This window comes from Prionailurus bengalensis, chromosome A1 (assembly GCF_016509475.1).
Source record: "Prionailurus bengalensis isolate Pbe53 chromosome A1, Fcat_Pben_1.1_paternal_pri, whole genome shotgun sequence".
NCBI lineage: Eukaryota > Metazoa > Chordata > Mammalia > Carnivora > Felidae > Prionailurus > Prionailurus bengalensis.
Genome location: NC_057343.1, coordinates 123,179,585 through 123,677,500, shown reverse-complemented (window position 1 = coordinate 123,677,500; position 497,916 = coordinate 123,179,585). Strand labels below are relative to the sequence as shown.

Here is a 497,916-nt window from a genome sequence, read left to right as displayed (position 1 = left end):
TCTCTTCCTCATGTGCTCCCCTCTCTGTTTCTCAGATGTGCTCTTCTTGGAATGTTCTTTTCTCTTACTTTGAGGAGGCACTCACATATGTGCTGGGTGAACACCCCTACACTAGGGTTTGCAGAAACCTTTCTCCATGTAACTACCTATGTGGTCCGCAAAACTACCTTTAAAACTAACCATTAATTTCATTGATGTACCATTTGTTTCTTGGACATTCAGGTCATTTCCTTTTTTTTTTTTTTTCTTCCTCCTCCCTTGATCTCTTCCCTCTCTCACTTCCTTCTTTCTTTCCTTTTTTTATTCCCTTGTACCTTCCTTCCTTTATTTTCTTTTGTTTTTCATTATTAGATAACATTGATATGAACATTTTATTATTTTATTTTATTTTATTTTATTTTATTTTATTTTATTTTATTTTAAATCCCAGTATAGTTAACATACAGTGTTAGTTTCAGGTGTACCATATATTGATTCATCAGTTTTGTGCATTACTCAGTGCTCATCAAGACAATGCATTCTTTTTTTAAATCTGAGAGAGAGAGAGAGAGTGAGAGAGCACACAAGGGAGGAATAGGGGTAGAGGAAGAGAGAATTGTAAACAGACTCCACGCTCAATGCAGATCCCAATGTGAAGCTCAATCCCACGACTCTGGGATTACGACGTTAGCTAAAATCAAGAGTCAGATGCTCAACCAACTGAGGCATCTAAGTGCCCCAAGACAAGTGCACTCCTTAATCCCCATCTTTTATTTCACCCATCCCCCACCCACCTCCATTCTGGTAGCCATCAGTTTATTCTCAACAGTTGAGAGTCTTTTTTGGTCTCTTTTTTTCTTTGTTCATTTGTTTTGTTTCTTACATTCCACATATAAGTGAAATCATATGGTATTTATCTTTCTTGGACCAACTTATTTCTCTTGCAGTTATACCCCCTGGATCCATCCATGTTGTTGCAAATGGCAAGACTTCATTCATTTTTATTGCTGAGTAATATTCCATTGTGGATAAATACTACATCTTCTTTATCCATTTATCTGTGGGTGGACACTGGGTTGCTTCCATATCTTGGCTATTGCAAATAATGCTGCAGTAAACAGAGGGGGGCATATATCTTTTTGAATTAGTGTTTTTGTATTCTCTGGGTAAATACCCAGTAGTGTAATTACTGGATCATATGGCAATTCTATTTTTAATTTTTTGAGGAACCTCCATACTGTTTTCCACAGTGACTGCACCAGTGTGCATTCCCACCAACAGTGCACAAGGATTCCTTTTTCTCCACATCTTTGTCAACATGTGTTTTGAAAATAATGTGATATGAAATGTGATATGAAAATCTCTAGACATACCCTTTTACTCTTTTTCTTGACTATTTTCTGGGAATAATTTACCTGGTAATGAAAGTGAGGCCAAAGTTGTTGCCTTTCTCTTCATCCCTTGAGTCCTTTATCACCAAAAACGAGAGAAGGCACAATGTATGATTAGATAGGTAGGTTTCCAAGAGTAACAGAGTGGATGATGAACACTTTCCAATAAGTAGCATTAGCCAGAGTGTGGAATATCTTGCTGATGCATCTGGACTACACACAGGCTCACAAATTGCACTCTTAGGGCATTTGGTTTCTTTTTTTGTTTGTTTAGTTTTTGCATGCATATATGGTATCTATCTGTTCTACTGGGATTTCCATTGTATAAAACTCTAAAGCTTTTATGACAGTTTCCATTGTACCTTTTCTTCATGGACTTTTCCTTTGTAATTTACAGTCTATATGTTTTCAAACTTTAGAAAGTGCTTGCACCTTTGAACATCTGATAGTCCATTTTAGCTAGTTTTTCTGTGATTTGAAAGTCCTAGGTAGCTCATTAAACAACCTGATGCTTATTTTGATATATGGTATAAACGATAGGATATCTAAGTTTTTTCAAAATAGTTTTTTTTGCTGTTTCACATTGCATCTTTTTTTCAAAGAAGTTGCTTTTTACCTTTCCTAAAATTAGCTATCATGTGCATTTTAGCAATTACTAACTCTTTCCATTACCAACAGCAATTATTTAAATTATTTAATTGTTACATTGCCATGTGCTTTTCTATAACTGTTTCAATATGGTTGCAGATTTGAGAAATAGTGGGCACTATTTTGATTACCCCAGTACTTCTGTATTCTCATAATTGGTCTAGTAGCATTTTAATTGGAGGAATCAAAGTTTAGGGACTCATATTCTGAATCTTTAATAAACCGTGCATTACTGCATCTATTTTACCTAAAATAAAGTCTATGATGAATAACATTTTACTATATAAATTTGTCCTTAAAAGTTAAGTAACACATAATATAGCTTATGCATGAGTTAAAAAAAATCATGACTTACATTTTGAAATGAAAAAATAAGTTAATCAGTATCAGTATTTGAGAGGCACCTGGGTGACTCAGTTGGTTAAGCGTCGGACTTCAGCTTAAGTCATGATCTCATGGTTCATAGGTTCGAGCCTCGCATTGGGCTCTGTGCGCTGACAGTTCAGAGCCTGAAGCCTGCTTCGGATTCTGTGTCTCCCTCGCTCTCTTCCCCTCCCCCGCTCGTGGTCTGTGTCTCAGAAATAGCTAAACATTAAAAAAATGTTTTTTTAAAAATTGGTATTAGTATTTGATACATTCCAGAAAAGAAAAAGAAGCAGCAGATCCTGTGGATTATGGGTTGATATAAATATATATGTGTTTATATATATATATATATATATATATATATATGCGCGTATATATACACACACACACTTTTATATTGATTGATATAAAAACTAAATATATATATCAAAATCCTATCTATATTAAAAATCATCAGAATGCTATTCAAAATGGTATAGGTGGTAAATTATCACAGTTAATAAATTATCATCCCAGGATTTAAAAAATTGCTACCAGCATAAACTAATATATATTGAATTCTTACCACTTGCCAGATGCTGTGCTGAATGTCCACATGCCTTGTCTCACTTCATTATGATAGTTGTCCTGAGAGGTATATATTATACATATTATTATTATTATTATTAATTATTATTACTCATTTCATAAAAAAGGAAACCTGGGTCTGGAGAGTACTGGATTACAGTCAGAGATTACATACCTAGGTCCAGGTTAAGTGATAAGGGCTGGATTCACACCAAGGCCTGTGTGACAACAGGGCCATTGGGATACTATACCTGACTTGGTTGATTTGAGTAATTCTTCCGTCTTGTGAAAGCTATAATTTTTCAAAGGACTTCTTTAGACTTTTCTAAAGATCTAAGAACAAGTTTAATTTTGTGCGTAGAAAGCATAAGATGTCTCCCTAATGCCACATCACAGTCTCTGCTCTGCTATCAAAATCAGGAATTAGGACAATGACTTCATTTATGAAAAGTTCTTCCTTACCCTCAATAGTCCACTCCACTAAGGAAAAGATTTGTGGATCGTTTTTATTCTTTGTTCCAGTGGCTACTTCTGTGGCCACTTCAGTGGCTACTTCACTTGTCCTTTGGGTTCTTCATTCTTGGTCGTAATATTTTCTGTAAATGGAATGGGTCTTACCTGGGTGTAATCACTATATGCATATGCAGTATGTTAACCGACCTTGACCCAGCACTGTGCCCCCTCTTTCTTTCATGTCTCCAAGTACTGAAATAAATTACTTTCTTTCATGATCAGCAGTTCTAATTCACTTTTTCTCTACAAAACCAGTTTCCTTAATCAAATAGAATAAACTATAGCATTTATGTCAAAGTCTGCCAGTCTCTACCTCATGTTCATTGAACACAGCATAATTTAGGGATGAGAATAAGTATTTACTGAGTGCCTATTATAAATGTGGCAGCATCCAGCACAGTTTGCTGAGCACAGGAAGCACTCTGTATTTGTCCCTTTTTCTTGTCTTCCTTGTTCTGCTCCCCTACCCTCCACACTTTTGGTGTTCTGTTCCCTGTTGCTCACCTGTGTTAACAGATGGCAAAATCTAGAAGTAGCAGCTGTCACATGGGAAGCATCGAGCACTGGTTGTTTATATTGACAAGTCCTATCGGAGGACAAATGTGTGCAGCCCTGTGCTTCTTTGTTGACTTTAGATGACAGTGGGTGTATGTCCACTCTCCTTTTCTCCTCTCAGTCTCTGTTCTCCCTTTACCTGTCCCCAGTCTCCATTCAATGGCGAAGAGTTCCCATGGGCAACTGCCTTACAGAGATTTATTAGGTCTCGTTTGTAAAGCTTTTTCAGTTCCTCAAACAAAAAGAAATATAAATACAACATATCACGCTGGACAGGTTTTTTTGTTTAATGTTTTATAACCATGAGAACTTTTCATGAACAAAGCCATTCTGAATAGCTGAGAAGGTAAAGTATGTAGTAATTCTTAAAGCTAAGTGGTTAGAATGTTCTAATCTCTGCACGTACCAGGGTAAGAGGTGAGGGCAAGAGCCTCCCTGTTGTTTTTTATTGACCTTTACTGACAAATGATTTCTCCTGTAAAGACAACACAAATGCAAATTGTCTTCTATAGAATTCTTCTGTAAGGTGCTTTAAGAAGCAATTCTTTCAAAGCATTGTACTTTCCTTTAATTCACTAAAGTTGGAACATTAGTAGTTACAGTGACCATTCCTTTTTCAAAAAATCATTTAAAGGGCCCTGGGTGGCTCAGTCGGTTGAACATCTGACTCTTGATTTTGGCTCAGGCCGTGATCCTAGGGTCGTGGGATTGAGCCCCATGTTGGGCTCTTCACTGAGTGTGGAGCCTGCTTAAGATGCGTCCTTTCTCTCTCTCTCTCTCACTCTCTGCCCATCTTCTCTCATGCACGCTTTCTGTCTAAAATAATAAAATATAATATTTATAATGGGTCCCTTCTCTTTGCAGTGATATACTCATCTGTTTATGATACTTTCATATGGATGTTTGTAAGTAACCTATGTTTGTTTTTATTAAAGCTGTATACAATATACACAGAGATGTAGATCAATTAAATGATCTCAGTCTGACTGTGGGTCCCCAGTTGGAATATGTTCCGTATACTGATCCTGAGGTATCAGTGATGCTTGGATCCGGCAGCCATTAAATACTTATACATGGACTTGTAAAAAAAAAAAAAAAGTTACTCAGCCTTGGTTAATTTCAGACAATTAGTAAAAACATTACAGAGGCACTGGGAAGAATCATGTTTATTGTCAGGTTAAACCTTACTGTGAACATCCATGTGTGAGTATAACTCTGGTGTTGCTACTGTGCTAGGTCCTCATTTCCTCTCATGGCCACATTCTGCCTGGGTACAGGTGATCTTTCCTTTCTTATGGCTCCTAAAACTATGTTTTTAAGAAAAGTTTTTTTTTAAATGTTTATTTATTTTTGAGAGAGAGAGAGGCAGACCATGAGCAAGGAAGGGGCAGAAAGAGAGGGAGACACAGAATCTGAAGCAGGCTCCAGGCTCTGAGCTGTCAGCACAGAGCTTGACGCGGGGCTCAGACTCATGAACCATGAAATCATGACCTGAGCCGAAGTCGGATGCTTAACTGACGGAGCCACCCAGGCACCCCAGAAAAGTTTTTATATTACCAATTATTTTCTTTGACTTATCAACTTGAACGTCCATGGTCCTTCCCCTTATGTCCCAAACTTCACATCAACACCTACCCACTTATTCAAGCCAGAATTCCTAGTGTCACCCATGATACCTCTCCTTCATCTCTCCAGTCAGTCCGTTGGAAATCATGTTGATTCTCCCTCCACGACAACTTGATGCATCCTTATCTTCTTTGTCCTCACTGCCCACACCTGAGTTTAGACCATCATATTTTGTCTGGACTATTTCAGTAAACTTTTTATAGATTTTCTAGCCTTTGGCTTCTCCAAAGCTGCTTCAGAACTCCTGGATTTATCTAATGAGCTCATTCTTGATCATATTATTTTGATTCTTTCAAGCATCCAGAATCCTTACTTGCCTATGAAGTTCCAACTCTTCAATCTTAAAATCTGGACCCAGTTTATAAGTCTTATATTGAACATTCACAGCAGCTCCTTACCTGTACCTTCTACCCCAACACACATAAATACAAGCTATCTTCTACTTACAATGGACTAATTGCTAATCGTCAAACACTTTTTTTTTTTTTTTTTTGTCTACATGCTGCGTATCCTACCTAGTGATTGAGTATGACATTTAAAATGTCAGGCTTTCGGGGCACCTGGGTGGCTCAGTTGGTTGAGCATCCAACTTCAGCTCAGGTCATGATCCTGCGGTTTGTGGGTTTGAGCCCCACGTTGGGCTCTGTGCTGATAGTTCAGAGCCTGGGGTGTGCTTCAGATTCTGTGTCCCCCCTCTCTCTCTGCCCCTTCCTTGCTCACTCTCTCTCAAAAGTAAATAAACATTAAAATTTTTTTTATTTATTTAAAATTTTTTGTTTTATTTTACATTTGAGAGAGACAGAGAATGAGCAGGGGAGGGGCAGAGAGATGGAGACAGAATGTGAAGTAGGCTCCAAGCTCCCTGCTGTCAGCACAGAGCCTGATGTGGAGCTCAAACTCATGAACTGTGAGATCATGACCCGAGCTGAAGTCAGACGCTTAACCAACTGAGCCACCCAGGTGCCCCTAAAAAATCTAAAGAAACAAAAAACCCAGATTTTCAAGTCATGTGGACATTAAAGAGTACAAGTTTTGTCAATAACTAGCTGTGAGGCCCTGGCTAAACTATTTTACTTTTCTGGGCCTCAGTTTCTTAACCTGAAAAATGGGTATGTAAAACATGTGTAACTTATTGGGTTGTTGTGAAGAATGAAGTGTAAATGCTCAGCACAGTACCTTACTCATGGTAAATCTTTGATAGATATTAGCTTGTATTACCCAGAATGCACCTCCCTGAACTGCCAGCCATCTTTAAGTTAGAGCTAAATTGTAACCTTTCCTATGTAGCTTTCCTTGACCTAGACTTCTCTCAGCTCTGCCCCCATGAAATCATTATTAATCATTCTTTTATTTAAGCTCCCAGAGCATTTGTAATCCTTCTATTATAGCATGTGTTTCAATCTATTATTATTTATGAATCTATTTCCCCCAATGGAACATGAGTGCTCATGGGCAGGGGCAATGGCCTGTTCATTTCGTATCCTGGGACCTAGCACAGATCCTGGCATATAATTGGCATTTAGTAATTGTTCACCAAATTGAATTCGTTAGATATTTTAAACATCTTATATCCCTCCTTGTTACATTCTTTAGAGGTTGTTGTGCTAAAATTGAAATGATAAGCCAGTGATGGCATTTTTTAATCTCCCGCTTGTATGAAATTAACTTAAGTTGGAATCATCAGGACGATACCCAGTCTCCAAAAACCAGACTTAGTAACAAAGAATGAATCTTAACAGAAAGAAAGAAAGAAAGAAAGAAAGAAAGAAAAAGAAAGAAAGAAAGAAAGAGAAAGAAAGAAGCAAAGAAAGAAAGAAAAAGAAAGGAAGCATTCGATATCTTTAGTTCTAAAATTGCAGGGCTTGTTGGCACAGTGAGGTCAGCCTAGTTGCATCATTGCATTAGGAGGACTACATGAATTCATTAGCCACTTACACAAGATGATTTGGGCTTTCACTCTAGTTATCAGGCAGATGTTCAAACACCAGAGAATGGCTACAGTGTTTGAGACACAAAAAGCAAGTGCCTAGTGCAACCCTAAGCTATTATAAGAAACATCTTCAACAAAAAATACATTTGGCTGAGCACACAGGGACAGTGTGTTACACCAGATTCACCAATAATTACTAAGGAGTGGATTAGCTTTTTCTCTCCACTGGAAAGATAGTGAATAAAGGAAACTGCAAGTGGTGCCTGCTAGGTCTAGATTTTTAGTGCTTCCTCTAGGACATTGTCTTTTTTTTTTTTCTTTGAGAGATCTTACATTTATGAAATAAACTTGATTTCCAGCTTCTTCTGGGAACTCAGAGCTGGCAATATTGGGTGGTTGTTTTTTTTTTTTAATTTTTTTTTTTTCAACGTTTATTTATTTTTGGGACAGAGAGAGACAGAGCATGAACGGGGGAGGGGCAGAGAGAGAGGGAGACACAGAATCGGAAACAGGCTCCAGGCTCTGAGCCATCAGCCCAGAGCCCGACGCGGGGCTCGAACTCCCGGACCGCGAGATCGTGACCTGGCTGAAGTCGGACGCTTAACCGACTGCGCCACCCAGGCGCCCCTGGGTGGTTGTTTTTTAAAGAGCAAAGCTTAGTGACAGCTAATAAGCCATTGAATGGGTTGCGTAAGGAAGAACGTCATTGTACTAGTTCTCATCAGTCAGTACATGGTTCCTTTCACGCATTTATATCTCCTAACTCAACGCTGTAGGACAGGCATTTGAGTTTGTGATCCCTTTCTCTAAGTCTCAGTTTCCAAATTTGTAGAATTGGTATATCAGCAACTGGCTTGTGGGATTTTTGTAAAAATTAAATAATGTAATTTTTGTGAAGTACTTCATCAAGTTACTGAGGTTCTAGTAAGTTCTTAGTAGATGGTTGGTGATTATTCAATTCACTTTCAAAACCTGTATTTATTAAGCTCCTACTATGTGGCAGGTACTGGGCTAGGCATGGAGATACAGTGGTGAGCAATACTGGCATGGTCCCTGCCTGCAGAATGTTTATAGTTGATCATCCAAGGAAATGTCCATTATCATTTTCCTGGCCATGTGGCTTTTGTTTGTGTTGTGGAACGAGGAAGGGAAAGTCATTGGTTATTTCGAGAATCACTACACTGGACTGAAAAAACAAAAGTAACGGGCAGACCTTGTAAAAAGGCATTTCAAACTGAACATTCTCCAATAGTTCTTTATTCTCACCTGCCCCGCGAAGTTACTCCCAGTCTAGAACTCCTTAATGTAGCATGACCTTCTTATCCATTCAGTTGCTCATGCCAAAAAGCTAGGAATATTTTGATTTCTGTCTATCCTCTCCCCTATCCCCCACCATGTTTAATTCTTTAATTCTGTCGGGTTTTTTTTTAATAAATGTTGGCCATTTTTTAAAAATTTTTAAACGTTTCATTTATTTTTGAGAGAGAGGGAGACAGAGTGCGAGTGGGAGAAGGGCAGAGGAAGAGGGAGACACAGAATGGGAAGCAGGCTCCAGGCTCTGAGCTGCCAGCACAGAGCCCGACGTGGAGCTCAAACCTGTGAAGTGCAAGATCATGACCTGAGCTGAAGTCGGACACCCAACCGACTGAATCACCCAGGCGCCCCTTCTGTCAGCTCTTGTTGCAAAGCATGCCCTAGATCTATCTACCTCCCCACGTCTGTACCTCTGCCAACCATTCTGGTCCAAGCCATCATCGCCTCTCCAATGGCTCTTGACAACAGACTCTTGACTGCTTTCCCTGCTTCCACTAGATCTAACTTTTCTGTCAAGTGCTAGATAGTAGATTTATTTTAGGTGTTTTGGGCCTTACAGTCTCTGTCGCAACCACTCATTTCTACCCTCGTGGCACAAACACAGCCACAGACAATACTTAAAGCTCTGGGCCTGGCTATGCCCCAAACAAACATTATTTATAAAACCAGGCTGAGAGCTCAGATTTGGCCTGTGGGTCCAATGTCTGTAGTTAGACTTCACTTTGCTTAAACCCCTGCTATGGTTTCTCAAAGTAGTAAGAATACATCCTCAACTCTCCTGATTATGTTCTGCCTGGCCCTCTTGATCTAGTGCCTGTTGTCACTCCAGCCATGCCATCCTTGCCTCTGATTTTCAGACACACCAAGCTGATTCCTAACTTAGAGCCGTGATACCTATTGCCCTGGATTTTCCTCCCCCGTCTTAGTGTGACCACAGTTCCAGACTCACTCCAAGGACAATTTAACGTCATTCATTACTATATTTGATGATCTTTTCAACACTTAACCATCATCAGAAAACACCTTATTTATTAATGTGGTTGATTTCATATGGTTGTCTGTATTTACATACTAGTTGGCGGCAGACTGAGGCTGTATGTTTCCCCAGAACCTTGTCCAGTACCAGACACAGAGGAGGCTTCAAAAAATACTTTTTGGAACAATGAATGAATGAATAAATGAATGCTCTCAATCAGTATAAACCATAACACCCCTTTAAGCCTGTAGTTCCAGAAGGTCAGGAGAGTCTCATCAGTCAGTGCAGGCCCTGGCTTGTTCTGCCCTCCTTGACCAACAATTGCCAGGTGTGGCTAGCCTAAAAAGGTGGAATTGTCATGTAACAAACAGCCTGTATCATTGCTAAGTTTATGTTGATTTCTGCTGTGTGACTGGTCTTTGTCTCACTGTGGCCCTTTGCCCCTGCTTAATGTCTGGAGGGAAGTACGCGGGGAAGTGATTCCTAGTAAAGAGATACTTTATAAAACAAGTGTTATGTGTGGGAGTATTAATTTTTTTTTCCTTTTTTCCTAAGTATGAAAGGTAGAAGATCCAAACTACAGCTCCCAAATGGACTCTTGACTTGAAAGGGACACGAAAGTCCTTTATCTAATAAACCCTTCTGACTCTTCATTGGAAAAATGTAACCATTATTATTATAGGAGGACAGCAAATCATTTAATATAAATATTAGTATGTTAGTCTGCTTAGGCTATCATAATGGAATACTATAGACTGGGAGGCTTAAAGAACAGAAAATTCACTTTCTCATTGTTTTGGAGGTTTGAGATCAAGTTGCCTGCACAGCTGGTCCCTGGTGAGACCTTTCTTCCTGATTTATAAAAGGCTGCCTCTCACTTTGTCTTTCCCCTGTGCACATGGAGTGCCTTCCCCTCCGTGTAAGGACACCAGTCCTATCAGATTAATAGGTCCCATCCTTATGACCTCCTTTAAACTTAATTACCTCTTTTTTTGTTTGTTTTGTTTTAAATGTTTAATTTTGATAGATAGAGGCCAGGAGAGGGGCAGAGAGAAGGGAACAGAGGATCCAAAGTGGGCTCCATGGTAACAGCAGAGAGGCCAATGCAGGAATCAAACTCATGAACTGCGTGGGCTTAAATTCAGGAAGCAAGAGATCATGACCTGAGCCTAAATCGGTCCCTTAACCTACTGAGCCACCCAGGCATCCCACCTTAATTACTTCTTTAAAAACTTTATCTCCAAATATCGTCACATTGGGGGTTAAAACTTTAATATAGGAATTTGGGGGAAACACAATTCAATCCATAATCACAATTCAGTCAGGAATCTTTAAATGCTGCAATTTCATGTAATACCGACTTCTTTGTTGCTTAATGTATGTATATGTATATGCATATATATGTTGCTATGTGTATACACACACACACACACACACAAATATATATATATTTGCTTGCAATATGAGTGGTATCTTCCTTGGGAAACCTGTGCTTACTCTTTTTCTCATTGGTTGTAATACTTTTCACCCAATCTCAGTCTTGCAACTCAGTAAATTGGAGATGGGAGTTTCCAAATGAGTACTACAGTGAAATTCACTCTTTCAGTGTGACCTGAGAACAAAGGGAAACCCTCACTGTGGGGCCTTCCTGGGGCCTTCATGATACATTGTAACGACACAAAGGTACCCTCTGGAGATTGTGTCCCTTGGGTTAAGAATGAAGCTGTTTACCCCAAAATGGCCTGCTTTATTGCCATTTCTCACATGCATGGTCCTTTCAGGGCACCTTTTCCTGGAGAGTTATTTATTTTCTTTTCTTTCACCTTTACTGAAGTTTATTTCATAATATTTGTGATCTTCCTTCAGGAAGATTTTAGATCTCAACAAGAGAAATCACTTGAATGATCAAGGAGCTATTCTTTTAATTATTTGACTTTTAAAAATAGTTTTTAGGAGCATCTGGGTGACTCACTTGGTTCAGTGTCCAACTCTTGATTTTGGCTCAGGTCATGATCTCATGGTTCATGGGATCGAGTCCCACGTGGGGCTCTGCACTAACAGGGCAGAGTCTGCTTGGGATTCTCTCTCCCTCTCTCTATGCCCCTCCCCTGCTTGTGCACTCTCCTGTGTGCATATGTGTTCTCTCTCTTGCTCTCAAAAATAAATTAAAAACTTTAAAAAATTTTATTTATCAAGCAAACTTTGCTGAGTGGTTACCATGTATGAGTCACCATGCTTGTTATGCCCAGAATTCGTGATCCCCAAAGACCACTAGGGAGCCGAGTCCGATGCAAAAGCAAAAGAGCCTTTATTCGAGCTAGCTCAAGCTCAATCCCCTACCTGCACCGACGCAGTGGTGAGATACCAGGGAGAGAGAGTGAGTTTCAAAAGGACAAAGGTTTTATTGGGGCCTAGGGGCAGTTGGTGAGGTAATGGCTATGGCCTCAGCCGATTGGCTGAGGAAGGGTCCGAGTCCTGTTAGTCAGGTGAGGGGGGTGTTACTCAAGGGGAGGTGTGTGGTCAAGGCGAAGGACACAGAACAAGATGGAGTCGGCTGGCGTAGGCCCGCCTTTTCAATGCTAAGTAGCTTTCATGAATGTTTTCACTTAGTCATATCAAAAACCCTAAGAGGGAGGTATTAGTCTTCTGTTCATAGATGAGGAAACTGAGGTTTGGAATGGATAAGTAAAGCAAGCAAAAATGTTAATAAGCTTGGGGCTTGATTCCAGCTCAATCCAGTTTCAAGGCTGAGCCTCTTAACTAATGTGAAAGTTGTTTCTCATTCATTAGTCATTCTTAGAGAACTGGATTCAAGCCCTTTGTTATTATAATTTAATGTGTCAGCATGTATGCAAAATATTTTCTGTGCAACATTTGATTCTCTATGATCCAAGTTTCAACATGAAGTTCAATTCAGTCCAAGATTTCCTTAGGCTTCTACTACTTGGAAGACACTGTTAGGCAGGCAATGTGAATGGGACAGGGTCCAGCTTTTCAGGTGATTGACAGGTTGGCAGTGGCCTCAGACAGAAGCATAAGCAACAAAGTGCCCAGTGACAGAGACACAGTTTCTGCTACGAGAACTGGAAGAACAGAGGAGTAAGGGAATCATTTCAGCTAAAAGCAAGGTGGAGTATTGTTTCGGTAAGAGTCAGACGTGTGAGTCCTAGCTGTGTCACTTATAAGCTGTGTGACTGAACAAGTTTCTCAAAAGCAGTCTCCTCCTCTAAAAAACGAGGACAAAGATGGTCTCCAGCTAAGTCCACTGTGAAAGTTAATGAGGTAATGCGTGAAGTGTTGAGTAGTGTGCCTGATACATACCAAATAGTGAGCATCCAGTCAGTGTCAGCAAACACGGTGTTTGTTGTTGAAATTTCAGTCAGGGGAAGCACTGGATTGCAAACAAACACAGCTAGTCTTCCCGTATTGCAAAACAGAAGATCAAGGTTTAGAGTTGACAGGTTTGTGTGTATGTTCTGAATCTGTCACCTGTTAGCTGTGTAACTTTGGACATGTTTTTCAACATTAGCGAGCCTCAGTTTCTTCGTCTCTTAAATGGGAAGAATGAGAACTTCCACTTTGTAGCATATTGTGAGGCACAATAATGGCAGCCTCAGCTATTTATATTGTAATGACAGTGTGCTGGGAATTGTTCTAAGGGCTTTATGTATATCATTTCACATAATCCCTATAAAAACTTTATTAGGTATTAACTCCGTTATAACTGTCTCCATTTTACACATGTCAACACCATACACATAGAAAGTGCAGGCATTCCTAAGTTCATCGGCAAATAATCTGTAGAACCAAGATTTGAACCCTGGCATTCTGCACTTTCTAACACTAGGCTATACTTTTCTCATTTGTTACTCAAGTCTGTGAAACCTTTAGCAGAGTGCCTAGTGCACTGTAAACATTCAGTAAATGTTTGCAGTTTTTGTTACGGATAATGTACGGGAAAATGGCTCCTCAGAGGAGGTAGCATCTATGAGATGCTCTTTGAAGAATATACATCAGCAAGTGAATAGTGAAGCAAACCCAGGCTCTGAGGGCATTGTTGTGTGTAGACATTCTAGACAGAGTCAACAGCTTATGCAAAAATACAAAGGCAGGAAGACACAGGACCTATTTGGAAAATAGTGAGAGCGCAATTTGGATGGAACAAAGGATGAGGGAAGAGTCTGGGACAATAAGCCTGAAGAAAAGATAGTCTAGGATTGAACTTTGGAGTGGTTTAAATAAAATGAAGAGATCTGATAAGGGGAAGTCACTTACTGATTGTGAGTACAAAGAGACACTGTCAGGCAATAACTTCCATGGCCCTTTGAAGATGGGTTGCAGGAAGCAGAGGCTGGAAAAGAGGAGACAAGGAAAAGCCCACTCAGTTGGTTCACATGACATCTGATAGGGTAGACCAGGTGGCCATGAGACCACATCAGAAGAGGACATCAGCTGTTTGTTTACATCTTTGGTAATGACTAGTTTTTATTGTTAGCATCCTTGTATTTTCAGGCCAGCTGGGTTCATTGTCATAATTTTTGGTTTTCAACTTGTTTACCCTCAGAACAGAACCTTGCAGGATCTAGGTAGAAGTGACGTTTGAAGCACTTTCTCAGACAGTGATGTTTATAGGCATAATGATTTTTGGCCTTTATCCCCAGCAGAGAAATGGGGAGCAGTTCATTTTCCTGTGCTTGATTACACAACCTTTTCTGGTTCTACCATGGCATCACCAAAGTTGATAAGGACTTTGTTTTTCAAAAGAACTCATAGTGACTCTACTGGGTAAAATAATGCCAGCTCTGTGGTATGTGGGCATGTAGGGGGGCATTTGTACTTACATGGAGTCTTTTTCACATCCTTAAAATCCTAGTGCTGCCTCATCATTAATAAGCATTGAACACGTAAGACAGCTTTTTCTGCATGGAGGGTTGGTCCTAGGCTATTAGGAGAAAAATTCAATCTTCTGCCTTAAAGCGCTAACTTATGGGCACTGGCCCATTTGGTGACTTCATTTTTTTTATTAGCAGAGTAATTGGCTTATAAATGTTTAAAGACATAGAAATCATAAAACAAGCTATGCTGAAGCAAACCAATGGACTACTGGGTTACCCATTATAAAGTCAAATATGTGAACAGCAATAATGCCTCCACTGTAAGTAAATGAGAATTTCTGAGTAATAATCATTTTTACAGAAACAAAACGTGTGTATCTTTATGCTACTGAATGAATGAATAAAAATGCATGTATAAAAATGGAAGAAAATACAGAGTAGTATAATTGGCTGATATTTTGGCAGATAATTCTTCACTAATGAGACTAGCTAATTTTTCTTGAATACTTTACATGTTTCATGCTCCATGATCAATGTTTTGCATAAATATATATATTTATAAATTGTATATTTTCATTCATACATTTGTTTCTGTATATTATATTTACATATGTTTATATATAAATAATAGTTTATAAAGCATAAGACCATCTAAAATCTCAGGTGCAAAGTTGACTTCTGTCAGATGAAAGGTCTATCTCTGTGTTTATTCTATTCTTACTTTTTAATCCCTGGATAGAACTCAGGTCATCAGGCTTTTTTCTAGGGAGAATTAGAAAATACCTCTACCAGATTCATCTGAACGAAAGGCCATTAATCAGGACATGAAGTTTGGTGAAGCCTTGTTATGCTAGGATAACTTGTATGCTCCAAGGAATCCTGAGAACGTACACCTATTTCCTCTGGCTGAGTCTGATAAATGAAAGCATCCACCTCTTTCTAACTATATATTTATTGTGGATTTTTTCAACTTGGATTGTATACCCTCAGAATTTCAAAATCCAATATCACCTCCCCAGACTTCAGTTCTCTGGAAATCCCATCTGTCTTTAACACAACAATTAATCACAAACATTAATAACTATAAATGCCTGTCTGTATTAGTATAAGGGCATATCATCTATTTCTATCATACTACGTGACTATATTAATATTTATCAAAATTGTATGCACAGTTTTATGGATGATGAATCTCAGGCTCAGAATGCTACCGAATAGGCAAGAGAACAAAAATAAAATCATAAAAGTTCAGGTATTAAAGTTAATGTCCTGTATTTGGAATTCATAATAACATCACTCCAAGACATGTTTTTGTTTTTGTTTTTAAACACAGCCATCAAAGTTGGTTCTTTAATCTTTAAGTTCTCAGGAAAAAACAAAAGAACAAGCCAGAAGAGAGTCTATTATTTGCAGTTTCAATAGCAGATGTGAGAAATATAACTGTAAAGGGAGGAGTACGAAAGGCCATAAAAATCAAGCCTGACAGCTGAAACTTCCATGTTGGTCTGTAGTCATGAGGGAAGGATGGACATTCTTGTCCTCCTGGGTAGACTGAGGCCACAGCAAAGACAATCGGCCACTGGTCATTATAGAGGTGACACAGAGACCACAAGCCGAGATAGTTACTCTTGGTAATGTCTGTTTAATAAAGCAAAGAGTGGTCAATCAAGCAGAATTGAACAAATGCAAAAGTTTGGGGATCTAAAAGCAGAGTTCTTAAGTGGTCCAAATCATTTCAAGACCATTTTAGTCTTCATTTTCCTGCACTAGCAAACATGTTTGCTAGTGTGCTGTCCTTAGGTCCCTTGTGTTTGTAAGTTTCATCCCCCAAGGTTTGTCTGTGTTTTCCTGTCAGACCTGCTGTTTGGGGAGCACTCAATAGGCTTCTAATAAGGGCTGAGGGCAGACCTCATTTCCAAAGACAGTCTCACATTTAAACTTTGATGCTATGTCCATGTACAGATCTGTGTACAGTCAGATACCTTGACAGGCTGGAAATACGTCCATCATAAAATCCAGAAGTTTTGTCCCATTGCAAGACTTAAGTCTTTAGTGAACTGTGATTACTTTCATAAAATAAATACTGTAATTATTTTTGTAAGCAGCACAGTTATTTTGCTTTGCATCTTTTGCTTTGAAAATCATATTGAGGAGCTAAATAGGTTTAAAATATGTAACAAATTTTACACAATTGTTTTGGACTTTTATTCATTTTTTAATACAGTTGGCCTTTGAGAGTCTTTGGCAGTTTATTTGTAAATATCATCGACTGTTTCTACAATGAATGTTTAAGAATCTGAGCATGTTCTTAATAGTGTCACACAAAGGGCCAAGTTGGAACCTGGTGGCTCCTTATCATGAGCATAGTGTCCACTGTCGTCACAAAATAGGGCATGATAAGCTGGGGAAGGCTTGGTTTGCTTTGCCAAGAGTAGTCTGGGAAAAAATTTCTTTAGCCATCCTAAGTCTTCTCCTTGGTATCTCCAACTACCCTTTGGAGTCAGGCCAATTCTCTGTGGGCTCATTTCTTTGTCTTCTTTCTTTGAAAAACAAACGAGGCAACTTGCTAGAAAGGAAGGGAAGGAAAGAAAGAAGGAAAGAAGGGAGGAAAGAAGGAGGGAAAGAGACAGAGGGAGACCAAGAGAGGGAAATGGTTGGGTGCTTCAGGGGAGGGATATTGAATTCAGGCTTTGATTAACCTTGGAAAAATGCCAGCCTCCTCAGAGGAGCATGCATTTCTGTTCTGTTTTTTGAGGCTGAGCCTTTTGGAAAAGAATATTACTACATGGTTGAGGCTTCAAAGGCCTTCTGGTAGCTCTGGAGAGTTTACAAGGAAACTAGAGCCAATTAGAATGTAATATCCTAGACCAAAAACAAGAGAAGGTAGACAAATCCCCTAGACAGATTCCCTGCATTGATTAGGATATTAGGTGCTATGTGTAATACTCTCAAAAATTGATGTAGCACTGTACTGTTCAATCAAGTAGCTCTTTCATGAATGATTATCTAAGATAATGGAGAGACAGTAAGAATAATCTACTAATCTGGGTTTCTGTCTTGCCCAACCTCAACTTCATCTCATCAATGAACAGAAGAGATTTTTAAAATATCTGGGCTATTAGTTTTCTTTGAGGTCAAGTCTAATGCTTGTGTTTTATTGTGAGGATTACACAGATTCCAACTAGAAGAAAGCATTTCTCCTCCATATACACACCCGCTCAAGTACTATTATTCAAGTACCATGAGCAATTTTTGTTTATTTAACAGGTTAAACAGCCTTCTACATAAAAGCTATTTCAAATTAAATAAATAATATAAAATTTATTTAGACAGTGTATGTGAGAGTGATGAACGCTGGCTCAGCTCAAATCAGATAGCCTTGGCTCTAAACCTTTCATACCTCATATTAGCTGTGTGATGCAGAGTGGGTCACCTAACCTCTCTGAGCGTGTTTCCTTATCCATACACAAAAAGGATCATTGAGTGATTCCCTCATAATGTTGCTATGAGGATTCTCAAGATGATAATCTAAAGACTTAACACAACAATTCATTTATTTATCAGGGTAAGAACTCAATAATGGTTACAATTATTGTCTGAAAGGTTTATCACAGAGATAAACCTGACCTTATCTGGTACGGTCAATAATAGTTACAATTATTATCTGAAAGGTTTTTCACAGAGAAAGCTAAACACGAAGAGTTGGGATAGTGTGTGGGATTTCAGAGGGAGAGTCAAAATTCAGTCCCATTTCAGGTTTTCACTGTTATAAGTCAACCAGCCTTTTAGTATACCTACTATATGCCAAGCATGGTGCTAGACATTTTTCTAAGCCATTAATATTTATATTTCAATAATTAATTTGCTCTTAACATAAAAATAGTGTAAGGGTGATAAACAATTCAAAAAGTTAAGATGAAAACACCTGGGAGAAAGGATAACAGAGCTAAGTTCAGGACATCACTTCTTGAAGGACCAACTAACTGAACAGATACAAGATCGTGTATAGTTGCACTCACTCATGCAACAGGCATTTATTGAGCACCACCAACACACGTTCTTGCCCATGCTGCATAAATAAACCCTCATTTCTCTATCCCTTATCCTGCTTCACTATTTCTACTTAGCACTTATCACCACCTGCCATACTGCATGCTTATTTTTGTTGTGTTATTATGTGTCTGCCCTTTTTTTTTTACAAGACTGTAAATTCCATGGAAGCCATACTTCATTTGTTGTTTCCCTTCCACTGGGCACATAGTAAATATCCAATAAGTATTTCTTTTTTTTTTTTTCTTATTGGAGTATATCTGACACACAATAGTATGTTAGTTTCAGGTGTACAACGTAATGATTGAACATTTATGTACCTTACTTTATGAGTAACATTTATGTACCTTATTTTATGTACCTTACCTTATGAGTGATGACCAGCAGAAGTCTAGCTACCATCTGTCTCCATACACTGTTAGAATATTACTGACAGCAGCATTCCCTATGTTGTACATTATATTTCTATGGTTTACTTATTTTATAACTGGAAGGTTGTACCTTTTAATCCCTTTTACCTATTTCACACATCTACCTACCTCTTTTGCCCCTGTCAACCACCAGATTGTTCTCTGTGTCTATGAGTATGTTTCTGTTTTGTTAAGTTGTTTTGTTTTTCAGATTCCACATATAAGTGAAATCATGGGGTATTTCTGTTTCTCTGTCTGACTTATTTTACTTAGCATAATACCGTGTAGGTCCATCTGTTTGGTTGCAAATGGCAAGATCTCATTCTTTTTTATGAGTAATGCTGAGTAATATGCCATTGTATGTATATACCATGTCTTCTTTATCCATTCATCTGTTGATGGACATTGGGGATGCTTCCATATCTCGGTTGTTGTAAATACAGCTGCCATGAACTTAGAGCTCTATTATATCTTTTGAAATTAGAGTTTTCATTTTCTTTGAATAAATACCCAGAAGTGGAATTGGTGGATTGTATGATTGTTCTATTTTTAATTTTTGAGGAAACTCCATAGTGTTTTCCAGAGTGGTTGTACCAATTTTTATTCCCACCAATAGTACATGAGAGTTCCCATTTCTCTACTTCCTTGCCAACATTTGTTATTTCTTGTCTTTTTGATAGTACCCATTCTGACAGATATGATAGCTCATTGTAGTTTTGATTTGCATTTCCCTGATGATTAGTGTTGGTGAGCATTTTTTTCACGTGTCTTTTGGGCTATCTGTGTATTTTCTTAGGAGAGATGTCTATTCAGGTCCTCTGCCTATTTTTTAATTGAATCAGTTTTTGTTTGTTTGTTTGTTTTTGTATTGAGTTGTGTAAGTTCTTTATGTATTTTGGATATTAACCCCTCACCAGATATATCATTTGCAAATATTATCTCCCATTCAGTCTGTTGCCTTTTCACTTTTTTGATGGTTTCCTTCACTGTGCAAAAACTTCTTAGTAGTTTTAATTCAGTATTTAATTAGTAGTTTTAATTCAGTAGTTTTAATTCAGTAGTTTAATTCCGTACTTATTTACAGTTCACAGTTTAGTAGTTCTAGCTGTTTGTTTTTGCTTTTATTGCCCTTGCCTGAGGAGGCAGATTCAAAATATATATATTTCTGAGACTGACGTCAAAAATCTTACTGCCTGTTTTCTTCTAGGAGGTTAATGGTTTCTGTTCTTGCATTTAAGCCTTTATTCCATTTTTAGTTTATTTTTTTGTGTGGTATAAGATAGTGGTCCAGTTTATTTATTTTTTTATTTATTTTATTTTTTTTCCATGTAGCTGTCCAGTTTCCTGATAGCAGTTGTTGAAGAAACTGTCTTTTCCCCTTTGTATATTCTTGCCTCCTTTGTCATAGATGAATTGACCATAAATGTGATGGGTTTATTTCTGGATTGCATTCTGTTCCACTGATCTATGCTCTTTTTGTTCCAGTACCATACTGTTTCAATTATTATAGCTTTGTGGTGTATTTGAAAACAGAGAGTGTGACACCTCCAGCTTTGTTCTTTTTTCTCAAGATTGCTTTGGCTATTTGGGGTCTTTTATGATTCCATACAAATTTTGGGACTTCAATAAATAGGTGTTGAATAAATAAAGGAATTAATAAATGAAAATAAACTTATTCCTTGCCACAGAAGAGCTCAAGAATGAGTTGACTTAAGAAGAGGGCAGGATCTCAGAGGGCATGATCCTGGGAGGCAGGATTGAGAGGGAGCTGTATCTTAGTTGCATCGAGTAAACAAGCATCAGGGTATAATATGCACATTTGTGCCAATAGGTCAGTATTTGCTAGCCCTGCTTTTGTGACAGCTCAGGGGGCTTTAGTTATCTTAATAAACATGCTGTAATCCCACCAAAGGTTGGCAAAAAAATTACTAACAGTACCATACACTAATGTAAATATATATGGTCCACATGGCTTGTGGGGAACAAAAAGACGAGGTTCCAGATGATCCAATATCAAGGTAACAATATGCCGTTTGGCAGTATGGTTTGATAATGTGGCAAAGCTGTTGTCTTTTAATATTGTGTGCCTGTGTGTGTGTGTGCATGCACATGTGTGTTCAAATGAAATCTTGAGCTGAACCTTTTCTAATCTGGTCAATATTAATACTATTGTCACCTTGATTGTTAAGGTTAGGTGACCTGGAACAGCAAATGGAATTTGTCTTGAATTCTCTTTATTTTCAGCCATTTTGCTGATGCCCATGCTCACATTTCATTCCGGCTCAGATATTGATTGTACTATTAATTCTAAACTAGTAGCGTTAATTCAGTACTTAATTACAGTTCACAAGCTTTCCCTGAAGCTAGAAAGAAAACGCTTTCTTGCGTGTTTCTTGAGTAAAGAAAAATTATTTGCCTTAAAGTTAAAATCTAGACTGAATATTGCCCATCTCTATCAGTTGCCTTTCAAAGTATTTTCTTTCATAAAATAAATATATTACCAACTTTTATGGACAATTACAAAATAAAACAAAGATTTCTTAATTTGCTTGTGAATTGAGCAAAATTCCCTGCTTCTAGGAAGAAAAAATTGTGTATACTTATATTTATAATTTTTACCTTCTTATGTATTAAGTTATATGGGTTCATTTTAGAAAACTTAGAAAATGAAGTAATAAAATTTTAAAGAATAGATACATAATAAATGCCACCTACAATGATATCTCTAAGAGATAACATTTTGACATTCACATTCAATAGCTTGAAAAGGTGTATTTTTTGAAAATTATATGTCTTAAGTTTTTTGCAATGTAGTTCTCATCAGAATTATTTAAAATATACTCTATGCAAATGTTTTTAATTTACATTTGGAGAAAGTACTAAAATTACTTTAGTATTTAGGTAAGGTAAAAAAAAATGTCATGTAGTGATATCCCTATAACTAATTTAGCTTAACATGTTTGTATTTTAGTTAATTTTTTTTTCAGCAAGATGTATCTGGAATGTACTTCCAGGCCTGAATAGACAGGACTCTGTACTGATCAACACCATCTTAAGAAGGTGACCCATGTGAAGAGTCAGTCCGTTGTGTAGGATACCATGAGGAGCTGCAGCAAAGCCCCTCATTGGACCTTCCAATTCTGGTGATTTATGATGATATTACAGTGTTACCCACATAAAAGAAGCCCCACAGCCCATTGTGGAGATAGTGTTCTTCACCAGTCCTGTATGTGAGGTTTGCTCTTCGGGAGGGGGTTGCAGTAATGATAATGACACATTTTTTTTGCCCAGCGTCATTTATCAACCCCATATGTAGCAGCACTCACCGTGCCGAATTCTGATAGTGGGGGGCGGGGGGTGGGGAACCTGATATTGGAGCTTTAGTTTTAGCCTGTTTATTATACCAGGGGTTCCTGGAAGATGAGAGAAGGGCCTGCAAGACAAAGATTTCAGGATTATTGTGACTATCCCATACTACTTCTAAGATGTCCAAATATTTTTGGAAATGCAGGCATGCCGAGCATCAGTGGAGAAAGACTTGGCATTGCAGAGAAGGTTCATTGGGACAACTACCAGGTTCCAGCATGGGAAAAGCTGAAAGTCAACTAGCAGAAAAAAGAGATTTCATGAAGGTGGCTCTGTCCTTAGAAACAAGTCTGTAATGAGACCTGCTTGTTAGAGCTGCCATGGTTGTTAGCTCCCCAAGCCTCTCCCCTTCCCCAGCAATGTTCATTTGGGCTTCACGATGCACTGATAAAAAATATATTTTTTTATGTGTGTAATAGCAATCAGTACTTAAGTTTTCCTTTTACTTTCTTTTTTCAATAATAAACCAGGATTTCTGGGCTGCAGACTTTTTTTTTTTAAGTGTTTATTTAATTTTAAAGAGAGCACACTAGAGGGGAAGGGGCAGAAAGAGAGGGAGAGAGAGAATCCCAAGCAGGCTCTGTGCTGTCAGTGTGGAGCCCGATTTGGGGCTCAATCCCATGACTTTGAGATCATGACCTGAGCTGAAATCAAGAGTCGGTCGTTCAAACCCACTGAGCCACCCAGGTGCCTCCTTAATTTTTTCTTTGTATCTGAGAGGTTAATGTGTTTCTTGCATTCTGAATCTATAATTAGCTAATATATCTTAGTACTACCTACATTTCCACTTTACATATTATTTGCCCTTATATAACATTGTGCTGCACTATGTGTATAAGCACACCTCTTCCATCGTGCCATTATGAGTGTGACTCATGAAAAACCACCATATAATTGTATGGATAAGAGTCTAGTGTGCAGTAAAATGTTTTCCAGTGGATTACAAAAAGAGAGAGAGGTATTTATACCTATAATCAATTATGCTTTGCACAAGTATAGCTCATGGAACATACTCAAAACTTTATTTTTATTTTTTATTCCTTTAAAATTTACCTACTAGACATAGTCTTTCTATGACCCTGGACAGAAAATGGGCAGGGGCTGTGAATTTTCTGGCCAGTTTTAGTAGATAGAAAGTCCTCCAATTTTTTAAAATCACAGATAGTCTCATTTTAGGAATTAGGCTGTCTATTCCCAGAGGATGATCAGGACTCTGAAGTTGATTTAATGTTGGATTTTCTTCCACCCACAGTGAAGTCTAGCCTCTTGCAGAGCGTGTGTGTGTGTGTGTGTGTGTGTGTGTGTGTGTGTGTGTGTAAGGGTGTTCTTTTTCTCACCCACCAGCTCCTCTGTTGTTGAAGTTTCAGAAAATGAAAGGGCAAAGGAGGAGCATATAGAAGTTGATTTTACTTGAACTGATATGGTTTCAAAATGGTTTCATGTTCTCTTCTCTCATGGACATTTTTCTTTTTTTCCACAAGAGAAAAGTGTTCAAAGCTTACTCTTTTGCCTTGTAGACATTTTTTGAGGATTCTTCAGAGGCTCTTCTTTGGGCCTCTGGAGCTGTTACTCTCATGAACCAGGCAGTGTCGCTCCTTTGGTTGGCCACCCCCTCACTCCACTGCTGGTTGTCTGGAACGACCCACATATGGACTCTCACGATTGGAGTTCTGTTGCCCCTTCCAGGTGGTTCTTCTGGGTGTAAGTAAAAACAGCCCTTGGCCAACTTTCCTCTCTTGTGACTTAAACTCGAGTGTAAACTCACATATTCTTTGATCTGCTGTTAGAGAGATTGCTGTTACAGCAGGAACTGTCTCCACTCTTGTAGAAAAGCAGCTCACCAGACTTTTCTTCCCTCCACATTTCCTTGGGGGGAGTCAGACTCAAGTCCATTGCCTCTAAAGTTCTGGAAGACCATATCAAGGTCTCCCAGTGGTCACATTAAATGTCCTCACTAGACTTCGGTGGAGAGGAATGCCCCTCCCTCGCCCCTTCCCTTTTGGGGAGGGTTAGGGAGCAGGTGTGACGTACCATCCTTTGAAGCCTGTTTTCCAAAATCAACTAAACAAAACCCTCCTTATTTCCACCTTCAGACATTTTATATCCTACCCCTTGTTTTAAGATCCTTGGATGAAGACCCAGAGGTCATAAAACTGTTCTCAGGACAGACATGAGCACTTATTTTTTGGTCTGGAATCTCTCTTTGGTTTGTAGCATTTATCCTCTATTTGACCTTAGTTAGAAGATTAGCATTAACACTCTTCTACTTATGATCATCTCATGATCGCATTCAGTCTTAGTAACAGTCATGAAAGGTAGTTGACACTCTTTCTGATGTGAAGATTTAAACTTAGAAAAGTAACTGGCTCAAAGTCACACATGTGGGAAGTGGCAAAGCCAATGTTTGATCCTGATTATTTTTACTCCAGTGCCCAAGTTCTTAATCAACAACTTCATCCAGTAATTTCCTGACCTATAAATTGAATTTCCATACCTTGAATTTTCTTACAAAATGCACAACTTAAATTTCTCTTGTCTTCAAGGCATTGCTGCTTAAACTCATTATGTTTACATTTTGGGAGGAAAAAGCGTATTTATATGTATGTGCTCAATAAGACACTTGTATTAACTGAGACATGTAAGTCACTCACATTAATTAATCAAGAATTCTGGCTCTCTTTAATGAGAATGTTATTTTCCAGTAGAAGAATAAACATGTTTTACAAGCAGAACCTTAAAACCAGTCAGTAGCTATTGAAACCAATTCCTGTATAATATTTTAAATAGCTAAATCTAAGTCTATCACAGCTTAAATGCATTCTTGGTCATAATACACACTTTAAAGATTACAAAAGTAAGAGAATCATGGGAATATCCTGCTCGGTGTAACATTTCCCACCTTTGAGGACTTCAGTTCTAAATTTATATCATTACCATCTCAGTTAAGGGAAATTAAAGTCTCAGTGCGATTTGTTAGTGAGTTCTTTCTTCTTAATTTCTCCCTGTCTCTAGAAAAAAGTACTTGAATGTGTTGGTCTAAAAATGACAAAATAATGGGGCGCCTGGGGACTTAGTTGGGCGTCCAACTTCGCCTCAGGTCATGATCTCACGGTCTGTGAGTTCAAGACATGCATCAGGCTCTGTGCTGACAGCTCAGAGCCTGGATCCTGCTTTGGATTCTGTGTCTCCCACTCTCTCTGCCCCTCCCCCCCCCCCTTTCTCTGTCTCTCTCAAAAATAAATAAACATTAAAAATTTTTAAAAGAATAAAAATGACAAAATAAAAAGTTACATCCTTCTTTATTTATAATCCTTATTTATAGCACCAAAAGAGCAGAGTTACAGCAAGGCTAGGACAGGACACAGAGAAAAACCATAATGATAATCATATGATTCAATTCTAAATTAATTTTATTAAGGAGATATTTTGACACTAAAGTGGGTAGTATCTTCATTCTGAAATATCAGGCAGTACTTAAATATAAGAAATTAAAATTAAATACAGCCTGCAAAATTTCTCTTACAACAAATATTTCTGGAAATATTTTGGCTTTTTTCTCTAAATTTATGTTCTTCAGTGGAGATTACCGGGTCTGACGTCAGATAGACAGTCAGCAAATAACTTACCTATAAGGACAAATGCCCATCTGTACTTCTTCTGTACTACTTCTCTGTAGTAAAAGAGGTATGTGATCACTTAGACAGTCTTACAAATCATTTATCTCATGCAATAATAGTAACTTGGGACACTACAAATCTCTCCCTATCACATGAAGTGTCTCTTCTAGGAAACTCTTTTCCCTTGGGAACTCAGTTTGGAAACAGTAATACTCAGTATGGAGTATGTGTGAAGTATTAACCTTAAATTTCCTAAATTGCTACCAGTTACTTGAGTATTCCCAGTATTTTAACATTGAAACAATATAGGGCTCACACAAAATATGTGTGAAAGATATCTATAAATACTCAACATCAGAAATCTTCAAAATCCAGAGTTTTGATACAATGAACTCTAAAATATTACTTAGTAGCTAATGTTTTATAAAACAAATGGATTAATCTTTCTCAAATGTTCTTGGCAATGATTGAAACAAAAATTCACTTTTAATTATTTAGGAAGTTAAATGAACTAGAAAACCCAATTCTTTTTTTCCCTTAGATTATTTTATTATTTGATTTATTATTATTATTCTTGAATATAGTTGACACCCAGTGTTACATTAATTTCAGATGTACACCTTAGTGATTTGACAGATTTTTACATTATGCTATGTTCACCAAAAGTATACTTACTGTCTGTCCCATTACATCTCTATTATAGTATTACTGACTCTATTCCTTATGTTCTGCTTTTTATTCCCATGACTTACTCATTGCATCATTGGAGGCCTGGATCGCCTCTCCCCTTCTCCCATTTTGCCCAAACTCCACTCCTTCCCTCCCTTCTGGCAACTGTCAATTTGTTTTCTGTATTTATGGTTCTGATTCTGCTTTTTGTTTGTTTGTTCATTTTTTTAGATCCCATTTATGAAGGGAATCATATGGTATCTGTCTTTTTTAGTCTGACTTATTTCACTTAGCATAGTAGCTTCTAGTCCCGTTCATGTTGACTCAAATGGCACGATTTCATCCTTGTTATAGCTATGTAATATTCCATATATATATATATATATATATATATATATATATCCCATTTTCCTTATCCATTCATCTATTGATGGACATTTAGGTTGCTCCCATGTCTTGACTATTGATAACGCTGCAATAAATATGGGGGCACATATATCTTTTTGAATTAATGTTTTCATTTTCCCTGGCTATATACCCAATAGTGGAATTATTGGATCATATAATATTTCTATTTTTAAGTTTTTTTTTTTAATTTTTTTTTTCAACGTTTATTTATTTTGGGGACAGAGAGAGACAGAGCATGAACGGGGGAGGGGCAGAGAGAGAGGGAGACACAGAATCGGAAACAGGCTCCAGGCTCTGAGCCATCAGCCCAGAGCCTGACGCGGGGCTCGAACTCATGGACCGCGAGATTGTGACCTGGCTGAAGTCGGACGCTTAACTGACTGCGCCACCCAGGCGCCCCTATATTTTTAAGTTTTTAAGGAACATCCATACTGTTTTCCAGAGTGGCTGTGCCAATTTACATTCTCATCATTAGTGCACGAGGATTCCTTTTTTCCACATCTTTACCAATATTTGTTGTTTCTTGTCTTCTTGATTTTAGCCAATCTAACAGGTGCGGGGTGATAACTCATTGTGGGTTTGATTCGCATTTTCCTCATAATTAATGATTTTAAGCATCTTTTCATGTGTCTGTTGGCTATCTGTATGTCTTCTCTGGAAAAATGTCTATCCAGGTTCTCTTGTCATTTTTTAATTGGATTGCTTGGGGTTTTGGTGTTGAATTGTGTAAGCTCTTTATATATTTTGGGTATGTCATTTACAAATATCTTTTCCCATTTAGTATATTGTCTTTTGGTTTTCTTCACTGTGCAAAAGCTTTTAATTTTGATGTTGCCCAATAGTTTACTTTTGTTCTTGTTTCCCTTGCCTTAGTAGACATATCTTGAAAAATGTTGGTGTGGTTGATGTCAGAGACATTACTGCCTGTGCTAATAGGATTTTTATGGTTTCAGGTTTCACATTTAGGTCTTTTATCTGTTTTGAGTTTATTTTTGCATATGGTATTAGAAAGTGGTCCATTTTCATCCTTTTACATGTAGCTGACCAGTTTTACATGTAGCTGACCAGCCCTCTTTATTGAATAGATTGTCTTTTCCCCATTGCATATTCTTTCCTCTTTTGTCACAAATCAACTGACAATATAAATGTGGATTTACTTCTGGGGTCTGTATTCTCATCCATTGATCTATGTGTCTTGAGACTTGTAGGTGAGAAACAGTTTACTATATTCCTTTCTTAAGCCAGTTTGTGGAATGAGTGATAGGAAAGAGCATTTATTTATAGTAATTGCCTGATTTAATCTGCCCTAAGGCTCAAGAGGACAATGACTTGCCCAGAGTGGTAGTAAGTTCGACTCCAAACTGAGAGCAGAATTATCAACTCCTGACTTCTAAATCAAAGCTCATTCTAGTCCACTGTGCTGAATTTATTATTTCATAGAAGTGATTAATGAATTACCAATAGCAATATTTGCTAGAAAGTACAACAGCTAAAAACATTTAGTATCATGACTGACTAATAGTTTCAAGATGGCCATTTATTAACTAAGGCTAATCAGGAGCAAACATGAGAATTCAGTTGGTGAAAACATTCGGAAGATGATACCTGTAGTTATAGCAAGCAACATTTGAAGTGGGCTTCATTGCTTGAAAATCACTTTCATACTCTGAAAGTTGATAGGAGTTTTGCATCACCCGCTTTTTTTAGACAAGGGAACTAAGACAGTTATAGTAATTTGGCCAAGGTGAGCAGGAGGGAAACACACTGAAATAGGGACAACTGAATAGCAAGGATCTTTTGGGTACTGACCCGGGCATATAAAGATCCACAAGAATACATTTTCAAGGTATTCCACTCTTACCCTCTGCATGGGACCTTGCAAAACTAGCAGGAGAGAGTTAGCTCTCTTGCTTGTAGCAGAGCATTTCCTCCTCATATGACATGTCTGCAAGAGCCCTCAGTGCCCCCCTTATACCTCCTCCCTTTACACAGAGGATAAATCACACTCTGTTCACACTCATATACAGCAAGCAGTTTATTAGCAGTTTGTTATAATCTGCATGTAGTTTGTAAATCTTGCCCCCAAATCAATTTCTGTTGTTCTTCTTGGAAAGCAATCTGTTTTGTCAATAACCTTACCTACAAAGATGCTGAAACAGCAGTGGCAAATGCAAGGATGGAAAGTTCTATCAAGAATAAGCAGGAAAACAAAGGGCGTAGAGAGCAGGATGGAAAATACCAGTACAAAAGGATAATAATAAGAAAAGGCAAAGATGAGGTAGTGCTGGAACAGCATAACTGTAAAAACACACATTCTTCTTTGTTCCTTGCTCCCTTGTCAAACACAGAGCCCAGCTTGGGTGACGCTGCCCATTTCCGTTCTTGTCTGAACTGCTCTCATAACTAAAGGGAATGATGTTATCATGAATAAGTGTTGTTGGTTTTTTTTCCTTTACATTCGCATGTATTCAAATAAACATTACTTGGTGACAATTACCTGTCAACTTTATGGTCATCAATGAGGATAAAATAATTGATACTGTCTCTCCCCTTAAGAACCTCAAAGTTTCATGAATTAAAAATATTCTCACGCAGACCATGATTTAATTGTGAGTAACAGTTTTGCACAGGTAATCTCTAGCAATTTTAAATTCTGTAAGCATCATAAAGATTTTAATTTTAGATATTTCCTTAAAGGTGTCACAAAGACAAAAAAAATTCTGATATAACACCGTAAGATCATATGGCAGGATGGTGTTAGGCATTCAGAACTTCATACTGTGAAAAAGAAATATCATAGGATGAGATTAAGAGCAGATTCAAAGGTCAGACAGATATGGGCTTAAATCTTGATCTCATGAAAAGGTAGCACTTGTGTGATACCAGGCAAGCTGTTAAACCTCTGTGAGCCTATTGCCTAACTCAAACAATAGAAATGACAGTACTTACTGCATCAGGTTTGTAAGAATTAATGATTTGATGCAGGCAAGTCCTTCAGCACCTAGAAAATGTTCCTTATACATTTGTTACTGTTGTTATTATTATTACAGTAGTAGTAGTATCCCTCATTATAATTATTATCATCTGAACGATCCCAATAAGCCCTGTTTTTTCCACTGTCTGTTTTATCCACTATCAAGGCAGATGGGGAGAAATTGCCATATTTAAATTCTAGCACACTCCACTTCTTACAAGAGATGGAGCCATCTCTTTTTTTCTGTTTTGATAATAGCAGCTGTGACTACAACACTGGAGGCCCCACAAGCACACAGTGAAAGAGAACATTAAGAAATATTCCAGCAAGGCGGGGGAAGGGCCCCCAAACAGCAACAATTCCAAATGAAGCTACTAATCTTTTTTATAGTTATGTGGGGTGTTATGGGAAATACATGGAGTCACATGACCTGCTTTCTTAGATGCCATTTAATCAAAGCTTTATATATAGTCAATTATGGGTTGAGAATAATTCACTAAGCATGGACTGGAAACCTAAGGTGGTAGGGGTTTGGAGATGCAGATCAGGAGTCTATATTAACCATCTTTCTTAGAACAACTACTCAGGGACAGAGGAAGAGATCACCCGTACAGAATATAATTTCACTTGCAAAGCTCGGCAACATTTAGTTTTAAAAGCCCACGTATTACATGTTCCAAGATTCTCTGTGGTGATGCTTTGTATGCACAACACACGGATCCTAATTGAAATGCTGAGTAGTTTGTTTCTCCAAGGTTCAAATTCTTGATACATCTTCTGAATATCAAATACCCAGAACAATGCTGCAATGCTGGCAGATGTGCAAATAAATGTGTTATGTCGGATTTCTGCCATGCTACCAAGAACAGCTAATTTCAGATTCATCCTCAGCCCCAGATGGCTTGAAACAAAATAGTTTTGAAATCTAGGTGACCTATTTTTCAAAATTATTGTTGCGATTATCTTGGAGGAAAATAATCTAGATTAAAAAAAAAGAGGTGAGCATTGCTGTGTTCTCTGGGACTCTAAATATGAGGCTTTTTCTTGGGTAAACATAACCATGAATTTAAGAGACAGTGCAAAACCTCTGAAGCATTCAGCACATTATTTGAGGGTCTGTTGCTCTCACTCCCATGAAAACCTCATCGGAATCCTCCAAGGAGTCCCCCTTTATTGTCAGGTCTCATGAGTAGGGGATTGTGTATAACTGCCTGGACCTGGACCCTTTCAGAGCACCGTGAATAATTACACCAGGAAAGCAGGTTTAAGCAAGTCTGTCCTGAACAAAATGGAGTATTCCCATTCCTTCACTCAGAAGCTTACATAGTCTTACATCCCCAAAAGGGTTTCTTTCATCTTAAGGATTTCTTTTCCTGAAGATTCCAAGCAATGCCTTTTATTGTCACACTAGATCTTCGTTGTCCTCATGACCTCTCTTCCCTAGTCCATTTGAAATGGAACTGAATGATTCTTGTTCCCGAATCACACAGCCTCTGTGCATCTGGCCTGGGACATTCTCCCTCATTCCTTGCTCATTTACTTTGTTCCAGTCTGACAAACTTGCCGCGATTGTTCTACCCCTTCTGTCTGCTTGAGTTCTTGATTCACCTTAAATGGCCTGAAATCACTCAGGTTTGGCCCACAGTGAAAAAACAAACAAACAAACAAACAAACAGTATGACTACTGTGGTAGGAAATCATCCAACGTATTGCATTGCTGAGACCATTTATTGAGCATTTTCTAGGTGCCAGACACAAGTGCCTGACACAAGACCAAGCCCTTGCATACATTATTTGCATTTAGTTTTTGCAACCATATTTTCAGGTAGTTGTTATTCTGTGCAATAGAAAGGATAGTGAGGCTTTGAGAACTTACACAACTTTCCCAGTCCTGTAGATAATGAAATGGCCAATCCCTTTGAAGGGAGGCACAGCTGACATGGAAGTCTGCTTCCCTAACCACCACACTCCATCACTTCGTACAATTTTTTCGTTTCCTCTTTAAAGACAGAATCTTGTGTTTACTCTGCTGAAAGGTTTTCCGGGAATAAATATTTCACAGAACAAAGCTTTTTATTTGACAGCATCTAACCCTGCCTTAGCCTTTTGAAATTATAACACTTCAGAGATATCAGGCTTGACAGTTTTTCTGTCCTTCATTTTCCCCACTCCCCCTCGTTTTTATTGATGATGCTTGAGCGTCTTCTTCCTATGTCCAGAGTGCTGGCTCAAACAGCTTCATTTTATCCTCTTGAAAGTGAGGATGTAAACTAGGCAAGGATGGAATTAAGTCTTTATAGATGGGAAAAACAACATGGAGGGGTTACATACGTTGGACACATCTCTGACTAAAAGTGATGTTGGCCAATTTTTAATTCAGGGACAAGTACATTATCTATCTACCTATCTATCTATCATCTATCATCTAATATCCATCTATCTCATCTACCTCTACCTACTTATTTATCCATCTATCTGTTCATCTGAGCAGTGATTGAAAAGGAAAAAAGAATTACTGATCCAACTCTTTTAAAAATCAGCTCAAACTGCCCCAACTTGGGAAGACTTTGTACAGAAGGTGTGGATATGGGAAGATCTTCCCTTTGTATCACCATCCTATATAACAGACCTGCGTTTGAGTTTGAGCTGAGCCTCTTAATAGCCTGGTTAACCCACGGGATTTAGTAAATCACTCTGAACCTCAATTTCTTCTCATTACATTAAAATGATAATAGTTGTTACCTGATAGAGTTTTTAGATGGATTTAAAGATTCAAACCCTATAAAGCACTTAGCCCAATGTCTGGCACACAATAAGTGCAAAATACATTAGATGTTTTTCTTTTTCTTTCTTTCCTTTTTTTTTTTCTTGTTGAAGAGCAAGAAAGATATAAAAAGATACTGGTGTAGGACACCTTGTCTCATTACATCAAGATGGAGGTGTGATAACGAACGAGAGGAAGATGACAAAAATAATGGTGTTAGAAAATGTATGTTTGGCATGTTTACCTGGGCCTTCATTTATGAGTATGTGCCACATTAGATGGTGAAACAAAACTTCCTTGCGTTGTAAACACTCTAGAATGAAAAACGGAGCTGAGGTCAGGTGTCGTGTATTCTCAGGACATAGCTCAATGATTGGTAATAGTAAGGTTTAAAAAAAAGTGTAGAATTATGAATAAAGGAATAGTTTATTTAATTAACTTCTTATTTGTTCTCGTAACCGCGTTATCTTATAGTGTGCTGCCACAGAATAAGACTTCAATTAAGTATAGGGTGAAGTGAATTGTTCTTCTTTATAACAAATAGCATTTTCTAGATATTGAATTGGGGAGTTGATTAAAACTCCTTTGGAGGGGTGCCTGGGTGGCTCAGTTGGTTAAGTGTCCAACTTCGGCTCAGGTCATGATCTCATGATCCTTGAGTCTAAGCCCTGAATCAGGCTCTATGCTGTCAGTTCAGAGCCCGGAGCTTGCTTTGGATTCTGTGTCTCCCTCTCTCTCTGCCCCTCCCCCACTCACGCTCTGTCTCTATCAGAAAATGAATACACGTTAAAAAAATTTTTTTAATTAAAAAAAAAAAACTGCTTTGGAGATGTAAAAATGCCTTCCTGCAGGTAGTAGGAAATTATAAGATCATTTTATCGGAGTATCTCCCAGATATGTGTTTCTTCTTTTGGGTTTTAGACCATGCATTATATTTTTTAAAGAGTTATGGTGTTTGGGATTATTATCCCCGGGCTACCATGAAGACACAACTGTGTAGTGATCGCTAATAGATCGAGTGAGTACTTTTTAAGCCATGTGCTGCTGTTCTTTCCTGTAATGTGTAATGATGGCTTCTACAGACTGCATAATGAATGAGACACAGGCAGAGCTATAATTACTAAAAATAACTGTCAAAAGGCATAGAAGAGTAAGAGAGAATCATCTTGTGAATATTAAGAAGGAATATTAACTCGTTACTATATTTGAATCAGTGGTTTCCTGTTTTTAAAAATTGTCTATAATCGAACACCCAGCAGTGAGAGAAGAGTTCTTTTTTTGAAAATAGTGGCCAGACTTCATCCCATGGCATTGCCCAAAATTGGTGTTAATAACCCAAATAGGGAATTGGAACAGAATGTACCACCCAGAATGTACAAAGTCATTGTAATTAGACTCTTCCCCTACCCTGTTTGAATAATTTTTTTAATTGCACAAATGTTTCTTATTTTTTTATTCTACATTGTCTCCATATTCTAGTTAACATACGTGGGAGGCTATGAATTTATTCACTTTAATTAATTTTATTTTCTAAAGATGAAATCTTCTCTCACAGTGCAGAAATGTAACTATTTTGTTTTCTAAAGATTTATGTAAGCCAGAAGGTGAGTATTAAAATCATAGTATTTTATGCTACTTTATAAAATGTTTCGCTAGGATACTAAATGCTATGTAAATCAACGTATTTACAACATACACATATGTCTGGCTTTGTGTGTCTGATGATGTATGATATCATCTTGTTGATGTGTGATATTGTTTTCCTCTAAGTCTGATGTTAAATTGAGAGTAACAGGGTATAAAAGCCAAGTAGCTTAGAAAGACCAACCCTATTGAAATGCTCAAGTTATGGATTATATTCTAAAATTCTCACTATTAAAATAAAATGAAATAAAAAAAATAAAATAAAAAAGATTCCCCACTATTTCCTTTATATTCATTACCGTAACAGTAATTTGTGGTTAAATTTTTCGAAATTCAAAATGTAATTGATCGCATACTGTTTTTCCTTTCCCAGAAAGGCTTTGCTCAGGCTGTGTAACTATAAGCATGTAAAAGTAGTGTAATCTCTCCTGAAATACAACATGAAATGGGTTGTGGGGGAAAGAAAGAGGATGGAAATGAAAATGAGATGTAACCATTGGCTACCTTTAGTTTTTTTAAAGCAGACAATTCTTTGAGAAAATTAGTTATTATGGTATCAAGAGAATAGTAAATTACAGCTTTGTGTTATCAGTCAGAACACCAGACTTGACATCTTAACATCAGATGTTAGTTTCTTCATTTGTTGTCAAAACCTGACTTCTGTGCTCTGGATCCTAAATATGCAACCTAAAGACAGAGTTTGGGTATAAAGAGGACAGATAGCTTTGTTGCTTTGCGGGGCAAAGGACGCTGCAGCAGACTCAGGCCTTCAAAAACTGCACGTCTCCCCCCTGGGAAAGGAACTGGGGGGCTTGAGAGGGAAATAGAGGATCTAGCCAGTTCTGACAGGAATTGTGTAGGTGCTGTCAGCCTCAGTGTGGCGCTGGTTCCGAAACAAAAGGCTAATAAGGGAGGAGAGGGGCGCCTGGGTGTCTCAGTTAAGCAGCTGGCTTCATCTCAGGTCATGATCTCGATTCCTGAATTTGAGCGAGTTCGAGCTCTGCTTCGCGAGCTCGGCTTTGCGAATGGGGCTCTCTGTTGTCAGTGGAAAGCCCGCTTTGGATCCTCCGTTCCCATCTTTCTGCCCCTTCCCCGCTTGCGCTCTCTCTATATATCAAAAATAATAAACAAAAAAAAAAAAAAAAGAGAGAGGAGAGGAGGTTTGCAGTAGAAAGGAGAAAGGTTATTTAGTTTAAAATCCAGCTTCACTGGGGGTGCCTGGGTGGCTCAGTCGGTTGAGCATCCGACTTCGGCTCAGGTCATGATCTCGAGGTCTGTGAGTTCGAGCCTCGCGTTGGGCTCTGTGCTGACAGCTCGGACCCTAGAACCTGCCTCGGATTCTGTGTCTCCCTCTGTCTCTGCCCCTCCGGTGCTCTTGCTCTGTCTCTGTCTCTGTCTCTCTCAAAAATAAATAAACGCTAAAAAAAAAATCCAGCTTCACTGAAGCATCGTGCAGGCCTTGTGGATTTTGTTCAACTTTATGCTTTTAAGAAGTTTCAGGGGCACCTGGGTGGCTCATTTGGTTAAGTGACCGACTCTTGGTTTTGGCTCAGGTCATATCTCATGGTTCATGAGTTCCAGCCTTGCACTGGGCTTTGTGCTGACAGTATGGAGCCTGCTTGGGATTCTCTTTCCCTCTTTCGGCCCCTCTCCTGCTCTCTATCTCTCTCTCTTTTTCTAAGTAAATTAATTTAAAAAAGAAGGAGAAGGAGGAGGAGGAGGAAGAGGAGGAGGAGGAGGAGGAGGAGGAGGAGGAGGAGGAGGAGAAGAAGAAGAAGAAGAAGAAGAAGAAGAAGAAGAAGAAGAAGAAGAAGAAGAAGAAGAAGAAGTTGTTTCTATTGCACTTCTGATGTAACCCAAATATTGTCATTGTCCTTCCATGAATAACATTGCTCCATGCTATTCCTTTATTAGCTACCCTCTGCTGGGACTGGTCATGCACTTTAACAGTTTCAGCTCACTCTATAAGAAAAAAAGAAATAAGAAATTTCAGTTTATGATATTCTGGAACCTGCTGGTGCAAATCCTCAAAGATTTAGAAATTTGGGGAAATCATGAAGAGGAATTTTTGGGAAAGAGCCACTCCTTACACAAGGAACCTCCCATGTGTAAACTGCATAATTAAAAGCAAAGGACAAATTAAAGGGGTGGAGGTGGGGGAAAGAAGTGAAAGGAAGAGAAGGGCAGGGAAGAGAAAAGAAGGGGGGAATAACTAAAAAGAGCAAGGAGAGAAACCTGAAATCTGTGAGAGCATGTTATAACAGCATCCTTTAAGAAGTGCACAGGTATTTATAAAACTGCAAGGGTGAGAATTGCAACCAGAAGCAAAATACTAAGATTAGTCATTTGCAGCAAAGTTGGGTACAGAGTGCAAACAGCAATGAGTCAAATTTAGACCTTTTAGAAATCATTCAGTTCACTGGCTTTAAAATGTTGTACTTTCAAATCCTTTTGCAGTGTAAACTATTTATGAATACCCAGGATAACTGGGACTCATACCTGTTGACAGGTAGTATAGTGTTTCATAATTAATCTTAAATACTTATCATTTCTAAGGTGAATCCTTCCTGAGCAGTCCTAGCCCTGGGAGAAAATAAGGTAATTCCCACTTCCTCCTACCCTTGAGTATGAAAGAAATATGATTAAAAATAATAATGTCGGGGCGCCTGGGTGGCGCAGTCGGTTAAGCGTCCGACTTCAGCCAGGTCACGATCTCGCGGCCTGGGAGTTCGAGCCCCGCGTCAGGCTCTGGGCTGATGGCTCAGAGCCTGGAGCCTGTTTCCGATTCTGTGTCTCCCTCTCTCTCTGCCCCTCCCCCTTTCATGCTCTGTCTCTCTCTGTCCCAAAAATAAATAAATGTTGAAAAAAAAAAGAAAAAAAAAATAATAATGTCATTAGATGTCTGGAAGGGGCCGTCATTTTTTTTTTAAGATTTTATTTTTTTAAGTAATGTCTACACCCAACGTGGGGTTTGAATTCATGACCCCAAGATCGAGTGGCTGCTCACATTGAACCAGCCAGGTGCCCCTTGAAAAGGCCATCTTTAACTCAGAGAGGAGTGTTTACAAAACAAAAACAAAAACCTCCCAGTATGTTTATGGATTTTCCCACTTTTGTTTATAGTTTGGCTAATTTTGCTTTATGTTCTTTGAGGCTATGTTAGCAGATACACATAAATTTAAAATTTTTATATCTTTTTGGGGAATTGAATTTTGTCGTTGTGAATTTACTCTATTTTCCTCTAGTGAAATTTGTTTTTTGTTATTAATACAGTCAACACTTCTTTCAGCTTTGTTTTAGATTATATATAACATAAATATCCATTTATATAGTTTTAACTATTTTATATCTTTGCACTACTATAGATATGGCTCTTTAAAAAGCATATAATTTTGGATTTTTTGCTTTTTTTCCCCAGTGTGTCAATTTTATCCCATAACTGATGTATTTAAATTATAAATTTGATGTAATGTAATTACTGATATTTGAATTTATATCTACTACCTCATTATATATTTTCCGTTTGTCGCAAGAGTTCTGTATTAGTTTCATTTTTTTCCCTCTCCTTCCTTAACTTCTTTTGGATTGATAGGATAATTCAGTTTCTTCTCTGATAACTTAGAAGTTACAAACTCTTTATTCTAGTCTTTTAGTACTAACCTAGTAATTACAACATAGTCTTGAGTTATCGAATCCCTCTATCTATTTTCCTCCTAGTCCATATTTACCCCTGTGGAATTCTAGAACTATATGCTGTATTATTTTTGTGAATTATAATTATATATACTATACATATATAACTATATATATCTCCCAAAAAATATTCAAATTTTAGAATACTCTGTGTTCATTTAGATTTGTCCTGATTTTTATCACTTGCCTGTTCCTTATTTTTCCCTGTATCATTTTCTTTCTGCCTGAAGAATACTCTCCACAATTTTCTTTTTCTTTCTTTTTTTTTTTTTTTAATGTTTATTTATTTTTGAGACAGAGAGAGACAGATCATGAGCAGGGAGGGGCACAGAGAGAGGGAGACACAGAATCCGAAGCAGGGTCCAGGCTCTGAGCTGTCAGCACAGATCCTGACATGGGGCCCAAACTCATAGACTGTGAGATCATGACCTGAGCCAAAGTTGGACGCTTACCCTACTGAGCCACCCAGGCGCCCTTCCACAATTTTCTTTAGTAGAAAACGAAAATGTCTTTATTTTACCTTCATTCTTAAAGAATATTTTCAGTAAATACAGGATTCTCATTTGACAGTTACTTTCTTTTAACTTATTGAAAATATCATTCTACTGTCTTCTGCTTCTCATGTTGCTGTTGGGAAGTCAGCTGTTAGTATAAATGCTGTTCTTCTGTAAGCCAGACCTCTATTCTGCTCTGACAGATTTTAAGAGTTTCTCTTTGTCTTTGATTCTTGCTGGTACTTACTGGACTTCTCGAATCTATGGATTGGTATGCTTCACCAATTCTGGAAAAAATTAACCATTATCTCTTCAGACACTGCCTCTGCCCCTGCCCCATTCTGTCTCCCGGATCCTTCTGTGGCTCCACTGAACATATGCCAGACTTTGATGCAGAATCCTCTCTGTCTTCTGCATCTTGCATCCTTTTCCATCTCTTGATGTCTTCGTGGTTTCGACCTGTTGTTTTTTTTTTTTTCATTCACTGATTTTCTCTTCTGTTGCACATAGACTGCCTGTGAGCTCAACTATTGATTTCTTAATTTTGGTTGCTTATTCCTTCTCAGTTCTATAATTTCTATTTTAGAAATTATATTATATTTTACATTTAATTTAAATATAAATATACATTTATATATTTAATTATGTAATTTATATTTTCTATTTATACTATAATTTAGAAATTATATTAGATTTAACATAATAATTAAATTATATTATATTTCTGTTTGCTTTCCCAAATCTCCTATGTTACTTTTTATATTTTAAGGTTGTCTTTCAAAATTTTCAAGCTCGATTTTGTATCTCCTTGAATTAGGTAACAGTATCTGTTTTGTAGGACCTTTCTGATAATAGCAGTACCTGAAGACTTTATGTTTCTATTGTCTCTTGGCTCTGCTGGTTTTTCACAAATGCTGTCTTGTCTGCTCATGTATTTGGTCACCTTTGATTGTGTGCCGAGTGTGGTATTTCAGTAACTGTTACTAGAAATTGTTTGAGCGCACCATGTCAATTTTCTTTTGCATTTGCCAGTCTCCTGTGAGTAATATCAATCTGGGATTACCTTAATCTAAATTTGGAGTTTGAGATTTTCTGGGTCATCTAGATGACTCACAGCCAGTCTGGAGTCTTTATGAATATTTATGTGCTTTTATATCATCTTTTCTTTACCCATATGCAGCACTTTGAGGTCCTAGCCCAAAGCCCTGGCAGTTTATCCGAATTCCAGCGCTTTCCACTCTAGCCTCATTAGTCTATCAAAAACTCATTTCAGCCTCTTGGCCATCTCTCCTGGGTTAGATAATACCATCAGACCAAAAGCCCCTGACTGCTCTGTGTTCTTGGCTCTGGGTTCCTATTTTTCCCCAAATCTCAGTCTAGGAATTCTTTATAAGTCTTGTTTTTTCTTTAAAGCATTTTAAAATTTGGGGTTTCCTCCCACCCCCCCCCCCGCCCCCAGAGTTTTATATTGTCTTTATTGGTTGAGGGTTAGTCAGAATTATCTGATCTGCCATTAATTAACTAGAATCCCCAATGCACTTAAATATTTACCATTTTTCCTACTATTAATTTCTTTATGAGTAAAAAAAAAGGATTACTTGCCTCTTTAGACTGTTCCAAGCAAATTGATGAATACAAAGCCCCCAGGATAGTATCTGGTACTTAGTGAATGTTCAATAAAGTGTAGTTTATATTGCTTTTCCTGGCATTATTGCTGTTTGTTAAAAATATCTCATAAAAATGGAACCTTGATGTTAGTGAAGGTTCACACTTGCAAAAAGGCTTAGTCTGAACTGTCAAAAAAGCTAAACAAATGTTAAACAATTTTGTAATCAAACAGTAAAGATATGCTAATTATACAGTCCTTAAAGTGAAAAAAAATCTGAACAACCTGCATTGTATCATTCCAGGCTAGAAATAGTTTAAATACAAAGTGTCACAAATATATACAAAGTACTATCAATATTCCAGATGATGTGGTTTATTTTTGGAGATTACCAGTTTCGGTATTTCCCTATACTCTCACTTTCCTCCCCTCCTTGTCACATTTCTGAATTGTTAGCTTTATTACTTACAGGAGCCCTGCCTAACTAGAATTATTGGGTTTATGATCTCAGCATAACGAAGAGTATTTATTTCACCATTAGCATTCTCAAAAGGATTACTGCTTAAGCTTTTACTTGAGAAAGAAAATACAAAGTGTCTGTGTTTGAAGCCGAAATGTGTGCCCTTCCATTTTTGCTTTTAAACATTCATAGACATGGCCATTATTTCCATCAGAGTGGGAGGGGTGGGTGCTAGGTGCTGTGTGGTTATGGTGTCGAAATTAAGATGGATGAGGGAGCAACCGAGTGAAACATCCAGTTCCTAGTTTTGAAATGTCTCCTCCCCCCTCCACTAACTGATATTGGCAAAGCAATTTTATGATGTGAGAAAGCCACACAAAGAGATGTGAGCAAAGCCCTGTGTAAGTATTATTAGTGGCAGGACTTTATGAAATGTGTTTCCTATCCTACCCTGCGCATTCCTACTGTTTCAAAAGATTCATATGATTTTACAAGGAACTGTATGCAAAATAGTATCTTATTCATACCAGAATTAAAAACAAAGAGAAACAGGACTTTATAAAAATGATGCATAAAAAGGCACTATCTAATCAAATCTTGTCATTTAACAGATGCAGAAACCGAGACCTAGGGAACATAAATCACTTTATCACAAATAAAATAGACTAAATCCTTTCCCTGGGCTGGGACTAACCCAGTGGGTATCTTGATCCTATGGGTCCTCCAGTTATTTCGTGGAGTAGCTGGAAAGCATGACTTCTGCAGATGAGTGTGGAGTGGAGCCAAGAAGGGCAGCCCAGAACAGGAGGAGAGTTTCAGACACAGGGCTGATCGTAGGTGTGTAGGTGAAGACCTAAGACAAAGACAAAGGCCAGAACAAAGAGGGTTTGAATCAGAAAACAAAGTTCAAAGTGAAACATGGCATACCTTTTTGAAATCTAAATTACAGATAAAGCAAGGCTCCTTGTAGAATGTTCTAAATGGTGTAATGTCTGTGCAACTCATTTAAAGTTGTAGAGCTGGTAAAGACCTCTTTATCAATGCCTTAAAGTCTACCATTTTGTAAGAATTTACTGTGTGTTACACACTATAATTTACATCCACTGTTTCATTTAATTTTCTAAAATACTCACGGGGTCAGTGACAGTACTATTCCACTTTTATCCACGAGGAAACTGAGGTTTAATAAAATTAAGTTGCCCCCAGTTCCCACAAGCATCTGTCTCTAAGCTGTCTGCATTGTCACCAATATGCCAGCCAGCCCATTTCCATGTTATTTAACGTTTGTTTCCCCTGCCTGATTGAACAGCCTGGGAAGGAAAGAAGCCCATCTCTCTTATTCACTACTGAGTCTCCAATTCCAAGCATAGTGCCCAATGCAAAATAAGTATTTGTTGAATAAACTAATAAATGAGTAAACGAGTAGAATAACCTATTTTGTCGTCACTCCTGTGGACCAGAAACCACCTCATTATGACTATAGAAAAATGCATGTTGCCCCTACTATTAGGCACAGGCATCTGTTTCTTGGCAGTCATGGTCCTATTGTCTTTTTCATCAAGATCCTGTTTTCAAAGTCACTATGAAAATAAAAATAAGGACAGTTTTTTTTTTTTTTAAGGTGGAGCCATTCATATCTCTATTGTTGTAAAATGGTGTATTTTAACATGTTATCTTTTGAAAAAAGTGAATAATTTTCAGAAAGATGTAAAAGCCTAAAACTTTGGCTTAAATAAGAAATAGTGTAAATATTTTCATTCCTCTCTGTTCAGAAACAAGCATTTGTTCCCCAGACATTTTACTCCTTGGAATGTGTCCCTATAACTGATTCAGAAATCTACATCCAGATGTAAAATAATAGTAGTACCTTACATTTGCATAATGTAATTAAGTTTTCAGAGCTGTTTCCCATCACATCTATCATTTTATTTTATGCTTCTCTTTATCAGAGCCTTGGTGCATTTTGAATTCATCGTGCCATAATAATATATAGTCGAAAGCCTTAAAACATTGGTATTGGAGGATAGAACTACAACCTTCATTTGTACAGCACTATATAAACTGCTTTCACATATATTATCTTAATGGACCTCACAATAATTCTGAGAAGGAGATAAAGCAGGTATTATAATCTTTATTTTACAGACCAGGAAATGGAGCCTCAAAAGCTATTGACTTGTTTCTGAAGGTCACTGTTAGGGTCAGACGTAAGGCAGGGTAAAGATAGGAGACAGAGGCTAAAAAATTTTAGCAGTCAAAGGCTTTATTTGGGAACTAAGGTCTCGGGCGAGGTTCCGTGACTCAGGGAGAGAGAGAGAGGAGTCAGGGAAGTCACACCCAGGTGTGGTGGGGTGGGATTTTTAAGCTGCAGCGGTTCCGGGTTTAGGTCTGGGTGGGCTTTTTTCCGCATCAGGTCGTGCTGTCGCTCGGTGATTGGTTGACCTCCAATTCGTTCTGGCAACTTTTCCTTGGGTTGCACTGGCAAAATGGCCGTCCCCTCTACTGTGGTTCCAAGGACATCCTAACAGTCACCAAGCTAGTGGCTGGCAAAACTCAGACTAGATTCTAGGATTTCTGACTTTTAAGTGAAATAAGCCTGTTGCAAAAGATCATATGTTGTGTTTCTTCTCTTTGACATTTTGCTGTATATATAATGCATACCTGTTGATTTAACTTTTTTTTTAATGTTTATTTATTTTTGAGAGAGAGAGAGAGAGAGAGAGAGAGAATGTGAGCGGGGGAGGGGCAGAGAGAGAGGGAGACACAGAATCTGAAGCAGGCTCCAGGCTCTGAGCTGTCAGCACAGAGCCTGACGCGGGGCTTGAACTCACGGACTGTGAGATCATGACCTGAGCTGAAGTCGGCCACTCAACCGACTGAGCCACACAGGCAGCGCCCCGAACTTCATTATCTTATACCTGGAAATTTGTCCCTTTTGACCTCCTTCAGCCATTTCTGTCATCCTCCAATCCCTACCTCTGCCAACCACAAATCTGATCTATGTTTCTATGAGTTTGTTTTTTTTTAAGATTCCACATATAAGTGAGATCATACAATATTTGTCTCTCTCTGACTTATTTTTCTTGTGTGTATATCTTCATACCCAAATGCATGCAAATATATACAATAGTTTCGTAATATAGACCCTTAACATTCTAAGCAGATATCTGAGATCTCAATTACCTAGTAATGAAGTTTTCATAACACAGTTGTAAAGTATCATTTAAACAGGACACCTCCACAAATCTAAACTATTTGTATGATTGATTTAATAGATCTTATTTGCTGCCACAGCTCAACTTCTTTAGAGAAGACGATCACTCTTGGGTCTTTCCACACCCATATCAGAGCCAACCATTGGCTTTATTTGGGGAATGATTTTTACCAGGAAACAAAATGTGCTGTTGGTGGTGGTGATGGTTGCTTCATTACTTTAGGAAAGTCACTGCATTTCTAAAGAGTAAGGCTGCTTTTGGATGTTGGCTGGGTGCCTAGGCTCACTCACCAGCAGTAATGTCAGCTACACACTGATTTCAGAGTACCCCCCCCCCCCCGACCCCGTTCAAACCTAGGAATCTACAATATTACAAAGTGTCCTCCTTTCAGGAGAAAAATACATAAATGGTAAGCAGTGTCTCAGTTTCAGGAATATTGAAGTGTGGGGGGGGGGTTGTATTAGAATGGAAGGAACAAGGAATGGAAGTTAAAATTGTGGATGAAAAATAACTAAGTTTAAAGAGCTGTTTGATTACTAAACTAATCATAATTAAAGTGTTGGTAATTGTAATTCCACCTTGTTCCTCCTCCTACCTGACTAGCTGTCAGTTAAATCTTGAAATGTGTTATGCTTCAGAATCACCCGGGAGTAGCGGTGCCTGGGTGGCTCAGTCGATTAAGCGTCCAACTTTGGCTCAGGTCATGATCTCATTAAAAAACATTAACGTTTTTTAACGTTTATTTATTTTTGAGACAGAGAGAGACAGAGCATGAATGGGGGAGGGTCAGAGAGAGAGGAAGACACAGAATCTGAAACAGGCTCCAGGCTCTGAGCTGTCAGCGCAGGGCCCAACGCGGGGCTTGAACTCACGGACCATGAGATCATGACCTGAGCCGAAGTCGGATGCTTAACCTAGTGAGCCACCCAGGCGCCCCTAAAAAAAATTTTTTTTACATCACCTGGGAGCTTGCTAAAAATGGAGATTCTGGGCCCTCCCCTCAGAGCTAATTCAGAATGTGTACAGGTAGAGCTTAACATTTGATTTTTTAAAATTCTGTTTTAGAGAGAGAGAGAGAAAGAGAGAGTGAGGAAGGGGCAGAGAAAGAGAGAGAGAGGAAGAATCTTAAGCAGGCTCCATGTTCAGTGAAGAGCCCAATGCAGGGCTCGATCCCACGAACCTAGGATCATGACATGAACTGAAATCAAGAGTCAGAAGCTCAACCAGCTGAGCCACCCAGGCACCCCAACTTTGACATTTTAACTAACTCTTCAGGTGATACTAAATCTGTTCAAAATTTGAGAATCAGTGTCTGAAACCCAGTGCTGAGGAAATGTGGATCTTTCTTTGATTCATTTTCCTTATTTGAAATTTTACTTTGATTTTTGTGAGGGTTTTTTTGTTTGAAATTGATATTAACCTTCGATTGTCACTTGAACCCTAGTTTGCTGGAATTTCATCATGTATATCTAAATGTGTAAAATATTTTCATGCTCAGTAACACTTCCAAGAATGTCTCCTAAGAAAATCGTTTAGAAACTAACTTAATATTCGTTGATAGTATATAATATAAATTTAAATCTCCCTTCTCTCTGACTTGTACTCTTAGGAGAAATTGCTCAGAAGTCAGCCACAACTAAAGCTTTTTTGTAACTGACTTTCCTCAGACCAGTCAGTGTTTAGCCTACATCAAAACAGCCCAGGTTCTGTCCTCTAGAAACATCAGTTCAGCTCCTTTCCAACTTCTTGTTTCAATTCCTTTTTGCTAGGAAGACTCTTTACTTACTCTTTTGGGCCTGATTTATATATCAAACATTGACTCACTAAATTCAGAATCACAAACCCGTTCTTACATATCGCATCAACAGTCTTGGTCGAACATTTGGAAGGAGAATATGTGATGGAAAATGTGTATGTCTGTCAAATTTGGAATGGGACATGTCACCAGGAAGTATGTACCAGTGCTAGCAAAAACTGGTGGTTATGCATCATATTTCTATGAGCACTAGCATCATAAAAGTTGAATGAGAGAATCTCATGGGTCATCGGAGGGGGCGCTATCACTCTGCCACAATTTGGCAGTAATCCAGTATTTCCTAAAGTGTGATGTTAAGTGGGACATGGATAGATTTCCCCCATAATTATATTTTTATTGTAGCATATACCAGAAAAATATTACTAAGACACCAGAATTTTGGTTTTACAAATATACCTGTTTAGATCAAGGTAAAAATAAAAATAAAAATAAAAAATAAAAAAGTAGACTTTGGGGCGCCTGGGTGGCGCAGTCGGTTAAGCGTCCGACTTCAGCCAGGTCACGATCTCGCAGTCTGCGAGTTCGAGCCCCGCGTCAGGCTCTGGGCTGATGGCTCAGAGCCTGGAGCCTGTTTCCGATTCTGTGTCTCCCTCTCTCTCTGCCCCTCCCCCGTTCATGCTCTGTCTCTCTCTGTCCCAAAAATAAATAAACGTTGAAAAAAAAAATTTAAAAAAAAAAGTAGACTTTAAGGGAAAAATGAGTTGATTTAAAGAAAATTAATTAATATTATAGCTAACATGTAACTATAGTGAAAATTATGAGGGTGGTGTGGAAATGTCTGAAATTTGGGAAATAGTGTATTTATTAATATTGGCTGCACAGACATCATGGGCATCCAGCATCCATGAGAGCTCATGTTCATTTCTGTCCTTTCTGGGACTCTACAGCTCAGCTGTACTTGCCAAGGACTCAGCACAATGCCTGGTATGTATTAATTACTATGTATTAAATCACAATGTCTGTTTAAACTGTTCAACTTTCTGTATAAAAAAACAAACAAAACAAAAACATTCATGGGGCTCCTGGGTGGCTCAGTTGGTTAAGTGTCTAACTTCTGCTCAGGTCATGATCTTGTGGTTGGCTCTGTGTTGGGCTCTGTGCTGACAGCTCAGAGACTGTAGCTTGCTTTGGATTCTGTGTGTCTCCCTCTCTCTCTGCCCCTCGCCTGCTCATGCTGTCTCTCTCTATCTCAAAAATAAATAAACATTAAAAAAAATATTTCACATATCCTCTAAGAAAGCTTTGACAGCAGAAAGAACCCTTTAGTAACTGTCATTCTCTGCATAGATTATTAAACTTCTCAAGAGTCTGTGTTTCCCCATCTGACAAATGGAGGTAATATTTAGGTAAGTCATAGTTATTAAGATAAATGGCAGAATCTACATAAATTTCTGGTCATGCTGCATGGTGTATGGTACTCAACAGTATAATTGTTATTTTTTAAAGAGATGTCCATCATATCAGGTAACCATTCAAAGTGTTAAGAAAAAGAATCGTGAGTATTTATGACAGAAGGTATTAACATGCAGGCGTTATTGGGAAGGGGGAATTGTAGGAAGAGGGACAAGGCAGAGGAAGAGATCATGAATAGAATACCTTAGCCAAGAGTCCCTATGCCCATCCTTGCCAGTGCTGACTGGAAAGAGGTTCTGGTCAATTCTTTGTTAAAATGTGGTTACTGACCTTGCAGCCATTCCTGATTCTTAAGCCTTGGGGAACATGAAAAGAGTCAGCATCCCTTTTAAGCCTTTCTTTAATCAGGTACCTAAAGTGATTTCATTTGTGCAAGACTTTCCTTATTAACACATTTTAAGACTTCTCTATCAGTTCTACTCTTTGTCACAACAGCATGATCCTCCCCTGTAGAACTATTCCATTATAGATACTGATATTTAAATAGTTCTCCAGTCTCTTGCTGCTATGAACAATGCTATACTGACTAGCCTTACACAAAAGTCATTTCACACATGTGCAATTATACCTATAGCACAAATTTCTAGAAGTAGAATGTCTAACTTAAAGGCATGTGCATTTTCAGTTGCTAAATATGTTACCACATTGCTCTGCAGGAAGGTTGTGCTAGTTTCTCCTTGCACTACAGTACAGGAGTGTTTCCCCACATCCATGCCAAAATGGCACATTAAAAAAAATTTTTTTCTGATATATAAAGAACAGAATTACAGCTTTAAATTGCAAGTCCTTAGCTATGTGTAAGATTGAACTGTTCTCTTTCAATGCTTGGTTTAAAATGAATGACCAACCTTCCAGCCACACCCTTTATCCAGAGGATAGATGATCAGAGCATTTCTGCCCTGGAATTGACCTCAGATTTCACTTAGCCCAACTCTCTCAGTTTGCAGGTCTGGAAGTCGAAGCCCAAAGTTGAGAGAGTTTTGCCAAGAGTCACATAGCACCTCAAATATATTCTTTACTTAGTTAAGTAACTATTCACTGTTCCTTAGTTAAGTACTCTTTGAATCCCTTCTGACTCCAATAATCTGCTTAAGGTACAGAAAAGATAAATGACTGTATTAGAACTCTGGGGTTCAAACCCAACTTGAGCAAGACAAGTTTTTCCACATTCACATTTGGGCTTATCTGATTCAAAAGGCATTCTAAGGAACCAAGTAATCAGAGGATAATTATCCTTAAGAGCAAGGAGTATTCTCTCTTGCAGCACCAATGAGCAGATTCTAAAGAGATTTCGCTCATGCACGCTGGCTGTAGCAGATGATGAGATAAAATTATCCCCACTGATTTGCGTGCAGATGTTTGCCTGTACCTTGTTATTCACACTCTGCTATGTTGTGAGGGCTATTCTTTCTGGGTTCATCCAATAAATGCTGCATCCATCAGAAAAATGAACAGACACAGCTCCACTGGGCCTCTGACTACCTTTACCCACAGCCACACTGCAGTGCTTTTTCTGAGGTGCTTCCTAACTCCACCTCAGAGCCTTTTTTCAAAGTCAGAATGATCAGCCTTATCAACTACAAAAAATTACTGACAGCCAAAGATCTGTAAAAGTTAAGGAAGCAAAACCTCTGTCAGACGTCACTGGTAAGTAGTGATTGTACTGAGTGACTATCAAAGAGGATCCATTTGATTCCCATGGAAAAGCTGATTATTAATAGATAATTTAGTCCCACAGGAGTATGCATCCCTCCTTGGTTGTCTTTCCTCTTACCTAGCTCCACCTCTGATGTTGGAGACCTCTCCTATGGTCCTCTTTACCCCTAAAGACCCCACTAAGGGGACACAAGGAGAAAAAGGGAGAGCACAACACCATCTCTTCTTGAAATAAGAAAATATGAGAGATCTGGATTTTTTTTTAAGATTTTAAGTAATCGCTACACCCAACATGGGGCTTAAACTCACAACCCAGAGATCAAGAGTCATGCTCTTCCAACTGAACCAGCCAGGTGCCCGGAGAGATCTGGACTTAATCACTAAATCTACCATTAACAGGCTGTGATACTTGAAGCAAGTCAAAACATACTCTTTATCTCTGAGGTTCCTTACTGCTTTGAAATTGTAAGGTTGGCTTTTTTATGCCTTGTGAAACTCCCATTATATTGCAAACAAATAATATCCATTTCAAATTTTTTCAAGTCTATTCATCAGGAGTTGTTTTGCAAGTGACATCAAACTGATGTAAACAGGAAAGGTAAATTTATGCCATGTAAATGGAACGTCTAGAGATAGAGTGGTACTCAAGCATGTTTGGATCATGAGTGTTCTGTCTTGCTGACTCTCAATCTGTCTTTCTTTTGGGTTCTATTGTCCTCTGTATTAGCTCTTCTCTAATGGAGGGAAAGTAGTCACTACCAGATGTAGACCAACATTCCATCAACTTGAGCAAAATAGTTCTATGAAGTCTTGGAATTGAGTTTCACTAGACAAAATTGTGCCCATCCTAGAACCAGTTGCTAGGCTCCCAGTTTGGGAGCATACCAGCCTTTTGCCAGGCAAGGAGAAGAGATGTACTGGGGGAAGAACTTAGCTCTACTGAAATTATATGGAGTGAGAATGGAGGAGGGATGATTCCCTGAAGGAAGTTCTGCTATCAGAAGAATGTAGAGGTGATGGAAATATAAAATGGGTGGGCAATAGTTTCCAGTATTATTGAAGCCTAACTTTTGCCAACAAGATTCTCTCCCTACTTTTCTCTCTGCTTTTCCTCTTACTTGTACTATCTGTGAGGGTGAGAAGGAAGCCAATTCTCACAAACCAGTTATCTAATGGCATCATGATTCGTTTATTCTACTGTCTTTGGATCCAAGACTCCTTCCTCCATGATACCCACTCCCCTCTACTCAGAATCATATTTTTCTTTATCTTGTGTCTCTTCTTAGAGACTTTTTCATTCATGGCATTGGTTCTTACCAATTTTGATGCTACAATTCTGGGAAAATGAAATCCTTACTATAGCTTACAAGGTTCTACATATTTTCACTCCTAGCTACCACTATTTCCCTCTGTCACTTTCCTCTCTTTATAAATGCTCCAACCAGTTCAATATGCTCAAATATCAAAGAAGCATCCCTAAATTTCTTCCTGCTAGAATTGAGTTGTTCACGACAGGTCCATGTTTCCACTGCAAATAACTAGAAAAGCTGTAATGTGTTACACAGGTTGTATTTTAAAGGCATTTTGGGAGCCACTGAAGCAAAGACCAGAGGGACTAAAATTTCAGAAAGGAGAGAAACTTTGAGAGATGATCTGAAGATCTGCAGTTGCTTTTTTTCCTTGGAGATTTGCTGATTCTTGGCTCTGGCTGCAGGCTGAGAATCTGGGCTTGGTTCTAAAGCAGAGTATTTAGTAGTGACATGGTGAAGGAAATACAAACACTCAGCTGAATTTCCCTCATATGATGCTAAATTCTAAAACTGTCATTATCTATTTGACTATTACTGCCCCCCCAGGTTTGCCTATTTTCTCCTCCTGGAGATACACGAGATATATATCAGACTTTATTACTCTGATTTACATTTGTCTTAACTTCTTACACATTTTCTTCAATCTCTTTTTGTTCATAATATTGAATAATTTCTTTAGCTCTGTCTTCCAGTCTATTAAATGTTTTGTCATCTGTATCTAATTTAATATTCACCATATATTTAATTTTCAATTATAATAATTTTTTCCTTCCTAAACGTCCAATGATTTTTATATTTTTATGAGTTCAATTTTGGTTATCTTATAAATTCTGTTAGTGTGATTATTTCCATCATTTTAATAAAAATTTGTATTTTAAATCAGTGCTTGTATTTAAAATCTCATATTTTAAAATAGTTTTAGCCTCTATAACTTATATTCTATGCCTGATAATTTCAATATTTGAATCTTTGTAAGTCAGATTTTATTGTCTGCTCCTCTCCCAGTAAAATTTTCTACTTTGGAACTTTATCTGGGAGAAGTTTTTGAAGTCTCTTTTAAAGGTATGTTTCTCCAAAGAGGTTTTGAGTCTGCCTCTTTCATTTCACTTAGATCACTGGCTTTCATCCAACATGTGGATATAACATAGGTAGTATACTTTCAGGTCACATACCATCATAAAGGGTGGATGACTGGCAATTTCCCTTGGTATTCTTCTGTAGAGTAGGCTGATATTTAGTTCTCTTCAGGAGCCCAGTTGTTTGCAGGCTCCTTAATAAAATGTCTGAGCATATTCTTGATAGACATTAAGGTTTATTTCCTGTCCCTAGTGCCCAAGAATCATCACCTTTTGGCTGATGCCTCTAGGATTGAATCATCTGTGGTGTTTGTTTATATTTCTGGAATTCTATTTTTGATCCATTATTGGTTGTTGCTATTGTTGATAATCCATAAATTTTAGGTGTTTAAGTGGGCAAAATGTTCAAGAAAACTAGATCAGTGTTATGTCTGGAAAAGAAATTCTCTCTCTCTCTCTCTCTCTCTCTCTCTTTTAAATGTTTATTCATTTTTGTGAGAGAGAGAGCACATGGGTAGGGACAGGGAGAGCGGGAGACAGAGGATATGAAGCAGGCTCTGTGCTGACAGCAGAGAGCCCCATGCAGGGCTTGAACTTAAGAACTGTGAGATCATGACCTGAGCCAGTGTCTAATGCTTAACCAACTGAGCCACCCAGGCACCCCCAAAAGAAATTCTTTTTTTTTTTTTTAATTTTTTTTTCAACGTTTATTTATTTTTGGGACAGAGAGAGACAGAGCATGAATGGGGGAGGGGCAGAGAGAGAGGGAGACACAGAATCGAAAACAGGCTCCAGGCTCTGAGCCATCAGCCCAGAGCCCGACGCGGGGCTCGAACTCACTGACCGCGAGATCGTGACCTGGCTGAAGTCGGACGCTTAACCGACTGCGCCACCCAGGCGCCCCAAGAAATTCTTTCTAATTCAGGTCAGTTCCCTAAGCCACTCAACTCTATCTCCCCCTCACTTGCCTGTCTTCTTACCCCTATTCTTCTTGGTCTTACTCTTATAAAAGACTCCTCTAATTGTTTCCTTACCAATGTAGAGACTTTTCAGAATCTGTGTGTCAATTACCTTCTCTTACCCTGGAAATCTTTCTACATCTGTCTTCTCTATATCCACCCAGGTTAAAGCCTAATTCTATCTTATTTAACGATTGCAGTAATTTTCTTACTATAACTCATTTTGACTTACTAATGCACAACTTTGCTCATCTCACACACCTGTTCACACCATCAGCAATCCATTTGGCCTACTGAATAAGACTTTTGCTGGCCTAAATTACCTTTCCAACTCTGTTGTCTCCATTTCCTTTACCTACAGCACACAGTTGATGTGCCTTAGTGTTTTCTTACCATAGATTGTATGCCATATATATGACAATAGTAATAGTATTAGTATTATATATACTAATATATACTATATACTAATATATTAGTATACTAATATATACTATATATATTATATATACTATTGCCATATATATGGCAATAGTAATAGTATTAGTAATATATATATATATATATATATATATATATATATATACATACTATTGTATTTATTGTATATATAGCATACAATCTGCTATATAGTAGCAGTATACTATACTATATAGTATACTCTCTGCTTTATTAGACTGGGATCACAGCATGAGCACAGGCAAGAAGGGATGAATGTGTATAGACCAATTACAGAAAAAGATGGGTAGCAAAGAGATTCTTTATAGATCATCTTAGACTACATAGATTGTGATAAATAATGTTTGACCCAGATTGTAAAAAGCTCTCCATGCCAGACAGGTTGTTGTCATTCTGTGGGCCAGAGGGCACAGATGAAAGACCATATTGCATTTATTTTTGTATCACCACCTTGCACAATTCTAGGGAGCATACATGAATGACATCTCCCAAAATTGTGCAGTGGGCTAACTTCAGTAGACCTCATAGCATAGAAAACAAAATCTTAAGCATTGCTGGCATTTGGTATCTGCTTACCACGTTTTGTCCAGTCTACACTGGAATATGTCTTAACATTATTTTTGTAGTTACCTAACCTTGTTGGAGTGAGGAAAGTTACGACAGGTAATGATCTGTAATATTGGGAAGATCTCCATAGATTTTTATTTTGTATTTGTCTCTCCTTTAGAATGGAAGCAATATAATATTATATTGATATTTTAGATACTGGATATGCTGTGACTTTAAAATGTATAAAAGAAATATGTATTATTCAGCATCACCTTACTAGAAAAAACTTTTTTGATTTATTTAACTATGTCTAAGTCAAGCAGGTATGCCAAACGTTAGTTCTCAACTCATATAAATCATTATATAACAAATGAGGGAAAAAATCCCAAGCAACCTAGCTCTCTGACACTTCTCTCTCTCTCTCTCTCTCTCTCTCATTGTCAGACACACACACACACACACACACACACACACACACACACACACAGATATACCTTCGCTTCCATAACAATAGAGAAAGAAAAGAGAAAAGCAATCCTTGCTTTGCTGGTCAGAAGCTAAGGAAGAACAGAAATATCTAGGCCGAGGGCACAGGCGAGGCCTGCTTCAGCTGGAGTGCTGCTATCCCTGTTAGATAATGCAGTAAGAAGAAATCCTACTCATCTGGCTCTCCCTAGACAGGAAATACAGGAACTGGGGTAGCCAAGCTCTAGACTAAGAGAAACCATCATAAATTTTACCTATGTTGAGTCTTAAGGAATGAAAGCCTGGATCCTTGAGATCTACCTTTTAAAGTGGTTGTGGAAGGAAACCCGACAATTGGTGCCACTTTTCTTTTCCTTTTTTTTTTTTTTTTTAATGTTTATTTATTTTTGAGAGATGCAGCACAAGCAGGCCAGGGGCATAGAGAGAGGAGACACAGAATCCGAAGCAGGTTCCAGGCTCCGAGTTGTCAGCGTTGAGCCGGACACGGGGCTACGAACCCATAAACTGAAAGATCATGACCTGAGCCGAAGTTGGACGCTTAACCGACTGAGCTACCCAGGCGCCCCTGCTTTTCCTTTTGATCCTGTTAACTAATAAATAGGCATTTCTTTATTTAAGTTTGTGTTAAAGAGCACTTAATTTAGCTAGACTGGTAACTATCTATAAACTGCCAAATTTAGTGCACAAATCACTTCATAAGAGTCCTGAGTGTTAATACTTGTCATGTCTTTAATTTAGTTTGATTTTAACTTGACCATGAATACTCAATCTAGAGTCTGAATTTGAGAATAAGGGGAGAAAATCTTTCTGGTCCTGTGTCCAAAAATGGTCACATACAAAACAAACTGGTTTGCTTGCATGTGTTCTTCTGTTATTCTGCGCCTTCTGGTTACTCAGCCTCCAATTTAGAACTTTAAACACAAAATTTGTCACAATTTTATAAGCTTTGTGCCACATGTACTCATTACTTGGGTCAAAAGGGCAAGAGACATAAAATTTGATTTCTATGGCTTTAAAAACAACTTAGTTTTCTGTTTTATTTTCTTCATTTGACAGTGCATCTTTATTTTTTGCAAACCTGAACTTGGATTCTTCGGCAAAGAGTGAATCTGAACGATACTAAGAGATAAGAAAAGTTTGAAAAATATGCAGTCTCAAAAAGAGAAGTAACACAGAGGCAAAAATTCAAGGAGGCATGAGAGGCCAAATTACACATCAGGCTGTAAAAGCTGCAGATGGAAATTGCCAGCGACAGAGAGGGAGGGAGTTGAGGAGAATGACAAACAGCAGCTTTGACAAGCATAGCCTATCAATTTCACTAGACAATTATAGGACCTGTAGGAATCTTGTTGGGGTGGCTCATTTTCCTTCATGGCCTCTCCATCTATCAGGAAGTTCTGGAATGGGGTAATGACTGCTTGTGGTGTAACAGCCCACTGAGGCGTCCTGTTTCTATTTGTGGTATGATCATGCTCCCCAAATAACCAAAAAGACCAGATAGGAAACACCCAAAAAGGTAACGAGCTGCTAGCATCCCCTCTGGAAGATGAATTTTATCTTCTCTAGCCTAAAATAGAAACTTAGAGGAATTTTTAGACCTCAGTAGTTTTCCAGTGTAGGTTGTAGCACCTGCCAGCTGATGGGTCAACCTTAAATCTGAGATTGAATGAGAGCGATCCTATTTGACGCCCAGAGAAGAGCTAAGTTTAAATACATTAAATAACTGTCCATAAAATTCTTTTACAAACGAGTTATTGAAAATGTCGCTAGAAGAAAATATTTCTTTGAGAAGGAGTAAACACCACCGATGTGCTTAACAGATTTGATTTTATACTGAAATCTTACATGTCTAATCAGAAGTTCAAACTCAAAATTAATTGTAATTCTGAGTCTTTAAACCATGTAAGCCATTAAACCTGAGTGTTTAACAATCCTTTGAAATTCTGACTTGGCAAGACTGAGACTAAAGGGTAAATAATTGCACTTTAAAAATTACTATAAAAATAAGTTAATGCTTCTAATAGAGTGAAAATAAGGTGTTATAATTCCATGTTTGGGGGACATTTTATTTTATGCCCCCTACTCCCTATCCCTCCCCCTCAAAAAAAGATTAATTAAGCCTTCAGCATTTTTTAATACAAAGAAAGGTGTTTGCAGAATCTCTTTGCCATTCCTAACCCCACACATCACTCACCAGTCTATTTTGTCGATGACTTTTTAATTCTGAAAGATGAAAAAAGAAAATGATTTGCAATTTATAGTTATGACATGAATAGATGAGATTATCTCGGTGACTACTCACCACGGTCTCATCAAACGTCAGATGTCTAATAGTAATAATAATGCTAAAAGGTATTGAGTTTTACTGCATGCCAATTATTCTTGTATGTATTTGCATGTATTAGCTTATTTCACCCAAATCACAATCCTATGAGACAGAAATTAAAAGCTGAGCAGAGAGAGGTTATGTGTCCAAGGTCCAGTGTAACCATTGTAGATGGTTAAAGCTGGTCTTTAAGCATGGGGTCTGACTCCAGAGCTATTGACCTCAATCATCATACATCATTTTTCTGTAATTTTTAAGATACATGAGAATGCAGTTATATTTATAAATAGCTAACCTAAAGATAGAAAACAATGTATGATTTTTACTATCTTCGTCAAATAAAAATTGCCTGCCATTTTAGATTATATACAAAGTTGATGTACAAATAATTAAGATTGCGCTGATAAGAGAAAATGACGAAGCATATCCACTTTCTCTAACTTAAAGAAAGAAATCCTTTGTTTTCATTTTTCACAGTTTTCACAGTGTATCATCAGTGTTGGTGTTGACAGTTTTCCCTGATGTTATTAACTGTCTTGTCAATCTTATCATTCCCCACAAATTTTTAAAAAGACAAGTGTTCTGAATCTAACTTGGCAAAAGCAAGAGAGAGGGAGATGGCTATTGAGAGAGAGAAGAGAGGCAGAGTTTTGAGACAGAGAGAGATAGAGAGATCTTTGTTTTGCTCGCTGGAGGACACTTTTCCCACACCCCTGGGCCAAAATTGCAAGTGCTCTGCTGTTCTCTTGCCATTCATCACTCTTTTCATTCATTCACTCTTTCTTTTACTTAAGAAATATTTATTGCAAACTGTACTGTTTTTATGCTAGTCGGTCTAGTGAGCAAAACCCAACATCATCTGTTTTCACAGGGCTTCCATTTCAGTGGGGGGATGAATATTGATTAAAAAATCAAATAAATATATAACCCACATGCTGTGATGCAATGCTCTTTACAAAAAAATAGCTGGTGCTGTGAAAACATACAGTAGAAGAAACTGGCCAGATCTGGAGAAACTGGAAGTCTTCTGTATTAGCTTCCCAGGGCTGCCTTAACAAATTACCACAAAGTGGGTGGCAAAACCAACAGAGATGTATTCTGGCTTTGGGGGCCAGAAATCTGAAACTGAGCTGTCTGCAGACATGGTTTATTCTGGAGGCTCTGAGATCTCCTCTGTGACTTTCTCCAGGCTTCTGCTGGTTGCTGCTAATCCCTGGTGTTCCTTGGTTTGTCGATGTGTGACTCCAATCTTTGCCTCCTTCATCCAGGCATTCTTCGCTGTGAGTGTCTGTGTGCAAATTTTCCTTTTCTTAAAAGCACACTATTCACTGGATTAAGACCCACCCTAATCCAGTAAGACCTGCTCTTAATTGATTACAACTGCAAAAACCCTATCTTCAAATAAGGTCACGTTCAAAGGTACTGGAACCTTGGGCTTGACCATCATTTTTTTTTCTTTTTTTTTTTAATTTTTTTTAATGTTTATTTTATTTTTGAGACGGAGAGAGACAGAGCATGAACAGGGGAGGGTCAGAGAGAGGGAGACACAGAATCTGAAACAGGCTCCAGGCTCTGAGCTGTCAGCACAGAGCCCGACTCGGGGCTCGAACTCACGGACCTCGAGATCATGACCTGAGCCGAAGTCGGCCGCCCAACCGACTGAGCCACCCAGGCGCCCCGACCATCATTTTTTAGGGAACACAACTCAACCTACAACAGTTTCCTTGAGTCAATTACATTTGAACTGAGATCATTAGGATCTAAGGAAGAGAGGACCCTGCAAAGGTAATGGGATGTGTGAAGGCCCTGAGGCAAGAAGGAACATTCTATTAGATGACTTGAAGAGGATCCAGAAACAGACACAGGGAAACACAGGAGGCAAATGACCCAAGTGCGTGCATGCACAGGTGCAGCCCATGGGCTCCCACACAGGCTTCCTCACACAAGGTGTGGACAGTCACAAACCATGTATGCTTAACTCTGGTTCTGAACTCCTCCTTCTGCATCCCCCTAATCAACCAGCACCCTCACATGTTCTTGAGTAGAAAGAGAGAAAACACTCCTATGTTCTGGGCAGGGCTATAGGAGAGAACGTCTATGTGGTAAAATGCCCTTCAGGGCCAGAGCCCGGGTTGTGATATGTGACCATGGCATTTGGAAGAAGACAGCTTAGCTTAAACACCAGCCTTGTAACAATGTGGGTAAGTAATCGCACACTCTGAGCCTCAGTTTTCTCATCTATAACGTGGGGACACTAGAATCCGCCTCAGTCTCATTGTGAATATCGATGAGATAAAGCATGTTCGGACACCTTGTAAACTTATAAATAAGGAGACAGGCTACTAAGCAGCACTAGGAAGAGGGAAGACTGGAATCCTTGGCCTTTCAGCTTCCTGCAGTTTCTGTGAATGCCTTCCCAGCAACAGAAGGAGCAGGGCTGGGGGAGGGAGTTTAGTTATAGCATTTCCTAATGTGTATACCATGGAGGAGGTGAGAAGGGTAATAATAATCGTAACATTTAATCTGTGTGCAGTGGAGAAGATGGGCGAGTTAATAGTCATTTTAATAACTGAATTTATATACAGTGGTTTATGGGTTACAGCTTGTTTCCTCATACACAATCTAATGCAATGCTTGTGTTTCCTAAATCCCTTTTTTTAAAGTTTATTTATTTTGAGAGAGAGAGAGAGAGGGAGGGAGAGTGCAAGTGGGGGAGGGGCAGAGAGAGGGAGAGAGAGAGAATCCCAAGCAGGCTTTACACAGTGCAGGGCTCAAACTCATGAATAGGTAGATCATGACCTGAGCCCAAACCAAGAGTCAGACACTTAGCTGAATGAGCCACCTAGGCGGCCCTCCTAAGTGCCTTTTTAAAATAAAATTCACATATCAGGGGAGATGGGAGAGTTTGTGAACACAAACATTATCTACTGGCACACAGGCAGAAGTGGTTTATCATGGTTACTGATCATGGGGAGACTGAATGGAGCGAGACAGGGCTTGAGAAGATGGTGGCAGAGGAGGAGAAAGGAGGCCAGAAGGGACTCTAGTCACCCCCAAACTCCCAAGAAGGCCTTGAAAGGAGAGAAAGTGAAGAAATCCTGTTCGCACCCAGGACCAACCCTGTCCTCTCTAAGGGTTTCAGCTTTTCCAGGGTAGATCAAAGTCTGTAATTGTCAGAGCTGTCGTCAAAGTGGGGCAGAGGACCACACAGTGTATTGTGCAGTGACCACAAAGCCATGCCGCCGTAGAGGGTTGCCTGGGGACTGACCCATGGTTGAGAAGGAAGGGGTTGGAACTACATTCCTCACATGGGTTGAAGCCAGTGAGGTAAACCATCTAGGAAGCCTTTTTGATTCGTAAATCCATCCTATCATATGTCATTCCAGAGTATATTGTGGCATTATAGATATATATGTGTACATAGAGGTGTGTGTGTGTGTGTGTGTGTGTATAACATTAGGCTTTTTCCTTCACTCGTTATCTTGTTCTTTGTTATATGTCTTGAAGTAAAATTAGTCTCATTGATTCATTAGATCTACTTATATATTTTGAAACTATTGCATACTAATTTGTAGACTGGGACATGCCACTTTATTAAGCCAGTTACCTTTACATGGACATTACATGGTTCCCAATTTTTCACTCTTAAGGGTGTTGTGCAGTATGAACTTGATCTTTTTGAAGTCCCTCATTATTACCTTTTAATATGCTATATAATTTATATATATTTCTTGATGATTTTTTGTCTCTATTAGAATATAAACACGATGAGAGCAGGGATTTTTGTCTCTTCTGCCCATCTATTTCCAGCACTTAAAACTGCACCCAATATATTTATTGGAGGAATGCATATGGCTACATTATACCTCCACATATAGTTAAGGTGTATTGTCCTTTTAGCAGAATTAAGCTTTTAAAGGGACAGGGATAGTCACCATCATCTCTTTAGTCTGCAGTGCCTGGCATAATACCTTTCTTAAACTGGGAGCTTAATACATTTCAGAAGCAAAGAGTATAGAACACTGTTTAAAACTTCAGTGAGGCCTCTGTGTCTTTGCATCTCAGCTCAGCAATTAAGTGGTCGTAATTTTTGGCCAGATATCAATTTAAGAAGGATTAACAGCAGCTTATATCTGATTCCCCTTACTGCCTCCACAGCTCCTACTCCTGCCCAAGCTACCACCATCTCTAAAGTGGATTTTTGCAAGGGCCTCCAAACCTGTCTTGGTACCACCACTCATGCAAATTCTTCCGCTCTTACTACTGCCGTCAGTAAAATGCTAAAACCTGAGTCAGATCAGGGCACCCTTCCATCAAACCCTCCAGTGGGGCCCTCACTCCAAGGAAAAACCCAAGCTGATGTAAAATAGCCTAAAAAGCACAGCATGGTCTGCACACGCTGCCCTCCCATTAATGTCTGCCCTCAACTTGGCTGCTGTCCCAGTTTACTCATTCCTTCCAGCCTCGCTGGCTGCCTGCAGTTCCTGGAACTTGGATGTCTGTGCCCGCTGTGGAGCTCTTGTAATTGCCCCACACTCGCCTGGAATGCTTCCCCTCCCCCACCCCACCCAGGCATCTGCATGGCTCACTCTCTTCCAGACAGCACCTATTTGCTTAGAGTGTTCCTTATCACATGAAACCTTCCACCCCTTTCTCTCACTCTTCTTCTGGAACTCCTATGACATAGATATTGTTTCGTTTCATGGAATCACTTAACTCTCTAATTGTCCCCTCATGATCTAGCAATTTCCTTTCCCTCTTTTTTTCAGCTTCATCATTTTCCATAATTGTATCTTCTATTTCACCTATTCTCTCCTCTGCTTCTTTCATCCTCGCTGTCACTGCATCTAGTTTATTTTCCATTTCACTCATAGCATTTCTTACTTAATTCATCGCAACTAGTTCTTAGGTCTTTGATCTCTGCAACAGATTCTCTTCTGTCTTCTATGCTTTTTCTCAAACCCGGCTATTAGTCTTATGCCTGTTATTCTAAATTCTTGTTCAGGTGTGTTGCTTATGTCTGTTTCAAGCAATTCTCTGGATGTGATTTCCTGAATTTTCTCTTGAGGAGGATTCTTCTCTTTTGTCATTTTGGCTAAGTTTCTGTCTTTTGCGTGTTTTAATAGCTTGTTATGTGTCCTGTACCTGCGAGCACTACTATATTACAAGGGGTCGTACACCATCCAGGGCCTGGCACAGGAAGCATTTCTGATGTATGTTGCATGCATGCCATCATTGCATATTTGGCTGCTCTATCCCACTGGTCAGTCCTCTGGAGAGCTCCTCCTTGCTTGCAGTGGTGGAGTGTTTAAGTCTTCAGCCAGGTGTGCTTTGATTTGTTCACTGAAGTGACCCTCGATCTTGCCAAGCTGCCTCCCTCCACCTGTGCAGATCCTTTTGCCACTCCACAGATTGATTTCCTGGGTGTTCCGAGTGATCTGACCTCAGTACAGCTGTGCTTGAGGGATGAGGAAAATCCCAGTCCCTCTATTTCTCCACCATCCTAACTCCTCCTAGACTTTCCTAATTGAAAATTACAGGCCCACCTGGACACTTCCTATTGCCTCTGTGCTTTATAATTTTTTCCCCATAGCACTTTCTCATAATCGAGCATAGTACTTATTTATTTAGTTATCATGCTTACTGTGTGTCTCTCCCAATTAACACGTTAGCTCCAGGAGCCAGACATGTATGTCTTACGTTTTATTTTATTTATTCAGTGCCAACAACAGTGCTTAGCAAAATTAAGTGTTCATACATATTTGTTGAACCGATTTTAAAGAGAGTGCTTATTTGACACATACTCTGCTAAACTTTTTACCTGCATTATTCCATGTAATTTTCACCTCCTCCCTATGAGGGAGGTGCTATAGTGAAAGAGCAAAGACAATTGCCTGTACAGTCAAACAGCTTGGATTAAAGCCTCACTCGGTAACTTACCAGCTCTGGGCTGAGAGCCAATCGTGTGTCTTCTCTAAGTCTCTGTTACCCCATCTGAATGAATACAAGGAGAATAGTAATGATTACTATTTACCGCTATTGGTTGTATTTTGTCAGTCTCTGTACGAAGCAACCAGGTGAACACTGTACGAAGTTTGTCCACCACAGCCCTAGATTTAGGCTTCAAATCCCATCTTATTTAGTTATCTCTCTCATGTGATCATTTAAGATTTAATAGCTATTTTGTGCGTACTATTGTGCCAGAGTAAAGTACTCCCTTGTCTTACCCTATTTCACACAGGAAAAATGTTAACTGCTAGATTATAAGTGCCCTGAAAAATGGGATTTATCAGTGAAATGCCCTAAGCGATTAACTCAGTCAGCTCTCAGAGCAATGATACACAGCTTTGTAGTAAATCTCTGTAATGCTCTGGACCAGAAATGTGTTTAGTAGCCTCACTCTTTGCTTTCTGTAGAATAGGACTTGTCTTTGAGTCATCTGAGAGTTTTAAAGATAATAATGGATATGAAAAAGAAAAAATAGAGATTCCGTCTTTTATACTAAATGAGAGACAATTACTGTGTAGTGGTTAAAACAAATGTTTTTGAATCAGGCTGACATGATTGTAAATTTTAACAGACACACCACAGGCTCTGAAGGAAAAGTCGAATGAATGAATGGCTTGTAGACATACAAGCTGTGTCATGCTGGGCAAATTTAAAATTTTAATTTCTTCTCTTGTATAACGAGAAAATGTTATCTATCTCATGAATTTGTTTTGAGGAAATAATATATGCGCAATGGTAAGTACTGTGCTTGACATATAGAAAGATTTTAATACAGTTATTAAACAACTTTTCACTGTCCAGTTAAAAATATGGAACCCTTCACCCCAAATTGAAAATTCAGATCAGCTTAGTATTAGATATAAAAATGAGCCCTTTCCAAATTCCTTTCCCTACTCCTCTGTCCTCACAACTCCGGTTCATCAATAGTCTTGGTACATCCGTGATTCTTACCCAATCTTATATTTATTCCATTCTTCCCTATCCTTTCAACCATATGACAAGTACTCTGTCATCCTTCAAGACTCAGCTCAGCTGTGCCTTCTGTTAGGCGCAGCCTGAGTCCTCCCCAGGGAATTGGATCTCCTCTGTGCTCCAGGAGTGTCTGCTTTCCTCCTCTGTTGCAACACTCATCACATCTTCAGGCCTGCGGTTCATTATTTGGATGTTGGTGTCTCCGACTGGGGAGGTGTCGAGAGGATTCATAAATCATGCATTCAGAGCTGGACTAGATGACTTTTAACACCCTTCAGAGCACTGAAAAGATAATGCTTGTAAATAGCTTAGCACTGTGGCCAGCAGGAGTAAATGGCCAATAATAATGATGACGATGATTAGCAGTACCAGTAGCTTTCATCTGTCACAGTATGAGGTGAGTAAGCAGATGAAGTTTAATAATTATCTATACAAATGCTATTGTGATGTAGAATGTTATAGGCCAAGGCCCCAGGGCTTTGGAAATATCAAAGATTGCTTACAATCCAAAGAGGAAGTTTGGCTCTCAGAATCTTCCTGTAGGTTCCATGTGGAGAAAAACTGGTGAGCTTTGAGACTGCTTTTCCTTATAAGACTGTCTATAGAAATAGTTTGAAAGTATTGAGTTTCAAGTGAGAAACTATAATTCCTACTTTCTCTGTCAGGAAGTAATAAGTCAAGGAAAAGTACTGGAGGAAAATGTATTTCTTAGATGTAAATTGCTTACATTTGAAAGTATATTACTTAAATTTCTGAGTACTTAGATATTATTAATATACCCCAGAGTTTAACATAGGGTAAGATAGCAATATGCTTAAGTCAATCTTGAATTACACCTCCTTTGGTAATAGTCCTTCTTTGGGAGAACAACATTAATATTTTGTGGCTTTAAAGGAGTTCTTTATTCTCGCCACTGAAAATTCCATTTTGGGGGTGCCTGGGCGGCTCAATTGGTTAAGCATCTGAGTGCAGCTCAGGTCGCGATCTCACAGTTTGTGAGTTCGAGCCCTGCAACAAGTGAGCTCGAGCCCACATGGGGCTCCACTCTGACTCTCTCCTTCTCCCTCTCCCTATCTGCCCTCACTCATTTGCATCCTCTCTCTCTAAAAAAAAAAAAGGAAAAGAAAGAAAGAAAAGAAAATTGCATTTTGGCTCCATTCCCTTACTTCAACAAACATTTTTATATCTGAGTACCTACCATCAGGCTCTATGCTAAGCACTCTGTATAAAGTGGTGAACAGGCCCAGGAAAATCTCTGCCTCTATGAAGCAAAAAGGGATAGAGATATTGAAGGAAGGAAAATTAATTTCATAGGTAATACAATTTAATTCCCTGAGTGATGTGTACTCTTAAGTCTGTAAGATATACATGGGAGAGGCTGGCAGGCAGTGAAAAAAGAGAAAGGTTTGATAAAAAACAGTGTTCCCTGTGATTTCCAAAAAACGATTTATTCAAGGTCCAATCTAATTGACTGCATAGTCCCTTCCTGAGAAGGGGCCTGGCATCCATTCAGGAGTTTGTTCTTATCTTGTTGATTTCAGCTGTCCGGTTTTACTGAGTGAACAATTGTGCTGTGACTTGCTGTGTCTAATGGCTGGTTCTCTCTTCAGCGGAGAGAAGGGGCATTTTAGAGTCCAAAGCATTTCAGATTCAGGGACAAAATTTCTGTTTGCATTAATTCCAGCTTTTCATAATGTGATATTGAAAGCATGCCTGTGTGTTCCAGGCTCACTCCCAGCTCTAGCTAGTTTTCTACCTTACTTTCTTTCTGTTTGCTCCTCTTTCCTTTCTGAGTTCTTCATTGCCCCCCCCCCAAAACATTATTTCATTCAGATTATAGAAGTTACATAACAATTATTATAGAAATCTGGGGGTGGGGGGTGGGGGGAGAAAAGCCTTAAGAAGTTTAAATTCAGGGGCGCCTGAGTGGCTCAGTCAGTTAAGCGTCTGACTTTGGCTCAGGTCATGATCTGGCGGTTTGTGAGTTCAAGCCCCACGTCGGGCTCTGTGCTGACAACTCAGAGCCCAGAGCCTGCTTCAGATTCTTTGTCTTCCCCTCTCTCTGCCCCTCCTATGCTCATGGTCTGTCTGTTTCTCAATAATAAAATAAATGTTAAAAAATGTAAAAAAAAGAATTTTAAATTAAGATCTCTCAACATCTACCACTCAAAGAAAACTATTACCATTTAAACCCCTATATCTATGTATACACACGTCCTATATACTTCATGTTACATGCCTTTAATCTTAGTATGTTGAAGTGCATTTATTTGATTGAGGGTTTGGACATTGTTTTCGAATAAGTTGTGGAGAAAAATTTTTTAAGTAGGTATATAAATCAACAAATCATTGCGGGTGCTTGACTCGCTCAGTAAAGCACAGGACTCTTGATCTCAGGGTCATGAATTCAAGCACCATGTTGGGTGTAGAGATTACTTAAAAATAAATAAAATCTTCAAAAAATTATAAATTTAATTTTATAATTAAATGATGCTACTGCATGCCCTCAAACGTGATTTCTCTAAAAAAAAAAAAACTAGAGTATTTCTGGTCTAGCATAGCTGTTGGGTAAACAGTCTCTGGCACGAGACTGTCCGTGTTATGTCCTGACTTTGCTGTTTATCACCAATGTAATTTGACACAACCCATATTTATTTGGGGGGCTTTTTCCCCCTTATCTGTAATATTTATAATGTTGTGGATTAAATGAGAAAATGAATACATGTTATTTAGTGTGATGCCTGGCTTATGTTAAACACCCTGAAATATTAGGTCTTGTGATTTCTTTTAATTTTTTTAATGTTTATCTTTGAGAGAGACACACACAGCAAGGGAGGGGTGGGGGGAGAGGGAAACACAGAATCCAAAGCAGACTCCAGGCTCTGAGCTGTCAGCACAGAGCCTGACGTGGGGCTCGAACTCACAAACCGTGAGATCATGACCTGAGTGGAAGTCGAAGGCTTAACCAGCTGAGCCACCCGGGCACCGCAGGTGTTGTTATTTCTAAGCACTTGTATGACTCATCTCACGAGTCTGTGGACAGTACCCACATTCTTCTAATGTCCCATGTGCAAGAGTGGGTTGTCATCTTTGACCTTCCCTTCTTTCTGTCATTACTTCCCCAAGTCAGCACATTATGTGGACTCTTCAAACACCACCCACCAGATGGAGAGAAGCATAATGAATCAAGTCCGTAAGAAGCTTCTGAGTCACACACACCTTGACTGTGCCATTTCCCTAGCTCTGTCTCTGATTAACAGAATGGGTCTCCTGTCAACTCAGTTCTCTCATTGATCAGTGGAGAATAGTAACTGCATGTGTCTCATTGCCTTGTTTTAAGTCTGAAATGGGAGAACGTGCACAAGCACATTTTGTGCAGTGCTTGGCACATATGACGTACTCGATAAAGCAAAAAGGTGTAGAGTGATGATCAAGAGAATGGTGATGGTGAGATGAATACAAGTTCTTTTAGTTTTGGTAAGAAAAAGCTTTTCTACTCTCCATCCTAATACAAACGTCCTCTCTCTCTATTGAACATTGGCCCTAGATTCCTCTGTGGACTTCTAACCTCCATTTCCTTTCTGTTCCATTCCTCTCTGCACACAACTTCAAGATTAATCTTCCTTTAAAAAAATTGGATCATACATCTCCTCTTAAATATGTTTATCAGATTCTCAGTATTTATTATAACAAGATGTAAATTCGGTATCTAGGTCAACTCATGCATAATCTACTTGTGCATAATCTACTCTTTCTTTCTCTACTTGTCCTTTCATTGGTTCCTCACAGTGAACCTTGCACACCAGACATTGTGATCTATAATGTATTCCTCACACTTATCTTCCCCTTGTCCTACCTTCCTGTCTTTCCTTGATTCTTCTTCATCATTCAGGTCCCAACCTTAACCATAAGGACTTCTTTTTTGGTGAAGTCATTCCATTATTCAGAAGTTTTTATTCAGAATCTACTTTGTGCCTGGCACTGTGTTAGGCCCTGAGATTCACAAGGAGTCAGGGATGGAGAGTCCTTGCCTTCATGCTGCTCTTCCTCTTGTTTGTGTGTGTGTGCACACACGTGTGTGTGTACACATGTGTGTGTGTGTTTTCCCCATTCCTTTGACACATGGTATATGCAGCTTTGTTTGGTACATACGTAATACATCAACTTCACTGTAACACAGTACTTTGCAGATAACTGTGGTTCAAGAGAGAATAGTTGATCTGTTTCTTAAAATTATTTTCCTATAGCACATGACTTAACGTTGGGGTTAGGTTGACTACCTTCCATTAGTCCACCTCACAGGCTTGCTTCCGAGATCCCATCAATTGAAAAAAAAAATGTAGTTAAACATTGGCCTCTGGGACAGAACTCAAAACAAAATCCTAAATGTTAAAATGGGAATAATCTATAATGGTCTATAATTTATTATACTACTTTATGCTATATTTTATCATAGGGAAAATGGTGACAGCCAGTTTCTCTTCAGTAGAATATGGAAAATTAACTGCAGTTCTAATAGAACCATATAGTATATGCAGAAGTTTATGTGCTTTTACTTAAGTCATATTAATCAGTGAAAATCTGAATACAGATATTGTTCTGCCATTTTTTTTAAATAACAGGTACATGTTATTCACCTCCTATATATAGAAATTTCTGCTCATGTTTTGACACTTTGCAAAGGTGCGTTTCTATGATAGGTGTTTTTGTTTTTTGTTTTTTGTTTTTTTTAATTCAAGGTCTTTGAAAACAAGGAAACAGCAGAAGAGGTTATACATGTTTTACTTATACCTAAAATAGGAAAGCTTGCTGTCACTTATAAATATACTTATCTGAGGACCACTTCCTTCATTGATTTGGGTATTTTGCTTTAACTTAATATGCCAGTTTGTTTTTAATAAGAGCGTACAGACACCGAATGCCTGCCTGAGGAAGGGGCTCTGAGACATGTTTCTTGCCATCTGACCTTGAACACATAATTGTTTCCTGCTGTGTTTGGGATTTCTCCTCCATATCCAGTGAAGTTGGTACTTTTCATTCTATAACAGCTGCAAAATACTTCGAATACGGAAAGAAAGGACAATGCAAAGAAGTTGATAAAGCACTGAGAGAGTTATTTTGCCACACTAGTCCTTCTGAAAGCCTTCTAAATCCAGACAAAAGATTACGGTGCAAGATGAGTTACTCAGTGCCGAGGAGTGAAATTAAGCTTGGGAGCATGATGGATAGCAGCAAGGACTATGAAATTTCAACACATGGCTTAAATAAAAACTTATTAAGTTTTATTGTTTATTTAATTGTTACACCAAGCTTTAACTTTTGCCTGAAATCAAAACAGTCATTCAAGGGCTCCTGCAAAGTAAAAGAAATTTCCCATCATAAACCTTATTACAAATGATCTTTATAAAAATTGTGAACTATATCCCTCAATCTCAGTTGTTCTCCCTGGGTTTGGATCAATATTAATTCAGTTGCATTTCGTGGTCGTCACTGTGACAGGTACTATGAGTACAAAGATGAATAAAACACAGTTTTGCCCTTAAGTTAAGGGACTCAGTCGCCTAAAAAATAACTACAGTGTAAATGAATTATGGCAACAGTCTCCTAAATTTTCTTTCTGCATCTCTGTTTACCTCTTTAGTCCATTCCAACCTCTGTTGCCAGAGGATTATTACTAAAACCAAAATGTGATTAAGTCCCTCCCCTGTATGAACCCTTTGGTGACTCCACATTGCTATGGGCATGGAGTCCATATCCTCTGGTGTTGCTGAGACTGCCAGCCCCTCTCTGCCTACCTCTGTAAACTCATCTCTTAACCTTTCCTCCTCTGAGCTCCTGCCTATATTTTTTTCCCACAGCATCATTCATATTCTCTTTTACCTGTAGACCTTCATACTCTGTGCTTTGTCCACCTGGAACATTCTTTTTTCCCCCTCAAACCCTTTATGGCCGATTCCTTCTCATCTTACACATCTTTGTTATGTATCACTTTTCCTAAGCCGTCCCTCCTGACCCACCAAGGCTCCTATGATTCCTATCTCCTATCATATGTGCAACTACCACACTGTGCAAAATTGCTGACTCTTCCTCTGGGAAGGACAAGGACCCTGTCTCTCATGTTTAGCACAGACACCTGTCTCCTCAAGGTGCTTCATCAATACATGTGAATTGATGAATAAATAGATTAAGGAATGAGTGATGAATACTGTAATAAGTGTCTTCAAAGTGAAAATGGAAATCCAGATGAGGGAATAACTTATTCTGTCAGGGTGTGGTGAAAACATGCAAAGGAAAGTAATACATGATGACATCAGACCTGGGCCCTAAAAGATGCAAGGGAGATCACCAGGATTTTGAGAAAGGGAAAGGCATGCATGAACAAAGCCAAGGGTTTGCAGAATAGAGCATTTCTGGATGAATCCTACCTGGTTTGGATCCCAAATTTGACATCACTTCTACCAAACCTTCCTGACAAGCCCCCTTAAAGAGGTTAGATATCTCTTATATGTTTGCTAAAATCTCTCTCTTATTCTACATTTTATGAAGTATATTTCTGATGTAAATTTTTGAACCTGAGATCTAAAAAACACATCTTTCAGGACTAATAAGTTTTGGGTTTTATTTAGCATTCATTAATAGGAAAAAAGCATTTCATTAATATGAAAACTTAACACGTTAACTTTAAATACTTTATGATAATAATGATTGCTAATGTTATTAGGTGATAAAGAGGGCATTTCAGTGGAAGACTAGGAGAGAGAGAAAAAACAAACATAAAAAGACATACATGCCCGGTACCCCTACAATCTTGAAGATGCATAATCGCTACTATGCTGAATGTCAGCCTTTCAGATTCATTTTCTTCTAACAGATGTGTAATGCGTAAAAAGTCTTTTGATGCCATGGCCACACCACCACATCCCTTTTATATAGGGAAACTAGGACTCCAGGGTCGGACTGATTTAAACAGCACCCCCTTGTCCTTTATATTAAATCGCTGTGTCAAGTTCATGGATGCACAGTGAGACTTGTTTTCTGCATACAGAAAGGTTTAAGAAGTGCTAATATGTCTCTGCAGATCACCAAGCATCAAGTAAGCAGTTTAATTTGTTCGTTTTAAATACTAATAACATTGGACTCAGAGCATCGTCTTTAGGAAAAAGGTGGGAATGGCTGAAACAAACTACCACGGCTTTGTAGAGTGGACATACTCAAATATTAATCCGAGAGAAGTGTTGGAGCCTTTAGCTTCACATTTAGGAATGTCAGCCCTTTTATATTACAGTTGCTTTGCAAATTATGACTCAGAGGCAACAACCTTATTGGAACCTCCAAGATTAATAATGACTTTATCCAGCCTATAGCTTAGGGCAAAACCAACTGCAAAGCCAAGACTCCTGGGAATACTGATCCTGCCAATGCAGGTCCCATTTCCCCAAAAGCATAAACATGAATTCCATTAGTCTTCCCAGGGATCTCTGTGCTTTTCCTGGCCTGTCTTTTTAACGTAAATAGGTGACAAATATGTTTCTTCTTCTCTTAAAATCTAAACTGGCTTTTAGTGGATAGTTAGCTCCTAGAAAGAGAATAACCATGGTAATGATGGTAATAATAATTTGCCTAATTATTTGACACACTTTAGCTTATTTACTCCTTGCAGGAGCTCAGTGAAGTTGATGTATCCCTTTCCCCATTTTACAGTAAAGAAACAAAAGCTTGGAGAGTTTAAATAGCTTCTCAAGAAGATCCAGCTAGGAAGGTTGATTCAAAGCCACTTTTTCTGATTTCAGATTCTAATCTCTTAACCACTACATCCTACCATTCTTTTTTGTAAGCCGCCAGTTGACAATGGCACACTTCTGCCCACCTCTTTAGCCTATGCACAGTCAGAGCTGAATCCTGCCTGACTTTCAGGACAGTGGTAATGAAAGTCTTTAGAAGCTTTGGAGATGGACAGATGGCATATTTGAGTTGCAGCTCTGCCATTTCTTAGCTGTGTAATTTTTCTCAAGTTAATTAACCTCTCTGATCCTCAGTTCCTGCCTAAGAAATAGTAAGAGTAAGTATCTGAAAGGGTGGATTGGAATAGTTCAGTGAGTTAATGTACCTAATGTTAGTGTACCATAGCACAGTGCCCAGCACAGAGTAAGAACCCAATAAGCTACACGACATCATTTAGACTCAGCTCACATGACACCTTCTCTATCAGTTCTTCATCTTCCTCAGTCCAAACTAAGCTACTCCCACAACATGTACCAACTATAGCATTCACTGCTTTCTAGAATTTGTTTTCTCTTTACAGACGTTTGTCTCCTTTTATAGGTTGGAAGCCATTGGAGGATAGAACTGATGCTTAGATTTTTTAACATCTATGACTAGACAAGAACAGTGCTCCATAAATAGTGGCCACATTTTCTTGACCAAATATGGGGCCATGCTCCTGACAAAGAATCGTGTGGTATCCTAGGATGTGAGAGCAAGTAGACAGTGTAGTTGGACATTAAAATATCAGAATATCGGGGCACCTGGGTGGCTCAGTTGGTTAAGCGTCCGACTTCAGCTCAGGTCACGATCTCGCGGTCTTGAGTTCGAGCCCCGCGTCAGGCTCTGGTCTGATGGCTCAGAGCCTGGAGCCTGCTTCCGATTCTGTGTCTCCCTCTCTCTCTGCCCCTCCCCCGTTCATGCTCTGTCTCTCTCTGCCTCAAAAATAAATAAATGTTAAAAAAAATATATCAGGGGCGCCTGGGTGGCGCAGTCGGTTAAGCGTCCGACTTCAGCCAGGTCATGATCTCGTGGTCCGTGAGTTCGAGCCCCGCGTCGGGCTCTGGGCTGATGGCTCGGAGCCTGGAGCCTGTTTCCGATTCTGTGTCTCCCTCTCTCTCTGCCCCTCCTCCGTTCATGCTCTGTCTCTCTCTGTCCCAAAAATAAAATAAAAAACGTTGAAAAAAATTTTTAAAAATATATATATATCAGAATATCTAGGATATTTTTACTTCCTTGGACAGACTATGCAACCAGAATTATATTCTATGATCAATAGCATAGATTCATCATACTTAAATATTTATAAAAAATTAAAAAACATTTCTAATTTCTTGTTTTTTAAAAACATTCCCATATAGTTGACATACAGTGTTGTATTAGTTTTAGGTGTGTAATGTAGTGACTTCAACCATTCTATATATTACTCAGAGGTCTTCATGATAAGTGTACTCTTTTTTAAATTTCTTTTAATAGTTATTTATTTTTGAGAGAGAGAGAGAGAGAGATAGAGCATAAGCAGGGGAGGGGCAGAGAGAGAGAGAAGGAGATACAGACTCTGAAGCAGGTTCCAGGCTCTGAGCCGTCAGCACAGAGCCTGATACGGGGCTCAAACTCACAGACCATGAGATCATGACCTGAGCTGAAATTGGACGCTTAAGTGAATGAGCCACCCAGGCACCTCTTTCTTTTTTTATTTTTGATAAGTGTATTCCTTTTTTTAATTAAAAACTTTTTAATGTTTATTCATTTTTTGAGAGAGAGAGGGAGAGAGAGAGAGCACGCTAGTGGGGAAGGGTCAGAGAGAGAGAGGGAGACACAGAATCCAGCTGCAGGCTCTGAGCTGTCAGCAGAGTCCAAAGCAGGGCTCAAACTCACGAACAGCGAGATCGTGACATGACCCAAAGTTGGATGCCCAACGGACTAAGCCACCCAGGCGCTCCTTGATAAGTGTATTCTTAATCTGCATCACCGATTTTACCCATTCCCTCACCCATCTCCCCTCTGGTAACCATCAGTTTGTTCTCTATAGTTAAGAGTTGGTTTTTTTTGGTTTGTCTCTGTTTTCTTTCTTAAATTTCACATATGAGTGAAATTTCACATATGAGTGATACCCTTTAGACCATCCATGTTGTCACAAATGACAAGGTTTTATTCTTTTATTCCATTAGATAAATATTCAAGGGATATTTTATTCCAATATCCTTTTATTCCACATCGTCTTTGTCCATTCATCCATTGATGGATACTTGGGCTACTTCCGTAATTTGGCTATTCTAAATAATGCTGCAATAAACATAAGGGTGCATGTATCTTTTCAAATTAGTGTTTTCATATTCTTCGGGTAAATGCCCAGTGGAATTACTGGATCGTAGGGTAATTCTATTTTTAACTTTTTGAGGAACCTCCATACTGTTTTCCACAGTGGCTACACCAGTTTGCATTCTCACAAATAGTGCATGGGGGTTCCTTTTTAAATTTCTTGATTTTTTAAAATCTTAAAGTGTGGATGTCTTTAAAAGAGAATAATGCTGAATGAGAATTTTTAAACCTGGACATTTTGTTCTAAAAATAACTGCTTGATGTTCCTTAAACAGTAAAAGACATAAAAGGGCTACACCTGAAAGTAGATGATCTCAAGATAATTCCAAAAGCAGCATCCTATTTACAGTCTCCAGAAGGGGTGTGCAAGGAGAAACCAGGGTGAGGAAGCAAAAAGGTCTCCTCTGCTCATGTTCATGTCACTCCCCTCTCTCCTTGCTTTCTCTCTCTTGGGTTTTGTGCCAGTGCCTAAATGAGATTGTTTAGAACCAAGAATAAGAACAGCTTTTTTTCGTATTAGAGTCTTTCCGTAAGTGTGACATTTGAATTACTATTTTTTGCACATCTTCCATCATTCTTACTCAATTTAAGCTTCTTGAGGACAGCGCTTAACAAACTATTTTGTTTATACAACCTTAGCCAATAGTAGAAATAGAAAGCACTAAGTGGCAACTCTCATGTGTCATGAACTATGTGAGACTATCACTTACATTTTTCTGTATAATCGTCCAACACTCCAATGCCATAGTACTTTATAGTCCCCTCTCAAACAACGTTTGATTATTCTTAAACAACGGTCCTTGTTTTAAAATACAAGGATTCCTGAGAGGTTATCTCTTAATTATCTGATATCTTTAAGAGGATTGGGGCTTAATTGAATAAGGCTTCCATTCCTCCTCCAGGTCATCTGCTGTGTTGGACATTGTCATTGACAAAGACTCCTAGGGTGGTCCAGAAACATTCCATCTGCTTGCAGTGACACCTTAAAGCATTCCTTTATGCTCTCCAGCACACTCCTTTCAGGGATGGCATCCCTTTACAAGGCTGACAGCTTCTCTGGAGGGCTGTCCTCAGGCCACTTAAGCAAAGGCAGTACGAGTGTCCATCAACTGATGACTGGGTAAATGAAATGCAGTTTTAGCCATACGAGGGAATATTACTCAGCAATGAAAAGAAATGAAATATCTGCACATGTTACAATGTGAGTGAACCTTGAAAATATTATGCTATAGTGGAAGAAGCTAGACACATATATAATTCTATTTAATACACAATGTTCAGGGGCGCCTGGGTGGCGCAGTCAGTTAAGCGTCCGACTTCAGCCAGGTCACGATCTCGCGGTCTGCGAGTTCGAGCCCCGCGTCAGGCTCTGGGCTGATGGCTCAGAGCCTGGAGCCTATTTCCGATTCTGTGTCTCCCTCTCTCTCTGCCCTCCCCCGTTCATGCTCTGTCTCTCTCTGTCCCAAAAATAAATAAACGTTGAAAAAAAATTAAAAAAAAAAATACACAATGTTCAGAATAGGGGCGTCTGGGTGGCTCAGTTGGTTAAGTGTACAACTCTTGATCTCAGCTCAGGTCTTGATCTCAGGGTTTGTGAGTTCACGCCTCACATTGGGTTCTGTGCTGTGTGTGAAGTCTACATAAAAAAGATAAAAGAAATAATTTCCAAAATGTTCAGAATAGGTAAATCCATAAAGAGAAAAAAATAGATTAGTGATCGCCTAGGGCTGGGAGAGTTTGGTGAGGAATAAGCGATGACTGCTTACGGGTATAGGGTTTCTTTTGGGGGTGATAAAAAATTCTGAAATTCATTGCGGTGAAGATTGCACAATATTGCAAATATGCTAAAACCACTGAAGTAATACACTTTAAAAGTGTACATTGTTTATGTGAATTGTATCTCAGTAAAGCTGTCCAAAAGGGGGGAAATGCAGCACAAAGTGACAGAAGCATTGTAGTAAAATTATACTCGAGAATCATGAGATTGCCAGATCCTCGTCACAACTGGAAAAGACTCCAGAAAGTTCCCCTTCACTAGGTGGATGTACGGGACCATCCTTATGAATAAATGCTCACCTTATGGTATCCATAAGTTGATTCTATTGCTAACTTTCTGTGATGCTTTTTTCTGTCCTGAACATGTTTCAAATTTTGTAACCCTTTTCTTTTCCCTAGCCTTTATGGGACTAAACTCAAAATAATTGTCAGACAAAAAAATCATGAAGTCAAGCACATAATATTATATTTGGGGGAAAGGATTATAAATTAAAATGTAAACTGTGACTGTGGCATTGCACATTATTGTTGCGAGCAATACCACAAAGCTGGTACTCGTTATTTACAATGGCAGAGAAGAATGTTCAAACCACTAATAAAGTTTAAAAGCAAGACATGAATCCATCAAAGTCTCCGTGTGTCAGAGTTGCCACATCATTTTTCATCCCCGTGGCCATGGGTAGGTTCAGGGCTGTATTACGTCTGCCCCGACCAGTGAAGCAGTGAAGCAACTTAATTTCCTGCCTCTAGTCTCTCTCTTCCTAGGAACTCACCTTCCCTCACATTGCCCGAGCTACCTCTCTAAAATGCAAAATGAGCTACCTCTCTAAAATGCCTCTAAAATGAGGCAGTGCAGCCCAGGACATCAAAGCCTGGGTCCCAGTCTTGCATGAAGGCCCCATCAGCTATGAACTCAGGCATTTTAGGCAAGTTACTTAATCTTTCTGTGAATCATTTCCCCCTAATTTTAGTGAGGATGAAATGAAAGCAGTATGTTAAGTGCTTATCGAGCTCATAGCAGTCAGTCAGTATAAGCTTTTATTATTACACTTCTATTCAACTGTTTCATTTCTACATAACGAAATCTAATCATTGGCAATGATATCTAACCACTGATCATGCAGGAACCTGTGTGATCTAACCCCCGTTTGTCTTCTCCCAGGTCACAACCTTCTCTAAATACATCTGGCAAATTTGTGACTCCAAGTACTTCTCAAGCTCTTTCTCTGCCATTTCTGTATCTCCGATGTCGGTTAACCATCCAACTTCAGCTCGGGTCATGATCTTGCAGTTTATGAGTTTGAGCGCAGTTTGGGAGTACAGAGCCCGCTTCAGATCCTCTCTCCAACCCCCCGTCCCTCCCCCACTTGTATACATGCACGCTTTCTCTCTCTCTCTCTCTCTCTCTCTCTCTCTCTCTCTCTCTCAAAAATAAATAAATATTAAAAAGAAGAAAAGGAAAGCCTTATTTCATCCAGGAAGACCATGAGGCTATGAAGTGACTATGAAGCTTTCCTCAAATTCCTCCTTTTTTTGTGTTCTGGCAGCACCATAGGGGTTTGAGAGAAGTTGACCAAAGGGAGTCATATTTTATAGGAAACACAAACAGGACCCTCGGTGGACTAGAGAAGAGAAATGATGGATACAAGAAAAAAGGATGGCTTCTAAGCTTAGATCTGAACAACTGGGCCTGTCGTGGTGCATTTATTGATATGGGAAGCCTGGAGGGAATAAGGCTGTGAGGGACTAGTAATAAAGACATCCATGTTTTAGGTTAGGTTTGATAGGCCAGTCAAATATCCCTGTAGAATTGGTAAGTAAGATGTTGAATATGTGATTCAGGATTTGGGGAACGGTCAGGGCTATGGATATAAAATGGGGAGTCATTACTCTATAGGTGGGACCAGAGGAGATAACTTTGGGGAACCCTGGGGACCAGCAATATTTAGAGATCAGCTAGAGGAAGAGAAACCTGTTAACATACATGTGTGAGTTTACTCGCCTAGCACCTTCTTGAAGTTAAATACTGTCTCATTTAGCTTTGTGCCTAGCAGTGTTTGTCATAAAAATCCAATAAAAGCTTGTTAAATTCATTTCAACTCTAAAAGCAAAGAATGGTGGCCTCTTAGACATCTCCCACCTGTACACTTAAATACTTTGGCAACATTTGCAAAATAAGCATGAAGAACGACGCCAGCATCCAGATTAGGGTGGAAAATGGTGGATAGTTCCATGACTTCTGGAGACAGACTGGTCCTCCCTGCCTCCTAACCTCTCCCTAGCCCTTTCCCTAGGGTCACACTCCAAAGGGCAGGGCCCCAGTGCTCACGTAGCAATGGCAGGAAGCCCAGGATCCCAGCATGGTCCTCCAGGCTGTATACCATGGGCCTTGAGAGAGCAGCAGCTGCCAGAACATATGGGTGACCAGTAGGAATTCCCCATAGTTGTGGACTGAAGCACCTCCGTGTACACAATACCCAATTTTCAAAAAGGTTTTGTGACAAACTTTCTCTAGTATCTTGCCATGTTTTTCCCACCGACTTTAACAGTTTCATACCCATATTTTTCTGATCCCGTTCCTGGGAAGCATTTAAGAATTTGTAGATCAAGACACATCCCTCTTTTTCACTCTCTTCTTGCTACTGGTCTGTTTACGACTTCATCATCCTTCACCTTGGAAAGTTTGGTAGCCTTCTATCTAGTCTCCCTACCTGCATTTTCTCCCCACTTTGCCATCAGAATGACTACACCAAAGCATTTCCCTGTTAGGGTATCCACCTGCCACGAACTTCAATGGCTTCCATTGCTTACTAAAAATGTAAGATTCCAAAATTTTAAGGTTGATGTTCCAGATCTCCCACAATCTGTCATTTCCAGGCACCCTGTCCAGTATTAGTGCCCATCAATCATACTCTGCCTAATGGATCAGGCCCCCATTTTTTCCCCACAAAATAGTTACTGTGGTTGTTTGTTTGTTTTTGTTGTATATCAGCACCTGCCATTTCTTTCGCTCAGGATGCTTCACCTGTTTCCAAATCCATTAACATCCTACTCCTCAAATTCCAGGCCAGTGCCACCTTCTTCAAGGAAACTCCTTACTCACCCCACTGGAGGGAGAAGTCCTTGTCTATACTTCTGAAGAACTAGTGCTAATTTATTTTTTTTTAATTTTTTTACATTTTATTTGAGGGAGAGGGAGTGTGTGTGTGGCATGAGTGAGTGCTAGCAGGGTAGAGGCAGAGAGAGAGGGAAAGAGAACCTGAGCTGAAAGACATAAAGAGCACTCCAAGATAGGAAAGATACACTCAAATACTCATAGGTCTTTAGAGGATTTTGAGCAGGGCATCGACATGACCAGACCAGATCTTTGGAAAGATCGCTCTAAATTTATGTTCAAGGTGGATGGGAGGATCTGGGGACAGGATCCCTCAGGAGGAGGCTCCTACATGTTGCTCAGGCTGAGAGACACCGCCTGGCACTTCTCCCAGGTCTCTGCCACAGCAGTAACCGCTGTCTCTGCCTCCAATCAGGGCTTCCAGGGCAGCGGCTGAGGAGACCTTACCAAGGAGCACCACGCAGTAGATGCTGAAACATCGCCCCCAGGAGAAGAAGCAGTAACATGGCAGCACCTGTTTGAAAGGAATTAAAAAGCAGCAGACTCCCTTTAGAAAGGAACAATGTCCAAGAAAGGGCGAAATAAGGGCGAGAAGCCCGAAGCGCTCATCGTCGCCCTTCAAGCTGCCAATGAAGACCTCAGAACCAAGCTCACCGACATCCAGATAGAGCTGCATCAGGAGAAGTCCAAGGTGAGTGAGGCCCCTTGGGGCCACAGCCTGGAGAGCGGCTCTGGCCCAGCTCTGCCTGCTGGCCCACCCCAGTGGCTCCTCTCTGCCATTTTCTGAGAAGAGCAACGACCCCTGTATTTATGGAGATTCTCTTGTGTGTGTGTGTGGCAGGACTCGAGCACAGGATTCACAGAAGGTGAAAATAACATGCTCATGAGACTGATCTCTGCCTCCTCAGGAAGCCTAGTTCAGGAAACCAGGTATAATCATTGAGACGACCTCCACCCCCACGCCCTCCCACCACTTCTTAGTTGTCCTGTCCTGGGCGAGCTCCGCCCTGCCCTCTATGGGTTCTTCCCGGTATGGCACAGGACAGCCTTTCTAAAATAGATCCTTTCAGGTCACTCCTCTTCTCAAACCCTTCAGTGGCTTCTTACCTTTCTCAAAGCCAAAGGGTTTTCCCTACCACTACAGGAAATCTCTTCCACCCCTCGATGAGCAATCTCACAGTACTTTACCCCGGATGACTCTGTTATATCCTCTTTGCTGGATCAAAATATCCACTGATCACATTTAGGGTCTTTGCCCCTTTGCCCCCAGGCAGCTGTGTACCTCTTTCCTATGTCAGCTCTGGTACCTACCATCTGTCGCAGTCTCTAAGATAGTACACTTCTCATGCCCAGTTACTTCCATAGCCTATTTTGATTCATTTAATAGTGATTTCTGTATTTATCTATTTACTTGTTTAGTGCTTATTTCTGCTGTCCAGTGTAATCTCCAAGAAAGCAGAGTCCTACCTGACCTCTATCCCCAGAACCTAAATAAATGTCTAGAACTGAAAAGCTTAGCCTGGGTTTGTCGACTGAGCAGAGGAACGAATGAAGGGTGATTCATTCCTTATATCTTAGCTTCATCAGCAACATCCTACTATCTCAAGAGCTCTGATGAGGTTCCAGTTAGGCAAGTATGTAAAGCAGTTATGATGATTGAATGAGAAAATTCGTATCACACGCTCAGAGAGATGCCAGGCACCTGGTATACTCCTAAAAAATTATTCATAGTAATATTCTTTCTAATACCTCTGTACCTGAGTCAGTTGCTAACTCAATTTAGGAAAGTCTCTTCACTCCTCTGAATCTCATCTCTTAGCTGGATATGCTAACACCTATCTCTCCAGAGTGGTGCAGATATCAAATAGGGTCACAGACAGGAAAGTATTTTCAAATATCCGACATACAGGAGACATTTTGCTCCCTCCAAACCAGGCAACTGCCAGCATAAAGTTGCCCTATGTAGATAACTCTTTCTATTGTAACACAAATAGATGTTCCTGATCTAGCTATAGATCAAAAATCAATATCCTTATTCTTTTTTATCTATATCTTCTTCCTTGACATAACTATTAAATTTTAATTATTGGGGCACCTGGGTGGCTCAGTTGGTTGAGCGCCTACCTTCAGCTCAGGTCATGATCTCACGGTTTGTGAGTTCGAGCCCTGTGGTTGGCTCTGTGTTGACAGCTCGGAGCCTGGAGCCTGCTTCGGATTCTGTGTCTCCCTCTCTCTTGCCCCTCCCCTGCTCACACTCTGTCCCTATCTCAAAAATAATGAATAAACATTAAAAAAATTAATTATTGGGCCACCTGGGTGGCTCAGTCAGTTAAGCATCCAACTCTTGACTTTCACCAGGTCATGGGTTCGAGCCTTACATCGGGCTCTGTGTCCACAGTGTGGAGCCTGCTTGGGATTCTGTCTCCCTCCCTGTCTGCTCCTCTCCTGCTCTTGCTCTCTCTCTCAAAATAAATAAACTTAAACAATTTTTAAAATTATTTATTTTCCCAAATATCTATTCTCCTGGTTTCAGCAATAATAAAGCTTGGATCTGCCAAAGCCCCTTGCCTCCTGTCTCTGCTAAGGCTTAACCTTGGATAACCAGACCCCATTGTAAAATTTGTGAAGGAAGCTTTTTTCCATGAAGCAAAAGGGACGTGATATCATAAAAACAAAGAGAATAAAACAAAACAGAAACATTCATTTGAGAGTCAGTAGACCAGGGCCTTGTGTTTATCTCTCCTCGGGGACAAATTTAAGTGTCTCAATACCTTGACCCGTAATTCAGGTGACTGAATGTGTTTCTGCATATCTTTGTCTCTCAAGCATCACTGTGCATTAGAATAACCTGGGGGAACTCATTAAAAATTGAGATCTCTGGGCCCACAGCGCAAAGATTCTGATAAAGCAGGCGTGGTGAGGGCCAGGACTTGTACCTCTAGCAGACCGTCCAGGCAGTCCCCATGGAGGTGGCTCTCTGCCTTCTTGTTGGCAAACATACCACTCTAAGATTCCTTCCAGGTCTGACAGTCTATGAACATTTCACCAGTTTTAACTTTCCCTGGGGCAGCATAACGTTTCAAGGGAGGCCGACTCCTTTAATTGTAGTAATGACAGGATGACAAACTCCATTCATGGGAGAAGCCTGTCCATCTGGAGACCGGTAGCCATAAACTGATGCTGATTTACGGAGAGCAGACTCCTGAGGTTTCAAAAGGCAGAGGTCCTGCAGACCCTACCACTGCCAATTTTGCACACATTCAAGTCTTTTAAAAGGGGGAAGTCTTGAGCGTGGACAGGGCTACCTGTTTATTCAGGGCCTGGCACTGGTATCTAAGCCAGCAGATCAAATGTAACCTCCCCTTCCTCTGACAAGAGCCTGGAAGTCAGCTCATGTAGAAAAGCACTGCCCTTATCCTTCTCTCTGCTGGCTGCCCCCAGTCTCCCTCTCTGTGGCAGTTAATTACAGTCCCAGCACAGGGACTAAAACAAAGCCCCACCGCCTGTCAGCAGCCTTCCCAAAGAGCAAAGGGAATTTAGAGGGCAAGCAAGTCATAAAGCAGTTTTATTAAAATAAATATGATTGTGTTTCCAAAGGCCCAGGCTTTAAGAGAGAGAATATAGACAATGCCAAGATGGAACTCATCCTCTCAGTTTGGCTCCTAGGCTATCATGATAAAATCACAATTCAGCTACTGAGAAATGGGCAATGTAAAGAGGGGAAACCTTTGGAACGATGGAGCATTACTCATTTTTCCAGTAAGACACATCTTCCCACTGACTTTTACAGAACACACTGCAGACAGAGTCATGAATGTTTTAAACTGATTATATAAATAGCTACACATTATTGAATGTGAACGTGTACTATCTGTCACACACTGTAATAAGCACATTTCATCCTGACATCACTACACCTCTCTCACTTAGCACCTGGGTGACCCTGAGGAGGTTTTTAAATCTGTCTGTTTCCTTTTCCTCCTCTGTCAAATGGGAGAATAGCAGTGTCTACTTCATACGGATGTGTGTGGGTATGTTGGTCTTGAATAGTGAGTTTGTGTCAAGCATGTTCAGTATTATGATTCAAGTGTAGGTGGCCATTGTTGTTATCCCCATATTACAGATGAGGAAACTGAGGCTCAGTGAAGTAACATAATTTACCCGGAGTCACATGTTAGTAGGTGGCAGAACTGGTTCTTCCACTCCCTTTGCATCTCCTCCAAAGTCTATTCTCTTATTTTCTTTTCTGATACATTTTCCCCAGCTTTATTGAGCTATAACTGATATATCACATTGTATTCATTTTAGGTGTACGACATAATGATTTGACATATGTATATATTAAAGAATGATTACAACAAGAAGTTTACTCAACATCCATCACCTCACATAGTTACAAAATATTTTTTCTTGTGATGAGAACTTTTAAGATCTCCTCTCTTCACAACTTTCTTGTTTTTAAATGTTCTATATCTTTTTTAAAAGTTTATTTATTTATTTTGAGAGAGAGAGAGAAAGAGAGTCTGCAGGCACAAAAGAGGAGGGGGGAGAGAGAGAGAATCCCAAGCAGGCTCCACGCTGTCAGCTAAGATCCTGACGTGGGGCTCCATCCCACAAACCGTGAGATCATGACTTAAGCTGAAATCAAGAGTTGGACATTTAACCAACTGAGTCACCCAGGTGCCCTTCTGTCTTCAAAAGTTTCAAATATGCAGTACAGTCTTGTTAATTATACCCACCATGCTGTACGTTATATTCCCAGATCTTATTCATCTTATAATTAGGAGTTTTTCCCTTTTAACCGCCTTTACCCATTTCTCCCACCTGTAACCCCCGGCCGCTGACACCCACCAATCTGTTCTCTGTATCTATGGGTTCAAGGTTTTTAGATTCCTCATCCAAGTGAGATCACATAGTGTTTGTTTTTCTGTCTCTGACTTATTTCACTTAGCATAATACTCTCAGGGTCCAACTGTGTTCTTGCTAATGGCAAGATTGCCTTCTTTTTAGTGGCTTAATGATATTTTATTGTGTATATGTACTTTATATAATGTATATATACACACACTTTCTTTATCCATTCATCCATTGATGGACTTAGGTTATTTCCATGTCTTACAGAACCTATGCTCTTAAAAAATAAGAAGGTAACTTTTTTCTCCCTTCCCCTCCCCCATTGTCTTAAATACTGAGAACAAACTGAAGGGTTGATGGGGGTTGGGGGAGAGGAGAAAGTGGGTGACGGGCAATGAGGAACGCACCTGTTGGGATGAGCACTAGGTGTTGTATGGAAACCCATTTGACAATAAATTATATTTAATATATAAAAAAAGGGAAGATCTGGGGCATCTGGGTGGCTCAGTTGGTTAAGTGTCTGACTCTTGGTTTTTGCTCAAGTCACGATCTCATGGTTCATGATTTCGAGTCCTGCATTGGGCTCTGCGATGACAGTGTGGAGATTCTGTCTGCCCCTCTCTCCAAATAAATAAATAAGCTTAAAAAATTTTAAAGATCCGGAAAAAAATGGAAACCTTCAGCAAAGAAAGAAAGAATGGCAGAAGTTTGTTCTACACTATTATGCAAATTACAAGTGAAGAAACAAAGTGTTGGGGGTGGGAGTAGATGAACCCTTCCCCCATAGATGTCTGCGTTTCCACTGCGGGGGAAATGAAACAAAAATACTAGACACAATCAACATATAGTTAGTAGAAATTTGTCTACAAGAGTTGCCAAGCACTGATAGGAATAGCAGTTCAGGTAAGTCGGTCGTTTTGACTGAACTCCAAGCATAATGACTGAGAAGATGGAACTGGGGAGGCCCCTGTGGTGGGTAGGAGGGAACAGAAAGTGAGGCCTCTGTGCTGTATGTCCTTGTCATTTCTGAGCCTGCACATTCATGTCTATAAAATGAGCGGATTGTGGACAGCATAGGGTCGCTACAGTCCTTCCAGAATGGTAGGGATACGTCAGGGAAGGCAACTGTGTACTCCAGCTCTTCCTGCATGGAGATAGCTCTCAGGATCCTCAGGGGTCAGACGTCCCCTGGCCCCCTGGTCTAGGTGATGCCTCTTCCCCTACATCCATTTACTCTGTCACATCACCCTGCTGTACCTGTGTCATAGAACTCTGTACTGTCTGAAGGTATCATGTTCTGCTTATGTATCGCCTGCTGACTCCCTCACTCTCAGTATAATGTAAGCTTCTCATGGGTAAGAGACCATGTGTGCTTAAGGTCCCCCCCTAGGGAAGATGCCTTCAGTGATTTGAGTACTGCCTGGCATGAAGGAGGTGCTCACTGCTACTTGTTGAGAACATTCTCATGTTGCCTTTTAGAAACTTTCCCAACAACTCCCTGGCATAAATTTATTTATTTAGGTAGAAAGCCCCAGGCTTGAGCAGAGAAAGGATTTCCATCCAGGTCTGTCTCTTTTTTGGACCAGCCCTCTGAGCCATTAGGCTTCGGTGTTTTCCTGTTTGTCTCTCTTGTGGACAGCGTGAGGCCATGATCCACTGCCCAGGGTGTGAGCTCACAGGGGATTGCTGTGAGATGTGAAATCCACTCACCAATTCCCTAGGGCTTCCTACTTTTCCTCAGAGGCAGCCTACAGCTCCAGTGAACCCCGAGGGCACAGTGACAGAGGGCTTGGAGGCCCAGGTAGCAGAGAACAGGGCTCTACACTGGAGGCAGCAAAGCAGCAGGCCTGGGTTGCAGGGTCTGGAGGAGTCAGCTCCAGACAGGAGTTTGCACAACTGGAACAGCCCTCAGACTGCAGAACACTTTCAGACCTCCCAGCGAGCCTGGGAGGAGGGCAAGGTGTAATTACTATTCCAATTTCTCTGAAAAAGAAAATGAGTTCTTAACTCATTTAACTGATGTGCTCCCAATGACACAGCAAGTGGAGGAAGGAGCCAAAATGGGAATTCCCGGATGACCTGGGTAATACTGAATATCTTGTTGCCTCCAGGACTCCCAGAAAATCAGCCAACTCTTGTCCTCAGGTGACTGCTAGGGAGCCTCCACATTCAAGGCCCCAATTTGGGAGGCAGTATTTCTTGCCTTATGCACTTTTTGTTTTGTTTTCAGGAAGTGTTAAATGTCTAAAAGTAAGAAATGCAACAATAGAAGCCTTTGTACCTTCCCAGTCGTAGAAAATTGCCCTTATAAGCAACCTTGTGATAGTGGGAGCTTTTCCCTCCTTCTCATCTCCTGACTGAGTGGTACTTAGTGCCTGGGAGACCCCCTGCCTGCTTACTGTGAGTTTCGATCTCCTGGAACATCCAGGGCAGATAATCCACACCAAAGCTTAACATTAGCTTGTCTTGCCTTGATAACCTCTCAACTTCCTTATCTTGGACAAGGCCATCCAATTTTTAAACCTAGATTTCTAAGGTCACGTCAAAGCTGAAACATCACCATCTTTATCTTGGCAGAATTTACACTGGCATTTTTCAAAGGCCAGACTAGAACGGAAGATACAATGCGAGACCATTGTGGGATAGTCATAAATGTTCTTGCTTCTGTCACAGTGTCAGCTCTTCTCAGTAAGATTACATTTTCCTAGGGATTTGTTCTCTTCCATAAAACCTCTGTATCTTTCAGATACCTGCTCACTGCTCAGCCCCTTGTCCTGTCTCACCCCACCCCCCACTCCTGCACACACATAATCTGAGTTTCTTCCAAGTTAAGAGTAGATGCTGCTAATACTAGGGAACTCAAGACATACCTAGGAGGCCCAGTTTTACCTTTGAACATCTGTATCTGTTAGGAAAATAGTTATTACAGTCTTAATATAATAGTAATGTTAGTCTTAGCCTGATAATATGGGTTTTTATATTTATGTTGTTGGTATTAATATAGCATTGCATGATATTATGGTATTAATATAGCATTGCATGATATAATAGTATTAATATGTACAATATCTGTCAAAATTAACACTGTACTATTTAACTATTGATAATTATTAATCTCCCAGGTGTTCCAGCCTTTGCACAGGACTTTTGAAACATTATCTAAGTCAGCCCTCACAACCATATGAGAATGAGGCCCCCAATCCCAGTTTACTTATGAGAAAACTGAGGCTGGGGTTGGTAAAGAGCTTGCTGGAGGTTTCAAAGTGAGCAGGCAGGTCCAGGACCTGACCCAGACCCGTCTCCTGGCCCACACTGGTCTCTCCACAGTCTTCTTCACACTCTGTTTGTACAGAGACCAGTCCTCACGCTTCTCATCTGACGTTCAGGTGACACAGACGTTACCTACATCACAGAGCTGCTGAGGGTAAACATGGTGGTGTGTGTAAAGCCTTTGGGAAGGTGCCAAACTCACAGTAAACCTCCAATAAATGCTATCATGTGATACAGTGGAAATTTTTGTCTGAAATATTTCCACTTATCAAAATGGATTCTTTCTTCTTCCAAGTATTTTTTTTTTTCTACTTCAAGTATTATCTTTATATTTTTCATTGTTACTCAGGAGTAGTCTTTTCTCTTTTTGGGTACCATTTACATTAAGATGGTAAAGTCCATTTTCTTACCAGTACAATCTGAGCTGCAAATAATTTTCAGAAAATTATTTTACTACAAAAATTTTAATTGGCTTTTTTTTCCCTCCCAAATGTCAATCACATCCTTTGTGTCTCCTTCATAGTCAAACACTTCTCCCAAGCTTAGAAAAACAAGTCATACCTAGAAATTCTGCAAAAATGCCAGTTTCTATGGCAACCAAATAAGCAGACATGAAAAATGTCAAATGTAATCAATCAATGCCTTTGAATTTTCTTTGAGTTCTATGGATTCCTGTAAGTGATGGACAAGAAGGCCAGTGTTTGTATTTGTTTTTTTCTTCAGGTTGGAATATATTTTCTGTATACCTATATTTTCATTTTTTTTTTTATTCATCTCCAATCTACACACAAAGGATCAGTGTTTATAATTTGAGGGAAATGACAGAATCACAATGTGAAATAATCTAAGACCCCTGCAGAGAGTTTGACATAAATAATTTTAGGTCCTGGATATCTCCTCTTATAGTCAGTAATATTACCCTCCTTTTCATAGTACTTTACAGTTCAAGGTACTTTCCCAAGCATTATCTAATTTAACCCACAAAATAATCCTGCTATGGGTAAGTTGTAAGCATAACCAAAGATCCTCAGAGGGATAAAGCAACTTCCTTAGATATAGCAGATTGTTAAATAAAAATGCAAACCCAGAATTACTTATCCTTTGTCCCTTTTTACTAGTTATTTATTGTTCTCAAAAGAACTGCTAAAATTTCCGTTAAGTAAGTTGCTACCTGCCAGCCTTTATAGTCAAGATGTTCCAAAGGCCTAACGTAAGTACAACCTGCTGAAATTGAAGGTAACTAATTTCTTATCACTTGAAGTAAAGTTAACTTCAAGTGCAGGGCAAATTATCAGAGCTTCTAAATCAATGAAAAATAAGCCCTCTTTTTTCACAAAAACTGCATTATTAGAAGAGAAATCAGGAAGCTTTTTCTGTAGAGGGCAAAATAGTACAGATTTTTGGCTTTGCAGACCAATCTCTCTGAGACTGCTGAACTCCATTGTGGCAAGAGCATGACTGTGTTCCAGTAAAACTTTATTCACAAAAATAGAGGCAAGAAATTATTTGTCTCATGGGCTGTGGTTTATCTACCCATAGTCTAGTCACTTGAGTTTATTCTAGAAAAATGGGGAGTAAGGTTTAGGTTGTCCTTATTGAAGCACTGAGAGAATTATCAAGCAGAAGACAGGCATTCTTCTATGTGATGGTCTTTTGTTTATTTGTTTCTTTGATTGTTTTATTCAGGGAAGTGATGGATGAGCGGTTGCTCCAAGAAACCCTACGAGTCTGTGTTCTCTAAACCATATGACAGGATGTATTATTCTTGCCTCTGGTTAGAGGGCTAGCCAGGGAAACATACTGGCATACATTCTTTAATTGCACACACACTCTCAGGCTCTTTATTATGTGTTGTGCTGGCAACCACTGGGTAGACAAAGATGAACAAGGCTTGTTGGCAGCTTTTGAGCAGTTTGCAGTCTGGAGTAGGAGCAGGAGAAGAGGTGGTGAAGACAGATAAGTATGCAAAAAACGATACCCATAGTATAAAGAAAAATGCAGAAAGGAGCAGTAAGGGGGTATTAGCCAAGTGCATTGAAAAGACATTAGCAGGAGAAATGAGGTTTGTCCTGGGCAGTCGGGGTGGTATGACTGGAGAAGGTGACATCTAGCTGGCCACGAGTGATGATAGGATCCCCAAGAGAGCTGAGGGAAGGGCAGGTCAGGAAGAGAAAACCATAGGCACATGGATACAGAGATTCAGGGCATGTGCAGGAAAGAGCATAATCCTCCTTAATCGTGCCTGCAGTATGGGACAGGTGAGGAGAGGTACAGCAGGAGCAGAAATGGGAGCTGGAAGTCCAGCCGAATCTTTTTTTTCACTTTTTTCTAATGTTTATTCATCTTTTGAGAGAGAGAGTTGGAGCGTGAGTGGGGGAGGGGCAGAGAGAGGGAGACAGAATCCGAGCAGGCTCCAGACACTGAGCTGTCAGCAAAAAGCCCAATGTGGGGCTGGAACTCACGAACCATGAGATCATGACCTGAGCAGAAGTCAGCTGCTCAACTGACTGAGCCACCCAGGCACCCCAGCCAAATATTCTGAGAGCCTGAAAGGCAAAGCTGAGGTGTAGGGGTTCCATTCTACAACATAAAGGAGCCCTGGGTGATTTTTGAGCAAGTACATAGATCACGTCAGACTTGGGCTTTACTAAGAGAAGTGTCACCAGCAGCGTGGGGAAAGCCAGGTTCATTCATTCAACACACCAAGAACCCTAGACCAAAGCTGTCCAGGAGAAATATAATGGGATCCACAAATGCAAGTCATGTATATAATTTTTAAATTTCTTGTAACCACAATTATAAAACATAAAAGGAATAATTGTTTTTTTTTTAATATTTATTTTGAGACAGAGACATAGAGCACGCGTGCACACATGCATGGGAGGGGCAGAGAGAGAGGGAGAGAGAATCCCAAGCAGGTTTTGTGCTGCCAGTGCAGAGCCAGACATTGGGCTCCATCTCACGAACCTCGAGATCATGACCTGAGCCAAAATCACAAGTCGGTCACTTAACCGACTGAGCCACCCAGGCGCCCCTCGTTTTAATAAGATACTTTATGTAACCCAATTTATCCAAAATACTATTTCAACATCTAATCTATATAAAAACGATTACTAAGACTTCAACATTCTTTGTCTTACACTAAGACTTCAAAATTTGGTGTGTATTTTCACTTAGAGCAAGTCTCAATTCTGACCTGGGACATTTCAAGCGCTTGGTGTGGCTAGTAGTCCCCAGACTGGATAGCACAGCTCTAGCGCATATTTAATAAAAACGCATCCAGGAAGGGACCTTGGCCTGAGTTGGAAGCAAGATCAAAAGACAGCCATTTAAGGATGCCTGGCTGTTTATTTTGCCAAGTCTCCTTGTGCCCTGAGTTCTTTTAAAATAACCAACGTGGGAATAACTGCTGTGCCTTTAAAATAAAATATTCATAAATTGCCAGGTGGACTTAGAAAATCCTGCTCTAGCCAAAGGTAGGTAAACTGTTAAGGTAAGTAAAATCTCACACGCTTGTATTATAATTACAGTAGTCAGAATGAGGAGTTTGAATCTTAACATTTTTCAGCTGGAGAGACTCTTCACAATTATTTCACGAAAACTTCCAATTTTACAAATGGCAGAGACCCAATTCCACTCAACCAGATATTACTCCAGGGGTTGCCTAATTCTTCCCTTTTTCTAGTTTATTGTGTGTGTGTGTGTGTGTGTGTGTGTGTGTGTGTGTGTGAGAGAGAGAGAGAGAGAGAGAGAGAGAGAGAGAGAGAGAGAGAGAGAGAGGAGAGAGATTCTTTGGGTACACGGCAGAGGCAGAGAGACAAAGATAGGCAGCAGAGATGTGGGGTTCAGGGGGAGGACAAAAATAAGGAACATTTGCTAAGAGGCTTTTTCAAGCTGCAAATGCCAGATCCCCACCCTGATCTACTGAATCAGAGCCAGACTCACACACCAGATTAAGGTAGTGCCATGGCTAATCTACAAGAAGACCTATGTTATCGTTACAAATGTAACAAAACACAGAAGATTTTGTTCAACCAAAGTACCTGAAAGGTCTAAAGGCTGGAAGGAATAGTTATTAAACTGCTTGGCAGGTTGGTTGTTGGGGGAGCAGGAGAGGGAGAAGAGTGGAGGTAGAGAAGGGCACAAAGGGACATCTGTGGACCATGCAGAAAGTTCCAGACACCAGACCCCTTTGGCAGAGACAGCCCAGTGATCTGCACTGTTTTTGGCTGGTGTGTGTGTGTATGTATAATGTCTGGGGGTAAGAACTAAGTTGTCACAGAAGGAAACATGATGTTCAGAATGTATCAACTGTCTTTATTTTTTACCTCCCCCAGTGCCTCAGACAAAAAGGAAGGGGGAAAAGGGGGGAAATGTTTTGTAATATCACTTTGGGCACCATTTTACAAATCTGATCGTAATATTGAACAGTCCTAAGATGCCCACATTTAATCAGCTTGCACCTGGCCGGGAATGTGTAGCCTGAAAAGGTGTGCAGGTGGTCTGTCTTGAACTCCTCCCCACCAAGGTGAAAACCATTATAGCTCCGTGTCCTAATTTTAATGTGCATGCGGTCACCTGGGGACTTGTTAAAATGCACGTCCTGATTAGAGGTCTGGGAAGGAGGAGCCCCAGATCGCGCATCTCTGACAAGCTTCTGGGCGATGCCTGTGCTGGCTGTCTGCAGACCACACATGGGACAGTAAGGCCGAGGAACATCAGATACTGCCGCACAAAGTAATACAGCATCCCCAGGTATTTCCTCCTCAACCTGCGCTGTATTTCCCCCTTTGGGCCCTTCGGTTCCCTTCCCTCAGAGGACACCGCGGCTGGGAGGAAGCGATGAGGGGTTAGGAGCCCAGAGGGCCCGAGCTAGAGATGCTTTCCTTGAAGGCTCCTCCCGTTTCATCCTTTGACCTCTCTGCCTTCAGGTGTCTAAGCTTGAGAGAGAGAAGACTCAAGAAGCAAAGAGGATCCGTGAGCTGGAGCAGCGCAAGCACACGGTCCTGGTGACGGAACTCAAAGCCAAGCTCCACGAGGAGAAGATGAAGGAGCTGCAGGCCGTGCGGGAGAATCTCATCAAGCAGCACGAGCAAGAAATGTCAAGGACAGTGAAGCTGCGGGATGGGGAGATCCAGAGGCTCAAGTCGGCCCTGTGTGCTCTCCGGGACGGCAGCAGCGACAAAGTACGGACAGCGCTCACCATCGAGGCCCGGGAGGAGGCCCGGAAACTGTTTGACGCGGAGCGCCTTAAGCTCCTGCAGGAAATTGCGGACCTGAAAACTGCCAAGAAGCAGGTGGACGAGGCTCTCAGCAATATGATCCAAGCGGATAAAATAAAAGCTGGGGACCTAAGGAGCGAGCATCAGTCCCACCAGGAAGCCATCTCGAAGATCAAGTGGGAGTCAGAGCGAGATATTCGGAGGCTGGTTAGTAACCCAGTGCAGTGCGTCGGGGACACATTGTCTTGGCAGGTGTCAGAGCGCCGCGGGCGCGCTTGTCCAGGTGTCTCTCATGAGTGCCCACCCCTTGTCGAGTGCTCTACCCAAAACACAAGATGGGTCGATAGGTAGGCAGGTAGGTAGATAAACAGATAGGCCCAGGCCAAAATTGGAACTGTAAAATGTAAAAGACACTGGAATCACCTTTCTCCTAAAAACTGGATTCTTCCAGCCACACATGTATGGAGAGTGTCTGTTCAATGATTCCTGTTTTCTCGAATGTCTATAAAAATATTCTAACTTATGAACTCTTCTAAAATCGACATGTTTTGTGGGCGTTCCATTTACAAAATGTTACTGGGTTTTTAAAGGGGTAGGGAAAGTTTCTATGGCTTTTTAAGTTTCTGTGCCATCTGAAAATGGCAGCCACTGAGAGCTTCCTGAATGATTCACCTGTGTTCTTTCCAGGGACTGTGTCTGAAAGCAAGAAATAGAGCTATAAGATCCCTAGTCATTTTTAAAATAGATCTTCTTTCCCAAAATAAATAAGGGGCATTCTAACCAGGAGCCCTTATAATTTTTAAACTGGATGTCATTCCTAAGTAGTTTATTTGCTATTGCCAATTTCTAAGACTTATTTCAAAGCCTACAGAGTTAGATCTTTTTTCTCTTTTTTTAAATGTTTATTTATTTTTGAGAGAGAGAGTGAGCAGGGGAGGGGCAGAGAGAGAGGGACAGAGGATCTGAAGCAGGCTGTGTGCTGACAGCCGAGAGCCCAGTGAGGGGCTCATATCCATGAACCGTGAGATCATGACCTGAGCTGAAGTCAGACACTTAACCAGCTGAGCCCCCCAGGTGCCCCAGATCTTTCTTTTTAATATGTATCACCAAAAGCCACATTGGTCTCTCACTATACATAAAATAACAACAAAGTATTATGTGAAAGCCTAGGTTGACCACATTCAATTGTTTTAGAAGACACATTTACATGCATTTATACTCAGAATGTTTAGCCTTAGTTATATCTTATCAAATTAACCCTCACCTATTAGAATGTACTTGATGCTTCTCTAAAAGTAGTATTTTTTGGGAACCTGGCAGGCTCAGTCGGTAGAGCATGCGACTTTTGATCTCAGTGTTGTGACTTATACCCCATGTTGGGGGTAGAGATTACTCAAAAATAAGATCTTTAAAAATAATAACAATAATATTTTCTTAGGAAATCTACGCTTTCTGTGTCTGCTGGTTCTAAGCAATTATTTTAAGAACCCAATTATATTCCTTGGATTATATCTCTAGGATTTCAATTTTAGGTAAAAGTGGTTATCATAGAACATTTTGAAAAGATAAATGTGTAATTTTCTTTGTACTGCAATACTGTGTGACTGTAAATTGTTGCCTTTTCCACACTTTCCAAATTCTTTATCTGCAATTCATTCTATTGCCCTGGTTGACAATAAAGACCAAACACAGTGCAGAAATATTGGTCTCTGCCCTGCCTTTGGTTTTTGAAATGACAACGGCTGATGAAGAAAGAACCAGCACTGTGAACTCTGGAGTTAGCAGGTGGGTAGATGAAAAGGGTGTTGTACATCAAATATTTGTGTTTGTTGATGGTTTTGGATATAAACTCTCTGAGTATATCCACCTGTTGGTCTGTAGTTTCTTTCTGCGACTTGCTTTTACCAGCATACTACTGAAGTAGACACACAGTCTCTCTTAGTAAGAGTGTAAAATCTAAGCTACCTGAGGAGTGGTTAAAAAACTGGGTGCAAACAGAGAATCATGGGAAACTTTTTCAGTAGCACAGATGCACTTGTCTTCAGTTTTTTCTTTTTCTTGTCTTGTCACTACCCCTACACCCAGCTCCATTTTTGGAACTGGAAAGGAGGGAAATGGGAGCTGTTCTGTTTAGAAAATTTCCCCAGGGAATTCTGGTATGTACCCCTCCCCATCTAAGAACTAGAACTGCGGAAGGATTTTCAGTATTCTGAAACCAAAGCCCATGCTTACAACCACTATGCAGTAGAGACTCATCGGCACTAATTACTGGACATTCTACTTTGAATATCCAGTTACTACTGGAAAACTACTTTGGAAAATGCTGGAAGTATGATGTTGGGGTCAATATTGCATAGTGCCTATTAGAATGGGCTCTGGAGTCAGAAGACTGAATTTAAAATTGGGCTTCACCACTTAGGAGCCATAGGCCTATGGCAAAGTTTTTAACCCTTTGGGTGCTCAGTTGTCATCTGTAAAGTGGTGATAACAGAACTTACATAATAGAATTGTCATAAAAGGTGATAAGGTATATAAAGCTTTGAGTATAGTGCCTTGAATGTAGTAAAAATTAGTAAATTTTAGTTATGATGATGGTGATGATGAAGATGATTATATTGGCAGTAATGGAATAATTTCCAGTACGTTCATTTAGGTAGGGTACACCCGAACCAGCTAGGAGCATGCAGGTGTGGAACTATGGTAAATTGTAAATGACATCATCGATGACAGGTCTAACAAATGAATGTACCATTCAGTTAAGAATACCACAGGATTCAAATTTCTACAAGGAGATAGAAAAATAAAGGCAGTGCTTTCATTCCCAAATTAGCAGGACAGTGTTTGAATACTCACAAAGTTATCAGATGATATCATAGGGCCATGCAGAGTTTAGCCCAGCGTCCTTCCAAAATTGATCTAAAATGTAATCGTGTGACTGGGAGGCAACAGCTCACAGATACTTATATATGGAAAAATGGGACTATTTAACAATTTCTCACAGTAAAGAAAGATTTGTACAAAGTCATCTATTATAAATGAGACAGTATAATACAATTTTATTAAATGTCTCTATCCTATCCCCATTTTGAATATTCTCATGAAATATAATGAAATGAGAAGAAAGGTTTCACCCAATGGCTGTGCTCCCCTCAAAAATTGTTTACAGACATTAACTTCACTAGTCCTCACCAGGAGTGGCAAAAATTTTTCAGTCCAATGAAACTCTGATCAATTGGTATTGAATGTTTATGGCCTTCAGTTGGCACGTAATTCTGAGATCAAGCCCAGGCTTAACAGAAGTGAGTGTTGGGATCAATAATTATATCCCACAGGTGTAGGAGGGGCAACAGTGGCTCATATTACCAGGTGTTTTCCATTCCTGCGGTCCCAACCATGGTTTTGACAGTAATGGTAAAATGCTTGCTAAGAGCTATTTGCTCTGACATGTGGAAAAGAATGGAAAGAGCCACATAACACGAACCATGTTCCATATCCTCTCCTGAATTTGCTGCAAATTCACCACCTGAATGCAAACCTATTGACCTTAGGAAATGACTAGGCTCCTGCAAAAGCTGAAGCTTCTTCAGTAAAAAATGACCAATTCATAGCGGCTGCTGCTGTTTAAGGTGAACTCAAAGGCTATTCCTCTAAACAGGAGGGGATATCAACGATTGTCCTGGGAAATACTGTAGTGGAGTATTGAGTATCTGTATTTAGTAAAACAAATGACTCATTTTAAGGTCAACCTTCCTTTTCTAACTCCAACCAACCTGGACCATTTCAAACAATATATTGAATTAAAGCATCTATACAGGATATACCAGAGAGAAAAGGTTGTTCTCCTTGGCACCTAATTAGCCTAAGAGAGCCTTTCATTGTACGGTACTGCCTTGTCGTATTCATAAATTCAATGTACTTGTCACAGTTGTGATTTTTTTTCCGTATCAATCAGCAGAAAGAAGTTAAACTCATACCATTGTAAAAATGCATTTTTTTTACAGCATTGTTAAATAAAATGTCCTGGGTGTCGTTTAATTCAGATGGATGAGATTAAAGCCAAGGACAGGATCATCTTTTCCCTGGAAAAGGAACTGGAGACCCAAACTGGCTATGTACAGAAACTGCAGCTGCAGAAGGAGGCTTTGGATGAACAGCTCTTTCTGGTCAAGGAGGCCGAGTGCAACATGAACAGTCCGAAACGAGAGATTCCGGGAAGAGCAGGAGACGGCTCTGAGCACTGCGGTAGTCCTGTAAGTCTTTCCGAGCTGAAGTGAAGAACTCAGGAGTCATCTTTTATTTAGCTCCCAAGTTTTACTTTCCACTTAAGCTCTTTTCCTGTTTACTGCAAGGCAATCAATTCTCCCTTCTACTATAAAACCAGCTAGTATCTTGGGAACAGGGTTTTCTAAACTCATAGACAACAAAGTGGTCGGCACCACATTAGCGGATCAGGAGAGAATTACCGGTCTTTTTAAATCTTTCATAGAATTTTTTTAGCCACGGGATACCTGTCCAAACTTCAGCCTATTGTAAGTGCCATAAATTAGATGAAACTACTTTGCCTCTTGCCAAGACTGGTAATTTTCCCTTGTGTGAACCATTGGGTTGGAAATTGGCAAAGATGGTTGTCATCTGCAGGGGTCAAAATGTATAACTGTATAAAAGACTAAACCACTTAAATCATCATCTGAAAGCTTCTATTCTGATTGAACTTGCCGCTTATAACCCTGGATTTTCATCATTTTATATGAGAAATTATTTTCAGAACTGCAGCCATAGAAATCAGCTTGTATATAGTTGACTTTCATAAGTTATACCTTTCAAATTATTTAGCTGCTAAAAAGATGAAAATGGATTATTTAGGGACAGAGAGAGGTTCCAAAGTAGTACTTAGAACCAAGTAATGAATAATTTATGAATTGGTATTCAGGATATATATATCCCAGTAGGTGGCGGAACCAGGATTTAGCAGACGTAAGTTTTAGTTCTATCACTGACATTTACCTGCAGTGCAGCAAAACTGCCCAGAGAATGGGCTCTAGAGTCAGATTCTTTAGTTCAAATTCTGGATCTACCACATACCAGATGACCTTAGGCAAATTATTTTACTGCTCAGAATTTCCTCATCCATAAAAGAGAGGCCATAATGCTACTCCGTAAGGCTGCTCAGAGTCTAGAAGAAATGGTAGGTAAAATGTTGAGCATAGTGTCTGGCTCATAGTCAGCATTTAATGCATATTAATTATGGATTAATAATGGATTAATGGTAGTAGCCACAAATGGATTTAATGCATATTAATTATGGATTAATAATGGATTAATGGTAGTAGCCACAAGCCCTTGGATGAGTATGACCTCTCTGAATCTTCCCTGATCTGCTGAATCCTCTAGGATTCTATGAATCTGGAGATATAATGTGTGGGAAACTGCTTTATCAACAGTACAGCACTCTCAAAATATAAGATGATAATGGAATTGCAAGTCTCTAATGGTGCTGTGGACTCTGGAGCATAGACTTAATCCATGATGCCATGTGTAAAGTGATCCACAGCAATGATGCCAGTGGGGAAGCCAGGTGTTCTGGGCAAAATGTACTAGCAAAGGCTGTCTTATAATCTACTGCCTTTTATATGTGAAGGCAATATACCAGCCTTCTCACACTGGCCTTTTTCACCAGGAATACATAGGAATTTTTAAAGCCCAGCCCTACCTTCTACTCTTTGGCTAAGTGTAATAGGACATCTGTCTTAGCTGTGGGAAGCAATGTGCAGCCATGACTTAAGAGATGCTTCTTGAACCTCATGTAATTATGACATGACCCTGGCCTCATAGCCCACAGATCTGATAAGTTCATCCAACCATCTACTACTCCCCCTGCCAGGAGTCAGAGCTCCAGAGAGTATCTGCCACATGGAATTCACTTGCAATTTCAACCAGTCTTGGTCTTCAGTCCATGCAGTGGATGTTGAGGGTTAGAAGAGGGTAAATATTTACTCTTCTCTGAATAGAGAACATTTTAGTCTCACCTCATAAGCCAGATGAAAGATATCAAGCCTCTTAATTATTTATGAGTGGAACTCCAAAACCTTGTGAAAAGTGTTATTGAAAAAAAAAGGAGAGAAAAGAAAAATGTTACTGAAGAAATGCCCATTTCAATTTTCATGTGTAGGATTTGAGAAGAAATCAAAAGAGAATAGCTGAATTGAATGCCACCATAAGAAAATTAGAAGACAGGAATACCTTGCTTGGAGATGAACGAAATGAACTGGTGAGTTCTGATCAGAATTAGTTAGTTGGTTAATTAGTTAAGCATTTTGTTTAAAAAAGTGTATATGATGTTGTAGAAGTATAACATAATAAAGAAAAATGCACAAATGATAAAGGCACAGCTTAATAAATGCACCCAAAGTGACACACCCATATAACTACCACCCAGATGAGGACATGGATTACCAGCAGCTCAGATCGTCCCTTTCTTGTGACTGCTTCCAGTCACCATCCTTCTAGAGATAATCGATCGCTCTACTGAATTCTATCGCTATAAAGGTCCACCACTGGTTTTAAAATGTTTTATAAATGGCACCATACAATAATTACTCTTCTGTGTCTGGCTTTTCTGCCCAGCATTACATTTGTGAAAGTCATTCATTGCATTGCATGTATAATTCATTCGTTTTCTTATTCTATTTTTCCAATAATACACCACAGTATATTTACTCTTCTATTGTTAATGGACATTTATATCGTTTCTTGACAGTTTTAATGTTAATGGTGCATGTCTTTGGTGAGAAAACATGTTCATTTCTGGTGAGAACTTCCCAAGGAACAGAATTACTGGATCATAGAGTTATGCATGTGGCCAGATTCAGTAGGAATTGCCAGTTTTGCACACATGTTATAGCAATTACATTCCCACCAACGATATATGAGAGTTACGGCTTCTCCACATCTTTTCCAACATGAACTGATAATTGATCATATTAGTCACTTTGGTGAGTGTGAGCGATAATTTGTATTGTAGGATTTTAATTTTTACTTTCCTTAATACTGAGGTTGAATAATTTTTTACATATCTTTTGGCCTTCTGGGTATCCTTGTGCAAGTTGCCCTTTGTCTTTTGTAAAATTTTCTTTTGTAGTGTCTTTATTTTCTTATTAAGAATAGGAATTCTTAAATAATTTTTGGATACTTGTATTTAAAATATCTTGCTCTGTGCCTTACATTTTAGATTCTTGATGGTGGCTCTTGGTACAAAGAAGTTATTTCCAGCCTTTCCTTTTTTTCAAATATATGCATTTTAGGTTATAAATATCTCTAAGCATGACTAGCTTCATCCCATTTGTTTTTTTTTTTTTAATGTCATAATATATTACTATTTAGTTCAAAATCTTTTCTAATGTAGGATTTCTCCTTTGACCCATGGGTTACTTAGCCCTCAAGGCTTAACTTCAAACATCTGGAGATTTTTGAGTTACCTTTGTCTTACTGATTTCTACCTTAAGTCCACTACAATCAGAGAACATACTTTGTATTATTTCTTTTTCTTTTTTAAGTTGAAGTATAGTTGACACACAGTGTTACATTAGTCAGGTATTCTTTGTATCATTTCATTCTTTAAAATTCGTTGAGATTCACTTTATGATGCTAGCCTCTTCTCACCTTTAGAAATATTCCATGTTCCCATGAAAAGAAGGTATACCCTGTGATCATTGCATGAATTTTGAATCAAGTTCATTAATCTCCTATATCTTTACAACGTTTTTGTGTGCTTATTCTCCCAACAGATTTGTCCATTCCTATTCTTAGTTCTGTCGATTCTGCTATATATTTATTTGAAGTCAGGGTACTAGGTATATATAAATTAAGATTTGTTAAATACTTGCATCATGAATTGTTTTTTATCTTCCGTAATACTTCTTAAAGTCTTGATCTGGTGTTAGCTGAACTACATCAGAATTTTTGCTCTTAGTGGTTTCATGAATAACTATATTGACTTTCAAACTTTATAGCATTTAAACTCTATCTCTTTTTTTAATGTTTATTTTTGAGGGAGGGGCAGAGAGAGAGAGAGAGAGAGAGCAGGACAGAGGATCGGAAGCAGGCTCTGAGCTGTCAGCACAGAGCCTAATGCAGGGCTCAAACTCACGAACCGTGAGTTCATGACCTGAACTGAAGTCGGACACTCAACTGACTGAGCCACCCAGGCATCCCTAAGCTACCTCTTTTAAAAGGAACATTTTGGGGGGTACTTTGGATCTATGGTTACTGATGTATGATCTGGTAGAATTACTGATATCTCCTTTTATTTCTGTTTATCTACATCTTCCATAAATAGCATCTACTAAGTAAATTTAACTATTTAAAACCCCGGGGACACCTGGGTGGCTCAGTTGGTTAAGCATCTGACTCTTGATCTCAGCTCAGGTCTTGACCTCAGGGTTGTGAGATAAGGCCCCGAATTGGGCTCCACACCCGGTGTGGAGCCTGCTTAAAAACAACTATTTAAAATCCTTGTCATTGACCTTCGGCAAAGAGACAAAGTTTAAAATAGCAAACCTAGTGGAATAATTTATTTGTCCTTGTATGTGCTCAATATTTAATATGTTTGCTTCAGATACTTGAAGCTCAAAACTCAGGATTAAATGGGGTTATGAAAAATTTTGGCCTTCAATATAAAATGAGTTTTCAAATGACAGTTGGGGAATACTGTTTCAGAATCACACGAGCAGCTTTTTCAAATATTTATAGGTAGCTAAGTCTCCTATCCCAGCACTTCCCAAAACGTTGGAGTCTCAGAAACAGGAGCAGTCTTGTCAGATGGTTCTGACACACCCCACCACTTTTCTTGCTTCAGTACCCCTCCCCCAATACATATCATTCAGAATCATTAGTATAAAGTGAATGAACTAACCATAGGAACTTTAATATGGAAATCCATTAGGTATAGAATGAACATAAAATATGCCATCCAAGTGGGAGAGTTTGGAGAGTAAAAGGGATGGGGACTATTAACAATTACCCCAAGACAGCATCCATAAAGTTAGACCCGTGGTTCTCAGCTCTAGGAAATTTTGTCAGTACCTGGAGACATTTTTGATTGTTACAACTGGGAGGATGTTACTGGAATCTAGTGAGCAGAAGCCAAGGATGCTGGTAAACATGGTACAATGTACAGGACATCTCCTCATGGCAAAACCTATCTAGCCCACAGTGTCTACAGTGCAGAGGTTGAGAAATCCTGCCTTAGACTAACAGGTGAACCAGAATATGGTCACTCTTAATTACTGGGGGGTATGAATACAATCATACTTAGCCTAGGCTTGGTGAGAATTAAATGTTCTTAAACATAAATATCAACAGAACTTTGAGAGTAAGTCCCCCCCCCCCCAGTAACATTTTCTTAAAAATAAGCATCTTTGGGGCACCTGGATCTCGGGGTCATGAGTTCAAGCCCCATGTTGGATGTCGAGATTACAAAAAGATAAATAAACTTTAAACATGTAAATAAAAATAAAGAGCTTCAGCATGGTTCAGGAGTCTTAGCAAGATCTCTCATGGGAAGAACAGACTTTGGCAATAACTAGGCTTGGGTTTGTGTCCCGGTTGTACTACTTAGTGATGTGTGATTCATATGAGCTGCTTTATCTTTCTGAGCCAGTGAGGGGTCATTACAAGCCCAGGGAGAGGTGTGAGCAGCGTGAGATTGGGGCTGAGCACAGCATGGTAACTGGACTACAGGAATCAAGGACGTGCAAGGTATGAAGTTGTTCTTCCTGAGCATTTCCAAAAGCAGAACTTTGGCAGCTTTTAAGGTAACACATTGATACAGAGTTCAGAAGACTATGATGAAAAACCATCAGGAGCACCTGGGTGGCGCAGTCAGTTAAGCGTCCAACTTCAGCTCAGGTCATGATCTCACGGTTCGTGAGTTAGAGCCCTGCTTTGGGCTCTGTGCAGACAGCTCAGAGCCTGGAGCCTGCTTCAGATTCTGTGGCTTTTTCTCTCTCTGCCCCTTCCCTGCTCATGCCCTGTCTCTCTGTCTGTCTGTTTGTCTCTCTCTCTCAAAAAGAAATTACATTAAAAAAAATAGAAAAACCATTAGAGGAAACTGAGAACAAAGCAGTCAGGCTGTTAAATGAATGATGGAAGTGGTCAATCCCAAGATACGTGGTGAAGCAGAGAAAAGGTGGCCCCAGATGGGCTTTGACTCCTTCTGCTCCCAAATCCACTCTTGCACAAGAGACAAATTGTAACTTATGTCTTCCCAGTTAAAACGTGTGCGAGAAACCGAAAAGCAATGTAAACCTCTTCTGGAAAGGAACAAGTGCCTCGCCAAGAGAAACGATGAACTGATGGTGTCTTTGCAGCGCATGGAAGAGAAGCTAAAAGCTGTGACAAAGGAAAATTCAGAAATGGTATGTATCAGAGACTCTGAAAAGCTTCAGCTTCTGTCCTTACGTTACTCCAGCAACCTGTCTTATTTGTTCTTTCTCAGTTTGTTTTTCAAATATGATGCCGGTCATGAAAGTTTGGGTTTTCCCTATGTAAGCAAGGAACCTTTAAGGAAGAAAGCAACGTGGGGCTGAATTTTAAGGGGCTTCTAAGTTTGCAGAATGGTTGGAATCTGCACTTTCCAGAATCTCCCAAATACAGAAGCAAACTTTTAACATAGCCCTCAGCCGCAGAAAGTTGCAAGAATTTCACTAATGTGCTCTTTATAGAACTGTACAATGGGTACCTCTCGTCTTCTAAGACCTTGCGTAATAGTTGAGAAATAGTTGCCATCATTTGTATTATTTTTTTTTAACTTTTTAACGTTTATTTATTATTGAGAGACACAGAGAGACAGACCGTGAGCAGGGGAGGGGCAGAGAGAGAGGGAGGCACAAAATCCAAAGCAGGCTCCAGGCTCTGAGCCGTCAGCACAGAGCCCGACATGGGGCTCAAACTCACGAACCTCTAAGATCATGACCTGAGCCAAAGTCGGATACTTAACCGACTGAGCCACCCAGGTGCTCCACCATTGTTTGTATTCTGTATGGACAGGTGATGAGCACATCCACTCCTTAACAGACTTACAATGTAGCTATAGGGATCTTCAGACATTCCCAGTGATTTTGACTTGTAGCAAATAAAATGTACTTGAGGGTTTTGGTTGGTGTGCAGATGAACCTGAGCAATTTTCACATTTAGCTGGAGCCTCATAAAGTTTCTGCAGATATTTTATGTTAACTACTAAAGTTTGGGTTTTTTTTTTTTTTAATGTCTTTAACCTGTACTTTCTTCTTTTCCACTCCAGAGAGAAAAAATAACATCCCATCCACCCTTGAAGAAATTAAAATCACTGAATGACCTCGATCAAGCTAATGAAGAACAAGAGACAGAGTTTTTAAAACTTCAAGTCATTGAGCAGCAGAACATCATTGATGAGCTCACAAGGGTGGGTCTTGATCAGTCTATAAACTCTAAGTTGTTCCCAAGGACAAGTAGCCAAGAAATCAACATATGCTGGAAGCACTTGATAATTTCTTCAGATTAGCCCCAAAGGCCCAAGTTTATATATTCAATATATAAATAGTTTGAAGAGACTGTATTCCAAAATTACTTTATATTACTAAGCTGTTTTATACATTTTCAATTATAATCCTTAGTTAACTAATTTGACAACATAAATAGTAGCTGCAAAGTACCTTATAAGGACTTTCAAATGCATCCTTATGCAAGTAGAGAGGTAGTGTGGGTATGCCTTCTAATTGCCTTCCTGTATCAAGATTCTGAGGGTAAGAGATGAAATATTTTGCCAACAATAGCAGGACCACATGCCCTTTATTTCCCAACACTTAATTCAGTGTCCAGTACTTATGTGCAGTTTACTAACTATTTGTTGAGAGCTGCCCAGGTGGCTCAGTTGGTTAAGCATCCGACTTCGGCTCGGGTCATGATCTCATAGCTCATGAGTTCAAGTCCCTCACACTGCCAAGCCTGCTTGGGATTCTGTCTGTCTGTCTGTCTGTCTCTCTCTCTCTCTCTCTCTCTCTCCCTCTCCCCCCACTCCCTCTGCCCCTCCCCCACTCAGGTGTGCATGCATGCGCTCTCTCTCTCTCACAAAATGAATTGATAAACTTTAAATAAATAAATATTTGTTGAATGAATAGTGACCTCGTAATTACATGACAGTGGAAGTTTCATTCCCCGTGTTCTGACTGTGAATTTAGTACCTACTGAAGTGTGTAGAACAATTACTATTCCCATTTGCATCCGGTCAAGGCCTGTTTTACCATCAGTAGTGGACTAAGACCTTTAGATGCCTTTGGGTTTCCTCTTTGCCTCTTGGTCTTTATTCTGTGATTGACATCTCTGGTCGCTGTCACTTTAGGACCCAGCTGAGGCCTGGAGAATTGAGGAACCAGCAGTGGGGTGGGGGTGGTTAGGCAGGTGTCTCCAGGGATGGGTGAACAAGATAATTTCCTGCCATTGAAGGAAGAGAAGATTATAACTTCTGTTTGTAACTATTTGTGGTTTACCCTTTGTAAATGGTCTAAGTTCAGTCTATGTTATAAGACATATAGTGTATTAGGAGGATAATCTAAGTGTAAACTTCCCAAGTTTCAGATATGTTGAGGTTGTATGATCAAAATACTTTCACAAGGCAGGAAATCCAAAAAGTTAACATCACTGACTTTAACCAGACTATTTATAAAACATGTGAAGCACTGTGCCTCTTATTTCACATCCATATCCTTAATAACTCTTAAATCGCGGATTCACTCAGCCAAGAATTTGCTCAGCTTTGAGTATCTAAGGTTAAAGCTAAGTTTCTTATAGGATTTTGACATGTGGAGGCATGTCATCCAGACTTTCAGGGAAACTGTCACTTATTTAATCTACCTTTGAATTTGTACAGTAAATACATAGAGTACTTCATAGATGAATGCCCAATTCCCAGGATATCTCCATCCATAACAAGAATGAATCAGGAAATCAATCATTATTTCTAGATATTCTTTGAGTTTCCCAGAACATTCCAACAAGAACCACTGTCCCTTCACACACCAGATGATTCCAATTCAGTAGATACTCCTGTTTCCATCTTCAGAGGCTGCAGGTGAGAACAAGGGTCTAAGAATAGTCAAAGGGCAGTTTTCTGTGCCTTCAACTGATTAAATGCAAAGAATAAAGTTTTTGTACAGTAGTATTTTTTTCAGTACCTAAATATAAAGTAATTTGAAAAATTACTGAAAGAAACTGAAAAATTGTGCTTTGGGAAAATAGGAGTGACTCTTTTCAGAGCTACTTAATCTTTAGGTATAACAAAGGATTCTGATGAAGAAGACTGTGCCCTTCCTGATTGGGAGGCTCTCAGATCCACATAGATGATCAAGAAAAGTTGTAGAGTATTTTTATTATAAAAATATGTAAGTATATATGGGATACCTGGCTGGCTCCACCAGAGGAGCTTGTGACTCTTGAGCTGAGGGTCCTGCGTTTGAGCCCCACCTTGAATGTAGAGATTACTTAAATAAATAAAAACTTTAAAAAAATATATAAGTATCAAACCTAAAAGTTGCCAAAATTACAAAACACAATTTTACTTTAAATAGAAATATGTAATGACTCAGGCAAAAACAAACTCTGTCATTAAAAAAAAAAAAAAAAAAAACAACCTGGGGCACCTGTGTGGCTCAGTCAGTGAAGCATCCAACTTTGGCTCGGCTCATGATCTCGCAGTCTGTGAGTTTGAGCCCCACATCGGGCTCTGTGCTGACAGCTCAGAGCTTGGAGCCTGCTTTGGATTCTGTGTCTCCCTCTCTCTCTGCCCCTCCCCCACTCACACGCTCTGTCTCTCTTTCTAAAATAAATAAACATTAAAAAATTAAAAAAAAAAACACCTATAGGAAAATATGTACCAACTCAACACCTGAAAAGCTTCATCTGTTTTCCAGGACCGAGAAAAGCTCATCCGTAGGAGAAAACATAGAAGAAGTTCCAAGCCAATTAAGGTAATGGGAAAACTAGGTTATCAGGCTTTTGCCACAAACACTGCCAAGGAAGTGAGGCTTGCCAAGGAATCTTCCTGCAAAGATGTGATAAATCAGATGTTCCTATACTGAAGCAAACCATGGGCTTTATTTGCTAGAAGAAAATCTCTTCTCCTGACAGTTCTTAGAAGTCCCCAAATGATTGTGTTATGGATTTTAACCTTTAAAGTTTGCTTTAATATGAGACTATCTGAGTGAAAGAAAGCACTGGGTTTGATGTAGAAAGCAGTATCTGACAAGCTGGAGAGTCAAACTCCAAGAACATGCAAGAGATACATATGATTTAATGCCTCCCAGTGAAAAATATTATTAGTGTCTCATACCCACCCTATAATTGGTTAGTATATTTTTGTTATTCAGTTGGACAATATTACTGATAAGGGTTTGATTTTTATTATTCCATTATTCACTTGGATAATATTATTGATAATGATTATTAATAATGGTACTCTCAGGGGTGCCTGGGTAGCTCATTCGGTTAAGTGTCCAACTCTTGATTTTGGCTCAGATCATGATCTCGTGGTTGTGAGACTGAGCCTCGCATTGGGCTCTGTGCTGAGTGTGGAGCCTGCTTGAGATTCTCTCTCTCACTCTTTCTCTGTGCCCCTCTTCTGCTCATGCTTGCACTCTCTCTCTTCTCTCTCAAATAAACTTAGAAAAATTATCATTAAAAAATAATGGTACTCCCAATCCACCAATATTTATATAGCCTCTTACAATCCACAGAGTTTTTTTATTTAATTTGTCTACTTGATTTTGTGTTTATCAAGTACATCATTTGATTTGGATATGGGATTGGATGATAAGACTTAAGATTTGAGAATCTGACATAGATTTAGGTTTCTATTTAGGTTTCTTGATCATATTTTAAATACTGAAAAGACTATTCAATGAATGGAGCCAAATGTTAATGAATATTCCCCCCAAAACTTCAGAAGTGTGAAATAATGTGGGACAAACTTCTATTGGAATTATAGTGTTCATGCCCAAAGCTTTTCTTTCATCTGAGAAGCACTAAAGGACCCCTGTCTTCTGTGTCCATTTGCACATATGCCAGCCGATGGTGCCTTCATAATATGTTGACTTTCTCCACTTCTAGTCGTGTCAGTAAATATGTACTTTCCCTACCCTAGAGGCCTGTTTTGGACCCATTTATTGGCTACGATGAGGACTCCATGGATTCAGAGACGTCATCTATGGCATCATTTAGAACAGACCGAACACCAGCTACTCCTGATGACGACTTGGATGAAGTAAGCTTTTCCGCTTCTCTAGTCTTTTGTGATATTGTCACCAAATCTTTCCTTTAAGGTGGGAAAGAAGCCTTGCACTTCTAATATCCTGTATGAGCTGCACAACATGATCACATAATAGTGAACCCTTTTGACTTTTTTACCTCTTGGAAAATAGCTTCACCTGTGTCACGTAGCCTTTTTAACAACTTGTGTAAACTTCTGTAACTTGAAGACTTTTTTTTTTTTTTTTTTTTTTTTTTCAAAATAAAAGTCCCTTTTCTGGACTGCCTGGATAGCTCAGTCAGTAGAGCATGCAGCTTTTGATCTCAGGGTCATAAGTTCAAGCCCCTACTTAAAAAAAGAAAGTTTCCAAAATTCTTCATCTAGGGAAGGTGTAAACCAAGAAACAAGCTTAGAAGAACAAGCTTCTCGATACAGTTAAAGACAGGGTTTAGCAGAATGTGCCCTGTAGACTACCTTTATCAAAATCATCTAGGGGGATTTGATCACATTGAAAATTCCTGGATTCTACTGCACAACTCCTGACTTAGGATCCTGTGGGTAGAACCCTCAACTCTGCATTTTTCCCAAAACTCCCTGATGATTGTATTATGTTCTGAAGTTTGAGACGTAAAACTATAAAACTATGTTTTTATAATTTATCTCTGGAAGAAGTTGTTGGATTTGAATGTATTGAAAAGAATTGAGACTAAAACTCTAAGTATTATTGATTCACATTCGTATCCAGACTAGATATAAGTTCTCATTTGGGTCCAAAATTGACTGCAATGCAAGCCCAAATGAGCAATCATCAGAAATGTGTAAATAAACAAATGCCTCTTATTAGCAAATATTGAGTATTTCTGCAATGTCCATCTTGAAAGTACATAATTCATGTCTATGTATGCATTTTAAAATTAAGAATAAAATCACACCAAATCCAGTATCAAACATTTACTTCTCCTTATAAAGTGGGAAAATGTTAATATTTCATATTGAACACAGGACCGGAACATAACATAATTATTTTTTGGCTTTTTTTTTTGTCACCTTAAGAGTTTAGCGGCTGAAGAATCGGAGCTACGCTTTCGACAATTAACAAAAGAATACCAGGCCCTTCAGAGAGCATATGCCCTCCTACAGGAGCAGACTGGAGGCATCATCGATGCTGAAAGAGAAGCCAAGGTCAGTATCCATCCAGGGAGCATGCTCTGAATTGGCTTGCAGAAGTCACAGCATGAAAGTACTATGGACGTAAAAATATCAATAGGATAGCTTTCCCTGGATCCTTCTCTCCACTGTGGCTTTTGAACTGTTTCACCTTTTATGTCAACAAACCTTGGATCTAGAGACATTAGAACCAACTTAGATCGATGCTTTTGTTCCTGTAAAGATAGTAGTTTTTATGCTTGCTATTTGAAAACTTATATTTTCAAAGCTAGACAATATTGAATTTTGATAATCCACTTTATTTAGCTTCTTTCTTGGGAAAAAAAATACTTCAGTGGTTAGTCATTTTCTTTTCTTAGTTAATAAGTGCACAGCATGAAACTGAAAGCTCACAAAGAATTTTCAGTGCCAGTATCTCATTTGATTTTTATAACAGCACCCTAAGGCAGGTATTTTATAAAAGAGGAGTTTAAGGCTCTGAGAGGTTAATTGACCTGCCCAAGATCACACAGCTAATAAATAGAAAACTTGGATTCCAGGTAAAATCTAACTGGGTCACACGTTCTTTTCATTACACTACAACTGCCTCACGGTTTTTTAAAAACCGTTATTTTAAGACACCCACCCCCCCCACACACATACATATATGCATACAGTACTAATGCTTACAATTTATTGAGTGTTTGCTGTGTTCCAGGCATTGTTCTAAGCACTTTATGTACATTATCTCACGTAATCCTAAAACAACCCTATGAGTTATAGGCTATTATTAACTATGTGCTTTTTATAGGAGAGGAGATAATAGCTTAGTAGGAGTTAAATGTAGATTAGCTAGGTTGAAACCAGGATATGTAGCTTAGTTAGATGATAACTAGGATATGAACCTTGTGTTTCTGAGTTCAGTCATAACCACCATGCCATAACTGCCTCATAGATTAATTTACATGGGGCAAGAAGGAATATGACCACCCAGTTATTTTGTCTCACTTTCAATTTAGAGGATCTGTAGTGTGCTGAGGAATGTTGTAAGAACTACTGTTAGTTGTTTAGTGGGACAGGATAGATATTATAATTATGTATTTTTAAGTGGAAATATATGTACATGCACATGTTTATACGTAACTGAATAAATGTTTTAAAAAAGAAACCTGTGATTTGGAATAGACAGGCAGGCAATCATTAGAAAGGGAGGTATGTGTGTTCCTTTGTGTTTATGCTCTACTATCAGTTGTGGTTTTCATTTTCAGTATGTTCTAAGCATTCTCACCAACATAGGATTGGTCATTTAAAATAAGACCATACGTCTTGTTTTTGAAGAGGTAATGATGTAGAAACTTTCTCTCATCTCACCCTCTTCTCCAAATAAAGGTTTAGCATTATCTCTGGCCAAAAACAAAACAACTTAATCATTCTCAGCAAAATAGTGTAAAACAAATCAATGTTAGAAATAAAGCAATAGAGTAAGTTCAAAGTAGAAATGCAAAAATAAAAAATATAGATGAATGAGCATCAGTGAAACAAAAGATGTAATCATTTTGATACACGAAAGAAAATTGATTGTACTCAACACTCATTTGAAGTTAAAATGATTCTTGGCAAAATTAAGCTTAGAATTTTTTTTAACCTGATAAAGGTAAATATAATCTTCATTGTCCAAAGATACATCTTCCTCATCATGAAGAATAAGAAAAGGAGGGATTCCTGACTGGCTCAGTCAATAGGGAATGCAGCTCTTGATCTTAAGGTTGTGAGTTTGGGCCCAATGTTGGGCATAAAGATTACTTTTAAGGAAGGAAGGAGGAAGAATGGAAGAAAGAAAAAAGGAAAGGATACCTGCCATTGCTGACTTTATTCTACATTGTAATAAGGAACCTATCCAGATAAGACAAGATAAAAATATGTGTATGGGCAAAAAGCAAACAAAAAACCCACTAATTTTTCACGGAGAATAAGGTCCTGTGTAGGAAGAATACAAGGGAATCTGAAAACAAATGAAGTCCGATTGCTCCATAGAAGGTCAGTGTCCAGGGGTGCCTGGGTGGCTCAGTCAGTTAAACATCCAACTACAGCTCGGGTCATGATCTTGCCATTCATGGGTTCGAGCCCTGCATCGGGCTCTGTGCTGATCAGTATCCAAAACTGCTGATGCACACACACACACACACACACACACATGCACACACACACACACACACACGCACGCACACGCACACATGCACACACACACACACACACACAATACATACATGCATGCATACATCTGGATTTAGATTTAAAGCACAAAGTTGGTTCTGAAAGAATGGTAAGTTTTGGGAGAGGCAACATGAGAGAAGGCTCCCCAGAAGGGGAATTTGTTCAAATAAACAGAGAAGTGGAGGGTTATAAGGCATATTTAGGATATAAGGAGATCACCAGTAAATCAGGGGTGAACTTTGTTGATGAGTAGGGGGAAAAGACTGCAAATATAATGGGAGTTCTCAAATCTCAGCTAACAAGTTTGAATTTTAACCTGATAATAAAGAGAACATTGAAAGTTTTAAGCAAAAATTTAGACCATAAAAATAGGGTTTTTTAAAGTTCATTTATTTATGTAGAGAGAGAGGGAGAGAAGGTGAGTGGGGGAGTGGCAGAGGGAGATGTAGAGAGAAAGACTCCCAAGCAGGCTCTGCGCTGTCAGCACAGAGCCCCAGGCGATGTTCCCATCTCATGAACTGCGAGATCATGATCTGAGCTGAAATCAAGAGTCAGATGTTTAACCAACTGAGCCGCCCAGGAGCCCCGACCATAAAAATAGTTTTAAAAGGAGGGGCACCTGAGTGGCTCAGTCGGTTAAGTGTCTAACTTCAGCTCAGGTCATGATCTTGCAGTTCGTGGGTTCAAGCCCCTCATCAGGCTCTGTGCTGACAGCTCAGAGCCTGAAGCCTGTCTTCAGATTCTGTGTCTCTGTCCCTCTCGTGCTTTCTCTCTCTCTTTCTCTCTCTCTCTCTCTCTCAAAAAAAAACATAAAAAAATAGTTTTAAAAGGATCTTTGGTCATAGAAAAAAGTTATTTTTCTTTCTTATTGAGTGCTAATCAAGGAACAGGGGAGGAAAAGTACTGAACCATTTTACTTACTGAGTTCTGGAATTTTGATTTCACTAGGCTCAGGAACAGCTTCAAGCAGAGGTGCTAAGGTATAAAGCCAAAATTGAAGATCTGGAAGCGACTCTGGCTCAAAAAGGGCAGGTAGGCATTTGATGGCTAGCACTCCTGCCTGCAGATGCAGACAATCCAATCTGACCTTCCTCTAGACCACCCTTTGCATGGGCTGCACCCAGGACACAGCTTGGCTCTCCACAGTGACCTTTCTCACACTGTGTCAGAATGTTCAGCTCTGTGTTTCTGTCCCTGGTGTTTTTCTGGCCAGAGTGTGAGCCCAGCTACAACAACAAATGAGGCTGGGCAAGAGAGGGAATGCCAGAGGAAGCGGAGCACTGTACAAATAGCCTAGAGTGGTCATAAGCTGCTAAGACAAAGACCCGCCCCTCAAGCTGCATTCTTTGCCTCTCTGCTACATTTATGGTTCTGCATTTTAATGTTTTCCATCCATATGTATCTAGCCTGTGTGCATTCTGACCCTTTTCACTTTTTGCCTATGTGGTCACTTCTGAGTCCCCGGAAGGCTGGTCCTGGATTATTCAGACTGAATAAGTTAGAGATAGTGAGTGACAATGAAGAGGGGGTTCAATTTTCCTGGCAACTTTGGCCCCAATGTTCTTGAATGAGGAGCTGACGGGGGTGGGTGTCATTTACCAGCCATCAGCAGGCCAACAAACTGGGTGAGAGAAGACAGCTCTGGCAAAGTGGTTTGACACAGGCTCTTTCGTGCCACTCTGAAATGCTGACTACACGGTATTCTTTGTCAAACAGGATTCACACTGGGTAGAAGATAAACAACTTTTCATTAAGAGAAACCAGGAGCTTTTAGAAAAGGTATGTTGGGCGCAACACCCTAGTGGGGCAGAGGAGAAAATGATGAGAGATCCAGGAGCAGCAGGGGGTCCTCTCAGGAGTGGCACAGGGGCTCGGGGGAGGGGAGGCTTTCCCAGCGCTGCACTCTCCTCCGCTGCGTGCTCAACTGCATCCCTGTCACCACCATCGCCATCACTTTAGTGGCACGTGTGCATGGCTCTGTGCTGGCGTTGTGCCAACTTGAGAGGATGTGATCCCTGAAGCCTATTGATTTAACTATATGTATATATATATGTGTATATATATATATATATATGTATATATATATATATATACACACACACACACACATACTGTGTAGGTACTGTACATCTATATGTATATATATGCACACACCCACACGTGCACACATCCTATGTGGTTGTCCATCTACAAAAAACACACTGTGATTAGGACCTGTTATTTTGTGCAAGGCAGTGACAGAATATAACTCCAAGAACATGCTGCACCCTAGCATAGACTGTGTTCTCACTCTTAATCATTTTGCTAATCTTGGCTATTTATATACATATATATATGCATATATATGCATATATATATGCATATATATATATATATATATATACTTTTTTTAAATAAAGAACTTTTTAAAAGATGCATCCAAGGTACAAAACAGCATGTCCAGGAAGTTGTTCAACAAATCAAGATGCAAAAGCATGGTTTAGGCCTAGTACATATAATTAATTCGATTATCTGAACACAGGCTTTTGATTGGGGCAGTGAAATACAACAGAGATCATTTTAACTTCAAAGGTGGTTCTTTCCATCAGTATTCACCTTCCATAAATCCAGTGAAAAGATTACAAAGTAACTTTAAATTATTCTTGAAAAAAAAAAAAACCCAGAATTTGAAAGCCCATTTAAATAAGGGAAATAATTCTGTTGGTTCATCCAAAGGTTATGTAGAAATTACTTTAGGATTTTTTCTGCCAATATTCACTAGCCGTGGCAAGTTGAAAATTAACCACAACACTCTTGTAAGCATGCAAAGGGAAGGAAGATGCTTGTCCTCCCTCCCCTCTGATCTAGCAGTCCTTACCCTACCTCACTTTCTGAATGAGGAGAAACAGAGCAGATGGATAGAAGGCGGGTGGGTATTCCAGGATCGAGAACTGGTACTCTCAGAGAGGTGAGGGGTCCCTGTAAAGAAGCTTCATCACACATCGGTCCTGGTCTCTGAATTGCAACCCAAGATCCACTGACCTAATTGCTAGTGCTATCCACCAGAATCAAACATCTCCTCAAATAACCCATCTCTGATCCAAATTCAAGATTCTAGGTAGTAGAATCTCTTTTTGTGATCTAAGTCAACTTCTAGTAGTCTCAGAGATGCCCAGTAGTAAGTGTTATTACACTTCTTTATCACCTAAAAAATAATTCTCATTATGTCTTCTGTCTGATTCCATTCGGTCTTGATTTCTTGGGCTACAAGGAGAATTTGAGGGGCTCAAGCTTCTAAGAGTAAAAGAAAACCAAAAATGATAATAAAGCTAAACATCCTACTTCAAGTGTGTATACTTGGGGAAGTAAGATTCATCCTATGATAAAAAGCACCTGGATTTTTGTTTCTAAGTTCAAGATTTTAAATAGTTACTGTGCCTAAGGGTCCACCCACACAGCTTAAAAATCAAAGGCAGCCCCGAACCTATTACAGATCATGAAAATTTTCTGAGCCCTTGTAGATATGGGCCTTACAGGGTGAGGCGTGTTTTACACAACTAACTTAATTCTATGCTTCATCAGGTTATAGACGTCGTATAGGAAAACAGAGGGAAAAGGTGTAACTTCTAAATGGGTAAACAAAAGAAGCCTCTTCTGGTAGGGGATATTAGAGTTCTGTGTTCAAGGAAGAATAGGATTTCCTCACATAGGAAAGGAAATGGGGGGAGCCTCTTTTAGGCAGAGAGATGAGCAAAGATATAGCTCCTGGCATAATCAGTCCATAAGGTAGATAGGAATTTCTAGATTCTTATGTGTGATCACACGTGAGAGAGAGAGAGAGAGAGAGAGAGAGAGAGAGAGAGAGAGAGAGAGAGTGTGTGTGTGTGTGTGTGTGTGTAGGAATGACAGAATATTTAAGCCTGGAAAGCTAGGTGTTTGTATTCCACATTGATAAGTTTGGCTTTATTTTATGGATAACTGGAACCCCTCAAAGTTTTGTATATGATCAGAGCTATTTAGGTAAAATTTCTCCAACCATTTGTAACTCCAGAAACAAGAGATGTCAGTGTCCATGATTTACCCCATTAAATTTAGTCTCAGGACACTGTCCCTGACCCACAGCAAGAGCCTAATGAGTACTCGCAGATTCACTACTCACAGGGTCCCCAGACGTTGTCGGTGAATGTGTGTCATCTTGTCTCATTTTCCTCCATGACACAAAAAACTCAACCAAAGGATAACTAGGAGGAAAGCCTAAGACTTCTTTTGTTCACATCTCATTGGGATTTTTTTTTTCATGGTCTAGATGATTTATTCACCACATAAACGAGTGCTCTCCATGCTTGCTTTGCTAAGCTGTAGACGGTGTTTGCAATGTTCACCTAACTTGAGGATTTACTTTATTAGATAGAAAAACAGGAGGCAGAAAATCACCGGTTGCAACAAGAACTACAGGATGCCCGAGACCAGAATGAGCTGCTGGAGTTTCGAAACCTAGAGCTAGAAGTAAGGCAATGATGATAATAATGATAATAGAAATACTCATAACAGTTAACATGCACTGAACACATTCTGTGTGGGAGGTGCTGAATTAAGCATTTCTGATGCGTACTCTCCTTGGACCTCAACAACCATAATCAGGATTTTATAGATGAGGCAACCGAGGTTAAACAACTTGCCCAAGACTATAAGTGGTGAAACACTGACGCAAGTCAGAATTGTCTGCTCAGAGACTGTACTTTTCAACACTATTGCCTTTAAGAACAAGACTAATGAATAATTTTTAAATAATTTAAATAATAGATATCAAACTTCATCAATATTTCATTGCTTCTCAATAATCATTTCCATCCTTCATTGAATTCTGACTCATAAAAATGTTACCTCAAGAACAGTATTTCAGACTGGTATATACAAAAATATTTTGTTTTAGACACTTGAATTTGTGAGTAAACTTTTAAATCTATAACGTACTTATGAAAAAGGCCAAAAAGCAAGGTAACTTGTTTAGGGAAATACCTTGGCTAACCTGGCCAAATTTCTGTCTTTTTTATTTTTTTTTAAGTAAAACATATCAATAAAATCAGATTTTTATTTTATCACACAGTATCTGGCCTAGTGGGGTGCCTGTCTGGTTCAGTCAGTAGACCACATGACTCTTGATGTCAGGGCATGAGTTCAAGCCCCATGTTGGGTATAGACATTACTTATAAAAATAATCTGAAACAAACACACACACACACACACACACACACACACACACACACACACAAAACCTGACTTCTTTTGGGTGTCTGGGTGGCTCCATCAGAAGAACGTGTGACTCTTGATCTCAAGGTCATGAGCTCTAGCCCCACACTGGGGATAGAGATTACTTAAATATATATTTTTTTAAAAAAAGAATCTGGCATAAGGTCTGGTTGAATGTATGTTGATATGTAAAAGGTAAGAAATTTCCCATTTGATAGCTCTCTTATTTTGCCAGCAGCTTCTTTTTGAGATTTTTTCAAATTAGATTTGGATAGAGTTAGTGGTTGGTGCTCCTCCGTGAAGAAGTGTTAAGTCATCTTTGGTAGCCCACATATCTTAATCATAAAGCTTGAGTAGATTGAATATGCAAAAGGCTGTTAGCTGCCATAAAACTTCATGGTCAAAAGACCATTCTCTGTGACACCTGAAAGCTCTAAATATTCATGTAGTTTAAATTGGAACTTCACTTCCTACATTTCTCTGATCAAAAAACTTGCAAGACTGAATGACACTATAAATTCTTCTACCATACTTCTTAGTTGATTTATCTCTTCTTTTCCATTAAATTTAAGCATGAACATCTTGAGTTCAATTTTTTTTTTTGCACAATGACATTGATAAACTGAAACAGTATAAAGAGAGAACACAGACAACTGGTTTAGCATTTGATCAGTTGTTGCTTTTTGTTTTTTAATTCCCATATACTTTTCACTGTATTTCAAGGAAAGAGAGAGACGATCCCCTCCATTTAATCTACAAATTCACCCATTCTCAGATGGTGTGAGTGCTCTACAGATCTACTGTATGAAAGAAGGTGTCAAGGTAGGCAGACACTCAATTTTTTATGTTTGTAGAAAGTGGAAAAACTGGGAACTGGAAAAGGGGAGGTTGTTCATGACTTGTTTTTCAGTCACTGGATGTCATTTTGATACAAACTATGTAGATATTGAAAATAGCTCCACCTAGGGGTGCCTGGCTGACTCAGTCAGTAGAGTGTGCTACCCTTGATCTTCGGGGTCATGAGTCTGAGCCCCACATTGCATGTGCAGCTTACTTAAAATAATTTTTTTTATTTATTAAAAAGATGTGTGACAGATGTATGAATGGTTAATAGAGAACACAATAAACCATGATTATTTAGAACACAATAGCATAAGGAATGATGCAAATTCAGATATTAAGATAATTAACCTTCATTATCTAGGGGAGATACTAAATAAATTCCATACTTCAAGAAACACATTTCAAGGATACCAGATAAAAAAGTGTTTGTCGAGTCCCTTTGTTGTGCTGTCCTAAGTGCTGTGGGATTCATAATCTTGGAATTTGGTGCTGGAAGGGACCTTGAAATCATCTGGTCCACCCTCTCTTTTGATATGTTTCATCTAGGGAAGATTTGTCTTTTGGAAGGATTTATGATTTGTAACATTGTTCATTTAGATAAAATGTAATTTTATCTTTAGGGATATCAGAATACATTTTAGACATTCAGGTTGAATGGAGGTGGCTCCATCTCCTGGAAAATATATTATCCCTTCAATGTAATGAAATCACATGGTGAATATCTATCCCAAAGGGAAAGCTGGGATGCCTCCCGCTATTCCTGGTCTCTCCTTGACCTTGTGCATGGCCCTTCCTGCTCCCACCCCAAGCTGCCAGATAATACCTGCTTTCATTGCTTTCTCTCTACCTATGAGATTGAGCTAGACCTCCCCCTTCCTGGTGGAAGGAAAGGATATACCGCTATCTGAATGCGAGTAAGAGGAGAAAGTGGTACTAACACAGTAAAAAGTGGGAGGAAAATTAGGCAGTAAAATTGTGTTTCCTTGTTTTTCATCCTGAACCTCTTTCATGGTGTTTAAATTTCTGGCCTTCCTGGGCTGCACAAAAATTTGTAAACCAGAGCCATGTTTTTGTTTTGTTTTGTTTTGTTTTTTATTCAGCTCTAATTAAATGAAAAGTACTTTACTTTGTCTTTTCCTTAGATGCTTTTTCTTAGATAAATCACAAACAAGCTAATCCAGTGGATGTAATTTATATTCAGGGAAATTTTTTCAAATGGAGTTCAGCTACTTCAAACTGTCTCAAGAAATATAGTCAAAATGAGCTGTTTTTCACAGCATGAAATTAATGCTAAAAGATGGAATGTGCTGTATTTTTTTCTATGTGGCAGTCAAAATCTCAACCAGGTTAGAATTCCATTAATTAAATGAAATTGGTTGATTATATTTATTACCTGTTAGTTTTCTTTATACCTAAAATTTATTGCAATTGAAAAGAAAATGGCAATTATCAGGAAAAAAAATTAATGAAAGAATTCCAAGTCCTTATTATAAACTAGACTCTTTGATATAGAATCTCTTATCCTCAAAATCAGGAGATATTTTGCAGCTGGTGAATTTGAGAATGAGCCATTAAGTAGTTTTCCCAGGTTCACGCAACTTGCAAGAAGCAGAGTGGAAACATAAAGCCACATGTACCTGATTGAAAACAACCCAAGGAAGTACAGGTCTTAAAATGTCTACTCAGACTTAAGGGTCGGGCACTGATAGAATGCTAAACCGCATTTGTGTCTTTAACTTGAATGTATCTCCTTGATATTGCAGGATGTGAACATCCCTGATCTCATAAAGCAGCTTGATATCTTGGGTGATAATGGGGTAAGTAATGAATTGATTAAGGGCAGTAAAGATACGAATTTGCCCAATGAGAAGCAAGAAATATTTGCCAGTCATGTAAAATAATAGCAAGTGAGATACCATGTTCTCTTAAGGATGTGGCTCATGGGAGAGAACCAGTCATGGTTTATCAAATAAGTTAGTTGAGGGGTTCTAAGGATCTCTGGAAGGTAGTGGCAGAAATGGAAACTGGTAAAGTCCTTTTCTTCGAGGGCTGGTTTCAGGTTTGAATGCCAACCACATCTGCAGTGATTAAAGCTAATTACCTTCTCACTGTTGCTTAGAGCCATCCGGCGTGAAATTAATCAGTCATGCAGTTGCAAATGTTGCTAAATACTAGGGTTGGTGGCAGCCCCATAAAAATGGACCAGGAAACTATAATCTCTTTTCTTTTTAAAAAACACCTTCCAGGCAGGGTCAAGGCATATTAATTCAGTGGGAGGACCGTTCATTGAGATACTAGGTGACTGATGCATATGCAGGTTGAAAGAGTCACACCATTTTTTTTTTTTGCCTTGAAAAATTATCAAAGGAGAGAACAGAATCAATTAAATCACATCAAACGACTGTGAAACAAAATCAAGTCCGTTTTAGAGATATAAAAAATCACATTTAATGTACTTTTTACACGTTTTGAATGAACATTTTGTTAAGAATTGTTACCAAGTGAAATAGAACAGTTGTTAACCTTCATGCATGCATAGGCAAGAGTATCTATAACAGGCAGTTAGGCAGTATTTTCTGATAGTGTAAATATTGTGTCTTCAGCTTATTTTCTCTTTTCTCTCTGTCTCTCTCTCTCTTTCTCTTTTTCTTTTTGACAGAACTTAAGAAATGAAGAACAAGTGGCCATAATTCAGGCCAGCACTGTGCTGTCCCTGGCAGAAAAGGTAATACATCATACTAACATTCAGATCATCTCAGTGTCTGGCTTAACCCCTAAAGACTAGGGTAGGGTTGAAGGACATTCTCTTTGCACATGACTTTGTGTTATTGAATACCTAATAAATGTCTTTTTTTCAGGGTGATGCAACCCCAATAGAATGGGAACACACTAAAGAAAAGTGTGATTTGGGGTGGGTGGATAATTCTTGCTTTGTAGTCTCTTAAAAAAATGTATTTCTTACAAAATGGAAAACTTTCTGGATTATATTATCCACACAGTCCCTCCCAAGCTGGGAAACCAATAGAGGTTTTTGTTGAGAGATGGTAAACTAGAGAGCCTGGCTCTTTTTATGGGCTTTTCCCTGGGTGTGCATATAGCAGTTGTTCCCAGATGATTCTGTAACCTGGCGGTGGTTCATGGCTATACAATTCAGAAAGTCCAACCTGGGGACTGTCAGCTGAGCAACACTGAGTGTGTGCTCTGGCCCCCTTGTGTCTTAACCTGGTAAATGGCAGGAAGAGAGGAGGAAAGAGCCAATCGGAGAAGCCTGAGAAGTGGCTGTGTTCAGGGTGCCTTGAGAATCAGCACATACTTGAAGAGGGAAGGGCTGCCATAAAATAAAAGATTACTTAAAAATTATTAAAATAATCCCTTTTTTGGATACTGATTCAGGGAAACCAAGGCGGGGGGGAAACATTTTGCTGACACCTGGGGAGATTTTAGTATGGACCAGCTATCAGATAACAAAAGGAATTATATACATGTGAAATAGTACCTGGTATTTGCTTTTTAAAAAACTTAGTTCCCTTGCAATTTAATTACAGACCCATCACTTTCCCTATCCACAACACATTAATAACCTTGCATTGTCCCAAACATAAGGTCCAGAATCTAGAACTTGCCAAGAGGGTCCCTAGGTCTGGCTCTTGCCTGCTTCTCCAGGATCCCACTTGTTTCTTTGGTCCCTAGCTGAGGGCCAGCCATATACAAATCCTTTTGGTGTCCCAGTCTTCTGTGTCTCTCTTTCTCTCTCTCTTTCTCCATCTCTATCAGTATTTCCATCCCTTGGTCCTTAGGCTGTTCTCTTTGCCTAGAAGTTACTTTCTTCTTCCTTTTCTCCCTTTGTGTGGCTCAATCTTAACCATTAGACATCCCCATACATGGGTACCCTTCTTCTTCGCCCAAGCCCTGTTAGGTATTTTTTTCTCTGTATTTCTACAGTGACCTGTGCATCTGCTACTATGGCTTTTAACAACTGTAATGTGGCTGCTTGTTTTTTGTTGTTGTTATATGCCCCACAACTACCTACCACTAGACGTTAAACTCCATGAGGGCAACTATGGTATCTGTTTATTCCACTTTGTTTCCCTAGTTCTTCACAACAGTCCAGCACATCCAACAGGTGATCAGCAAGTATTTACTGAGGGAGTGAATAAGTGACTTTGTGAATGTCCACAGGACAGTGTTCCAATGCCACGCTGATGAAGAAAATACAGTTTGTACTCCCATATCTGCTACATTTATTTGGCAGCAATAGCCAGTGTCACATTCTATTGGACTCATGAAGGGCTACAATTCTTTATTCAAAGAAAAGTCACCTTAATTTAGGGATATCAAGAAAACTTGGGCCAATTTCTGTAAAAGGCAAGGACTAGGATGTGAAGGAAAGATTAGGGAAATGGAAAAGAAAATACGAATAGGCTGGGGCGCCTGGGTGGCTCAGTTGGTTAAGCATCCAACTTCGGCTCAGGTCAGGATTTCGAGGTCCATAAGTTTGAGCTCCATGTCGGGCTCTGTGCTGACAGCTCAGACCCTGGAGCCTGCTTCGGATTCTGTGTCTCCCTCTCTCTGCCCCTCCCCCACTCATGCGTGCGCGCGCACTCTATCTTTCTCTCTCAAAAATAAATAAACATTAAAAAAAAGAAAGTAGGAATAGGAAAAAGTAAAGGAAAAATGGGTCTATGTGCCTCACATTTACTTAGATTGATGGAAATTTTCTTCCATTCCCTGCCCTGTGTGCATGCGATGCAACTTGAACTTAACCATAATTAACACTTGCATAGTGCTTTGTTTGTACCTGGCACTTCTCTTGATACTGCTGTTATAGTTGAGGAATCTGAAGCACAGAGAAGGCAGGTAACTGCCCTAGTCACACAGCTAGAAAACGATGGGGTCAGGATTCACACTCAAGCAGTCTGTTCCCGGAGTCCATGATCTTCTTCTCCACTGCACCACAATTCCCCTCAAGCATTCTATTGAAAGCAGGAAGCACCCTTTACAGAGCCTGTAGGAGCTGATCTATTAGCCCTTCAGTGAATTAGTTCACGCCTCCACTTACCTCCTTTGCAAGACCGGTATGAGGGGTTCAGTTGAGCATTTAGAGTGATGACAGTGTGCTTAGCACTGAAGGGATAAGTGAAGAACCAAATGCACAAGATGCAAACCTGTCCTTAGAGTGCTCATAGTCTGTGCAGTTCACAAGTTAGTGTTGCCTCCTACCTTTGGGATTTACAGATGAACATGTCTATCTCTAAGTAATTCTAAATGTCAGCCTTGAACTTTTGAATACCACAACCTTGGATAGCATTCTGCTGTCTAGGAGTATAATTGATAACCAGAGATTGAACATAGACAAATTTCCAACAAGGAAATCCTATTGTGACTTTGTGTTAATAAGAGTAAGAGCAGTAATCTTAAGTGAGAACATGTTATGGGCCAGGTACTGCACAAATGTCATTGTTCTCCCAACCATCCTAAATTTATCCACTGTTTTCATTCTACACATGAGGAAACTGAGGTGTGGGCTATTCAGTAACTTGTGTCAAGCTTCACAAGTCAGAAGGGCTACAAGTCAACACACGAGTCTGTATCTGAAGCCCATGACTGAACTGCTTTAATTTACTATACTTAAAAATACAGTTTCTCAATGATAAATGGGCAGTAAGTAAAAGGCAGCATTTTAATAAAGCTTGATGGTCTGCACTTGCAGAGACTACCCATGATTTCGGATGGAAATCTGTTTCAAGGGGAGGCCACGTGTATGTACAAGAACTGAGAGAGTAGGTCCTCAGTCTCCCTGTGCATTTATTCTTTCCCCCCATTTCTTATAGCTAAGAGGCTGTTGGACATGGTATCGCCTTGTGAATGTCAGGCTTTAGTACGTAGAAAAAATGCACGGGGCACCTGGATGGCTCAGTCGGTTAAGCATCTGACTTTGGCTCAGGTCATGATCTCGTGGTTTGTGAGTTCAAGCCATGCATCAGGCTCTTTCCTGGAGCCTGCTTTGGATTCTGTGTCTCCCTCTCTCTCTGTCCCTCCCCTGCTCATGCTGTTTCTCTTTCTCAAAAATAAATATTTAAAAAAAATGCTCAGTGCACCACATAATTTATCACAGATAAACTGAAATGAAATCACTAGTATGGAGGCAAATTCCTAACAGTGTAGATGTATAAAAATAAATGTTGGGGTGCCTGGGTGGCTCAGTCATTTGAGCATATGACTCGATATCAGCTCAGGTCATGATCCCAAGGTGGTGGGATCAAGCCACGAATCGGGCTCTGCACTGAGGGTACAGACTGCTTAAGATTCTCTTTCTCCTTGGGGCATCTGGGTGGCTCAGTCAGTTGAGCATCCGACTTCGGCTCAGGTCACGATCTCACCGTTCACAAGTTCAAGCCCCATGTCAGGCTCTGTGCTGAAAGCTCGGAGCCTGGAGCCTGCTGTGGATTCTGTGTCTCCCTCTCTCTCTCTGCCCATCCCCTGCTCAATGCTCGGTCTCTATCTCTCAAAAATGAATAAATGTTAAAAAAAAATTTATATTAAAAAAAAAGATTCTCTTTCTCCTTCTGCCCTTCTCCCCTGCTCACATGCTTTCATCTCTCTCTCTAAAATGAATGGATGAATGTTAACCAAGAACTAGAATTATTGTGTACCCAGTACATGCAGTACATTGTGCATAGTGTCTTCCATTAATTACATCCTGTAATTCTTCAAATTATTAACCCTATTTCACAGAAAAGAAAGTTAAAGCTTAGAGAAATCAGATAACCTTTCAAGGCCACACAGCCATGAAAATCCTGGATTGGGATTAGACCCAGGGTAGTCTGCCTGTAGATCCCCCACAATTATTACGCCCAGTTGCCTCCCTACAAGATAAGCTGATGTTTAACTTGGGAGAGACATGTTATAATATGTTCTATTAAGCAGTATATGTGGTAAGCTTATTACTCAAAATCTTATTATTCAATCTTATTATTCAAAATCTTATTCAAAATCTGATTTTACTCAGGGTGTTGATCAATGTTAACATCAGTGCCATATAACAGGATGATATATTCTAAGTGTTAGGAAAGGTAAGTTTTTTAATGTGATTTAAAATGCGTCCACTTAACAAAAATAATTCTTCAACACTTAGCTGTAGTCCGTTTCATACACTGAAAAATGGCCATTTCTCCAGTCTCACCTGGCCTTCTTACTTTCATTATGTTTCCCCCAACCACGAAGAATTGGATATCTCTTCTGCTTGGAACTTGCCCGTCATTTTTGCCTAATCATCTTTGACTCAAAATCGTCAGACTCTAGCACAGTTGTCTTTTCCAAGAAAGCCTCCTATGGTGTTTTCTAATGAGCGCAAAAAACATGTTGGTCTTACTCACCATAGAAGCCCTTGTACCTAGTGCAGTGCCTGACACATGGTCGACATCAGTGAATGCGTTTATTGAGTGAGTGAATGAATGAGCGAATGAATGAATAACTCTATTTCCTGAACTAAGAGATAAAACGCACCGAGTTTCCACTTCAGTTCTCTGAGAAAAAAGAGGAAGAGACAAAGCAACTTAGTAGACTGCACCATATACACCATGTCAAGCAGTGATGTCAGACATTTTTGTTTACTCCTTGTTTACTCCTTAGTGGATCCAGCAAATCGAAGGAGCGGAGGCTGCCCTGCACCAGAAAATGATGGAATTGGAAAGTGACATGGTGAGTCCAAAGATGAGGCATCACAAAAATGACAAAAAATAGGGCACCTGGGTGGCTCAGTGCTTAAGCACCGGACTTTAGTTCAGGTCATGATCTCACGCTTTGTAAGTTGGAACCCCGAATCAGGTGAGCACGAGCCCCATTTAGGGTGAGCTCATGTCCTGCTTCACGTGAGCTTGAGCCCCACCTCAGGTGAGCCCCAGTTCTTTCTCTCTCGGCCCCTCATGGGATTCTCTCTCTCTCTGCCCCTAAATCACTTGCACCCTCTCTCTCAAAAAAAAATTTTTTTTTAATGAAGAAAAATAGTCAAGGCAAATGGAAAACAACTGTTTTCTACCAGTTTCATTGGCACCAATGAAAGTTTGCAGCTTCGCATTATTTGGTGTACAGACTGGGGAATGAAATTCCTGAAAGTATCCCACAATTTCAAGTTATATTCTTCAAAGATATGTTGTATTTTTACAATATTTCTAAAACTAATGCTGAATAAAATTCAACTAGGTGATTTCTTTCTTAGGCTAAATAATTTTTCCACCATGTATAGTCAGAGTAAAAATTACAGAAATGATGAGTATAACTATGATTTTAAAAATCTCCAAGCCAGTTTGTGCCCATTAAGATGACCACTATCAAAAACAAAACAAAACAAAACAAAACAGAAAATAACAAGTGTTGGTGGGAACATGGAGAGATTGGAACCTTTGCGTTGTTGTTAGGAACATAAAATGATGTGTAGCTGCTAATGAAAATAGTATGGTGTGGTTGCTCAAAATATTCAAAATAGAATTATCATATAATCCAGCAATACCACTTTTGGGAATATGCCCAAGATAATGGAAGGTAGGTTTTCAAAGAAATGTTTGTACACCCATGCTCACAGCAGCATTATTCACCGTAGCTTAAATGTGGAAGCAACTCAAGAGTCTATCACTGGATGAATGGATAGCAAAATGTGGTCTGTACATACAATGAATATTATTAAAGCTTTAGAAAGGAAGGAAATTTGGGGCGCCTGGGTGGCGCAGTCGATTAAGCGTCCGACTTCAGCCAGGTCACGATCTCGTGGTCCGTGAGTTCGAGCCCCGCGTTGGGCTCTGGGCTGATGGCTCAGAGCCTGGAGCCTGTTTCCGATTCTGTGTCTCCCTCTCTCTCTGCCCCTCCCCCATTCATGCTCTGTCTCTCTCTGTCCCCAAAATAAATAAACGTTGGAAAAAAAAAAAATTTAAAAAAAAAAAAAAAAAAGAAGAAAGGAAGGAAATTTGGGGCGCCTGGGTGGCTCAGTCGGTTGAGCATCCGACTTCGGCTCAGGTCATGATCTCGCGGTCTGAGGGTTTGAGCCCCGCGTCAGAGTCTGTGCTGACAGTTCAGAGCCTGGAGCTGCTTCAGCTTCTGTGTCTCTCTCTCTCTCTGCCCCTCTCCTGCTTGCGCTGTCTCTCACTCACTCACTCACTCTCTCTCCTCTCTCTCTCAAAAATAAACATAAAAAAAAACTTTTAGAAAGGAAGGAAATTCTAATATATGATATAACGTGGATGAACCTTGAGGATATTATGCAAAGTGAAATAAACCAATCGCAAAAAGACAAATAATGTATGATTCCACTTACATAAGTATCTAGAGTAGTCAGACTAATAGAAAGTAGGAACAATGGCCGTTAGGAGTGAAGACGAAGAGAAAATGAGTTGTCATTTAATGGATACGGTTTCAGTTTTGCAAAATGAAAAGCATTCTGGAGATTGGCTGCTTAACTGTGTAAATATACTTAACCCTACTGAATTGTACACTTAAAAATGGTTAAGAGTAATTTTGTGTGTTTTACCGTAATTAAATATTTCTTTAAATCCCTAAGCACAGGAATTGTTCATTATAACTTACAGGAATACATAGGATTTTATAACTGTACTGTCATTATTATTATTACTACTGAAAAACAGGTAGTGATTCCTATCAGGTTAGGGAATCCTATAACAAGAATAACTTGGCAGGGTGCCTGGGTGGCTCGGTTGGTTAAGTGTCTGACTCTTGATTTCGGCTTGGGTCATGATCTCACGATTTTGTGAATTTGAGCCCCGCATTGGGCTCTGTGCTGACCAGACGGTCAGCTGAACCTACTTGGGATTCTCCCCCTTTCTCCGTCCTTCCCCCCACTCATACTGTCTCTGTCTCTCTCAAAATAAATAAACTTAAAAAAAAAAGCCTCACTTGTCACTACTTGTAAAGTGGGGGTAAAATATCAGCCTGGAGTATTGTATGGAGCTGCTATGACATTCAAAGGAGGTAAAAAGTGTGCAGAGCTTTCAGAGTGATGAAGTTTGCTCTGTCAGATGACTTTATGATTTCATTGAAATATGGAGCAAAATGAATTCTGTGACAAAACACCAATATTAAATGTTTTTCTTATTTTTCATTAATATTGTACTACAGTATTGGTAGCCTTGAGAGATATAAAATGGACAGTACAGTTAAAAGTTTTAGCTATGAAACCAACGGAGGAGTCAAATACAGAAAAAATAGAGAGACAGCATCAGTGGGAAGGGAGCAGAGAGAGGAGACAGAGGATCCAAAACGGGCTCCATGCTGACAGGCTGACAGCAGTGAGCCTGATGCGGGGGTCGAACTCACAAACGAGGTCTTGATCTGAGCAGAAGTTGGATGCTCAACCGACTGAGCCACCCAGGTGCCCCATGAGATATATATATACTTTTAATGTTTATTTATTTTTGAGAGAGTATAGAGTGCAGGTAGGGGAGGGCCAGAGAGAGAAAGGGAGACACAGAAGCCAAAACAGGCTCCAGGCTATCAGCACAGAGCCTGACGCAGGGCTTGAGCTCATGAACCTTGATCCCGAAGCTGGACCCTGAACCGACTGAGCCACCCAAGTGCCCCACAAAGTTATATTTTTAAATGCTGTTGGAAAGATGCTTGCGATGTGAGACCAGGCATGCAGACACTGGGGACAAGCAAGGGAACTTCAGATTTCGGTCCCAGCTCGTACTGGTTTTGTGGCAGAAGCAGAAGCCCATTCATGAAGTGACATTGTGGGTGGAATAGCTGCCATCCACCCACATCATTATCCATCTTTGTGTTTGCTAATTGTGCGAGATAATTTTGAATCATTTTTTATTATGCAACTGTGCATATTACATTTCAAAACATTCTTACAAAAATAGACTCTCACAGTATATTTGCACAGATATAGTTATTAGTAACCCTGTCCTTAACCACGCGCTCTTGGACTGGCATAAAAATCCTTGAAAGCATTCCATGTGGTGGATTGTTCATGATATCTTGTATACTTCTTTCCATTGATTTTCACATTCTCTGTGTGAGACTATGAAAGTTGAACTATTTTCCTAACAGAATCTATGACCCTATAAATGCTGGTGACTGGTCTTATGGGGGAGTTAGAGGAAACATTCATCAATACCATTTATATATCGCTTTCTAGTAAACTAAGTTCTTTTCTCTTTATCATTCTCTTCATCTTTTATTATGTAAGCTCATATCGCTTTGTCTTTTCTCTTTATCCTTTTTATAGGAACAATTCTGCAAAATAAAAGGCTATTTGGAGGAAGAACTAGATTACAGAAAACAAGCTCTCGACCAAGCATATATGGTAGGTACAGCAAGCACTCAGGACACCCAGAGTTCACAGTCCTGTGTTGTGGAGTGAAGCATCATGGTTCACTTGTCCCGCCATGTACTTGAATAGACCACAACATGCAAGCTCATTTATTCAGTGGTTTCCAGTTCTGGTTGTAGAATAAATACATCCCTACCTATTTCCCATTAGATTACTCTTATAATATGTAATGCATACTTAATTATGCTTCATATAAAAAAATTAAGTGTCTGTTACAGAATACTTTAATGAGAGACAGGTTGGATGGTACTGTAGATGAAAGAGAAATTTTATTAAATCTAACTGTTTGGGAGCCTCACGTAGTGAGAAAAGAGTAGAGCATTTAATGTCTGCTGTGTATATTTTTCCTTCACATATTTCTCACAACAACCCTCTGGGGTGCAGGTAATATGATCATTCCTGTATTACATATGAGGAAATGAAGGCTTGGAGAGTGAAAGAACTCTGCCCGAGAGAGCAAGCACGTAGTGCTCAGTTCTGACTCCAGACCCTGTGGCCTTCTCTACCGTAATCCAGCCACAGTAAGTGAGGCTATTCGGGAGATGGGTTGTGCCTTTTCTCCCCCACAGAAGGCTGTGTGGACTGAGGACCCCATTTGATTCATTCCCCATGACAGATTCATAACACATAATTCCTAATACGGGACAACAGCTTGCATTTCTTCTCTCCATATACTGCCCCCCCCCCCACCATTAATTCACAGTAATGACTCAAGAGAAAAAGACCAAACTTAAAAGGGGAACATTTCAAGGAGTTGCTGGTAGAGGTTTTTATAATGCTTTCCTGGAAGCAGCCTGAGTCACTTTGGGGATAAGAATGAAGCACTTAGCCCCTGCTTGTAACAGAGATGAATTAGTATTCTTCTCCAAAATGAGTAAGAGATTCTGAGCACTGCTCGATGGGGAAAGGAGAAAAATGAGAGTTGGTCACCAGAGAATAAAGAAGGAAGCACTTTCTCCCCTCCCTTTCTACCCTTTTATCCTTGCCTTCTTTACCTACACATGGTCAGGTTCAGGTGCTTATGTGTCCCATGAGCAAGTACTCATTCAGACACATGTCATGTTAAAAAGATGAGATCTGTTCAGTCGAGTACAAGAGCTAGGAACTTGGAAACAAGAGCTAGGAAAATACTCTGTACCAAGGCATGACCATTCACCTCTGTCAAAGTCACAGGAGGTAAGATTGTAGATTTTGGTGACTATAACTGAAGCATGTTTAAAAAACAAAACAAAACAAAACTGGAATATAAGGATATAAGGATTCTTCATCCAAAACAGAGAAGACTCAAGGAGGCATTTTATAGCTAAAGCAGCTTTAAATGTCAGAATATTAAAAAACAAACCAATTCCAAAGACTCCAGGCCATTTTCAGATCATGTCTCCTAATTTGTATTTTAAGATAGGGAGACTGTAAAGCCATCTTCAAGTTCGTATGTGTGTCATGTGGAAGAGAGGTGGCATTTTGTGTGTGAAATAGATCCCCAACTTAGTATTCCAACTTAGACCACTTTTCAGTGCTTATTTCTAAACGTACAGCCACCATGATAGATGTCTACATATCTGAAGGGCTGTCAGATGGAAGAGAGCACAAATCTGTTCTCAGCTACATTTGAGAATAGAAGAATATACAATTTTTATAACAAAGTAAGGACTTACTAAAAATGAAAGGTGTGTGAAATGGACAGGATCCCAAGAAAAAGAACAGATGCCCCATCATCAGAGAAGTTCAGGTATTGTTAGCTCGATGACTCACGGAGTCTTACAAAGGGGATTATCAAAACGGTAGTGTGGCTGGATAAGCTTTGAGATTGATTTTAGTGCTATGATCCCGTAAGATTCCAGTAATACATAACTCCCCTCTCCCCCACACGCAAGTGTCTCCATTCACATTCCACCAGAAATGCTAAGTTCCAAAGTTAGACTTTTCTAATTCTGTTTGCCAGAGAATCCAGGAACTAGAAGCTACTTTGTACAATGCTCTGCAGCAAGAAACCGTTATCAAGTTTGGTGAATTATTAAGTGAAAAACAGCAAGAAGAGCTGAGAACCGCGGTAGAAAAGTTACGGCGGCAGATGCTGAGGAAGAGCAGAGAGTATGACTGTCAGATTCTTCAGGAGCGAATGGAGCTCTTACAGCAAGCCCATCAGGTGAGGACGGAGCCACTGCATCTCTGTAGGGTTGGTACTAAGCAAATGGGACTTAGTACTAAGTGCGTGGTATGGAGTGTGGGTGAGAGAAGCCCAGGAGCTGTACGCCATCTTCGGAGAGTAAGATGCAGAACTCTTGTTGGCCGCCTAGACTCAGAGACAGGATGACAGTTTGGTAATGATTCAGTCTTGAGAAAATTGGCATTCCAGAAGCATTGCCTACTGCTACTATTCGGGGAGCTGTTTTGTCATGAAATACCCTTTGGGTCTCCTGGAGCCTGATTAGCTCCCTTATGCGGGGAAGCAAGACTCTCCCCAGGACAGAAATACTGCTTCCTCCTGTTACTCATCCCAGTCCATAATCTAGCCTGATCAGATCATCTGAATAGGGTAAAAGAGAACAAGGGCCTTTTTCTTTATTCCCAGAACAAACAGCAACAACAACAAAGCCTGGAAGCTGCCGCTTACTTACTGGCATTTGCTATGTCAGGAACTAAACTAAGGGCTCTGCTTACATCATTGCATTTAATCTTCACAGTAGCCCACTAAGGTAAGTATTCTTATTATCCCATTGAGGAGATAATGATACTGAAGACATGAGTGCTTAAGTCATTTGCCCAAGGTGACACAGATAGCGAGCACCAGAGCCAGTATCTACTCAGGTGTGCATAACTCAAGGCCAGTGCGTATAACCATTGTGCTACCCTCTCCTATGCAACTTGAGTCCTCTCTGATTGATGTGACCCATCTAGACCAGGAAGGCTCTGGAGACACTCAATATTCATTTATAGCCAAAATTCTTAATTCCATCTCTTAGTTCATGTCTTAGCTTGACAGGTGAGGACTAAGGCCCTGGTCAAAAAGCAGATTACAAAAGAATTACAAAGTTGATAGTGCCAGTAGGATTTGGTACTTAGAAGCTGGGATAAGCAACTGATACACAATCCAGATGGACAATACAAGAAGTAAGAGTTGTGTGGTCTTTAGAGATGAAGGTGGGTGGAAAAGGAACAGGTTATTTTATGACACCCATAAGAACGGTTTATGGGGAACATGACACTTAGCACACTTCCTGCGTAGCCAGGACTTGTGTGAATCTTTATAATCGAACAGATTATCTGAGTTAACAGGGAGCTAAGAGCGGTGAAGCCTTTTGTCCCAGAGATGGTGAACACATGCATGTTTGTTTCAGTGCGCTTTCAGATTCCATCATAAAGTTCTGGGTTTTGATCCTGGAATGTTTTTCAGCCCTTTAATGATAGACCCCATGGCCGCATTAGTTGCGGGAATAAAAGTGCCCTCTGCGTAATTTTTTTATATTGCAATGGCATTTAGTTAATTTCAACAAATCAGCAGTTGTGCTATGGAACCACAGAAGTGTTTATTTTTTAAAAAAAAATTTTAATGTTTATTTATTTTTGAGAGAGAGAGAGAGAGAGGCAGAGAGAGAGGGAGACACAGAATCTGAAGCAGTCTCCAGGCTCTGTCTGAGCTGTCAGCACAGAGCCTGATGCGGGGCTCCTACTCGTGAATTGTGAGATCATGCCCTGAGCCAAAGTCGGACGTTTAACTGATTGAGCCACCCAGGTGCCCCAAAAGTATTTTTAAGATGAGCAAGGAGTTATCTAAATTTATTTATGATTAAAACCTTGTCATTTTTTTGAGTCTCTAACCAAGCCAAACCTGAAAGACATGTTTTGTTTGCTTTGTTTTAAGCTATCCAGTGAGAAGTACATTACATTTCTAAGCCTCAGAGATTTCCATTGAAATTTTCTATCTCCCAAACAAATGTTCATTAGAAAATGCCTTTTCTAATTATTTCTTACTCTTTGTCTCCCTTTATAATCAGTAGATTTAAGAGAATTATTCCAGAAGGTATTGGCCAGGTTTTGTCATGTATAAGCTATGTGATCCAGTTAAATCCTAGAGCCTATCAGTAACTATTTATTGGACATTTCTGTTTGAATGTTTCACAGTGAACTCATATGAAACATATCTAAGTGTGCATTTTTATTCTTTCCCCTTCTCTCCCCATCTGCCTGTTTTCGTCAGTAGAATTACCATATCCCAAAGCACTCAGGCTGGAAACCCTGGAGTCTTCTTTGTCCTTTATCTCCAATCGTTAATATAGCACTACATCCAATTAGTATTTCTCCTAAAATGTTTCTGAAGCTGGTCTATTTTGTCCACACTTGTAACTTGAGGCAGAGGCAGGACCTTTCAATCCTGCAACAGCTCCCAGATGCTGCCAGATGTCCTCTGATATAACCTGACTCCGTCATCTAGGCATTTATTCAGTCACATATTTAAATGCATTTCCCAGTCTTTGGATACCATTTCAGACATAGAGAACTCACATGGACTCTGCTTTTACAAAGCATAGGACTTATTGATGGAGACAAAGGAGGTTAACACAAAGAAAAAAAATTACGTTTGGTATCTCTTGACAAGTGGCATAAAAAAGTCATATGCAGGATGCCACGGGGATTGAGTGGTGGAGAGGACTTCCTGCCCTCTCTGTAGTTCATCATGCATATCACTACACATTCTTTCACCTTTCCTCATGGTACATTCTTCCTCAAAGCCTCTATGATCTCAATTTGCAGTTGGGTCTAGGCCTATGCAGCTCTCTCCAGGTCCTTCATTAGCTGGCTACCCCTTCTCTGAAAACCTGATCTGAGACAATCTCCAGAGTATACTGTCCTCTCTACTCATGCAGAACTCTTCCTGGTACCGCTTGGGTCATGACTCCCTCCTCTAAGCCTTTGTAGGCATGACCACTCACCATAAAATGCCCCTCGTGTCTGCTGCATTTATCTAAATGTTCTCATTTTTCCAGTCCCAGCTTAAGATCCACCTCCTTTAGGATGTTCCCCTGATAATAATGGACTACATACTACTGAAAAAAATCTGTACTTTATATCTTGTTACACATTGTTTCAAAACCATATTTGAAAGCCTGCTTGTGCCAGGAATATTATGGTGGACAGAGACATAAAGATCACTGCTCTTGTCTGTCCTACCCATGAAAAGGGTCAAAGCAACAACACAAATTAGCAATGACCAAGGCAATTTCAGAGAGTGTCAATAAATGCTATGAAGAAAAGTATACGATGTGTGTGTGTGTTTGGGAATAGGATTCTCCACTTTAGACTGGCTAGGCAGATCAAGCATCTTTGAAGATGTCTAAAACCCAAGGGACCAGCCACACAAAGATCTTGGCAAAGTGCCCCAGAAGATAGGGACAACAGAGTCTAAGTCTCTATTGTGGGAACATTTGGAATAGTCAAGGAACAGAGAGAAGGCCATAAAAATGGAGCACGTAGAGCCAAGGTGAAGTGGATGTGAAGTGAAGTTGGAGCGGGAAGAAAAGGCTAAATCACACTGGGCCTTGAAGGAGTTTGGGTTCTATTCTGAGTGCAGCCTGGCTGCCTCTCCCTTATTCTTATGCTTGTTCCTCTCCGCCTTAAACTCAGGGCCTGCCCTGATTATTCCACATGTCAGGAGTACACACAGCTGCTGTAGATGGATGTACTAAATTAGAAACAGAACTAGCAGTAAGCTCTCACCCCAGTCCTGATGCGGACAACAGTGACTTGTGTACTGATTAGCAGGACAGGTAAGATAAAAAGGGGTCTCTTTTGGACCTGAGAAGGTTCCCCCTTGGATGGGGTGGCAAGTGAATGGGAAAGGAAAGAAATAGAGCATGCAGCACACGACTGTAGCATAAACTCATGTAATTAACAAGCATAGGCAACTTCCTTGTGCTGAACGCTGTCCTACTTACTAGAGATTGGTGATGAAGTTACAATGGCGTTGCCATCGTTTACCTTTTCTACTTAATTTGTTTCTCCCTGTGTTTTAAACTCCATCTCCCCATCTTATTCCAATGGTTCTTTGGGACCAAAAATGGACTGGTGTCTGTATTCTCCATTATATCCAGCATAGTCCTGACCTTTGTAAGAAGTTGCTCAACAAACATGCACTTGGTGGCCAAGTAGACACTGTAGTAATCTCTAGTAATCCCACATGTCCATAATTGTGTTGAGATAACACTTGCCTCCACATTCAGTAGACATAAAAAGGAATTATGTGTACACTCAAGGTGGAAATGTCTAGCAAATTTATTCTTTTATTGTGTAGCTTTGGCGCCTGAGCAGCACTGTGGAAATATACACAAGCACACACGTCACTCCCGTGTACACACACCATTAGCTTCCAGGCCCGTTCTCTTACCCATCATTCATTGTCCTATATTCATGGTCAGCCTTGATAGTCTCTCTGACCCAAACACCTCATCCTCTCCTACACAAACCTCAGTCCCTTCCCTTTAGAACACATTCCTCAGTCTTCTCGTTCCCTACGTTTGGTCAGATGATTCTTTTTCTGTTTTTTATATATTTTGTTTTTTGTTTATATATTTTGAGAAAGAGAGGGTGAGAGAGAGCATGCACATGTGTGTGTGAGCGGGAGAGGGGCAGAGAGAGAATCCCAAGCAGGCTCCACACTGTCAACATAGAGCCTGATGTGGGGCTCAAATTCCCAAACCATGACATCATGACCTAAGCCGAAATCAAGAGTGGGATGTTCAACCAACTGAACCACACAGGCACCCTGGTCAGATGATTCTCTATGGTAGGGGGCTGTCCTGTGTATCATCCTGGGCTCTGCCTATTAGATGCTAATTACAACCCCCACCCTAGGTGTGATTATTGACCACATGTGATTAAAAAATGTCCAGATAGTCAGATAGTGATGATGGTTGCATAACTTTGTGAATATTCTAAAACCACTGAATTATACACCTCAGATTAAATTAAATAACTTTAAGAGATATCCAGACATTGCCAAAGCTTCCCTGGGGGGCAGAGTCATCCTCTGTTGAGAACCACTGTTTCAGAGTAGGGAGATATGATTTTCAAGTTCAAGTATTTGTTCTAGCTTCCTCTTCTTCACATATTGCATTATAAAAACCTCTTTTTCTATATTATTACCACATTTAGCTTCCACTGTTTTCTTCTCAGACTCCTGTTCTCATTTTCTGATTATTCCCAAGAGAGGCATTAAATAACAAACTTACACTGTATAACCATGTGCCATGAACATAAAAGGCCTTTAGTTGCCTAGAAATTTGAAGATTATTTTTCACTTGCAAATAATTATGTAATGTTGATTTCAAATCTGCACTTTTTAAATGACTGGAATTTTGTTACACAGTTGACAGGTGAGTTCAAAGATAGTTCTGGAATTATTTTGTCCTTAGGATTCCTTATGCTTTTTGCTATGTTTAGTTTTCCCCTAACTTAATCAGTTGTCTCTTTGGAATTTTTGCCCAAGTCTTATCTCTACTTTGTTTTATGAGAATTGGCAAATCCTGTTTTATGAGGAAATTCTACCCTGAAGCAGAGACGAAACATGGTTGGAAAGGAAGGGTAGCAAAAAACAAGGGGACTGTTTGCATTTGTGTATGTATATCACCACTAGCCATTTTTTACAGTGGTAATCAACAACCAAAAATCCCAATCCCAATGGCTCCAACACAGTTTCTTGCTCGCTAATTCCAGGACATAATGCTGTCTTGATGAGCAGGTGGTACTCCTGCGTCTCCTACTCACGTTCCACTGGCCAAATAGGCCTCACAGCCAAGCCCGAGGACGCTGGGGTGAGAACATTACCTCCCTCTCAGAGATAGGTCTGTAGAGACAGGTGCATAGACAGGGGTAGCAAATTTAAAAACACATACATAATCAATGCCATGCTTTTGAATGACAAGTATGGGTAATCCAACCGTCTTCTGGGTGTGGGAAAACGTATGTGATGCTTCCAGCTGTGAGTACTAATGTTAATGTTTTCGTAGCAAGTTTCGTGTTTTGGTTGGCGAACAGTCTTCTTGTTAACACCCACTAACTCTTTCTCTTTTTTCCTTTGTTCAGAGAATTCGTGACTTAGAAGATAAAACAGACATCCAGAAAAGACAGATAAAGGACTTAGAAGAAAAGGTATGTGTTAAATTCAGTGTGAATTTCAGTCTTTAACTTTTAGACCAGAAAATAATAGGAGTTTCATTCACCGCATTGTGTTTCTTCTGTTACTGTGTATCTTGATGAGGCAGGTGTTGTTACAGTCAATATAAACTTCACCTCCAGTCAGTCACCAGCATTCCAGAAAAGGTTCTGTCTTCAGCAACCTAACCTGGACATGTTTGCCTTTTGTGTTGATTCCTATTTTTTGCTATGGGTGTTTTCTTTCCTCACTTCCCCTTTCTTATCTTCATTTCCTTTCCAGAAATTTCTCATGAGTTTTGTGCCTCTACTTTGCTCTTTCTTTTCAAAATATTTTTCGTCCCTTTTTGAAAAAAAAATCATTCCTGTTACTATTGATAAAAACCCCTTTCTTCCTTGTGCTGCAGTGTCCCCTCCACAGTAAGTCCAGAAACTTAGGTTGACACGTGATGATGAAGCCCTCATGTCACTTCCCCCAGTGGCCTGAAAGCCTCCTCAGAGTCAGCCAACACTTTCAGGGGAAAGCATAATAGTCCTGAAAGACTGCATTTGGGAATGTACACGGTGGGGGGACGGGAGAGGGCTCACACAGGAGTGCTGAACAAGCTGCAGTGAGGCCAACAATCTTAACACAACAACAGTGACCCTGCCGTGATGCCCAGGAGCATCGTGCTGAGGAACACAGCAAGGATCGCAAGAGGCTTTGCCTAGAGTTCCAATCTGAATTCCTGTGATGCCAAAGAATATGGCTATTTTGCAGCATCTTCCGTGGGCACCCAAGAAGAAAATAGCAAACCATCTGCTGCTTCTGAGACAACGGTCAGGATTTTCTTCCTCCCAAATTGCTTCTGTAGCTGCCCATACATGGGAGATCAGAGGGAGCTGGTCGGGGCCAGGAGCCAGACCATCAGCAGCCTGGATTCTTACGTCGACTGGGTCTTCACATACTTACTTGACCTTGGGTATGTGACCCAGACTTGTGTCTAAGCCTTATCGATAAAATGGGGATGATAGAGCTTGCCCTCATCTCCTCTCATGGGTTCTGCAAGGAACAAACAGGGCCACTTATGTGAAAATTACGAAACACTGAGAGTGTTCGATTAAAAAGTATAATTTTTAAAATTTCCAGACATAAAGTACACATCCTCTGCAAAATTTTAAATTTGAATGGTCCTCATTTCAGAAGTGTGCTGCCTAGCTCTGTGGGACTGAATGAGGCAAAGGTGAAGTGCAGTAAGCCAAGGACTGAGTCTGAAGAAGACCCACAGAAGGTGGGAACTGTTTCCAGCTTCTCCAGTTGTCAACGCACATGCCTGATGCCTTCCATTTTCCACAGCTTCAAATGGCTAGCTCTTGGTTCTAGTAATTTTCTGTGCAAAGTCTTAACCAGCTCTGTGGCTGACAAAGAGGAAGTCAGAATTAAAACCACAAACTTCAGTTTGATTCCATCCCCATTCATGTAAGGTAAACCAGACTAAAAAGGGTGGGGGGGGAGTGGATTTTTAAAATATCTATTAATGTCACTACCCTAGGCATTTTCTTTTTTAAATGTTTATTTATGTTAGAAAGAAAGAGAGCATGAGCAGGGGAGGGGCAGAGAAAGAGGGAGACACAGAATGCAAAGCAGGCTTCATCGGCTTCATTGACTCTCTTGCAGTTACTCTGTGAGACAGACATAGCGGATCTCACCTTTTTTGCTGGTAATAAAACAACAGTTCAGAGAGATTAAACAACGTTCCCAGGACCATATAACCAGTCCATATCAAGACACCCAGAGGCCAGGGTGTCTGACTCAAGGTGCTACGTTCGGCTCACCCCACTGCCTGGACAAAGAATCTCATTGCCAGTGAGGTGATGGGCCTCTCCTCATGCCCCGAGAGGCGGCGCTGATATCTGACCTCAGAGGAGTAGAGGAAGCCTCCTTTCCCCTCCATCTTCTACGGGCATCATTTTACCACTCTCCATCTTCGAAGAATGGGAAAAAAAAAAAAAAAACAAAAAAAGAAAAAGGACAGAGTTTCTGCTTTCCAGACTCCTAGAACGGTCACCAACACATGGCTCTTAGCACCGTGTTTATAACTTGTCCCTACAAGTTTGCTATGGTGAAGCCAGAGCCCTGTAAACAGTGGCCTTAAAAGACACATGAGGATAACATGCTCAACATTAGAATGCCATACACCACCCTTATTCAAGGAAGTCGTGTCTGACAAAATGGTCCTGAAGTGTGATAACAAGGTCAAAGTCTGACTCTTTAGGAGTACCTCACCAAGGAAATTGGTTTTTGAAAACCACTGATCTGACCTGTGACCTTCTACAATTAGTATGCAGTTGGTTATGCACCACTGCTATGCAAGCATGTCTGTCCACCCAAGTATCTGCTTTTCTGGAGAAAGTTCTAAGCGAAGAGACACAATTCAGACTCCATTTAAGTTCTATGAGTCAAAGAAAGAGAATATCTGCGAAGCATGGAGGTTTGAACAGCAGCATGTATTCATTCATTATCTAAGGCGTCCTCTGATGTACAAGCACCTTTCATACCACACATCCTGGCTCATCCAGGGTAGACCCAGGATACACCTGCTGTCCTGATGTAATTACTGATAGGGTCTGCATTTCTACCTCAGGAGTAGCCCACTGCAGATAATTCATCATAGGTTTACCTTACGTATTAATATTCTCTCTGCTATGCCTTCTTCACATTAACCAAACAATGACAGCATTAAGTGATGAAGTGGATACTCTGATCATATTTTTGTAGTTTTGATTTACCCTGTCACACATTAAAAAGCAGACAATAATATATAATAAAGTAGGATCCAGGAGGTCTAAATTCAAGGCTTTACTATGACATGAAATTACATGCAATTAGACTGTTGATGAACCGTTCAGTGCTTGCTTTTCTCACTTAAAGAATTAGGAGCTTAGATCCATGATCTATTAGACCACCTCAGTTGTAAAATGTATCAGTTGATGTTGGTTGACACCAATTAGTCCTCACATTATTTTGCCAATAGATAAGTAAAACATGTTTTGTTTTGTTTTTTTAAACAAAAGGTCCTTGGTATATATGTGACAAATGGTCAGACTTGAGTAAAGTGGAAAAGCTTGAGGTTTTGTTGACACTACAGAAATTCAGATTTATGTAATCTTCTTCTTTTTCTTCTGCAGTTTCTGTTTCTATTCTTGTTCTTCTCTCTTGCCTTTATTCTATGGCCTTGATGTCAAGGTGCCTCTTCAGGTAAGATTTCATTTAATTCTCAAAATGTGGTTCTAAGAGGTGTTTGATCAGAAGGATGCTGTATACAGTTACTAGTAATGCCCATGTTTGTTTGGTTTAAAAAAAACACACAAATACATTTGGTTTGGTTAGCTTAAATGCCATAAAAGGAGAAACAGATCACCTGGAACTAACGTAACATTGTGTATCAACTGTGCTTCAATTAAAAAAAAAAATTAAAGTAAAAAAAGTGAGAAACAGATCCAGTCCATTTGGGTGATTTTTTAAAAATTTTTTAAATGTTTTTATTTGTTTTTGAGACAGAGAGAGACAGAGCATGAGCAGGGGAGGGGCAGAGAGAGGGGGAGACACAGAATCCGAAGCAGGCTCCAGGCTCTGAGCTGTCAGCACAGAGCCTCACGCGGGGCTCGAACTCACAGACTGTGAGGTTATGACCTGAGCTGAAGTCGGATGCTGAACCGACTGAGCCAACCAGGGGCCCCCCATTTGGGTGATTATTAAAAAAAATAAAGCAACCACCAAATATGGAAATGAAGAATATTGTTCTAGTTAACCGTGTTGCTTTGGGAAGTCATGGTGTTTATGGGGCTTAGTATTCTCATCAGTCTTTTAATATATGGAAGGATTTGCTTCCCTCTCTGCAAAATGAAGAAATATCAGTATATTTTTAGTATCTCATCCAGCTTGAAAATTCTGATTCTGTAAACCTAACAAGCTAAAAATGGCTGGTTATTTTTAACCCCTTCTCCCAGTCTGATTTCATCAGAATTCAGGAAAGCAGGCTATTAAGTGAAATTGGATCTTCTTTTCAAGTAAGCTAACTTTCAGTGCCCGTATAGAAAAATGAGAGTTTTATTACTTCTCAGTGATCAAGTCTGTGTCTCACAAATACATGTATAAATAATCTTAGACTCTGATTCCCAAAGCTATGAAAAATACAGGTTCCAAGTCCTTACCTCCGACTCAGTGGATCAGGTTACTGGAGGTGGAGGTGAGATGGAGGGGTGGGAGAGGTGGAAAGCAAAGACCAGTCTGTGTTTCTAGCAGGCATACCAGCTGAGTCTGATGTCTCCCCAGGTACAGAAACTGCACCTCGTAATAGCATTATTTAAAAATGAGCAAGGGCCAGGTGCTCTTCTAAATCCATACGTCATGGTCTGCGTCCACTTTGATTTTCCTCTTAAGTTCCATTACACAGGGATCTTCCCTGGGCCTCATGTTATTCAACATTTTCTATAGCAAGTTGAAAAATAGAGAAGAGACACTTTCTCTCCATGGGTATCAACCCTGTTACCTATGGAGGTACCGACCATAGGAGGTACCTATGGAGGTACCAGTGAGGAACCGACAAGCAAAAGTACATTAGCATGGCCTGATACAAGGAAGCAGTTAAGCATATATGCCCAGAAAGTTTATGTCCTCATATAACCAACCTTCTGGCTTTATGCTTTCTTCCGAAAGAGTTTCTGTTCAGCCTGCCAGCCGTCCTTTGTCTGCCAAGAAGGATGGTAATCCTGCAGAACATAGGGAAAAGACTGTGTCTCTTAAATTGAATGAAAATGTAAGGTGAAATGGGTGAGATTTTCTAGGAAGTGGTAGGAATGGCCAGAGCATCAGAAAACGAATAGCCCTCCCCCACCAAGAATAATAAAGAAACAGGACACAAGTACTATGTGGTAATTGAGGGGAGAAAAATCAAAACTCATCAATACTAGTCAGAAAATGGGTAGGTTCGAACAGTCACATCATTAATGGCTTACCCTTACACGCCAGGGGCTGTTCTGAGCTATAGATACAGTAATCCTCAAAATGCCCCCTGTAAAGTAAGGGCTGCTTTTATTCCTTTCTTTACAGTTGGAGAAACAGTAGCACGGGAACTTCCAAGGCCATAGAGCTACAATTGGCAGGATCAGTATTTTTACTCAGACCCTCACTCTAAAGGCTTTTAGCCACTTTTAAGCACCATGCTGCCTCCCAAAGGAGAGGGCATTGCTGTCACTTTGTGAGCGCCATTTCTGTTTGTATATATAAGCAGTCAGAGGCGTCTTCTGAAATGTGGGTGGTACTGCTGGGCTAGTGGGTTTTGAAATTACATTGTGCTCATCCCTCTACCTTTTCCCATTTTGTGTGACTCTTTGAGGGTTGTACAAGACTTAATTTGCTTTTCCTCCAGAGTAGCACATAACTGACACTTAGTAATTGTCTGTTGAATGAAAGATCATGATTATAAGTAATAAGGATATAGCAGATCAATGTGACAGGGAATCTGGGGAGTCTAAAATACGTATGGGAAAATGGCTGAGTAGTTTAGAGTTACAACTTTGAAGTTAGATATACTGTTAAGTTTGGATCCTGCCATTTACAAGCTATGGTGTAGTAGCTTTAATCCACCTGAGATTAGGTTTCCTTGTCTGTAAAGTGGTTGTATTACCCACACCATGGTATTATATTGAGAAAACTAAATGAGATTGTGCATATAAAGGACTAATTGCATCACTTGGAACATAGTTCAATCATCAGCAACTCTTAGCTGGTATTATTTTTAAAAGCTGGCTATCACGTTTACTGAATTTGTCAATATATAAGTTTGAAATTATAACCTCTAGCATTATCAAGTAGTTTACCACCTAAACCAGAACAAGTAGTTGCCGTTTCATCTCCTCTTTTCAGGGAGTAATCTAGATTTAAATAAGACATGCCTGGAAATTGATTAATGCCACTTTTATCTCCATAGCAGATGAGCTAGAGATAGGGAAAAAAATCAGGGAGAAAAATGCTTGGCTTGTCTGCAGAGAGTAAAGGCATGCTACACACATAATCATAAAAATATTTTTCCTACTAAATTAAGGGTTTATATTCTGCTCTTAAACCCAAGACTAACTTAAAGTATATTTAAAGATATCCTCCTTAAAGTGAAGCGACTCATGCTTTTTTCCTTTTAGCAATTACAATTACCTAAGTCATTTTTGTCAGTGATGATCTAGAAGCTGCTGAAGGCTCCCAAGAAGGCACCCTTATTTCCTTATTGCTCTCAGTGGCTTCTAAGTAACGCAAGTCCATGGATTATATTGGGACTTTTATCTTAAGGAGGGGAACCCCAGGTAGTTTTAGGAGATATCATCTGTCCATGCATTCTGTATATTTACTCGAAATAAGTAGGGTACCACAAATTCTTTCATATTAGTTATTTCAGGAGACAAAGGAAAGAAGAAAATGAGAGGAGTACAGAAATAGCTATCACTGGGTTGTTATATCCAGGTTACAATAACCCACTGAAAACCCTGTTCTTCTGAAGAGGGACAGTTTAATAAAGAACATAATAGAACCAGCTCTGTTCATTATGAAATTTGGAAGACCAGACAGAAAACAGGTGATCGTGAGTCTTTGTCTACGTACTCTGGTTCCTTTTTTCTCTTTTTAATTTTTTTTAATGTTTATTTATTTTGAGAGAGAGAGAGAGAGAGAGAGAGAGAGAGAGAGAGACAAAGCACAAGCAGGGGAGGGGTGGCAGAGAGAGAGGGAAACACAGAATCTGAAGCAGGTTCCGGGGTCTGAGCTGTCAGCACAGAGCCCAACGCAGGGCTTAAACTCACGAACCACGAGATCATGACCTGAGCCAAAGTCGGAAGAGTAACCGACTGAGCCACCCAGGCACCCGTACCATGGTTCCTTTTTAATGATTCCTGTGTCAGCCACGAACTCTTGAACCTGATAGCTGTGTATTTTCACTTCCTGTCTAGTAACATAAAACATATTAAAAGTCACATAATACTGTATTATTGTTCTGATCCAAAAAAAAAAAAAAACCTTTAAAAATATATACTGCAGTATAAGAACAGCTACAGGTCATTAGTTACAAGTTCTCCATTAAAATATGCAAATGTTCATTTCTTATTTATAATTTTCAGTCTCTCCTCCCACCAAGGCCTGCAGGTGGCCTGTGGAAAACAGATGGCAACAGGAACTCTACTATATTTATTGTTTCAAATAAAGAATTTTGCTCCTTATTCTTTTATATTGGTAGGACAGGTCTGTAAGATGAATCATTGTATGCCAGTTAATCAGTCTTTCTTTATGTAGATGTATCTATTAGCCTTCATCTAGTCATATTAAGAATGTTTCCCTATCTGTCTTACATAGACTATTAAGAAAGCGTAGAGTAGGGCTTATGCTTTATCTTTGTATCTTCAATGTCTACAACAGTGTCTTATACATACTAGGTGCTAGATACATTTTACGTTGACATATGGACAAAAGGGTAGACAGATGAATGAGTAAATAGTTGGGTAAATTGAAAGCAGATTTATGACATGTTAGATTGTAGCCCTTGATAGCATAGTAGTGTAATACAAAGATAAGTGTGTGATTTGTTCTTTATATGTCATTGGAGAATAACCTCAATAATAAGTGAACAAAGGAAAGGATACATGAACAACTTCCTAGTGGGGATACCCTCCTAACTCAGTTCATTGCTTCTCCAGACACTCTTATAACTCACTCTCCACACGGCCACTGAGTCCGTTTTAGGAAACAAATCTAATCATGCCCCATTCCTGGGAAAGTATCATTATTAGGGGGAAATCCCAATCCCTTCATGTGGCCAAGAGAGCCCTGTGTCATCTCACTGCAGATGGTCTCTTTGGGATTTTTCTTGCTCTAGGATCTCCCTTGATGAGTCTTGCTCCCTTCTGCCTACCACAGGGGTTTGCCCACACAGTCTTTGTGTGCATGGTACTTTCAACCCTGCTTTATCTAGTAAACACCTACTCACTCATCCTTCAGAACTCAGCTCACTTGTGATTCCTGCAGGGAAATCTTCCTTGATTTCACTGCCAGCAACATTTCACGTGCATTTGGCTTGTTTTGGTTGTTGTTATTGTTGTTGCTGTTTTTAATTAATAATGCCTCTCTCCCTCATTGTATTTAGGTTCATGAAGGCAGGGACCATACATGTTTTCTTCGTCCTTGTAACCCCAGTACCCAGATAGTGCCTAGCTTATAGTTGGCCATCAATAAATACTTCTTTTTTATTATTTTTATCATTATTTTTATTTGTTTGAGTTTGTATACTTATTTTGAGAGAAAGAAAGAAGGGGTACACAAGCAGGGGAGGGGCAGAGAGACAGAGGGAGTGAGAATCCCGAGCAGGCTCCTCGCCATCAGCACAGAGCCCGATGCAGGGCTTGAACTCACAAACCATGAGGTCATGACCTGAGCCGAGGTCAAAGTTGGATGCTTAACAAACTGTGCTACCAGGTGCCCCAATCAATAAATACTTCTTAATGGTAGTGATGATATTATGGTAAGGAAGAGGAAGAGGTTATCTCTTGTGTGGTTGAAAGAGTACATTTCATATCTATTGTATTTAATAGAGTGATTCTACAAAATAAATACTATTATACTTCTCTAAACATTAATTTCTTAATATAAAAAATTAGCAAGTATTAGCATCTACTATTTTCCTAAGGATTAACTGATGTTATATAAGTAAAGCAACCAATATAGTACCTGGCACATAGAAAGACTCATTAAAAGCCAACTTCCTAGGACATAGCAAGCATTCTGTCCTGGATCATGCATTGTGAGACATACTTGCATCTACTCGGGCCACATGTTTCCCACACCATGGTCAACTATTTAATATCCGTTTGTACTGCCCATCCCAGTCTAAAATCAGGGACTCAGGGAAGCCTCCCCTGATCTTCTGACTTCAGTTACATTTCATTCAATATTTCCTGCCTTTCTCATGGGGCAGTTTCCTCATCTGTAAAATGGAGGCAATAATAAGAGCTATCTTTTATTGAGTATTCTACCATATGATAAACTGTATATGAGGACTGATGGAATGCAAGGTGTCATGAAGGCCCTTAGGGGTCTGGATGGTACAGTTGGTTGGGTCGTGGTGACCTTTGTAGGGACACAGGAAGCAGGAAGAGGGCGTGACTGCTGTCCAGGATTTACAGTTACTTGTGATAACTAGAGATCAGGATGTGGCTACAGTTTGTTAATCAATATGCCTCTAAATATGTGGCCCATAAATTAGGATCTAAACTACCTTCTAGCAGTTAGAAAACCCTCAAGAATGGTGAACATAAGTAGTCTGCCGATTGGACCCGACTAATATTCGCTAAATGTCATCTATGAATCAACTGGCATGGTGGGTACTTGGATACTAGAGTCTCAGGTCAGAAGGGACATCACTGTGCCCATTCACTTAGAGTCTGGTGGCAGGTAGTAAATTCTCAGAAATGATAGCTGCAGTCGCTATTTTACAGAGGAGGAAACTAAAGCTCATTGAAATTAAGGAACCCACTGAAAAGAATCCTTGAGGTTCTGTAATATCAGCTTTCAGAACCAAGATGAATTTATATTCTATACAGTTTGAGTTATAGTGTACTGACCTTTAGCTGACTGAAAATTGGTCATCAATGGCTAGTGCTTCACGTATTCGGAATGCCCGTTTGAATAAATGTGGCTTTGCTCCTAGTTCCTTTACAGATACTCACTGTACAGAAATTTAATATTCTGGGAGACTACAAGCCCCCCCTTTTTTTTTTAAACCAAATGGTTTTATTCAAATGATGGGCTTTACTTCAGTTGTGACAGGCAGAAATGATGCCTGTGTGTTTTGAAACAGAATTTAGGATTTATCTCTGAGAATGTGTAAATTGAAAGTTTGTAAGTAAAAGACTTTCTATGTTTACATATTTATTTTATACACACACATACATATACTATATACGTATAGTATATATATTTGTATACATATAGTATATTTGTACATATATTATATAGAAACAGGCCAGGTTCTTAAATAGTACATGATAGCATGTCCTCTGTGCTGTCTTTGCCTGTTTGGGGGAAGAGGTTATTATGTCCTTAACTTCTAACCAACTAAAAACCCAGACATAGAGACTTAAAGAGGAATAGGGATAGGAATCCTAACTGGCATAGTCCAGGGACGTACCTCTTTCAGGAAGATCACTGGAGCCAATGAAGAAACCCTGTATGGCATAGTTCCCAGGTCAGGACCTTAGGGTGGAGACCATCTGGTACTGGATACAATTGTTGAGGAGGAAGTGTGACATAAAAGTAAGTCATTGAAGGGCATAGACAGACCTGCTTTTTAAAATCTTACATTTATATTTGGGGATATAATTCATTAGAGCTTCTTAAGGTATTGTCTTAGAAGGCCACAAAAGAAAAGGCAACAATCATAATTGCTAATATGTCAGGCCACTTATTATGAAACAAGAACTGTTAATTGCTTTATGTGCATTATGTTGCAATAACCCTTAAAATAGATCTCTCTGTTTTCTCACTTAAAATCAAAGTAATTAAGCTTAGAAACTTCATTGATGTAACTTAAAGAAGATCGTAGAGCTCAAAGAGGTGGTAAAGAATTTTTTTTTCTTTAGAAAAAAAAAGAGCTTTTTTCCAGTTTCAGCCATGGACAGAAATGATGATTAAAGAATTTTCCCTCTGTTTTACAGAGTAACCGAAAACATGGATAAGACCCCAGAAAGGCAAATGCCTCTAAACCTTCAAAGATGGCAGAAATGTTTACAACAGTGAGAGGGAGATCAAATGCTAAGAACTACCCTGTAGCCAGGACTACAACTGTGTATTTTAAAGCCATTATTCAAGGTTTCTTACTTGACAGTTCCTACATGACCCTGTTGAAAATCTACAATATATGCTGCATTTAATGAAACATGTATATGTCAAACCAGAAGAGAAGAAGTATAAACATATATTGTATAAAGAAAAAAAATCAGCAATGGAAACAGTTTCAGCAGATCAAGGAAAGATGTGTCTTGGGCATGGAACCAAAGTTACAAAGAAACATTCTACCCCTGCTGTGCAGGGGGATCATTTTAATGTAACACTACACCCCATGGAAACTCTAGTCCCGAAATAAACATTTTAAAAAATCAAAACAAACAAAAAACAAGGGAGGGTGGGGAATGAAGCACGAGGAATACCTATGAGGAGCTATTTACAATAAAATGTTTCATTTGAAAAGTCTGGTTTCTTACTACAGGGATTTGCTTTTTGTCTTTATTGTTGTTTAAAACTCAGGAACAGAGACATCTACAGTGTGAATGGGAAGAAAAGCAGTCTCCCGTTGGTCTTTCTGCAAAAGGTGAAGCTTGTGGAATGCATTCCACAGATGACAGAGGATCACAGTGAGCCCCAACTAAACTGGCAACGAGGCGAGGCAAAGGACCTCGGCAAATGTAACATAAGAAATAAAAGCAGATTTGATGCTTCCCTGGCCTTCTGTCACATCTGTGTTCCTCCACGAACAGACTGATCTCATTGCTATCGAAAATTAAGAAGACGATGCTCTAAATCACAAGCTCCCTGACGTAGTTCTTTTTCGAATGCCAACGTCTATAGGGAACACGGGCCAGAGAGCATCTTTGAATCCATTTCTAAAATACCGGTTTTCAAATGGCTGCTTAAAATGCCTGCAAATAAATATGTTATACGATTTGAGTAAAAACACACAATAGAGGCGATAAGTAAACTTCTACCAACAGTTGAGTTTGCCACAGAGATGTGAATATTAAATAAAATGATGATTATTTTTTAAAGTATCCTGATATGCCTAGAGCATTCTGACCTCTTGTCATTTAGACTGATAACATTTTTTCCCCTAGAGAGCTGACCACAGCAAGACAGCTCTACTTTTTTTATACAGAAGCAACATATGTTATGATAAGGTCGTTTTCTACCAGAGGCAATTAGAAGACTGGTACTTTTCCTAAGTTATGTAATACTTAGTCTTGGATTCAGCTCTGAGAGCCAATAAATGTTCCTGAAACCTAATTTTACACCTCATTGACTGTAGATAACAAAACAGCCTCAATTTTTCAAATTGTCAAGGTTTTATTTACAGGGCTAGATCTCCCATGCCTAAAGAATGTGTGTAGGGAACCAGAAACTCTTTCTATGAAATGCTACACAAATCCTTCCAGACATGAGTTCAGTATCTTATTCTTTGGTTTTAGCACTGGCATTTTCAAAGCCAGAACAATAACTGAAGAATAGGCAAGAAAGGCTAGAATGCTGGGGTCCCACTTTTTGTCCTTATATTTACTGCTGATCCAGGTATCTTTGGCCCAGTCACTTAACCTCTCTGTGCCTCAGTTTCCTCATCTGCAAAATGAGGTTAAATGCTTTTTCATAAAGTTGTGGTTTTTTTTGCAATTCTCGAACAAGAGGTGCTTAAAGTAGCACAAAGTGCTTTGTAAAATTATGACTGCTGTATTATTTGACTTTCTTATATTGTTGAGAAAGAGTCCCCTGTGTCATAAAATAGTGCTTCCATCTGGTTAAATCTAAGCACTGCAGCACTGAAGCTTTCCCATCAAACTACCTGGGATATTGCTAGCAATAAAGGTTGAGAGATCCAGAGCCAGGATCGCTGATAACCTATAGTAAATAGATCATCTCATGCTTTTGAACAAGATAGAAGAATATCATCTCACTGATAAGCATCTCCTAGCTCTCTCTATTGCATATGCATGCCATGATACCAAACTCCACTTTTATCTTAGGAGAGCCAACTATGAAATTAAGGCTTGGAGTAAACCGATAGTTATCACATAATTAGTCTGATTATCCCTTTAATTTTGGGGAGATGTACAGTAATATATCCTACTGGGAATATACAAAATATCCTTCTGCTGGATTCTGTATTCAACTAGGTAGTTTCTACACTAAATATGAACAGCACATTCATTGTGCAGACAATGTAAAAGAAGGTGCCACTACATCTGTGACCCAGCCCTTTCAAGTCTCAGAATATATGGAGGAGGATAAAGTATTCTTCCCTGTCTTTGACTTCTGTCTTCCGTTGCTCTTTCTTGGTCATTCCAGGGTCCATCTGAGCAAATTCATACTCCATCTGCTATATCATACCTACTTTCCTTCTCTTCATCGTGCTTTTTCCACCAAGAAACTTTATATTAAATTTTATATCTAAACACTGACTTTGGTTTAAATGGTCAGAAACATTTGTAAACTAGTGTGGCTTGATCATGTACCTTATCTGTTATAAATCTGATTGTATCACACACACAGAAAATCATACAAGAACAATACAGGTAGGATGACCATCTAAGCAGCTTTTGATGTTTTTAGGGTGAATGCAAAAGGAGAGATTCTTTGTTTAACATTCAAGAGATGAGCAAAGTTCTCTAGATTTTAGGCTAAATGGTGATATTTTACCAAGTCTTACTTCTGATCCTCATAATTAACATATCTTTGAATGAGGCTGAATATTTCGGTAGGTACATCTCTCTGTTACTCAACAATTACAAAAAATTTAACAAAATTGTAAATGTGTGTTTCACTCATGGATCCACAGAAATGAATTATATTTAAATGAATGCTTCCCTTGCAGATAATGTTTAGCAACAGTAAAGAGTGTCTCATTAGTAATGAAGAGGCTTACTGTGGCTGAACTTCTTACAGAGAGTTCATAATCCCCACTTTGATCTTTAATTTCTGCATCTTGACTATCCTGACACATTTGGCCAACGAGTTAGTAACAGAACAGCGTTCTTCAGGGCTCATTTGCCTAATCTTTCTTAACAAAGTATTCATCTCTTGGAAAATTAAACATAACTTATAATATTAAAAAATAGTTTGCCCTAAAATGAAAGTCCCACTCTGGCACAGTTATTCATGGCAGGAAAATTTTCATGAGGAAGGAAAAACAAAATCAAAAATTATTTGGCTATACTAGCAAGCATCTATTACTAATTTGACTGTCTAACCTTTTTTTTTTGGTCACCCACATTTTATTTTAGGAAACACTAGAATGTGCTGAAAATAAGTATCAGATCCCTTTTAACCTATGTCATATAAATGAAATCATTGCCAATAGGGAGGTTGTAGAGGTGGAAGAATAAATTTTGCTTTGATCTTTCTGCCATTCACAAATAAGCGTTCACATAGGTTGCCTGGTTCTTCAGGAGGATAGAAATGATGTAGAGGGCTCATCAGTCATCGCTGGAGTAGAAAGGGGACATTCATTCTCCGGTAATATAGATGATACAATTTTGCCAAATAATTTTTGCTACAGTATTTTTTGCAACTAATTTTTGTTTAAATCTTTGATAAACTTGTTCCTTTTTGCATATTTATTGTCACCTTTTTCTGTAAACCCACTGTGTGATTCACATGTTCAATGTCTTCAATGTAATTCGAAAGTTCATTGTTTCAAAATGAAGTGTTTTTTAAAAACTGCCTAGGTTTTCATGGGAGCTGTAAAAATAATATTTATAATTTGTGTTGATGTTTAAATAATTGGATCATGTGTGTTATGTTACATCGAAATAGATGGACAGCATAGCCATTTTATTTTCTAAATATTGCATTTTTTTGATCTGTCAAAGAGTGGCACTATATATGTACATATATACACATATATACAGTATACGTATGGTGTATGTATACAACACATTATCTACTATATTGAAAAAGCTCAATATAACATCTGAGAGATCAGTAATCAAAGCAAACCTTAGACGATTATTTATGTCATGAGTTCATGCTTTCAGGATGGGCCCGAGCCTTTCCCTAAGTGGACTTCTCCTTTCTAAAAGGAAAAACAGTAGGCCACAAGGTCTTAAAGGACAAAAGCTTCCATTCTGTTCAACCGCCTTGTCACTTCTATATAATATATTACCTTGAGACTGAATTTCAGGTGTATTGGCAAGAGGATTCAGACATAACAGAAGGGTGGAGTTGATCCTGTGATTTCATTTTAGTACTGGGCCGGGCAGATTCACATTCTTTTGTTGCCTTTAATTTGGTAGTTCAGTTCTTCCTAAAGAAACCTCTTGTTGAAGGTCCAAGTCCAATGTTTAATCAAGTTACTAAAGATCTACTTCAAGGAGCAATGTGACAAAAATAGAAGGATTATAATTTGCTATATTCAACCTAATGTATCATACTCAGAGATGCAGGTGACCGACTCGGTGAAGTTCCCTGATTTTATATTTGTGTTTTTTTCATTGAGATCTTTGCATCCGTGCTTGTATTTCCATCCTTGTTATGTCAAAGTTCTGTAGGATGGAGGTGGTGTAGCTAAAGAAGTTTGTGTCCAACTTTGCCTACAATCAAGATTCTACAAACTTGCTAAAGTGTGGGTGATGCAATTTCCCAAAAGCACATCCTCAGCATCCAGTAGTAACAGCAATCACTTACCTTTGATTGACATCTCACAAAATGTGCCTATTTTCCCCCATTAACTATAGTAACTTCTTACAATGAGACAGATCAAAATCCAAACACTTTTATAAATATGTACATATATGCGCATATATATTCTGTACATAGTATGATGGTGTGAGCACTTACTAGATGTGTACTTCTGTCCTAGGACTGAGGACTTCAGGAAGGGGTTTTTCTGATGCTGCTAGGTAACTCATATTTTGGGTTAGCATCTGGTGTCTGTGCTCTCCTCCTTCCCTGCCTCTTCTCCTTCCTCCCCTACCTTCAGTTCACTACCACGATTCCCTGTTGTTGACTGAGGCAAAGAACTACTGATTGGTTTTCCAATTACTCAGGCCGGGAACCAGCCTTGTAGTGATGCCACTGGTTTTCTAGAAAGAGCAACAGAAAGTCCAGTATGATCTACAGCATTAATATTATCCCACAGTCCCATTATTTTTTCAGCTAAAAATCTCGTTCCAACAAGGGTTTATGCGTGTTTTAACCTTCAAGATACAATTCTTTGGTGACTCAAGTAGAGAGCCAGTGTATTTGAATACATGATTCCCCAGGTGCCTACTGTACTAATGTGGCCAGGGGACCAATTTCTCAGAGCTTTCATCCAATCAACTGCCTCATTTGGGGTTCTTTATCTCCATCTCATTAGCATGACTCCATATATTGGTTCAGTGCTTGTTTATTAATGCGAGAGAAATATAAATTGACTGAGTTTCACCAGGATGATCCCTCTGAAGTACACTGAACATGTACATGTAATGTATGTATTACCGTAGAGATGGGAATCAATTTATTGTATGTAAAGTTTTATGAATGGTTATTTTATAATTTATGTATTTAATATAGGAATCAATGAGCTCTGGTGTTTTAGTTTATATAAAAATAAAATAAGCTGCATTTTTTAAAACTTTATCTTGCATCGTTCATAGGTTTTTGTTTTTGTCTTGTTGTGCTTAACTGTATTTTGAAAAAGAGGTATCGGTATAATGACAGTGATCAAGGATAGGAAACATTTTTCTCCTCATGTGTTCACTCTGAATTTTTATTGCACCTGTCAGGAGCACTGTGGTGAAGAATCGAAGGCAGAATTTACACTTCTGAGGAGGGAACAATGATCATTCAGCATGCCTGCTCTGAGTGTAACTTGGGAGAGAATCTTAACGGGTATTTGCCATCCTTATTCCAGATATTTCTTTCCCTTTATCCGCCGCCTTTGTTCCCTATTGTACAGGGTCACTAAATGTAGCAAGTTAACAAGTATGTATTATGTGAGCATCCTTATGGCCTGGTATGTATGGGTCTACCCTCAAAGAGCTTATAGTTTAATGTGGGAAACAACCCATGTATGCATCAAACAAAGAACCAAGATGGCACAATATGAGGTACAATTTTGTAGGTCATTGTTAAGAACCAGTAAAACTAATAATGGTATTTGGGGGTGGGCTTCAAAAACCCATGCCAAGACAGTTTCTTTTTTCAGTTGTATCCAGTTATTTTTAACTGCAGCAAACTTTAGTTGACTTAAGTGCTTAAGCAAAAAGCATTGCTCATCAGTTCATTACAACCTTCTGTTACTCTTTTCTAGGAACCATCTGTGTGCCGTGTCAAACAATGAAAACAGAGAAAACTAAAACAAAGCCCCAGCCCTCAAGACATCACAATCTGCATTATTTGATGAAGCCTTACAACTGACTGAACCTCTTTGAGAAAGGTACCAAGCATGTCAATATTCTAGGAAATTGGCCGCTATTGTTATGGATTCTAATTTTATAAATGAAAAGCTCTGTTTTGATGAACTTTAATTCTGATACATAACTCAACTATGCCATCATGTCAGCAACTCAACTGACTTCTCCTAGCTCATGAAGAGAGTACCCCACTGTCTCCTGGAGATAGTGCGGGGGATGGGAGACACTTCCTACTACAGTGCCTGGGAGATGAGTGAACATCTACACAGAGGGATCCCTCTGAGGATACAGCGCTGCCTCTTACCTCCAGGTGAGCAAGTACAGTCACACAAGTGCAGATATTTAGACAAATGCTTGCCTACCTCCTGGCTAAAGATCTATGCCAAATGGCTGAGGGAGCATGCTTATTTTATTTAAGGAACTTTGTAGTTACATATGGAATGTGAGGTTGAATTATGAAGGGTTTTTTGCTCACTGAAGATACTTCAAATAAAAATCTGTTTTTGACAAATACATTCTATGTGAATATAGAACCTTTTGATCAAAAGGTTCAGTAACAAATAGTCACTGGTAATCTGTGCCTGTAATTACTGTAAAATTTTGAGAACAAGGGCCACTACATGTATGTTATCCATCTGAAGCTCCATATGACACTTTGTTTTTTTTAGAATTGAGGAGGAGGAGGAAAAACAAAACTAAATAAGAACCACCTCAGGAACAGAATTTTTATTCCTTTATAAAGAGATAATTTACTGTGCAAATTATTTTACCCTACCTAGAAATGCACGAACAAATCTAAAATTTAATTATGGCATCCTATCAATTCTTTCTGGTTTTTTTACTTTATTGATTTTATTGTTTTGCCTTTAATTTAGCCTGTAATTTATACCACCTCAAATCTATTTTTATACAGCACAGGATATAAATTGAAAAATTTTTAAATGCACATTAAATATTCTAAGAGCTACTATAGGAAAGTATGTAGAAAAATATCTTAAATAAGAATAAGACAAAATGATGAGTGTGTATCTTTATAATTTCACCTTGGAGGGGTTTCAAACATGCTAGCTAGAAGGTAATTTGGGGCGCCTGAGTGGCTAGGTCAGTTGTGTGTCTGACTTCAGCTCAAGTCATGATCTCACAGTTTGTGAGTTCGAGAGCCCCGCATTGGGCTTGCGCAGACCCGGATCCTCTGTCCCCCTGGCTCTCTGTCCCTCCCCCACTCACGCTCTCTCTCAAAAATAAATAAACTAGGGGCGCCTGGGTGGCGCAGTCGGTTAAGCGTCCGACTTCAGCCAGGTCACGATCTCGCGGTCCGGGAGTTCGAGCCCCACGTCGGGCTCTGGGCTGATGGCTCAGAGCCTGGAGCCTGTTTCCGATTCTGTGTCTCCCTCTCTCTCTGCCCCTCGCCCGTTCATGCTCTGTCTCTCTCTGTCCCCAAAATAAATAAACGTTGAAAAAAAAATTTAAAAAAAAAAAATAAAAATAAATAAATAAATAAATAAATAAACTAAAAAAAAAAAGAAAGTTATTTGACCTCAGGGAAATGCAACAATTGATGAGAGTACACATGTACAGTCACAGACTTAGAGAAAGTTGATAAGGTGTGACCTATATTTTTTATTTCTGCTTTATAGAAGAAGAAAAACCCAAAAATTAGGTTTTGTCCTGTATACAAATTAACCTGCCTAGTTTCCAACCTACTGTCTTCAATTCAGCCTATCTTTTCCCATTCTTCAAACTTTTCATGAACCAGCTTAGTTGTTCTGCTGGTTCCTTCCTTCCTTCCTTCCTTCCTTCCTTCCTTCCTTCCTTTCCTTCTTTCTTTCTTTCCTCCTATCTTTCTTTTTTTAATTTGCATCCAAGTTAGTTAGCATATAGTACAATAATGATTTCAGGAGCAGAACCCAGTGATTTCTTCATTTATACATAACACCCAGGGCTCATCCCAACAAGTGCCCTCCTTAATGCCCATCAGCCATTTGGCTCATCCCTCACCCACCTCCCCTCCAGCAACCCTGTTTGTTCTATTTAAGGTTCTCTTATGGTTTGCTTCCATCTCTGTGTTTATTTTATATTTACATTCCTCCCCCTATGTTCATCTGTTTTGTTTCTTAAATTGCAAATATGAGTGAAACATATATTTGTCTTTCTCTGTCTTATTTCACTTAGCACCATACACTCTAGTTCTATCTACATTGTTGCAGATGGCAAGATTCCATTCTTTTGGATCGCCAACTAATACTCCATTGTATATATATATATATATATATATATATATATATATATATATGCCACATCTTCTTTATCCATTCATCTGTCAATGGGCATCTGGGGTCTTTCCATACTTTGGCTATTGTCGATAGTGCTGCTATAAACATGGGGGTGCATGTGTCCATTCAAAACAGCACACCTGTATCCCTTGGATAAATGCCTAGTAGTGCAATTGCTGGGTCGTAGGGTAGTTCTATTTTTAGCTTTTTGAGGAACCTCCATACTGTTTCCCAGAGTGGCTGCACCAGTTTTCATTCCCACCAGCAGTGCAAAAGAGATCCTTTTTCTCTGCATCCTCGCCAACATCTGTTGTTGCCTGAATTGTTAATGTTAGCCATTCTCACAGGTGTGAGGTGGTATCTCATTGTGGTTTTGATTTGTATTTGCCTTATGATGAGTGATGTTGATTGGTTTCTTTAATTAATGAAGTACATAACATTTAGACATATGTTCACTTATTTTTATGAGAATAACTTTCTAAAGTTTATTTCTTTTGAGAGAGAGTGTGCATGTATGGGACAGAAAGAGAGGGAGAGAGAGAATCCCAAGCAGGCTCTGCACTGTCTGTTGAAAGCCTGATGTGGGGCTCAAACTCCCAAACCATTGAGATCATGACCTGAACCAAAATCAGAAGTCGGGCACTTAATCAACTGAGCCACCTAGGTGCCCCGAGAATGACATTAAAAAAACTTTTTTTGATGTTTATTTATTCAAAATAATTTTTTAATGTTTATTTTTGAGAGAGAGCGAGAGAGGGACAGAATCAGAAGCAAGCTCCAGGCTCTGAGCTGTCAACACAGAGCCCAACACAGGGCTTGAAGTCATGAACTGCGAGATCACGATCTGAGCTGTAGTCAGACACTTAACCGACTGAGCCACCCAGACACCCCGAGAATGACATTTTTAACAATTTGATAAGAGTGTTTTTTCAAAAGGCATTTTAAGGGATATTGAAACAAGATATGGTCCTTGCTGTCAATGAACTTGTAGGAAAATAAGACAGATCAGGCCGAGAAACAACGAAACAGAAATCAATCCAGGATGATGAAAAGCCATGAGGATAACACAAACCAGTAAGTGTCCTGAGTTAATTTTTCATTCCAGAACTGCTCTTTCTCATGTTCCCCCAACTCAGTGGGAGATTCTAGATGAAATCATGGATCCATGGCCTTAACTCTCTCCTATTTTTCCCTGACCCTCAGCATCGAATCCTTCCCAAGTTTCAGTGAGCTTAGTTCTCCTGTCTTCTGTTCTTCATCATTTCTATTAGGAGTTTCCACCTGAACTCCTGCAGCAGCTTCTTAAATTAACTGTCCAGTTATGCCATCTTTGAATCTACACTACTGGGGCACCTGGTTGGCTCAGTCAGTGCAGCACAAGACTTGTGATCCTGGGGTGGTAAGTTCAAGCCCCACTTTGGGCATAGAGCTAAAACCATCTGATAAAAACACAATGAATATACCTACTTATTTCCAGTTTGATTTAATGTGCAAATCAGACCAGGTTGTTCGCATTAAAATCCTATCTTGGGGGCGCCTGGGTGGCTCAGTCGGTTAAGTGTCTGACTTTGGCTCAGGTCATGATCTCACAGTTTGTGAGTTCAATCCCCACGTCAGGCCCTGTGCTGACAGCTCAGAGCCTGGAGGCTGATTTAGATTCTGTGTCTCCCTCTCTCTCTGCAACACCCCCCCCCCGCCCCGACACTTGCACTCTGTCTCTCAAAAATAAATAAATGTTGGGGCGCCTGGGTGGCGCAGTCGGTTAAGCGTCCGACTTCAGCCAGGTCACGCTCTCGCGGTCCGTGAGTTCGAGCCCCGCGTCGGGCTCTGGGCTGATGGCTCAGAGCCTGGAGCCTGTTTCCGATTCTGTGTCTCCCTCTCTCTCTGCCCCTCCCCCGTTCATGCTCTGTCTCTCTCTGTCCCAAAAATAAATAAACGTTGAAAAAAAAAATTTAAAATAAATAAATGTTAAAAAAATTTAAAAAAAATCCATCTTGGGAGGTGCCTACATGGCTCAGTTGGTAAATATCTGACTCTTGATTTCAGCTCAGGTCATGATCTCATGGTTCATGAGATCAGGCCCCGAATCAGGCTGTGCACTGACAGTGAGGAGCCTGCTTGGGATTCTGCCTCTCCCTCCCTTTCTGACCACTCCCCTGCTCACACGTGCTCAGTCTCTCAAATAAATAAAGAAACTTTGAAAAATAAAATCCTTTCTTGGTTTCCCATGCTTTCCTTGGGTTAACTCTCAAATGCTTATTGAACTAAACACATGACATAAACCTGGGAGTGGGACCTGGGGTAAGACACTGCAGACAGCAGAAGGCTGCTATTTTATCTAACCAAACTCCAGAAAATAAGGCTCACATTCTCTCCTCAGCATGGCCATGTATGCCCTGGATAAATCCTATCCATAAAGACTCTGCTGAGCCATGATCTTCTTCAAGAGAATGAACAAAATAGCCTTTGTTCTCCCGAAGCATTAGTGTTAACCTAGCTTGTCATTTACCATGTATATTACTTGCTCTGTTTGACCCCACCATACCCCCAATTAAATCTGAGTTATCTGAGGGCAGAGAATAAGCCTTTTTCAACTTTCGGTCCTGTGCATGTCACATAATTCCTACTACCTAGTCAAGTCTCACTAAATTATTCTGTTGTTTATGTACGGAACTATGGAGGGAGGAATTGCTTTTTGTTTGGATGATCAAAGTCTCCATGAAGGTGGAAATAGGTAAATTGGGCCATTTTTTGGGAAGTTATTTTGTTGTAGTTTCTGGGTTTTTCTTATTTCCTTTTTTTTTCCATTTTTTTTTCTTTTTCCCTCTTTTCCATTTGCAAGAAGAGTTTTATTCCGTAAAACAAAAGCTCTTCAGGGGTGCCTGGGTGGCTCAGTGGGTTAAGCATCTGACTCTTGGTTTCAGCTCAGGCCATGATCTCACAATTCATGAGTTGAAGCCCCACATCAGGTTCTGTGCTGACAGTGCAAAGCCTGCTTAAGATTCTCTCCCTCCCCCGCCCTGCCCTCCCCCCACCCCATCTCAAAAAAAATAAACATTAAAAAATTTTTTTAAAAAGCTCTTAAAAAAAACTAGACAGAAAGCCACATTTCCCTGCTCGCTTCACCTTAACTCCCCCTGTATTTTACTATCTGACCACAGGAGGGGAGCATTTGTCCGGAAGCCCAGCAAAAAGTGTTAGCTCAAGGAAAATGTGAAACAGATCTTAGGGAGTATTTTGTGTCCCTGGGTTTTGTGTTTCTCTTGCACACATCCATGGGAAAGCAGTAATCTAAATAGAAGCAATGCCTTGTCCACTCTCCTGATAGGGTTTTTCACCATCCTGGTGTTTTAGCCTTCCTTCATTTCAGGGAGCTGAGTTGTCTTCACCCAGGCAGCAAATTCATTTACAAACACAAAGGCTCAGAGAAACTTAGCGACCAATTACACAGTCTCCAAATATTCCAAACTCGCTCAGACGCCAGACAAAAGGGGTCCAGACAGTTCATCAGATTCACTCCCTAATTCTCCACCTCTGAAGCAAGCCCTCCCCAGGGAGCAGACAAGGAAAGGTATGTTATTGTGTCTAGAGTTTCTCTATGTGAATGCACTTGAATTTTTTTAAATAACAGTATTATGTTTTAAATATCTTTGCCAAAACGTATTATGTTTCTTAAAGGAATTTTTGAAGAAAAAATTAGGGATTTGTCCTTAAAAAACATTTACCTCCCAAGAAGCATGAACACACCAATAATTTCTTGTTGTTTGCACAAAACGTTGGCTAAATAAGCTTTTATTCCACTAGTCTGCCCTTCTTAATCATAAACAGCATTTTGTATGTCTCTGTGTAATTGACAAAGGATCCCTGCTTCTTAGTACTGGCGTCCCCCTGCATATATATGGGGCTGCGATGGGAAAGCACAGTTCAAAATGAGCCAGGACCTTCAGTTTTCTTTTCTTTATTTATTTACTTATTTTTATTTTTGAGAGAGAGAGAGAGGAAGAACAAGGACCCAAAGTGGGATCCACACTGATAGGACAGAACCTGACGCGGGCCTCCAACTTACCAACCGTGAGATCATGACCTGAGCCGAGTCAGACACTCAACCGACTGAGCCACCCAGGACCCTACCATTTTCTTTTATTTACTGATGAAATTAGGGGCACCTGGGATGGCTCAGTCGGTTAAGCGACAGACTTCGGCTCAGGTCATGCTCTCACCGGTGGTGAGTTGGAGCCTCACTTCGGCTGTTATCAGCGCTTTGGCTATCAAATACCCACTTTGGATATTCTCTCCCCCTCTCTCTGCCCCTCCCCTCCTCATTCTCTCTCTGTCTCTCTCTCTCTCTCTCTCTCTGTCTCTCTCTCTCTCTCTCTCTCAAAAATAAAATAAAATAAAACATAAAAGTATTTTTAAAAAATAAGAGGAAGAAAGTAAAGCAGAGACCCAATCATGTTTGTCTTTTCTCTTTCTGACTTATCTTTTCCTTCCTGCTATGAGAGGCATTTTATGTATAGAAGACCAACAGACTAGGCCCCAGTCCCACCTCTGCCACTAGGTATGTGTTATTCAGTGAGAGAATCATTCCAAGCCTCCCTTTCCTTTTTTATAAAATGGGATAATGAAATCATTTCCCTTGTTGAGCTGTTGTCAGAATTAAATGAGACATGTAGCAAGATTAGTACAGAAAATTTTAATGTATGACTGCTATATAAGGGCCCAGTCACTGGCAGTCTCCATAAATCAGATTTGTATTATTTGTTATGTTTGAAGTTCATTTGTTAGTGTAAAAGGAAAAAGTACACAGGATGATACGAGAGCACAAAGTATGAAAGAACAGTAGTAAGACATCCCTGCCTTCATGATCCTTCCCTAAATCCTGCCACTCAGGAAAAACACGCAACCAGAATATTGCAGAATAAACAGTGATTTATGCAGAGGAGCAAGCAGAAGACTTCCTGCTTGGGCAGGGGTTGTTAGGCCGTGGAGGGAGAGCAAACAATGGGCTGACAAATCCCTGGCAACGTGTGAAGGACCGGGCGCTGCGGGGAAGCCTGTGCAATGACCTTGCAGTTCCCCCTTAGTACCACAGGGGGGCACTATAAGGACCTTCTGTGATCTTGTGCATCTGGAACTCCGATATCGCTGACAGTTTTTCTTTGTGTACATAAGGACAAGTTGCTTTCTTTCTTTTATTTTTTTTTTAAGTTTATTTATTTGAGAGAGAGAGGACGCAGGAGGGTCAGAGAGAGAGAGAATCCCAAGCAGCCTGTGCACTACCAGCACAGAATCCCATACGGGGCTCAAACCATGAGATCACGCCCTGAGCCAAAACCAAGGTTTTTGGATGCTTACCCGACTGAGCCACCCAGGCGCTCCGAGAACGGTTGTTTTTTATATCTAGAAGAGATCTTAAACATTTATTCATTTGTTTATTCATTCATTTTTTTTATTCCTTCATTTTTCAACATTTATTGAACAGCTACCATGTGGCAAGCATGCCTGTTATAAATGAGAATACTTGTATGACTTGGCTGTTGGCAAAATTAATAAATAGCAGAGCCAAGACATGGCTCAGATAATCTGATTTCAAGTGTAGTGAACTTCCCCTAAAATATATATAATTAATTCATGCAATTAAGGCATCATATAATATATAATCCTATATAATATTAATATAATCATCAATATAACTAATATGTAATTATCTGTATATTAAATGAATAACAACATACAGTGGCTGAGACTCTACCATATGTCAGGAATTTTTATGCATTTTTTTTCATATACTATATGGCCTCTAGACTGGTCTTATGAGTCCCAATTCTGTTCCCCATTAGCTCTGTGACCTTAATTAAGTTAATGAATGTCTCTGAGGCTCAATTTTCTCATTCGTAAAATGGAAATAATACAACTTATTATGATAAGGGTTATGATAAGGATTAAATTAAAATGAAATAAAATAAAACATTAGTAAGCTATGTAAAATGTCCCATACATGGGGTACCTGGCTGGCTCAGTTGGTAGAGCATGTGACTCTTGATCTTGCAATCGTCAGTTCAAGCCCCATGCTGGATGTAGAAATTACCTAAAGAAATAAAATCTTCATTTAAAAAATGCCCCCTAAAGGGTAGGGTTTCAATTATCATCATTCATGCTCTTAACTTTGCATTTACTAATGAAGATACTAACACATAAACTTTTGGTGATTTGCTGGTGTTTATTCAGCTAATAATTGGCTGAGTCAGAATTTGAACTCAGATCTACCTCTGAAGTTTGTGCTCACTGCACCATACTGTGCTGCCAGTGTGCTTTTTGTCTCCAAACAGTGATTAGGTCTTTGAGGTGAGAGAATATTTAATGCGCCCCACAGTGCCTGGCTTAGGCTATACATAAAACATGTTGGGGAGGAAAATTGTTCCTCTATCATCTAAGATTCTTTTGGCTGGTTTAAGAGTTAAATTGATGTGAGACAGATTAATAGGAGAAAATCAAATTTAGTTACTCAAAGGGTCATCACAAGAATATGAGGCCCACATACAACAGGCAACTGAGGCTTATATGCCATTCAGAGGTAAGGAAAAGAGGGTGGAGATCTGAGACTTCAGGGGAAGAAAGACAATTCACAGAAAGATGAAAAAACATAAAGGTTCAGTAAACAAATGTTTGCTTGGCCTTATAGAAACAATTGGACATAGACAGAAATTTTAACATACTTTGCCAAGTTCCAATCTGTCGACCACACCTAGTTCATATTATACTGGGCTTAATCTGTAGTGATAGTTCCCTTTTTGAAACGGGGAACTCTACCTAAACTCTTTTAGGTAGTTAGAGGGAAGGTCAGAGTTTCTTCTTAAATCTTCTGTGTCTTAAAAATAATCAGCCCAGGGGCGCCTGGGTGGCTCAGTCCGTTAAGCGGCCGACTTCGGCTCAGGTCATGATCTCGCGGTCCGTGAGTTCAAGCCCTGCATCAGGCTCTGCGCTGACAGCTCAGAGCCTGGAGCCTGTTTCAGATTCTGTGTCTCCCTCTCTCTCTGACCCTCCCCCATTCATGCTCTGTCTCTCACTGTCTCAAAAATAAATAAAACGTTAAAAAAAAATTAAAAATAATCAGCCCAAAATAATCCACATGTCAAAGAGACACGTTTGAGGTGGCAAATTTTGCTCCCCTCTACCAGTTAGTCTACACATGTCTGTTAAATGAGCAGCATATGTAGACAAGGGGAGAATACAGAATAGGAAAGTTATATTTTTGTTTTTACTCTTTTGTGTGTGTGTATCTATAATTAATGTACTGGTAAAAAGGAAACCACGGACCCAAGATGGAGTCACTTATGCTAGGCCATGTCACCAAACTGAGGCTTAATACCTAACCTAACTACAGTTTCAACCTCCCAGAGAAGTGTAGTCTTAACCCATCAGTCATAAATTTTCTGGTCAGCACCAGTGAGGTAATCTGTCCTGTGGACCCTCTCCATCCCCATCCCAACCCCTCAAAGGGGTTATGCATAAGACCCTCTGCTCTCCCCCTAAGGGAAAGTGACCTTGCCTGCAACAATCCTTTCTTTCCTGTTACTAGTAACTTCATTGCCCCACCCTTTCACCTATAAAAACCTTCCATATCGTACAACTTTTCGAAACTTCCTTCTGCTTGCCAGGTGGGATGGTGCCTGATTCATGAATCTCTTTATAAAGCCAATTAAATCTTCAAATTTACTCAGTTGAATTCTTCTTTAACAATCCTAAGAGTTAAGAAGAAACATAGCTAGCGTGTTAACTAAAGATGGAAGGATATTGTCTCTTCACTATAGAAAAGCTTGTGTATTCACACTGTTCTCTGCAAAGAATCACTTTGGCTTTTGACCTCTTTTGAAGTAGAAAACAAGGTTCTCCCCTCCATTCCCGTCCTCTCCCTTAACCAGGAGGGCCCAGTGACTCCCTGCTGCTCTACAGAGGGAAGGGTGGGACTGGGGGAGTGAAGTCAGGGCTGACCCTGAGTGTGGGTAAACCACGGCTGCCTGCCCCGTTGCTCCTTCTACCCTCCTTACCTTTTCTGCTGCCTATCTCTCACATGCCCTCAAACATTCTCATGGAGTTAAAAACAAATACATATTCGAGAAAGTCTCTGGGCAAAACAGAAGTGAGTTACCCAGAAAGGCGATATACTAAAGTAGAACAGAGAACCTTTTTTACTGGGTTATCTAGCTGTTTTGTTTTACAGCCCTGAGGCCGGGGGGGGGGGGGGGGGGGGGGGGGGGGGGGGGCGAACCCATCAGGCTTTGTCTTACAAGGGAATAAGGTTTTACAGAGAGACCCAGATGAAAGGAGGGATATGGGGAATTAGGATTAGCCAAGACAAACTGTAAATGCCTTGTGATCAATGGTATGCTGGCAAGCAGGAAGAGACAGGAAGCCTTGATTTATACCCTTTGCAGATTTCTCTAAGATAAACATTTCTACCATGGCTGATTTCAAGCCACCAGTGACAAAATTCCAGAATATTTAACAATCGGCCTTCAGGGCTGGTACAAGCCAACTCAAGTACATCATCACCAGTAATTAAAGATAACTTCCTGCCATATGAGTGATAAGTGATATGATTTTTCAAAGTAAGTATGTGTTTATCCCTATGACGTACAATGTGCTCTGTACCCCACCCCACCCATAATAGTAGTACTCACCGAGGAGTAAACAGAGTTAAGATGGACAGTCACCACAAATCAGTACATGTGAAAACTGGTGATATCTGAATCAAGCCTGTAGTTTGTACTATACCAATGGTAATTTCCTGGTTTTGCCATTGCACTATGGTTATGTAAGTAGTTACCATAGGGAGAATCTAGATGGGACTTTGTACCAATTTTCCAACTTCGAGTTTATAATTTTTTTTTTTTTTTTAGGTTGGGGGAAAGACCCTCAAACAACATAGGCAAATAGATGACAGTGAAATTTACCTACAAATTGTATCATTTGATCATCATTATCAATACAGGGATATCATCCTAGACATCTTTCTATGTAACTATACAGGTGGATGGGGAGACTTGGAGCTACTTTAGGGAAATGGAGTTCTAGCATAGATCCTATTTTTAAATATCTGTAAATAATTATACTTGAATTTAACAAAAGAACCTGATGTTAAACAATAAGAATCAGTGTGAACTTGACTTATCATGATGAGCACTGAGTAATGTATGGAATTGTGTATTATACACCTGAAAGTAATAAAACACTGTATATTAATTATACTGAAATTTAAAAACCAAATTAAAAAAAATAGTTTGAAATAAGTTTACTGTTACCACACACACACATACACACACACACACACACACACACAAAATGGTGTATCAAATTTCTTAAATGACCAGAGCCTGTGGGACCATTATTTTGGCCTTAAAATTAAGGCCCCTAAAATTATAACTTGAATTCTTTTTCCGTTTTCAAAGATAATACCACTAAAAAAGGAAGCTTTGAGAGAGCCAGCCCACTAAGCTTTCAGAAAAGAATGCAAAAAACACTAACCCTTCAAAACATCTTAGAATCTTTTTCTTTCATCTTAGAATCTTGACTGACAACTATTTTTTTCTGTATTTGACTCCTCCGTTGGTTTCATAGCTAAAACTTTTAACTGTACTGTCCATTTTATATCTCTCAAGGCTACCAATACTGTAGTACAATATTAATGAAAAATAAGAAAAACATTTAATATTGGTGTTTTGTCACAGAATTCATTTTGCTCCATATTTCAGTGAAATCATAAAATCATCTGACAGAGCAAACTTCATCACTCTGAAAGCTCTGCACACTTTTTACCTCCTTTGAATGTCATAGCAGCTCCATACAATACTCCAGGCTGATATTTTATCCCCACTTTACAAGTAGTGACAGTGAGGCTTTTTTTTTTTAAGTTTATTTATTTATTTTGAGAGAGACAGAGAGAGTATGATTGAGGGGAAGGACAGAGAGAGAGGGAGAATCCCAAGTACGTCCGTGTGGTCAGCGCAGAGCCCAACGCGGGGCTCAAACTCACAAAATCGTGAGATCATGACCTGAACCAAAATCAACAGTCATATCCTTAACCGACTAAGCCACCCAGGTGCCCCAACAAAGTAAACAACTTGCCTATGATCGTAGGAGTAAGTGGAGGGGCCATAGAGTTTTACCGATTTCTGGACTTTTATCTTTTCTATCACATGTTAACAGAGGCTTAGTATGACTTAAAGACCCTTAAAACTCCCAAATCGTAAATATAATACAGCTTTGTAGTATATCAAAAAATTAAAGCATGAAGTGAATTGAATCTTGTCAACTCCCCCCAAAGAAAAATATTTCAAATTTACTAAGAGGTCAGGAGGATTTTTATTTATTTTTATTTTTTATTTATTTATTTTTTTGTCACTATATGAAGTTTATTGTCGAATTGGTTTCCATACAACACCCAGTGCTCATCCCAAAAGGTGCCCTCCTCAATACCCATCACCCACCCTCTCCTCCCTCCCACCCCCCACCCCCCCCACCCCCCATCACCCCCCGTCAACCCTCAGTTTGTTCTCAGTTTTTAGGAGTCTCTTATGCTTTGACCCTCTCCCACTCTAACCTTCTTTTTTTTTTTCCTTCCCCTCCCCCATGGGTTTCTGTTAAGTTTCTCAGGATCCACATAAGAGTGAAAACATATGGTATTTCTCTTTCTCTGTATGGCTTATTTCACTTAGCATCACACTCTTCAGTTCCATCCATGTTGCTACAAAGGGCCATATTTCATTCTTTCTCATTGCCACGTATTAGTCCATTGTGTATATAAACCACAATTTCTTTATCCATTCATCAGTTGATGGACATTTAGGCTCTTTCCATAATTTGGCTATTGTTGAGAGTGCTGCTATAAATATTGGGGTACAGGTGCCCCTATGCATCAGTACTCAGGAGAATTTTTAAAAATCATATTAGTAGGTTATCTTATAGGGCAGGATCCAAGGAAATGGAACAGGGGACAAATAAATTTTATTTTGGATAGAGAAAATAATAATAGGTAATAGTTTAAAGATATCATGGCACTGTGCTATATATACTCACTGATCCTTTGAGGTAGACATAATCACTCTCCCAATTTTCTAATGAAGAAACTGAAGTCAAGGAGATCAAACAAGTAGGAAGTAACAAAGGAAATAGCAAAATAACAAAACATCTGAGATTTGAGCCCACGATTGTCTGACGCAAAATCCTACATTTTTAACCAGAGTGAGGCTATATTATAGTCGGTGGAGAACAGAGGGAGACCAAACAATCAAAACCCAAGACTAATTAAAGTACAACTGAAAAGAAGGAAGGTTGACCTTTGAGATTGTCTTGTATTCTCTGTCTCTTTGTCCTTTTCCCCTTTTCCCCTCCAGTGACCCAAAGCCACTGGACTCTATTTTCTCTCATCCCTATCTGAAGTTGCTCTCTAAAAAGTGTCTGGATCTCATTTAAGATAAAGGATGAGTGACTCTTGACAGCTTTGAAAGTTGTTGCTCCTGGGGCTTTAGATCAGGCATTAGTTCATCCTTTGGAAGCTTAAATTGCTTAGTTCTCAGGAACTGGAGATTGGGGATAGAAAAAAAACAACTCTAAAAAATATAGCATCCAATCAATTCATTTTTGATAAGAGTACCAGAACAATTAAATAGAGGGGAAATAGTCTTTTTAACAGACAGTGCTGGAACAGCTGGATATCTGTATGCAAAAGAATGAATTTGGACCTCACACCCTAAACAAAAACTAATTCAAAATATATCATAGACCTAAATGTCAGAGCTAAAACTGTGAGACTCTTAGAAGGAAGGTGTAAATCTTCATACTCTTGGATTAGGCACCAAAATATGGCACTGATACGGATAAGGCACTGAAAGCATAAGCAAGAACAAAAAATAGTTAAACTGAAGATGATCAAAATTCAAAACTTTTTTGCCTCAAAAGACACTCCCAAGAAAGTGAAGAGACAACCCACAGAATAAGAGAAAATTTGGAAAATCATATATCTGATAAGGGAGATATAAAGAAATCTTTCAACTCAGTAATAAAAAATATTTAGAAAGTGAGCAAAGGATCTAAATAGTTCACTAAAGAAGATACATAAATGGCTAATAAAACACAAAAAGATGCTCACCATCACTAGACATCAGGGAAATGTAAATCACAATGGGTTACTACTTTATACCTGGTAGGATGACTCTAATCAAAGAAGAAGAAGAAGAAGAAGAACAACAACAACAACAACAACAACAACAACAACTGTTGGCAAGAACATGAAGAAAGTGGAACTTTTATACACTACTGGTGGGGGTGTAAATTGGTGCAGCCATTTTGGAAAAGCCTGCAATTCCTCAAATGGTTAAACATATAGTTACCATATAAGCTAATGATTGTATCCCTTGGTGTATACCCAAGAGAATCGGTAACTTGTTCACATAAAAATGTTCATATGAATATTCATAGCAGTATTATAAATAATAGCCAAAAAGTGGATCCACTCAAATATCTAGCAACTGATGAATGGATAAGTAAAAATGTGATGTAACCATACATTGGAGCACGATTTGGCAATAATGAAGCAGTAATATGTGCTACAACATGGATAGACCTTGTAAACATTAAGCTAAGTGAAAGAAGCCCGTCAGAAAGGACCAAAAATTGTATGATTCCATTTATGTAAGAAGTCCAGGGGCACCAGGGTGGCTCAATTGGTTCAGCGTCCGACTTCGGCTCGGGTCAGGATCTCACTGTTCATGAGTTTGAGCCCCCGTCGGTCTCTGTGCTGACAGCTCGGAGCATGGAGCCCGCTTCAGATTCTGTGTCTCCTCTCTCTGTTCCTCCCCTGCTTGCGCTCTCTCTCTCTCTCTCAAAAATAAATAAAGATTTAAAAAAAATTTTTTTTAAAAGTCCAGAATAGGCAAATCTTTAGAGATGATAAATAGATTAGTGGTTACCTGGGGCTGAGGGTGGGATGGAAGTTTGGAGGGTGAATGGTTAAAAAGCAAGGGGTTTCTTTGGGGATAATAAAAATACTCTAAAATTGTTATGGTGAGGGATGCAGTACTCTGTGAATAAACTAGGAGCCATTGAATTATTTTAAAAGTGTGAATTGTATGGTATGTGAATTACAACTCAATAAGGCTATGTAAATGTGGCAATACAGCTGGTGGGAATACAAATTAAGACTATGATAAGATGTCACTCCATACCTATTAGAATGGTTAAAATGAAAAAATAGTGACAATACCAAATACCGTAAACATGTGGAGAAATGGGATCTTTCATCTAATGCTAGTAGGAATATAAAGTGGTATAGCCATTCTGGAAAAGAGTTGGGTGCTTTCTTAAAACTATCCATGCACTTGCCATACAACCCAAAAACCTTGGGCATTTACTCCAGAGAAATGAAAACTTATATCCAAATGAATCCTGTACATTATTGTTCATAGCAGCTTTATTTGCAATTTCCCAATGTGAAAATCCTTTCAAAAGGACAATTTGCTTAAGCAAACTGTAGTACAGCCATATCATAGACAATTACTCAGCCATAAATGCTAGTGAGATACTGATATGGGTGCATGTCAAGGGCCTTGTGCTGAGTGAAAAATGAGTGAAATGAGTGAAAAATGAAAAAAACCTATATGAGTCTAATTATATAACATTCTCAGAACGTCAAAATTGTAGCGATGGGGAACAAGTTAATGGTTGCCAGGGATTAGCGACGGTGGAGGGATAGGGATGAGTGTAAGCCTGAAGGCATAACGTAAGGAAAATCTGTGGTGATGAGATAGTTCTGTATCTTGAGTCAGGACTCCTTGCACCAACCTATACATGTAACAAATTACATGGAACTGTACCTTGTACCAATGCCATTTTTGTGACTTTGATATTGTGCTACAGTTAGACAAGATGTAATCATTGGAAAGAACTAGATGAAGTGTACCCGGGAACCTCTTTGTACTATCTTTACAACTTTCTATGGACTTATAATTATTCCAAAGTAAGAGGTTAAGTATATGCATGCATGTATGTATGCATGTATGTGCGTATATATGGCCATATACATAAATACATTGCCATATATACATGTATTTATATATGACAATGCAGTTGGTAGATACTCAATAACTTATAATTAACCTGTTTATTTAGGGTATATGTATAAATGTACGAGAAATGCAAGAGAATCCATTAAAATTAGGCACATTGCCCCTCAATCCTCTCAGATAACATCACCCAAGATAAGAACCAAGAGAAACGAGTCATCCTCTGAAGCAGTTAGAGGAACTTAGATGCTTTGTCTACACTGAAAATGTGTGCAGGGGCCCCTGGGTGGCTCAGTCGGTTAAGCTTCTGACTCATGGTTTTCAACTCAAGTGATGATCTCATGGTTCATGGGATCAAGCCCTGCATCAGGTTCTGTGCTGCTGGTGTGGAACCTCCTTGGGATTCTGTCTCTCTGCCCCTCCCTCCCTCCCTCTCTCTCTCTCAAAACAAATAAATCAACTTAAAAAAAAAAAAAGAAAGAAAATGTATGCAGATAAATGATAACAAACATGACATGCTTCTTAAATTTTTCCAGCTTCTAAATGCTCATCATAATAGTGGATTTTAGTTTCTAAAGATATCTAAACTGTCGCCCCAGTCCCCTAGTCTGGAGGAAATGCTATGCTGCAGGAGCCATGATCTCATTTCCTTCCATAGCAATTTCCCCCTTTCAGGTTCTTGCCCATGTGAAATCCCCTCCTCATACACCCCATTGGGTAGTTGATTCCCAGTCTTGGAGTAAATTCAAAACTTGTGGTTCGGAACATGCCAGCAGCTGCCAGAAGAGTCCTAATCTTTCCGTTCCTGGACCATTGTGAGAAAGGGTTTGTAGCCAAGGTAATCAGAGACTGACTGAACTTCTCAACACAAACCAGACAGCCAGTGTGGAGGGTTCTCCCTCGGGCCTGGCTCAGCTTTTCATCCCCACAGACTACTTTCACAAGGTCTTAGCTATGTGAACCTCATCCCTCATTGGTCATTTCCCTCCCCTGCAGGAGTGGGGCAAAGCTCAGCAAACATGGCTGACAGAGACAACTAGAACTCTATGTCTAAGGCCCTAGGGCCCACCAGGCCAGCATGGACTCAGTGAGGAAGGCTTCACTCACCATATTGGAACCCACTTAAAATCATCTTTTCACGTCTGATTATAATCCTTCAAGCCTTCCACACAACTTTGAACCCACCACCCAAACTTCCAGCTTTACTTCACATTGTCTATGTATTTTCTCATTTCCCAGAAAGACTCCTACAACACACGGCACTGTCCAATTACTAATGTTAACGTTATTACTGACATCACTTTTTCATAAAACCTTACTACGCTCCGAGAATTTATATACAGCATTTAACTTAATCATGGCAGCAACCTTAAAATTAGGCCCAATTTTTGTCCCTATTTTTGAAACAAACTAAAACCAATGTCAGGTCTGTATGTTTACAAAGTCCTTGCTTTTAATGTTGCCACCATACAGTCTCCCTGCTGTACAGAAGAGCTTATATTTCCATGGTCCATGTTGTGACCATGAGACACCTGGGCTTGAACCCAGCTAAGTGACTCTCTTGCTAAACGGAGCTTGCATGGCACACAGCCATCTGAGTTTCATTTCCTGAGTTGTGAAAATTGAGGATGAAGATAATGCCTGGTTCACTAAACTGTTGTGAGAGTTAAATGAGATAATGAAGCATTTAAAATATGCAGCATGATACCTGATTAACAGAAGACCCCAGTGAATGTCTGTTAAATGAATTAAGGAGTAAGCCTGCAGAAATTAGCATGAATAGAGGACAGAAGAGACACAGAAAATGCCAAACAATGACTAACAGGAGATCAGTAGGTATCGGCTGTGTGATGCAGCCAGAGACATTTGGAAAAGAAAGCCCAATGGCTCTCTTCCAGTTCTGCTGGCTGTTCTGTCTGTAGGAGTTCAGTGCTAATGAGGCCACACCTTGTGAGCAGTTCACTTTATTTGATTCCATAGGCACCAATAACATCTTCAAGGCAGCCACTCAAAACACTGTTTTTGAGAGGGACTAATCCAAAAACATATCTGAAGAGCTCTCTCTTTCTCTCTTCTGCTAGACAGAGGGATAACTTCCCACAGAAAGCAAAAGTCATAGGAGGCACTGACTCATATCTGTGCTGGGCCCAGTGGTTCCATGTCATTACCTTACCAGCTCTGGGACTTAAAGATTTTCCCTCCTAATAAGAGAGGGGAGAAAATAGGGAGAAACCTCCAAAAAGTAGTTTAGAAAGTCAAGTAGATTTTAAGCCAAAGAGTAAAAAGGATATATCTCCATTTTCAAAATTGTGCAAAATTTGATTCACACTCATGACACTGATCTTCTTTCTCTTAGTTTGCTACATACTCATGAAACCTTTGCTATGGCACTAACCTCAGTATATGGACTGGTATTTGGGAATGTATATTATATTATAGTATATTATTTTATTTCATAAAAACCCAGAAACAGTTATTATTGTTAGTTGACAGATGAAGAAACTAAGGAATATAGAAAGAAACTTCCCAAGGCCCAATACATTAGACTGAGTGGGTGGGCTCAGACCCAAGAAGTTCAGAATTAGGAAGTTCTCATGATCTAGTGCCAGTGCCCTAAGAGATGCTAAATAATTCATGAAAACTTTCTCATAGCAAATTTTAATCCACAGTTATATAACTATAAATATGTTTTAAAAATTGAAATTTTCAGCAGCTATCTTTAGAGTTTTGTCACTCCCCCAGACCCCAAATTACATGTTTAGATAAATCTAAAAGTATGGCTACTGATTTGTTATAAGGATGGTATATTTTTTAAATGTTTATTTATTTGAGAGAGAGAGACAGAGACCGCATGCGAGCAGGGAAGGGGCAGGGGCAGAGGGAGACAGAGGATCCGAAGCGGGCTGATTCAGGGCTCAAACTCACCAACCATGAGATCATGACCTTACCTGAAGTCGGACACATAACCAACTTAGCCACATAGACGCCCCATAAGGATAATATTTTAATCATTATATTCTGTGCATGTGTGTGTATGTACTTATATGTATTCTCTCAAACATATATATTTCTAAATATATACTCTGTCAAATATATATATTTATATATATACATTTTTTTATATATATACTTGAGAGACCATAGCTTCACCATTTTCTCTCTCCAGCTTCCTTCCTTGCCCCTTCTTCTTTTCCCGTCTGAAGCATACTCTATAACATTCTCAGTTCTACGTAATGCCCTGAACTTTCATACACTCTGTATACTACAGTAGGAAAGAGTTGGAGTGAGTAAAGTCTTAATATGTTTTTAGAAGCAAGTTGATAATGAAAATATCTTGGAAATGCCACTAATTAAAATCCATACTTTACTGCAAGGTCCCGATATCATGATAAAGTACTTACCCATGCTGGTTCTACCCATTAAGACTTCTTAGCTCCCGAGTCCTCAGAATTACTGTCCTTAATATCCACCACTTTAAAGCAACGCCTGGTGTCATTATATTTGTTGCAAAGGACATTTTTTGATGGACTAGATGCCCTGCATGCAAACACCTGCTCTCATGGCACACCTCTGGGTGAACCAGCTTCCAGCCAACCCCGTTCTTGGGAATAACCAGAGAGCAGAGCAACACAGACCTCTGTTTTTCAGGGTTTCAGTACGTGCACCCTTCTGTTTCCTGACTCCAAACAATCATAGAAACAACAACAGACACTTTATATTCAAATGTATTTGGTTAATGCTGGATTATGTTATTTTTATGCAGGCCTGCTCAGAGCCTCTATGGTACTGTTCATTAGGAATTGCCAAATATGCCGAGTTTTTGAAATACATTAAATGAAAGAGCCAACCCCCCCCCCTTTTCTTTAACAGGGTTCAGAGAGATAATTTTAAAAAATCCTATACTATTATTCTGTGGGAATGTGGCTTTGGAACTTATGCTTGATCATCAGTGTGTAAACCAGTGTCGTTTACCTGACACCTTTCAGATTAGTAAAATCCTTACTAATGTTGCACCTAAAGTAAAAAGATAAATTGCAGATGTCTTTATTCTCCAAAACCAAGTCCAATTCCCAATACTTAGGCTTGAAATATTCTATAATTTTTCCCTTTCCAGGACCCAGGGCCAGTGCCCTCCACATATCTATCTTTAGCTGTAATTATAAAAGTGAGAGTTTAATAAAAGCTCAAAATATGCCAATAAGCAAGCTACATACAATCTTTCATGTAATCCTCTAGTCAATGCAATGAAATTACTATAATTATTGTCCCTATTTATAGACAAAGGATCTAAGTCTTGCTAGGTTGAGGCATTTTTCAAGATCACTTGCATAATTATTGGAACCAAGGCACACCGTTGCAGAGTCAGCGTTCTTCAACACCCACTTCTTCTCTGTTGTGTAAGTCTGAGCACCTACACGGTGTACCTCCTTGATACTTTATCAAGCCTGACCTTATAAAACACCTGCACCTGACTCTTGCCATTTCTGCAGCCCCAGCATCTGAAAAGTGTGTTGGAGGTTTCAACCCCACTTTTTTATTTGAATAGAGACAGAAAATCGTCAAAAGGATCAAGACATCTGCAAAAGGGCAAAGGGGACTGATTGGATGTCCCACCCCAGACAATAGCTGTGTCCATCTCATTCCTTTGTGAACGGCTCCACACTTGAAGGATCCTCAGGGAACACAAAAGACTCATGAAAAGAGAAGAGCAGTCCAGCTGACTGATTAAAAGCCTTCTCTGTGTCCCGTCCCTTGGACTTGGACCCTAGTGAATACCATTTGTTTAAATAATGATCACAACATAATAGATATGATGAGGTTGCCAAGAGCCCGTCCATTCAACTCTGCTTGGCTAAGGGAAAAAAGAAAGAATGAAAAAACCCACCCTGACGTGGCCATGACATGCTTCACTGGGCTCAGATTTCTGCAAACTGAAGTTTAAACTGGAATCCCAAGATCTATCACTTCTGAGGAATAAAGAAGTTGGCAGACAGACAGGACCTCCTCCCCCTCTCCAAACAAAACAAAACAACCCAAGTGGGGTGGAGAGGACTGGTAACTACTTAGGAGCAATTATCAGAGCAGGAGACCTTTGTGACACTCCCTTCCCGTTAGTCCCTGCAGCTGGGAGCAGGGTAGTAATGGCTGATGTATTCTGCACTGGCAGAAGTGTAAAATGGTAAAGAATAGGACCTTTGGTGTCTTTGGACTGAGCTTTAAAGCCTAGCTCTTCTTTGCTCAGATCATGTGCTCTTGATCAAATTAATATTTTTTCTCTGAGACTTGGTTTCCATAGTTGAAAAAGTGGAGAAAATACAACTGCTGAGTTCTATGCAAATTAAATGACTTACTGTATATTATCTAAGGACTGTGGAATGGAAAAATTTTGCTTGTCATAGGAAGCAGAATCACTACCATCAAAACCATGGAGGATGCATGATTTTCTTCCCTTCTCCATTCGAACCCAAGAGCCCTGAACTCTCCTCCTTGTTTTAGCCATAGACCACATACAATTTTTAAAAAGAAGCAGATAGTGCTTAAAAATCCAGTCTAATATATAATAAATAGAGATGCTGGTGGAGGCATTATGTTTTGAGCTATTCGTGAGAATTACAATCATCTCCAGGGAAGAGAAGGGGTGATTGTTGCAACTCTTTGTATACCAAAATTCACAACTATCCCTTGCACCCCCTGAAGACTGAGCTCCTCCTAATTTACAGAAGTATAAACATACTTCTGTGGCCTCCAGCAGAGAGAACTCAGAACTGCACATTAAAAAATGAGCACCAACTATTGTTCCTGCAGGTGGAAAATGTTGAGGTCCAGACTTCTCTGGGCAGGAATGCTGTAGACCAAGTAGGAAAACCTGTGTCTCACAGTGCTTCCACTTGTACCTCCCTTCATCCAATTCTGTGTAACCAAGAGGAGCTACCAGATGGGGATTGTAATGCACTTGCCCTGCACACCTAAGAAACATTACTATCTGCTTAACAAGTACTCCATAAATGGAAACCACTTTACAAATATAAGATGTTACCAGTGGGTGAGATGCTTCTTTCCAAGATGGGAACAACTTAGAACCTGTGTGGATTATCATCAAACTGAGTCCAGGCTATTATCCTCACATGCCCCAAATATCATCCAACCTCCATCATTTTAGCTCAGACTTTCATTTTCTCTAAATTCAATCTTCTTAATCTAGTTCCTAATTATCTTGTTATTCTCCAAAATATATAAAAATATCTTCATGGTCTTCTTCCCTCCATTGCTCCTGCTATAAGGGAGGGGAAATTTTTCCCACCTACCATTCTAGGTTCTCGGCTAAGACCCCACCCTTACCCCTACCCTCCATCATAAAAGATTGACAGGAGAAAAGCAAGCAGTTTAGTTACATGTGTACCTTCTGTATACTTGGGAGATACCCAGTAAAACTGAGTAATGTGCCAGAATTAAATACCTCCAGCTAAAGACAAAAGAAAGATGCTTCACTTTGGAGATAAAGGGTGGGAAGGCTAGTTATGGGAAGTTTTCAAGTAAAGCACAGCAAGCATGGGTGTGGTTATTATGCAGATTTAAAGCCATGCCTTGTCTACTGATGAGAGGTCATAGAGATTTGGTCATTCCCCCCCACCCCCCTTCTTGGCACAGAGAGGGAGACACCCTTACAAATACAGACTTCCCTTATAAATGTAAAAGTGTCTTACAAAAGGGTAACTTCTATGTGGTTTTCACATTCTTCTACGTCTGCAACCTCTCAAAAACAGCTCAATAAAATCAATATGCCAAAGAGGCATATTTGAAGTGGTTTATTTTGCTCCCCTTCATTCTCTTTTCACTCCTGAATTACCTCCCTTCCATAAAAGTAAACTCTATATCAAAATTATATCCCAGGCGCCGAGGTGGCTCAGTCATTTGAGCGTCTGACTTCAGCTCAGGTCTTGATCTCACAGTTCATGAGTTCGAGCTGCCTCACTGCTATCAGCACAGAGCCTGCTTCAGTTCTTCTGTTCCCCTCTTTCTGCCCCTCCCCCACTCATGCTCTCTCAAAGACGAAAAAACATTAAAAATATATATACATATATATTTATATACCCAATATTCTAAAAAGGATTTGAGCAGTCTCATATGTATTTAAATTAACCCTACCCACCCCCACCCCTGCCTCTTCTCCACTGCTCAGATTCTCAGGAATCTGAGAAAAAAATTACCAGGTCACAGCAAAGAAGCCATCCCTCCTCTGCCCCTCCCCCACTACTATGGGTTTGAAGGGAAAGGTTTGCAATGCTCATGCTAAGAAGCCTGAGAGTATGTTAGGCTCCAAGGGAATAAACAAGGAAATTACAACAGAGTAAATTAGATACAGCTACTTAAATTCAACCAAAAGACAGCACTTGCTTATTAAGATCTGGACATGTAAGCCTCAGAAATTTTATCTTGGCCTGATTTGGAGAATTAATAAAACTATTTTAGTTCACCCTTTCTTCATCTAGCTATAACTATCCACAAACTGAGCCCACCCAGGGTGGTATTTCAAGAGGACCTAATCCTCCAATTTTAATCTCAGTAGGAGGCCTTGAGAATTTAATCACAGGAGTCCAGAATCCAACAGCACCTAAGAATTAGCTCTTTGAGTTTTCATAAAAAGAAATTCCTGGGACACAGGCGGAAACCAGACTTACTGAGCCTGGCATCTACTCCTCCTCACAAAGCTAGATGACCTACTGATAACCCTTCTCATAGCTCCCTATACAGGCGGAGCAAGTCCTTTCTCCCAGGACAGACCTGGCTCCCTCTGCTTCTACCTTTATAAGGCAGGCTAGCGTCTGTCCTCATGTTTTAAAAAAATTATCAGGAATCAAAACTGATACAGCTGGAAAATTCCATAGAAGAAAAGACAAAGTCTAATTCTATATTCTTCTATATAGAATCTTTTGAAGATTAAAAAAACATCAAATATAATGATTATGGCAAGAAAAACACAAGGTCCCACTGGACTCCTGGAGAGGTGCCATTTATTGAGCAGAGAAATGCATATAAAGATAAAAAAAACAGGAGAAGCCAAGAACCTCATAAGGAAAGGGATATGGAGGGTCCATAGGGGATGGTCTTGGAGAGAAGGGAAGTTGAAGTCATCAAGATGGGGAGGCCATGGAAGAGGAGATTTGGGGAAGAGGAAGAAAATGCCTGGCACCTAGACAGAAAACATAGAAAAAGAATAAATAGGAAAAGTGGCTTCTATGTAGTTTTGTATATCTATTTGTGATGTTAGTATATTTGTAAGAGAAATGAATGAAACTGCAAGTTGCTGATGGGTGAATAGAGGCTTTGCTGGGGCATCTGGTCACACTGGGTTATAGATCCCTTTTTTACTGAATACTTAAAAAAGTAACAATGGGGGGGCACCTGGGTGGCTCAGTCAGTTGAGAGTTGGACTCTTGATTTCAGCTCAGGTCATGGTCTTGCGGTTTGTGGGTTCGAGCCACACATCTGGCTCTGTAGCTGACAACATGGAACCTGGGATTCCTCTCTCTCCTCCTCTCTGTCTCTGCCCATCCCTGCTCTTGTGCACATGTGCTCTCTCTCAAAATAAATAAATGAAACTTAAAAAAAAAAAAGTCAAAATGGATCAATTTTTCTCTCAAAATTCAGTGTCTTGGACTTCTCTGAGCACAAGAAGCCATTTAATGAACCTTCTTTTCTATTTTGATGGCAGATTTTGTTCTTTTGGTGCAGTGGGAGGTGGGGAATAGGGGATATGAGAAAAGAAAGTTGTGTTTCTCCTTCAACTAGCTTTTCTATGATGATCTGAGTCTGACAATACTTTTTTTTTTTTTAATGTTTATTTTTAAGAGAGACAGACAGAGTGTGAGTGGGGGAGGGGTAGAGAGAGAGGGAGACACAGAATCCCAAGCAGGCTCCAGGCTCTGAGCTGTCAGCACAGAGGCAGACTTGGGGCTTGAATCTATGAACCACGAGATTATGACCTGAGCTGAAGTCAAACGCTTAACTGACTCAGCCACCCAGGCGCCCCTATTAATTTTGAGAGAGAGACAGAGAGAGGGAGAGAGACAGAGTGTGAGTGGGGTGAGGGTAGAGGGAAAAGGAGACAAAGAATCTGAAGAAGGCTCCAGGCCCAAGGCAGGACTCGAACTTACGAACCATGAGATCATGACCTGATCGGAAACAAGAGTCAGACATTTAATTGACTGAGCCACCCAGGTACCCCTCCTTTCATAAAACTATACACACATGTAATTAATCTGTACAACTAAATCCATATTTTCTGCTAAGCATTTTCAGGTTGTTATGAAATGAAAACTTTATACGACCTATAGGGTGCCTGGGTGGCTTAGTTGATTAAGCATTCAAGTATTGATTTTGGCTCAGGTCATGATCTCACAATAGTGAGTTCAAGCCCTGCATTGGGCTTCACGCTGGGTGTGAAGCCTACTTAAAAATAAAAAGAGGAGAGAGTTAACTAAAGTTAAGAGGTTTAGAAACTTATCCAAAATTCATGAGCAAAATTTGGACACAATGTTTTTGACTCCTAGATTGGAATTTTTTCCATCACACCTGTGTGTTCCTCAAAGTGCGGACCACAGACAGCTACATCAGTGTCACCAGGGAGCCTATTAGAAATCTAGAACCTCAAGTCCTATGCCCGACCTCCTGAATCAGAATCTGCATTTTAACAAGATCCCCAGGTGAGTCATATGCCTACTTCAGTTTGGAAAGCTGGCCTTTCCCCATATCACTGACTCTAACTGGGGGCATTCATTTCTAGCTATAGCATTCTGTGGATATAAAATAGCTGAGAAAAGTTCTGTATGAAATTTGAAAAATTTATGTCGTTAAGACACCATATGGGATTAAAAAGTAAGCTACAAAGCAGTGTGTATGGAATAATTCCATTTTAAAAATGAATTTTATATAAATAGGCATGTATATCTATACAGAAAATAAAGACTAGAAGGATTTAGAAGAAAATGTTCTCTCTGGTGATGGGATTATGGACAATTTTATCTGTTACTTTTTGAGTTTTCTTGAGAAAACACCTATTCATTTTTGAAAGTTAGGTTTTCTTGATGATCTTCACTGAATCTGGTCACCCAAGTGGTAAGAAAAGTAATATACAGGAAACCATGAATTGGCATAACAGAGACTGGAATGTCACTGCTGAAATTTTCTGGGGTAGACACCAGGGCTCACACAATCATTCTAGTACATCAGGCGTTCCATTCCCTGCCAAGAAGGGGCTCCTTCTTCCAGCCCCAGGGAGCAGCCCAGTGTGGGTTTATAAGCACCAGCTCTTCTCCCCAACAGCGTGCATAATCAGGCATCTCGTTAGCCATAACTCATCTACACAGAGGGCCTGAAACATTCTGGGCACTTTAACAACAACAACAAATATTATACACAGAGAGAGGTAATATTTTATAAACAGAGACAAAATCCCCCAATAAACAGAAAAGAAACAGAACACAAACCACCCACATTGTTCAGCCATAGCACCGAGGACTCTAGATTGACTGATATCTTGTGTTTGTGGGAAGTGGGGAAGGTAGAAAGCATAAACAACAAAGACACCCGACAAAGTTCAGACCCTTAAGCAAAGATGTAGTTCTGCTTCTGACCAGCTGTTCAAGTTTGGGTGAGTACCTTAACTGCTCTTTTCCTCTATTTCATCCCATTGTCAGCTTCCCAATCCTTGGCTTTGTGAATTTCATGAGTGCTTTAAATGCACTAGTTTCCCCATTGGGCTAGTCTAGGGAAAAACCCGTCTGTGTGTCTTATCTATTCTCAGTTCTCTACTGCAACACTGTCATTTGTGACACCAGATGTGTGAATTTGTCACACATCAAGCAACACTAGCTAGGTGTCTCATGATTCAAGATAGCATCAGATCCCACAGGTTAAGGACCCAATCCAACAAGGAAGCCCTCCCCACCATCAGATGCCATTTGTAAGTCCTAGTTTGTCACTTCTACTCATTTAACTTATTTATTTGGGGGGCAAGGGGTGGGGAAGGACAGAGGAAAAGAGAGAGAGGCTCTGAAGCAGGCTCCTGGCTCACCATGGAGCCCCTCTCGAGGCTTAATCCCATGACCCTAGGATCATGACCTGAGTCGAAATCAAGAGCTTAACCAACCGAGCCACCCAGGAGTCCCTGTCACTTCTACTTCTGATTGACTTGCTATAAGTTGGTGGCTCCTACTATTTCCTCCTCGGGTTCCATTAATTTACTAGAGAGGCTCACAGGACTCAGGAACACATTTACTTACTAGATTACTAGTTTAGTATAAAAGGATGTAACTCAGGAAAATTATTATACAAGTATAATAGAATATAGCTCTATCAGCCAGATGGAAGAGTCCCGTAGGGCCAAGTCTGTGGAAGAGATACAGGGCTTCCACACCCTCTCTGGGCAAAGCCCCTCTTCAAAACCTCCATGTGCTCCTCTACTTGGAAGTACATCAAATCTTGCTGGTGAGGAGTTTTTCTGAAATGTTCATCTCCTTTACTACCCCTCTGATTTACTTGGCCTTTCTGGCCAGCCCATCCTGAGCCTACATGAGGACCTCACCCTAAGTCACTCCATTGGCATAAACTTAGGTGTGATTGAAAGGCCTTGTAACCAATAACGGAAGATTCACTTTGGAAATTACAAGGGTTTAAGGAGCTTTGTGCTAGGAAACCAGGACAAGGACCACAATGAATTTCTTTTTTTCCAACAGCTAGTTACCCAACATTTGACCCCCTAGATCAAATCTAGGTCCTTCTCCGAGCTAGACTGTGCCTTGCGATGCCTATGTCTGTTTCCCTCTCTCTTGCTGTTCTCTTTTGCTGTTCTTTCTATCTTTGGTTGTTCGCAATCTGTTCAGTTGGCCCTCAGTTCTTCTTCAGGAGGAAGTGTTCTATAAATAGGTATAATTTGGTGTGTTCTGTGGAGCAGGTGAGTTCAGGGTCTTCCTATATCACCATCTTGGACAAGAAACCCCAAAATGCTCGTGCCTTTGAAATGTATTGTCCAGACCCCCTTGCCCACTGGATTCTGTTGGGTTCGGCAGGTGGGAAGCAACAAGAAACTAGACAGCAAGAGGAGACACAGGTAGAAGTGAGGGTATTTACTCTCTCACTCGTACTGGCTTCCGAATAGATACCTATGTTACCTCAAATAAACCTCAAAAGTGTACATGATGCCATATTTACTGTGCAATGCCGAAGCCTGGAAAACATTGAGATTTGGGGAGGGTTTTGTGCTAACTATTAAGAATCAGTTTTGCTTATTTACCTTGTTCCCAAACATTGAGCATACAAACCTCAGAATTTTAGGATAGCGAGCAATTTGGGGATATGATTCAGCAGCCTAGTAGCTCCCAGATTGTGGGTGACAAGCCCCTGGTATTCACGGAACTGTGGAAGAAAACACCAAATGTGTGCAGTTGAATGTAGTGTTGTCTGCAGATGGAATGAATCACGTACCGCATACAAAAACTCCGTTATTTTCCAAGTATATGTAGATTGAATCACAACAAAATACAAAACCTTATAAAGGCATGACTGAATACCCAGGGGCTTGTATATCATCACATATTGAAAACTTTCTCAATATAAGTCAAAGTATAGGTGCTTTCATGGAGGACCATTCTTTTAATATCAAAATTCTGGTAAGAACTCATCTTGGTTCATTTTCAATGAATTCTCTCTCTCTCTCCTTTCTTTTTGAAATGCGTGTCAAACTGAGGGTTTTTTCCTCCTGTTTGCTGCCTGAATTCTCTCTTTTTATTGTTTTGGTTTATCATTTTGAGTAAATTTTTTCCTTGGATCCATTCAACAAAATGAATTGAATTCCTCATATATATTCAGCTTTGACATAAACATTTGGATTCCTTCAAAAGGTGATAGGACAAATACCATCTAATGGAACTCTGTTCTAATGAGGAAGGCACTCATTACACGAATTATTACCCATATATGTGTTGAAATTACATTTGTGACAAATGCTATGGCTGAAAGTCATAGGGTCAGAGTGTGGATACATCAAAAGATGTGGTCCAGTCTAAAGTGTTGGGGAAATCCTCCCCAAAGAAAAGGGATTTAGGTTGAGCCTTGTTAATACTCCTGAAGACAACCTTGCTACACCTTGCTCTTGAATAAGTCAGTGAACACCACTCAGGACTTCACCACCAAGTCTACCTTTTATCTGGCATGATGGAAAAATTTCAGACACTCTCCAAGGTCTTACACCTAGGCAGGAAAGAACTATAAAATGAACGCCTTAAAACGATCAGTATATTACTTTGCACTCTTGTTTGCAAATGAGCATTCTACTTCTTGCCATGCATATATTTTTGCAGATGTTCATTTTAAGGCCCCTCATGCTTGATTGTAAGGGAGGACAGCCGAGTAGTTCTTACTATGGTGATTTGTAACGTTCTTCTTTACTATTGGAAGATTAACCGGGAGCACCTGGTATTTGTCCTATCACTTTTTGAAGGAATTTTGGTAAGAACTCATCATGGCTCATTTTCAGTGAATTCACTCTTTTTCTTTAAAAAGAATTTTTTTTAACATTTATTCATTTTTGCGAGACAGAGATAGAGCATGAGTGGGTGAGGGGCAGAGAGAGAGAGGGAGACACAGAATGTGAAACCGGTTCCAGGCTCTGAGGTGTCAGCACAGAGCCTGATGCGGGGCTCAAATCCTCAGACTGCGAGATCATGACCTGAGCTGAAATTGGACGTTAATCAACTAAGCCACCCAGGCATCCCTCTTTTTTTTTTTTTATGTGTGTAAAACTGAGGGTTTTTTCCTCCTTTTTACTGCCTGAATTCATGCTTTTTATTGTTTTGGTTTATCATTTTGAGTCAATTTTTTCTAGCATATGCTATAGATATTGTGATTTTATGAGGTCATCACAGACTAGGAGGAGGGGAGCTCTTATTCTATTAAATACAAATTATCAAGGCTATGAGATTTGAACTTAACTCACTTTGCACCGTACTGGGAACAATTCTTGAAATCCTCTGTTACGGGAAAAGAACACTTTATGGGTATTGAATAAAATAAATCAATATTAGCAAGGACCTTGACAATATCATAATGAACCTGAGAGAATGCAATCACAGAAAGAGTAGGGAATTGATGAGAGAAGACTGAGCTGGGGGGCCAGGGATGGGGCGGAAATCTGGTAATTGTTGAGATAGCATTTTTTAATAAAGCACAGTATGAGAATGGAGTGTTCAGGGTGGAGCACTGAGGGAGACATGTGAAGGGGAGGAAACATTCTTCCTCTACCTTTCAAGGTCTTCCAGATGAATTATGGATTAAATTTACATTAGATACATTAACAGGAGAAAAAAAACAAAGTTTTATTACGTGTCATCAGATGCCCAATAATGGCATGAGAGCCAAAGAAATGATGAGGCAGGCACTTTTTACACTTTTTAGACAAAGAGACAATACATTTGTGAGGAATTAACAAGGCAAAAAAAAAAAAACAAAAAAACCTTAATTTTGGGAGCCTCAGTTAGTAAGGAATTCTAAACAGAAATTGGGCTGGGGTAATAAATTAGTACAAGTAACAAAGGTGGTTTATATAGCCTTCTCTGCTCTAAATTTCCCATTTTGGGGGATAAGATTGCCTCTTTACCTCCTAAGACTGGTTGAGGATGTTTCACATGGGAGATTTGTTTTCTGCTTTCAGCAGGACAGAGGAGGGTCAGAGTGTTTTTCTTGCAGTCTGTCTTGTAAGTAACCTTTATTTAAAATAGTATCCCCCCCCCAAAAATAAGTAAAAATAAAAATAAAATAATATCCCAAAGTGGCCCATCTTGGGCTGGCCTGCCTTTGGCCTTTATACCTGTTTCATTCTCAACCGAAATGGTTCTCAGCTACCTGCCATGCAGGTATAGGGGTTCTGGTACCAATTCCAATATGGGGAGGGGTTTTTTCCCTACACCACCACACAAAGCTCTAGACACAGGCTGGGTATCCTCTGTGGTAGAGGTGGAGCTCCTCCCTAAGGAGTGTGGTGGAGGCCTCCTCAGAACAAAGGAAGGCAACATGGCCCTATTGGTTCCTATACACATATGCACAGTTTTGACCTGACTCTGTAACTTGGACTGTGTCCAATCAGATTATGTGTCACCATATATGGGAGACAAAGAAGTAGAAATTGCCTAAAAGGCTACATCCCGCTACACTCAGGGCTCAGTTTTTTGGGTCGGAACCCACTGAGCCCGCACTGGCACGACAAATAAAGTTGCTTCCTAGACAGAGAAAGCCTCGATGTCCCTTTTCTCTGTGCGAGAATCCTGCTATACTAACAATTCACCTCAATTCTGACACCATCTATCTAGAGATAGCTTCTCATCCTACAGGTGAAGAGCTCAGTCCTACAAAAGCACCCTCACACACATGCTTGAGATGCCAGTTGCAAGCCCCAGGCTGACACCTATGTTTCTGACCGACTGGCTATAGATTCAAGGTCCCACAGCTCTCTTCCTGGGTTTGGTTAATTTGCTATAGCAGCTCACAGAATTCAAAAGTCCCACTTACCCACTAGATCACTGGTTTATTATGAAAGGATATTAACGCAGAAACAGCCAGATGGAAGAGATGTATAGGGGATGGATGGGGAAAGAGCATGGAGCTTCCGTGCTCTCTTGAATGTGGTTTGCTCTGTGTATTTCCACGTGGTCACCAACCCAGAAACTCCACACCCTGTCCTTCTGGGTTTTTATGGAGGCTTCATTACACAGGTATGATTGATTATATCCCTGGCCATTGGCAATTGAGCTCAATCTCCAGATCCTCTCTCATTCCTGGAGGTCAGAGAATAGGACTACAAGTTCCAACCCCAAATCACAAGCGTGGCTCCACCAGCAACCAGCCCCCACCCTTAGGCTCTTTCCAAGAGTTATCTCATTAACATAACAAAAGATGCATTGCTCTCAGCATTTAGGAAATTCCAAGGGTGTGGGGAGCTGTGAGCCAGGAACCGTGGAGGAAGAACAAATGTATATTTTTCTTATAAATCACAACATCCCAGCTGGGAAGTATTTTAGATATTTGGTCGAAGATATTAAGGACTAATAATTTTGATCTCCCCCTTAACTCTAAGGAACACAGTGTCTAGCCTCTGCTCTTTCAGAGTGCCCATGGTCCTTCTTTTAATTCCTCAAATCACACCACACGAAACATGAAAATACTCAGTGCATTTCCATGTCAAACAATGAAGCTCCAGCTTCTTCACTTATGAAATTAGGATAATACTAATACTGACTCTGTACAATTGCTAGGAAGTTTAAGGGAGGCTCTACATGGAACAGACTGAGCACGATGGCATTCACAGGGCAAAGATGAAAAGCTACTGTCATTATCAGCACTGCTATGGTGACACTTAGAAAAAAGGCCATCTTCTCACTATGCTACAGTGTGGGGCATATAAAAGGTGCTCAAAATTTGTGCAATGAATAAAAACATTTTCAAAACTCTAGAATACTCAAGGTTTAAAGTTCAGAATCACGAGGGATCTCCTTTAGGTTTTTGTTTGGCTTGTTGTTTCTTACTGCTCACACCAAAAATCCAGTTCAAGAACATAACTTGACTATGAAACTGAGGAAAAGGGAAAAATTCCTGATTTTATTCTAAACAACAACAGAAAGAATGTGTTTCTACTTAGGGGGAAAAAAATACCTTGACCACCAGCTTCTAAACACTGACTTCCTGAAATAAAGTGGAAAAATCCAAATCTAAATAATAATCTACAGCTTCTCCAAGAACCCGAGCTCAGGTCCATATCAAGGACTCCTCCAGGAGGGAGCAGTTTGCATTCACCAATGAAACTGGCTTCCCTCTGCAAACCCCCTTTTATAGGCAGAATTCTTTTTCCATTTCCTTGGGGTTTTATTTCACTTTGTGGGCTGCTTGCAAATTTCTGGTTTGGGAGAGGAATGGGGAGAGATGGGGCAGAATGCAGGATGGGTTCCTCCAAATGTCAGGCAGAGTAGTGCCAGGACAGCTGGGCCTGAAACCCTGTACCCAAGGAGGGGCACCTCCTGGAAGGAGGTGAGCACAGTTTCATCTGGTTTCTCTTAATGCTCGCAGCAAAGGGCCTGAGTTACTGCATACTTTCTCGATGTCTTACATAAAATCAGATTATTAACTGCAGAGACAGTCCACTGTTCTGTCCTTCTGGCTAGCGTTTTGTGTCACCATAGCAACATCCATAAACAGAAGTAAATTAACCTCTAAAGAAGTCTGCTGACTTTATACTGTCCAAATGGCTCTTATGTTCCCTACTCAAACACACACACAGTTGTTGTTGTGATTGTTGTCATCTCTGTGCACTATTTGACCCAATAACCACAAGGCCTAGGAACACAGCTTGGTTCTTGTCACCCTTTTCTTTAAAAAAAAAACAAAAAACCTTCAGTTACTTCCCATTGCCTACAGAATGATGTCTGATTCTTTTGCCTGGTGTTCAAAGTTCTTGATCTTTTTCAATGCCACATCTCCACCATTATTTATCAACAGGCCCCTTAAGTTGTTCATGGAGTTAGAGGTCCAATTTCTTTATCAGACTTTTTCTTGCCTGACCTTGGTATTTCTTTAAAAAAAAATTTTTTTTAATGTTTTTATTTATTTTTGAGACAGAGAGAGACAGAGCATGATCAGGGGAGGGGCAGAGAGAGAGGGAGACACAGAATCTGAAGCAGGCTCCAGGCTCTGAGCTGTCAGCACAGAACCCAATGCAGGGCTCAAACTCACACCCTGTGAGATCATGACCTGAGCCGAAGTCGGACACTTAACTGACTGAGCCACCCAGGCGCCCCATGACCTTGGTATTTCTGTCCATGTTCCCAGCGATCATCTGAGCACAACCAAGATAGCGTTCAAGTCCACCCCCAAAACTGAATCCCAGACTTTCCCTCCTCTCTGTTTCTACTGCCACCAGCCAGGACTAAGCTATACCCAAGTCCATCCTGGATGTCCCAACAAGAGTCTCTGGACTGGGTGTGGTGCTTCTACTCCTGTCCCACACGCTCTGTTTATGACACGGCAATCAGAATGATCTTTTAAAAATATAAATCACATTAGTTCATTCCCTGGCTTGAAACTCTCCTGTGATTTTTCAAGCATATGGATTTGGTCCAAAGGCTTTGCGCTGCCTGCTGGGTCCTGCGTGACCTGGCCTGTGCTCATCCATCTGACTTCATTTTATACCATTCTAGCCTTGGCCCTTACTCTCCTGAATCCCTGACCTTATTTCCATTCCATAAACATGCTAAACTCTTCCTGCTTCTGGCCTTTGCATTTTCCCTTACCCTGGAAGTTTCCTCTGATTGTTTTGGAGCTGATGCCTTCATCATTTAGGTCTCAGCTTTAATGTTTTCTTCTTAGAGAATTTCTTGACCACCCCTGTCTGCAGTTACCCCATGCTATCTCAGCACCCTATCTCAATTGTCCTGGTTTGTTTTCTTGACTGCATTTAACAGACTCCGATGGTATCTTGCTTATCTAATTGATAACTCACTGTCTGTGTCTCTCCATTAGAGTGTGAGTTGAGGAGGGACTATTTCTGTTTGCTTGCCACAGACTCCCTAGCACCTAGTAAAGTGCCAAATAAAAGCCTGTCAATAAATATATTTTGGGGGATGCCTTGGCGGCTCAGTTGGTTAAACATCCAACTTCAGCTCAAGCTATGACCTCACAGTTCGTAAATTTGAGCCCTACGTCAGGTTCTGCGCTGACAATGCCAAGCCTGCTTAGGATTCTCTCTCTGCCTGTCTTTCTCTCCCTCCCCAACTTGTGCTCTCTTTCAAAATAAATGAATAAACTTAGAAAAGTAAAATAAATTTATTAATACACACACATATAGAATGAATAAACATCATTTTTCAGGAACTGTTCATATGCACCCTTTATTCATGAGGCCTTTATTACCCATTACTAGAAACTTCCTCCCCCTCCCACACATCTCCTACACAGCACTGATCATTTCTTTTCATTTATATGTGTGATTTGCATAGCTGCTATATCTATTAAACTCTAGGTTCTTAAGGATCAGCTGGTTCATTTTCCTAACTTCCCAAACATATCCTTCTATATCAGAGGTGCTTGATGAAAGAATTAAATGTTTTGGTTCCTACGGCTGCAGTGAACCTCAGACATAGGCCTGGACCTACGGCTGGCCCTCTGGTATATGTTGAGGCAGACATTATTTATTTCTTGGTTACTAATTTTAGCAGACACTTTCGGTGGCTTGCATACCATTCTTCGGCCCACATCTGACGTGTGAGCTGTTAAGCACATGAGCATAGGTCTTTGCAAGCTGAAGCATTATAGCCAATGTCTCCTGGTGGGTACCACATGTAAAATTTTCTTCAAAGTCCAGCAGGCAAGCAATGCCACACACACAAGCGCCCTTTGGAGCTGCCAGGGACCCTCTCCCTTCCAGCTAGAGGTAATCCTCAGACAGTAGAGGCAGAAATTAGGAGTAGGTGCCTCATTTTCCTTTTTTTCAGAGGGGTCATTTTGGGAAACATTCCAGAAAGTTCTCAGATGTCCTGACAGAATTGAGCCTCTATCAATAATGGCAGTAGCCTCCATAAGACACGTTTTTACTAGATTTTTATCCTTTTCTATGTCAATTGCCCCTTTTTCCTCACTCCTACTTCCTGAAATCACCTTCTAAAAAACCTTTTTTAACATTTATTTATTTTTGAGAGAGAGAGAAAGAGACAGAGTGACAGCTGAAAGAGACAGAGAGACAGAGAGAGAGACAATAGAATCCAAAGCAGGCTCTGATGCCAGGCTCAAACTCATGGACCATGAGATCATGACCTGAGCCAAAGTCGGCCACTTAACTGACTGAGCCACCCAGGTGCCCCTGAAATCACCTTCTAAATAAGCTGTTGGTGCGTTCTTGTCACAGGCGCTGCTTCAGAGGAACCCAAAATAAAACATTTTCTTTTAAGCACTTAGTTTGCTTTCAACAAATGGTGTCACTAAACCTGGATATCCACATGCAAAAAAATGAAGTTGGATCATTACCTTATACTATATACAAAAATCAATTCAAAATGGATCAAAGACCTAAACATAAGAGCTACAACCATAAAACTCTTAAAACACAGGCAAAACTCTTCATGACATTGTTTCTGGCAATGATTTCTTGGATGTGACACTAAAAGCACAAGCAATGAAAGAAAAAAAATAAATTGGACTATATTAAAATTTAAAACATGGGGCGCCTGGGTGGCACAGTCAGTTAAGCGTCTGACTTCAGCCAGGTCACAATCTTGCAGTCCGTGAGTTCTAGCCCCGCGTCGGGCTCTGGGCTGATGGCTCAGAGCCTGGACTCTGCTTCCGATTCTGTGTCTCCCTCTCTCTCTGCCCCTCCCCCATTCATGCTCTGTCTCTCTCTGTCCCAAAAATAAATAAAAAATGTTGAAAAAAAATTTAAAAAAAAATTAAAACTTACTTTTTTATTGTTTTAATTACAGTATAGTTAACATGCTGTGTTATATTAGTTTCAAGTGTACAATATGGTGATTTGAGAATTCTATACATTACCCAGTGCTCATCATGATCAATATAAGCTTAATCTCCTTCGCTTGTTTTCACCCACCCCCCACCCACCTCCCCTCTGGTAACAGTTTGTTCTCTATAGCTAAGAGTCTATTTTTTTTGTCTCTTTTTATCTTTGTTCATTTGTTTTCTTGAATTCCACACATGAGTGAAATCATATGTTATTTGCCTTTCTCTGACTTATTTTGCTTAGCATTATACTCTCTAGTTCCATCCATGTTTTTGCAAATATCAAGATCCCATTCTTTTTTAAGGCTGAGTAATATTCCATTGAATATATATATACCACATCTTTATCCATTCATCTATTGATGGTCACTGGGTGCTCCCATGACTATTGTAAATAATGCTGCAATAAACACAGGGGTGCATAAGTATTTTTCAGCTAGTGTTTTCATATTCTTTGGATGAATACCAGTAGCAGAATTACTGGATCATATAGCACTTGGCAGGGAGCCCACTGCTGTGCTTGAATGCATGGCCCTGAGATCAAGACCTGAGCTGAGATCAAGACTCGGATGCTTAACTGACTGAGCCACCAGGTGACCCACAACTCTATTTTTAATTTCAAAATTTAAAACTTCTGTGTGTTAAAGGACTCTATCAACAGAGTAAAAAGGCAATCTATGGAATGGGAGAAAATATTTGCAAATCATATGTCAGATAAGGTGTTAATATCCAGAATATAAAGAATTCCTACAACTCAACAACAAAAACCAAACAGCACAATTCAAAATGGGTGAAGAAAAAAACATACAACCAAACAAACAAAAAATGAATATGGGTAAGGGACTTAAATAGACGTTTCTCCAAAGAAGATATAGAGATGACCAAGAAGACCATGAAAACATCATTAATCATTAGGGAAATGCAGATCAAAACCATAAAGCGATATTCTTTCATACCTGTTAGGATGGCTATTATGAAAAAAAAAGTAATAACTCTTAGCAGATATGTAGAGAAATTGGAACCCTTTTGCATTGCTAGTGGGAATGTAAAATGGTACAGCCTCCCTGAAAAACAGTATGGCAGTTCCTCAGAAAACTAAACATAGAATTATCATATACTCCAGCAATTCCATTTCTGGGTATCTACACCAGAGAATTAAAAGCAGGATCTCAAACAGATATTTGAATACCCATATTCATAGCAGCACTATTCACAGTAGCCAAAAGATGGAAGCAACTCAAATATCTCCTGACAGATGAATGGATAAACAAAACGTGGTCTCTACACACAAGGGAATAGTATCCAACCTTAAAAAGGAGAAAAAGTCTGATACATGCCATAACATGAATGAACCTTGAAGACAGCATGCTAAGTGAAATAAGCCAGTCACAAGAGAACAAACATTGTATGATTCCACTTACATCATGTACCTAAAATAGTCAAATTCACAGAGAAATAGTCGGATGGTCGTTGCAGGGATGAGAGGGGGGCAGGGGAATGGGGAACTATTGTTCAATGAGTACAGAGAGTCAGTTTTGGAAGATAAAGAAAGTTCTGAGGATGAATGGTCATGACGGTTGTAAGACCAGATTAGTGAATGTGTTAATGGTACTAAACTCTGCAGTTAAAAATGGTTAAGTGGTAAAAACAAAACAAACCCTCCTTTGCTGCAAATCTATAGTAACAGAGAGTGGGTTAGCAGTTGCCTGAGACTGGAAGGCATTGGGGAAAATGGGGAGTAAATGCTAATGGGTGAAACATGTCTTTCTGGGGTTGATGAAAATGTTCTAACATTTTTTGTGGTGACAGTTGTACTACTCCGAGAAATACTAAAAACCTTAGAAGTGTATACTCTAAATTGGTAGTTTATATGGTATATGAATTATACCTCAGTAGGTGGTTATATTTAAAAAAGAAAAACAAAAGCAAGAAAGAAACTTCCTTTGCCATTTTGACAATCCTTTTACTTAGGCGACTAATCAATAATATTGACTCTGCATGCCATTCCTTCTTGTATCCCAAAATTCAAATTCCTTTCTTCTTCTGCATCAAAATTATCCTCTGCTCCATATTTCTCAACTTTCTATCTAAAAAACCCCCCTAATATGATACATATCTGTTTTTTAAGAAGGTCTAATGAGTACCTATGAATAAATACATTTGATAAACAGCTGCTGATTGAAACGTTCCAAAGATTAAATGAGTGTGGAGAGTCCAGGAAACCCGGCAGACCAAGGCGGATAGATTTAGATAGGTGTCACAGCAAGGCCTGCTCATTTTTAAAAAGCAGGGAGGGGGAGAGCCTGGGTGGGTCAGTCGGTTAAGCATCTGACTTCAGCTCAGGTCATGATCTCACGGTTCATGAGTGTGAGCCCCATATCCGTCTCTGTGCTAACGGTGCAGAGCCAGCTTGGGATTCTCTCTCTTTCTCCCTCTCACTCTACTCCTCTCCCACTCATGCTTTCTCTCTCTCTCAGAATAAAGAAACTAAAAAAAAAAAAAAAAAAGCTGCTCATAATCTCTCATCTTTTTGCTGCCAAAAGGAATAGAAACTATCAGTCACAGAGCTAAACTTTCACTTTCCAGAAAAGAAAAAGAGAAAATGGAGCAGAATTTCCCAGCAAACTGAGCCACTGGACTCAGTATCACAGCAGTGTTTCAGATTGGTTTTGGTACCTCAAAAGAAAAAAATCCAGGGATTCGTTGAAAAGCTCAAGATTAGAAAGGGCAACCTGGGTTCTAGAGGAGCTTTGTTCCATGTCAAAGAGAAACAAAGCTAGACACTGGTGGAAGGGGTGTGGACAGCTTTTAATTATGATAGCCTATTGCAGTAGGAATGTCCAGCATGACCTGAACTCAATTTTGATTTGTACAGGAGTGACTGGGTGTTTTAAAAGGAGAATGAGAGAACAGGGAGGGGTGTGAGCAGTGGCTCAGCAGAGTCAGAGAAGTGAAAAATCACAAAAACAAGGAAGGGAGAGTTGGTCCATGTGAAATCCATCTGCTTTGGTAAACAGCACTTAGGGAAGTTAGGCTCCTCCTCTGCCACAGAGGCTGGGGGACAGGGGTACGGTCTTCAGGTGCTGACTGGAACACATTAAATTCTTTTGTCAACCTTGAGTTTTCTCAGACAGGCACTTTAAGGGGGCTGGGGTCATCCTAGGGATGCAGTCTTGAAGCTGTTGAAACTATGTTAGTGTTTTGTTCAAGTCTTTATAGACTTAGGTTGAGGTCCAGTCCCAATGAAAACTCAGAGGAGTATGACTAGGGTTTAGTGAGGGAGAGGATTATTATCATCTATCACTTACCAGGTGTGAGGTTCTGGGTGATTCACTTAGTATCTCCGACCCCTAGTTTCTAAGATCAAAATCAAATTCTTCCAAGCCCAGTACCTTTACCAATATTCCACCTCTGTCAAAGATACCTATTGTATTGAAAGGCAAGGGACTTGGGTTTGAGTCTCATTTCAGTACTTACTAAGTATGGGACCTTGAACAAGTCAGGTTGTAACAGAGCCTTTTGCAATGACAACACATGATCTTTACAAAGTTTGGAATGTAGAAGTCCTGCCTCATTATATTTCCTTGACTATTTCAAAGGTGGATATAATCCTAAGTGGGACTTTCACTGTTTTGACTGGTAAAATGAAACAAAAAATGTTTAGTGGCATAAGAAAGCAGTCATTTATTTAAGTTTATTCATTTTTTGAGAGACAAGGAGAGAGGATGGGGAAGGGGCAGAGAGACGGGGAGAGAGAGAAAATCCCAAGCAGACTCCACACTGCCAGTGCAGAGCCCAACACAGGGCTTGAACTCAAGAAATACGAGATCATGACCTGAGCCGAAATCAAGAGTCAGACACTTACCTGACTGAGCTACCCAGGCACCCTGGTAAAATGAAAATTTCAAAAGAACCCAAATGTCCTTCAGTAGAAGAATGGTTAAGTAAACATCACATTCATACAATGGAATCCTAAGCCAAAATGTTAAAATAGATCTTTACAATAGAATAAAGACCAAGAATCATGAAGTGGAAAAAATCAAATTATAGAACAGGATTGTTATTAGACCTCATTTTCATTTCTACTAGATAAAGCACACAAATAGGTAGTATATGAACATGAACATGTACATGTTTATAAAAGCTTGGTAGAGTACACACCACACACTAATATTCCTTGACTGTGTTTCTGTTATGTGTGTGCATGTGGGTGTTGGGAGGAAGCGTTCATGTCAACAAGATGATAATCCATTAGCTGAGGATATCACTTTTCCCCTTGTAGAACAGGTAGTTTGTACGAGCCTACTGTGCTAAGCATTTTACATTCAGAAATTAATGTAATCATCCAGATAATCAGAGAGGTCAATGATATTATCATTATCATTATCATTATTATTATTACCATTACTATTATTATTTCTGTTTTACCAATAAAAAAGTAAGACACAGAAATGTTAAGTAACTTGCTCAGCTAATTACTTTTCAAATACAAATGAAAAATACTTACCAGCAGAGTAATCTCTAATTCCAAGATGGTTGTTGTCTCTTCATCACAAAGATACTATGCATAGATTTTCCCATTTTTTATTTAACATGGCAAAATATCTTCCCCTTAGGAGTATATACGATTAAAGAAATATTTGTCTGTGTTATATTGATATCATCAGCAATATTTGTTCTTATCAATATGTAATTAAAAATCTTCAAACTGTCCCTTTGTGGGGTGCTTGGCTGACTCCATTGGTAAAGCATGCAGTTTTTGATCTGGGCGTCATGAGTTTGAGCTCGATGTTGGGCATAGAGTTTATTTAAAAAATAAATCTTCACACTTGCTGGGGTGAGCACTGGGTGTTATACATAGGGGATAAATCACTGGAATCTACTCCTGAAATCATGATTGCACTACATGCTAGCTAACTTGGATGTAAATTAAAAAAAAAATAAAAAAAAAATAAGTCTATCCCTTTATTTTCCCTACCTCTATAAATAGGCCAACTATCAAATGAGGGGCAAAATCATAGTACCCAAAGGTAAAAAACCTGTCACACCCTGTTTGTGTCTACTTACTGACCCTGCCTCTGATAATCTGAGGAAGAGTGAACGTCTGTAGATAAATCCCTGTAGTTAGATCCATAAAGCAGAGAACTCACTGCCTGAGAGTAAACATGGGAATGAAAAAGATGGAAAGGTTTTCAACCAGTTAAAGACAGAAAGAGTAATGTAATTGGAACACAATTTGCTAGTTTTCCAGCATGTTCTAAATAAAAATAGTTTTGGAAGATGATGGGAAAATGTCAATTCTGGACTAGAGCGACCTACTTTCTTGGCAAAGAGCATGGAGGTGGGGTTAAGCAATGGAGAAGAAAGTGGGAGGTGGGGAATCAAGCAAAACACCCCCCCCACCCCCAACACACACACACAGACGCAGTGTTTAGCTATTATATGAAATGAACAAGGAAGTCCACATTCTTGCCCAGAATTGCTTACTGGTGACTGCTGCCTCTTTGAAATTCCCATTTCCCCCATCTGTGAAGTCACATCCTTCCTATTTTATTTCCCACAGGAAACAATTGCCAAGTATGGATTCTTTGTTGAGGCTTTGAACATGAAAGATTTATAAATAAAAGACATGATCAAGGCAAAGAAATACCCTGGGACTGGTAATGCAGGTAAACTATTTCTCTCCCCTCCTTTCCTTTCTCTGATTCATATGAATCTTGGCCTCTTGCTTCTCCTCCTTTCCTGGTCCCATTGCATCTGAAGCCACTCAAAACCCATTTCATAGGCACATTCCCTATTTTGTGTTTAATTGGACATGCCTACAAACATGTCAAAATGACAGAAACTATTTTTGTTAGATTCACTTTGGTGTAGAAAGGGTGGGAGAAGTGGCACAATTCATAACAAGAGAGGACAGAGTTCCACACTTGTCAGGGGCAGAGACTGCTCACCTGTCACCAGACCCATCAACTCTTCCTCCTGGGCTCACAGCCACAATGCATGTCTCAGATTGCCCAGCAGTCAGAGGCAGTTCATACAAATCTCCTGGCTCTTGTCCTCCATATGCGCATTCTTCCCAAGCTGATGTGAAAAAGGACAGAAATCTGAGAAGCTATGTGTTGAAGGAAGCAGAGCCATGGAAAGGAAGGAGTGGAGGCACCTGCATCGCCCTGTGGAGGAGAGACGCTCACCTTTCCAGAACACCTATTATGGGTTTGATGTGGGAAAGAAATAAACTCTTGTAAGTGAGCCATTATGCATTTTGACGTTGGTTTGCTGCAGCAGTATTTTCATCTAACAGATACAAGTTTTCTTTCGCCAGAAGAGAGACTGGAATGAAGAGGCCATGGCTCAGAATTTTATCAGGTTATTAGAAAAGGCTACAGTGCAAACCTCCATGATCATCCATTTTGGTTGAGAAAGAAGTGACTCCAAGATAACGACGGAAGGCCCAAGAAATCAGATCAAAAGAACAAAAGAACTCCAGAGTTCTTTTTGAAAAATGTTTTTAAATGTTTATTTTTGAGAGAGAGAGAAAGACAGACTGTAAGCAGGGGAGGGGCAGGGAGCAAGGGAGACACAGAATCTGAAGCAGGCTCCAGGCTCTGAGCTGTCAGCACAGAGCCCGATGTGGGTCTTGAACTTGTGAACCATAACATCATGACCTGAGCTGAAGTTGGATGCTTAACCAACTGAGCCACCCGGGTGCCCCAAGACCTAAAGAGTTCTGCATAACAGCAAGAAGGTTTTTAAAAGTTTTCTAGGGCAATCCATTAGTGGTCAAGAGGCTCTTAAAATGCACGTTTTGGGGTTGAATTTCTACTTTGGAGAGATGAAAGGAAATATTAAAGAGACAATGAAATGGAAAAACAAAACAGTATCAGTGAGAGGACCCTCTAAGAAACTGGCCAGTGGCAAATTGTTCAGTAGTCTGGCTGGCAGGAGGATTTTAAGAACATGAAAGCCTTACATTAAATTTTATATCATTTGCTTTGTTGTGATGTGACATAACTGTCTTCGACGAATGTCATGCATTTCCTTGTATTGGGATATTTTAAGGAAATCGAGGAAAATATATTGCAGGTCACATCAAGCCTTCCAGAGAATAGGGCAGATAGATAAGAGTGGCAATAATTGCATATCAAAAGTCAGCAGCGTGAGAAAAAAATGAATAGGAGAAAAATGTAAGCCTGCTGGAATTCTTGGGGATAATGGTGGGATGCTGGATTTTCTACTACGTGTGGATACGTAGTGATGTAAACTATTTTTATACACTGGCTCTGAGGTTGGACTGTTTATGAGTTACACCAGTTGTGTGTGACTTTGGACAAGTGAGTGTATTTCTCTGGGCCTCATTTCTGAACCCTGTAAAAAGAGGATAATACCAGAACCTATCTCCTAGTGGTGTTATGAGGGTTAAATTAATTAAATGATGTTAAGATAAATGAATATAGTATCTGGACTGTCATAAACCTTCAACAGATTTTATCTTATGTACTTATCATTATTATGACTATTCCATGTGGAAGATAATGTGCCAAAGTCAGGAACCTGTGAAGACTAAGCTTTTAGAACATGTAGTTTTATGAGATGATTTATGATGAGGTGACACTTATATGCAACAACGATAAGTGAATGTAAAATTAGCTGAGAGGGCAAAAACGTCTGCCTAAAGAAACATTATTAAAATGAGGTTATTTCCTGCCAACATGGCTAAAATTAAAAGGATTAATCATTCTCGAATTGAAACTGGAATTCTTATATACTGCCAGTAGGACCAAAAGTGGGTGCAGCCACTTTGGAAAACTGTTTAGCATTATCCATTAATATTGAACACACGCAAACCTACGGCCCAGCAGTTTCATTCCTAGATGTATGCTCAACAGAAATATAAGTATTGGCTCACAAAAAAGTCTTTAGAAGGATATTTATCCCACCATTATTCTTGATGTCTTCAAACTGGATACAAGTCCAATGTCCACCAACAGAACAGATAAACTCACACCATGGAATACCACACAGCAATAATAATAACAAGTGAAATCGTGCCACATACAAAAATATAAGCAAATCTTACCAAATTCAGGCTGAGGGAAAAAAGCCTGACACAAAGGATTAGATACCACAGGGTGTGTTTATATGCAATGAATTTATAGAATTACAGATATATAATATCTGGTATGCCAGATATTATGTGATATGGTATGATATGGTATAATATGTGGTATACCAGATATATGATATATAATGGTGCTATGTGACAGGGTAGCCAGAATCTTGGAAAGGCAGGAATAGTGATGTTCTAGCTTTTTACCTGGGAAGTGGTCGCACAGGTCTGCTTACTTTGCCATAATTCTGCAAATTGTACACTTAGGATTTGTGCCCTGTTATACTTCAGGAAGAAGTTCTTTTAAAAGAAGACCCTTGATGGTGAAGGTTGGATTCAGTGTTAGTCCTGATTAGATCCAAGATGGTACTTGTCCTCTGTTCCCAGGATCACAAACTTTCAGTCTCCATCATTGTTCAGCGATGAAACTAAAGCTGGAGATGTAAGCCCCAGAATTGCAACATGGGGCTCCCAGCTGCCTCTGACGAGAGTCACGTGATGAGAAACCTGCAAAAATTGTCTCAGGAAATAACGTAAAGTTGCCTCCTAAGAAGTCTATGGGATGCTCTTCTGCTTGAGATAACAAACATAATGTGTTGTTTGCAAGAGACAATAATAATAATTTGCGGCTCGTAGTAGTCACAGGATGTAGAACTTCCTTTGTGTGCTGGACACGACCCTGATAATACAGTCTGCCAGGAATGTTTTACATTCCAGGCTCCTGCAGCAGAATGATCACGTCACTACAATCACTCTGAAACTAGACAGGGAGTTGCCACAAGGGACACGATGATCAAGAAAGGACTTACGGCTGACCTAGTCCCTAATCAACCACTATGATCTAAGACCCCGAGACCTTTACCCTGAGTTTTCACTTTTTAAAAAACCCCTGCTTGTAAGCCCTCAGGGAGTTTGGGATTTTGAACTTTAGCTCCCCTTTCTCCTGGGTGCTGCCACACCAATAAACAGCCTATCTTTCTTCCCTGTAAAAGTTGGATATTAGTTTTTATTGGCTTGCTGCACATTGTGTGGATGAACTCTTGTTTGGTTTGGTTACAAAACCATAGGAAAGACTCGAGACTTACCACGAAGTCACCTAAAACCAAGGAACTAAAAGAACTTAGCAAGCAAACCACATTCTGGTCAGTTACACACAAGTTAATAATTCCGTTCAAAACTGCTTCCAAACTTAGAAAAATGAAGAAAGACCTTCTATTTCCACTAAACTATTTGTCTTAGCATTTCCATTGCTCTGCACAGCAGGAATTTTTTTTCTTTTTAAAAACGAAATTAGCCAATTTATTTATTTATTTATTTATTTTAAATCTCAGCTATTCTTTATTTTTATTATTATTATTATTATTATTATTATTTGAGACAGAGAGCTTAAGTGGAGGAGGGGCAGAGAGAGAGGGAGACAGCAGATCTGAAGCAGGCTCTGCTCTGACAGCAGCAAGCCCGATGCAGGGCTCAAAGTCATGAGCCATGAGATAATGAATGATCTGAGCTGAAGTCGGATGCTCAACTGACTGAGTCACCCAGGTGTCCCCAAAATTAGCTATTTTAGATTCAGTGTTGAAATTCATTTTACTAGGCTTCTTGCAAAAAATATAGTCATCTGTGAGTCTTTCTGTAGAAAAGATTCAAGTTCAGTCACCCAGCCATTTCTACATTTGGTGATGCCCTTTTGCCCCCCAAAATAATTCACCATAAATTTAATAATCAGAATTCTCAGCAATAAAAAACCTTATCTTCATCCCTATTTACACTTGCGGTTCCTTATTTTGTGTTTGTTTCTTTCATTTGTGTCTCACTCTTGACACTATAGGCTTCATATTCCAAGTCAACATGTTGTCAACACTTTTAGGGAAGCTGCAATAAATAAAATCTTATGTGGGTCCTTGATACATCAAGTATATAAAAGCAAAGCTATGGTGCAAGCTTGCCTTCACGTAATCTCTGTATAGTTCTAAGGGTCCTCACAGAAGAATATGAAAAGCGTGTGACCACCTAGATAAGTATTTATGTAACTCTGTGTCCTGGGTAGAACTACTCATATATTCAGCTAGCAGGAAAGTTTCTGGATCCTTTGGCAGACCTGCAAATAAGCAACAGCAAGGAACAGTGGAAGTGGACCACTGTGAAACCACCATCAGCATCCTCAGTAGTTCTTCCAACACTTCTTTTGTGTGGTCTCTCCCTTCACATCCTTCAGCAATTTATTCAAGACTGTGAAGCTGTCAAGTAGAATAGTAGAAATAGATCCTATTTATTGAGCAGTTACTCTGTGCTTGTGCTGTTCTTTTTTTTTTTTTTTTTTTTTTACATTTTATTTATTTTTGAAAGAGAGAGAGAGAGAGAGAGAGAGAGAGAGAGAGAGTACAAGTGGGGGAGAGGCAGAAAGAGAGGGAGACACAGAATCCAAATCAGGCTCCAGGCTCTGAGCTGTCAGCACAGAGCCTGGTGTAAGGCTCGAACTCACAAACTGTGAGATCATGACCTGAGCTAAAGTCGGTTGGTCAACTGACTGAGCCACCCAGGCACCCCCTGTGCTTGTGCTGTTCTAAGGACTTTATGGACATTATTTTATGCAATCCTACTTACTACCATTTTGTAGCTGAAGGAAGTAGAGGAGGGGAGAAGAGATTAAAAACTGGACACACATCAAACATTTGCTAAATTGGGGTTTGAATACAAATCATTGGTTCACTTATTGATTCAACAAATCTGGGTTGTTTTTCTTTTGTTTGTTTTGTCTTGTTTTGTTGTTTTGAGCACATACCTTTTTAGATCTGCCTCCTATTTATACCTAAACAACCTTAATACACCACTGACAAATAAGTGCCTTGTGTCAATCTATCTTGGCAAGATACTTCACTGTACCTCTATATTCATTCATTTTTTTTTTTGCTTATCACTAGGAAGAAGTCTTTTAGCTTACTATCAAAAAATATTACTAATATTTATGAGAGATACACTCAATGTGAGTCATAGAAAGATATGTTTACCTTGTATGCCCTGAATCCTGATTCCATTCTTGAGAAGGTCTATAAAGGAGCTAGTACCATTCTCCCAGGATAGAGCAGAAATGATAATCACCCTGACCCTTGACTATTAAACTTGATGAAGCAGAGACTGGGCACTGGATAGAACATGTAAGAGAAGTTAAACACATTGGACTCCCGGACATCCATCTGTGGTTCACTCTATGGGAGTGAAAGAGTGATTCAGAGAGAAGCAACAAGACTGTTTTCCATCCGTCTTATTATCTACATTCCATGTGTGCTTATCATCAGCTTATTGTCCAGATGTTTCTTTTCTGATCTCAGACTGTACTTACATTCCTGTTCAGGGTGCCCTTTATTCTGAAAGTCTCCAAGGCCTTTTCCCTGGAATCAGGTTTTTTTCAGATGGAAAAAAAGAAAAAAGACAGTATAAAAAGAAGAGGTTCTATCATCCAACTGTGCAAGAAACTATTTAGAACCCTCTTCCAAATGATGGTTTCTTTCTTTGTTGAGTCATATATTAAGTTAATTAAGAGGTATGATGTTTCTGTTATTTTGTTTATTGACTTGGAGAATTCAAAGACATACACAGACTTGACTCAGATTTGAGTTTGGGACATATACTGTATTGCATGGTGAAATTAGCCCAGGAAGGTGTTTCATGGTTACTGAAAACTATGTCAGAATGGAGATGTGGATAGGGAGATTGGCTTCTCCAGGAAATATAGCTCTAGTCTCAAGGGAAATAGGTGACTTCTGAGAGCTGAGAACATGTAAGAGAGTCACATTAGTTCTTAGTAAACTTCTAATTCTACCCAAGGACATCAATGGTTATGTGTGACTCTGTTCCTCCTTGTGATTCATATGAAGTGTGCAGTGTAAAATGCATGCATTTTCTGCTTTTTGGGATGTGAGATTCTATTTGCAAGAAGCTATTCAACAGCTATTCAACATGGTGAGGCATTTACTGAGAATCACTATCAGTGATAATGTACTTTGTAGAACATCACTACAAAAGGCAGACAGAATGACCTCACTGTAAAGGTGGCTATGTCTAGCTATACTCTCCTGTGTAAATTCATTCATTCATCACTTAATAAATGCAACATTTATTGGATCCCTACACATGTGTCTGGCACTTTTTAAGGCACTGGGGCTATAGTAACAAAAAAAAATAGGCAAGATCTGTACGTCCTGAGGGAGATACACATAGAATAAGTAAATACATTAAAATTACATGAGAAAGGCTCTTAGTACTGTGCAGTAAAATAAACACAGGAATAGGGGTAGGGAATGAGTGAAGAGGGAAAGGCATAATTTTAAATGGGAAGGTCAGAGAAGGCCTCCCTAAGGAAGTGATCATATTAGTCAGGGCTTACCAGGGAAACAGAACCGAGAAGAGATAGCTGATATAGATAGATAGATAGATAGATAGGGATTTATTATGAGAGTTTGTTTCACGCCATTCTGGAGGTGAACAAGTCTCACAATCTGCTGCCTGCAAGCTGGAGGTCCAGGAAAGCTGGTGGTATGCTTCTGATCTAAGCTTGAAGGCCTTACAACCGGGGAACTCAGTGGTGTGGCTCCTGATCTGAGTCCAAAGGCCTGAGAGGCATGAGTGTCTATGTCCAAGGGCAAGGAAAGATAGATGTTCCAGGTCAAGCATCAAATTTACTCTTCCTCTACCTTTTATTTTATCCAGACCCTTAATGGATGGATTTGGCTCACTCACATTTATTTGGTCTAGTGATTGAAATCTTGCCTAAAAACAGGCTCACAGACACACCCAGAAATAATGTATTAGCAGCCATCTAGGCATCTCTTAGCCCAGTGAAATGGACCTGGAAAATTAACCATTACAACTATATTTGAAAAGGCTTGAATTCAAATGCAAAGGAGTTGAGGTAGGAAGCCAGGAATACAACTATGAAAAGAATGCTTTACGGTGAATGTCCAGTTCAACTGTCCTGAGATAGCAGAGAGTGCTTGATGCTTTGGAAGAGCAGCAAGGAGGCCAGCTGGGATAGAACAGAGTGAGCGAGTGGGAGAGTTGTAAGAAATAAGGTCAGAAAAGTCATAAGGGGAGAGGGGAAGAAAAGTAATAGGGGCCATACCATTTACTGATACTTGGAGCAGAAATAGATTCAAATAATTAGAACTCAGCAGTGGACTTATCCAAGACTACCATCAGTTAGGAACATAGAAATAGATATTATTTGATGAGTAAGTAGATAGTAAACAGTAAATAAAAACTAGGGACACCTGGGTGGCTCAGTCAGTTAAGTGTCTGACTTTGGCTCAGGTCACGATCTCGCAGTTCATGAGTTTGAGCCCTGTGTCGGGCTCTATGCTGACACCTCAGAGCCTAGAGCCTGCTTTGGATTCTGTCTGCCCTCTCTCTCTGCCCCTCCCCTGCTCACACTCTGTCTCTGTCTCTCTCAAAAATAATTAACATTATAAATAAACAAATAAATAAATTTTAAATAAATTAAAAAAACCTAAAAGATCTAATCTTTTCAAAAACATTCATAATCCAAGAAAACCTGATGGATGGGATATGTTTGAATCAGTTTATGGCAACATAGAACATTATGGAGAACTCAGAAAACAAATGTAAGACTTTTGAAACGATCATCCTAGACAACCCTAGAAGTATCTTGGCACTGTAGAAACAAAATCTTGCTGAAAGGGTGTCTCAGAGAGTATTGTATATTGTAGGCAATCAAAATGCAATTCACATTGACTTCACTAACGAAGGAGATGTATTGCCTGTCATAACTAGAAGATTCAAAGTTAGCAAAGGCTTCAGAATTGATTTCACTCCACAACTCAGCAGTGTCATCAAGGACCCATCTTTCATCGCTCTCCTCTGCCTTACACACTGACACTTTATTCAGAAGAAGGCTTGACTCAGTACAGGATGGCTGCAGCAGCTCCAGATTTCGTATCCTCATGCCATATCATCCAGAGGGTGAGAAAAGATGTTTTTTAGAAGCTCTCTCAGAAGAGTGAGCAACTTCCAAAATTACTCAACAAAGATTTTCTTCTCATTGACCTTAACTGAATCACAAGTACTTTCCCAGTCTAAACTCTCCTCTGGGTGAATTCCATGAACTGATGGCAAAGGACTGGTTTATGATGATTCACTTATTCATTCATTCAATAAATATTTGAGTGCCTATTACATGTCAGGCATTGTTCTAAGCATTTGGAATACAGCAGTAAAGAAAATAAAAATCCATATAATAGTGGGGGAGGGGAGATAGACATTTACACAATAAATAAGTGAATTATATATTAGTTTAAAAGGTGATAAATGCTGTGGAATAAAAAGATAAAGCAGAGGAAAGGGTAATTGGGCTGTTATAAGTTGAAATAGATAGTTTCGATTTTAAACAAGATGGTTAACACAGGACTCATTAAGAAGACAACATTTGAATAAAACCTTCAAGGAAAGGAGAGAGTTATCTATCAGATTATCTTCACAAAAAGCACCCCAAGCAGAGCAAATAGCCAGTGCAATGACTCTAAGGCATGAGCAAGCATAGCACATTCAAAGAATAGCAGTGAAACCAAAGTGTTGCAAAAATGCAACATGAGGTCAGAGACATAATGGAACCAATTATATAAATCTTATGAGCACCTGAAAAGGCTTGATTATTATGTGGAATGAGAGGGGGAGCCACTGTTTTGTTTTGTTTTGTTTTGCTTTTTTTCCCCCTCAGAAATTTCATGATCTGACTTGTTTTTAAAAGGAACCATCCCGCTGATGAGTTGTGAATGGACTATAAGGGGACAAGAGTTGAAATAAAGGGTCCAGTTAGGAGGCTGTTGAAGTAATCCAGGTGAAAGAAGATAGATTCTCAGAATAGGGTGGTAACAAGAGCTGGTGCAAAGTAATCAGATGCAGGAAACATTTTGTTTTGTTTTGTTTTGTTTTGGTTTGGTTTGGTTTTAAGCCAGCTCCTTGTCCAGGGTGGAGCCCAGTGTGGGGACCCCAGATGGAGACCTGAGCTGAGATAAAGAGTCAGATGATTAACGGACTGAACCACTCAAGCACCCCTGGGACATGTTTTGAAAGTTGAACAAACAGTATTTTTTATTGAGTTATATATAAACTATGAAAGAAAGACAAGAGTTGGGGACGATTCTAAGCCTTTTGGTCTCAGTAACTGTAAGAATGGTGTTCACAGTGATGAAAAAGTTTGGGAAGGAGTAGTATTTCAGTGGAAGATCAGAAATTCAGTTTTGACACATCAGTTTGAGATGATGAGACGGCAGTTGGAAATGGGAGTCACAGTTTGCAAGATAGTACTGAGCTAGAATATAAATTGTGAAGCCATCAGTTAATAGATATTATGAGATCATCAAAGAAATGAGAGATACTGAGGAGAGGTCAAGTGAGATTACAACTGAGAATAGATCATGGGATTTACCATATGAAGATCACTGGGGATTAAAACAGGAGCAGTTTATTTTTTATTTTTATTTATTTTTTATTTTTTTAGTGTTTGTTTATTTTTGAGAGAGAACAAGAGCACAGGGGAGGGGCAGAGAGAGAGGGAGACAGAGGACCTGAAGTGGCTCTGCGCTGACAGAAGGGAGCCCAATGTGGGGCTTGAACTCACAAACCGTGAGATCCTGACCCCAACCGAAGTTGGAAGCTTAACTGACTGAGCCACCCAGGCCCCCTATTTTATTATTTTTAATTAATTTTTTGTTTTGAGAGAGAGAAAGTGCACTTGTGCATGTGAACAGGGGAGGGGCAGAGGGAGAGAGAGAGAGAAAGAGAGAGAGAATCCTAAGCAGGTTCCACACCCAGTATGGAGGGCTTGACTTGGGGCTTGACCTCACAACCATGAGATCATGACCATGAGATCATGACCTGAGCCAGAATCAAGAGCTGGACACTTAATTGACTGAGCCACCCAGGCACCCCAAGATGGGAGCAGTTTTAATGGAGTGGTAAAGAAAGGAGAAAATGTGGTAGAAAGCCTCCATTCCTTTCTTTCTTCTTTGTAGGGAAATATTTTCCCTCATATTACGAGGGGTGTCTAACACTCCACTCTCTGCATTTTTGTTGTTTGCTTGACCAAAAAAAGCGACGTTCTGAGAAGTGACAATATGCCCAGGTCTCTTCAACACTTATGTTTGGAATGCTCCCACCTGGAACCCAGCCACTATGCTGAGAGAAACCCAAGCCAGGTGGAGAGACTATGTGTAGACATTCCAACTGATAGTCCTGATTGATAGTGACAACTGTCAGCATTGTGAGTGAGCCATTTAGTGTCCAGCCCAATCAATCCGTTAGATGACTCCAAGCTCAGCCATTGTCTGAGTGCAACCATGTTGTAGGCTGAGTTCCCCAGGAAGCAGATTCTGAGACAGAGGAGGTTCACTAGAGAGTGCTTTGGGTATGCATACCTGTTGAAGGGAAGGGAAGCATAGGAAGCAGGATCAACAAAAGGAGAAATCAAACTTCTAGACAATCTCATCAGAAGTCTGAAGTCAGAAGAACTGACTCCTTTAGGGAGTTCTGAGGCTGGGACAATTCCATATATATCCCAAGTTGGGATGAAAAGTGTTGGCCTTTATATTCACATATTCATCAGATATGGGCTACCTTGGGAAGAGTAAGAGAACTTAGATGAGGTGATGCTCAGAGGCATTCCCTGAATGAGACGAACAGCTGAGGGTTGTCAGCCACGCTCCCAGCAACTGACATAGTATGTCCATCATTTCTAAAATAAGATCTCATTGACATATCGCAATGTTCACCATAAAATTCATCATGGATTCCAAGAGAGAATTGGCCGACTGAGCCCAGTCAGCACACAGAATCGTAAGAGGTGACAATAAATTGTTGTTTTAAACAATTTAGAGCAATTTAGGCTTGAGGAAGTGTGTTAAGCTTCATGGACAACTAGAAGAAAAGTGGAAATAAAGAGTACGCGTCAAAGCAGTTGTATATTAAAAGTACATGGAGAAGAGTAGGCCAGTAGAAAGCCAAGGAAGGAGTGACCGGCAAATAGGGGATATAGCAAGTCTGTTACGCCAGACTTGGCCCTGTAGATTCTCAATCCATCCCTCATTTTTCCTCCACTTGACTCTGTGTGGCAGTGGAATGGACCAGGACAACCTGCTTTTCCAGGATTCTAATGTTGGTTTCTAACTGGGATTAGCTATTGAAGGGCATTGATGGAAAATTGCAGTGAGGGAGAAAAGGAGAAATCAAGGGCTTTCTCTCCTTCTCTGGGGTGGTGTCTCTGGTTGTGGCTGTATCTCTTCCTGGGTTGTGGCTTCTGCTAGACAAGTCCTCCATTAGCCGGAAGCCCATGGGCACCTTCTCTCCTCTTTGTTCCTCCAGCCTAGGTTGGTACTGAATTTCTGCTGTTGCCAATCTCTGGTTTCCTCAGTATCTCCTGTTTGGCTTTTCATGTTTTGTCACCTGTGTCATCAAGGCCCTGAATTAAATTCCCTTTGTTAAAATACTAAGAAGAGTTTTTGTTTTCTTGATTAGATCCTGATTGACTAGGTCCTGGAAGCCAAGTGAGAAAGTGTGCTAACTGCTGCTGAGAGATCAAGAAGGTGAGGGCTAAGAATTGATTAATGGATTTAAACAAAAAGGACATGGGTGACATGGCCAGAGCAATTTCGTTGGAGTGGTGGGCAAATGAAAGGTCAATCACATGAAATCAGAGACCACTGACACAGCTGTGGTAGGGTCAATTTTCCAAAGTATTGACATATGGAACAACTAGACTGGACATGGGGAAATAACCACAGTATCCACTCTCGATTTTTTTTAAGTTTATTTTTAGAGAGAGGAAGAGAGGAGAGAGCAAGCGCGTGTGTGGGAGCAGGTGAGGGGCAGAGAGAGAGGGAGAGAGAGAATCCCAAGCAGGCTCTCTGCTGTCAGCATGAAGCCCCACGTGGGGCTCAATCCCACAATTCATGAGATCACGACCTGAGCCAAAACCAAGAGTCGGACGCTCAAGCAACCGAACCCCCCAGGTGCCTCCACAGTATCCACTCTCGCTGGGAGAGAGGCAGAAGACTGGGGTCACACAAGGGAATTCATCTAGGTGGAAAGAGCCAGTAGTCAAAGGCAGAACCTTCCAGTGAATAAACTCAAGGACTTAGGTTCCTGGCAGAAACATGTGCCATAGCAGAAAGATAAAGTCACATAAGGAAAATACAGAAACTTTGTTTACAGCACTGGAAAAACACAGAATTCCTTTGGGGAACAGTGACTTTCTGCTTTCCAAAGTTCATTTTTGGAATGAGGTAAACCAATTAACAGTGTACCATAGATGAGTTTATTGCAAGAAGTTAGTATAAGCTGATAAAATATGTTTATCTGCCATAAACTTCAGAATACAACATTTTTGAGTAGTGAGTCCACTTGAGGGACTCTAACACAAAGAAATAATCCTAAAAAGGAAAATGTTTAGACATGAAGATGAACACCAAACAATTATTTATTAGAATAGAAAAGTGGGAAACATATTAGTTGTTCAGGCATCTAGAAATATGTAGTTAACTATAGAGCACCCACTCAGAACACTATTATAAAAACCTGTAAAAGCTCTGGTTCCATAAAGAAAAGATACAAAGAAAATACAGACAGTTTTATGTTTGGCTTTCAAAATGAAGGATGCAGCACTTCTATGCATAATTATAACTAAGTAGATGTGTGCCAACATTTAAATAACAGTATAAGGGTGATAATGTAGAGACTCTAGGTAATCTTTCTACTTTTCTATGCTTTATTCATTGATCATGTATATTTTTTAATAGTAGGAAAAGAAAAACCTCCTTAAGAGGACAAACAATTTAGGTGACAGGACACAGATTCCCTACTAGAGAAATTCTATGTTTAGTAGGAGGCACGACTAAGCTGGTTTCTTTTATTATTAGGATAGACAATATCTTAGCTAATCAAAGTCTTAATCTGAGTTCTAACTTGTTTCGTGGCTTGTGATTAGCACAATATTTATACTTGTGTCAAAGCTGCCTCCCTTTCTTATCCCAAGCTTTTAATTCACATGTCATATTGCAATGCTTGAACTCACAAAATTGCATCTATGCAGATGTCACAGCCAACTGCTGCAAGTTTCTGGGATCCTAATTATATAAATGAGAGCTTGTGTTGCATGCAAATGGATTGAAAATCTTCACAGAGAGAGGAATTTAAAAAAAAAATAGGCTGTATTAAAAATATCTTTAACACAATCCTTAAGAGGAAAAAAAAATGGAGGATTGAGTCTGAGATGAAATTATGCTACTCAAATATATTATGAGTTCTCAGTCCCTGATTTGAAAAGATCCATCCACAATCTCCCCATCCAGAACCAACATCGTTTTGAAACCACTCTGTTATTTCAAAACCTAAATGGATAGCATAAATGTTATGCTTTCTTTATATTGTTGGAGAGTATATGCTGACAAAAGATAAGGGAGCTTTCAGACAGTAAGTTAAGCTTAGAAGAATGTCAGCGTCAACCAGTATAGTAATTTTAACAAACCCCAACAACAAAGAAATATTTGAGATTCCATTGTAAATGAGGAGAATTCAATAGTTCTTATTGCTTCTTCCTAAGGTTAACCAAGAAGCCTCAATCAGCATTATCTGCCTGGCTTTGATCATAACAACAAAACATTCCAGATATCTAATGCAGACAAGGAGTAGAGATCTAAATTTCAGTTACTCTTACATTCCTCAAATTATTTTAAGAGATGAATAAGCAGCAGATATGTTGATTTGGTAACCCAAGAGATTTTTAATCAGGTGTGTAAATGTTTTCTCCAAAATTTAGCATTCTTCCTGCCCTTGGATTGGGCTCTGTGTTTTTTTTCCTACTCACAAAAGTTCAAATTCATCTTTACTCATTGACAGATTAGAGAAGAGCCTAATAGATTCAAGTTTTAATAACACCTAAGTCAAAAACAAAGGACTGATTTATACAATTAACATAAACTAATAAGATCATAATTTATATAATTATTATATAAGCAATGAGTATAGCATAATTTTAAAAGTGAAGACCTATGGGTCAGTGTTCCTGGATTCAAATTCTGCCCTTACCACTTAGTCAACAGTGACCACAGGTGAGCCCCTTACTTCTTCGAGACCCATGACGTCATTCATGAAATAAGGATAACAATAGTACCTTCCTCCAAGGAGGAGTGTGTGACCGGATGAATTAATACATGTGAGGCCTTTAGAGGGATGCCTGGTACATTGTGTGTATTTTAAAAGTGTTTGCTGTGATTACAATTGGCAACTTTTGTGTCCGGCTCCAGGAAATTCTTTGGAGATGATTATACCCACCCTCCAAGATAATATGGTAGGACTGATAATTAATCTCTAGTTCATTTAAGTGAACATCTGGTCAAGTTTTCATTCCAAACAATATCAGTCGGAATGACTTAGCCAGACCATGACTAAATAAGGCAAGCATTCTCTAATTCTACTGTACTGCTGACCAAGAATGTTTTTCCCCTCTGCTTAAGGCCAGATACAATGTTAAGGGTGGTAATTCATTTTATTTTACAGACAAGGGAGTGTTTAAGCTAAATACATGGATTCCAACTACAAATATCTGGGTAAAATATTTTTTTTGAAGTAGAAACTTACAACACCATCCATATTTTCCAGGAATTTCTCCACCAAATCTTGATTATTTTGTATGATAATTTCTCTCCCATAGGGAGAAAAGATGGAGCCAACGTAACAGATTTTACAATTGGCAATCTTTACCAAAGTTGCATACTGCTCTGTAAAATGTAACACCTCTTATTCGTAAAACCTTGATGTCCTGGATTCTAAAAATAGCACATACCTCTTGACTCCATAGGAATAAGAGAGAAAAAGAGATCTTTGAGCTTGTCTGTTAGTCAACCACCCCACTTTATTTTTTATTTTTTAAAGTTTATTTATTTATTATTATTTTTTAATACCCGTTATATTTTACCAGAATTTTAAAAAATGTTTATTTATTTTTGAGAGAGTGGGAGGGGCAGAATGAAAGAGAAAGACAAGAGGATACAATGTGGGGCTTAAACCCACAAACTACAAGATCATGACCTGAGCCGAAGTTGGACACCTAACCAACTGAACCACCCATGGGCCCCTAAAGTTTATTTATTTATTTTGAGACAGAGAGAAAACACGTGTGCTCACAAACAGGAGCAGAGAGAGAGGGAGAGAGAGAATTCCAAGCAGGCTCCGTGCTGTCAGCAGTGACCGACCTGGGGCTGGATGCCTGGAACCATGAGATAATGACCTGATCTGAAAGCAAGAGTTGAACCCTTAACCGACTGAGTCACCCAGGTGCCCCTCAACCGCCTCATTTTAGACAGGAGATAATTTAAGAGAGAAGCAGAAAAGTGGCTTATTTAAGGTCACATGGCAAATTTAGGATAAAACTGGGACAAGAGTCGGATCCCCTAATTCCTCAGGCAGTGCTTTCCACTGTTGCCATGAATTCCCAAATGCCACACCTGCAGTGATGGAAAAGCGGGTGTCTGCACGTTAACTTCCAGAGAGATATCAGCATAGATTTCCTTCCTCTACTGTGTTTGCAAACCGAAACCGAATTTCTTTTCCATCGTGACCATCTGGACACCTTATATAGTATATTTGGTCGTTTAAAAAATAAAACAAATTGCAGGTGTCCCCCCAAAATTCCACTTAGTGTTCAACAAAACATTGTACCCGGGATGATCCTGCCTATCTATTATTGAAGACTTGGTGTGTGCCAAGTCCTGGGTTAAATGCTCTATAGGGATAACTTCGTTTACTGCTCACAGAAACCTTATGATGTAGCTAATATTATCACCACTTTTTGACGGTTGAGAAAAATCAAGACTTAGGGAAGCTAAGTCAATTGCCCAAAGTTACACAGGTATGGGGTATTAGAGTCTAGTCATACAGTTTGGTGATCTTACTCCCAAGCCTAGGGGTAAGGCTTTTTCTATGTTGGGGCTATCACTGCCATCCATAGATCCATCACTAATTGTTCTCTTTCTTGCTTTAAAATTCGCAAGAATGTTCTCTAGGTTTGTTGCCCTGATACTGTTTTTTTCCCCCAGTTTTTATTTTATGTATTTAACAAACATACAACAGTTAGGTGCCGGCCATTGTTCTACACAATCTATACATATCACACATGCATTCATTTAATCTTTACCACAACCCAATGAGTTAGGTAAAATGAACATGTTCACTTTTTATTTTGAGTATAGTTGACTCACAGTGTTACATTAGTGTCAGGTGTACAACATAATGATTCAACAAGTGTATAAATTATGCTGTGCTCACAAGTGTAGCTGCCATCTGTCACCATACAATCCTACCGCAATACCATTGACTATATTCCCTATGCTGTGCCTTTCATCCCTGTGACTTATTGATTCCGTAACTGGATATTAACACCCTCGTTTTTAGGTAAGGAAACTCAGGCATCTGTGTAACTTGCCCAAAGTGATACAGCTAGTAAATGACAGACTCTACCACAACGTTCCATGATTTTAGGTTATTTATTTTTTCTTCTTTCTTTCTTTCTTTCTTTCTTTCTTTCTTTCTTTCTTTCTTTCTTTCTTTCTCCTTCCTTCCTTCCTTCCTTCCTTCCTTCCTTCCTTCCTTCTTTCTTTTCTTTTTAAGAGCATACTTTTAAAAGGAACTTAAAGGAGAAGTGTTCTGAGAGAAGGAAGCTTGGTTAGGCCCAGATTCTTCTTCATTTCCATACTATGGTAAGCTTTGGGATATGCTGAGGATCACAATCTGAAAATCACTGCTTTAGAATGTGTTTAAATAATTTTTTCTTCCTCAGTTATTCCATATAATTGTTACCTGTTCTCAAACCAGAGGAACTGTGTAGCCACAAGCAATGACTTGCAGATGATTATGCCACCATTAAAAGGGATAATTATAAGGACTATGTAATAACATGGCCAGGTGGCTATAATGCAATATTGAGTGGAAAAAAAGGAACACAAAAGTGCATCCATTGTCTGATATAGCTACATAAAAATCTATATGCCTATACATCTTTGAATGGCTATGTTAGAGCCATGGAATTATAGGTTATTTTTTAAGTTTCATCTCAAGCTACTCTATCATTTAATTAAAAGCAACACCAACAAAACACCGAAATAAAGAAAGATTCATGAGGAAGGACATATTCTTCACCTGAAGCAAAGACTTAGTTGTAGTGATCTATCAGGATAGTGATTCTTCTTTAGATTATGTTTTTGGAATATCTGTCTTATAATGATCTCCTGGTACTTGGTAGATTATTTTAAGGGCATTACTCTTGAAAGTTAGTCAAGAACCTGATAAAGTGACTTTTGCCCATTCTCTTGAAGCATAAGTTAACCATTAAAAGTACTATTTATGGTGAGCATGTTATGATATAGGAGCAAGCTTATACCACATGGAAAACAATATAATGTTGAAAAGGAAAGCAAAGTGTAATGTTGCACATATATCTTATGATCACAGTTATCTTTATACATATTCGTTATCTATTTTGGAGACAGAGAGAGAAACAGAGCATGAGCAGGGAATGAGCAGAGAGAGAGAAGGAAAGAGAGAGAATCCCAAGGGGCCTGAACTCAGAAACTGTGAGATCATGACCTGAGCCAAAATCAAGAGTCAATAGCCTAATCAACGGAGTCATCTAGGCGCCCCTATTTTGTTTTTAAATACAGTTCAACTTCGAAGGTATTAAAAAATTAGAAAAAGAAAATAGTATGTCAGTTGCATTTTTCATTTGAGACCAATAGAAATGATTCTATTTAAGAATTACCCACACCACATCAGACACTCCCAAACCTGGCTTGTTATCAGAACAACTGGGAAGCTTTTAGAAATAATAGGTGCCAGGAGAAGCAGGGTATTATGCCTCAAGACACAAGTGACGGTGTCTTCTCTGATTTGTGGAAGCAAAGATCTGTAACTAGGCCAACAAATACCATCCTACAGTGACCAGTTGTTCTGATTTTCCCCCTGCCTGTTTGGATTTTAGTATTTAAATGTCCTGCATCTCAGGAAACTCCTCAGTCCTGGCCAAACAGGGATAGTTGGTCATCCTAAATCATCTTTCCAGACACCTAGCCAGAATACACCCGAAACTCTTCTAGTCATGATGCAAACAGAGAGAAATGAGAACCAGAAAGAATGGAGTGAAACCTTTGAAGTGCATAAGTCATTTCTTTGTGGAGCATTGAGACCGTTAAAAGGGTCATATTTGAAAAACGAAAAAACCACTTAGATTTTTCATCTTCTAACTTCCTGAATGTTTCTCTTTCCCAATGAGATTTCATTTAAGAGAACACGATACAGATTCTTAGCTGTTCTGAGTTCTTTCTAAAATGCTTCTTAGGAAAAGGCCCAAAGAACGACAGTTGTATCCAAAATGTAGGTCCAGTCCTCAGCCATCATGAGTAAACACTGCCTTTATTTTGTTTCTTTTTATTCAACTTGCCAATGGTAAGATAATAAACTCACACGTTAACAAGAGGGCTTTCTTTCAAAGTCTGGACTGGAATTAAAGTGTTTGGGTCATTTGTTTTATCTGTTGAAGTTGGAAAGGGGCAGGGTATAATTCTGGCATTATATTCCCTCGGCCGTTTGTTCAGTAACAATGCAGTTAGAGGTACACAGTGGAGGGAGCAATGTTTGTTATTATTTGAGATTTATTCTACTAGGAGGAGTACACACTGAACCTTGAGAAGTTACACAAATTTAAGCAACCCTCTTATAAATGTAGTACAGAGAGACTTTTTGCCCTCTCTGCATCAAATCATAGCGTGTGGGGAAAAAATCGACCAAACAGTTGTTTTTCAATCGTTGTCCCAAATCAAGCTATATTATTTTCCCAGTAAAAATAAAACACTGTTATTTTTACCTTTCTCAACTCTCTGTTAAGGAGAAAGAAATTATATGGAAGTTCTAAAAGATATGATTTCATAACAAGTCCTTTTGACATTTATCCACAGTGCAGAATCTTGGGTAACGTTGGCTTATAAAATTTTAATAGCTTTGGCTCTGCTTTCAAGTGTCTTATTTACTTTAACAACAGGCTTCCTGACCAGCATCACAGAGCAAGTAATCTATTGCTAAATCCGCCTGTCATCCTGGCTGGGGCCAAGGAAAATCAAGGGATGGCAAAGCTTTGGAGAAGTTGAGGTAAGTAGTGTACAGGCAGCAGGCATATCGTGTCGTGGCTCCACACACTGGCTCTGGAGGCAGGCTGGTTGTGTTCAAGTCCGGGCTTTCCCTCTTGCTAGCTCTGCAACCACAGACAAAGCCTCAGTCCTCATCTGTAAAATGGAGTGATAGTACTGACCCTATGGAGCCTTTCTGCGGCTTGAATGAAATAAACAAATCAGCTAGCACAGGGTCAGAAGTGAGGGGTGTGCTAGGTAAGTGTTGGTGGCTAATGTACATTTCTCTTCTTCATTCTCCGTGTTGCAAACACATAGGATACAATAGTTCCTAAAAGAAACTACAGGTTCGATTTTCACCAGAGGCCTTCACAGCGGCTATTTTGCCTGTGGGAAGCTCCCCTCGCCCTTAGCTCACTAATCCTCTGCATCCCACCAGTCCCAATCCTCCAGGGAGGCCCTCCCCAGTCACCTAAGCCATCGGCTCTTGTGCTATAACAAGCACCTAACAAGTGATAATTATACACTAACCTCATTGTCATTTAGAAGCTTAATGCTGTAAATCCAATACATGGGAGAAGATAGCTTTATAAAATAATGATGTTATAGCCAGTGACATTATCGCCAATGTCTTTCCACCTCTTGTTGTAACTAATCAGATTATAGCAGAATGTATCACATAGCGTTGGCTGGGTCTCAATAATTCTTATATTAATATCATGGGTTTTGCCATGTCTGTACAATATCTATATTATTTGCCCAGAATTCTCTTTATATTGTTTAGGTTAATTTGTTTTGAGGAAATAGTAAATATCATAACCATTAATGAGAAACCAGTCTTTGGGAACCACTGATCTACTTCACCTCTATCCTTTTCCACGTTAGGAAACAGGCCTAGAAAAGGGAAGGGACTTATCTACCTTTTTTACCAGGTAAAAACTTACCTACCTACCATTCTTTTACCAGGCATATATACATCAGTGATAGTAATTCAGCTCTCCCACCTAGCCTGCATCCTTTACAGTGTTCCACACCACCTTGAGTAAATTTTATCCCTGACAGGACCTGTTTCAGTTTGGTTGACGCATGTGGAAGGGAATAATAGAATAATTCATACTCGTTTTGAATAACTTATAAAACTAACTTAAGGTTCACACTGGTGGCAGCTGTTTCTAACAGAAAATAGTGCCTTGATCCAAGGGTATGATTTGTGTTTCCGAAACCATGATAGACCAGTGACTTTCTTTCCTGTCTCTTAAGATCCACTCCAGTAACTTCTCCTTAGTTTATCGACAAGTAAAAACAATAAAGTTAATTAGAACAAATTTCATCATTGCAGTAATGGTATTGTAATGGAAAAGCTGCCTCTTCTTTTTAAAAAGCTTTGTTAAGATAAATTTACATGTCCTAAGATTATAGTATGCAATACAATGTTTTTGGTATATTCCCGGGTTGTGCAACCATCACCACAATATGATTTTAAAATATTGTTCCTCCCACCCCCCGCCAAAGAAACCAGTATTCATTACCAGACAATCCCCTTTTCCCTTCTTTCCTACTCAGTAGTGTTCCCTCAGCACTAAGTAATCACTAATCTATTCAACCTACTTTCTGTCTCTATGAAATTGCCTATCCTGGACATTCCATGAAAGTGGAGTCATATGAGATGTGGTCTTTTGTGACTGGCTTCTTTCACTTAGCATCATGTTTTCAAGGTTCATCGTGTTGTAACATGTATCAGTACTTCATTTCTTCTTTAAAAATTTTTTTTTAATGTTTATTTATTTATTTATTTTTTTGAGAGAGAGAGCATGACAGAACACAAATGGGGGGAGAGGCAGAGAGAAAGGAAGACACAGAATCCGAAGCAGGCTCCAGGCTCTGAGCTGTCAGCACAAAGCCCAACATGGGGCTCGAACCCACGAACTGTGAGATCATGACCTGAGCCGAAGTCGGACACTTAACCAACTGAGCTTCCAGGGTGTCCCAGTATTACTCAGCTTTATTTTTTTTTTAATTTTAATTTATATTTTTTAATTTACATCCAAATTAGTTAGCATATAGTGCAACAATGATTTCAGTAGCAGATTCCTTAGTGCCCTTTACCCATTTAGCCCATCCCCCCCTCCCACAACCCCTCCAGTGACCCTCAGTTTGTTCTCCATATTTATGAGTCTCTTCTGTTTTGTCCCCCTCCCTGTTACTCAGCTTTAAAAAGGGATGAAGCACTGGGGCACCTGGGTAGCTCAGTCGCCTGGAGCTTGATTCAGATTCTGTGTCTCCCTCTCTCTCTGCTCTGCGCTCTCCCCCACTCATCCGCTCTCTCTCAAAAATAAATAAACATTAAAAAAATAAAGCTGAGTAACACTGCATTGTATGAATATACATTCATTAGTTGATGGACATTTGGGCTGTTTTCACTTTCTATTATAAAATGATGCCATTACGAATATTCAAGTACAGGTTTTTGTGTGGATGTATGCTTTCATTTATTTTTCCTCTTCTTTCTTTCTTTCTTTCTTTCTTTCTTTCTTTCTTTCTTTCTTTCTTTCTTTCTGAGAGGGAGAGCACGATTGGGGTTGGGGAGAGGCACGGGGAGGGGGGGGTGGGCAGGGGATCTGAAGCAGGCTCTGTGCTGACATCACTGAGCCCAACACAGGGTTCCAACTCACAAACCCTGAGACTGAACTCACGAACCCTGAGATCATGACCTGAGCCAGAGTTAGATGTTCAACCAACATCTGAGCCACCCAGGTACCCCATGTATGCTTTCATTTCTTTGGGGTATATATACCTAGGAGTGGGACAACTGGGTCATATGGTAATTTTATGTAAAACTACTGTTTTTCCTGCCTAAAATCCTTGGCTCCTCCTTCTAATAACAGTTCTTCCTGCCTCCATTCCATTTTGCTGTATAATTTCTTCCATGTTGGCTGCAGTCTTGATGAAACTGTCAATCTCCTAGTCTGGAACTTCCCTGCCAAGGGGTGAGCATGTGACCCAGGTCCTACCAATCAGCTGCCTTTTCCCTGGTATTTGATTCTTTGTTAGAGAGAGAGAGTGAGGCTAAAAGGAACAGGGTCTCATCCATCACTGTCCATTCACTTCCTACCATCTACATCTCAGAGCTGCATGTATACATCAGCTTTTTAAAGTACTGACTTCTACCATATCCTTCCAGTCACTTCTTTGATTTTGTTTTTGCCTTAAGCAGGCCAAAGATAGCTTTGTTGCTTGTTTCCACCTTTAGCTTCAACTGGAATACTTTCTTTGGATCAATAAAAAAGTATGCATATTTATTACCCCAAATGAGTCTTTCTGTTGATGCTATCTATAATTTAATCAACTCAAATCCTCTCCCCATCCCAGTCCATCTTCTAAGAAGGAAAGGAAAACCACCCTCCCTTATATGCCCTGATCCCAAAAGCCCTGAATTCACCCTTTGTCCCAAAGACAAAGATACAGATGCCAGAGCCACAAGAGATGGCTTTTTCCTGGTCAAGCTGTGTTCTGAGGCTTTCACAGAGCATGTCCCTGCTTCATCTATATGAAAAGGGTACAGTTAAAACAAATTAAAGATTTGCATGCCTTCATCCTGCATTAAGCCACAGACCCACAGAAGTGTTCTTCAAACCCAGAGATTAGGTTTTAAACCCTCTTCTTTCCAATGGTGAAACATAAAATGCACAGGACAATTAAAAATATGATTTTATTCAGGTTGTTGCAGTAAGGAAAATGTTCATTAATGAAAAGCATCTCAAAGAAATGCATGAGGACCTGTGGTTTTATAGAGGGAAGTAGACAGGGGAATCATGAGGTAGACAGTGGAGGTGGGTCTTAACTGAGTCATATGGAAAGAGTGGTTCTTTGTGGTTAGCTCTTTCCTGAAACAGTGAAGCTAGGGGAGTTCTTTTTTGGTAGAAGAACTTTTTTGTAGCAGAGTGCCTAGTTAAAGTTCAATGTCTTCCCTCTGTCCCTTCCTCCCTCCCTCCCTTCCTTCCTTCCTTGTTGCCTTCCTTCCTTCCTTCCTTCCTTCCTTCCTTCCTTCCTTCCTTCCTTCCTTCTTTTCTTCCTTCCTCCCTTCCTTCTTCTTTCCATACTTTTGTTCATTCTGGAAATACGTATTACGTATCTATTTTTATGCTGGCACCAGAGCTCTGGCCTTAGGAAGGGAGTCTGATGTCAAGGTCCCTATGGAAGGAAACAGAGCTTAGTAGATGCTGGACCTGCACAGGTTGAGAGAGCACTGAGTTTTGAGCCAGATGCTTAACTTCCTCTTTCCTGTCATTCCCATGTCCATGTCACCTCCCCTCTCTTGGTCTCTGTGCTTTTGATCAAGATGCCCCTCTGTCATGTAAAATGTAGAATAGCACTTCTAAGTTTTCCGACTCCCTCTCAGGTCAATCTTAGTGCTTTTTCCTGCAAGGAACTTTTCTAGATTTCCAAGTGAGTACATGAAATGGCTTTAGGAAGCTTCCATGGTCCCATCTAAGCCCCATGGCATTCTTTAATAGAGATGGTTTACTTTTTCTTGTTTTATGTAAAGTGGTTTCTAAAACCAAGTGCTTTCTTACCAAGAGGTAAGCTTGAGGATAGCCTCCAGTCCTCTCCTCTAACTGGACTGTCTCCCCTAAATGCCTCATATACAAATTCTGTTAGTTTCCTATAGCTGAATGAATCTCTCCTTCTCTTACTTATATTCTTTAATAATCTGCCTTCTTAAAAGTATTTATAAATGTCTGCCCTGGGAGTTTGCAAAACTCTTTTTATTCACATGACTGTCTCCCAAAATGCCTTTTATACCGATCAGGTATAAACCTTTCTGAGTTTGAGGAGCAAGGGTGAATTGTAAGCATTGTTAAAAAAAAAAAAAAAAAAAAAGCTAGTGCTTTAGCAGAAAACTGTGCATTGCCTGTGGCACATCATTCTGGTGTTATCTTACTCTGATTACATGGGAGCTACAATTCTGTACAGTGTAAATAACTGATAACAATGCAAAATAATTCTTGTCTATAGATGTAAAGATTCTTTTTTTTTTTAAAGTTTATTTATTTATTTTGATAGAGAGCATGAGTGAATGGGGGACAGGTGGAGAGAAAGGGAGAGGGAGAGAGAGAGAATCCCAAGCAGGCTCAACACTGTCAATGCAGAGTCAGACGTGGGGCTCAATCCCATGAACTGTGAGCTCATGACCTGAGCCAAAATCAAGAGTCAGACTTTTAACCACTGAGCCAGCCAGGTGCTCCTGTACAAATTCTGTTCAGTGCATTTCTGTCTTCCATTGTGGAGAAGTTCAATTTTGCCTCCATTTAACTTTCACTTCAATATTTCTGACTTATAAATGTGTCTCTTTCGTGTCTATATCATTTTAACACATCTCTAATTTCCTCATTAATGAGTTAATAACTTTGACACATGGTCATATATATATCTACATGAGAATCATCATTTTACCTATTTTTGAAAATTATATTTTAACAAGATTGAATTGCATTAAATCACTCGGATAATCAAGATACTCTGAGGTAATGCCCAATACGCCTGAGCTCGAGGGTAGTAGAGTGTAGTAAAGAGTGTAGGATTTGCAGTTAGACTCCCTGGGTCAAAATCTAAGCTCTGTGTTTTCCCTCACCTCTGTGACCTTGGCCTGTCATACTCTCTGTGCCTCAGGTGGAGATCACACTACTGACTTGATAGGATTGTTGTAAGGATTACATGAGCTCATCAAACAATGTGTGACATATAGTTAAGAGCTCAGTAAATAAATACCAGCTATTAATATTATTATTTAATAAGGAGACATGTATGCAAGTAAATCCTAGCCCCATTACATTTTAGCAGGTTAAAGACAAAAAGCATAATTTTGCCAATCATATGTCCCAAGTATTCACAGCCTCAATTCCATTTACAGGAGGACAAGTTGAAATGAGAGAAAGAGGTAGAATAAATCTCACTGGAGATATTATTCCACAACCTTGTCCCACTTTACAAATAAAGCATTAAAATGTTAGCCCTGGACTTTTCAAACCAAGGCCACTTAATTGACAGACAACAGGCCTTTTCTGATTCTCTCTCACTTTTAGACACAATCTCTCACATCCTCACTCTCCCAGGATTTCTTACAAATCACCCCTCTGACTCAAAATGGAAAATGGGACTGAGGCACAATTATCAGGGTTATATCTGTCTCAAGAGACCCATTTTCAACATGCCCATTTAGAATCCTTTTCCAGTCAATTCCTGTTAAAGTATTTTCTGGGACATTATTAGGTCCTTCATGACCTTACATTTTATCATGTCCCTTTTTGGCCAGATGATATAGCAGACTCCTTCATGGGTATATCTGATTGGGCATCTGGAAGATAAAGATAAAAAAGAGGATGAACAGCACAGAAATGGTAGTGGTAGGGAAAGGCAGTGTCAGACTGACTTGGGAAGCCAGATTGGGAAAAGCAGTCTTATCTGCACACACAGGGCAATTTGTGATCTACTGCTCAGGAGGAAGAAATTAGCTCAGGGAAACAATCGCAGTGCTTGGGGGTTTGTTTTGTTTTTGTTTGTTGTTGTTGTTTTGAGGGAAAGATTTTTTTTTTTTTTAGCCGCTTTTGTTTTCTGTATCAGAACAAATTTTAAAAACATTTTCATGCATAGCTTTGCTTTGCATTGTCTTGTTTTCTACTCTGTGCCTGTTTCCATAGGTACTAGACGAAAGCCATATTTATTTTTTTCCCGTAGTGTCAGGTTTCTTAATTATGCATTTATGGGCCCATCAGAGGTCCAGACAGATAAACATTTTGACGCATATATATCTTAATAAGTCCTTCCAGGGAACTTCTTTTGTTAACTACTTAAAAGGGCTCAGGATTAACCCAAATTTAAGACTCACTGCTTCAGAGGATTTTTAAAAAATGGAATAATTTTATAATTTCTTCTGGTTTGTAGGCAATAGTGACAGGCAAGCAAAGAAGGGATTTTGACTCAGTCTTTGTCCCATCTCTCCTCCAAGGCTAGCACTTGATGTGAGTGTAATTCAGAGAGAGAGAGAGAGAGAGAGAGAGAGAGAGTGATTGCAAGAAGCCAGAGTATGTGATCACTGCCATTTCCAGAATAACAGAGACTACTTTTCAAAATTCTTGTCTATTCAGTGCCATAAAAAAAAAAAAAAAAAAGAAAAAGAAAAAGGAAAAAGAATCATCTTTCTTACAGAGAAGTAAGCCTTCAAGTTCAACTGGTTAAGTGATGTGGACCAAGTTCATTCAAGTGTTAGATAATGTTCTGATTATTTAGAATGTTTGGAGAGATTTGTTCTCTGATGAGGCAGAAAAGGCATCACATTAAGGCTATCAGTGACTCATCAAAAAGGTCAAGGGAGACAAAAACTATTCCCTCCCCTCCCCCAGTACAGAATAAATGGTTGAATTCATTCTCCCAGCTTTGAACCTACTTCTGAAATACTCTGAACTGGACAGCACAGATGGGTATGGGGAGAGGAGGGAGTCCATTTATTGTCCAGGTTGATTCCTCAGTAGTCAGCACAGCCATATTGAAAAAAATTTTTTTAAATCCTGTATTTAGCAAGCCTTAAAAAAGGAGGTTGCTTTTGACCAAGGAATTTTATATTTAAGAATTGTTTACCTTTGAACAACTCAACAGAATCTCCAGGGGTGGGCCCTGGTCATCATTAGTTTTAAAAAGTCCTCCAAATGATTCTAATGTGCATCCAGAACTGTGAATTGTTGGAGTCTAAAAAGTCTCGATTGTAAACCATTTCACTATGAATCACTTGAGACTCAAAGCCTGTTTCCTTATCTGTAAAGTGGAGACATGCAACAAATTTTATACTAGACCTTTAATAAATATGGAAAAAGAAAAAGAGAAGGGCACACCCTCAAAATTACATGTTAATCCTTTTCCATCCTACAATAGACACTCTCCCCCACAAAGAGTTATAAAAGTGACAAATGTCTCATTACCATATTCAAATGTAATGAATCTAAAATCACTGGGCTTTTTGAGATGATTAATTCTGACCAAGCATCTTTTTCTCTTTGCTGAGTGAATAATAATAATTAATTTACAGTAAGCAGGTGATTCACATTCTACTCACACTTAGACATTTCTTGGCTGGAACCAATGGAAAGGATCAAGCCATCTTGGCTGGCTGCCTATTCATCCATGGGATTATTCTTCTTTGCAAACAGACCCAGCCACAGCAAGACGAATTCATGCCCAGCTGAGACAATTGTCCTTATCACCATGCATCTTCTGGGAATGTTCCCCAATCCCTGCCACATGTCCTATGTCTCCTTTTGTAACGAGACAAGCAACCATTTTTGAGTGCTTTCTCTGTGCCAGTCAATTTGTGCTAATTATTTTACATATATTATTGCATTTAACCCTCACAACAGCTTTGTGAATGAAGTACATTATCTCCATTTTACAGATGATGAAATAGGTGTAGAAAGGTTAAAACATTTGCCCATGGGCACAGAGCTAAGATTTAATATATGGATTTGAATTAAAGTCTGACGAGCATTTGTTGAGGGCTTACCAGGCACCAGATCCCTTATATGCCCTCTTCTTTCCTTTGAATCACTTCCTCTAGGGTTTCTACATGTATTTTTATTTTTTAAACTAATGAAATATTTTACATATTCAAAATTATGTGTATGTATTTACATACATATATCAGATCTACCCATTTTATTTCTCATGTTCTTTGCTCCTCCCCCTCTGTTCATAAAAAGCTTTCCAAGAACCAGCCAAGATCTCTCTTGCCTCTGGTCTTTTGCACATACTGTTGACCCTTGAACAACACTGTTTTGAACTGTGCACGTCCAATTACATACTGTTTTTTTTCAATAGATGCAGTACTGTAAATGTATTTTCTCTCTTCCTTATGATTTTCTTAGCATCTTCTTTTCTTTCTCTTACTTAATCATAAAAATGTAGTATATAATACACATAACATACAAAATATGTCTTGACTATTTATGTCACTGGTAAGTCTTCCAGTTAACAGTAAGCTATTAGTAGTTAAGTTTTGAGGAAGTCAAAAGTTATACACAGATTTTTTATGGCATGGTGGTGGGGGGAGGTCAGTGCTTTTAACCCCTGCTTTGTTTAAGGGTCACCTGTGATCTTCTGTAGCATGGTCTTTCAACACCACTCTCCTCCCTACTCATTGTTTAGAACTAACTTGGTTTCTCTTACCTTCCAAAGATGGCTGTATATGTCCCATGACTGAGCTCATCCTTTTGATAACACTTAGGTTATATTTTAATTTGCAATTAATTTGTTTGTTTCCCTCATGATGTTGAGGGAGACAAACAATAATGACTGATGCACCAGCTGTGTAGAACAAAGTGCCCACAAATGATAAACTCAGGAAATTCTTTTAATAAAGGAATTATATCATTCCAATTTTTGTGATCCACATTAAACCACTTAGGCTGCATCTTGTGTCATATTGCAAAGCCCCATATTGCCAGTCTTCTTGAAGTGGAACCAAAAGCTATTTGGTACCAAATAATAGATATGTACAGAACTGTTTTACATGATCAATGACTTTCTCTTTTCTTTTTTAAAAAAAAATTTTTAATGTTTTTATTTATTTTTGAGACAGAGACAGAGCATGAACAGGGAGGAGCAGAGAGGGAGACACAGAATCCAAAGCAGGCTCCAGGCTCCAAGCTGTTAGCACAGAGCCCAACACGGGGCTCAAACTCACAGACTGTGAGATCATGACCTGAGCTTAAGTCAGACGCTTAACCAACTGAGCCACCTAGGTGCCCTGACTTTCTCTTTTCTATTTCAGTTATTAGCTTTTTCTGGGCCATTCTCAAGTCTTACCTTTGTTTTTAAAGTTTATTTATTTATTTTGAGAGAGAGAGAGAGAGCAAGGAGGGGGCAGAGAAAGAGAGGGAGACAGAGAATTCCAAGCAGGCTCACCATTGTCTGCACAGAGCTTGACTCGGGGCTCTGTCTTATGAACAGTGAGATCATGACCTGAGCTGAAATCAAGAGTGGGATGCTTAACTGACTGAGTCACCAAGGTGCCCCTCGTTTTTACCTTTTGGCAGACATGGAAACATTAGCTAAAATATCAGTTTGCTTCAGATGTAAAAACGGCAATAGGGAACAGTTGGATTAATTAAATTGCTAACCTCAGTCCAGATTTCTTCTTAACACCTGGTACACAATTTCAGCTCTTTGAAATTGATGTTAAAATTTAAAACAGACTGTTACGGCTTAAAACACAATCAAGCCCAAACAGGACATTATACCATAGAGATTATGTTCAGGACCTTTTTCCTGACTGTAAAACTGTGAGTGTTTGCCTCCTAAGAGAGAGTCAAGTCACACTCTTCAAGGAAAAAAAAAACCAGTTAAAACATTCTAGTGTATTAGGAAAACCCCCAAATTTTGTGATTTGCAGTCCATATGAGGCTGTTACCATTTAAACTGGAGAATCCCAAGAGTTGGGAGGATTTGCTCTTTGAAGAGGGACCCCTCAGTTCCCCATGGGCACTCAGGTGAGTGAAGGCCCCTTGAAAGAACCTGTGGAGTGTGGTGCTGAAAGAACAGCTCCTACAGAAGTGTTTTCACCTATACCAGCATAGGCAGGGAAGTGAGACCTGGGGACCTTCCCCAAGTTGGAAAGCATCCACACCATGTAACAAAAAAAGAGTTTCAATAGAAGCGTTTCCAGAGACACAAGAGAGTACCATTTTGGATAACGTGCCTTGGCTGAGAACCAACTGCAGCAGAAATACCCAACAGATGCATCTTAACATGCAAATTTCTTAAATATGTTCGGACTCTTAATATCTATTGTCAACTGTCCTTTATAATCACTGCATGTTATAAACACTCCTGGAAGCAATGGGAACCTATTTTGCAACACATTCACCAACCTGAATGTGGTATAGATCAAGAGTTGGCAAACTTTTCTTGTAAAGAGCCAGATAGCAAATATTTTCTTTTTTTCTTTAAATTTTTTTGATGTTTATTATTTTTGAGAGAGACAGAGACAGAGAGAAAGAAGGGGAGGGGCAGAGAGAGAAGGAGACGCAGAATCTGAAGCAGGCTCCAGGCTCTGAGCTGTCAGCACAGAGCCTGACATGGTGCTCGAACTCACAGACAGTAAGATCATGACCTGAGCTGAAGTTGGGCACTTAACCGACTGAGCCACCCAGGTGCCCCAGGAAATATTTTCAGTTTTGTGGATGGTGCAGTCCCTGTTGCAATTATTCATCTCTGTCATTCCAGTGTGAAAGCAGTCATAGGCAATACATAAATAAGTATGACTGTCCTCCTAGAAAACTTTATTTTTATTTTTTTATAAATTTTTTTTCAACGTTTATTTATTTTTGGGACAGAGAGAGACAGAGCATGAACGGGGGAGGGGCAGAGAGAGAGGGAGACACAGAATCTGAAACAGGCTCCAGGCTCTGAGCCATCAGCCCAGAGCCCGACGCGGGGCTCGAACTCACGGACCGCGAGATCGTGACCTGACTGAAGTCGGATGCTTAACCGACTGCGCCACCCAGGCGCCCCTCCTCCTAGAAAACTTTAAACATTGAAAATCAAATCATGTGATTTTCATACATCATGAAATCTTTTGATTTTTTTCCACTATTTAAAAGTGTAAAAAACATTCTTAAGTTGTATGGCACAGGAAAATAGGCACTGGGCTGGATGCGGCTGTAATTGGCTAATCATTAGGATGGATGCTATTAAGTCAGATGTAGTAGGAATCATAGAAATTATTTTTGGACTAGCACTTAACTTTCACAGCATGTATAACAGGTAGAATTTGTTTATCTTCCTCAATGCAACTCCATCATTCCCTTTTAACAAGATACAAGAAAAGAAGAAACTTATATTTCAACTCAATGGAAAATGCCTTGCAAGGGTATCTCCTGGAGAGGAGCCTGGAGACTTAGCCATGTGCACTTGAATTATGTTCTCAAGTCTTCAACTTTAGACCACTTCTGAGCCTTATCATGATAATGTTTGAAGCCCACCTCAAAAGGAAAGGGGCTGCTGAGGCTGCATCTGAAGGTTGCATTGCTGGTAGAATTATTTTATTGTGTTGCAGGAGTCTGTCACTGTTCTGGCTCACAATATTTGACTCCTCTGGCTTAAATATTTGGAGGGCCTTGCCCAGCTAGTAACTCATCAAGATTTTGCCTAGGAGTTTCTCCCTAAGTTTTACATGAATTTCTGTATTATATACATTTCTACAACCATTATCACTTCATCCTAACAGCATTCTTGCTTGATCCTTATAGCAACATTGCAAAATAGGTAAGTCTGTTAGGTTTATTGTTTCGTTGTACAAATTGTAGAGATTCAGAGGATTGGAATGGGCTGCCTGAGAGCACTCTGTTAGTAACTGATGCTGCCTGAGATGAAATCTAGATCCCTTAATGCACTCTCCCACTGTTCCACAGGGCTCTCAAAAACAGACAAAACATTTGATTTAATTTGGTATATACATTATTGTATATTACTAGGCACTATAATATCATTTTGTGCATTTGTGCTGGTACCCTGAATATCACATCGTAAAATTCTTTTATTAAAATATAATTTGGGGGGCACCTGGGTGGCTCAGGAGGATGAGTGTCTGACTCTTGTATTTGACTCAGGTCATAGTCTCAGGGTTGTAGATCCAGCCCCGAGTTGGGTTCTGCGCTGAGCATGGAGCCTGATTAAGATTTGTCTCTCTTGGGGCGCCTGGGTGGCTTGGTCAGTTAAGCGTCCGACTTCGGCTCAGTTCATGATCTCATGGTCCGTGAGTTCAAGCCCCGCGTCGGGCTCTGTGCTGACAGCTCAGAGCCTGGAGCCTGTTTCAGATTCTGTGTCTCCCTCTCTCTCTGCCCCTCCCCTGTTCATGCTCTCTCTGTCTCAAAAATAAATAAACTTTAAAAAAAAAATTAAAAAATAAATAAATAAAAGATTTGTCTCTCTCTCTCTCCCTGTGACTTCTCCACATCTCTCATTCTCTCTCTAAATATATATATATATATATATATATATATATATATATATATATATATAATTTTGAATCAAATGATCATATAGCCATCATCAAATATTACAAATGTAGCTATTTTAACAGATAGTAAAATTTCAAGCACTGTGTGCTAAACTGAGTTGTATAGACATACAAGAAATGGTTGGGCTGGCCCACTTTTCAACAACTTTCCCTATAGAATAAGGGCATCGGTATGGAATTCTCACGTATTAAAGATTCTGGCATGACTCTTTGTGACTAGCAAAATTCTAGTATGGCTCCCAACTGTCCCACTACTCTGGGCCTTGTATGTATGTATACACATTCATACACATTCTCATACACATACACAATGTATACACATTCTCCCAGTTATTCAACAATTAATCTTGGTGCTGCAATGATGTTGCAGATGTAATTAAGGCTCTTAATCAATTGATTTTAAGGTAGGGAGATAATCCTGAGTGGGTCTTACCTAATCAGATGAGACTTGAAAAGAGGTCAGGGACTGAAAATGAGAATGTCCTGCTGAGCTGGAAGAAGCAAACAGCCATGTTGTGAATTGCCTTTGAAGGGGGTCACATGACAAGGACATTAGGGTGGTTTCTAGGAGCTAGGAGTCACCCCAGACTGATAGTCAGCAAGAGAATGTCTGGCAGTCTTGTAACTGCTAAGAACTAAATTCTGTCACCAACCAATGTACTTGGAAAAGGACCGCAAGCCTGAGATGAGATCTCATCCTTGAGACCTGAATGGATGACCCAGTTAATTTGTACCCAAATTCTTGACCCATGGAAACAGTGAGATAACAAATCCGTGTTGTTTTAAACCGCTAAATTTGTGGGGTATCTGGGTGGTTCCGTCAGTTGAGCATCGGACTCTTGGTTTCAGCTCACATCATGATCTCATGGTTTTGTGAGTTCGAGCCCAACTTTAGGCTCCCAAGTGGAGCCTGCTTGGGATTCTGTCTCTCTCTCTGCCCCTCCCCAATCTCACTGTATCTGTCTTTCTCAAATAAATTCTAAAAAATTTAAAAAAAATAAAGCCTTTACAAAATTTTTTTAATGTTTATTCATTTTTGAGAGACAGAGGAAGACAGAGTATGAGCAGGGAAGGGGCAGAGAGAGGGAGACACAGAATCTGAAGCAGGCTCCAGGCTCTGAGCTGTCAGCACAGAGCCCATCACCGGGCTCGAACTCGCAAACCGTGAGATCATGACCTGAGCTGAAGTCAGACACTCAACCAACTGAGCCACCCAGGTGCCCCAAAATAAAGCCCTTTTAAAAAAATAAATAAGCTGCTAAATTTGTTACACAGCAATAGAAAACTAGTACACTCTCATACGGGGACAACGAAAACCTTTCTTTGATGCCTCCGTGTATAATTTAATCTTCCATTTCACACCCCATCCCCAGTAAAGCAGACATCTATCTGCTCATCTCATCAGTCACAGCTCTGAGCTTTCTGCACTGTTGTTGGATCTCTGATTTCGCAACAACTGCTCTCGACCCACAGCCCCAGACAACAAGAGATCACCTCTTATCGTGAACACACTGCCGATTCATTTAGAAACTTGCCGCTTCCATGGTGAAAATTTGCCTCCGAGTTCCAACCCCTTCTCCAAATATTCCTTGCACTACACATTGAGATTTCACACTCCAGCCTTCACTGCACCTCCCAAGCCTGCTCAGCAAGGGACGGGAAATTCAGGGGCTGACGGCGGCAGGAGTGCTCACTGTCAGGAGAATTTGTATCTACAAAAGCTTTGAGGTCTTAAGTAATAGAACAGAGGCCACTGGGCATCAAGCCCAGGGACTTAGGACTGTAGGTAAGGTTAGTATTGCAAAGCAGGTATGAACCAGCGTATAACTACTTTCTTAATCAAAAAGTTTCTCGCTTTCATGCAGGGTGCCCCACATTCAAGCCCTGTTCATTCTTCCTGGCCTCATCCATGACTCCCCTACAAGCATTGTGCTTTCCAGCCAAGCAGGCCTGCTCACTGTTTCCCATTTCTAACTCTGCCAGGAATGACCTCACCCATCTTCCTCTGTCAAAACCCAACTCACCCTTTGTGACTTGTGGTTTGCTTTTCAGAAGGCCTTTCTTGATCTGTAGTTCTCTTTTTCTTCTTGTGACACTTACTACAGTCTGAGTAACATTTGATTTCCCTACTTGTTTTATCTCCTGTATGCTAAGCTCCCTCAACACCTTGAATATTCCTTGGCAAAAAATCAGTACTCACTACATATGTAATGAATTGAATTGATTAAGCAGACTGTTTCCCTTTTGTTACTCCAGCAGAGTTCTGTTCTCCTCTTGGCTAAGGGGGACTGGACTTGGCTCAGATTTTGTCTCTTCTGCATTTGAATTATTTTAGGACAACAAACAGAACTGATCTTTGGATTAAAAAAAAAAGAACAAAAAAAGGCTTTTTCAAAAATTCATAGTTGTTTTTTGTCACAAGGACACATTTCAAAGTGGTTTCTTAGACATTATTCACTGTCTTCAAAGGTAAACAAAACAAAGCAAGCAAACCTGATTTCTGTATCATCAAGTATACTATAATTTTGAGAAGAGTACTTAAAGATCAACAGAAATACTTATGTTTGTAATAAAATTGGATTTGCCTTCCCCATGAGGAATTTTCATTTATGCCTTGTACTCAATTAAAGATTTCTCAGGATCCAGATGTAAAAGATACTGGTAAATGGTGAAATTAATCATCATTATATGATTTAAGATTATATTATTTTAATTACTGATTATTAAATTTTTAAGTAAATAATTATGAATTTGCCAGCCAATGTCAAAAATTATATCCGTTACAATGAATAATCCAGCTAGCTAACAATATTACATCTTTACTGTGTTTTGCTAAAAGGGTAATTCCCAAGTTCTATATCTACCAGACTTACCATAATGTTATGGACGTTTTATGAATCCTATCTGTCTTAAGTCATTCAAATTTTTTAACGCAATTAATTTTTAGCTAAAATTAAGCCATAAGAATAATGATTATATTAAAAATAAAATACTTCATCAGATAATTAATCTACTATAATTTTCACAAAATATTTAATCTCAGATTTTCTTTTGAAAATGCTCCTAACTTATGTATTTGATAAATGTATGGTTTTGAGTTTAGATTAGCCCACCTTGATATACTGTAGTTATTCCCGGAACTGCTCAGTCCATTTTATTGCAGAAGACAGCAATATATATTTTTGAAGGTGTAAATTTTATAGCCAAAAACTCCTTTTTGATACAACTAATGATTTTGTAGTATATTATTTGGATGTATGGTCACACTGAATATTTTTTGGTAAGAAATAAACACTTCAGCAAGTTGAATTGTACTTTAAATGTTATAATTCCTAGTGACCAGCCGATATTAAGAATTATTAACTTGTTGGACATCATATAGTCAAAACTGAGTAAATTTTAATGTGGGCTCTGCTTTAAAACATCAATCTTTAAAAGTGTTTATCCATATCTTATTATTTTTAGTATATTTTTATATAATAATAAGTTTCACGCATACATCTGACTATACCTTTGGTTTAGGATACTTTTAGGGGACAAATGTCTAAAACTTTTAGGATTGGAATAGGAGGTAATCTGACTTGGTTTCCCAAAATAAAATTTTCACTTCGATCACATGTAAGACTGATTAGTGATTGTTAGCTATATACTACATATAGTTCTATCTACCGTTGAAAAACAAAAGTTCCAGATAGCATTAATGCAAGACCTGTTGATTGTTACATACGGAGTCTTAGAAACTGGGGCAAGCACTGAAGAAAATAACAATTACTATTTGTAGAAAGCAGTTATAGGTTAGTATGCAATGATTCACTTTTTTTTTTCTCATACCACAGCTTTTTATCCGCATTTTATTGATGAGGGAACAGAAAGAGAGAATTAATGTAATTCCCCCAAATTCACTCAGCTAGTGATGGACCCATAATTGTAGTCCAGATTTTGTGACTTCAAATACTGTCACTTTCTCAAACTCATCATGTTCCATGTAAATACTGATATTTTGTAGTAAGAAAAGGAAATTAGGGCTATATGCTTAAACTAATTGTCTCCTTATTTTTTCCTTCATGTTTCCAATATAAATCACTATAAAAGCTTGAAACATTGATGGGATACTATTTCCTATCCATTCATCTTAATTATGAGGGATCTGGAGGAATAAGGCGTTCCAAGGAGCTGCCTAGACAAGGAGTTATTTATCAACAGAAAAATGAACTCAGACAAAAGCACTGGGGTAAGAAGGCATTACCAATGCATTTATGTCTTCTGAATTTATACAGAGCTATAACATTCTCAATGAAAGAATTATTCACCATGTTTCCTTTTTTTTTTTCTTCCATATCTCTTAGTATCTGTCATTTATACTCTGGCCTGTTACCCATTTAGTTGGAGCCAGGATGTGGCCTCGTCTTGTGGAGCCAGCAAATTTGTGTCTGGAATGAAAGAAGCTTCTCTTTTCAGATTGTCATTTCATTTGACTACCTTTCTTTGTCCATTATTTATTTAGTTTATGCTCAAGGGGATGCTAAAATGAAAGTTATCTTTTTCAATGTTAAGAGCGAGTTTTATGTCCAGTTTCCTGGAGCCACTCAAATCATGATAATAGCAAAAATATTCCCTTCAAGAGGAAAATGGTTGGTTTTTGAGCTTGCCTCTCACAGAGCTAGTATCTGTTGATCGAGAAACCCAGTGATCTGAAGACACACACCAACTCATATAGCATGAGTGCCCTGGTCCATGAGTTATATGATTACCTTCATCTAGCAGGACAAACTCTATTTCTGCAAGTCTTAGCTTTCTAGGAGTGCGGGGCTTCTGTATATCAACCATGTCATGGTTATTCTTTAAAAGCAAATAATTGGGGCGCCTGGGTGGCTCAGTTGGTTAAGTGTCCCACTTCAGTTCAGGTCATGGTCTCACTGTCAGTGAGTTTGAGTCCCGCATCGGGCTCTGTGCTGACTGCTCAGAGCCTGGAGCCTGCTTTGGATTCTGTGTCTGCCTCTCTCTCTGCTTCTCCCCCACTCATGCTCTGTCTCTCTCTGTTTCTCAAAAATGAATAAGCGTTAAAAAAAATCTTAAAAAAAATAAATAAAAGCAAATAATTAAACAAGGACAGTTTATTTGGCAGGACACAAGTTTTAAAAGTCTGAATCAAAGAGTCAAGTTAGAACAGATAGCAGTCTCTAGAAAAATATGAGAGATTAATGCAGGTCAGTGGTTCTTTTTCAGAGGGAAGAAGAGAGAGAGTAGAATAAGTAGGGGGCACTTGAACTCTGTTATGTGCTGTTTCTTGAAAATACATGAAAAATATGATGAAAAGTTACATTTACAAATTCTAAAAGAGTACATGGGAGTTTGTTATATGACCATCTGCTTTTCTGTAGTTTTGAAATTTTCATTGAAAAGGAAGGAAGGAAGGGAGGGAAAATAGACAAAGGATTCATTACTGTTTTTTTTCCTCTTTAGATGGCAAAAGAGAGAATTATTTTTATTTTCAATAATCAGAATGAGATTGTCATAACAATAATTTAAAACTAATGTGATTCTTTCATCAATGGACAAAAACCAGGAAATGTAGCTGGAAAAGTAACAAAAGGAATACATTTTTTAAAACCTTGGAAATATATTGTGAACTGTGGTAGCTAGTAAAGAGGTTGGACAGATTATTGCTTTTTTTTGTCTTTGTTTTGTTGTTGTTATTCTTCTTCTTCTTATATTGTTCTACCCCGCAATTCATTTATTGTCTGTCCCTTACTTAGAGATTTTTCACTTAGGACAGTCAGTTGTACCTGTGAACCTGCACTGAGGAAACTAGAGCATCAGAGCCTTTGAGGTGAATATCTGTTTTATCATATTGGTCAGCAACTACTTAACATTTGTCTCCTTCCCACATAAGGCAAAAGGAAATCCTGTGATTGGAATTGGCTTTTGAACATTTGAGAATAGAAACATCAAAGAGAGATGCTCAGGGTATAAAAATTGGGAAGGAAACGCCAACAACTCCTCAGTAGGAAGGTGATTATGTCATGTCTTATTAACTAATCCTTTGGTGGAAAGGATTTGCCTCAAGGACATTTATAAATCCTCACTTCATGTCCTCCCTGTAATGATCATTTTCTCATTCACTTGTCCACCTGCTGATTCACTTTGCATGAGGTGACAACTAGATTCTGATGAAGAGTCTATTTGTCTTTTCCTTTGATTTTTCATTTTAGATCATACATCTTCAGAATACAGTAGGGAGCCAACAGCTGGGTTCAATAATTCTCCATCAGCAATTTTCAACATGCTCAATAAATGTGTTTTTATCTAAAATAACATCCTGGACACACATTGCAAAATAGCATTCTTTGTTTATAAAAGTAACTCACACTAAAGATTTTGGAAAATATAGAAATGCATAAAATAAGAAACTAGAACTTACTCATAATCCTACAACTCACCTTTTACGAATATTTTGATATATATTCTTGTTCATTTTTCTCCCTATATACATATATTTATGAGATAAAAGGAGTTTTTTCTGCATGCGCAACTGGGATTATTAAAAATGTTAATGAACTGCTTTTAACACTGTGTATATATTTGAAAAATGACCTGTTTTGGGTTTCTTTTTTTTTTAATATTTATTTAATTTTGAGCGAGAGAGAGAGAGAGAGAGAGAGAGAGAATGGGGGAGGCACAGAGAGAGGAAAACTGAGAATCCCAAGCAGGCTCCATGCTATCAGCACAGAGCCTGATGCAGGGCTCGAACTCAAGAACCAAACCATGAGATCATGACCTGAGATGAAATTGAATCAGATGCTTAACAGAGTGAGTTACCCAATGCCCCCTGTTTTTTGGTTCCTAATGAACACTTTAGTCACCAAATATTGAGCTGACTCTCAATAGTGGTCTGTCAGAATTCTTTAAAAAAAATTTTTTTTAATGTTCTTATTTATTTTTGAGACAGAGAGAGACAGAGCATGAACGGGGGGAGGGGCAGAGAGAAAGAGGGAGACACAGAATCTGAAGCAGGCTCCAGGCTCTGAGCTGTCAGCACAGAGCCTGACGCGGGGCTCGAACTCACAGACTGTGAGATCATGACCTAAGCTGGAGTGGGGCGCTCAACCAACTGAGCCACCCAGGTGCCCCAAGGTTTGTCAGAATTCTTAAGGTGTGATGAAGGTATATTGAAAATAGAAGTCACTTTTTAACATGTATACTAAACATTATCATAATTTCAATTTGTTCCATAAAATCCTCCAAAGCTAAAGTTACAGGAAAAGTTCAAGCTCATTAGGAACTCTGTGATATTAATGACACATCTAAATATACCCTGAAGAAACGGGGGACTAATATTTCCTGAGCATCTATTGTGTGTCAGGCAGAGTGCTGAATATCTTGCAAAGGTTGCCTCATACATATATGTCATCTGAAGGGTGAAAAATGATGTTTCCCATCTCTGTACCCTTAAAATGGGATAGAAATAACTGAGGTTCAAATTCCTGCAATTCAAGGATGGAAAAGATGGGATGGGTTTTGATCAGAAATATTTAAGTTCACTGTTGAGTCAAGGTAAACTGTATAAATCCTCTATTCTCCCCTTATTTTAAGTATGGAGTCACCACCTTAGTATGAATATCGTATCTTCTGTTGGATAGATTTTTGCTTTTAAGAATTCAGCACAATTTATTTTCCATAAAAGACACTCTATGCTGTATCAGGATTACACGTGCACATATTGCTTACTATAGAGGAGTCTCTGCCTTCCACTGATCTATAGGTAATAGAAGATGCCTCCAGAATACATTTCCCTAAAGTTATAATTGGATATGCCATGGGCTCACATAACAAGTCATGTCAATGCAAAGTGGCAAGTCATTTACTGCAGAGTTACAGGAAGTGCAAATTTGATCTGGTGTGTGACAAGTTGAAAGCTCTATTTTGCTGCCCGTGTTATAGAAATAGCTTGCTATTTGTGCATTGTTTTAGATAAACCCTTCGCTGGAAAGAGTGACCTGAGGTGGCCATAGACATATAGCTGACCTTATGTTTGTGACTGTCATAAGTAATGTTTCCTCTACCTTGCTAGAGACAGACATGATAAAATCAGCAGGTGTTCATGCAACTATGATGCCTTTGTTAGGAGGACACTGGCGGGATATTTCTTTATGTGAGTGTTTGTCTTAAAGTTTACCTTTGCCCCAAACAGCTGGGACACTTAGGATTTTTCAATTTGTTAACACCTTACTTCTGGTGTTCCCGTTATTACCTCTCTGAATCCTTAGAACAGAGCTCTGTCGTGGGGTGGTTTTTAGGAGCACAGTCTCTGGACCAGCTATCAGGGAAATGAATTCTAGCTTGACATGCTAGTGTGATACTTTGGGCAAGAAACTTAACTTGTGTAGGCCTCATTTTCTCCCCTGGTAAAATGAGGATAGTAATCACACCACAGTTACAGAGTTGTTGTGAAGGTTAAGGCAATGCAGGTGAAATTCTTAACACAATGGTTTATTCAAGGAATGAAATCCTTACAGTCCCGTTAGGTGGGTGAGGCAAATATGAAGCAGAAAGACATCAAGAAGTTAAGTAAGACACTCGGCCTAAGGCCACATAGTTGCAGAGTTGGATGGAGTCACATCAGCCATTCCCATTTTAGTCTTCTTTTAAAGGCTGCCTTGCTCTCTTAATTAAACACCTATGTGTATACGCAGCTGTTGACTTTCAGATGTGATGTTTTGTCAACAAATGTAATCATGGAGCTTATGCATTGCAACAGACATAGTTGTGAGGCAACGTGGCTGCCGCGATGGGGCTTATCTACGCCCAAGCGCCCACACACCTAAGCACAGACAGGCACGCATCTACATTCAGAATGTTCCCCTCTCAAAGGAAACTTCAGACTCTTTGCGCATATCTTCCTTCTAGTTATGGTTCTGTCACAACCTGGGCACTCAGAGCCTCAGCCTCCTTGCTAGTAAAACAGAAATAATAGTACATGACTTGTAGTATTATTAATTAAGAGATTACTAATCAGAATTTAAGATAGTGTATGGAAAGTCCTTAGCGACTGAGCCTGGCACAGAATAAAGTCCTAATAAATGTTAGCTAATATCTTTATTGTTGCCCTTGCTGATGGGGCACCGTGCTGGTGCCCGTGGTGTTTGTGAGGAGTCAGAGAGGGAAGACTCTCCTGACCAAACAATCTAAAAGTTGGCTATCTTAGGGGCCCCTGGGTGGCTCACTCGGTTAAGTGTCCGACTTCAGCTCAGGTCATGATCTCGTGGTTCGTGGGTTCGAGCCCCGTGTCGGGCTCTGTGCTGACAGCTCAGAGCCTGCATCCTGCTTCGTATTCTGTCTCCCTCTCCCTCTGCCCCTCCCCCACTCATGCTCTGTCTCTCTCAGTCTCTCAAAAATAAATAAACGTTAAAAAAAAATTAAAAGTTGGCTATCTTTTTCTCTATGTTATGTCTCATAACTCTTATGATTGACAATCTGAACTGATCTTTCTTATTTATCATCTCTTTGCCCCTATTAGAATTATGTTCCACAGAGGAGGGAACCCAGGACAATGCTGGACACATAGCAAGTGTCCCCCTAAAAGTCTGTAAATGAGTTAATGAGTAAAGAAGAGTTTGAAAGCAACGGGGAAGAGGAAGGAAGTAACCTGTGTGAGCAAAAAGGGATGGAAGAGCCTGTATTACCAACCTGTCACATGAATTTCTGGGTCTGTCAGCCACCAGCATTTGTTAAGAAGGAGGCAGCTTCCCAGAGGCAGTCTGCTAAAGAAATCAGGAATAATGTGATAGAGCACATGCAGTGAATGAAGCAAGCGTCTTTCTCCTCATGGGGATGGGGGACAAGTAAAACCTGTGTCGACATACTTGTCTGTGATCAGAGTTCAGGTCAACCTCATCCCCCAACTTTTCATGACTGTCACGATCCTGCTATCGAAATCCCGTTTTCCAATATCCTAGTTACTCTCCAAAATTGCGGTTGCAAGTTTCAGTCGACCAAATTGATTGCAGATGCCTTCAAAGATAGTGTCTGTGTGCACAAAGAAGCCTGCCATATGCTGATGAGCTTTAAGTGAGTTACTATATGTGACACAATTACAGTAGTGACTGGCACACAGCAACAGCTCCATAAATGTTCCCTGTTGCTGCACTTGTTATTATTATCATTACCATTTATTCAAAAGGGATTTACGGAGCTCCTATTATGTGCCTGCAGATGTTCTGGACTCAAGATATTTCATAGTAAACTAAACAGACCAGCTCTTGGACTTCATGAAGTCTATGATGTAGTGGCGGGGTTCAGAAAATAAAGTTTAGTATGTCATGCGGAATAGTGATTGATTGTGCTCCCTAGGTGGGTGGTTGGAGACTACACTCTTGGTGAGGACAGGCCCCCATCTGACTTGTTAAACACTGTCCCTTTAGTATCTTGCGAAGAACACAGCAGGCCTTCAGTTCACACTGGATGAATGACTAAAGGAGTGAAATTGTGAAAGGGGGCCTAGTTTAACGTGGGCGCTGCAGATTCTTGATTTAGGCTCTGTGTGCAGATACCATACGAGCTCTGCAGGTTCGAGGACTCTGTGTTTACTGGCAAAGTCTGGGTTAGAGTATATGTGGGTGGACAAGGGGGAAGAGAATGAGGCTGTGAGAGCAGACATATACATAAGCAAAATCTGTGTGGAACTGAGGTAATGCGCAAGGCAAAGTCTTTGGTTGTGTATTTTGAGGTAAATCTTAGCTTATGTGTGAGGCCGCGTGGAGGGTTCTGACTGGCCTAAACCTGAGCTTGAGTCAGCTTGTGGGGTATTAGCGATGGGTTGGTTGTATGAGGACAGGGTATTGGAAGTATTCTGCAACCCAGGGACCTGTGCATGCCTTTGACCTGTAATGTAATTGTCTGGGAGGCAAATTATGGGTGCTTGAAAAGCAAAATCTAGGGTGCTAAATATGAGGTGAGAATGGTTCGAGGGTAGATTTGTCTGTGAGTCAATTACAGGCTTTTGTGATCGTCAGCGAAGAGGGTACCCATTCAGAGGTTCTTTATTTGAGGGTGCAGGTTTGTGAGGCAGATTCTAGAAGCGGGGACAATTGTGAGACAATTCTAAGATGAGGAGGAGACAAATCTGGGATTATGGGTAAGCAAAGTCTAGGATTGTGAGTCTGGTACATCTGTGCGGGTGCGTGTTGTTGTAAATCAGAGCCCGGCTTTGACACGAACACACCTGAGCCCACTAGGTTTGCGTGCACGAGTGGGGCAGAGAGGTTTGTGTTTGAGAGGCACACTCGGAAGTCAGTGTGGGTGAAAGAGGGTTTCTGTGCCTGTGCGAGAGAGGCGAGTTCTTGAGTGTGAATCTGGGGGCCGCTGGGCGAGCGGGAAGCGTGCGTGCGTGTGTGTGCGCGCGCGCCAAGTTGGGATTTCTACTTTCCAAGGGGCCCCCAGGCCGCGCGACCCTGCGAGGCCACGTTAGGGTCGGGTGCGCGCCGAGGGGCGGCGGGCGGGCGACAGGTCCCGAGCCGGAGCGCGCCGCTGCCCCGGCCCCTGCGCCGCGCGCTCGCTGGCTGGCTGGGGACTGGCAGCAACCGGAGCTGCACTGCCGCCTCTGGCGCGAACGCTCAGGCGCCTCCTCCCGCCCCAGTCACTGTGGCTCGGAGCACGCTGCCGGCGGCTGCCCTTTCCGCCTCTGGGGGAGCAAAGCCGCGGGCCCGCCGTGCGCCTGAACCATGGCCTCGGGCCGGAGGGGCTGGGACAGCTCCCACGAGGACGATCTGCCCGTGTACCTGGCCAGGCCGGGCACCACGGACCAGGTCCCGCGGCAGAAGTACGGCGGCATGTTCTGCAACGTGGAGGGCGCCTTCGAGAGCAAGACGCTGGATTTCGATGCCCTGAGCGTGGGGCAGCGGGGCGCGAAGACTCCCCGGAGCAGCCAGGGCAGCGGCCGCGGCTCCGGGAGCCGGCCGGGAGTGGAGGGGGACACCCCGCGCCGGGGCCAAGGCCGGGAGGAGGGCAGGGAGCCCGCGCCCGCGTCGCCCGCGTCGCCCGCGCCCGCCGGGGTGGAGATCCGGAGCGCCACCGGCAAGGAGGTTTTGCAGAACCTCGGCCCCAAGGACAAGGTAAGGGGGCCCGCGGCTCTCCTCCTCCCGCCCTCGCTCCCCTGGCAGCCCGGGGCGACGCGGCCCGGGCACAACTTTCTCCCGCTCACTCAGCTCGGGGGAAGGGGGACAGGGAGGTGAAGGGCATCCTCTGCTGAGCGTAGCGCGACCTCTCAGCCCGGACCGATATTCGCGCGGGTTCCTAACTGCAGCATCTTCGTGGGCGCGGGACCCGGGTGCGCGGGTTTCCCCCGCTTCCCCGCAGCACCCCCGGGCCGGCGGGTCTGGGTGGGTGTGTCAGCCGGGCCAGCCAGGAAGGCTTCGTGATTTCTAGCCCTTCTCTCCGTCTGACTAACCATTGGCACAATTGTCTTGGCCCCACTCTGGCCCTCGATTAAATCTCAACCCGGGTCACCAGGGCAGAGGGCACACTGGCGCTGGGAAGATGGGGGTCATCTCCATAGTCCCCGGATGAACGTACAGGATGGGCGGTCCCCCCTCTCACTCTTGAAACATCAGCTCTGTCCCTGAAACTTTCGGGTGTGGAGCCACTAGACTAAACACCCTCATCTGCGTGCCTCTCTTCTGTCCTAGGTCGACATTTCACATCTGTGTTTGTAAAGTGTACATTTGTGTACAAAGCTTGTTGCAAGACTGGGTACCACAGGGATCCAGCTGTCTCTGGAAGACTATCACTTATTTTTGAAAACAGGCAAGAGTATTAAGGGTGCACTTTAAACTAGCACAAGCTGCAAATTCTCTGCTGCTTTTCCATGTGCCAAAGCCAATTTCTTCTGTATGTGTGTTTTTGAGAAACTCGTGACACCCTGAACTGGCTGAAGGTATGCCACTGAAATCCAGCCTGCTCTCATCTATTTGTTTATTTCATAGAAAATCAGAACTGTAGTTCAGAAAATTCAGGGTCTGGGCAGGGCTGGAGTATTCGAAGTTCAAACTGACGCTTTTGAGTTGGGGAACAATAGTAATCAGATACGTCACTCTTGTGTAGATAATGGCTGCAAAATCCATCCACATATATTATTCTCTGTGAATACTGGTATGAATAATAACCCAAAATGGAAATGTCTGCCCCAGAGCAATTACAGTTAATGCTTACCCAAGTTTTAGATGTTTTTCCATTCAAATGCAGTGAGGCAGTCAAAGGAAGGCATATCTCTGCACTGTTTGATTTTGGGAAGTTTAAAAAAATAAACAAAGCTTTAATTATTGATACCACTAGGGAAAGAAAGCACTGAAGTTAGTATTGTGTAAAGACACCTTTGGGAAACAATGTCCGTGCCCCGTGGAATCACTCGTTTAGTTGGTGATTTTCATATCATCCTTAGAGTATGGGATCCCTGTAGGCCCTGCTCAAATACCCTTTTAGGAAAAACTTCGGATATTTTGGAAAAGCTGTGGCTGATTTCTAAACTTAAGAATGGCGTGCCAGGAAGATTATCGCCTCTCTTCAGGTCTGAGCTGATCCCTATTGAAATGTTCCCTTCCTGACTCTAAGGGGTGGGAAAAGTGATGGAAACGGTCGGTAACAATTGCTGTGAGTCAGTGCTATTCCCTTTGCTGGAACACCCCTGATGTAAGCCAGATAATATGCCTGGTTTGCAAGATTTAAGGATGGTAACTAGAGAAAGGGAAAATGTTCCTCCTTTAAACCCAGACATTCTCTTCGTTTTCTTTCCTTTTGCAAACCCTATACTTTTGGCTCCTAATTGAAAAATAATAATACAACTTAAGCATCAGCAGGATTTCTAGTGCTACATGGTTATTTGTAAGTTCAGGCTTGCTGTCAGCTTCATTCAGGCCCTGTTATTATCTCTAATTTGGTTGAATCACACTGCTACAAGAGTCAGCAGACCTTATCTACTTCTGTTCTTGATGGCTATTTCCTTGAGGGAAGGGATTGTGTGTTTGGATTTATCACTATAGCTGAAATGCCTGGAACACTGGAGGTGTTCCAGAAATGGTTGGTATATTAAACCTCCTTAATGAATCCATATTTTTTGCTACATAGATGCAGAATGATTGTCTGGTCTCTCATTTATTTTTTATATTTTAGTTTTGATGTTTTAGAAGTAAACTCTAGGCCCAATGTGGGGTTTGAATTCACGACCCCAGGGTCAAGAGTCCCATGCTCTACTGACTGAGCCAGCCAGCTGTCCCTTTTGGCCTCTTATTTAAATACCACCATTTTCAGTGAGCCTGTACCTTGTGAAGCAGCTTTCAGAAAACATCACTTTAAAAAAATTAAATTAAACCCAAATCTGCCTACTTGTGGTTTCTATAAACTATTCTCGGTTCTGACCTTTTAAAATATAAGAATAGAGTTTTTTTTTTAAATTTCTGAGGTATTTTAATGACTTGAAGCATGTGGGTTTGTTTATCTGTCAGAAAAGTTGGGTATTGCCACAGTAACAAGCAATCCCCACATCTCAGTGGCTTAACGAAACAGTCACAGTTGATTTCTTGCTCCTGTTACTTGTCCACCATGGGTCACAGGGCAGCTCTGCCCATCATTTCCCCCCCAGGGACCTAGACTGATGGAGGTTTCACCTCTATGCTCTCATGTTAGGAAGAACATGGGCGTGTTGCTCATAGGCTCTGGAACTCCCTTGCTGAGGTTGTGAACATGACTTAGGTTCACATGTCACTGGCCAGAGCAAATCACTAACCTGTGTCCAAAAGAATTGGGAGGGTGTAATCTTACCATGATCCTGTAAGACAGAGATTAGAAATATTTGGAGGGGTTCCTGGCTGGCTCAGTGGGTGGAGCATGTGATGTTTGATCTCAGGGCTATGAGTTCGAGCCTCATTTTGGGCATAGAGCTTACTTAAAAAAATAATAAAAAATGAAAAAAAAAAACCAAAACAAAGTATTTGGAGTATAGCTTTCATACCTCCCCTATACCTGGGGCCAGACTATTGGGATGAGCTCTGGCTCCACCCATCCAAATTATGTGACTGTGAGCGTATAACTCGGCCTCTGGGCCTGTGCTTTCTCACCTGCAGAATGTGAATAACACTGAGTACTTTACACATATTGAGTACTCAGCACATATTAGTTATGATTACTCTTTGAGTTTTCACTGCCCTTTATATGTTTGAGGGCAATTGTATTCTTCCTAAAATTCTCTCTTTTAGCCTTATCATTCCTGCCTTCTTTAGCCCTCTCTTATGTAAGCCTTTCACCCTTCTGATTTACTTTTCAGGTTTGCCTATATTTTATAAATATTCTTTCAAAAAATGCGGTGCACAGAACTGAACACAGTGCTTCAGATGGGATATGGTCGTGGCAAAGTATATTAGGCTAGTTAATTTCCTTGACTTACATGGACATCATATGCTTTTGTAGTAGAAGAGCCAGAATTCAAACAGATTTTTCTGAGTCCAGAGTCCATTTTTCTGAGTTCTGACTCCTTCTTTCCAGACAGGGAGGCTGCTGTTTTATTTTAATTCAGTGAGCCTGACCCTGGTGTCTGCTCCTGATGTGTTACTGTCATGCAGGGCAAGGACAGAACTTTCTGCCACACCTCTAGCACTTTCCTCCATCTTGCTGCCAACCCATTATTCAGAGCAGTTGGAGAACAGTTGCCCAGCCTATGAAAAGAGTTGCTGCAAAATCCTTATTTTTTCAAGTTGAATGCAAAGTTATTAAAAGAGATTAAAAAAAAATGTCTTGATAAACTCACAGTATGCCTTGTCTACAGCATACCTCCTTAGTAACCCCCACCTTAAGTTTAGTTAATAAATGCATAAATTATGAAGAGATTCTACAACAAACTGTGTGGGAGAATAAAAGTAAAAAAAGGTCTCTGAGTTATACTTTGAATGACAAGTGCCATATTTGAGGTATGATTGGGTGTTTATATTGTGGTTCTGGAGCTACCTGTAAACACCTTGTTAAATAATGTACCTAGATTTTTTTCTTCTGATAGGCATTTATACTGCCCAAATCCTCCCTGGTTGGCTCACATAACTTTTCGTTTATAACTTTTGACAGTAAGTGCATAAAAAAGCAGTTGTAAATGAAAAGGAAGTATTTTTCACCATTTCTCAAGATGGTTTCCAGAGTTTTTCTTGCAGCAAAGAAATTACTAAGGGGAGGAGAATGATGATATATGGTCTGCCAAGAGCAAATGATACTGCAAAAACTCTGTCATCCAGTGAAAACAAAGTAATGACATTATGATTACATGGGTCTATTGATAACTCCCAGTCAGGAGCCGTGGGTCATTTCTAGTCCCCTGTTTCCCACATGGGCCACTTTCGTGCAAGTTGTTTCCTTTGTGAAGTCAGTAGGGGTTCTGGGTGTAGGAGGAGAGCATTTGAAACAGGCAAGTTGTGGCTCTTACCTTTTTTTTTTTTTTTTTTAAATCATTCGTCCTGTGCCTTTTTGCTCCTGGGTGGAAAATTTTCAAAACGATCCAGAGAAGCTGAAGTTGTCCTCCTTACCCCATGCAAGGGAAGACAGCTGGAAATAGAATTCTAGGTTTATAAAGTCCTCTCCACATCATCAGAATCCCTGGAGTGTATGAATTTTTCAAAGCTGCTCTGACAAACCAAAGTCCGCACTTAGGCTGGGAGAAAAGGCTCTTGGGTACCTGGCCCCCAGGCCACACTCGAATCAGGAACTATATTAACTTACCCAAACTTGGAAGCGTTCGAAACCTTTCAGAACTTTGGTTTAGTTTGACAGTAGGCATTTGAGGAACATAAAAAAACGTACCTTCCAAGTAATGCTGCGATTGGCAGGGTTCCCTCAAAGTAATGGTCCCTGGAGACAGGGTATTGCTGACGGCTCTTGTAAGTAATGTCTAAGACGGCCAGGGGACTGTCCGTGATGTTTTTCTGTCAGTGATTTCTATAGCTGATTCTCTTTATGATTAATTTCCCCTGGGCGTTATTCCTGCAGATAATGTTCCTGTGAGACAGTGGATAGAGCTTACTAGGAGTAGGGCAGCCTGCCTGAGAATGCAGGCTATGACTGGCAGCTCAGCTCTCCATTTTTGAGAAGAGGCAGAAGTCCATTTATGTGTGTAAGCACTTTTTAAAAGTTAAGCTTATAGGAAGATGGAATGTTAAAGTTTATCTGTACTCTTTTAGAAAAAAATTTTTTTTAATGTTTATTTATTTTCAGGAGAGAGAGAAAGAGAAAGAGTGTGAGCAGGGGAAGGGCAGACAGGGAGGCACAGAAGCCAAACCAGGTTCTGGGCTCTGAGCTGTCCACGCAGAGCCCGACACGGGGCTGGAACCCATGAACCGTGAGATCATGACCTGAGCTGAAGTCAGACGCTTAACTGACTGAGCCACCCAGGCACCCCAAAGTTTATCTGTACTCTTAACCTGGACTTACGTGGCTTTGAAAAACCAGTTCTACTCCATCAAAAACCAATGAGATGAGGCAAACAAACAATAAACAAAGCAACAAACAGAAACTAAACCAAGAGGATAAAGCATTAGCAGTCTCAACTTGGAGACCCAATCTTTAACCAGCTTGGGCAACTCACCTCCCTTCTCTCTGAGACTTAGCTTCCTCCTTTCTAAAATGAAGGGCCTTGGGGCGCCTGGGTGGCTCAGTCGGTTAAGCGTCCGACTTCGGCTCAGGTCACGATCTCGCGGTCTGTGAGTTCGAGCCCCGCGTCGGGCTCTGGGCTGATGGCTCGGAGCCTGGAGCCTGCTTCCGATTCTGTGTCTCCCTCTCTCTCTGCCCCTCCCCCGTTCATGCTCTGTCTCTCTCTGTCCCAAAAATAAATAAATGTTAAAAAAAAAAGTAAAAAAAAAGTAAAAAAAATAAAATGAAGGGCCTGGACCAGGTCTATAAGCTTCTTTTATTGTACACCTCTATGCAAAAATTTTTTGAGCATGGTCTCTCTCTCTCTATGTATAGGTACACACGTGCATATGTATAAATTACATGCACAACATACATACAATTGACCCTTGAGAAACACAGGGGTTAGGGTGCTAACCCCCATGCAGTCAAAAATCCATGTGTACCCATGGACTCCCCTGAACCTTAACCATTAATAGCTTGCTGTTGACCAGAAGCCTTACTGATAACATAAACAGTCAATTAATACAGTTTATATACAGTTTGTATATAAAATACAAACATTTTGTATGTTATACGTATTGCATGCTGTATTCTTATGAGAAAGTAAGCTAGAGAAAAGAAAATGTTATTAAGAGAATTGTAAGGAAGAGAAAATATATGTACAGTACTGTATGGTATTTATAAAAATAAATCCACATGTAAATGGACCAGTGCAGTTCAAACCTGTGTTGTTCACTGGTCAACTGTATTAATATCTTATGACTGTTATACAATACAAAACAAGTACAAAGTAAAATATTGTATATACAAATATAGATCCTGATATTTTTCGCTTGTGCCCTAGTGGCTTGTCTTGCCCACACAATTGGGTAAGTGCTCGTGAGTCCTTAATCTTCAGATCAAAGCCATAACAGTCAGTGGTTCTAATATTATGGTCATTAATGAATTCATTGTCAATTTGAGTTCTTCAGTGATATATGCTCTTTTATTGACCAGTTTCTAAGAGAAATAAACTGTGGAAGCCTTGCAGTGAGGCTACAGACTGAGTGTTGGTAGTGTTCAGTATACTCTCTTTCTGTATGTGGGGTTGGGCCAGTGGGGTGTGGACAACAAGGTCACCATAAATAGGGTGAGGAGTCCCCAGACCTCCCTTCAGCGTCTAATTTTTTCTGTACTCCTTTATTCTAAAAACACTTACTAAGCACCGGCTATGTAGGTGCACAATCAAAACCTAAGACAAACCAAAGAGATAAACAATAGGAAAGCATTAACTGCATTTCCTTGTAGTCTCCCATTGAAAATTGCTGTTACTACAATGGTGTATTTTCTTTACATCTGTGTGTGTGTGACACATATGTTTTTCATTCCAAAATAAAAGTGGGAATATACATTATTATATATTTTTAAACTATTTTTGACCACTTTAATGCATTTTAATAAACTTTATTTCTGAGAACAGTTTTAGGTTCACAGCAAAAATGAGTGGAAAGTACAGAGATTTCCCTTGTTTCTCCTGCCCCGACACTTTCATGGCTCCCTCCGTTATCCACATCTCCCACCAGAGCAGTACATTTCTTACACTTGAAGAACGCTCACTGACACATCTTTATCACCCACAGGCCATAGTTTACATTAGGGTTCACTCTTGGTGTTGTACAGTCTGTGGATTTTGACAAATGCATAATGATATATATCCATCATTATAGTAGGAAACACAGTATTTTCATTGCCCTGGAAGTCCATTGAGCTCACCTATTTATCCCTCCCTTTCTTCTAAACGCTGGCAACTACAATCTTTCTATTGTCTCCATAGCTTTGCCTTTGTTAGAATATCATATTTTGGGAATCATACAGTCTGTAGCTTTTTCAGATTGCCTTTTTTCACTTAGCAATATGTATTTAACAATCCTCCAAATCTTTTCATGGCTGGAAAGCTCATATCTTTTTAGCATGGAATAATATTCCATTTTCTGGATGTACAGTTTATCCATTCACCTACTGGAGGACATTTTGGTTGCTTCTCAGTTTTGGCAATTATGACTCAAGCTTCTATAAACATTTGTATGTAGCTTTTTACGTGGACATTTCATTTGAGTAAATACCAAGGAGTGCAGTTGTTGAATGGTGTTGGATGAGTACTTTTAATTTTGTAAGAAATCTCTAAACTGTCTTCCAAAGTGGTTGTACCATTTTTTGTATTCCTACCAGCAATTAATGAGAGTTTCTGTTGCTCCACATCCTTGTCAGCATTTGGTGTTGTTACTGTTTTGGATTACGGCCTACAATAGTAGTAGATGTGTAGAGATTTCTCATTGTTGCTTCAATTTACAATTATCTGATGACATAATGTTGAACATCTTTTCATATGCTTATTGTCATCTGGGTATCTTTTTGGTGAGGTGTCTGTTCAGGTCTTTGGCCCATTTTCTAACTGGATTATTCATTTTCCTATTGCTGAGTTTTAAGAGTTCTTTGTATATTTTAGATAATAATCCTTTGTCAGGTGTGTCTTGCAAATATTTTTCTCCCAGTCTATGGCTTGACATTGTTTTTTTGTAGAAAAGAAGTTTTTAATTTTACTGAAGTCCAGCTTATCAATTTTTTCTTTCATCAGTTATGCCTTTGGTGTTGTATCTAAAAAGTCATTGCCATACCCAAGGTCCTCTGGGGTTTTTTCTATCTTATTTTCTAGGAGTTTTATAGTTTTCATTTTACATTTAGGTCTATGATCCATTTTGAGTTAATTTTTGTGAAGGGTTTAAAGTCTCTGTCTACATTCATTTTATTGCGTGTGGATGTTCAATTGCTCCAGCACCATTTGTTGAAAAAGACTATCTTTTCCCGTTCTATTGCTTTTGCTTCTTTGTCAAAGATCAGTTGACTCTATTTATATGGACCTATTTCTAGGTTCTCTGTTTTGATCTATTAATCTGCTTGTGTATTCTTTTGCCAATACCACATTGTCTTATTTTTTATTTATTCACTTTGAACGTTATTATTATTATTTTTTAAGCAGACTCCACACCCACTGTGGGGCATGAACTCATGACGGCAAGATCAAGAGTTGCATGCTCTTCCAACTGAGCCAGACAGGCACCTCTAATACCATATTGTCCTGATTAGTGTAGCTTCGTTGTAAGTCTTGAAGTTGAGTGGTGTCAGTTCTCATCATTAAGTATGAGGTTAGCTGTAGGTTTTGAATTGATGTTCTTTATCAAGTCGAGGGCATTCTCATCTATACCTAGTTGGCTGAGAACTTTTATCATGTGTGGGTGCCAGATTTTGTCAAGTGGTTTTCCTGCATCTGTTGATTTTGTTCACTGTTCTTTTTTAGCCTCTTGATGTGGTAGATTACATTAATTTTCCAGTGTTGAACCAGCCTTCCATTCCTTGGATAAAATCCTCTTGGTCATGGTATGTAATTCTTTGTATACATTGTTGAATTTGATTTGCTAATATTTTGTCAACAGAATTTACATCTGTGCCTAAGAGAGGTATTGGTGTCTCCTTTTCTTTTTTGTAAGGTCTATCTGGTTTTGGATTCGAGTAATGGTGTTCTCCTAGAATGAGCTAAGAAGTATTCCCTTTGCTTCTGTCTCTGGAGGAGCTTGTAGAGAATTGGCTTAATTTCTTCTTTAAATGTTTGCTAGAGTTCACGAGTGAACCCACCTGGGCCCAGTGCTGTTTAGGAATTAATTATTGATTAAATTTCTTTAATAGATATAGACCTATTCAGATTGTCTATTTCTTCTTGTGTGAGTTTACTAGATTGTGTCTGTCAAGGAAATTATCTATTTTATCTAGATTATCAAATTTGTGGGCATAGAGTTTTTCATAATATTCTTTCTTATCTTTTTAATGTTGATGGAATCTGTAGTGATGTCCCCTCTTTCATTTCTGATAAAAGTAGTTTGGGTCTTCTCTTGTTTTTCTTAGTTATCCTAGCTAGATGCTTATCAATTTTATTGGTCAAAGAATGGGCTTTTGGCTTAGTTAATTTTCTTTATTGATTTCTTATTTTCAATTTCATTGATTTATGTTCTAATTTTTATTCTTTTCTTCTGCTTACTTTGGATCTAATTTGTCTTCTTTTTCTAGTTGTAAGATGGGCGCTTAGATTATTGATTTTCGGTCTTTTTTTTCCTTTTTAATATGTTCATTCAATGTTATAAATTTCCTTCTAAGCAATGTTTTAATTGCATCCCACAAATTTGGTTATACTATATTTTCACTTTAATTTAGGTCAAAATATTTATAAATTTCTTTTGAAAATTCTTCAGTGACCCATGTGTTATTTGAAAGGTATTTAATCAATTATTTTGGGGTTTTCCTGCTATCTTTTTGATACTCATTTATGTTTTAATTGTGTAAGAGCAGACATTATATGATTTATATTATTTTAAATTTAAGATGTGTTTTATAGGTCAGAATGGGGTCTATCTTGGTGAATGTTCTATGTGAGCTTGAGAAGAATGTACATTCTTCTTTTGTTAGATAAAGTAGTCTGTGGTATCAGTAATATCTAGCTCATTGATAGTTCTATTGAATTCAACTATGTCCTTACTGATTTTCTGTCTGCTGGATCTGTCCATTTCCTACAGAGGGGTGTTTAGAGTCTCCAAATATAATAGTGGATTCATCTGTTTCTCCTTGCAATTCTACTGTTTTTTCCTTACATACTTTGATGCTTTTTTTGTAGACACATATATGTTAAGAATTATTATGTATTCTTGGAGAATTGACCCTTTTATAATTATACCTGATGAATAACTTTCCTACTTTGAAGTCTGCTTTGTCTGAAATTAACGTAGCTATTCCTGCTTTCTGTTGATTAGTGTTAGCAGAGTGTGTTTTTTCTCTACCCATTTACTTTTGGTTCATTTGTGTCCTTACATTTAAAGTTGGTTTCTTGTAGACAATGTATAGTGGGGTTGTGTTTTTGATCCACTCTGACAATTTCTGTCTTCTCATTCGTGCATTTAAACCATTGACATTCAAGGTGATTATTGATATAGCTAGACTCATATTTACTATATTTGCTGGTGTTTTCTGCTTCTTTTCCTTTTCCTTGTTCTTATTTTGTCTTCCATTCTTTTTCTTCCCTTTGTAAAGATTTTAATTGAGCATTTTATGTGATTCCATTTTCTTTCCTATCTTAGCATGTCAGTTACATTTAAAAAAAATGATTATTTATTTATTTTGAGAAAGCGAGTGAGTGGAGGAGGAGCAGACAGAGAGAAAAAGAGGGAGAGAGAGAATTCCAAGCAGGCCCCGCACTGTCAGCACAGAGCCCTACGTGGGGCTCGAACTCAGGAACCATGAGATCATGACCTGAGCTGAAAACAAGAGTCCAAGCTTAACTGACTGAAGCACCCAGGTGCCCCTCACACTTCTTTTTTACTTTTTCTAGTGGTTGCCCTAGAGTTCGTAGTATGCATTTACGACTCACCCAGGTATACCGCCAAATAACACTGTACCACTTCATGGGTAGTGCAAGTACCATAAAATAACAAAATATTTGTAATTCTTCCCGCTCTGTCCCTTGTATTATTAGTTATTCACTTCACTTATACAGAAGCATATATAGACATATCTAATTGAATGCATTGTTGCTATTATTATTTTGAACAAACCATTACATGTTAGATCAATTAAGGATGAGAAAAATTACATTTTTATATTAGCGTCACTTATTCCTCCTGTAGTGCTCTTTCTTTTTTTCATGGACATTCACATTGCAGACCCCTATCATTTCTTGTTTGTGAAGAATTTCTTTTAACATTTCTTGCAAGGCAGATGTACTGCCAACACATTCCCTCAGTTTTTATTTGTCTGAGAAAGTCTGTATTTCTCCTTCCATTTTTTAAAATGATAGTGGACACATGTCATTAGTTTCTGGTATACAACAAAGTGATTCCACAAGACTACATGATATGCTACGCTCGCCACCCGTGTAGCTACCTTCTGTCACTATACAGCCCTATTACAGTACCACTCACTATATTCCCTGTGCTGTTCCTTTTATCCCAGTGACTTACTCATTTCATAACTGAAAGCCTTTATCTTCTGCTCCCCTTCACCCATTTTGCCCCTCTTTGACCCTCTTGGCCTCTGGCAACCATCAGTTTTTTTCTCTGTATTTATGGGTCTGTTTCTGCTTTTTGTTTGTTTGTTCATTTGTTATGTTTTCTAGATTCCACACATAAGTAAAATCATATAGTACTTGTCTTTCTCTGACATTTCATTTAGCATTATACCCTCTAGGTCTGTCCATGTTGATGCAAATGGCAAGATCTCATTTTTTTTTATGGCTGAATAATATTCCATTATATGTGTGTGTATACATATATATGTGTGTGTATACATGTATACATATATATGTGTATACATATATATGTGTGTGTATACATATATATATATATGTATATATATATCACATCTTCCTTATCCATTCGTCTGTGGATGGACACTTGGGTTGCTTCCATATCTTAGCTGTTGTATATAATACTGCAGAAAACATAGGGGTGTATGTATCTTTTCAAATTAGTGTTTTTGCTTTCTTTGCGTAAATACCCAGTAGTGGGATTACTGGATCATCTGGTATTTCTATTTTTAATTTTTTAAGGAACTTCCATGCTGTCTTCCCGTATGTTTTCCAGCCACTGTTGGTGGCTCCACCAATTTACATTCCCACCAACAGTGCATGAAGGTTCCTTTTTCTCTGCATCCTTACCAGTGCTTGTTGTTTCTTGTCTTTCTGATTCTAACCATTCTGACAAGTGTGAAGTGATATCTTAACTGTGTTTTGATTTGCATTTCCCTGAGATGAGTGATGTTGGGCATCTTTTCATGTGTTCTTTTTCACTTTGGAAGGATATTTTGCAAGGTCAGAATTGTAGGATGGTGGGTTTTTTCTCTCAACACTTTATTTTTTGAATTTCTTTAAAAAATTTTTTAATGGTTAGTTTTGAGAGAGAGAGAGAGAGAGCACGCGCGCTAGAGCAAGCACTGGTGGGGGAGGGGCAGAGAGAGAGGGAAACACAGAAGCTGAAGCAGGCTCCAATACAGAGCTGTCAGTACAGAACCTAACATGGGGCTCAAACTCACAAACTGTGAGATCATGACCTGAGCCGAAGTCAGACACTTAATGGACTGAGCCACCCAGGCACCCTTCTCTCAACACTTTAAATATGTCAATCTATTCTCTTTTGTTTGTATCGTTTCTGAGAAGAAATCCGATGTAACTTTTATCTTTGCCTCTGTTGTGATGTATTACATATTTAGCTACTGGTTTCTTAAAAAAATTTTATTTAAAAAAAATTTTTAAAGTAACTTATACACCCAGTATGGGGCTTGAACCCACAACCCTAAGATCAAGAGTCGTATGTTCTGCTGACTGAGCCAGGCTTGCTGAGTTACTCATTTCTTTTAGTTGGGCATTTATATTTTTGCTTTCAGTTTCAATTTCACTTTTACTTCTCTTCTTTTGTCATTGTAAATAAGGAGGTGAGAGATGTTCTTCTAGCCAAATCTTTGTGTGTATTCATTTCTTTATCATTCGTGAATGGAAACTTCCTGGAAACGGTTGCATGTGGAGTGGTTGTTTTCATGCTACCGGAAGAGTGAGCATGGGATGCTTGCTTGCCATGTGGGACTGCAAGGGCAGGACTCTGGGTAAATCAGGGAAGAAGAAGGAGGAGTGCAGGCTGGGCCACAATGCTCAACAGCAGAGATGAAGGGGCCACAGGAGCCAGGCAAGGGGGGGGGGGGTGTAGAGTAAAAGACGTTGGAAGAAGATTTTAGATCTTAGCTGGAGATAAAATGTAGAAAGAAAAAACAAAGCGTCTGTTCTCTCTCTACTAAAGTAGTTGTCAGCATAATCTCTTGGAATTCTACCTTTCCTTGGCTTTAGGGCACAGAGACGAGGTTCACGGTGTGTTCTAATGAAAGGCTCCATTTATGGAGTACTTGCTCATGCAAGGAACCGCTGCTACTGGCAATCCTTACACTAACCCTACGGAATAGGTATTAATATCTACATTGACTGGAAGAGAAACCGAATCTTGGAGAGGTGCCTTGACTTCCTTTAATTATACAACTAGAAAGGGATAAAGTCCAGATTTTGGCCTAAGGACTGTCTGATGGATTTTTGCATACTATTTTGCTGTTCTTTTATGTGGTGGCAGCTAAACATTGGTACTGAGTGGGGTCCAGCACTAGAACTGGCTTGGTTAAGAGGATCATCCCAATAAAATTTCTACCAGGGGGACTTTCTGGAGAGTGAGTGGACGGGGCTCATAGAATCAAAATAGGGAAGCTGAATTTGATCAAGTCCAAAAGGTGAACACAGTTACTGAACCGGAAGACATTAGAAGCTCTGAATCCCGGGGGCACCTGGGTGGCTCAGTCAGTTAAGGGTCCTACTTCTGCTCAGGTCATAGTCTCATGGTGTATAAGTTCGAGCCCCGTGTCAGGCTATGCACTGATGGCTCAGAGCCTGGAACCTGATTTGGATTCTGTGTTTACCCCCCTCTCTCTGTCCCTCCCCGGCTTGTGCTCTCTCTCTCTCTCTCAAGAGTAAGTAAATAAACATTAAAAAAGAAGAAGAAGAAGAAGAAGAAGAAGAAGCAGCTGTGAATCCCTAGAAAGAGGCCAAGAGGCGGAGCAAGGGAACAAGTGGAGAGGCTCAGAGAGTTTTCATGGTATTCCCCAAGTGCTGATGATAATTTTTCTTGGATGCTGTGACTTGTTGGTAGGTTCGCCTCATTTAAAGCACTTTTACTATCTGCTAAGGGCAGATCCTATTCAAAGGATGGTGCCAGAGATAGGGCTCAAATTGAGATCTACAGGAGGCCTGGGGATCGCTCACACACCACTTTTCTAGACAATCCGTACCAAGGACAGAACGATTTGGCTTATTTCCAAGAAGCTAGCTTGTGTCCGAAGAGAAAAGATTCAGTGCTTATGTTGAGTTGAAAGTGGGCTAGGGAGGGACTGTTTTCCTCTTACTAATATCCTCACATTCTCTCACTTGGATAGAAAGAAAGAAACCCACTGAAATGGGAAGTTGAAGTTGTGGGATAAATGGATCCTAAGCGAGAAGTAAAAAAAACAAAAAACAAAAAACAAAAACCATTGATGAATAATAATATCTCACACAATTGGTAGGGAGACAAAACCTTTCCAGAGATACAGTTTTCTTCTACTTACCAAGCAAGAGTGAGGAAGCCAGCCAGATCTTTCAGTGAGATTGTAGAGTGGAGTATAGGGAGTTTCTCCTGGGTGTTGGGGAGTTGAAATGAAGGCAGTATCTGGCAATGCATGCCGTCAACTAAGAGTTTGTAAATAAAGGATGAGATATCCCTCGCGTGCCTACAACAAGAGTCTATAAAGGCTTAGATAATAAATATTTTAGGCTTTGTGGGCTATCAGGTGTCCACCCCAACTTCCAGAGTCTGTATAACAAAGTTATCCATAGACAATATGTGTGTGAATGAATGAGTGTGGCTGTGTGCCACTAAAACTTTACAGAAATCAGGCAGTGGGCTGGATTTGACCCAAGGGCATTTGTTTGTCAGCTCTTGGTCTTGAATATAAGAGGGGCATAAGGGTGTATGGGATTGTGTGTTTGCATGAGCATTGGAGTAGCAGAGGGGACCTTAGCAGCTTTTCAATATGAAAAGATTTAGAAATTTGAGGTAACTAGGCAAAACCATTTGAAAGGCTCAGAAACACTTGCGCTCCTTTCAGGATGTCTGGAGTTTGGAGGAGGAAATTAAAAATAAACACATACCTGGCAATGAAGAGGAGAACACTGCAAGATTTTTTAGAGATGGCAAATTTACGAAGCGGAGACAAGGTTTTGTAAAGAACAAAGACGGGGAAAGGTGGGGGGGGGGGCGGTCGAATAGGATAACCTGGAAATGACAGTGAGAAAGAAACAAATACAGGAAGTCCGAGTGATTAGGAAGAAGGAGGTCAGGCTGAAAATTAAGCTTTCCTGCCGCGCTAGAAAAAGCAGAGGTGTGAAGGCAGCCAACATCTTGGAGCTGCAAAGAGGAGAGCAAACGGTGGAAAATAGGTTCTCTTGGAGTCCTTAACAGAACGTGACATTGTTAAGTGAATGGGGAGAATGCTTACTCACACGGAGAACATGCAAACAGATTTAAAAATGGGAAGTTTGGGGAGCTGAAATAATGCCTTTATAAATATGTGCTTAAGAGTGTTCAGAGAAAGGGTGTACTCGGGAGGGTGTGTACTGCCTTTTGGAACATGTATGCTCACCATTCAGGAAACCTGACTTGAGGTCAGGAATTCAGCTGGGGCTAGCTCCCCTCGGGGCATGCAGTGAGAGTCAGTGGCTGTCCCTCTGAGCTTTCATTCATTTATTTATTCTTTCATCCATTCATGAGTCCAACAGATACTTACTAAGACTCCATCCTTAGCCTTTTCAGGGTCACTAGCAATCAGAGATCTGTCAGGTACTCGAAGGGATTTGCGAAAGAGGTGATGGCAGCTTTAAAGTGAGTGCTCAGAGGAAGGGCACGGGTTCCCCTTCCACCAAAGGAGGGAGAAGGAAGGAAATAGATATTCACAAAAAAGATTTCTCTGTCACATGGCAGATTCATCCGATTAGACTGTAGAATCTCAGAGCAAGGAGCAATTTCAAAGATTATTTTTCCTTTTCACTTTATGAATAGGAAAACTGAGACCCCAAGATGGGAATAAGGGTGAAAAATAAAAATTTTTGAGTGCTTATTATATACCAGGCACTCTTTTTTTTTAACCTTGGTAAAATATGCATAACATAAAAGTTTTCCATTTTAACTTTTTAAATTTTATTTTCTTTTTTTTTAATTGAAGTATAGTTGACTTTTTTTTATTGGAGTATAGTTGACATTAACAATTTTTTTGACATTAACGACTTTAAAGTACAGTTTCCATTTACAGCATTGTGCAATCATTACCACTATCTTGTTCCAGAACTTTTCCATGATCTCAAATGGAAACTCTGTACCCGTTAGCAGTCCCTCCCCATTTGCCCCTCCCTCCAGCCCCTGGCAACAACAAATCTACTTTCTGTCTCTATAGATTTCGCTATTCTGGACATTCCATAAAAATGGAGTCATACAATATGTGGTCTCTTTTGGTTTGGCTTCTTTCATTGAGTGTAATGTTTTAAAGGTTCATCTTGTAGCATGTGTTGGTATTTTATTATTTGTTATGGCTGAATAATATTCCATTGTATGGCTATACCACTTTTTTTTCACGTCCTTTCTGAATAGATTTTTTTTTACTTAATAGACTTTATTTTCTTGTGCAGTTTTTAGAAAAACAGTGCATTTTTTTACAGAAAAAAATGAACAGAAAGCACAGAACCCCAACATACCCCCTTACCCTCACCCATCATTGATTTCCTCTATTATTAACATTTTGCGTTAGTATGGTATTTTGTTACAATTGATGGGCCAGTGTTGATACTTTGTTATTAAGCCCACAGTTTACATTAGGATTCAGTCTTGGTTTTGTATATTCTATGGGTGTTGACAAAAAGTATAATGACCTGTATCCTATAGGATAGTTTCATTGCCATAAGTGAGTGTCCTATAGAATGTTGTGCTATAGAATAGTTTCCTATAGAAACTATGTCTCCTATAGAATAGTTTCATCGCCATAAGTGAGTAGGATTTAAAATTTTATTATTGAAGTGTAGCTGACATTCAGTGTTGTATTCCTTTGAGGTACAGGATATGCCACATTTTGTTTTCCCGTTCATCAGCTGATGGACATTTTGGTTGTTTCTACTTTTTGGCCGTTGTGAATAGCGCTGTGCCAGGCATTTTTTTTTTTTTTTTAAGGACTTAACATTTATTAATTTAGTCTGTTCACAGAAACCCTTGGAGGGAGGCTTTATAATTACACTCATTTAATAGATAAGAAATGAGAGATCAGATCATTTGCCAAGTTACACAGTTCATAGAAGGGGGCTGAGGGGAAGCTAAGACCCAAATGTCCTGTTTCCCAGCCTCCTGCCCCTTCCGCTCTCCCCACTAGCTCAGCTCTAAGGGCAGGACGCTCCACTGTCCCTGTTCTTCCTCAGTGTTCACAGTCCCATGTGCTTAGTGTATATGCTGTAAATTAGGTGACTCAAGCCCCTCTGCTGAATAATACATAGGAAACAAGAGGAAAACCGGAGATTATTTATCAGAAGTCACTCTCTTGTAATGGTGAATATATAAAACAACTGACTCACTCAGTAACAGGATATTGTAAATAATTTATGGCATAGTCACACGACAGAATACCCTAGAGCCATTAAAAATGATGCTGTACAAGAATAATGGTGTGAGAACGTGTTCCTGGCTTATTTGGTCCTTCATCATTATCAAGTCCCTGGGCAGGAACACAGAGGTTTAGAGAGGTTAACTGATCTCTGCAAGTTCAGACAGTTTGCAGAGCCAGAATTCTGTCTGAATCTCCAAACCATAAAAATTACACGGAAGTTGAACAGAATCTTAGCAGTGGCATATTTCTGTGCAGGACAATAATACCTTGTGTTTTCTTCTATTTCTTCAGCAACATTTTCCACATTTTCCACAATGACCTAGCCTTGCTTTGGAAATTGAGTAAAACCATTACATTTTCTCTTACAAAGAAGAGAGGCCTGTTCACATTAACCTCAAAACATGGTTGACAAAAAAAGGAAAAAAAAAATTTAAACCTGTCACGGAAGAAAATACGGGCCACAGCAAAAGTAAGGAGGGGTGCTGGCGACAGAGATCCTACGGGGAGGTAGAGTTCTGTGCCTACTTTCTTCTTTACCGGCTCAACATTTGGGAACTATTAATGGCTGCTGACCCCTCCTTTTCCCTTCATAAGCATTTCTGTTTCCCAATTCTGTACAAAGTTCTCGGGATGACTTGGGAGAGTGGTTAAGGAGCCACACCGAATGCTCGGTGGTCGCAATGTGGTCTCGTGGGACACGGCAGAGGTTTGCAGTGTGGTTATTCAAGTGACACCCCTGCCTGAAGTTTTCCCTTGCTGGCACTGCTGAGTGTGGCCGGGGAGCCCTTGCTTGGGGCCTGACTTTTGTCTTCTGGGTACTCTCCAGGAGGGATTTGAGAAACAAGCCTTCCGCAGATTGTTCATACAGGAACAATATTCGCGTGTTAGTGTTTGTTACCGTTGATAGGAACGACGTTCCAAAAACCAGTCATTGTCTCCGAGGCCTTAGGTTGTTGATGTTCAATTCCAAATTTCCCCTTTTCAAGTCCTGACCCCTCATTCAGTCAGCCCTGATGCAGCTTCACAATAGCTGTAATATTGTCATAATATCCATAGAAACCGTCAGCAAAGCTGCAAACACAGGATTACACCCTCCCTGCCGGCTGAGGCAGGAAGGCCAGATGGGCTTTGAAGGGGAAAAGGCCCTCAGTGAGACATCAATCACTTGGTAGCGGGGGAGGGGAACTCGATGGAGGAGGGGTGGGGAGGAAACCACTTTAGGAGGAAAATTGCGTTTGGTACAGTGTTTGCCACAGGGTGAATTTCCCAAATGAAGTGGCCAGCAGTGCAGGCTCCTTTCCAGGGCCCGTGTCTGGGCCTGGTTACTTGCTTGGACTCTGATGCTAATGAGGCGGGAGACAAAGATTTCTTCCTATATGTGTTCTCGACTTCATTGATTATTAACCGCAGACAGACATAAGGTCCTGGTCAGCACTCGTGCATGTGAACATGGAGACGGTAACGTGTAACGCCATGCCATTGCGATGGGCCAGGCCAGCCCCTTCATGTGAATGTTTCTTTTACATTCACAGCATCCCAAAGGGGAGGATATTATTATTCCCAGTTTACAGAGGAGGCAACTGGGCCTACTCTTACTTGCTTTCCTTCCTACCTCAGCTTCATCTTGAGTGTTTTCAGGGATTTTCCCTGAGCCCTCAAGGTCAGGTAAGGTTCTCTTGTGTGCTTTCTGAGATGCTTGTAGCTGTTACTTATTCTGTATTAGAAATTCTTGTTTGTCTCTTTCCTACTAGCCTGGGAACTTTTTTTTTTCCCCCAATTTCAAATGTTTATTTATTTTGAGAGAGATAACGAGCCAGGAATGGGAAGAGAGAGGGAGAGAATCCCAAGCAGGCTCCACGCTAACAGTGCAGAGCCGGACGTGGGGCTCGATCCCACGAACTGCAAGATCATGACCTGAGCCGAAATCAAGAGTCTGACGCTTATCCGACTGAGCCACTCAGGTGCCCCTAGCCTGGGAGCTTTTTGAGTCAATGCCCTTCATTTCTAACACAGGGTTTGACTCATACATAGTAGGTGGTCAGTACATACTTTTGAATGAATAAATGGATGAGTAGGAAAGTTTCAGTAACTTACTTAAAATCTGTGTTCTGTACAATTCTGTCCTGGCAGTTAGCACAGTCCCTGGCATGTAATGGACCCTCAATAATATTTGAATGAAATAGTGAATGAAGGAACATCAATTAGCTCATCACTCAGTGCGTCAGGGAGTCATGCCAAGCTTTTCTGACTTCCGACACTGTTTTGAATTAGCTGGTAGGAGCGATCATTCTCGTGTCTGGCCAGACAATTTAAAGTGCATGGCTTCCTGATAGTGGCTTGGTCCTGTCTACTTTCAGAATCACATCTCATTATATAACAGCTCTTACACTTATCTGAGGCCACCTCCACCCTGGTGGAAAGAACATTTGTCTGAAAGCCATGAAAGCAAGGGAGAGACATGGTTCTGTTAGTCACTATGTAAATTTGGCCAAGTCCCTTCACCTTCTGGGCCTTCATGTCTCTATTTTTAAAACAGAATTTTATAATTGTTGATGTTTTCTCATTAACACGTGGGGTTTGTTATACTTTCCTCTCCATGTCGGTGTATGTTTGAAATTCTTAAGAAATAATGGTCTTAAAATACTGAATTCTAAAAAACAAACAAAAAAACACTCCCCAACCCCTCAAATTTTAGTTGAGTGAAATTTGAGATTTTCCTGGAACGTGTAGGTTGGCACGGTGTTTTAGAAGTCCAGTGCACTATCCATTGTGCCACGGAGCCACCTGGCACAGTGTTTTAAATGGAAGTATAGGTTGACACAGTGTTACATTAGTTTCAGGTGTACAACTAGTGATTCAGCAAGTCTACATCATGCTATGCTGTGTTAGGCATATGTGTTATGTTCTTGCTACAAGTGTAGCTACCATCTGTTACCCTATAAAACTGTTACAATATCATTGACTATATTCTCCATATTGTGCCTTTATCCCTGTGACTTACTCTTTCCATACCTGGAGGCCTGTGTCTCCCACTTCCTTTCACCCATTTTGCCCCTCTCCCCTACTCTCCTCCCCTCTGGCAAACCCCAGTTCTGTGGTATACCGTCCCTTAAAAAAATAAAAACATAATCTTATGCAGAGTCCCAAAAAAACAAACTTTATGCCTAGAGGTCTTTCCCAATCTTCCCTTCCTGTCCTCACGCACACTTTTTTTTTTTAATTTTATTTTTTATTTTTTAAAATTTACATCCAAATTAGTTAGCATATAGTGCAACAACGATTTCAGGAGTAGATTCCTTAGTGCCCCTGACCCATTTAGCCCATCCCCCCTCCCGCAACCCCTCTGGTAACCCTCAGTTTGTTCTCCATATTTATGAGTCTCTTCTGTTTTGTCCCCCTCCCTGTTTTTATATTATTTTTGTTTCCCTTCCCTTCCCTTCATCTGTTTTGTCTCTTAAAGTCCTCATATGAGTGAAGTGATTTGATTTTTGTCTTTCTCTGACTGACTAATTTCACTTAGCATAATACCCTCCAGTTCCATCCACGTAGTTGCAAATGGCAAGATTTCATTCTTTTTGATTGCCGAGTAATACTCCATTGTATATGTGTACACCACATCTTCTTTATCTATTCATCCATCGATGGACATGTGGGCTCTTTGCATACTTTGCCTATTGTTGATAATGCTGCCATAAACGTTGGGGTGCATGTGTACCTTCGAAACAACACATCTGTATCCCGTGGATAAATGCCTAGTAGTGCAATTGCTGAGTTGTAGGGTAGTTCTATTTTTAGTTTTTTGAGGATCACTCCCACTCTTGATAGCCTCTGAGAAAGCTCAGGGGACAACTAGCTCCCTGGTAAATACAGTTCAGAACCTACTAGAATAGACTAGATTCTAAAGCTTAGGAATTTTAGAAATATGGGCCCTAAGCCCTGCAAACTATGTAGCCAGTTCTGAGCTAAAGGTAAGCATGACCTATCTTTACAAATAGGTGTCTTGATGGAGATGACTGGGCATGGGATTTGGGGTCATGGTTTCTGATTTTTGGACCCAGAACCACAACTTCCCCAAAGGTTATTACCATGGAGCAAGTCCTTTCACTTCTCTGAGCCAGTTTCCTCGTCTATAAATTGAGGAAAGTATTCTTTCACGATTGGGTTTTATGAGACTCAGTGAGAACTACCACTTACTGTATAATTACTGGGTATTTAGTGAATTTTGTGGAAGAGGCAATCCAACAGGGGCTTTGAGTCTCCCTGCATATTTCTGTGGTTATCCCCAAAATTCCAGGCCCTGACTACTCTTTACCTGGATCATTGCTCATGGTTATGTTTTCACTGAGCAAGCTTGAGAAATGAGGTAATGTTTCTCTCAAAGACTAGTCTTACTTCAACTTACTATATAAAAGTAGTGAATTCCCCAAGCACAGTGTTCTCTTATAACACAATGCACTGTATGTGCAGGCAGCCATGACAGGCCCTTTGTGTCATCCTGTGAGACTTGAGGGGCATGAACAACCAAAGAAAACCAACGTGCAACTGTGGCTAGTGCTTTTGTCATGAGTAATGAAGTTGTTGGTCTCTGACCCAGGAGTGTCCTGTCTTCTGACACCAGCCATGACATAGTAATAAGCTCACGTGTCAGGTTGTAAGTGTGATAAAATCTCAGGCACTGCACAGTTCTCGACATGTTATATATATTATATTACATGAGTTAAATGATTACAGCAGCCATATGATGTAGGTAGTTCTAGTAACCAGATTTCATAGAAAACAAAAGTAAGTTTGAACGAGGTTCGGTAACTTGCCAAAGGTCACACAGCTGTTATGCAGTCATTCTTTAACTGAGATTAAACGAATGTCTGTCTTATTCTAAAGGTTAAATCCTTAACTATAATATATTTATTTTCTGAGTCATACGAAGTAATGGCTATGAAATCCCTTCCAAACCTAATGCATTATACACACAAATTATTATTAATAAAACTATAATTATCATGTGAGCACTAAGAACTTGGTTTATTTCAGTGTATCTGTATTGATTGTCTGTGGTGATCCTGGCCTCCCCACGACAGATAAGCTGCCTATTCCAGCTTCTGTGGAAAACCTGAGTTTAGTAATGGCCATGCTGCTCGCTGGCTGTGTGACATTGGACGAGATATGTAACTGCTCTGTATCGGTCCATGTGGAGTCGTAAAAACAGACACAGTACTAAGTACATCAGATAGAGGGGATTTAACAGAGAGAATGGAGTATATACATGTTAGAAGCTGAAAGAACCCAAAGGAACATGCATGTAAATCCAGAGAGAGGGGCAAGAAGCAGCAGCCACCCAAGGCTGAGTGAACAAAGAGATAAGGCTTCCAGAATGGAGGCGTGTAGAGGGGCTGACCCACAGGGGTGGCGCTCGGATTTCTGAGAGACTCCAGCTGGCCGCTCTTGGTGCTATTGAGCGAGTGTGCAAAACTAGAGGTAGCAGTGCCCGAAGAAGCTGAAGCCTGGAGACAGCTGCTCTCCAGGAGTGATGTTGCAGGAACAGAGAAGCAGGAAGGAAGTTCCCTTTCCCTTTCTTTAGCTTTCTCTTCTCCATGTGCTGCCTTTTATTTACAGAATTTAATAGGACACTAGCTGATGGAGGGTCCTGGGTCATGTGGTGTGCAGAGTCCCAGCCAAGTCGAGATCAGAGAGGAGGGACCGTGGAAGGATGGATTTGGGGCTGAGAAACAGTAGGCAAGTATCAGGCACGATTGCCGTCTCTTGGTCCCACGTCTGTAAAATGGGGATAATGTTGATCTCATTATATCCTTTTGGAGGATTAAATGAAATAACCACTCACTTGCTTGAAAGTGATTGCAAGTGCCCAGTAAACGTAAGCTTTTATCATTCTTATTATGCTAAGCTTGCTTTCTGTATAATCTGCCTTTGCCTGTTTTCCAGTGGGACTGGGGTGTTACGCTGGCTTCAGGGATTATCAGGCCAGCTGGAAAGCTGGCTTTGCTGAGCCCCATGTGGAGAACAGGCTTCAGAACTCAGCACTTGCCCTTGTGAGTCAAGACGGGAACCCTCTCCCCAGGGATATTTAATTAGCTGCTTGTCAGAATGGTGTTGATGAAATGCTTGTCTCAGATGGGCTCTGGGGCTGCTCTGATGTGGGATTCTCAGTTTACTTCCTTTGTCATCCTGCTTCCTCTCTTTCCCCAAATAAAGCCCGCCGTGGTCCTTTCCCTTCTCTCTCTTCATTCTTCAGACAAGATAAAATGGCCTTTAGTGAGTCAGCAAGGATGGCACTACCAACCAGCTGTTTGCTCTTCTGGAGTTTCAGGCTGTGGCACCTTCTCAGAGTATACGGCCCCCTTGAGTTTCCACGCTGTAGCCTGGTAGGTAATTCAGGATTTAGACTGTGGAGTGGAAACAACCAGGTTCAAATCCTGGCTCAGCATTTTATTAGCTGTGTGACCTTAGGCAAATAACCTCCCTAAGCCTCAGTTTAGTCATCTGTAAAATGAGCATGGCTGTTACATGTGTATCATGGGGTTGTTGGGAAAATGAAAGAAGATAATTCCTGTAAAGCCCTAAATCCAGCATGCCTCAGATTTCATAAACCCTCAGTACGTGATACCTTTTATTACTGCCTGTCACCATTATTTTTTTTATGAACCCCTGAAGCAGGTTGAACTTAGGAATTTATTCCACAAATGTTTATTGGTCACCTGTTAGGTGTCAGATGCCGTGGAAATAATTGGTGAACCCAAAAGGAGCAAAATGCAAACCTGACCTGTGCAATTAGAAGAGAGTTCTTGCCTTTAAGGTGCTAACAGTTTGGGAAACGTGGGGTGGGGTGCAGGAAGGTTGGCCGTGTTTGAAACCACACTTACAGTACAGTGTGATGGGTATTACAATAGGGGTGTGCACAAAGGGCCAGAGGAGTCAAGAGACAGATGGGGGACAGAACCAAGACTTGGGGGACAGGGAAAGCTTCCCGTGGCCTCAGTGCACATTTGAGTTAGCTTCTAACATGTGGTATTAGAAATGTATGCTTGTGTGTGTGGGCAGGGGAAGAGGGACTGTGGCGTGGGAGGTGGGGGTTCCAAGCAGAGGATCTGTAAAGGAGAAAGCATGGCAAGCTTAAGTACCTGAGGTTCTATAGATAGGGCGTAAGTTGGGTAAAAGTCAAAGGCAGAGAGGTCAGCCAGGGCCAAATTATGCAGAGTCTTACAGAGCATGTGCAGGGCCACACATCCCCGGAGCCACCGTGGACTCTCTTGGCTGCCTCCGTCTTCGCAGAGATGCCTTCTGCATCTCGGAACATAAATCCTATATATTATGGCATTTGTCTAACCAGTAATCGATTGTCTCCTTTCTTACTAAGACAGCCCTAATTTTGTTGAGGGAGCCAGTGTACCCTGCTTGAAAAACTCCCATTTTCCAGCTTCCCTTACAGAGTTCTGCATAGCTGAATGCCAGTCCTAACTGACAATGATGTGTTCAGCCTGGAGATACAATGAAAATCATGAAGTCAGAATGGATATTAAAAAGATCTGTAAACCTCCACTAACAGACCAATAAACACAAAGGGAATGTTTGAAGCTTTGACAAATGTGTCATCTTCTACAGTGCATAACCCAGGATAAATCCTTTATTAAAGAACATTTTTATAAAAGCAGTAATTAAAGAGAGAGCTCAAAATGTTAGGACACAGGAGATATGAATTCTGGTCCTAGTTCTAAACAGTCTAATTGTGATCCAAAATGAGCCATTAACTATCAAATAATATAATTCCCTGGGAAAATGGAAACAAATAAAGTCTCTACTACAGTGCTGTTGTGAAATCAAATGAAATATGGTAATGACAGTAACACTAGCTAACGTTCATCGTTTCCTATATCGCAGGCACTGTTTTAAGCCTTTTACATGTATCATTTCACTTAAAGCACAAAACATTCTGATCATCTACGAGTGCTACCATTTTATAAATACATGAAGTGAGGCAGTATAAATAACTTGCCCAGGGTCAGAAAGCTTCTAGTGGGAAGAGTCAGGGTTAGAATCACTGTGGTGTGACTCCAGAGCCAGAGATCACATTCTTACAACCAAACTCATCAGGTAGTAGAGATATTGAAAAACTATATTGCACACAAAGGGAAGATTATTATCATGTCCACCTGTGACTTGATGGATTACTGAGAATTAAAATAAGTAAAATATGGTAAATACGAACGTTTATTTGGTGTTTGAGGATTCTTTTTTTTTTTTTTTTAATTTTTTTTGTGTTTTTTTTTTTTTTTTACTTTTGAGAGGTGGGGGGCAGAGAAAGAGGAGACACAGAATCCAAAGCAGGCTCCAGGCTCCGTGCTGTCAGTACAGAGCCACACACAGGGCTCGAATCCATGAACTGTGAGATCATGACCTGAACCAAAGTTGGACGCTTAACTGACTGAGCCAACACGGTGCCCCTGGTGTTTAAGAATTCTTTAAAAATGCCAGGGGTGTCTCAAAATCTGATATAGTTTCAGAATCAAAATTCCTTTCTCTCTAACTACCTTTGACATCTTTTCTTGGTTTTCGAGTTGTATAATTTTAGTAAAGGCTTAGGTGTTTTTCTTTTTCCTTTTCTGAATTTAACATAGTTTCTGAATCTGAAGATTCATGTCTTTTTACAGTTCTGGAGCTAAACGTAGGGTGAAACAACCTCATTGATATCCAGGGCTCTCAGCCTCTTTATCCTATTTTTCCATTTCTTTTCATTCTTTGCCACAATTAAAGTTATTTCATCATATTTACATTCCAGTTCACAAATTCTGTTTTCAGTTGTACTTAATCTGCTGTGTAACTGTCCATTAAGGGTTTGCTTTCATTGGCTATTTTTTTTTCATTGCTAAAAGATCATTTCTAGAAGATTTTGATCATATCTTATTCTGTCCTTGAACTTAAGTTTTATTTGTATTTGGAATTTTATCAGTTTAAACATTCTGATTTTATTTAATCTATCTGACTGTTTTATTGTATGGAGTTTTGAGAAGTCTTAGTATATTATATTAACTAAATCTTGTTCACAGTAGATTATTTTATGTGTTTCATCATTTATAATTTTGAATTGATGTTAGGTAGTGCTTTTTTAAAATGAATCTAATAAACCCAGGTCCAAGGTGTCTCTTTTGAGTAGTTTTGCTTTTGCCAGATGCCCCAGTGGTATGTTTGCCATGACCATTTTTATTTTTTTAGTTTTATTATCATTATTTTTTAAAGATATAATTTATTGTTAAGTTGGCTAACATACAGTGTATACAGTGTGCTCTTGGTTTTGGAGGTAGATTTCCATGACCATTTTTAGTATTAATATTTCACTTTAGGAATTCCTAGTCTGTGAGAATGGAATCTAGGGGCACCTGGGTGGCTCAGTCAGTTAAGCATCTGACTCTTGATTTTGGCTCAGGTTATGATCCTGATGGTTAGTGAGTTGGATTCCTGTATCAGGCTCTGTGCTGACAGTGTGGAGCCTGCTTGGGATTCTCTCTCTCACTCTCTCAGCCCCTCCCCACTCTCACTCTCACACACTCTCTCAAAATAAATAAACAAACTTAAAAAAAAAAAATAAAATGAGATCCAAACCTGGGTGAGGGCCCACCCGTAATTACAAATTCTGAGGAGACTCACCCTAGAGTTCAGAACACCCAATACCTAGAATACCCAATCAAGAGCATGGACCCTCTTCTATTAATAAAACAATGTGATGCATATCCCCCTCTTGTATTAATAAAAATATTTTCTTAGTTTATTTTTTTCACAGAAGGAACAAGATTTACATGGGAATCTCTGCCTAATCCCTCTTGTTTTAGTGTGGACCAAAGGGTCTTCCTTGTTTTTTTGTTCTGTCTGGAGTTTAAATGCAAACCCTTGGTTACTAAGGTAGACAGATTCCTGTAAGACAGACGAAGCATCATCTCTTGCTTACTTCTATTTTTAACTCCCTTGTTTTGGCCTTAACTATGCATATACATATTCTGTGTTGGAATAGCTAGTTTTCTAATCTAATCTACTGTATTAAAAAAAATAATGTACTCTATTGCTCTGCTCATCATTATGTCAGGTATTTTATGTATGTATGTATGTATGTATGTATGTATATGTATTTTTTAATGTTTACTAATTTCTGAGGGGAGAGAGAGAGAGAGAGAGAGGGAGAGAGAAAATGAGTGGGGGAAGGGCACAGAGAGAGGGAGACACAGAATCTGAAGCAGGCTCCAGGGTCTGAGCTGTCAGCACAGAGCCCGCCATGGGGCTCGAACCCACAAACTGTAGATCACAACCTGAGCCAAGTTGGATGCTTGACTGACTGAGCCACCCAGGCCCAGTTATTTTATAGTCATAAAAAACTGTCCTCTGATTGTACCCTGGACAACTAACAATTTATGTTAATTCAAATAAAATGAATTTATTTCTTCTTTTGCCTAAGTAACTAAGGAACTAATGGGTATTAGAGCTTAATTTTCCATGCTAAAATTATAGACTAATTCATATCCTTTATTTAATTTTGAACTTCAAAATGTGGTTTATGACCATTTGTAACTATACCAGTTCCAGCCCTAGCTTCACCACTTGCTATATGAGCTCAGTCAAGGAACAAAATATTGTGCATCCATTTCTTCATGGTATGAAAGGACCATAGCAATAGTATCAACAATAGTAGTAATGATGTCTTGTTAGGCTGTTGTGAGAAATAAGTGAATATGTGTCAAACATCTACAGAAGTTCCTGAGCACATGACACTTACTCGTAACTTCTGTCATTATTACTGTTACTGTCTGTAGAAGCAGTATAATAATCACATACTCATTTCTGAGGATATCTTTGTTCACTGCCGCTACTTTGTGTGTGGACTTGTAATCTAAATAAAGTAGCCTCAGATTGTTTTCACTGTAATATTCCCTGTAAAAACCGTTAAGAGTGTTTTCAGGAGTTTGAGTCATTGTCCTCGTTACGATAACATGTTAAGACAATCCTTTACGTGGGATTTTTTTCTGTAGTTCCTAATTAGTAGTTTCTAATTACTTTGGTCTTTCCACCTTTCTAAAGGTATCTTTTACTTCTTTAATGTAGTAGCCTTGAAGCTCTGCTTTGTTGTTCTCTCCAGGCGCTCTTTCCATTCTCTTGAATAATTTTCCATGATGAGCAATTTGCGTTGTGATTTCGATCTTTGTATCCAGTCTTTAGCAGTGAGGATCACATTTATAAGAACAGTCAGGAAAATCATATACATGCCAGCTTTCAGGTCTGGGTAACTTCTTTGAAACTCACCTTGACTTTGCTTTTGAAATGCCACTGTTTTAACTTTTTTATTTTGAAATGATTACAGGCTCCCACAAAGTTGCAAAAGGAATACACAGAATTCTTCGAACACTTCCCTCAGCTTTTGCCAATGGTCACATCTTATATACTAGCAGCACGATATCAAAACCAGGACTCTAACAATGGTACAATGATGTTGACTAGATGCCAGGGCCTTAATCAGGTTTCACCAATTTTTACATGCATTTTATGTGCTTGTGTGTGGTTCTGTGCAATTTTATCCTACGCATATCCATATAACCACTCTTAAAACCCAAATACAGGATCGGCCCATCACTACAAGACACCCGTCACTGCCAGTTTATTGTCACACCTACTCCATTCCTGTCCCCTGGCAACCACTCATCTGTTTTCCATTGCTGTAGTTTTGTCATTTTGAGGATTATACAAATGGAATCACACAGTGCATCACTTTGTGAAGTGATTGTTATTCATTAAGCCTAAGGCCCTTAAGAGCCAGCCTAGTTTTTCGTCTGTGCAAGGTTTAACCCTTTTTATTGCTGAGTAGTATTGCACTGTGTGGATGTACCAGACTTTATTTGCCCATTCACCTCTTGAAAGACATTTGAGTTGTTTCCACTTGCTGGCTATTGTGAGTAGAATGCTATGATCATTTGTGTACAAGTTTTTGGGTTTTTTAAATAATTTTTAAAAATGTTTATTTATTTTTGAGAGACACACAGAGTATGAGTGGGGCAGGGACAGAGAGAGAGGGAGACACAGAAGCGAAAGCAGGCTCCAGGCTCTGAGCTGTCAGCGCAAAGCCTGATGCAGGGCTCAAACTCAGGAACCGTGAGATCATGACCTGAGTCAAAGTCAGATGCTTAACCAACTGAGCACCCCTGTGTACAAGTTTTTGAAGGAACACAAGTTTTCATTTCTTTGAGATAAATGCCCAAAAGTGCAGTTGCTAAGTTGAATACTTACTGCATATTTAGTCTTGCAGGAAGCTGCCAAATTAGTTTTTGGAGTAGCTGTGCCATTTAACATTCCCACCAACAGTGTATGAGAGGAGTACTATTTTTGACACAATGGTATTTTCTCTTTTGAGAAAGCTACGAAGGGGCGTCTGGGTGGCTCAGTCAGTTAAGTGTCTGACTCTTGATTTCAGCTCAGGTCATGATCTCGTGTTTCATGAGACTGAGCCCTGCTTTGGGCTCTGTGCTGACAGTGCAGAGCCTGCTTGGGATTCTCTCTCTCCCTGTCTCTCTGCCCTTTCCCTTCTTGTGCACGCGTACTCTCTGTCTCTCAAAATAAATAAATAAACTTAAAAAAATATAAGACTATGGAAATCCAGATTAAAAAAATAGTCATTTGGGCCCCTGGCTGGCTTAGTTAAGCATCTGACTTTGGCTCAGGTCATGATCTCACTGTTCATTCGTGAGTTTGAGTCTTGCATTGGGTGATCACAAGCCCTGCTTCTCCCTCTCTCTCTCTCTCTCTCTCTCTCTCTCTCTCTCTTCTTCTCCTTCCCTCCCTCCCACCCTCTCTCTCTCCTTCTCTCCCACACACTCTCTCTCTGCCCCTTGCTCACTTGCCGTCTCTCTCTTTCTCTTTCTCTCTCTCAAAAAAAATTACTCCTTAGGTTGTGGTGATGGTTGTATAACTCTGTGAATATGCCAAAAAAAACCATGCTGAACTTTAAGTGGTGAACTTTATGGTATGTAAGTTATATCAATAAGTATGTAGAAAGAAAAAGGATGTTACAAGAAGGGATCCAGTGGTATTAACGAAAATCTTACTCTTTCACCAAATTTCTATTGTTTTTTAAGAATTTACCATGTGGCATGCATTACACATAATGTTTTGTACACATCAAAATCCTGACCCATTTACTAGCTAGGATGTCATTTACCCATTCTCAACTTCCACATCCTGTTCGGTAAATGGGAAAAAGAAAATTACCTCCCTTTGTGAGGATTAAATGAAATAATGCATATAAAAGCATTTAGAGCGCTGCCTGCATAGTATCATTCCCCTTATTACTAAAATCATGAAAGGACATTTTCCTGTGAGCAGTTCATAACTGCCTGGTAATAGTGTTATGAGAAAGCGAGCCATGTGTATTAATAAGAGCTGGCAGGTTTTGTGCACCATTGTGTTTATAGGACAAGGGAAGCAGCTGATACTTACTGATCACCTACTATGGTCCAGACACCGTATTTCCTGTTCTGCACACTTACTCCAAACATTGTTCTGCAGCAGAAAGTAGTATTCTCCCTATCTGGTGGAAGAGTAGTAAGCAAACCCAACAAAGTTAAGATTTCCCAGTTTCGTAGAGCAAGGATATGATGCAGCCAGGATAGAAACCCACGTCTGTATCCCAAGTTCACGCTTTTCTCCTTTCACACATAAATTGATGTAAATGAGACTTTTTTCAAACACTGCAGTTAACTTACAGTACTTTGATTCTTGCAGCTTTTTTCTCCTTTTTATTCAGAAACTAAAATTTAGCATATCCATGGTTGTTGTTTCTAGGTGTTTTAAATGTGGGGCTCCTGGGTGGATCAGTTGGTTAAGTGTCCGACTCTTGACTTTGGCTCAGGTCATGATCTTCATGTTCATGAGTTTGAGCCCCACATCGGGCCCTGAGCTGACAGCGCGGGGCCTGTTTGGGATCCTCTCTCTTCTCCCTCTCTCTTTGCTTCTCCCCTGCTTCTCTCTATCTCTCAAAATGAAAACAAAAAATAAACTTAAAATAAAATAAAATATTTTTAATATATTTTTAAAAGATCCTTAGGGTAGTTCAGAAAGAAGCCCAAGGTTTTATCCAACATGAATGTCCATCTGTTTAGAGCTTGAATGAGAATTGAACTACAAAGGCAGAACTCTATCCAGGGAAGTCCATTGCCAGAAGTGCTCAGGAAGAGAAGAGATATATTCTAGAGGTTAGAAGAAGGCAAAGCCTCCCTGTGCTGAACTCAATTAAACAAAACAAAACAAAACAAAACAAAACAAAACAAAACACTAAATCCAAGCTCAGAAGAAAAGAAAATTGTTTGCAATAATATGTGATTGAAACCATTTCTCAAGTTTATTCACCCATGGATTAGTCTTTGTGTTCTTTTTCTTCAGAGTCCTTCCTCTTTAGAAACTGCCAAGTGTTGTAATGGAAGCAAAGATGGGACTCTAATGTCAGCCAGTTTACTGAGAAAAACAACAAAGAGAAGTTTTTTCCTTTGTAGAGAGCCTCAAAGATTATGTATCCCATTCCTCAGGTTTATGGAGGAACTTGGCTGTAGGTTTCCACTGGAAAGAAACACAGGATTTGGAATTCCACTTGGAAAACTTAGGTCTTCTTGATTTCTGGATCAACCCAGAGACAGAATCCCTGTGAGCATTCTCACATTGATGCGAGACAGGGGATCTTTGGCTAGGAACCCACTGACTTATTTCTCTGGGCTTCAAGTGCCCTGCTTCATGTGTTGGCATGTTATAACTTGTTTTATTTTAATTTCTTTTATTGATTGTATTATGGGTAGGAGAAACAAGGTCTGGTTCCCATATGATTAACAAAACAAAACAAAGCAATCTTGGATTGGGTTAGGAAGGTTCTGTGAACCATGCAAAATGACCTTGAAACTGGCTGCAAACCCCACCGAGAATGAAAAATGGCGTGCACCAAGTTCCAGGAAGATGCTGCAGAGATCAGCCACAGGCACATTTCATTATGTGTTGTTATGAATGACTTGGAAGGAGGCTGTAAACCTTTTCTGGTAATTAGATCTGCAGATGAGGGTAAATAGGGTGGTGTCACAGACCCTGGTGAGGAAGAGACATAGTGCAGAGCAACCTAGAGAGTAGAAAGATGGACAGGAAATGAACAAATGAGATCAGCCTGGAAAAGTAGAAATGTACATCTGGAGAAATACATAATTTGAAAAGCAGAGAGGTATTTAAAGGAGGGTCATACTTGGAAAGCAACAGTGGTAAATAGGGCTTTGAATGGATATCAGTCCTGGATATGTTTGTAACATGATAGAATCATAATAGTAAGGCTTAGTGTTCATATAACATTTTGTAGTGCATTTTTTTTCAAAACGGGCATTTCCATGATCTCATTTGATCATCGGCTTAAAGACATTGGAAGCGAATAATTTATTCTCTATTAAAGAGATGAAGAGAAGGTAAATGAATTGGTTGAGGTCAAGCAATTTGTTAATAAAATGGTCATGGCTAAAACTTGGGTCTCTTGACTCCTTATTCATTTTCTCTTTTCACAATGATACCTTCTCGTTATGTCTTAGAGCTCACAATAGTTAATTGTGGCTCAACATTTGCCTGTCTCTTTCTGATACCGTGCACCATCTTATTTCATTTGAGACTGAATTTAGTGTTACTGAAACTTTGATGAGGGCATGAATCCCGCCCACCCCACCCCTGTATAACTAGGATGAAGTGAGACAGCATGAGATGGATGGCAGATCTCTGGATGAAGGGTCAGAACCCCACATTAGAACCCCACATAGCCGTTAACTATGGGCTCAGGGGTGCACAAACCACATGCCTGCTCTAGTCTCATGTGTTTCATCTGTAGGACTGAGTTGATAGCTGTGGTCTCGCAGAGTGATCTCTTTGAAGATCTAAGAAAAAAAAAATGAAGCTAGTGCAAACAGAGATGGAGCCAGAGAGGCTGGAGAAGTAGCCGGGGGCTGTGGGTACAGATACATGAAAACACCTGGACTGAGGACACTTAATTAGCATATGGCAAGCAGACAGACTTAAGTTTTCGAGGATCACCTTTACAAAGTTTATCTCATTCTATTCTTCTGTACCCTCTTAGAGATTTCCTATCTTGAAGTTCACTGTCACTGGTTTCTTCTCCTTGGTAATGATGTATGGGTGTCTGTGCACCCTCGTCTGTCCCTTTTGTGTGGACAGCAGATAAGAATCTGCCTTACTCATCTTTCTGGGTTCTGCCAAGATCACAGTGGCTGCCTTTGCTCTGAGAAGTGCCCGTGTGTCCACATGGGTGGGCTCCTTGCAGCCATGTGTGTGTGGTGATTCCTCCAACCCTTCTCCATTGGTGAGTAGATTGTAGAGTCACGATGGACTCAAGAAGAGCCAGTGAGATGTTTTCCAACTGGGAGTTGGAACCCAGAGATACTCATTTTATTCTCTCACTGTGATTAGAATGAAGAAATATGGAGTGGCCGAATGTTTAGAGAAAACTTGTAGCTAATGTAAATAGAACTGCATGCAGGACTGTGAGGCCTCAGAAGGTAAAAGTGTCTGTGGCTGACGGATCCTGATTCCAGCCTGTCTGGATACTTACACTTGAATCCTTTTGATCTAGTCTCCTTTTTTAAAAAAATGTTTTACTGCCATGGTTATCTTAACTTTTTAACTAAGAGCCAACCTTAGGGATATCCCATTAACATGCGAGTGAGTCTATCCAAAACTTTCTGCCACTTCAGCCAGCCCAGTATCCTTCAGGATTCTGCTCTCAAGTAGGGTTTACATCTGGTTCAAGTTTGTTTATGCGTGTGTGTATGTATGCAAGCGTGCAGAGATGTAAATATGTATGTTAGCATGTATTCATCCAAGGCAGTCTTTCAACAAACATCTCAGGGGTGCCTTCATCTGTATGCTAGGCACTGTGCTGCCACTGGGGAGACAATGCTGAATTGTATCAGAGCCCCACCCCTTCCTCAAGGAGCCTGGGGAAGATGGCCAGTTAAACAGATAATCATAACATACTCTATAAACCCAGTGCTGGAGGTTGGCAGAGGCTCTGGGAAGCACCAGGGGGCACTGAGATGTTGTGGAAAGCTTCCTGGAAGACAGGAAGATTGAATCATTAAAGATTGTTTGGAGGTTTCCAATTTAAGAAAGGGGACAAGTGTTTCTGGCAATAGGTCTGATATAGACAAGTGCTTGGAGGCAAGGAACAGCGTGATGTGAGAGAGGAGCTCCGTATTCCTAGGGTTACCTGAGCCTAATGTGCAAGTCGTGAAGAAAGGTGAGGCCACAGAGGTGAGCAGAGGCCAGGTGGGAGGGTGGTTTGTGCATGACATTCAGAATCTTAGACTTCAGCCACAGAGTATTGGGGAATGATTGGAAGCCCGCAGCTAAGTGAGGAGGTGACATTCAAGGTGACAGCTGAATGATAAGAAGGACACCAACTGGCTGAGGTTGATCCAGACTGAAGGAGCAGACAGGACAAAAGCACCCAAGATGGTTAAGGTTCACCCAGGTTTCTGGTTAAGATGACCAGGTAAGGCGAGGTATCACTGACTGCACTACTAAGCACTGGAGAAAGTGCAGAAAATTCTGGAACCTATCTGAGACATGCTGAGTGTACCAGTTTCCCTAGAAAACAGATTGGCAAAGATTAACATACCAACAATTTATCAAGAGGATGATATTGAGATCATTACCAGTGGAAGGGAAAGGAAGGGAAGGATGCCAAAGTGGGCCGATGAGGTTGCAGACTCACTGTTCAAAGAGAGAATGAACCTCCAGCTCTGTTCCCAGTTTGGATAAAAGGGTCAGACACTTGGTACCAGTGTGACCACCCCTGCCCCCAGGGCAGCGTCCTCTCCGGCAAGGTGGCTCTCCTCAGCTGAAGCAGTCGTGTTCAAAGATGGTTGACAACTGTGAGCATCTGCCACGGGCACTTGCAGCATCTGGGATCATAAGCCCTTTTTCCCAAAGGGGGATGTGGGCCGTGCACCGCAAGGAGTGAGGTGGAGTGACACGCCTGTGCATCACTCACATGGACACTTCCTGTGTGCACTTGGATGGATGAGCCTGGAACTGAGGAGCAAGGGCTGGCCAGAGGCAAGGTTTGGAAGACAGTATCTTACAGTGGCATGAATGCATGAATTTGGGGGGTCATGCACACTTTGAGAGCTTGAAGAAAAAAATAGAGACACCCTCTCCAGAAAACTATTTGTTTGGCTATCTTTGAAGTGGGTTCACTTAATAACTTAGGTCACTTAGTAACACTCTGTACTCTGAGCAGCATCACACAATATTTTAATTAATCTGAGTTATTAATCCCATTTCTTGGAGCATTCGCAGAACATCAGGTACTCCACCTCCCATGATTTCACCACTTGTTCATACTATAGGAGTTAACAGTGTTATCCCCCTGTTAGCAGATGAGGAAACTGAGAATTTGTCTGAGGACTCCACAGTCAGTATAAGACAGAGCTAGAACTGAAATAGCCATCTGTGTGACTAGTAGAATTGAATTCCAGAATTCCATTTCTGGGCTCCATGGCAGGTTCTCTGTGCTCCCGCTTTGGCACTCTCAGGGTAACAGTGAATTCTTGCCAAGTAGGGAGGAGAACAGTTGACCCAAGGACCGGTGAAGCAGGTTGATTGGTATCACCTCTGACGGCCATCACTGATGCGTGACGTGCATTGCTGGGGAAAGAGATTACTGCTGGCCCCTCCAGCATTCTGGGTGGTGCTGGCCAAGTCTCCTGGGGTGCTATGTTAGCTTGAGGGTGCCCCAGTGGTCGTAGGAGTTTTGTTAGGGGTGAGGAGCAGCTAATCCCCCCATTCTGTCCTTAACTGTCGATGATTGGGTGCCTCAAATATTTTTCTCGTGTGGATGTCATCATGGAGAGTAGAGGGCCTATCTTGTGTTCCCAAGTTAATTGGCTAGTTATTGTCTATTTTACTTGAAAACAAATTTCGTATGAGTGTCATTAGTTCTGTCTGTACTTCCAAGAGTTTTTTTTAATCTTCTAATCCCCTTCACCCATTTTGCGCACCCCCCCCCCCCGCCCCCCGCTTCTTCCGCTGGCAACCGTCACGCTGGCAACCGTCAGTTTGTTTTCTATTTATGGGTCTGTTTTTGCCTTTTGTTTGTTTATTCTTTGTGTTTTGTTTTGTCTTTGTTTTTTTTAGATTCCACATAGAGGTGAAATTATGGTATTTGTCTTTCTCTGTCTTATGTATTTCACTTAGCATAATGCCTTCTAGGTCCATTCATGGTGTCTAAATGGCAAAAATCACATTCTTTTTTATGGGTGGATAATACTTCATTATATATATGTGTGTGTGTGTGTGTGTGTGTGTGTGTGTGTGTGTGTATCTTCTTTATCCATTCATCTATGGATGAACACTTGGGCTGCTTCCATATCCTGGCTATTGTAAATAATGCTGCGGTGGACATAAAGTACATATATTTTTTCAAGTTAGTGGTTTTTTTTCCCTTTGGGTAAATACCAATAATGGAATTACTAGATCATATGATATTTCTCTTTTTAATTTTTGGAGAAATATCCATACTGTTTTCCACAGGGCCTGCACCAATTTACATTCCCACCAACAGTGCACGAGGATTCCCTTTTCTCCACATTCTTGCCAACACTTATTACTTCTTGTCTTCTGGAGTCTAGCCAATGTGACAGTGTAAGGTGATCTCTCATTGTGGCTTTGATTTGCATTTCCCTGATGATTAGCAACTGACACTGAGCTTGTGTCTATTGGCCATGTGTATGTCTTCTTTGGAAAAATGTCTATTCAGATCCTCTGCCCCTTTTTCAATCAGATAATTTGTTTTTTAGTGTGGAGTTGTACAAATTCATTATATATTTTGGATGTTAGCCCCTAATTGGATATATCACTTGTAAATATCTTTTCCCATTCATTAGGCTGCCTTTTTGTTTTGCCAATGATTTCCTTTGTTGTGCAAAAGATTTTTATTTTCATGTAGTCCCAATAATTTCCATTGTCTGAGACGTATCTAGAAAAGTGTTGCTAAGGCCAGTGTCATAGAAATTACTGCCTATCTTTCTTCTAGGAATTTTATGGGTTCAGGTCTCACATTTAGGTCTTTAATCCATTTTAAGTTTATTTTTGTGTATGGTGTAAGAAAGTGATCCCGTTTCATTCTTTTGTATGTTGCTGTCCAGTTTTCCCAACACCATTTGCTGAAGAGACTGTCTTCTTCCCATTGTATATTCTTTGGCTCCTTTCTTATAGAGTAAAATTTTTTTTTCTTTACTGTTTATTTATTTTTGAGAGAGAGACAGAGTGTGAGGAGGGGAGGAGCAGAGAGACACAGAATCTGAAGGAGGCTCCAGGCTCTGAGCCATCAGCACAGTCCGACATAGGGCTTGAACTTATGGACTGTGAGATCATGACCTGAGCTGAAGTCGGACGCCTAATTGACTGAGCCACCCAGGAGCCCCCAGGCTGTTAATTCTAAAGTTATACAATTTGAAATGAATTCAGAAAATCAAACAGTATTTCTCTATTTCAGTCTCTCGTTTTAGTTGCTTATGTTCACTGTCCTCAATGAAAAAATGTGTACCTGGACCTTCAAAACTGACCAAACATTCTGCTTAGGCCCAGGTCACCAATTGATACTGAGTGTCCTGAGCTCAGAAATCCAGGGTTTCATGTGGAACCAGTGTGTAGAGGTGAGCAGTCCAGGAAGCAAGTACTCATTTGTTGACTTACCACTTATATGCAAAAAGAGCCTCTTTTCATTCGGTAGCTCCTTAGGGAATTTGCTCAGAGAAACCTGTGACTAGACCCTCAAGCATATGTTTCTGCCATTCCTGCTTCTCTGCAAAGATAAGGATCCAGAGGCTGATGAGGCCCCATAGCCCTGGAGCATTTGCTATGACTGAATACAGGAAAGCAGAGGAAAAAAAACCCCAAAAGACGTGCAGCCAAAGTCCCTTCCTGGAGAGGGATAGGAAACCTGGAAAATATAAACTGGGGTTGCCGCTTTACATTTGGGGGCTGGCTTGCTGTTTGAACCTCCATCCAAGAGTGTGTCTCATGTCCCTCATCTGGGAGTGAGCCCTTGTGCTGTACAGGGAGAGGGCTGAATCCAGTCACGTGTGTTTCCGTTCAGCCCAAGGGTGAAACTGACTGCACTTAACCATAGATTCTGCAGCTCCAGTCATGCTTTCACACAGGCTTTTAACACACGCACGGTCTGGTAGTTCCGGGATTCAATCTTGTGGTTTAGGGCGCAGTGGGAGTGGAGTGGGGTGGGCCAGGGAGGAGGTAGTTCCCTGGAGATAATTCACTGCTCTCTCAATTCTGAACAGGCAACAAAGACTGCTTTGGAAAAAACAAAACAAGACAAAAACAATCCTCACCTTTGAGGCACAGAGTCCCTATTCTCTAGTGCCTAAATAACACAAGAATGTCTTAATGATCTAATGTCAGAAATTCACATGACTCTATGCCAGGCAGGTGGCATAAGAGAAGCCAACACTACGTCAAGGAAAAGGAAGCAGCAGACACACATAATGCAAAAGTACGTGTTCTATCCAAAAGACAGCCAGTATTTGACTTTAGCTGATGGGCTCCAGTGTGTATCTGGAAACATGGAATCACCAAGTTTTCCAATTAAAACATTTTTTTTTCTTTTTTATTAAAATTTTTTTAATGTTTATTTATTTTTGAGACAGAGAGAGACACAGCATGAGTGGAGGAGGGGTAGAGAGAAAGGGAGACACAGAATCTGAAGCAGGCTCCAGGCTCTGAGCTGTCAGCACAGAGCCTGACATGGGGCTTGAACTCACAAACTGTGAGATCATGACCTGAGCCGAAGTCAGACACTTAACCGACTGAGCCACCCAGGTGTCCCTCAGTTTTCCAATTTTTAAAGATATCTAAATTTGAGTGTGAAATATGTACTTTTAAAAATATCGGCTAAATTAAAAAATTGTCATTCCACATATATATTCATTTAATACCAGCCTCACTTTGCATATTGGGTTTCCTAGGAAGCAGATTCTGAGAAGGGTAATGTGTAGGAAGTTTATTAGAGAGTGTTCCTGGGATCAGGATCTGTGCAAGGGAAGGGAAGGGGATGGTTAGGCAGAGGGGGAAGTTGAACTGTGATGTGGTCTACAACGCTTTAGCTAACCTGACAGGCTTTGGAGTTGTTACCCTTTTGTGGTTAGGAGGCCAGGCCTTTTTATGCTCACATTAACCAATTACTGGATCAGGCTGCCCTTGGGGTGGGGACAGGGTTACCTGAAATAAGGGCAGTTTTCAGAAAGGGCTGATGCTGAAGGACGAGAGCACCCGGAGGACCGAGTCCTTCCATCCTAGATAAGGGGGGCTGGGTGGAGTTACCTCATGTCTGCTACAGACCTCTCCTTGCACTGCCCCCATTCACTTCATTGTGTAAGTTCTGGAATCACCAACTCTAGAACCTAGGTGTGCCTCTTCTTTTGGGGGGTCAGGGCCTTTTTCACACAGCCGGTCTTAGAGCCACACTAATACTCATTATTGTTCTCTACTGATCATTCTAGATTCTCTTCATTCTTAGCTAACTTCTTCCCTGGTCCAGGTGATTTGCTTGGTGTTAGGACACGGACCCTCCTCTCCAAGGGTTAAGAGTCCCTGGTCACCATGCCCTTCTCAGGTTATGGCTGATGTACTTGTCTATTTATTGGCAAGACTGGGCACGGTAGTACCTACAAGAACCCATGTGGATCACAAGGGTGTCATACGTACTCTTCCCTGCCCCCATTGTGTAACAGCAGCCCTTCCTGCTCCTGATAATATGGGTCCTATAAGGATGCCCCTTCTTTCCTTGCCTGTTTAGTCCCCTGGCAGAGAAAGGTCTGTGTGCCCCATAGCAGCAGTATCTTTTCAGTCAGTAGGACTCTTGCTATGCCCCCTGGTGGAAAGGTTCCCCCTTTGGTGAAAATATACGAGACAACTCAGAGTTACAGGGATGTGAAGCACATATATATGTCCCACTTGGGTCCCTGGGAGTGATGGTCAAAGGGGTCACTCTTGCTTCTTCCCCTTGGTTCTTAGACTCATGTAATCTTCTTTTGGGGACATAGTACCTTATAAAGGGCACGGATTTAAAATTTACAGTGCATTCAGGAGGATGGTGCCTTATCCTTGCAAGGAATCATTTCTGAATTGGTGCTGTGGTTGTGCCTTCAGGAGATCATCCCTCCACGTTTAGGATGGCAGCTTCTAGGTGAGGCAGTATTTGATATAACTACAGCATCCTGTAGTCACATGACCTTTCATGCTCCTTATTTACTATTAAATAGGCCCCTTAGTCTGATGTGATGTTATGGAACCCATGTCGACGCATCAAACACTCCTTAGTGTTGAGCTGAGGCTCTAGCAGCAGCAGAGGCAAGTCCATACCTGGAATATGTGTTCATTTCTGTAAACGATGTGTCTTTACTGTGTGAAAAGTGTCACTGTGTCTTCCAGTGTGAAAGGTATCCAGTGTAGTCAACTTGTCTCCCTTGGGTGTGTGGATCTTTGAGAGGTGGTGCCATACTGAGGAGGCAGTGTTGGTTTCTCTTGCTGGCAGGATGGACGTTGGACAGCATTGTAGTTGAATTAGCACCTATGGGTAAGTATCGGTTCCCCCATAGTCTCTATCTGTGTTACTCTGTCTACTCCAGTCATGTACCCATTGAACCAACACTGGGCGGTTGATGATGGAGCCTGACTGATGTCAACTAACTGATGTCACTTCATCTACCTTGTTCTTTAGTTCCTCTTCTGTGACAGATGAGTTTTTTTTTTTAATTTTTTTTTTCAACGTTTATTTATTTTTGGGACAGAGAGAGACAGAGCATGAACAGGGGAGGGGCAGAGAGAGAGGGAGACACAGAATTGGAAACAGGCTCCAGGCTCTGAGCCATCAGCCCAGAGCCTGACGCGGGGCTCGAACTCACGGACCGCGAGATCGTGACCTGGCTGAAGTCGGACGCTTAACCGACTGCGCCACCCAGGCGCCCCGACAGATGAGTGTTTCTAGAGCCCCCAAGTAACCCCTCTCAGGCTTTTTTGATCTCTTAGGACATATCTTGCCAACAGATGCACAAAACAAATCAAGATAAAGCACAGATGCTCACAGTTCAGAGCTGTGGCATCTTTTTTTTTTTTTTAATGTTTTATTTATTCTTGAGAGAAAGACAGACAGAGCATGAATGAGGGAGGGGCACAGTGAGAGAGGGAGACACAGAATCTGAAGCTGTCAGCACAGAGCCCGACGTGGGGCTTGAACTCACGAGCCGTGAGATCATGACCCGAGCCGAAGTTGTACACTCAACTGACTGAGCCATCCAGGTGCCCTGAGAGCTGTGGCATCTTGATGCTGAGATGCTGAGTGTAGCTCCCAGGCAAGGAGATTGGCGGTGTCCAGGGTGCACATTGCCTCTCTCACAGCTCACTGCCAAACGGATGCCAAATGCTATTGTCACCTTTTTTTTCAAAGAAGCAAAACTCCTCTTCAAATTTCTTTTGGTTAGCAAAAACAGGTACTAAGATAGGTCTTTCATGGTAGCGAAGTGGTGTAACATGAGCTTTCAAAGAGCGGGGCGTACCTGTACTCCCAGTGCCATGGGATAGACAGCGTCCTGTGGCTAAAGTGGCAGGGCTGTCAGCACTGTGCCAAGGATCTGCAGAGAGCCGTTTCCTGCTCCAGGTATCACTCAGAGCTCACAGCTTTGTATATAAACGGGCTGTGAGAGCATTTCCAGCTATGGAATATGTTGCTCCTAAAACCTAAAGCCCCCACCCCCACCCCCAGGCTTTGTGCTTTTTTCTTTGCAGTGGGAGTTGTCCAATGTAGTAATTTGTTCTTTACTCTAGAGGAAGTGCTGTGGCATGTCCTGGTCCACGGGACTCCCGAAATTGTCAGCTCCCTGAAGCTTTGTGGTCTTTATCTCCCACTCTCTAAAGTTCTGGTGTCCTTTGTGAACACTCTGCAGCTCATGTGTCTTACCAAAGCCTTCAGCGAACTTGGCGCTTCTTGTTCATCTCATCAGTTTTGCGTAATGTCATCAAAAGAGTGTACCAGTAGGATGTTCTTCAAGATGTCTGGACAACTTAGATCTTTTCAGGCTGTATTATAATGGAAGGAAGGATAATTAACATGGCCCTGGGGTCAGACTCTTCACGCATATTGTCATCGGTTTGAAGGGCATGCAAAGTGCTTTTCTCTTCTTTTCTGACCAGGATGGAGAAGAACTCATTGCATAGTTCGGTGGCTGTGTACCACGTACCTGAGGCCATGACAGTATGTCCTAGAGAAATATCACAATACCTTCAATTTGGGCTATTAATTGATTGAGTTATGCATTGGGCTTTGTCTGACTTTTGTAGTATCCAGACTAGTGAATTAAATGACTATATAATGGGGAATCCCAGCCCCATAGCATTTCAGTCTCTTAGGGTGTTGATGACCTCTGCCATTCTCTTAGGATGCAAAATTTTTTAAAATTTGCTATCTTGATTTAACATCCTGGGGTAGAGGTGGGGAACAGTTTTAGAGCCTTCTGCTTGGTCTTCCCAACTTGATTGCTGTTACCCCACAGGCTAAGAAACCAACGTGGGTGTGCTATTTGCCATATTTTTCCATTGCAATTAATCAATAGTGGTTTGTGAAAATGACCAGTAGGTTGATCTGTAAGCCTAATCAGCCAAAGGTAAGGCAGAACTAGACCAGGAGTCCATTTATTACCTGGCCTTAGCATGCTTTCACTGTAACAGAGGAGCTATGTTGATGCCTCGTCTCTTGGTATCATTGTCGGCTGGGAACTCATATCCACCTGCCTTCTCAGTGTTTAGGGCCATATTTCCCACCTTACAGTGGCATTAGTATTTGGCCCTAGGACTCTTGAGGAAGGACAAAGGACCAGAGGAATCATTACCATATGTACTGGTCATGGTGTTGCAGGATCTTTCCTCATGATAACCCAGCTTCTCCTTCAGTTAACATTTTGCAAGCCTCAAAACTAGGTCAGATCTAGAAAGTAGGCGTGAGGCTAGGACTTTTTAGTGGAGTAACTGCCTTCAGCCTGATGATCATCCATCCTTGATTCATTTTGACTACTACCTATTTTAGTTTCCTACAGCAGTTGTAGTACATGTGACCTCACCTGTGTGTCTAACGTGTTGGGCCAGAGATGGAGGTGAACACAGTAATTTATCCCTCCACCCTCCCAACCTTACCCCCTAACCCTAGCCAGTATGGCCCTGACTGTGGCTTTGAAATGGACTGCCATCAAAGCTTATGAAGGTTGGAGGCCTTCAGAACCATCCTCTACTGAAGAAATAAATGAGAATCTCTATCTAGGGAGAAGTAGGTTTACACACCTTCCTCAGGCTGGTATCAGTATAATTTTGGAATAAGTTTGTGGAAATATTTTGTGTGTGTCTATGATATATTGTTTTTCTTTTCTGGCTTATATGTATCAAAGGTAGAATTGTTTGTCAGGTTATTTCTGTGTATTTAGTGTATAAACATCTAATTATAGCAGGTGAATCACCACCTTGATTTTCATTTTGAGATACTGGAAGTACATGACTAAGATTTCCTTTGTTTGAACTGTGGGCAAAATTAATGGACCCAAATGACTTAATGGACAGTTCTGAGATTAAATGTGTATTTTTACTGATATTAGAATAGCTTATATGTTTCACAAAGGCCTGGTGTGTGGTTCTTGCCCCTTCAGAACTCTTTCTGTATTTGTTTGGAGCTATTTTTTTCCTCCATCCTTCAAAGCAGGACCAAGGGAAATGATTCCCCATATTAATATGGCAAAGTATAAATTTGTTTTTAAAAAAGTAGAAAATATTTTCAATGTCAACACTGTGTAAATGGCTATTTCAGATATTTTGGAGATTAAAAGGAAGGCAGAGAATATTCTTGAGTTTCCCCTCTATTCAATGTATTTTTTATTGCATTAATTCTACTTTATTTCAAGCATTGTGAAAGAGCTAGGGACTGCAAAAATAAATAAGACATAGTCCCTGGCATAAACAAGTTTGGAAAATCAGAACAGTAAAAGTCATGGCAGAATAGTCATGTCATACCATCTAGTTAACTTGCTTTGTGCTAAAAATTTTACATGAATGATCTTCTTTAATCTTCAATATGTTCACTATCTTTCATCTCTCTGTACACTGATGCCCTCCTTTCTTGCTTAACCAGCCTAGATCCCATACTTCATCCTCAGTTCCCTGTGGAGGAACCATCTTTGCTCTTTGCTATGGGCAAGACCTCCATTTGAACACTAGATGTCACCTGTGTTGCCCATCCGAGAATGATAGGGCTCTGGTCTCAATTCTCTCCTGGCATCTTGAAGTTTCTTCTCAGCCCCATCCGCCTACAACCATGCTGTTATTTCTCTCACATGAGATTCTACTCTTTCTCCCTGTTACTGCCCCATTTCCCTGTGCCCATTTACAATAAAATCCACTGAGAGAGGTGTCTACATTAGATGTCTCCAATTTCCACTTTGATGGTCTCTTGGAAACGCTCTGATCAGTTTCCACCACCACGACTTCATTAGGACTGAGCTGGTACACTCAGTGATGCTGAGATGCTGAGTGTAGCTCCCAGGCAAGGAGATTGGCGGTGTCCAGGGTGCACATTGCCTCTCTCACAGCTCACTGCCAAACGGATGCCAAATGCTATTGTCACCTTTTTTTTCAAAGAAGCAAAACTCCTCTTCAAATTTCTTTTGGTTAGCAAAAACAGGTACTAAGATAGGTCTTTCATGGTAGGTCTTACATAGAAGGTACGTCTTACATAGGTCTTACATAGGTAAGACATAGGTCTTACATAGAAGGTACTCGGTAAATATGACTTGAAGAATTTAATATATGGTCCCCAGAAAACCACTATGAGGTGCCTGTTAAGATACTCATTGTAGGTGAGTATAGGTGCTCAGGTCAAGGCCTCAGAGACCTTGACAGTGTTTTTCATGCACAGATTAATTCTCACTTCTCCAGTAGCGTTTAACAAAGTGCACACATTCCCTCTTTGAAATAGTTTAGAGTCTTGACCTTCCAAACACCATGTTCTCACAGTGTACCGTCTGTCTCATTGACCACTCTCTCCACTTCTTTTTCTGGTTGCTCATTTCTCCTCACAACACTTACTTCCTCAGACCTGTCTGCCCTCTGTCTCCCTCATTTCGTTGGTGGTCTCCCCCAGCATTGTTAAATAATACCTAGAGGCTGACACCTCCCAAATCGGTGCCTCAGGCCCAGATCTTCCGTTAGCTTTTCAATCCCAGATACTCACCTTCCTGCTCAACATTTCAGTTCGATATTTAATAGGAATATCCAGAGACCTATTCCCAATCTTTCCCCCAATGCTATTCCTCCCACTTTTCCCCTGTCTCAGTGAGGTACACCTTCATCTTTTCAGTTGCTCAGGCCCACAAATTTAGTGTAATTCTCAATTCCTCTTTTTCTCACACCCTAGTCAAAAGTCCGTCAGCAAATACTGTTAGCTTTACCTTGGGATATATCTGGTATGTGTCCATTTCTCAGTGCTTCTCCTGTTACCATTTGGTCCAAGCTACCATCATCTCACCTGGCTTTCTGTGACCTTCCTATGTAAAATTCCAGCCGAAACTCAAGACACTGGAATGACTTTCACCTTCCCACCCTAGGTTTATTTATCCTCAGTTCACTTCCTACCACTTTAAACAATACATATTGTAATTCTTAACCCTTGACTTGTTCCTTTACTAAAATGTAAATTTCAAGAGGGCATGGATTTTGTCTACTTTATTCAAATATTTGTATTCCTAATGTCTAGGTGCCTATCCTATACAATCAATCAATCAATCAATCAATCAGTCAGTCAACCAGTCAATAAGAACCAAGATCCCTCTGTTTCCAAATCCACATCCTTAAACAACACACCATTCTTAGTCCCTAGTTTTCCCTCTAAACCCAGTTATCAATTGTTTTTTAATTCTTTAAGTTAACACAAGGCTCTTGATGTTCTTATACATTTTGATGGTAGCTCCTTTCAAAGGCATGGCTCTCTAATCAGTGCTCAGGCACCAAATCTATTCTACTGAGTCATTCTTTGCCCCATGCATTGCCTTAGAGTCTTGTGACTGTATCATATTAACAAAGGGATTTCCTCACCAGCTTGAATTCACCTGCTGTGAAATCTGGAATCAGGAGACTCTAAGAAGCCTTAGGAGAAGGAAAAATAGATATTCTTAAATCTAGATTCTAACCACATGCACTTTAGCTGTAGAAACATTTTTATTCCTTTTATTTACTCTTTCTTCAGACACAATTTAAAAATCACATAGTTACTCACCTAATAATTATTGAGCAATTTCTATGGGCAGAGTCCTGTTTCACACACTGAGGATAAATAAAACCAATACATTCCCTGCCCTCGAGAAGCTTACATTCTAAATGATGGGGAGAAGAATACTCAATGATAAATTAATATAGATAAATGAATATACATATGGTGAAAAGTACCATGAAGATAAAGCAGGCATGAAAGGGCACCAATAAATGCCTTATTTTAGAGTAAGGGTATAATGTAAAGTGCATGAGATCTGGGACATTATTATTATTATTATTATTCACCTCTATAATACTAGCCCCTGGAAAAGTATTAGTGTGTAATAAGCTCAAGATAAACATCATGTGAATATTGTGAAAATGAATGGATGAATGAATGATGGAAGAGACCCAGGGAGGAGGTTACTGCATTAGTCCAAGGGATACATGATGGTAGCTAGGCACAGAAAGAAGCTTTGCAGATTAAGAGATCATAATATTTTCAGACGACATGAAGAATACAACTGATTAACTAGTTTGATGTCCTTTATTCAGTGGAAAACAATCCATAGATTGGGGGAGTACAGTGCCTCACAAGCAGTGAAACATATACTTCCTGAAGGATTTCGGGCAAGAGTGAGTTTTACAGGGAGTTAGAAGAAGCAACTTGGAAACAGGGCATGGTTGACTAGGGATTTCCTTATAGTACTAGCAGGTCCTATTTTCTAGGGTAAAGTAAGCTAGCTAGACAGGTTGGAGAATTGGGATGGATGTTTATTAGGTTTCCTTGACTGGTGTTTCTTCCTGTAAGTGGAAGCTGACTTAGGTTTAGGTTTGTGACATGGTGCTGACCACTGGAGCAGTCTCCATTTTGTGGGTCTCAATATATGAATTAACTTTATCATTCTGCATATAGTTAAGAGACAGAACAAATAGCATTTCCTGGAAGACTGGATATGGAGTGCAAATTGGATGGATTGAAGGAGAAGAGTCAAGGACGATGCCACGCCTTTGGTCTGAGTAACTAGAATAAAGTAGCTTTGATTGAGGTGTGGAAGTCTACCAATATGATAGGTTTGGTGGCCAAAATTAAGTTTCTTTGGGGCCATAAATTGTCTCCCTGTGTCTCCTTTCCTTTTTCTCATAGTTTCCTGAGATACCTAAAGCCAAGCACTGCTGTGTGTCCAAGGAAAACCATTCAGAGTCATTCTTCTGTGGAAAACATCCATGCTGGTTCCACTCCTCATTCTCTTGGCCAGACACAGAGGCATCCTGTGTCGATGGCTGCCTTTCTTACTCAAAGACAGGCCCAGCCAAGGAAGGCTTTTTCCTTCAAACTCATCCTGGACACTTTCTTTTGATTTAAGAAAGAAAAAGACGATTGAGGGGACACCAGAGGGGGAAAATAGTGTTTGTTGTACATTTCTGATTGTAGCAACAGCTTGAACCGATTAGCTGGTTATTATGCATTCCTGTGCCTGGCTTGTCACTCTGGAGAAACACATCACAAGTCCATTCTCCATGGCCTCTAGCATGCAAACCTGACCTCAAAGAGTTTAACCCCAAGTCTTCTAATTTGAAACAACACACACACACACACACACACACACACACACACACACAATCGAGTGATCAAAAATATGGCATAAATCTTTTTAGTACGGAGTGTTCTGGGTTATAATGACAGGAACACGGGAGATAAATAGGATGCAAGGAAGGGAAAGAAACTCATAATATTAAAAAAGAAAAAAAGGCAGTGGTATTTCCTTAGGATTGTAAATATCCCCTACATATTTTTGCTTTTCTGAAGAACTTGCAAGAACCCTTCCAGCAAGTTTACAGCACATCTTTGGGAAAGATACAGAGAGAGCTGTGCAGGGTTTCATAGTATGTAGTTAATTCTCTTTTTACCCTGTTCTAAATATAATCCTGCTCATTTGCATGCCAATCCCCAGAATGCTTTGTAATTTCACAACTCTTGGCTAGTGGTCTCAGCATAAGAACAAAGCAAAATGTTTTGGGCGTGACTTTGGCCTTAAACCCTGCTTGGGCTTTGCAAAAGAGTACGGTGACGTGACTTTGCCTGGCATTCATCCTTCTAGCCAGAGTATCACAGAAATAAAGTGGGAACGGCTGTGGACTTTTCCTGGGAAGACTGCATTCAGTCCAGTTATCCATGAATAACCAGAAGCTTGGGTTAATTCACTTGAGAGGAGGGTGTGTTTCAGGAGGCTTGGTCTCCCCTTCCTTTATGTGACCAGGCTGGTTCATTTTAGGTTTATGGAAAGCTCAAGCTGGAGTATTCTGTATCCTCTTCCGGTGGATGCTTTATATAGTTCCTCTATTTCAGAGAAGGCCTTCAATTTAATGAAACGCTGTCCAGAAGTGTGGTCAGTGGCCTGCCTTATAGAAATGTGAATTTCAGATCCTTAACAGACCTAGTTGTGCATAGTGACATCTGCAGAATATTTAGTAGGCCATTAGCAATGACAGCTGAGGAGTGGGGATGGTATGAGACTGGTCTTGAAAGGGTTTTACAATTCTCACATAGCAAGCCATTTTTGTTATTTAAATGGTGTTTGGAATCATTTTTAAGGAGAGCCTAGGGACCGCCAGTTAACCCCCACCATAAAGGCCCCTCCAAAAATGTCTCCCTTGACCATTTAATTTTAGTGGGTAGGCGAAGGACCATATATTCCCGCGTCAAAATGCCATGTTTTTGTTTGCAATAACAATCAGCCCTGCCAAAAGTAAACCAGGGATTTTGAGCAACGCACATGGTTCACTACCCAGGGCAGGCAACAGTAGTGAGCACACATCCATGGCTGCGCACCAGTAATGTGCCAGGGCCCTCCACGTACAGGTGTTTTCTGCTCTGCTCTTCACCCACAGAGCAGCTGTAATGCTCTTTCATCCGTTCTGAGAGCCAGGCAGCGGATCCTGTAAAACATACTGTTTTGAGAATATTTTTAAAACACAGAGAACTGTTGATGGTAACTGACATGATAGCCCCTCGCAGCCCTGCGAGAGTGAGTGGTTGCTTTACATTTTCCGATAGGTATTGCCAGGGTCTCCGGAGAGCAGCGGGCCTGCCGGGCTGCACAAAATGTGAGCAGGTCTCGGCTTTCTCGGGGTTTGCGCCGCGGGTTTACACCCGCAGCTACCGGCAGAGGCGGCCCTTCGCTGTAACAAAGACCGCGCCGCCGCCTGTAGCCCGCGCGAAGGCGGAGGAGAGCGGGCTCTGCAGGAGGGTAGTCGGGAGCCGTCCTCTATCCAAAATGAGGATCGGGATGGTGGGAAAGCAGACCCGGGGCTGGCCGAGGGCGTTGGCGCTTCCCGGGGCTCGACCCCAGAGGCCAGGGTTGGGCGGCCGGGCGAGGGGGCGGGGGCGGGAGGCGACGCTCGCGCTCTTCTTCCTCCACCCGGGACTGCAGCATCCCCGCCCCGAAAAGTCCCTCGCGCCCCCTGGTGGCTGTGAGCGGGCTGGCTCCGCCGCGCTCGTAAGGCACAAAAAAAAGCAGAAAAAGAAAAAGTGGGTGAGGCAGATGCAAAGAGGGAAATCAATAGGGATAAGAGAGAAGAGGGAGGAGTCGCGGAGCAGCCATTCCTGTCTCACGGGGTCCCAGCTGGCACGGCAAAAGAAAAAAAAAAAAAAAAAGCCCGGGCGTGAACGCGAGTGGAGGAGGGTGTGTGTGGCGGGGGGGTCGGGGGTGAAAGGGGGACCGGGGAGATTTACTATTGTCTCTGGCAGCCGCCGCGGGAGCCTGGGAGGGGGGCGGAGGCGAGAGGAGGCGGCGGCCGCGGCCAGCGCACCATTCGCTCCACCTGATCTCCGGCGCTGCGCGCTGAGGACGGCGCGGGCGAACGGGAGCAGGAGCAGGAGAAGGAGGGAGGGAGGCAGCTGCTGCAGCCACCGCCGCCACCATGTCCTACCAAGGCAAGAAGAACATCCCGCGGATCACGGTGAGTGGGGCTCCGGGCGCCGCCGCCTGCGTCTCTCGCTCGTTGCTCGCTGAGCTGCGGGCGGGGCGCCTTGGATCCCGCAGGCTTCCCGGTCCGGTCCCCCGGGAGGGACTGGGACCCGGGGTCCCGGGGATGGAGAGCGGTGGTCAGCCCAGCCGGCGCGCCGGGCGCCACCCAGACGGAGCGACCCTGCCGTTTGGGGAAAACAAAACAAAGAGGAAACCCAGAGTGGCGCCGAGAACTTTGGATTATGTATCCTCTTTTCCCACCAGCCGGTAGTTTCCAAATAACGCCTGGCTCACGGCCCTCCCTGGACCCTCGCGCCGCCTGGGGTGTCAGTATGCGCTTCCCCGGGCAGGGTGTGCTTTTTGTGTTAGGTGCCTTTTGGCGAGGTGGGCTATGGAGAGGTGACACCTTTCCCCAGGGGTGCCTGGTAGCACGACCGCGCCCCTCTCCCAGCTCCAGCCCGCGGCTCTGCCTCCCGCGCCGCCAGGGTGGCGGGGTGTCTGGACCTTCTGTCTTCACCCTGTCCCCTTCTTGCCTGCATTCACCCTTATTCATATTTCGGTACGTCATATTCGGGTCTGAACTAACGTGGCTGTGGCGGGAAGGAACAACTTTTTTTTTTCTCTCGATGCATTTTATATTTTTCGTGTCACCCCCCCACCCCTTATCCCAAGAATAGGCTGAGTTTTAAGGTCAGATTTTAGTAGGGGGTCGCAGACACACGCTGGGTGCAGTCCGTGCCCAACTGCCATTGTGTGCAAGATCGAGCCACCCGCGGCGAGCGGGTGTCAAATGCCCTGGGCGGGGTGGAGAGGGGACGTGCCGTTAGCAGGTAGAGAAGCCCCATCTTCTCCAGAGCCAGCTCTCAGCGGCAAAAATACCGCGCCCAGGCTCGGGATTTCTTTGCGCTGCGCTGAAATGAGGCTTACCACAGGCTGGGGTGGGCATTACTGGGAAGGAAAAAAAAGGGTAGGGGGCAAAACGACAATGACAAAAAACACTGACATTTATTAGTTTAGCATGCAGCTGTGTGGTAGTGCTTTGTCTTTAGTGAATGGTGTGTGTGTGTGTGTGTGTGTGTGTGTGTGTGTGTGTATGTAAGTGGGGGAATGGGTCGCTACTCCATCTTTGCAAGGCGAACAAAGGAAGTGATCCACTTGCCCCTGGGAGACTCTGCAGCTGCCCTAGGGTAGAGCTGTACCTGCTACGATAGTTCATTTGCCAGGGATCCACCAGGTTTTGCTGCGGGCATGCGTCTGTTTGCACTTGTTCTGCTATGTTTGGAACGCCCTATGTGTGTGAGATTGCCAATGGTGGACCTTAGCTCTGTAGGCAGGAGGTCGCTGTTCTTGCCTCTAGTGCACTTTATTCTCAAGTGGTTTATTTCTGTTGAAACATTCTTTTTCATGCACCTGAGCTTCACCCCACACAAGTGCACCCCACCTCCAGCTGCTGTCCAGCTGGTATTAGGGAACAAACACTGCTTAGGAGAAAGAGTGGGGATGGGTGGGGGTCCTTTTTCCAGGTAAAGGTGTGGGGTGTAAGCACATCCTCCTTTATCACTTTGTGATACTGACTTCAGGTGTTTTTGAAACATTGTGGATCTTAGCGTTGGCCTTGCATTATTGAAACATTGTGGATCTTTTACAATGCACTGAATTTTCTCAGTGCCAGTTGTCTTTGCAGAGAGCTGTGGAAGGTATCATTAAAAAAAAAAAAAAGACTGGGACAAAAGCTGAATTTTTATACTGTTTCCCTAACTGAGGAGGGATGAAGCCCAGCTCTCATGCTCTTACATGTGTATGAGCGCTGTATGCCACTTGCCTTACAGCCAGTGTACCTTTGCCAGTTCTCCTGTGTGGGGTAAGCAGAGAAAAGGTTATTTGTTTTCTTTCTGGTGGGAAGACTGCAAGGTTCTTCTTATGGATTCAGCCTGTGATATGGCATTGAGGGCCACGCCCATTCTTGTAGGTATCACTTAGGCTACCTTTCAAGAATGATGGAGAAATATAGTCCCGATAACTTGCTTTCCAAGCCCCCATAACGTGCCTATGCCCTAATCCCAGGGCCCGGTTTGCAAGGGGTTCCCTTTTGTTCCTGTCTGGATGCTCTTCCCTGGGGTGCATCCTTCATTTTCAGTGCAGCTTCCATTCTTTCTTTCTGTGCATGGGGCGTGGTGCTGCATAGCCACCTCTCCCTTGAAGCTGGGGCTGGGTGTCTCCAGCATTTGTGACAGGAATGGACAGTGGTTGTGAATTTCTTCAAACCAGACTACCTCGTATTCACATTGTTGGAAAGGGTGTGGGGCCAGTGGGGGTTGGCAGGGGGAGGAGGAGAGGAGCATGGCAGGAGGGGGGTATTGGTCTTTGGGGGCAAGGAATCCATTTGTAGATTTTCCTCAGGCTTTGTGTTTGTATTTCTGTGAACAAGGGTCCTATTAGATTCAAATGTTTTTGTACGTTTGCATGTCTTTTGATGATTATAGTTTTCTATATACTAAAAAGGTTGAGATACCCTTCCTAGATATAATCAAAAACATGAAAATATGGACACAGATATACATACACATAAAATGTCACTGAAGACCTAAATGCAACATATATCCCCTGCTGTCATTCTAGCATATTTTTTTTTAAATGGTAAGATTATGGAATTTGAATTAAGTTTTCTAGCCTCTCTGTATTCCTTTCCCTGAAGGCTGCCCCACCCAGTAGCTAAAATGTCACTAGAATCTGAGGACTGATGGGGGCAGTCTTTCTTGCCGGATACCTTTTGCCTCCCCAGACACCACCCTCTGCCACAATTTGGGGGCCCTTGTAAGGCTTTGTTTGTATTGTTTTTCCTGCCACCTATTTTTGCTGCCTTCCTGAGATCAAAGCCTTCTTACTACCCTGTGTTTATTACTTTCTTGGAAAGAGAAATTTCTCTTTGCTGGTAGAATTGCCTGGGGCTTTCTCCATGAGTGTCTCTGGCCTCACATCTCATTGTTCCTACTCAGGTTATCTATGTACATGACCTGTATGGTCTACCTCCACACTAGCCCTTGCTTCTGAATGTCAGGCTGGCAGTTTAGGGTGGTTCTGCAGATCAGAGCAGGGACTTTGTGCTGCTGTTCACCTGTCTCCACTATCTGGCATGGTGCCTAGCACATCACCGTCTCATGGTCATCAGTTAAATCAATAAGTAAATTAAAAATTATAACTAATAAGAATAGCTCACACCTCTTGAGAGTTTTTGTGCCATTTATTGTGTTATTTGCCTTATATGCATTGTCTCATTTGATCCTTGACTCAACACTGTCTGAAAGGTACTATAGTTATCCTCATTTTATAGATCAAAAACCTGTGGAAGATCAAATGCCTTTGCCCAGGATCAGTGATAGAAGAAGTGTTGGAGGCAGGACTCAAACATACACACCTGATTGGAATCAAAGTGCATGCCCCTCACCACTGCATTCATTTTGGGGTTTCTGCTTCTACCATTACTATTACTTGGTGTTACCAGGGTAAGTGGTAAAGAGGAAAGACTCACATTCTCTAATTAGTCCTGGGAGGATCCAGACAGCATATTTTTCCTGCTACTCTCAACAGATCCCATAACATGGTCTCTCTTACTTTTCATATTAAATAAGTATGAATAACATTTAGGGGGATGATAGCATATGAGCTCTGCAGGTAAGAAGTTAGGATAGTTACAGTCATTGTTTTCCTCTGCTGTGAGCTACCACTTGTAGCGGACCCCAGGAGAGGTCGGGATCTCACAGTTAGGTTCCAGTGTTTTCTATGTCTTTTCTTGTCAGCGTCTCTACAAAAACCCATTTTGAGGAAATTGGGGCACAGAGAGGTGAAGTTAGTTATCCAGCAAGAAGTTTTGGGCAAAGCTGGAAATAAACGCAGGTCTTGTCTGGCTTCACAGTCTCAGCAGCCCAGGTACAGCTGCCGCCTCCCAGAGGCACATGCAGCAGAAATTTGGAAGGTGTGGATAAAGAGTTCCAGAATTCTCTCTAGGAGACATATCACAGAGAAGTGGCTTTTTGCAAACACTAAGTGGATTTCTGTAAATATTATCTTGCAGAGAATGCCTTTCTGCCGCATTGGAGGTAGATGTGATGTGTTTGGTGTGTGTTTGGGAATTCCCAGAATACATGTCCTTGGATGGGAACACGACCTTGAGAGTTGTTTCCAGGGTGCTGTGGTGTGATGAGAGGTGTGATGGTGAGCGTCGCGGGCGCCGTGGGAAGTCTGTATTCCAGGCGAAGGGGAGGGGTCCTACGAAGAGCAGCGGCTAAGAGCTGGGGGGCCTAGACCCAGCCAAGAACCTGGAGGACACCTAGGTCCAGCCCCACCCCTGCATCTCTGCTTCGTCTCGCTTCACTTTGAACTGGGAGCAAATATTTAGGACATGGAGAACCAGCGTATAGGAGACCAAAAGAAGAGCCGTCACCCACACTCGGCTCTACCCATGTAAAGCATCTTGGAAGGGAAACTCCAGAGTAAAAGACTGAGGGGAACTATCAAAGGCTTAGGAATGGAAAGCATCTTAGATATCCGATCATGGACATCTCAGCTCAGGGCCTGCCTGCGCTGTTCACTTGTTGCTTTGTATTTTGAGCAGCTCGTTGGTGATTCTCAGCCAGGGTTTTCCTCTTTCTGAAACACTAGCCAAGTGCCTCAGGTGTGTCAAGAGCTCTGCCTGTTACTAGCTGTCATGGGGCAGCGGGTGGGGGGCATTTGGGGGAATTCTGGAGGGATAGATTTCCTCAGGGAATTCTTGTCTATGTGGTAGAACTGTCAGCTTATAAATGAAAATCTTCCCGCTTATCTCACTGGGCTGTTGAAAGGCCCAGAGGAGGAGAGTGACCCTGAAAGTGGTCTGTGAGCCCCAGTGTCTTCAAAAGAGTAAACACTGACTTATTTATAAAATCTCAATTACTTTGCAGTGTGGAAATTAAGGAAGGGGAAGACTTGATAAAAGTCTGGGGTAGAAAGAGGCTACTTAGGAAACTATTTTTTGAATACAAGTTTTCAAAACCAAAAATTAATACAATGTCATATAAAAACTGTTATTTTTCTCTTGCTTTAGTTATGTTACAAAATTAAGCTTCTCATTCATTTCTGACAGTCTAATAGAGGCCATTGGATTGCCTTTGGACTTTGAGACAGAGACTCTTCCCTAACCTAAATAAAGGGCATTTTTTAATTAGTTGAACTGCAGTGTTTTTCAGTCCTCATCAACCTGTAGCCTAAAGTGACACAGGTTATGAATTCCCTTTCTAGAAGTTTTTTCACAACTCCCTGTTTAGTAGCTTTTTCTCTGCCTTTTCTCCACAGTTGGAAAAAAAAATAGAATTGAACTTGAAAAACAACAACAACAAAAACCCTTCATGTCCTAATAACCCTACTTTCTTCACCTGTTGACATACTTCATAGAACTACTTACTTTTGCTTATCACATTTGAAAAGTTACAGAATGTTTATAATAGTAGGAATGTCTCCCTAGGATATAAAACTACTTCTCTTTGATTGCATTTGTGCTTAAATCCTAAGGGGACTGGAAATTTGAGTATGTCATTGCCTCCCATGATGAATGTTAATAGGAAGCCTGACTGGCTCTCCAGTGTTCCTCCCTCCTCAAATCAGTGTTCCATTTTAGCTTTTCTCCCATTTTCCATAGGCCATTCAGAAACAAATGAGAAAGACTCTGAACAAACCAGAGAAATAGGCTATTTTCTATTTTCAGACTCTTCTGTTGTGAAATCCCTCTTTCAGTAAACTCAATATATGTCTATTTCAGTGTATGAAATAGACAAAAAAAAAAAAAAAAACTGTGGTGGAATAGGATGAGCCACTCCTTTTGGCCTCTTCCTTTGGCCCTCATCTTGCCGTGGAGTCTACTTAACAGAAACAACTTCTCTTGAGGAACTTTCTTCTGTTAATTAGATTGTAGGGAACTCAGTGGTTAGGAAGATGGGCCTGAGCATAGTGGAGCTTTTAATAACTACCATTTACTGAGTGTCTTAGCACAAACTACATGGATTACCTCATTTGATGCACAACAGCTCCTCTAGCTGCAATGATTCACCATCATTTTGCGCTCTGGAGAGAGACTCCAAGAGTTTCAGTACCTTCCTTGACGAACGTCACACAGTCGGAAAAGCAGGATTCTGGGATTGATCCCTCCGGGCGTGAGTTGGTTTCTTAGGCAGGAAAGCAGTCACTCAGTGTCCACAGGTGGTTTTCCCCACCCCCATCACCTCCAGCTGTCCACACCTGTTAGCTCACAAATGCTGGTCCCTGTTCACAGGGTGGAATGAGTGGGGAAGATCTGGCCAAACCTATCACATCACCACCTGAACAACAACTGAGTGAGTGCAATGTCCTTCTAACAGTGGCTCCCGCATTGCTTTGCCAGCTGTCTGAGTTAGCTCCTGGCTTTTGCCCAGATGCATGTAGGAGTGAAGGGTGGAAAAGCAGATGCTATTTTCCTGTCCTGCATAAGTGCAGATCTGGGCCCAAGGCCCCTTCTCACTCTGTCCCCGTCCGCTTCCCAGACACAGAAGGAGCCAAGCTCTCTGTTCCCATTGTGCCAGAGAAATATAGGGCATGCCCAGCACTCTAAGCCAGATGGGGGAGCTCCACTCTAGAGTGGTCCAGGAACCTATTTGGGACATCTGGAATTCAAGGACACATTTCTCATAGCTTAATTAATCTCTTTTTTCCTGGGAAGCACTGGGCAATGAGATATGCAGGAAAAAGCGAGACTTGAGTTTTTAAGAGAGGGGTCTGCTGGCTAGCAGAGAACAGGAGCCCTCATGTTTCTTTGACAGGGAAGGGCAACCATGGATGGAGTGTCAGCATGTTGTGGTTCAGACCTGCCCTTGCCTCTAATTTATATGTGACTTTGGGCAAACCTTATTATCCCTCTCAATTCTGCGTCAGTCAAATGAGGGCATTGAACTAAATGATCCACAAGGTCCCTGCCAGAGCAGATGACCCTGTGAGCCTTATTTTGTCTTCTCTTTATCCTGAGATCTTGATCAGCCCTTGTCACTGTGTTCTGAATTCAGAGAAGAATTCTAAGTCCTTCCCATGAGGGAAAAGAACATAGTGAGAAAAAAATCAGGGCTTAAACTGAATGCAACCAGCCCAAATCTGTGTTGGGTCTAAGGGTCTTTGGTTGCTTGCCTTTTACACTTAAAATCCCAGGCTTTTTCTCAGATGGTAGACTTGATTAATAGACTCTGTGCAAGAGAGAAATGGAGTAATGATGACTGATAGGTCCTTTCCTTAGCAGAACTTTGGTATTATTTCAAATGAGTATTATTAATATGAGACCATGATTCCTTTGCTGACACATACAGTCTCTCTTTTGGGTAAGGCTACCATCAACAGGGGCACAAAGGTGACAGATTGTCCCAAGTCTGGACTGGTCGAACAAATAGGCAAAACAACAGAAAACAGCTCCAAGTCAATATATGCTCCACCAAGCTCTTTCCAGTTGCTCTTGCCAGTATTTTAAGGGTAATGGCTGCCATCCAATGGAAATAACCCATCCCCAAAGGCCAAATCATGCCATGGACACCCCATGGGGTAGGGGTGGTTTTGGTTTTGTTACCACTGAATCTGTAGCACTTAGTCTTTGGCTGGCACATATTAAGCCCTCTGTAAATATTTGTTGAATGAATGGATACATATAACACTTAGTTTGCTGGAATAATTTCAAGTCAGAAGATGATCAGAAGATGACCAGAAATGTGCATACATTTGTGCTTGTACATCCTCCTCCCTTTTGCTGACAGCTCCCTTGAATATTAGTTTTTACGAGAGAAGTCTTGGCTCTCAGAAACCGGCACAAAATCAGAGCCAGGAGAAACATGACAGCCCATTGGCAGAGCAAGCCGAGTCAACTCCGGCTCAACTCTGACTTGGGCAGTCGGAGCCCAGCCCTCATTTGTTCTTCTCTCTTCTCAGGCCTCCCTTCCTCCTCTTCTTCCAAATCCTGCTTCTGGCCTCATTCTCAGTCTGTGTCAGGGCCTACCTGGGTACTTCTTGCTTGCAAACGGACCTGTTGTTTCTCTTCCAGCAAATGATTTAAAGAGACCTTTATGCGTTCCTTCAAATAGACAAAGTCGTCACCGTGACTTTTTGAACCAGGATCTAACATAGGTCTTAACTGAAGCCTTTCTGTCTTTGCATAGAAACCACAAGCCATTGGAATTATTAGCAGCAGTTAGGCCAGTCTGCATTTGTACAGAAAACTCCTCCTTTTAGAAAGCTTGGTGAAGGAGTCGCCCATAGTTCTTTTTTGCTTTCCGGTTTAGGGTTAGCCTTTTAGATGGAATGTTCCTATGCTTTTGTGTGTGTGTTTACTCAAAGATTTTAGTCCGTCACTCCTTTGCATCTGTCCACTTTCTCGGGGCTTGTATTTGGAGCTATTCCTGTGATTAGCAATTATTCTGAAGTTCATTTTTTTGCTTTGATGGGTGAGGATAAACTTCAAGCACGTTTTACCAAGTTCATCCCTGGCTGTAAACCATACAGTTTATGGTCTCAATAATCTCTGTGTAATAATAGTCACTAGATCCTTTTAAAGGGAGCACTTACAAGAGAAGGCAAAATGAAGAATCCAAATGTATTTATGGAACCTAAAACTTCAGGTCAGAAAGCACTTGAAATACTTTATATATTAGAATATGTGATGTATAACATGATCAAGTATAATAGCATTAACTATTTTTTGATTATATAATAAGTATTGACCATTGGCTCTGGACTTAGCAATGTAGTGCTTGTCCCTGGAGCATCTAGTCTAGAACACAGAGGGGAAATTAGTTTACTCCTACTTCTAATATCAATAACAATGACAACAAGCATTTATCTCATCCTGTGCTAAATGGTTTTCTTTCATTATTTCATGTAATCCTCAAAACTGTGCAGTTACATAGATGGATTTCCAACTCACTCTTCCCATTTTATTGAGGAGGAAACTTAGAGAGGTCAGAAAATTTGCTTAGGATCACACAAGCCATCAGCGGTGGCACCAAAATTCAAACTTAGTCAGCCCACAGTCTTAACTCTGCCCTGCAGAGTTACCTTACATTCTCCCTTCTTTTATCATCTCCCACCTCCAGTGTCACGAGACAGTGGTTCAAATTGGAGTGCCTTTAATTCAAGTCCAGGGTTAAGTCCTTCTCTGCACCTGTTTCCTGTGAGGTGTGAACAGGCTGAGGTTTTCTGGGAGGTGCAGAGAACAGCCATTTGGTGCCCTCCTCTGCATGAGCACTGCCTGGTTCCGGAAGCCCTCCAGTCTTCTCTTTAGGGGCAGCCTTGCTTCCCACGTCCTGAGTGGCTGCAGACTGTTATATCTACAGGGCCAACCTGTTAGGGGGCCACCCCTCGTAGCAATGAAGGCCATTTTGCATTGAATTAACAAAAATACCAATGAGGGTTTCTTCTTAACATGAATTTGAATCCTTCCTTCTCATTCCATAGCCTACAGGACACTCCCCAGCTTCTCCATAAATCCAAAGCAAGATTCTGCTGAGGTTTTGATTACATGTAGCTCTGTGAGATTCATAGAGTTGGAGTTCCCTTAGAGATTATTTTAGTCTAGACTTCCCTTACAGATGAAGAAATGGAGACACAAGTGGGACTGAATGAATTAGGGCTGCTTCTACTGTTTGGTTTATGGTAGGACACAGAGATTTATTTATTTTTTTAAGTTTTTTAAATGTTTATTTATTTTTGAGAGAGAGAGACAGAGACAGACAGACAGACAGCGTGAGCAGGGGAGGGGCAGAGAGGGAGACACAGAAGCTGAAACAGGCTCCAGGCTCTGAGCTGTAAGCACAGAGCCCCACGTGGGGCTTGAACTCACAAACTGTGGGGTCATGACCTGAGTGGAAGTCGGACGCTTAACCAATTAAGCCACCCAGGCTCCCCGCAGCACAGAGATTTTAAAATTAAGTAGGATTTTTTTTTTTCAAATACAAAAAACAGCATGAGGGTTATAGAAAATTTTACCAAAAACAAGCAAAATGAGAACAATACAAATAACTAGAGTTAAATTACTCAGAGACAGCCATTATAAATTCTCTGAGTACACCCATCTAGAATTGTTTCTTATGACTGTAGATGCCATTTATTAAAATCGTACCACATAGTATTATGCTGTTTTATGTCCTGCCTTTCATTCCACAATATATTATGGCATCTTTCCATGTTTCAAATATTCTTCCATACCATAATTTACAAAACCCACGTATTATCCCAGTGCTTGGGGATCTGGTTAAATTAATCCATCCCACTTTGTTTAATTTTTTTGTTTGTTTCCAGGATCTTGGTCTTAACAACAAAAGTGAAATTATGGATTTGTTTCCAGTGGCTTTTTTTTTTAGCTGAAGTGAAGTCAAAAGCTGTTAGAGGATGACAGGTTGAGTGACCTACCCAGAGTTTCTCAGCTCAAGACTGATGGACTACAGATTTGCATCCCGCCATCTTTCATCATCCTCCAATATGCTTGTCATTGCTCTGATTGCTTTGGCAGTTGGGCCGTTTTCCATGGAGAGTTCCGCTTTCCCTCTCTCTTCTTCTGCTCTTGAGGGAGCACATTGGTTTTCTCACTGCCACCCTTGCTTGCCTGTCTGAGTCGCTGCAGCTGTGACATTTGTAGAGGTACACAGTGTCCTGAGACCTGAGGCTACGCAGCTGGAGGGGAAGACATGCCCAGCTCCTTCTCTCCTCTCCTTAATGGCTTAACCTAGGAGCTTGGAAGCTGGTTTTAATTTTACATTCCCTGTGTGTATGTACGTTTGTTTTTAAAAGTCCTCCCCCCTTTAATTCTTTCAAGGAGACCTTTATTTGAAATCATATACTCTTTCCCTCAAAGCCAATTTGTGTCCCCAGTCTTGATGAGATTACTTTGTTTGGGGGATATTGATAAATTCAGCTTGAGGTTTCTGGTTTATCCAAGTAAATTGGTTTAAATTATGGCCTTACAGAGACAGAGGGCATAAACAACTTAGAAGGTTTTAAAGCAATTGGATTTAATACTCTGCTTCTAGAGACTTCATCCTGGGCTGATTCCACAAAGAAGGTATGTTTTGTTTTGTTTGTTTTTATTTCAGTTACTTTATTGCATGCTCTATCTCAGATTGTCTTTGATGTGAGAAATTATGGGGAAAACTTAGCTTTGCTCAGTTGAGGGCAGGCAGAGAAATAAGGGATCCATTATTACAACCCCTTCATTTTAATGATTAAGAAAATATGGGCCAAAGAGGGAAAATAATTTGCCAAAGGTCACACAGCAAAACAGTTAAGGAAAAAGAAAAAAGAAGCATAGAATCTGTTTCTCTTGCTTTAGTTCAGTGCATTTCTCATACTTTTTTTTTTTTTTTTTGAGGTGAAAAGGTTGAGGATGTGTTAAGGGCTGAAATTTGTCCCCTCAAAGTTCTAGTGTTGAGTTCCTAACCCCCAGTACCTCAGAATGTGACTGGATTTGGTGATAGGGCCTTAAAAGAAATGATTAAAGTATGAGGTCATTGGAGTGGGCCCTAATCCATTATGATTGGCTCTGTAAGAAGAGATTAGGACCTAGTCACAGAGTGAGACCATCTGCAGACATAAGATGGAGAAGGCCACCTGTAAGTCAAGGAGAGAAGCATCAGAGGAAAACCAGTCCTGCCCACACCTTGATCTTGAACTTCTAGTTTCCAGATTATGAGACAAAAAAAAAATCCATTGTTTAAGACGCTCAGCCTGTGGGACTTAGTTATGGTAGCCCTAGCAAACTAATACTGGGGGAAGTTAAGGGCAAAGACATTTAAAAACTCAAATCTTCAAACTTGGGAAGTTCTCAATGAACAGAGAAGAGAAACCTAAATGATTAGTATGAGAAATTATGTCCTATTAGATCCTATCCTAACTGATTTTTAGTTGTAATATTGTATATGGCATCTCATTCCTCCTTATGCCTAGATGGTAATTATTAATAGTTCCACTTTACAGATGAAGAAACTGAGATTCCGAAGGTTAGCTTATGTAAAGTTACCCAGTGAGTAAGTAACTAATAGAGCGAGCTCCCAATTCACCTCCTTGTCTAACTTTAAACCCTTACTTAGTACATGATGCTACTTCCCAATAAGGAAGTTAATCCAAGCTGTTTGGTCACCAGTATTATCTAGTTGTTTAAAGTTAGGAAGAAGAAAACACTTATTCCTGAACCTCAGTGACTTAGAATCCACTTAATGGATTGGACAGGAAAAATTTTGCCCCTGATTTTAGGATAAATATAGAGATCAGGGAAATTTTAAAAGATAATTAAGCCAGTTGAGTTGTACTACAAAGTCTTCCCAAGTGGCTCATACCTTTACTTGCAAAATGGGCAGTTGTACAGAGTGAAGAATTAAGGTTTGGGATGATGGAACCCAGGCCCTGAAGAAATCTGACCCTTCGAAGGGGAATCAGTTACCCACACTGGGTCACATTTGCTAAAGCAGGAATCCGGACCCATACATCTGTTGACATGAGTGGATGTGGGAACTATCTATGCCAGAGTTTTATAATGGCATAGCTTAGAAGAATTTTCAGCAGTAAGGCCTGATAAATATTCAGTCAGCTAAAAAAGAAAAGAAAAATCAAATTAATTTGATCTACTGGTAAACCCAAAGAGTAATATGGGAAATGTGGGAAATCATATGGGAAGTATGAGGTGCTTTATTTATTGAATGTAAATGGCTCTCTTGCCGCTTCATCCTCCCTGTTTTGTGTGGTCTAGCAGTGCTTAAATGTAGAGGTTAAAGCTACTCGGACTTTATTGGTAAGGAAGACACTTTCAAGTTGGGAGGTGGATAGGGTTTGTTTTCGGCAGAAACTGTCCTTAAGGCTCAGCTCAGCTATATACCAGCTCAGCATCAGAGTGGAATCTGAATCTAATCACTTCTCACTATTTCTCTTCACTCAGCACCATCCTAGCTCAAGCCTCCATTGTCTTATTGAAGCAACCCCTTAACTGATCTTTGTGCTTCCACTTTACCTACACATGAGGTCATTCTTTATGCATAACCAAGGTGATCCTTTAAAAACGTAAATGAGATCAAGTCACAAGAGACAGTGGCTGTCAAGGTTCCATCTGGCTTGGCCCTGTGACTTCCTCCCCAGACTCCCAGTCCTGCCAACCGGTCCTCAGTGACTTGCATCAGTCATCCTTTGCCCTCGCACTCCCTGGGACCTGACACGTTCACCTCCAGCTCAGAACTGCTGTGCTTGCTGCTCCCTGGGAGTGGGGAACAGTCTTTCCTAAGAGCAGTCCTCTCCTTGGTTTGCTCCCTCAGATCATTCAGAGTTCCGTTCAGCTGACAGCTTCTTAGACATGCCTTCTTTGAAAACATAATCAGAAGCAGTTCCAGACTCTTCCAAGCCTCCACTGTCCCCTTGCCTTCTTTCTGAATTCCACTGTCTGCTGTTGAAATTAAGTTATTAATTTAGTTAACTTACTTATTCTTTGCTTTTTCAACCACTGCAGTACGATGACAGAGAATTTATTTTTGTTCGTGTACTGTGACTAGGAGGCATTTGTAAACATGAAGTGACAGAATGAATGGATAAATAGATCAGTGAATGAAAAGCTAATGTGCTTTCCTTAGGGCCAGTGGTTTGTGGAAAACAGGTGTCAAAGAAACAGGGTTGTCAGAGGGCTATTGAGGTATCTGCTCTTTGGTCAGAGGGATCACGTCTGTGTCCTTCCCCACTGTGTCACCAAGGCTTGGCTCACTCTAACCTAGAATGAATGAGACAGTGAATGAAGGTGACAAGATTTGGGATAACGGACAAAAGCGGTAACACGTGGATGGAAACCTGCTCTCTCTGAGCCAACTTGATGGCACTTGCAAAGCTTGTTATATGTGTGCTGTTTTTTAGACACAATTGGAAACATGTCACCATGCACATCTTGCTTGGGTATGCATCAAACATTTGCAACTCTAAACTTCAGTCTTTGTACCAGTTTTTGAAACATTTCTGAGCAGGGACAGGTCATAAAAGAACGGACTATTTTGGAATTATTTCAAAAGATGATTCTCCTGATGTTAGAATCCGAGAATGTTAAATAGTGATTATGAAGCAGAGAAGCAACGTCAAGACTTGGCAGGTAGGAATGAAGTCTGCAGGCTTTCAAGAATGGGGAATGTAGTCTTGTGATTGCAGCATGATATTTGCAAATAGAAAAGGCAGTCTTAAGTACATTCTAGGAGGTGCCTATTGTGTGAATAAGCTTTTTGTTATAGGATTAACTGCCTGCCAATCTCATTTTTTGAGTTCTGATCATTTTTAAATGGAGGCTCAATTGTATTTATTTCAAGGGTTCATTTCATTCAAAGTCCACCTGACTGCTTGAAGTCCTTGTTCTCAGAGCACCTGCAGTTTTCTCTGCCCAGTAGAACTTGGAGAAGTTTGGGGCTCAAGAGTGAAAAAATAGCTACTTCTTTAATAATCACCTATCTGTCAAATAAAAACAGAGCTGTGGGTTTGCAGGTTTCTAGGCAGAGAGAAAACCAACCAAGAGAATCAGTTATTACCATTGTCTGCGAATTGTGTCCAGAAAGAGCCAGAAGAAAGAGTGAACTGGTGCATCCCCTCAGCTCCCCGTACTCCTTAGGAAGTATTTGTGTTCTTATAGGAAGATAGTTAAGATACATAGACACACATGGGGTACCTGGGTGGCTCAGTCAGTTGAGTTTCCAACTCTTGATTTTGGCTCATGTAATGATCTCATGGTTCGTGAGTTCGAGCCCCTCTTCAAGCTCAAGTGCTTTCATCGTGGAGCCTGTTTGGGATTCTCTCCCTCTTTCTCTCTCTGCCTCTCTCCTGCACGTGCTTTCTCTCTCTCTCAAAAAACAAACAAAAACAAAACAAAACAAAACAAAAAAAAAACAAACCCTAAAAAAACAAAACAAAAAACCCCACAAAAAACCAAAAAACTTAAAGGGGAGCTTGGGTGGCTCAGTCAGTTGAGCGTCCGACTTCAGCACAGGTCACGATCTCGTGGTTCATGGGTTCGCGCCTTGCATAGGGCTCTCTGCTGTATGCGTAGAGCCTGCTTTGGATCCTCTGTCCCCCTCTCTCTGCTCCCCCCCACCCTTTCTCTCTCAGAATAAATAAATAAACTAAAAAAAAACCTTATAAATAAAGATATAGACACACATACATGTGCACACTAAAAAGAAATGAAAAGCCAAGCTATTTTTCAGGGATAGAGGAGAGAGTGAGCAGGCATCCAGGTGAGAAGCGCTGACCTGAGATTTGTGTCCCAGCCTGTAAAGAAACCTGCATTTATCAAGCACCTACCATGCACCAGAATTTGGGCTTAATTTTCACTTGAGTCCTTTGGGGTGGATATCATTTTCCTCATTTTGCAGCAAGGACTGGGACTCCACAGCCCTTCCCCTTTCCCCAATCCATCTGGCACTGATTCATCACTTGGGTTCTTTAGCTACAAAGTGAATGATGAGGCCCCTCTTTGCTCTCCTGTACAGACCCAATCTCTGACGTCTGGGCTCCAAGGCAGAACAAAGTGGGAAACGTCTTGGAAACAGTCCCTTCCTCCCACGATCTCTCTCCAAGGACCCTTTCTGCAGCCACATGATGTGAGCTGGAACATCACAGCTGTATGTTCTCTTAATGCATCCACCACAGGACCAGTTTTGGGAAGTTGCATAAGTCAGTGGTTGTGTGCTTATAACCGCAATGCCTGGGCAGCCCCGCCAATTTTAAAAGTATAAGGTCAGACTTGGAGAAGAATCCCTGTGGCCTCCACAAATAGATGGGGAGCAGTCGCCTATCATTTGAAGGTGCCGCTCACACATTCTGAGGCCCAAGCCCGCATTTCTCCTCTGGGAATTGCCTTGGGCCGGCTTTCAGCCTCAGTGAAAGAGTTTCTTGTTTCCGAGAAGCAATAGGGTTGGAATTCAGTAGGCTTCCCTGTCATTCTAAAGGCCCAGTCAAAGCCAGCTGCCAGTCGGAAATGATCAAAGAGGAGTCCGCTTCTAAAAGAGGAAGGGAATACCACTCATTGGATAGTAGCCCAGAGAGGCCCAGTGCCTTGCTCAGGGTCACAGAGCTAAGACCAGAATCCAGGGCTTCTGACCCCCATTCCCAGAGTCTTTCTACTATCCTTTGTTGCCTTTCAGTTGGTATCGCCATTTTGAGTAGGGCATTAGCTCCAGTCCGTCCGTTGACACTTGCCCATTCTCCTAAATCACAGGCCTCCATCTCTAACTTAGCTTCATGGCTGTGTGGTTGACCAGCACCTCAGAATTGTTATTTATACTCTTACACCTCAACTTTGTTACTCTTTTCTGTTCTCCATTTTTTAAAAATATAATTTGTTATCAAATTGGCTAACATACAGTGTATACAATGTGCTCTTGGTTTTGGGGGTAGATTCCCGTGATTCATCGCTTGCATACAACACCCAGTGCTCATCCTGACAAGTGACCTCCTCAATGCCCATCACCTGTTTTCCCCTCCCCCCTATCAACCCTCAGTTTGTTCTCTGTATTTAAGAGTCTCTTACGATTTGCGTTCTTCCGTCTTAGTTTGTAACTATTTTTCCCCCTTCCCTTCCCCCATGGTCTTCTCTTAAGTTTCTCAAGTTCCACAAAGGAGTCTAATCTGTTCTCCATTTTTATTCATAATTTCTTCCTGGCCACCTTGCCTTGAAACTTCGGTCAACTTAGACATGTCATTTTCCATCCCCCCTCAGTTGCTGAGTGAATTCTAGCTTTCCTCCATGGCATGCCATGCATTTTCTAGTCCATATTCTTGCTGTCACCTGGAGCATAGCAGTCACCCTGTTCTTTTACCTCTTTATAATTTTCTCTATTAAACCCCTTGTAAAACAGTTAAAATGGCATATGCTTTGCGCAACTAGTGAAATAATGTCAGTAAATACTGGAGAAAAAGAAAGGAAAAAGTTTCTAAGTTTTCCATACCTCTTCCCTCTGCATCCCTTCCCCCTACCATATCTAGTGTTAATAATGTGGTGTACATCCTTCCAGACCTTTCTCCTGCTCACACAAAAACATCATAAACCCATTTACATGTAGTATTTTTTTTTTGCTTTTGCAAGAATAGTATCATATTTGTCACACTGATCTGTGACTTATTGTAAAGTCAAGAGACAGATTTAGCTTGTTTAAAAAATAGCTGTCTGACAAGCCATTGTGTGGCTGTATTGCAGCGTATGACATCATGTGCCGTGGTTGGATATTCAGGGACTGGGTGGGATATTTTCGGCTTGACTCTCCACTTGCCCGGTCCACGTTTCCTGCCCGGCTCCAGGCTCCGGCGCTGTCTGGCCTTCGTCTCCAACCCCTTTGGCCTTGGGCTCCTACGTGGTGTCAGTTTCTGCGGCACAACTAGGAAATTGGATGGTGGGTGAACAACCGGGTATCTTGGCCTCCTGATTCCTTCTTGCTGGGTCACTGAGGAGTGGCTGCATGCCACTTTGGAAGGTCACAGCTCCTGTCAGGCAGAGCCGTCCATAAAGCTGTGCTCTTCAGCCGGGTCATTACTGCCTCCCCTTGTCCACTTCAGGCCTGGGGATGGCGTGGCTCCCTGCTGTTGGTTGGCCCTGGGGATGCTGCACATCCATTTAATTTCCCAAACCCTGCCCACACTTTGTCAAACTCTCTAATAATCTAGTTTGGATATTCTGTCTCTTTCCTGGAACCCTGAACGGTATAGGTTGTTTCTTGTATTTTTCTCTGGCCACTTGCTGTGACTCTCTAACCAGCTCCTTTATCTCCAGCCTGGTTATTCTGTCAGCTTCATTTTCTTTTATGCTCTGAGATTGTATTTCATTTGTTTTCCCAAAATCCTTCTTGAGCTCCGGGATCCACAGAATAAAGGTCAAATTCTTTCACTGACCATCTCTTGCATCCCCCATTCTAGGATCCTAGGCATCAGGGACCCTGCCCAACACCACACTGTCCCATAGAAGTACACTTCTTGCCCTGATAATACTGGCTCTCCAAGCAACTGGTTACGTGATGTCGGGCCATGAGCCAGCCTCCCCATAAGCTTTCATGTCTTCATCAATTCAATGAGGAGAATAACAACATGTAATTCTTAGCATTTCTCTGTGGATACATTGAACTCTTTGAAGAGTTTGTAGTGCATAAGAAGGTTTCAGTAAATGCTTGTTGTGAATTATTGTCCCCCCCCCCCCCGCCCCAACTCTGATCAGAATTATCTTTGGCCATACCTGTGTGTCCAGACCAGTGATTTTTCCCAAGATCTACTTTGATAGGGCCTCTGTGGACCCTTCTTTGATTTCTACTGGAAAGAGGATTTTTCTCCCTTTCTCTTTCTCTCTCTCTCTCTTAATTGATAGACTTTTTAGAGTGCTTTGAGATTTACAGAAAAATTGAGCAGAAAGCACAGAGCACTCTCATAAACTCCCTTCATTCCCCACCCGCCACCCCACCCCATTGTTTCCCTTTATTATCATTCTGACTGGTGTGGTACATTTGTTACAAATGATGAACCAGTATTGATCTGTTATTAGTAAAAGTCCTTAATTGTACATTAAGGTTTACTTTTGTGCAGTTCTGTGGTTTTGACAAATGCATCCTGTCGCGTATCTACAATTAAAGTACCTTACGGCATAGTTTCACTGCCCCGAAAATCTCAGGGCTCCGTCCCTTCACCTGTTCACCAGCACACACCCCCATCCCCCTCACTCACCACCTCCTCAAACCACTGGCAACCCCTGATCATTTTACCATCGATAGTTATACCCTTTCTCTACTTCATCTTGCTATTTGTGTTCATACCTTACTTTACATGCTCCTAACATACAACTTCACAGGTGGCGGTCACACAAATGTGTGTTTCAGGAATGAATTATTAAGCCCATCAAATCGAGGCCTGGGTTGAAATTTCATGCACTCCTTCCTGATGAAGTAGGCATTTGGCTTTTGCACAGGCTGTTGAGCTGAAGGGGCAAGGGATCTTGTTGGAATGAAGCTGGATCTCGGGGTTCTAGCCTGCATATGCGCAGAGCACTTTCACCCATAGCACGTGGATTTGAGTCCTAGTAAGTAACAGTGCACAACAAAAACAAAAACATAATAAAACACAAAACTGTCACATAAATCCAGACCCAAGATAGCCACGAATTAATTCTTTAAAGCACTGGCTTTTCTTTAGTCTATATTCTACTTTACATTCTGGTCCTGAGCTACACATTTTATATACTGCTATTACTACTACTACTACTACTACTACTACTACTACTACTACTAAATAATTTATGTATAATAAATAATACCTACATTACATTTCTACGGTGATTTGGTTTTGCCTTTGTGTATCCGTAGAATAAGTTCAGTCAAATGGCGGTGGCAGCACGGTGCTAGCGGCAGCTGTAGTGGCAATATTTGCGATGCCTACCACGTAGGGAGTGTTTTCTAAGTGTCGACCCTGCCTGATAGTTAATTCTCACACTAGCGCTATGAGGGTAGACGTTATTGTACTCGATATCTGTTGAAATTTATCTGTACTTTACAGATCCATCAGCAGGCCTTTGTAGAGAGCTAAAGCTAAGGAAGCTGAGATTAGTTGAGTTCCACTCATCTAGGGAAGTTGAGGCCCAGACATAGATCAAGTCACCTGTCTAAAACCAGTACTTAGTAGCAGAGATGCAAATGCAGGTCTGGCTTGCACACCCCCTTGGTCTTTCCCTCAACTCCGAATGGCTCTGCACACTGCTGGCAGGGCTGGTTGCCATCCAAGACAGTCACCTTTCCATATTTCCCTCCCAGAGTCCAGCTAAATATGTGCCAATTTCTTCTTTTATCCAGGCCCTGGCTCTTCCTGCTTTCTGATATGGCAGGTGTATCCTCACACTAGATCTACCCGACTCTGCCTCTTTTTCTCATTCCGCATTACCTTCTGACACAGTGATTCTTTGTGATCCCTGGTAATCTCCTTCCTCTGCTGTGCTGCCCAGAATCTCAGAGATCCCTGTGACTCTGCTCGGAGCCCTGCTCTTGCTTCTGACAAGCCCATTTTGGCCCATGGTAGTCTAGGTCTCGAGGGGTGGTATCCCTGCTGCTACATTTGATCGTTTTAAGTCATTCTGTCAGAGGGCATTCTGACATTGGATCCCCCAGTAAGACATTTTGTCCCCTTTCTAATTATTGTTCTAACCTGTTTGAATAGTTCAAGGAAGATGTCTCAGTGTACTGCTGTTCTGAATTGGACACCTGCCCGATACTTGGTAACTTCATTTTAACGAAGGTAGCAGATCTGAGCTCATCCTTTAGAATCCTTTCGAAGGCAGCAGAACATAGCCAAAGTGTAGTGATGCTTTTATAGTATTCATTCCTAGGTTCGCCGTCTATTTTTGGTAGGTGATCCTAGCTTAGAATTTATAGGAGTAAGGCAGCGTTTACTTTTAGAACACATTGATGTAAGGCTAATATTAAGTAAATGACAGCACAGTTTCTAGCAGGTTATGTCAAACGTCTGAAAATGGTACATGAGCATCTGAGGTTTGGGCTTCATAGGCCCAGCTGACCTTCTTCCTTGCGAATGAAGTGGCCTTGTGGCTCCTCCTGTCCACCTCCCCTCCCCTACTCTCATTTCTAACCTGGTTATCCACTTGTGCTCACATGTGTCTGGAATGCTGCTGCAGATGGAAAGACTGTTATCAGGGGGCTAGGATTAAGATACCACCCACAGTTCACCTCCCTCTCCATTCTCACCCAGGGCAGGCTACATAACTTGTCTGGCCCTTTGATAATCACATCTTTAAGACGGTTAACATAGCTCTGGGGAGGGAAGAATGCACATAGATGGCTTTGAAGTTCTTAGTTCCCAAGACTGAGTGGCCACCCCACCCTGGGTTAATACTCTCCGTGACTACTGTTTCTTCTGTGTTCCTGCCTTTCCTTGCCTTGGGTTCTGTCCCTCCAGGGCCAAACTGAACATAATAAAGAAAGTGAAAATGGGCCTTCCCATTTGTTATGAATTCTGCTTAGTGGGCTCAGTTTTGAAGGGAATGCCCCAGGTTAACCTCCGTCTAGCACACCTGGGCATGCATTTGGGTGAGGAGAGAAAGAACGTGAGACTCGTCTGTAGCACTCTAGAGGTTTGGAGCAGCCGACACCGTGAAACTATCCTCAGTTGCAGTACAGACACAGAATCATGAAACTGTGTCGCTCTTCGGTATGTCTATTTTCTCCTGGACCTTTCTCTTTCTCTCTGTCTCAATGGCATGTTTGTCATTGAGGATCCAGGAAACAGATCCATACATTGAGCAGGGAGAGTGGGTTTGGGGGCAGGTTTAAGACCTTGCCGTAAGAGCAAGTGGTTTGTTATATCCTCATGGAGGCTTATTTTCAGAGGAAGAATGACCTGGAGGGGCCATGAGAACTTGCCCTCTGGGGGGGGGGGGGTGGGGAGAAGTTTAAAAGGAGAAGTCTTGGCTGAGCTTGGCTGCTGGCGGCAGGAGCCGAGAACAGTTGCTGAGGGTTGACTGGAGACTGGCGTCTCTGGCATTCCCTTTATGGCAAGATCTGTTATATTTTGATTAATAAAATGCTAGCTCACTTCTTCCTGAGTATTTGTGAGTGGGCAGTTTTACAGTAGCCAGTTCTACTAAAGACGGCAGCTCACATGTATTAAGCATTTAAGAGTTCAGCCCTGTACATACAGTGTCCCCATAATCAAGGTATCATTGTCCCCTTTGAGGTGACTGAAGCCCAGAGAAGTGAAGTCATTTGTCCAGGCATCTGTGTGTCTCACCCAATCCTGCAGAACCAGGATGGGAACTCTGGTCTCCTGGAGCCTATTCGGTATGCTTTCCTGAATACTATATTGTGTGAACTGGACTACCTTAGAATGCCCTTTCTCTCTTTAAATGATGCCGCTTTGGGGAAGAAAAACAAGTTTTCATCCACGTAGTCTACCCATCCTCATGTATTATTACGAGTAGGAATGTCTCTAGGGAGTTAAATCTAATTACCCAGATGGGAATTTATTTTGGATAACCACCTGCGCCTTCCTCTGGACTTTAAAAGGATCTTGAGTCCCCACTGAGGGTCAGAGTCTGTGCTTTGTGATTTGTACACAGGTAACACAGTATTTGATTTTGGAAGACAGTCTTCATTTTATATCCTCCTTTTCTGTTCTCGGGATTATAGTTTTTATTCTGAGCTGCTGGAATGTCGGCAGAGTATAGAACAGATGTGTCTTAAGTACTGTTCTCAGGCTGACTTTATTCATGGGGAAGAAGTCCACAGAGGGCTCTGGTTTCTCTGGGAGGCGTATTCTCATTACTTCAGACAGACAGAGGTAGTGATTTAAGTTCTTTTAACTTGAAGATTAGCCGAGAAAAACTAAAATGGGAACCCACATCTCCAGTAGGCTTGAGTTCAAGATTCTGTTCTTTCATTCTGTTCTAGTTTGAATCTATCTATCCATCCATCCATCCATCCATCCATCCATCCTTTTTTTTTTTTTTAAGTTTATTTATTTTGAGAGAGAGCGCACACAGGGGAGGGGCACAGAGAGAGGGAGAGAGAGAATCCCAAGTGGACTCCATGCCAGCGCAGAGCCCATCACAGGGCTAAAACTCACAAACTGTGAGATCATAACCTGAGCTGAAATCAAGAGTGGATGCTTAACCAACTGAGCCACCCAGGTTCCCCTGAGTCCAGCCATTCTCAACAACACCCCTTGTTACAGACTTTATTTTCTCCTCTCTCTCTCCTTCCTCCTTCCTCCATCCTTCTCTCCTTCTTTCTCCTCCCTCCCTTTTTCTGACAAACTCCAAATTTTTTATGGTTGATTTTTTAAATCATTATCATACATTAGTGAAGGAAAAAACATTGGTCTTTGTTAAACTTGAAGGGCTGGTGCTACCCTGGATTGTATATGAGACTCCTTTATAATAAGCTGCTGTAATATAAAATGTAAAAAATTACACACTCAGGCTGTAATGGGCAGGTTTAATGCACTACTTTTATAAGTAATGGCTTAAAAGTTCTTCGATTCCTGAAGTTACCTGCCACAGAGATCTGGTCAGATGTTTTAGCACTGGAACAGTCAGATTCAGTATCAAACAATGAGGAGAGCTCTGTCAGAATGAGCCACTTGTCATAAGGTTTCAGAATAAGTGGTTCAGTGGCCTCAGGTAGAAATCTGTCCAGTGTCCAGAGGTAGGAGACCTGGATTTGCTTCCGACAGGAACTAATCAACTCTGTCATTTGGAGAAAGTCACTTGCCTTTATGTGTATCTCCCCATTTGGAAAATGGGAACAATCCCTTTCCAATATACTTTTTAATTTAAGACTTTTAAAAGTATTTTATTTTATTTATTTATTTTTTAATGTTTATTTACTTTTGAGAGAGAGAGAGAGAGAGCGAGCAGGGGAGGGGCAGAGAGAGAAGGAGACCGAATATGAAACAGGCTCCAGGCTCTGAGCTGTCAGCACAAAGCCCGACATGGGGCTCAAAGTCACGAACCATGAGATCATGACCGGAGCTGAAGTCGGATGCTTAATGGGCTGAGCCACCCAGGTGCCTCTAGACTTCTAAAAATACTTAAAAATGCTGTAAATAATATGAACAGAATCAATATAGCTAATATTTAGTAGAAGTGTTTACTGTGTGTTGGCTATCTGATACGTGTATATGCACTCACAGACACATATTCCCACCCCCCGACCCCCCCATTTATTCCTGGCAGCTGTGCTGTGAGGTGAGCTAGGTATTATTATCCACTCTGAGCTAATAAAAACTGAAGTTCTGAGGGGTTAGGTCTTAACTCAAGATCACACACCTCATTAACTGGTCTACCTGATTCTCCTAGTGATAGGAGAAGCCAGCCAGACCCAGCCTGGCCGGCTGTTATGCCTTGCACCCCACTGGCCTTCAAGAGCTCACCATACCCAGCCCTTGGCAGCTGGGCAGGGCCCAAGGCAGTCAGAGTCCTCAGTTATTTTAGGCTCTGAATAGTTTTATTTTGGGTTCCATATACCCTCCAGATTATCCCAGTGTGCTCTCAAAATACCATCACTCTTTGTATGTATCATTACATGAGAAACGTTGGTGGATGTCCAGACTAGACCGTTTTACCTCTTCTGGCATCACCTCATGGATGCTTGACATCATCAGCCTCTGGGAACAGAAAATGAAGAGTCCCGCAGGACCACATTGACCAGTCCTAACATCATCGAGGGTGACTTTTAATCACAGATGTCAGATTTGTTTGTCTTGTTGGTTTTCAGGCCTAGCTTGTGTTAATCTGTAGAGCTGGGTTGTGAACTCACAGACAAGCATGCTTTGTACCCAGTGAGGTTTGGTTTTCTATGACCAGGGGATGGTCAGTAGTGATGCCGTTCTTCAACGCCAAACCCAGGACTTGCCTTTCAGATTAGGAAAATCTGATGCGTCTGATGACGCTTTGCCTAAGCTACCCTTTGTGGCAGATCCCACATGCATGGCAAGAGTTAAATGAATGAAGTAGTTTTATTTACCACTTTAATAAAAGGTAGGGGACAAGCTGAGGATCCCCAGGGGCAGCATTTGTTTGAGCTCTGTGAATTGAGGTTTAGATATTTCTGCTCTGCATGATGAAAATTAATATTAGTACTAAAGCAGTCCATAGAGCAAGAGCCCTGTTAGTCCTATCTCTGAAACCTACACGAGGCCTGTAATTCATCTCTGTGCTCTATTTACTTAGATTCTGGATTATTGAGCCGGAGAAGGTTTATCTAATTAGCATTTGAGGAGTCTCCAGCGATGCCATCTCAATGATGTTAATTACACTTGGATCACCTCTTACTATCCCCCTGATGTACCATGGGCCTGAGATACCACGCCCCTTTGCTAACATCTGATGCTTGTTGAAGGAAGTAATGATCATGCCTGTTGTTGTAGGGTGGATGTTCCCCTAGGCAGGAGGATGGTCATATTTCATAGCTGGGCTCAGTATGGGTGGTAGCTGGCCCCTTTCCAAACAGCAACTTACTTCAATTCTTTGCTAGGAAGATAAAGAACATCAGAAAAGCACTGAGCTGTTAGAGGGAAACCTTGTAGTTACCAAGACTATTTGTTTTAATGTTTATTAATTTTTGATATAGAGAGAGCTGGGGAGGGGCAGAGAGAGAGAGAGAGAGAGAGAGAGAGAGAGAGAAGAGAATCCCAAGTAGGCTCCACGCTGTCAGCACAGAGCCTGACACGGGGCTTGAACTCACAAACCGTGAGATTATGACCTCAGCCGAAGTCAGATGCTTAACTGACTGAGCCACCCAGGCGTCCCGTTTTCATGAAGGTTCTTCTGCCTTCCCAAACACACAGAACTGTGCCTGGAACACACAGAACAATGGTTTCTGGTGCTCATCTCTGACTTGGTGTTGGGCTGGCTGATGGCTGTGTGCGAGCCACTTCTGGAGTTTATAAAGTACGGATCTGGTGGTCTGCAGCAGGCCCTGGGAATATATTTTTCTAATATGCACTCTAGTTTGGGAAGCACAGCTCTGGGACCCCCTCATATAATTTTGCAATTACTGTAAAAATGATAGTCCAGTTTTCTGGTCACAACACATAGTTTTCTGACTCAGATGGCCTTTCCATCATAATGATATGACCTCCTGTGTCCCACTCTTTACCCATTCATTTTACCAGTATTTAACAGCTGTCTAGGATGGGCTCCAGGAACGAAGGTGAAAAGATCAAAAGATGCATGGTTCCAAGACTATAGTGTCTTTGGTCTGGTCGGGAGACAGTTGAACAGTCAAGCAACTATTGTAGAACAACAAAGTTGTCTGAACTGAATTGCAAGGGGAGCAGGTGGAATTTGCTCGCAAGTCAGGTAATGCATCCTACAGGAGAAACCCTTTGACTGGAGGCTTGACAGAGGAGGGGGTGGTTGTCAGAAACTACATGAATACATACGGGAAGGTGGAGGGAGCTTCTTTGTAAAGTCTTAGTGCCCAGAGAGCCTGCTACATGACAAGAACTACATGTCTCTTGGTTTGCCGTGGTGTGAAACACGAGGCCATACATGATAGAAATGAGAGTGGGTATATTGGCTAACTGCCAAATCAGGAGGGGCTTGTGGGTCACATGTGGTAGGAATTTGTATTTGACTTCATTAGCACATTTTCCCCGCATATGTGGGTATTTTTATAAGTGCCTCATTGATCCATATCTCTTTCAGATCCTCTCCCCTGACAGTCTGTCATGATGAAATTTCTTACTCTCCTGTAATACCTTGGAAGGGGCACTTTGCTATATCCCATGTGCAGCCCTAGCCTCAATTCTCATTTTCTGGCCCTATTCACACCATTTTTTTTTTTTCCAAAGCTAGAAATCAGCGTCTTTGGGGGCTTCCTTCCCCGTACAACGTATGTCCTTTTTGAAAGCCAGTTACCTGCCTTGCCACCTTCATCTCTGCCGCTTTCCTCCTTGATCCCTAAGCTCCCTATCTTGACACTGATCTTTTTCAGGCTTTCAAAGAAAACCCATTTCTACCGCAGGGCTTCTGCACATGCTGTTCCCTCAGCCTGCAGTTCTCCATCATCACCCCATCTAGGTGATCTTCCCTGCAAGAGCCTCTTTCAGCCTCTGTTTAAAACAAGCCCACTCCCCTATGTTTTGTGACACTTAATACAATTTTATATTGTTTTATTTGTTTTGTTGACTTTCTTTTTCCTTTATTTCCAGATATCCCGTTTAGATTTTATAAAAGCAACGGCATGGTGTGACTCAGTAATTGCAGCCTCCTTATGTATTTAGTCAATATTAGATAACTGCTTGCTGGATGAGTGGATGGATGGATGGTATGTGGATGGATGGATGAATAATGGATTGATGGATGGATGGATGGATGGATAGACGGATGGATGGATGGGTGGATGGATGGGTGGATAGATGGGTAGATAGATGGATGGATGAATAATGGATGGATGGATGGATGGATGGATGGAATTGAAGTCTGTGAGTTGAATTCTTAAAAAATGCAATGTACCATTCTTCTTTCAAGCTGTAGTCCCACTTGGCCAGGCTCCTGAGATTTCTCTTCTCCCCCTGGAGCCCACTGAAGCTGCATCCACCCCTCATGCCACAGTCTAAGCGCCATTCACTCATTTAAATTTTTTTTTTAAGTTTATTTATTTTTGAGACAGAGAGAGACAGAGCATGAACGGGGGAGGGGCAGAGAGAGAGGGAGACACAGAATCGGAAGCAGGCTCCAGGCTCTGAGCCATCAGCCCAGAGCCTGACGCGGGGCTCGAACTCACGGACCGCGAGATTGTGACCTGAGCTGAAGTCGGACGTTTAACCGACTGAGCCACCCAGGCGCCCCGCCGTTCACTCATTTAATGGCATCTGTGATTTCAAAAGCTGACACTGATTTGTCCCTCTCCTGACATGTATAAAATATATGTTTGTGTTTTTTTAATTAGCTTGGAGTGTATTTGCATTGTTTCTAATTTGATCACTTATCCAAACTTCATCTAAGTTACAGTTTTTAAAAAGACTTTAATTATAAGAAAAGCATTTTTTTCTCATAATAAAGGCAACAGAACCATTTCAGAAAATGTGAGAGTTTCATGAAGCAAATGAGCATCCTGCACAATTTCTGCACCCTGGATTAAATACTATAGAATATCATAGGTATTTTGTCTTTTTTCCCTTCACTGCTTTTCCTATACATTCCACAACCTTATGTGCGTGTGTGTATACATGTATATGTATCCTGAATTGTAACATGATATGACCCTCATGTCATTATAAAGACTTTTAAAGGCTATTTCATTGTATGCATGATCCTAAGTTCTATTTTCGAGAATCATTGTTGAGTGCCAACAAGGTGCCAGGCACTGAGGTGTATGTTACGTACCACTCTAAAATTTACTGCTTAGTGAGCCGGAGAAAATAATAAAAGAGTGTCTTTCCTCAAGCAGCTGTGTTTCTATGTGGCTGTGGCAGGTTGCAGAAGCAAGAGGAGTTTGAATTAGAGGCAAACATGAAAGACTGGATCCCCAACAAATATACTCAGTTCAAACACTGAGTGCATTGAGCACACAGATGTCTTAAGTAAATGTGTTCCTCCTAGACCTCTAGAATAGTGAATTGGGTTGGAAGGTGTGACTTCTTAATTCCTAGCTATGAGACTGACTTATGTTTTCCTTCTTTTCTAGAGTGACCGTCTTCTTATCAAGGGTGGCAGAATTGTCAACGATGATCAGTCCTTTTATGCTGACATTTACATGGAAGATGGATTAATAAAGTACGTATATAGAGCCTTATCTTTGTCTTTTTGTACTTCCTGTCTTTATTAGAGGCTCAGAAAGAAGCTTCCTTCTTTTTTGCTTACTAGACCTTTGATTCTTTGTGTTTCATTTCTTCTTCTCCTTAAAAAAAATGAGTCTTTATTTAAAAAAAATTAATGTTTGTTTATTTATTTATTTTGAGAAGAGAGAGTGAGGAAAGGAGGGGTAGAGAGAGAGGGAGAGAGAGAATCCCAAACAGGCTCCGTGCTGTCAGTACAGAGCCTGACATAGGGCTCTATCCCATGAGATGTGCGATCATGACCTGAGCCGAAATCAAGAGTTAGACACTTAACTGACTGAACCACTCAAGCACCCCTAAAACTGAGTCTTTATTTTAACCCTTTGTTATGGATGCACATAATCCCTTAATATGGGAACTGGCTTTAGTTTATTTGAATTCCATGAATGATGTGAAAAATCTGAATTCAGTCAACCAAATGATGCTGTAGGCCCCTTTGTGCAAGTGACATTGATGGGCACTCTGTGCATCTTGGAGAAGTGGAAGATGTGACATTGTCCGTAAGTTCAGTGAAAACTGTGCACAAAAATTACAGCCCCCTAAAAATATAAGGCCTTAGGTAATTGGTATCAGAGTTCAAGTGAGGATAAGTGATACAGAAGTGCACCAAGAGGAGAAATCCCTTCAGAGGATGGTTTGCAGGGCCGGAGAGGCATTTAAACTGAGCCTTGACTTAGGTAGAGCTTAGGTGGCTGGAGCACAGATAGGACCTACATCTCAGATAAGATTTTCAAATAGATATTTTAGGGATGTGTACTTACCTTACAGAATGATCCTCTGTCCCCTTTCTCTCTGCCCCTCTGCCACTGGTTCTGTCTCTCTCTCAAAATAAACAAATGAACTTCAGGAAGAAAAAAGTGGGGTTTGGTCTACACACAAGCCTTTCCTCACATAAAGCAAGGTATGCCCCAGACACACAAAAAGTAGTGTCTGAGACTGGTGGGTACAGGCCATCCTGTTCGCCACCCTGGCCTTGCTCAGTTTTATTTTTACATTATTTGGCTAGTTTCAGATTCTGGTTATAGCGGATCTCTTCCTTATCTTTGAAAACTTGGCCGAGGTATAACTTTCTGTGGGTGGGTATTCCTTATGAGACCCCAAATCTAGGCTCATGTCCCTTCACTGAGCCTCAACACACCTTGTTGTGCTTTTATCAGTCACAGAACTTCTGGCACTGTTCGGCGCCCTGAAGGGGAAGGACCCCGTCTTGTTCAGCTCTGTATCTGAGCATTTCACCCAGTACTTAGCATGTAGAGGCTAAAGAGCTACCTTTTATTGAGTATGTAGTATGTGCCATGCACTGTGTGAAATGGTTGACATGGCTTACTTCATTGAGTCTGCCAGCAATACCACAAAGTAAGTACTGTTACTACCTTTTTCTCAGATGAGGAGAAAGAGGAACACAGGGAGTAATTCACTTGCTAATGATTAACATATTCATCAAATACATTGAATGAATGAATGAGTGAATGAATGAATAAACAAATGCATGAATGAAGATATTCTTGTTTAGTTGCCTTACTGACAAAGACACTTTTTCATATTAGAAAGAAAACATATGGAAATAGTAGGCAAGCTAACGAATGTGAAATAATAATTTCTTTAAAATATAAGTGATTTCATGGGGCGCCTGGGTGGCGCAGTCGGTTAAGCGTCCAACTTCAGCCAGGTCACGATCTCGCGGTCCGTGGGTTCGAGCCCCGCGTCAGGCTCTGGGCTGATGGCTCAGAGCCTGGAGCCTGTTTCCGATTCTGTGTCTCCCTCTCTCTCTGCCCCTCCCCCGTTCATGCTCTGTCTCTCTCTGTCCCAAAAATAAATAAACGTTGAAAAAAAATTAAAAAAAAAATATAAGTGATTTCATATTTTTCTCTTACTAAAAAAGTTAAAAAAATTTTTTTTCATTTTATTTATTTTAGAAAAGAAAGCATGAGCAGGGGAGGGGCACAGGGAGAGAGAGAGAGAGAGAGAGAGAGAGAGAGAGAATCTTAAGCAGACTCTATGCTCAGCATGGAACCCAGTATGGGGCTTGATCCCATGACCCTGGGATCTTGACCTGAGCCAAAATCAAGAGTTGGTCACTCAATCAACTGAGCCACTTAGGTGCCACTTGCTAAAAAATTATTGTATATAGTTGGAGATATATACAATATATCTCTGGAGATAGCAGGTTCCCTGATGTAGAGATTTTCAGAGATGAAAATAAACATAGTACCTAATGTTGCTTCCTCATTCCAGAGCTCATGACGGGCATCACTAATTGATCACAGAACTTTTCACAGTTAAGCCTTAAATACAGGCTCAGAACCCATCTTCACACAGTGACTCAGGCATCTACTATCGGAGTTGAATATGTAAATCCTCTTTGCCATCTCTGTTAGAATAGCCTAGAGGGCTGCTTGCCAAGAATGTTCTAGAAGGGATGTAACCATCAGAGGTGTGTGTTGGGGGTGGAGCAAAGGGTGGATTAACATGTTCTTCATCCAATCCTGAAATTTTATAAATCTTCAAAAACATTCTGAAATCACAGAGCATAAAAGCAGAAGTAATTCCCTATGGTTGTTACATAGCTGTTTGTCTATCTGAGTATTTATGGAGAGCCTGCTGTGTGCAAGGCAGTTGTCTAAGGCATGGGACACGTGCTATGTCACATGCTATGGTGGATATCATTGAGACCCACATCTTCCCCTAGGAACCCCACATTCTTTTAGGGGAACTGAGGGAGATATCTGTATTTATGAAAAAGGCATAACATTACCTGATAATATCAGTAACAAGTATTAAAGTAACAGAGTAGATGAGATTCAGGGAGAGGGCTATATGGGATTAGTATGGTTATTGACTATAATAGCTGATGCTTATTGACTTCTGTGCCTAGCAGTACGCTATGGGCTTAACACATATTAACATTTAATCTACATGACAAACCTATGGAGGAAGTGTTTTTTTACATCTCACAAATGAAGGAATCAAGACATGGTGAGGTTAAGCAACTTGGCCAAGGTCATAAAGCTAGTAACTAACAGAGCCAGAGTTGTGAACCCAGACAGTCTACATCCAGGGCACATCTACACGCTTAATTATTAGACCTGGCTGGCTGTCAGTAGGGATTTGAGCAAGGTGGGGAGATACAAGCCAAGCCTTCAAGGATTAATGTGACCTCGAGTGACTCAGTGGAGAAAAGGAGGAAGGCATTTCTGATTCAGACATGGTATTACAAGTGCTCAAAACTGGTGGAAACATGAATATATACACACATGGGCTGGACAGCTAACTCTTCATGCCTTTTGTTCTCAATTTGCCTCAGAGGGAAATCGGGGAGGGAGGAAAATGGGAAGACAATGGCCAGTATCTGGACTATAATGGAGTTACAATCAGAGGCTACATTTTTTCCACAGTGTGTTTTGAATTGTGGTGTCTCTGGAATGGCCCGATGGGGATGTGGTGAAGTTGAACTCTTAGAGATGTCAGGAATACTTTATTTTAGTTGCAGAACTTAGATTTTGGCAGGCCAGTGGTGGACTTCTTACTATCCCGAGAGAGTGTCTGTCTTGGCTGGCTATGCACAAAAGGGGAATGTATTCATGCCACTGGTAGTGAGGTACATGTCTCCCCAAGGTAGGATGTGGGTATTAATAACGTCAGGGCTTGTGACTCTTAAGTCTACCTAGAATTAACTGGTCATTTAAATTTTTTTTAATGTTTATTTATTTTTGAGAGAGAGAGAGAGCGAGCACGAGCAGGCAAAGGGTAGAGAGAGAGGGAGACACAGAATCCAAAGCGGGCTTCAGGCTCTGAGCTGTCAGCACAGAGCCCGATGGGGGGGCTCAGACTCATGGACTGTGAGATTGTGACCTGAGCCAAAGTTGGACGCTCAGCCAACTAAGGCACCCAGGTGCCTCTTTTTTTTTTTTTTTTTTTTTGGTGAACTGGCCATTTAAATCAACAGTGTGAAATCACATGTAAACCAAGCAACACTGGATGGTCTGTAAGGTAACATTTTGCCAGGAGTAGGTGTCTTAGTTACTTACCTTGTGTAGGTACTGTGTCTCTGGAGTACTCATCAGCTTCCTTCCCACCTGAGTCTCCCATTCTTCTTCCCGGGGATTCGCTGAAGCTTCATGGGCAAAGGTGTGTCTGATAGAGGTTGTCCTTATCACCTTCCTGGCCTCGAAGCTTCTGCCAAGATCCTGCCCACCAGCTGGGTGTCTGTGTCTTTGGCTTCCTCCTTTCGAACCTGCCCTTGGCTGTGACTGACAGATTAATTATCAGGGGGAAGGGTGGACTTGGGAGTGAAGAATGAGGTGTAAAATGACCCACTCAGATTCTTCTTGTTAGGAGCACGGGTGGACTCACTTCGAGGATAGCTAACTTCACATACATATTCTTTAAATGATTCATGACCTCCTTCAGTCTCTCCTAATGGTTCCTTATTTGTTTTTCCAAATGTTACTCTTCATCCTTCACTAAAATAAAGAACACAATGAAAGGGGTAACAAAAACACCTCTATTTAAAAAAATATATATATTTATGGGGTGCATGGGTGACTCGGTTGGACATCTGACTTCAGCTCAGCACATGATCTCACCGTTTGTGGGTTCGAGCCCTGCATCAGGCTCTGTGCTGACAGCTCAGAGCCTGGAGCCTGCCTCAGATTCTGCGTCTCCCTCTCTCTCTGCCCCTCCCCCGCTCACACACTGTTTCTCACTCAAAAATAAATAAATAAACATTAAGAAAATTAAAAAAAAATAATAAAATGTTTATTTCACATTCTGTATTGCAGACCCTGCCAAGTGCTGGGGTTGCAGTACAAGCCAAGAAGCATGTCTCCACCAAAAAGCAGATCAGCTTGTTTTGAGTCTGTAAAAGTTGTTTTCTGAGTGTATGCCTGTCTTGCTTGGTTTCTAGATTGTGAGGCTGGTGAATCACTTGCAAAGATCACTCTGATAAATATAAGTTACAGTATCTCAAATCCTCTCAGTACTGTGTTTGTCTTCAGAGTTGCTTCTTTGAAATCGTCAGTTGCTTTACTGTCTCACCAGGCAAATTGGAGACAATCTGATTGTCCCTGGAGGAGTGAAGACCATCGAGGCCAATGGGAAGATGGTGATCCCGGGAGGCATCGATGTCCACACTCACTTCCAGATGCCATACAAAGGAATGACCACAGTGGATGACTTCTTCCAAGGGACGAAGGCTGCCTTAGCGGGGGGCACCACCATGATCAGTAAGCCGCCCAATCCTCCACACTCCTGATCCCGACGAGTGCCTGTTTAACTAACGTGTTAACCCCTGTTGCTCTCTGGCCATAGCTCGTACACATCTCTCAACTCAGAGCATTGGCCATCTGCCTGATGGGACCCGAGGAAAGCAGATGGTAGTGAGGATGCTGGCAGGTCACTGAAATTGCATAGAGGAGATTCACGAGGCTCCTGGCCATGAAGGCAGCTGTTCTCTCTTGTCTGCCTCAGAGCAGGGTGTGGGTGTGCAGTGGGTGGGGAATCAGCACTTCTCTCTGGGCCAGACACTGGGAAGAGTCTGAGGGGCCAAAGTGCAGAGATGGGCAACATGTTATTTCAGAACTTCCCACTTGGGCTTGAGGCAGGAGGGGGCAGAGAGCACAGGCAGAGCAGTGTGAACAGGGCTAAGCATCCCAGAGAGGGAAAGATAATGGAGACCTGTGGTTCTGGAGAAACCAGGGGGTTCATTGCCATTTACTGTTATCTGGTCTGCACTGGGTTTTGACCAATTCGTATCTTAAGATTAGGCAAGCTGTGGGGGTGGTTTCCTTTGTTTTTTGTTTCTGTTTTGTCTTTTTTTTTTTTTTTTTTTTTTTTGTCTGGGAACAGTTGCAATTCCAGAGAAACCTAGGATGTTGCATGCCATTGCATGATTGAACACATAGCATTCCAGGGCAGTCCTTCCTGTCCCAAAGGAATCCCAGGGAAGTGGGTCCCATCCCAGGCTCGGCCCTAAACTTGGTCAGCAAGAGCACTGTTTATTTTAACACCGTATACATCCATCCAAGAACACAGAACAGCCTGAGCTGTAGAGTTTATTCATTGTTTTTTGCCTCCTTTTGATGGGAGCACCAGCTGGGTTGAGCTTCAGCTAGTTGGGTGTGGAAGCCCAGGAAAACTGCCTCAAGGCCATAAAAGGTGCAATTCAGGGAGACCAAAGCTTTTCTCCAGCTGAAGGGAGGAAGCCAGCTGCCTTCCCTGCAGCCGCCTGCCCACAGAGGCCCCGGTGCACGCCTCAGTAATGCAGCTCCTCGCGTTTGCTTTCTGATAAGCACACGTGGGCTGCCTGTGGTAGGAGGCTGAGGACACCAGAGATGTTGGTTTGGCTTTCTGCCATCGGGCAAGGCGTTGGACCTGTTCAGTGTCCTGGGAACATGTGTTGTGCTTGGTCCTCAACGTGAGGGAGGGAGGGGAGGAAAGTCAGAGTTGTGGGTGTTGAGAGAAAACCATACAGAGAGACACAAAACTGTACGTGTTCTTTGTAGATAATTTAAAAACTGTAGATATGCAGCAGGAAAAGCAAACCTATAAAGCTCACATCACTGTCAGAGTGTGGCTGTAGTTTTCTTCCTATTTAACAAAAATAGACCCTAATAGACATACTGTGTTTTAGTGGTGTTTTAATCCACCGTTTCACTAAATAACCATGTCACGAGTGTCTTTCCATTCATTTAATTTTATTCCACTGGGGCATTTAAAATAGGTGCCTAATCATCCATTTTAGGAAGGTATGTTTATTATTTAGCTGAACTTCTCTATTGTTAAAGATTTTGGTGATTTCCAAGTTTTCACTTTTATAAACATTTAAATAATATTTGCAGTGGCAAACATCTATAGTGCTCAGATTGCAGACAGCCATGTTTTATTAGGAATAGTTCTCAGGCCCAGGAATAATTACTGAGTTAAGGTATGAAAAATCTCAGATTTTTGATGTATATATCAAAATTGTTCTCAGGAATGTTGTAGCAATTTGCACTTCCCCCAACTGCCCCAAAGGAGCTGTGAGTGTCACTTTTGTGTTATCCTCATCAGGGGTGAATGTCATTATTTTTAAAACTGCTGTCCAAGGTTGCACACATTGTAGGAGTAGATTTGGGCCTCAAAGAACACTTCTTTTTTAATTTTTAGAGAGAGAGAGGGCACAGTGAGCAGAGGGGGAGAGGGAGAGAGAGAGAAAGAGAGAGAGAAAGAGATAGAGAACCTTAAGCAGTCTCTAAGCTCAGCATGGAGACTGACATGGGGCTCAATCCCACGACCCTGGGATTATGACCTGAGCCGAAATCAAGATTCAGACGCTCAACTGCCTGAGCCACCTAGGCGCTCCAAAAGAAAACTTATTCTTGGCAAAATGTTTGTGTGGAAATAAGATCTGTGGGCAGAGCTTCAAGTTCACGTACCTGATACTGGCTCTTTCCTATGGTGGTGAGCACAAGGATGTCACTGTCTTCTTACCTGACATAAATTTGAAGTCCCTCCTTCCACCCGTAGAAGGGAGTCTGACTTTCTTCACTAGCAGTGACTTCCCGTAATACTGGCAATAATGGCACATGGTGGACATTCATTGACATTTATTGAGCACTTACTATGTGCCAGGCATCAGGTGAGAAACTTTTCATGCATTTTCCCTTTGAATCATATAACACAATTAGAAGGAAGGCACTATGACACTCCATCCTCCATCTCCCTGAGCACCCATTTCAAGGATAAAAAAACCGAGGTTTAGAGAGGCTAGTAGTTTGTCCAAGAGCAACATGGGTAAGTGACAGTTCAATTATCAGCCATCTGGAAACTGCCTGAGAACACTTTCTAAGGTTAATTCCACGCTCAGGAAGTGGAGGCTTTGCAGCCCTAGCTAAGCACGTGGGAGCAGGGGAGCAATGGCTGGATCCGTGAGTTACCCATCTGGGGCCTCTGTTGTTCAGTTGACCACGTGGTGCCTGAGCCCGAGGCCAGCCTAACCGAGGCCTACGAGAAGTGGCGAGAGTGGGCAGATGGGAAGAGCTGCTGTGACTATGCCTTGCACGTGGACATCACCCACTGGAACGACAGCGTCAAGCAGGAGGTGCAGAACCTCATCAAGGACAAAGGTGAGCCTCTGTGCGCCCCCCCCTCCCCCCTTCTCTTTGCTTGGAGTCTGGAACCTTGAGCTAGGTGCTAGGTGCAGGGCGACTGCTGTGTTCCAGGCACCTTGTGTTAATGTATGCCATCTTACTCCCTCCAGGGTCCCCACAAAGAAGATTCTTCTCCTCACTTTGCAGATGGAGAGCCTGAGGCTCAGAATAAGTGGCCCAGGCTCACAGAGCTAGTAAGCAGTAGCTATACCCAAAGTCTATGCCCTTCGCCTCCACACGGCCCTGCCTGTTTTACAGAGGAAGAAACTGAGGCCAGGAGAGGCTAACATCTTACAGAAGGTCACAAAGCTACTAAATATGAGAGCAGGAATTTTTGACCTTTGTAACTTTCACCGCAAAGATCAAACCACTACTGTTCTAAAACAGTGGCATCCTCAGAAAAGGCCGCGGCATTTCTGGGGGCGAAGATACGTTCTTACCCAGGCTAGGAGCTTAGGACATGGAAACGTGTGTGTGTGTCCCCTCAGTGAGCACATGACTTATGTTTCCTTGTCCTTGATCATCAGATATTTCACATACACGCACCGCCCCCCATACACGCACACAGACATGCAGTATGCTGGGCATCATCACATCGCCTGGGGGATTTAGGGAAGTATGGGAATGGTCTCCCTTGAACGTTCAGGGCAAAAGGAAGCAGGCCAGTAAAGAGGAACAGGAAAAATGCTGCAAGGTGCAGAATATTATTGTAATAGTATTAGCCTCATACTAATTATATTACAATATTAGTGCTAATGAATGCTAGCATAGTAACATACACTGTTATAACACTAACCTAGTGATCCTATTACCAGTGAGCTGCCTTAATGCAGATGCCGAGTGCAGTGGAAGAGAGTGTGCTCCGGGTTGGAGGGGAGAGGATGGGTTCCCAGAGGATGAGGTTTTTCTTTCCATCTCCCCCCTCACCCCGCCCCCAAGCTCTGCTCAGACCTTCCTGATACAGGATGTGGAAGTAACCCCCTTCTTTCTTGTGATGCCTCTCACTCCGGGCATCTCCAGTGGGGTAGAAAATGGAATGGCCTTAACACCCACTTCTCTGCCAAAGGGCCCGGGTCATTCCGCGGATGACAAAGAGGCTTATGGGAAGGGTAGTGTTGGGAAAAGCTGCCCTGAGCTGAACCACTCTGGGTCGGGAAGTTCTCAAATTACAACCCACTTTTGGCCTGGAACAATGTGGGCTGAGATGGCCCTAATGGTTGGAGACCAAAATTATCCTCCTTTCCTCAAAATGATTCTCTGTTCCCTAGCCCTACCTACTTATATAAATTACTATATTAATGGTTTACTTTGGGGTGAAAAATTAAATAACTCTTTCCTAGCAACGCTTACAACTTGGATATTTAAGCATAAGGTGGACCTTGACCTCTGCCCATCAGCTCTGTAGTTTCCCGAGGCCATGGTCGCTGTCTTAGAGGCAATAGCCGGCAAGGCTTCGTGTAGAGCAGGCATTCATTAAGCAGTGAAATAAACCCAATCCCAGGAGCTCCATTAATGAAGCTCAAGTATGTGCCAGGTCTGGTGCTAAGAGTTAGGTATGTGTTGGCTCATTTAACGTTTCCAGCTGCCTTATGAAGCAGGCTATTGTAAATTTTCCATTTTACAGGTGAGGAAACCAAGAGGCGAGGTATTCCCAGCTCGCTGAGCTAGAATGTGGTGCAGCCGCAGTGTGTGAGCCTGACTCGTGTGCTACAGTGATTCTCAATGAAAAAATACTGCCTCGAGCGGCAGCCAAGCTTGCTGACCCTCTGGGGAGGGGAATGGGGGTTAGGGGGCAAGGCAAGAAAGAGGCACAGAAGAGCCTGTTCTGCTGTGACCCCACGTAGGCATTGTTGTTTTTCTAGGTGCGGGGAGAATGGAGAATGGGAAGCATCTGCTTTATATTGGACAGGTGCCCATAATGCACTCGGTCGGGCCCCATGGGCGATGAGAGCAAAGGATAGAGAGTGCTTGGGCTAATGTTGTCTTCCTCCTGTTCTCCCTCCCTTCCCTCTCTTGCAGGGGTTAACTCCTTCATGGTTTACATGGCCTATAAGGATTTGTATCAAGTGTCCAACACAGAGGTAACAAGCCATTGCTGTGTGGTTTGGGGTATCTGGATGGGTTTCCTATTGTTGCTATGACCTTGGCTCTTTGAGCATTAGTCACTGTGGTCGCTGTGGGAGACTGCTGGGCCAGAGTGCTTCTTAGAGCCCTCGCAGTCCATGGCACTGCGAATAAATAAGGTAACAGGCAGGGTGCCCATGGCAGGGCAGACCAGGAGCTAGAATTTCCACTGGCAGCAGCTTTCTCCAAAGGACGGGAGGAAGGGTATGCCAAAATCTGTGTCTACCAAACAAGCCCTAAGCCCCGCAGGAGCTCAGCACAAGTGTGAGGTGCTATATCCTGCAAGACACAGGAGGGGTTAAGGAGGGGTTTCTGCTGTTTGGGGTAATAGCTTGCCCGTGACTCTCCCGAAGGCATTCTCGTGGCCTGTGTTGGTTTTAGACGAATCTCACGTTTTCAGAGGAAATGCAAGAAGTTAGTTCCCATGCCTCCTGGTTGGGAGGTGAAGGGAGGTCTGCCTTGGTGGGTTAAGAAATAGGGGTTTCAGCTTTCGCTTTAACTCCTGGCCAGGCTGTAGCAGCTTTCGGGAGCACTTGTGGAGAAGAATAGCGAAGGTCTATCTCAGCAAAATGGGAAATTATACCATTAAAAACGTGTGCTGGAGGCAGAGTTAAAGTCTCGACAGCACTTTGTTACATGTTTGCCCTGCCGAGGAGACATGACCCGTTCTTTGTATAGACGGTTTCCTGGAGTTCCTTTGGACTCGCACTCTTTGGTCATGCATATTTTAGTCTGTATTTCTCGCTCTAATCGCTGGTTTCCTCTGGTTCTCCTCATTTGGTTTTTTTATGGCTCTAGTGAGTGACCCTTGTGTGAAGTTGCTGGAAGCATCCGTGCCTTGTGAAGGTGACAACGAGTCCTTTCTCTTGCAGCTGTACGAGATCTTCACCTGTCTGGGAGAGCTGGGAGCCATTGCGCAAGTTCATGCTGAGAACGGGGATATCATCGCCCAGGTGATGTTGTGCAGCTCCCCGGAGCACGCTGTCTGCACGAGCTCTGGTCTTCAGCCCATCTCTCTCCTCATTCCTTCAGTATTGCTTGAGCTCTTAATATGTGCAAGGCACGCTCATAAACGCTGTGCTAAAAACAGAACCTGCCCCAACAACCTCCCAATCTAGGAGGAGGGAAAAAGGTGAAATGAAGACAAGTTGAGGGAGAAAGGGGAGGCCGCTCTAAAACAGGGAGCCGTCTGGCCATACTGGGGAATCAGAAAAGGCATCGCGGGAGAGGTTTTCAAATTGGACCATTTAAGTGGGAGAGCATGGCTGATTCTCTTTTCGAAGTGAGTCCAAGCTACGTGACATTCTCTGCCCCAGAGAAAAACCGTAAGGCAGCACGTCTCAGAAATCTCATCCAGGACTGCGGAACTCACGGCTTTAGATAATAAAGAACGTAGGTCTGTGGGGATCAGATGCCCCACTGGTTTCCTAGAAGTTGGACTGAGAAACCCGACGCAGGAGTGAGGAAAGTGAGGCCCCAAGGCCCAAAGTGATCATTTGTGAGGAAGCAGAAAGCACTCTCTCCATCTCCTGGGTCGCTTAATGGGCTGGATGCACAGATGTCTCTTAGCCAGGGTTTTGTACATGTCAGAAGCATTCAAGATTGGCCCCCACTAGGAGGAAGCAGCCAGAAGAGTGGGAGCTCTCTCGGTCCATTTAATAACCTTCACAGAAAAATCCATTACTCATTCTTTCAAAGAGTATTTCCTGTGCATTTTGTGCCAGGCACAAGGCTACTGAGGTGAGCCCCCAACAGACGCATTCCTTAGAGTTGCCCAAGAGTTGGTGAATGTGGTCAGCAGGGGTGTGGGAACGGTGTGGGGCCGACTCTTGTCTCGGCCCCACTGGCCTCCAGCAGCAGGTACCCTCTGGCGAACACTGACTACGGTAGGCACTGGGAAGTGCTCTAGCACATTTTCACTTGATCTGCCCTGCACCCTTGAAAGATGGCTGCTCTCTGCCTGGTTTTGTAGATGAGCATATTGGGCTCAGAGGATCAAGTCACGGGCCCAAGTATCACAGCCAGTAACTGGAAGAAAATCTTAGCTCAAAGGGTGGCTCAGTGGGCATCCTCCCCCAGAGTTGGTGTGTCCTGGGCCCTTTGCTCCCCCAGTCCGGCTGCAGGGCCTCCGCGAGGCAGCGTCCCCACAGAGTCGGGCTCCAGCTGTTACCATTGCAGACGCTGGATGTTGTCTCACCAGTGGAGGAGGTGAGCTGAATGTGTCGTTTCCTCTTGCTGACCAAGGAGATTAATTAGTCAGGTCCCTGACAGCCTTCTCCCACGTCCCCCACACACCCAGAGATAATGAAATCATTTTCCAAAGAGGGTCCAGTGTCTGTGGGAGGCATCCTGGTCGTGTTAGGGCTGTTACTCCTCCTCTTTCTCCACGTTTTTAGTGCAGCAGCCAGAGGCCCCAGCCCTCCCTCCAGATGCCCTAGAAACCAAACTCCCTGCTACTTCCTTCTAAGCCCTGTGGAGGCAGACAGGTTGCCATTGCTAAGCCCCTTGTCCAGCTTCCTCTTGTGGCTCCACAGCACAGATATATTTCTGGTTCCCCCCGCCCCCACTCTTCCCTACCTTGTGAAAGATCTCTTCTCAGTCAGGGAAAGAATAAGGGCGTTTTTCCACTTGGATGAGTTTCTTGTGTGTGTTTATTACATGGAGGTGGAGCCGAAAGATTTTATCATGTTGTCTAAATGAAGGCAGCTGCTGTACTCAGAGTTTAGGCAAATGTCACCAAAGAGCGAGAAGAAATCTCTCTCAAGGATACCCACGATGGACATTTTCAACAGTTTCAGGCTGGCAGGGCATTCTGAGAGCACAGCATCTTGAGCTCGTCATCTGACAGTATTTATTGAGCACCTACTATGTGCCAAGCCTTGGGGAGGGAAGATGAAAATGACAGGGTCCCTTTCCTCATGGAGTAAACCAAAATTGTATCCTGCCCCAAACCGTGATGTGATTACAGCAATGATCAGTGCCCCAAGGAGCCCACTGCTCCTGCACCCAGGTAAGCTGGCTTCACTGGGTCTTTGCATGCCCTTCCTGACCTCCCAGCTCTAGGAACACCATGGCCTTTAAGAATGGGACTTCTCAGGGACACCTGGGTGGCTCAATCGGTTAAGCCTCCAACTTCGGCTCAGGTTCATCAGTTCGAACCCCACGTCAGGCTCTGTGCTGACAGCTCAGAGCCTGGAGCCTACTTTGGATTCCGGGACTCCCTCTGTCTCTGCCCCTTCTCTCCTTGCACTCTGTCTCTCTCTCAAAAAATAAATAAATGTTAAAAAAAAAGAATGGACTTCCCAGCATGAGCAGTGCATTGAAATCACCTGTGGAGCTTAGGGATTCCTGAGATTCTCCAACTTCCAGAGATTCTGATTTAGGAGGTCAGTAGTAAACTTCAGGCAAGCATAATTTGAAAAAGTTCCCTTGATGATTTGAATGTGCTTGGAAACCACCTATGGAGCAAGCTTCCTCCCGTGTGCCATCCCAGCCCTCTTGAACATGAGCGTCCTATGAGACAGGAGAAGCTTTGGTTGGACACCTCAACCTTTGTGTGACTTGAGGAGGCAAAGCAGGGTGGAAACTCACCAGCGTTCAGAAGAAATCGTATTCAGTCTAAGGCTCCATAAATGGAACAGTAAGAATGAAAAGTGAACTTGGCTGTAACAATCAGCCTCTGGCCCTTGTTTTAATCCTGCATAGCTGGACACTGTGACCATTTCACTGCTCACAGCAGCTTGAAATATACGACAAGCGTCTTTCTTCCTACACCTTAAGCAAAATTTATATTACTTAAAGCAAAACAAAACAAAACAACAAAACAAAACCAAACAAAACCAAGAAAAACTAGATTTTCTTTTCCAGAAAGAAGGAATCCCTTCCCTTCTAAACATCTCATAGTTTCGAAGTGAAATGAGGTTTCGTTCCCTTCACTCTCTGTCCTCCCTCTCCCTCCCTGCCAGGGCAGGGTTTCATTGGATTTGGCCTTAGCATTTTGGGAGCAAAGGCCAGCCAAACTGCAGATATGGAGGCTTAGGATTTCTGCCAATTCCAATTAGCCCACGTGTGTGCTCACTGCCCAGCCACCTGCTTCTTCCAGAAAGCTGGCCAGAAGTCTGAAGAATTTAGCCATTAGCTGTGAGGGGTGCGCAGTTCTGCCACAAAACAACCTAATTAAATAGAATCCGACCCAAAGAGTAACTCAGTTAATGCTGTTTGGAGGCATTATTTTGTCTGGTTTAATTCTGAGTCCATTTACTTCAGCCATAAATTCAAACCACAAAATAGCCTCGGGGCTTTGTTACAGTGCAGATTCCTAGAATTTAGCCTCTGTATTTTGACTTGGAGAAGACCACAGAGCTGCTCAGCCAGGAAAGGCAACCCAGGGGATTCTGATGTAGGTGGTAGGTGTACCAGACCTTGGGAGACACAGCATGAAACTGTCAGCAGTAAGTGAGCTGGTGTGACTTTTGATGTGTCATGTAGAAAAAAAAAAAAAATGATCCTCTAACAGACTGCCATCCTTTTAATTTAAAAAGCCACCCTTGGGGCGCCTGGGTGGCGCAGTCGGTTAAGCGTCCGACTTCAGCCAGGTCACGATCTCGCGGTCCGTGAGTTTGAGCCCCGCGTCGGGCTCTGGGCTGATGGCTCAGAGCCTGGAGCCTGTTTCCGATTCTGTGTCTCCCTCTCTCTCTGCCCCTCCCCCGCTCATGCTCTGTCTCTCTCTGTCCCAAAAATAAAATAATAAACATTGAAAAAAAAAAAGCCACCCTTAAATGATTTTTTTCTCCTCTTATTTAAGACTTGACCCTATTTCGCAATTCCAGATAGAGCATTAACAAATGTATTCAACATACGCATTTTATTCTTTTTGTTCCCTTGAACACTTCTTCAGATTAAAATACACCAGCACAGCTTTTCTAGACCTCAGTGGAGCTTATCTCAAAACTGGTCTGTGTTCTCATCTCATTGTAGGAGCAAACCCGGATGTTGGAAATGGGGATAACTGGTCCGGAAGGCCATGTGCTGAGCAGACCAGAGGAGGTGAGTTGCACGGGGGCTGGGGGATGGAGGAGGGGCAGGTGCTCTGCTTTCCAGCATCTTCTGGGAGACTCCTCTTAACTGCAGTACCTTATGGCTGCTGCTCATTTGAGGGTTTGTGTTCAGCCCGCCTTTCCTAGGCACATGTGCACACGGTGTATATGAGCAAGTATTGCTGGAAGGTGAGAGTCTCTGTGAATACCAGATAGCAATCCCGGAACCTTTTCTCCAAAGACCGCTTCTGACTGACCCAACTCAGGGGACTCTGAGCAATGGAATGTAAGGGAAATGTTTACTTCTGATCCCCTAATCTCTCTAAAGATAACACGGGTTGGAGTGTACTCCACAGTTATTCAGCTGGAGAGGTAAATCCCCAAATCCTTTCTTAATCAGTGTTAATCTTAAAGACATGTCCATGTTATATTCTGAGTCCTGCAAAATAAAATATTAGCGATATGGATAGTAGGGGGAGTGGGCGTCTCACAGACATTATGTCTGTCGCTTTGTGTGATGAAGTCCAGGTATGGGAGTTTCCCACGTGTAAGATGGGTGGTGAATAGTGACTTCTTAACCCCTGACGAGTGAATAAAAGGTCACTAGTTGCTGATTGCATGTGTTTGGGATGTCGGCAGCTTCAGCTGCTGACACAGGACACAGAGTAGGGACTTGGCTGCCCGTGTGGCTGACAGCATATTGGCTTTGGGAGGCCAGCCTGGGGTTGGCACCTGGGGTGTGTTGAGAGCCCTCTGTGTGAGTGAAGGGAGCCTGGCTCTTGCTTTGTTATCCCCAGCCCCACACTCTACAGCAGGTAAGAGGAGGCAGAACCAGATGTCCGTGTATCCCTGTTGCCCATCTCTTCTAGAGGCTTTATAAAATGAAAATGTAACACACATACAGAAAAGTGCCCCAATCATAAAGATACAAGGGGTTTTCACAAGCCGAATACACTTGTGTAACCAGCACCCACTTGGAGAAGCAGAGCACTGTCAGAACCCCAGAAACTCCTCTGTGTCTAATGATATCATTTCCCAGTTAAAATAATTTATACCTATTTCATAATATGTATTATGGGTCCTTTCTATGGAGCCCTAGCTTATACCTGGAACTGTGCTGATTACCTCAGTTGTCCTTGCTGCTGCTCTGGGCAGTTGGTAGTGTTGCTGGTGGAAGAAACTGAAGCTCAGAGAGGTTAAGCTACTGGCTGCTTCCATGTGAAGGATTGGAAAGCTGTTTACATGCTGTGAGTAGGGCCAGAGTGATCAGCACTGTTGGTGAAACTTTTCCTAAATGCTGGTCATTGTAGCAATTTGCTGGCAAGATTGATTCCTGTAGCAGCAGCCAGGGGATTTCTGAGCAAAGTCTATTTTTGTTCCCTGGTTTGTTTTTCCAACCCCCCCTTCCCCCCCCCACCCCACTCCTGTTCCCGTCTCCTTTTTAGTAAAAAGCCTCTCTGCCGCAGATCTGGACAATCCTGGAAACCCTTTTGGGTGAAGCTGGAGGGTGATGTAACCTTCCAAAGATAGTCATGCTGTCAAGGTCCTGGAAACCTGCTGTGCCACGAGGGCACGGGATCACGGGTGCCAGGACCGAGGGCGTGGGGAGTGGCGTGGTCAGCACAGGTGTAAAGAGGGTGGGATGGGCGTAGGAGGGACCTACCCCTCTTCAAGGCAGAGCACACCCGGCCACCTTCTCCAGTGATGCTGTGCAGAGAGCTGAACCCCAGGTTTGCTCCAGAAGTCTGGGCGATGCAGGGAGGTGGCCACATTCGCCTGTGGTCAGGGGCTCCAGGGGCCCATCCCTTTGGAACAAAGGGCAGCTTGGGAACCGCCAGCAGGGCCCTGCCAAGTTTTAGAGTCTGTCGGCTGAGCCGCACCCACCAAGGGCAGTGGCTGGTTTACATTATGCAAGCACCGGGCATCTGCACGCTATTTTTGGTATTTTTAAAAGTGATGGGTTGCATAGGCTAACCAGAATGTCATATCCATCCAAAAAGGAGCTGCTGCTGATTGAATGGGAGAACACTAGTATCTCTGCTGCGGGCTGAATAGGACTGAGTTGGGCTTTGGGCAGCAACACAGGCTCTCTCACCCCCGTAGGGATGTGATCGGCAGTAAGACCAGTAGCCAGCCTGCGAGGACCAGGAGTGGGGCACTTGCCTTAAAGGATGAACCCATAATCACAACAGCCCTGTGTGCCAGGTCCTGTCACTCTTCCCCCTTGGTAGACTGGAAACTGAGATTTGGGGAGGTTGTGTAATGTACCTCAGGTCACCCAGCTTCTAGCTGGCAGAACCAGAACTCCAACCCAGGCTGTTTGAGTGAGCCTGAGCTCTAAAGACCCTGCTTTGTTGATAAAGTAAGGGGAGACTCATTATTTCTTCCTGAAAAAATTCAGCCGAGTTGGTTAGCACATGTGAACACATAGATTCTACTTTCGGGTGGGAAGAAATAGATAATAAGAGAAGTCTCTGCTGAGAAGCCTGGGAATTACTAGTGTAAGAAATGCCTTGTGGGATTGCCATCGCTGACCACCCGTTGCTGCAGGAAAGGATTGATGTCTAATTGCCTTTACTGGTTAATGCTGACATATTGGTGTTGGGATTGTGTTTTGCCAGAGAATCTGCCTGGGAAGATTGGCGAGCAAAGGCTTCCATCACAGGCAGACGTTGGGATAATCACAGGGAGAGAGAGAGAACCATCCAAGGGAAGTGAGGGCGAGGCTCTGAGAAGCCAAGTGAATCGCCCCAGCTTTGGATCCAAGGACTCTCACTCCAGATCTTGTAGGCTTTCAAGCACTGTGCCGCACTACCGGCTCAGTTTGTGGAGGCAGGGGAGTGGCTCTCCGGGAGGCTCATGCTTGTCTTGACTCCTGGGACTTCTTTTTGCAGCTGGAAGCTGAGGCTGTGTTCCGTGCCATCACCATCGCCAGCCAAACCAACTGTCCACTCTACGTCACAAAGGTCATGAGCAAGAGTGCGGCTGACATCATCTCCCAAGCCAGGAAAAAAGGTGATTGGTGTTCCCAAGAGCTTGGAACCAGTCATGTGGCTCCCCTCCACCTCCCTTCCGCCCCAGCTCCCCTGCTGTTCTGTACAAACGGTGCCTGTTTTGCTCATTGCCGCACTGTCTGGGAAACCCTTCCTCCGAGTTAGCCCAGGTGATCTTTTTGGCGTCCCGGGTGGATGGCAGGCCCCTGGCATTGCTCCTGCTTGTCAGATGAGTTAACTAGACTTAGGAAGGGTGAGTGGTTTGTCCGAGATAGGACAGCTTCAATCACTTCTTTGAGACTTGGTGCATCTTTCTCCCTCCCTTTGATCCTTCATTGTCAGTTCCTGTTGTCTGAGCTTTATAAATGGACACGCTAGTCAAGATTATACTGGGGGCAGAAGTAAAAGATCCAACTCAAATGGACTTAAACAAGCAAAAGTAAATTATTGGTTGGGAGTGTTTCAGGCATAGCTGGATCAAGGGGTTTAAACAGTGATTTGGGGCTCTATCACTGTTCCTCCTCTCTTGCCTCTGCTTTCCTCTCTGTTGGCTTTTTATTTAGTGTGAACAGTGACAAGAATAAATGTTAAGAGGCACCTGTTGTCCTCCACACTTGACAGGAGGTGCATAATGAGGAAGTAGAGTCTATTTTTTCCAATAGCTCAAGCCAGAGTCCCCAGGAGAACTGTGATTGCCTTGGCTTGGGTCATCGGCCCGTTCCTGAATCAGTATCTGCTCTGGGGATGGTGTGATTGATTGTCCAGGGTTGAGGGCAGAGTGCAGGGGCAGGGTCCCACCACCTGAGCCATACAGATTAGCACAGGTCATTTTGGGAAAGGGGCTGAATGGGTCTCTAAAGCACACCTAGTGGCCCTTCATGCCCCAGGGCTTTGTCCCCACCTCCTTCTGACTTGGGCTGCTTTCCTCCATTGCTGTTAACTTGGGCTTCAGTTGTTGCTCATCTGGTGCTAAGCAGAAGTTTACTGTCACTTCAGAGCTTTCTTTTATGCCTTTGTTCTGGTCTCCAGTGACACACTAAAGGGCTCACTTGAGAACAGAGTGTGGTTGAGAGCCTGCAGGTGTAGGGCCCTGTGTTTGGTTGGGAGAGAAGATTTACTAGGCCCCTGTGTATGATCATTACCACTGTAATGGAGAGCCAGTCTGGGGGGGCTCATCTACCAAATTCTGCATGTAAGTGGCTGGGGTGGCTAAAAATAGTCCCACCGACTCTGACGGCTGAGTGTTCAGTCGTCTGCCTTTCCGGAAAAGGGCACCCTTTTCTTCTGGGGCGGGGTGGGGGGGGGATTCTTCCTACTTGTCTAGACAGTCTTTGTTGCTAGCACATTCTGGGGCATCTCCTGCCGTACCCTGCTCACAGTAAGCCTGCTGGTTTTCTTTCCCTGCTTTTAAATGTCTCAACATGACATGGTGTGGTTGCTCCACTGGGTGTGAGTCACTGGGCGAGAACCAGGAAAGGAGCCCAATCTTCCTTACCCATTCTTGGAGAAAGGCAAAAAAAAAAAAAAAAAAAAAGAAAAAAATGCATGGGGAACACCTCTACCATTTCTCCAAGACTCCCTCTCTCTACCACACTCCCTCTCTCAGGCCTTTGGCTCCTGGCTACATCCTCCCTCGAAGCTATTCTCAGGATTGCCCGAGGGTCTCGAGGACAGGGTGTTTCAGCTATGTGCTGGGTCTTATTTTAAACCCATGGAGAAAGATTCCTCACCCTCGGCCTTCTGGCTCATAGTGGTCTCGCATAAAGAGCTTGTACAGCTGTGTCTCCCAGGTAGCAGGGTGGCCTTGTTCCCATGTTGAAACCTTGACTCCTGATGTGGAAGCCAGTAAACGTCCCAGGACCTGTTCTTCTCGGGGAAGGAGTCGAGAGTACAAGAGCAGGAAGAGAGTGTAGTGGGGTTCACTCTTCCCTCCTGAGCCCAAGTCCCAGTGTATTCAGTTACCAAGTCGTCTTCTTTTTTTTTTTTTTTTAAGTTTATTTATGTGAGAGAGAGAGAGAGAGAGAGAGAGAGAGAAAGCACAAGCAGGGGAGGGGCAGAGAGAGAGAATCCCAAGCAGTGTCCGCACTGTCATCCCAGAACCCCATGGGGGGCTTGAACTCATGAACCATGAGATCATGTCCTGAGCTGAAATCAAGAGTCAGATGCTTAACTGAGTGAGCCACCCAGGTGCCCCCAGTCACCAGTGTTCTCTTAAGTAGCTCTGTATGGTTGCTCAGAATTAATATTAGGAATCCACAGTTAAAGGAGGACCAGCCGTATGCCCTGCACTGACATAAATACTTAAGATTTAGTATTCTGTAGAATTGTCAAAGAACCCTGAGAAATAAATAGCCTTTATCATCCCCATTTTTCAGATTGAAAAATTATTATCCCCGTTTTTCTTATTGAAGCACAGTGTGTCAGGATCTCCCAGTTGGGAGAGCTCGTATTCAAACCCAACTATAATTACAATTTTTCTTATTCTCCTCTTCCATCTAAAGATAGTCCAAAGGGAGAGTTCTTCTACTTTAAAGATTGTTTTTCTCTTAATAGTACCTGAGGGCTTGTCTTGACTTTTTCTTTCTTTCTTTCTTTGTGGTTCTGTATGCTTTAGTTGGGTAAATAGTTTTAGAGAGCCCTTAAAATTCTCATTAGTCTTGTGTGGCTCCTTTTTCCAGCCATCCCAAAGAGCAGGGCCGTCATAGATGAATCATTGTCATTGCTTCCTTCTTTTGCCCATGGCAGGCATCACAAATCAATCTTCACTCTTGTAATGACACCAGAAGCATATTTAGAATTCTTTCGATAAAAAATTCCAGGGAACCGAAACAAATAGATTGGAGTTGAAGGAAGGCAAGACCTACTTATAATTTTGGCTATAGAGCCTTCCTAAACTTTGACATTGTGAGGAACTTGAATGTGGGAGATGGAGGACTGAAGCTGGTGAAGTCCAGGGCTTTATGGACCATTTTTTGCCCAAGATTCTGGCACAGAGAAACTTGGTACTAACCAACCTTCTATGAGACAGCATTTACCTTCTGTCTCTTTATCCCTTATTCTTTAAGAAGGTCAGCTCAGATCAGTTTATTTCCCAGTATCCCTCCTCCCCACTGCTTGTTTTGGGCAAATAAGCCCCAAATTCCAGACACAGAGTCTAAGGAGCGAGCCCCATCTTTGATGTGTCCCAGGTTTTATCGGGTGTCCTTGAGCAGATCACTTCTTGCTTTAGGTTACGGAGTAAGAGGCACGATGGAAAGATCATGAGAGCCTGTTATCCAAGGGAGTGGACTTGACTTTGTGAAACCAAAGCATTTCCTTGCAACAAGCATGATCTAGCAGTTCCCAGTGATGCAGGCACGTTGGGGGTTTAGGCCCCTACCATGGGAAGGAATATCAGTAGCATAAGGAAATCGCTTTCACTGAGCATCTGAGTATCTGTGTGCCAGATACTTTGTATGTATCAAATCCTTTCATTTTCAGAAGCCTGAGAAGTAGACATAGTCTTATGCATCATTCCAAGACTGATCTAGTCCACATTTTAATATTTCCGAAATGTTGATGAATCTCGTAATCAGTATACATTTTTTGTTTTGCCTCAAATATTAATTTGCCTCAGGGTTTGGGAATTAAAGCTGCGTCTTATAACCAACGGCTTCTTGTGAACTAGGGAATGCAAAATTGTTCATGTTTAGCAGATAGAAAAGCAGAGGCTTAGAGAAGGTGGGCGCATGGACTTGAACCCAGGCCTACCTGTTTTCAGAGCCACAGCCTCGAGTAGGGCTAGGGGCTATGATTACCTGACCCAGGCCTGGAGCAGCACATATGTTATGCAAACCCACCGCCTGTTTCCTACCCTTCCAGGGAACGTGGTCTTTGGTGAGCCCATCACTGCCAGTCTTGGCACAGATGGAACCCATTACTGGAGCAAGAACTGGGCTAAGGCAGCTGCATTTGTGACATCCCCGCCTCTGAGCCCTGACCCGACCACTCCCGACTACATCAACTCCTTGCTGGCCAGGTTGGTGTGGGATTGGCAAGCAGCACGTATCACGTAGAAACATCATGGGGCTAGGGGAGGGATGAGGACTGGAGCAGCCCATCCATCAGCTAGGCTGGGGTCTGCCGTGAGGAAAACACATGGAGAATTCCCCTGCAGTCCTGAGCACAGACAGCGGGCTCTTCCCTGTCGTGTTTTATAAATTACCAACCGTAGCCATATTAATAATGGGAGTAGCGGTTTACACATATGATGTGCCAAGCACTGTGTGAGGCTACGCACATAGTCTCATGGTTCCTTATGATAACTATGAGTGAGGGACTGTCGTCTCCACTTCACAGGCTAAACAACTGAGGGTCAGGCCATTTGCCTACTTTGAACAGCACCTAAGCGAAATTACAGGGAGTCTCGTTTGCTGGTGCCCCCCGAGGACATACAGGACCAGTCGCATCATTTGTTTGGGTCCCTTTTATTTCGTTACACAGAGATGATCTAACCCTGCCCCCTCGTTTTCCAGATGGGCTGTCTGAGCCCCAGGGAGGGAGAGAACTCACTTACACTCACACAGCTGGTAAGAGGTACAGAAAGGATTTTAAACTCAAGTCTTGGCTTCCAAATGCTGACATTGGACACTCGACTCTTGTCCCCCGTGGTGACTCTAGCCACCTCTCTGGTTTACATGGAGCTTTTTTCCTTTGCCAGCGGAGACCTGCAGCTCTCTGGGAGTGCCCACTGCACCTTCAGCACTGCCCAGAAAGCCATTGGGAAGGACAACTTCACAGCCATCCCCGAGGGCACCAATGGTGTGGAAGAGCGGATGTCTGTCATCTGGGACAAGGCTGTGGTAAGGATCAAGATCATGGGATGGGGGCCAGGGCCAGATCAGCATCGCCTGCTGTTGCTGCTTTTTTAGGTGAACGCTCACGCCTGCTGAGATGTTTCTGGAACCAGGTGTCTCAGGTGGTTTAGGAATGTTGCTTCTAGAGAGATGAATGTTGAGATTTTGACAAGATCTCCTTATCTAGACTGGGAACTAGGAAGCAAACATGCAGATCCTTCATCTGATGTAACCCCTTGAAATGGTAAACAGGGGGTCTGTGTCCAAGAGACCCAAGTCAACTTGCTCATCAAGGATGCTCTTGACTGAGTGTGTGGTTATCCAGGCTGTACAAGTGATTGCCCACCAGTGTCTTTTGACATTGGCCTGGTTTTATTTTCCTTAATAACATAACAGAGCCTGACAAAAGAGCTGTGCAAATGAAGGCTGGACCAAAGGTTTTAGTAAAATTAATAATTAACTCATTATTAAGTTAGTTGATCACTTCCTTTTCCTTTTATTTCATTTTTTTTAAGATTTTATTTTTAAGGGGCGCCTGGGTGGCGCAGTCGGTTAAGCGTCCGACTTCAGCCAGGTCACGATCTCGCACTCCGTGAGTTCGAGCCCCGCGTCAGGCTCTGGGCTGATGGCTCAGAGCCTGGAGCCTGTTTCTGATTCTGTGTCTCCCTCTCTCTCTGCCCCTCCCCTGTTCATGCTCTGTCTCTCTCTGTCCCAAAAATAAATAAACGTTAAAAAAAAAAAAAAAAATTTATAAAAAAAAAAAAAATAAAATAAAATAAAAAAAAATAAAAAAAATAAAAAAAAAAAAAAAAAGATTTTATTTTTAAGTAATCTCTGTACTCATTGTGAGGCTTGAACTCACAACCCCAAGATCAAGAGTCACATACTCTACCAGCTGAGCCAACCAGGAGCCCCACTTCTCTTATTTTAAAATCTCTAGGGGCGCCTGGGTGGCTCAGTCGGTTTAGCGGCTGACTTCGGCTCAAGTCATGATCTCGCGGTCTGTGAGTTCGAGCCCCGCGTCGGGCTCTGTGCTGACAGCTCAGAGCCTGGAGCCTGTTTCAGATTCTGTGTCTCCCTCTCTCTGACCCTCCCCTGTTCATGCTCTGTCTCTCCCTGTCTCAAAAATAAATAAAACATTAAAAAAATTTTTTTAGATCTCTAAAGCCACTCATTTCTGAGCTACATGCATTGCATATAAACTAATGCCTCATTCATCTACCCAGTGTAAGCCACCAAGTTTCTCTCCTCGTCTTCACTCCTAGGAAGCTCAAAGCTAGATTTGAAACTAAATTCTTTTTACTGTATCCAGAATTGTTTTGTTTTGTGAGGAGGAAAAGCGTAAGTATTTTTGTCTCTCATATAGATTTTTATTTTTTAAAACATGGTCATGTATTTATGAACATACATGCACAGTTCTCTTGGTCTATGTGGAATTGTTAAAAATAATATATATATGTGTATGTATATGTATATATATATAAAATATTTTAATTACCCACATATACACTCTTATTAAAGAGCACTTGGAAAGCATAGAAAAGCACACATACAAAAGAAAACAAAAGTTAGTCAATAATTCCAGAACCCAGGGTTAACCATGGTTATCATTTGGGTGAGGCTCTTCTGTATTTATCCTATGACCATGCAAATACAAACACATATCTAAAAAAAAGGCTCATAACCACATTAGTTTTTACTAGGAAATTTATAATTCTTTTTCTTTTAAATGCATTTGTGCTTTTATAATGTTTATTTTTGAGAGAGAGAGACAGACAGACAGAGAGTGAGAGACAGAGAGTGAGTTGGGGAGGGGCAGAGAGAGGGAGACACAGGATCCAAAGCAGGTTCAAGGCTCTGAGCTGTCAGCACAGAGCCCGATGTGGGGCTCGAACTCACAAACTGAGATCATGACCTGAGCTGAAGTTGGACATTTAACCTACTGAGCCACCCAGATGCCCCTGTAATTCTTTTTGGAATGTGAAGGCAAAGAAGTAACCGTATGCACATATCCAGGAAAAAACGCCCATTTCAGGAGCAGTTAACTGCCTCCTCCTGTAGCCATGTGTTAACTAACCGTTTTGCCTGGCAGCCAGAAAGGCACAGCCAGCTGTTCGGCTTGTGGGTCGGCTTCTGTGCTCATCTTCTCAGGGGCCCGTCTGTGATCACCCTGCCCCGAGCTCAGAAGCCCTGCACTGACTTTTCTTCTTTTGGTATTCCAATAGGCCACAGGGAAAATGGACGAAAACCAGTTTGTGGCTGTGACAAGCACAAATGCTGCCAAGATCTTCAACCTGTATCCCCGCAAGGGAAGAATATCTGTGGGTTCTGACAGCGACCTGGTGATCTGGGATCCAGATGCGGTGAAGATCGTCTCTGCCAAGAACCACCAGTCGGTAAGTCTCGCGCTGGCGGGAGAGGAGCAGAACGGAGAAGGTGTGCACGGAACTCGGTCGGGAGAGACATGTAGATGTGGGGTACCCCCGGCCACCTGGGTCAGGATGGGCCGCAGTGACAAACCCTCCCAATTCTCAGGGATGTAACGCCTCAGCAGGTTATTCCTCCCGGCTGAGTCAGCAGAGGGCCCCTCCCAGCTCGGTCACTCAGACAGGGAGGCACCGTCTCCACACGCGAGTCCGTGATGGCTGAGGCCGGCGACCTGGTCGTGGTCCCTGGAGAACTGGCTTGGAAGCTTTCCTTAGACAAGTGGTACCCATCACTTCCTCTCACGCCGCACCGGCCACAGCCAGTCCTGGGCTTCCCCTCACCCCAGGAGGGCAGGCAGTGCAGCGATCCCCTGTACCTAGAAGGAGAAAGAACAGAGAAAAACTTGAACAGCACTGACACCGTCCTCATGAGGACTTTGACGTGGAGGTAATAATTAAAGCCCGGTACCTAAGGGAAAGGGCTTAATCCTTGTTAGTAAAAAGAGTTAGTATTTTTAAAGCATTTACGTTTCAGGCAGTGGAGCGTGCTTTTTTAATTCCCGGAATCTCCGTAATAGTCTTCTACAGGTAGACACTGTTACCATCCCCGTTTTATAGATAAGGAAAGGGAGGTGCAGAGAAATTAAATAATTTATGCAGCAAGTAAATGGTGAAGTTAGGACACACCCCCCACAACTGGACTCCAAGCCGATGTCCTTAACCCTTTACGATAATGCCTTGCACTTGTTGAATAAATGAAGATAGTAGAGAGAAATCCCATCTTGGGAGGGGATGGCCTTTGTTTAGACATTGAGTCACATCACATTATTCATTTCCGGGCTAGTGGAGACCTAAGGGTCATCCAGCCCACCTACTCACCCACCCCGTACAAGAGTGCCAAACACAGCATCCCCGAGAGTTCCCGAGCTTCTCTTTGAGCACCGCCAGTGACAAAAAGTACTTCTGCATGAGGGCCTTACCAAAGACTGATGCTTGTCAATGCTGGCAAGTCTAGTCTCTACTGTCTCCCCCTGGTGGCTTGTGCCCATGAAGAGCTCACAGATGGCGTTGTAAGCTTTTCCTGGCTTCCCTGGTGCTTTGGCCATAGTGATGCCAAAGGCAGGGTCCCAAGCACAGGAAAACCACATACCTCTCTGCCCCATCCTGTGCCCACAACCGTGGCTTTGCCCCTCACCCCCATCTCTAGGCTGCAGAGTATAACATCTTTGAAGGGCTGGAGCTGCGTGGGGCTCCTCTGGTGGTCATCTGCCAGGGCAAGATCATGCTGGAAGACGGCAACCTGCACGTGACCCAAGGGGCCGGCCGCTTCATCCCCTGCAGCCCTTTCTCGGACTACGTCTACAAGCGTATTAAAGCTCGGAGGAAGGTGAGAACAGCTGGTGGAGCCTGGGGGTGGGGGAAGGGGCTTTGCCCCATTCAGGCATGGGGATGGTACCCAGGAGATCAGGAGGGCTCTGTGTGCTGTAGACCTTCCCAAGGAAATTCTCAGCAGTGGCCTCTTCCCAAGAGACTACTGCACAGATGTAAGGTACTATAAACTGGGGGTTTCCAAAGCTTTTTTTGGCCCAAGAAACCTTTTTTTCAAATGACTTTCCTCCACGTTTATAGTATTTTTAATTAAAATAATTTGAAATTATAATAATTGAAAATAATGTTTATATGTATATTTTTAGGGTTTTTTTTTATAAAAGTTTATTTATTTTGAGAGAGAGAGAGCATGCATGCACAAGCACAGGAGGGGCAGAGAGAGAAAGGGAGTCCTAAGGAGGTTCGGTATTGTCAGCCCAATGTGGGGCTTGATCCCACGAACCATGATATCATGACCTGAGTCAAAACCAAGAGTTGGACACTTAACCTACTGAGCCAACCAGAAGCCCCAATGTTATATAGGTTTAGAAAATAACTAAGGCTTACAGTGAGAATTAGCAGCCCACACCCACCCCTCCCAGTCCCATCTCTTCCATTTTTGCTCTAGAGGCCAAATGTTTGTAACTCTTTTATCTAGTCGTATGGTTCACATAAAACCTTGTGTGTGACCCTGGTTTCATAGACAGGTAGAAAAACAGATATGCAGATGCCTATTTATTCTGTATGTATCTACCTACCTACCTACCTATCCACCTACACTTTTAAAAAAAATTTTTTTTTTTAACGTTTTTATTTATTTTTGGGACAGAGAGAGACAGAGCATGAATGGGGGAGGGGCAGAGAGAGAGGGAGACACCGAATCGGAAGTAGGCTCCAGGCTCCGAGCCATCAGCCCAGAGCCTGACGCGGGGCTCGAACTCACGGACCGCGAGATCGTGACCTGGCTGAAGTCGGACGCTCAACCGACTGCGCCACCCAGGCACCCCCCACCTACACTTTACAAACCAATCAGCTCCAGTTGATATAGGGGTGAGGCCCAGAACCTTGTTTTTTTTTTTAGCCCCTGCTACCCCCACACCAATCACAAGGTCACCTTCCAGTAAGGTTTGGGCTCCACAGAGCAGAGTTAAATCAGCCTTGGGATGGGGTGGAATTTTAGCCCTGGTTCCAACCTTGTCTGTTGGAAGACACACGGTCATGCATGCACATGGGATGGGTCAGAAGGAGTCATGATGGTGAGGTTGGGGGCTGGAGGCAGGAGTTTGGGCACACACCACAGTGGCCATTAGAGAGAGGCTCATGGAAATTCCATATGCAAGCACCCCATCCCTCTCCCAGACCCCACAGTGATCCCACCGACTGGTCACCCAGCTCCCAGGGGAGGCTTCCAGCCTCCCCACCAGAGGCAGCTACCAGCCCTGTCTGTGAGGACCAGCTTCTTCCTGCCGGCCGGAAGTCTCCCTCCCTAAGGTCGACCAGCTCCTTCCGTTCCGCTCCCTGCACGCGCACAGAACGAGGTGCACATCTTTTAGGGCATGTGTGTGTTTCCCGACTCCTCTGTCGTGTAGTCTCAATATCCCTGTAGCCTCCACTGTTTACTTCATGACCACGTTTTAAATCCCTCCACCGTTCTTACCTCTTTATTAGCGACCGTTTAAAGTTACGTGGGATGGAATAAAATTCCACACGCCAGGTTTGGCCTGATAGAGAACAGAATGAAACCCAACCTCCCATGTACATCATCTCTTGATTTCCATTAATGTGACTTAGATCCTGCACCCAAAGAAATGTCGATGGTCTGGAGGCTTTTCAGGGAACACGGAAATAGAGATGGCCCCACCCGAATCGTCAGCACCTGCAAACGTGAAGAGCTTTGCCCCTGTGCCTGCACCGGGGTTGTGAACACGGGGCAGGGAAGGCTCTGTGGTAGAGCCCGCCCCGCACTGTTGGGCTCCTCTGGCAGCCAGTGGGAGGACGTGGGTGGAGGCGGTGTGTGTCCCATAGACCGTGAGCCGGCTGGAGGAGGGGAAAGGTGTTGTGTGACCCTTCCCCCCAGCTCCTGGCAGCAGGCCTAGCACAGCACACACCCACGGCTGGTGTTGCTGGCTGGCTGCTCAGTTCCAGGTCGGGTTCACAGCCACAGCCAGAGGCCCGTGGGTCAGACCACAGGATACTCACTTTGAGGTTTGGCACCTCTGCTCTGTGCTAAGGAGCGTGTAGGGGGGGCTCCCACGGGATCTCACATCTACCAGCACTTACGACCTTGTCCCAAACTGCTGCCCTCCCTGCTCCCTCTGCTCTGGTGTGCAGGTGGTCCTTCCGTCCCTAACCTTTCCTCCCACCTGCTTCCTCTGCTGGGAACGCTGCCTTCCACACCGGTCCTCTGCACCTCTCAGCCTTCTCCTTCCCTCAACCCCAGCCCCACAACACAACAGGCTCCTTTGTTCCTTAAGAGTGAGGCTAACCTGGGGCATCTGGGTGGCTCAGTCGGTTAACCGTCCGACCTCGGCTCAGGTCATGATCTCGCAGTTCGTGGGTTCGAGCCCCATGTCGGGCTCTGTGCTGACAGCTTGGAGCCTGGAGCCTGTTTCAGAGTCTGTGTCTCCCTCTCTCTCTGCCCGTCTCCTTCTTGGGTTTTCCCTCTCTCTTGTCTCTCAAAAATAAATAAACATGAAAAAATACTTTAAAAAAGCAAAGCCTACCTGTTTCAAGAGGTCTCCACTGACCTGTTGCACCGTCACTCTGTCCTCACACCCCTCTTATGTTCCTTCTTTCCTTCAAATAACTCTCTTATTTTCTGGCTCCCATTACACACTTAATTCACTCATTTATCTCGGCTACCTGGCACAGACCTTAAATGCTGACAGAATAAAGGGTGACGTGCTTTCTCTGCTGCAGATGGCAGACCTGCACGCCGTCCCGAGGGGCATGTACGACGGGCCAGTGTTTGACCTGACCACCACTCCCAAAGGGGGCACCCCCGCGGGCTCCACCCGGGGCTCTCCCACACGGCCCAACCCGCCCGTGAGGAACCTCCACCAGTCGGGATTCAGCCTGTCGGGTGAGTGGATGGTGCCGGAGGGTGAGCAGGGAGGAAGGAAGGGGACAAGGGAGGAGCAGCCCCTACGAGCTGGCAGGACACTTGTAGGGAGAGGGTGCCTGGAGCAAGCAGGAAGCTATGCCGAATCAAGAGAGTCCTGCTGAGAAGGTAACATAAGGCTCAGGGAGGTCAAGGGTCAGGTTTAAATGATGACCGGGTCTGCTTAGACATCACACCTGGTGGGGTGGGGACAAGATGTTTTCCATTATGAATCGAGGGTGATTTTCCACAGGAGACGGTGGGAGCTGTGTATGGAGGTGTTCTGTCTGTTTGCCCGGGGTTAAAGCTCAGATGGCAGTAGATTCTTCTAACCTGGCATATTTATTTATTTTATTTATAAAAAAATATTTATTTATTTTTGGGAGAGTGCAAGTGGGAGAGGGGCAGAGCGGGGGACAGAGGGTCTGAAGTGGGTTCTGCGTTGACAACAGCAACCCTGATGTGGGACTTGAACTCATGAACCGTGAGATCATGACTTGAGCCGATATCAGACGCTTAACCACCTGAGCTGCTCCGGTGCCCCTAACCTGGCGTTTTTCCTGTCCTCTCCCCTTTCTCGTAATGATGATAGTGCTAGAAGTAGATGCTGTTGATTAAGTACTTACCCTGGGGTAGCCGTACCATTCACCTAGTCTTTAAGAACGGATATTAGCAGAAAATAATTATCTACTTGCTCCATAACCAGTAGTCTTAAAGAGGGGAGAAAAATAAATGGAGATTTGCGTGTCTATGATGAACAATCGAAGTGTGAGGGAAACAAGACGAGAAGGGACAGGGACAGGTAAAGAGGAAACAGGTATCGGGGAAGAGGAGTAAGGAATGGCAGAAGCAGGAAAAAGAGGGTAAAAGAAATCAAGGGGGAGACAGAGACAGGGGAGGGAGGCAAAAGGAAAGGGCTGAAAGTTTGGAGGTGACGTCGCCACAGGTAAGGTTATGTTTGTCACAATATTTGCTGCCAGTGTGGCTGCCATTTTGAATCGCTCCCTGGCTGACGTCATCCTTACAATTTCGGCAGCTTCTCTGTGAAGGACACGAGTACGTGCACATCAGGGTTTCCTTTTGTGCCGAGGCTGCAGGGGCCCCGACCCTCACCAGGCCAAGCTGTGACACCTTGGGCAACTTGCCTCACTTCTCACAGCCTCAGTCACTGCCTCTGTGAAATGGGGATAATAACAGTAGCTTCCTCAAAGGATAGTGGTGAGGACAAAGTCCGGTATCTGAGGATACGAGGACACATTCCTTGTCGCAGGGGATGTAAGCAGTGATTTCTCCTACCTTAAGGAATGCTTTTCTTAAGTATCATTTTTATGAGGCTGAGACGGTATCTATAAGAAACCTAGCTTTTCCTGGTGGAGACGGGATTCCGGGGGACGGTGGATATGAAATGTCTGGAATACTTGACACACCAGAATGGAAGTTTCTTGGGAGACGAGGCCAGGAAGGCACTTGCCAGCTGACACTCTGAAAATTAACCCAGTTTCTCTCTTGTCCACACCCCGCTCTCTCTCCCTTTTCTCTTCCTGGGAATGTCTTGCCCACTGCAGGCACCCAAGTGGATGAGGGGGTCCGCTCCGCCAGCAAGCGCATTGTGGCGCCCCCTGGAGGCCGTTCTAACATCACGTCCCTGAGTTAAGCGACCCCTCCCCACAGAGAGGGGCAGAAGCAAGAAGAGATTTTCTTGAAGCCAAAATGGTACACCGATATTTAAGAAGGAAAGCGAATCCAAACAGTTGTGATCTAAAGAATCAATAAGCCTCAAGCCTTATGTTTCTCCAATGCTACACTCGCTTGCCTAGCTTTACGAATATTGCTTTTGTTTTCTGTTTATGCATAGCCTTGATTTGTTGGACCCTGCCTCCCCCCATTTACATGCATGCAATCAGGCTACTAAGGTAAAAGAGTCTGCTATATAGTGTTGAGAGCGTGTGTAGTGCTGCATCTTATGACAAGGGGACAGACGAAGCTGGGATGCCAGGAAAATCAACAAAAGGGACGTGGTTATTTGGGGTGAGGGGGTGGGGGGAGGCCAGAGCGAGGCGGAAGGCTCAGAGGGCCTGGGGGAGGGGGTGTCCCGGGGAGGCGGGGGGGGCGGGAGGGTGAGCATAAAGGGGCTTGTGTATTGTGTCGATGAAGCACGTTTATTTCCATAGAAGGTGGCCACCCTGGGGCAGCCGTTCCTTCATCACGGTCCCCAGGGTCTGCGGAGAAGGCAGGCAGGCAGGCAGTCTTCAGGTTCCAGCCTTTGTCACATCCCCTCCTAGATTTTATTCCTTTGAACCTTTTATTAAAAACACCAAAACCCAAGCATTACTTTCACTGCTCGATCGTGCCAGTGTGCGGGGTGGGGGGAGCACTTTCCCAGCGTTGCTTTCCAATTCTCTTTGCCCGGCTGGGAAGGAAGAGAGGGGATAGGAGACCACCCTTCTCCTCCTCCGTCCTGCCGGCCTCTTTGGTGCTGTTAAAAGGCAACAGCTGGGAGCGCACATAGGCCCCCGAGGCGGGTGGGGGCAGCCAATCTCACGCACCTCCCTGTAAACGTGCTGGAGGTCGCCTCTCCCCTTGGCTGGCGAAACCCAGAAGAGCCACGTGCATCCGGCGTTCCAAGTTAGGACGAGCTGAGCTGAGGTGGGGCCCGGGAAGGGCTACTCTTGCTGGCGGTGAGTGGCTGCTTCTTTCAGTCTGGGGATCCAGGCACATCTGTGATTGAATAGGATTGTTCATTTGCAAATATATGCACTTAGGTGTTCTCGAAGTTTTGCAACGAACAGGTGATCTCAGTTGAGATGGGAGTCACGGGAGCATTTGGGAAAGCGAGTCTCTTGAGCTGGGGGAGCATATCCTGGGACCGTGGGTCTGCTTTTCAGGTCTGAACCACCTGTCTCCCCTTCCTTTAGCACATCCTCCGGGGGAGCTTTTTGTTTCCGTCTAAAGTCTCCCAGGGTGAGTGGAAGTGACACGCAGTCTTGGGTGATGCGTGGAACCCCGTGTGCGTTTTTCCCCATCCTGCTGCTTCTGCAAATTCAATTTTGGAGCAAGTTCTGTGAGCCAGATGAGTATCTGTGGAACCAAGAGGCCCGTAGGCAGAATAAGTATATTCACCCTGGGATCCGACTTCTGTGCTTGGGGGATTCAGCTCGTAGAACCCGTAACCCTGTGTACTGGGTGCTTTGAAGAAACGAAGAGCAGGCCTCACACACCTGGCCATGATGTCTGACGGCAGGTTTCAATAAGCTGAAGACCAGAGAAAAGGGGACGACATAGGACTAAATATATCCAAGGAAGAGGATACCCCCCTTAGCAAGCCAATTATTGTTCTAGTCATGAAAAGGATCATTTCTCCTCCTAATAAGGAATCTTGCTATTTTAAGGCTTTTTCATGGTGTCTTTATTTTAAAGGAAACTTAGGGGGAGCATGTACCTTTTCCTTTAGAACTCAAAGATTTAGGGGCCTTTTGCAGAACTCAGAATGCCAGTTTTTAGGGCAGAGGGAGATGGTCAGATCTGAAGCATGTACACTATTATACCGCAGGGGTGGGCTGGGCGGTCTGAGGTGTTGCAGTACCAGCCACAACCACCAGATGGAGGAAAAGACAAACTAGTGGCCTCCTCTTGTGTACCATCTGATACTGTTAAGTTAGCAGTTACTGTTACTTAAGCTGTTCTGTTAGCTACTGTTAACTTAGAGTCCAGCCCCTCCCTCCTTGACCTCTCTATGCCATGAAAATAACTCTTGCATGGCCAAATGGGTCATCTGCCCTGGGACTGCTGAATGAAGCATTCAACCAGAACTTCACATTCTACACAAGCTTTCTGTGCTGTGGGAACAACCACCTCTGATGCCTTCATGATGGGCAACATGATCTGGGGAAGCCTCTCTTTCTCCACTTACTATAAGTAACTTCCTAAGCACAGAGATTCCTAAGAACTTCAAGAAAACTCCCTTTATTTGCATCACTTTGATTTCTTGAACCTTGTCACTTAGTTAAAATTATGTTCACCTATGTCCTGTTCCATAAGATACATCAAAGAGCTCTCCGTATACAAAGGGTTTAGATAGAGAACATGATGCGAGTTGCATCCCTCTCAGAGTTCACGCCATCTCATCCAAGAGTGGAGGCCATGCTGGACCTTCCTCTCCTGCCCAAGCTTTCCTTTTTCCCTCTCTTCTCTTAGCCTGGCCCCTCTCTAAAGATGGCCTGCCTTCCCCCAACCTTCTCCCATTGTTCCTCAACCCAGGTGGCCATCATCTGAGTTCTGGGAGGGCCACCATCTTGGGTGGTTGAGAAGGTATTTGTGGAATCGTTAAATCAGCCAACCCGGCGGAAGTATTCTATTTCTATGTCTTCTAAAACTGGCAGTGTTGTTGTCATCACGAAAATGGGTTTTCTTCAAAGACCAGTCACCCTCTGGCCTTTTTCTTCATGCCTACACCCAGAGAGTCATGCTTTGCTGCAAAGGCCTTAATCCTAATCCTGGACTTGTGCTCACCCTGAGAAGCCCTTCCCAACTAGGGTGGATGAGCCCTGACTTTGGTTCTTGCCACAAGCTTCCCAGGCCTTCTCTCCCCTAGAAAACTCCAGCTTGAGTCCCAGATATACCCATGGGCTGTCCTCGGCAGCCAGCATTCATTGTAAAAGTTCCCTCCTTGGAAAATGGTGTGTGGGTGTTCAGTTCTGTGTCTGGTGAAAATGAACAGACCGTAAATCTCCCCGTGATCTGTGGTAGCTGTGAGGCAGCTCTGGGACGTGAAGAGCTGTTTGGTTTGAACCGTGAAGAAAACTGTGTTTTGAGTTTAGCTGAGATTAAAGAAAAAGTTCATCAAGTGACTGTTAATGTACACCTGGTTATTAAAATAACTATGAAATTACAGATGTTGTCCAGGTTTCTTCTGTGTGCGACGGGCCATTTCACTTGCAGTATTAAAATTGCACGGTAAAGGGAAATGGTTAATGAGGCGGGCAGATCTGATGAAAACAAGAGGTTTCCTGAGAAAATGTGGGGGGTTTCTGTGTTTTCAGTTGCAGTTGAGTTTTTGTTTTGGCTGCAGCGTTTGATGACCATTATTGAAACTTAGGAGAGTAAAGTTTTGTCTGTGGATCATCAAAGTTGGCATTAATGTAAAAGGCATCGCCATCTGACATAAAGTCTGGCTGAGTCCAGTACAGATCCTGAAGGGGTTTCTTTCATTTGTTTTTTGGTCACCCCCATAAAGAATTTCTGCTTCTCCCTAAAAGCCTAGACTTGGAGAAGATTCAAACCAAGCATTTCCCAAAGCATATTCTGTCCCATACTGATTCCAGGTTGTCTAAGGAGTGTTGGAAAGGATTATTTACTAAGTGTACTCCTCTGAGAGACTTAAGATCCTGTCATCAAATTCAAGGTTATGAGAAATCTTGTCAGTCTTTGCAAATTTGTCCAATTCAAGATTCTCAAACTTTATTTGACTGCTGAACCCTTCTATATCCTCTTCTAACATCCCAACCAACTTTTTATGATAAACTCTCTTGGGGAAACACTCCTGTATCGAATTCCACATCGTATGGGATGCTTTTCATTGGAAATGGCAGACTATCGTGTACGCAAATTTTTCTTGAAAAGGGTATTTTTTAGAGAGTCCTTTTTTTAAGGTTTTATTTATTTTTGAGAGCGAGTGCACGAGCAGGGGAGGGGCAGAGAGAGAGGCGGAGACAGGATCTAAAGCGGGCTCCGCGCTTACAGCAATGAGCCTGATGTGGGGCTGGAACTCACCGTGAGATATGACCTGAGCCAAAGTTGGACACTCAACTGACTGAACCACCTTGGTGCCCCTTGAAAAGGGTATTTTCAAGTCTGGTGTAATGAGAACTTAAGGGATAGACTTGGGTGGATCCAAGCATAGCTGGGTCTAGAACATGGTTTCTTTTCATCTCTTAGCCCAGCTTGCCTTTAGTCCTTCATAGGAAAGCTTCTGCGTGTGGGAACAGAACTGGCCATCAGCACCCCCAGGTTTTCATTTTGCCTGCCTAGTGACTTCAGGAGAAGGAGAGAGTCTCCTTAACTAATCCCACCCAAAGAGACTGATTATGGTTGGCCTGGCTCGGGACACGTGTTTCCCGTGGGACTAGGCACTATGGCCAGGACACTGGGACTGATGGATCCCACCTGGTCATGTGCCCCGCCCCAGAGCTACCTGAACTGTGTGAGCTCTGAATCACACACACGCACACAAAACAGTTTGTGATACTGGGAGGAGAAGGTTTGGATACCGGTTGGGCAAGAACAGCAGATGACCATGGTACGTTTCCCAAGCCTGCTGGGCCTACGTGATTTGCTCAGCTAGGTGCCTATGTGTGGGTGGGGCAGATGGAGGAGGGGTAAGAGAATGATAATTTCTTATTAATTGGTTCTATGTGTCGCGAACCCCTCTTGATTCCATAGAACAATGCTGTCGGTATAGGAACAGAGAGTGACGGTACCTTTTAACACCAAAGCTTAGAAAACATCAAACGCTACTCTCAGAACATGGTTGTTTCAGTTTGAGGTTCATGGTTTGACCCATAGTCAAAGTCTCAGTTGGAAGCTTACACTCAGGATTGGTGAAATACCTCTCCCAGCCCATGACCAAGCAGCAGCTGAGCTCTGCTTAGGGTTAGAGTGGACTCATAGGGCACGGTCAATGCTTAATTGAAGTGAACTCAGGTTGCAGGGTTGGCAGGTTTTTTGTTTTTTGTTTTTTGTTTTTAAATGTTAGTGAAATAGACACCATGACTTTTGTACCTCTGTGGGCTAGAGCTGTTCGGGGCTGATCAGGTGCAGAATGAGAACACTGCACAGGAGGAAAAAGGTCCCTCTGGTTTCAAAGAACTCCCTGGAATCCGCTTTGCTGCCATCAGACCATCACAAAAGGGACACCAACCAGGAGCAGGAAGTGGGGGACGGGAGGTCCAAAGCAGTCTACAGAAATGAAATCACATACTTATGGCTGGCACTCTTCAGGATCAAGAGTTCTAGATCTTGCCCTGTGCGTGGCTGCTGAGAACAAAACAGGACACTTGACATGGTTGGACCACAGGGCACTCAGCATGCAGGAGTTCAGAGCCCACTGACAAGAGCATGGGATTTGCTCAAGGAAAAGGACAAACCCGAGGAACTCGCTGGCCCGCTAGCTGTTAAGCTTCTGGGGGCCTAGGAGGAAGTAGCTTCGGGCCACAAGAATGCAAAGCTGTGACCCGCCCCCCGCCCTGTCCCAGGTGTAGAATATCCACCTGCTGTTTCGGTATGTGGAATGGGGCGATGCGAAGATGGAAAGGGTAGTAAGGCAGAGTGCTGACAGAAAAGGTCCTTGGGCAGTGGACAAGGTGAAAGAAAGGCAAAATCTGGAATTCTGGGCTGTGCTCCCAAGGGGTGAATGCTAAGGGGGTCAGAGTTTTAGTTGTTATATATATGAATAAGTCACACTGTGCCGCATTCCACTGTTCTAGAACATCTCTAATACCAGCTCGTCCCTGGTAGAGGATGGTGGGAGGCAGAAGTAAGAACAGGTGACTTTGGGCCCCCACAACCCTACCTCTAGGAAAACCAATTACACACACAGCTGACAAAGAAGGATCCATGGCTCACTGTATACAGAAGACATTTTAATACACAGAGAGGCACATTCACATTATATATACACCACATTCAACAGAAGCAGGTGTTTCCCACCCAAGGGCTGCTTGTTTACAACAGCACAGGTAACTGGAGTTTGGATTTTGAACATCAATGTTTAACGTCAATCAGACACATGGAGCGCCTAAGAAACAGCTACCACAGGTGGACGGTGATGCTGTGTGGACAAAGCAGGCACAACGGGATACTGAAACAGACACTGTTTTGCATGCCTTTTCATTCACCTGTTGAATTAAAGCCTCAGCATTATGGCATCATCAAAAGCAGAAACACTGGTTCCTGCTACCTGTACTAGCATTATTTGTCCATCCAATCTAGAAAAGCTATGATGATATAAAGCCTAGTCGTTCCTGGTTAGTACTTTCTTCCAATCGGAGGAAGCTTAACTACTAATTAATTAAATTGCTGTAATTAAGTTCGTAGTGCTTTGTACTCCATGACCTAGCAATGACCCCAGCCCAAACCAGTGCTGCCATTGACAGATGTTGGCCATTAGCAGAGCATTTAATTCCCATGGAGACAGGGTTGTGGGCTGGGCTCCCCTGCTGCAGTATAAAAGTGCTATAGCTTCTGGTCTTCAATACCTGCTCAGACTGGAGCTCCACACAAGTCAGGGCAAAAGCAGTTAGGAGAAAAAGACTGGGAATACCAGTCAAGGGGATGTAAGACTCGGCTTGTTTTCCAAACTTCTAAGCCTTGGTTGTCACGACTCTAGACGAGACGTGGTCCACCTGGTTAGGACAGTCCCTTTTGGCCCAAGTTACGGGATCAAGCCAAAGAACCTGATACCAACAAGAAGCAATCACGGTTCAGATCTAGGCATCCTTTTGTTTGGGGGAAACTTTTTGTCTTCCTGATTAAAATGTGTGGTGGTGGGAGGTGCGTTTATCAGTGTATACAGAAGACATTTTAATGCCTTACAGATGCAATGCTTTTTCATTTCTAACTGGAAACACATTGAGGGTCTGTAACCCGATCAGGCCTGAAAACGCATCTTACTGCTCTGGGGCTGTGCTCTGTAGTTGAGGTGTCCACGGCTGCTGAATGCTCACAGAGGTGCTTTCGGCACGGCAGCAGCACACTGGAAATAAAGACTAGGGGTTCCAAGTACAGAGGGGGCATTGGGCTCCTATCCGGTTATAACTGGTACAGATTTGAAGCGGCATAAATGGTTGGGTCCCTTCCCAGGGGAGAGCCTCCTGATCCCAGTGCCCTGTGGTGTCTCCCGCAGCCTTTCCTCTGGGATGATACATGCTCAGGCCCCAACAGGAGGACGAACCAGGTGACCGGAGAGGTACGTCCACAGCACATCAGGGCTTGGGTCAAAAGGCGTGAAAGACGGAAGCTGATAAACACACAAGTGGCCCCTGATATTCCTGGAGTTGCCAGCCTGGAGCAGAACCTGTTCACCTAGTTGGTTTTTTTCATATAAAATTAGAAATGGAGTCCGGGCCAGTGCATACTTCATAGTGCTTGGAGAAAAAGCAAAACCGCGCAAATAATACGTGGGAAATGAAGGACAAAAAGAAAAGAAACAGAACAAAAGAGCTGGTTTTAATTCCTAACAAAAATATGGTTGCTCTTAAAGTCGAGAGGCTCTGCCAGAAATTCCGGGCGCATTAGCTCCGTGAGGAGAAAATCCTGAATGCCAAAGGAGAATCCAGCACTGGCTTCCTACCCATGTTTAATTGCCCGAGTGCTGCTTCCCTCCTGGCTATCTGGTGTGGCAGGTGCCAGATCTGTTACTTCTGCCTACTCTCTCTGTCTGGTCTTCCCTGTTGCCTCCTCCTGGCGTTTTGGCGAGGCCCTTACTCTCTAAGTAAGGACAAGGTCTAGATGATCTGAGTGGCCAAGGCGTCAAACAGCCCCCCCACTAAGCCTGTTCACTTGTTGACTTCACCCAGTGGCATCTGTCAGGTGCCAGAACGAGGTCCTCTGCAGAGACCTTCTGTGTATCGAGAGAGAGCAGTTGGGTCCTATGCATATCTCACGTGGGCGAATTAAACTCCGTGTTAGGCAAATAAATACATAAAGAAAAAGAGTGAGACATCAATAATTTTGTAAGCAGGCAGTTCCGCCCACCGTTCTTGGAGTGAGCTGTGCTTCAGTCCGTTTCCGTGACGTTAGACCTCTCGGATGTGGGAGCATCCCGCAGTTCTATTATACCGTCTATAAAGGCATATATGATTGGTTCAACATTTTGGTTCATCTGATATTATTAGCCAAAAATGAGACCAAAAATAAAAGACACAATCATAACAAACCCCAAGATGGCAATTTGTTTCATTGCGGGAGACTCCCTGCACTGGGCTCTGCTAAGAAAAGATACCTACCATGCTGTGGGTAATTTAAGGGATTTTTCAAGTGTAAATTTTACTATCTTCCAAACTCACCTTCCATTCTAACTTAGACTATCAACCCTGTGTAAGGGACAGCTTCAATGTACCTCAGGGTGGACAGTGCTGTCAGCATGACAATATTATTTTCTGGTCCTCTCCAGACACAGGTCTCTGATAATCTTAAGAGGACAATTAGCTCCCAAGGAACCTACTAGAAGAAGGTGAGCAGTATGCTAATAACTACCTCACAACAGGCTTACCGGGAAGGGGGAAAAAGCCCTGATTTGAAGCATTTTCCCATTTCCATGATGTAAATAGTCTCAGTATTTACTAATCATCACCAATTTCAACTGCCCACCCTCAAATCACTGTACAGGGCAATGGGAAAGACACTCCCAGTAAGCTCTTGCTAGCTGATGTGAGCTGATAATGGTGTGCGGACTCCAGAGCACAACCAGAAACCCGTCATAAATCTGTTAGTTCTAATCAGTTCCCATCCATTTCTTCCCCATTGAATTCCTTATTCCTATTCAATCAGACATGGGGATTCTGACCTGTTTATGAAATTGTCTAGCTCCGAAGAGCCTCGCTCACTCAGTCTCCCACCAACGTCCATCTGCCCATTTGTCACAGTGTAGTTAGAATGTGGAAAAATAAATCTATATCCAAATATTCTTTTTAAAATAAAAATAAAGGCTGTGTAGAATAACAGAATGGTAGCAGTAAAAAGGCAGGACAGAGCTCATCTAGAAAAACCCTCTCATTGAGATGAATAAACCCAAGCTGCGGTTAAGTGACTTGCTCAATGCCACACGGTTGATTAGAGGTGAAACTAGATCCCAGGAGACCCAGGACTCCCTGTATCCTGTTGCCTCCTCCCCAAGGCATTCATTCACATTTTCTGAGGTGTGTGAGGTGTGGAGAGGTGAGAACTACTGTCAGCAATTCCTGGCGTGGGGATCAGAAGTTCCCGCCCGAGGTGGCAGGACACGTCCAGAGCAGAAGATGTTGAGGATTTCACATGCTGTTATTCTGGCCATTCTCTTCTTGTGGGTATTTGGTTTGTTCCAAGGTTAGATTAGCTGGCCTTTTGTTAAAGTCCCTTTTTACTCTTAAAAGAAAAAAGCAAACAGTGCTTACTGTTGAAATGAAAAAGAAAAGATGTAAGCTTTGAAATGATAGAATTAAGACCAACAAGTTAGAAAGAGGTGTGAACCAAGGACCTTCCCCTAAATGGAAACCTGATGCTAAGCTAAATTATGCATTGCAATTTTTTAAATCTTATACAGGGGGTAAAAAAGTGTCTTAAGTTTCCAAATTTTCTATTATGGATATGTGTATAATTAGAAAAAATTAGAAACGTTAAAAAAGATATGTTAAGGCTTTGCAAGTAAAGTCTGGCTGAAACATGCCATCATTTGCCGGGCTGGTGTTTAACCAGGGGTTACTTACTTTTCTCTGTTGAAAATTATGAACTCCTTCTGGACAGACTCAAGATGCTCTTGAAGAAGGCACATCTTCCAGGTGAACAGATGGGGGTGTGGTAGGGGAAGAGAGATGCAGTTAGCAGACCAACGAGGACCCTCAAACAACCAATAACCTACTGTCTCTTCACCGAATGACTCAAATCTAAGACGCACCAGTGTATCTTCAAAGTGAACGCGATCTGAAAGTGTGTGGCAGGAGTGAGACCTCAACCAGAGTAATAGGGGAGCAAATAAGGAAGAAACAGCAAAAGGATAAAACATGTCAACTACATTCCCCACAATGAGCCAGCAAGGAAGCCATGGGTTATGGTTTATGAGCTTGATGTCTTTCAGCCACTTAGCCCATGAAGAAATCATGGCTTCGAAGTGGGTGGGGAAAAGGGTTTACTGAGCTGGTTGCCTAGTCGCCAGTCATCTCCTGGCTCTCTTATGAAAGGTCTGGAGGTTCTACTTGGATTTAATGAATAGCCTGGAAACATCTCTCCACATTGAGTTCTGGTGGAATCATTCCCTCAACAACTGTACTAGAGTTGATTATATCTCAGGTGCACTGAGCAGAATCTTCTTTGTGAGTCCCAGACAAGCAAAACATTTGCTTTGACTCAGTACTGTCCAGCTTTCAACATCTCTTGATGAGTTTTCCATCATACTGAGAAAATTTAACCTCAAAACAGTGATAATCATCAGATCCAGGGCACTGTCAGACCCAGATCAAATGTTTCAAAAGTCTGCAGTGAAATACTTCCAAATTACTTCTGATGGAAAAATATTCCCTGAGGGAAAATACTTATTTATTCATTCATTTTTTTAAATCTAGGAATTAGGAAATTCAAGTCTTCACATACTGGAGAATTTTGTTTCCTGTGTGAATGTTTAGGTGATAGAAGAGGAAAACAAAAAGGAGAGGAAATTTTGGAGAAGTGGGGAGGGGAGGAAGACAAAGGGAAAGAAGATTCTGCTAAACTTACTCTTGTTCTCAAAATGGGGGATTTGTAACCCTGAGGGTTTCTACTGTCAGTCATGGGGGACATGAAACTGTGGGACAAATATAACCTGATACAGCTTCTTGGAAGCAGCTTTACCCCAAGATTTTTATTTAAAAATTTGTATATGTTTATATAAACACATATCTATTATACAGCTTATTCATAGTATTCTTAGAAGCATCTTTATTACAGTTGTTCGCTTTTCCCTAGTTTTATTGAGATATAATTGGTATATAGCCCTGTATCATTTTAAGGTGGACAGCATAATGTCTTGATTTTCATATATTGTGAAATGATTACCACAATAAGTTCAGAAAAATCTATCATCACATAGATTAAAAAAAGAAAAAAGAAGAAAATGGTTTTTCCTTGTGATAAGAACTCTTAGGATTTACTGTCTTAACATTTTTCTATAGATCATACAGCAACTTTAGCTACAGTCATCATGTTGTATATCATAACCCTGGTGCTTATTTTTCTTATAACTGTAAGTTTACACCTTTTGACCCCCTTCATCCAATTACCCAATCCCAGCCCCCTGCTTCTGGTCACTCCAAAGGTGTGTTTTCTATGAGGTTGTTGGTTGGATTGATACCACATACAATCATAGTATTTGTCATTCTGTTTGACTTATTTCACTTAGCATAACACCCTCAAGGTCCATCCATGTTGTTGCAAATGGCAAGATTTCTTTCTTCTTAAAGGCTGAATAATATTCTGGTGTGTGTGTGTGTGTGTGTGTGTGTGTGTGTGTGTGTGCATGTGTGTGTGTGTATGCATACTACAACATCATCCATTGCTGTTTCTTTATCTTTGCTATTGTAAACAATGCTGCAGTGAACACAGGGGTGTAGATGTCTCTTCAACACAGTATTTTTGTTTCCTTTCAATGTATCTCAGAAGTGGAATTGCTGGATCATAAGGTAGTTCTATTTTTAATTTTTTGAGGAAACTTCATACTGTTTTCCATAGTGGCTGCAACAATTTACATACCCACTAACAATGTATAAGAGTTCCTTTTTCTCCATATCCTTGCCACAACTTGGTATTTCTTGTCTTTTTGGTGTGTGTGGTGACAATTTTTTGTGGTTTTGATTTGGATTTCACTGATTATTTGTAATGTCAAGCACCTTTTTTTGTGTACGTCTTGGTCTTCATATATCTCCTTTGGAAAAATGTCTAGTTAGGTCCTTTGCCCATTTTTGAGTTGGATTATTTGGGGGGTTTATTGCTGTTTTTGCTTTTGAGTTGTAGGAGTTTTACATATTTTGGATATTAACACCTTATCAGATAAATGATTTGCACATATTTTTTCCCATTTCATAACTTGTCTTTTTATTTTACTGGTAGTACTTCTTTTGTTGTGCAGAGGCTTTTTAGTCTGATGCAATCCTACTTGTTGATTTTCTATTTTGTTGTGAGTGCTTAAGGTGTTATATCCAAGAGCTCATCGTCAAGGCCCATGTCAAGCAGCTTTCGTCCTACTTTTTCTTCCAGGAGTTTTATAGTTTTTGGTCTTAAAGTCTTTAATCCATTTTGAGTTAATCTCGGGGAGTTAATTTTTATAAGATCTAGGGGTCTAGTTTCATATTTTTTACATGTGTATGTCCAGTTTTCCCAGCACCATTTATTGAAGAGACTGTCTTTTGTCCACTGAATATTTTTGGCTCCCTTGTCAAGCATTAGTTGTATGTATTTGTATGGGTATATTTCTGGGCCCTTGATTCTATTCCATTGGTCTATGTGTATGTACCATACTGTTTTGATTACTACAGCTTTGTAGTATAGCTTGAAACAAGGAAATATGATGCTTCCTGCTTTGTTCTTCTTTCTCAAGATTGCTTTGCCTATTTGGGATCTTTGGTGGTGCCATATAGATAGGATTTTTTTTTTCTACTTCTGTACAAATCCTATTGGAATTTTGATAGCAATTGCATTGAATCTTTAGATGGCTTTGGGTAGTATGGACATTTAATAATGCTAATTCTTCCATTCCATGAACACAGGATTCCTTTCCATTTATTTGTGTTGTCTTTAATTTCTTTCATCAGTGTCTTATGGTTTTCAGTGTAAACATCTTTCACCTCCTTGGTTAAATTCATTCTTTAAGTATTTTATTGCTTGTTGATGCTGAAATAAATGGGATTGATTTTTTTTTTCAGATAATTCACTGTTAGGGTATAGAAATGCTACTGTATGTTAATTTTGTATTCTGCGATTTTACTGAATTTATTGATTAGATCTAACAGTTTCTTGGTGAAGTCTTTACAATTTTCTGTATATAAAATCACGTCATCTGCAAATAGGCAGTTTTACTTCTTCCTTTCCAATTTTGATGGCTTTTACACCTTTTTGTTGCTTGATTGCTCTGGCTAGCACTTCTGTGCTATGTTGAATAGGAGTGATGAGAGTGGGCACCCATGACTTGTTCCTGATCTTAGAAGAAAAGCTTTCAATATCTCACCACTAAGTCTGATGTTAGCTGTGGCCTAGTCATTTATGGCTGTATTAAGTTGAGATATGTTCCCTTGATACCTAATTTGCTATGAGTTTTTATCACGAACAGATGTAGAATTTTGTCAAATCCTTCTTCTGTGTCTCTTGAGATGATGTGATTTTTCCTCTTTCAATTCAGTGTGATATCTCACATTTATTGATTTGCATATGTTGAACCATCTATGCGTCCTAAGGATATATTCCACTTGACCATGGTGAATGATCCTTTTAATGTACTTCTGAATTTAGTTTGCTTGTATTTTATTGAGGAATTTTGTGTTTGTATTCATCAGGGATATTGTCCTGGAGTTTCCTTTTCTTTTAGTGTCTTTTTCTGGCTTTGGTATCAGGGTAATGCTAGTGTTATAAAATTGGATTAGGGGTGTCCCCTCCTCTTTGGTTTTTTGGAAGAATTTGAGAAGAATTGGTGTTTATTCTTCTTTAAATGTTTAGTAAAATTAACACCTGAAAGTATCTGTCCTGGGCTTTTCTTTGGTGGAAGAGCTTTGATTACTGATTCATTTTCCTTACCAATAATTGGCCTGTTCAGATCTTTAATTTCTTTCTGGTTCAGAATCTGCAGGTTGTATGTTACTAAGAGTTTTCCTTAGTAAAAAAAACCAAAACAAACATTTCTTTAGGTTGTCCAGTTTGTTTGTGTATAGTTGTTCATAGTGGCTTTCTATGCTCCTTAGCATTTCTGTGCTATCAGTTGTAATGTCTCCTCTTTCATTTATATTTTATTGATTTGGGTCCTTTCTCTTTTTTCCTTGGCTAGTTTAGCTTGTTTTTTTTAGGTTGGATTTTTTTTTCTTTGAATATAGTTGACCAAATTTTTTTTTTAGTATCAAAGTATTACATAAAATATAAATACATAGGCATACATAAATTATTACATAATATTTACACATATATGTTATATATGTATAAAACGTATACAATATTTTATATATGTTTATATATACATATATTATATATTAACAAAATATTTATATAAACATGCATAAAATATAAAATATATGTAAATATTATATAATAATATATTTCTATATTCCTATATAATATATAAACACATATATAAAGATATATGCCTATATAAACATATAAAACGATACAAAACTATAACATTAAAAACTTTGAAATATTAACATTTAAAAATATTTTAACATTAAAAATCAAGACTGTAATCAACTAAAACGCAGAAATGCGTGTGAATTTTTTTTTCTCTATCACATAAGTCTATTTAACTTAAAGATATAATAAGACAGATACTCAGAGGGGAGTTTGTGATATGGCAGTGCAGACCCCAACAGTCCCACCCCTGGCCCTTGAAGGGTTCACATTTAACGTGTTCTCTTTCCTCTGCTTTAGGTGAAAAAGTTTAAGATGTGCAGTGACATGGACAATTCAACAACAGTAGCCAAAAGGGGAAAATGAGGGGAAGGAGCGGGAGGTGAACAGACTGGGGGGATGAATGTTTGTCTTAAGTGGCTGAGAAGGAAAGGTTGGTTAAAGCGCTTAGAACTTACTTCTCAGGGATGAGCAGAACAAACTGCGAGCAGACCAGGATGCAAGGAGGGGGCACCAAAAAAAATCCGAGGGGTTTGGAGCACGTGGAAATCAGATGGTAAAAGAGGACTTAAGTCATTTGCCTCAATAGCAGACCACCTACACAGTATGTCTACCTTTTTGGTTCTATACTTTATAGAACTATACTTCTATACTTTAAAGCTGTTGATGAGCAGAGAGGGATAAAATAGGGAACATTCTGGAAGCAAAGAAGCAGAGGCATCTGACATGAAGGAAAGTATGAACGTGGGAAAGAAAGAAGTTAGGAGTCAGGACGTAGAATGGAAAAGTAAAACATAATAACAAATCATTACATGCACTAATTGACTCAGAAGAAGTCTATGAAATGGGTGTAACAACATCAACTCCATTTTATAAATGAGAAAACAGGAGGAAAGGGAAAAATTTAATGCTTTTACTTTATTTAATCATATCCTGGATTCTATACCAGTGGATCTCAACCTTAGAACTTTTTAACTCAACCTGAAGAACTTCTTAAAATACTGATGCCCAAGCCACACTCCCAGATTCAAATGTAACCGATCTTGGGTGGGATCCAGACACCAGTATCCCAAAAGAAGTTTTCCCAAATGGGTTATATGTGATGCTAAGGTTGAGAAACACTGATATAGCGGGGGCCTAGAAGTCCAAGGGGTCATATGATAAGCTTTTGGCATTATTAAATCTACAACTTAACCCAGTTAGTGGGTACTATGCCTTACTAACATTATCTTACTTCCTTCTCAGATCAATTACAAGGTGTCCTGTTACTATTCCTATTTTTTATCCATATAATAAAGGCATCAATGCTTACAAAGATTACACAAGTTAATGTTAAATCATTACTCCAAAAAAACCACATAGCTGTTTACTCAGTAACCACTACAGCCACTGCCTCATCTGGACATGACAGGAGGTATTCACAAAAGATGACAGCTCTCACTGAAAGAAGGGATGTGTACCCTCTAACAGATTTCAAACACTCTATTGAAGATCAACAATACCCCTGCCCCTCTGCTAGTTGTATTAGCATTGAGTATTCAACATGTTGAAACCATCATTACAGATGGTTACACATTCCATCTTTTAACAAGATAACTCTACCCCTTTATTATCCTCATTACAAGTTTAGAACATTTCAAGGCTGCTGCTTTTCTGCTCAGTACTAAGACAATTCTACTTCTTAGTCTAGAAACACAAAGACCCTCCCAGCAGTCCGTGAAAGAAGTCTACAAAAGAAGAAAATGTTCCCTCTTCTTTAGAGCCACAGATAAGAGGTCTTCATCATTAAGGCAAAACAAAAACAAACAAAAACAACACAAAAAACATATTCTAGCATATATTTCTAAAAAAGTCTCTTGTAAGATTTTTGGACATAAGAGGTTGGTAGTAAGCCCTGTGAAAATAAATCCTACCCTCTAGCATGTCTCGATGCTGAGTGGAACTCTTACTGAATAACACGTTGGCCTGGTGATAGTATTTACATTTATATCACTTTCTCCTAAGACATAAATATCTGCATAGATTACCTTTACACGTTCAGAAGGCATCTGAGGCACGACTCCCTTCACCTCTTTTCCCACATGAAAAAGTTAAAAAACAAAAGCAAAACAACTCTACTAGAGTTATACCTATTTTTGTGGGTATATACATAAATATATATTTATATTTATACAGTTATTCATTTAGATATGTGTATTTATATATCAAGTATTATATATTATTGTATAAATATAAAATATATATAAAATCAAATATATTAAAAAAATTACAATGTTTTATTTTCCTATACACAAAATACGCAACGTAGGGCTCTTCCCCTTAATAAAGGTTTTTAGGATATATATATATCCAGAGGATATATATATAATGAAAATTATCTCTCTCTCTTTCCCTTGCATCTCTTAAAATAATTTAACCAAAACAAACAGACCAGATAAAACAACAGGTTAACAGGTTTGCAGGATATTTAAAGTACATCTTTAAATGGAAATGATGGCTCCATTAATAAAATTAGTTGGGCTAAAAATTATGTTAAAGATTTCCATTTTGATGAAATGCAAATGAGAAAATGGATGGAATGAGGAGAAGATAAGCTGATGGTTTTGTCGTGAACCTTTTTTCCCCAACTGGGAAGCAGGATTTAAAGACTGAGTGAGTAGTAGGAGACCATGAATTATCACTAAAAAGATCACAGCTGAATTCCTGACCTCTTTCCAGGCTTGTGGCTTGAGTAGGGTTTTCTTGTCAATACACCTGAGTCTTTTCTAATATGGTGCCTAAGCAGTGATGAATCAGCTCCTAGAGCAGTACAGTGAGTTTGAGCTACAGTGGGACAGAAATGGAGACTGGGAGGGATACAGGTAAGCATTGATGTTGCTGTGGTAGGCATTCTTGTGAGATTTGGTTGGAGGAATACGATGCCTTGGGATATGTCTCTGGATGAGATTGAAGGGGCAGAGGGTGAGCAAACAGCACAGGCCTCTTGAACACAGCATGGGTATTTCCTACCAATGGCAACCATCTGTCATTTCATTTCTTTTAAAATAATGAAGGCATATCTATACTCTCAGGATATACCAGTTCTGAAATGCCCTTATCCTTTGTTTTCTGCTTGGCTACCCCTAGTCAACCTAGAGGAACCAGATCAAATGCTTCCTCTTCTGGAAAGCCTTTCCTGGACCCTCATTTAGGATCCCTAAATAATTCCAGAGCACTTCGTACATCTAAGGGTAGCAATGACTAGCAAGACAGAGACATTTCCTGACATAGCAGGCACTTTATAATCATGTATTGAATGAATGAATGAATGAATGAATGAATGAATGAATGAATGAATAAAGGAACAGGGTAATACTGTAATGAGTGGCTAAGATTGATCCTCACATTTTTAAAAACTTGATGTCAAAGAGTAGAGATAGAGTACTCTTTTGAAATTCACGATCCTTCTGATTCTTCTTTGGGATAATACTAACCTTTATTTTGAAGCAAAATTTTATTTTTAAACATAGGGTACAAGATTAGGAGGAACTAAAACAAAAAATTAGAGTAGGCAGTGCCAAGCTCCCATCAACAGAAACATAAAAAACAAGCAGAAACTGTCAGAGCTAACTTTGTCAGAATTTTGGAATGCAATCAAAGGTTTTTTAACCAAGGAAACACTAAATCAAGAAAAAACGCAACTTAAAAAATGCTCCTGGTGTTCAAGGGAATCTCTGTCAAAATATTAGCTAAACACAAGCTAACATAACAGGAACTGCAGGGATGACACATGACAAGGAATACAGTGTTTGCAAAAGTAGTTTGCAAAAGTTACTTAAAAAGGGACAAATATAGCCTTCAACAATCGTAAAACAGCAAGCCCTATGGAAGAAGAGAATACTGCCTTACGATATTCAAATGTCAAGTGTTTGACAATGAAACCACAAGGCATGCAAAGAAACAGGAAAGTAGGGTCAATTCAGAAGAACACAATCAATTGATGGAAATCATCCCTGAGGAAGCCCAAACAGTGGATATACTAGACAGAGACTTTAAAACAACTATCTTTCTTTTTTTAACTTTGTTTATATATTTTGAGAGAGAGAGAGACAGCAAGCGAGCACAGAGGAGGGGCAGAGAGAATGGGAGAGAGAATCCCAAGCAGGCTCCATGCTGTCAGTGCAGAGCCCAAGGTGGGGCTCCATCCCATGATCCTGGGGTCATTACCTGAGCTGAAATCAAGAGTCAGATGCTCAATTGACTGAACCACCCAGGCACCCTGAGAACAACTATCTTAAATATGCTCAAAGAGTTAAAAGAAATCATGGGAGGAAACCATATGTTAGGCCACAAAACATTCTCAATAAATTTTAAAAGATTAAAATGTTACAAGTTATCTTCTCTGACTACAACAAAATGAAGGTAGAAATCAACAACAGAAGTAAAACTGGAAAATTCACAAATATGTGGAAATTAAATACCACATTCTTAAACAACAATTGTGTCAAAAACGATCACAAGAAGTAGAAAATACTCCAAGATAAATAAATAAAAACAAACAAACAAACAAACCCAAGATATTAGAACTTAGGGAATGCATTGAAGATAATGCTCAGAGGGTGTTTTATAGATGTAAATGTCTACATTAGAGAAGAAGAAATATCCCACATCAGTAACCTAACTTCATACTCTTATGAATTAGAAAAAGAAAAGCAAAATAAACCCAAATCTGGCAGAATGAAATAATAAAGATGAGAGCAAAGACAAATGAAATAGAGAATAAACATAATGGCATCAAAAGTCATTTCTTTGAAAAGATTAACAAGATTGGCAAATGTTTAGCCATAACTGAGCAATAACTGAGCTCTAGAAGAACACAAATTACCTACCTTGACTTCAGAAAAAATAAAATATCTCACAGACCTGTAACAAGTAAATGGTAACCTACAAGTAAGAACCCGAAATGCAAACTTTCTAACAAACAAAAGCCCAGAATCTGATGTCTTCAGCAGTAAATTCTACTGAATGTTTAAAGAAGAAATAACACCAATCTTTCTCAAACTCTTCTGAAAAGACAGAAGAGGGAACACTAACTCATTCTATGAGCCCAGCTTTACCCCAATAGCAAAACAGCTAAAGACATCAAAAGTAAAGAAAATTATAGGATAATTTTCATTATGAATATAGATGCAAGAATCTTCAACAATATACTAGTAATTGGAATCCAACAGCATATTGAAAGATTATACACGATGAGCAAGTGGGATTTATCCCAGGAGTGTGAGAATGGTTCACCATAAGACAACCAGCCAACATAACACATCACATTAATAGAACTAGGAAAAGACAAATACACAAGATTATCTCATTTGACCCAGAAGAGGCATTTGACAAAATCCGAAGCCCTTCAAGAGAAAAACATTAAAAAACTAGGAGTTGAAGTATACTTCTTCAACAAGCTAAATGACATTTACAAAAAACTCACAGCTAACACAATTCTCAATGGTAAAAGATGAAAGTATTTCCCACTAAGATCAGAAAAAAGACAAAGATGCCTGCTCTTACCATTGCTATTCAATAATGTCCTAGAATTTCTAGCCAGAGCAGTTAGGAAAGAAAAGGAAAGATTAGGCATCCAAACTGCAAAGGCAGGAGTAAAGCTATGCTTATTTGCAGATGACATGGTCTTAGAGGTAGGAAGTCCCATAGAACCCACAAGGAAGCTGTAAAGCTGATAAATGAATTCAGTAAAATTGCAGTAAACAAATCAACACAGAATAATTGGTTGTGTTTCTATACACCGGTAATTAACAATCCAAAAAGGAAGTTAATAATTCAATTTCCATAGTGTTCAAAAGAATAAAATACTTAGGAATAAGTATAACCAAGGTGAAAACTTTGTACTCTCAAAAGTACAAAACATTGCTGAAAGAAATTAAAGAAAAAAACAAATGGGGTTTAGGTAACAAAAACTTAGGGAAATAAATAGTGGTGGTGGCTGTACAACATCACGGATGTACTTAATGCCACTGAATTGTACACTTAAAAATGGTTAAAGTGGGAAATTTGATGTTATACATATTTTACCCCAATAAAAATTTAAAAACAAAATAAAATGAAGGGGCACCTGGGTGGCTCAGTCTGTTAAGGATCTAACTCTTGATTTTAGCTGAGGTCACGATCTCAAGGTTTGTGACTTCAAGCCCTGTGTTGGGCTCTGTGCAGACCACGCAGAGCCTGCTTGGGATTCTCTCTCCCCCTCTCTCTCTGCCCCTCCCCAGATCGCACTGCCTCTTTCTCTCTCTCAAAATAAATAAACGTTAAAACAAAACAAAAAGACCAAGAGGATGTACACTTCTCTGATTAGAGATGGAAGAGCCTGTTTTTGTTATAGGCAAAGCCACTTCTTGGTAAATGATTTTGAGGTTGATGTGAAGCCTGGAAGAAAGAGGAAACAGTTTCCTTCTTTTGCATGGTTTTAGAAAATGCTAAGCTCTGTACTGTGGGTAAGTGGCTTATAGCCTTTCCCATCAGGACAGAGGCTTCCAGGGGCTGGGTGTGGGGAAGAACTAGGATAAGAGGTGGCTCTGGGAAGAATGTCTGGTGGGGTAGCATGACCTTGTAACTCTAAGAACAGCAGTGCCTAATTTTCACTGTCCAGTTATAAAGTTTTCTTTCCTCCCAGTATCCCGATGCTCTTATTTATTGAATCTATACTGTATTAATACTCTTTTAAGGCATTACCATGAAGACACTGGTGGGTAAGACCGGGTCTTCTCCCACAAGAAGAATTCATTTTAGTGGGACAGAAAAAGAAACACAAACACATAAATACTTATAAATTACGTTAATGTCATGAAGTGATTAGAAATAGGGGCTGAGAAAGAGAGCAGTTGTGAAGGACCTTATCTTCAGAAACCTCCTATGTGAAGAGCTGAGAGTAGAGCATTGAAGGAAAAGGGAAGAGCAAGGGTCCTAAAGAAGGACAAAACCAGTAGTTATTGAGGGTCAGATACCTATAGGATCTTTGTGGTTAGAGGGTTTTGAGCGAAGACAAGAATGACTTAGTACAAGGATGGATGGAAAGGTAGACATACCGGGTAGAACGTGTGAGGCACGGTCAAAGGTTATTCACAAACTGCTGCCATCACTGAAACTTTAGAATACTTGTAATAGATATGTTCTCTTGGTCTTGGCTACATTTGGCGGCCTGTTCACAGAGAAGCCTGTATAGGCAAGCTCTACAGGTGCATAGGCAGGAGCAAGTCTGGAGAAGCTAGTTGGTTATGATGTGAAGAACAGATCATTAGGAGGAAGGTGTGGCGAAGCAACAAGTAAGATGAATCTGTGACAGAGCTGAACATTCCTTGGAGGGCTGCAGAAAATATTTACAGGTGGGCGTTTGGCAAGAGGCCCATTCTGTGAACAGAAAGGATGTGGACTTTGGTAGATTGGCTGTTACAGGATATAGTGGCCCTGGATGACTGGAGACATTAAGGACATTGAGAATATTTATTTGTTTGCAGAGCTACCTTCGAGGACAGGGATGTCATTGAATGCAGGGATTCTGGCTCATTCATATAATCTTCAGTGCAATGGGCCTGGCAGATAATATATACTCAACAAAAGCAGCCTAAATGAATGGATGGATGAAAGGATGGATGACCATTAGGTGAGTGGTGGGTAGGCAGGGGGAAGAATGGATGGGTATATGGATAGATGGATGACCATTAGATGCAAAGGGAATGTTTACTACTTCACCATCATTATAATACACAGAACCACATGTGAGTCTCAAATTCTCCTGAGTCCCTGCAAGTGACTGCATTGAAATCTGAGCTCCAACTAGCAGAGAATAATATAGTCACAAAACAATTTTAACACAGCCTGAAATCCAGCCATAGCATCCATAAGAATTCAATTTTTTCTGTGAATAGACACTTTTCACTTCTGCTTGGCCAGATATAATGAAATTTTGCTTGTGACAAAGAACAAGCACCACCTCTAAGGTTGGAGGGGGGCCCCAAACAGCCACGTGTGTACTTTAGAACCAGCCCCTTGCCTGTAATTTTAGGAGGAGTCACCTCATTGAGGCTTGGCCAATTGGAGGCTCCCCAGGAAATTGTAAAATTTGAAATGAGAGTTTGAAGAGGTCAATGACCGAATACAGTTAATGACAGAGCTAGAGAATCTGCAGTGAAACATTGCTGCTTGGCTTGGGTCCCCACAGCTGCCCCTGCCTGCCATTTCAGAAGGCCCAGGGCTCAGTGACTCTGTGCATTCACAAAGCAGAAACGGGGCGTGTTGAGGGGACCTCCCACCAGAAGCTCTCCCACAAACTATGGCCATCAGGAAGAGTCCCATGACTCTGAGTCTGGCGGGGACCTGCTTACCTGAGAGGATTCACATTTCCTCATCTCCTTCTCCTTCTTTGCCAGGCGCTTCTTTTTCTTGTGAAGAGGTTTGGACTCCAAAATCATTTCTTCAAGTTCAAAGGTGGGGTCGCAATTCAGCCTGCCTTTCTGCAAGAAAGACAAGTTGGCTCACTCCTTTGATTCCGTATCATTCTACAAATACACCAGGACAAATGGCAAGAATAACACCTAGTTTTGATGGAGCCGTCCAAGAATAAGGAGCTGTGATTCCTCCTTGGTTTCAGATAATTTATTGCCAGCATTGTTTTTCATACTCTTTTTTGATTTTCTATTTTGTATATTTTCTAAACTCCCCATGAGCCCTCAGTGAGTGAGAAAGGAGATCAAATAATAGTTATCTTCCTAAAGTTTGAGCTTGTAAATTAGGTTTCTCAAAGTGTGTTCTCATGATCACATAGATCAGAATCACCTGAGTTGTTTGCCCAGCTTCTCGTTTCCCCAGCCAGACCTCCAGAGTCAGCGTTTCTGAACATGAGGCTGAGGAAAGTACATTTTTAACAACCTCCCCAGGTGATTCAGATTGACAATAAAGTCAGAGAATCATATGTAGAACCCCTCCTGAGGCAGCATCAATGGCTAATTGCTGTGGTGTGGCGTGTAGGAGGAAGAACGGAAGCAACAGGAGATGGGTCTAGATCTCCATGGTGTCATGCGTCCATCAGCCAAGGTACACCTGCCCCTACCAGATTCTGCAACGTGGCCAACTGAGATCTAGACCTACCCTCTTGTTCCATGAGGTAGCAACTCCTTGCCCCAGAACTCCACCACACTGCCCACTCGTGTCGCCCACCTTGCACCTTCAGCCGACCCACCCATCCATGCCTCTATTTGCACATGAAAGATCACACCCCCACAAGCCCACAGCTTGCGCCTCCCTTGGGCTGAACAGAAAACTCTGAACTGTCTCAACTGTCCCCTTTAGGAATTCATTATCCTGCTGATCTACCTGATACTGAATGTGTAGAATTAGACTAGAAGAGGGAAGCTAGAGGCCTCATGTGGGCCCTGCGGCCGAAGCTTCTGGACTCCAGCTTTACCAGCAGTCTGCAGAAGGCCACAGATGTCCCTCAGCCAGGTAGTCATCCAGTGGGAATTATTTCCCTTTGGCTATTAGTGCTTACAGGTATGGCTCTGTGGCAGAGAACCACCTAAGGAAGAGGGGTGAATGGTAAAAATAAATCCAACATTTTCAATGCTGTGACCCACAGAACTCCATGGACACAAATTTCTATATCTTTGAAATCAGAGAAAACACTGTTTCCTCAACGAGAAAATTCCTGGGAATGACTATTTGGAGGACTAGAGCTTCCTTCCAGTAGAAGCATGCCACAAAAAATGGTTAGGAGCTGGGACTCCAGACACAGATAGACCTGGGTTAGAATCCCACTTGGCCACTTGCTAGCCACGTGAACTTTGGTGGCCCATTTACCATCTTCTCATCTGTAAGACAGGAGTGGGGCTGTCTTCGGACACCGGTGAGGTTATCTAATGAGACTCTGTGTGTAACTGAATGAGAGTTGTGATGGGTTGGTTAGGATTGACTCACATTAGGAATAAAACCTGGAATAAGCCTCTTCTGCAAAACTGCATCCCAGTTCATGTCATTCATATATGGGAAGTTCTGAACGTCGGACAAGTGAGAGAATCGTTGGTCTGGATTCAGCTCAAGTAGCTGCCAACGGAATACAAATACCAAGATCATCATGAAAGTCAAAGTGGGGCAAAAAATCATACAAATTCCTTCTAAAAAAGGTTTCAGGTGTAGAACTGAAGGAAACAAGGCAGCGTCCCCCTTCCTTCACCCTATAAACAAATAGTATAGGTAATACATACATAAATAATGCGATAATGCATGAATAGAATAAGATATAAGTTGGTTTTTGCAGTGTGGTGAGTGAAAATAGACTGTCCTACTGAGTCAATCATACCTTTGATTCCTGACTCCCCTACTTTATTTATTTATTTAAAAAATTTTTTTTACATTTATTTATTTTTGAGAAACAGAGACAAAGCATGAGCGGGGGAGGGGCAGAGAGAGAGGGAGTCACAGAATCTGAAGCAGGCTCCAAGCTGTCAGCACAGAGCCCGGCGTGGGGCTCGAACCCACAAACTGTGAGATCATGACCTGAGCCCAAGTCGGGAGCTCAACCGACTGAGCCCCAGGTGCCCCTGACTCCCCTACTTAATTAACTATGGTCAAGCTTGTCCTCTCAATCTTCATTTAGTATATATTGAAGGGTATAATTGTCTATTTCATAAGGTTGTAGCTAGGATTAAATGAGCCATGTACACAAAGTACCTAAGAGAAGGTCTGTTCTTATTAGGTGGTGAATGCTCATGCATTTCTATAAATGAAATTCATTTCCTACTAAAAGTTTTAGCTGTTCATATTGCTAATTCATCATCAAATAATTAATAATTATTAATAATTAGTAGCGATTATTCTTGCTATTAATATTATAGCAACTGTTAATATTAATACTTAATAAAAATATACTGGGTGTGACAAAGATGCAACCAAGGTTACTGTTTACAATTTTGGGTTTTACTAACAGGGATTAAAGATTTTCCCCTCACATAACCACTTAGAGCCAGTATCACATCAGTCCTGTGGCCCAAATGGGAAATGTCAGTTCTCCTTGAGAACATTCCTGGAGACTATAGCTGTGGATCATCAGGGTGTAATTGTGGGGTGAGGAGGGCTCTCTTGGAACTGAGGAAAATCTGATTATGGAAAATTCCCCCACTATTCTTGACATTATCAATATCCCTATTCCAAAACAGGGAAGTTGACCCCAAAGACAAGAAGTACAAGTGTGAATCTTCGGCCCTCAAAGCTCTTGTCCATAACTGGCCATGACTTGTGTAATTTTCCCTCTTTGAAGAAAACCAAGCGCATCCTCTGGGGCTCCTCATTCTTTGTTCCATACAATCATTCAATACATATGACTTAGCTGCTGCTACAATTGCTACTAATCTTTTCCGTGAACATGGAAAATCTGACAGACACTATGGACCTCATTTATTCAAGTACCAGATTTTCCCACCTGTCAGACTCTGTGCTAGATGCCGAGGACAACATGGTGAAGAAGCCTGACATGCTGCCTCCTCATGTGGCTTAGAGGACAATAATCATTAACCCAAGAATCACACACATGCAATGCATAGTTTCAAATTAAAAACAATGATATGAAGGAAAGACATTGCTATGTGAGCTTATAACAGAGGAAAGCTGCTTGAGGAAGTGATATTTAAGCTGAAGTCTAAAGCTGTGCTTCTCAAACTGTATAGAAGGGCCAATTATTTCTGTTTGTTTTAATTTCCAATCCAGTGAGATCCATACATGGTCTTACTGTGCATGGCTAATATGCAGAGTTACACCATGCACAACTTGTGACTTGTGTTACACCCTGTTCAACGAGATGAGTCCACTGACCATGTACTCAGAGGCATCAGCAGTATCAAACTGATACAACAATCTCTAAAGGCTTCTCTCAATTTCTGGACTTCCTGTGGACCAGTAGGAAGCAATGCATGAGCTTGAACCAGTCAATGAATCCCAGTGAGTAGCACTGATTTTTATAAAGGAGGGAGCTGGTAGTGCTGGGGATGGAAGCACTGTTCCAGGCAGAGGGACTAGCAAATGCAAAGGTCTGGTGGTGAGAAATTGACAGATGCTGGTGAGGAGGAGGAGGAAAAGGAGAAGAGAAAAAGAAGGCTGAAGCAGTTTATGTGTAGTCAAAAGGGGAATAAAAGTCCAAAATAAGGCTTGAGTGGCTTAAAGGCTTTAGAATCTTTATACCATACCAACGATTCTGATCTTTTTTCTGAGAACAATGAGAAGACAATTAATTTTGCTTTGAACAGATCGTTATGGGGCAGGGGGGAGAACAGACTGGAGTGTGAAAAAGTGTACAGGACAAACCAGTTATCAGGCAGGACGTGATGGCAGTAGGACTGGGGGGATAGCAGTAGAGATAAAGAGAAGTGACAGATTCAAGAGATATTTACGAAATCAGATTACAGAACTTAGCGATGAATTGGAAATGGGGGAGATGAGATGGACCATTTCTTGTTTCTGGCTTCCATAACTGGATGGATGCAGAGGCCAGTCACCGAGAAAGGGAACATCACACAAAGTCCAGGAGACAGAGGTCAGGGACTTCATCTTGGACATAGTTGAGTTTGAGATGGCTGAGCAAGAGGACACCTGTGTTGCCTTCATGAAACCATGTGTTTGAAAGCTGTTCGGTGCAAAGCCCACTCTAGAAATGTACATTGTCATGACCGCCTCCAGTATTGCAGACTAACTTCTTCCCTCCAACCAGAAAGCATGCTTCTTTTTACCACTTCCTTTTGTCATGCTGTCCTCCTTCTTACCTTCTTAAGTAGTGACACCATTTCCTGTGACCAGGCAGAAGGGTAAGTCACAATAGCCGTCTCAAACATGTGCGCGACTTCCTTGCTGGATGCACCGGAGCGAATATGGTATGGTCTCTTGGGGGAGAGAAGCAGTAAGAGTCTTCATTTTTATAGGGAAAGAAAAAAATGTTGCTTTGCAAATGTTTCTGAGCTAAATTTTCAAGGACTAAAATCTCAGTATCATTTTCTAATCCCTTCCAGCTGATTGTTGTTTTCATATGCAAATGTGATCTGTTGCCAGCTCTCTTAAAAAAAAAAAAAGACACCAGAAATCTATAGTTTCTTGTGAAATCTCAGAATTTTTAAAAGTAGCTAAGTCCATTGGGCCAAATGAAGCATTTCTATACGCTAAATCCACCTCTGAGATACCAATTTGGGACTGTTTTGTAAGGTAACTTATACAAGTATTTACATAAAACATGGGACAAGTGTTCAGTAAATGGAACTTAAAAAAATTGTCCCTTACATGTTGATTATAAGGAGATCCAGCATTTTACTCTGCATCTCCTTGCACTTGTTTGAATCAATAATAAGTTCAAGATAGAATGTTACCCACAGAGCTTCATCCTCCGTCCATAGTGCTATAAGTTGCTAGTTCCAAGGAGAGGGGTAGGGAATTTTATGATAAGGCAAAGTACTTTCACTTCTGAGAGAACCAAGTTCTTCTATATACTTAACTTGGGGGAAAAGAAATCAAAACAGTGGCTTTGTCATATTTTTCACAGCTTTCCACTAGAGGGCAGTCTTTACCTACATTAATTTCTCTATTTCATAAACTAGATTTGTAGGATTTAATCTTTTATGCGAACTGTGAGCTACTTAGGGCCAGAGATTATCCCATACTCATATGTGTGTCCATTGGACCTAACAGGTGCTCATTACATGTTTGTTGAATGGACAAAATTGCCATATTAGATTAACCAACAATGGGACAGTTAATATGGACATGTATATTTATCAAGTGCCTGGCCCTTCAAGATACTTAATAAGTGATTGTGGGCCTATGAAACAAATTGGAAGAAATAGAAGTTTATTTTTTTCCTGTTATGAATCAGTATTTAAAGGTAATGTAATGGGGAGGGGGTGCCTAGGTGACTCAGTCAGTTGAGCATCCGACCCTTGATTTCGGCTTAGGTCATGATCCCAGGGTTGTAGGAGCGAGCCCCACATTGGGCTCCGCACAGAGCCATGGAGCCTGCTTAAGAAAGATTCTGTCTCTCTTTCCCCCTGTCTGCCCCTCCCCTTGCTCGTGTGCTCTTTCTTTCTCTCAAAAAAAAAAAAAAGTAACATAATTATAGATGGCTAACAGACACATGAAAAGATACTCCATATCACTCATGATCAGGGAAACACAAATCAAAACTGCAATGAGATATACCTTCACACCAGTTAAAATGGCTAAAATTAACAATACAGGAAACAACAGGTGTTGGCAAGGATGCAGAGAAAGGGGAACCCTCTTACACTTTTGCTGGGAGTGGAAACTGGGGCAGCCACTCTGGAAAACAGTATGGAGGTTCCTCAAAAAGTTAAAAATAGAACTACCCTATGACTCAGCAATAGCACTATTAGGTATTTACCCCAAAGATACAAAAATACTAATTGGGAGGGATACATGCACGCACATATTTACAGCAGCATTATCAACAATAGCCAAAGTATGGAAACAGCCCAAATGTCCACAGACTGATAAATGGCTAAAGAAGTAGTATACACACACACACACACACACACACACACACACACACACACAGGAATATTACTCAGCCATCAAAAAGAATGAAATCATGCCATTTGCAAAGATTTGGATGGAGCCAGAGAGTATCATGCTAAGTGAAATAAGTCAGAGAAAGACAAATACCATATGATTTCATTCATGTGGAATTTAAGAAACAAAACAAATGAAGATAATGGGTAAAAAAAGAATGGCAACCCCAGCAACAAACTCTCAACTACAGAGAACAAATTGGTGGTTACTGGAGGACAGGTGGGTGGGGAGATGGGTTAAATACGTGACGGATATTAAGGAGTGCACTCGTGATGAGCACTGGGTGTTGTATACAAGTGGTGATTCACTAAATTCTATACCCGAAGCTAATGTTATGCTGTATGTTAACTAACTGGAATTTAAATAAAAACTTGGCAGAAAAAAAAGGTAATGTAATTCAGTGTTTGAGCTTTGAAGGCAAAAAGGAATTGAGTGCTAAATTAAGGCACTCGATTGGAGTTTCAGTTCCTTCGTCTGTAAGATGAAGCTCCTTTATCTGTAAAATAAACCTCCACGTGAGATTGTTGGAAAAACTGAATCACATAACATGGGTAAAATTCTCCACAAAGCAGCTAACACATATCACACACAATGCAGGAGAGAGATTTTCATCACTCTTGAACATGGGGTAACAAGGGTGGATACCAATGTCAATAGTGAACACCAAGGTGAGTCATGGATAGAGGTGATGTGAAGAAAGGCTTAACTCTGCACATGGTATATCAACGTCAAGTTACTTGGGGAACCACAGACTGCTAGGAGTTGACCTCTAAAAAGGAGACTGGCCAGACTTTATTTCTTTTATCCAAGGTCTAAGCATACACAGTCGTATGTATTTTCTTCCCACAAGGCTGAATAAAGGGACTATAGGTAATTCATTTGTCTTGGTAACAATATAGTGGAAATAACTCATGGAACTCAATCTCAGAAAAGAAATGCTAGGTACCTGGTCACCATACTCAATGCTTATTGGCTGTTTGCTAGCCAAGGGCAATGTGGGTCACTACGTGTGACTCATTCCATGTACACCATTAAGAGCTGGGACACGTTCGGCACACTTCGGCTTCCAGGATTCTATGCATGCGCACATACATCGTTTCTTGTTTCTAATTTTCTTCATTTCTGCTTCTAAACTTACTGTTTCTCAGACAGCTAGAAACATAACATGATTTGATAAATGAATACATTAACTGATGAACGCCACAGGCAACTAACTGGTTTAAGTGGGCTTTTTTTCCATTTACTTTAGAAGGCCATGTGACTGAAGCTAGTATTAAAAAACATCCTCATGGTCTGTCCACTTATTAAAAATAGTCAATCATCATCTTTGCCTAAAAAATAACTTATTTTTCTAGTTCAAAAATTTAAAATCCATGTTCATTCATCAGCTACCAGAATTGTATATTTATTCATTTTCCAAATATTTATTGAATGCTCATGATGTTCCAGCACCTCTGTTGGGCACTGGGGATTCAATGAAGAATAAGACACATTATTTCTACACTGGTGAAGCCTATAGTCTATTTACAAAACCTGTAAATATTTATATTGACTGAACACCCCTAAATCAATGGAACATATACTATAAAGTAATACAGTATGCAATGACAGGATATATGAAATAATTCTTTGGCAGCATATAAAAGCAAGAATATGAAGAATGCATAAGGTGGCAACGGTAAAACATTACATGGGAGAAAATGAGGTGTGATTATAGTCATATTTCAGGAGTACAAAAGCAATAGAGTTAGTTGCACCTAAGGATGTACAATTAGTGTAAAACTGTGTGTGTACCCATCAGAACCTAACAAGGATAACACAAAGGCAGAAAAGGCAGACCAAGCAGGTTAATAGTTAAGAGACCCACCCATTCACCAAGACTGCAATGAAGTTCAGAAACCACGGAGATGTCAAGCGTATCTTTGAGGCATGTATCTTTCTGTAAGTGAGAATTTGTAAATGTAGACAAATCATTGTTTAGCACCCTTCCTCTGTGGCTTAGTTGTGTTGATAGTTGCAATTAAATGTGATTAGCTGCATTTTGAAACATAATTACCTGTAGCCTACATGGCGATTCTTTCTGAGAATGTGGCAAGATTGATATGTAGTGGCTTATTCCCCCATTCATTCAATACACACTTGTTATGTATCTATCTAAAGTTAAATACTGGGAATAATACTAAACTGTATAAGGTACATGTTTCATCTTTCATGAATTTGTAATCTAGTAATATAGAAGAGATAAAAACATAAAAATAGATAGGCCTTGAAAAACTCACCAGAGCAATACTTGACAGAGTGGATTTAAATTCAACAATCTAATAGTAACTTTCCTTCAACTTTCCAAAACAAAAGAAAGGAAGAAAGAAAGAAAAGAAAATAAAAGAAAAGGAGAGAAAAGAAAAGAAAAGTGAATCTGACAGTGTTAATACAGCACATCACAGGGAAGTACCACAGAGGTAACATGATATGGGAGGGAGGTAAAAAATATTCTCTTGGCAAAATTCTCTCTAGGCATTTTCTTAGTTTAAGGAAAGTCTTCTTTAAAAGGAAACTACTCTCATTTTCCACTGAACTCAGAACCCAGGGGCCTGATGACAGAGAGGAACCAACAAGACAGGGCATGAATTGTGTTGTGTTAATAATTCACACTTGCCTTAGGGAAGCATTTCTATGTTAGAGTCCTGTACTGTCACACCAAATGATTTTCTTTAAACAAACAAATATATTTACACAAGCTATTTAGTGAGGTGCACTGATTTTCCCTCTCTGGCAGTTTATAATATCCATATTATTTCATTTTATCTGCGTTTAATACTAACTCACATGCTTGGCTCCATACGTGGGAGAGTGAATGTGCAGAAGTCCCAAGCATCACATGGCATAATGCTTTCAGCCTGCAAACAAACTGCTTGAGTTTAGCAAAAAAAAAAAAAAAAAAAAAAAAAAAAAAAAAAAAAATCCATTCTTCCATTCTAAAAAGGAAACTTGACAGAAGAGGAACCAAAGAAAACTGCGATTCTCCCATACCCGGCCTCTGAGGAGCTCATATGCCGTCACTCCCAGGGACCACCAGTCAACAGCAAAGGCATAGCCCGTTTCTCTTCTGGAGTTGAACATCTCAGGTGCTGAAAACACAGAGAAGTCAGGTCAGTTTTATTCCCTGATCCATTAACGGATCCCTTTTCCCAACATGTTCCTCCTAAGGCACATTACCAGGGTAAATAAAGGAATAAACACTGTTTGGATGTTTATCATCCACTGCTAGATTGCTCACAGCAGGCAAAAATGTCTAATTTCCTAGTCTCAGTAGACTAATTCATCAACCCACATACGGGCAAGCACAGACCTTGATGGGCAAATTCTGCTCTTGTTTATATCATATACCTATTAAAAATTGGATCCCATAAGGCCTCAAATGTTCAGATGATGCTAAAATTCAAACGGCCAAGAAGATGGTATTTGTTGTCTTGATTTGGAAGGTTGGTACTAAAGGACCTTTATTTGTATTACTTCTGCAAACGCACTTAGAATTTGGTGCACCATACGTCGGATTACCTCTGCATCTTAGAGTCGTTACAAGACACAAGGACGGCATTTACAGCCTGCTATTACAGGTGATGAGGGAGCAGGAGAGAGGGGGCTGACATTCTGGACGATGTAAGGTTTTTCATTAGGTGTGAAACTCACACTTAGTAACATGGTTGTTTGAAAGGACTCCTTTCAACAACAAAGCAAAGCTACAGTCAATTTTGGGCCCCATTGGTGACCCCCTAGTTATGCATTCTCCCATCCAAGTACTAACCAGGTCAGACCCTGCTTAGCTTCCGAGATCAGACGAGATCGGGCGCATTCAGGGTGGTATGGCCGTAGACTAGTTAGTTATGCATTCTCTAAGCGCTTTGACACACTGTGGACCTTCTTCATACTCTTCCGGGAACACACCTAACTCGTGAGGGATGAGGCACAAAGCAAGAGTGGCTTGCTCACCGTTACATTTCTAGTGTCATATTGAACGTGGCATGCAGAGTCACTCAACAAAACGTGTTGAAAAAATAATGACGAGTCAAGTAAACAAGCAATGGTGGCAATTATTAGCTCTGGAGCCATGCTGTCTGGGTTCAAAACCTGCCTTTACCACTTGTTCTGACCTTGAACGAGTCAGCTGCCTGAACTTGAGAAATCCTCATCAGCAAGGTCAGAATAATAAGCAGGAGATCTTTCTAGAGGTGAGAGATTAAATGAGATGCCAAAATCTCAGTTCAGTGCCTGGCACCTAGAAAGTGCTCCAAACATCAGTGCCCGTTCTGGAGACGCAAACGTTCATAGGAATGGGCATTTTACTTATCAAAAGCTATACACAGCTGACCCGAGCCTCTGGTACTAAGGTGTTGCCTCTGGACAAAGGAAACCGGTGTGACATGGGGCCTGCACAGGGGCTGACCTACCCAGGTACTCAAGTCCCAAGCCAAATCCTGTGGACAGAATGTTGACGTCACAAGGCCCAGGACTGACCCTAATGGGAAGAGCCTGTGGTAGCAGAACTAGGCAGACCTCATTCCCTCGTACATTCATCTCCCACGCGTGATTGCATCCTTCCTGCAAGTCCTAGGTCTCCATGCAGTTCAGGAGACAATGACCCTGACCCCACAGTCTGCCCCCCGCCCCGACCCCGCCCCCGGATGGAATGGGCTTTATTTTCCCTTTCCCTTATCAGTACCTCATAGTTGTCATGTCAGATACTCCCCTGGGTGACAAGCCACAGGCATCTCTGAGAAGTAGCAGAGAACTCTGAGGGATAAATAGGCCATTGTGCTAAGAGAATACCTAACATCTGGGTGTCTTCAACTTGGGAGTGTTACAAACAACGCTGCCATGAACATTCCTATACGTGTAAGACTCCTTAAAGTCCACACATCTGTAGGGTACATTCCTGCAGGGGGAGATGCTGGGGGATAGGACGCGCATCTTCACATATTTAACCCGGTGGTAGTACCAATTAACACCATGACCAGCAGTGTATGAGAGGGTTTTTGTTTTGTTTTGGTTTTTTTTTTTTCCTCAGCGTCCTTACCCATACTTGGTGTTAGCTGACTTTTTGAATTCTGCTAGTCTACTAAGTGCGTACTGATCTTTCATTGTGGTTTAAATTGGCAACGTCCTGACTACTAACAAGCCTGAACACATTTTAATGTGTCTATTTGCTATCTGGATTTCCATTATTTGGTTTTCAGGTTTTAGAACACCTAGATATTAGATTCTCAGTCAAGAAATAAAGAAGAAGCAAGGGCCCAAAACCTAATCCATAAATGTAATGCAATAGAAATAATGAGTGAAACTTACAAAAGATAGTCTAAATTTCATCTACCAAAAAAATCTGTGAATAATAAAGGTTTTCTGAAAACAAAGACATAGACCTGCATCTCATGTATTCAATATTATTATAAAGCTACAATTAAGATTTGAAAACCACATAATGTAGACACTAGTATATAAGGATATTTAGTTCATGATGAACATATTATAAATCAATATGAAAGGGTCTTATTTGATATGTTGTCTCAAAACAATTATTTAATGTAATGATCTAACAAAAACCAGTGTCAGATCCTTATGACACATCTTTAGTCAGGATTATATGTAACTGGAATAAGGAAAAATATAAGTGAATAAGTGAAAATATATAAATATATATAAATATATAATATATATATAAATATATAAATATATAATATATATTTATATATATAAATATATAATATATATATAAATATATAAATATAAAGTGAATATAAGTGAATAAGTGAAAATATAACAATAATAAAAATATTAGGTAATCATATCCAAAATCTGGAGGTAAGAAGGTCCCACTAAGAATAGCATCAAAGGTAAAAACTATAAAAAAGACCAATGGTATGATGATATTACAAAATAGTTCTTTATATGAAAAATGTCATAATAATAATAGTAAATGGAAAATTAGGATATCATATTTATAACACATGGGATACCCTGTAATATTCTGAATATATAAGGGGCTAGAATTGTTATATAATTAATAACATTATTTTATATAATTAATAAGAAATATCAGGATAGGATAAACATATTAACACCCTAATAGAAAATGAGCAAAGAGCATGCACAGACAATTTATAGAATAAGTCAGAGAAGTGTAGTATCAGTATCATAATGAGGGATCATTTTAAATCATCTTTTCAGGAAGATTAAAGATATTCATTGTTCAGCCCTGCTGAAAATGCAGGGAAGTGAATATCCTCAGACACTTCCAGAATGAATGAACAGAAATCAGTGTAAATTTTCAGAAGGAAACACATTAACACATAAATAAATATCCAGTGACCAGGAATTCTTTGAGTGGTAATTTATCATAAAGATAAACAAACTACAGGACCTATTTCTGCTAATAGGAGTTTTATTACAAATTTACTTGTATTTTTTAAATTTAAATTTTAGTTAGCATACAGTGCAATATTGGTTTTAGGTTTACATTCAACACCAAGTGCTTATCACAACAAGTGTCTTCATTAATGCCCATCCACCATCTAGCCCCTCCCTCACCCGCCTCCCTCCATTAATCCTCAGTTTGTTCTGTATCTTTAAGAGTCACTTCTGGTTTGTTTCCCTCTCTCTCCTCCTGCCTCCATTCCCGTATGTTCATCTGTTTTGTTTCTTAAATTCCACATATGAGTGAAAGAATATGTATTTGTCTTTTTCTGACTGACTCATTTCACTTAGCATAATACCCTCTAGCTCCATCCATGTCATTGCAAATTGCAAGATTTCATTCTTTTTGATGGCTAAGTAATATTCCACTGTATATGTATACCACATCTTCTTTATCCATCTATCAGTCGATGGACATCTGGGCTCTGTCAAATAGTTTGGGCTCTCTCCATAGCTTGGCTATTATTGATAATGACAATGTACCCTTTTGAATCTGTAGTTTTGTACCCTTTGTGTAAATACCTAATAGTGCAATTGCTGAATCATAGGGTAGTTCTATTTTTAACTTTTTTGAGGAACCTCCATAATGTTTTCCAGAGTGGCTGCACCAGTTTGCATTCCCACCAACAGTACAAGAGGGTTCCCCTTTCTCTACATCCTTGCCAACACCTATTGTCTCTTGTGTTGTTAATTTTAGCCATTCTGACAGGTGTGAGGTGGTATCTCATTGTGGTTTTAATTTGTATTTCCTTGATAATGATTGGTGTTGAGCATTTTTTCATGTGTCTGTTAGCCATCTGGATGCCTTCTTTGGAAAAGTGTCTATTCATGTCTTCTGCCCATTTCTTACCTGGGTTGTTTGTGTTTTGGGTGTTGAGTTTGAGAAATTCTTTATAGATTTTGGATACTAACCCTTTATCAGATTAATGAAACTGGACCACTTTCTTACACCATACACCAAATCATGAAAATAAATTCAAGTGGATGAAAGACCTACATGTGAGACAGGAAACCACCAAAATCCTAGAGAAGAACACAGACAGCAACCTCTTTGACCTCGGCTGGAGCAACTTACTAGGCATGTTATTGAAGGCAAGGGAAACAAAAGCACACATGAACTATTGTGACTTTATCAAGATAAAAAGCTTCTGCACAGTGAAGGAACAAATCAACAAAACTATGGAATGAGAGAAGATATTTACAAACGACATATCTGATAAAGGGTCAGTATTCATATTTCAAAATAAAAAACAACCCAACATTCAATAACGAGGAATTGGTTAAATATGATGCAGCCCTCTAATTCTGAAGCACATGATCATTAAAAATGATAGTTATATATACACGGGCATGGGAGAATAAGCAGTATCATTCGTGAAGACCAGGTTCTGGAGTTGGAGAGAAACAAGTTGCATTTCTGGCTGAGGCAGGTTTATAGAATGGAGGCAGAGAGGTTGCACAGCATAGTAGAGTTGAGACTCTGAGCCTCACAGTTGTATACCTAACTCCACCTTGAGAAAGTGCTTAATTTCTCGGCTTGCATGTTTCAAGTGGAAACAACCGGAGTATTGACCTCATGGAAGTTTTAGTTTAAACAATGTAATACACGCACTTGGAACAGTGCTTGGTACACAGGAAGACCTCAGTTAATGTCAGATATTGTATCTTAATCATCCTCACCATCATTATCACCATCAGTGCCATGGCTCAAGATTTGTTAGACGTGGGTTTAGCTTCATTAACTTTGTTACTTCCTGTGTGATACATTCTTGTCACTTTCTCACCTGGCCTGATTTTTTTTTTTTTTAAATTTTTTTTTTCAACATTTATTTATTTTTGGGACAGAGAGAGACAGAGCATGAACAGGGAAGGGGCAGAGAGAGAGGGAGACACAGAATGGGAAACAGGCTCCAGGCTCTGAGCCATCAGCCCAGTGCCTGACGCGGGGCTCGAACTCCCGGACCGCGAGATTGTGACCTGGCTGAAGTCGGATGCTTAACCGACTGCGCCACCCAGGCGCCCCCTGATTTTTTTTTTAATCTGTGGAATCAGAATAATGGTAAGCCTATTTCATAGGGTTGCTTTGAGAATGTAATGGTACAATAAATGTTAAAACCTTAGCAAGTGCTTGGGCCATCATAAATGCTCATTTTGTCTATTGCTATCACATTATAAAGTGAAAATTTAGGGTACAAAATTCAGTATGATCCAACTTTTAATAAAGAAAAACATGTGTGTGTGTGTGTGTGTGTGTACACACAGATAAAAAGGTCTGGAAGGAAAGCATAAATATCTACAAGTAGATGGATTAATTTAACTGCCTTTTGCTTATCAGCATTTTACACATTTGCCATAGTGAATTTGCTTTGTTTTTAACTGGAAAGAGAAGAATGTTTTAATTGGTTAAGCTGTAAGTGATCTGGGTTATATTCACACAGAGGTAGGAGTGAGGGTGAGTAAGGAGGGAAGGGAACAAGAAGCTAAAAGATTCTGAAGGGAAGGTGGCTCAGAACTGTCCGACTGTTCATCCTCGCCTTTCCAGAGCCAGGAAACTGCTGTATACAGTAATGTGCCCAACATCTCTTCTTAGTAGATGTCATATATTCCTATGATCATCAGTATTTCATCCTAGTTTTCTTTCTTTCTCCTTAGAATATTTTTTCTTTCTATAACTGCAAATGAGTACTATAAACGGGTACAATGCACTATAAAATGAGTACTCGTGTCTGTTACATAGATATTACCAAATTATTTGGAACATAGTTTTCAAAAAGAAAAAGCAGACTTCTACCTATGACACCTTTTAGAAGGACTCTTACCCCAAAATCAAAGGAAGGGCAACCTTTGCATAAAGAGCTAAGGGATGACAGATCCTCATTTTTTTTAAATGTTTTATTCTTTTTTTTATTGTTTATTTTATTTTTGAGAGAGAGAGAGACAAAGCATGAATGGGGGAGGGCAGAGAGAGGGGAAGACACAGAATCTGAAGCAGGCTTCAGGCTCTGAGCTGTCAGCACAGAACCCGACTCAGGGTTCAAACTCAAGAACCCTGAGATCAGGGATATCTGACTTCAGCTGAAGTTGGACACTTAACCGACTGAGCCACCCAAGCATCCCTAAATGTTTTATTTATTCTTGAGACAGAGAGAGATAGAGCATGAGCAGGGAAGAGGCAGAGCAAGAGAGCGGCACAGAATCCCAAGCAGGCTCCAGGCTCTGAGCTGTCAGCACAGAGTCCGCTGTGGGGCTCGAATTCACAAGGTGTGAGATCATGACCTGAGCTGAAGTCAGACGCTTAACTGACTGAGCCACCCAGGCGCCCCAACAGATTCTCATTTTTAATGATACAGGAAACACTTCTACAAGTCTGGCTTCCCTAAATTGACTTACAACCTTTTAAGGACCACAGTTTCTTTTCTTTTCTTTTCTTTTTTTTTTTTTTTAATTTTTTTTTCAACGTGTATTTATTTTTGGGACAGAGAGAGACAGAGCATGAATGGGGGAGGGGCAGAGAGAGAGGGAGACACAGAATGGGAAACAGGCTCCAGGCTCTGAGCCATCAGCCCAGAGCCCGACGCGGGGCTTGAACTCACGGACCGCGAGATCGTGACCTGGCTGAAGTCGGACGCTTAACCGACTGCGCCACCCAGGCGCCCCAGGACCACAATTTCTAAAAATAATTTCTCCCTTTATCTCTCTCTCTCAGGGAGAAGCTCGACTTTCTGAAGTCAGACAGAGCTTACTTTAAGTGTAGGCTTTTTTTTTTTTTTTTTTAATGATTAGCCATGTGATATTGGGCAAATTACTTAGCTTCTTATTTCCTCATTGTAAAATGGTGATAATTATAGTCTGCCTCATAGAGTCATCAAGAAAAAATAAATGAGTAAATGAATGTTAAACGTTTAACACATTGTCTGGCCCATAGAAAGCTTTCAATAAATATTAGTAACTGTTAATTATAAGGGTGAAGGTGGAGAGGCGTAGAGAACCTTGAATGCATTCCAATTTCCTAGCTCTGGGTTGTAAAAGGACTCGAAATGCCAAATTTGAGGAGAATTCAATTATACGGGTATTGTATTTAAAATCACTGGGAAGAGAAATGAAGGGTAGCCTCCCTTTACTCCTCTCACCATGGAAACCAGGCCTAGAAAACCCAGATGCACATTCTGATTTGGCTCCAAGAAAATAGCCCTTAATATGGAAACCCAGGAAACCTGCAGAATAAATTCATCAGACCAGCAGGCTCAGATATTCCCTTTTATCATCTGAGTACTGTGGGTTTTAAGCAGAAAATAGGCTGAATTATATGTGTCCATTATTTTAGAAGTGACAAAGGAGATTTATTCCCCCCACTGGTAATAGGAAGCCAGGACATTTCTAGTTGTTCAAATATCATCTAAAAGAAGACTCATTTTTTCCCATAGAGGATTTCTTTCTCTTGGAAAGTGAGGTGGCCCTGCATGTGGGGGTTTTCTTTTCCTCTCTCTAGTTACATGAGGAAGAGAATGAGATATTAAAAGAAGTGGCTTTGCTCTTACCCTTGATTTCAAGTTCAGATTTTTTGCTCATAAATTACTCCGACCATATCTAGTCAGTACAGTTCGTTCTACCTCCTAATTCCACTGGTTTAACCAGGGGCATCATCTGTTCTAAGCATCTCAACTAATTAGGGTAGAAGCATAGTGTTTATCCTTTTATCAGTTGCCAAGAACTATGCAGTGTCTATCTTCCCATTTTTGTTGGGTAGGGGGCTCCCTCAAAGATAGTGCAGTCTGTGGCTTAAAACATTTAAATTCTGTTTGCTTATTAAAACATCTACTTCAGATACTTTAAAATGCAGTCCTACGAATTTAAAGACTAATGTCGTATCTGATCCAGAGCCTCCCCATGTCATGCAGCTGGATTCAGCCATCCTGATGTGGAGACAGCCAATCTGTCTCTCATATCCCTTCTCCCTTTTCCCAGAAAGTACCATTTATTTTAGGACATGGAAGAAGGATACTGGAGGCACAGCAATCCTAACACAAATGCTGTGTCCCTGCCCCAGGGTGATCTCTCTTTAGTTGCTTCTAGTAGCCGACGTGGCTCACGATCCGTGACAGAGCTTCTCAAGTCTGGCTACACGGCAGCATTACCTGAAGAGCTTTTAAATGACCCTACCCTTGGGTGTCACCTCCAAGATTCTGGTATAATTGAGCACTACTAGAACTGGTGGTGTTTCTAGTAAGCCACGCTGACCGGAACCTCCCTCCCTCCAGTCTACTGGATCCCATCCTGTGGCTAATCCATATCCCTCACCCCAACACACACTCACACACTGCTACCTATCTGTCTCCTGATGTTATAGTCCCCAGGAAGACTGAACTCCAAACTTATCAACCCTCCAGGGATAGCTCAGGCTCCATTAGTACCAGGAGCAGTCAGCAAGTGCTGTGATGAACCAGACATTGACTAAGACTGGAAAACCAGGTCACTATTCTCACAGCTGCACACAGACGTTACAGACAATTCTCTTGAGGTCTGACTCACCTGTCTTGGGAATAGTGGGAAGAAGGGAAAAGCCCCTCTTGCTGAACACTTTTGGGGAAAGGGCCATAGTTCTGTCTTTACATCTCTGGGGGTGGAGGGGAGAGACAGGGCTAATTCAGCCAGATTGGTGTCTACACACAGATGCCATCTCCAACAACAGCACTTACAATGTGCAGTAATTTGTGAGTGTTAACATAATTAAATGTGAGACCTTGTTGACAATTTCGGCACCTAACCTTAGCCTTTTAGTCTCCCTCTGGGTATATTTTGAATCTTCAGGAAAAATCCAGTTCTCCATCTTTCAAAAGGAGAACTCATGGGTTTGTCGTGGTGTTAAAACTAAAACCAAAATAGCAAGTGGGAGGCACTGTGTGAACTTTACAGCCCTATGTATGTAATGTAGGGATATGCAAATGACGGGTAGAGTAATACTTACGTCGCTTATTACCATCTGATTTGTTACTGCATTTAACTTCTATTTGATTCTATTTGTTGAAACTCTTCTCACTAGAAAGTAAGCTCTATGAGCTGGAGATCTTGTGTGTTTTGCTCACTGCAGAGTCACCTGTACCCGATACCCTGCTAAGCACATAGAGGCAATTAGTAGACATTTATTCAATCCACTACTATTCTTTGTTAGGAAGTGGGTAGAAGCTGTCCTACATAACTCATAAAACGGTCTTTCGAAGTGTCATCACTGGCCCTCCCGAATCAAGATCAGATTGGGTGCTTGCTAAATGGAAAATCCTGAGGCTCATCTCCGACCCGGGAAATCAGAAGCTTCTCCGGTAAAGTCAGAGGGGTACTTGGCATTTCTAGCTGCAAATGCCTACGGATTATTGGACCCGGACTAAATGTCTACCAAATTTAAAACAAAAGCCTTGCTCTTTAACCCCGCCACTCGTGAAGCCCATACCCATGTAAGGCTTGGTGCCCGCCACGGTGGTGAGCCGCGTCTCCCTGGGCAGCATCGCCGCGATGTTGAAGTCTGTGATGTGCACGTGCCCTGGCGAGACAAAAGCACCACACAGAACGTTAAGTCCCATTCAACTCAGTGCCGCAACCACGCTTCTCCCTGAGAGCCTCTGGAAGCTTGGTCTGTCAGTTCTTGCACGCCTGTTGCCATTGGGTACAGGCAGTAGTGGCACAATTATTCTGTCCTCAAGACCAGCAGGGTCTTCAACCAGCAACTCTCTGGCGGCCAGAACACATATGCCAAACTGAGGATCTGATGGTAATCTGCAGCTCAATCTGTCTACCCTAGGTGGTTAAGAGCTCACACTCTGGTAGTCCCACTTACAACGTTTTGTTGGCAACGTTTTAAGTTGGTATCACCTGAGAGCATCAAGAGGGAGGCAGCCAAAAGCTATTCTAAGTATCGAATTTCCAAGCATTTTCCAAGTGTCTCCTATGGGATTTTTTTTTTCCAGAGCTAAATATCATTACTATAAAGCTGACACGAACATGGACACATGTATTTATTTATTTATTTTTGCCAAGAAAGAGTCCTTTTTCCTCCTCATTTTTCTGAAATATTATTAGCATTTTTGTGTGATAGTTTAGGTTGTCCTCTCTCCGCTCCCAACAAAATGTTTGGGGGCGAAGGCAGGGGCAAAAAAAAGTCAAGTTTTATTCATAAAGAGGCTGTATAATGAGCCCTAGGCTGGGAGCCAAGACACCTGATTTCTGCCCTGAACTCTGCCCTTAATACATGATAGACTTCCCAGTCCCTTCCCTATGCTGAACTCGAGTTTCTTTTTGAAAAACAAAAGAGAAGAAAAAAAAGAAAAGAAAAGAAAAGAAAAAAAAGAAAAGAGTGGACTAATCATCTCTAGAGTCTCTCCCAGCTCTGACACTCATGGCCACAGAGTGGGAGTCTAACACTTCATCCCTGCCATCAGCACACTCTGCAGAGAGTGTTAGGGTCCCTGCATTTCCAGCTGCAAGGAGGAAGAGGGCAGTAGCAGAAGCTCAGGCCAATAAGTCCGTTATGTTAGCTGTTGGCACAAAATTCATATGCTTTTGGAGGACCTTGAAGTGTTGGCATTTCCATTTACATGCTCTGTGGTTGTGATGCGACATGGCTGTAATCGGAGGAGATGTCATCTGCTCCTGTTTCCACGACTCACGGTCCACACTCCCCACTGCCGAACTTCTCGATCTGCTCCCTCATAGCACCCAGCCTCTGCTAAAGACAAATCTCACTGTCTTTCTTGCTGGGGTTTTGTTTTGTGCAAAATGGTGTTTTGTGTCGCTTGTGTGATGACATTTTAATAAAGTAAGAATAGCATGTGTCTAGCTGAAAGTGAACGTATTCTTGCCTGAATAGTACCAACAGATGATTTTTTTTAATTTTTATTATTTTTGAGAGAGAGAATGTGAGTGCAGGAGGGTCAGAGAGAGGGGGACACAGAATCCACGGGAGGCTCCAGGCTGTCAGCACAGAACCTGAGGTGGGGCTCGAGCTCAAGAACCAGGAGGTCATAACCTGAGCCAAAGTCACATGCCTAACCGACTGAGCCACCTAGGCAGCCCTACTAACAAATGATTCTGGTAGGTCTTCTATCACTGCCTAAATTGTCTCTGTTTGGTTCTTTCTTTCTTCCCACAGGTCATGTGCACGGGGCTCATTGATCCAAATCAGGTCAGCCTGGAGACATGGTAGTTACAAGCTTGTTCTGTGGAGTCAGAATGCCTGGTTTCAAGTCCACGTTCTACCACTAACTAGCCGTATTACCTTAAAAAGGTGACACCTTCTCTGTAAAGCTGGAATGATAACAGGGATTTTCTCACGAGTGTACTGGGGAAATCAGATAAAATAATACTGGGGCAGACTTAGGCCAGCCAGCATTTGGGAAGAAGAAAGTGTTCAACTGTTGCCATTTCTCATGATCAGAAACTTCAGTGCCATTTTGGCAAACGCATACGTCTGGAGCCCACTCTGTGGATACTCTGTTAGCAGTGGGATGGTAGGAAAGCCAGGAATCTGAGTGAAAAACAACCAGAAACTCCACAGGTGGTTCAGAGGAGCAGCCAGGCATGTGATCCTCTAGCCTGAGTGGATGTCCTAAGCCAGCTCCAATCCTGAGATTATCCATCTCATGTGGAAAAAAAAAAAAAGATAGAAGCTGTTTTGGAGCCTCGTGGTTCTGAAAGTGTGGTCCTCAGACCAGCATCAACAGCAACACCTGGAAACGTGTTAGAAATGCAAATTCTGGAGCACGACCCGCGCCCCCCCGCCCCTGCTCCCACAGCCTACTGAATTAGAAACTGAGGATGGAGCCCAGAGTCTGAACAAGCCTCCCAGGTGATTCTGATACTCAGTAAATTGTGAGAACACTCTTTTAGAACAGGCCTGGCTTCGTAGAAGATCCTGACGCGGTAAGTACGTGTTATATATTTCTTTTGAATTTGGTTGAAGGAATGTTGAATTTTATTTTTCAGTAGTATTTACATTTATTTGATTAATGGTCATTGTTCAAACAGGGCAGCCTAGTGAAATAGTCCCTATTTAATGGAAAAGTTGTTTGTGGTTAATTTCACAGGGCTCAGTGGCGCCTGGGTGGCTCCGTTGGTTGAGCGCCCGACTTCGGCTCAGGTCATGACCTCACAGTCTTTGAGTTCCAGCCCCACATCGGGCTCTGTGCTGACAGCTCGGAGCCTGGAGTCTCTGTGTCTCCCTCTCTCTCTGTCCCTCAGAACTCATGTTCTGTCTCTCTCTGTCTCAAAAATAAATAAAAACATTAAAAAAATTAATTTCACAGGCCTCAGAAGTAGCAGAGCTGGGATTAGAATCAAGAAGTTTGTCCAGGCCCCCTTTATTGGGTTACAAATCTCCCCAAAACGTCTTGTGCTTTATCACAAGACCAAAGAGCTGGATACACTGAAACAACCACTTCCCGGTTGGCTCAGAGTTTGTTTCCCTGCCACGGTGCACAAGGAAGGGTGGGGAGAAATTGTCTGAGGGCCAGGATCTCCTGGAATGTGGAGCCTGGTGGTCTTAGCCAAACAACGCAAGCAGAACTCCACAGAGCCCATGGACACTGGCCCGAAGCTACAGGGTCAGGCCCAGGATGCTGCCATACCTGGCAGGCTCTCTGCCGGGTTTCGACTGTGCTGTGAAAATGCATCTAAGTGCTGACTCACAGGGGAAGGCTCAGGTGCCCACTGGTTGAGGGATGTGGGAATTGCCTTGGGAATGAGGGACCATAAGCCCAGGACCTTACTCAGAGTTTCTCAACCTCTTGGACCTGGTAATTCTTTGCTGTGAGGGCTGTCCTATGCATTGCAGGAAGTTCACTATGGATGCCAACAGCACTTCCCACTCCTGGCTGGAATCCTGACAATCAAAAACGTCTCTAGGCACTGCCACGTGTCCTCTATGGGGACAGGAAGTAGAGCTAAACCATCCCCAGTTACAACCACTACTTTAGGGTGAAGATTTTCAGGTACAGGACTCAGAAGGTCCTGATTGGGTGCCCCTAGAAAAGCAGTTTTGCCTGGTCTTCTCACCTCTGTACCTTGAGACAGAGGATCGCATTACAAATCTAAAATGATAGTAATGAGTCATTTGCTCCAGCTGTCATTATTGTCTTGACTTACACGTTTTTCTCACTGTGCCTGTGTTCCGCCTGGGGATCTGTCTCAACACAGGTCTCCAGGACACCATAACCGGTCAGCTGGTGTTCCCCAACTTTCAAACATGTCTGCCACCTGAAGATACTGAAAGTATGTGTGTCACATCATCCTGGGGTTCTTGTTAAAAATGCATATCCTTAGGCACTACCAGAGACTTAACGAATTTGATTATTTGAGACCTAATGAATTTGAATATAGGGCGCTATGATTCTCTCTCTCCATATATATAGATTGATATAGATATTTATAAAAATACATAATGTATATTATATAATGAGCATATAATGTATATTAGGATATGTATATTATATATAATATATGTGTATATATACACATATATACATATATATGTGTATATATATATATTATATATACACATATATATACACATATATATGTTATAATACATTGTATTATATGTTTATGAATATATAAATACACTTCTATGTAAATTTATACATTACATATAATTATAATGCATTAAATACAAATATAACAAACATCTTTTTCTTAAAAAGATGCTACCCACTTGATATTTAGGCCCATTTTGGGACTCTGCAAGGGCGAAGCTGTTCAAGCAGTAGGCTTAGTTCTTCATACCCCCCGAGTGAGTTTTTGCTTTTCTCTGTTCCCTGGGATTAGGGAGGATATTAAGGAAACTAAATTATAGATGATGCCATAATTGTCGTTTTCTCAGCTATGCCAGGCAGACATTATCGCTCCTCTGGATGTAGCATTTATTTCCTGAATAATTTAAGACAAACACAAAAATTTAGACACCATGGAATTGATAGAACTGGATGGGGTACTTTAGTTGGTAGGATACGAAAATATGTATCAGGACAACTGATGATAAGCCATCCAAGATCTAATGCCAAGCTTGGGCTCTGAGACAGCGAATGAGACGTGTGTGGGGGGAGGGCGGGGGGAGACAGTAACAGGTATGTTCTAAATTAAAAACATTTTTTCACTCAAATTCTGAATGTTCACTGACGTGGTGGAAAGATTATCCATTTTACAAAAGGATTTAGTTCCTTTAAATCGGTCTTTTCTGATGAATATGAACCAGTATGGATCAGGAAGAATAGAACAGAGTTTCTGCCTGTCACTGACGGGTGCTGAATTAAAATGTAAGCAGTGTGATGTGACACACAGCTTGCTTGGAGGAACAGGCATCGAAGGAATGTCAGAGACAGACGGTCAGCAGCCACGGCTGCTAAAATCCCAGTGCAAAAGGTGCATGTGATGGCCCATCAGGGGTGCCATTCTGTAACTGTGGATGCAGAGGACAAATTGAGGGCTTCATATATGAGACGTGGAAAATCACACCAGAAGACACTCAAAAAGGCAGGCATCGATTTGTGGGTCAGCTGATTCTCACAAGAGCAGCTCTACAAAATGAGCTGGGGGGTGGGAGTTACCAGGAATGTGTTCATTTAAGAGTGGTTAATTACGGTCCCCGAGCAATGCCTGAAAGCCTTAGGTTTTCAGAATCTGAGTAAACAGCGAATAACCTTAAAAAATTATTTTCTTCAGAAAGGGATCCCCAGGGCAGTGTTTTGGAAATAGCTCTCTTGTTTGCTTCTATCCCATTCACATATCCACTCCCTTCCAAAATGCTGTTTCTCTTACTAACTGTGGTTATTCTCCAGGTGAGTTCAGGATGAGAAATTAAGACAAAAAGTCCTCTTAAGTCATTGTTGAAACCCCAAAACTTATGAATGGGAGGGTCAGTACACTAGGTACTAGGTGTAGATTTGGATGGTCCCTCAGGTCCACTGAGATGGCCACTCCTACTCCCCTAAGCAACAGAGCCCCAGCCTTACCAACAGTAAAATGCCCTGATAAATGGTCTTAGCCTCCTGTGCACAGAAGGAAAAAGCAGAATAGACTATTGAAAGTGTTGCCTGAGAATTAGGGCTGAACAAAACTGTTTAAACGCAAGACATAACAAGTAGACGCACAGAAGATTTGGCATATCTCTTCTGAAATCAAAAGAATCTTTAGTAAAGACAGGTAAATGCCCAGCTTCACTGACCATCTAATACAGACACAGTCACATAAAACAAGATGCTAAGGCCTAAGTTTCCTTCTTTAGGGGAGAAAGCCACTATAACCTCATGGAATTATACTAATATTTAACATCTGAGTGATTTTCTTCTGGCAGGCACAGCAATCGAGCAGATTATAAATAGTATGCTCGTTTGTTTTTACAGTGGCTCTATGAATTACTCTTCTGGTTCCTCAAAGAACTAAGAATCAGAGAAAGTTTAGACAGTCTTTTGAAATTTCTCAGAGCTAGTCAGGGGGTGAACTAGGTTTTGAACTTAGGCAATTTGGCTCTGGAATCCACACTCTTAACTACAATATTACACAATTATACTTTCACAAAGGTAGTTTCTTTTTTTTTAAATTTAATTTTCTTTATTTTAGAGAGGGGGGGGGGGTGGACAGAGGAAGAGAGACAGAGAATCCCAAGCAGGCTTCATGCTCAGCATGGAGCCTGACACAAGGCTTGATCTCATGACCATGAGATCACGACCAAAATCCAGAGGTGGACACTTAACCGACTAAACCACTCAGGCGCCCCACAAGAGTAGTTTCTAAGGGCAGGTAAACTTGAAGATTAATTTATTTCTAGACCTTTCTCATAATCTACAATCACCAAGTTGACAAGAAAATGAGGAGGAGAAAGAAGTCAAAGGAGAGAGAATAGGATGGCTTGATGTTAGAAATAAGATGAAGCCATGTTTGAGGGCCAAGATGAAAACATTGTTCTCTGAATGGAAGGTAAATTTTGACAAGTCTTATAGGTCAACAGGACCTATATATCTCCCTTCAGAACCTCAACAAATGGTAAAGCAATCTGTTGTACATAAAGGCAATCGGATAAGGGAGCAAGTGGGGACAGAACCCCAAATTGTGTTCTGCTTGACCAGCCATGCGTCTTCATAAGGCTGTGATGGGCAGAGAACCTTTTTCTAAACTGTGCAACAGTGGCCTCATTGGGCGAGGGAAGGCCCCTCTCAAAATTGTGAAGCTCCACAGAGTTTATCTGCACCAGGGTGAGAGAGGCTCCTGGCTTCTTACTTGAGGCAGGGACAGCTGGTATTCTCAGGAAAGTCACCTTCATGCTAAGTCTCACTATTGCTCACATTTCTGAGATTCTGAGCATCTGCTCCCAAATGTCAGAAGTAGTAAAGGGAAGGAAGAAATTAGGCCCTGGAAGGAAGTGGAAAGAATCTTTTTAGACAGTCCATAAATAAATAATGACCCTGAGCTTTGAAATTAGAGGTCATACACAAAAGTGTTTCTTAGCCCTCGAGCACAGATAGGGGCTGGCCACTCAGGTGTAAAATGCACCCAGGTAAATAAGTAATGAGCAATGGATGGTACTTGGGAGTTTCGGTCCTACCGTAAATCCCTTTTTTTTTTTAATTTTTTTTTAACGTTTATTTATTTTTGAGACAGAGAGAGACAGAGCATGAACGGGGGAGGGGCAAAGAGAGAAGGAGGCACAGAATCGGAAGCAGGCTCCAGGCTTTGAGCCATCAGCCCAGAGCCCGACGTGGGGCTCGAACTCACGGACCGTGAGATCGTGACCTGAGCCGAAGTCGGACGCTTAACCGACTGAGCCACCCAGGCGCCCCCGTAAATCCCTTTTGTAAAAGTCAAATGAATAAGGAGCTGTGCAGTTTAGGACTCCCTCATCCAACAGCTTCCTAAACACACAAGAAAGAGCTTACTGCCACTGGAACATTTATATCATGCAGGCTGTGGGTCCTACAGGTCTGCCTTCGTGAACCAATATATCCAAACATACATTAAAATAAACATTGGGAAGAGATGACACACATTAATCATTGCTGGCAAAAGCTTGCTCTCAAGATACCTTTAATCAGTGTTGCTTGGGCTTTAGGCATCCACTGGTCACCTTCAAGGTCATTGCCATATCCCTGTAGCACTTTCACATCTGGGTGTGCCCCACACTGCTGTTTACTTTTTCTTTAAACTGGCTTTTTTTAACTTTTTAATTTTTAAAATTTAAAACATCTTATTTATTTTTATTTATTTAAAAAAAATTTTTTTTAACATTTATTTATTTTTGAGACAGAGAGAGACAGAGCATGAGCAGAGGAGGGTCAGAGAGAGAGGGAGACACAGAATCCGAAACAGGTTCCAGGCTCTGAGCTGTCAGCCCAGAGCCTGATGCGGGGCTCGAACTCATGGACCTTGAGGTCATGACCTGAGCCGAAGTCGGATGCCCAACCGACTGAGCCACCCAGGCACCCCTAAAACATCTTATTTAAATCCAAGTTAATATATTTCATTCTTTTTGATTACATAGTCATATTCCATTGTGTGTATATGTGTGTGTGTATATATGTATATATATATATATACACACACATATACACACCACATTTTCTTTATCCATTTGTAAACTGATTGGTTTTCCTTGTAACTGAAAAATCTTTGAACAGAAAACTTGAGATCTCTTTTGCTAATGTGAAACCAAGTCTCCCTCATAAGAAGAAAAGCATAAAAGTAGATGCAAGAACAAAATGGTGTCATAATAATTCGGTAGATACTCTTGCCTGCCAAGGGCTCTAACCTTGAGGCCTTTTCTGTGTTTATAAAAACAGAGAGATGATTTTCATAAAGATATTAAGGCAAATTAGCACTAAAAAAAAAAAAAACCTGTGATGGTTTTCTTGAAATCAATAGGAGAGGAAGAAAAGTGAAAAGAGAGGGACATTTTTCATTATATAATGTTCTTTAAGGGTATACTGGTGTCCTGTGCCACTGCTGTAAGAATAAAGTCCCCCCAGATTTTCCCTCCCTCCCATCAAATATCCGCGCATAGAACTCAGCTAACTGAACCACCAAGGGTCTTTCCCACGTGTAATGCTCCTTTGCTGAGGATGATCGTTTTTGTCCCGTGTGCTTTGTTCTACATGCAAGTCACGTTGATTGCAAACAAATCATTTACTTACCATGTTCATCGAGCAAAATATTGTCAGGCTTCATATCCCTAGGAGAGTAAAAGGAAAAGAGAAAGTTGCTCATGATTAGACAAACAAATGAACAGAACTAAAGGGCAAAACTAGAAATGCACAAGAGTTCTCAGTGGGGTTGAAACAGTGAGCTCATCCAGTTCCCATGGTGCCTCCCTGACACGGTTACCAGTAATACCCCCAATTTCTAGATCAGAAAACTGTGGCTCAAAGAGGTTACGCAACTTAACTCCAGGCCACAGAGTAGGAAAATGGGCAAACTGGGCTTACAGCCTGAGTCTCTCTCCTTCGAAAGCTCAGACTCCGTAGTGTACTTTACTTTAAGCATGTAAGTAGAGCTCCTAGGGTCATGTGAACAATTAAATTGCCATAAGGTGGTAGTATTAATTATCGGTTTCATCTGTGTCACTCTGAAGTGAAAGTCAAGACTAGAAAACAAGGAAAAAAATGATCTATCATATGGTTATATTTTACACTTGCAGAGATCAGGATCTTTTTAAGGATGATGCTATGATGCCTCTAGTTACTTAATATTATTGCTGGGGTGGTTAATGGAGTTGGCCTAGTCTTCCACACATTAACGAGATCCTTAAATCCACAGGAGGGAACAGAACTCACCCTCTTCTGATGAAGGGAGTAGTGTGATGGTAAATACTTAGAGAAATGGCCTGTAGCGTTTTCAAAGTCCTCAGACGCGAGTATTACTGTAAGCAGCACTCCTCCATAAGAGGACAGCACTGGCGTGGGTAGGGGCCCTGGCTGCTGCCCTCTCGGGTTTTAACTGCCCTTCTCTAATGTTCCATTAAAGCCCTTCAACCTAAATTCACAAGAGCCATTAAAGATGAAATTCTGAAATAGGTTTTGGGGGCACGTTTTCAGCCTAGTCAAGTGGCTTCTATGTCACCAGCATAAGGTGACCTTGGCCTTTGACAGACAGACACTCTCAGGGTCCTCTTTTCTTGAAAATATTCATAAATGACAAGACCCTTGCCTACAAGCAGGACAAAGTATATGCCACACCACCATGCAGGTGCATGGGTAGTCTCATGAACTCTGAGTATCTTCTTATTTTGTTTGTTAGATTCTTAAAATTGATTCTGGATTTGTAAGTGATCATCTGTATCCGTGGCATATTTTCTTTGGTGCAGGGTACAGTTGGCTAGAAAGAGTGTCAGGGGGTTTTAAACAGTTTCTTTCTTTCTTTCTTTCTTTCTTTCTTTCTTTCTTTCTTTCTTTCTTTCTTTCTTTCTTTTTTCTTTATTTTTTTTTAATTTTTATTTCAACGTTTATTTATTTTTGGGACAGAGAGAGACAGAGCATGAACGGGGGATGGGCAGAGAGGGAGACACAGAATCGGAAACAGGCTCCAGGCTCTGAGCCATCAGCCCAGAGCCTGACACGGGGCTCGAACTCACGGACCGCGAGATTGTGACCTGGCTGAAGTCGGATGCTTAACCGACTGTGCCACCCAGGCGCCCCTTTCTTTCTTTTTTAGATTGTGTCTCAGAGGCCTAAGAACTAATTCTTTTTTTTTTTTTAATTTAAAAATTTTCTTAATGTTTGTTTACTTTTGAGACACAGGGAGTGAGAGAGCATAAGCAGGGGAGGGGCAGAGAGAGAGGAAGACACAGAATCCGAAGCAGGCTCCAGGCTCTGAGCTGTCAGCACAAAATCTGATGCTGGCCCCAAACTCATGAGCTGTGAGACCATGACCTGAGCTGAAGTCGGATGCTTAACTGACTGAGCCCCCCAGGCACCTCTCAAACAGCATGTTTCTCTGGGTAAACTGTCAGTATTGCAAACTCAACCACAAGCACATGGATGGATTCCATTGTTTCAAGAATTGTCAAGAAACGTCCAAACTCACTTATATGAGACAAAGTCCCTTTTAGAATCTGGCTCCTGTGCTCCAGCCATATAGAAGCACATGGGGTCCCCCACATGCTCCCTGCACCGCCCCCCTCAGCCCCCGGCCGCTTTCTGCTGTTTACCTGAATCAGAGCTCTTTTACCACTGTACTCAGAAAAAGCAGATTCATCCCTCACCCCACAACTCCAATGTCACTTCTTGCAGGAAGCCTTCCCAGAATTTCCAATGCTGAGTCAATGGCCCCTCCTACATGCTTTGCATGGAATACTTCTCCCATCATACATTTGTCATGCTTACATTTATTTTTTCTCCAACTGGATCATAAACTCCTTGATGTCAGGGATGGTTTCTAGATTAATGTTAAATTCCATTCCATAGGCTCACAGGGCTTAATAGGCAGTAAATGAAAGTCTAAATGATACCAGGAGAATTTCTGGTGCATTCACGAAGGTTAATCCTAACAGTATATACTCAGAGCATTAATAGTGTACCATCACACACTCTTGGCAACCCAAAGCTCAAGGTAAATCAGGTAGCAGGCTCTTGCTCCTTCTTTCAGACTTGCATCTGTGAGCATCAATTATGTTTTGACAGGCAAAAAGGGGACAATGAGAAGCCCTGACAAAAGGCGAGACATTTGGGTGGTGGCAAGATAAGCAAAATGATTTCTTTGCCTGAATTTATGAGGGCTTGGTGAGAAAAAAAAAATGATGTGGGTTGGACACTTCGGGCATCATTTTTCATATTTATCAAAGACACGTATCATTATATCCACCACCTTTCCCATGAACTACCTTGGAGCTTAAAGAATAATACTGAGATCAGAGATACTGATCTGTATCTGATAGATATGCCGTATACTGATATTGATACTGAGTATCAGAGATACTTTGATAGCCACTGTGCTAGAACATACAGAGTATAAAGATAAATGAGATATGGTTTTCTCTGGGATGGAGGGGATAAGAAAGGCTCATAAGGAACCAGGTCAGAAGGACTACAGTGGTAAAGGGGCATATTTACTACTAAATTCAGAGGACTATGAGGAAAATATAGGGCAAATTTTAAAAAGGGGGGATTTTGACATAAAAATAAAGTGTATAAATGAAGATTCTGAGTACATAGTTTCCCCAAAATGTGATGAGGTAACTTCATAAAGTAAGCTCTACAGCCAACGTGGGGCTTGAACTCATAACTCTGAGATCAAAGTTGCATGCTCTACTGATTGAGCCAGCCAGGCGCCTGATGAGGTCACTTCTAAGTCACTACAGGGTAAACCACAGTATGATAACATTGTTTATTCATGTAGCAGAAGAGAATGAAAATAAGCCCTATGTACTCTATTAAAATTCCAGATAGAACAAGTTGATGTTTTTTAGTTCTGCAACTTAAGCACTATTTCCTTATCTCTTTAGCCTGCTCAAGTTATGCTAAACATGAAAGAAATTACTCTATTTCTTTCATTTTAGGCGACCTATACTAAGGTTAAATTCAGTGGTTATGCTCAGAATCACCCGGGGGGCTGTAAATACCTTGGGGCTCAGACCTGTGGTGCTTGGACTCCTGCAGGCAGGCCGAGGCCTCTGTCCAAAAACTAACAGAAACTTGTAGTACCTTCTGATGTACAGTCATGTTCAGAAATACCATGCTGGCACTGTCCACCTCCAAAGATGTCAAACTGATTTTAAACGATGAACCTCTTAAAAGCTTATTTATGAATGAAAAGTCTTTTGAAAAATACAACATTTACTACTTTTGACAAAATTCTTTGGTTAAAATATACATGGAGGACTCATACAACCTCCCTCTCATTAGCAGGTCACTAATGAGTTCCTTCTCTCTTGTTCTTCATCATTCTTGATGATCACAGTGTCTATGTAGATGTGCCATCAAATCCCTTAGCACTCACTTCCCTGAATTACCTCCAATCATCTTTCCATCCATCCGCTCCCATTATTTCCTTAGTCCTATTTCCTGATTGTCCCTTTGCCATTACAACAGCCCGCCTTTGACCAACCTGACCTTCTCTCCAATCCAGTTCCCAAGCTGACACATGTAGCACACTGACACCATCAATTACTGACTTTGTCACCTTGCATTTCTACATCAAAACTCTGACTCCTATCCTCACTTCCCTTCCACAGCCATTGTTAACATTCCTTGTACAAATCTTTAATTCTCTTATTCCCTTTGATTGTACTCATTAAAACCCCAGTATTGGGCCTTGTTGAGATGAGCACTGGGTGTTGTATATAAGCAATGAATCACGGGAATCTACCCCAAACCAAGAGCATACTGTATACACTGTATGTTAGTTAACTTGACAATAAATTATATGAAATAAATAAATAAATGAATGAATGAATATTCCTTCATATTACAAAACAAACAAAACGAAACCAGTATTGGTTAAACTCAATTCCCTGATGCTTCTCACCTACAGCCAAGCTCCTGAACTTTGCTAGAAACAGACATAAGTACTATTGACTTCTCATTTAAATTCATGGCTACAGAGACTCCTGGGTGGCTCAGTCAGTTACGTGTCTGACTCCTGATTTCGGCTCAGGCCTTGATTTCACAGTTCATGGGTTTGAGCCCCACACTGGGCTCTGCACTCATGGTGGGGAGCCTGCTGGGGATTCTCTCTCCCTCTCCCTCTCTCTCCCCTCCCCCACTTATGCTGTCTCTGTCACAAAATAAATAAATTAAGCTTTAAAAAAATTTAAATTCTTGGCTACTATCGCAAGCCAGCACCAGTGTGCCAAGCCATAGCATGATGCCTTCCCTAAGAGGACTACTTCGTGTTTCTTCATTGCCCCTCAGGTCTCTTCCACTTCCTCCCCGCTCCCCACTTTCAGTTGATTACTGAATCTCCTTACTTCACAAAGACAAGAGAACTATCTACTGCTAAGTCTACCAACCTCTCTATTTCTGTATCCATACTCCCGGCTTTCCCTCCAGTTATACTGGATGAAAAGTCCCCGCAGCTACCCCAGACAACTCTTCTCCTGAGGGCTCTGGATTTTATCTCCTCTCACCTTCTCGTGGATTTCTCTCAGCCATTTCTCTCCTTCCTTCTCCTACACTATCTCCTATACTCCTATCTCTTTCTACTCCTCTTGTATGAAGAATGTTATGATCGAGTCTCTTGGAAATACCTTCCTTGATAGACAGCCACCTCCACTTATTGTCCCATTTTACTATTTTCCTTTGCAATAACACCTGTGGATTGGGTTGTTAATAGGTGAGAAATTAGAAACAGTGTCTCCATTCTCCTCTTCAGCCCATTCTAATGAGGCTTCCGTCCCCTCTACCTCCTGAAATTGCCTATGCCAAGTACATTGATGACCTCCAGCTTGCCAAATCCAGTGGGTGCACTTTTATTTGTCATGCTTCACTTCTCAGTGAATGGATCGTTCCTTCCCTTCTGACATACTTGGTTCTCATGGCTTGCAAAAATCCCCTTTCTCCTGGTTTTCCTTTTGCCACAGAGATTCCTCCTCAGTCTTGTTTGCTGGTATCTTCTTGGTTCCACCTCTAAATGCTGAGATTGCCCAAAGCTCAGTCATACATAAAACTACTTTGCACTTAAATGATTTCATTTAGTCCTGTGATTTTAAATATTATATACGTTTTTATATATAAATACATTTACATATTTATATTAATAAAATATAATAAATATATATTATATATATAAATAAAATATATATACTATATATATCTGACATCCATCACTGACCCTGGAATTCTGGATTAATAATGTACCAAACTTGCTGCTTGATGTTTCCATCTGTATGTCTAACAGCCATGATAAATATAACATGTTTTAAAGAGAACCTCTGATATTTACGCACGTCCCACATAACCACCCAAACCCTCTTATTCCAGAATTCCTTACCCTAGTACCTAGTCCATAATTCTCCCATTGTAAAACTGAATATCTTTATATCACTCTTAATTCTTTTCTTTTTTTTAACTCATAACACCAGTCCTTCAACAACTCTTGATAACTGTACCTTTGAAATGGAATGATTGAAAACAGTATGGTGGTTCCTTAAAAAATTAAACCTGGAAACTAACATATGATCCCACAATTCTCTTTCTATGGGTATATACCCCAAAGAATTGAAAAGCAGACTTGAACAGATAATTGTATATCTGTGTTTATAGCAGCACTATTCACAGTTGTCAAGATGTAGAAACAAACCAAATATCCATCTATGGGGGAATGGATTAACAAAATGTGGTGTATACATACAATGGAGTTCAGCTTTAAAAAGGAATGAAATTCTGATCATGCTACAACACAGATGAACCTTGAAGACATTATATGCTAAGTGAAATATGCCAGACACATAAGAAGAAACATGGTATGATTCCACTTACGTGAGGTGCTTAGAATAGTCCAATTGACAGAGACGGAAAAGACAACGGTGGTTACCAAGGGCTGGGGTGAAGAGGACATAAATGTTAACTTATGTTGAATGCATATGGAGTTTCAGTTTGGGATGATGAGGAAGTTCTAGAGATGGATGGTGATGGCCGTACAACAGTGTGAATGTACTCTGTCACTTGAAAATAGTTAAAATGATAGCTTTTACTTGATGTGTTTTTGTGGACAATAAACTTAAATAAATATTATCATTCCCATTTCCACTGCCACCATCATCATCTGTCATTTGAAGCAATGCAGCAGTACCTTCTTCTTGCTTCTCCTATTGTCTCCTGACGATCCACTGACCACATACCACCCAGAGTGGTGTTTTTCATTACACACATGTTCCCTGCACAACATTCTCTGGCTCCCAACCTCCATGGAATAAAATCCAAACCATTTACCTCTGGCATATATGCCCTTTACGTTTTCTAGCCCCGCATAGCCCTGAGCTACACGTAGTAGCATCCTCTCCCTGCCACACACCATGCTCCAGCTGCACTGGTTGGGCCTGGTCTCCTTTGCACAGATGGCCCCCTCTGCCTGCAGTCCTGTTCTCCTAGACCTTCACTTGGCTTGGCGCTTCCTGTCATTTCAGATCTCTGGCAAAACATCATCTCCTCCAAGGTTCTTTCCTGACCACTCAATCTACAGTAGCCTTCCCTCCGTCCTTATCTCTTCACCTCCATCTTATGTTCAGCACAGTACTGTTTTCTTATTTACTTATGGTTTTTCTACCTCCCCTGGAATGCAAGTTCTCTGGGAAAGGATATCTTTTCTGTATTGTTCAATGCTATAGCTCCCAGGCACATAAAAGTGCTCAAAAGAAAGCAAGGGCTTAAGTAGGCTTAAGTTTGCCTTCTCAAACTTCTGGAATAATAAACCATACATCTCTTTTCCCCTTAAGAAGAGAGAGAGAATGGGTGGCTGGATGGCTCAGTTGGTTAAGCATCCCCTTCTTGATTTTGGCTCCGGTCATGATACCACGGTTTGTGGGATCTAGCTCCGAGTAGGGATTCTCTCTCTCGTCTCTCTCTGTCTCTCCCCTGCTTGTGTTCTCTCTCTCTCAAAATAAGTAAGTATTTTTTAAAGAATAAGAGAAAAAAGCCCCCTTTCTCTATGTCCAATGCATCACAAATACAATGATCATTTTTGTATATTACAGTAAAGAGAAGAAAGAAGTGATTTCTGCAGAGTCCATGATTTCAGAGAGGAGCTACAGAATTTGGGGGTGATAAAATTCAGGTCTAGGGACACACACATTCTGTAGAAATTCTTCTTTGTGTCTTGATTTGATGAAATAGAAAAGGCTGAATCAGCTGATGCCTACTGTGGGAACTATAAATAGTAATGTAGAAATACAATGCTCCCTGTGGCAGGGTCCAAGGCGGAACTGATAGATCTTCTGTTCTCACTTGAATGACTTTACAAGACATTAGTAGAGCTTAATAGGCTAATTACATCCCTTCACTGCACCTACCCTGGAATCAAGTTGTTCACCCTGCAATCCTATATGGGGTATTGTGAGAACATGGAGCAAGAAAATCAGTGTATCCAAACCACAATCAACCCCTTCAGTGACCATGGCTTTCTGACAGGTCTACACTTCGGGTTTCATTCTTTGTTACATAATGAGCTCTTAGATTGAGTCCTCTCTAAGTTCTTGAGTGGGAAAAAATATTATACATACGATTCTATAATATATTATTTAAGACATCACACAAAGCCTATTGATCACATAAACAGACCTATGTTAAGAAACAAGTGAGATGGGGATAGAAGGATGTAAGGGATGATTGTAAGCAGAAACATGTAGTTTAGAAGAGGCTGCAGAAGTGAAGAGTGCTGGAATGAGATTGTGGGCCAGGTACATCCTCCATTTCTTTCTTACTAACTGGTGGATTCTATTTTATTTTAATTTAAATTTCATGTGTTTTGGGGCGCCTGGGTGGCGCAGTCGGTTAAGCGGCCGACTTCAGCCAGGTCACGATCTCACGGACCATGAGTTCGAGCCCCGCGTCAGGCTCTGGGCTGATGGCTCAGAGCCTGGAGCCTGTTTCCGATTCTGTGTCTCCCTCTCTCTCTGCCCCTCCCCCGTTCATGCTTTGTCTCTCTCTGTCCCAAAAATAAATAAGCGTTGAAAAAACAAACAAACAAACAAAAAAAAAAAATTTAAATTTCATGTGTTTTAGGGGCACCAGGGTGGCTTAGTCGGTTGAGTGTCAGACTTTGGCTCAGGTCATGATCTCGCAGTTTGTGAGTTCGAGCCCCGTGTTGGGCTCTGTGCTGACAGCTCAGAGCCTGGAGCCTGCTTCAGATTCTGTGTCTCCCTCTGTCTCTGCCCCTCCCCCCTCATGCTCTGTCTTTCCCTCTCCCTCTCTCAAAAATAAACATTAAAAAAATTTTAATTTCATTTTTAAATTGAGATATAATTGACATACAACATTACATTAGTTTTAGGTATATAACATAATGATTCTATACTTAGATATATTGTGAAATGATCACCACAATAAGTCAAGTTAGTATCCATCACCGCACATAGTTACAGTGGTTTGTTTGTTTTCTTACTATGATGAGCATTTTTAAGATTTATTCTTTAGCAACTTTCTGCCTGCTTTTTTTTTGTTTTTGTTCAACTCCAGCATTTCCCACAGTTTGTTTGAGGGAATATGAGTTACAAATATATTCTGTAGTAATAAATATATGTGTATGTACATATACATTGTTTGCATATTCATTTTGGGTGTGCTGGTTTTTCATAGATAGCACCGCTGTTCCTTTATTCATTTCATTAATATATAATGCAATTATATATTAATCAGGAGCTGAGGGCAGTGATTTTACCATCCATAAAAATGTGATACAGGATCCCTTTTTGAATTTGTGTTTGTTTTCTCAAAGTGCCGTTCAGGATAATAGTACACTCACCATATCTTTCTTCTCTCAGGTGTCTTCTCCCATGACTGCTGAACTTCTCTGTTGTCTGTAATAATTTAGCTTATATGTCCACTTGGCACAACACAAGCTAGAGCACTAGACCCCCATCCCAGCATCTGACTCTTCTCCAATCCCCACAACCTAACTGACTTGTCAAGGCATTCACCCAAGGAAGATAGGTTTCTCTGGTAATGGGGAAGGGCAGTAGGGACCAGATGTTAATGGACCCTTTGGTGAAAAAAGATGACAGTTCTTCACTAGAGACCAGTTGAGGGAGTTACAAATAAGCACTTAAGCCAGCCTCTCAGAAAGAACTTCTTAATAGTCAGACACTTCCAAAGTTGGCGTGACCTAACACGAAATCTTAAAATGTGATGTGGATATTGTCACGGAGGCTGGATAAGTGTTTGGCAGCAATATAGCAAGGGTGTAGTGCAGCAGAGGAACTAACCTTCCCACCTGACCTTTCAAAAACCTTTGAGCCCTGACCTTCTGTGAGCCACCCAAGCTTCTCACAGAGGTTCCCTAAAAGCCAGCTCCCTGACTTACCTACAGTCATACAGCTCATAAATGGCAGAGACTGCATTTAAATTTCATGGTTTTTCCACTATGGCTCACTCGGTTATTTTAACTAGGAGGGCAAATAGGTTCCGAGCATGAGGCCAACTCTTTAATTACAAGTGTCTGTGCTGTTGAAAAGGAGGGCCTTTGAGGAGGGTGTTTGAGAAGAGTTGAAAATAAAATTTGTCAAACTGCTCTACTTCCCATGAGTAATAGAATGGTTCTAGCTGCCATTTATTGTCCATGCTGCGGCAGCAACTTGATAGACAATGTATCTTTAAAAAAATTTTTTTAAATGTTTATTTATTTTTGAGAGAGAGAGAGAAAGAGAGAGCAAGTGGAGAGGGGCAAAGAGAGAGGGAGACACAGAATCCAAAGCAGGTTCCAGGCTCTGAGCTGTCAGCGTAGAGCCAGACACGGGGCTCAAGCTCATGAACCGCGAGATCACAACCTGAACCGAGATCAGAGGCTTAACCAATTGAGCCAGTCAGGTGTCCCTAGACAGAATATCTTTTATTGCTCACAACAGCCCCCTAACTTAGATATTACACCCATTTTTGCAGATGAAGAAGGGGTAGCTCAGAGAGTTTAAATTACTTGCCCAAGATTATATGCTAGAGCTGGGGTATGACCAGAGACTGTGACGTGCAATCTTGGTTTATATCTCAAATGTTTATATTTTACTCCTCCTAAGGAGAGAGAAGAATGTCCTCCTATACCTGGGGGTCTGTCATGTGGCTCAAATTAGCCTGCAGCAAGTTTAATTTTTTTTTCATAGTTTCTATTGTATATTTGAAAATCATTTATCTTTTCCACCCTACTCTAGAAGTTACCCCTACCTCTTTTAATGTAAAAGTAAAGTTCTTCATGTCTTACTGTGGAGTAAATCTGTTGTTCTAGGAAGGTGAATCACGCTTATCCTGATGGTACAGACTCAACAGTACAGATCCTCCTGTTTGACAAGTATACCATCCCACTCACTGGAGATTTTTAGCCAACTTGCAGTCCTCACAGGCAGAATGTTTAATGACAAGGATTCTTGCCTTGCTGCTTAGCATTAGTCAATGCTCATTCACTGCCATTATTCAATTTGATTCACACAGATAGAAACCTAGGTCATATTTACCCATTCTACAACCAGGTAAGCTAGGACACAGTGTTAAGGACCTGAACAAAATCCCCCAACTATAGTGGCCGGGCTGAACTTGGGTCTCCTGGGTCTTTGCCTTAATCCAAAGAGATTTTAGGGAAAGAAATGTACTAGTAAGAGGAAGGGAAAAAGTGTACAAAAGTAAGAGAGACCAAAAAGTGTTCATCTATTGATCGTAACTGTCACGAAGGGTTTTTTCTTTTTTAATGCTTTTATTTATTTCTGAGAGAGACAGTTCATGAGCAGGGGAGGGACAGAGAGGGAGACACAGAATCTGAAGCAGGCTCCAGGCTCTGAGCTATCAGCACAGAGCCTAGCGTGGGGCTCAAACCCACAAACTGTGAGATCATGACCTGAGCCAAAGTAGGATGCTTAACTGACTGAGCCACCCAGGCCCCCCGTTTGTGTTTAAGTTAAATAAAGTAAAGGAATATTCATTTCGAGGCAAAAAGCAATTTGCTCCATTTCAGCTCCAGAGCTGAAAATATCCTCTCTGGCCACAGTCATACATGACCGGGCTAGAATTCAGGCCCAGGCCACCTGGTGCCAACATCTCTGCTCTTTTCTACCCTGCCACGCTGCCTAGCTATAGGAGATAATGAAATTTGTCCCATCTTCTTCCTTGATAATCGAACCCCAATTTGGCAGTAACACACCCAGTCCCAGGTAGAGGGATGATTGGCATAAATAAATCATGAGAATCTAGTTCCCCTGTCACAGCTTCCCTTAATTTGGGGAGGGGCCAGTATGGTCAATGAGACCTAATACAGATACTACCGTAAGGGCCTTCAGAAAAACTTTAGCTTCTTCAGTAAAAGATTATAAACAGACTTCTGAGACTCAGATGCCTGAATCTGTAAATCGAGAACAGTAACAATTCTGTAGGGTTGCTGTGGAGATTTAATGAGATGAGGCACATAAGCACCAAGAACATTAGTCTGCACATAGTGATTATTCAACCGTCAGAAAACATTGAGCAAATGATTAGGAAACGTCCAGTGTAGGAAGGACTAGGTGGTCAGAAAGTGATGTTAAGCTGATGAATAGTTGTTTTCAACTATCACCAAACCAGCAGGACATACTGATGATGCTAGATTTCATGTAATGCAACACATGAGAAACCAGGATAAGCCCTTCAAGTGCTTTATCCTGTATTATCCTCAAACAACCTTGTCACATGGGCACAATTATTATCCCTGTTTCATAGATGGGACCCCCAGAAGCACAGAGAGCTGACTAAGCTGCTATTATGAGAAGAGTCAGGACTCCAGTTCAGGTTACCTGACAACAGAGGTGAATATTCGAAATACTTCACAAGGAACAAACATTGGCTAATCAGAACAGGTCACTGACCAGTAAGAATCTTGAAGGCCACGATAAAGGACCAGTATTGCAGTACCAGCAAGTGATGACTAAACAGAAGCCCTGTCTGACTTAAGGCCTTAAAGCTCCCATGGGCAGCAGCAGAATCACGAGGCTGTCAATCAATAGAAAGAAGAAGTTTTTGATAATCAGGTGTGTCTAAACATGAAACGAACTACTTTATGTAGCAGCGAGTATCCCATTTCTGAAATGGGACCAAATCCCATTTCTGGCTAGGAAGACAGTTTCTTGTTGGGGACGTTGCAGAAAAGTAGCTGCCTTTGCGTGGAGGTAGGACTTGATTTCTAAGCTAACCTTCGCCTCTAATATCCTATGGTTTGGCCTTGAGTTGTTGTACATCTGTCTGGAAAACAGTCTGGCTTCCCTTCATTAGCCACTTCTGTTTTCCCAAGCACTATAATAGGAGCTTTTCATATTTTTCTGGCCGTATTATACATGACATGATTCAAGCTATTTTACAAATTAGAAAAAATCTCAGAAAAAGTATGCCAATCCATTATCTACAGAGTGAGCAACTTGGACTCCTAATCTGCAGGCTCTTTCTTCCCTAATATCTAGAATAGTTAGTGTATCCCATTCTTTACCATTTCCATCCTGATTTTCTTACCACTCACTGTGAATGCTGTACTCGTATCTCCAACTGATAACAAATTCAAATATGTCCTCCTGCCTCACTGGCTTTGTATTTTCTCTAAAGTACAAATAAGAAGTAACAGTGAGCTATGGTGTTTTCTTGAACATGCTGAGCTGATCGGGCCTTGGCTCACCTGTCTTCTTGCTTCTTGAACCTCTCTCCCCTTTTCTCCCCTGTTCCAGTCACAACGACCACTGTTCCGCTCCAGGACAGAACAGATTTCCACCTTAGAGCTGCTTGTCCTGCAAGTATGGGTTCAGAGGCCACCTGTGGACTAGTCTTCTTTGAGCACCATGCTAATGCATAAGGCAGCCTCTATCCCGAAGGTGTACTCTCTTAGATCCATGGTTCATTTCCCATTGCACTAAAGGCAATCTGTAACTAACATGATTATTTACGTATTTGGTTCCTTGCTCTTTGTCTCCTCAACTAAACCCTGAGCTCTAGGAGGACAAAAAAATATATATTTTTATTTTCAAAGCTCTATTCAAGAGCTATGTGCCTGGCATACAGATAAGTGATGGATACTATGTGTTAAATGATGAAAGCTTCCAGAACGCTTTGCACCAACATGTGTGTAAGCAAAGTAAAATTTAATTTGGACCAAGTCACAGGTTGCATATTAACAAAACTCTTAACCTTATAGAAATTATTAAAAGCACAGTTCAGGCTAGTTAAATGTTAACCTGTAAATGAGCGGTTCTCTGCCTTTTTTACGTGGGTTTTCACAAATGGGTGGTCTTATGTGAGAAGGTTAGTTACAAAGCTCCTTTTGAAATTGCCTGATGCCTAATACAAAGAAGGCAGATTCTCCTGTTTTTGCAATGTGTTATTCATGCTCATTCATTATTTGTTAGCTCGGGAGCAGGTGCTGAGTAGAACATATCAACCTAATACCCTCATTACTTCACTGCCGTTTTGTTTTTGAGACTCAAGTGGCCCTTCTGCTGTGAGAGTTAGAAAAAGAGAACATTTGCAAGGCTTATGGTCTACTGAAGAGAAGATACACCAAAACAAAAAAAAAGAGGCATTTTCTTAACCATTCCACACAAAATGGCCAACTGAAACCAAAATCTGTGCTCCCAATGCAACATCAAATATATATATATATACACACACACACACATACACACACACACACACACACACACACACACATATAGTTTTTAATGTTTATTTTTGAGAGAGACAGAGAGAGAGAGACAGAGAGAGAGAGAGAGAGAGAGAGCGCACGCATGAGTGGGATAGGGGAAAAGAGAGAGGGAGACACTGAATCTGAAGCAGACTCTGGGCTCTGTACTGTCAGCACAGAGCCTGACATGGAGCTCGAACTCATGAACCATGAGATCATGACCCAAGCTGAAGTCAGATGCTTAACTGACTGAGCTACCCAGGTGCCCCTTTAAAAATTTTTTTTAATGTTTATTTATTTTTGAGAGAGAGAGAGAGACAGCATGAGTTGGGGAGGTCAGAGAGGGAGTGCAACAGCAAATATCAATACACTGAAAAGAAAGCCAATATCAGGGGCAACATATAAAAGTATTCAGTTAAGCAATCATTTTTTCGACTTGTAATTTTCTCATACTGGACATACTACTTTGACAAATTGAAAAAGATTTAAGGGTGCCTGGATGGCTCAGTCATTTAAGTGTCTGACTCTTGAGAGTCAGGTCATGATCTCATGCTTGTGAGATCAAGCCCTGTGTCAGGCTCCATGCTCAATGTGGAGCCTGCTGAAGATTCTGTCTCTCCCTCTGCCTCTACACTGCCTGCACACCCATGTGCACTCTCTCTCTCTCTCAAAAAAAAAAAAAGTAAAAGATTTACCATCCCTTATAGATGCTTAAAAAGCAAAACAAAACACCTTGGGTCAGAGAAACGTTATAAGAAAGCCACAGACAGTCTCTGGGCAACATAAAATAATTTACCATATACTAAAGCTAATGGATTTGACTTACTGAATATTCTCTTGGGTTACCCTAATTTCACAACCAATTTTAATAAGTTTCTTTTATCTTGTCTTCAATCCCGTGTGTGTGTGTGTGTGTGTGTGTGTGTGTGTGTGTGTGTCTGTTTAGAGAGAGAGCAAGCATGTGAGTGAAGGAGAGGGGCAGAGGGAGAGCAGAAAAGAATCTTAAGCCGGTTCTACGCTCGATCCCATGACCCTGGGTTTATAGCCTTAGCCGAAATCAAGTCAGACTCTGAATGGACTGAGCCACCCAGGTGCCCCAATCCCATTATATAGTTGAAGCAGTTTATCAAGAATGAGGATAGAAGCTGTTCTGAGAAGTACCTGCTACATGCGAAGACTGAAATTTGAACAGCTAAGAAAACTATAAAAACATACTTAGTTTGCTAAAGCTGCTACAACAAAGTACCACAAACTGGGTGGCTTAAAAAAAAACACCAGCTAAAGCTGCTACAACAAAGTACCACAAACTGGGTGGCTTAAAAAAAAAAACTGGAGAATACAAGTTCAAAATCAAGGTGTTACCAGGCCCAAGCTCATCTGACACCTGTAGGTGAGAATCCTTCCTTGCTTCTCCATAGCTTCTATTGGTTTGCTGTTATTGGCAGTCTTGGGTCTTTCTTGGCTTACAGATGCACCACTCCAGTTCCCTATCTTGACATGGTGTTCTCCCTGTGTCCTTCACATCATCTTCCCTCTTTGCCCAGATTTCCTTTTTTGATGAGAACACCACTTACATTGGACGAGGGACACCCTAAAGAAATCAATGTTACTTGGTTACCTCTGTACTCTATTCCCTAATAAGGTCACCTCTGGAGGTACTCAGATTTAGGATTTCAACATATCTTTCTGGGGAAGATACAACTTAACCCATAACCCATACCAACTAAAAATGTGTATCAAAACCAATGTTTGTTGCTACTGGGTAAATAGCAGTAAATAGCTCATCTGATCTTGAGGGTATCCTACTATTTTCATATGAGTGAAAATAAAGGAGCCTACATTAAGAGCAAGGTCTTCGGATCACATAGTCCTACTTTTGAATCTGGCCTTAGTACACTAACTATATGATATTAGGCAAGTTATTCAACTCCTTCATAGCACCGTTGACTATCCAATTAGACCAAGTATACAAAATGCTCATTATCACGGTGGCCAGTGGTATGTGAACAATAAATGACAGCTCTTCATAAATCATTAAGAAGATGATACATGTACTTTGTAGTACACATTAAATGGTTAAAAACTGTCAGTGAACAGAAAGGAGTAGGCACCTTTTGAAATTAGAAAAACATCTCTCTAGTTGAGTCACTCCCATAGGTTTCAGAAAGCTGGGGATGTCACTAAGTTGGCAAGTTCATTCATCTGTCACTCAGTGATCATTGACTAAAATGATTAGCTTCAGAAAGATCTTAGTTTTTTTTTTCCTATGCACTATCATCTTAAGAAAATAAAATGTAACTTCCAAGATAGTACAGTGTGTGTGAGTCAGACAAAAAGGGGAAATCTCAGCCAAGAAAGCTCTGCCAGTAACAAACTAAAGACCTTGGTTAAGACAAATACTTTTGGTTCACAACTCAACTGCAAATAAGACCTTAATTGATGAGTATGCTAGTAGCTGTTTATCACTCCTCATTGTCACAGGCTCTTTAGACAGTGCATTTTGGTCATGCCGCCTTCTTGGGGATAAATGAGTGTGTGGTAGAGAGCAAAGAAACAATGAGATCACACATTGAAGAGCATCCTACCAGGGCTAAGAGGAAAATCATCCTAGACCCTTAGGTGTGAAGGGACCATTCCTGATCATTTAGTCAAACCTCCCCACATCTTCCTTGACAAGGAAGTTTGGGGCTATGTTTAAGGTTATAGAAGAAATTGGTGTCAGAATCTGGTGCAGTACAACTTCTTTAGAGGAAGTAGGGTGGACAGGCTTTATTGTGATTCCCATGATCCCCACTTCCTGGTGTTTACGTCTTGTATCATCCCCAGCCCCTGAGTGTGGGCTGGTTGTATGGCTTGCTTCTAACCAACGTTATGTAGCAAAGATGATGAGATGTCAGTCCTGTGATTGTGTTCTATTATGTAATGGTCATTCAGTGTTATATGCCCTGCCTTTCTAGCAGACTCACTCTAGAGTTTTGCTCTCCTCACTGACTTTGAAGAAACAAGCTACCATGAGTCCTGCAGCCACAAGGAAATGAATTCTGCCAACATCCTGACTGAATTGGAAGTTGACCCTTCTTTTATTCCTACTTCAATATATCTGTAATCAGAGATGAAATGTTTGCAACTCTTTGCCCTTTTGTAGCTATCTATACAAATTGCCTAATTAGAGTTTTATTGCATTCCTATAGGATTCAGAAAGTAGGGAATATAGATAGAACTTGATTAGACTGGGTGGGATAATTTTTACAAAGAGGAAAAAACAATCAAATATTCCCTCACAAATGGTATTTTGATCCAAGATGACTTACTCTTGAATTTTCCTGTACAATTCACTTTATTAGTGTGGATTTGTATTTGAGTTGTCTTTAACATCTGACCAGGGAGTGAACACAAATTTGTCTTTGGACCCTAATAATTACTCTCCATCACATTATTCGTTGGAGAGACTGTGGCAATCAACAAATCAAATGGTACTATCTTCATAGGAAGCAATGTAATGAGTTTTATTTTCCATGGTTTCTTTTTTTTTATTTTATTTTATTAAAAAAAATTTTTTTTCAACGCTTATTTATTTTTGGGACAGAGAGAGACAGAGCATGAATGGGGGAGGGGCAGAGAGAGAGGGAGACACAGAATCGGAAACAGTCTCCAGGCTCTGAGCCATCAGCCCAGAGCCCGATGCGGGGCTCGAACTCCTGGACCGCGAGATCGTGACCTGGCTGAAGTCAGACGCTTAACCGACTGCGCCACCCAGGCACCCCTCCATGGTTTCTTAATAAAAGCAAATAATCACTGTGTCTACATTTTAAAATCTTCATTCACTGATTTAATGTAAGTTAGGGAGAATACTGAACTAGAAACTGGCCATATTTGGAAACTAATGCTGATTTTCAAGCCATCCTCATGGAAAATGTTTGACTTCTTGCTAATAAGAAAATTATCTAATTACACAATTCAAAATTAATGGTTATTGTGCAACAGGTGTCTTTCGCAACAACTGCAGAAAAGAAAGTTTCTAAAATTGAGGACAAGTAGCTAAGTATTATACATACTTAGGAAACTACAAAAAATTAATGTCTGTGGATTTAAAAAAAATCCACAAAATACAACAAAACCCCCTTTATGTCTCTCTGGGAATTTATGAAAGAAACAGGATTAATGGTATTAAAAAAAAATAAACTAGACATTGCTGGCAGTAAAGTCAACATGAAGAAAAAATTAAAAACAGAGACCATGCTATGTAAATCAGGGAGATAAGAGTGCTTTTATTCAGCACAGTACAGTTCCACTTATGTGGACTGGACTCTTCTTTCTGCTTTGGTCATTAAAATCCCTTTAAAATCCTCTGAACTCTCAAAAAATATTGTTTTGAGGGCGCCCCAGTGGCTAGGTTGGTTGAGCATCCAGCTTCAGCTCAGGTCATAACCTTGTGGTTTGTGAGTTTGAGCCCCGGGTGGGGCTCTCAGCTGTCAATGCAGAGCCTGCTTCAGATCCTCTGTCCCCCTCTCTCTGCCCCTCCCCCTCTCATGCACTCATGCTCTGTCTCTCTCTTTCTCTCTCTCTCTCAAAAATAAATGTTTATTTAAACAAACAAACATTGTTTTGTAACCCAAAACATCATCTCATCTGAAGTACTTCAGTCTTTCTCACACATTTTAGCTTCTAGTTGTATGCTGTTCTCTCGTCATTTGGTTCCCTGTGTCCCATCTTGGCCCATGCAGCCAGAGTGTAGACTTAAAGGCAGCGGCCATGCCTCACCTTGTACCATGCTCTCCTCAGAGCCACAATCATGCTTACCATCAGCAGTATGGAGAATGGTTAAGACCTCTGCATTTCCTTCAGTGATGCCTACCTACACTTGCTAGCCATATGACTTTGGGCAAGTTACTTCGTCTGTCTTCCTAAACCACAGTCTCCTTGACAATGACATCCTCAGCCTCCTGGTTGTGAGCAGATGAAGGAAAATAATTCACAACATGTGTTCTGCAGACCACCTGGTCCCCAGGAACCCCTAAGTAGATGGCAGCCCACTGCTACTCTTCCACACGTAGTTGCTGACTGCTGTAGATAATTCTAATCATCTACCATGTCCAGAAACAAAATGATGGTTCCAGTCTGAAATTAGGAAGTCACATATTTTATATATGCGGATGGGGTTTCCTTGTCTTAGGAATCTACTGAATTCATTGATATTGTTTCCTTCATCCACACTGTAATAACTCGGAATTCAGGATGGGTCTTATAAACAATTTTCTAAGTAGCCGAAAGATGTTTTGCCTTGTGATCTTAGATTCCATCAAATCCAGTGTAAATTTGATGGATTCTTTTAAAGGAAGATTTTAAAAAGAGAATTGAAGTGCTCACAAGCCTTCTCTTCTATGTTGCTTTCACGCTTTTAACTCTGCCCCATGAGCCCTTGCCTCAGAGTGCCATCATTATGATCCTTTTAACGCCTTAGACAAAGGAACACTGTTTCTCGGTCTTTCGTCGTTACAGACAAATGTTTTTCAAGCCACTTGACAACATTTCAACTTGATATTTGGTACTCTGGAGGCAGAACGCCACGGTTAGTAGAGCACTCTCATAATTAACATGTTTATTTGGTCACTACTGTCTTGAAAAGCCTTAATGATGTTGATGTATGTCCTAATTTTTTCCCAGAACATTTATGGATTTTGCCTGTTGCTCAAGCATAATTATTAATGACTCCTTTTATTCTCAGGAGTACCCTGGTTTGGATGACAAATGATGTGGATACCCCATGTGACGACTAAGGTAGGTCTGAAATTTTTGGCTTTAATACCTTGTATTTTAATTTTGTCTTTGTTATTCACAAACTTGGCTTTTAGTCAATCATTTGTATGGTCTTGGCAGTGTTCATTCCCTTCTATTTTTGCTGCATGCTGGTTATACAATGAAAAGCAAAACACACATGGCCTAGCTCATGAAGTTTACAGTGTAGTAGAGCTGCAGATATTCATTAATTATACATAAAAAAAATGTCACAGCTCCTCAGGAGAGGTACAAAATGCTACGGGTACCTATAAAATATAACACACGGGAGGTGGGGTGGAGCCTTACAGGCAATGGAAATACACCTGGATTATTTTCTGCCCCTAAGAGGATGTCATTTTAATATAGTGCTCACACTGTCACTGTGTTTGCCTTGCATTCGTTTACCATGGTGAGGGGACACTTCAGTACTAAGAGGCTCTTCTCAGGACAAGCATGAAGGAATAATTGTGTGTGTGTGTGTGTGTGTGTGTGTGTGTGTGTGTGTGTGTGTAAAGGGCAAAAGGCAGAAAGTTAATTCTTGGTTTCTATTTAAGTAGTAAAATGATGATGGGAGCAATAAAGAGCAAGGGAGAGAAGTGAAAAATAGCAATGTTTGGGATTACATATAATTTTGACATTTCTGGTTTGTTTTTCTCCTGGATTTCTTTTGGAACACTTTTTTAAGCATAGGGAAAAAATGCTCCAAGAATCTTGACTTGTGATGACAGAAAATGAAGCCCAGAGAAAGAAGGCACAGAACCCAGATTCAAACAGGGGAAGAAAAAAGTTAAAAGGTGCTCATAGCCATGCTGGCTCCCATAGTACCTGTCTCCTTCCTGAGATCTAGAATGTCAGCACCCCAAACAGATTGTGAGTTGGAAATTCTGGGTCTGCTCACCCAGTTCTGAATGAGCATAAATTCTCTGTGAGGGACACTTTAGACTACAAATATGAAAAATTTCTCCTCCGAAAGAACTGAGGGACCAGAAAGTCAGTATGGGAGAAAGTCTGCTTATGAACAGGGTTCCCAGTTACTGACAAAACACCAGGTGTGTTCATTTACTTCCAAGATCCTACATGATTAACTGGGCTGCTTTGTGTTTATCTGTTGCCTGAAGAGCCCATTTCCAGCACAAATAGGTCCTCAGAAAGACAGGAAATTAAACAATGGCTGTCTAAGTATACAGGGCCAAAGCCACACACACACACACACACACACACACACACACACACACACACACACACACACACACAGACTGTTCCATAGTGCCTGCATAGAGAATGTATAAATTATGATGATACATCTTAATCCCCAGGCTCTGCACTAATCCAGATAAATTTTAGATAAACGTCAACTTAGTGGTTGGCAAATATTTTATCTAGCCAAAGTTTTGCTAAATTGTAAAGACATAATCCTACTTAAAAACTTAGCAAATTCACCAGAGATTAGAAGTAAGACAGTGGCGGTAACGTGTTGATTTTTCACTTAATGATGTGTACTTAACGCATGTGTGTATTAATGTGTGTCTGATGTGTGTACACATCACATATGTAATTAATGCAAGTTGGTAGAGCAGACAGAGCTCTGACTTAGGGTTCAGAGACCAAGGTTTAAATCCTGGCAGTGTCATTTGTCACTGGTGTGTCCTTGGCAAATCTTTGAGCCACAGTTTTCTCATCTGTATAGTGGAGATACTGTGATGAAGTTTGGTATCTTCCCTGAGTTCTCAGAATTTAATAAGATAATACATGACAGTACTCAGTAATGCCTGGCATATAGTAAGTCATCTATAAATTGAAGTTGAATTGATTGTGTTTAGGTTCAAAATTCTCATAAATAATTGATGATACAATTGTGGGTTTATTGCTGGGTTTTCCATTCAGTTCCAGTGATCTTTGTGTCTATTTTTATGCCAGTACCATACTGTTTTGATTATTACAGCTTTATATTCTAACTTGAAGTCTGGAATTGTGTTAGCTCAACTTTTGTTTTTCTTTTTTCAAGGTTGCTTTGGTTATTCAGGGTCTCTCGGCTATTTGGTTCCATACAAATTTTAGGACTGTTTGTTGTAGCTCTGTGAAAAATGCTGTTGGTATTTTGATAGGGATTGCACTTAATGTATAGATTGCTTTGGGTAGCATAGACATTTTAACAATATTTGTTCTTCCAACCCATGAGCGTGGAATGTCTTTCCGTTTCTTTGTGTAATCTTCAATTTCTTTCATCAATGTTTTATCGTTTTCAGAGTACAGGTCTTTCACCTCTTTGATTAAGCTTATTCCTAGATATTTTATTGTCCTGTTGTATTGTTTTTGTTTGTATTTGTAAATGGGATTATTTTCTTAATCTCACTTTCTGCTTCTTCATTATTGGTGTATAAAATGCAACAGATTTCTGTACATTGATTTTGTATCCTGCGACTTGACTGAATTAATTTATCAGTTCTATTAGTTTTTTTGGTAGAGTATTTAGGGTTTTATATATATAGTATCATGTCATCTTCAAATAGTGAAAGTTTTACTTCTTCCTTACCAATTTGGATTCCTTTTATTTCTTTTTGTTGTCTGATTACTGTGGCTAGGACTTCTAGTACTGTGAAATGGATGGAGGTAGAGAGTATAATGCTAAGTGAAATAAGTCAGTCAGTGAAAGACAAATACCATATGATCTCTCTTGTATGTGGAATTTAAGAAACAAAACAACAAACAAAGGGGAAAAAAAGGAGGGAGAGAGAGAGAGAGAGAGAGAGAGAGAGAGGGACAGACAGACAGACCAAGAGACAGACCCTTAACTATAGAGAACAAACTGACGGTTATCTGAGGGGAAGTGTGTGTGTGTGGGGGGGGATGGGTGAAACAGGTAAAGGGGATTAAGGAGTGCACTTATGATGATGAACATGGAGTAATGTATGGAAGCCTTGAATCACTATACTGTATACCTGAAGCTAATATAACACTGTATGTTAACTATCTAAGAATTAAAATTAAAAACTTAATAAAAAATTCTCATATATAAACCAGATGAAAACTTAATATCTCCACATCATGGTTTTCTCATATTGAATGTGGTCCAACTGCTCTGATCACTTATCACAAGTTATTATAGAGATTAAGTAAGATACTATATAAGAAATCATCATGAAAACTACCAATGTCTTTACATCACTAAATTCTATTCCTGAGACCAATATTACACTCTATGTTAACTAAGTAGAATTCAAATAAAAACTTGAAACGAATAAACCAAGCTACCAATATCTTTACAAATATAAAGCATTACCCTTTTCTGTCCATTGTCTGTTTGAGTTTATAGCAACTTGTGTTATTTGCTTGTTTTCACTTAGCACAGATTCCCCAAATGAAGGAGATACATCCCATATGTCACCTTTTGTCTAATGCCAATATTCATTGATTCTGGTATTATTGTTTACTAACTGTGACCTTGAGTGAATTAAGCTCAATGTGCTCATTTTTTTTTAACCTTCAAAATGGGGACAATAAACCTACCTCAAGGGACTGTTACAGGAGTTCAGTGAGGGTTACCTGTCATGTTCAACAAGGACTTTGTTGACGCACCAGGTTGTGCATTCTCTCCTGCACATTCAGTACATTCAAGGCTGTCCCCTTGGACCCAACTGACCTGTGGATGATGCGCTGGCTCTGCAGGTAGTCCAGGGCCATGGCCAGCTCACAGATGAAGAGCTTCACGGTGTCTTCCTGGAAGCGGACATTCTGCTGCAGGTGATAACGCAGGTCCCCGCCCAGCAGGAGGTCCACTACCATGAACATGTCCTCCTCGTCTTGGAAGGAGTACCTGGAATAGAATTAGAAATGAAAGTGTATCGAATACATTTACACGCTAAAGAGGCCCAGAGGCAAATCACACCTCATAGGTCAGAACAGAGTGTTCTTGACCGAAGAGTTCAAGCTCTGGGAGCAGATGGTCTATCGCTAGCTCTGTGACCCTAGACCTTCAGTTTCCACATGTAAAAAGGGGAATAATAACAATATCTACCACATTGATCATAGTAAGGAACAAATATAACCTTTAATGTCTCCTGCCTGACATATAGTAAGCACTCAGTAACTATTAGCTTACAAAGCTATAAAGCCCAGGAAGTAAAGAAAACTCCACTCATCCACTTACCAGTAACAATCAGATCCTAACCACACTATTGCAGTAGGTCCATAAAATATGAATTACAAGGCGTCCTGGAACCATTCTCATTCCCATTTTTCCACACGATCAACTTCATTACCCAGCAACATTATAACAAATCATGTACCACATTAATGATAAGAAAAAGATATAAAAGGGCAATAAAAAAGTAAATGCATGGTACAAGGAAGTAATTCACTCAGTCTTTGGGATGGGGAGGTAAGGGAAAGCTTCTCAGCAGAAGTAAGACCTGAGTCACATTTTGAAGGATGGTGACAGTAATAACCACAAAATAAAGCCAGTGCCACTGATGTCTCCATTAAGTCACTTCCCTGGGGCAGGTGCTGAAGCCTTCTACAAGTGGTACCCCCAAAATGCTTCTACAAGTGGCACCCCCAAAATGGTCCCCAAAATGTTGGTCCTAAGCTCCTATTTTACAGATGAGGAAATCAAGGCCCAGTAATTTGCACAATGTCAAACACCTAATAATACATGGTAGAGGTGAAGAGTTCTCCGGGTACAAAAGTAAAATTTGACAGAGAAAAATAGCCCATATTAAGCACAGGCATGGGAAGGAAATAGTGTGAGTGGGGAAAAGAAAATAGTTTGGGTTTGCTTTAACAGCAGGTATGATGAGGCAGCTTGAGCCTAGAGAGGAACACACCGGGCAGATCCCATGACAGGTGCCTGTAAATGAGGCTGTAGGCGTCAGGATGACATTGAAGAGTTTTAAGCAGGACATAGAATCAGGCATGGACTTCACACTTGAAAGAGCATGGGGTGGGGAGTTCGAAAGAGGAAATGAGACACAGGAGAGGGGAACCGGCCTCTGCTGTTTGCAAAGAGCCTCTTGTAAAAATGCGTTCCTGCTGCTATGATTTGTTTAGTTTCCTTCAAAGCACAGACATGGTTTCTAGCCACAATAAAGCTCTCTGTATCAGCACTGTTTTGACATGTTTCTTTTGACATAATGTCACTGAGATCACATTTCCAAGTTTTATTTGAATCAAAGAAGTGCCTGCTAGCAGTGCCCAGGGATGCAGACTAATTCCTAGTGACAAATTCTTTGCTTAGGAAAGAAATGTAGAATATCAATCACTTGAAGAACCGTACTTAGTATTTTTTATTCTTCATAACATAATGATCATTGTGCTAAAGAAGGAGGGAACGTGCAAGGAAAAGAAACAAGAGAAACTCAGTGAAGCATTAATCTGAGGCAGTAACAATTCTAATGGAGACTAAAAGTCCCTCATGCTTACTGGTCCAATGAACAAAATTTTGTTTACCACCAAAGACTGATTCACAAGGAAGATGACAGAAATTAAGCCCTTGGGGAGGGAGTTTAGGCAGAAACACAGGAAGTGCTTTGTAAAAATCTGACAACGAATACTTTTTCATATTGTCTTTTGGAAATGATATTGTTTACCTCAGTGTCATGACTTGCTGGTCATCCCTGCTGTAGGTTTAATGAGCACCAGAAAAGATGCCTGGATCCCTGCCATCTGGTTCACACTGCTTCCCACTACACTACTACACATTGTATTTGTTGTGTTTTATAGGTCTTCCAGTAAGTAACGATGTGCTAATTAACATCTAATCGTGCCTGGGACCTGTTGCACCTTGGGCTGCTCTCAGTTAATGAAACAGAAATGATGATCCCTCATGGGATATGAGCAAGTCTGTTGGGTTAGGAGGCAAGTGGGGTAGGGGTGGTAAGGTGGGCGAGGCCTGGGTATCAAAAAAAGGAGAAGAGAGCACTAGCCATAAACATAACTAGATGCCAAGGGAAACAGCCTATATGGACAGGCTAGCACACAGGTCAGCTGTTGACTGTTCGGCTCCCCATGGGAGGCAGGTGGAGGTGAGAAACCGAGCGACATACCTAAGGACTCCTCTCCCATCACTCCGCTTAACTCTAAGTAGGGGCGATGATATTATTAAATTCGCCCTGATGAACAAACTGCTTTTACGGAGACTTGAGTTATTTTTATTTCAAGAACAGACTGATAAAGGTGCCAGGCATGGCGAGTTAGCAACAGTGTTCTACTGTGCAAGGGATTATTAATCAAAGAAAGAAGAAGCCCAGGCAAGAGGCAACATGCTTCCTTTGTCCAGTATGAATATAAATTTATTTAATCATGGGGTCAGTTTGGCTGTTAAAAATCATCTTTCTCGGGGCGCCTGGGTGGCTCAGTCGGTTAAGCCTCCGACTTCGGCTCAGGTCATGATCTCACAGTTCGTGAGTTCAAGCCCCGCGTCAGACTCTGTGCTGACAGCTCAGAGCCTGGAGCCTGCTTCGGATTCTGTGTCTCCTTCCCTCTCTCCCTCTCTCCCACTCGCACGTGCGCTCTCTCTCTCTCTCTCTCTCTCTCTCAAGAATAAAAATGTTAAAAAAATTTTTTAAAAAATCATGTTTCTCCTGCAGCATATGAGATCTGAAGCCCTTCAGACAGATCTTAAAAACTCTCAGAGAAAGGGAAGATAAGTATTTGATTTTCCAGAACCATATCCAGGAAAATAGGTGGGCATAATACAGTTTGGTGATAACTAGAATATGCAAGTTCATAGCGTAGTCTGGTATTTATTAATAAAAGAGTGAGAGCTTTCTTATGCCTTGCCCATTTATCACAGAGACTCGCTGTTGCATTTTTATGACTTTCATTTCTTAGCCGACAGCTCCAAAATTATTAAGTCTGGTCCCAATGAATGTGAAATGCCTTGCAGGGCACTCACTGGAATATGTAGCAGAAGGCTACCACCTAGTCAGCCCTGTTCCATCATGTTTGACCCAGACAGCTACAATAGCTCTTCCTAGGTCTTTCTGTACAACCTTTGACCTCCCCAATCCATTCTCTACACCCTAGTTCTATTTTTATGTCATGAGTCTTGCATCATCCCACCTCATAAAGCCCTTTCACCTCTTTCCATGGTCTCTAGGATCCTGCATGGTCTGTCTCGGTTTACTTTTTCAGACTTCTCTTTAGATCTTTCTCTTCCATTCCTCCCCTACTAGTTCATTCTCTCTTCAGCCTTAGAAGACTGTGATGTTGTGTGGCTCGCGCCTATCTTCATGATGTTGTCAGTGGCCTGGTTCTTTTCTCTTCATCTTTCACCCTCAGCCCAAGTGACACTTCTTGCAGAGACATTTCTGACACTCCATATTAAATCAGGTCCTCCTGTTATATACAATACCATATTCTTGTTCACAGAATTTAGCATAATTTGAAAATATTTTCTTGTATGCTTTTGAATTGAATGTCTTCATTCCCACAATGCCATCAGGATGCAGTCCTGCTTTTACCCATCCTTGACTCCTTAGTACCTGGACACTGCCTGAAATGTACCCTCTATAAATAGTTGTAGAGAAAAATAACAAGTTAATAAATGAACTGAAGAAAGGAAGGAGGTAAGGTTAAAAACACAAGTTTTGGGTGTGTCTGATATACATTCCCTAGGTTCTATTTTTAGAAATTAGCATGGTTACCAATTAAGTTCAAAGAAGTCACTCATATGCCTAAAGGTGTCTCATGGAAGCCATCTTGAGGTAAACTGGAATCTGAGCATTGGAAGAGATCTAAAATATTTCCAATGCAGTGTTTTTCAAATTGTGGCTTATAACCCATTAATGGGTTGTGAAATCAGTTCTGTGGGTTCTAACAAGCACTTTTTTTGAAGAAATAAAGTAGACTGTAAAGCATAGGAAAAAAATGTTGTTAACATGGACAGCTAAACATTGTCTATGAAACTTTTGTTTTTGTGAATATAATGTGCATCTCTGTGGGTATATCTACTGGGTTGTAATGAAAAATATATTTCTTTCTAGGGGTTGCAGTCAAAAAAGTTTGAAAAACGTGACCCTAGGAAACACTACTGCTTAAGGCCAAATCCCTATTCAGACTCTACCTGAGCAAGGGTCAGTTCTGCTAGCATTATCTAGAAAAGCAAGGGAAGTGAATTCCTGACATTTGTTATCACTTCTAAAAGTTCTCAGGTTTTGGAGAAAAAAAGATAGCGATTTATTCATCAAAGGAAGAATTAATTAAAAAAACAAAGAATACAGTTAGAAAATATGTGTCATTATGGTTGGGCTTAAATATCACATGTGAATTTGGAGCAAATCTATTAAACGAAACAAACTCAGAGAAGGTATCTGCACATTGGTAGTAATTTTACGTACCATGTGGCAAAGAGTATATTAGATATGATATTTGTAAAGTAATTAGCATAAAACATGGCACATAACATAGTAGTAAAGAACATGGCCCTGGGGCCAGACTGCTTGTGTCCAAATCCCAGGTCTTCCTCTTAATGTCTTTATAACTGGAACAAGTTAGGAAAGCCCTCACCATCCCCATGTATAATGGTACATACCTCATAGGGATATCGGGAAGATTAAGCGAGTTAATATATATTAAGTACTTAAAACAGTGCCTAGAAGATAGCTTGTAATGGGTAACTGTTAGCTCTTATTTTAATTACCTTTCTCTTTCCATCCATGAATATCAAATATAGCTCTGGTATGAAGCAGGTTAATTTTATGCAGCTGTTTCCTCTTATTTTATAAGAGGCAATTATATGAAGACATTTACTGCCAATGGTCTAAGCAACATGGTTCCCGTTAACTGAACTTTTACTATGTGTCTGATACCATGTTAGGTACTTTGTGTGTTAATACATTTAATTGTTACTACAAACATATGAGGTAAATAGTATCATTTCCCCATTTTTATTGATCCTAAGGAGTCACGTTTAATCCTCAAAAAAAAAAAAAATAGCAAACCAAATCCATCAACATACTAAAAAAATCCTACACCATGGCCAAATGAGATTAACACCTGGAAATCAATTAATATAATACAACATATTAATAAAATAAAGGACAAAGCATATGATGATCCCAATAAATACAGGAAAAGCATTTCACAAGATACAACACTGATTCATGATAAAAACTTTTAATGAACTTGAAATAAAAGAGAGCTTCCTTAATCTGATATAGGGCATCTGTGATAAAACCTACAGTGACCATGATACTTATTGGGAAAGACTGAATGCTTTACCTCTAGCATCAGAGGGAAAGCAAAATCATCTGCTGTCACTTCTATTTAGTGTAGTACTGGAAATTCTAGCCAGTGTAACTAGCTAAAAGAAAATAATAATAATAATAATAATAATAATAATAATAATAATAATAAATCAGTAAAAGACATCCATATCAGAAAGGAGGAAACAAAACTACTTTTAATCACATACAACATGATTCTGCATAGAAAATCATAAGGAAACCATGAAAAACTATTAGAAAAAATAAAATACGTAAGGTTGCAGAATACTAGATTGATATGCAAAAATCAATTATATTTTTCTAAATAAGCAATAAACAGTATGAAAATGAAATTAAGTACAACTGCATTCACAAAAGTTTCAAAAACAATAAAATGCTTTGGAATAAATTTAGGAAATTTTGTACAAGACTTTGCTTAGGAAAATTAAAGAGTTCTAAATAACTAAATACTCCATGTTCATGGATTGAAAGACTCAAATATTGCTAAGATTTCAGTTATGCCCAAATTGATCTATAGAATCAAGGTAATTCCTATCAAATTGCCACAAGCTTTTTCTTTTTGCATAAATTGACAAGCAGTTCCTAAAATTTACAAGGAACGGCAAAATATCTAGGATAGCCAAGATAATTTTGAAGAGGAAAAATCCAGAAGACTTTACCTTTCCAATTTCTAAATGTCCTATAAAGCTATACTTGTTAAGACAGTGTGGTACTGCTGTAGGATAGACATATAGGTCAATGGAACAGAATTATGAGTCGAGAGATAAAGTTTCATAGTCCATTGATTTTTGGCAAAAGTACTGGGAAAGGAGAGTTGGTTTAACAAATGGTGCTGGGACATTAAAAAATTAAAAAATTAAATGAATCCATCCATTAAAAAATTGATGAATTAGACATTACCACAGTTCAAAACTTTTGCACTTCAAAAGACACCATTAAGAAAATGAAAAGGCAAGCAACAGAGTAGGAGGAAAGATCTGCAAAATATATAACCAATAAAGAATTATATCCAGAATTTACAAAGGACTATTACAACTCAATAATAAGACAAGCCAATCAAAAAATGGGAAGAGACATGAACAGATATTTCACTAAGGAAAATACACATGAAAAGATGGTCAAAATCATTAGGAAGTAGAAAAATGGAAATTAAAATCACAAATGTCATGCCTATCTGAATGGCTACAATAAATAAGAGATGATAAGAAATGTTGGTTTAGGATGCAGAGAAAAGGGAACCCTCATATACCTCTGGTGAAATGTAAATGGTGCAATCACTTTGGAAGGCAGTTTGTGAGTCTCTCAAAAAGTTAAACATAGTACTACCATTTCACCTAGCAGCAATTCTACTCCAAGATATCTAAGCAAGAAAAGTAAAACATTTCCATGAAAAGACCTGTACACAAATATTTGTTGCAGCCTTATTTGGAATTGCCAAGAACTAGAGAAAAGCTAACTACTCATTAACTGGTGAATGGACAGACAAAATGAGGCATATTCATCCAGCGGAATAGATTTCCGCACTAATGAGGAATGAGCCACTAGCACATTCTATAACACGGGTGAGCCTCATGAACATAATGCTTTGTGAAAAGGAGCCTGGCACAAGAGATTACTTATTTGTAATGTCACTTACATGAAATTGCCAGAATGGGCCAATGTATAGATACTGAGAACAGATTAGTAACTGCCTGGGGCTCAGGGTGGGGCATGGGATTAACTCTAAATGGGTACAAGCAATCCTACTGGGAGGATGAAAAGATTCAGAAATCAATTTATAGCAATTATTGTACTACTCCCTAAAATTGATAAAGATCACTGAATGGTTCCCTTGAAATGAGTGAATTTTATGACATGTAAAATATACCTCAATAAAATTGTTACTTTTAAAAAGGACAGCGAGTACAGGAAAAAAGGATGATGGTGTAGAGAAGTTATATATTTGTTCAAGAATCACACATTAGCGGGGCGCCTGGGTGGCACAGTCGGTTGAGCGTCCGACTTCGGCCAGGTCACGATCTCGCGGTCCGTGGGTTCGAGCCCCGCGTCGGGCTCTGGGCTGATGGCTCAGAGCCTGGAGCCTGTTTCCGATTCTGTGTCTCCCTCTCTCTCTGCTCCTCCCCCATTCATGCTCTGTCTCTCTCTGTCCCAAAAATAAATAAATGTTGAAAAAAAATTAAAAAAAAAAAAAAAAAAAAGAATCACACGTTAGGAAATTGTGGAGGCAGGATTGCATCCAAATCCACACAATTAACACACATACTGTGTGAACAAGAACCAGTGAAGTTCACGAAACAAAAAGCAACCAAAGCTTACCATAAAATCCTGCCAGGGAATAGAATAATTATTTAAATGCCTTGAGGCGCCTGGGTGGCTCAGTCGGTTAAGCATCCAACTTCGGCTCAGGTCACGAGCTCTTGGTTTGTGAGTTCGAGACCCACATTGGGGCTATCTGTGCTGACAGCTTGGAGCCTGGAACCTGCTTCCGATTCTGTATCTCCCTCTCTCTCTGTCCCTCCCCTGCTCATGGTCAGTCTCTCTCTGTCTCTTAATAGTAAATAAACGTTAAAAAAAATGTAAATGCCCTTCGAGTCAACTTCCAGAATTCAATTTGTATGCCTCTTGGGTAGTCTCATTCCACTGGTGGGACGTTTGTGATCATTGGCCAGGCATCTCCATAGAAGAGTTTTTAAGAACCAATGTTGTCCTGTGCACCCAAATGATAGAACAATTAATCTGTGTTTTTTTAGACTCTGAAGGGAGTACTCACAGCAGGCTTTTCACAGTTTGGGAAGAGCATTAGCTTTTGTGAGAAGAGCTCCATCAGGAATGGGTCAAGTGGAGGTTAGGGTACACTGTCCCAGTCGTTAAGTATGGATCAGAATTTTAAAATGTGTCTTTGGAGCAATGGCCCATCCTATTTCTCCTCTTGTGGCTCTGTAGCAATTTTCCTAAGTGTATCTAGTGTGAAATTCAGGAAAAGAAATAAAACCAAACAGTATTATTTCACCTCATTCATTTGCCATGACAACACAGAAAGCCCAAAGTGTACACAAGCCTGATTTCAGTAGTTGACAGAAACCATACCCAGTTGTTGCTGTGTGTGTGTGTGTGTGTGTGTGTGTGTGTGTGTGTGCGCGCAACTGAAATGCCACAGCATGGATGACAGGCCGGGGTCAAGAAAGATTAATGGTTTGGATAACACTGGAACCAACTCGAGACAACAACGTAAATTCTCTCTGCTATAGATTTAGAGGAAGTGAATTTACAATCCAAATAAGTACAGACAACTTTTAGTCATTAAAGTATCAGAGTGAGAACACTTCCATCAAGGTTTGAGGAGAGTAATGGTGGGCAAGGACAGGAAAAATGGATGCTCTCTTATGCTCTGATGGAGGCCAATTTGGTGGAAGCTCCTGTGAAGACATCTTAGAGACATCTCTTCAAAACCAAAATGAAAAAAAAACAAAAAAATTCCACATGGTTTTTGACCCTGTACTTTCATTGCCAGGAACTTTGACTGTGGATACACTTGAAAAATCATAACACGATTTACTTACAGGAACACTCATTACAGCATATAAAATAAAAAACAATTTGCATGCCTGTCAGTAGGGAAGCAAGTGAATAAATCACGGTAAACTCATACTACAGATGGCGCAACAATTTAAAAAATGAGGCAGATCTATATATTCTGATCTGAAAAGATTTCTAAGATGTATTATGGCGACAAAGTGGGGAAAAGAGCAATGTTATACTACCATATGCATTATAGGGCAGATGCTTAGTGAACAGAAAAAGGATATATTTAAAAAAGGATTGACACAACCACAAAAGGAAAATAAAGATATTACACACATATGCTGGTATATGCAACTTCAGAAAAACCTAGCAGTAGGGGAAGAAGATTTGAAATTCATTTATAAAGTGATTTTTCTCTGGCTCATAAGTAGTCTTCTAAAGTTCTTCAAGGAAAAACCCACACCTTCCACATCTTCATCAAAACATCCATAAATGACCTCATCCACTCTTTATATGTTGTGTGTACAGTGTATCCAGGTTAAACACTCATGTATCTTAAATTTATAAACATGGGTAATTGGGAGTTTATGTAGATCTTTTAGGCAGTAGTTAGAATGAATCTGAGGGAACTACCTTCAAATAGCTATAATAAATACTCATGGAAACTTCCTTTTTAGTCCCAAGAAACTTCTATGTACATCTCAGGAGACATAAAGACTCTGGGTTTAGGTTCATCTCCCCTCTACCTCAGAATTTCTTGACTTCTTCTTGCCAAACATAAACGTTACCCCTCTGTGTTCCCCTCTCTGGACTTCTGCAGCAGTCTGCCATTTCTTTATAGAACACTCCAGAAACCTAAGTATAAATGGTTTCATTGTGTTATACTGTATTCTAACCATCAATATATTTTTTGGCCTGAATTTGTTATTTGGCTGAATAATTTGAAGAATTTGTGTTCTGCTCATCTCAGCTTCCATCAGCGACCTCTGGAATACAACTTGGCACAGAAGGAGCACTTGTTTAGTTAGCGGCCATTTTACAAATATTTATTATATCTTTACTTACACAAAGTGCTGAGAGTAAAGAACGAAACCAAGGAACATGGTTTCCCTCTCCTTAAAGCTAATGATCTATAAGAGATAAATAATATTTGCACAACAAATATGTAGTCATAAAATGTGGTAGAGGCCATGAAAGAAAAGTGCAGGATACTAGGATAGACGCTGACAGAGGACGTACTTTTGATTGATGGGCAGGGGGCGGGTGGGGTGTCAGGATAGCCTCAGACAATGTAACACACGTATTTGTCTGCTTGGAATCATAGATGACAGTCTCAAATAAAATGAGCGAAAATCAGCAAACATCTACAATTTACACAATGAAAAACATGGTGGATGATTTTTAAAAATCACACCCAACAGCTTGCAGATTATTTTCCTGATATTCTGGTATACTCGTGAATGTTCCTCAAGCCCTGACCTTTCTCTGGATAGAGCTTTGAATGCTACTTTGTGATCTGTCAGCTCATTTGTACTAGCTCTGGAGATGTTATTTATGAAGTTTCCCTAGGGAAATTTTGGCTATTATTATTTTCTACAGAATCTCTTGAGACAGTTACCTCAGAGAATGACATAGCCAGTAAACAGGCAAAGGGGAATAACACCATTTGCTACTTATATAAAAAGAAAGGCCAAGACACAAGTTCAGATGATAATGAGGAACAATTAAATCAGACTCTTACCTATAGAATTTATCAGGGATCCAAAGGGAAAAAAAATGATGCAAATTAAAACTTTTTGTGCTTCATGCAACCGATTTCATAGACAGTCAAGTGGGATGAGTTTGGGTCATCGATGGGATCACAAATGGCCACTTGTGATTCAGAGAGTGGCTGCAGAGGTCCTAACTGTGCTGAGAGGTCTAGGATGTGCTGAGTCACACATTCTGACTGGCTGTTTCCCAGAGGGGATGAAGTGGAGAGATGAAAAGTTCATCTGGCACAAGTTATTGTCTCTGCCTGTCTAGCCAGAAAAGCAATGTCTCCTCACTGACCAGGTTCCCTTGCCTCATAACTGCAGGGCAAGAGGAGGGCTTCTCGGCACTGCCACCCAACATGGAAATTCTTATTTGTGCCCTTCATGCCCTCCTTCTAGCCTCTCCATTTTCTTAAAGTTTATTTATTTGAGAGAGAGTGAGTGGGGGAAGGGCAGAGAGAGGGGGAGAGATTCAATCCCAAGCAGGCTCCGCACCACCAGCCAAAAGCCCAATGCGAGGCTTGAACTCATGAACCACAAGATCATGACCTGAACTGAAACTAAGAGTTGGATGCTTAACCGACTAAGCCACCCAGGCTCCCCCAGCCTCTCCATTTTTACTACTGCCCACTTGCCTTCACCTGACTAGTGTTTATAGTCTAACCAGACCAACTGCATCTTCAGAAATGTTTGGATCTTTCTGCCTCTACCTTCATCTCATGGGGCTTTTCTATCCATCTCTATTCTGATATCCAGCGGCTGGAACTCTACCAGAGAAGCAGGGAGGGGCATTATGTTGTTTTTTTTTTCTCAAACTGGAGAATATTCAGTTATAATGGGTGATTTTGTTCCACATCACCCATACCATTTATCAGGTTAAATGGCTCTTTAAATTTTTTAAATTGGTTTTAGAGTGCTAGAAGTCGTGATGAATATATAAATAATATTCTAATAAAATATTCTATATAAATTATATAATCTAATATTCTAATAAATATAACAAATATTCCATTAAAATATATTCTAATAAAATATAAGTTAACACTGAAGGTCTTAGAGAATTTGGGGGGTGGGATTTGGAGCCCAGATTTACCATCACTTTCTAGTTTTTTGTTTTGGGCAAGAAATCAAGAAATCTACTTCCAAAAATACACTTTTCACTTTATCAAACTTTGGTATAGTGAGGATACTGCCTTCAATTAAACTCCAATCTTGATTAAATATACCTGTATTAAAACAGCAGCAAGGGGCAACTGGGTGGCTCAGTCAGTTAAGCAACCAACTCATGATTTCGGCTCAGGTCATGATCTCCTGGTTCATGGGTTCGAGCCCCATGTTGGGCTCTGTGCTGTCAGTGTGGGATCCTCTATTTCCCTCTGCCCTCTCTCTATTCATGTTCTTTCTCTCAAAATAAATAAATACACTTTTGAAGACATACAAGAAATGAAAAGAGCAGAAAACTAACATCTATTATGTGCACTCTCAGGAGAACAACACAAAGCTGGATTCACTTTAAATTTATAACCACAGGTGTCACATGGCTACTTAGAAAATCTTATTCCAATCCTCTATTAATTTCAGACATTCATTCACCCGGCAACTTCTCTCCTCACAGTCTCCCATACTATGCCCAGTCCTCCTTCTCAGTTGATGACCTCACGGGTCACAGCCGGAATGACACAAGAACTCCTTCATCTGCCCACCAACAAATCTACCAGCCTACAAATCTGTACACTTACCTACTCTGCCTTCTCTCCTAGCACAGTGAAAGCAGTGCCCCACTTCTACCTAAGGCCAGCTCATTACCTGAGCCCCCCATCACAGCCAGCTCACCATCTTCAGGAGCTCACTCTGGCATTCCTCCCCATTCTTCCCCACATTATCCGTTCTTTCCTCCCAATGGGCTCCTACTCTGTGCCCAGACTTGTGTATGCACATCTAAAATGTGTGTGCGTGTGTATTTAACAATTAAAAATTTTAAATATATTTAACAATAATAATATCAATAAAAATAATATATAAATATGAAAAACATAAAATATTTATAAATAACAACATACAAATAAGAAAATAAATATAAAAAATGTTTAAAAAATCTATATTATAGTATCTGATGATATATACAAAAAGATAATAGAACATGACCAACGAGCACTTATTTTAATAGAACGTGAACAAGTAGGGCTTATTTTGAGAAGCTCATTTTCAGATTTGCAAATCAATTAATTTACTTCAGCACATCATAGAAATGATCTCAATAGAAAACACATTAGACAAATTATAGTAGATAAAAACTTCTAACAAACTAGGACTGAAAGAAAACTTCCTTATTGTGATGAACATTATCTACAAAGAGCCTAAAGCAAACATCATATGAAATCTTAGAATCTTGAAAACCCCCCATGAAATGAGGACAAACAGACAAGGATGTCTACTATATCCAACACTTCTCAATGCAAATGCAGTAAGTGTGAATATAAAAGTATCAAAATGGGAAAGGAAGAAGTTAAACTGTCATTATTAATTAATGACATGATTATAAATATGGAAAATCCATAAGAATATACAGCCTAATGATCAGAATTAGTAAGAGAATTTAGCAAGTTCACAAAGTCAGTATTAAAAATCAACTGTAGGAGGAGCCAAGATGGCAGAACAGCATGGAAGCTTTTTGTGTGTCTCGTGTCCATGAAATACAGACAGACCAACACTAAACCATCCTACACACCTAGAAGACGGATTGGAAGATTAACACAACAACCTGCACAAACTGAACCACAGAATTCAGCAGGTACATGACACGAAGAGCTGAACTTGGGGAGCAAGAAGCCATGAAAGGTAGGGAACGCCTTTTGCAGGCAGAGAGAGGATGGAGACTGGAGGGGGGAGCATACGGGAAAAGCACCCCTCCCCAAAAGCAGCTGGAGAGAAAGTGGAAAATTGGAAACAGCCGCAGGGACTAAACTAAAAAGGGAGAAAGGAGAGGGTTTAAATTCCATTAAGACTGTAAACAAGGGGCGCGCAAAGGCTGCAACTCCGCAGCTTGATAGGTGGTGGTGCTCTGGCAGGAAACGTGAACCCTCAGGAACAGAGCGGGGTCCAGAGGTTCTCGGGCCACATGGGGAAAAGTGGTTCCACTGCTGGAAGGACATTTGGTAGAGACTGTTGAAGCCACATGGTCCCAGCAGACCCCGGAAGGCAGCCACACTCGCTGGTACTGGGGCAAGGTTGTTAAGGGTGAAGCCTGGTGTCAGATGTGTGTTGTGATTTTCCATAATCCCTGAAACGCTGCTGCTACACTGTCTCACGATCTTTTTTTGGGGCAACCTGGCACCTAGCTGCAGTCTCGGGGCACCGGCAACAGCAGGGTCCAGTGGGTGTTCCTGGGTGCAGCCAACATTCGGCCATTGCTCAGTGAGGCCCTTCCACAGAGGGGCAGAACCAATCAAAGCTGCAGTCCTTTGGAAGTAAGGGGCTGGGTAAAAAGCGACAGCTGAGACAAAACTTGGGAGAGAGGTACTGCCTGGGGCCTGGGCACAGAGAGTGGAAAAGCAGGGAGGGGATGAGAGTTGAAGATGGAGGACCAGTGCGCGATTGCTGATCCGGGAGAACAGACTGGGTAGCTGGGTGGCACCATTTTCACCGCTCACTTGCATATGCACGTACTAGCACCACAACAATCCACCCCAGTAGGCTAGCAGCGCCATCTAGGGGACAGCAGAGCTGTTACACCGAGCCCCGTCCAACTGGGCCAACTTTGCTCTTCAAGAACACCATCTCACCGCTGGCTTAATTTATGGACTATAAAGAGCTACATGGACTGACCTCTAGGGGAAAATGAAGCAATTTCAGTCCTACTTCAATCTGTTAGCAGGTTCATCTATTCAACTTTTCTTTTTTCTTTTTTTTCTCTTTATCCTTTTTCTCTTTTACAATTCTTTTCTTTTTCTTGAATACAGAAAGAGAAAAGACTCATTTTTATTTTCAATTTTTATTAAAAATATCTGTCTTTAATTTTTATTACTATATTTTTTACATTTTTGTAAATTTTTTTCAAATTCTACTTTACTTCCATCATTGTATTTTAATCTACTTCCGTATACTCACCTTTTCAAGTTTTCAAACAGTTTCTTTTTTTCTTTATTTTTCTTTTTTTATCTTTCATTTCTTTTTCTTCAATGCAGAAAGAGAAAAACTTCATTTTTACTTTCAATTTCTTTTAAAAATATTTTTATTTAATTTTTATTACTTTTTTTTGCTTTTATGTAATTTTTTCAAATTCTATCTTACTCTCATTTTATTTCAGTCTACTACAGGGTATTCACTTTTCCAAATTTTCCAGTGATTTCTTTTTTCTTTTTTTCTCTTTTTCATTTCTTTTCTCTTTTCTTAAATACATAAAATGAAAAAATTCATACTTCTTTTTAATTTTTATTAAAAATATTTTTTGTTAATTTTTTCTACTATATTCTCTACTTTTGTGTATATTTTTTCAAATTCTATTTTACCCACATCATCTCATTTTAGTCTACTTTAGTGTATTCATTTTTTCAAATTCTCAAACGATTTCCTTTTTTTTTTCCCTCCCCCCTTTTATTTTTGTTTCTCTAATCTGTCAAACCACTTTTAACACCCAGACGAAAACACACCTAGGATCTAGCATCATCTCTTCAATTTTTGTGTGTGTGTGTTTTAATTTTTAATTTTAATATTTTTATTTTAATTTTTTTAATTTCAATTTTTCTACCTCATTAATTCCTTTTCTGCCTTCAAAATGACAAAATGAAGGAATTCACCCCAAAAGGAAGAGCAGAAAGAAACGACAGCCAGGGATTTAACCAACACAAATGCAAGCAAGATGTCTGAACCAGAATTTAGAATCACGATAATAAGAATAGTAGCTGAAGTCAAAAATAGATTAGAATCCCTTTCTGCAGAGATAAAAGAAGTAAAAAATAGCCAGAATGAAATTAAAAATGCTATAACTGAGCTGCAATCACGATGGATGCAGCGGTGGCAAGGATGGATGAGGCAGAACAGAGAATCCGCGATATAGAGGACAAACTTGTAGAGAATAAGGAAGCAGAAAAAAATAGGGAGATTAAGGCAAAAGAGCATGATTTTGGAATTAGAGAAATCAGTGACTCATTAAAAAGGAACAACATTAGAATAAGGAAGCAGAAAAAAATAGGGAGATTAAGGCAAAAGAGCATGATTTTGGAATTAGAGAAATCAGTGACTCATTAAAAAGGAACAACATTAGAATCATAAGGGTCCCAGAGGAGGAAGAGAGAGAAACAGGGGTAGAAGGGTTATGTGAGCAAATCATACCAGAAAACTTTCCTAACCTGGGGAAAGACACAGACCTCAAAATCCAGGAAGCACAGAGGACTCCCATTAGATTCAACAAAACCCGACCATCAACAAGGCATATCATAGTCAAATTCACAAAATACTCAGGCAAGGAGAGAATCATGAAAGCAGCAAGGGAAAAAAGTCCCTAACCTACGAGGGAAGACAGATCAGGTTTGCAGCAGACCTATCTACAGAAACTTGGCAGGCCAGAAAGGAGTGGCGGGATATAGTCAGTGTGCTGAATCAGAAAAATATGCAGCCAAGAATTCTTTATCCAGCAAGGCTGTCATTCAAAATAGAAGGAGAGATAAAAAGTTTCCAAGACAAACAAAAATTAAAGGAGTTTGTGACCACTAAACCAGCCCTGCAAGAAATTTTAAGGGGAACTCTCTGAGGGGAGAAAAGATGAAAAAATATATATATAAATAAATAGGCACCAAAAGCAACAAAAGATTAGAAAGGACCAGAGAACACCACCAGAAACTCCAACTCTACAAGCATCATAATGGCATTAAATTCATATCTTTCAGTACTCACTCTAAATGTTAATGGACTCAATGCTCCAATCAAAAGACATAGGGTAACAGAATGGATAAGAAAACAAGATCCATCTATATGCTGTTTACAAGAGACCCACTTTAGACCTAAAGACACCTACAGATTGAAAATAAGGGCATGGAGAACCATCTATCATGCTAATGGTCAACAAAAGAAAGCCGGAGTAGCCATACTTGTATCAGACAATCTAGACTTTAAAACAAAGACTGTATCAAGAGATGCAGAAGGGCATTATATCACAATCAAGGAGTCTATAGACCAAGAAGACCTAACAATTGTAAACATTTATGCGCCAAAAGTAGAAGTACCCAAATATATAAATCAATCACAAACATAAAGAAACTCATCGATAGTAATACCATAATAGTAGACTTCAACACCCCACTCACAGCAATGGACAGATCATGTAAGCAAAAAATCAACAAGGAAACAATGGCTTTGAATGACACATTGGACCAGATGGACTTAGCAGATATATTCAGAACATTTCATCCTAAAGCAGCAGAATATACATTCTTCTCCAGTGCACATGGAACGTTCTCCAGAATAGATCATATACTGGGACACAAATCAACCCTAAGTAAGTACAAAAATATTGAGATCATACTGTGCATATTTTCAGACCACAATGCTATGAAACTTGAAATCAACCACAAGAAAAAATTTGGAAAGGTAACAAATACTTGGAGACTGAAGAACATCCTACCAAAGAATGAATGGGCTAACCAAGCAGTTAAAGAGAAAATTAAAAAGTATATGGAAGTTAATGAAAATGATAGCAACCACAACCCAAAACCTCTGGGACACAGCAAAGGCGGTCATAAGAGAAAAGTATATAGCAATCCAGGACTTCCTAAAGAAGGAAGAAAGATCTCAGATACACAACCTAACCTTATGCCTTAAGGAGCTGGAAAAAGAACAGGAAATAAAACCCAAAACCAGCACAAGACAGGAAATAACAAATATTAGAGCAGAAATTAATGCTATTGAAACCAAAAAAAAAAAATACAGTAGAACAGATCAATGAAACCAGAAGCTGGTTCTTTGAAAGAATTAACAAAACTGATAAACCACTAGCCAGTTTGATCAAGAAGAAAAAGGAAAGGACCCAAATAAGTAAAATCAAGAATGAAAGAGGAGAGATCACAACCAACACAACAGAAATAAAAACAATAATAAGAGAATATTATGAGCAATTATATGCCAATAAAATGGGCAATCTAGAAGAAATGGACAAATTCCTAGAAACATATACACTACCAAAACTGAAACAGGAAGAAATAGAAAATTTGAACAGAACCAAAACCAGTAAGGAAATCAAATTAGTAATCAAAAATCTGCCAAAAAAACCAAGAGTCCAGGACCAGATGGCTTCACAGGGGAATTCTACCAAACATTTAAAGAAGAGTTAATACCTATTCTCTCGAAACTGTTCCAAAAAATAGAAATGGAAGGAAAACTTTCAAACTCTTTCTATGAAGCCAGCATTACCTTGATTCCAAAACCAGACAGAGACCCCACTAAAAAGGAGAACTATAGACCAATTTCCCTGATGAACATGGATGCAAAAATCCTCAACAAGATATTAGCCAACCGGATTCAACAATACATTAAAAAAATTATTCGCCACGACCAAGCAGGATTTATACCTGGGATACAGGGCTGGTTCATTATCTGCAAAACAATTCACGTGATTCATGACACCAATACAAGAAAGGACAAGAACCATATGATCCTCTCGATAGATGCAGAGAAAGCGTTTGACAAAATGCAGCACGCCTTCTTGATAAAAACCCTCAAGAAAGTAGGGATAGAAGGATCATACCTCGAGATCATAAAAGCCATATATGAATGACCCAATGCTAATATCATCCTCAGTGGGGAAAAACTGAGAGCTTTCCCCCTAAGGTCAGGAACAAGACAGGGATGTCCACTCTCACCACTGTTAATCAACATAGTATTGGAAGTCTTAGCCTCTGCAATCAGACAACACAAAGAAATAAAAGGCATCCAAATCAGCCAGAAGGAGGTCAAACTTTCACTCTTCACAGATGACATGATACTCTACATGGAAAACCCTAAAGATTCTACCAAAAAACTGCTAGAACTGATTCATGAATTCAGCAAAGTTGCAGGATATAAAATCAATGCACAGAAATCGGTTGCATTCCTATACACCAACAATGAAGCGACAGAAAGAGAAGTCAAGGAATCGATCCCATTTATAGTTTCACAAAAAAACATAAAATACCTAGGAATAAATCTAACCAAAGAGGTGAAAAATCTATACACTCAAAACTGTAGAAAGCTTATGAAAGAAATTGAAGAAGACACAAAGAAATGGAAAAAGATTCCATGCTCCTGGATACGAAGAACAAATATTGTTAAAATGTCGATAATACCCAAAGCAATCTACATATTCAATGCAGTCCCTATAACACCAGCATTCTTCACAGAGCTAGAACAAATAATCCTAAAATTTGTATGGAACCAGGAAAGACCCCGAATAGCCAAAGCAATCTTGAAAAAGAAAACCAAAGCAGGAGGCATCACAACCCCAGACTTCAAGCTATACTACAAAGCTGTAATCATCAGGACAGTATGGTAGTGGCACAAGAACAGACACTCAGATCAATGGAATAGAATAGAGATCCCAGAAATGGACCCACAATCGTATGGCCAACTAATCTTTGACAAAGCAGGAAAGAATATCCAGTGGAATAAAGACAGTCTCTTCAGCAAGTGGTGCTGAGAAAACTGGACAGCGACATGCAGAAAAATGAAACTGGACCACTTTCTTATACCATACACAAAAAGAAACGCAACATGAATGAAAGACCTCAATGTAAGACAGGAAGCCATCAAAAAACTCGAGGAGAAAGCAGGCAAAAACCTCTTTGATCTTGGCTGCAGCAACTTCTTACTCAACACGTCTCTGGAGGCAAGGGAAACAAAAGCAAAAAGGAACTACTGGGACCTCATCAAAATAAAAAGCTTCTGCACAGTGAAGGAAACAATCAGCAAAACTAAAAGGCAACTGACAGAATGGGAGAAGATATTTGCAAATGACATATCAGATAAAGGGTTAGTATCCAAAATCTATAAAGAATTTATCAAACTCAACACCCAAAAAACAAATAATCCAATGAAGAAATGGGCAGAAGACATGAATAGATACTTCTCTAAAGAAGACATCCAGATGGCCAACCAACACATGAAAAAATGCTCCACATCACTCATCATCAGGGAAATACAAATCAAAACCACAATGAGATACCACCTTACACCTGTCAGAATGGCTAACATGAACAACTCAGGAAACAACAGATGTTGGCAAGGATGTGGAGTCTTTTGCATTGTTGGTGGGAATGCAAGCTGGTGCAGCCACTCTGGATAACAGTATGGAGGTTCCTCAAAAAGCTAATAATAGAACTACCCTATGACCCAGCCATTGCACTACTAGGCATTTATCCAAGGGATACAGGGGTGCTGTTTTGAAGGGACACATGCACCCCCATGTTTATAGCAGCACTATCAACAATAGCCAAAGTATGGAAAGAGCCCAAATGTCCATTGATGGATGAATGGATAAAGAAGATGTGGTACATATATATGATGGAGTATTACTCGGCAATCACAAAGAAGGAAATTTTGCCATTTGCAACTATGTGGATGGAACTGGAGGGTATTATGCTAAGTGAAATTAGTCTGTCAGAGAAAGACAAAAAACATATGATTTCACTCATATGAGGACTTTAAGAGACAAAACAGATGAACATAAGGGAAGGGAAACAAAATTAATATAAAAACAGGGAGGGGAACAAAATAGAAGAGACTCATAAATATGGAGAACAAACTGAGGGTTGCTGGAGGGGTGGTGGGAGGGGGGGGGATGGGCTAAGTGAGTAAGGGGCATTAAGGAATCTACTCCTGAAATCATTGCTTCACTATATGCCAATTTGGATGTAAATTTTAAAAAATAAAAAATAAAGTTAAAAGAAAAGAAAAATCAACTGTATATTGCTAAACAAGGAACAAATTACTAGAAAATAAAATTTTGATAAGTAATTACCATTTGTAATCATATCAGAAATATGCATAGGTATAAATCTAAAGACAGATATGTTAGCTCTCTACAATAAAAAGTGAAACCCAGGAGAGAAATCAAGGGATACCTAAATATACAGGAAGATACATAGATATATATAAAATTTATGAAGGAAGGTTTAATTTTTTTAAAATTTTTTTCAATGTTTATTTAGAGTACTCTAAATATTTTAATTTTAATTATTTGTGTATTTAGAGAGAAACAGAGAGTGAGTAGAGAAGGGGCAGAGAGAGAGGGAGACAAAGAATCCAAAGCAGGCTCTAGGCTCTGAGCTGTCAACACAGAGACTGACGCGGGGCTGGAACCCACGAACCGTGAGATTGTGACTGGAGCCGAAGTCAGTCACTTAACCAACTGAGCCACCCAGGCGCGTTTAATATTTTAAAAAGACCTTAATTCTCTCTGAATTAGATTCAATGTAACCTGCTACAAATACCAGTACTTTTAAAATGCAAGTTGACAGGGGCCCCTGGGTGGCTCAGTCGGTTGAGCATCTGACTTCTGCTCAGGTCGTGATCTCACCGTCTGTGAGTTCGAGCCCTGTGTCGGGCTCTGTGCTGACAGCTCAGAGCTTGAAGCCTGCTTCGGATTCTGTGTCTCCCTCTCTCTCTGCCCCTCCCCCACTCATGCTCTGTCTCTCTCTCTTTTTGTCAAAAATAAATAAACATTAAAAAAATAAAATGCAAGTTCACAAGCTGATTATGAAATTTACATTGAATTACAAAGGGCCAACTCCAGTCAAGATAATCCAGAAGAATTATGTTACTGAATTCTGCTCCTTGTAGAAAGTTACAGTAATTAAGGTAGTGTGATAAATGTGTAAGTGTACACACTTAGTGTATTGATTAGTAGTAGTGTAGTGTATTGTAGTGATTAGTGTAGTGTATTGATTAGTAGATCAATAGAACAAAGTCTAGAAATCCATACATATTTGGTGGCTTGACTAGCAACAAATGTGTTATTGCAGTGCAATAAGAAAAGGAGAAAGTTTTCAGTGAATGGTGTTGGGTTAATTAGATTTCCTTATGGGGAAAAAGTGAATCTTGACCCTCGATGACAGATCTACATGTAAACGTTAAAACAACCATGCTACTACGAAACAGGGTAGAATATTGTCACCTTGGTATAGGCAAAGATTTCCTAAACAGGACACAGAAGGCACAACTGATGAGGAAAAGATGGATAAACTGTCTACACCACATTTAAATCCAAGCTTTTTGACTGCTAAAAAAAAATAATATCCTGGGGCGCCTGGGTGGCTCAGTTGGTTGAGCATCCGACTTCAGCTCAGGTCATGATCTCGCGGTCTGTGACTTAGAGCCCCGCATCAGGCTCTGTGTTGACAGCTCAGAGCCTGGAGTCTGCTTTGGATTCTGTGTCTCCCGCTCTCTGCTCCTGCCCTGCTCGTGCTCTGTCTCTCTCTCTGTCTCAAAAATAAATAAACATTAAAATAAAAAAAAATAATAATATCCTTACAGAGTTAAAGGTAAGGCATAGATTGGACAAAGAAATTATATTCAAAAATGGGCCACTGAGAAGAAAAGGCAACCAAGAGATGTACAAGACTTAAGCACTTTATAAAAGAGGCTTCCAAATGGCCAACAATCATATAAAAATGTGCCCAAAGTCCCAAGTCACCAGGGAAGTCCAAACTAAAACCACAACCAGATGACAGTACACATTTACTAGAACACTGTAGAGCAACTGACAATGCCAAATATTGGTAGGGTTTTATAGCAACCTGAATTACCATATATGGCTGATGTGTGTATAAATTGGAACTTCTTTTGAAAACCATTTGCCAGCAGAACCCCTATGAATCCTAGGATCCAATGATTTAATTCTTAGGTTTACATCCCCAAATATATGTACTTTTGCTTACCAAAAAATACAAACAAGAATGTTAATAGCAGGACTATTTGTAAAAGTCTCAAACTGGAAACCACTCAAATATCCATCACTACTGAGATGGATAAGTAAATTATGGGATATTCATACAATGGAGTATGATAGAGAAATCACAATACATTATTGCTACCCATGACGGTGTGGATGAATCTCAAAACACAACACAACCACTTTGCATCCCACCCTCCCCAAATAACATCACTCACTTCCTGTGTTCTCACCAAGCCACTCCCTCTGATCCTTTGTCCAATCATTTGGACTTGGCGGTTATCAAAGTCACAATATCTGTATCTTCCCAAGTTTGCAGTCTCCTTCCTTCCCAAGTTCTTTGTCTCCTTATTTCTGACCTCTCCACAGCACTTGAAATAGTGTGCACTCCTTCCTTTGTGAAACAGTCTCTAGATTCTAGGATGCCGCACTTGCCCTAGCTTCCAGGCTGTTCCTTCTCTGTCCGGTTGCCTGAGTCTTCTTTCTCCATCAGAACTATAAGGATGCTCTGGGTCTTTACTCCTTGGCCCTTTTCTTTTAGCTATTTAATTTCTCTCCACATATGCTCCCTTCAAGTCTTGGCTTAACTAGCATCTATAAGCCGATTTTCCCCATATTTGTGTTTTGTTGGACTTTTCCTTGGACCCTGGATGTCTCTTCTGAGCTTTGGACTTGCTGCCTGTTCCCGCAGCTCTACTTGGATGACTAAAAGGCAACTCAAAATTAACACAGCTAAAAGAGGTTTCTTGATTTTCACAATGAATCTGATTCTCCTCAGATCTCCCCATCTTAGTGGATGACACAATCATTCATCCAGTGGCTCAGGCCAACAATGTAGGAGTCATTATTTATTTTACTCTTTCTTTTAGCCAAGGATCAGGCATGTTTTCTGAGCAGGGCCAGTTGGACTCTCTCCCAGGACTTTGAACCTTGAGTGGGGGACACAAGGTTAGAAAATTGGTTGGAGCTGATTCATCTCAGCTGAGACAGCCTTGAGAGCCTGTCTGTTGGTTACTGCTGCCTAGCTTCCCAGAACTGCCTTTGTCCCTCATTTTCTGGAGACCTCTGCTTCTTCAGCTTTATGTCTGAGGCTGTAGACTACTCCATGTCCTCCCTCAAGTAAAATTTCTTTTTACTTGAAATTTTCTAATAGCTTCTTGTGTTGTCTGCAATAAACGAATCCTCTGCAATATTGATGAGTAAATGAGTAAGTGAATGTCTGCATTATAAAGACTCAGTTTCCTGCCTTTTGGTCCACCACTCAGTCATTCAACGACCATGTCTGCAACCATTACTGTGTACAGGCCACACAATTAACACTGTTCTCTGCTAAGCTCCTCTTCAGGGACTGCTGTCCCTTGTTCTCCAATTAGCCACGCTTGTCCGGGCCATACCCAAGGACACCTTTGTCCTGTGACAGCACCGGATAATACAGGGTAACCTCTCCTTTCTCAAGATCCTTAATTTAATCACATCCCTTCCTAAGATAACAAAGCTGGACACTAAGGTAAGAAGAGTTGATTTTAGCCAATGATAGACTATTGCAATTGGAATCCAATAGTGTGGACTGAACTCAACTCTGATGTGTACAGAAGTGACTGTGTTTGGAAGGGAGGATGAGGGCATGGAGAAGGGGTAAGCCAGGACCTGGTAGTCAGTGCAGTAACAGTTACAAAGAGCCAGGAACAGGGTTGGTCCATGTGAAACCCATCTGGGTTTGTTAACCTGCACTTATCAAAGTTAGGCTCCTCCCCTCCCACGGAGGCTGGGAGACAGGGGAGCCATCTTCTGGTGCTGGATGGAGCAAACTAAATTCTTGTGTCAGCTTTGCATTTTCTCAGGCAGACACTTTAAGGGGAGCTAATGCCATCCTAGGGATACAGTCCTGAGCTGTTAGAAATGGTGTTAGTGTTTTGTTCACGTCTTTATAGACCAAGGTCGAGGCCTAGTCAAGAAGATGGTGCAGAAGAGCCTGGATAGAATTTGGTCAAGAGGGAACTATTGTCACCAGGTAGACCCAATGTGATCAGAGGAGTCCTTTCAAGATGGACCTGACAGGCAGAGAGTTGCCGTTAGAGAGAGTGCGGAAGATGTTACGTGGCTGGCTTTGAAGGTGGAGGAAGGCGCCTGGAACCAATGAATTCAGGCAGCCTCAAAAAGCAGGAAAAGGGAAGAAAACACTCTTTTCTAGACCTCCAGAAGGAATATATCTCTGCAGACAGCTTCATGCTAGCCTAATGAGACTGATTTTGCATTTCTGACCTCCTCCCGAATTGTAAGATACTGAGTTTGTGGTTTTTAAGCTTTTTCATTTTCTTCTGAAATAGCTAAAATTCATTTACAGTGAAATGCACAGATATTAAGTATAGAATTTAATGAATATTTACAAATCTACACCCTGATCTAAGCAGCACCACAATAACGAGAACAGAATATTTTAACCACTCCCCAAGTTTCCCACATGTGACCTTCTTGTTAATCTCTGCAACCCATAGGTAATCATTGTTCTGATTAGTTTTGTTGTTTGTGAGCTTTCAGTGCAAGCAATGCAGGGCAAAAGAAAATAATGTCTTAATTATATTGTGAAAATAGCTTTAAGTCCATTTACTCCAATTCATGTTGTTTTAGTCACTAAGTTTATGGTAATTTGCTCCAGCAGCATTAGGAACCTAATACAGCAGTTATTTCTGCATAATGAAATATGGGTATTTATTATTTTATTTAGAATGTCTGTGTTCCCATATTTTATATAAAATATGTATTGTATATATTTTTTACTTTAAAAATTTTTAATGTTTATTTATTCTTTAAAAAAATTTTTTTAATGTTTTTATTTATTTTTGAGACAGAGAGAGACACAGCATGAATGGGGGAGGGGCAGAGAGAGAGCGAGACACAGAATCGGAAGCAGGCTCCAGGCTCTGAGCCATCAGCCCAGAGCCCGACGTGGGGCTCGAACTCGCAGACCGCGAGATCGTGACCTGAGCTGAAGTCGGATGCTTAACTGACTGAGCCACCCAGGCACACCTATGTTTATTTATTCTTGAGAGAGAAACCACGTGAGCAGGGGAGGGGGCAGAGAGGGAGGCAGAATCCAAAGCAGGTTCCAGGTTGTGAGCTGTCAGTGCAGAGCCCAACATGGGGCTTGAATTCTCGAACCACAAGATAATGACCTGAGCCAAAGTCGACGCTCAAGCAACTGAGCCACCCAGGCACCCTGTATTTTATATTTTTAAAAATTACTTAAATTTTAAAATTTAATTTTTAAATTTTAATTTTAAAAATTTAAAAAGTTTAGAACAAATCCAAAGACTTTCTAATGCCTAGGCTAGCTCACACTCAGGTACACATGTCTACTTAAATATCTTCTCTGGGGCACCTGGGTGGCTCAGTCAGTTGAGCGTCTGTCTGATCTGACTGTTGATCTCAGTTCAGGTCATGATCTCACAGTTTATGAGTTTGGGCCCCACATTGGGCCCCGTGCTGATAGTGTGGAGCCTGCTTGGGATTCTCTCTCTCTCTCTCTCTCTCTCTCTCTCTCTCTCTGCCCCTCCCAGCTTGCACTCTTTCTCAAAAACAAACAAACAAACAAACAAACAAACAAACACAGAATCTTCTCTGGCTATAGGGCTTGAGGGAACATTGCATTTGGGGTGGGACCTCACAGAGTTTTTGTTTGAAGTCCTCATTGTTTTTAAGTTTGTTTATTTATTTTTGAGAGAGAGCATGCACACCCAAGTATGAGCAGGGGAGGGGCAGAGAGAGGAAGAGAGGGAGAGAGAGAATCCCAAGCAGGCTCTGCCCTGTCAGTGTAGAGCCAGACGTGGGGCTTAAACTGTGAGATCATGACATGAGCCCAAATCAAGAGTAGGACACTTAACCAAATGAGCCACCCAGGAGCCCCTGAGTCCACATTTATGAAGCACCCAGTATGTGTGAAGTGCTTTATAGACATCTTCATAGCAGTACCTTCTGCCATGGCAATTGCTGTTGTTCCCAATTATGAGTGAGGAACTGAGCAAAATACATACTCTAAATGGGTCAGTTCACAGAGTTACCAAGTGGCAAAGTGAGGATTCAAACCCACGTCCCTCTGACTTCAGGACCTGTGCAGAACTTGAGATGGCCCTGATTACATATTTGTAAGTGTGCAGGAACTGGCAGTGGCATCACGGGATAGGAGCAAGAATGAGAAGCCTGGTTCCACCACTAAACTTCATTCATTCATTCATTCATTCACTCATTTATTCACTCCACAGATATTTGTGGAACACTTACTCTGTGTGAGGCATTATCATAGGGGATGGGGAATGAAGCAGTGAGCAAAATACACAAACCTACCTGCCTCATGGAGTTTGTATTCTTGTGGGATATGAAAGACACTCAACAAAATAAATTCCATTTCCTTCATATTTTGTAAGAGAGTCCTACAAGATGCCCACAGGGCATGGTATAGTGTAGCAGAAAGGGCTGGGTTTTCAAAGCCGAATTCCTGGGTTTGAGTCCTGGCTCTGCTAGTTTCTGGCTGTGTGACTCTGGGAAAATGACTCACCCTCTCTGAGCCTCAGTTTCTCTGGTGTAAGATGGGACTAATAATTGCTATGAGCCTAACCTGTTAGGATGAATAAATCAGACAATATAGGTAAAACTCTGAGTAGGAGAATGCCATTGACCTGGAAGCTCCTCTTGGTTCTGTGGCTCTGTAGGCTACCCTGAATTCTCCTAGTTTACGATTCTGTGAAGAAACACTGGTGCACAGTCATAAATAATGGAGGTTGGTTCCAGGGTGTCTGTTCATCTGGCTGTGTCCAGCTACTCACAGGACCCTTTTCACACTCCCGATACAGGTGGTCCTTTCTGCTCAAAACAGACTATCTTGTCTTCTAATTTCCTGAACCCACACGTGGGTCCCTTCTGTTCCCAAAGAACAAGAGACAAGGCTGAGGGGAGATTGGAGCCCCGAGGGACTGTGTGCAGCTGCAGGCTTAATCTCAATTAACAAAAGCCACCTGGGGGACAGGGCTCTGCCGGGCAGCACTGGGGCCCATTTGTTCGAAGGCTCTGGGTTGCCGGGGCTTTGTTAGCGGCCCTCAGGGAGGGACTCGCAGGAAGATTTTCTTTGCTTTTCCTGGATGCCAGCCCCTCCAGGCTGCCTTTTCCTTTATAACATGGCCTACATCTGATGATTGTGTTCCTGAGCAGGGTCAGGTCCGTGGGGCTGGGAAGGTTGAATTTTAGTTCAAAATGTGTTTTCACCCTTAACTCTGCTGCCCCAGCCCAGGACACACACACACACACACACACACACACACACACACCCCTCTTCTACTTAGTCCTTCATGCACTTCTCACATTGACATATTTATGTGCCATGTGATTAATATCAGCCTTTCACAGTTACTGGGAATGTGGGGTCGATCAGGGGCTCTGTCCACGAGTACTCACCACTGCACCCTCACACTATGGGTCTGTGTTACCATTAGGGTTGCCGAATTTGGTGAATAAAAATTCAAGATGCCCATTTAAAGTAGAAATTCAGAACATGAGTAATTTTCAGATAAAACAGGCACCATGCAATATTTGGGACATAGACTAAAGATGACTGGTTATTTATCTGAACTTCAAATCTAAGTGTGCATCCTGTATTTCATCTGGCAAACTCTAATTATAACTTGTTTGTGCTGCTTGATAAATACACCCATGAATGAGGGAATGAACGGGGCTAATGCAAGATCAAAAGCAAAAAAACAAATATAGACATTTTATTGGCAAGAACATGTTAGACGTGGTTGTTTCAAGGTGATAGCAATACTGGGGAATTTTCATTTTTCTACGTGATTTTGCTTTCTTCTAGTTGACTACAATGTGCAAAGTTTTCACCTATCACATATGTATGTATTTATACCTCTATATACACACACACAAACATACTCACGCACGCACACACACACATATAGCCAACTTCTTAACATTAGTGTAAAGCCTGCTTAAAAGAAACAGCTTGTATTTTTCCTCAGCCTGAAAACCAGAATTTTCTGAACACATCCCAGAGGTTGCAGGCACTTTGAGTATCCACTAGCAGATTTCTGAAAGCAATATTGAGTGGCCTACATAGCATATCAGTAAGATCGAGTACACGAGGGGTACGTAGGAATGAAAAAGTATTGCTGTTACATTATTAATCATACTGTGCTTTAGCCAATTTGCTCCTGAAGCTTTGGGGATGTAAAGATAAGTCTAGTTAAACCTAGGACACAAACTCTTGATTAAATTGCACATAATGGGGAATCTTTGGATATTTTTTTTCCCTTTGATTTGCAGCAGAAAGGTGGAAAACGAAACACACATAAGCTCTTACAGAGAATGAGACTTGTCCCTCCCTGACCACACACAGCTTCCTGTGATGTTTTGAGGCTGGGCACCTTTGAAATTTGCATGTTGGATGACCACAGTGGCCTGGCAGTGGTGGGCATGTCGCGAGTACTACACCTTAAGGGAGCAAGGATGGGGTGGGGGGACTCCCATTTGTGATGGGTCTACTCTTGTGCTGTGAATAGCCCTTTGTCTCCTTTTGTCCATAAAAACAACCCTATTACACACATTAACCCTGTCTCATAATTGACTTAAAAATGAGAAAGATTACTCCCAGGTCACACCTCCAGAAGCATTGCAAGGTGTTTAATAGTTGGAGAAAGAGTCACTTACGTTGGCTATGCTGTACTTACCAAGGCAGAAAGCCTTTATTAGAAGAAATAAATATTCTTTCTGAATATTTTCATCTCAGGATTTGAAAGATTAAAACTTTTTCTTCCATATGTTAAGGAAGCCCCCTCTAGGTTTCCAGTTCTGAAAGTGGTGGAATTAAGGTGGGGAGTGATTTCTTCTCTCCCCTATCACTATTTTTTTAAGTTTATTTATTTATTTTGAGAGAGAGCGCGCATGCATATGAGCTGGGGAGGGGGCAGAGAGAGAGAGAGAATAAGAGAGAATCCCCAGCAGGCTCTGTGTTGTGAGCCCAGAGACCAATGTGAGGCTTGATCCCACGAACCATGAAATCATGACCTGAGCTGAAATCAAGAGTTGAACATTCAACCGACTGAGCCACCCAGGCATCCCTCTCCTATATCACTATTAATGTTACCTGATGTTCTGCAGAGATTCAGTGTGGGAAAAAGGGAAGACAAGGCTATACCCCATGTTATCCCCAAGCCAGCATGTGTGGAGATCAGAGTGTCTCCTGGAATGACACCATGTTAGTAAACAGCAAAATCTGTAAACCTTGCCCAGCTTCAAGTCTCCTAACACCCCTTATAAAAAAATTGGGAATAAACTGAAATCCATTTTGCCTACTCAGTGAGGAGAGATAGGCCTGAAAGGGAGAAATGCTAAGTATGTCCTTCTGAAGAGTTCCTGGTCTTAAAAGGAGAAAGTTAGTTGGCTGGACTTTGGAAGAAGGAAAATGTGACTTTGAACAAAGCAAGGATGTGAATTGAGAGCACCTCATCATTCTCAGGGAAGAGAGAGGGGGAGAAACAGGCAATCTGCTAATTGCTAAGGGTGGGGACGAAAGAGCTGTGTCCATGTGCCTCTGTGTGGCAGCGTTGTGAATAGGCCACTCTAAGCTACTGATTAAATCCACTGAGCGTGGGTCAAAATTCGACTCCACCACATCTGAGTACTGCATGAACTCAAGGGACCTATTTCCAATTCACACAAAACCATCTTCTTTGCAACTATGGTGTAGAGTCTTTGAGCAAATTGTATATCAAGTGAACTGTATCAATTAAAGATGGAGGGAGACAGGTTTTATTCCTCCAGAGAAATGTCCTTAAACACACAGTGACATTTCAATTATTCTCCCATTAGTATTCTCTGAATAAAGACTTTTTTTTTTTGCCTTTGCTAGTAGAAACTGCTCGGTATGCATATTTAAATAACTGCCACACTGAATTAGCTTTAAGAACAGTTTCTTAACATAATGGATGCATTAAAATGTAGAGAAAAGTAAGAGAGCCACATACAGACCTCCACGCATAAGAAAAGAGCAGGGAGTAAGAGACACTGCCAGATTCTAGCCATTTTCTGAGCCTTGGATTAATGTCCTGGCTTTAGGATCACAGTCTAGCCACTGATCTAAGTTAGCTCTACCTCTGTTAAAAGCTATTTGGCAAGAATGGCAGTGCCTGTCCTGATTCTGCTCAGGAAGGATGCTCTAAGGAAACCATTTCTACTCCCAGTCATTGTAAAGAAAAAGTGGTTTTTGTCCAAGTTCTGAAGATCAACCTCACACCAGCCATTGATGACAGTTAGTAGCCACAGTCACTGCCCCACAATTAATGAGGGAAGAGTATCTACTGAATGACAAGACATCTGAACTCATTCTTTGTCTGCCTATTTAGCTACAGTGTTTTGAAAAGTACGCTATCCTCCAGGCCAAGGGGAACTGTGACAAATAAACCAAGCAGTATTTATTGGTGACAGTAAAACAACAATTTGTTTCATTATAGTATCAAATAAGTCAAGGAGAACCAAAGCCCTCAAGGAAGAGCCTACCAAAGATTTTGCAAATGCACACCTAGAAATCAGGACAGGTTTCCAGAACAATGTTTGGGGTGAAGGTGGGAGTATCTCCATTGCAAGATCCCATACAAACACTTACCACAAATTAACCAGGAAAGGATGCTCCAGACCCTGCATGATCTGGAGCTCCTTGAAGACATTTCTCACTTCGTTGCGTTCCACACACTTTTGTTTATTCATGTATTTCATTGCGTACATCTTCTTGGTATCATTCTTCTGCACAATGCAGACCTAATGGTGCAAACCAGAGTGAGAAGGTGGTCAGGGCGTTGACAGATCATGGCTGCAAGAGACAGAACAAGACCTGTTGGGTGGCATGGCCTGGAGGCCTTATCACTTGCAAATACTCTGATGCTCAAGTTGCCACTGAGCTCTGATTTCGGAGTAAAAAAATTCATTTTCTTCCCCTATGCCAGGTCAATTCTTGAATCTCTGTTTTCTCAAAGGAGTCTGCCTGTTTTTGGCTCTTGGGGTTTTGTTTAGACAGCATTTTGGAGAAAACGGCCGCTTCTTTGCCAGGAATCTGCCAACAGCAAATGACATCCGCACTCTGCTTTGAGTGACTGTAATGGGCATGGCTAAACTACCAAGCTGAACAATACTGTGTGAAGAATTTCTCTTTAACCATACTTGATATAACCTAAAAGGACTTAAAGCACTTGGAAAATAGGGAACACGACATCCATATTTTCAAAATTCTTTTAGAGGTTCTGTATGTCTGGTAAAGTGGACAGCAGATGATTTTAAAATGCAAGCTCAATATTAATAAGAAATATTCTCGAAGTATGTCTCCACCAAGAAACTAATGATCAGGACTTGAATCTAGAACATTCTTGCAAAAATAATTAGCTTGGTGGGGCGCCTGGGTGGGTCACTGCAGCATCTGACTTCAGCTCAGGTCATGATCTCATGGCATGTGGGTTTGAGCCCTGTGTCGGGCTCTGTGCTGATGGACAGCTTAGAGCCTTGAGCCTGTTTCAGATTCTGTGTCTTCCTCTCTCTGTCCGTCCCCTGCTCACACCCTGGGTCTCTCTCAAAAAAAAAATTAAACATTAAAAAAATTTTTTTTAATTAGACTAGATCTATCTTTCATGGTCTAATTTTGAGAATAAAAACATTGGATACCTGAGGAAAAAACAGAAACGGGACAGCTTCTTTTCCACATAAGATTTAACTCTTACATTGAGAAGATAACTATTACTGAAGATACTGATACAGTTGGCCACTGAGTCCAAAAGTTTACTGTCCTCCTTATCGTGGAGACAAAGTCTTAAAATCTAGTGAGAGTCAATGGGCATGACGATGAAATAATTCTAAGAACAACTGGTGTTCATTATATCACACACCTCAAACTGTAGTGACAATTTTATAACAACCTCTCTGAATTATCGTTCCTCAGGGTCCCAGTCACTGGATAATCTGAATATTCTCAGACTCTGTTCCCTGAGGCATATAACCCTGCCAGTGGTTAATCATTATGGTTCTCACCTTTCCAAAACTGCCTTTCCCAATGGCTCGCAAAATTTCAAAGTGGTCAAAGTTGACTGTAAAACAAAAAGAAGAACAATGTGAGGGATTATTAGTTGCTTTTTGATCACTAATAAATAATAAAGATTTGGCGAAACTGAAGTATCTTGTTTCAACCAGCATTCCACATGATCTTAAAATGCCCATTCATTCAATAAATATTTCTTAAACAAGTATTATTTATTAATCACAGTGCTCAGTACTGGGGGATATAGTAATGGCAAAGTAAAAATCGAATCTCTACCTTTATGGAGCCTGTAGTCTAGTAAGGACTCCATAGAGAGAGAGATGCTCGCAGCCTAAATAGTCATAAATTAATGGACAATTAAAACTCCCCCTGAACATTAAGGAGAGGTGTGGTGGAGCTCTAAGAGCATGTAACAGTGGATTTCACATAGGGGGTAAGGTCAGGAGGAATACCGCTGAACACTGACGATTACAGAGAGATCTGGTCCTTTATGAAGGTGGCTCTCCTCAGCATTGTAAAAATCTCTTTGCCTATTTTCTCATAACAATCACTCTGTTGTACCTAAATGATTTCTTTTTTGCCAAGAAGGATACTATTACGAGTTTATAGAATGAGCCGATTCCCAAGGCACAAATATCTTAACAGATTCCCAAGAATATGTGTGCAGGGTTTCACTGAATGGTGCTTTGAAGTTGCCATTTGAGCTTCTAGAAGTCAGAAGCAGATGTTTGTTTACATGTAGTGTGGTCTCTTGGTCAGTGCTCATGAAATTCTCAGTGATAAGAACAGCAAAGTACAGGTTCTCTCAGAAAAGTGACAACCTTTGGTTCCCTGACCTGTCGATCTTCAGGAAATGTTTCATGGTTTTTGAAATAAGGATTTAGAGGAGTAAAATTCCAAATGAGGGATTTTAAGAGTTTATTCAGAGAAGATTGCAAAACTCTAGAAGTTACCATTCTTCTCTTTAAAAAGACTATTTTGTCTGCTTTTCCAAAAATAATTACATTAGCTACTCCCGAAGGAAAAAAATATGGGTAAGGGGGAACTCTTAAGGTCTTACCAAGCTTTCTGAGGGTTGAAATGTTTGAATGTGACTTAATCATTTCTTCTCCTGAACTCCCAAATCACTTTATTTCTACTGCACAACCCATTCAATCATGTGAGGCAGCATGTATTACAAATAACCTTGAATTCAAACACAATATAACAATGTCATTTGTAGGGAGGGACTGAACTCTATTTTCTCAGCTATTGAAATGAGACTGATCCTCTTAGACAAGAAAAACATACCTTCTACCCAGAAAGTGTTAATAAAGTTGTTTACTTAAAGCTAGTCAAGTGAATGGCTTAATTTCCAAAATTCCTGTAGTTTGAATTTCTTTCATCCACTAGATTATAAACTCTATGAGAGCAGAGATGGTAGGTCCTTTTGTCCATCCTGGTTTCCTAGCAACTCAGAAAATTTCTGGCTTGAGGTAGTTGGAAGCCAAACTCTTTGCACTTCCCACAAAGCCTCACAAGGTGATGTGCACACGGTTGGTTCTCAGCAAATAAATCCAACGAAGTTGTAAAGGCACACAAGAACCTCAAAACAAGTGCTTCTTGTAAATAGAAGCAGCATGAGCATGAGGGTCTTCCAAGGAAGTGGTTTTTAATGGGGTCAAGCCCCATTAATGAGTTATGAAATAAATTTAGTCGTAATGAGAAGCATCCAAAATTTAAACAAAGTAAAACAGGTTAGAAATGTCTCCAACGCAGCAAGAGTAGTGTTGCTTTAGGGGCACCTGGGTGGCTCAGCCGTTTAAGCATCCAGCTTTGGCTCAGGTCATGATCTCACAGTTCGTGAGTTCGAGCCCCACATCTTAATCCCCATCACCTTTTTCACCCATTCACAACCTCCCCTCTGGTAACCATGAGTTTGTTCTCTATAGTTAAGAGTCTGTTTCTTGGTTTGTTTCTCTCTCTTTTTTTTTTCCCCTCTGTTCATTTGTTTTGTTTCTTAAATTCCACATATGAGTGAAATCATATGGTATTTATCTTTTTCTGACTTATTTTACTTAGCATTATGCTCTCTAGCCCCATCCACATCGTTGCAAATGGCAAGATTTCAGTCCTTTTCATGGCTGAATAATATTTTAATACACACACACACACACACACACACACACACACACACACCACATCTTCTTTATCCATTCATCTATCAATGGGCACTTGAGTTGCTTCCATAATTTAGGGATTGGAAATAAAGCTGTAATAAACATAGGGGTGCATGTATCCCTTTGAATTAGTGTTTTCATATTCTTTCACCTCTTTGGTTAATTTTTTTCTTACTATTTTGTTATTTTTGTTACAATTGTAGTGGGATTGTTGTTTCCTTTTCATATCTCTTTCTGCTGCTTCATTATTAGTGTACAGAAATGCAATGGATTTCTGTACATTGATTTTTGCATCCTGCGATCTTACTGAATTCATTTATCATTTCCAGTAGATTTTTTGGTGGAACCTTTAGGGTTTTCTATATATAGATAACATCATGTCATCTGCAAATAGTCCAAGTTTTACTTCCTTATTTTGGATGCCTTTTATTTCTCATTCTTTTCTGATTGCTGTGGCTAGGACTTCCAGTTCTACGTTGAATAAAAGTGGTGAGGGTGGACATCTGTGTTTTGTTCCTGACCTTCGAGGATAAGCTCTCGGTTTTTCCCCATTGAGGATGATATTTGCTGTGGGTTTCTCATAGAAGGCCTTGATTATGTTCAGGTATGTTCCCTGTAAACCTAATTTGTTGAGCGTGTTTTCATGAATGGATGTTGTTCTTGGTCAAATGTTTTTTTCTGCATCTGTTGAAATGACCATATGGATTTTATTCTTTCTCTTACGGATGTGATATATCACATTGATTTGTGAATACTGAACCCCCTTCGTATCCAGGTACTAAATCCTACTTGATTGTGGTGAATGATTTTCTTAAAGACATCGTTGGATTTGGTTTGCTAATATTTTGTTGAACACACATTACATCGGTGTTCATCAGCAATACTGGCCTGTAGTTCTCTTTTTTTTTGTTGTGTTTTTATCTGGCTTTGGAATCAGGGTAATGCTGGAACTCACTTACTGCCCCTTCTTGAATGTCCAGCAATAGGAGGGAAGCTGATTGAAAAGGCAGTGAGACCTCATAAATTCAGGCAAAATGAGAAAGAGATGAAGTCAAAATTATGGGTTATTTTGTCAACAGAAACCCATTTGTATTACAGGCATATAGGATGTGCCACAGGGACTGGGTATCAAGTACCACATCCACTGTATGCTTAAACCTTTGATCACCGTGTATAGTATCAACCAGCAGATTATTTATGACCACAGGACAAAATAGGCCTACAGCCTCTTTGTATTGCCTACGAGCTAAGATTGGTTTTATATTTTTAAAGGATGATAAAAAAAAAACAATAAAGAATATGCAACCACATAAAAATCTGTAACATTTACTAGATGGCCCTTGCAGAAAAGTGTGCCAGCCCCTGAGATGAAGAATATGGTCTCTGGAAACGGACTGCCTGCGTTCAAATCCTACCTCCTATGTTTCATAGTTGTATAATCTTGGCGGTTTACTTCTGTGTTCTGTTTCTTCATCTGTGAAATGGGTATGAAAATAATGTGCGTCTCATCGGGTTTAGAGGAAGATGAAATGAGTTCCCATACACAAAGTACTTAGACTATCAATTTGAATTAATCACTTTGACTAGTATTTCTACTACTACTTCTTAGGGGCGAGCATAATTCAGACTCCCAACCAACGCTACCTTACATTGCTGTCATAGCACATGAATATTATGAGTCAGCATGAAAAAACTGGCAACTGTCAGTGTCATTTCTACATATTTTGGGTTTTTGTAGTCAGTAGTGTGGTATTCCTGCAGTGTTTCCTCAGTTGCCACAGTTAACCTTTGCTGTCATGTTGTTGTGTGTTGTCCTTGTATCACGTTTTACAACTTTGTTCCTGATTCATGAAGGAGATCTCGTGCCAAGAAGACAGAGAGGTGCTCTAGGGGTACTGTTAGACCCTGGGTCTCTGTGGGGCCTTGAAGGCAGCCGTTGGGTGTGGAGAGAGGCAGAGCCTGGTTCTCACTTCACTCACAGACCTGGCCTATGGGATGTGGCCTGTGGAAGAACAGACAGGCAGAAGAGCTGGAACCTTCAATACCTTTCTTATCTGCTTCCAAGTTGTGTGTTCACACATGAATGCTCACCCTGGTCTTAGCAAACATCTTGACAGTGCAGTGTCCTTGATGTTGTCTGGAGGGGTGTCACATTAACCGATAGAGTTGAATGGGCCCTCATGTTATGATATCACTTCAAATAGTTTTAAAAATACCAAGTATCGTAAAAAGGCTCATTCTCGAGTTTTTCTCTGGGGTAGGTGCACATACTCCACAAATCAACCAGATACAGAAATTCTCTATGCATGAGGGATCTGTTTATGTATGGCTTGGTATGCATGTCATTTTTATGTCTCATTTTAGCCTCACAGCGACTTTTCAGCCTACAGAGCTAGAGATGCTTCGGCTCAGAGAGATGAAATACCTTGCAATTGTAACTAGTGTAGTGACTAATGATCCTGGGATTAGGTTCTCAAGACAGAAAGTAGGATGGAACCTTGTTTAGCCAAAACTACACACAGAGCACCTGTGTGGCTCAGTTGGTTAAGTGTCAGACTCTTCATTTCAGCTTGGGTCATGATCTCATGAGTTTGTGAGTTTGAGATCCACATTGGGCTCTGTGCTGACAGTGTGGAGCCTGCTTGGGATTCTCTCTCTCCCTCTTTCTCTGCCCCTCCCCTGCTCCCACTCTTTCTCTTTCTCAAAATATAAATAAACTTAAAAAAAAACTACACATGAAAATCCTCTAGAAAGGTATCACTTTAAAAACCAAGGGAGTCTTTCAAAAAGTCCAACACAGTTTTGTTTCTCTTGTGTGAGCACTGAATGAAGTTGATGAATTGCCTTCAGGGGCTCTTGTATGGAAAACATTTAAACACTAAAATCACATTCCGTTCATTGGCAGACTCACACTTACTAAAGTCACGTAGAAAGTAAGACCAGTTGAGGGGACAGCTGGTTGACTGTTGTCACAAAGCCACACCCGATGGTTGAGTGCAGGAATGGGCAGAATCGACCACCTGAGTCTGCCCAGTGGCTGTCACATACACTACGTAGATGCCTTTCTGATCCTGGACCTGGGCTCTCGGCTACTATTTCTATAGTTATCTTGTGTTGTTGCTGTTACTGTGACTCGACCCATCCAGAGGCAGAGTCGGGGGAGCAAGGTGAGATTTCTTTGTCTCTGCTTTTAGAATCACGTAGGTCAAGTCAGCTTGCCCCAAATCTTCCCCTAAACATAAGGGGAAACTCTGCTCACTGCAGAGTCCAGTGCCTGACGCTTTTTCTTTTCTTTGTTCTACTTCTCTTACCATTCCCCAGCCTCAACATTCTGTGCGGTAAACAGTGTTGAAGCAAAGCAAAGGGGAAGCTCTTTTTGGAGTTTGTTATACAGGCCTGACACTGGGAATTTGGGAGAATAGAAGGTAAAGCAGAAACCCCTCCTTTTTTTTTTTTTAATTTAGGTAAAACTATTTGGAAACTTTTTTACTTTTGCCATTAAAAAAGTGTTTACAGCCTAAGTAAACACCAAATCATGAACATATGTACAACTATTGAGAACTGCACTTGTTGGTGTTTATGTAGATCTTTCTATTGATGAGGGAACAAGGACACCAGCTATGGGTTCCCATCTGTAAAATGGTCCTAATTACACTTGACTCACAGGTGGTTTTGGAGATGAGCTGCTATAAACCAGAAATTTAATGTCCAGCTCCCTGAAAACTAAAAATTACAAATGATAAAGTACAATTTTTCAAAGAAAATTGAGACTTCTTCCTATTCTGAATTTTTAGTTGCATTCCCAGAAGGCAGCCTCTTTTAACGAATTCAATGTATCCTTTAAGAGAGTTTTTCTTCATATATGTGTTCCCTTTTGACAGCTATAGCAACATACTATCATTCCTATAGGAGCATAGATTATAAGCTCTTTCTGTATAATTATATTCTTTCTGTTCATTCATCCATCACACAGAGATCTATATCTAATTATTTTAAACAGCTCTTTTGTATGACATTGTGTAGAATGTCCCATGAAATATTTAGCCTTTTGATGGCAATTCGAAGATGGTTTAATTCTCAGCTGTTACCTACAATACTACCGCAAACATCCTTGGTCAGCTTTTGAGCGAAGGTTTGTAAGCTTGCTTCATGAAAGCATAAATGGTGTAACAAAGAGTATGTGAATTTTCCAATTTAATAGACACTGTAAACTGGCCCTTCAAAGCTGTTGCACCATAATATGTAAGAATGCCATTCTGTCCACTGCCTCCCAGTGCTATCACACCCACAGTCTTTGACCTGATGAGTGAAAGGAAGCTGAATTATTGATCGACTTTATGTTTCTTTAATGATCAGGAAAGCCCTGTATCTTTGTATTTTTTCAGAGGACTGTCTATTCATAGATTTTTGCCAATTTTTAATAAGTCATTAGTCTTTTTGCTTTGCAAGTTATGCTTAAAATGTTACATAAAGTATCTCATTAGCAAATGGAGGTAGACAAAGGCTCATGCCTACCCTTTTAAGACAGTCCCAGCAAAGTGGGAAAGAAGTTAAAGTCTCTTCTCCAGAAGCTATAGTTTTGTTAGCAGGTCAAACTGACAAATCTCAATTGAGCATCTGGGTACCCAGGGCTCCGCTAAGCCCTCAGAAAAACAAAAGGAGCTTGAGAGTAAGTCACAGTCTCAGGAAACAGAGTATGGCTCGCTCAGCAGCATTCATGAAAACACAAAACCTGTGTAATCAAACGCCCCTTGCCTCATTTGTAATTTATCTTACTATAGTATCTTTGAAAAAAATTTTTTAATGTTTATTTATTTCTAGAAAGAGACAGAGCATGAGTGGGATAGAGGCAGAGAGAGAGGGAGACAGAATCAGAAGCAGGCTCCAGGCTTTGAGCTGTCAGCACAGAGCCTGACGTGGGGCTTGATCCCACAAACTGCAGGATCGTGACCTGAGCTGAAGTCAGATGCCCAACCGACTGAGCCACCCAGGCGCCCCCTTCTATGGTACCTTTGGAACTCACTCTTTGATCTTCCTGGAATTAGATGGGTATAAATAAATAAATATATAGGCAAATAGGTAGACAAATGAAAGCAATCCAGTGTTGATGTTTGGTGTAGAAAGAGACTCTGTGGACCTTGAGAGAGGGAGAGAATATTGTGGCAGTTTTGCTGCTTGGTTTTTAATGGATACTTTGATCAAAGATTTAAAAAAAATGATGTGATGGGGCCCCTGGGTAGCTCAGTTGGTTAGGTGTCTGACTCTTGATTTTGGCTTAGGTCATGATCTCATGATTTGTGGGATCAAGCCCCTGCCTGGGATTCTCTCTCTGCCTCTCCCTCTACCCCTGCCCTTGCTCATGCTCTGTGTTTCTCAAAATAAAGAAGTAAACAGTTAAAAAAAATGATTGGAGTCAGAACTGCACTGGAATCTAGCTCTACCACTTACAGGATGAATGGAATTAGGACATTTACCGGAAATTTCTGAACTTCAATTTTTTGTTCACAGATTATTTTGTATTTTTAAAATTTTTTTTAAAGTTTATTTCTTTTGAGAGAGAGAGTGAGTGCAAGTGGAAAGGGGGAAAGAGAGAGAGGAAGAGAGAATCCCAAGCAGGACCTGCACCACCAGCACAGAGCCCTCAAACTCATGATCTATGATGAGATCCTAACCTGAACCAAAGTTGGACACTTAACCGACTGAGCCACCCAGGTGCCCCAAGAAGATTATTTTAAAACATTTTTTTTTTTACATTTTTTATTTTTTGAGAGAGAGAGAAAGAGAGTGTGAGCGGGGTAGGGGCAGAGAGAGAGAGGGAGACACAGAATCCAAAGCAGGCTCTAGGCTTCGAGCTGTCAGCACAGGGCCCGATGCGGGGCTCAAACCCACGAACTGTGAGATCATGACCTGAGCCGAAGTTGGACCCTCAACCGACTGAGCCACCCAGGTACCCTGAAGAAGATTATGTTTTATAGAAAGTGAATATGCTTTTGGTATCAAAAAATATAGGATTAAGTAGACAGAAGTAAGTAGAAAGAAGAAAAACAATTTAAAGATAACCTTGATTGATATTTTGATTCATTTTTCTATCTTTTGAGAACGTTTACTTTTATCAAAGTTAGGTATCTCTCTATTTTTTTTTCTACACAGTTTGAGCAGTCCCACAGTCTAAAGGTTTATTATAAAACATGGGTTATATTCTATTTTTTTAACGTTTATTTTTGAGAGAGAGAGAGAGAGAGAGAGAGAGAGAGAGAGAGAGAGAGACAGCATGAGCAGGGAAAGGGGCAGAGAGAGAGGGAGAGAGAGAATCCCAAGCAGAGTCATGCTCAGTGCAGAGCCCAGCACAGGGTTCCATCCCACCACCCTGCAATCATGACCTGGGCCAAAAATCAAGAGATGCCTGACTCGCTGAGCCACTCAGGTGACCCTAAAACACTGATTTTAGTCCTATGACACCCTTGTCTCACTTTCTAATTTCTCCTGGCCAAGAAGCTAACACTCACACCTCTTGTAGCTAATAAATTTGCTAGTTCCTACCATATATTCTAAATAGTATGATTTTTTTGTCTTTTCAGTTTTAGCCATTACTTATTAAATCTCCAAGATTTAGCTCACTTTTCTACTCTTAGGGTCTCATCCCAACATGAGCCCATCTTTCCAATGTAGCTGTATTTGATAGAATAATTTTTTTTCAACGTTTATTTTTTGGGGGACAGAGAGAGACAGAGCATAAACGGGGGAGGGGCAGAGAGAGAGGGAGACACAGAATTGGAAACAGGCTCCAGGCTCTGGGCCATCAGCCCAGAGCCTGACACGGGGCTCGAACTCACGGACCGCGAGATCGTGACCTGGCTGAAGTCGGACGCTTAACCGACTGCGCCACCCAGGCGCCCCTAGAATAATTTCAATTAAATCAGCATTCAGTATTCCATTATTATGAGTCTGGCAATGGCATAGGTCCTTGCATCATAGAGTAAACTATGATTAGTTTTCCTTTCTCGTACAATTTTTATGTTCGCTGCAGTTAATAACAGTCTTGTGTATACATGTGCTCAATTTCCTGTATCCTTTTTCCTAATTCAATTTTGAACTCTTCTCTAATTGTCTTAAATTCCCCTTCCTGAAAATGTGCCTCCCAGAGCCCTCTGGCCCAATTGCTTCTGGATCTTTTTTGCTTTATACTTTTCACCCTGGATTCCCCTTGACCATCACCCAGGGATGGATTTGATTCACTCCTTTTTAGTGATGGATTCCCTGCTTCTTTCCTGCACTGTCTTCCTTGTTTTACTTCTTTGTGTTTGTGGAATACATCCCCCAATAGCTTTGTAAGAAAGATTGCAGGGAGGTTAATTTTTGAAGACTAGAATACATGAAAACTATTTTTATTCTGCTTATACTCAATTGAGAGTTTGAGCATTGAATTCTAGGTTGGAAATTATCCTCCTTTAGAATTTTGAAGGCATTGCTCTCCTTAATTTCTAGCTTTATGTGTCACTGCTGAAAAGTCTAAAGTTATTTTGATGCCTGATCCTTTGATGCAACAGTTTTCTTTCTGGAAACTTACAGGATTGTGTATTCGTGTTGAATGTTTTGAAAGTTCATGATGATACAGCTTTTTTTTATCCATTGTGCTGGGCATTGAATTGGCTCATTCATTCTTGACACATGTGTCCTTAAATTTGGGGCTTTTCTTTTTTTCTTTAAATTAAGTAGGATGGTATCCTTCCTTCTTTCCCTCTTTTTGAACCTTCTATTATTTAGAAACTAGAACTCCTAGACTGGCCTTTAAATTTTCTTTTGTTTACCCTGCTTTTTTCTAGCTCTGTCTGTTGACTCATTCTGGAAAATTTCCTTAAATTTATCTTCTAAACCTCCTTTGAATCTCTCCACTCATGCTGTAAGTTTTTTTCCCCTAAAGCTAGTTTTTGCTCTCTGAATGTTGCTTCTTTGGTATCCTATTTTTTTCTATTAAAAAAATAGTTGTTATATTTTAACATCTCTCTGACACTTTTCCTTAAGTTGGGTTTTTATCTCTCCTATTAGAAGTCTTTCTCATGTGTTTGAAAACCCTTGGTTATCTGCTCGTATTTAAGTGTGGAGACTTAAACTCCTGTTTGGAAATGCTGAGCATGTGAGTGGGTCTTGTCAACAGTAAGCTTCACTCTAGAGAGCTCTGGCTAGGATGCTGAGTTAAAAAAAAAACCCTATGTTGATAACTGTAGATCTTCTTTCTTAGGTTGGCCAAAATCTCCGGGCGGGGTGGGGGAGGGACAAAAATCCTCTATTATCCTCTTGTCTGGAAGGTGAGCCTCCAGCTGCCAGTGTTATCAGAGCCAATGCTGAGGACCTGAGCACGCAGTATGTGGTCATGTACCTGCCTATTCCCTCCATTTTCCACAAGGCACCCCTGCCCTGGGTATTCTGGGTCTCCCCAGTTAGGAGACCCTCTTTCCCAGAGGATAAACCACAGTGTGGCATGGAGAGAACTAGTATTTTTCTTTTTCTTTTCCTTTTGACAAAGTGGTAGAAGGGACAGGATTGATTTTTACACAGCTATCCAAACATCTTCCTTATTTTAGTCTTCCTGCTTCACCTGTCCTTCCAGAGGCACACAGCACTTCCGGTTCTTGGGGGATGGAAGGAATGTGCTTGACTCATCATCTTACCCTGGAAGCCTTGCTTGTGTTTGTTTCTCATCCATAAGGTAGATTTAATGACAACTACCACACAGGGCTACCATGGGGATTAAATGAGAGAATGTATACTGGGAATATATCAAGACTATAGTAGGCACTCAATAAACAAAAGCACTCCTCCCTTCCCCCACCCTCCCTCCAAAAAAAAGAACTTAACATTAGCAGCCAGAGACAGCCATCTCTCCTTACCACTTACTGGCTTGGTGACTTTGGCTAGTGTTTTTTTAAAACCATTTTTAGACTCGTATTCTTATCCAAATAAGGGGATGATGATTGCTTTCTCACGCACATCTCAAAATTACTTTGAGAGTCAACTTACAAGAGGATGAGCAAGTACTGTGCAAATGCCAAACATGGTCCTTGGGCTTTGGAGGCAGACAGAGCAGGGTGAGGATTCAGCTGTGCCTCTTCCTAGATATTCGAACATGGGCAGGTTTTCTAACCTTGCTGAGTTTCACTTCTCTGCTCTGCACATCATGGTGGTGATACTTTGCCCTCAATCTGTGATAAGCTAAGACAAGTACCACACTGGGAAAGCACTCAAGCACTGGTCTCTCTAACCCACCTGGCAGTTGCCTGTCTCTCTGACTTTGCTCTAAGTTTCCTGTACTCAAAGTTCCCTATGAACCTTCTACCCCAAGAGCATTATGAGTTGCTGAATACGAAAGTAACCACATTCTTAGATGTGAGGGGATGGCATGGGCTCCTTTGGTGAATACATGGGCCCTTTCCCAGGAAAGAAAATAATGAAAATATACAAACTAATCTTGGTATAAATTACAGGGTTCCTCAGAATGCTATTTGTAGATCCCATGTTAACAGGTCTCTTTAAAATTAAAGAGTTTACCATATTGTAAACCAGAATCCTAAGATAAAATGCTACCTAGAAACCCCCGTCACAAGTCTAATGATAATCTGCTAGCACTTTCCAACGCTTAGTATATGAAGCAATATAGACATTTTACCTGCCTTCTTTCATATAATCCTTATGAGCCCCAAAACTCAAATAAAGCACTGAGACTTCAGGAGAGTAGGTAACTTGCTCAGGCTCATAGAGCTAGTGACAAATCATGGTTATTGGTTAGAAATTGAGGAATCCCAAAATGATAGATTGAAGTTATTACCTTAGTACCTCAGAACGTGACCTTATTTGAGAATGCTGTTGTTGTAAATATAATTGATTAAATTAAGATGAGGTTATATGGAATTCAGTAAGGATTCAGTGGGCCCTTAATCCAATATGACTGGTGTCCTCGTAAGAAGAGAGAAGTTTGCACAGAGACAGAGAGATCACATGAGGTAGAGATTGGAGTGATGCTACTGGAAACATGAACTAGGCAGGAAGTATGCTCCCCTGGACAATTCAGTGGGCCGTGGCCCTGCCAGTACCTTGACTTAAGACTTCTAGCATCTAGAACTGTGGGAATGTCTTCTGTTTGTAGCACTTGTTACAGTAGTCCTGGAAACTAGTAATGGGAAACTAATTTGGAGCTTATGACTCCAAAATTGAAGCTCGTTAACACTAGACAGCGGCACGTGCTTTCCATGTGCATCTCAAAACACAGGAAGAGAAAATGTGATGACATGTTAAGACCGGATAAAGACTGGCTAATTCTAACTCCAATTACATATTCCAAGAACATGATGAATAGATGGAAGTGTGCTCTGACTATTCAAGAAGTAAATTTGAGAAGTTCGTTGAGCAGAGCCAGAGAACAGTTGTTGAGATCCTTGAAGAGAGAGTTCTGTAATGCCCTGGGGGCTCCCTGGTGCACAGGGCTCGAACTCATGAACCATGAGATCATGACCTGAGCGGAAATCAAGGGTTGTACACTAAACCGACTGAGCCACCCAGGTGCCCCAAATGATCCTGGTCTTTAAAACCACCCACTCCTTCAGTATGGATAAGCAAAAGCTTTGCCATGTCCAGCAGTGATGTATGGGTTAAGGACACAGGCTCATAGTTGTGAGATGACTACAGGGCTCCTTCTCAAAAGTATTCTGAAGAGAACAGAAGGCTCATTCTCTACCATCATGTAAGGGTAAATGCGACCGCATGTGGTAGATACCTGTAATGGTTGAACTCAAAGAGTTATCTCTGAGCCAATCCACTCCTAGATATATACACCAAAGAACTGAAAGTAGGGACTTATACACCAGTGTTCTTGCAGCATTATCCACAGTAACCCAGAGGTGGAAATAACCTAAGTGCGCATCAACACAAAAATGGATAAGCAAAATGCGGTATACATGTACTATGGAATACAGCCACAAAAAGTGACAGATGATGTTCTAACACATGCTGCAAGACAGATGAAGACCTTATGCTAAGTGAAATGAGCCAGGTTCAAAATGACAAATATTGCATGAGAGGGAGGGGGCATGGTGGGAATTACTATTTGATGGGTACAGAGTTTCCATTTGGGATAATTTAAAAAATTCTATGATAGCGGTGATGGCTGCACATACTATGAATGTACTTAATGCCACCAAATTCTATACTTAAAAATGTTTAGAATGACAAATTTTATGTAACATATATTTTTCCACAGTTAAAAAATGCTAATGGGCACCTGGGTGGCTCAGTTGGTTGGGTATCCAACTCCTGATTTTGGCTCAGGTCATGATCTCACAGTCATGAGACTGAACTCCACTTCTGGCTCTGCACCCTACCACAGGGCAGGCCTACCCCTCTGTGGTAGGGTGCAGAGCCTGCCTGGGATTCTTCTCTCTCTCCTTCTCTCTCTGCCTCTCCCTTGCTCATGCGCTCTCTCTCTCTCTCTCTCTCTCTCTCTCTCTCTCAAAAAAAAAAAAAAAAAGATGAATAAACCTAAAAAAAAATGTTTTAAAAAGTCAGCTTTCAGCAAATGGTGCAGAATCCTCCACACTTCATTCAAGTGACTATTTATTACATAATATTCATACTTACTGTTAATACTGTCTAAACAGAACAAAACTGGTTACTGTATTATTTTATATAATGACTTAATACTCCAAAATAAGGAATATGTTTCTTTATTACTACCACCCAAATAATTTTCAAGATTGAAAAATTATTCAACATGACATGGAGGGCCTGGGTGGCTCAGTAGTTTAAGCGTCTGGCTTCAGCTCAGGTCATGATCTGACAGTCTGTGAGTTCGAGCCCCGCATTGGGCTCTGTGCTGACAGGTCAGAGCCTGGAGCCTGCTTCGAATTCTGTGTCTCCCTCTCTCTGCCCCTCCCCTGCTCATGTTCTCTCTTTCTCTCTCAAAAATAAACATTAAAAATTTTTTTTAAATTATTCAGCATCACAAAAAAAGCTACTGAACTCTAAGAGAATTCCTTTCTATGTTAGTACTTCACTATGTTTAAAACTGTACATTTAAATAAATTATAATATGCCCATGTTGTAGGATTTCATGTATACTAAATTACACTTTAAAGAAATCAACACATTTTATGAAACTGGGATAAACTACTCATGATGTAAGTGAAAATGAAGGTACAGAACTATATAGTACATCATCCCAAATATATCAGAAGTAAGAAAGACAAGACTATTACAATGTATTCATTCATTCAACAGGGAGGTACTGAGTATATAAAAGTGAACAAAACAGACAAAAATCCCTATCCTCATGAAGTTTGTGTGTGTGTGTGTGTGTGTGTGTGTGTGTGTTAAGTGAGAGGAAAAAACAATTAAGAAAGCAAATAAGTCAATGAAAATAAGAAGTATGAAGGAAAGTGTAGTGGCCAAGAGGAATTGAGGGATACTAGAAAGGATGCAGGATGGAGATTGCCAAGGGAAAGTCCCCCAAAATATTAGCAGTGTTATCAATGGGCTGAGGCATTGTGGGTAATTTTTTCTTCCTAATTTTATTTTCCAAGATTTCTGTACCTCAGATGTGCTAATTTTATAGCTATAAAACTCACTATTAAACATACATTTCCTAAGAATAGCTGCAGTTAAGTTCATCTACCTTTATAGAAGATAATCCCCACAAACTGTTAACCATGAGGATTATTGGGACCATAGTCTCGAGTGTAAACCCACCAAGAAAAGGAAGCAAGCCAGTTCTAGATCCCAATTAGGAACATGGGAATTAAAGAAATTCTTCCTAATGCTTAACCAAGCCTTAGTTTAGAATATTTTTCCTGGTAATTGGGGCACCTGGGTGGCTCAGTCGGTTGAGCGTCTGACTTTGGCTCAGGTCATGATCTCACGGTTTGAGTTCAAGCCCCACATCGGGCTCTGTGCCGATAGCTCAGAGCCCGGAGCCTGCTTCAGATTCTGTGTCTCCTCCTCTCTCTGCCCCTCCCCCCCTTGGGCTCTGTCTCTCTCTGTCTATCAAAAATAAATAAATGTAAAAAAAAATTTAGAATATTTTTCCTGGTAACTTATGCATACCCTGGACAGAAAATGAAGAAGTTATCAAAGTGGCAGCGACTTCAATATTTTGTAAAAGTAAGTCAAAATTACCCCTCAAGGTGTCAAACAAATTAGGTTGATATAAAAAGGTTGAAGAATGAGTGATGATGATGGTGAAATGTATAGCAAAAGGCATGAATGTTATTGCAGTTTTTGTCTTTGATGGAGGAAGATGAGAAAAGCTCAGGAGTAGTGATGAACTGCAATAATTAATTCCAGATGAGAAAAGGTGTAACATACGGAACCCCTAACCATTCCGTAACCATGTCATCTAAGGGGTCAGCATGGGAGTTACAGCAGAAGCGAAGACAGATGTCACTGAGAAATGCAGTGATTCCGCTCTGTGAGAGCAGGATGCAGCAGTAATCATAGATGCATTATGGACATTTGATTTTTTTTTTTTTATTAAAAAGCAGCCCCCTATCTTTACTTATTTGATTTTATACATTCATTCTGATTGGGCGTCCTAAGTGGATATTTATAACTGAACAAATTAGACTGGCTTGACATCAAGATTCAGAATCTAGGGGCTCCTCCTGGTTGGCTCAATCAGTACAGCATGTGACTCTTGATCTCGGGGTTGTGAGTTCAAGCCCCACACTGGGCCTAGAGCATACTGAAAAAAAAAAAAAAGATTCAGGATCTAGCCACGTGGCTATCTGATTTCAGGACAGTGGTTTAATCATCCTGTGCCTCAGTGCAGCCATGGGTAAACTGCGCCCTGATCCAGTGATAAAGTGCATTATGGTTGCTGGTCTCCGCTGTTGCTCCTAACGAGAATGTCACTGGTTGCTGAGCGCGTTTCGCATCACTTGCTTCCACAACGAACTCTATGACACACTCAGTATCTGGATGGGAGGATGGGACGAGTGAGAGTCCAGGAGAGAGTTTCAGGCTGGCCACCTCCCAGAAAAACCACCAGCCTGGGACAATGACGGTCACCACCATGCCCCATCTGGGTATGTCACGGAGGTGCTCACCCCCACCATGTCCTCATCAACACCCAAACTTCTGTCATAGATGGAGGGTGGCAGGGATGAGGGCAGCATGGGGATCGACCGACCTAGAGCACTTCCTAGGGAGGGAGCAGCATGTGAGCCAAGCCTCCAAATCCCCACAGTATGATCCATTGTCCCATCAGACCTCACAAATACAAATTCAGAGATAGAGTTAGTAAGAGTTTAGAGACGGCAACTGCAGGGCATTAGAGCCCAAGTGTGCCACTTGGATGCAGCCAGCCCTGGTAACTGCTCACATGATCTCCTAGTTTCTTCCCCTTATATTGGTAGACAGCTTAGACTTGGAGCCTCAGTCTAGTATCTCCTCTTAAAAAAATATTTCTGCCTTAACATCATATCCTGCTTCAGCTATTGGCTCATTGCTCTGCTCCCCTTTAGACAACCTTGTTGAAAGACTTGATGACACTTTCTTTGTCTATATCCTCACCTCTCATACACCCCAGCTCCCCAGAGTCTGCCTACTGCCTGCCTGTCCCTACCAAACAGCTGTTGCCTATGTCCCCAGTCTCCTCCTGGTTGCCTGATACCACAGGTATTTCTTACTTTCCTCAACCCCACATTCACCAGACCATTCAACAGAAGTGAGTACTCCCTCTTTCTTGAAATACCCTTCTCTCTTATTTAAAATTTTTTTTTCTTTAATGCCTAGTTTTGAGAGAGACAGACAGAGAGAAAGGGAGACACAGAATCCGAAGCAGGCTCCAGGCTCTGAGTTGTCAGCACAGAGCCCAATGCGGGGCTCAAACTCATAAACTGTGAGATCCTGACCTGGACTGAAGTCGGATCCTTAACCAACTGAGCCACCCAGGTGCCAGGAATTACTCTTCTGTCTTAAATTTCAGAACAAATGGTTTTTCATTCCTCACTAGCTCCTGCTTCTCATTTTTCTTAGCTGGATAGCTTTCCTCTGCCTGACTCTGAGTAATGGGATTCCTCTCTTCTTTTCTTTCCACCCTCTCCCAGTCCAGACTCATCAGTCCCCAGAGAACTAGGAACCACATCTTGAGATCGCTAGGCCAGACTTTCCCACTCACCTCTGACTGCTCAGTCCCAGTGTCCTACCTAACATCACCATTTAGTCTCCTGTCACTTTATGCACACAGACAAGAGCTTTCCCCCCCCCAAAAGTGTTTATTAATTTATTTTTGAAAGAGAGGGGGAGAGAGAGAGAGAGAGAGAGAGCGAGTAGGGGAGGGGCACGGAGAGAGGGAGAGAGAATCCCAAGCAGGCTCCGTGCTGTCAGCGCAGAGCCCAGCTCAACATGGGGCTCAATCTCATGAATCTTAGATCATGACCTGAGCTGAAAGCATGAGTCAGACACTTAACCGACTGAGCCACCCAAGCACCCCCAAAGAAGAACTCCTGACTATGCCTAAGCATGTCCCAATGGCTCAGTGCCCTACCTTCATTTCAGCAGTGTCCTAGCCATCTTCCTGCCTACTTACATGAACACCTAGAATTCTTTATTTTGTTCTTCCCTCTTATTCCACATTCAAACCATCAGTGAGTCTCAATTATTTTATATGGAAAATAAATGTTGAATAAATTCGCAGCTTTCCATCTACATTCCCACTCTGCTGGCCCAGGTGTCCTTATCTTTCACTGAAAAATCCTTGTCCTAATTAAAATAGGTTATTTGGTTTTTATTTTTTCATTTTAGCCATGTAAGTTATCTACATAGAACTTACTGACAATTATAATTATACATTTGAATTTCACAGAAAATCCCATCACCCTAAAAAGACATTAGAGGAGAAAAGAAAACCAACACTGGGTAGCTTTTATTTATTTATTTGCCACGTAAGAACATTTAAAACCTCATGATTATGATAATGGTATTAATAAGATTTACTGAACGACTACTACGTGGCAGGCATTATGCCAAATACTCTTTATGGATAATCTCTTTTTATTCCCACAAAAATTGTATGAGGCAGATATAATTTATTAGCCCCCATTTACAGATAAGAACACAGGACTGGAGGGGCGCCTGGGTGGCGCAGTCGGTTAAGCGTCCGACTTCAGCCAGGTCACGACCTCGCGGTCCGTGAGTTCGAGCCCCGCGTCAGGCTCTGGGGTGATGGCTCGGAGCCTGGAGCCTGTTTCCGATTCTGTGTCTCCCTCTCTCTCTGCCCCTCCCCCGTTCATGCTCTGTCTCTCTCTGTCCCAAAAATAAATAAAAAACGTAGAAAAAAAATAAAAAATAAAATAAATTAAAAAAAAGAACACAGGATTGGAGAGGCAAGTCATTTCAGTGTGACTTGTGAAAAGAGTCTCACTGTGAAAAAAGTTCTATTTCTAAAATCCTTAAATACTAAACACACACAAGAAAGAATGTAATCTTATAATTGGATATTTTTTTAATTTGAGAGAGACATGTAGCATGTGAGCATATGAATGGGGCAGAGGTGGGGAGAGAGAGAAAGAATCTTAAGCAGGCTCCACACTCAGCATGGAGCCCACTGCGGGGCTGGATCCCACTGTGGGGCTGGATCCCACAACCCTGGGATCACAACCTGAGCTGAAATCAAGAATCTGACACTTGGGCACCTGGGTGGCTCAGCTGGTTAAGCATCTGACTTCGGCTCAGGTCACGATCTCATAGCTTGCGAGTTTAAGCTCCACGTTGGGCTTTGTGCTGGTAGCTCAGGGACTGGAGCCTGCTTCAGATTCTCTCTCTCTCTCTCTCTCTCTCTCTCTGCCCCCTCCCCACCCTGCTCATGCTCTGTCTCTTAAAAATAAATAAAAAAAATTTTTAAAGAGTCTGACACTCAACTGCCTGAGCCACCCAGGCACCCCAGAACTGAGATTTTTAATAGTATTCACTTTATGAGAAGTTTACTACACGGCCCCCATTTTTCTCCTTTTACCACAGATAAAGAAAAGCACTGCCATAGGTTGGCATTTGTCCACAGAGGGTGTCTGGGAGTCACTGGGTTAGCCTGTAATTCTCTGACACCATGAAACTAGTTAAAGTTGAAGGACAGCTCTAGAGCATATCACTTGTGATCCCCTGATGAAAAGTTACTTAGCGGGCTCACTAGCCCTTTATCATCCCAAATGGTTGGCAGCAAATGGTTGCCACTAATACATGTGGAGCTTGGCAGGTTCTTTAAGGATATATTTGAACTTTCTCCAGAGAAGCAGCCTCCAAGGCCAATTGATGGCATCTGTTTGCATAGTCAGCACTTCCTTTTTATGAAACTCTGTGCCCCAGGGAGTCTGGGATTTACTGACACCCATTACTGGTGCCAAAACCAAGCAATGGGCACCAACAGCTTCTTTTCCTGCTGCCTGAACCCCAATTCATGAATATGCTTGGAAGTCAAAAATATGTTGGCTATTTCCTTAGAACAAATTGGAAAGTAGAACAGTGGGGTAGAATGGGGGTGATCAATTGTTAGATGCCCCCTAGTTGAATAAATGTCCCTAGTAGAAAATAAATTCTACGTAGTGTTATTTCAGATGAATTACAGACTGGTACCCATTTATTTGAACCCAGTCCGTATGGCTATCAGATAATGTATATTATAAGAGTAATATATTTTATCCACTAAAACAGTAGATTTATTGGCCCAAGTATTTCCATTGGCACACGATGACCAACCAGAAGAGAGATGGTGAAGAATGGCTTTAAGCATCAACAGAGAACAGATATCAATATCCTTGCCTGGCTTCTCAGCTAAGGCTAGAGGGCTGTAGGTGGATACTTGGGGGTCCCCAGCATATATGAATATATGTCTGCCAGATGCTTTGGATTAGGGGTTAGCATAATATGACCTGCAGGCCAAATCCAACCCACCATCTATTTACATGGCTCATAAGCTAAGAATGCCTTTTGTATTTTTAAATGCTTAGAAAAGAAATAAAAAGAATATTTTGTGACAAGTGAAAATCATGTGAAATTCAAATTACAGGGCCCATAAATAAAATTTTACTGGAAGGGAGCCACCTTCATTTGTTTTCTCATTATCTGTGGCTACTTTCATGCTACAATGGCAGAGTTGAGTAGTTATGACAGAGACTGTCTGAACTGCAAAGTGTAAAATATTTACTATTTGTCCCATCACACAAAAAGTATGCCAACCCCTACGTGAAGTAATTCTCAGAAATAAAAAATACGGGCTACTCGAGCATAAAACAAGGTTCACATGACTTATTTTACTGTAAAGAGGACTCCAGAAAGGAAAGAAGAAATAGTGTAAGAGGAAGAAAATAAAGCATGTGCTGGTCTATTGAATTCAAAATCTGTCACCATACATTTTTTCAGTTTTTCCACCATAGAAACAGGGCTCCCTGTCCTAATGTAACAAGAATATCATTAAATTATTGGCTTTTTTGTGTCTGTTTCCAGATGAAATTTCCATGACTGGTCACATAGCCATGTGTGGTTGAAGCCCCTATATAATTCATAGAACCTGAACTGGTGAATTGATGACTACCACTGGTTACTTTAATTGAATAGGCATCTGCCAGGCCATACAGCAGATGCCGGATGCTCCTTCACTGCCTTGGTCATTAAAGACATTAGGCCTGGGAAAAAAAAAAAAAAAAAGACATTAGGCTTGGAGTTCACATGGTCTGAACACTGAAGCCAGCTTACAGATTTAGTTTTCAAACCTAGGTAGATGCAAGAAGAAAACTAAAAATGTCTATAACTTTGGATAACGTAAAAAGTTAGTCTACTTTGAGTGTTGCTTAATACTAAGTAATTCCTTCACCACAATTTATTCATAAGACACTTTGAGCTAAAATATTCTTTACTTCAAAAGAGGAACAGGGGCGCCTGGGTGGCTCTGTCGGTTAGGCATCTGACATCGGCTCAGGTCATGATCTCATGGTTTGTGAGTTCGAGCCCCGCGTCGGGCTCTGTGCTGACAGCTCAGAGCCTGGAGCCTGCTTCAGATTATGCGTCTCCCTCTCTCTCTGCTCCTTCTCCACTTGTGCGCACACTCACTCTCTCTCTCTCTCAAATATAAATGTAAAAAAAAAAAAAGCAATAAAGAAGAAATGAACTATCTCCAAATCTCATTCCTACTTGGACCAGAAACATCCACCATCCCAGAGCTAAACAGAGCTACCTCATGTTTAACTCATTGACCTGAGTTAACCTGAATTGTGTTACATGAAGAACTCAGGGTGAGTAAACTTTACAGAACATAATCACTCTTCAACCATAGAGATTTCACATATCATCATCTGCTGCCATTAAACCAAGGGAGGAAATCAACGGCCAGAAATCATGTTTCCAAAAGACAAAAGAGTAGATAGGATCATGACCTTTCATTTCCCAAATTGACATCCACAGAATATTATGTGTCACAACACATTAAAAGATTTTCTACAAAATAATTTCATTTTGAATTAAGTTTAAAAAATATAATAATACTGAGATTTCATTATTGTAGGACTTTTCAGAGTCTTTAACATGCCCATAAGCATTGTGAATCTCTGAAGGCCTGATGTAACTTGGCTACATTTGTTTGAGTGGATCCTCTCAAACATGTATTCATAACTCACCACTCAGTAAACATGCAAATTGGAAGCACTAGCTCCACCTTGGAGGTCTTTTTTCTTGGCTAATTTCTCCCTTACTCTTTTTTTTTAAATTTATTTATTTATTTTTAGAGAGGGAGAAGGAGGGTGGGTGGCAGAGAGAAAGAATCTCAAGCAGGCTCTACACTGTCAGCTTGGAGCCCAACGCTGGTCTTGAACTCAAGAATTGTGAGATCATGACCGAAGCTGAAATCAAGAGTCAGATGCTTAAGCCAGTGAGCCACCCAGGCTCACCTCTCCCTGACTCTTCCAATGTCTTGGAATGGGGGAAAATAAAGCCCTCATAAGTGCCTGTTCTTACAAACTGTTGGAGCCGAGGTTATTTTTGACAAATGCTTTAACTAAAGGGTAGACTGTCCAAGATGCCTTTATGTTTTTAAGAAGCCAATTCTCACTAGAGAAATTTTCCTTCTACTTTCCCAGTCATTTTGATACAAAATAGTAAATAACGTAAGACAACACCCACGTTTGAGAGGGGTAAGTCTGAAATTCATTTGCCTATCCAATTGGGCACAGAACTCAATGCATAGACATTACAATAACAAAGGAGATTTTCATAGTCCTTCTTGCTGGAATCAATTCAGTAACCTCCCATTTCTTTTGGATTGCAAATCTGTGGTCAATTTTTTTGGCCCAACATTTTGAAGGACCCACTGCCTCTGCCACCAAAGAAGATGTAGGAAAACCGGAACCAGTCACATATCCTAGGAGGCCAGTGTTGCCAACTGAAAGTAGAACACTGAGTTTTCAGCAAGTCCTAAGAAGAATGCAATAATTTGGCTTTCCCTGCAAACTCAGGGCACTGATGAACTCTTTGTAGCAGCTTTTAATCTAAAGCCAACTTTTCTTAGTTACAGCACTGCAGAAGAAAGTGGTCTCCCAGCTTCACTAACCAATTTCATCACCTCTGCATTCTTTGTACATGCTTAGAAACACATACTACTTACAATGATTGCAAGACCCTCTCCTGTTGCCTAGACTCTGATTAGAAACCAGTCTACTTTCGCCTGTTGTTAAAGAGTTCCTTTTTCTAAATCACCTTGAAAACCTCAACGACTGGACTTTTTAAATGTTAGTATTTTTAATAAAATAAACAAGCAAAAAAACCCCAAGAAACAAAACCTGAAACAAATCAAAACAAAAACCACTGTATTCAGACAGAGGAAACAAAACAGATTTAAAGAAAAAGAGGTTATAAACATTAAAAAGTATCACTTGCAAACTTCTTCTTAACTTTCAGAAAAGTTACCATGTCTTTTTGTATCGTTAATTATTTCTCAGAGTTTCCATATGGTAGTTGGGGGGGAGTGGGAAGGGAGACATTTGCCACTGTGTCTGTTGATCAAATGGGATTACTTAAGTAACTTTGGGTTTAAATCTGAAAAAGTAATTGATTTTTCAGCCGATTGAGTTTTTGATTTTGCCTTAAATGAAAAGACAATCACCCCAGGGGAGGGATGAAAGAGAAACCAGAGGAGATTTTTTTGTGTGTGTGTGAAGTCAGTAACTTGGCTTCTTTTTAAAGGACTTTTATATAGGTTTGCACAACATCCGTAAAATCTGCCATTATGTCAGTCCAACTGCATTGACAAAATTATGAATAGGTCGTATTCACTATGGCATCTACACAGAGCTGCATTTAATCAATTTTGGTTCTTTCAGAAGCGGAAGTACCGTAAAGAGCTCATGCTAAGTGCCTCTGTGCTAATATATAATAGTATAACTAGCATCAATCAGGTGCTTACTTTATATGAGACACCTCACTAAGTGTTTTACTTGCATTATTTTATTGTAACCTGACAATGACCCCAATGAAGGATCCCCAATCATTACTTACATTTTACATATGAAGAAACTGAGGTTTCCAGGGGTTCATTAACTTGAAGAATAGAAGGGTTTGGTTTTTTTTCCCCCACATGAATTCACTAATAATTATTTAGGTTTGGGGACTTTTCCCCATGGTATTTCAAGTCCCCTTAGAACACTTTATAATTAGTCAAACTGACTCTTGTGTTTGATGATGGGCCATCAGACCACATCTCCTTTGAGTTTTCTCATAGAAACACCTAGAATGCTAGTCTGTGGCACTGCTGAGATTTAAACCGTGTAAATGTCCTTCCACCAGTGGAGCCCATGCTTTCTCCCACTATGCCAGGTGGCCTCCTCTCACAAAATGCAAAACATAATTAGGTGGACGCCAATGTAGTGCCTCCTCTAAAATTAAAGAATTACCATATGACCCAGCAATTCCACTGCTAAGTACATACCTGGAAGAATTGAAAACAGGGACTCAGACAGATAATTTGTACACCTATGTAAATAGCAGTGTCAGTTATAAGAGTCAAAGGCAGAAAAAAGCAAATGTCCACTGACAAAAAAAAATGAACAAAATGTGATATATACATGCCATGGAATATTATTCAGCCTTCAAAAGGAATGGGATTCTGATAAATGCTGGAATATGGATAAACCTTGAAAACATGATGCTAAGTGAAATAAGCCAGACACAAAAGGACAAATCTTATATGGTCCCACTTATATAAGGTACCTAGAATAGTCAAATTCTTAGAGACATAAAGTAGAATGATGGCTGCCAAGGACTGGGGTGCTGGGGGATCAGGGTAGAGGAGAAAGGGTGTTACTGTTTAATGGCTACCAGATTTCAGTTTGTGGAGATGAAAAAATTCTCCAGATAGCTGATGGTGATGGTTGCCCAAAAATGTGAATATACTTAATGTTACTAACTATACATTTAAAAATAGTTAAAATGGTACATATTTTATTTTAAATAATTTTTTTGATGTTTATTGATTTTTGAGAGAGACAGAGACAGAGCTTGAGCTGGGGAGGGGCAGAGAGGGAAGGAGACACAGAATCCAAAGCAGGCTCCAGGCTCTGAACTGTCAGCACAGAGCCCGATATGGGGCTCGAACCCATGAACAGTGAGATCATGACCTGAGCCGAAGTCGAAGTCGGATGCTTAACTGACTGAGCCACCCAGGTGCTCCATTATTATGCATATTTTAAAACCAAAAAAGAAGTTAGGGCTTAGATTTGCATCAAATATAAAAGGTGGGCCACAAAACAAAACAAAAAAATAGTACAATCTGAGATCTACTTTGCAGAAGGTAACAGGAATGAGATAAGCAGGTTTTATGCTATTCGACAGCAGTATAAACCTTGTACTTTGTCTTCACAAAACAAAGATCAACATAAATAACTAATAGAATGATTCTCTCAAGATCACCATCATATGGAGCAACATGAAATACAAAGTGTCAGGACGAATTCCTGCAAGAACAGCTTGTTTCAGTAGACAGGATCTCAGGTAACATCTGAGTCCTTCATTACCTTCAGAGTGAACCAAAACACTTCAGCAGGAGAAATCTTGAAATATTATTTGGGAAAACTGATTCAAATTTTCTTCTCAAATCTATACATTGGGACCAGCAAACACTTTGAAGGAAATATTACACACTTTTTCATCGCAGATTGGGATTCTTTGGCGCAGTATTTTTAAAATAATTAAATTGGCTCATTTAAGTGCCCTACATTCTGGCCCAGTTTGATTATTTATGTAAAAATCAGGAGAAAAAAAAATGAGGTAGGCATGAATGTTCTTTGATTAGTCAGTGCTTTTTGTTGTTTTTCTTTTCTGGTCAGAAGCTTTATAGCCGTCAAATAAAATTTTATCTTGTGCTCAGTATAGAGCTATGAAAAGAGCCAAATCGAATTTATAGGATTTACTGATAAAAACAAAAACAAAAAGCTAAATGCTCAGAATGTCCTACTTTCCCTCCCAAAAGTCAGTGTCTTAAAAACAAACAAGTGAATATGGCAATTAAATACAGTCCGTTTGCATTACATAAAAAACTCCTGCTCATCAGAATGTTAGGATATAGGCAACTACTCACTTCTGATTTTGTCATTATTCGGACCCTGGACTTGGTTTTCCTGTGCTTGAATTATTCTTCTCATGTCATTGCATGAGTGGCTTCTTCTCATCTTTCAGGCTTCACCTCAGATGTCACCTCCTCAGAAAGGCCAACCCTGACCACGCTCTATCTCAAGTGGTCTCTCCGCCATCATCCGGTCCCTCTCTGTAGGATCACTGAGTCATTCCCTTGGTGGTGCTTTAACACTGTCTCCAGTTATCTGGTTTATGTATTTGTTTCATTGTTCATTGTTGGCCTTCCCCCATTAGACCATGAACTCCACAAGGGCAAGGGCCGTCCTGATCCCTGCTCTTTTCCTCCTGTCCAGCAGTGACAGGCTCGTCACAGGTGGATCTGCCCATCCATTTCTGCCTTGCAACTGTGTGTATAAACAGACTCAGAGCCTCACCCCTAGGGAGGCTATGCTCAGCTCTTCTTTTTATGGGGCTGGAGGCTGGACAACTAAAAGGTGGTGGCCTACAGGGGGTTAAGAAGGACCTGCTTGCTCCTTAGGCCTAACTTTACCCCAATTTACTTACACAAGAGTCCCCTGCAGGTACTTAGAAAGTGGTACCTTATTTCGGATTTGCCTCAGTCCTTTGGGTCTCTAGATTTCTTGGGAACCCCGTGAAAAGAAAGGCTGGCTCAAGTGAGGAAAATTTAGAGATCTCTGTATTTTCTCATTATAATGCTATCCTAATACCTTGAAGTGACACACATCCCTCCCAAGTGACAAACGTGAATCTAGCCTCTGTTTCCTACTCTCTGTGGCCTCCTGCATAACATAGGGAACACAGTGAACTAAACAATTGAAATCTAAGCCTACTTGTCTTTTCATTTCGGAGATGGAAAAATCCAGTAACATCACAGGTCTTTAGATTTTCACCCTAACTACTTGATAAAGCAAAGCAAGGCCACAGAAATAAGCATGGGAAAATGTTGAAGACCATTTTCTAAGGGTACAAACAAGGGTTTCCATGCAACACTTTGTATAGATAGTAAGGATGCACCTGTCAGTTAATAGCGAGTGGCTGGGAACAGGGCATCCTGAGCAGTCGGATATTTGTTTAAAAGAGTCCTTCCAGGCACACCTGGGTGGCTGAGTCAGTTAAGCATCTGACTCTTGATTTCAGCTCAGGTCATGATCTCAGGATTCAGGAGATGGAGTCCCGCATCATCACGCTCTGCACTGACGGTGCAGAACCTGCTTGGGATTCTCTCTCTCCACCTCACGTGCGCGCACACACACTCTCTCTATCAGAATAAATAAATAAACAGTACAAAAACAAATTTAAAAAAAATAAAAGGGTCCATCCACAGACTCAAAAATTGAGATTGTAGCAGGCTTCTCGTTGTCCCCTGACTATGGCAAACAGCTAGTTCACCCCTTCTTTTGTAACAAAACAGAACTTATTTTTATCTATTTCTTTTTTTTTTTTTTAATTTAAATTCAAGTTAGTTAACATACAGCGTAGTACGGGTTTCAGGAGCAGAATGGGTAGTCATTCATCACTTAGAACACCCAGTGTTCATCCCAAGTGTGCTCCTTAATGCCCATCACCTGTTTAGCCCATGCCCCCACCCTCCACCCCTCTAGCAACTCCCAGTTCAGAACTTATTTTTAGAAGGTTCATGGGCACATAAGGTAGCAAACTAAACTTCCCATTGTAACTTGTTACCCTTGTAACTCGGTTGGCGCATGTACACCAAAGCAATCAGCTTTGCTGTGTAAATTTACACTGTGATTTACTTATGAAGCAAGGTGTTTATATTTGAATTCTGCAAAATTGTATATTTTATTACAGTTATCACATATTTCTTACCATCCTCATTTTCATCAAACACTGGTGGTTTGCTTGAGGTGTTGGCTCCCATGGTCAAATATGCCCAGACCTGAAGACTCCAGTTACACTATCCTGACAGAAACATTCATTTTCACTTCAAAGAGGTCTGGAAGCCTGAGCTGGATACCTGGGAGAGAAAAAGAAATGTAATCCTTATAATATGGTGTGCTCTAGGAACCCTGAGCACAGAACTGTGGCTGCAGTATTAGTCTAATCTGTATCCCTACATCAGAACTTTTTGTGATTGAAAAATGATACTTTCACAAGTAACAGAACATTAGGCCTCTGGGAGAACCCACCACATGGCCTCATCAGTAGTGGTCCCAGACTTACAAAGACCAAAGAGAGCAACATGTTTCTCTAAGTATGAAAACAAGTTTAAAACGTGGTCAACCACACTTTATTTAACAAGTCCCAAAATAAAAAAAATAAAATTTTATTGTGACTCTGCACATTTTTGGGAAAATATATTGGTTCAAAATTGCTCTTTTGATGTTTGATCAACAACTTTAATATTTTTGGTCATCAAATAGATTCCCCACCTCTTTCCTCCTACCCTGGAAAGTACTACAATGTAAAAAGAACAAGGTCTGAGTTTAGGCTTTATCACACCAGCATATTGCTAAATTTCACTTAACGTAATTTTTATCCCCTTCCCCTGAAGTTGAAGATAATGATGGTCCCCTCCTCAAAGGCAAATTAAATGTGATTTGAGAAAGTATGTAAAAAAGTATTTCACAGTGGAAGTGTTCCATGATTGTTGGCCCCTCTGAAGTTCAAAGGATATATGTAAGAGCCAAAGGCCCTGAAAAAATGTACATTTGCAGCTTTGTTCACTTTACTACTTTCCTGAAATTGGTAAGGAGAGGCAGCATCCACAGTTCTGGTTCTTTTCTTTCTTTTTTTTTTTTTCTTTAATTTTTTTAACATTTATTCACTTTTGAGAGACAGAGCATATGCAGTGGGAGGGGCAGAGAGAGAGGGAGACACATAATCCAAAGCAGGCTCCAGGCTCAGAGCTGTCAGCACAGAGCCCAATGTGGGGTCAAACCCACAAACTGTGAGATCATGACCTTAGCTGAAGTCGGACCCTCAACCGCCTGAGCCCCCCAGGTGCCCCACAGTTCTGGTTCTGAAACCGAAACTACTAATGTCTGGTTACTTGATCTCTTGTCTCTAAAATGGAAGAAACAACAGGGCACCTGGGTGGCTCAGCCGTTTAAGCGCCCAACTTTGCTCAGGTCATGATCTCATAGTTCTTGGGTTCAAGCCCCGTGTCGGGCTCTGTGCTGACAGCTCAGACCCTGGAACCTGCTTCAGATTCTGTGTTTCCCTCTCTCTGCCCCTCACCCACTCACATTCTGTCTGTCTCTCAAAAATAAATAAACATTGAAAAAAATTTAAAATGGAAGAAACAACAGGGCCTTCCTCAGGAATCACAAGCTCACATGCCTACAAGAGCCAGGCAGGAATGCAGGTGACTACCCTTCACCAGGGGGAAGACATCAGTGCCTGGTGGGGACCCTGGTGACCCGGAGAATCCAGGCTCCCTCTAGAAGAAGTCATCGCTCTCAGATCTAAAATTTTGTCACCAAGCGGAAACATGAGCCCAGGGGACAGATCTTCAGATCTGCCAAAAATAAAGGGTAAAGATCCAGGTTTTGTACAAACAATATTTAAAAATTCATTTTAGCTGTGTATGCCTGAGCAAACGTCATGCATGGGACAAACACGACTCATAGGATATAGTTAATGAGACAATGTCTGTAAGGCAGTTCACACAATGCCTGGCACATAATTTACAAAGAATAGAATACTATTTTTAATAGTAGCTATATTTCCTTATACATTATTTTTTTGATACTGTATCAAAATCCACCTATTGATGGATTTCCTCTTGAACTTGTTACACAAGACAAAAATGCAGATTAGAGACAGAATTGAGGAAAGTGTCCCAAGCAAACCTGGGCAGAGGACGAGTTACTGAAAAAAACTTGCGAAGCTCCTAAGCAAGTCCAGAAGCAAAGTTCATTTTCCCATTAGGAAAATGTAAGTAAAGCCTTCATTTGGAAGGCAGACTCATTAAGGAAATGCTACTTTTCATACTAGAAGCCAACTGCTGGCAAAGTGCCTTATGGACTTTAAAAAGAATCATTAAGTGGAGAGCAAAGAAAGAGTCAGCAATTAGGAAGCAACCAATTAAATGGTATGGGAGGGGGAAGGTGGTAACAGGTGGCTGGAACAAGCCCAGGGGGATTATTGACATCAGGAAGACAGAAAGACCTCCACTGTATATCTACGCTAAAAAAAAAATAAATAAATAAAGGGCTTTTAATTTCAGTACAAAAGGGGGTGAGGAAAAAGCAAGTGGGATGCCCTTAGTGTTTCACTGTGGGCCAGGGAGAAACGAATGGGGTGCTCTGTGTTTTATTACTGCATTTAGAGCCCAGAATAAGCGGGAAATCGTGTGAGGGCTGAACCAGGGATCACATTAGAGAGCCTTGGTCCTAAAGAGAACACTGATTTTAATGAACTGAGATTCTTCACACCATAGACTGGGATCACATTGTCTTTTATTTTGTGCGTAAAACCTCAGGACACAGAATTTTCACACCACACCCCAAATCCTGTCATTCTTATATTTTTCTATATTCCTCAGGCTTTTCTCAAGTAGCCCGTGTTTCTGTAGCATAAGATGTACCAAGCATTGACCTTGCAAGTTGTCAAGACAGAGAAAGAGAGAGAAATATTATCACAATTTGCCACAGTTCAGAGTTCCACCCGGATGTGCAGACAATTCGGTTCACCAAATATCCAGTGATTTTTAGCAGGAAGGAAATCTGTCAACAGGAAACCACTTTTACATATGTTTGGGGAAGGGGGAGGTATATGTTGTGGTTTCTCCATTGTACCTCATGTAGCCAATCCAGTTCAGAACTGTCTTTGCGTTTTTCTCCCCAGGGGGATAACCAACTTAGCTAACTTTCCCTCATATCCAGTTAGAAATAAACTGTCTGGCAGGAAAATGAAGGCACATCTTTCGCATTCTGCGGCATAGGGCCCAGAAGGGTTATGGGACTCTCTTCTGCCGAATCCACGCCCATCCTGACCTCCTGGAACAAAGTCTGCAGGGCTACAGAGTATCATTTCAAGATGTCAAGAGGACAGTGATCACCGGTGGAAATGAACACCCTAAACATAGCAACTATAAGAAGAAGACCAATATGTCTTACAAGAACACAGGAGAAATTTCAGATTCTACCCTCACCTGCCCAGTCCTCAGATTATTAACTGCAGACTCATTCTCTAAAGCCAATGTTTGACCCCTCGCCTCTACTTTTGGGGGCTGTCAATCCGTGAGCTTTTTTCTAAGGAGTTAGGGCCACCTAGGTAAAGACGCCAGAAAGTTGCCACTTTGATGGGACTGTTTAGGTTCAGTGTCACAGCACGTGCATAGAACTTACTTTGTTTGCATTTGAAAAACAGAGCTTAAACTGAGAAACATACAGAAAAAAGGAAAGAAAGAAAATATCATGAAAAACACCACTCTGCTCTATTGTTTATATTTCAATATTCATCGAAAATTACAGGTAAACATTATTTCCACCTTAACCCTCATGCAAAATTAATTCTCCTTTCATACTTCCCGAAGGCAGAAACGGTGGCAAATCCTGCATATGTTTCACAGTCCTCTTTCCGTGATTTTACAATATGACGTGTGTTTTAAAGTAAGTCATATAAATGACATCGTGGTCTACATTGCGTCTCACTGTGGCCATTGACATTTACAGCTCTCTGATTTAGGCATGCTGATCTCTGCAGCTCTGATTTCTGCTTTTTAAGCGCTGCATAGCAGTCCATGGTGTGAATACACCACACTTTATTTATCTCTGTAAAAATGTTCAAATCCTTCCGCTTTGGGGGAAAACATCCTTGTGGAGATGAAGCCAACCATCGAAAGCAGTTTTTGCTTGTTTAGAAGCTGAATAAGAAAAGCAGTCAGAAACCCCGCCCGCAGTCACCTCGACCCAGCATATATTTACTGAAGTCTGACTGGGTCTGGCCCTGGGTCAGTGAGAGGCTGGGGGACCAGGTGGGGCCACAAAACAATGGATCCTAGCCCTATGCGCTGGTAGGTTATCCTGACCGCCCGCCTTTGTCTCATTTCTCTTCGCCTCTAACTTCCCAGCTTCCCGGCAGTGCCCTTAGTCTGCAGGTCTATTTAAAAGAAAGAAAAATCCAGACCACTACTCACCTAGATCTTGGTTCTCTCTTCTCTCCTTCAAGAAGCTGGGACGTCCGCCCGGGGAGTGGGGGCTAGCAGAGGGACTCCCAGAACCGCAGAGAGAGCAAGAGAGCCGGGAAGGGCGCCTACCTGTCTGGGCGCGGGAGGCTGCGGGCGCGGGGCTGCGCGGGGCTGGCCGGGGGCGGGCGGCACCTGCGGCTGCCGGGGCTCCGAGCGCCACCCGAGCGCGCGGCTCCTCTGGGAGGGGCCGAGGGCGGGGAGCGGCCAGCCCGAGGGCGTCCCCTTGTCTCCGCCCTCCCCAGAAACCGCCGGGCAGTCGCCTGGGAGAGGAGCAGTCCCCTGGGGTCCGTGCGTCGCCGGGGGAGGGCGAGACGGGGGACAGCGCCGCGGGCGCGGCTCCGAGCCGGCGGCCGGGATCCCGAGGCGCCTTGGCAAGGTCCAGAGCCGGCTGGCCGCGAAGCGCGCCCCAACTTCCCGGACCGAGGCCTGAAGTGACCCACCCCCTCCCCTCCGAGACACCCGGGCAGCGCCACCGAGGAAGGGGTGGGAGGGGATGGGCGGGGGAGCGGGTACGGGCCTGCAGCCCGGGATGGTAAGACTTTCTCCAGCATTGTGGGAAAACCAAGAGAGGATTGAGAATTTCATAGGATCCGACAGGGAGGATCTTTTGATTATGGTCTAGCAGATATCCTCCCTTCACTGCTGGGAAACTGAGGCACGAAGAAGGAAAGTACTTGCCAAGTGTAACATACAATGAACGGAGAGAACCTCTTCCAGACCTAGGTCTCCTGGCTCCCAGTCCCTCATTTTCCCCCTGCATCTTTTTTAATGCTCCACCTCTGCCTGCGGAGGTGGGGCAGGAGACAGGGGCACAGAGATGAAGGAAATCTCGCTGGAAGTTTCTGTGTTCTCTTCCCTTGCTGCTCTCTGTACGTCCCCTTTGTAATAATCGACACAGTCAAAATAACTTTTCATTGTTTTTTTCCACCAACCCAAGAGTCACACACACTAAGACACCAGAGAATTGGTACACAGGTCGCTCTTGGACCCGAAGAGGGTGTGTGATCATAGGCAGTTGAGGAGCAGGGCAGAAATGGAGGGTGTAGGTCTAGTCTGGGGGTGCGGTGGGGACAGCTTCTCTTCAGCTCCAGCATTTCCCTGCCATGTGGAAATGCCAGCTCAGTGTTGCCAAATATTCAGATTTTAAAAGAGAAGCTAGAAACGAGAACTTCTGTGTGAAATCTCCCATTATTTAAAAACATTGGCAAGTCTAAGAAATGTTAAAAAAGCTGTGTTGGTCAAACAAAACGCATCTGTGGCTGAAATGTTTTTTCCAGACTCCTGTTTTGATCTATCTAGATGTAGAGTTGCAGAGTGTGGAAACCATTTTGGCTTTGTTCACGATGTTTAGTTACAGCTCCTAGAATGGTGTCTGCAGCATCTTTAAATATATCTGCTGAAATTTTTGGACAAGTCAGTGGTCACCTTATGGTCAAGAGCCCCATAGTTTACTCATGAAACAAAGATTTCGGAGAAGCTATGTTGTATTATAAGCTAGCCCACTTTCTCTTCTCACTCTTATCTCAGCCATTGGCTACATTCTACCCTAGTTAGTAATTTGAAACTTGGAATAACCTTGAACTTCAACTGACCTACTCTGTCATGTGCATTTGGCGTCTGGAGGAAGGGATTTGCCCAAAACCGCACAGTGAGTTAGTGGTAGAGCCAGGTAGAGACTTACCTTCTGTTGCCGACACCTTATAAAGAAACTGGGAGAGCATCAAATGCTATAAATGAACATTTAATGTGGAATTGGAGCTGAATTCCAAAAGAGGGCAACCAGGTTCAAAAAAAAATCAAATTTTTAAGGAATTCAATTTTTGGAGAGGGTGTTCTTGTTAAGGCAAAAATCAGGCACCCAGCTGAAGACACACTGCTTTTGTGTAACGTCTGGTAGCTTAAAAAACCCTTGGGTTATCTTCGTGGCATTAGAGATTCACTACAGATTTGTTAGACTGGTGTTATCTACCTTATCTCCTCCCAGGAGATAATGGTAACTGTTGTATCACTGAGAAAACTGAAATTGCCAGAAAACAGGCTGAGACTAGAACTGAAGACTCTTGATACCTCTTCACTTTAGCAGTATAAAGGGCTTGGAGTCAGGCAGCCTTTTATCCAAAAGCCAGCTCCCCTGCATAATTTTCTGAGATACTAGACAAGTCACTTAGAGGCCCTGAGCCCCAGTTTACCAATTTCAGTAAAGGGGGATAATGAGCATTCGTATCAGCTATGATTGGTGGAGGATTAAATGAGATAATGTATACGTTACTGCCCTTAACATGGTGCTAGGCAGCAAAGAATAAGCCCTTAGAGTGTGGTAACTGTTAAGGTTGTCCTTTTAAAAATTTTTTATTTATTTTGAGAGAGAGAGAGAGCATGCAAGCCAGGAAGGGGCAGAGAGAGCACTGTCAGCATGGAGCCTGATCTGGGGCTCGAACTCACAAACCATGAGATCATGGCCTGAGCTGAAATCAAGAGTCAGATGCCTAACTGACTGAGCCACCCAGGTGTCCCCCATTAAGATTGTCATTTTAATTAGCAGACTGGCAGGTTCTTCCCCAGAACTTCTCAGATCTGTCCTATAAATCTTTCTTCTGTTGGTATAGTCACTTTTGTTTAAAATAAAACTACTGATCAGTCCTAATATATTTAGTCACGCTTCACATACAGTAGGTTTTGTACAGAAATCGTGATTCTCAGATGCACTCTATCAAATGCAGACCTGTTTCAAAGAGCTGATTGTGTGTTAATCCTTCATTTATTCAGTTGTTTATTCTCTGGGGAGGCTTCCACACCAAGAGGTTACTTGGGAAACAACCAGGCCAAATACTTCTGACAATCTCTGGAGCCCCCCAGTGGAGAGGAGAATTAAGGGAAAAGGAAACCAGTGAGAAAGTTTTGTCCTAGTAGATAACCGGAATAAACGGGTAACTAAAATTAAAAAATATATATATTTATATAAATATAAATATATATCTCCAAGTAGATAATCAGAATTATATATATTATATATAGAACATATATATAAAATATATCATGGCTTATAACATAAACGCTGATACAACACCATGCCAGCTACGTCCATTCTTGGCTTCAAGTTGTCCACTGGGTTCAACTGCATTTAGAAAAAAGTGACACTCTTTACTCCAGCAGACAAGGCCTTATACTATCCATTCCCTGCCAATTTGTCCAGCTTCATTGAGAATCACTATTCCTTTGCACATTCCAGTCTGGCCACGCTGGCTTTGTGCTCTTTGGTGATCATGCTGAGTTTGTCTGTACCCCAGGCCATTTGAATGAGCTTTCTTTATGCATTAACATGGTTCTGGACTTTTCACCACTCAGCTGTCAGCTCACTTTTCTTTCTTTCTTTCTTTCTTTCTTTCTTTCTTTCTTTCTTTCTTTCTTTCTCTCTCTCTTTCTCTCTCTCTTTCTTTCTTTTTTTAATTTTTAATGTTTATTTATTTTTTAAAATTTTTTAATGTTTTTATTTATTTTTGAGACAGAGAGAGAGACAGAGCATGAGCAGGGGAGGGGCAGAGAGAGAGGGAGACACAGAATCTGAAGTAGGCTCCAGGCTCTGAGCTGTCAGCACAGAGCCCAACGCGGGGCTCAAACTCCCAAATCATGAGATCATGACCTGAGCTGAAGTTGGACGCTTAGCCAACTGAGCCACCCAGGCGCCCCTTAATGTTTATTTTTAAGAGAGCATGACTGAGGGAGAGGCAGATAGAGGGAGACACAGAATCCAAAGCAGGCTCCAGGCTCTGAGCTGTCAGCACAGAGCCCAACGCGGGGCTTGAATCCACAAACCATGAAATCATGACCTGAGCCAAAGTTGGAAGCTTAACTAACTGAGCCACCCAGGCACCCCTCACTTTTCTTTAGCTCAGATAGAACTTCCCTCCACTTCTCACCTGAAGTTGTTTCCCCAACACTTCCCCATTCTCCCCTACACACTCACATTTCTTCTATCTCACCACTCACCATGAACTAGAAGTAATTTGTTTATGCAACTTCTTTGCTATGTTTTGTCCAGTGAATACAGGCTCCACGAAGGCAGGAATGACATCTATTTTATCCACTATTATATAAAGTGATGAACCAGCCTTTGGTACATAGAATGCATTTAATTAAATAAATAATGTTTCTCTTTTTCCATCATTCTTTGCATTTCTTAGTGCAGGAGGGAAGTACATAGTACTTAAATACAAAGAAGATACAGTAGATCTCAAAGTGACAAATATTCCTGTGACATAAACAGGCCTTTACTGGGCTGTTTAAAAGGTGAAAGGCAGGTGAGAAATGATGGCTGGACATGAGGATTTTGTGGAAACATGTTGAGTGGAAACATGAGTACAGCCTGAGATTGATGGATGCCCCAATGGGAGCCATTGGAGAGCAGTAGCTGAGTCTGCTCTGTTTGGAGGCACCAGAAGCTTTAGTAACATTTGATCTGTGTCTTGAAGGATGGACAGATGGTTAGAGAGCAAGGCAGTCCAGATCTGGAGACTAAAGGCATAGAAAAGCATAATATTTGGGGAGAAATATCAAAGGTTTGGTGGAACTGGAGCATAAGGAGGTAGTGGGAGTGAGAGAGGATGGAGGAAAAGATCTGAAGAACCAACTATACTATGGAAAATAGCTTCAAGTTTAAACATGATGGCAATGGGAAGCTCTCAGAAGAGCCAGGGAAGTGGACCTCATTAGAGCAGAGGTTCAGTAACATTGCTCCGTCTTCTCCACATATGACAAAGCTTTATTTTCTCTGGGTCTGATACGCAAATTATTCTGTTACTGAGAAGGTGAGTTCTCTCTTGTAACAAGAAAATTTGTGGGGCGCCTGGGCGGCTCAGTCGGCTGAGCGTCCGACTTCAGCTCAGGTCATGATCTCACAGTTCATGGATTCAAGCCCCACGTCGGGCTCTGTGCTGACAGCTCAGAGCGTGGAGCCTGCTTTGGATTCTGTGTCTCCCTCTCTGTCTGCCCCTCCCCTACTTTCTCTCTCTCTCTCTCTCTCTCTCTCTCTCTCTCTCTCTCTTTCTCTCAAAATTAAATAAACATTAAAAAAAATTTAATTAAAAAAAAAAGAAAATTCTTCTTAGTTGTAAAACAAATAATCAGATCCTAGTACAGTGTCTCATATTTAGTGAGTTCCCAAGTATTTGTTGAATTCAAGTCACTGCTCACTTTTACTTGGTTTGTCCACTCTTCTATTCACACACTTGTACTACATGCCATAACCTCCTGAATCTTTCTCTTAGACATTATCTTAAGAAAGACCCTCTCGAGGTGCCTGGGTGGCTCAGTCGGTTAAGCGTCCGACTTCGGCTCAGGTCATGATCTCGAGGTCCGTGAGTTCGAGCCCCACTTTGGGCCCTGTGCTGACAGCTCAGAGCCTGGAGCCTGTTTCAGATTCTGTGTCTCCCTCTCTCTGACCCTCTCCCATTCGTGCTCTGTCTCTCTCTGTCTCAAAAATAAATAAACGTTAAAAAAATTAAAAAAAAAGAAAGACCCTCTCTTTTTCAATTTCATTGAATGACACATATTTATAGTGTCCAAACTGCCTTTACAAATTCTGTAAACTCAAGTTCATGATTTCTGTAATAACCTGTTCTTGCAGTGTTTATCATGTGTCTACAGTGGGAATATTACCATTCCAGGAGACACAAGGATAAATCAGCCCATCCCTTCTCTGGAGGTGCAAGTGTTGTAGCGAGTGAGCAGTATGTGCCACACTGTCTCCACTGCTCAGCCTATGAGCGCGGCATAGATTAACCCAGAGGAAAACACTGCACGATTAACCGAGAGGAAAACACTGCACGATGTAACTGGAACACTTAATTTCTAGTGTCCAAAATAACGGATAGACCCAGCATCCAAATTTTCCCTCTTAGATGCTCCCTAGAAAATAATTAACTGAGAAAGAGAAAGAGAAGAAAACTGGGTACGAATTAAATCACAGGAGAAATGAACATTTATGGCTCCTACTGTATATATACTTCCATGTCCTCATTTATTCCACAACATTCACTGAGGTATGGATAATTGGGTTGCTTTCCAGAAAACTTGCACAACGGGACACTCTTGGTGAGAAAACACGTGGTCAGTGTCATACAGACCTGGGGGTGTTTACTGATCCCACCACCACCTGGAGCATCGTGCCCTTGAGCAAGTCATTCAGACTCTGTGAGTTTTTGTTTCTTGGTCAGTACGTTATGGAGACTAGTAGTGCCTGCTCCCAAGGAGTATTGCAATGATTAAATGAGATAATGCATGAAAGCGCTTAGTGCAATGCCTGGTGCAGAAGGTTACCTAATGACACTGTTTATTATTATTATTATTATTATTATTACTATTATTACACCAAGTATAGTATCTATTTTTTGTACAAAAGGTGTGAAAGAATGGCCATCTCTGTACCTCCTCATCAGCACCGACTCTTGAAAAATCACCGCTAGGAGACATGGTCACAACACTGAACAAGATAGGTATTTATTTTAAGGAGCTCATCCTACTAAAGATGCAGGCAAAGTAGGTGGCAATGTCTTTTTTAAAAATCTGTTTTCAATGTTTACTTATTTTTCGGAGATATAGAGAGACAGAGGACAGGTGGGGGAGGGGCAGGTAGAGAGGGAAACACAGAATCTGAAGCAGGCTCCAGGCTCTGAGCTGTCAGCACAGAGCCTGACACGGGGCTCAAACCCACGAACTGTGAGATCATGACCTGAGCTGAAGTCGGACGGTTAAATGACTGTGCCACCCAGGCACAGGGTGGCAATTTCAGCACAGGGTGATAGGGACATGATATCAGAAGTTTGGATGTTCCATGAGCACATAAGTAAAGTCTACAGTCTAGTCTAGGAGTGTCAACAAAGGTGTCACAGAAGAATAATATTCCAGGCTAGTACTTAGGGTAGAATACAAGTTAGTTGTGCAAAGGGAAGGGGAAGAGAACATTCCAGCCCAAGGCAGCAGCAGGCACCAAGCTGTGTAGAAAGAGAGCAGGTTGTGTTCAAGGAAACCATGGGGTTTTAGTATGGCCAGCTTGTGGAAGAAGAAGGCATTATACACAGATAAAATAGCAAGGGCCATAGCCTGGATGTGACAGAGGCAAAGCCATTTTATGTAATCTGTATGACAAACCCATAAATTATGTGGTTGTATCTTCTGTTTTCAGAACAGAAAGCAGAAGCCCAAATGATTTAAGAAAGTTTCCCAAACTCCCAGCTCTGGTTTACTACAAAGTCAATATCCTTTTCATGAAACTATAGGTTTCTTCTCTGTATGGCGTGTGCATAAGTGAGCTGCAATTTTAATCCCTTCTATTGCATAAAGATTAAAAACACAACTTCAAAAGGGTGCCTGGGTGGCTTAGTAGGTTGAACGACTGACTCTTGATTTTGACTCATGTCATGATCTCATGTTTTTGTGAGTTCAAGACCTGCGTTGGGCTGACAGTGTGGAACCTGCTTGAGAGTCTCCCTCTCTCTCCACCCCTCGCCCGCTCACACTTGTTCTGTCTTTCTCAAAATAAACAAACTTAAAAAAAATACAACTTTAAAGAAAGAACTTTCCCCTAAAGTTGTTTTAAAACCAAAAGATTTAAACGTGGCTTA

At 41.0% G+C, this 497,916-nt stretch overlaps 3 protein-coding genes across 7 annotated transcripts in view; 2 read left to right on the top strand and 1 right to left on the bottom strand.

Annotated features, from left to right (window-relative positions):
- The window catches only part of JAKMIP2 (janus kinase and microtubule interacting protein 2), a 180,358-nt gene extending 28,340 nt beyond the window's left edge, over window positions 1-152,018 (top strand). The window contains exons 2-22 of one of the 4 annotated variants that reach the window (XM_043590468.1): window positions 78,488-78,763; window positions 91,128-91,625; window positions 95,459-95,668; window positions 97,588-97,686; window positions 101,687-101,833; window positions 102,718-102,858; window positions 105,362-105,418; window positions 106,591-106,710; window positions 107,749-107,877; window positions 111,004-111,087; window positions 111,772-111,834; window positions 114,442-114,540; window positions 116,008-116,106; window positions 117,891-117,944; window positions 118,787-118,852; window positions 123,760-123,828; window positions 127,367-127,444; window positions 129,414-129,617; window positions 135,551-135,616; window positions 138,788-138,857; window positions 146,940-152,018. In XM_043590468.1, coding sequence (XP_043446403.1) covers window positions 78,635-78,763; window positions 91,128-91,625; window positions 95,459-95,668; window positions 97,588-97,686; window positions 101,687-101,833; window positions 102,718-102,858; window positions 105,362-105,418; window positions 106,591-106,710; window positions 107,749-107,877; window positions 111,004-111,087; window positions 111,772-111,834; window positions 114,442-114,540; window positions 116,008-116,106; window positions 117,891-117,944; window positions 118,787-118,852; window positions 123,760-123,828; window positions 127,367-127,444; window positions 129,414-129,617; window positions 135,551-135,616; window positions 138,788-138,838 — 2,463 coding nt within the window. In that variant the 5' untranslated portion in view covers window positions 78,488-78,634 and the 3' untranslated portion in view covers window positions 138,839-138,857; window positions 146,940-152,018. Of the gene's footprint in view, window positions 1-78,487; window positions 78,764-91,127; window positions 91,626-95,458; window positions 95,669-97,587; window positions 97,687-101,686; window positions 101,834-102,717; window positions 102,859-105,361; window positions 105,419-106,590; window positions 106,711-107,748; window positions 107,878-111,003; window positions 111,088-111,771; window positions 111,835-114,441; window positions 114,541-116,007; window positions 116,107-117,890; window positions 117,945-118,786; window positions 118,853-123,759; window positions 123,829-127,366; window positions 127,445-129,413; window positions 129,618-135,550; window positions 135,617-138,787; window positions 138,858-146,350; window positions 146,883-146,939 lie in introns of those variants that run through there. The other 3 variants (XM_043590460.1, XM_043590477.1, XM_043590473.1) reach the window with 3 other exon arrangements.
- Window positions 152,019-239,586: 87,568 nt separating this feature from the next.
- Window positions 239,587-354,577, top strand: DPYSL3 (dihydropyrimidinase like 3). Of its 2 annotated transcripts, none has more exons than XM_043590437.1 (14): window positions 239,587-240,137; window positions 319,526-319,614; window positions 324,717-324,901; window positions 327,617-327,781; window positions 329,825-329,886; window positions 330,802-330,882; window positions 334,907-334,975; window positions 337,860-337,980; window positions 341,820-341,976; window positions 342,658-342,799; window positions 345,019-345,189; window positions 346,427-346,606; window positions 349,507-349,669; window positions 351,253-354,577. In XM_043590437.1, the coding sequence occupies exons 1-14, from the start codon at window positions 239,748-239,750 to the stop codon at window positions 351,339-351,341; spliced, it is 2,064 nt and encodes a 687-aa protein (XP_043446372.1). In that variant the 5' UTR covers window positions 239,587-239,747; the 3' UTR covers window positions 351,342-354,577. The 2 variants fall into 2 exon arrangements, with proteins under 2 accessions (XP_043446372.1, XP_043446383.1); XM_043590448.1 differs by lacking the exon at window positions 239,587-240,137 and adding an exon at window positions 288,040-291,306.
- A 2,726-nt stretch (window positions 354,578-357,303) lies between these two features.
- On the bottom strand, window positions 357,304-490,462 carry STK32A (serine/threonine kinase 32A). The gene is made up of 13 exons (XM_043590425.1): window positions 490,247-490,462; window positions 485,971-486,118; window positions 458,362-458,417; window positions 456,953-457,104; window positions 425,517-425,690; window positions 401,971-402,008; window positions 393,252-393,341; window positions 383,369-383,466; window positions 378,529-378,645; window positions 375,695-375,820; window positions 374,107-374,235; window positions 361,147-361,211; window positions 357,304-360,805 (listed from the first exon to the last, which is right to left on the bottom strand). Exons 2-13 carry the CDS (start codon window positions 486,020-486,022, stop codon window positions 360,712-360,714), a joined length of 1,191 nt encoding a protein of 396 aa, XP_043446360.1. The 5' UTR covers window positions 486,023-486,118; window positions 490,247-490,462; the 3' UTR covers window positions 357,304-360,711.
- Window positions 490,463-497,916: the final 7,454 nt, after the last annotated feature.

What these genes read in the sequence shown, in the direction of transcription:
- DPYSL3 (XM_043590437.1), top strand. Translation starts at nt 239,748, where the DNA reads ATGGCCTCGGGCCGGAGGGGCTGGGACAGCTCCCACGAGGACGATCTG. An exon ending in ACGGGGATATCATCGCCCAG is followed by an intron (nt 330,883 to 334,906) that starts GTGATGTTGTGC and finishes ATCTCATTGTAG; the next exon opens with GAGCAAACCCGGATGTTGGA. An exon ending in GTATTAAAGCTCGGAGGAAG is followed by an intron (nt 346,607 to 349,506) that starts GTGAGAACAGCT and finishes TCTCTGCTGCAG; the next exon opens with ATGGCAGACCTGCACGCCGT.
- STK32A (XM_043590425.1), bottom strand. Translation starts at nt 486,022, where the DNA reads ATGGGAGCCAACACCTCAAGCAAACCACCAGTGTTTGATGAAAATGAG. An exon ending in TATTTTGCTCGATGAACATG is followed by an intron (nt 393,342 to 401,970) that starts GTAAGTAAATGA and finishes TTGTCTCGCCAG; the next exon opens with GGCACGTGCACATCACAGAC. An exon ending in GGAAATGTGAATCCTCTCAG is followed by an intron (nt 361,212 to 374,106) that starts GTAAGCAGGTCC and finishes TTCACCTGGAAG; the next exon opens with ATGTGCCTTCTTCAAGAGCA.